Here is a 529,717-nt window from a genome sequence, read left to right as displayed (position 1 = left end):
TATAATTAATTAATTGGGCATAAACAGATGACTGAAAGTCTGATAAATTTAACTGCTGGTCAGATAATAAAAAGAAAATGATTACAAGTAACTAACACAATTGGCTGATTAAAGATGTACAAGATGACCAGGATGAGCCTGAGGGAGGAGTCAAGCGTGTCATAGGTTTGGAGTCCCTTCACGCTCACAAGAGATCTAAGACCATCCCTCCTTGAATTCCGTGGCCTCTTTTCTACTGCCAATTTTCTTTGACTGTTAGCAGTTCAGATTCTTGTAGAGAGAGTTAGCATGTATATTAATTTAAACCGCCTTGACTCCTGATTTCCTGCGCATGATAGTAAGTTTTAAGTTTATGGATTCTATGAATACTAAGCAGATTTAAAACATACTGAATGAAACATGACAAAAATAAGAAAAAAAATCTACCTGACAGCATGAGGATCCCAATTATTTATAAATGAAATTGTCCAGAGGAAAATAACTCTTTAATGTCTCACAACAGTTCAATTTTATTTCTTCCCTCATTCAAAACATCACATCGATTTCTCCCAATTGGATGTAAATGCAACTGAAATTCAGAAGCCATCATCTTGAGAAAAACAATGAGATCTCTAACTGCACAAAAGCTAATATCCTATACTCAAACCTACCAAATTACTTTACTTTACATAGTCCATCTGTTTCTTATACACATACACACATGCACATACACACCACACACACACACACACACACACACACACACGTGTATATAGATATAGATATATGGCAATTTATTTTTTTCCAACATGGGAAATCTCTCTGCCCATTGGATTTGTTGATCTTACTAAGAATTCAAGTGAATTGGATTAAGAATTGATTTGATTCTGTTAGATCAATTTTCATGGGTAATCATGAATACTACTTCTAAAAGTTAATTGATGTTGGGAAACTTTAATCTAATTTGGATCAAATGTTATACTTAGGCTGGCTAAAACTAGGATGTTAACTAATCGCACCAAAGCTTTATCTTGTGCTATCAGTCTGTACTTGTGTTTTAAATAATTGACTGTAACAGGCCCATACCATATTTTTCTTTAAAAAGCATTGTAATATTACATTTTTATACTGCAGGCATTCCTTGGGTTAAAATCATTCACTCAGCAACTGTTCAAAGTTAAAATGATGCTGAATTTTTTTTGGGGGGGGATTAGGATCGGTCCTTCCATCCCTGCAATCATGGGACTGTGAGCCAGGAGATTCGCTTGCAATTAAGATGTCGCAATGAGCCACTTCCATATGATCGCAATTTCTGATGCTGCTGACTTCCCACAACCAAAGTCAATGGGGAAACCAACAGGAAGTCAGAAGTAGTGATCACATGATCACTTAACAATGGCAACAGGACTGTGGGAATTGTTATTGCTAAGCATCACGGTCAGATGACTTTACACTTTATAACTGGATCGCTTATCAATGTAGTTTCTAGTCCCAACTGCTCTCGTAGCCCTAAGGCTACCTGTATGTCTTGTTTAGATTTCTGTCAATACATTCATGTCCAAAAAAAACAGTACTTCTTATATATAAATCAAGGCAGTTGGGATTGCAGTTTCTTTGTACATTTGGATTTCAAACTTATTCGGCAGTTGAAAGTATTATATCTTATAAAAATATTATGGAGATAGACGATAGCTTCCATTTGGTCAATAACATGCTAGCTTTCAGTTGCAGTGCTATAACACAATGTAAAGAATACCCAATATAAGGAAAACATTTTTCAGCTGCTGAACAAGAAATAAAAGATTAGAAGTGTTGCCCACGGCAGAGGGCAGTAAAACACTTCAACATCTCAAATCACTCAGATTGAGACTTGCTAATCAGAAGGTTCAAACAGTAAAACACTCAAATAATTATAACCCCCCAAACTATAAATCACTGCATAAACCATCAAAATATTCATTCAGTTATGATTTCTTCCTGTCAGGTTAGAGTTGCTTCAAGCGTAGAAAATCAATCACTGTATCGCAACCTGACTGTGTAAAATTGTATACAAAGACAGAATTAAAACTGCAAAAATAAGATGCATTCCTTTTAACACAGAGCAATTTATTTTAAAATAAATGTGACAGATGGGAGATTTTGGCCCTATACAATTAAACTTCATTTTTAAAAATTTTGTAATAACCGTAAACAATGACAAAACACAATGAAGGAAAAGAAACTAGCTGAAAATCAATAAAATTATAACCATTGTCCGTGTCCTCTTATGTCAAAAGCTGTAAAAGCTTAGCCAATATTTTGTTGGCATAACATTTCATGACATTTATAATAGAATCAACAAAAGAAGACACTCTTCTGCTTTTTTCCCTTCTTGATTATCTCTCTAATATACAGGAAGCATTCATTTTTCAATGGATAAAGAATTCTGCAATATTATTTTTGACAGATTATTCCTTCGCTAATCTATTTCATAACAGAAAGCAAAATGCTATCTGTTACATAATTACTTCCAGAAATACACTATTTCCCTTAATTTTTAGCATTATGGCTAAGTCACAATGACCGCTTTTTAGTTTAACAGAAAAAACTCTTAATCTTCAGTACAGCAGACAACTCGGTATTCAGACACTCATCTTTGTGTCCTCTTTTACAATTTAAGTCATAGGTTTGTATGGGTTTTTTTTAAGCTATTGCTTTAGCAAAAATAGGCCAAGGCGACATTATATACGCATATTTAGCTGCTTCAAAATTCAAGAATAATGAACGGAAAGTCTCTGGAAGCCTTGGGCTACTACTCAATGCCTCATTATTACTTTTCCCCCAAAGGATGCAAAGTAAGCTGGTGAGGGACTCCAAATCTTGTCACTAATCAGGGAGGCAACATTTGAGGCACCACAACATAGATGGATTTTGAAGGCCATGCTGTGAATGCTGTCAGAAAATGGTTGCAATGTGACAACTTGCCAGTTCACAAAATGATCAGTGCAGGTAGTCCTCAACGTACCATAACTGAGCACATTTCTGTTGCTAAGCAAGACAGCTGTTAAGTGAATTTGCCCATTTTATGACCTTTCTTGCCATAGTTGTTAAGTGGATCACTGCAGTTGTTTAATTACAGATAGAATTACGACAATTGAGCCCAAAATTTCTGTTAAGTGAGACATTTGTTATGTGGATTTTGTCCCATTTTATGACCATTTTTGCCACAGTTGTTAAGTGAATCACTGTTGTTAAGTTAGTAACATGGTTGTTAAATGAATTTGGCTTCCCAAATTGACTTTGCTTGTCAGAAGGTCGCAAAAGGTCACATGATCATATGAGCCCGAGACGCTGCAACAGTCATAACTATGAACCAATTTTGCCAAGTATCCAAATTTTGATCATGTGACCATGGGGTTGCTTCAACGGTCATAAGTGTGAAAAAGGTCATGAGTCACGTTTTTCAGTGCTGTTGTAGTTTCAAACAGTCACTAAGTGAACGGTTGTAAGTCGAGGACTACCTGGAGTTAAGTGAACCTGGCTTTGCCATTGACTTTGCTCGTCAGAAGGTCGCAAAAGGTGATCACATGACCCTAGGACACTGCAACCATCATAAATGTGAGTCAGTTGCCAAGCGTCTGAATTTTGATCACCTGTCCATGGAGATACTACAAAGGTCATAAGTGTGAGAAATGGCCTTAAGTCACTTTTCTCAGTCTCATTGTAACTTCGAACAGTCATTAAATCAGCTGTTGTAAGACAGCTTGGCCAATCGTCAGAAATCCCATTTGTAAGAAATAAAAGTCATGATGTTGTATCCTGTCTTTCTCTCGAGTTGCCCAGAATGCTTTCCCCCATTCTAGCTCATCTTTATGCACAGGAGACACTTTCGTGAAATAAAAGGAATGGGATTCATGGGTTTAAAATGTATAAAAAGTAAAGCACCACTGAGGAATATGAGCACACGTCACATTAAAAATCAGCTCTGGCAAACAGCTCTGCATACTCAACAAAACCAGCATCTTAATTTTGAATGTAGATTTTAACCTATGGAAGGAACATCCCTCGCAATGAGAGTCCGAGCCCATGAGGAGCTATTCAAGATGACTGTTTCTCACCCTTCTGACATTTAGGCTGCTCTCAGCCATTGGACAGAAGACAAAACCTCTCCTGAGCACTTTTAAAACATGATGTTGATGGAGAAAGCAGTCTTTCCAATAACTAATGACCCATTCCTTAGGTGCATTTAAAAAAAAGAAGGAAAAAAACAGGTCCCGCATAATGCTTAGGAGGGTGAATAACGACTGCTCTAAGTGCAATTTGATAATTGGAGTTTAAGAAATTGTATTTCACAGCAGAGTAAGGAACTGCGTGTGAGTCATAACGCAAAGAAACATACTGCACTATTGTTATCCCTGTTCTAAAATGCAGCAGAAGCTGAATACATTACACTGGGAACATTAAACCGTCTAGACGCATTAGCCAAAAAGCACACCAGCTTCTTTCAATATGCCCCTCAGATTAAATAAAATGGTGCACAGGGCACAGAGAGTGCAAGAAAATATTTGGAAGGTTTTCTTCTTTTCTGGATCTTAATATTATCCTCTCTCAGGGAGTGGGAAAAGTTAGGGTTGATGAAATTTCAGAAACATAGAAATTCTATTTCTATTCCCATTCCACTCTACTGTACAAGTAGTCCTCAACTTATTACAATTGGGCCCAAAATTTCTGCTGTTAAGTGAGTTTTGACCCATTTTATGACCTTTCTTGCCACAGTTGTTAAGTGAATCTCTGCAGCTGATAAGTTAGTAACCCAGTTGTTAAGTGCATTTGGCTTCCTCATTGACTTAGCCTGTCAGAAGGCCGCAAAAGGTGATCACATGACCTTGAGACACAGCAATGGTCATAAATGTGAACCAGTTGCCAAGCATCTGAATTTTGATCACATGACCATGAGGTTGCTGCAAAAGTCATAACTGCGAAAAATGATCAATAAATCACTTTTTTGGTGTCGTTGTAACTCTGAATGGTCACTAAAGGAACTGTTTTAAGTAGAGGACTACCTCTATTCTATTCTATTCTATTCTATTCTATTCTATTCTATTCTATTCTATTCTATTCTATTCTATTCTATTCAACAGTAGCGCTTATGTGCAGTTTGGGGTCCTTTAGCTTTGATCGGCTCAATTGGTATTTGTTATATTCTGCCACTGCTTCACTTCAATTTTAAATCTGGAAAAACATGACAGCAAAAAAAATTGACAGTATGTTATCAAATGTAGCATCAGCTTGTTTAGGAGAATGCTGGCTGGATTTTTTTTTTTTATTTTTTTTAATGCAGTATGATGGATGGCAAAAAAAGAGTGATAGCTTAGCCATTATGGTCATAAACAAAACACAATGCCTTCTTCAATAAACCATAGCTAAAGCAAATTATGACTTAGCATGATGAATAAACTCTGATAAATGAGGACTGGAGTAAATCACGTTACTTTCCTTCCGAAGCAAAAAGACTGAGACACGACGTCATCAATGATGTTTCCAATTCAGTTCTCATTTTCTTGCATAGGCAGTTTTCACTACACAGATGTACAGCTCAAAACCTAGTCCATACAAATTTTGCAGTTTATAATATCATCGTTTCGGTTTTACTTATTGTTTCACGGGAATATACAAGCTGGCTGGATGACTTTGGGTGAGTTACTGTCTCTCAGCCCAACTCACCTCACAACATTGTCGAGTAAAGCTCTACATTTAGGCAAGAAAAAGCAAGCATATGGTGTAGAATAGGAGTACTTGGCTCAACAGTACTAACTGTGAGAAGAATCTTGGGGTCCTAGTGGACAATCACTTAAATATGAGCCAGCAGTGTGCTGCAGCTGCCAAAAAAGCCAACACAGTCCTAGGCTGCGTTAATAGAGCGATAGAATCAAAATCACGTGAAGTGTTAATACCACTTTATAATGCCTTGGTAAGGCCACACTTGGAATATTGCATCCAGTTTGGTCACCATGATATAAAAAAGATGTTGATACTCTAGAAAAAGTGCAGAGAATAGCAACAAAGATAATTAGGGGACTGGAAGAATGATTGCAGGAATTGGGTATGTCTATTTTAATGAAAAGAAGGCCGGGGTGACATGACAGCAGTGTTCCAATATCTCAGGGGCTGCCGCAAAGAAGAGAGGGTCAACCTATTCTCCAAAGTACCTAAAGGAAGGACAAGAAGCAATGGATGGAAACTAATCAAGGAGAGAATCACCTTAGAACTAAAGATAATTTTCCTGACAGAACAGTTAATCAGTGGAATGACTTGCCTTCAGAAGCTGAGCTCCAATATTGGTTAGACAATTGGCGAGAGATTAGACAACTGTTCGTCTGAAATGAGTTTCCTGCTTGAGCATGGGGTTGGACTGGACTTTCAAAATCCCTTCCAACTCTGTTGTTCTATTATTCTGAGAGGTAAATAGAAGATAAGACTATGAGGTATGTTCACCACCTTGAGTTATTTATAAAAATAGAGGCAGGGTTTTAAAAAATCTAAAAAAAACCCCTTACAATCATATATAGGTAAGTTTTAGCACCCAGTTTAACTAATTTATAAAGCAGTGTCTTGTCCTTTAGTAAAAACAATGCTCTAATGTTCCTTACAATTTGATTGGTAGGATCTTAATGCCGTTAAAGACCACCTATTCCCTAATTAGCTGAAAAGCTTAGGTAAGACTTTGTTTGCCATTCTCTCAAAAGCCTTACCACACTCCAAAGCTGTAACCATGGAAACTAGAACAGGAAAATGCTAAAATCGAATTATTCATTGCACTATAAATAACATATTCTAGAAAATGCAGAAAGAAACATTTGTACTTTAGCACCTTTTCCCTCCTTTCATATAATCAACTTGCAATTATTTTCCGTATATATTCTCTATAACCTTCAGCTATGGAGTTTACTGTTCGTTTGGAAGAGAAACAGAGCTAAGCAAATACATTATTAGTTAATATTTATTATTAACCAACGTAACTATAGTAGCTGGTATATTTTTAAAAACCCACAACATTTATAGGCTATGTGCTTCTTAACTGCATAGGATGTTGATGCTGAGCAGGAAAACACGAGGGAAGCTGGAAAGCAGGCAAGAGAGAATTAGACTGTGAAATATTTAACAGCTTATTCTGGGATTTTAAATTGGGAGGACGCAAGCCAAAGAATTAAGCAATAAAATTCTTCTACCCATGCTCTACCAAGATGATTCATGAGATGGCTTTCCCTTCTATCTGCTCTTGAACTCATCTCACTCCCAGTCTATATTGATCCAAAAGCCTTCTAGAATTAAGGAAAGAGCAAAGAAAGCTGTCCTACGCTTGGAAATCTTAATGGGTTCTGAGGTGCAGTTCCCAGTACGTCCAGATGGCTACACTGGAAGTAGAGCTCAGCAACATCTGGTTGGTTCCCCACTCGGTTCTCGCTTTCATTACAGCAAAGGAAGGCAAGGAAGAAGGGAAGTATGCTTCCCCTCAGCCCTCCATCCATGTGAAGACTGAACACACAAGACTCTGGTTTGCAGCTAGGAAGGTACTGTTGTCTGCCCTGAGGGAAAAAAAATCAAAGAGCCAGGGCTGCTTTTGCCTGCTGATGCCCTCTTTAAAAGCACAGATCTGGCAGAACATAAAGGAGATCCGTAACACTCTTTAAAATGGTTAGTTGAAAGCCATTCAAGATATTAAAATTACAAAGAGAGCAAAAAAGCTAAATGTCATTTAAACCGACAGTCATCCAAGTAAAGATTTCCTGAAACGACAATAGCTACAACAAATATCTAACTAGGACATCCACTTTACAATAGGAGTAGAGAGGGAGAAGTAATCCCAAAGAGGTAATCACATATCTCCCATCTTATTTTATCCTAAGCCACACTGCTCTTGCTATTTCATAGCATTGTACCTGCGGTTTTAATATGTTCTAAGCACAATACCATTAAATACTGTTAAAATTTTTCCCCCCGGAATATAACGTACACAGCATTTACTGTGTCATTTAAAGATCAGTTATACTGATCTTAGGTCACGGTTGATACTTGGATAGGAGACACCAGAAAGACAGGAGGTGAAGGACTGGGGAAAAGACTTGAGAAATACTGCAGAAAAAAATATATCCTGGAATAATAACGCAATGGCCATTCGCCGCCCTGTGGTTCCAACACACACACACACACACACACACACACACACACACACACACACAAACCCTTTATGGAAAAAATCCATGAAGTCATCAGGAACTGAGCTTGACAACAAACGTGCATTGCATCCATCCATCATAAGCTTCTAAAAATATGAGCATTCTCTGAACTGAGGTCAGTCAATCCATCATTGAAGATTGGGACTGAGCTGTCTTTTGCCCTTTAATGGATGAAGTGTGTTAATTTTAATATCCAAGTCAAAATATCACTTGCTGCTATTCACATGCCTGCTCCATGTCCCTGATTTTTTTTCTCCTCTATCACCACCGTAATTGCCACTTCCATATTCCAAAATGCTTAAGGCTACTGGTGAGCAAGGATAGGAGGAACCTTATGTCAGGTCACACTCTATTTATATTTACCATGGCACTTCACATTTCTAGCAGCCTCTTCTTAATCTTGCTTTTCTAAAAGAGGATTATGAACTTTTCTTCACGTACTGACAGTACTCTAGTTGGTAATTAAATTATATTCCTATATTTAATATCCCTTTGTGGTGGTACATCCCTTTGCAATTCCTGCAGTCCTATTTGTAAAGCAACATGCTTATTCGGCTTTATAAACTGTCTAATGGAGCTCAACAAGAGAGGGGACTAAAGGAATTTAATTCTTGCAAAGCAATTTCACTGAACACCTTCTGATCCTACTGATTTAAATGAGAAAATCGAAAACTGCTTAAAAGTGTAATTGACGCCTAGTATGTTGTGTTTCTCTGTGGCTTGATGCCTCTGCAAAGAGAAACAGAAGGTAACAATTTGTCCTTCACTAGGATGCCAATGCCTAGGAAACTTCAAATGGTGGGAGATATTTCCATTATGATGGGTCTTTGGTGCTCTCCGAGCTTGGTTGTTTTGATTGCAGATGTTTTATTACCCAAACTAGGTAACACCATCAGTGCTAGTCAATTATATTATATATATCAATTATTTGGGGGGAAAGGTTCAAGAGGAAGAGAACTCAATTTATCAGGGCGTAATTGCTGGATTCTGTCCTCTCCTACCTAAATTTGCCTTTTCAAATGAGAACAGATATATTTTCCCTGAATTATTTATCAGATTGGACTAGAATCCCAAGCAAAATTTTAAAAATCTTGATTTCATGTTGCACTTACTAACTATACGAGTAACGAACAATAAAGGATAAAACCGAGGGTCCCCAAATCCCAATGTAAATCAGTCACCAGAGCAATATTGATTGATCAAATTTCTCCTCTCCCTCCCCTGCAGCCTCCATAAATCTACTTGGTGGGGGATGGAGGAGCTACAGGAGTAGATATTAGCAGCAGGTGCAGGGACAAGAGGAGAGAGGAGAGGAAGGGAAATTCCTGTTCCACAAGCAGACGCCCATTTGCATATATCAAAACACGACCAAATCAATTATCATTTCCCCCTAATATCGTGATAGCTAAATTCATCGACCAACAGAACAAGTAAAGCAATTCAGTTAAGAGAGATCACAGTAATCACTAATGCCAATGTTCGGATATAAAGGGAAAACACATCGTTTTAGCAGCTGAATTCCTTATCAACGCTGCTTTTCATTTGTATATCACGATGACAATATATTACAACACTGTAATGAATTCATACTTTTTGAACAAAAGTATTAATGTTGATATGATGCACATGATCTACTATTGATATATATTGGGATCTCCTCCTGTATTGACTTCCATTTTCAATTCTGATACAAAATATGTCCATTCCAGAAACTACTGGTAAATCAGTTGTTATTAAAACCCAAAATTAAACCATTAAATGTTAATGCAGTTAAATGTTAAATGTTAATGCAAACATTAATACAAATATATACAGAAAACATGGGCTATCAAACAGGGAGCAAAGTAATACATTTTTCTAGCACGTAACAGAATACTGCACTATTCACATATGCCCGCATTACTTTAACTGCTACATCAATATTTAACTATTTATGACCAACAAAACATCATTTTCAATGAGAAAAATGGATACTTTTTATGAACTTCCACAAACCAATACTATGAAAGATGTTTCTGGGTACCAAGCTCTCAGAATTTATCTCTATCTCAAATAGAGTCTACGGACATATAGTTTAAAAAATACAAGATAAATTCTTCAACACATTTTTAAGTCTGATTTTAATTAAAAATCCTATTATTTGTTCTGGATCACCAGCTAATAAACCTATACCAGTAGTTAAAAACTGAAAAGGAAATATTTACATCTTCAACCATTTAAGCATATTACAATACTAATGAGCTTGGACTAAGTAAAACACACAAGATGAAGTGTGCTTACTGATTGCACCGAAATGGATAGGAGCATTTGGAACAAGACATCCAAGTTTTAATGTTCTGTTTCTCTGATGTTTTGAAATAATACAGTAATAAATTACAACAGTGTGATTTATTTTATTAGCACCAATTGTATTAGTTAGATAGCACAGCAACTACTATCAATGGACCACTGCATAATTTTATCTGGTAAAATATCTCAAGCATTAACAAATAAAACATATTGTTTTCCCCCTGCATCTTATTTATACTATTGTGTTTTCTAGGACAGCATTTTTACAAGGTAAAAAGTGAAAATCAAAGAAATATTTTTTTGTAAAAACCAAGATTTATTTCCCATCTCCCCCCTCATCCCCCACCCATGGGCTGCTTTTGTAGCATTATCACAAAATATATTGTCAATTCTTTTCATGTTTTTCTGGAAACAGGTCCTATTGTTCTCAGTAAATATTATTTCTGAAAAAACATGTAAAGGAATCAACTGTTAATTGCTTTACTGCTACAAACCACATTAAAATGAAATTTACTTCAATTGCATTTTTTTCAACAACATATAAGCTTTTGGAAAAATGCCTTGCGAATTTTTGTAAAACTAAGACATTTTTATCCGAGTTTTGTATTTTCAAAAAGAACCTTAAAAAGCCTTTGCCTCTACTGAGGCAAAGCACATTCCTGACAATCTACCTATTTATATAATTATACGTTCGAAATATATAAAATCTATAGATTTCCCGACAATGTAACTATCCTTACATCTCAGTGCAACTGAATTATCTATTTGCAGAAATAAATAAATCATGCACATAAATATACCGAGTTTTCTAGCAAGATTTAAAGAAGAAATTTGCCAAAGCACAAAGAATTCTATAAATAGAACCAAGTTTGCTCCATTTTTTTAACCAGATATTTCAGAAATCGCATACCTTCATCATACTGGCATACAGTGTAGTAAAGTTGCTGAGGATACAGTTTCCATCATTTGCCTTCTCTGAAACTGTGCAGAGCCCCTTAGGAAAAGAGCTCAGCTGCCGCTAAAACCTTACACTGTTTGAGGTTTAGATGTTTAGATATTCGGCAGGTAGCTGCTGAAGGTTTTGGCTAAGGCACTGGCTGAAGCCTCAGCCATGACTGAAAATCACAACTGTTATGTTGTGATATCAGCAACGCCTTCACCCGTCTCTGTGTAGAGGAACAAGGGAAGTATCTGGGAAGCTATCTTGAGCTCTTCCTTAGCAATTCAGCAGCAAGCACTGAAGGTCTGGTAATAAGCAGAACATACTGAAAAATGGTTGTTAAGGTTTTCTTCTCTCTCTCTCTTTTTTTTTTCCGAGAGGGGAGTGACACTTTGTGAAGACAAGTAAAAATAAAACGGATTATCTTGAAATATCCCACAAATGGTATCCAAAAGGACTGACGTCTGCTACAAAAGCACAACTTTTTTTTTGAAATCTAATTAAAATGCCACTAACTTTCCCCCCCCTATCTGAATCCTTGTATAAAAACCTTCCTCCGTGTCGTAATAGTGTGAAAGAACAGGACTTACAAAACTCTCTCCAGACTAGCGACTGGCTTAGTTATGCCAGAGAGCAGTGCCTTGTTTTGTATTTTGACTATTTCAAATATGAAAAAGGGAAGGAATTTCTTCTGCTAGGACTTGTCAGCTTTTCCCCTCCGTTACTATAATAGGACATAGGCTTCTGAAACTTGATGACTAGAAATTTAGAATCTTCCAATACTATAACATTCTTCTCCTCTCCCCTCCCTTCCCCTCCCTCTTCCCTCCCCTCCCCTCTTTCTCCCTGCCTTAAAAATTTCAGCATTTACTGTTCCACCAGAACACACCAACAAAGACAGCAGTCTTTTGTGGCATGCTGTCAAATGAACTTGATAAAATTGTCAAAGGAAAAACCTTGAAAAATACTGAAGCCGGCCTTAAGGCTCAAATAATTTGGCATAAGTAATCAGCTAATGGCTGCCGCCGGGAAATGGCTGGGGAAAGATTTTATGTGATGTCGCAATAGTCATGCATACTATGTGATGGTTGCAGTAGCCATGCATGCTACGTTGTTGTCTGTTAGAGGTTAAAAATGCACCAGATGCACGTCTTGAGGGGGAAAAAACCAAGAGCATTTTCTAAGACGCGTAATCTCAGACTTACTCAAAACATAGTTTTAATGCACTAAAACAGCTTTTGGTCCATTGTGGACCAGCCTTGGAACAGTGAATGAACATGTAAAAGCAATTTTCTTCTAAGAATATACAAAAACACATATGGTTTAAGTCACCCCATTCTCAGGTAAATGGGAACTCTTTCAAGACATCTTCTTTAAGAGGAGACTGGACAGCCGCTTATCTGAAACGGTATAGGGTCTCCTGTTCGAGCAGGGGGTTGGACTAGAAGACCTCCAAGTTCCCTTCCAAGCACTTGAATAATCGAAATTACACTATCCCTTTTTCTTAGCAATTTAAATGAAATTTCATATACAAGGTAATCTGGTTCTTAGAGAGAGAGAGAGAGAGAGAGAGAGAGAGAGAGAGAAAGAGAGAGAGAGATTGTTATAGTGCAGGGGTAGGCAACCTTGGCTCTTTTATGACTCGTGGACTTCAACTCCCAGAATTCCTGAGCCAGCACGAGTCATAAAAGAGCCAAGGTTGCCTACCCCTGGTATAGTGGTTACAGTGCTGGCCTAGAAACCAAGAGCTGAAAATTCTAGTCTCTCCTTAGGCATCCAAGCCAGCTGGGTGACTTCGAGCCCGTTATACTCTCTTAGCCCAACCCACCTCACATTTATTATTATTTATTTTATTTTATTAAATTTCTATACCGCCCTATTCCCGAAGGACTCAGGGCGGTTTACAGGGCAGCATAAAATACAATATAAAAATAATATAGAATTAAAATACATTAAATTAATTAAGCCCAATTAAAACAATATTTAAAAAGCTAAAACCCCTTCAGTCCAGGCCTGATAGATCGAAAAACCAGGTTTTCAGGTCCCGGTGAAATGAACGCAGATCGGGGACGGTCCTAAGTTCCATTGGTAAATCATTCCAGAGGGTGGGGGGGGGGAAATTGGAGGAGGAAGGAGTATTAATATATTTGTCATCCTGAGTGGTGTATGAAAAAAGTGGGATAAAAATCTAAAAAAAAATATATAGGTACAGTTCTACCTTTTGACTGACGTAAAACACAACACAGTAAAAAAAATGTTGAAATGAAAAATATATGAAAAACACAACACAGTACAAAAAAAGAACAGTTAAAATAAAAATTATATACATAGGAGCTCGTTAATGAGCACACATTTGACTTGCAAATAAGAGATTCTTCACCTTTTATCTTGCCCTATGTAGAAGCTCTGAAGCAGGCAGAAATAAAATACTTAAGAATTGGGAGGCAAGGAGGTAGCTAAAGAGGCCTAAAATGAGAATTATGTAAGTGGAATATATTTCTTTGTTCTTGCTTATTGCTGTATTCAACTTTTCCCATTTACCAGTGAAATGGATTCCAGCCATACCCCCACAGAGTACTCGATAGCAGTGTTTCCCAATCTTAGCAAATCCAGGGGGAGTGGACGTCAATTCCCACAATTCTCAGAAATGGCCAATACATAAGGGGTTGTTGGGAATATTACTGAATCTCTCTAATCACATCATCAAGGGCAGGATGTCCAGATAGCCTGTGAAAGGGGTCTTCTGAGTGAATACCTCAGCTGAATGTTGCAGAGTTGTGATCTCTTAGTTCTATCCCTACGCATCTAGATTTGAGGGTCTCTGCTTGACTTTGTTCTTGGCTCATTCTCTTTGTTCTGTATTTTTTGGGTCTATGGCAAAACACAAACAAAAATGAAATGCTACCAATTTATGAGTTATTATAATCCAAGATTTAAAAATGACCACACAAACAATATATCCCTCAGGGAACATATTCTTGAAAGTTCCAATTAAATTGAGAATCAGTTAATGTGAAATCAATATTAAAGGTATTAATGGACAAGATTTGTAACGTACAGGTACTTTCAGTGAATTTTTAAAAACTATCCTACTTGTCCAGCACATAAGGCACATTCACCTTTTAAGCAAAATAATAAAACAAGTTTCAGTAGTAATGACTTTTTTTTAAAAAAAAGCAGAAGTAATAGTGTGTATTATTCATACAATGTTAAGCCATAAATGCTCAGTCAAATTTTATTGTTTATTTATTGTTTATTCTTTATGGGGTTCATACATGGGGCTGCCTTTGAAAAATATCCAGGAGCTTCAATTGGTTCAAAATGCAGTAGCCCTCATGGTTTGTGCAGGTCTAGATGTACACATTTTCATCTCTCCTATGGGAGCTGCATTGGTTGCCGATTTGCTTTTGGATCCATTACAAAGTGGCGGTTGTCACCTTATAAGCCCTACGTGGCTTGGAACCATGTTACTAGAAGGCCTGCTTTTTCCTGTCACATCTACCTGAGCCACCAGATTGGGATGGCAGGGAATGGTACGGACTCCGTCTGCTAAGGAGATGCAACTAGTGCAGGGGTATGCAACCTTGGCAACTTTAAGACTTATGGGCTTCAGCTCCCAGAATTCTTCAGCCAGCTATGGTGAAGAGGGGTCTTCACCATGTTAGTCTCTTGCTGTGGAACATCATCTCTGTGGAGATAAGATTGGTTCCCAGTTTGATACTCTTGCGTGAGGTCGTGAAGACCTGGTTTTGCCAAAAGGCCTGAGGACCGTAGAGTGGCTTGGAGCTCATTAAGAGGCCTATTTGATCATTGTCTCTGGAGGGGGGGGGGATTATTGCTTTTTATATTGGGTTTTTATCTTTGTAAGCCAGACATGTCAAACACAAGGCCCGGGGGCCAGATCCGGCCCGCGAAGTGGTTTCATGTGGCCCGTGAAGCCATCCTGGAAACTGTGACGGAACGGCCCCCAATGCCTTGGCCCTGGCCCAGAGACCCTCCTTCTGCCAGAGACCCTCAGATCTGTCCCACTCCTGCCCAGGCCCCGATAGGCACCCTTGATGCGAACGATGTAGAGCTGGCCACGCCCACCCAGTAGGCCATACGCACTCTAACCACGCCCACCCAGTAGGCCACGCCCATCCTGGCCATACCCACCCGGCCCCCTGAGGGCAACCGCAATGCTGATGTGGCCCTCAATGAAATTGAGTTTGACACCCCTGTTGTAAGCTGCCAGAAGTCACTGAGAGGTTGTTTTTTTTTAAAAGACATCTTTCCTGTTTCACATACAACACTAACTTTTAATGGGTGGGTTCACTAAGCCAACCACATTCTAGCTTTGCTATTTCTAAACTAGGCCTGGCTAGTCTAGGCCAGTAAAATGTTAAAGACTGAAATTAATCTCACACAATGACTTCAAAATAAAACATTTCCAGCCAAGTGTTTGTTTTCCTCTTAGCACTGTAAAAAAAATTAAGAGGATTCAAATGTCTAAAACCAAATCCACATGCCAGGCTCAAATTTCCCTTAAGATGAGATTTTAATTTATCTCCCACATTCTGTTATACACTTGTAGTTTAGCTACAGCTCAGACAAATTGCACAGTTAAAATCAGGTATTAACCAATTAAATGCTTGCAAGCCTATGGGTTATAATAATCTTACAACTAATTAACAAACCAAAATCTGATTTCAGTGGTACAACCAACGTATGATACATTTGATGAACTTGTAGGATCTCCACACACAAAATGGATGGCTCTTGAAAAAAGCATATATGAAGAGTTGAGTCTGAACTTTTTCCAGAAAGTCATCTAATAGTTTTTTTTTAAATATGACACAAGACTAAGAGATAAGGTTAGCTAATTAAGATGTTCTCTATGAGTGTTTTATTTTTAGTGTATAATGCAATGTGCATATTAATATCCAATTCTTCCAATTAAGTTTTCTTATGTTTTTTTACCCACTTGCCCTTCAGATGCAGAGGGGTTTTACACCTGTTTTATGAACCCAAATCAGTTCACATGAGAGACAGAGAGTGGGCACAAATTCCTTTCAGTTCAGTAACCCAGCAATCTGATAGCTTTTTTCACATAATTAGTTTTTCTTATTAGTAATATGTGAATGTCAATTGTAAGACATAGATGCTATAGCTGCATGTGTTGAGGTCAAAGGTTTAAGAACAGATTTGATCATTCTTTTGAAGAGAAACTTTCTGCATTTGAAAATATCAGCAACTGGCACGTATTTAGAAAGAAAAATGTTACTATTTTTAGATGATCACCTGGGAAACCAAAGAATTGCCATCACCTCTCTCAAACATATTCAAACAAGTTCCCCACCAAAGAACAAGATTGGGATTAAAGAAGCATATACTAGGTGGAATTTACCCAAACCCTTGTGATCACATGATCATCACCACCAAATATTTCTGTTGAATTCTAGCAGGAAAGTGGCCAGACCCTGGAGCCATCCTGAGCACTTTCAGGCAAAGCATTCAACTTTCCCTATCCATTTTTTTAGCTACAGCTAGTCCCCGACTTATGACTGTAACTGAGCCTGAAATTAGAGCCGGAAGTTGTATTGGTTGTTAACTGGATCACCACGTAGATGACAGTTGTTAAGTGAATCACTGCAGTCGTTAAGTGAATCCATAGTCCACACTGGGCATATTTTTGCTGGAAACTAGAAATGAATGTGTTTCCATCAAAAAAATCATAAATCATAGTCATATGATTGTGCGACGCTGCAAACAGCAGTAAATGTTAGACTGTTGCTGAGTGCCTAAGATGCAATCATGTGACTAGGGAGATCCACTGGAACTTTGAATCCAGGTTGTAAGTAGCCCTGGAAAGGTCCTTCGTAACTCTGAGTGGTTGCTAAGTGACCAGTCGTAAGTTGAGGTTTATGCTCAACCTGGCAAACAGATTTGTCAACATTTGTTGTAAAGGAGTAATAAACTCACAAATGAGGCCTAGTTCCTGGGTAGTATTCAGGTGGATGTGATTCAGCTGTAAAATATCAAATTTGGAAAAATAAAACTAAAGAAAATATTCCAACTTCTGTAAAATACACATGAATCATGCTCATAGCAATAAATATCCATATATTTATCTAAAATGGTATTTGTCTGAAACGGTATAAGGTTTCCTTCCTGAGCAGGGGATTGGACTAGAAGAGGGGTCCTCAACCCCCGGTACGTGGACCGGCACCGGGCCACAGCATGCCAGCAACCGGGCCGTGCAAACAAGCAAAGCTCCATCCAAGGGATGCAAGGCAGCACACAAAACCACAGCCTCTCTGGTCCGTGGAAAAATCTTCCTCCACATAACTGGTCCCCGGTGCACAAAAGGTTGGGGGCCTCTGGACTAGAAGATCTACAAGGTCCCTTCCAACTCTTTTATTCTATTCTCTTCCATTTGCTCATACTGAACATATGCTTAAACATTAATATATACAGTACAGTATAGTCAAAGGCAAGCTTCAGGCATTTCAGAGAATCTGATAAGAGACTGAAAACAGAATGCACTTATGGGCCTGAGAGTGCATTTGAATGCATTTGGCTTTTGGTGCAAAACATTAATTTAATTAGACCCAAGATTAATCTTCTTGTTTCCTGTGTCCATAAGGGGTTTCTTTTGGATAATATGCAGGTGTTGGCACAAATCAGCCAGACTTTTTGCCAGTAGATGCACAAATCGTTAGGGTAGTTTCTTTAAAAATGCACAAATACTATGAGACGAAAATGTTTTTCAGAGTCCCAATCACTTTCACAAAATTTCTATGCCAACAGGCAACCTAACACAATGGTTTTATTAACAATTTCAAATAAAATGTGCATGAAACATTTTAAAACTGAAGCCAAAAAACTCTCCAAAAATATCCATATTATGGCCAAACTCTTTTTACTTCTCAAGCTATCATTTATATAATTAATTCATTTCTTACCACATTGTTTCCATATGCAAGGTGGTGTCCTGGGGGTAAATCTTTGAACACAATATAGCTAAAAGAACAGTTTCTGTTGGCCTGCCAGAATTTAATATTAAATTTTGAGGCAGTCTAGTAGTCTACCAGTACAAGAAAATCAGCTTGAAGAGCATCAAAGACTTTTTAGTTTAAGTTGTGGGAACTTTCTCCTTGGGGGATTCTTTCTATTTTAATATAATTACTGAAGATTTTCAGCTAGGTTTCTTGTGAATATTTATTTTATTTTTCTATATTTTACTTGGGTGTATATGTCTTGGGTATATTTTAACATTTTGAAACTCTATCATATTATTCTATTTGTTTTATATTTTATAGTTTGAGTTTTAAAACCCTGCTCTTATAAGTAACTCAAGGCAGCTAACATGCAAGAGAGAGAGAGAGAGAGAGAGAATTTCCTTCAGAAATTTGAATATACAGTATTAGAATAAATAAGTATCTGCTGTAAAATATTTGATTGCACAGATTGGTAGCCAGTTCTTTTGACCTCCTCGAAGGAGCATCCTGCTCTATCAGCACTTTCAAGGGTTATAAGGCTCACAGAGTACCAGATATGAATCCAGAAAGAGCTGAAGTCTACCTCTGTTCCACGACCACCAATGACTTGTCAGACGTCTTTGTGCAAAAAGGTTTCTGCCGCCCGAGTGTCATGGCATGGCATGGCATGTCATGTGCCAGCTGCAAGTTCCCAATGCCCTGTTCTTCCTTTTCTTTTAGAGAGCACGGCCAAACATATGCAGACTAGCAATTGGATGGGCTTCTTTTCTCAAACTGTTGCTTTCCAATACAGTACAGGTAGTCCTTGACTTACAACGGTTTGAAGTTGCAATGGGACTGAAAAAAGCGCCTTATGGCTTTTTTTCACACTTAGGGCCACTGCAGCATCACCGTGGTTATGCGATTTTTTTTGGATGCTTGGCAACTGACTCATCTTTATGACGGTTGCAGTGCTCCGGGGTCATGTGATCCCCTTTTGCGATCTTCTGACCAGCAAAGTCAATGGGGAAGCCAGATTCACTTAAGAACTGTGTTACCAGCTTAACAACTGCAGTGATTCACTTAACAACTGCGGCAAGAAAGATTGTAAAATGGGGCGAACTCAGCGACTGTCTCTCTTAGCAGCAGATATAGTGGGCTCAATTGTAGCTGTAAGTTGAGGACTATCTGTATTGGCCTACTAGCTTTCCCATCATTTATTTTCTCCCCCCATGTCATGGCACATTTGTGCAATACACAACCTTCATTCCTGCTTGCAACAGCCTTTACTGGCCAATAAATATTGAATTGTTGTCCCTGAGCCCTACCTTCAGTATACAGAATGAACATTTGTTCATTCAGAACAATCCAGTTCATAGCAGCCCAGTAACTTTATAGAAAAGGACATTGGCAATAAAAATGACAGAACCGTGGCAGAAATAAGCATTTGCAGAGTGCCACTAAACAGGGAATTTAAGATGAATATTAAGCATTTTAAATCACATAAACATGGATCCCAAGCCATACAGCCTTTTAAACATTAAACAGTGTTTTAAGGGGAGCTCGCACACACACTAGGAAATGTTAGAGATGACATAACTTGTATCATTCCATAAGGTGCAATACATGATAGGGAGAGGACCTTAATCGATGGAAAATTCAATCAAACCTCCTTAATTGAAATAATTGCTTTCACTCATTTCTGCCCTTGCTTGAAATGAGTATCTCCACCCCATATAGCAGGGACAGGAAAACTGTCACAGAGCTACAGGTACTCCTTGACTTACAATAGTTCATTTAGTGACTGTATGAAGTTACAACAGAACTGAAAAAAGTCCTATGACCATTTTTCACACTTATGACAATTGCAGCATCCCCATGGTCAGATGATTTTTGGATGCTTGGCAACTGACTCACATTTATGATGGTTGCAGTGCCCCAGAATCGTGTGATCTCATTTTGCAACCTTCTGATAAGCAAAGTCAATGGGGAAACCAGATTCACTTAACCATGTTACTAATTTAAGGACTGCAGTGATTCACTTAACAAATGTGGCGAGAAAAGTTGTAAAATGGGACAAAACTCACTTTAAAAAATTCTCACTTAGCAACAGAAATTTTGGGCTCAATTGTGGTCTAAGTTGAGGACTACCTGTATTTAGCAGCCACAGGAAGTACAAGAAATAGCGAGATATATTACAACATAGTTGTAATTTAATTAGCATTGCATAAACTACCCATTGTATAAACAAATAGGAGCACAAGCTTTGGCCAAAATGCAGTTTTCAATCCTGTAACACTAGGATATTGAAGTTACGACTTATTGTGATTGGCTTTGCACGGTTCATTGCGTCTAAAGATGGCTGACTAGTTTGTGCCTCTTGATATCATATAAACCCAGTTATTACACTTAGTTTAGGCTCTCAACCCAGGCAATTGGGTTAGTTCTGGGAACTATGGCTGCACATAGTTTGTGTCTGAACAGTCTCATACAGAGAAACATGGTTTATCAAACTGACCCAAGATCTACCCTGCAAGAATGTATCAGCAAAAATTCATCATTGTCTTTATCTCACAGATACAAAAACTACCTTAACAAACTGTGCTTTGCTTATCTAAAGCAAACTCAATGCAAAAAATAATTTGCTAATATAATTAGGAGTAAAACATAACTGTTATTTCAGATACTGTATAGTAGGGCTTTTCAACCTTTTAACTCCATTGTACCATTTTTAGGATATGGCAACATCCGAGTACCACATCGCCCAGCAAGGTGTCAAAAATTTGATGACCAAAAAAAAAAAAAGGAAAAAAAGTGATGAAGTACAGGTAGTCCTTGACTTACAACAGTTCGCTTAGTGACTGTTCAAAGTTACAATGGCACTGAAAAAAGTGCCCCCCAAGCCACAGCCGAGAAAGACACCTGCCTGCCCGCCGGCGGCGCTCTTCCTCCTGTCCGAGGTTTTCATTCTTGTGAGCATTTCTGTTGAGGATTGGCAGCGGGGGGTGGGGTGGGGTGTTTGGTTTTTATTCCCCCCCCCCGTCTTCTGTGTGGTTGCAGCAGGTTTTGGTCACTTCACATGACCCTGGGACACTGTGACCATCATAAATATGAATCAGTTGCCGAGCATCTGAATGTAAATCACAAGACCCTGGAGATTTTTTTTTTATTTTTTTATTTTTAATCCCATTTATATCCCGCCCTTGTCTGAAGACTCAGGGCGGCTTACAATTTAAGCACAAACCAATGTTGCAACATTCCAGCTGATCGGCGCTTCTTCTGGGCTCAGAAGTACCAGGATCAGTGCCGAGCTCCAGTTGGAGCCTAGCACTTCTACTGAGCCCTGACAGCCCTGAAGAAGCGCTGATCCTGGCGCTTCAGCTGAGCCCTGACAGCCCTGCAGCTCCAGCCATCTCTCGCTCAGTCTTGTGTGGTGCTGCCATTCCCCTCCCCTACTACCACTTTTCTAGGATGGTCGCGTACCACCTGCCAGGTGCCAATGTACCACAGGTGGTAACCGTATCACTGGTTGAAAAGCCCTGCTGCATAGCATCAAAAATGTTTACTCATGATTAATGGAGAAACCTACTAGGTTAATATGCTTCATTACATGTTATTTCCAAAAATAAAGAGCAAAATTTATAGGCAGGATAACTATTGCTTCAAACTCCATGCAGAACTCTAGAATTGTAGTACAATGTCGTTAAACAGAAACCCTCAAAGACCGAAAAAGAGCCGTAGTGGCCACGTTCACACACCAAATCAAACATGAACAAACCACATTAAGACTTAATACATCCATTTGGTTAGAGATCATGCAAAGCTACAATGGCACTGAAAAAGGAACTTATGACCAGTTTTCACGCTTACGACCGCATGATCAAAATTCAAACATTTGGTTAGATGCTTGGCAACTAGCTCATGACAGTTGCAGTGTCCTGGGGTCATGTGATCACCTTTTGAGACCTTCTGACAAGCAAAGTCAATGGGGAAGCCAGATTCACTTAACAACCATGTTGCCAACTAGTCATTCCTTTAACAACTGTGGCAAGACTGACTGTAAAAATGGGACAAACTCATTTAACAATTGTCTCGCTTAACAACATAAATTTTGGGCTCAATTGTGGTCATAAGTCAAAGACTACCTATATGAAGGATAAGCCCCAGTCTATTAGCAGTTGGATTATCTTAACTTTTGCATAGGCTCTCTCAGTGCTTGAGATGAACGTTAGTCAAGAAGTTCAAAAACAAGATGGATCCAGTTTAGATTATTATTTCAGGAACACAAAATTATGAATGAAGATTGGTTGCAATGAGCCATTTCATTTTTATGATTTCCATTTAACAAGTTTATTTAAGATAAATAGAAGAAGCTCCAAAGAAAGTCGGCAATAGGGAAAAAGAAAATAACAAGAAGGAAAAGGCATAGAAAGAACTCTTGATCCTGACTGTGATTTGCACAATACTATAAGCTAAGGATGATTGCTTGAATGAGTTCATTCATGATTATGAACAAGGGTATATAATGCAAAAGCAGTTTGAACCTAGGTGAATATTGCAGAAAGGATAAGTGCTAGGTTTATCCTACCTTTCATTAATGTGTCAGTGGATGGAGGGAGCTCATTTTGGAGAAACAGGTGCAACTAAGCATTTCATTTGCTCTTAAGTTATTTTAAACCATCTCTTTGCATGTAAAAGAGATAAACCTAGAAGCCTCCTGCTTGACATTTTCCTCAATCTTAAGACAAAAGTTACCAACATGCGTGTTCTGCGGCAGCTGGTTCTTTTCTATCCTCCTAATTGAATGAAATAACTGAACTGAATACCATTTCTAACATTGTCCAGGCAAGATTTCTCTACGACATAAATACAATCTTCATTCTAAACATAGAATTTTTTTAAAAAATCCCTAAGGGCAAGTGACACACATCTTCAGCATAGCCACATACACAAAGCAAATTCCATTTGGCAAAATTCCATGTCATTTCTCTCTGCTTTGGATCCTATGATGGGTCCAGCTGCTGGTGAGGACACAAAAGGGACATCTCCTCTCATCCATGCGTTGCTTCCTCCCTTTCTGTTTAAATAGCTTGATGATCCAACAGAAAGCACACAGCAAGTCAGACGGCTCATTTGAACTTTAGCATTTTACCATTTTGATCTGAGTAGATAAATGTCATAGATTCTCCTTTTAAGATTCCACCTCTGCATGAAAAAAATGAACTACACACAACAGCATGCACTCCTTCGTGATCGTTACTTCTTAAAATACTAGAAGCAGACTGAATACATTATACAAATGTGCTTGCCAGGTAAAGATGTACAACCAGAACCATGGACAAGAAAATCTAAAAAAAATATACTTACTAGCATCAGTGCATTCACCATAACGAAATCAAATGTTCTTCCTTTTTTTAAAAACCCACTACTCATATCCTTCATCCAATTTATAAAATTACAGTATTTGATAGAACATTTTCATACACAAAATTAAATTGTCCTTCTGTAATAGTCATTACATTTAGCTCCATTTTAAGTTGCATGCCACTAGGAGAGGCTGCTAAAAGTAGACAGTGATGTAGTTTCTCTCTTCTATCTGGCCTTCAACTCACATAGTGCCAAATAGAACCATGAACAGAAAGAATATAATTTCAATAAATGCAAAAACCAGATGGGTATCTGTTTTTCAGTAACACTCCAAAAGATAGAGGTAGTATTTAAAAAATGAGTATTTGATCAAAAGATACATAAAACCAGAGCATTACATTTTAGTAGTGAAATACATAAATCTAATTCAAATTCTTTCTGAATAGATTCACTGAGGCAGTTTCAAAATAGTGCTTCAAAGGATTATCTTCCTACAGAGAGATTTTTTTGAAAGACTAATTTGACTGTATAATTATCACTCCCATACTGAAAAACAGCCTGAGTTGGTAAAATGCTAAAAGGTATCTAATTTAGTAAAATACAATCCATTTTTCAATGTTACAAAGTCAGTTCAGACAAGTGTCAACGATGGCTACAAGAGGATTTAAGATAAGAACATATTGTAAATACAGAATTACTGCACCAAACAAGAAACTTTAAACATATATAAGGCAGGCTATACTAGATACTTTAAAAGATGTATTTGTATTATCAAAATATCCTGTAGCTATATTGTCTAGGAAAATAATATAAGACTATATGAATATTGCTCAGGCATCCTATTCTCGGGCTTTTGAGCAAGCGTTCCAAGGACAGACAACATCACCAAATTTTTTTTTCCTTTTTGTAAATCCCAAAATTAAATTTATCTAAAATTATTCTAAAATATATCAATATTTAAATCTCCATACAGAACACCAACATATGTACAGGCTTTCAACAAGATTGAGACAGATCACTAATACAGTCTATTAAGATGCTTTGTGGAGAGCTGAACAGACAATATGATTCCAGGTATTGAAGGAGGATGAATGTGTAGCTTGACCAGAGGCTAAAACTGACAAACACCATGACTGACTTCACAGAACTTTGCTGAAAAATCAGGCACATGTATTGCTAGGAATTATGGATATGCTCTGATTTGTACAACAAAATGACTTTATTTAAACCATTTTTCAAATGATCCATGAACTATATATGTATTTTTAACTACTGCTTTATAGCAATTGCAGGGTTATATAAACAGTGTTATTTTTTTTCTGGAAAATTGTGAGTTCAACATCTGAAATAAAATGGCACTAGATTCTAGAATGCTTCAAGTAATTTTTAAGCAAAAATGAAAAATGAACAGTCTGTGAAATTTATGTATTGTATCACAAATCATGTTGCATGTAAGTCAGCTGAACAAAACTAAGTGGTGAGGATATGAATTCAAGGAAGCACTTTTAGTATGGTTTAAATATCTTTGATCAAACCAATTATTCAAAAGCATTATTTATGTTATTTTTATCAGAATATTTTGAGAAATGACATTTCATTGTATTTTTTTAGAAACAAAATAACCAAGATAGTTCACAAACAGAAATTCAATCAGTTTTTGGTCTCATTTTCAAACATGTTCACTTGGTTGGAAATATATCTAACATTGCACCATAAATTTTACAAAAATGAAACATCCATTTTAGAAATAAGAGTAATTGTTACTCTTACTGACAATTTCTTTTTTCCTGTATCACAGCATTAGCCAATTCAGCATTTCCTATTTACAGGCCTTAAGTAAATATTTTGAGAAAAAGGCAGCTTTCCTTCCATATACTATGACAAGGATTTATCTGTTGGAAATGCTTAAGTATCTAGATACCAACATAGAGGACAATATCTCCACCATGTTTTGTTTAGTTTTTTTATTTAGAAAGGGAGATAAAAACTTAAGTATATGGAAAAGAAATAGACAAATAGATTTGGGTTAAATCGATGTGCCACAGTAAACTGGCACAACCCTTCACATATTTGTATTGTTCTTTAGAGACAACAGCATATCACAAGTTCTTGGGAGTGTACAAGTTGCTAAGTGTCCACAGATAAAGGAAGCATTTATATAATGATATACATTAAACAAGCCTACAGCTAGCTCTCTGTGTGAAAGATGTATTTTGCACTACTTCAAGTTCTAGGGGCAACATGGGAAGATCATGTCTTGGATAAGGGAAAGTCACACTGTCTGGGACTAACAAACCAACACTTAACACCTGTTTAAAGCAGACAGAATCTCCTTGTCCCCATAATCCATCACGGACAGCTAGAAAAAGACAAGCAGACTCACAAATTACGCTGCCCTTGATTACATATTTTAGGTCCCATGTATCATTTCTAAAACAGCACAAGCCTAAAAATTCCACCCCCAAATCCCTGATACTCCATTTGGACCTTGTGGCCATTTCCACTAGAACCTCAATTCATTTGAACAGGTAAAACAAAAACAAAATCTGGGCAATCAATTCATCAACAGACCATGATCACTGCAATGGTCATGAAAACTGGGATTGAAATAGTGTGTGTGTGTGTGTGTGTGTGGGAGAGAGAGAGAGAGAGAGAGAGAGAGAGAGAGAGAGAGAGAGAGAGAGAGAGAGAGAGAGAGAGAGAGAGAGAGAGAGAGAGAGAGAGAGAACTAGACTTAATTTACTTATTTCATTAAAAAAATAACTTCTGGGTAAGCAAGGCTGACAGATCACCACAGATTTTGCAGGTATTATTTGGAACCGGTGCAATACTTCCATATTTTGGAGAGTTTGGGGAATGTCCAGTTTGTCTCAAGATTTACAGCTTCTTGGGTATGTATTTATACACCAAAATAAAAAAAAAATCTTGGAAAAACAGAAGGTAAAGGGGGAGAGGGAGAGGCAGATGTCTCTTTTTTTTTTTTGCAGGCCCCGAGGTGACAATCCCAGCCTTCCGGATATTAGAAGCGCTCTGCCATCAGTTACAAGCAGCGACTTGTCACTCCGTGATGTGTGGGCACGTCTGCGAAACACGCAGACACGCTCCGCGTCTGTGTTTTCGTGTGCGCACAGACATACATGCGCGTCCGGGATAGGCAACCCCACGCATGGGCAAGCCGGGAGCGAATCAACTCCGGCATCCCTTTGCCCCGGGAGCAACGCTTTTCCTCATCGCCGCAAGGCCCGGGGGTTTAACTGCACCAACTGCATCCACGAGGCAGGCGCACACTTCCGTCCAATGCAGGCCCGGGGGGGGGGGGGGAGAGAGAGAGACTGGCTGGCTGCCGTGGGGTTAGCGCTCCTGCCGCCGCCGCCGCCAAGCCCAGAGCAGCCGTGCTCCCTTCGCGTGCAATGGGACAATTGCCCGCGGGAAACAGCCGGGGAGTTCCAAACCTTGTGCAGCCCGGGAGAAAAAACGCGGGTGGGGGGCACAACCGGGCGATAGGGAAAGGGACCGGGAGCGCGGGCTAACTTACCGCAGTGCCGCGAGGATGACGAACGGACAGTCCGAGGGGGGGGGAAGGGGGGAGGGAGGAGCAGAAGACGTCGGCAAGGCCGGCTTGCGAAGGGAGCTTCACACACGAGGGGGAATGAACCCCATCACCAGCCCCCTCCAGCGGCTCCGGCTCCTGCCGCGGGTGCCACCGAGGACCGCCCTCTACGGGTCCTGCCGGCCAATCGCGATCGTCCCTCCGCGTGACTGGCATGCCGCGAGGCCACTCGGCATCCGCAGCCCTCCATCATCGGCTAAGCTCTCCCTTGGAGCTATCCGCTGAATGGTCTGAAATCCGGCCCACGAATGAAAACGCCCGTCAGGCACCGCAAGCCAATGGAGGGCCGCGGCTTGGCTAAGCGACGGGTCCAAAGGACCAATTGGAAACTAAAGGACCCGGCATACGCTTCCCCCCCACCTATTGACGTCATTGTGACCGGCACGATAGGTTTTGAAGTACTAACCTAAGTAAGGTACTCGGATTTGTTCCGAGTTGGGACGGGGGTTCCCAGTTTGGCTTAGATATGGGGTTGCTTGGAGCGATGTGCGCCGTAATATAATGTAACAAAGCGAGAGAAATGGGTCAGAGTCGTCCTAAAACTCCCTGCATGGAGGAGGGGACTGAAGCAAAGCATGATGGGATTTGTAGTAGCGCGTTCAAGTTTGCAATAGACCACTGCAAAGGGGTCATTTGAGTCCGTTGAGTCCTGAAATTCTTCCAGGTGCATTACCTGCTCGGTACGTTGTGGGCTGGCTTTTTAACAAGATGCTTAACCGAGTCAGATAAGACCTAGCACTATTGAAATAGTCTATGAATAATATTAACAATTTAGAGCTAGGGTTTGCCACATATATGCCATGTTTAATATTTAAACTGTAAAAGCAGGGACCAAAGCCCAGAATGAGTTTCAAGCTCTCATACTGTGCTGAAGCAAGATTTTAATGGTGATCTGTCCTCTAGCTTCTGGTGAGTCACAACTACAACTACAATTGTGCAGTACGAGGAGCATGGCTAACACAGATGCCTCGTTGGCTGAGGAGCTGAATATCTTCTTCGCTCACTACGAGGTAAAAAGACCAGACCCCGTAGCCTCTGCTGGCCGGCCTTCTGATTTTCAGCAACTCACCTTATCTGTAGACTAAGTGAGAACTGTATTGAAGGCTGTGAATCCCAGCAAAGCCGCAGGCCCAGATGGGGTGCTAGGGATAGTGGTTAGGAATTGTGCCGACCAATTAGGAGGGGTCCTGACAAGGATTTTTAACATCTCCTTGCAAACGGCATGTGTACCATCGTGCTTGACAGCAGCTACCATTGTCCCAGTCCCCAAGAAAACTGCAGTTGAGTGCCTGAACAGACCTGCCTGCAACAGACCTGTTGCATTAATGTCTGTAGTCATGAAATGCTTCGAGAGATTGGTTCTCCAACATCTCAGGACATGCCTCCCACTGGATTTTGATAAACATCAATTTGCCTATAGGGGGAACAGGTCAACAGACGATGCCATAGCTACTGCTTTACACTCTGTAGCAAGTCATCTTGAGAAACCTGGAATTTATGTCAGGATGCTTTTTGTTGATTATAACTCAGCTTTCAACACCATTTTGCCGAGCATTCTCATCGAGAAGCTGACTGACTTGAAATTCTCCCCCGCCATCTGCGATTGGATTCAAGACTTTCTTAGGGACCAGTTACAAACAGTGAGGGTTGGGTCTGCTTTGTCCACCCCCCTGAAGCTTTGCACCGGCTCGCCACAGGGCTGTGTGCTTAGCCCCTACCTGTATTCTTTGTACACATATGACTGTATCATCTGACCCATCTGCTGCGATAATTAAGTTCACAGATGATACGACCATGGTGGGTCTTATTACAGGTGGGGATGAGACAGCATACAGGGCGGAGGTACAAAAACTGTCCATATGGTGTTGTAACAACAACTTGCACCTGAACATCGGCAAGACGAAAGAGATGGTGATAGACTTCTGGAGGAAAAAGGAGGATCCTGCCCCACTTTACATCGGGGAGGACTGTGTGGAGAGAGTTTCCTCCTTTAAATTTCTGGGAGTCTACCTCTGCGAAGATCTGACCTGGAAAGTTAATACAACCCAGGTGGCTAGAAAGGCCTAACAGAGGCTTCACTTTCTCAGGGTCTTGCGGAAGAACAGGGTAGAACAACGGCTAATGACCCTCTTTTACCAGTCTACTATAGAGAGTGTCCTCTCGTATGGTATTGTGGTTTGGTCTGCTGGTCTGACAGCCGCGGATAGGAAAGTATTACAGAGGATGGTGAGCACAGCACAAGACATTGTGGGCTGTCCCCTGACATCACTGGATGACATCGCCAGGGCTCACTGCCTTGGAAGAGTGAGGAAAATTCTCAGGGATGACTCACACCCTGGACGGTGTCTCTTTACTCTCCTACCATAGGGTAGGAGATATAGGAGTATAGCCAGCCGCATCAACAGGCTAAAAAACAGCTTTTATCCATGGGCTGTTAGGCTTTTGAACGGAAAATAATTTTTGTAAACTTTATGCAGAATTGACTTGTGAGGCCGGTGTGTTGTGCAGTTAGTTCACATGGTGTAATAAGATGGTGGGTTTGTTGTCACTGTGAGATGGGGGTAGGGGCACGAAGGGAGGCTCAGCCAATCTCAATGTATACATGTTTGTACTTTGACAATAAAGGTTATAGATAGATAGATAGATAGATATATAGATAGATAGATAGATAGATAGATCAATCTAAAGCAGGAAAAATGCTTTGAATCTGTCATGGGGGCCCTCATTGTTATTTGGGAGGAGTACTTTGAAGAAACCACACCTTTTCCCAATTTTACTAATACAGGATTAGTATAAAAAAGTTTGCAGTTTGTTAGGGTGTTGCTGACAGATCCAGTGAGTGTACCCATGGTGACAGATGTTGGAGCTAAAGCACTTTCTCCTACTAAGATTGGAATACTTGCACATTTCTAGTCACTACTCATAAATTTGAGAACCCCTGCCTAAACAGATATATTTGTTAAGCTGGTTAGTTTTGTATTGTTTGGTGTTATATATGACATTCAGTTATCTGGCTCATTTACTGTTCACAGTACAGTACTGTTTAATTATGAAATTAATCTATATTCAAAGTTGTGCATTCTGTGAAGCTAATCATATTGTCTGCATGGTTAGGAGATTGCTCCCGCAGTCACTGCAAAAAATCCTTAGATGGAAGGGTTGTAGTTTCCTCCAAAGATGAGCAATAGAAGTTGCCTGTGTTGTATAGTGCAACTAACTTTTATATTTTCATTTTAAAAAAATACAGTTCAGATAATGTTTGCTTTTCAGGATAAGCGTATCACATACTATTAATCCTTACTAGCTTTCTGAGCAGCATTTCATACTACTCATACTATCTACAACTCAAAATATTGATAATTTTAATCTTATATAACTTCTTATAAAAATCCTGTAACATTTTAATGTTGGCTAGAATTATTGTTTAGTCTGTAAAAGGTTAAAATAAGGCCGAAGATTACATATTTTGTACTTTAAAGCCAGGTTCACTAATTATCAAGGATCTCATTTTACCCTAGTTAGATGTCTTTTTCAAAGTGTCTCCATTGAAAGTCAGATAAGAACTATAAAGAATCTAAGGATACCTTAAAAATTTATATAATCTCCCATGCTAGAATGAAATCAGGTCATGACACATTTAAAATTAAACATGTTATGGTCATGCAAACCAAATCATAATCTCATGCAGTTCATTTATCTCAGATTTCTTATCATAAAATGCCTTTATTAATAATGGCTGACCCAACATGCTAATCCAGCCCCTCACAATTTAGCAATGTCTAGGTTAGGATGGAAACCATTTTACTGACAAAAGTTTGTTATTGGATACAGCCTAAATACCCTTATTCCATTATGAGGTCCAGATATAGAAGAAAAGTTTAAAATGCAATTAGGTTTTTCTCCTGGGCTCTGACAAACAAAAAGCTAGAAATTGGTTTGTTTCTAGTTGTTTTTTGGCAATGTCTGGGAGGAGAGAAATCCTGTCTTACATGGTTAGCCATGTAGATTACCTCATCTGGTCATTCTACATCCATGTATTAAAAATGAGTGTTTGCAAACTGCTACAAATGTGATATTACCATAAACGTACTGAAGTTTGCCTGCATGGTCCATGTGAGGAATATGCCAGACATCTGGCAGATAAAATTATTTGTATTTGCTCTGCATTGGGGCAGACTTTAAGTAAGGGGCTTTCCTTCCACCCAACTGATGTGGACAATAAAATCTATAAAAATTTAGGGAAAGTTGTAGAGAAAGTGGTAACCTGACAGTTGCAGAGCGCCTGGTGGAAGCAGATTATCTAGACCAGGAGTGTCAAACTGCTGGCCCACGGGCCAGTTGCATCATATAGAGGCCACAACTACTCCAGCTCCGGCAATGCAGAAAAAGTTGCAATACGTCACGACACGTCACGGGACGTGGGAGATTTGACACCTGTGATCTAGGGATTTTCAACCAGTGGTATGTGTTATGTACTGGGCTCTTCAGGAATATGACCTGGGTTGCTGGAGCAGCTAACGGCTCTCCAGCAACCCAAACTACAAGTCTCCTATGTTGCAATTGGCTATCTCCAGGCGGCAATGGTTGATTCAAACCTATTGGCTGCCGCCTAGGGGCTAGACTATATATTGCGGCTAGATGCAGCCATTTTCCCAGTACAGTTTCTGCACGAAATAAACTATGAGTTACCTTGTACTCAGCTTCGCGTCTTCATTCCTGCGTCAAAGAACCCGCTATTTAACAGTGGCGACGAAGGTGAGATCCTGCTTCACTGATTAAGAGTTGAAGTCTACGAGGGAAAGGCAGCGCATGCCAGAGGGAAAAGGCATTTCCCCCCCTCTCTCAAGGTCGGCTAGCAAGCTACGCTACCGACCTCGTGCTCAGTGGACTCATTCCCTGAGCCTGGAAGCAGGATCCAGAAAAATGCAGGAACCAGCAAAAGAATGCCGAAGGTCAGAAAACTGTGAGAATTCGACATGAAACACCCGGAAGAATGGCCATTATATTTATCATAAGTAGAAAACTACCTCAGGGCCAATCAGATCACAGAAGAAAGACTGAAGGCCGCAACGCTACTCTGTGTGTGTGGCCCAGCAACCTTTGATTTAGCCGAGAACCGATCGAAGCAGTCTCCTACGCAGACCTCAAAAAGAAGCTAACCGGACATTTCCAGCCCAAGATGTCTGAAATGGCGTGGCGGTTCAAGTTCGACCAAAGAGTACAGCAAACAGGTGAATCAGCTTCAGAGTTCATAGTGGGCCTGAGGCAGGCCGCACGCCTTTGCAAATTTTCAAATTTAGAAGAGCGACTACAAGATCGGCTCGTCTGCGGCCTACGGGACAGAACGCTTCAGCAGAGACTCTTTGCTAGGCCAAATTTAATGTTTTCTCAAACACAAGATGAGGTGATGGCCAACGAAGCTGCCGGGGGCGCAGTTCAAACAGTGCAGCCCACCAAATCAACAAAGTTTGAAGAAACGGTCCACCGTGAGGACGCCAAACTCACCGAAAAATCTTCTGAGAAGAACCTGAAATCAACCAACTCCAAAGGCAACCCAGCGTGCAACACCGCAACAGCCAGCAGTGAGAGGACAGTTACAAGACAGTTCTCTTACTGAGATGTAAGGGGTGCGGCGGCAACCATTTTCGCACCAACTGCAGATTTCAATCAGCCACGTGTAGAGCTTGTGGAAGGACAGGCCACATCGCAATGGTTTGCAGAGCACGCCAGAGAGACCGGCCACCAAAACAACACCAGTCAGAAGAACCGACTAGGAGAGGTACTGGGGCCCAGGGTCCAGTTAGTGTGGGTTTTTTCAGAAGCCGCAGAAGCATATGCCACACCGGTGCTTGACGCCCCCTCAAACCCAAACTTAAGCTCATGATAGAGCTACAAGGAGTTCCATGTAAGATGGAATTGGACTCTGGCTCTGCAGTTTCAATTATTTCTCAAGACACTTTTAACTTCGTGTGTAGGCGCAGTAACAATTGGGCTAAACTAAGACCCTCAGGTATAATCCTAACGGATTTTCAAAATGCTCACGTAAAAGTTATGGGAGAAGCCACTTTGTTGGTAAAGTTTAAAGGGTTTTTGGGGCACATGGATGTAATAGTAGTAGGGGGCCAGAGCACGAGTCTCATTGGACTTGATTGGTTTGATGCCTTAGGTATTCAGATTACTGGCATAAATTGGACACAAACTGCAGACCTCACGTCAGTATGCGAGGAATATGCGGATGTTTTTGATTCAACCCTAGGCACATACACAGGCCCGCCTATCTCATTTAAGTTAGATCCCAACATAGTTCCAATCAGGGTTAAGCCTCGTAGGGTCCCCTTTGCTTTAAAACATAAAATTGATTCCGAAATCGATAAGCTTGTAGAACAGGGTGTATTACAGCCTGTTGATGGTGGAGAGTGGGAAACTCCTGTAGTCACTCCACTTAAAGCCAACAGGGAAATTCGCATTTGTGCTGACTATAAATGCACTCTAAATAAAGCCCTCAAGCAACACGCTTACCTGGTCCCAGTGGTCAATCATATTTTAGTTTCCTTGCAAGGGGGTACTATTTTTGCTAAACTTGATTTAGCACAGGCCTATCAGCAATTGCCGGTTGATGAGGCCACAGCCGCGGCTCAAACGATCGTGACTCACAGGGGGGCTTTCAAAGTTAAACACTTACAGTTTGGAGTCAGTGTTGCACCTGGTATTTTTCAGGGAATCATGGAGCGTACACTCAAGGGTATTTAGGGCGTTTGTTGTGATTCAGCATCAGCCTGTGGTTTCGGCAGCTGAGTTGGACAATTCTGAAGAGGAGGAGGAGGAGGGGTTTGGAGAGCCTTTGGTTGCAGAGGAAAGTTCTGATGCACTGCAGAGCTCTCAGCCAGGCCCCTCCCATCTTGTTCCTCCTCAGACCCAGCTGTGTGAGCCTGAAAGATTGGAAGAAGACGATCCACAGCTGGCTCTGTTCAGGGACGCTCGAAGCAGGAGGCAGACTAGCAGAAGTGAAAAAAGAAAAGCAATGAGGCACCTCGGGAGAAGGCAAAGAGAAGCCACGCCTTGAGTCTGCTGTTTAAAAGGGGAATGTGTGGAAGGTGCTGGTTGCTGAAGGCAACTGTTTGAAGAGCTTCTGATATAGTCTCAGTCTGTATTTGTTTAACTCTGTTTTGAACTGTTTCATTTAGTTTTTACAAATAAATTTGGTTGGCTTAATTCCAGCCTATTGAATATAAAAAAGGGATTGTCCCTGACATTCCAACAGGGCCGGTTGTAGGCAGGAACAGAACAGTGTGTGCCCTTATTTTGATGATGTTCTTATTGCAGGGGAATCCCCAGAAGTGTTGGCCAGTAGGCTCAGGGCTGTCTTGTAGAGGCTTCACGAAGCAGGCCTCAAATTAAAAAAGAACAAGTGTAGTATTGGAGTTTCTTCAACAGAATTCCTGGTTTTCCGAATTGATGCTAACGGCATTCACCCCGCTGATTCTAAAGTGAAGGCCATTTAAATGGCTCCTAGGCCCAAATCAAAAGGAGAGCTACAAGCATTCTTGGGCCTCCTAAATTTCTATCACACATTTCTACCTCATAAGGCAGCAATAGCAGAGCCCCTCCACAGGCTTCTAGATAAGAAAGCTCCATGGAAGTGGACTAACTTACATGAAAAAAGTTTCCAGGACTTAAAAGCACTATTGTCAGAAAAGTCCACTGTAACTCATTACAAAGAGTCTAAACCTGTATGTCTTGCATGTGATGCATCTCCCTATGGGGTGGGGGCAGTTTTAAGTCACATAGAGAAAAATGGGAAACGTTCCTATAGCATTTTACTCAAGGACATTGTCCTCTGCTGAGTGCAACTATGCTCAGAGTGACAAAGAGGCCCTGGCCATCGTTGCTGGAATAAAAAAAATTCCATGACTATTTATATGACAGGGATTTCACTGTATACACTGAGCACAAACCTCTGTTAGGACTTTTCACAACAGACAAACAACCCCCCCCCCCACATACTATCTCCAAGAATGCTGAGATGGTCTATTTTCCTATCCGCATACAATTTTAAATTAATTCACAAACCGGGCAAGGAAATGAGCCATGCTGATGGCCTCGGCAGACTACCACTGCCACTAATGGATCCAGATCCGGCTCCAGCTGCTAGAATATTGTCCATACAGGACATACCTGAATTTCCCCTCCATGCGGGGAACATTGCTGCTGAAACTGCCACAGATAAAATACTTAGTAGAGTGTTGTCATGGGTATACACGGGCTGGTTGGATAAAAGTCCAGGCTCAGAATTTCAGAGCTATTTTGTCAGGAGGCATGAGTTATCTGCCCATCAAGGGTGTATTTTATGGGGAAACAGAGTCATAATTCCCACTTCCCTAAGAGACAGGGTTTTACAATCATAACATGAAGGCCATCCAGGCATTGTCAGAACGAAAGCTTTAGCTAGAACCTACCTCTGGTGGCCTGGCCTTGCTAAGGCCATTGAGGCTCAAGTCCATGGTTGTTATACATGCCAGCAATCTAGGCCTGAAATGCCACAGGCTCCAGTTCACAGGTGGGAGGAAAAGCACACTCCCTGGTCTAGGGTTCACATAGACTACGCTGGGCCCTTTCAGGGACAGCTCTTCCTTATAGTAGTGGATAGCCACTCAAAATGGCTGGAAGTAATTCCAGTTCCTAACATGACTACTGCTAGGACCATCCAGGTGCTAAAAAAACTCTTTGCCACACATGGGTTGCCAGATGTCTTAGTTTCAGACAATGGGGCCCAATTCACTGCTGCTGAGTTTCAGGCTTTCCTTAGAGTTAATCTCATCAGACATGCAATGTCTGTGCCTTTTCATCCATCTTCTAATGGTCAAGCTGAACGCATGGTGAGGACAACGAAGGAAGCACTCAAGTGCATTGTCACAGGTGACTGGCATCACAGATTGGCAGATTTTTTACTCTGCCAGCATTCTACGCCCTGCACTGCTACAGGTAAAAGTCCTGCAGGACTACATTGGGGGAGGCATTTGATTACTAAACTGGACAGGTTGCATCCAGATAGAGTGCCGGCAGAAGCCTCTTGGCCAAAACCCCAGAGGGGGCTGCACATGGGTGATTGGGTTTGGGCCAGGAACTATGGTCATGGGAATCTGTGGGTTCCTGGTCAAATTATAGTTGCAAGAAAAAGTATGTGAACCCTTTGGGATTACGTGGAATTTTGCATGAATTGGCCATAAAATGCGCTCTAAATGTCATGTAAGTCACAACAATAGAAAAACACAGTCTGCTTAAAATAATACTACACAAACATTAGCTGTTGTCATGTTTTAATTGAACATAAGATGGAAACATTCACAGTGCAGGGTGGAAAAAGTATGTGAAACTTTGGACTTAATAACTGGGTGACCCTCCTTTGGCAGCAATAACCTCAACCAAATATTTCCTGTAGTTGCAGATCAGACCTGCACAACGATCTGGAGTAATTTTGGACCACTCCTCTTCACAAAACTGTTTCAGTGTAGCAATATTCTTGGGATGTCTGGTGTGAATCGCTCTCTTAAGGTCATGCCACAGCATTTCAATCGGGTTGAGGTCAGGACTCTGACTGGGCCACTCCAGAAGGCGTATTCTGTTCTGTTGAAGCCATTGTTTTGTTGAATTACTTGTATGCTTTGGGTCATTGTCCTGTTGCATCACCCATCCTCTGCGGAGCTTCAGTTGGCGGACAGATGGTCGTACGTTTTCCTGCAAAGTGTCCTGATAAACTCTGGAATTCATTTTCCCATCAATGACAACAATCCGTCCAGGCCCTGAGGCAGCAAAGCAGCCCCAAACCATGATGCTTCCTCCACCATGTTTTACAGTGGGGATGAGGTTTTGATGTTGGTGTGCTGTGCCTTTTTTTCTCCACACATAGTGTTGTGTATTTTTCCCAAACAACTCAATTTTGGTTTCATCTGTCCACAGTATATTTTGCCAGTAGTGCTGTGGAACATCCAGGTGCTGTTTTGCAAACTTCAAATGTGCTGCAATATTTTTTTTGGACAGCAATGGCTTCCTCCGTGGTGTCCTCCCATGTACTCCATTCTTGTTTAATGTTTTCCTTATTGTAGATGTATCAACAAAAATGTTAGCATGTGCCAGAGATTTTTTGTAGGTCTTTAGCTGACACTCTAAGATTCTTCTTTACCTCATTAAGCATTATGTGCTGTGCTCTTGCAGTCATTTTTACAGGACGATCACGCCTAGGGAGAGTAGCAACAGTGCTAAACTTTCTCCATTTGTAGACAGTCTGTATTACACATGAACATCAAGGCTTTTGGAGATACTTTCGTAACCCTTTCCAGCTTCATGCAAGTCAACAATTCTTGATCGTAGGTCTTCTGAGAGCTCTTTTCTGCGAGGCATGGTTCACATCAGACAGTGCTTCTTGAGACCAGTAAACCCAAAACAGGTGTGTGTTTTTAAAGGGCAGGACGGCTGTCAGCAACAACATCCAATATCATCACACTGATTGGAGTCAAGGTTGGCTCACTCCTGGCTCCAATTAGCTCTTGGAGAAGTCATTAGGCTAGGGGTTCACATACTTTTTCCACCCTGCACTGTGAATGTTTACATGTTATGTTCAATTAAAACATGACAACAGCTAATGTTTGTGTAGTATTATTTTAAGCAGACTGTGTTTTTCTATTGTTGTGACTTACATGACGTTTAGAGCACATTTTATGGCCAATTCATGCAAAACTCCACGTAATCCCAAAAGGTTCATATACTTTTTCTTGCAACTGTACCAAGGCATCCCGACCCCTATCTTATGAAGTGGGGTTGGAGGGGGGGTGAATTGTCAGACGACACATTGATCAGCTCAGGAAACGGTTTCCAGAATGGCCACTAAGTGAGGACTGTGTCATAAGTCCCTCCCAAGGTCCTCAAACTTGCGGCCAAGCCAGTCCTCACATGGACTATCAGGACTTTCCCTTCTTAACTGAGGTAAAACTGGAAGGGGAACTGGGGAGCCCTGGAGTGCAACATGGATCCCCTGAAGGAGCAAGCCAACCGAACTTCAGCAACCGCTGTGCCTACTCTGCCGAACAGTCTGACTCTGGGTTGGGCCAACCTGGGGAGGCCAACCAGAGTGCATCGAATCCCCTTGACTCAGGAGCACAAAGGGACACAAGTCTACCCAGCCCACTGGGCAAGCTGGTAGACCACAAAGTGATGGGAACTCCAAGACGTTCCTCTAGGACACACAAGCCTCCTTCATATGTTGCAGATTACATTGTAAAATAAATATAAAATATTACAACAAATATTGTTGTAATTCCTGTTTGCACTAGACTACAGAAACTAGTGCTATGATGTAACTGTCTAAAAATGCCATCTTTGAAGCCTTTTCATTTAGACGTTTAATAACATTGTAACCTACATTATTTTTTTATTATTGTTATCATTTTTAGTATGTTTGGATAATGAGTCTTGACAATTGTTGAGACTAATTGGTGTTATGATGATCTGTTCTAAGAGGGGAGGGGTGTTATGAACTGGGCTCTTCAGGAATACCACGTGGGTTGCTGGAGCAGCTAACGGCTCTCCAGCAACCCAGACTACAAGTCTCCTGTGCTGCAATTGGCTATCTCCAGGTGGCAATGGTTGATTCAAACCTATTGGCTGCCGCCTAGGGGCTAGACTATATACTGCGGATAGATGCAGCCATTTCCCCAGTACACTTTCTGCACGAAATAAACTATGAGTTACCTTGTACTCAGCTTCGCGTACCACCTGTGGTACACTGGCATCTGGCAGGTGGTACGCGACCATCCTAGAAAAGTAGCAGGGGATGGGAATGAGCTGAACCGCATAAGCCTGAGCGAGAGATGGCTGGAGCTGCAGGGCTATCAGGGCCCAGCGGAAGCGCCAGGATCAGTGCTGTTTTTGGCTGTCAGGGCTCAGTGCAAGTGCCAGGATCAGCGCCAGGCTCCAGCTGGAGCTTGGCACTGATCCTGACACTTCTGAGCCCAGAAGCACTGATCAGCTGGAATGTTGCAGCATCTCCAGGGTCTTGTGAGTTACATTCAGATACTTGGCTACTGATTCATATTTATGACAGTCACAGTGTCCCAGGGTCATGTGAAGTGACCAAAACCTGCTGCTATCACCCAGCAGATGGGGGAATAAAAACCAAACACCCCCCAACCTCCCTTGCCAATCCTCAACAGAAATGCTCACAATGAAAACCTGACAGGAGGAAGAGCACCACTGGGCAGGCAGTCAGGTGATTTGCTCGTCTGTGTCTTGGGCACTTTTTTCAGTGCCATTGTAACTTCAAACAGTCACTAAGTGAACTGCTGTAAGTCGAGGACTACCTGTACTTCATCACTTTTTTCCTCTTTTTTTGGTCAAGTTTTTGACACCTTGCTAGGCAACTGGTGGTACAATCGATGAAAAGGTTGAAAAGCCCTGATCTAGACCCTTTTCAGTCAGAGTTCAGGAGCAGGTTTGGGGCTGAAATGACATTGATCATACTTTTAGATCACCTCTGGCAGGTGCGGGCTGTGGATAATGTATCCATCCCTGCTGCTCTTGACTTCTCAGTGGCACTTGATCATGGTATCCTTCTGGCTTGGCTCCGGGAGATGGGAATAGACAACACAATGCTATCTTGAGGCCCCTAATGTGTAGAGTGCTTCAGGGCTCAATTCTCTCTATTTAACATCTACATGAAGTCACTGGGTAAAGTGATCCAATGGTTTAGGGTGAGATACCACCAATATGCAGATGATATCCAGTTATATACTCCATCCCTGGCCTATTGAGTGATGCCGTGGATATTTTATACACTGTCTGGAGGCTGTAGGGGCCAGGATGGTGAACAATGGAGTCAAACTCAAATCCAAGCAAGATGGAGTGCTTTGCGCATTTTGTCTGCTTAGGAACAAGTTTCCTTTGAGACTGGATGGGGCAACAGTGCCCCAGACAGATACAGGGTGCAATCTGAGGATCGTCTTGGATTTGCAGCTCCTGCTGGAAGAGGAGGTGGGAGTTCTGGCTAAGAGCCTTTCAGTTGTGCATCAGTTGTGCCCATTCTTGGATCAGGGGGCTTTGTTCATTCACTCATGCTCTCTGGTTGGATTACTGCAACACACTCTTCTACATGGGACTGCCCTTGAATAGCATCTGGAAACTTCAACTGCTGCAAAACATAGTGCCTATTATATGATACATGTAACACCACTACTACAGGAACTGGACTGGTTGCTGGAATTTCTAGTGCAATTGAAGGTGCTGGTTGTTATCTTTAAAGCCCTACATGGCTTGGGATTACCTAATGGCCCATCTTCTCCCAATAGTTTCTATTCATCTAATTCGATCTAGTAAGTTCGGGATGCTGTGGATCCTGTCAGCCAAGACATGGTAACTGGCAAGTACCAAGAGACTGGTGATTTCTTGGCAGTAGCCCCTGAACTGTGGAGCATTCTTGCTTTGGACCTCAGGATGGCCTAGATCCTGTTAGCCTTTGTAAGGCTTTAATGACTTGGCTATATGCTACAGGGCTTTGTTACCTGGTTATACTGTTAATGTTTATGCTATAACTTTTGATTGCCTACATATATATGTGTGTGTGTGTGTGTATGTGTGTGTGTATATATATATACACACACACACATATATAAAAATAATATAATATAATATATATAATAATATAATATAATATAATATAATATAATATAATATAATATAATATAATATAATATAATATAATATAATATAATATAATATAATATAATAATATTAATTTGTGTGCTTTTCTGGGTTTAATTATTTGCTGCCCAGAGTCAGATTGATTGAGATGAGCAGGTATAGAAGTTAAAATATTTTTTAAAAAATTCTCTGACACTGGATTATCAAGTAAATCATTCCAGATTAGGATAGATTTGTCATATGGATTTATCCACTAGGACAGAAATTCTGAATCAAGAGGGATAGCAGAGCTAGTTTGTTACAGTTTGAAGCAAACAACATATGTCCTATTAGCTAAGGAGCAGAGGGTTATTAGACTGTATTACATTTGGAGTCTAGAATTACTTAATCGTTCCATTATTCAATTAGTAACAGATTAGAATGCCTCAGCAATCAACATGCACTAAAATGACAGCCAAATATATAAGGATTTACCACAGTATTAGATCAAACTCTTGTGCCAGCCAGCTGAGTTTCTAAGACTGCACAGAGCTGCATACTGCTTGCTGGGGAATTCTGGGAGATGAAGTCCAATCATCTTAAGACTGCCAAGGTTGAGAAACAGTGCTATAAAGTATTTCTAGGAGAGTTAATCTGCTTCAACATGCAATTCCGTACATATCTACTCAGATGCAAGCCTCTTAAGCATACTAAGTTGAAGCACCTTTCATGCTCCTAATTCATTCTCATAATCATTATCTGACCTTAGGTCTCCCATATGTTCATAAACCCACCAAACCAATTGGCTTCTTCATTCTGTAATTGCCGTCCAATTCAACTACCAGCTCAAGAATTAAGACGTTATTCGCATCGTTCTGTTCCAGGAACACAAAATACTTATAAAAACGGCAGTTTCCCTTCATTAAATCCACCCTCCCCAATACTGCAGCCCAATTCCTTTTTGTAGCGCGGCTTCGGAGGCTACAAATGCAGGGTTGCTTTCTTATGAGAAAAACCAGAAATCACTCGGGATTTCAATCCGCGAGGAAAATCGCCTTTATCGCTGCGGCCTCGGTGGCAGCATTAAGCAAAGCAAGAAGCGAAGCCACCCCACCGCTTTGATTTACAGTTCTACGGGAAGCGTTACTTAAGCAGTGGGGTTCGTCCTGCTACTAGTGAAGTCACTTCCGTCGGGTTTAAGCGCCAAAAAAAGGTCATTCTGGTTAGCGGAGGAGAAAAGAAGCTGTTGCTGCTTCGGCGAATGTGGTTTGGTGAGGAATTCTTTGCGTGGTTTTGTGCAGAGTGGAAGAGCAAATTAGCCTCTGCCCTTGGACTGCAATGATGTCCCTAAATGAACGTGGCAATGTGCTCTCTCTTTAATGCAGGGGTCTTCAAACTTGGCCCTTTTATGACTTGTGGACTTCAACTCCCAGAATTCCTCAGCCAGCAAAGCTGGCTGAGGAATTCTGGGAGTTGAAGTCCACAAGTCATAAAAGGGCCAAGTTTGAAGACCCCTGCTTTAATGCATTATGCTAGCTCCTGGAATTGCTGTTTTGAAAAACAAGATTAAAGATTGCATGGATGTTTTTTGGCTGTTGTCCTATATCTAGGACAGATGCTCATTGAATTTACTGCAAAACTAGGCTAAAACGGAGTTGGTTAGTTTGCGGTTCAGCATGTGGTGTAAGCTCAGCCTCTGGCTTAACTTTATGTTAAGCTTTATTTGGGCACAAGAAATGCTCGGGGTGTTGAAAGTGGATTTACTACTGTATGAACTTGGTGGGAGTTTGATGTATTGCATGGCCCCCTTATGGTAAAGCCCCTCCCCCGAAATATATATGTTTAGTCAATTAAACACACATAATCTCACATACTGTACTCTGATGTTGCTGCAGGTTTAATTGGAGGAATCTCTATATCCATTTTAAAATTGAGTTGTTAGTAGGCCAAAGGGAATGGGAAAGGTATTACTGAAATATAGTTTAATGGTGCTGTGTGAAAAAAATAGGATAATTCCCAAATTGCCTGAAATTAATCTGACTTTCTTGACAAGGCCAGTGTGTTCTGAGTAAAGGTTGAGATGGAGCTGAATTATTGTTGGCTTTTACAGGTAGTAAGTCCTTGACTTACGACCACAACTGACCCCAATATTTCTGTTGTGAAGCAAAATAGTTGATAAGTGAGTTTTGCCCCATTTTATGACCTTTCTTGCCACAGTTGTTAAGTGAATCACTGCAGTTGTTAAGTAACATAGTCGTTGGAAGTTGGCTGGAAAAATTGCAAAATGGTGGTCATGTGACTGGGGTAATGAAGCAGTCATAAATATGCAACAGTTGCCAAGCAACCAAATCATGTGATTGCAGGAATGCTGCAATGGTCATATTATGTGAGGACTGATCATAAGTCACTTTTTTCAGTGCCTTCATAACTTCAATGGTTGTAAAGTGAGGTAAAAGGTAAAGGTAAAGATTCCCCCGCACATGTGTGCTAGTCGTTTCTGACTCTAGGGGCCGGTGCTCATCTCCGTTTCAAAGCCGAAGAGCCAGCGCTTGTCCGAGGACGTCTCCGTGGTCATGTGGCTGGCATGACTAGACGCCAAAGGCGCACGGAGCGCTGTTACCTTCCCACCGGAGTGGTCCCTAATTTTCTACTTGCATTTTTACGTGCTTTCGAACTGCTAGGTTGGCAGAAGCTGGGACGAGTAACAGGCGCTCACTCTGTTACACGGCACTCGGGATTCGACCCGCCAAACTGCCGACCTTCTGATCGACAAGCTCAGCGTCCTAACCCACTGCACTGACTAAAACGTTTAGGTAGAGAAACCAGGAGGATCTGCTCCTTCTTTAGCTGGCTGAGTGACTTTGGCCTGTCATTCTCTATCAGCCCAATCTGCCTCACAGGGTTCTTTGTGGGAAAGAGAACATATTTTGGGAAACATCAGTATAATACAATAGGACTTGACTAGATGCTTCAACACTGCACCCCAGAAAATACTTACCATGTTGTGGAAATATCTTTTAATATTCACCACTAGATGGATCTGTAGCTGGCTGGCAAACTGTACTCAATGAGTATTCAGTGGCACCACATCCACATGGAGAGAAGTAAGCAACGGAGTACCACAAAGTTCCATCATAGGCCCAGTACTCTTCAATATTTTCATAAAGGACTTAGATGAGGGAATTGAAGGAGAACTCATCAAATTTGCAGATGACACCAAACTGACAGCAGTGGCCAACACCCCAGAAGACAAAACCAGGATCCAAAAAGATCTTGACAAACTTGAACAATGGGCCCTATCCAGCAAAATGAGTTTCAATATAGAGAAAAGCAAAGTTTTACATTTAGGCAGGAAAAATCAAAGCTACAAGAACAGATTGGGCGAGACCTGGCTCAAAAACACTAACTGTGAGGGACCTTGGAGTCCTAGTGGACGATCACTTGACTATGAGCCAGCAGTGTGCAGCAGCAGCCAAAAAAGCTAATACAATCCTGGGTTGTATAAACAAGCATAGAATCAAGATCACGCAAAGTATTAGTACCGCTTTATAAAACCCTAGTGAGACCACACCTGGAATACTGCAGCCAATTTTGGTAACCATATAACAAAAAAGATGTTGAGAATTTGGAAAAAAAATTCAGAGAAGAGCAACTAAAATGATCAAAGGCCTGGAGACTAAAACATACAAAGAACAGCTGCGGGACTTGGGTTTGGCTAGTCTAAAGAAAAGAAGAAATAGGAGAGACATGATAGCAGTATTCCACTATTTGAGGGGCTGTTATTGACCAAAGCACCAGAGGGAAGGATGAGAAACAATGGTTGGAAACTGTTCAAAGAGAGAAGCAACCTGGAGTTAAGGAGAAACTTCCTGACAGTGAGGACAATTAACCAGTGGAACAGTTTGACTCCAGAAATCGTGGGCTCTCTATCACTGGAGATTTTTAAGAAGAGGCTAGACAGTCACTTTTCTGAGGTATAGGTTTTCCTGCTTGAGCAGGGGGCTGGACTAGAAGACCTCCAAGGTCCCTTCCACCTCTATTCTATTTTAAATAAAGCCAACTTATCGTTGGCTTTAGTGATCAATTCTGATAATAAATTGGTATTTTACAGCAGGGAATCCCAATATTGGCAATTTTAAAATGTGTGGATTTCAACTCCCAAAATTTCCCAGAGAGCCATGCTGGCTGGAGAATTGTGGTTGTTGAAGTGCACAGGTCTTTTAAGTTGCCAAGATTGGGAACCCCTGTTCTATAGGCATAAACACTCGCAAGTTAATACTGGCAATATCAAGATACCCTAAAAAAGTCAAGCAAAGTAGATTGACTAAAAACAGGCATTAGCACACTTTTAAATCTCCAAGAATGAAAAGATTTAAAACCAATTTCAAATGTATTTCCTGAAATTTTTGTTAAATTTAATAAAAGCTTCTTCCCTTTTCTTGCATGTTTTTAGAACCTTATTTTCTTCTACCTCATTCTTTGGTTGACTTAGAATTTCTTTCAGTCTCTTTTGGTGGAATTTTTGAGTTTAGAATACTATTATAATAGAGTGGTGGATGGCATTGTTTTCTATTCTGTACTGTCTCCAACATTATGTATTCTGTTGCTTTTTTTTAGTACAATCTTTTTTTATTCAGCTTGAATGAGAGAGGTTGAAAATCAGCAAAAGAAAATGTTGGTACAGCAATGATGAGAACATATTTGATATATAACTCACTAGAACATTTAGAGCAAATGTTGGACTCTGTTCCGCAGAACACAGCTGGCAATACAATGGAAATTTTAAGAGGCTGTTCAAAGTTAAGTTATAAACAGAAAAAAATTAAATCAAGAGTAATTAGACAAGTGTAATTTCCAGGCATTTGGAGAAAAAGAAAACAAAATAGAAATCTGAGAAAATAAATATATGGAACATTTTTTCTTATCAGACCTAAATGTAAATTATTGTATTGGCTTAATATAAAAGGTATCTTTTGTTTATGCCAAATTGGCATATTTATTTGATATATAAGACAACGTTGTTCATATTAAAAACCTTGACCAGGTGGCTTTCACATAAGATTATTTTGGCTTTATTCCAAAAACCTTGTTTAATGAAATTTACTCCCAAGTAAATTGGGAATATGGTATTCTTGAGGATGCAGTCTTGAAAACTAGCAGATTCCAATTTGAGTTGCAGGAAGAAGTAATCGGGATATCATCCACTTTTGCTAATACATCACGGATAGCAAGACCACAGCAATCTGAATCTTTGAATTGAGGGAGTTCTTAAGGCTACTATCACAACTCCATTGACAAGAAAAAAATCAAATGCAGGTAGTCCTCAAGTTACACTATTCATTTAATGACAGTTCAAATTTACGATGGCATTGGAAAAAGTGACTTACAGTAAGTCCTTGAAATTATGACTGCTGCACCAGTCCCACAGTCATGAGATTGCAATTTGGGCATTTGGCAACTGGCTCACATTTCCGATTGCAGTGTCTTGTGATTACGATTTGTGAGCTTTCCAGATGGATTCCAACAAGCTAAGATAATTGGGGAAGCCAACTACGTCCATTCGTCACTTAACCATGTGATTCTCTTAACAACCATGGTAAAAATGATCATAAAATTGTGGCCATATGATCTCACTTAACAACTGCATTGCTTAGTGACCAATTTTCCCAATTGTGGTTGTGAATTAAGGACTGTTGGTATATATGCTCTCAGAGATCTGTTACATTTTTATTCATGCTCTGCATATAATCATTTAGCCTTATAAAAAGGATGGAACCTTTTGAGGATCTCAATAAAATATCGTCAGTTTGTACTTCAGAATGATCTTCCTCAATCTGGTATCCTATAGAATAGATGGCCAATACTATTTTAGGCACTGACCTTCTGCCCTCAGTACTCAAGTCTGAGGAATGTCATTATTTGGGGAATAGCTACAGAAACACTTATTGAAATAAATTCACAGCATGTATTAGGCAATCCTTTGTATGAAGCAAACTTTTGTACAGGTCAACCATTTGTTTAGTGACCATTCAAACTTACAAGAGCACTGAAAAAAGTGACTGTTTTTCACATGTATGACAGTTGCAGCATCCCCGTGGTCACATGATCAAAATCCAGATGCTTGGCAACTGGCATGTATTTATGATGGTTGCAATTTCCCGGGATCATGTCATCACCTTTTTCAAAGTCAGTGGGAAGACAGCTTCACTTAACAATCGTGTGACTAACCTCTGCAGTGATTCACTTAATAACTATAGCAAGAGAGGTTGCAAAATGGGACAAAGCTCACATAACAACTGTCTCGCTTAGCAATGGAAATTTTGGGCTTGGTTGTGGTCATAAGTTGAGGACTATCTGTACTGGACCAATGCCACTTCTACCTCACCTCCTCAAAAGATCTCATAATGTAGCATTTGTGTTCTGGTTTTTGCACAATACAATGTTCCCTGCATGGTTTTAGGAGATTTCTAATAGTCTCCTAGAAAAAGAGAAACAACTTGTCTATATGAAAAAAAATAGTAATAATGTTTCTTCTTACTGTTTAGCATCTAATTTTTACTAGTAGTCAACATGTAAGAGAATGGGAAGGGCTCATTGTTAGGCTATTATTTCAGTACCAAAAATCTAGTAAATGGACGTGATTGATTAATTTGGACTGTGGCTAATCTTTTTACAAAGCTTAGGGTAAGTGAATCAGAGTATATGTGAAATACCCAAACAAAATCTCAAGATTATTTTTTTAAAATATGGATCCCAATGAGGATATATGGATCTTTTGAATACTATTGGCCCATATGTTCTATGGATGTACACATTTTTTGCCTACCAATCTTCCCAAAGTACAATGAATAAGTAGATTTAGATACTCTCTTGATTGCATTAATAAAATTCATTAAGCAAAACTTCGAATTGTTAAGATATTTCATCCCGTTCTGTTATTTTCCTTTACAGATTATAAACTACTTGGATTTTCAGAACCTTGCTCTATTGCTTATATCAGTCATAATGTCATGTTTGTTAATGGACTGTAATTAATTGCTAGTATTATCTTTTCATCTTTTATAATTACAAGCTACATTACTTTTTATGATGTTCAACGTGAGTGTTTCTATTAGCTGTCTTCTCATCAGTGAATTTTCTGTAGAATAAAAACACTGGTTACAATAGCCTTTGAAAGATATTTTATTTTGTCTCTATATGCATGCACGCGCAAATAGAAACACACTCCTGTGTAACTATGTAGCAATAACAAAATAAAAGAGTTGGAAGGGACCTTGGAGGTCTCTAGTCCAACCCCTTGCTCAGGCAGGAAACCCTATACCATTTCAGACAAATGGTTGTCCAATCTCTTCTTAAAAACCTCCAGTTTTGGCACACCCACAACTTCTGGAGGCAAGTTATTCCACTGATTAATTGTTCTATCAGGGAAGTTCTCCTTAGTTCTAGGTTGCTTCTCTCCTTGATTAGTTTCCATCCATTGGTTCTTGTCCTGTCATTTTATTCCGAAATTAATGATCCATGTTTAATGCTATTGTCTATGTCAGTGGTGGCAAACCTATGGCATGCGTGCCACACGTGGCAAGCAGAGCCCTCTGTGGGCATGCACGCACGCCGTCACCCCTCCTAGGCCTTCAGCTGGTTTTTATAAAACTTTTGCTTTAGGCCTCCGCTGCCGTGTGCAAAAAAAAAAGGTTCAATCAATGAATCAATTTCAACTTCTTGCGGGAAAAAAAGATCTCGCAAAGTTGGAATTGATTGATTGAACTTTTTAGTCCCACCCAGTCTGCCGTTACCACCATAGCTACGCCCACCCAATGGGTCATGCCCACCCAATGGGGCACACCCCCCTGGCACCCGATGACACATAGGTGGGTTGTGGGTTGCAGTTTAGGTACTCGGTCACTAAAAGGTTTGCCATCACTGGTCTATGTTGTCTTCAACATTGCTGAATTTTTAATAACCTCCCCTTTTTTCACTTTTGCTAGAATAAAGATGGCAGCTATTATCCAGGAGAGTCCTAGAGTTGGAATCTCATGTTCAAATTCTGATGCTGATGAAGAACTTTCTTATCTACCTGAGAAGCTAAAGGAAAAGCTGCTTCCTTTTCAGAAGAAAGGAATTATATTTGCACTAGAAAGAAGTGGCAGGTAAAATTATCTTAAGGATGAGTAGTGATAAAATTGTTTCCAAAATACAACCTCTTCTGGCCTACTGGGTTGAATGGAAGTTCTGTACAAATGTTTACTGAAGTTTTGGATTTGAAATATTGTGTACTATTAATGTCAAATTGTTGAAACTGAACCTAAACTTAATTCTGGTTTTTGAGTTTGGATTCCAAGTCATTGGTCTGTAAATAGCGGTCCTTGATCAAGCTTGACATTTTATTTATTTATTTATTTATTTATTTATTTATTTATTTATTTATTTAACAAATAATCGAAGGTCCTTGATCAAGCTTGGTATGCTATTTATTTATTTATTTTACAAATAATCTAAGGTGGCGATTATACCCAATAAACTTATTTTCCCCACAGCATCAATCCTTTGAGGCGGGTTGGGATGAGAGAGAATGACTGGCCCAAGGTCACCCAGCGACTTTCACTTTCTCACAATCTCCCACTTTGTTGCTGAGGACTTAACCACTAGACCAAACTGGCTGTCTATATATTTCTGTTTATTTTATTATAGATACTTAAAATACAATCAAGGTAAAAAAAAAAGAAAACATAGAAAGGAGATTTGTGGATGGTATAATAAAACTGAATAAAAAACGGAAAGTAATGTTAGACTAGTATTGTTTTTTAAAGTAACTTGTACAGTTTAAAAGACCACACCTGGAATACAGCAGCCAATTTTGGTCACCATACCACAAAAAAGATGTTGAGAGTTTAGAAAAAATTCAGAGAAGAGCAACTAAGATGATCAAAGGCCTGGAGGCTAAAACTTACGAAGAACTGCTGTGGGACTTGGGTTTGGCTAGTCTAAAGAAAAGAAGAAATAGGGGAGACATGATAGCAGTGTTCCAGTATCTGACGGGCTGCCACAAGGCAGAAGGGGTCAAGTTGTTCACCAGAGGGAAGGACAAGAAACAATGGTTGGAAACTGATCAAGGAGAGAAGCAACCTGGATTTAAGGAGAAACTTCCTGACAGTGAGGACAATCAACCAGTGGAACAGCTTACCCCCAGAAATCGTGGGCGCCCCATCACTGGAGATCTTTGAGAAAAGACTAGACAATCACCTGTCTGAGATGGTGTAGGTTCTCCTGCTTAAGCGGGGGGCTGGACTAGAAGACCTCCAAGGTCCTTTTCAGTTCTATTATATTACTATTACTAAAAGGTTGAGTCAATCTACAATAATTAACAACAAATGCCAGTATACTATGAATCATAGATTAAAGTGAAGAATTAACAAAGAATTCTAGGTAACAAAAATTCAATCCTTATTTAGTAAATTAAACAAAATCTTAAGTATTAAAACAGAGAAACCCAATTTTGGGAGGTAGTATATGGCTACAAATAGAACTATAAACTATGAATGGTTTTCAACATAAATTCTGTTTCAGAATTGTTCTGCAAATACAAAGTTATTTTTACATTGATGCATACTCCTATGTCTTAAAGTGGTATTCTTCTATAGAAAAGATTGTAAGCAATTTTCAGTAAAAAGCATAAAATGTCCTGGCAATTCTTAGCAGATTTATATGGAAATAGAAAAATTAACAGAATGATAGCTGATTGCAAAGAAAATTCAATTTTTAAAATTTGTTCAGTTCTGTCATAAATAATCTTTCAGAATTTTTGAGCATAATATTTCCATCACATGAAAAAGTAACTGTCAAGAGTGATTTTTTTTCTTACCGTATTTGGATACTCGAGCTGGAGGTTGACAGTAATTTAAACTGATTATTGCATTTCCAGTATTTTTTTTTAGAAAATTGATTGTCTATTGTAGCAGCCAGTAGTAGAGTAATATTCCAATGATAAAATATCTTGTAAGTCTGATATTCACACTAAATTTAATATTAATATTTCCATTAATATTCCCATTATTGCATATCATCCTGTTTAAATTTTGTACCCATTGATTCATAGTCTTTGACTTGTTCAGTTTCTGAATTATATTCCACTGACAGTTTGCCAGTAACCTCCCCAAAAGTTACGAATCTGGCATTACAGGTTTTTCAAATTTAACTTTATCAAAAAGTGTCTGACCATTCAACCCATACAGCACAACTGACACAAGCTATGAAAAGGGTAGCATTGCCATACATCAGAAACAACACACTCTTACAACCACACGGCTTCACTGTGGTACACAAACCAACTAAAGAACTCCAAAATACCTTGTTAAAAAAAAAGACCCATTAGCCAGAAGAAAAAAATAGGAGTCCCATACAACATATCATGTAAGGACTGTAACAACTGCTGTCTAGAACAAACAGGCAGAAGTCTAGCAAAGTGCCTCCATGCACATTAATTAGTATAAGAAGACATGACGAAAATCCCATAATTTGACTATACAGTATATGGACAGACTTAGTCATAGCTGGGAGACTATGAGCATCCTAGACCAAGCTAAATGCAAAAACTCTAGGGAATTCCTAGATGCTTGGCACTCAGACAGATCAGCCATCAACAGGCACAGAGAGATAAACAACATTTAAAAGAGACAATAAAAAAGCTAAAAGGGAAACCAGGCCACACCACCTTGCCTGCAATCAACACTCAAAACAGCAGGAATCAAATCTAGGATTAACACCAGATAAACAAGCAGTAAACAATACCTTAATCAAGGAACTACCAACTCAGATGAACAGTCAAACAGTAAACAGCAGCCTATCAAAGGAATTACAAAGAAGAAAACAATACCCTTAATCTGACAGGTTAAGCTCTTTTTAGTGTATTTACTACTATATAATAAGATATAAATGTTTATAAACAGATGTTTATATAGTATATAAACACAGACCAACCCTACTCCTTTCTAGCACTGAGGTTGTTACCTAGCTGGGTAATGAAATGTCTGCAGGAAAACAACTAAGTTCATATTGCACCATGAGTTCCACATTGACCTTTTGCTGTATCAGTTAGATGTCAGTCTGCTGAATTCAATGGGGAATTTGGAGGGAGGGCCTTGCTGGGTTTGTAAAAACATGAATCAATAGCCTAGAGCAGGGGTGTCAAACTGCTGGCCTGCAGGCTGGACATTTCATCCGGAAGCCACGCCCACCCCATTGCTGGCAATGGCAAAATAGTCCCGATACGTCTCGCAACGTCATGTGACGTCACAAGTTTGACATGTCTGGCCTAGAGCCAGAATATCTTAAGGAATACTATCTCTCTTATGCAACTGGTCAAATTTTTTTTAGTCTTCAGAGACTCACCAAGTGTCTCCAATGAAGTGAGGCAAGGGAATATAAGGAATAGGACTTATTTAAAAATTGTAAGGCCTGGCTTATGTAATGCTTTCCCCAGGAAAGCGTACCTGTTGCCCATCCAAAAATACGATTTTGAGACAAGGCAAAGGTTTTCTTCTTCTCCCTAGCAAATTGGTAGTTTTGTACTTCATTTTAAGTGGGTGCCTTATACTAGAATAAGGAATTTTATGAGACTCGTGTCTTTGCTATGAATTTTTAATTATGTTTTCTTGTTTTTTATTTTCTGAACTTTTTAGTGCTTTTTGAGATTTAATAGTTTAAGAAACTTTGTCAGTCCTCCAGAAGATTTCAGTCATTAGATGGATCGCAAGTATTACCAATAGTAAAAATAGAAAAGTACCCCATACTGCTGTCAGACTGATAGTTCTCATTAGCACCACATTCAGTTTGAACATTCTATATTTGTGTCATTTGAGGCTCTATTTTTGGCAAGGTTCTGTTGCAAGACAAGTCATTTTGTTTCAGAATTAGGACTGCAACGTGTGATTGGTGACATATAAATGAAATGGTAGCTTGAACATTTTAAAATGTACCAGGTTCACATTCTTTAAATAACTCCAGTATGAGAAAGATGTTAATGCTAAAGTACTGCCTTGTATGTGGGATGCAAATTATATGCTGGAGTGTTATATAAAACTGATTCACATGAGTGGGCGAAAATCCTAGGAAAATCTGGAGCTCCAAATTAAAGGGAAACAGAACTCTTCCTCTGTTACAGAATGTTCTGTAGTTAGAATGTGTAAGGACTGTTAATTAAAAGGCGAAGGGGGTCCATTGGTATTAAATCAAATTTGCTTTTGCTTTATTATTCTTTCTTTTGTGTTTGCTTCTGATGTCTCTCTTAAACTGTACTCAATTGTTAGGACCTCATGTCAGAAAACATAGAAAGCTGAGATATAAATGTTTTCAATTAATTATCATGCTGAACAAAATAAAATTCCATTTTTAAAAATGACAGCTTATTATTCATGTGCATTATAAATGATGGTCCATCTTTTTAGGTATGCTTGTCTAAAGGCTGTATCACAAATTTCTTAGGACAAAATCATGTCCCCTCTTAATTTGTGAAAACTGTGTTATGAATCATAGTTGATGGCAGTTCAGCTTTCATGGAACACAAGTCCTGAATAATCCTTTTCACATGCATTCAGTTTGTGCAACATAATTTCTTATTTTGCAAAACAGCAGCTGTGTGTTTTCTTGTGCTATATTGCAGGTTGGCTTTTACAGACTTGGGGACTATGTATTTGCTTCAATTATCCTTTCCAAATAAACTATTAAAGTGAATGTGAGTAGTCCAGAAGCTAGAATAATGGGCTGGAATTTGAGAAATGTATTTTCACATCTGTGTCTCCTTAATTGAGCAGAGTTCCAGCAAGTATCTCCATTTATTTGTTATGGTTTGGTAGAGATAAATATGATAAATTACAAAGATGGCCCTTTTTCAGTTTAGAGAGAAACTAAGCTTTGTACATTCAACAAAAAACATGAGCCTCCTGTGGTAATTTAGTGTCTTTAGAAATAGAGGTTATGCAATTTAGAAACTTTATGTCTTTAACGTAAAAGTTTGAGGACTTGCATGTATATAAGGGTTAGCATTTGTAGTTTCTTGACCAACAGCTTTGATTTGCTGAAAATATTGGGAATAGCAGTCCCATCACATCTGGATGGCATGAGGTCAGCGATCTGGCCTAAGGGAGAGTTAATAAACTCAATGGTTCTCAGTGCAAAAACTATGTGAGACTTATATTCACTGAAATGTATAAAGACAATAAGGACTATGAAGTAAAATGCAGCTGTTTGTCCTTTACATTTGTGCATACTTTCATTACATCTGTATTCCACAAATCAATGTATTCAACTTGTTACTGTAATATCATTACTCTTTCTGGAAAATGAAACAATATTTTAGGTATATAATGTAGCTTGTTGTGACATGTGACTTCAGTCCTTTCATTTTTTCCCCCAGGGCAGGAGTAGGCAACCTCGGCTCTTTTATGACTCATGGACTTCAACTCCCAGAATTCCTGAGTCAGCTCAGGAATTCTGGGAGTTGAAGTCCATGAGTCATAAAAGAGCCGAGGTTGCCTACCCCTGCCCCAGGGCTACCATTTAAGAATATAGAGATAAAGGGAGTAAAATACTTTCTCAGAAATTAGTTTCATTTTGAGTTAGTGTGCATAGTGATGAAAATGTAGAGCTAAGGGCTGGGCTTTTGGATTTAAATCAGAAAGAGTCTTTGGAGATTCCAAGGACCATTTACTCTCTCTGAGCATTATCAATCCCATATAATGGTTGCTATAGAAAGTATTGGCAGAAGGAATACTATGCTTGCTTACTATGTGGCAAGATATGGATCTTAATAATGATAATGGATCTTAATAATGATAATGGTGCATGTCAATATTGCAATTTATTTATTTTTTCCTTTAATGACCCTGTAATCCCTTGCATCAGGGTGGAGTCGGGGTGAGTGAATAGAGCTAAGCATTTACTGGCTGGATGCCCTTCCTGATGCCTAGACAAGAGTTTGCAGCAGATATTTTCTCTTTGCGCCCAGAGAGAGAAATATCTGCCACTACCGAGGATCAAACTCACAGCCTCCTGATTGTGAGGCAAGGGCAACACCCCTGGGCCAACACGCCGCTCCAATATTACAACCTAATAACATTGTATTAAATATCAAGATATAAAAAATATTGAGACTCCAGAAAGAGTGCAGAGAAGAGCAACAAAGATGATTAGGGCTAAATCATCTAAACCTATAAAAGCTAAAACATATAAAGTACGGTTGCAGGAAATGGGTATGTCTAGTTTAATGAAAAGAAAGACTAGCGGTGACATGATAGCAGTGTTCCAATATTTAAGGGGCTGCCACAAGGAAGAGGGAGTCGATCTTTTCCGAAGCACCTGAAGGCAGAACAAGAAGCAATGGATGGAAGCTAATCGAGAGAACCAACCTAGAACTAAGGAGAAATTTCCTGACAGTTAGAACAATTAATCAGTGGGACCAGTTGCCTCCAGAAATTGTGGGTGCTCCAACACTGGAGATTTTTAAAAAGAGATTGGGCACCCATTTGTCTGAAATGGTATAGGATTTGAAGGGTACTTTCAAATTAACTGTGTGAACAGGAAAAACAGGCATCTGGTTTAACTGTTTGAAGAGAGGTGGTTTGTGTGTACTCCTTTTCATTCTGAAGAACCTTTTTGAAGGATTTGCGCAGCGCTAGCAACTGCTTTCCATACCGTTAATTGGATTTCTAAAAGAACAAGAATAATTGGACATTTAAGCTAGATTGAGATCAATGTATTTTTAAGTTTGTTGGTAGAATCAACAAGAAGTCAAACTAGCATATTTAGATTATTATTTGTATTTAATTTCTGTAGCTCCCCATCTCACAAATGAGTCTGGGCAGCATACATCATCAAACATAAAAGGAATTAAACAGTACAAAATAAATATAGACGGCACCAAGTAAAACTGTTACTATGGAAATTAATACAGCCATACAATATGACTGTATTAACACACTCTTAACAGACTCAGGGGGTCCTAAGCCCAAGCACTCAATCAAATCTTCACAACTTTGCGAAAAGTCAACAGGGTCGGGGTAATCCTGATATCTGAAGAGAGAATATTCCAGAAGGCAGGAGCTATAGCAGAGAAGGCAAAACTCCTGGTTCTTGCTAGCTGACCTTCCTTCGCTGACGGGACCCGCAATATGCACAACCACAAACTGGATGGGTAGAAACAACTGGAAGAAGACAGTCCCTTAAGTAACCCAGCCCCGAATCATCAAGGGCTTTAAAGCTGACAGCCAGCATCTTGAATTGCACTCAAAAACTTACTGGCAAGCAATGCAGCTCACAAAACCATGGTGTTACTTGTGAAGAATACCTGACACTCTTTAACTACACATGTAGCCACATTCTGCACCAGCTGAACCTCTGAATGCTCTTCAAGGGAAGCCCCATGTAGAGTGTATTGCAGTACAGATAAGAGCTCACAAAGGCATGAGTAACGGTGAACAAAACCTATTTTGTTTCATTTTGCAAATAGGTACGGTACAACCTGCACACCACCCCAAGGTGTGTAAAGACCCACCTGTCCAAGACTGCCACTTTCTTGTGGAGTCTCTGGATGGCTCCAGATTGCCCACTGGGTCTTAGTGACACAGTGCAGTGGCACCCTGTCCAGGATCAGTCGTGGGAAAACCTTATCATCAAGAGGCTCAAATACCCAAAGCCATTCTGGTTGCAAGCAAACTATTCATCCTTTGTTCTCAGTCTTTTCATCCAGGAGGATAGAAGTATTAGCATTTTAATATTTTCTAGTATGCTGAACATTGATTAATATCCTCTTTTGGCACATTTGTTTGTTCTAACTGGGTTTATAGCTTGAAATGAAATGCCTCAAATCTGAAATTAGAGTTCTTGATATAGTTGTCACATAGTTGGGACAGATGGTATGCAAATTATCTATTCTCAATTGGGTAACTATCAGCTAAAAGGAAATGACTAATTGAACTTCGAAGACAAGATGTCCTGCTCATAGCAGTCAAAACATATGACAGAATTTATTTTTGAATCTCCATAAAAAAAAGAAAAATCTGAAGAACTGTTTCTTTTGCTTCAGCACCATATAACCTTTCTGAGGGTGTAGGTGGTTTGCTTTTATTTGATTAATAAAGACACACTGGCCAAAATCTTTAATAAAGCTTCAGATGACAGATTATATTATTAATAAAGATAAGGAATTTAAAATGAGGCATAGCCTCTATGAAAACACATATAATAAAAAATCAGCTCTCTGCTACAGGTAGTCCTCGATTTACAACAGTTCACTTAATGACCGAAGTTACAACGACACTGAAATAAGTGACATGACCATTTTTCACACTGATGATCAATGCAGCATCCCCGTGGTCTCTTGATTAATATTTGTATGCTTGACAACTGACTCACATTTATGACGGTTGCAGTGTCCTGGGGTCATGTGATCACCTTGTGCAACTTTCTGACAAGCAAAGTCAATGGGGAAACCAGATTCACTTAACAACCATGTTACTAATTTAACAGTGATTCACTTAACAAATGTGGCAAGAAAAGTTGTAAAATGGAGCAAAATTCATTTAACAAGTTTTTGACTTAGCAACATAAATTTTGGGCTCAACTACCTGTATTAAGATACAACAGCAATGTAAACCTTGCTCTAATAAATTGCTAGGTTCTTTTCTTATACTTTATGTTAATATTTACTTCCTGCTTTAAACCTTATAGTTAATTTCTTTATCATTTGAAGATTCTTCAGTGTTTATCCATGGAATTTGAACCAACCACAGACCTGGAAATACAGCCTTTTGAAAATTCTCTTTCACTTACACGTATCGATGTCCTTCTTTCAGACATACGTTAGGAAGCCTTCCCAAGTAGTACTTCTGTGTTAAAGCCTCCAAGTTTGCCTGTTTTCCCTTTGGCCCCTAACTTTCATTATCCTTGACTACCCATAGTTGCAAACAGGAGATCCCAGTTTTCTTGTCTAACTTGCCTCCCATCCATCCCTTTGTTTTCATTCTCAGCCATACCACTTACGGTACCTTTTCCATTCCACCAAGTTCCACTGCATCATCATGTTTCTATTTGAGGGCTCTCCCATTTTAAAATTGCATTCTTTAAAAAAAAACGGTTTTCCTTCTGATTAAATACAGTATTTCAATTATTTTTTAAAACTATTTGGGATTGTTGTTTAGTGTAGATCTGTGTTTGATCTTCACAAATGAAAAGCTGTTCTACCGAAACATTATGTAATTTCAGAATTACTTGGTTAAAAGTATTGCATATTTAGTCCAACCTTTCTGCATAATCCCTTCAGTTTTATCTCTCAACAATTCAGAGTGAATGGATTCAAGCCTAAACAGAGCACTTGTTAAAATTCAGAACTAAAGCTTGGCCATCACAGCTTCATATATTAAAAAAAAAAGCTAGACGATACAGAATTTTTGAATTAAGTTTTGAAATGTGATCAAGCAGGAGATGCCAGTGGAACTCAGTATGTCATGAGGAAATATTCTTCATTTTCAAATAAAAATTGACTTGCAGCTTAGTTAAGGAATGACTTTGGATTTGGGGAGACACCAATCTAAAGCCAGTTTAGGCAAAAAGATTGCTTGCATCAATCTTTAAGTCTTGGGGAAGTCTTTTATTAAACCATGTTAGAAAGAAATTGCTTCCTGATAATTAATTTGCAATTTAAATAATGCTTTGTTTTGGTTTTTTCCTAATTTATTTTATTCTTCTCTTAGGTGTATGATTGCAGATGAGGTAAGTGATTCTCCTCTCTCTACCTTCCCCCCCATTCTCTCTTATTTAAATACTTGTTTCTTAATTGTTTTGAACACCTGATAGTTGAGCATATTTTTCTTAACATTTACAGTATGTACATGTGTCAGGAATTTTTGTGGCTCTGGGTATCAGATGTCTTTGTTGCTTTGGGGCTTTCCTGTCATTTTCTAACTTTCAGCAGGAATGCTAGGAAGCAAAGGGAAGCAGATTTCTCTTTTTTCCTGAAATTATTTTGAACAGGGCTGTTGGATGGGAAGCCTTATCCCTTTCCTCCTGGTGATCCCTTCCAAGATAAGTGGACTCTCCTTAATATGTGATCTGTTTATTGTAAAAGCCAATAAAAAATAGAAGATACTTTGTGGACCATTGTTTAAACTAAAAAAAGGAAATCTAGAAATTATTTACCATGTTTTCCCGAAAATAAGACCTACCTTGAAAATAAGCCCTAGTTTGATTTTGTGGGGTAGGCCTAATATAACCCCTACCCCAAAAATAAGCACTAGTTTTGGGGCGAGGTGCACACCTAAAAATCAAGCTGGAGTGGGGGTGTGGAACTACCCCAAGTGCCCCGCATCCGCTTACTGTTGCAGCCAGGCCTCCCAAGCCCCAACACCTGCCTTACCTTGTCGGCCCACTTTCTCTGCGGTGGCACACCACAGCTCGCACAGGCGCATCACGCTGGCCTCCATTTCGCTGTCAGAGGCCTTCAGGAAATGCCTCCGCCGTGACCTAAAGACCTGGTTATTCCAACAAGCGGGCCTGGACTGATCATGGTTTTTAAATTTGGTTTTTATTGGTTTAAATTGTTCTTATTTCTTATATTGTTTAATCCTCTTTTAATTTTTGTATTTATATCTTTTAACTTTTTATTGTTGTGAGCCGCCCTGAATCCTCAGGGAGAAGGGCGGCATGTAAATTTAATAAACCTTAAACCTCTGTAGCTGAGAACCAAGCTCCGGATTGATGTGCGCAATGCCCCCTGGCCTCCAGGAGGTGCCGCGCACATCAACCCAGAGCTCCGTTCTCAGCTGCAGAGGCATTTCCTGAAGGCCCCTGATGGCGAAAGGGAGGCTGGGGGCGATACGAGCGGTGGTGAGTGGCCGCAGAAGAAGAGGTCCAACTGGGTGGGGCTGTCGGTGCTGCCGCAGCGAAGTGAAACTATGGAAAAGACATCCCTCGAAAATAAGACCTGGTGCCTCTTTTGGAGGCAATTTTTTTTTTAAAAAAAATAAGACCAGGTCTTATTTTGGGGGAAACACGGTATATGCAATCTAGATTAATATATGCATTTGTTTCCTCCAAAGAAAGATGCACATATTTATAAAAGTTGCAGTAATAAAAATACATTTATAATATCAGTGTTGAAAATGTAGAAGAATGTAATTAAAAGTAATATGGAGCATTCTTATTTTTCTTGAAAGGTAAATCTGGATGCCTTGTAAATACAGAATAATTGGGGGGGGGTGTTGATGATAATTTGTATTATATCAAGAAAATGTAGCAGAATGCTATGGATGAAGTGTTATATAGTCATTAAGCCATTCTCACTGTAACTTTTGCCACCCCTCCAGTATTATTGTTGCCTATTCACAACAATGTGAAGTCACAACTTCCAGTTCTTTAGCTGGTGTTGGCCTTCATAGGTGTTGGCATCAAGTTATTCCCAAGAACTTAGGATGCTGTACTATATTGGGGTGGTATATGTGCAGATGTAAGCAGTATGGCCTTTTGCAATTGACTGATGGAAACTTTGTCAATGTGCATATTTTCTCAGTACCATCCAACATTTAGTGTATCCATTATTATTAGTAAGATATACACCAAAATGTGAAATCACAGTTCCATAAAACAAGGTATAATGGAAGGGAAGTGGCCATTCTGCTAGAATATACTGCACAGGCAGAAACGATGGGAGAAACTTTCTCAGATGTCCAAATCCTATGTCATACAGAGGTTTACCAATTTAACCAGCATCTTGAATTGCACTCAGAAGCTGACTGACAGCTAATGCAGTTCCTGCAACTGTGGTGAGATACGGGTATACCAAAAGGCACATCTGTGCCATTGCATTTTGAATCAGCTGTTGTTTCTGGGTAGTCTTCAAAGGCATTTAGAGTGCTTTGCAATAATCCAATCATGAAGTGACCAGGGCATTAGTAACTGTCTGAAGGGCCTCCTGATCAAAGAAAGGGTATAGCTCAGACATGTCAAACACAAGGCCCGGGGGCCGGATGCGGCCCACGAAGTGGTTTCATGTGGCCCGCGAAGCCATCCTGGAAACAGTGAGGGAATGGCCTCCACTGCCTTGGCCCCGGTCCAGAGACCCTCAGATCTGTCCCACTCCTGCCCAGGCCCCCATAGGCACCCTTGATGCGAACGATGTAGAGCTGGCCATGCCCACCCAGTAGGCCATATGCACTCTAGCCACACTCACCCAGTAGGCCACGCCCACCCTGGCCATACCCACCCGGCCCCCTGAGGGCAACCGCAATGCTGATGCGGCCCTCAATGAAATCGAGTTTGATACCCCTGGTATAGCTGATGCAGAAGATAAAACTGTGCAAAGGGCTTTCTATCTGCTCTAGTATAATAAGATGGGATGTAGATACTCCTCAAGTTATGATAGTAATTGGAACTGAAATTTCTATTCCTAAGTGATGCAGTGATAAAGCACAATGTGACATAACCACATACCGTAACTTAATGATGACAATCCCATCAGTCTTCATTGCCATTGTTAACCAAATCCCTCCAGTTGTTAGGCATTCCTACCTTGGTCCCTACCAGCTCTGTGCCTCAATAAGGGTCTGCCTCCTTTTCAACTCCCCCCACCTGACTATCAAGCCCCATCTGTACCCTTTTGCACATCAACACTCCTTGGCACCAAAGCTGGGGGCTGAAATAGAAGCCTGGCACCTTCAGATTCAGCTATCTGCCATCACCTCCGGCCCTCTTCTTCAGTGCCACCATCAAGGAGTGCCTCCTCAAGCACACAGCCACACCCACCCTGTGCTCTGCAGGCTCTGATGCACCCAGCTGACTTTCGCTATCTTCATCTTGCTGCTGAAAAGATGTGCCCATTCTGGCACTATCTGAGGCAACTGTATTCTTCCTGAAGCGGCTTATTCCTTCTCCAAATAGCGTGCCCTGCTCTCACAAGCCTTCAGAAAGCTTCTGGGGCCTTCCAAAGCATCACGAGATCAGCCTGTACTATTTGGAGAACAGTCCAGGTGGCTTTGGCAAAAAGTGCTACTTTTTAGCAGCAGCGCTGGGGCTGAAGTAAAGGCTGAGGCAGAGGGCTGAGGTTGTTGAAGGCCTCAGGCCTCTATTTCAGCCCCAGCACTGCTTGACCCCACTGAGGAGAGGCGTTGTTCAGTGGCTAAGTTATGTCCGACACTTTGCGACCCTATGAACCTGATCGTGCCAGCCCCCCCCCCCCATCCTCCAGTATCTCCTGGAGTTTGCCTAAATTCATGTTTATTTTATTTATTTATTTTTATTGAAAAGTTTTAAGATACAGTTTTCCTTTAAAAAGCCCCCCTTCCCCCTCCTTCCTCCCCCCCTACCTCCCCCCCTCCCCCCCTCCCTCCTCCCCCCTACCTCCCCCCCTCCCCCCCCGACTTCCCAGAGCTAAATACAAGGTATATATATAAAAAAGCAATCATAAACAACCATATACTAACAACTATAAATTCTAAAATCCATCACTCTCTAGCTTATATAGGATAAAACAAACCTTAGCAATATTAAATATATATAGAAAACTAAAATAGAAAAAAAAAACAAAAACGAAAGAAGACTTATTCGAATGCTACATAAAACTTCTTAACCCTATACTTGTTCTGGATAAACTCAATCCATTTTCTCCATTCCATAATGTAACGTTCTTGCGAATGATCTTTCAAATAGGCCGAAATCTTCGCCATCTCTGCCAGGTCGGAAACCTTTAAAGTCCACTCTTCTATGGTCGGCAGTTCCTCTTTCTTCCAATATTGACCTATCAAAAGTCTTGCTGCCGTAACTAAGTTCAACATCAACTTGGAGTCCACAACTGTAGCGTCAACAATTATTCCCAACAAAAAAAATTGCGGACAAAACTTTATCCTCCGTTTAAAAATCTTCTGCATATTCCACCAGACTTTTATCCAAAAAGCCTTAACCTTCTTACATGTCCACCATATGTGAAAATATGTTGCATCTTCATCACCGCACCTCCAACATTTAGGCTGGTAATTCGGATACATACTTGCAAGCTTTTTAGGATCTAAATGCCATCTATAAAACATTTTGTAAAAGTTCTCTCTTAGATTTTGAGCTTGAGTAAATTTTACATTCCTCACCCAAATCTTTTCCCACGTGTCCATTGTAATAACTTCCTGAATGTTTTGGGCCCATTTTATCATACAATCCTTAACAAGCTCTGTTTCTGAATCAATCTCTATCAATGCAAGATATATCCGTTTGATATGTGCTGGTCCCTGATTTCTAATTTGCTTTATCAAGTTTTCATCAGTCATTGCAAATCCATTTTTCTGGTCTTCTTTCCACCTGGCCCGTAACTGAATATATTGAAACCAAGTTTGAACAACCTTCTCTTCTCGCAAGAGGCTATATGATTTCAAACACCAAACATTTCTTTCCAAGCTTAAGATTTCCTTGTACGTAGTCACATCATGTTTGAAACCAGCATGTATATTTTCTATTGCGTGTTTTGGAATTGCCCACAATGGTATCTTGCAACTTAACTTATGTCTATACTTCTTCCAAACTCTCAGCAATGCCTGTCTTAAAATATGCATCCTAAACACAGTATCTACCTTCTTATCATACAACAAATATGCATGCCAGCCAAACAACAAATCATGGCCCTCAAGATTTAATAACCTCTGTTGCGTCAAATTAATCCAGTCACTTATTCCTACTAATGCAGCAGCTTCATAATATAATTTAAAATTAGGCAATTTAAGGCCACCTCTCTCACGAGTATCCTGCATAATCTTAAGTTTAACTCGTGGCTTTTTCCCTGCCCACACAAATTTATTGATACCACGCTGCCATTCCTCCAAATTAGAATCTTTCTTAAGAATCGGTATCATTTGAAATAAAAATAAAAATTTGGGCAGGACATTCATTTTCACTGCTGCAATCCGTCCCAACAAAGACAATTGCAGTTTTTCCCAACTCTCCAATTCTTTTTGAATTTTCCCCCATAATTTTTCATAATTATTTTTATATAACTTTGTATTAGAGGGTGATAAAATCACCCCCAAATATTTAACCCTTTTAACAATCTCAAATCCAGTTAATCCTTCTAAGAGAGCCTTCTGCGAAGCTGTCATATTTCTAGCCAAAATTTTGGTTTTCTGTGTATTAACTTTAAATCCAGAAACCTTCCCATATTGTGTTATTATCTCCATCAGGTCCACAACAGAGTTCTCTGGCTGGGTCACTGTAACAACCAGATCATCTGCAAATGCTCTCAATCTATAGTCCTGATCTCCAACTTGTATCCCCTTAATTTTTTCCGAATTCCGAATTTTAACCAATAATATCTCTAATGTTAACACAAGGGCGATAACGGACACCCTTGCCTTGTGCCCTTCTCAATATTACATGCTGCTGTCAGGCTATTATTAACTATAATTCGGGCAGTTTGTTTTTGATATAATGCCCTAATCGGTTGTAAAAATTTTTCCCCAAAATCCATTTTGTCTAAAACTTTCAACAAAAATTGCAAATTCAATTGATCAAAAGCCTTTTCAGCATCTAAAAAAATTAGCGCTGCAGAGATCTGGTTGTTCCTTTCCAAAAACTCTAACACATCAACTATATGTCTCACATTATTTTTCATTTGCCTACCACTAATAAACCCCGTTTGATCCCCGTGAATCACCTGTTGCAGAACCCTCATCAGTCTATTAGCCAAAACCTTAGCAAATATCTTATAATCTGTATTTAAAAGCGATATCGGTCTGTAATTTTTAACTTGAGTAGCATCCTGGTCTTCCTTCGGAATCAAAGAGATAAAAGCTGTTCTCCAAGACGGTGGCACCTTCCCCCCCTCTGGATTGTCTGGAACAGTTCCTTTAACGGTTTTATCATCTCTAATTGTAAATTTTTATAATAGGCCGCAGTCAAGCCATCCGTGCCTGGTGCTTTATCCACCTTCAGTTCCTTAATTGCTGTAAAAATTTCTTCTTCTGTAATCAGTTGATTAATCCCCTCTTTTTGTACTTGCGTAAGAACCGGGATGCTAGCATTCTCCAAGTATATATCAATATCTTTTGCATTAATTTCCTCTTTAGTATATAATTTCGAATAAAAATCCACAAAAGCATCCTTAATAAGATTCTGTTGAAACACAACCCTTCCTTTATACTCAATCTTATCTATATTAGAGGCCCTTTGTTTTTTCCTCAGTCTATAAGCTAACCATCTGCCTGGTTTATTAGCGTTGCAAAAAGTATTATGCCTAGCAAACCGCAGATTGGTCGCCACTTGATCAGCCATTAATTTATCAAATTGTCCTCTTAGCAGTCTAATAGCCTCCTTGATCTTCACATCCTCTGGGTTCAAAATCAAAGCCTTTTCTTTTTCCTTTATTTCATTCTCCAGTTCTTTCCTTCTAGTTTCCACTGCACGTCTATGTCTATTATTCATATATATCAACACCCCTCTCATATAGGCCTTGCTAGCATCCCAAACCATGTCCATAGAGGTACCCTTATTCATATTAATCTCAAAAAAATCCTTCATCCGCTGTTTGCATTCTTCCACATTTCTCTGATTTCTAAACAAATTCTCATTTACGCGCCACGAGCGCCTATCTCTTTTCTCCTTATCAATCTCCAACCAAACTGGACTGTGGTCAGAGATAGTTCTTGCACAAATCTTCACCTTTTTAGTTCTCGAAAAAAAATCATTAGTCAACAAAATAAAATCAATCCTCGAAAAAGATTGGTGTCTGTCAGAATAAAAAGTATAATCCTTCTCCTGCAAGTGTCTCTCACGCCAAATATCTCGCAATTCCAGGTCATCCTTCATTTCAAAAAAAGATTTAGGCAGTCTAGAATGACTTGGAATGCGCTTAAAAGCTCCAGCCTTATCCAACTGTACATCCAAAACACCATTCCAGTCCCCCATAAAAATAAAAGATTTATAATCCAACTGGGTAAGCTTTGTGTGAAGTAAACTAAAAAAGTCAGCTTGTTGTTGGTTAGGTGCATATAATCCAACTAAAAGCGTCTTTTTACCTTCTAACAACAGCTCAATCATAACATATCTTCCATGCTTATCTGCTTCAATTAAGTCTGCTGTTAAGGCACTTTTAACATAAACAACCACTCCATTTTTCTTGTTCTCTGCAGAAGCAACAAATTGTGTACCCAGCCTCGAGTTCGATAAATGCTTTTGATCCAAAACTCTAATATGCGTTTCTTGCAGACATATAACATCTATCTTAAATTGTTTTAAATATTGAAAAACTTTCTTCCTCTTCTGTGGTGAATTTAGTCCATTAACATTCCAGGTTAAAAATTTAGTTGCCATGCATATCCTCCAAAAGCTCTTGGACCACAGCTTTGATAGGACTATCTTCTTTAGGCCGTGCTCCTCCCACTGCTTGGCTATGAGTACGTTGTGAAGATTCTGAGGACTTTTGCTGGTCTTGTTCTTTTATTTTCTTTGCTCGTTTTAAAGCAGCACGTGTTACTCTTTGCTCTCTAGGATCATCCAAAGAAATTGTAGCTTGATCTCCTCCAGCACCATTTTCCTCTGTTTCATCCTCTTGATGTTCTCCTTCTCCAGATCCCTTTGCAGCTTCCAGAAGTGTTAATGGGGTTGCTTTTAAGACATTATTGTAGAAATCACGCGCTTGCTTCACAGTAATCAGCCGATACCTTTTACCTTCATGCATCACCATCAGCCCATCTGGAATCTCCCATCTGAACCTTATATCTCTTTGCTTGAGCTCATGCACGAGAAATGTAAAGTCCTTCCTTCCCCTTAAAATCCTTGGAGGGATTTCTTTTAAAACCAAGACTTCTTGTTCAGCAATCACAACTTTAGCGTCATAGGCAGCTTGTATAACTTGATCTCTAATTTCTCTTTTTGCAAAATAAACCACCACATCTCTAGGCAACTTTCTCTGTCTGGCAATCCATGAATTCACCCGGAACACTTTATCCATAGCTGCTCTTATTTCAGATGCTGGCTGGTTCAATACCACTTCGAGAGCCTCAGAGATCAGCTGCTTTAAATCTTCTTTAATATTCTCTTTTAAACCTCTGATTCTGACAGCAAACTGCATCTGGTAATATTGGGCAAGGCTTAACTCCCTTTCCATTTTGTCTCTTGCATTTTCATTCTCCCGTACTTTTACTTCTAAAATTGCATTCCTTTGAGCCAAATCATCCATTTTCTCATCTAAATCTTCCACACATTCCGCCACTTTATGCACTGAAGACAAAATGTCTACCTTCATCACGCTGAACTTCTGTTCCATCCTCTCTTCCATTCTCTCCTCCAGTTTCTCCAATTTCTCCTCCATCTGTGCAAATTTATCGGCAATTGATTGATTGATTGATTCCAAAAGTACCTGGGCATGTTTATCCAAAGCATCTCGCAAATCCTTCGGTGTCAGCACATCAGGAGGGTACAACGCCTGTAGTGATGATTGTTGCACCGGAGAGGATCCACCACTCCGAAGAGTTTTAGGGGGAGGTTTAGCCGCCATCTTTTCTCCTCAATTATGACACACTTTCACTTAAAGTTTAAAAAGTCCAACAAGCTCGAGAGTATAGTAAAATAATCCTCTTCACCTTTTCCTCTTGTACCGCTCTGCCTGCTCCTTTAAACCATAGTCCTTTCTTCAGGCAGGGATGGTTCGCAGACGCCTGGCTCTGCTCCAAGAAGTTCGGAGCAGAGACGCTGGCCAGCTGGGAGCAACCCAGGCTTCGGGGGAGTTCAATCCTTCAGCCGCCCAAGCTCCAAGCTCAGGCGGCCCCGGAGAACTCGACCCCTACCTGGGGCCTCACCCCCTCCTCTTCTCCCGAGGAGGGGGCTTCAAATTCGCCCGAACAGCTGATCGGCGCTGTTTCGGGCGAAAAAACACACAGCTGAGCCGCGGGCAGCCCGGGAAGGCTGTCTCCGGCGCCGCGCAGCCACCGGAAGTCCTAAATTCATGTTTATTATGTCTACGATACTATCTAACCATCTCATCCTCTGTCTTTTCTTTTTGCCTTCAATCTTTCCCAACATCAGAGTCTTTTCCAAGGAGTCCTCCCTTCTCATTAGGTGGCCAAAGTAGTCGAGGTAGTCCTCGACTTACAGCAGTTCGTTTAAAGTTACAACGGCAGTGAAAAAATTAGTTATGACCGTTTTTGACACTTATATGACTGTTGCAGCATCCCTATGGTCATGTGATCAAAATTCAGGAGCTTGGCAACCGACTCATATGACGGTTGCAGTGTCCTGGGATCACGTGATTACCTTTTGCAGCCTTCTGATAAGCAAAGTCAATGGGGAAGCCAGATTCACTTAACAACCGGGTCACTAACCTAACAACTGTAGTGATTCACTTAACAACTGCAGCAAGAAAGGTCGTAAAATGGGGCAAAATTCTCTTAACAAGTGTCTCACTTAGCAACAAAAATTTTGGGCTCAGTTGTGGTCCTAAGGAAAGGACTTCCTGCATTTGAGCTTTCAGCTTCAGTATCTGTCCTTTCAAGGAACAGTCAGGGTTGATTTCCTTCAGGATTGACTAAGCCAATCTCCTTGCAGTCCAAGGGACTCTTAAGAGGCTTCTCCAGCATCACAAGAGTGGCAAAAAGGGCAGAGATGGGGCAGAGGGAGATGAACCGGTGGAGGGAGTTTCTTCCCTCCCTTTATAAGTGTGGGCAGGTTGCCAAGTGCCCAAATTTTGATCATGTAACTGCTGGGGCATCACAAGGGATGTAACTTTGGAGAGCAGCATAAGTACCAAGCAAAGTTCAGCTCCTTTTTCAGAGAGAGATGGTGTGAAAGGACAGACTGCACATGGAGATTATAAACCTGCCTTCCTTTCCGTCCCTTCTTGGCCTTCCCTCATTGTCAGGACGACCCAGTTGCCTTCAGACAACAGTGTTAGATAGATGGGGAAGCAGAAGACAGAACAAGATGGCTGCCTGGGAGCTCTATAGCCACAGGTCTTGTGAAGAATAGGCTGACTCAAGAAACCTCAAAGCCCAGGAGTAAAAGTAATAAGTAAAACTAAAGGACAGATGGGGAGAAAGGCCTTCCCCCACACACACACTTTTCCCAGACCTGAAGTATAGGAAAAGTTATTCTAGATGTGTCCCCTCAGCTAGAGGCAAACTTTGGAAGAGGAGAAGAGCCAGGAAGCCCAGCCAGGAACACACAGCAGGAGACAAAAGACAAAAGTCAAGACTTTGACAGAACAGAAATAGAAAGCAGACGCCAGAATCAGATAGACAGATTGAACTATGTGTAAAAGATTATAGTGCTATAGAGGGTAACCATAGAGATATACAGGGCTGTTCTATGATTGAACCACATTTTTTAATTAACACAGGGAAGAAAGACTACTTAAATAAGATCACTCTTACTTTGGGGAGCAGCATGCCTTAAGTTTGCGAGCTGCAAAATAACTTCTTGCCTTAACCCCAGTTAAATAATTATTTCTTGGTTTTGCTTTAACTTGGAACCCCATATTTGCTAGACCATGGTTGTCCAAATTTTTGGCTTGCCTGGGCAACACTGAGTGAAGGGGAATTGTCTTGGGCTGTATATAAAATATATAATATAGTTAATATACATAAATAACAAGCTTCCTTTATTTTTTATATTTTTTATTATCTTGTGGGGGGGCATTATTAGCTGCCCAGGGCCATATGCGTGCCACCGTGGATACGTCTGTGCTAGATGCTTAACAATGAAGCTAGTCCTTATCAACATGTAACTTTCCTTATTAATACCTATACTAAGCAAGCCTGGGGGCAGAGAGGGAAGGAGAGAAGTTGAAGGGCTATAAAACATGCCCGGTGAAAGCAATCCCTTTATGAGAAGATGCCATGACATTTTCTCCTCACTTGTGTTTTGGCTCACCATGACCTATCAAGGGGGAATCTCTCTGATGCTGTAAGAACTATATTTGAATTGTCTTAATTTATCAATGCCTTAATCATTCTTGATTGATTATACTGAACTATACAGTTCTACTGAAATACACAGTTCAGTATCACCTGCAAATGTTAAAGCCAGCAATAAGGTCTTAGGATAAAAGATATATAAAGGACACCAATAAACATATAAAGGTAGTTATGATTGTACTGAAAAAAGTGACCAATGCACTTATGACTGTCATCCCCATGGTTACGTTGTGATTTGGTTGCTTGGCAACTATTGCACATCTATTGACAGTCACAATGATCTGCAGTCGTGTGATCGCCATTGTGATCTTTGCAACCTGCTTTCAACAAGCAAAGTCAATTGGGATGCTGGCAGGAGTTTGCAAATCACAGTTTCATGATGTCTTGCTTAAGGACCATGAATGATTCTCTTAACATGAGCAACTAAGACTGCTGTTGGCCGGGAGATTATATGATATTTTGCTTAGCAACCACTTTGCTTAGCAATGGAATTATGGATCTGAATTAGAGTTGCTAAGTGAGGACTACCTGTGTGTTAGAGATATAGAATAGGAAGATATGAAAATATGGTAAAACCGGACTAAAGAATATAGTCTAGATAACAGCCTTTAAAAATAATTAAAATAAAATATAATTGTAATTATAAGATACTGGTTTCTGATATAGTTGAAGGCACTTATAATTTCCTCTTTTTTGCAAGTTGTCCTTGTTTTGTAAAATAAAAGTCCCCCAGCCATTAAAGGGAGATACAAGAAGTCCAGTTTCCAGTGCTTTGTGTCTTTATTGAATCTAGGCCAATCTGGTTATTTTTGGTTCAAAAATGCCTTAAACTCAAGATAAAATTCTGAAATCCTTTCCAAAACTTATCTTACTATTAATAATAGTAGTGCCTGCCCAGAGTATTTTAGACTGCGGTTGCTATAACAAATTTAATAAATTAACAACAGTAATGCCATAATTTAGGCCTGGGCAGTTCTTGAGGCACCTAAGGTGGCCCACGTTATACCGTTGTTCCGCGAACTGCATTGGTTGCCTGTTTGCTTCTGGGCAAAGTTCAAGGTATTGGTTATTACTTTAATGCCCTTCATGGCATGGATCCAGTTATCTGAAGAACTGTCTCACTCCAGTGGGATTGGCCCACCCCACCCTTGCTGGCAGAGAGGGTATACTACAGACCCTGTTAGTCAAGGAATTTCAGCTGATGGGGTTCAGGAAAAGAGCCTATTCTGTCATGGCTCCTGTCCTTTGGAACATCATATCCCTGATGTGAGATCTGCACCCACCCTTTTGACCTTCCGTAAGGGCCTGAAGTTGGCCTGGCTCTGCCGGTTGGCGTGGGACCCCAGTATACCATTCTTGAAGGTGGCTGTTGGATTAGGAAAGACCACACCCCTCCCTGTGTACTTTGTGTTCTTCTCCTCCCTATCTTTTAACAGTATTTATTACTGTTATTTTTTTGTGTAGTGGTTATAATGATTGTAAGCCACCCAGAGTCTTCTCTGGACAAGAGGGGCAGCACATAAATAAATAATTTGGGGAAGAATGGGCATGCTGCTTTCTTAATAATGTTGATGCCTCCAGTTGAATGCACCCTTATTTTGCTGGTTTTGTTAGCTACACATATTGTTTAAGGAATGGTCCATTTCACTGGAGAAATATTCATGAATATATTCATTATCACTCAATTACCACCTTTACAATTACACTGATTTAGTTTTAGAGAAATAGTGTGAATGAAGATGGTAAAATAACTCTATTTATAACTGTGTGTGTGTGTGTGTGTATAGTGTGTGTTTGTGTGTGTGTGTCTGTGTGTGTGTGTAGAGGACAGGAAGGCCTGGAGGAACATCTATGGGGTTGCGATGGGTCAGACACGACATCGCAACTAACAACAAATATATGTACAGTCTTTTAATTACACAATAGCTTATATTTATTTATTTATAATTTATACATTTATTTATAACTTACCTTTTTATTGATAACTAGCAGGAGTATATTCTGAATGACTGGCAAGTAGTTGAGCAACAATAAACAAAGGGTAGAAATGGGTAATTTTTACAATAAAGGGAGATTAGAAGTGTGGCCCTTCAAGGATTTGATTTGGGTTCATTGCTATTTTACTAGTTTGTAAACAATTTAAAGTTAGGCGTATCAAGTGAGGGTGCCAAATTTGCAGATAACACAAAATCGTTGAAGATGGTGAAAACACAATTGTTCAGTATAAAACTCCAAAAGAGTGTCCCAAGCTTAATGACAAGAGTGCTAAGTGACAGATGCCATTTTGGTTATTCACACATAAAAGTAAAAAAGTTTATTACTTCACCATTATTTAATACTGATAGGTTTGGTCAGCTACTGTTGCATATGTAACAACCCTAGTATATCTATATCTAGTTATACCTTTAGATCAGGGGTTCCCAACCAGGGGTGCTCGCACCCCCTGGGGGTGCAAGATGATATTCCAGGGGATGCAAAAACTTGGGTTTTCAAAATTATAGTGTATATGTATAATTCGTTGCCATTATTTTGAACTTTTGCAAGGGGTGCGGGAATATATCAGAAGCATTCTAGGGGAGTGGGGTATAGAAAAAGTTGGGAGACGCTGCTGTAGATGAAGAGCTATCATGAACAATGTATTTTTCTCCTTTCAATTGATTGCATTTTAGATGGGTTTGGGGAAGACTATCCAAGCAATAGCTATATCATACTATTATAAAAATGAATGGCCTCTGTTAATAGTGGTGCCCTCATCCCTGAGGTACCCTTGGGTTGATGAAATGGAAAAATGGATTCCAGAACTCCATCCAGAGGATATCATTGTCATACAAAATAAAACTGACATTTGGTGAGTGATATATTAGCAATGGCATTATTTTTGAAGTGGGTACCAGATGGTTTAATCTCCTTTCTTGTTAGACAGGACATGGTATGTACAATCTCAGCTCTTCAGCAGAAAATGGAAAAAAACCACGACATTTGTTTTGAAGATTTGGAATTAATAAACTGCTTTCAAATTCTGGAGCAGTAATACAAAAACAACATAAGTTGGAAGACAGAATAAGAGCTGTAATATTTTTTTCCCCTTTACTTATTTTTTGAGGTCCTAATTTGGGTTATATCATACAGTTTGCTAATCCGAATATTTGGTCTTGAATTTTTAAAATTGGCCAAAGAGTTAGACCATGGCTTGAAGGATCCCAAAAAGCAAGTTGACAGCATTCCTTGTCAGTAGTGATAGTTATTATATGAGAGGAGGAAGACAGGAAGGCCTTTTTTGTCTGATTGGTATCAATTATATCTTGCAGTTAAAAAAACCCTTTTCAATACTTGGTTTCCTTCCTTACTATATTGATCTTCAAAGACTTAAAAAGGCCTGGGTAATGCTTTGTCTTAGAGTGCATGCTGTTGTAGGTAATGTTGTAGGTAGGTTGAAGGCTCCAGTTTCTACACACACACACACACACACACACACACACACTCACACTGAGTTTCTTTGCTTCCCAAATCAGGGTGCTGTATTTTAAATATTTGGATTCTAGCCATCCCTTTCGGACCACTAGCACATGAGGGGAAGCTGATGGAACACTGTCCTAGACATTGCTGCCCTCTGAGCTTTCCAGTTAACATCAACTCTCATGGCTACAGCCAGTGGCGTAGCGTGGGTTGTCACCACCCGGGGCAAGGCAAGTAATTTGCGCCCCCTAACCCACTGGGCGGCCGCTGCACTGTCCCTCCCCCAGATAGTCCCTCGCTCTCTCTTCGCACCGCACCGCACCGCACGCCTGGCACCCCCCCTCCAAAGTGGGCGGCGACCCGGCGGCTCGGATCAGATTCGCACAGCCAGCACTGCAGTGAGAGAGAGTGAGTGAGCCAGGCAGGGGCAGTGAGCTGCGACTGCGAGCGCGTGCCCCCCCAGATGTTGCACCCGGTGCGGCCGTCCCCCCCTGCACCCCCCACACTACGCCACTGGCTACAGCCACCCACATGTAATCTGGAAACTTTGCAATCTCACTGGCTGAAGTAAGCGTTTTCTTACTATTTAAAAATGGCTCTTTGTGATGATCACCTGGGTAACTATTCTGTTCATCATAGGATGAAAGGATATAATTTACTAAGTTTTGTTTTAAAGAAATTATTGGGATATTTGAAACAAGATGCTTTTGAACAAACCTCAGTTCATCTTATGACTTAGTAGCAACCACTCCTAAGCTTAAAGAGATTAATAATATTGGTCATGTAAAAAGTCTTTGAAAAAAGTACTTGTCCCTTAAGATTTTTAATAGCAACTTTGTTCTTTATACGTAAATTTTCTGAAGCGCTTTGAGTTGATAGTCTAGCTATGTTTAAATATAAATGAAATTACGCATGTGGCACACATTCAAGCAATAGGTACTTACGGATTAATTTGAATATAGTTTAAATCACTATTTTTTTTATTCTTTTCATTTTCTAGGCAAATACCTGAAAGCAAAGTGACTATCCTAGGTTATGGCCTGTTAACTTCAGATGCTCATGTTTTAATAGAAACTTTATGCAAACAGAAATTCAAAGTAGTGATAATTGATGAGTCTCATTACATGAAATCCAGGAATGCAACTCGTAGCAAGATTTTGCTGCCCATTGTACAGAATGCTATTCGAGCTGTTCTCCTCACTGGAACTCCTGCTTTAGGAAGACCTGAAGAGGTTCTGAAAATCACTTTAAGTTTCAAGACCTATGAAATGCATGCCATGGTGAAACAGTTATGGGTGGGTGAGGAGGTGCTTTGGGCCTACAGAGTTCTCCATCACTTGCATGTTCAAATGCCCTTTCCCACTCTGATGGGTGGTAAACATAGGGTTGTTATTTCAGAGGTCTGATTTCTAATAATGGTCTGTAACAATCATAATTACTGTATATATCTTGATAACCCAGAATTGATGCATGCTGGAAAGTGATGGGGGAAAATATTGGAGGAGGGAAGAATGGAGAAAGAAGTCTGATTTAATTTGAATTGTTAAAATGAGGTTTTTTGACTAAAATGCAGCTTCAATAAAGCACCTTAGTACTTGCACCGGTGACATTACTGATGCTGTTTGGAAAGGACTGTTGATTTTACCTCAATAATATATTGTGCTGATTAAAGTCCTAATAAGAGATGGGCTGGACTTAAGATGGGCTTCATTTAGGATTTCTGACTTAATGGGCATTTTAAAAACATTTATTGTTATATTTCAACAGCTTTTCATGCAACTTGAAGCACTTTGTCCACAGAAATTTGGCACATGGACTGAGTATGCAAAAAAATACTGCAATGCACATGTCAGGTAATGACTTTTTCACCCTTTTATACATAGATGTATTCATGGTGTACAGTGCTAATTTGGTATAATGGTTAAGGCATAAGACTAGAAACCAGGAGATTTGAATTCTACTCCCACTTTAGACATAAAGCTAATGGAATGAACTTGGGCCAGCACTTTCTCTTAACTTTAAGAAGGAAGCAGTGGCAACCATTTCTAAAAAATCTTGCCAGGGAAACTTCAGCGACTCGTTCAGGCAATCTCTGAGAATCAGACATGAATGAAAGTGTGTGTGTGGGGGGGGGGGGGGAATCACAATATAATCTTGTAGACTGAAGTTAGTTCCAGAATGCAATAATTGGAAGAACAATATTTATTGTACCCTTTTATAACAGTAAACATTAATTGTTATCAGAGGTGAGGAAATAACTGAACTGTTTCAAACCTTAGCTAAAGAAGTTTATTTTTATTACTTCAGGGTAATAGTAGACAATTTTTAGTTAATTTATTGGATAACTTCATAGTGCAAAATGCCCTTATGTAAGTCTAAACTTTGCAAAACAAAATTTCTCCCTTATCTCTCATAACTCACACAGTGTTCATCTTGGATGGGACCTCTGGATATGTGGTTTGGGGTTTTATTGCGGTGGCTTGCAAACATTATCTCCATGATTATTTCCAAATAGTCCTATGTCAGTGCATTGGTTCATCACATATTCTACTGTAGTGGTCCCCAACCTTTGCAGCTTGGCAGCCTGGCTGGGGAGGGAGAGAGGAACCAGCCCGTGGGAGCAAATAGGCCACGGCCCGGAAGTGGGCTGTGGCCCAGAGGTTGGGTACCCCTGTTCTACTGCTTTGATTTGAGTCATAGAACTGTCGTACACCATCAGACTTGAGACTTTCTGAATTGTCTTAGCTTTATTACCATTAGAAACAAAATATCTAGGCAAAACAAACATATTTGAATCTCCTATATTAAACTATTAAACTATAACTTTGCTATATAGCTTAAATGTGAATCATGACATAAAGATTTTTAAGTTTTAGGTGAATGCCGTCAGTATATTATATTTACCTCCGTTGGAAAGAAATAGTTTTACTTAGCTCATATGAACGTATATGTCAAACTGAATAAGAAATGTTACAATATTTTAAAGGAGTTGTTCTATTTTTATTGTTCTTGTTCCAGATATTTTGGTAAAAGACGACAGTGGGACTGCAGAGGAGCTTCAAAATTAGATGAGCTGCATGAATTACTAAGCAACGTGATGATTAGGCGAATGAAAAGTGAAGTTTTAACACAATTACCACCTAAAATTAGGCAACGGATACCTTTTGATCTTCCTAAAACTACTGCTAAAGTAAGCTGATATTAGCATGCCGAGAAATACATCAATCATGATTCATTTTTATGGATATAATGACTTTGAGAAGTATACAGAAGCCTGGCCATGTTCCAAAAGTTATCACCGAGTGTTTGCACATGTTTAGTAGTTCTATTCAGTTTTGCTATTATAGTGAACCTAACTTGTTCATTGTAAAATAAGATGTCATACAGGGTAAATACAACATTATTGTGACTTAATAGAAATATCTAAGTTGGCAGTGGACTATTATTTTGTGATGGAAACTCATAGATAGAGTGCTGAAGATACATATAATATGGACTCAAGGAATGCTCTGCTTTGAATAGTGTAGTAAATACGCATTTTCTCAGGATAATCTGGCAGCTGAAAATGCAGTTATGTAATTTCAGGAATTTTTTGGCAAGTGCTAGTTGAGTGTCCTTATGTATTCCAAAGCATCTTTTCCCCCTTTTCTCCTTAAATCCAAAGGCCCACACAGCCCTAGCAATTATAGCCAATAGCCAAAAAATTGAATAAGTATAATTTATGTTACATGTTCAGAAAAACAGTACAATAAGGTGCATACTAATTACTAATTTCTAAAATATTGTGTTCATGAATACACATAATACATTATATAAGTAACACATAAGGTGATATAAATACAGTACTGAGAAATAACTTGCCTATTCTGTTATTTTTCTCTCAATCTTTTAGTAAATTTTAATACATGGTAGGAATTTATCAATGACCACACATTGCATTGACATTGCTAAGTGAAAAAGGTTATTGTTCTTGTTCTTTATTGAGGAAATATGGTATGATTCAGAGACAATGCAATTGTTTTGCCTTTTCACATTTTTGCCTCTAAATGTTGTTTCCTCCTATGCAGGAATTAAATACTAGCTTTGAGGAGTGGGAGAAGTTAATGAGGGCTTCAAATTTAGATTCTTCTAAAGATGACTTTGTCCAAGTGATGAGTCTAATTACACGTATGTTTAAGCAGACAGCAATTGCCAAGGTAATCCTGAAATGTTTTGTGAGTGTTGTTAAAATGTAGTAGCTTTTTCTATTCTGCTTTTTCTAACGATATAACAGCTGGATAAAGAATATTCATTTTATATGTTTACTTATTTAAATTTACAAAGCTTCCCAGCTCTACAGCAACTCTTGAGTGGTGCGTAATAAAAATACCAGCAAAATACAGATAGTAGAAATAATAAACCCCAACTTCTGGAGGAACAAACCCAACCATCTTATCTCCCCAAATACAGAAGATACATCACTCACTCAACCCAAGGCTTGGAAGAAAAGCCAAGTTTTCAAAGCCCTTCTAAACACAGTCAGGATGGCACCACGTGGATTTCAGGGGGTGTGGTATTCCAAAGGGTGCTACCACCAAAAAGGCACCTCTTCCTGCATTTCTTGGGAATTGAAAATAATATAAAGTGGTATTCTGATTATATGCATCTACATTTTTATAACAAAAAGATTTTGAAAATCAGAAAGAAATATTTTTCCATCTGTAAGATGCCCAGATCCAGCAAAAGCTTCTATGAATAGATATATCGTGGGAGATTTTTGTTAACCATTCTTCATTCCCTACAAACCCTGAACTAAATTCTACTTTTAATTTGTCCATGAACTGCCTCGTTTTAGGATATATTATCAAAAACATATTTAACAGTAATAAGTACTATATTTTATGATAGCAAATATATGTTCTGACATTTACCGGTAACTAGTAGTACTTCATCCCTAGCAGCAGCACTTAAATATTAATTTCAAGAACTTTGTGTGGTAAACCTTTTGTCAAAGTGGACTTCTCTAGTCAGTTTTTTGTACTGCATAACATAAACCCTCAAAAGACCAACTTGAGCTTCTCTGCATATAATTTGGGATATAGTATATTGGATTGCTGAATATGCAGGGAGCTGAGAGACATTTTATTAGTCTTTCTTGAATTGAAGAATTCTTAGTCACAGTTAAGTAGAAATACTTCCATTCAAAAAATATTTTTAATCCAAATCTTAAGAGTGTAAATTCAGGTACTGTGTGTGTTTGTGTGTATTATTTGTCATGCTTGCCTGTTTGCTTTGAACATACCGTAAGTAGCACAAAAATCTTTACAGGAATTGATGAGCCAGTATGATGGAGTAGATGAACCAGTATGTAATAAAATAGATGCCATAGTTTGCTTTTTCTTTGCTTTTTCTTAGCCTGAATCTACATTTGATTAAAAAAAAAATTAATAGTTTATTTGTGCAGTTTTATTTTATAACTTAAGGTACCCGGTATTTTGTTGGTGTCCCTTTGCCTTTCCTTTTCTCAATAATTATAATAAGATTCCAACTTGCTTATATATTTTAGGCAGGAGCAGTAAAGGATTATATTAAAATGCTGCTGGAGAATGAAGAACTGAAGTTTCTGGTCTTTGCTCATCATTTAACTATGCTGCAGGCATGTACAGAGGCAGTGATTGAAAGCAAGGTAAATATGCTTTATGGAATGAGATTGCTATTGGAGGCTTTTATTAAGCTGTAAACGTGAACATCACAGTTACAAAAAAAGGGTAAGCTTACATCTGTACCGTCTTGACTACTGACATACTTTCCACTGTGGTATAAACCTCTATAAAATAAACAATTATTAAGTGAAAATTAACAGTTAAAACCAGATAGCACTGCATACATTAGCTTTACTCAGCATGGCACTTTCCACTTATGTTGGGGCTGCAACTTCAGAATACCCAATTAGCCGTACTACAGTCCCAAAATGTTTGGAGCGGGGTGCCGGGAGGGGGAAGATCCTACTTAAATTGTTATTCGCTTATAGTAAATAAGTGACTCTTTACAATTTGTTGGAAGGCCAACAGCAGTGGACCAAAGACTAACACTGGAACAGTGTAAGAGCTTATAGTTCTCAGATTAATAAAGTTTAGTCCATGTAAAGACAACAGAGAAATTCTATTGCTCTCCAAGCCCACAATCTGGTCTTAGCCCACTGTAGCCTTTACGTTTCCTCTAAAAAATGTTGGTCAACTTTGGTTCCTATCATACTATCAAGAATCATATACTAATACGTGTGCTTTGATGCATGTGATTACCATCAAGATAGTGTTGGTTCTTAATGACCACAAGATAGAGCTTTTCCAGGAGTATCTATCTTCATCCTGACTTTTGGTCTTCCAAGAGATGAACTGACCATTATTGTAATAAAGTCCATTCACCTTATTGCTGGTTGTTCTCTTCTTTCCTTCCACCTGTCCCAGCATTCTGGATTTTTCAAGAGAGCTGGGTTTTCACATAATATGTTCATGTAGTATAATTTGAGCCTGGTCATTTGTGTTTCAAGAGAAATCTGGTCTGATTTGTCTGATGATCCTTTGTTTTCTTGGCATCCTTGGTATTCTCAGGAGTGATTCCCAACAGCAGAATTCAAAAGTGTCAATATTCTTCTTATCCTGCTTCTCCAAAGTCCATCTTTCTCTTGCATAGACTATCGTAGGAAAAACTAATACTTGCACCATCTGATATATTGTATCATGATGTTTGAATATCTTTTCCAAGGTCTTCTGTCAAGTACTAGTCTCAAGTGTATTTCTTGATTGCTGGTTCTGTTAATAGTGATTATTGATCCTAAAAGTGAGAAGCCATATAGACCATTTCAGTAATGTCTGATAATTCTTAGGCTAACAAGTGAACTTAAGCCTGTAATTGTTGTCATTTGTTTGGCCTTTATATTTAATCTTAGTCCTGTGATTCACTGCTCTTTTAATTACTAGAGTTTTTAATTTTTTTACTATCATAGTAATAATCAGCATATATGGTTAATAATGTTTCTTTCTCCAATTTTTAAACTTTGCTCATCTGCTTCCAATCCTGCATTCCTCTATACATATTCAACATTCAGACTGAATAAATAATGAGGCTTGTCTTATTCTTTTGTTGATTTTAAGGGCAATCTGCTTTGCCATGTTCCGCCACATTTTTCTAAGGACTTTACACAGCATGCCATGACCCACATAATCAAATGTAGTTCTTTCATCGGTGAAGCACATATTGACTTCTTTTTAGTATTCTTTGACTTTTTTTCATTATCAGTTGTGCATCAACCGTAAATTTTCTTTTTCTTCTTTTTCTAAAATCAGCTTGAATATTTATTTATATTATTTATTTATTTATTAATGGGACTTATATCCCGCCCTATCTCCCGAGGGACTCAGGGCAGCTAACAACAACAAAAATTAAAGGTCTCTGTACAGTAAATTAAAATTAAAAATTGAAATAAATTAAAGATTAGAGTTAAAATTGTAAACATAATTAAAATCCCTGTCAGTCCAGGTCAGCCAGGTGGAAAAGGAGTGTTTTGAGGCCGCGGCGAAAGGACTGGAGATCTTGGGCCATCCGAAGCTCAGGGGGGAGCTGGTTCCATAGGGCTGGCGCTCCCACAGAGAAGGCTCTTCCCCTGGGGGTCGCAAGCCGACATTGTCTAGCCGACGGTACCGTGAGGAGGCCTTCTCTGTGTGAGCGTGCTGGGCGATGGGAATTCGTTCCCGGCAGCAGATGGTCCTGCAAGTATCCCGGGCCTAAGCCATGTAGGGCTTTAAAGGTAAGTACCAGCACCTTAAATATCACCCGGAGGGCAACCGGTAACCAATGCAGCTCACGCAGGAGGGGTGTAATATGGGAGTATCGGGGTGCTCCCATCACTACCCGTGCAGCTGCACTCTGCACCAGTTGAAGCCTCCGGGTGATCTTCAAGGGCAGCCCCATGTAGAGAGCATTGCAGTAGTCTATACGGGATGTGGTGTCTAAGTTGTCAGGTGGGACTCCCATTTGTATTGAATGAACTAAGGATATTTATGAGAGCTTGTGCAGCCTGTCAGATCTTCTTCTTTGGTATTGGCGTATACCTTGACCTCCCAAAACTATTTCTGATTGTCTCCTTAAAATGGTGGCTATATTCTCAAGATGATACCCTAGAAACTGGGTGATTTGTTCTTCTGCATTAGCTTAGTTGGCACTTCAACAAAAGCAATTTATGATCTATTCCACAGTGAGCAACTGAATATATCTTTGCCATTCTAAATGAATTCTTCCATCTCATTATACCAATTATGGAGTGAGTTTTATTTGTATGTGTTTCTCGGGTGATATATATAGGCATTGGTTTGGTTGTTTGAGGATTGCGTTAGCAATGAAGAAATCGTTAGGTTGCAGAAACTAATATCATTCTCCTGATTCATTTCCTGTTTGCTAGGCTGTATAATCCAACAGTGTTTTTCTCATTATTTTCAACTTTTGACATTCCAACCCCCAACTACAAGCAAGCAGTGGTACATCTGTATACAATAGCAATATTTATTGTATTTTTCTTGCTCAAATTAACGCAAGTTAGCATGGCATGCCTCAGCTCCAAGTGCAACCCCTTAATTGATTTTGGCTAATGTGGAAATTTAGACAGAGTTGACCATGCTCCCATGAGGGGCCATTTGAGAAAGCAAGGGGTCTACTCTACACTAGGTCATAAAATCAAAATTTTTGGAAGAAGGCAATGTGAATCAGTTCTAACAAAACAGAGAGGTATAGATAGATCTCAGCCACCAGAACTCAAATGTAATTTCACAACAAACTTTAGTTTATGGTAATAGTGACTTTCTATTTTTTTTTAATGTATACATATACATCTTAGGGTTATAATCAGAACTTACTAGTCAAGTCACACTAATAAGCCATTTCACGTGTTTTAAGGGCAAAAAAATAGTAAGGTGCTTGCTCAGCAGTCCTACCCTAACAGAGTTTTACTTACTACCAGCACAAAATACTTGCTGAACTGTACACTATGAGATAGTGTACACTGGAGGTCAAGGTAGAAAACATTCAGTTTTAACCAAAAGAGGATCATTGAGCAGATGATAGGCTGTAGAGTTTTACTGGAAATAGTAATGATACTATTTATGTAGATAAGATGGAAAATGTACTGGATAATGTATTATAATGCAGGGATATAATGAATAGCATTTAAGTGGAGAGGTCAAGGCCTAAGGAACTAATTATAAATCATAAGCAGTACCTGACCTCTATTTCCTTGGCATCCAAGATGCTAAGATAAATTTGAATAAGCTTTGGTGGCGGTTTTCTACTGAACACAATTTTTGGTTTTCAAGTGATCGTAATTTTAATTGCAAAATAAAATACAGGAATTTTCTTTGGTCTCTCTGTGTGCCTGTCTTTTAAGTATTTTATTAAACAAAACAGAAATTTATATTTAAATAGTAGAGGGCAGAAGGGGCACATAGGCCTGAATTCATTGCAATTTAACTTGGGGAATAAATTTTTGTAGAAGGCAAACTTAAGAGTTTTATTTTCCCAAACTTTTAAACTATCAGCTCCACAAGTAGGAGCTCATTATCAGCAAGGTCCTCTTCTTTGGGTTTGTGTAGGGTAGCTTTAACCGTTCTGGCATTTAATATTTATAATGCTAACGTCGAAAGTGCTGGCGAGATTAATTTTTAAACTAGCTGTTCTTGTGACAAAGCAGGGAAGAGGATTTTCAAGCATTTTAGCTACATTTACTTGTTTTGTCTAGGATTTGCACATGTTACATGATTATGTTTGTAGATATTACCCTGTCAATTTAAATGGTTGTCCTGCAATAGTTAAAAAGTATTGAAATTGATGTTGCAAATGTCAGATAACATAACATGATTCTAAACTCTCCAAAAGTTTTTATTATATCAATTTAACTAGTTTATTTATTTATTTATTTAATAATATTTATATACCGCCCTTCTCCCGAAGGACTCAGGGCGGTGAACAGGGCAAGAATAAAAATACAAAGTTACAAAAATTAAAAAAGAATTAAATATATGCCCACTAAAACAATCAGTACAATATTAAAACCCCAATAAAACCACAATAAAAAGCCCCACCAATCCCCCATCAGGCCAGGCCGGCTTGTTCGAATAAGAATGTTTTTAGGTCGCGGCGAAAGGAGCGAAGATCGGGCGCCATCTGGAGCTCAACCGGCAGCTGATTCCATAGCTCCGGGGCGCCCACAGAGAAGGATCTCCCCCTGGGGGCCACCAATCGACATTCTCTGATCGGTGGCACCCTGAGGAGGCCCTCTCTGTGGGAACGCACAGGGCGCAGGGAAGTTGATGCCGGCAGTTGACTATCCATTAATATTTTAATGTTAAATAATAATACAACAAGTGCAGTTTGTTCAGTAGAAGTGTTACTTGTTTCTACTGCCTTGCTCTTCCAATATTTAAACAGCTGCACGTTGTGCCATTTAATGTTTCTGAATCATTTTTAAAGACAACCCCATGATAACACTGGAGCATAGGAAACTTACAAGGTCCATTATTACTATTATTTAGCGTGTGGCACTGGTACATGAAAGCCAGGAATCTACAATGTTATTACAGAGTAGAAGTTTGGCTGCCTAAGATTGCTAGTTTGTTCAGTTCGTGTTCGTGTGCTGTCCACTGTGCATCATAGGAACTAGCTCCACACACAAAGCAAGTAACGACATTCTGTTGGAGTGTCAGCGTCATCTGGGGCTTTTTCTCCGCTGGTTTTTGCCTCTCATTCAGGTGGTCCGGTACCCATTGGTTTCTTGCTTATTAGTCCCACCAGAGTAGTACCTGTTTATCTACTTGCTTTTGAACTGCTAGGTTGGCAGACACTGAAGTGAGTGATGGAAGCTCATTCTGTCACGTGGTGCTAAGGATCATACTGCTGGAATGCAGAGACCCAACCTTCTCTGTCTGACAAATCCAGCATCTTTTAAGCCACTGAGCCGCCGTGTCTCATTACAAAGTCCACTGAACAACTTCCCTTCAGTACTTGTGGGTGCTCCTCCACTAGAGGTTTTTAAGAAGGAACTGGATAGCCATTTGTCTGAAATGATACAGGGTCCCCCTGCTTGAACAAGAGGTTGGACTAGAACAGAGGTCGCCAACCTTTTGGCCACTAGGAACCATTTCTGTGGAGAACGGTTTTTCCATGGACTGCGTGGTTTTGTGTGCTGCCTGCATCCCACGGATGGAATTTTGTTTGTGTGGACTGATTGTGGGCATGCCACAGCCCGGTACCAGTCCATGGATTGGGGGTTGGGGAACTCTGGACTAGAAGTACTCCAAGGTCCCTTCCAATTCTGATATTCTATTATTTTGTCTGTTGACTTTATTATTTATTTATTTATTTATTTATTTATTTTATTTGTATACTGCCCTTCTCCCGAAGGACTCAAGGCGGTGAACAGGGGCAGAGCAAAAGGGGAATGACATGAACTGCAGATTCCTCAACCAATATTGTTGCTTCCATAATATCATCTTCCTGCTATGCCCAACATTTCCTTTGCTTCTCCTGAATTGATGCAAAGCCAATCTGGGAGTTCTAGTTACACCACTGTTTTGGATCCCCCAAAGATAAATTCCTTTTTGGTGTCATCCTTTTAGTTCTAGTTCTATTGATAGTGACCTAACTATCTCTGGTTCCTAGTAACATTTTCCTTTATGTTCTTGCTATAATAGGTGATGCAATCTGACAGGGATTATTGTAATATTATTGTAATTATTCTAGCTATGAGGCAACAGCATCTGGCCATCAGACCTTCACCCCTGTTCTTCCTGTGGAAGACTAGAGCAACTTTCTCTATTAAGAATTGTTATCTTTTCAAACTAGGGACCTATATTCCTGGAAAGTTTATCATATCTGTGAAGCAAAAATGGTGTGTCTAAAGCTGCTGTTCTTTTGGGATTAAATCAGTCACACACACACACACACACAAACACACACACACACACACACACATCTTAATTGTGATTGGTCTGATGACCATATTCAATGTGGCAAGTAGTAATCTCATTAACATCTTTCTTTCCCAATTGTCAGGAGTTGTTTTTTTTTGTCAAAACCCAAGTATTCTCTTCAGGTGACTGTTTGTGTTACTTTATATGGTACAGGTTCGTTATATTCGGATAGATGGCAGGGTACCTTCAGCAGAACGAATAAATCTTGTAAATCAGTTCCAAAAAGACCCAGATACCAGAGTGGCCATTTTAAGCATTCAGGCTGCTGGCCAGGTAATGACTTAAATAAATAACTCTCTCCCTCTCCCCTTCTCTCTTCTCTTTCTCTGGGTGTATGTGCATGAAACCTGTTTGTTTAAATAGATGCTGAATTAACTTTTCTTAATTGACCATTGTGCAAAGCATCTGTTGATCATCATTCAGTGTGCCTCTAATGAATAAAATAAAGCCTTTTTTTAGCACAGTAGACTTACCGTATATTTTATAATCATGAGCATAGATTTAAACTTAAGTATATTACTTAAATACACCTTAAAATTGTTCTCTGATATGGAACACTGGTAGAATCATTTTCAAATCCAGTATGAGAAAATTCTTTTAGAACTCTTAGGCTGAATAAGTTCCACATATAGATTTCTACACATATGGTATGCTCACAGCTAGAAAGATGTTTTCCAGGTCCACAATGGAGTTGAGTGTGGAGTATAAAGTGAAGGAGAACTCAAAATCTCCTTTGCTTTCTGTTAGTCTGAGCCTTAGCTGGTCAAAATGGTCCTGATTAATAAGAACACTTCCAATTGCAGAAGGAAGCTTCAGGAACCAGAATTTCTAACTCAGCTTCTTTCTAAGCAAATTCTAGCAGTGATGTCACGGCCCAGCAAATGATAGATGCCAGAATCAACACATTGCAACATTTTTGCAAAAATTCTTTTAGCTATTTTTTTTGCTAAGTACTATGAATAGTAAAGGACGCAGTGGCTCAGTGGGTTAGGACGCTGAGCTTGTCGATCAGAAGATCCGCAGTTTGGCGGGTCAAATCCTGAGTGCTGCGTAGCAGTGTGAGCGCCTGTTACTCGTCCCAGCTTCTGCCAACCTAGCAGTTCGAAAGCACGTAAAAATGCAAGTAGAAAAATAGGGACCACTATGGTGGGAAGGTAACAGCGTTCCGTGCGCCTTTGGCATCTAGTCATGCTGGCCACATGACCACGGAGACGTCCTCGGACAAACACTGGCTCTTCGGCTTTGAAACGGAGATGAGCACCGGCCCCTAGAGTTGGAAAGGACTAGCACGCATGTGCTGGGGAACCAAAGGCTCACGGAACGCTGTTACCTTCCCACCATAGTGGTCCCTATTTTTCTACTTGCATTTTTACATGCTTTCGAACTGCTAGATTGGCAGAAGCTGGGACGAGTAACATGCGCTCACTCTGCTACACGGCACTCAAGATTTGACCCGCCAAACTGCCGACCTTCTGATCGACAAGCTCAGCGTCCTAAACCACTGAGCCACTGTGTCCCTTCTAGACTAAACTAACAACTTCTATAATTTAGTCACTAATTGTCAGATAAGTGCTGTTGTCTCCATTTGGGGACACTAAATAAAGCCAAATGATTGTAGAACCAGTTCTCAAAAAATGAACTGAAATTTCATCTAGGGGTGTTATCCTACCAGAAATTCAAACATATACAAATTATAGTGTGGACCCCAGCTACTGGTAGTATATATCTACATGGTTTCCTACATTTGGTCATATGTATCTGTGCATACAGGGACGCGGTAGCTCAGTGGGTTAGGACGCTGAGCTTGTTGATCAGAAGGTTGGCAGTTTGGCGGGTCAAATCCCGAGTGCCGCGTAACAGAATGAGCGCCTGTTACTCGTCCCAGCTTCTGCCAACTTAGCAGTTTGAAAGCATGTAAAAATGCAAGTAGAAAAATAGGGACCACTACGGTGGGAAGGTAACAGTGTTCCATGCGCCTTTGGCGTCTAGTCATGCCGGCCACATGACCACGGAGATGTCCTCGGACAAACGCTGGCTCTTTGGCTTTGAAACGGAGATGAGCACCGGCCCCTAGAGTCGGAAACGACTAGCACACATGTGCTGGGGAACCTTTATCTTTACCTTTATCTGTGCATATTTAATAACTTATGTTTCTATTATTAGAGAATATGTTTTTCTGGAACTTAAATTATTTTAAAGAATTTAGCTGAAGTGCTATGCATCTTTTCTTTACTTTGCCCTTGTTCAGTTGTTCCAGTTAAGAGGTTTTTGTGAGTCCTCTCATGTAGAGCTGATCCAGAAACTATTACTTGCAATATATATATAGGAGCACCTCATTTATAAAAGAGTATATCTGTCTATATAGTGCAATTTCTTATGAGATATTTAGGAAGGAGCTACAGCTTTGTTACTGTGGAAAAACAATTAGCAATGCTATTTTACTTGTGAGGCCTTTTGAGTGAATTTTTACAAAGAAGACAAAACCTTGTAAGCCAAGATAAAGAGGAATGATGTTCTCTAATTAATTCACTAAATGTCCCCCGAAATTTCTATAAGAGACTGTAAACTTACAAAAGGCATTGCTTGTTGCCTGTTTGAAAAATGATACAAGTGTTTATTTCTTCATCTTGTTTAGGGTTTAACCTTCACTGCTGCCACTCATGTTGTTTTTGCTGAACTATACTGGGACCCCGGACATATAAAACAAGCAGAAGACAGAGCTCATCGGATAGGACAGAGTAACTCTGTGAATATCCATTATCTTATTGCAAATGGAACATTAGACTCTGTAATGTGGGCAATGCTGAATCGTAAGGTATGATTAAATATTGAAAGTCCCAGCTGCTACAGATTTTATACTGCATGGATGTATACAGACCGTTCAAAGTTACAACGCCACTTTAAAAAGTGACTTATGACCATTTTTCATACTTATGACCATTGCACTATCCCCATGGTCATTTGGATGCTTGACAACTGACTCATTTATGATTTATTTATTTATTTATTTAATTGAATTTATATACCGCCCTTTGCCGAAGGACTCAGGGCGGTTTACAGGGTACTTAAAACATTGATACAAAAATTACAAACGATTAAAAAGATTAAATTAAATACTGATGATTGCAGTATCCTGGAGTCATGTGATTCCCCTTTCTCACGAGGAAAGTCAACGGGGAAGCCAGATTCACTTAACACAAGGGTCTTCAAATTTGGCCCTTTTATGACTTGTGGACTTCAACTCCCAGAATTCCTCAGCTAGCGTGCCTGGCTGAGGAATTGTGGGAGTTGAAGTCCACAAGTCATAAAAGGGCCAAGTTTGAAGACCCCTGACTTAACTGTATTACTAATTTAAGAACTGCAGTGATTCACTTAACAAATGTGGCGAGAAAAGTCGTAAAATGGGACAAAACTCACTTAACAAATTTCTCATTTAACAACATAAATTTTGGACTCAATTGTGGTCGTACGTTGAGGACTATCTGTACATTTTATGCTGTTCCTTTTTCACCCGGCATCTTTTTTTCCTATCAAGTTTTGCTTCGTTTTGATTCTGAAGAAGAATATTATGTATCTGAAGAAACAGCCAAGACATAATGGCACATAAAAGTTTCTTTGCTACGAAATTTCCTTAGAAGCCCCTGAGCCCATACTTCAGAAAGCAGAAGTGTCTCAATTTGGAAAGGACAAGGATAATGAAACAGAGGAAATGTTTATGTAGGTAATTAGAGCTTGGAAGATGCAGTCAGACAATATTAAGAAGCAGCCTTTACCCTTGGAAATGTTCCATGTTTTGTCATCATTTATCTTAACCTGACATTAAAGACCTGAAATCAAGACCTTTGGAACGAAAAAGGAATTTGTTGAGCTATATAATTCATGAAATGTCAGATTATTTGGGATGCTCTATCTGTCATCTCTGCTGATTCTGTACTAAAACAAAATTTGTATTAGTGTAACTCAGAGGTCACATAATATGCAAGTTTTCATGTTCGCCATAATTTATCGCATAGCATGGTAAATAATGCAGGGATGGGGGAAGTTATTAGGGCCATGGAACCCGAGTTTAGTCACACATATTTGAGATTTAACATGAGAGAAGTTTCATACATTAACATTAGGCTAGGGTAAGTTTGTAATTGCTTGTAAGACTCTTTCCAAGACTGCTGGGATGTAGACATAAGGAATAATTAATTGTACCTTTATTTTTTAAAAGATAATATTGAATTATATGGTCTTAGAGGCAGACTTTCCAGGTTCTTTGGAAGGCGGCTAAAATAGAAACTAAGCAGTTGTTGCAAATGATTTTGGATGATATATTTGGAGAAATGGCAGTCTTTCTTGGCGTTTTTGTACTTTGTTGTTATATTAGCTCTCTAGGCCCAGAAAAGGCCAAATGAGTACAGCCAAACTTTCTCGCCTCTTTTTAGGGAAAGTTAGGCATTTGGAGATATAATGTGGATATTAATTATGTCCCTGAGGCTTAATAAGTCCACTTTGATTTCAACAAGGAGGAAAATGCAGGAATTGCATAGCTGAAAATCAGCTATTGTGCTGCTAATTGGGATTGTGTTATCTGAGAGTAGTTTTGGTGTTGAGGAGCGACATCTGAAGTACTAGGTGATAGTTCAATATTTCAGTGGAATATTAAGGAATATTTTCTCTTGAAATTTTGTTTTGGAAATCTGCAGAGACACAATTTTTACATCAGACTTCTAATTTCTATTTCTAAGTATTTTGCTTGTCATCTTGAATGCTTATTAGAAGTTGGGTATGAGACAAATAGATAAATAACAACATGTGGTTTTTTTTAATCATTTACTATTTAGGCCAAAGTTACAGGTACCACATTAAATGGCAAGAAAGAAAAGTTACAGGCACCAGAAGGTGACAAAGATAAATGGAATTTTTTGAATTTTGCTGAAGCCTGGACCCCAAATGAAGGCCTAAATGAAAGCAAGGATGAGGTGTTATTCACTCATGTAAGAATGTACATATATAAATCTTTTTCAGTAATACTATGTTTTGATATACAAGTACTTCTCATTTTGGTTTAGATCTGTAATAACTGAATTTCACACAGCATTCTATCATCATCAATCTTAGCTGTTGTACTGCTGCTTTAGAATCATCAATGAAGGGAAATGTCCATAGGAATAAATGCTTTATTTTATATTTAAAGTATTCTTTTATTTTTCTCTTAAACCCATTGGTATGGTTTCTGTTGGATTTGCTGACCTAGACATTCGGAAGAGGCAGCTGACATTCCACATGTCATGATGTTGCACAAATGATGCTAATTAGATACAATATGTTATTTGTGTAATGGCATTGTGACAAGTGTGACATTATCAGTGCTTCTAGCAGATGCTTATGTCCACTGATTATAATTCTGTTTGGTCTTTGATAACTGTGTAGGGAGTTTTAGCGCTTTCTGCAGAAACTTAATGGTAGATTATAGCAGATTAATTTGTCTTAATATTTTGGTTCAGGGTTTACTCAAATAGCCTTTTGCATATTATCTAGGGCATTAGCTTCATTACAAGCTGCACTAATAATTTTTCATATAAATGTCAAATTGTGAAATCTAAAAATGATCACCATTGGCAGAACAGATCTCTCCCTTTACAGCATCATTTTCCTAATAACAAAAGACAGGTTCAGAATTAATTACACGGCTCATTATTTTTTTTAAAAAACTAGCTAGTAATGTCAGTTGAGTTTCAAAATCAGATCCAAATACATAGAAACAAACATGATTCCTATTGTTCTAACTATAGCAAATATTAAAATGAGTTAAATGTATGTTATTTGACCAAAATATTAGTATTAATAATTCATTTTGTGAAATTTGTCAAAATATTAGGATTAATAGTTTATTTTGTGAAATTTATTTAAAAGTCTGGAGTAAGTAGTACTGATGCAAAACCTTACTTTTTATTTGGCATCTAACATACCAATTTTGTTTAAAAGCTCTATATCCAATATCCCAACTTATAAAAAAACAAGTTTGAATAATGTTGACAGAATGTTTATACTAATGAAATTCTATATTCTAAAATATAGAATATTACTTTTTTCTTAAGATGTCAAATTGCATCTTAAAATTCAGACTTATGATCACAACTGAGCCTGTAATTTTGGTTGTAAGTCATTGTGGTCATAAGTCAAGTTACCACATGACCTAACTCAGTTTTATGACCATTTTTACAACAATCATTAAGTGAATCAACATGGTTGTAAATCTAAATCCAACTTACTCAGTGGGCATTTTTTGCTGGAAAATGGGAAAAATCACCAAACATGATTGTGACCACAATACACTGAACTGGTATTAAATGTAATTATGTGAGCACAGAGGTGATGTGGCATTTGTAACTTCGAGGACCAACCATAGGTAACTTTTAGTTCATCATAACTTTGAATAGTTGTTAAGTGACCAGTCATAAGTCAAGGACTACCTATTTCTAAAATGGTGAAATTGAAATAAGAAATGATTGATAATGAAAGGGTAATGAATAGTAATTGGTAATGAAGGGCCATCTTGTATTAAGCAAATGATTGTTGGGTCTTCCATCCTAGTTTGAAAAGGAGAAGCAACATGATATTCGTGACTTCTTTTCGCCAAAACCAGATATAGAGAAAAAGCGAAAAATTGATTCCTGTTATAATGCATCCCCATGTTTGAGTTCAAATTCTTCCCAAGCCTCGGAGGAAAAGGATCTGGAAAATGGCAGAAACATAGATCCTCAGGATCCAGAGGATCTAGATGAGCTTTGTAGAGAGGCCAAGAGGCCAAGATCTGTAGATCCATCTACACCCAAGCCTGTTCCTAATAGAGGAAAGAGAAAATGTTTGTTTAGTGAAAGAAACGGTTCATTTTCAGAAGAAGCTTCCCAGGTAGAGGAGGATTGTATCCTTTTACCTGGGTCAACAAAAGGATTTGCGTCTGAAGTAACCTGGCTTTGCAGTCTTTGCACTTACAGTAATAGTTCATTGCTACCTTATTGTGAAATGTGTGAATCTCCTCGCAGAAAGAATAGTGAGTAAAAATATTTGCTTCCGTTAAAATCTTTTTTCATTGTTTTAACACATCTTGTCAGTCCGTTTGTATTATAGCACGTATACAAAAATATCCTAACATTTAATGCTAAAAGCAGAAATTAGCAGTTGGGCCTAAAAGTGTCATATTGCATAAATTCAGGGTTTACAGAAATAAGTGTAATTGTCCATGGTGCAAATTTTATTTTGTATGATATCTTATAGTTAGACGTGTTAAAAGAAGCAACTTTGTTAATCTTTATTACTGCATCTCTGACATTCCTTCCTTCCCTCTCTGAGTAATATACTTAGACTCTTGATCTAGAGCAGGGGTCTTCAAACTTGGCCCTTTTATAACTTGTGGACTTCAACTCCCAGAATTCCTCAGCCAGCTTGTCCTAAAGGAAAGCAGCAGTAGGAAAACTCAGTTCAAGGATAGATCTTATTTCATCCCCAAGGCTGTAGGCTGTGGACCATGTTTGATCTCAGATGCGTGAAAGGAAGTGTTGCTAGGAGAAAAGTAGGACCAGGAAAAAGCTAAATTCAGTTGAATTGAAGCCTAAAATAATTACATTTAATGAGCAGCATGGTGGCCTAGAGGTGGAGCTCTTGCCTCACAATCAGAAGGCTGTGAGTTTGATCCTAGGTAGCGGCAGATATTTCTCTCTAGGCCAGGCACGTCAAACTCACAACATCACGTGATGTCGCGCAATGTATCTTGACTTTTCCCCCATTGCTGGCAATGTGGGCGCGGTTTCATCGTGATGCATCCGGCCCGCGGGCCGGCAGTGTGACATGCCTGCTCTAGGCACAATGAGAAAATATCTGCTGTGAACTCTGTGTAGGCATCAGGAAGGGCAACCGGCCAGTAAGTGCTCAGCTCCATTCAATCACCACAAGTGCACCTTGATGCAAGGATTACAGAGTCATTATAAGGAAAAAGAATGCTAATATGAGTATTTTGCAAATATTCTATAATTACCCTGTGTGTGACATTTAAAGAGTCCTGTGATAATTCTTGGAGACTTGGAGAGGGAGATGTATTTCCTTCATTTAGCATATGCAATTGTTATTTATTCAAGTGTCAAATATGTGGTAGTACCAAAGCACTATAGGGATGCAGTGACTCAGTGGGTTAGGACGCTGAGCTTGTCGATCAGAAGATCGGCAGTTTGGCAGGTCGAATCCCGAGTGCCGCGTAGAGAGTGAGCGCCTGTTACTCGTCCCAGCTTCTGCCAACCTAGCAGTTCAAAAGCACGTAAAAATGCAAGTAGAAAAATAGGGACCACTATGGTGGGAAGGTAACAGCGTTCTGTGCGCCTTTGGCATCTAGTCATGCCGGCCACATGACCACGGAGACGTCCTCGGACAAGCGCTGGCTCTTTGGCTTTGAAACGGAGATGAGCACCAGCCCCTAGAGTCGGAAATGACTAGCACGCATGTGCGGGGGAACCAAAGGCTCACGGAATGCTGTTACCTTCCCACCATAGTGGTCCCTATTTTTCTACTTGCATTTTTACATGCTTTCGAACTGCTAGGTTGGCAGTAGCTGGGACGAGTAACAGGCGCTCACTCTGCTACGCGGCACTCGGGATTCATCCTGCCAAACTGCCAATCTTCTGATCTACAAGCTCAGCATCCTAACCCACTGAGCCACCGCGTCCCTATAGTACATACATGTGAAACACAAGGCCCGGGGGCCGGATCCGGCCCGTGAAGTGGTTTCATGTGGCCCGTGAAGCCATCCTGGAAACAGTGAGGGAACGGCCCCCACTGCCTTGGCCCTGGCCCAGAGACCCTCCTTCTGCCAGAGAGCCTCAGATCTGTCCCACTCCTGCCCGGGCCCCCATAGGCACCCTTGATGCGAACGATGTAGAGCTGGCCACGCCCACCCAGTAGGCCATACCCACTCTAGCCATGCCCACCCAGTAGGCCACGCCCACCCGGCCCCCTGAGGGCAACCACAATGCTAATGCGGCCCTCAATGAAATTGAGTTTGACACCCCTGCTTATAGTGCTTTGGTACTACCACATATTTGACACTTGAATAAATAACAATTGCATATGCTAAATGAAGGAAATACATCTCCTTTACCTTTACCTTTACCAAAGCACTAGATGCTACAGAGGAAATAATAGATGTAAAGAAAGTAATTGAAAACAGTTTCAGTCTTTATAAATATATTGATTAATTAGTAACTGGGTACAATGGAAGGCAATTTAAACAATGTAATTTGTAGAGTTTTCACCTTTTAATTTTTGTATTTTCTTATACTTTTGCTTTTTTCTTTTTCTTTTAATATTTATAAATAGTGATATCAATACTAATATGTTTAAAGTGTTATAGAACTCTAGTTGTTTTTTAAGATGGCATAATAAATAATTCTAGACAATTAATGATTTTTTTTTTCAAATTTTATTATAATTGAAAACTCTATTTAGTATTGTTATTCTTTTTCCGCTATGTCTTTATCAGCCTTTTTGTTTTATGTAGCTTTTTATTCTGGTCTTTTATTTTTTTAAAAAAATCTATTTAAAAAATTGCTAGATGTTTGGTGACTATGTTATTATTTTTGTACCCATAGCCACTGAGTATGAGAATAAGACAAGTAGTTGGTGGGCACATATCCTGTTCTTGTTTAATCTGAGAATTATCTATATAATTACTACAATTAACTGCTATTCTTCTCTTAAGAACTAAGTAGTAGACTTTATAACAGAAATGTACCTTAGCATTTATGTTAGCTTTTCTTTCCCAACAGTATAATATACAATTGTTATTCCTTCTTGCTTTTTAATACCTATAGTTATAAAAAAGGAAAGTCAAATTGGTTTTCTCTCTACTGAAAGTGAAAATGGAAATGCAATCAAAAATAACATAGGTCTTAATGGTATCGAGATGATCAAGGAAGAAACAAATAAGAAATTGGACTGCTGCAAGCAAGAACTCAAAGAAGGTAATAAATATTGCCTTCCTTCTGGCACTAATTATTACATGTTCAGGTTTGGACTGTGGGATATCTAGAAGTTTGAGAATTATCCGCTCTTCAGTAACTGTTGCATGTATAACATTTGCAAAATGTTTAAATGGTGAGAAAATTTCTACCTAGTCTTAAGGGTTTGGAGCCAATTTGGAGTCGAAAGTGGAGAAGGTAGGGGAATGAGAGGCAGGGGAAGACTTATTAGTGAAAGTCAACTTGTTTAACATTGGAACACAAAACTCTACAAAGAATAATGTAAACACTTGTTGGATTCTTCCTCTCCTCTGTTGTTGAACACAGTGCTTAGAAAGACTTACAAGATGCCCTCAGTACATTTTGGAGATCATGGTAGGGCTATAGTTTGCATTTTGAGATTTTAGAAATGCAAGAAAATGTCCTATTAGGAAAAAATCTTATTTGTCTACCAAAATTAACTTGATTAACATAGTTGCCTCTCTCTATTACAAGGTTATACTTGTTATACCACAAAATATTATACCACAAAATATTCATCTGCTAAATTAGAAGTGAGGGCCAGTTTGACTTAGTTGTTAAAGTAACTTCATTAGAAACTGGAAGACTCTGAGTTCTAGTTCTGCCTTAGGCAGGAAGTGGGTGACTTTGGGCCATTTGCTTATCCCTCAATACTAGGAAGAAGGCAGAAGCAAACAATTTCTGAAAATGTTACCAAGAAATTTGCATGAACTTGTCCATGGAGTTCAAGTTATCAAAAAAAAACACAGGACCTTGGTTCCCACAGGACAGTAAAATGATTTGACTACTAGAAATCCTCCATCCCCCTCCCAATCTTGTGTCAACTTAGAACGAGGAAAATGGCTGCAGCCAGGTTCGTTGTAGAGTTGACAGATGTGTTTTGACATGCTAATAATATATAATAATAAAAATGTTATACAACATCCTAGTATCTTTCCAATAATAATCTTTTACCTCCTCAGAACACTGCCATAGAGGGAAAAAACCAGAATCTGTGTTTTTGGTATATCTAGGGCTTAAAGCAGGGGTCCCCAACCCCCGGTCTGTGGACCAGTACTGGGCTATGGCGTCCACACAAACAAGAAAAGCCTCATCCACAGGAGGCAGGCAGCATATAAAACCACACCCCTTCCGTTCCGCAGAAAAACCTCTCTCCACGTAACTGGTCACTGGTGCCCAAAAGATTGGGGACTTCTGGCTTAAAGCATCCTTGCAAATACAAATTAGATACTAGATCTGGGTCTAGATCTAGATCAATTCAATTCAATATTTACAACAATAGACTATTATTGTTTTCTATTTCTACTGGGAATTATTAATTGGAGATACAATTAGATTGTTATCCTTATTTCTTGAGTAGATGAAAAGATCTAAATAGACCACCTACTATAAAGGTACTTACTTCCTCAGATGTTTTTCTCATATCATTTTGGTGAGAGTTGGGCCTCATTGCAGTTGTTTTAGATACAAGTATTCCTTGCCTTACAATTATTGCTGAGGCTGGAATTTTGGTCATAAGCATTGCAGTCGTAAGTTGAATCACCATGTGACATAAATCTATCAAGTACTAAATAACCCCTGTGCCACAACAAACTAGGTAGGATCTAAGGATGTGGTTGCATCTTAGGAGGTTTCCTGGTAAATCAGGTGGAATGTGCTTGGGTGGTGGCATGTTCATCATAATTGTTATAAAGAGATGAAAGTAAAATTATTTTGTAATAAAACTTAAATCATTTTTATTCACAGAGTATTTAAACGATTCAGAATCCACCCTAACATATCATAGTCTAATGTTCTGTGCAAGTAGGAACACCGACCGAATTCATGCCTACACAAAGGTAGGAAATTAATTTTGGATTCTAAGAAGCACAGGTAGAATTCTGATTGGTACAATATTTTCTATTTCTTTTGCTCATGACTTTTCTATGCCTTCTAAAAAGCATTCCTGAAAGAGTCTAAAACTATAGGCTGTAGAATGGAATTGCATCAAGAAAGCAAAGAGGCTGAGTTTTGAGGGACATAAGTTAGAAGACGTTGGCAGAAACTGAGGAGAGAAGTTACAGAAACATACTTATTTTTTGCTGTTGGGAACACCTTTTTACAATTTCCATCAGTTCTGTGGCATCTCACTGAGTCATTCTCTTTTAAGATTGACCACTGGACATTGCAGTATCAACCATATTACTATCCCAATCCAGCTAGTGTACAATTCCTGGAGCATTCCATGATTAGTTAATACAATCCACTATGAGTACTGGCTTTCCACCCATTCTTGCCTTACCCCTCTAGGTAATGTAATTTTCAACCTAACTAAGATAGTTGTTGCCTGGAATACTCCCATAACCAGCACCTCCCTATGATGTTGCTATCATGTCTTCAGGACATCTCTGTCATGGGAAGAGATATTGTGGTCTCTTCAGAGCAGATTTCAAGCTCCATCCCTACATGACCTATTGCTCTAGGATTGCTGTTTTCTTCACAGATACTATGTTTGTATCTTCAAATTTTCCCATGTCCCCATTCTATTGTCAGTATAGGAGATCTACGTTGTCATTATTTAATATTCAGGCTGAATTTCCAGAAGGCAACACAGTTAATGTCTTTTGAGGTCTTGATACAATCGACTTCTCCATTTATTATCAGGTCAGAAACCAGCTACCTAATTATTCTTTGAATTATTCCATTTCTATAATGAGCAAGTTCCTTAAATGGTGTAGTTTCTTAATGCTGAAAGTCCAACCATTTCAGATTATGTAAGACCCAGTTAACAAGCTGCAAGATATGTAAATCTTGTCCTTTGAAAGCTAATCTACAAATCCGGGCCGTATCTAAAAGGATGATTTTTGTTACGAGTTGGCAAACAATATTCCTGCAGATCAGTACCTAATCTATAAGAAGATTTTTCTAGTTTTTCTTTGTGGCCTCCCTTTGTGTCAGGAAACTATATGGCTTCAGTCACCTACTAGACAATCTTTAGAAAACTTTATTCAATCAGTACTTGATTATCACATCCTTCTCTAAGTAATAAACTAGCCATCCACGTGTGACTTACAGATTCCAACCGAAGAACCTGTTATTTATCTATGACATCTATCACAGATATCCTTGTGCTCCATTTGTGATCAAATGATAGTGACCTCAATTTTACTATGTCAGTCTCTGGGAAATGAGAGGATTTACTGTGAGCTGTGCTGAATACAAAAAGTGGGACTCACAATAAGAAATCCATATTCTACAAGTTTCCACAGAGTTACTTCTACATAGGGAAGTAACCCGTACCCAAAGATGCAATCCATGTGACAGATGGCCACTTCACTTACATAATAAATAACTCGTTCTTCCTTGAAACCATTAGCAGGCTGAATAACTTCCTGTGTTATTTGATTATCCAGGATGGAGAACCTCTCAACTGCAATTTCATTCCACTTGATATAAAAATAGGCAATTGGGAAGATTTACCAGCATGTTTTCAACAAAAACAGAACCATACCCTGGTAAGTTTTATTCCATGATTCTTGATAAAGCTATAAATAAAACCCAAACTATATATTTTGACTATATTAACCTAAATTGATTTCTTAGTGTTGTTTTTGTTTGTAGTTGTTGTTGTTAGCTGCGAAGTCGTGTCCGACCCATCGCGACCCCATGGACAACGTTCCTCCAGGCCTTCCTGTCCTCTACCATCTTCTGGAGTCCATTTAGCCTCACGCCTGCTGCTTCAGTGACTCCATCCAGCCACCTCATTCTCTGTCGTCCCCTTCTTCTCTTGCCCTCAATCTTTCCCAGCATTAGGCTCTTCTCCAGTGAGTCCTTCCTTCTCATTAGGTGGCCAAAGTATTTCAGTTTCAACTTCAGGATCTGGCCTTCTAAAGAGCAGTCAGGGTTGATCTCCTCTAGGACTGATCGGTTTGAATGCCTTGCAGTCCAAGGGAGTCTTCTCCAGCACCATAGTTCAAAGGCCTCAATTCTTTGGTGCTCAGCCTTTCTTATGGTCCAACTTTCACTGCCATACATTGCAACTGGGAACTATACGCACTTTTGTTGACAAGGTGATGTCTCTGCTTTTTAGTGTGCTGTCTAGATTTGCCATGGCTTTCCTCCCCAGGAGCAAGTGTCTTTTAATTTCTTGGCTACAGTCCCCATCTGCAGTGATCTTGGATGTTTTTGTTTAGAGATACCTATTTCTTTTTTGGGAAGAAAAACACTCCATACATTTTCTGCACATAGACTAAATTACTTAATTTCATTTGTACTCCTAATAATTATTCATGCTTTTCCCTTTCATGGTAAGTAACATTATGCAAGGTCCAGAAGAAGAGTAAGAGATAATATAGAATGAAATGGAATGGAATACGGAATGAGAATGGAAATGGAATGGATTAATTTATTTGACCGTCTGATTAGACACAAGGAATTTGTCTCCAGTGCGGAAGCTCTCAGTGTACATGCAAAGCAACAGAGTAATAATAATCATAATGATGGTACCAATAAGAGGAGTAAGCAAAGGAATGCAAAAGCATAAGTTAAAAGGAATGAAAATAAAATTGAATTCAGTTTATATTAATACAATTAATTGTTTCCACTAAATTCCTATTCCAAATTATTTTAATGGCTTTAAATTTCTCACTTCTCTTTTTTAGGATCTCATCTGTTCAGCCATAAATTCTCAGCCTTCTTCACCTCTTCATATTCACTCTTCCTTCCTATATTTGTTTAATAATTCAAGCCTATCTTGTTCTCTATGTACAAACCATGACGTATTTCTTGTGACATATTTCTTTTGTACTGATCACTCAGTTTTGCATTAATTCCACATTTATTATCATTTCTCTCTTCTTGTTTCTTTTAACCTGTTTCCATCACATTCAAGTTCAATGCTTTTCCTGAAATACTGAAATTTTCATGTAAGAAAATAGACAGAAGCACAATCTTATACATAGCTTCTTTCTTGCTTGCTTCTTTTACTTCTTTTGACAAACATTCCCCATGTTAGACTACATATCTTTCTACCATTACCACTATCTTTCTACCAGCATAACTATAGTTTGAAAATTCCATTTCCCTATTTTTCTGATATGCTGTAAAACTACACAAATTCATTCACTTTACTACTTTAGCTTTTAGCCATTTACATATAATTTGCAATTTTTCATTTCATTTCCTCTGTAAACAAATTACCTTGGTCTTTGATATACTAGTGGTCAGATCTGTATATCCCAGTGCCACACACGGTCTTGTATTGTTTTGCAAAACAAGCCCTTGGCCAATAGGACAACAGTGTCTGCATGCATAATCGCATGCACATTTGTGTCCCCAGCCACTATCTCAGGATTTCCTTATTTGTTGTTGTTAGTTGCGAAGTCGTGTCCGACCCATCACGACCCTATGGACAATGTTCCTCCAGGCCTTCCTGTCCTCTACCATCTTCTGGAGTCCATTTAAGCTCACGCCTACTGCTTCAGTGACTCCATCCAGCCACCTCATTCTCTGTCGTCCCCTTCTTCTATTGCCCTCAATCTTTCCCAGCATTAGGCTCTTCTCCAGTGAGTCCTTCCTTCTCATTAGGTGGCCAAAGTATTTGAGTTTTAGCTTCAGGATCTGGCCGCCTAAAGAGCAGTCAGGGTTGATCTCCTCTAGGACTGACCGGTTTGATCGTCTTGCAGTCCAAGGGACTCGCAGGAGTCTTCTCCAGCACCATAGTTCAAAGGCTTCAATTCTTTGGCGCTCAGCCTTTCTTATGGTCCAGCTTTCACTGCCATACATTGCAACTGGGAAGACCATAGCCTTGACTATACGCACTTTTGTTGACAGGGTGATGTGTCTGCTTTTTAGTGTGCTGTCTAGATTTGCCATGGCTTTCCTCCCCAGGAGCAAGCGTCTTTTAATTTCTTGACTACAGTCCCCATCTGCAGTGATCTTGGAGCCCAGGAAAATAAAATCTGTCACTACCTCCATTTCTTCCCCATCTATTTGCCAGGAATTGAGAGGGCCAGATGCCATGATCTTGGTTTTCTTAATGTTTAGTTTCAACCCAACTTTTGCACTCTCCTTCTTCACTCACAACAAGAGGCTCTTTAGTTCCTCTTCACTTTCTGCCATTAGAGTGGTATCATCTGCATATCTTAGGTTGTTGATGTTTCTTCCGGCAATCTTAATTCCAACTTTTGATTCATCTAGCCCTGCCTTTCTCATGATGTGCTCTGCATATAAGTTAAATAGGCAAGGCGACAGTATACAGCCTTGCCGGACTCCTTTCCCAATTTTGAACCAATCAGTGGTTCCGTGTCCAGTTCTCACTGTTGCTTCTTGGCCTGCATATAGGTTTCTCAAGAGACAAATAAGATGGTCTGTTATGCCCATTTCTTTAAGGACTTGCCACAGTTTGTTATGATCCACACAATCAAAGGCTTTAGCATAGTCAATGAAGTAGAAGTAGATGTTTTTCTGGAATTCTCTAGCTTTCTCCATGATCCAGCGTATGTTAGCAATTTGATCTCTAGTTCCTCTGCCTCTTCGAAATCCTGCCTGTACTTCTGGTAGTTCTCGATCCACATACTGCTGGAGTCTAGCTTGTAGAATTTTAAGCATAACTTTACTAGCATGAGAAATGAGTGCAATGGTGCGATAGTTTGAACATTCTTTGGCACTGCCTTTCTTTGGAATTGGAATGTAAACTGATCTTTTCCAATCCTGTGGCCACTGTTGAGTTTTCCAAATTTGCTGGCAAATTGAGTGTAGCACTTTTACTGCATCATCTTTTAAGATTTTGAATAGCTCAGCTGGAATACTGTCACCTCCACTAGCTTTGTTGTTGCTCAGCTTTTCTAAGGCCCACTTCACTTCACATTCTAGGATGTCTGGCTCGAGGTCAGTGACCAACTCATTGTGATTCCTCAGACAGCCATTTTGCTTTCTTGCATTTCTTTTTCTTTGGGATGTTTTTGGTTGCTACCTCTTGTACAATGTTGCGAACCTCTGTCCATAGTTCTTCAGGCACTCTGTCTATCAGATCTAATTCCTTAAATCTATTTGTCACCTCTACTGTATATTCAACAGGGATATGATTTAATTCATACCTGACTGGCCTAGCGCTTTTCCCTACTTTCTTTAATTTAAGCCTAAACTTTGCAACAAGAAGCTCATAGTCTGAGCCACAGTCAGCTCCTGGTCTTGTTTTTACTGACTGTATAGAGCTTCTCCATCTTTGGCTGCAGAGCATATAGTCAATCTGATTTCTGTGTTGACCGTCTGGTGATGTCCATGTGTAAAGCCGTCTCTTGGGTTGTTGGAAAAGAGTGTTTGCTATCACCATCGTATTCTCTTGACAAAATTCTATCAGCCTGTGCCCTGCTTCATTTTGTACTCCAAGGCCAAACTTGCCTGTTATTCCGGTTATCTTTTGGCTTCCTACTTTAGCATTCCAATCTCCCATGATGATAAGGACATCATTTTTGGGTGTTAGTTCTATAAGGTGCTGTAGGGCTTCATAGAACCGGTCAATTTCATCCTCTTCAGCACCGGTGGTTGGGGCATAGACTTGGACTACTGTGATATTGAATGGTTTGCCTTGGATTCGAACTGAGATCATTCTGTCATTTTGAGGGTTGTATCCCAGTATTGCTTTTCCTACTTTTTTATTGACTATGAAGGCTACTCCATTTCTTCTGAGGGATTCTTGCCCGCAGTAGTATACCTGATGGTCATCTGAATTAAATTCACCCATTCCTGTCCATTTTAGTTCGCTGATACCTAAGATGTCGATGTTTAGTCTTGTCATCTCTTGTTTGACCACGTCCAGCTTTCCTTGATTCATGGATCTTACATTCCAGGTTCCTATGGAGAAAGAATCTTTACAGCATCGGACTTTCTTTTCACCACCAGATATATCCACAGCTGAGCGTCCTTTCGGCTTTGGCCCAGTCGCTTCATTCTTTCTGGCGCTACTAGTACTAGCCCTCTGCTCTTCCCCAGTAGCATATTGGACGCCTTCCGACCTGAGGGGCTCATCTTCCAGCGTCATATCGTTTTGCCTTTTGGTACTGTCCATAGGGTTTTCATGGCAAAGATACTGGAGTGGGTTGCCATTTCCTTCTCCAGTGGATCACGTTTTGTCAGAACTCTCTGCTATGACCTTTCCGTTTTGGGTGGCCCTGCACGGCATAGGTCATAGCTTCATTGAATTACGCAAGCCCCTTCACCACGACAAGGCAGTAATCCATGAAGGGGATTTCCTTATAGTTTATCCATAAATAAGTAAATCAAAAGAACATCAAGGTTTCTATGTCTTGTTTCATGTTTGATGTTGAACCATTTGTTAAGCTTCCTCCTTATTGTCACATTTGCTTTACTATACGATCGCATTGATTTAATTGACATAACTAACTGTTTGACTTTTTGAATCTGACAGAATGTACAAAAACTTACAAATATTTGTTTCTGAAAACACAAATGAGTCTAGTGGATTTTTCCTCCTTCATATTACAATAACATCTGAAAATAAGAAGTGTTCACTACTGCAGTCATCAGCTTTCCCTGTATTACAAAGCAAAATATAAAATAATAGGTGCCAATTAATATTTTATGACCAAGTGTATGCAGGGCTTTTTTTCCTCATAAAACGCTCAGAACGGCGTTCCGGCCCCTTTTTTTTGCTTTAGGAGTAGGCAATCTTGGCTCTTTTTTATGACTCGTGCACTTCAACTCCCAGAAATCCTGAGCCAGCCACACTGAGGGGAAAGAGAGGTTTCCAAGCTGAGCCATGCTGTTCTCAGGAATTCTGGGAGTTGAAGTCCTTGAATCATAAAAGAGCCAAGGTTGCCTACCCTGCACTAGAGGAGGACATGAAAATTTTTTACAAGGTTACTTCTTTAGGAACTAAACTTTTAGAATCTAAAACAGTTAATTCAAAAAAGCCAACAGGAAAGAACCTCACATTTTTCATCTTTTGGAAGGTAAAATTAGATAACAAAATAATCTATTTCCTATGTTAACATCTCTGCAATGAAATCAATAAAGGTAACAGGAAAGAAATGAGAAACATTTTTCTCAATGTAATATGTCTAATTTAGCTGATGCTAGAAAAAAATAGTATCTTTTGTACACTCTTGAAAACTATTTTGAATCTATAACCATCTATTACAACTAAACCACTTTAAATTAAACAATTCTTAAGAAAGAAATATTCTTAATTTGGACTTTACTTTTACTGTTTGGACTGTTGTGTGTTTTGAAAAATAGATTATTTAGAATGTTGCATTTCAGTCTTTAAATAATTAACCTAGTATATACACAACAATATATGATGTTTTCCATGGTGAGCTTAACATCAATAACAACATTTATTAAAAAGGCTAAAATAATTTCTGGTGGTATTATCTGTACATTAAAATTTTCTTTAGTCACAATCTTTCACTTTTCACATTCTGGACAAGCAGTGGTCATGTAACCTAGCAAAAGATGTTACATATGCGCATAAGCATAGTCAGTAGCATATGCCTTTTTAAAAATATCAAACATGCAAATAAACAAAAATAAGTCCAAAATATCTGTATTACATCCAGAAATGCCAACTTTGCAATCAATATTTCTCATGCATAACTATGGCACCCAAAGGATACCTGCATACATTGCAAATACTTCTCTGGGATCAGTAACGCAGCAGGGATTGCTTTTTCCTTCCAGTAACAGATTGCTTGGAAATACAAAACATGGCCTTGAAAATTTCAATGTTTGTTACAAATTTTTCTGGATGTGGTTGGAAAGAGGCTGTTTGGCGCTGGAGACCACTGCCATGACGAACACAGCTCTGGGTCAGGGTTCAGAGCAGCTCCGGGTGGGGGTTCAGCACGGGCCGCAGCGTGGCAACTGCGGGGAGGGGAATCCCCACAGTGGCTGTGGGGAGGGGAATCCCTGCGGCCTGTGGCTCCGAGCCGCAGGGGCAGAGGTGCAAAGGACGGGCGGTGACGCCGTAGCAAGACACCGGCATCGCTCCCAGTGACAGCACCTCTGAGTTCTGGCACCTTTTTTTTTTTTTTTTAGAAAAAAAGCACTGAGTGTATGTATGTACAAGAACGATACAGCATTTTCTATTTTCAGAGGTGTCAAAGAGACAATTGAAATACACAGGAGTCTTTCTGCTAAATCCAAACATTAACATTTGTACTGTGCACACAAGGCTCACAGGCTTATAATGGAAGATTATTTTGAGTTGAAGAGATTGAGGCTGAAAAAATGGTTTGGTTAAGGTAACCTAGTGTAATAAATGTTTGAAAAAAATAGAATTTGAGCAAAGAAATTCATGCTTGTCACCCAGTATCAAGCCACTGGGCTGTATCTATATCCACGATTGAATGGATGTACAAGGCAGAATAATCTGTGGCTGCGCAACTGTTGACAAGCATAGCTCTTAGCACGCTGATTGAAATGGATGGGGAAAGAAATCTATCAAGAGAATTGAAGTACCAAGGCTAAGTCCTCTTTGAAACTACACTAATTCTCACCCGCTTCTCTTTCTCTTTGCTGTGATTTGTGATGAAATAAGATGAGGCCTGGCTGAGTAGATATTTTCTGATCTACAGAGATTGGATTGGATGTTACTGAGTTCTCCTCTGCTTCTGGAGTTCCATATCCCATCAATACTGAGGCTGCTGCCATGTTAAGAAAAACTTCATTTATCTTAGAAATGGTTGCATGTTTGTACAGGGTAAATGACATAAAGAGCATGTCATTAGTTGAAATGATTTTAAAACCCACTGTTATCTATTGGGTGTTTGATTCAAGGTAAAGTCTTCACAGTTTTAATGAATAATAATTCTTTTCTAGATACTGAGGTTTGTGAGAGAATGGAATAGTCTAACAGCCATGAGACAGAGAATTATCAGAAAAAGTGGCCAGCTCTTTTCTAATCCTGTTCTTGCTGCTGAAGAAATACTGTCTAAACAACAAGCCAAACTCACCAGTACCAAACGGTGTGTGCTGCTGGTCCTCTTCCCCACTCTGGTCTAAGTATTATGTCTCAAGCAGTTATATTATACTTTCCTCATGATGAAGCTAGACCAGGGGTCTTCAAACTTGGCCTTTTTATGATTTGTGGACTTCAACTCCCAGAATTCCTCAGCCAGGCACGCTGGGTAAGGAATTCTGGGAGTTGAAGTCCACAAGTCATAAAAGGGCCAAGTTTGAAGACCCCTGTGCTAGATCAAATGACAAATGACTTTCTTCTTTTTAAAATGTCTTTGTAACCTAAGTGCTTTTTGAATTGCATAATTCAAAAAAAAAATCAACAGTAAGTGCTTTTCCCAACAGTAGTGGAAAGTTTCCGTCATAAGATTTGCATTTCCTAGTAGCTCCACTTGACCTTTTTGATAGTCTTATCACCAGTTCAGGCCTTGCTGCAAAAAGCCAAATTGGATAGTGAAATGCTACCAGGAGAAGGGATGGGTGGATTATGTTTGCCATTTTGGGGTGAGATACCATCAATATGCAGATGGTACCCAACTCGATATCTTTACCCCAGGCCCTGGAGTGATGCTAGTGTAGACATCCTATCCTAATGTCTGGATACTATTGAGGACTGGATGGGGCAGAATGAACTCTGACTCCACCCTGCCAAGACAGAATGGCTATGGATATTTGAACCCTCTGAAGAAAAGGTTCTTCCATCTCTAGTTCTGGATAGGGTGTGGCATTACCCCAGAAGACCAGGTGCGCAATCTGGGGGTCCTCCTAAACTCAGCTCCTGCTCGGAGACCAAGTGGCAGCCGTGGCTAGGAGGGCCTTTGCATACCTTCAGTGGTGCATCAGCTGCACCTATATTGATCAGGGAGGCCCTGCTCAGAGTAACTCATGCCCTTGTAATCTCTTGTTTAGACTATTGTAACACGCTTTACATGGGGCTGCCTCTGAAGAGGGCCCAGGTTATTGGGGGCAATATGCTGGCTCTGTAAATCGCTTAGAGAGAGCTGTAAAAGCACTGTGAAGTGGTATAGATAAGTCTGAGTGCTCTTGCTGTTTGGAAATTTCAACTAATATGCAGGTAATAAATGGTGCCAGATATGTCGCACACATAGCACCACATTTGCATGAGGTGCATTGGTTACTGATGTGTTTAAAGGTGTAATTCAAGTTGCTAGTTGTCAGCTTTAAAGCTCTACATGGCTGGGGACCAGATTACCTGAGGGGTTGCCTTTTTCCAAGAGTCTCCACACATCCAACCCAATCTAGCAGAATGGGCCTGCTGCAGATCTTGTCAGCAAAATAAGTGTCGACTGGCAGGGACAAGGCAAGCTTTTTCTGCAGTGGCTCCAGCTGTGCGGAAATTAGAGTCATTCCAACCCTGTTAGCATTTCGTAAGGCCTTAAAAACCTGGCTATGTTCCCAAGCCTGGGTGTTGATTGTGTCAAGGGTCCAGTTTCCTCGCTATATTGCTAACTCGCCAAGTATCTTGCCTGATATGTATGTTTATTTTGAATGTTTTTATTGTTTTTTTTATAGTTTTAAAATGTTTTTAATGTCTCAATTGTAATACATTTTTGAACTGTAAGCTGACAATTCATTGACTGAGGTGGGCAACTATAGAAATTGAATAAATTTAAAAAAAACAACTAAATAGAACTTTTTAAAATCCAGTCCTGACCCTAAAATAGGACTTAAAATGTCATTCTTGCTGTTGAACATATACTGTGGACCCCACAGATTCCACATGGGTTGCTGTTAACAATCAAGTAGCAGATCATCACTCAATATATTTGCACAGTACAGATGTAACTTTTTCATCACATATTATGATAAACAGCTTGTGTGAAGCAAATGTTCTTCAAATATATCATTTCTTTTTCCAGATTTGAGTGCTAAAATATAATTGTGAATAGAACATAAATAGAACAAGCCAAAATAATGTTCTGAGGAATTAAAAAACTTGAATTCATAATCACTCTTAAGTTATAAAAATCAGAAATTCCTCATAATGTATTTTTTAGTTTGTAACTGTTTATAACTCAGAATGGAGTAGAAAGTAATAGGGATATAGTAATAAGCCTTCAAAAGAGTAGCGAAGCTTTCTAATTCTCTCTAACAAGAATAAGATTAAAAAATACGTTTTGCCTCCAACTAGGCTGCAATAAAGCTTGCAAGTAAATAGTCTTTTTGAATGTTGAGGGTTTCTGGAATCCAAAGTTCATATACTGAAAACAAATTTCTGGCTTCCATGCCTACAGAGAAAAACCTTGTTCTGAAATTCAGTATCTGTTTGTTCAACCACTGTTTTATACATAGCTCTTTCCCAATAGACTATTTTGGAAATCTTGTGAGAAAAAGATGGATTCGGAAGCTAAAATCTGTTTCCTTGTAAGACGTCCTTACCTAACATTAACATTTTAGAAATAACGATTGGTAATTAATGCTGTAGCTTGCCCTTGGAAGGGAGGGATCACCTTACGGGGGCCCATCTGTTTGTAAATACTGCACCTCAGTTTTTAGCTTTTTCTCAAAGCTAAGAGCGGTGTTTAATATTCTAGGTACATGACAAAAGAAGACATTGCCAGAGCTTCACTGACAAAAGCTGACAGCAGTGGCGGCAGCGTTCGTATAATCACCAAAACATCCAGAGAAGTTAAAAGAGTCCAAGGAGCCTCTGTTGGAAAAGAAGATAATCATTTTATAAAGTAAGTTTAGTCGTGCTCGGGAGAAGAAAACAGAAGTACTGTATGACATTCTAATAAAGCACTTTTTCCTTGCTGTTCAATGGTGTTCAGTTCTCAGAGATTGCCTGGACAGGTCCCTGCAGTTTTCTTGGGGTTTTTTTCCAGAAGTGATTTGCCATTGCCTCCTTCCTAAAGCTGACAGAAAGTGACTGGCCCAAGTTCATCCACCTGTCTTTGTGCCTAGAGCAGAACTAGAACTCATAGTTTCCCAGTTTTACCCCGATGCTCTAACCCAGGGGTGTCAAACTGCTGACCCGTGGGCCGGACGCGTCATCCGGAAGCCGCGCCCACCCCATTGCCAGCAATGGCAAAACTGTCCCGATACGTTGCACGATGTCACATGACGTTGCGAGTTTGACATGCCTGCCCTAACCTGTACACCAAATTGGCTCTGTAATAAAGTACTTAGACCTTGATAATTGAAATTATTTTCAGAGAATTCATGCCCAGCAACTTTGGTGCCTCTTGGAGCCCTCCTCTGATAAAGTGAAGTACTAGCACACTGCACTTTTTAGTGGCAATGCTGTTAGTTAGAAAATGCCTCCCTAAGAGAAACTTTCCTGGTATCTGTTATATTTTCAGCACGTGAGGAAAATGATACTGATACCTCTAGTATTTAAACTTTAATAGACATTTTAGATTCTGGTATTCAGCTTGCAGTTGACAACAACACTTTAAAAAACAAAACAAAACAGCTAAATGATTTGGGCAATTTCTCTTAAAAAAAAACCTAGAACAATAGCTGTTTTCTTGGTAGCAGGATCACCAGCTATCATAAGCTTTCTCTTTCTGTCTTCTCTATACAGGAAAACATTTTTAGCCTCTTGTCTTTTCTATTCAGTGGGTCCTTTGTTGATTTTCTGCAGGAGCCTTAAAATCATTTCTGCAGGAGCCTTAAAATCATTTTTTAGTTTGACTCAAACCAAAACTGAAATGTCATTTTGTAAATAAAATTTAACTTAGATTCAAAAGAATCTGACAGGAAACCAATATTAAGTGTGTTAGGAAATGTGTGTAAAATAAGGCTTCACTTAGTGTTATTTGATTGAATCATTCCTTGCTATACTATGGTAAGCCTTTTATAGCATAAATGTGCAACATTTTAAAGGATGAACGCTACACGATTTTTAAGGGGCATGTTAGGAACTCCCTAAATATAAAAAAGACAAAGAATGAATATATTCAGGCCAAAATAAAATATGCTTAAATTCAATTAAATAGGGGTAAATGTATTTAATAATTTCTGTTCTTTCATTTCCTAATAAAAAATACATTTTGGCAGGAAATCTAAGGATTTTTCCAAAGGCAGCTAACGGATTATGTGGATCAATGTCTATTTCTAGGTTTTATAACTTGCTTGGGACCATAGGCTATTCAGTAATGGTGATAAATCTTATCCATTCAGTTGAATCCGACTCTTGGCAATTCTGTGGACCGGGTCTCTCCACATCTTCTGATCTTGCACTATTTCTTTGAGTTGTTCTATATTCTGTCAGCTTTGATGGTGTCCAGCCACCGTGTTCTTTGGCAGCCTGGTTTCCTTTTGCCGCTAACTCTTCCAAGCATAATTGCTTTTTCTAGTGAATATTCAGTAATGGTACATAATTGAAACAAGTTGGCACAACTGTTTCAATCCAGTGAGGAGGTTGCAATTTAACCAATGCTTTCAGCCTTTTGGGAGGGGGTGGGCAGATAGTGATAGGATCAGAATGGGAGATGTCTGAGAGGTAAAGCACCCATTTTCATTTTCTTACTTAAATCCACTAACCCTTCTTTGTGCAGTTAACATTCAACCATTTTGTTACCAAATTTCAGACACATAATCTGGGGCTGCTGAAATGAGGTGATAGGGTACATTGGTCTACAGATTTGCCTACTCCTGTCCTAATGAAGCAATGGGATACAAATGTAAAAATAATCTAGGCATTTATTAATTTATTTACTGTATTATCATTTCTCTTTTAGGTTGCCTTCAGAAGATGGGAGTTGTCCAGGTACCAGTTTAGTTTCTGACCAGATAGTTGCTGTTGAGGAATTTTCATCAAGCAAAGGCTATTTACAGGCGGTAGATAATGAAGGGAACCCACTTTGCCTAAGCTGTCAAAAGCCAACAATCCAAGATGAGGCAAAGTTAACATATACCGCCTGGGACACACGATTTTGTTCTCTTAAATGCCAGGAAGATTTCTTCTTCTATACTAGTAATAGTTACCTGAGAACTAAAGTTTTTGAAATAGAACATGGACTTTGCCAGTTATGTGGCTTAAATGCCCAAGAACTCTACCTTTGTGTCAGAGATGCCCCAAGGAGTCAGCGCAAAGATCTTTTGGAGAAATCTTGGATGTCCAAGCTTCCTTTAAAACAGGTGAAATATGTTGCTGGAATACAGGAAATTGTTCTGTGATGAATAAATGAATGGTGATTTTAGAAATATAGGGGAACTTTTAAAATCTTGTGGAAGAAGCAATTTGATCCCTTCTGATACTCATTAAAGAAGCCTTTTTTCAGGCTTCCAAAAAGCCTCGAAGTTGCAGTTGCTTATAGACATCCACATGTTAATGCCAACAAGAAACAATGGTTGGAAACTGATCAAAGAGAGAAGCAACCTGGAATTAAGAAGCAGCTTCCTAACAGTGAGGACAATTAACCAGTGGAACAGCTTACCCAGAAATCGTGGGCGCTTCATCACTGGAGATTTTTAAGAAGAAACACTAGACAGTCACTTGTCTGAAATAGTATAGGTTCTGCTTCTTGGGGGGTGGGGGCTGGACTAGAAGACCTCCAAGGTCCCTTCCAGCTCTATTCTGTTCTATTTCTATTCTATTTTCTATTTCTGTTTCTATTCCTAAAACAGCTGCAACTTTTCCTCTAGGAAGTCTAAACTTCCTTCTTTACTTCTTTGACCTCTTCTAATAAAAAGGTATTGGACTTGCATGCATGAAGGTACTTTTTCTGAATTATTTTCAAAGGCTGACAAATGACATTAAAGCTGTTTTCATGTAAAACTGCTATTTATACAATAGAATAATTAGATTGCATGGTTATTGTTATGCCGTAAATGTTATGAGCTTTCATGATCAGTCCCAAGCATTCAAAGAATGAAAATTGCGCTATTCAAACAGCTTGTTACTTAACAAGACCGGCTGCTCTCTGAACACAGCAGATGTAAACATGGTAACTGTAGTCTCAATCATATTCCTTTGCAGAATGAATTAAATTTATTTTAGCCTTTCAGAGACAATATAGCAGATCAAAACAAGAGTAGGAAATCCATATATGTATGGTTTTTTTAAAAAAATCATCTCAAAAATATTAGGTAATACTAGAACGTCAACAGAATTTATTATTTTATAGGTTTTAAATGACCAGTTTTGACAGTCACAAATTTTTGATAGCAGAATTTAGCAACTATCCCATGTGAATCTGTTTGACACTAACAGTATTATCAGCTGTGCTACATTTCGAACTCATTAGGAATAAATTTGAATCTCCAATGTACTTCCACTTCATGCTTTTAGAATGAATAGCTACAGTATCTGACTTACTTTTTGAAGGCAGGCTAACAATTATACTGTTAAGATGCATACTTGCTACTTTTTATATCAGTTTAAAAATTAAGAACAAAGCTGATTTCCCTGTGTTTGGTCTTCACAGATGTGACTTAATGATATTTGAACCGACATATAATTTATGTTTTCCTTAAATTAGTACTGCTATTTTTGTGGAACAATTATTATTTCTGAGGCACTTAGAAAATTGATTTGACTAAAAGCAACAAAAGCATACCAGAAGAAAAGATATATAAGTATATGGCTCATTTCCACTTGTAGAAGGACATGATATCTGATTGCCACTGATTCTATTTTATTTCAGTTAAATGAAATTATACTGAACCCAACTGAGGGCCATTTCTGGCAAGTGGATCATATCAAGCCAGTTTTCAGTGGGGGTGGACAATGTACTCTTGAAAACTTCCAAACACTATGTACAGTTTGTCACAAAGAGGTAAGTACAGGATGCAGCAGCAAAATACTGTAACATTCATGAACTTTCAATATTAAAAAAACTTGATTTCATATGATTTTTTTCTTTTGTATATTTTTAGAGAACAGCAAAACAAGCAAAAGAAAGAAGCCAAGTTAAAAAACAATGTGTTGCTTCAAAATATGCATCAGACATCACAAAGTTTTTTGTAAAATTATGAGAAGGTTTGATGAAATGGACGTCGCAGTTTGAATGAGTATCAATCAAGTTATTTCAAATTAAATCTTCAGGCTGAACTATTTTGTAAGTTTTTTAGTACAGCTCATTAAGAAAACACCATGTGAGAAATGTTTAAAAAGCTATATCAATATACATGTTTGTTCCTTCTAAATTTCAAGTTTAGAAAATTGAAGATTTTTTTTTTTACAAATTGTTAGCAAGGTTGATGCAAACATTTATTTAAAACCTTGGTACTGCAGCATTACTAGTACGTTTTTCTTAACATCTGATCTGCAACTGGAACTGATTGTAGGATAGGTTATATAGATTATAATCGGTATAACAATCCTTGCTGCTAAACAAAAGTATCTTTTATAAAACTAACCATGTACTAACCATGAACCATTAGTTCATCTCAAAATAAACTGTGGTACTTTTATATTAACTTTTTCCTAATTTATATAGATTGAAATATATAACACCTTTTTTCAACATATTACCCTAAAGAGCAAAACCAGCAAAATATGGATGTGTGTGCGTGTGCTTGCATGCGTAATAATACATCAAGGTTAGCATTCAAAGCTGGTAGTTGTCCAGGATTTGATATCATCCAATGCAAGTAGAGGGGTGTGACTGCTATATTAACTACCAATAATTTTCCTGACCATATTGTAACATATAAAACAAAATGATTTTAATAAGTACATTGCCATCCAGGCCACAATGAAGTGAATTTTATTATATATAATATCTATATTTGCATAGCTGTAAATAATTTAAATCCATTGATTTATTAGGTTTCTAATCTACTCGCTTTACATGAGCATAAAACAAGGCTGCGAAGCAGTTTTGCATAATTTAATTTACACTTAATAATACACAGTTCTGTGATATTTTCATTATCATTGTAAAGCAATTTTTTTAAAAGAGGAATTGATCGCTAAGTAAAGATGAGTAATCCCCCAACATCTATCAACAGACAAGGGGCTTTCATGGAAAAGATTAAAATCCCATAAATATTATCTACGTGAACTGTTTCACGTCGGCATTATTCTTGAATATTATCTTCATTTCCAGGAGACTGGATAAACATCTCTTTAATGTACTTGCTTGGGTGTCAATGTTGCTAGAGTGGATGTTAAAATCAGAAGAATGTTGTGTCGGATGAGAAGGCACCCGCAAGTCGGAAATCATCTTTTGTAAGGACACTGTACATCCGCTGAGGCAAAGGCTTAGAGTAAGGAGCAGGCCGTGGAACAGTTGTACGTAAAATAACCTCACGTCCTGCAGGGGGTGGAAAATCTGAACTCATTCCAGAATTCAAACGTTTTTCATCCATGGAGCCTGATCTTTTTAGTTCTTCCTCATAGGGCATCACTGTGGCAACCTAAAAAAAAGAGAAGCCTCAGCACTGAGACATTTTACTGGATTCACATTTGTTTTTGAGATATGATAGCATAAAAACATAAGTCAATAGATACTAAGTGTGACAAAGCACAACATTCACTGGGATATAAGCTTAAGGAAAAAGCATTTATTCTAGAGTTTCTGCTTACAAAATTGACTAGCGCTGATACAAACACGTAAAATATATGTTCTGCACCCACAAGAATATCTCCCTGAAATGCCAAAAGGAGGCTTTAAACGATGTCACGCTGATTTGTCCAACAAAGAAAGCAATTTATGTTATGAAACAACAGGCAATTGAACGCTGTGATTCAATCAAATGATAAAACTGGACTGAAATTATTTTGCTCTGACTTTCTGAATGGTGGTATCTCTAACTAGAGAAACCTACTTTAATTAGACCTGGTATCAGGATGTCATCCATTAATCGGACATTTTTTATCTATTCTAACTTAAGCTGATCCTATCACACCTAAATGAAATTTTAAACTGATTTGAAATACTGTGCTTCAACAGAGCTTCTACTCAACTATCAAACTATAACTTCTGCTTGGTTCAAATTAGCTGACCAGCTACTTCACACATCTGTACTGTACCACTGTGAAAATGAAGATTTTTTCCCCCCTTCCAATATCAAGATGTAAGAATTGGGGGGGGGGAGAGAAACTCCAGAGAAAATAGCTGCAAAACAAATGGATAGTAGTTTACGATTACTTTCATCAAGCAAAATGGAGAACATATCATTTTATACAATGTATATTTTAATGCTATCAGAATTTGGTGCTTGAAATGCAAACATGATGAGTAAAATACAGCTATATTACACAGAAAAAGTTGAAAGTTATAAAAATCTAGAAACCCATTTTATGCATCCATTTTCAACAGTTTCCTTCATTCTCTAGTGATATCAATGCTCAGTTAATAAAAAAAATGTCAATGCTTTAAGTTGTGCAAATAAGCAGTAGTTGAGCCATATGCTATGCTGCTGCAGCCTTCATACCCATGCACCTACATGAAGTTAGGCAGATGACTAGAAACGGAAAAAAAAATCTAGTTACCTCCTCAGATGATTCAGTCAGCTGGGTAAGAAAGAGAATCAATGGTGAAAGGCAAGTCAGAGATGACTCACATAGGGTTAAAGAGAGGTTTCAGAACAGGGGCAGCAGCCTTACAATTGGATTTGTTGCTATCTATAGAAACGGATAAACACTTGGAACACAAAATAGATCTAAGAGAAACTGATAATAGGACCAGCACAAAGTAAACAATCAATTGCATCACTATAGTCCAGGGGTAGGCAACCTTGGCTCTTTTACGACTCATGGACTTCAACTCCCAGAATTCCTGAGTCAGCATAGCTGACTCAGGAATTCTGGGAGTTGAAGTCCATGAGTCGTAAAAGAGCCAAGGCTGCCTAGCCCTGCTACAGTCAAGTCCATGAGATTTTGCTGTGAAGCTGTTATAAACCATGTCTATCCTAATTCAGTAATTGATGGAGGCAGGACCTTTTGACCTCTGTAGCCACACACATTTACTATTAGGATTTCTAAAGGGAATTCCTATAAACGTGCATTCTACTTCAATGAATCAAATCACAAGACAAGTAAACAACCCCTGCCAGGGTAGGCGACCTTGGCTCTTTTATGACTTGTGGACTTCAATACCCAGAATTCCTGAACCAGCCATGCTGACTCAGGAATTCTGGGCGTTGGAAGTCCACAAGTCAAAGAAGAGCTAAGGTCGCCTGCCCCTGACCTATGCCAATGTATCTTTTGTGCATTAAAGTACATGCAGGAGATCGTATCAATGCTTTTGTATTAATCCAATGTGTATAATATTAAGTAAGTTGGCCCTCAACTTACAATAGCAATGGCTGTCTCTGTGCGAAACAATCGTAAAGTGAAATTAGCAATAGCAATTCCACAGTTACTAGGTGAGGCAACTTCCTTCTGGCTTCCCACAACTAAAATAAATGGGGTGGAATCCAGCAGGAAGCTGCAAGTCCCAGACCGGCAGTCAGGTAAGCAGCTGCTGCAGAGTGAGGGAGGAAGCAAAGAAAAGAACGAGGTGCAAGGGATTGTGAAAGGTGCGTGGGAAGGATAAAGTGTGTGCAAGAGGCGGGGGGAGGATGCGTGTACAAAATGCAGCATGGGTTAGGGAGGGTCTGCAAGGGTGTGACACGGGTTGGGAGGGGGTTATGCAGGAGGCATGGCAAGTGTTTGAGGGAGTTGTGCAAGAGCCGCAGAAGATTTGGGGAGGTGCAGCACAGGCCAGGTAAATCAAGGTGAGGGACGGGGAGGATGTATGCCAGGCACAGGAGGAGTGAGGAAGAGGAGCAGTTCAGTAATTTCAAATAGTTACTGACTGACTAGTCATAGGTTTCACAGGTTCTCAATCTACGACTATTCAATAAACTGTTTGAAATATGATGGCGTTAAAATGAATGGTGGTGATTAAAAGTAGTCTTTGACGTTCCAGCAGTACCTTCTGCACAGTTCATAATCTGTACCCACATACATCCTGACTCCCACTACACTGTTTGACCCAATAACCTTATTGCAGAAATGCCTGTGTAGATTATAAGAAGCTTGTTTTTAAAAGCTTGCTTTTAAAACTAAAGGTAAAGGTTCCCCCGCACATGCGTGCTAGTCGTTTCCGACTCTAGGGGCCGGTGCTCATCTCTGTTTCAAAGCCGAAGAGCCAGCGCTTGTCCGAGGACGTCTCCGTGGTCATGTGGCCGGCATGACTAGACGCCAAAGGCGCACGGAACACTGTTACCTTCCCACCGTAGTGGTCCCTATTTTTCTACTTGCATTTTTACGTGCTTTCGAACTGCTAGGTTGGCAGAAGCTGGGACGAGTAACAGGCGCTCACTCTGTTACACGGCACTCGGGTTTCGACCAGCCAAACTGCCGACCTTCTGATCAACAAGCTCAGCGTCCTAACCCACTGAGCCACCGCTAGCAATATATTAATAATTGAAAGAGGGTGCCATGCTAGAATGGGTCACAGTGGCTCTCTATGATGCATCAATTTCTGTTCTAGCAAGTAAACCCAACGTCACAAACACAGGCTGCAAAGTCCCTCAGAAAAGATTAAAATCTGTTTCAGATAAATACAGATGAATAGAGAAGGAACTATTAGCATTGGATGCAGTATCTGGATAGCCTCATAAAAATTCCTTTTGGGAGGAACCAAAAGACTTTGGACAAAGAGAAGCAAAGAATCCTGAACATGCTCTATTTATTGGTAATATCTAAACCAAAATAAGCCACTAACTTGCAACAGTTAGTCTAGGAATGAGGAGAACCAAGTTGGTATCCCTGCCTATTCATGAATCTTATGACTGGGCTAGTCACGCTCTCAGATCCACCCAATTCAAAAGGTTGGGGAGAATTATACCTGTTGCCCTGAATTCCAAGTCAGAGAGAAAATACAACGCCATCAGAGTACAATTGAAGCCGGTACTGATTAGAGGAGGGCGTGGAAATGCAGCATAAGGTGACTTTTTTCCTGCACCAAACAGCAGTATTTTTTGCTTTAAACTTCTGGTTGTGCACCAGTTATAGTCTACTCATATGGCTCCTTGCATCCAAGCCTCAGCTTGACTATTTTAAATCATTCTGTTAAGATTTCTTCCATCTGTCATGCTTTTTAAGTCTTCACTTCCCCTCATACTTTTTCCATTTTTTTAGGAACTTGGTAGCTCTTTAATTCTGTCCCTATGGTTTGGTTTGGTTTTATTTGATTTCTATACCGCCCTTCTCCCTAGGGACTCAGGGCGGTTCACAGGGCGGTTCACAGGGCATATAAATAACGATACAAAAGTTAAAAGGAAATTAAACCAGTGCCCAGTTAAAAAACAACAATAATAAAGTACTAAAAATCAATTTAAAAACCCATATTCCCCCATCAGGCCAGACCAGCTAATTCAAATAAGTGGGTCTTCAGCCCGCGGCGGAAGGATCGGAGGTCTGATGCCGTCCGGAGCTCAACCGGCAGTTGGTTCCATAATGCCGGAGCGCCCACAGAGAAGGCCCTCCCCCTGGGGGCCACCAGTCGACATTCCCCGACCGGAGGCACCCTGAGGAGGCCCTCTCTGTGGGCACGTACTGGGCGGAGGGAAGTTGACGCCGGCAGCAGGTGGTCCCTGAGGTAACCCGGACCCATGCCGTGTAAGGACTTAAAGATCATAACCAGGACCTTGAACCTCACACGGAAGACAACTGGTAGCCAATGCAGCTCGCGGAGCAAAGGTGTAACATGGGAGTACCGGGAAACTCCCAAGACAACTCTCGCGGCCGCATTCTGTACCAGTTGGAGCCTCCGAGTGGTCTTCAAGGGAAGCCCCATGTAGAGAGCATTACAGTAGTCAAGGCGAGAGGTCACGAGCGCATGAGTGACCGTACACAGAGCATCCCGGTCCAGATAGGGCCGCAACTGGCGCACCAGGCGAACCTGGGCGGAAGCCCCCCTAGTCACGGCCACTATATGATCTTCCAGAGTAACCCGTGAATCTAGGAGGACTCCCAAGTTGCGAGCCCTATCCACGGGGGGTAAAAGCTCACCCCCCATAGAAAGAGATGGAACATTTTGAATGTCCCGGGATGCCGGAATATACAGCCACTCAGTCTATGCCTGGTGCCATTACCTAATCCATCAAGTTGTTCCAGTCCTGTTCCTAAATCAATACCACACAGTGAGATGAATACAGGTACATTTTATAGGCTACTACCATCGTATAGTATGATTAAATATTAGGCTTGAAAATCATTCACTACTATTGCCAAAGGCAAACTTGATCTAAAACAGTACTACGAGTATCACATCTTTTGAATTAATGCCATATCACATTAAAATACAGCAATCTGTTGGGAGTTTTGTAAACATTTCATAAAACTACTTCCTGAAAAGAACAGGTTCTACCATTTTCTTATTTAGTTGGAGTTTTAACACAGAATTATATTTAGTTTTTAAACATTCATGCAATTTGGTTATTTTAGTTAGGACAGACTACTATCACAGCTATTTCTCCGGAAAATACACCCATTAGTGTATTATGCAAAAGCAAATTTTCAAAACCTGGCATTCAAGTATTATAAGGAAAAAGAACAATTGTTTTAGAAGTATATTAGAGAAACTTAGCAGTTCATCTTACCCTTTGTGCATTCACAAAAAGTTTGTGAATTATAATACCAGCAGGCCCTCTTCCGGCACCAACGACTGATACTTCTGGTTGTTCCAGAAAGGAATGTACAAATCTGACAGCATAGGAAAAGTGGGAGGGAATATATCAGCAAAAGAAAAATCATTTTTACACAGACTGTTTTAAAAACACTGGAACACTGAAAGTCCTCAACTGATATTCACATTCAACGAAACATTTTCAATTGATAATTCTGAACAAATGATTCAGGTTGCTTTATCTAGGACTGAAAACCTTGTAATTAATTCCCCCCTTTAAGGGAACTTTAATCATTCAAGTTTATCAAACAAGCCACTTACTTTTCTAGATCTTTGCGTTCTTCTTCTTTACTACATTTTTCTACTCCAAATTTTGCTTTTAGAGACCTTGCCCGAGCAATAATGGCTTCCACATTCATAATTTGACCAATGATTTCCTGGGAAAAGACAAAAAACAAAAACCCAATTTTCCCTACTTGTCATAAGTCACATATTTCAAAGCTTTGCTCAAACTTTTAACAGAGCTGGGTTCAGTAGAATTTCCCAGGATTGCTCATCCCCTTCTCTCACATAGTTAAGACAATCGTATATAACCTCTTTTTTTCCCCCTTGTGATTATCATAAAATATTTATTTAAAAGCTACATTTTTAAAATGTTTTTCTTGGACGTTATTAGGAAAATAAAATTCCTTACTTCTAATTTTTTGTCTTCTGGATTTGGGAACCGGAGAATTTTACTGGAATGGCTGATTATCTGCTTAATTATCTTCTTTACTAACCCAATCTCTTCCAGAGATTCTGTTGGGAGGGGAAAAGCCCATGAAGTACATTGTAGTAAAAGCACCCTATTTTTACTTGAAACATACAACCTTGCTTGTTAAAACGTTATTTACCTTCTTCTTTTACCTTGAGTACGGCTGCGTGGATGACACAAGAAAGAAGATGCCTTGCAAGATCAGCTGGTTTCTGAATGGCTAAATAGTGTAGGACCTGAAGGTACAGTAAGCCAATTAGAGTGCCATAATCTTGCTGCAAAATTGGCAACCCATCTTTCAAGGCTTCAACACTGAAGGTTGCTCATGTCCTTTCTTAAGCACTCAGTCAAAAAGCATCTTTCTCAAGTCTCTGAAGGGAGGGCCCACTCTCTGAACGTGCTTCTAAATTTATCAAGTTTATCTATTTTATAACTGAAAGGAACAATTTCAGTATAGCATGCTAGGTAGCAAAAAAAAGGTGATGAAAGACCGAGACAAAAGCCAAGAAAGTAAAATTCACTGTACTTATTGCTTAAAAGGAAAACGGGCTTAAGTTCAAAAGTAACTGAAAGTCACTCCGTTGCTTCATGTTCTTGTGAATAATTTGTTTACATGTTTCCACATTCAAAGTGGTTGCCAATTTTGACGATTATATCTCCAAATGTAACGTGCATTATCCGGTCTTACTTTAAAAGTGACCTGCCTAGTTGGTTACCATTGTGAGCAACACTACAGAAATTCCATACAAATACAGTACAACAAAAATAAGCTAAGCTAATAAATGAAAGTGCCTCTAATGGACTTTCCCCAGTCTATACTAGGATGGGCACCATGGAAGCTTTCAGATCTTCTAGAATTAAAATGGAAATGTCTCGGGAACTCCGCTAAGCATCTTTTTTACCTTCTCTGCCTCACGGGTGTCATCAAAAAGGCGCCTCTGCCTCCTTGCTGGAACAGATTTTGCTGTTTCCCATGCTTCAACCCACATATTACTTGGAATCTTCATTCGGGCGCTCAGCTCACCCTTGATTACTACACCCCCCTTTTCATCCACAGTTTCCTCTTCAATGTAATCCCGGGGCGAATACCATCTCACAAAATCTTCTAGACAACAACCAGGGTTGGCAGCCTAAGAGGAACAAAGGGGGGGGGGGGGAGGAGAGAACATGCTTATTTCTATGTAGGCCATGGTTATCCAAACGTGAATGAAGACAAATTGTCCTGGGCCGCATATAAGATACATAATAAAGTTAATGTACATAAATATCAAACTTCCTTTATTTTAATCATCTTGTGGGGCCATATTAGTAGCTGTCCAGAGCTGCAAGTTGGTCACACCTGATATGGATCTGCCAGACAATTCTTTTTTTGAAAAATAAGAGCACTTTCATCTTTTTAAAACCTGAGCGCACAACATTCAAAATGAAAGCCTACCTTCCTAACATTGTAATTTTCAACTTGTCTTAACATGATCCTAGATGTGACTATTGCTTATAAATTTGCAAATGGTTATATGACACATACAAATCAGATCTGGGTTAGATTTTTTTTTTTCAAATGAGCCCAACTTTTCAATACAAAGACGATTCTGATCACTGGTAATGTATTTAAAAGTAAGGTTATTTCAGAAACTGGGAGTTCTTTAAAAGCTCAACTATTTTCTATACCGTGGGATGTACAGATAGCAAAATGTCTTCAAAGAAAAAACAAGAAAATCCAGTTGCCTCCCGGAAAAGTACCTTAGGTTGTATCACGGGAGGGAGGGCAACCTGTAGCCTTACAGATGTTGATGAACTGCCAATTCCCCGATTCCTTCACCATTGATTTGGTAGGCTGGAACTGAGGGAACATTCCAATTCATTCCAAACTGGAAGGACACCACGGATGTCATGGATATAAATACAAAAACGTTTTATCACCATTTTGTTCTTTAAAATAAATCAAGAGGGTCCTTTTCCCCCAAATTGGATCTACATGGTTGTAACATGGGAGTCTAGGGTAGGATCCAGCTTCTACTTCTGTATATTTTTGAAACAAAACGAGGGATTGTTGATTGCAATGGTATGTATTTTATGATCTAGTTTCTCAAGTGTTTCTAATTTTCTATACTGTGCCAAAGAATGTAGACTACAAGTAAGTATTAAAATATATTAGACAGCTGTTGTAAGATTTAACATCGATACTGGGCATTTAGCTTCTGCTTCCTTCAAGTTCAATTAAACTATACTTAACTCACAGAAAAGACAGCCAACCAATCCGTAAACATATTTTTTGATCCAAATAAGCATAATTTGGATGAGTAAGCTTATCAAAAAAAGGGTGAGGGGGAGAATGTTGACTAATATTAATACAGACAACTGGCAACGAATACATTTTCCTGAACAAAAAAGCCAAGTAACAAACATGCTAGAAAACCTACATTTCTCTGTAAACATTTCTCATTTACAGCATGCCGATGGCAATGGAACAAAGACTAATGAGTAAAATGGAAAAAAAAATGATAGAAAAGAGGAAATATCCTGCTATGTATGTTGTACGAGATGTTTATGTAACTGCACAGGTAGTCCTCAACTTATAAGCCATCAACCACTGTTTAAAGTTAAAATGGCACTACAAAAATAAATAAATAAATAAAAAGTGATTTTTTTCACGCTGATGACTGCTGCAGCATCCCCATGGTCACCTGATCAAGATTTGGATACTTGGCAAACGCATCATATTTACAAAGGTTGCAGTGTCCTGGAGGAACGTAATCACCTTTTGTGACCTTCTGAGAAGCAATCAATGGGGAAGCCAGATTCACTTAACAACCATGTTACTAATCTAACCACTGCGGTAATTCACTTAACAACTGCGGCAAAGAAAGATGGTAAAATGGGGCAAAACTCACTTGATAACTGTCTCGCCTAGCAACAGAGGTGTCAGTCTCAATTGTGGTCATAAATTGAGGACTACCTGTATTGATTTCGTGACGACCCTGGCAATCTGTACCTACTTTGAAAGATTCCATATCTGAGAACAAGCAAGCACTTTGCATGCGAGCTCGAAGATGAGCTCCTTCTGCTGATGTTCCCAGCTTGGCCAGTACTTCAGACTGCTCTTCTAACAGATCTTCTGTCATAGGAGCTGGTTCCTGAACGGGGAGAGAGAGAAAGAAACTCGTTACACTCATTAGCTCGTTAGGGGGGAAAAAGCAATGAACAAAAACAACTGAATGTGGCTTCCACCTGCTTAGAACCTGTTATTCAACCTCTTTATTCCAAAGCCAGGTCAGTCCGTCCAAAACCAGATACTTTCTGAATGCAGATACAATTCGGTCATTGAACAGATTGCTGGTTTTTGCATAACAGGAAATAGGAGAAGACAAAGGAAGGTGAGAGATCAGCTTGGATTAAGACAGCTTTGTGACTTCGAGGAAAGGCAAGAATTGCACGTAGTGCTAGGCCGAGAGGGAGGGAAAAAGCATTAACTGGTTATCCTATGGCTAGCTTCTAAAGAAATAAAAATAAAACTAGCTTCCATTGTTGTACATTCCACAAATGTGATAGCTTGAGATTTTTATATATAGATGAAACGCCCATACAGGTGTTCCTCAACTTTCAACCATTTGTTTAGTGACCATTCAGTTACAATGGCGCTGGGGAAAAAAAAAGGACTTACGACCAGTTTTCACACTTATGACCATGGGCAACATCCCCTGGTCACATGATCAAAAATTGGGCAACTGGCATGCAGTTATGATGGCTGCAATGTCACGGGCTCATGTGATCCCCATTGGTAACCTTCTCAACTCGCTTCAGACAAGCAAAGTCAATGAGGGAAGCCAGATTTGTTTAATGACCTATTCACTTAACAATTGCAGTGATTCACTTAACTACTCTGGCAAAATGAAGCAAAACTCATGTTAGCAACTGTCTTGCTTAGCAGCAGAAATTTTGGACTCAATTGTGGTTGTTAAGTTGAGCTATTATAACTTTGCTGTTGACATTGTCTTGCTTTGTGTTTCCCTTTCCTTTAAAAACTTTGTTTAAAGGAAAAAGCACCGTAATACAGTTGCTGCAACTGTATCTGTACAGCTCATCTCCCATGCTGAGTCTGAATGGTAAACATATTGAACAGAATTTTTAAAAACCAAGAGAAAATTACATCTGTGAGAAAATCAAGTGCCCTTGAAGACTACTCGGAGGCTCCAACTGGTACAGAATGCAGCCGCGAGAGTTGTTGGGAGTTTCCCGATACTCCCATGTTACACCTCTGCTCCGTGAGCTACATTGGGTCCCAGTTGTCTTCCGAGTGAGATTCAAGGTACTGGTAATGGTGTTCAAGGCCCTACATGGCATGGGTCCAGAGTACCTCAGGGATCACCTGCTGCCAGCATCAACTTCCCTCCACCCTGTACGTTCCCACAGAGTGCCTCCTCAGGGTGCCACCGGTCAGAAAATGTCATCTGGTGGCCCCCAGGGGGAGGGCCTTCTCTGGGCGCCCCAGATTTATGGAATCGGTTGCCGGTCGAGCTCTGGATGGCGCCCGACCTTCGCTCCTTCCGACGCGATCTGAAGACGCACTTATTCGAACAAGCTGGCCTGGCCTGATGGGGGGATGGGTTTGGGATTTTATTGTTGTTTTTTAATATATGTATTTACTGTTTTAGATTGGGCATTGTATTTAACTCCTTTTTAACTTTTGTATTTTTGTATTTTTATATACTTGCCCTGTTCACCGCCCTGAGTCCTTCGGGAGAAGGGCGGTATATAAATAAAATTATTATTATTTATTTTAATATTGTTTGTGTCTAACAAATCCTTGGAGCCCCTTTTTTTCTTCCTCTGAAATGGAACTGAACTAGGATACCAGAGAAGCAGAAATATTTGTACAGATAGTCCTCAACTTATGACCACAATGGAGTTCAAAATGTCTGTTGCCGAGTCAGACAGTAAGTGAATTTTGCCCCATTTTACCACCTTTCTTGCCACAGTTGCTAAGTGAATCGCTGCAGCTGTGAAGTTATTAACACGGTTGTTAAGTGAATCTGGCTTCCCCGTGGACTTTTATTTGTGCGAAGGACACAAAAGGTGATCACGTGACCCTGAGACACTGCAACTGTCATAAATATGGCCAAGTGTCCAAATTTTGATCATGGGGATGTTCCAACAGTCGTAAATGTGAAAAACGGTCATAAGTCACTTATTTCAGTGCTACTGTAACTTCGAAGTCACTAAATGAACTGTTGTTAAGTCGAGGACTACCTGTAAATGTTACCCACTCACCTGGGTTACCGGCACATAGAGAGGTTGTCCAGGATGAAGCAATTTCATATTGCCATACGGATGCAGACGGCCCTCTGGCTTCAATGCTAACGTCTCTTTACTGCTTTCCTTTGCAATTCCTTTCTTTCCGCCTTCTTGTCCATTTCCTTTAAGCTCCTCGGTGTCACTCAGGCATTCAAAAAACTCTTCTTCACTGTCACTCCAAGATTCCCAAGATTTCCCCACTTCTCCTTTTTCTTTATCGCTCTCTTTCGGAAAGTCTCGCTCCACCGTGTCTTTTTGTTTTTCCAAATTAATCATCTTTTTCCCCTCATCTCTTGCTTTCTTTCTTTCGATGCAACAATTTAACATCTGGAAAGCAATCAAACTTCCATCGAGCACACTGAAAATCTATCGCTTAACGTTAGCAATGAGTATTTTCACAACAGCCATGTTTTATTCACATATGTCAGAGAAGAGAATCCAGAAGGGAGCCTGAATTAAAAATTTGTTATTGCAAAAGACAGCACAGTTCTTCATATAAATCCTTATCCCAAATTTACAGGCTGCCCCCAATCTATACAACTCTTGGTGGCTTACTGGATACAATTAAACAGTAACTGATCACAATTTTTCAAACAAAGATTAATACATAAAAAAAGAAAGCATGCAGATTTGTAAGATTTACCTGTAGTTTCTGATGCAATAAACAACATCTCAGATCAGGTGCACTGTTGGTTAACCTAAACATTAATTACATTTATATTACTACACCAATAGAAAAAGAACTGAACTGCAAGACGTAGAGATGCTGCCACTTTCACAAAAAGCATACACGGGTTGTCCTCAACTTTTGACCAAAACTGAGCCCCAAATTTTCACTGGTAAGCAAGACAATTGTTAAGTGGACTTTGCCCCATTTTATGACCTTCTTGAAAAAAGTTCAGATTACAATCATTAGCATTATGGAGATGGTAGTAGAAAATATGTGCAGATAATGCTTATCACCGCAACTAAGCCCGAAATTTCTGTTGCTAAGTGAGACAGTTATTAAGTGAATTTTGCCCCATTTTATGACTTTTCTTGCCACAGTTGTTAAAGTGAATCACTGCAGCTGTTAATAGTGAATCTGGCTTCCCCACTGACTTTGCTTGTGAGAAGTTTGAAAAAGGTGATCACATGACCCCAGGACACTGCAATCGTCATAAACACGAGCCAGTTGCCAAGTGTCTGAAATTCCATGGAGATGCTGCAATGGTCATGTGAAAAATAAGTCATGTCACTTTTTTCAGTGCCATTGTAACTTTGGTCATTAAATGAATAGTTGTAAGTCAAGGACCACCTGTATAACCTGTCAACAACTTAAATTAAGACCTTTGTGTCACAGCCTAACAATCTTCTGAACATAACTTTGCAAACAAGAAGGCTCGGATATTTCATAATTTATCAACCAAATCTCTCTCAACAAAGCTATTCATTATGGGCTGCTTAGAATCTCCTTCTGAGCAATCTACACAGATGATATAAATGTATCAACCTTTTTCTCCTTTTTATGTTAAATAAAAGACATTGGCTGCAAATAACTTTTGAGATGGCAGTAATATTTCACTCTCTTCAACCTAACTCTGAGGAGTGTAGAAAACTATTGGTTTACTATTAGTAATAACTTAATAGGCCAAATACTCACCCTGGGATGAAGAAGTTGTTCTCCCATCTATAGCGCATTTCCAAGACAAATTCCTGCCAGAGATGTGCAACCCCTTTGACTCCGCCGTGATAAAAGTTGATCATACAAAGACAAAGAGCCAGTTTGTATGTCAGACTGTCTGAAGGAGCAGATTTGAACTGGATGTAGAGATTCTACGTATAAGGACAAATGAAAAGAATCTGTGAAACAATATTGAATTCATCCACAGAATTGTAAATTGTATTCTAAATTGTAGAATTTAGTTTTAATGTATCCAGTTGTTTTCTTTAAACAAAGCATTATGAAAAGTCATCCTAATCAAGCCTGTGAAATTTGCTTTTCATTTGAATAAAAGTAATTAAAATCTGGCACGTTTTTCACATATGCATTGGAACTTACAGAGTCTTCACTATCTGGGGGTGGAATGCTTCCTGGTGAAGTATTAGTTCTAGCTTCAGATCCATCTGCTGATTTGTCAACAGCATCAGGGAATAAATACTGAAAAGAAAAAACACGTAGCCTCAGTTTTCCATTTTTTATTTATTTCACATGCGTTAGATGTTACTATTACACTGCCCTGAAACATGGCTACCAAACACCCAAATCATTATTTCTTCTGCTATGAAGCTATCAACAACACATTTTGTTTATCAGCCAATGTGATTAATAGAGCATCAATCTGATCTCAAAAGCTGAATGCCTGACAGCAACCTCATTGTTTTTTTTTTCAACTGAGCCTTCTAAATGCTTTTTCGTGACAATGCCAGACATTTAGCAGCAGTCCATTCTGAATGTGCGACAGCTAGATATCTATCTCCAGAGAAAGGTCAGGTTTGTTATTCTAATGAGTCACCCAAACCATTCTTGGCTCAGACAATTTATAACTCATCAGAAAATGTAACTTACCATGAGAACAGTATTCAGGACTTCATTATTTAAAGGAGATTCATCTATGCCTCTGTGCTTACGAATCTTTTTCTTTGCAGTATGAACCATATTTGTCACTGACAATTTATGGATTGGGACTGGTGCTGGTTCTGTGAGCTTGGACAAAGCATGGCTTATATCAGCATCTACAAAATATGTTTGACAAATAAATAAATAAATCAGTGATCCAAAGTATTAACTTGTAATCTAATTTCCTTAGTATCTTTCTCTTTCTTGCCTTAATAGATCATTTTAAGCAAGCAAGCAAGCAAGCAAGCAAGCAAGCAAGCAAAAAAGTACAAAGCTACAAAGTTGGTTTATTAAATCTAAAATGCCCTTTGCTACTTAATTCAGAATTAAGTTACACTCCTCTTAAAAAGAACTGGAAACAACTGCCAAGTGTGCAAGTGAGGCCAGAGAGATGACATTAAAATGATCAAAGCTACTTGGCAGTAAAGCTTAAAAATAAGTAAAAAAATTAAATATGGAAAGAGGGCAGATACAAACAAAATGATAGGTAGTCCTCTCTTAACAATGGTAACCGAGACCACAATTTCCATCACTAAGTGAATCTCTGCAGGCCGTTAAACAAAAATGTCATATGGTCGCCATTAATGATTTCCTGCCGGCTTCTCCATTGACTCTGCTTGTAGGAAGCTGGCAAAAGTCACAAACTGCAATCACATGACTACTGAATACTGCAACATTATAGCTCCAAGCCAGGCATCAGGACACTAACTGACTTTAGTATAAGGACCAGTTTTATGTATTGCTCATTCAGTGTCATCATAAGTTCAAGTCATAAAATGAGTGGTTGCTAAGTCAGGACCATATATACTGTGCAAAAGGATTTTTTTTTAAAAAAAAAAGAACTGGCATGTTTCTTATCCAATAGCTCACATAAACTGTTACTCTTTGTTTTATTAAATACTACTTAAATGATTTCACAAATCCAACTGTCTCAATCTTTGATAGTTTCAGGAAAAACTATGAATTTTACCTTTCCCGTCTTCTTCAAATGCTGATCTTCCAAGTATCTCATCAGTTGATTCTTTACGACGACATAATTTGAAAAATTCAGTAACAAAATCACCTGCAAGAGAAATTAGTCATGCAGATACTTTACTGTTTTCCACAAAGGCATACTCCATATGAACAATATTGGGATTTAGTAGAAAAAGTATTCCCTTTTATCAGACCTATAATTGGCAATTTACATTTAGTACTAAAATTAAACTATTGGTCTATTCTACTGGGAGGGCTTTAAATTTCATATTATAAGAGTAACTAGGATTTAAGATGCTAGCATAAAAACAATGTGCCAATACCATTACGATAAATAAAATTAGGATTTCAAAATTAACTATGAATAGCTAACTATATAAATCTAAATACAAGTTATTTGTCTTCTCTGTCAACACAAATCCCACATTTTAATTGGAAAATATATAATTGGCCAATGTTGGGTAAATAATCAACTGAGTGTGCTATGTTGTATGTTCAGGTTCACTTAGATTTAAATATTTAAATATTAAGATACAAATTGCCTTCTTTGAAGTTTAGGGAGCTTTCTAGAACAGACATGTGCCATTAAGAATTAATATAATTTATTGCTATCACAGAAGTTGAAACCCACTTATAAATATTTAAGTATGGCAAATGAAGCCATAAAATTGTTTTTTTAAAAAAATCCAAATTTTACATTCAAAACATTCCAGTGCTATTTTTTTCTGAAATAGAATCATATTTTAACTCTTAAGACACAGAAATAAAAGATTGCTCTTACTGTGTTCTTTACCACAAAACATACATGAACTTTTCAGTATCATATAATGCTATATCAGCGTCACATCTTGCTGTAATACAGGTAGTCCTCGACTTACGACAATTGAATCCAAACTGTCCATTGCTAAGTGAGACAATTGTCAAGTGAGTTTTGACCACGTTACAACCTTTCTTGCCACAGTTAAGTGAATCACTGCAGCTAGTTAGTAACCCGGTTGTTAAATGAATCTTGCTTCCCCACTGACTTGGCTTGTCAGAAGGTTGCAGAAGGTAATCACATGACCTCAGGACACTGCCACTGTCATAAATATGAGCCAGCTGTAAGTGTCTGAATTTTGATCACATGACCACAGGGATGCTGCAACGGTTGTAAAAGTAAACAATGGTCACTAAGTCACTTTTTCCAGTGCTGTTGTAACTTCCAGCATTCACTAAATGAACCGTTGTATACCAGTAATTTAAAAGAAAAAAGGGCAGTGGACGGAATAAATCTCCGGAATACTTACTCAATAAGCACTGTGGATTATCAGCTTTTCTGACTCTCACAGACCACTGAGGTGCTTGAGCAGGATCCAGGTCTCTTTAAATAAAAATTAAAAAAAGGTTTACTTTGTTTCACCCAAACACTGCGTTTATTCTGACAAAATAAAACAAACCTCATCTTTTAGGTAGGCCCCCTCTGCCATTTTTGACTAACGCGATTATTTTTACAATCTCAAAAGCGCAAGGGCTTGTCTAGACAATTTTGAATTAGAGCATTTTCTGAAAAATTTCCCCATGTTAATTATTCAAATTAGCATATTAGTCTCAATGTGCGTAGTGGATTTTTGAGGCCCTCAGGATGGTAAATAAAAGGACCCAAACCTCCGTTCCCAGCAGCTCCTTGGGTCTTCACTCCTGTTTCAATTTCTTCTAGGGTAGCAACTTTTACTAGATTTTACTTTCCAGGGGATGCCTCACCTGGAAATCATTCCCTAATTCCAGGGAATAGGAAAGCTCACACTCTACGCTATTTTTCTTGTGATTCTAGCTCAATTCTTAGAACAATTACTTGAAAAGCAGCCACCACTTAATTCTGCATCTGCCAAACTTTTCCTAAAAGAAAAAAACAATTCCTAAATATTGGGAAGAACTTTTGGGGTTGGTATAAGTCATTCAAGAATAGACTGCTTGAAGTACAGCAAGTTTTCTTTTAACCAAGGTTTTTATGCAGGTGTTACATCACCACTGATCACTGCTTCCTGCTTTTGTTTCCATTAGATTCTTTCACACACACACACAGAAAAAAACCCAATATCCACGTAAGAAAACCGTTACTGCGTAGTGCAGTTTAACCAGAATGAATGGATTCAATAGCATCTCTTATTAAACAGATATACATTCACATTAGCAAAGTCAGCCTTAATATTATTACAAAGGTTGCTATAATGTTCATTCTATAGCAGGGGTGTCAAACTGCCGGCCCGTGGGCCGTATGCATCATGCCGAAAACGTGCCCACCCCACTGCTGGCAATGGAAAAAAAAGTCACGATACATCATGACATGTCACGTGACGTTGAAGGTTTGACACCCCTGTTCTATAAGCAAGCCTCGTTATATAGAATCAAAAATTTAAATACAATTTTAATTATATTTATCCTGAGGGAAATGGAGAAGTCTGATTAAAATAGAGTTCTGGAATTCTGAACTATAAAATCTAATCAAACAGAAAAGTATGTACTTACGAATAAACATCATTGTCCACAATTATGCCTTCTGTTAAATGGGGCCATATAGCTGCTAAATGGAGTTCACTGGAAGGAGAAGCATTACTTTTTGCAAGTAGTTTTGAAATTATAACACAAAAGGTATTAGCGTAGATCCAAACTTAAGTTGCAGAAACAGGAAGTTACTAATGAGGTAACTAACTCTTAATAGTGCAGGAGAGGTTTTCTCAAGACCAAAACTATTCAGTGATAAAAAAAAATGGCCTGAAATTGATGGTGAGATTTTGCATCACTTTGGGAAAGGATTATATGTAGGCCTAAACCACGCTTAGCATCACTTGGAAGAAAATGAGAGAGAAAACTCTCCCAAACTTGAGGAGGGGAGGGGGGGAACCAAAATCCCTGCATTATGTGTGACATAGCTGCACTCACCTATCAAGCCCCCTAATTATTAAGGATGGTCTTTAGTACCAAAAGACTGTCCATCACTAGAGTGACTGAACTGCAAAAAAAAGACATGTTCTCATTGGTGGTAGCAAAGATAAGCAAATGGCTGCTATATAATTCGGTTTTTAAACTGCCTATGGAAATCCAAACTTTATTTTACAAATACCAATGTCTATTTATTAAAATATATCCATGAAACCCAATATTTTCCTATCACTCACTGAATAATTTTAAAGAGAATGTACGCACGCCTATTCATTGCCATAATAGCACTGTTGTATTGCGTTCTCTAACAGTGAGTTTATAGAAGAAATAGATCTGGTAACTTTAACACATAGATAGCAATTACATATTCAGAGATTTATCAAACCCCTTATTACATGTTACACAATGTTAGTTGCATAAGCAACAGCTCTGTTAAAAAGACTTCTGAAATAATAATAATTAAAAAAAACTTCTTACCTAATAGGATCCTCACAGGCACCAAATGGTAACTTTCCAAATTCTACACCTCCAACTTCACCTCCAACTAAAGCATCTATATCTATTGGCAAAACATATAGTTATGTTTGTATCTGTCTGTCTGTCTGTCTGTCTGTCTGTCTGTCTCTCTCTCTCTCTCTCATCTATCTAATCTGTCATATCATAGAATATTTAATATTCTAATTCCTATCACCTGCAGAAAGGATGATATTGCCACAACAAACCAGTAACATCATCTCAGACACAAAAGTTTAATCTTCCGCTTAATTTCTATCTTTTATCAGGGACACTGGGGTGAATAAAAAAAAGATTTCGTACAATTTCTACACAACCTCTTCTTGAAAAAAGTTCAGATTCTTCAGTTTGCAATCATTAGAATTATGGAGATGGCGGTAGAAAATATGTGTAGATAATCACTGACTTAACGACCACAACTGAGCCCAAAATTTCTGTGGTGAAACAGCTCTTAAGTGATTTTTGCTCCATTTTATGACCTTTCTTGCCACAGCTGTTAAGTGAATCACTGCAGGTGTTACGTTAGCAACATGGTTATTAAGTGAATCTGGTTTCCCCATTATCTTTGCTTGTCAGAAGGTCGCAAAAGGGGATCATGGACCCTGGAACATTGCAAACGTCATAAATATGAACCAGTTTCCAAGCATCCGAATTTTGATCATGTAACCATGGGGATGCTGCAATGGTCTTAAGTGCGAAAAATGGTCATAAGTCACTTTTTCCAGGTCTGTTGTAACTTCAAACGGTCACTAAATAAATTGTTGTAAGTTGAGGACCACCTGTATCAGTATAATGCGTTCTTGAGCAACTAAATCTACTACAACAAATGAAGAGGAATCCCAGTGCATGTGATAGTCTGCTAACATAATAATGTATGAATGCTTCATTTTATGGGTAAACCTCAACTTATGAGCATAACTGGAATAATTTGTTGACATTATTTTGCAGTGGTCATTAAGCAAATCAATTTTGCCCAATAGGTTTTTTTTGGCCAGAAATCAGAAGTAAATGTCACAAAAAGCTAATTGTGACCACATGACTGTGGGATACTGCAAATGATCATACAGAGAAGTCAGTTGCCAAGCACTCAAAATGTGAGTCTGAGGTGTGTCTGTGTGTGTGTGTGTGTGTGTGTGTCTGTGGCCATCATAACTTTGAAACAGCTCAGAATTAGCTTTGGGGGCCCTTTCATAACTTCAAATGGTTGTTGAGCAACTGTAAGTCAAGGACTACCTGTGTATACTGTTATTATTTTTAATATAAGACAGTAATAGAGAGGATATAAAAAATTATCTAAGGGGTCTGAATGACACTGTTTAAAATCCCTGTGCAAAAGATTGAAATGGCACTGGTTCACATAAAAAGGGATCAGCCCACTTTATCTAAACCAGGGGTCTTCAAACTTGGCCCTTTTATGACTTGAGGACTTCAACTCCCAGAATTCCTCAGCCAGGCACGCTAGCTGATGAATTCTGGGAGTTGAAGTCCACAAGTCATAAAAGGGCCAAGTTTAAAGACCCCTGACCTAAGCCAAGCCATATAAAAGTCGGTGAAAACATGTGATAGGGAAGTATCTACAATGTGCAAATCAAGCTCACGTATCAGCAGTCAGAAGAAAAGTCTAAAACAATTCCTTAACACAGATTCAACACAATAGAGAAAATCAGAAAAAGGCTCCCTTGGGACATTGTCCAAAATTCTTCAGATGTGTGGATTTTAATCCCTCAAATTTCGCACATGAAACTGAAATTGAAGCCCACAAACATTCAGGTCAGGGAAGGCTAAACTCTTCAGCTTTGCTTAGGCTGTTAATTCTTATTGAGTATTTTTATGTCAACCATGGATGTTTAAAAATGTTTACCATGGAGGCTGATGACAGCAGGATATATATTACAGTCAATCAAGGTTTCAATCAATCAACTGAGACTTCAACCAATTACACAATATACAACATACACAGATGTAGATACAGTATGGTATGGCTGTATGTCACAGAATGTAGAAACTGTGATGGACTTGCTTCTAACAACAGCAGCAGCCAAGGAATCCATGACTGAAAGCTGTTAACCATGTTGACCTTGGGAATTTATATTATATGATCCAGCAGGTAATGAAACACCTCTTAAAAGGCAAACCCTTCTTGTTGTTGTTGTTAGTTGCGAAGTCGTGTCCGACCCATCGCGACCCTATGGACAATGTTCCTCCAGGCCTTCCTGTCCTCTACCATCTTCTGGAGTCCATTTAAGCTCACGCCTACTGCTTCAATGACTCCATCCAGCCACCTCATTCTCTGTCGTCCCCTTCTTCTATTGCCCTCAATCTTTCCCAGCATTAGGCTCTTCTCCAATGAGTCCTTCCTTCTCATTAGGTGGCCAAAGTATTTTGAGTTTTAGCTTCAGGATCTGGCCTTCTAAAGAGCAGTCAGGGTTGATCTCCTCTAGGACTGACCGGTTTGATCGCCTTGCAGTCCAAGGAACTCGCAGGAGTCTTCTCCAGCACCATAGTTCAAAGGCTTCAATTCTTTGACGCTCAGCCTTTCTTATGGTCCAGCTTTCACTGCCATACATTGCAACTGGGAAGACCATAGCCTTGACTATACGCACTTTTGTTGACAGGGTGATGTCTTTGCTTTTTAGTGTGCTGTCTAGATTTGCCATGGCTTTCCTCCCCAGGAGCAAGCGTCTTTTAATTTCTTGGCTACAGTCCCCATCTGCAGTGATCTTGGAGCCCAGGAAAATAAAATCTGTCACTACCTCCATTTCTTCCCCTTCTTGTTACTTAACTATAAACAGAAGGACATTATTAAGTTCAAAAAAAATTCTACTGCTGTGAAATTCTTTTATTTGTGGCACAGGTATTAGAATTTTGACACTAACATTTGGAATCTGTTTTATATTTTAAACTTGGGGATTTAATAATCAAGATTGCAAAAAAGACAAAATTATAGAAGAGAATACTTGTAGCGCAGGGGTGAATTGTGGAATCCTTGGTTCTGTCTGAGTTTCTTGCAGATGTTTTGTTACCAAGCTAAGTAACATCATCAGTGCAATGCCTAATTTACCTAACTTGGTATGAAATGTCTGCAAGAAAACAGCCAGGGAGCCTACAAATAAAAGTATTCTTTGCTATTGAGTTTTACGGTGAGGAACCAGTCTTTTTTCCCCCCTTACCCTAGACCACAGGTCTGCAACCCGCGGCTCCGGAGCCGCATGCGGCTCTTTCAGCTGTCTCCTGCGGCTCCCAGTCTTCTGCTATGTGTAGTCCAAAAAAAAAAAGGGGGGGACTAAAAAAGTTCAACCAATCAATTCAAATATGCAGGGTAGGTGCATATCTCGCCTTGGCTCCACTCTTCAGTCAAACCCTGTTCTGCGCATGCGCGCATGTACGCACATGCACACATATTTTTTGCAGCTCCCAGTTTTTCCTTTTGTGAGGGAACCGGTTCCGAGTGTCTCTTTCACTGTTTCAGGTTGCTGACCCCTGCCCTAGACTCAAAGCAGATGTCATATAATATTTAATATTTGTCAATCTTTTATTTGTCCTATAAACAGAACAGGGAAAAGAGGAAAAGAATCCTAGTTGCATGTTTTTTTTGGTTCTGATCTACTTTTGTACTAAATTCCACAACATGAAATTACAATAAAAATAAATCAGTTTACTACCTGGAGGTTGTTGAGGCCAGAAATACTGCTGCCAGTCTTGAAGTATATATGTAAGCCTAATACTTATATTGATTGCAGGCAGTGGGGTTAACGGGCAGCCCTGGAAAACATACCAATAAGAATAATCACAAAAAATGTGAGGTCCAAAACATTTGGCATTCCTAATCTTTTGTTTTAACCTAGATAATTTAACAAAAAATATTTCTAAAGGATAAATTTTCAAGATAGTATATTGAATAATTTCTGCAGTCAGCTGAATTCTATCAATGTCCTTCTGAACCACTTTAAAGTTCAAACTAAGACTGGTTCACAAAAAATGTATCTCTTGTGAGCATTGTATTTGAAACGACAATTTATGAGATGAAAGACTTTCCCCAGGCATTGGATATGTGACAAACAACAACACAAGTCATTTTTAATCATTCTGTACATCTATTGAAGTGAAAAGGCAGAATTTTAAATTTTGAAAAATTTTCCCTACTTATACTGTTCATATTTAATTAGATCAAAAAGAGTAGGAATAAAAACTAAGGAAAACTAAAGTCGGAATAAATTATAAATGGTACATGAAACAGCACAATCTCAAAAATGTTTAATCTGCATGGCATTCTTGAATAATCTCATCTTAAGTGGCCTATTCAAAATACAGATAGTCCTTGCTTAATGACCATTTTTTAAACAACTGTTCAGCTACTACAGTCATGTTCAATCAATCCTTGCATTTGCAACCATTGCAGCGTCCTTGGGGGTCACCTCATAGTGATCCAGGCACTTAGCAATCAGCTCACACTTACAACAGTTCCAGCATCCTGCAATCACATGACAAAACATTTCTGACCTTCCCTATTTGGTTTCTGACAAGCAGAATCAACAGGGAAGTTGGCAGAAGGTTTCAAGCTGTGGTCAAGTGACGTCTCACTTAATGACCAGGGCAAAAAAAAAGATTGTAAAGTCAGATACAGTCACATGGTGCCTCGCTTAATGAACACAAAAATTAACTTATTTTCTGGTCCCTACTGTGGTTGTAAGCTGAGAACTAACAGTAGCGTAAGATTTGCTGCACTTGCTACTTTTGGGAAGATCATTTGGGACATATCTTCATGCGCCTACCATGTGCATACACAAACTATACTCACAATCTTAGATTTGAAGATGTCCAACAATCCAGATAAGTGACTGTACTGACTGGGTACTTTGCGAAGATGAACCATTTCAAAGTCAGTTCTGACTCCAGGACCTTGACACTCCCCAACGTACAATTTCCGGTATTTGTGATGAATTTGCACAAATACTGGCACTTGGCTGAAAAATATTGAAAATGTTTTCCAATAAAGATGATTGTATTCTTGGAGGACTAGACTGATTAAAATCACTAGTGTAGAATTTGAGGGAAAACCACACTGAAAACTCAGCAAAGAAGCACCTTTATGTAATTTCTATTTTTTGCTTGTTGTTAGCATCTTGTCTCATTTCTGCAAGCTAGTAAAACAAGGTTCTTCGTGTGCATCTACTTTGCTACAACAAAGATAATGCAGGGTTATAACGCTTAACCTTACCACTGTATATCAACAGAGATCAAGCTCCATTCCCTTCCAGCGCTGAAGATATTATTTAGCTGGATAGTGAAACAGCTGCACAAAAATAACAAAATAACAAAAAATATTCTGTTCTGTTGGTAAAACTTTACTTACCAGCCTGTGTTGCCCAATGCAATAGAAACTGAACTCAGAAGGAGATTACATTTGGATTCGCTAAGAACTGCCTCATTGTTTGCTGCTGGTGCAATGACTATAAGTTCACGCAAGCCATACCTGGAACCAATAAAATATTCCACTAAATGTAGATTTCAAACATTAAGAGGATTAAAATGCATCTATCTCTATTATTTAAATGTAACAACGGTCCCTCTGCTAAGTCCCACTAAAGATTTAACATGATCTAACATCAGACAAAAGCAATATGTTAACACTATATTCTTTTTGATACCTTGCATTTCATGACTTAATTATAGTCCTATGAAATGTATTATTTAATCATAAGAAAAAAAAATTCTTACAATAATTTCTTAAGTTAAAATGTAAGATTTTGAATAACAGACATACCATCTTACTAGACAATGAGCTCTAGGAGGGAAATCATTGTTCATGCATAGAAGATCTTGCATAGCAACAGGAAGAGCATCTGTTAAATCATTAAAGATGAAACCATTAAGTCTTTAAGATTTCAACCGATTAAATAGCCAAGGTGGGTGATTTGATTTTTAATCCAATTAAATGAACAATTAAATGTAATAAGACATTAATCGGTTTAATTATTTTACAATTCTAAATACTAACTGTCCTTTTAAATACACTTTCACAACTACTAAATTTTAAAAAAAGCATATTAGTCCTTGGTTTTGATTTTGGGTCCTTTGGATCAGTCAGTCACTGGACAAGTCCTTGCATTTATCTGGCAAGATTTTGAAAGTGGTTTGCCATTACTGCTTCATAAGGCTGAAAGTAACTGGTCCAGTTTGTGCTAGCTCAAACTGGTACCAAACTACACCAAATTAGTCCTTATCAAGCTATATATTTGTCCCTTCAATAGTCTAATGACAATGGAAGTTGATGCCTTCTTTTTAAAAAAGTTACCATATATCTGTATGCTCCTTTAATGAGTAAGCTCTCAAATATGTAATTTGTTACAGAGTATGACACTGTCTATAAGTAATAACTTCATAGTGTATCACATTAAAAAGTGATATTGTGAGCTACCCAGTCAGTTGAGAGAGATAGGCAGCATATAAATTTAATAAATAAAAAATAAATGCTATAAGCTAAAGATTATTTGAGCAACTGAAAATGTACCTACCTTCTACTAGTTCATCTTTTGCATTTTTATCACTTGATTTTTGGACTAGATAATGATGTGTCACAGAGAATCGAAAATCAGCAAAACTAATTTCATCAGCTTTCTCTTCCCATATTTCAGTGGTATATACACCCTATATATCAGACATAATTGTGTGATTAGAAAAGTTATCTGAAATACTTTAATCACATTTCATAGGAAATACCTTAGTAAAAACCTACCCCATTTTTTTATAAATGTATTTATTCATAAAGAATTCTGCAAAATCTAACAAAATAGAAATATAATTTATTTCAACCACTATTGGCTCATGTTCCTAGCTTATTAATTAGTACTTCTGTTTCATTTTAAATCGAAGTAGATATAAATCAATAACTTTAAAAATAAATACCTTTTCTTAAGATGTTTGATAAAAATGATCACACTTCAAAGACATAATGAACAAATATAATCATATTCTCTTACTACTATGGAGATGAAATACAAATTTTAAAATCCTGGCAACTAATCTCCCTATAAAAGTCAAGAAAAACGAAAGAATCTGAAGTGATTTAAAATACAAGGGAAGAACAGTGTGAATATAAAAGCAAGCGGATGGAGAGAGGAACTGAAAATGAAACAAGTTGAAAATATTTCTGCAGTACTAATAGAATTAGTATTATCTATTTATGTAGAATCTTTTTCTAACTTGCAAAAATGAAACTAAATGCCAAAGAAACGCACAATGATGCAGCCAAAAAATATAAGATATGCTTGTTGAAGCATCACTGAGATAACTACATTTTCTTTGAATATGCAGGACCTTAAGATTAGTAAATATTTTTATACATTTTTTTTCTTCTTGAAGACTGACTTGCTTGTTTGAAACTTATAATGGACTTTTTATGCAGCTAAACAAAACAAGTACCGTATAAGACTACTTTTTAACCCATGAAAATCTTCTCAAAAGTCAGGGGCCGTCTAGCCGGGTGCTGAAAATTTAGGGACAGGGCTGGCTGGAAAACCTGGAGCGGATCTCCCATTTAGTCTGCGCAGGGAAAGCGGGACCAAATGGAGAAGAAGCTGCAGTCTGTGATTTTTTACAGGCTGGGGTCTGGGCGTCTTTCCTTCTAAAGTTGAAGAGCAGCTGTAGTATATCCCAACTTGAAAGGCAGGTGGGGAAGGCAGCAGCCAGAGCTGCGCCTTAGCTCTAAGGACACATTTGACTCAGGAACTGGGCTGGCTGGCTGGAAAATCTGGAGCGGATCTCCCATTTGGTCTTTTTTTTAAAAAAAATCCCATTTATATCCTGCCCTTCTCCGAAGACTCAGGGTGGCTTACAATTTAAAGCACAAATCAATGTGCTTAGCAATAGCCTTCATTCTGTGTATATGCCTGTTTATTAGGGCTTTCACACACCCCCAAGCAGCATTATTACAAAGTCAGCTTATTGCCCCCAACAATCTGGGTCCTCATTTTACCTACCTCGGAAGGATGGAAAGCTGAGTCAACCTTCAGCCTGGTGGGATGAGAACCTGCACTAATTGCAGGCAGCTGGTGTTACTTAAGGCTCTGTGCAGGGAAAGCTTTAGAGTGAATTAGGAAAAGTGAAAAAGTGAATTAGGAAAATAGGGAATGGTTGCTGGAATCAGGGGCTGCCACAAAGAAGAGGGAGTCAAGCTATTCTCCAAAGCACCTGAAAGCAGGACAAGAAGTAATGGATGGAAGCTAATCAAGGAGTGAAGCAACCTAGAACTAAGGAGAAACTTCCTGACAGTTAGAACAATTAACCAGTGGAACAACCTGCCTCCAGAAGTGGTGAATGCTCCAACACTGGAAGTTTTTAAGAAGAGACTGGACAGCCATTTGTCTGAAATGGTATAGGGTTTCCTGCCTTAGCAGGGGGTTGAACTAGATGACCTCCAAGGTCCCCTCCAACTACTTCTTCTTCTTCTTCTTTTTCTTATTCTTATTATTATAGTTTAATCCACTTGCAGTTTTATGTTTACATGTTTGATGACAAACAGCCTTATGTTTATAAGTGACAGTTTTCCTACTAAGCACCTGCATGTCATAAGCATTTGAATTAAAATTACCATATTAAAATCAAATCTGATGTTTTTTTAATTTTTATTTGGTGTGCGTTGGAAGAGGGGCAGTCTTATACGGCGAGTATAGCCCAAACCCTATAATTTAACAGGAAATGCAGGGGGTCGTCTTATACGCCCAGTCGTCTTATACGCCGGAAAATACGGTAATATTTTGCAAAAATAAATCTATACAAGGAAAATATGGAGAATATAGCAAGAGACAATTAAAGACGTTTAAATCCTTACGTCTTTAAGAAATTTTTGATACAGTACCTCAACATAATTTAGTAAATTTTAGTACAATACGTACTACCCAGTGTAAGAAATCCTACACAGAGATTTTTGGATAAAATATTAAAAAAGGAAGCTGGGATATGTATAAATAATCCAGGGGGAAATTACCCCAAGTCTTGATGGAGAAATGTAGATAATTATTCCATCATATCTACTTGTGTATCAGCAGAAGAAATTCCATGTCTTAATTGACAAAAATTATACAAAAGGACAAATATTTTACTAAATATTTACAAGTAACAGCAGCAAACACTACTTGATCCATCCACTTTGTTAATGACACTCTAAAACAGGGCTTTTCAACCAGTGGTACGGGTACCACCTGTGGTACATTGGCACCTGGGAGGTGGTACGCGACCATCCTAGAAAGGTGGTAGCGGTGGAGGGGAATGAGCTGAACCGGTGGCAGCACCGCACAAGCCTGAGCGAGACGGTCACAGTGTCTCAGGGTCATGTGAAGTGACCAAAACCTGCTGCAACCACCCAGCAGAGGGGGGGGAAATAAAAACCAAACACCCCCCCACCCCACTCCCACTGCCAATCCTCAACAGAAATGCTCACAATGAAAACCTCGGACAGGAGGAAGAGTGCTGCCGGGCGGGCAGGCAGGTGTCTCACTCGGCTGTGGCTTGGGGGGTGCTTTTTTCAATGCCATTGTAACTTCAAACAGTTACTAAGCGAACTGTTATAAGTCAAGGACTACCTATACTTCATCACTTTTTTTTGGTCATCAAGTTTTTGACACCTTGCTAGGCAACTGGTGGTACTCGGATGTTGCCATATCCTAAAAGTGGTACAATGGGTGAAAAGGTTGAAAAGCCTGCTCTAAAACAAGTCACATCAGTGAGCTGAATCACTTAAACCTTGGATTCAGAAGCACAGTGGTAACCCAGTTTTTAACTGCAGTACCTTCTTCTGCTGCTACAGAAGAATGATTTCTTCCTCTATTGTAATATAGTCAATATCGAAACTATAAAATATGTCTGTCAAACTGTGTATAGTTTGTATAAACTGTATAAATACACATGAAAACTACATTCACCATTTTAAATTTCTTGTAAATTGGCTAAAATTTGTTTTATATTAAAAACATTTATAACTAATATAGCAAATTCCAATGTGCATGTACTTCTTAGATAATAATTTATTCTATATTGTTTCTGGAGCTAATGAGAACTAAAAAGATTAATATAATTTAAGAGCTGATTCTAATTCTCCTTGTATAACTCTTCCAAACATTCACAACAATTGAAGTAGAACTGATTCCACTCCTAACGATTTCACAAGTTTGCATTTGCTTGCTTGACATTTAAGAATATTCCATTTTTTGTTTAATGAATCTGAAAAAACCCAATGAAATAATTGCTTTATATGGCATGTACCATATAAATGTGACATCTGTATCGTTCAATAATAAAAATATGTTCAGATTATGTGAAATGAGTGTCCTTTTACTAAAAATGATCACAGAATCCTAATTAGTGAATACATATTTAAATAATTAAATAATTAATGTGACCCACCCTGCTAGGATTTTAAATTATTTGGTAATTTAAATCAAGGCCATACTAATTTTTTCACACGTTGACTCACTTTGTCTTACTTTCTTATGTTTACATTGGCCTCTAAATAATTGAGAAGCAAACATTCTTACCTTTTCTAAAGGTTTGCCTGAAGAAATGTTAATAAGTTTCCAGTCATTCAAAACTTCTTCAACTCTGGAAATAAATCTAATGAGAAAATGTTTGAAAATCATTAGTATTGTAATCCATGTTTCTAAAAAATAAACATAATTCAACAACGTACTTGCCTTTTTGCTTAACATAAAGGAAAATTCATATTTTAACACATTTTTCTAAAGTTTAAATCAACAGTGATCAAATAGCGAATTACAAAAAAAATCAAGAAAATTTGTTACACAAACCATTTATCAGACCTAGAGCCTTTCAAACTAATTTATGATAATTCCAAAGATCAGAAATTATCACAAAGTCCAATTTAGATCCACAATTGATCATATTCAGAAAAAAAGCGTAACTGGCAGATACAATTTACAAAAAACATACATTAAAGAATCAAACGTCATCAGGGCAATATCACATAAAGCATTAAACATAAATGTCATTATCCTGAATTGACATTCCAGGTACAAGCATAACTCAACACAAGTTAATAAACAAGGAGTCAAAAGTAGTGCTGACCCAAGGAGGACAAGTAGTCCTCAACTTACAACCCACAATGTTAAGTGAGTTTTGCCCCATTTTATGATCTTTTTGGCAAAGTTGTTAACCAAATCACTGCAATTGTTAAGTGAATTGTACTGTCATTAGGACGACAGAGAATGAGGTGGCTGGATGGAGTCACTGAAGCGGTAGGCGTGAGCTTAAATGGACTCCAGAAGATGGTAGAGGACAGGAAGGCCTGGAGGAACGTTGTCCATAGCGTCGCGATGGGTCGGACATGACTTCGCAGCTAACAACAACAACTGTCATTAAGCAAATCTGACTTTCCCCATTGACTCCATTTGTCGGAAGCTGGCTGGAAAGGTTACAAATGGCGATCACATGCCCTGGGACAGGGCAACCATCATAAACACACGCCATTTGCAAAGCACTCCAATTTTGATCACAGAGTTGCTGCACAGTTGTAAGTGTAAAAAACAGTCGTAACTCACTGTTTTCAGTTCCACTGTAACTTCAAACAATCATTAAATGAATGGCTTTAAATCAAGGACTACCTATACCTATACTTTGAAATGGTGAATATGATCCTAATAATGATATGAATTCATCAAAAACAGATCTTTTACATTCAGTTTAGCCAAACTGATGGGAAGATTATTTTGCAAGTTGTGTAGCTATTGCCTCCTGTTAAGACTCATTTTCATCTACTTGATCACTGTCTATTGACATTTGCTAAAGATCACAGCTTGATCTGATGGAATTAATAGAACTTGAAGTCATAACATGTATGGTACATAGTGGTTATGTTAGCACTTTGCTCTGTTCATTTTCCATGTTATGTTTAATCAATACGTAAATATACCTATGCATATTCCTCTTCCTTGCCTTGAATAAAAACAATAGCGTGCACAAAATACTATTGCACTGAGATGCCAACTTGATTAATTTTCCTATTAATATCTTAGAAAATATGTTCTATTGAGTAGAATGGAATTTATTTCTAAGAAAGCATACTCAGAATTAACAGATGACTACTTCTAATAAATATTGACAGTAGCTGAAACACCTATGTTAGTCATAGCTAAATATCACATTTCTGCTTACGTAATATACCATAATTTCAGAGAATCCTTACACAATGATGAAACAGGTTCTTAAATAGAAACTATTAATAACGCTTTTGTAATTAGTAAAGATAATTCATATTTTCACCCTGTAATATTAGACAGTTGTTATATTCTATATATACTGAGTCACATCCCTTAAGCAAGGAACCCAATAGAACCCAAAAAAGGAACAATTCTCTACCACAGCACTGACCAAACAAAACAACAGCCTTCCACCTAGAGATTTGAACAGCCCTAATGCCATTTTCCTCACTGCTTAACAGCAAAGGCTCTCAAACTTTTTTTTTATTCAGGGCACCCTTTAAGCCTCATTTCTCTTTGTGACTCCTCTCAGCGTCGCTGTTAGCTGGAAAAAATTTCTATTCGAACCATTTTTTCTTCTGTTCAACTATGTTCTATTCTAGCAGTTTTCTTGGCAAGGTTCTTTTTTTTAAAGAAATGGTTTGCCATTGCCTCCTTCCTAGAAATGAGAGAAAGTGACTAGCCCACAGGTACTCAGCTAGCCATCTGCCTAAGGCAGGACTAGAACTCAGTGTCTGCCAGTTTCTTGCCTGATGCCTAAACCAAACTAGCTTTCTTTCAATTGTATTGTATGAAAGCAAAGTATTTTTTAGCAACTAACAAAATTGATCAATTCTATGCAGACAATGAATCAGCACTGAGAATAATATGTGAAGATATATGACACAAAGATCATATGCCTGGCAATTAAGTTTGGGTCACTCTCTCAAAAACTTATTGGCATCCCTAGAAACGTAACAAGGACCCTGGAAGGCTATATAGTCCATGATGAGAACCACTGCTCTATACTTTTGCTTTTCATTCTATACTCTCCCCAAAGTTAATAACAAGTTGAAATATAAATAATAAAGAAGTAAATAACCACCCCAAGCAATTTTGTTACAGGCACTGTATTAGCATTTATTTTATCTGCTTTCCAAATACTTGCTCATATTTGTTTTCTGTATCTTTAGTGAACTCATTCACCCAGCACAAACAATATCCTTACCATAACTTGAGTTACCAAATAATTACCAGCAATATAAGACTGGAAACGCATTTGTGTGTCCAATATTAAGTAAATATATATCAGTTTACAGAAGATGTTATAGGTATCCCTTAAATACCAGAGACTCTAAGCAAAAAAGGGCCTGGTGAGTAAGTGTGCACTTCCTAATTCTAGAACAGATTAGAATTGAATAGAGCTGGAAGGGACCTTGGAGGTCTTCTAGTCCAGCCCCCTGCTCAAGCAGGAGAACTTATACATTTCAGACCAGTGACTGTCTAGTCTCTTCTTAAAAACCTCCAGTGATGGAGTGCCCACGATTTCTGGGGGCAAACTGTTCCACTGTCAGGAAGTTTTTCCTCAATTCCAGGTTGCTTCTCTCTTTGATCCTGCCCTCTGGAGAATAGTTTGATGCCCTCTTCTTTGTGGCAGCCCCTCAAATACTGGAATACTGCTGTCACCCCTATTTCTTATTTTCTTAAGACTAGACCAGGGGTAGGCAACCTTGGCTCTTTTATGACTCGTGGACTTCAACTCCCAGAATTCCTGAGCCAGCATGGCTGGCTCAGGAATTCTGGGAGTTGAAGTCCACGAGTCATAAAAGAGCCAAGGTTGCCTACCCCTGGACTAGACCACGGGTAGGCAACCTCAGCTCTTTTATGACTCATGGACTTCAACTCCCAGAATTCTGCTGGCTCAGGAATTCTGGGAGTTGAAGTCCATGAGTCATAAAAGAGCCGAGGTTGCCTACCCCTGGTCTAGACAAACCCAAGCCCTGCAGCCGTCCTTCATATGTTTTAGTCTCCAGTCTAAGACTGCCTTAACCTTATTTTCTTCACAATTGCTGCTATCACGAGCCCTCGCCTCCAACGTGACTAACCACCGTCGGCAATGCAACACTCCCAACAAACTCTTTCCCGTAAGTTACCTATTTACATTTCCTCTCCTAAAGCTACCGGATAAAGCAATTCCAGATACCTCCTCCCCCCCCCCAAAAAAAAATTCAGCTCAGAAGTCAAACGAAAGCCCCCGGGAGCAGTGAGGCGCCCCCCCTCTTAAACACAACCGCATCGATGCCAACGCAGGTTAAGAGGGGGAAAAGGGACGAGGCGGAAAGGGTGAGGCACCTACCTCTCCCACTCGGAGGCGGTGGTGAAATCCGTGATCTCGAACACTTCGGACTCCGGCTGTGGAAAAGGAAAAGAAGGAAGCAGCAAGTGAGGCAACAAGCGGGGAAAAGAAGAGCGCTGGCCCCGCAGCGCCACTTTCCCCGCTAGCCCGAAAGGAGAAAGGGGGAGCGGGAGGGGGGAAAGTGTTTCAACCGGTGAACCAACCTCGCTGTCGGCCGCCATCTTGAGAAGCAGCGTCCCGAAGGGCATGATGGGAGGGGGACAAGAGGGCGCGCGGCGCGGCGCTGCACGTGGCCGCGCGCGGCGGGGGGGGGGGAGGCGGGTGCGCGTAAGGAAAGAACCTCTCCGTGGAGGCCGGAGAGCCTGAGGAGATTTTTCTCCCTTCTTTTGCTGCTGGGTCGCGAGTGTAGAGGGAGAGGGGAGGGTTGTCTGTTTAGCCTTGGGATGAGGAAGGCCTGTGGAAATAGTCCCGGGCAGTCCGTTTTGTGTTCTCGGGGAAAACTGCAGGAATGTGATCAGGGAGTCACGCTCCATTCACACAAATGTCCTTCCTGATAATGTTAGTTTACTGTTGCAAAGATGAGCGAATAGATTGGGGGAGGTAAAGGTTCCCCCACACATGCCTGCTAGTCGTTTCCGACTCTAGGGACTGGTGCTCATCTCCGTTTCAAAGCCGAAGAGCCAGCGCTTAGTCCGAGGACGTCTCCGTGGTCATGTGGCCGGCATGACTAGATGCCAAAGGCGCACGGAACGCTGTTACCTTCCCACCATAGTGGTCCCTATTTTTCTACTTGCATTTTTACGTGCTTTTGAACTGCTAGGTTGGCAGAAGCTGGGACGAGTAACAGGTGCTCACTCTGTTACGTGGCACTCGGGATTTGACCCGCCAAACTGCCGACCTTCTGATCGACAAGCTCAGTGTCCTAACCCACTGAGCCACTGCCTCCCTCGATTGGGGGAACTGAGAGGCAAAAGAGTGAAGGAAGGTGTTTCAGCTATGTGGCACAATCTGGGAGTTTTAAGGCAGGGTACATTGTTTCCTCTTCGCCTCACGAAATATTGTGGCTGGCTTGTAAGTCATCCTGGGAAGTTCTATGGCGGAGAGATGGACCCCGATGCTGAGGCAATAGAGACCAGGCCCTGGGGCTGTCACTGCGTTTTTTTCTGTTTGTCAGCTATGCCAGTCTCACTCTGTTTTTCTGCCAGCTGCATTGTAATCTTATCATTGTAACCAGGGTGATTGTCACATGTCCAGCCATGTTTTGGTTTCAATCTGTTTTTACTATTAAGTGCGCATGTCCAAACAAACGGAAGCTCCAACTGGTACAGAATGCAGCCGCGAGAGTTGTGTTGGGAGTCTCCCGATACTCCCACGTTACACCTCTGCTCCGTGAGCTGCATTGGTTACCAGTTGTCTTCCGGGTGAGATTCAAGGTACTGGTAACGGTGTTTAAAGCCCTCCATGGCATGGGGCCAGAGTACCTTAGGGAACATCTGCTGCCGGCATCAAGTTCCCTGCGCCCTGTGCGTTCCCACAGAGAGGGCCTCCTCAGGGTGCCACCGATCAGAGAATGTCGATTGGTGGCCCCCAGGGGGAGATCCTTCTCTGTGGGCGCTCCGGAGCTGTGGAATCAGCTACCGGTAGAGCTCCGGATGGCGCCCGATCTTCGCTCCTTTCGTCGCGATCTCAAGACATTTTTGTTTGTACAAGCTGGCCTAGCCTGATGGGGATCGGTGGGGTTGTTTTATTTTTGGTTTCTTAATTTTATCTTGGGGTTTTTAGAATTGTACTTCTATTGTTTTAATTAGGGCAACTGTTTAATCTTTTTTTAATGTTTGTATTTGGTATTTTATTCTGCCCTGTGAACCGCCCTGAGTCCTCAGGGAGAAGGGTGGTATATAAATGTTATTAAATTAAATTAAAAATTAAATTAAAACTTTCTCACTTTACTTTCTTCTTCTCTCTGTGCTGTCTGGTGAGAGCATGTGGTCAGTTAGGAGTTTTTTTTGTTTTCTGATTAAAGTTTTATTACAGTAGAATATGCTTCGGGTTTTCTTAATTTTACCTGATGTGCACCATGCGTCAAATGAACCACGGCTCATCGCCCTCTGATAGGGAGCTTTTGATTTACCCCCCTGACAGGGGCATCTGTTTTTCTCTGTACCACCTCAGTACTTAAAAGAAATGTTCTCTAACCATACACAAATTAAATGTGTAACTGCCGGCCCTGGGACGGTTGCATCACGCCAAAACCGCACCCACCCCGTTGCCGAAAATGGGAAAAAAGTGATACGTTGCGAGCTGTCACATGATGTCGTGAGTTTGACACGCGTGGTGTGGAGGATAGGTTTCCTTTTAAGGTTCGTTGTAATTATTTCTGAGCAACAGGTGATAAATAAACCCATATGCTTTGTCTCCCTGCCTCCCATACATGCACAGAGAGACAGAGGTAGACGGATCCACAGTGCACCCCACACAGAGGCCAGCTACATCTGTCTGCTTATGGAAATCAGTAAATAAATAAATAAAATGCAGCCCTCATTTGAGTTGCCCAATCCAGATCTTGAATGACAAAATCAGCCAGTCTGGAACTTTTAACATTTTAAAGAGGATTCTGACTCATAGGATGCAGTTAAAACTAAAGTTTTAATTGCATTAAAACAAAAGAGTAGAGTTAAAGTGATTAAATATCCACCAAAAATAAATATCATAGGAGTGATTATGTCCTATAGTTGCGAGAACTAAGATCTTGGCAATGTCAGTATTAATTAAATCAGGGACACAGTGGCTCAGTGGGTTAGGATGCTGAGCTTGCTGATCAGATGGTTGGCAGTTTGGCGGGTCGAATCCCGAGTGCCACATAACAGAGTGAGCGCCTGTTACTCCTTCCAGCTTCTGCCAACCTAGCAGTTTGAAAAAATGCAAATAGAAAAATAGGGACCACTACGGTGGTAAGGTAACAGTGTTCCGTGCGCCTTTGGTGTCTAGTCATGCCGGCCACATGACCACGGAGATGTCCTCGGCGAAAGATGGTGAACTTTTTAGATACTAAGTGCCCAAAAGCCACCCCACCCAACCCCTGCCCCCGTTCCTGTTCTGTACCAGCCTACTACTGGCCCTGCAGAAAAGGCAGGGACAACCCTTTTACAAAAAGGCAAGAGGCTGGAACTAAGCCTGCCAAATTTATTGACATAAAACAGAGCAAACAGAGCCAAACAAAAACACGAACCATGAAACAGGAGCTATTCAAACAGTTGCCTTCAGCAAACCAGCCCTCCCACACATTCCACTTTTAAACAGTTCAAGGCGTGGCTTCTCTCTGCCTCCTTCCGAGGTGCCCCATTGCCTTCCTCTGTTTACTCCTGATTGACTGCCTCCTGCGTCGGGCGTCCTTGAACAGGGCCAGCTGTGGGTCATCTTCATCCACGCTGTCAGGCTCACACAGCTGGGTCTGCGTAGTGACCAGATGGGAGGGGCCTGGCTGAGGGCTCTGTGAAGTCTCCGGGCTGTTCTCTGCAGGCTCTCCAACACCCCCCTCCTCCTCCTCTGAATCGTCCAACCCAAGTGCCGAACCCACAGGCTGACCCTTAATCACAACAGTTCCACACACCCCACCCACACCCATTCCTCCTCTCACCCGCCCCATAGCCCGCCACAGCAGATCGCCCAGGTGACCCTGCAATGCCATGGCAGCCATACCCTCCGTCCGCACCCCCCCAGCATCGTGTGACGGGGTGCAAGAGTGGAGTCTTGTCCCCATGTCCTTGGCTGTGCTGCTGTGTGCTGGCCATGCCCAAGGGCGACTCTCCTCTGGGGGGGTGCGGGGAGAGGTAAGGCTGGGGCAATGGCATTTATAATAAGAGCCTTGGTGGAGCAGTGGGCTAATGCCTCCTTAAGTAACACCAGCTGCCTGCAATTAGTGCAGGTTCGCATCCCACCAGGCTCAAGGTTGACTCAGCCTTCCATCCTTCCGAGGTAGGTAAAATGAGGACCCAGATTGTTGGGGGCAATTAAGCTGACTTTGTAATAATGCCGCTTGGGGTGTGTGTGAAAGCCCTAATAAGCAGGTATATACATAGAATGAAGGCTATTGCTAAGCTTGTAAGCCGCCCTGAGTCTTCGGAGAAGGGCGGGATATAAATGGAATTTAAAAAAAAAAAGTATGCCCACAGAGAGGGCTCTGCATGCTGCCTCTGGCACGCATACCATAGGTTCACCACCACTGACCTAGACCTTAGAGATCATAGAGTAAACAGCCAAGGTTCTGAATGATAAAGCCTAGAGAAACAAAAAAAGGGAGAAGAAGACTACATGTTCAACTCATCTCTGTTGAAGTGGTAAGGTGTCTGAGGTCATATTTTTTCAAATTTCAAAAGTTGAAGCCACAAGCATGCTGATATTCAATCAGCAAACATGTCTTACATATAATTTAAGAGATTTTTTCAAAGAAAATAATTCCTTTTTATCAACTTTCTAGAAAACATTCATCTTCTTCTCATGGCTACCAAAAGAATAAATGAGATAATGCATTTTATGTGTGATGTATGTTCTTAGAATTTTGCTGCAAACGCAAGCTTGTTAGATGGCTTAATCTAAGATCTAGATTTCTCATTTGCTTTCCCAGCCCAGCTAAGCCTCTTTGATCAGTCATTCACTGTGCAAAATACCCAAAAGAGAGTTACCTTGGTGACAGCTTGTAAACTAAACAGCCATAACCTAGCTCTCAATATCAGAAGGATTTGTGTTGAAAGAGGAAGGATCTTCAGAGCATTAGAGCTCTACAATCATGTTTCTTCCTTTCTGGAAAGTCTATATTGGCATCAAATTGAAGGTAAGAATTTCATTAGAACATCTTTATTTTTCTTCCCAGTAAATAAAATTCAACAGATTGCATATGATGTGTGAGCAAAAAAGCTGCTTTAATATAAAGTTTACTTTGATTCTGCAACTGCATTGATCTACAATACTTGAAATACAGTACATAGTGATAATTCATCCATTGTATTTATGATACAACAGATCTAAGGATTCTGTTGGAATGATATTTTATTGGTTTTGTTATTAATACCTATAACTATATTGATTGGTGATGTTAGCAAACTTGGAAGTAAGTGGAATTTGGAATATTTTGATCTTCCTTGCTAGATGAACATTTGCATTGGACTGCTTCTCAATTGGTAGGGCGAGTTATAATTAAGAAATATACTTTCTACTATTTCCACCTATTACTCAAATATGGATGTGATAAATAGCATAAAAGAGACAAACAGCATCTTCAGATGAGTGAGCTGCCAGGTTTGCCACTGAAATGTTTTTTATAAAATCTCATCTGATATATAAAATATAAAGAGAAAGCTCCGTTGTTTGGAAGCCCATTGTGCTCATTCTTTTGTATCTCCATTTTTTATTTGTTTTTAGCCAGTCTTTATTATTTGTACTGTATAAATAACTTGGGGGGGAACATACCTAATACTCTTTCCTCTTCCTATTTTCCCCAAAACAACAATCCTGTGAAGTGGGTTGGACTAAGAGTGAATGAATGGCCTAAAATCACCCAACTGGCTCACAATTCCCAGAATTCCATTGTCCATGCTTTTTGGGAATTCTACAAATTGCAGTCTTGGCCTTTATTTACAGAATAATTTTGTGTCCTAATAAACCTTTGGATTCCATTTTACTTTCACTTAGCTTTTAAGTGATTTAAACTAAAGCAATTAATGTGCTACATATACCAATTCTGTACCTTTTTGTTCCACTAAATCTGGGTTTTGTACATTTTAAGCATGGAATGGGTCCTGGCTGATAAAAGGATGCTTTTATTGTGGGTTGTTCTTCTTTCCATTGTAACTTTTAAAAAGTAAACTAAATGCTGCTTTTATTAAGTATCATATTTAATTCACGTAGGAGGTTTCTAGGTAAACCATTAATAACAGTATTCTATGAATTATTTTCTGCAACTTACAGAAACTTCTTGACAACCTATCAAAGCAATATACAGTAACTTCCTTTAGTAAGAAAGAACACTAAGAAAGATAATAATGCTAACAATCTTTCACATATTCTGAATTCTCATTCACCATTCAGGAAAATTGATCTCCAGGCAGATGGTCAGCGCCAGGGATGCCTTTAGCAGTCTGATGATCACATCCTCAGTAATACATCTGGAAGCTTCCCTGTGCAGTTGGGACATTCATATCCATTACTCAGAATAACATTGCATAGTCTTTGGCTACTCCAAAACCCAAGAAATTGAACTCCAGTTGAAATGCAACAGGTCTAAATCATATATCATAAATCTACCAATTGTGCAATCTATAAAGTACTAGTGATCTCTGAGAATATAGATAATATAAACAGCAGTTGTGATTTTGATTGTTCTGATAGTTGTCTCAATCCAAGTGAAATATTTCCTGAAGCAAAAGAATCGGAATGTTAATCCTTCAAGACATAAAATATTTTTAAATTTAAGTGGTGCGGGAAAAAGATTTAACAAGTAAGAGTGTAGATTAAGCAAAGCAGAATCATCAGAGGTGAAAACATCACAAGAAAAGTGTAAAAAAGGCTGCATTTGGAAGTGTTGCTATTCAGAACAAAACTATCAAAGATCATACGTTAATGACTTAATACCTTTGTAGGTTTTGAATCATCTGATACTACTGTTTGCCCAACAGATGGTTTGAATAGAAATGTAATTGAATCTGAAGCTGCTAAAAGCAAGATTATGCTTGTCCGAAAGAAAGAGCATGCTACCTAACATAAACCAAAGCTTCAATATATTTGCTCACAAGAAGAGTGGCAGATATAAAGGAAATAGTAACAAACATCTTTTAAACACTAAACCGTGTACCAAAATGACTCAGAAGTTAATGATTTGGGGCAAGGGTTCCATTCAGCATCAAAATAAGACAAAAAATCCTATTTCTCATTCTTTAGGATTGTTTCATGAAGAAACTGAGATATCTTCAAAACTTCAGAAAAATAATCTCCAACAGGAGAAAAAATGCTTCCAGCATAATGATCAGAGTTCTACAAAGGAACTGCTTCCCTGTATTTCCCCAAGTTCTGTTACTTTGAGAAAAACAATCACTCCATTGCCTGCTGGACAAGCACAATCCCCAGTAGACCATTTGAATCTGAAATACAGTGACATGTTCAAAGAAATACATTCTAACAGCAAAGGACCTGGCATTTATGAAATGTTTGGGACTCCAGTATATTCCCGTAAGCCTGATGGATATGGTGAGAATAAAGGTAACAGGAATGTGCGTTCTGTTCCAACTGGATGGCATAATGATATGAAATATAAATCCAACCGTTTCAATGGGAAGAAGAGTAGCAGAATAAAAAGTCCCCAGAAGCAAACATTCTCTAAATCTCACAAGAGTCTTAGTATTAAACCAAAGCTGAAGGAGAAGGAACTTGCACCAAAAAAGGTGTCCAAGTTAACAGGTTGTGGTCTAGAACAGGGCAAAGATGTGACTGTCTCTTTTGCTGAACTGCAGATTCAGCCAAAGGAGACCACTGAGTCAATTTGTGAAGATCAACAAGCTCAGATTTCCATTGAGTTCCCTGAACCTGCTAAGCAAAATGAAGTATTTCCAAATTCAGTCTTGTCACCAATTGAAGAAGCTTCTTTGGAATATACTTCAGATAACGATGATGGCGATAAAGATGATGCTTTTCCTATGAAAGCATTTGCCACCAATGTTCAGGAGTTACTTTGGCCAGAAGTTAAAGTTCATGCAGAATATGCTCCTTTCTTAAGCTATGTGAAAAATATAAATGAACCAAATAATGCAAACAACAGTAGGACTTTAAGGAGTGGACAAAACAAAACAGCTGATCACCTTGTGGAGCAGGAAGGAAGCCAGATTTTACACTATGAGTATAATCAAAAGCCGTCTGCATCCTTTTTTACTGACCAAATAAGCTCATTTTCTCTTGAAAATTTCCAGCTTGAGAATGTCAGTGTAGCAAATATGACAAATGCATGGACTTACTATCTTGCAAACTCAGTCTCTCAGACATATACAAATATCTTTGGGTACAAAGATTATAAGGAAGTAACAGAAGACATGTTCTGTTGCTCAGTCACTGAACTGCTTTCTCTGAGTAGGACAGATGACAATAATTCTAGCTCAGTGACCAGAAATATAAATGTAGAGGCACAAAGTGGAGACTGGAGAACAGCAAAAGTTAAAAATAATAAGGTAAGTGATATCCTACATTTATAATATAGTCTAATATTTAGGCTTTGCTGTACTTTAGTTTCCACATTTTTCTTCTTATTTCTTTCTTTGAGTAAAATGGGCTCTTCATTCTCCTATATCCCCATTTAAAAATGTTAAAACATAAGAATTTGTTTACTGGATCAAACTAATAGTATTTTTCTAGTCCAGCAGATAACCTGATCTGTTCACAGACTTACAAGCAGGTCAGGGAGATCATGATCTTTTGCTGTCTTCAGAATCTTTATTTAGATTATATTTTACTTACTTTTATTTTATTATTTAAAATATTTATATAGCCACTCTGGGTGGCTCCCAATCAATTAAATTAGGACATTTAGTTAATAAATTTTTGACAACGCTAATTCATTATACTGTATATTCATCCTAGGAATATAAAACCAATATGTCTCTGAATAATAATTTTAAATTGAATAGTAGCAACTTCAGTCTTAGTCTCAGGGCTGTGATATGACAAACAGAAATTCTTTTCAATTTCAGATGTCGCAGTGTAGAATTTACTTCATGTAAACATAATTCTCAAAACAACTGACAAACCATCTGTATTTATCTTCTATTGCCTAGCAGTATTCTATTTTTCTGCCATCTTTTGCAGACTTTTTATCTGGATTTCATGGGATTTGATGAAGAAAATCCACTTCTACATGAAACTGCATTTTCAGAAAACAGTTTAATTAACCAAGAATGTATTTTGTGGACTAAAGGTGAAATCCTTGGAAAAGGAGCATATGGCACAGTAAGTCGTATCGAGTCTGACCCCATTTTTTGTATCGTATTCTAAGTAGTTTAATTATTTCCTTTTGGACAGAAACTCTCAAAATGGAGCACAAACTTAAAAGATACTGAGATATAAACTTGGAATCAAATTAAGCTTCTGAATATCATTAAAACTAGAAAATTATCTTAACAGATTTCTTTATATAAGGCAACTAGTAATTAATACAGTTGATTTTGCCCTGTTTGTCTTCTGTTTGGAATCTAGCCTTTGACCAAATATCCTAGACGTACGAATGTTTGCACACATAACTTGTTAAGGATGCAAATCTCCACAATTAATTTCAATGGGAATTGAAATGAGCAAAGTATTTCTTTGCTTGTTTGTTTAATTTATATAGCTGCCCATTTCAAAGCAGTGCCTATGGGGAGATATGGTGGGAGACTAGGAACAGGCCATTCCTTGGCAAGACAGGAACAATGTAATCCACTTGTTTCACAATCCGGCTCTTGGGGCTCAGTCCCTGGACCCAATCAGCAGACAATTAAAACATTTACAGAAAGAAATGAAATAGAAACAGCAGCCAAGAGAGAACTATAATCTGATAGTATCAGCGTAACCAGGAAATGGGGCCCTTTCCACATTCAGAACTTCAGTCCCAGGCACATATCCAGGGCTCCAAGGCCCTCCAAAAAGCCAGCAAAGTCAGGCACCGTAATCTCAGGTGGGAGGGTGTTCCAGAGGGGAGGCAGTATAGCAGAAAATGCATGTCTCCTGGTTCCTGCCAGCTTGATGGGAGCTGGACTATGCCCATCCTGCTAGATCGGATTGGACAGGTAAAAACAATTGGAAGTATTTCCAGGTTATTATTACGGTATTTACTGCCAAGTCCAAGTTAAGTAAATGCAACCTAATTGTGGAGTTACACACGACATTGGCAGGTCTTAGTGTAGTCTGGTTGGCAGAAGTGCTTCAACAGTGTATGTGTGACCACGTGGGATACCTCACCTTGATGTCCTGTTTGAAAGGTGAGAAGTCACAAGAGTCTGTGACTAAAGTAGAGAGAAGCTAGTGATGTTGCTAATGTATCAGCTACCAAGCAACAGCTTTTCTTGAGTAGCTAGTGTCATCATGGGGCTGGCATTGGACTGTTTCAAGATATTGTTCCTGGGACAGAAGTTTCAGACCCAGCGCAAACTGCTGCTTCTTTCAGAAGAGGAACTGTAGCTACCACTGCATGGTTCCAACTGCACGTCATCTCCCAGGAAGCATTGATCAGCCAGGTGGGACATAGATCCAAAACATAGGAGGCAGCATGGCATCACGGCTGCATTCCTCAGAATTAAGAAACTCAAACACTTCTCAGTTAACCAAGCAAGATCTTACCACAATCATCCCATTAGATCTGTATAATGAAAGACCACCTCTGTATGATTCCAAGTGAGTTTATCTGACAGATGCCTTGAAAACTCCTCACAGAGGCCCTGCGTGGTTTACCCAACAGGGACTGAGTCACCCTAAACAGACCACTATTCTATCCACAGATGCAACAGGAACATATCCATTGTATATTCCTCCTAGAGATAGAAAGCCAGTGTGTCTCTGAATAACGATATGCACATTTTGCCACTTTTACTGTAAGATAGTCCTTAACAAAAGACTTGACCCATGCTCAGTCAGATGCATTCTACACTTTATAACTTCCTTCCAAGACTTGGAAGTTAGGAGAAAGTATGTTAAAGTGGTTCTGTTTCTTCCTGAGTGAAAAGTGGGAGAAGAGTGACCAGACCTGTAGCATCTGCTATACAAAATGGGGCCTCTCCCCCATGTTTTTTCATGATCCCGCATGAAACCCCTGGGAGAAGGGAAAGTAATCAATATGTTGATGATATCTATAGATCTCTACTCTGCTCCATTCTGAAGATGCTGTGAATGTCCTTGGTGTTTGAGACTGTCAGCTCAGCTCAGACTGAATCCCAACAAATCCCAGTTACTGTTTGTCAGAAGCCATCTGGCTCATTGTCTATTCCAATACTAGCCTGGATTGAGTCACACTGCCCCTGACCTTGCAGATCCACTAACTTAAGGGGCTGAATCAATATTGTTGTTGTATTTTTTTTCCAATTTGGGTGTCATATAAGTTGTAACTTTCCTTGAGATTTTGATTTGGCAGGATAGAAATGAAATAAGTAAATAGTAGAATTGCATAATTAAAGTGTCATAAAATGACTGAGTCGGAAGATGCCATTGAGTCCAACTTCCTACTCAGAAATAAAAACTACAGCACTTTTGACCAATTTCTATCTATCATCTCCCTGGTTAAGTGATTCCTTGAACTGCTGTTTGATGTTTAGGGAGGGGACAATTGGACTTCCAGTGCTGAAGTGATTAAGCTGAATTAAATAAAAAAAATATAGGTTGTTTTTTATTTGTTCTACTTCAAAATGACCTGCTTTGATATTTAGGTATACTGTGGACTTACAAGCCAAGGACAATTAATAGCTGTGAAACAAGTAGCACTGAATGCATGTGACCAAGCCGGGAATAAAAAGGAATACCAGAAACTGCAAGAAGAAGTTGAGATTTTGAAAAACCTAACACATGTCAACATTGTGGGATACTTGGGAACACGTTTAGAAGATAACATAGTAAGCATTTTCATGGAGTTTGTTCCTGGTGGTTCCATTTCCAGTATTATTCATCGCTTTGGCCCACTGTCAGAAATGGTGTTTTGTAAATATACAAAACAGATTGTACAAGGAGTTGCATATTTACATGAAAACTGTGTGGTGCACAGAGACATTAAAGGAAACAATGTTATGCTTATGCCTAATGGCATAATCAAACTCATAGACTTTGGATGTGCAAAGCGCTTAGCCTGTGTGAGTCTGACTAATACACATAGTGAACCACTGAAATCTGTGCATGGCACTCCATATTGGATGGCACCAGAAGTGATAAACGAATCTGGCTATGGAAGGAAATCAGATATCTGGAGCATTGGCTGCACTGTTTTTGAGATGGCCACTGGAAAGCCACCATTGGCTGCCATGGATAAACTAGCAGCCATGTTTTACATAGCTGCTCACAAAGGACTTATGCCTTCACTACCCAAACATTGCTCAGACAAAGCAGTTGATTTCGTACATCTGTGCTTAACAAGGTACGTGATTTGTATACCTAAAATTAGTTTTATTTGCATTAAAACAATTCACACAATTAAGTTTCTTGAGCTTGAGCTCCTTAAAAAAATAAAATAGTAGTTTAGGCATCGCAGTTCAATCACAATTAAACTTATGGTATACAACACATCCATCTTTTCTGGCCTTTTCAGTTAGGATTGAGAATAAGCCTTTTCTATACAGTGCAGGTTCATATATGCTTTTCTTGGGTGTGTTAAGTCATTTGTCTTCTGCAAAAGTCTCTGGGGTAGTTCAGGTACATGTTGTCAGGTTAGTCTAAAACCTGCTGTCTCCTGGTTTCTGCCCCCAACCTTCACCACAATATTTATTTATTTATTTTTATTTAGTTACATTTATATACCGCCCTTTCCCTGAGGACTCAGGGCGGTTTACAGGGAATTAAAAAATCCACCATACAAAAGTTAAAAACCAAAATAAAAATATTAAATTGACCCTGTACACTTAAAACCCCAATTAAAAATTTCTCCTCAGCCTGGGCCCGAGAGCTCAAAGAGCCAGGTCTTCAGGCCCCGGCGGAATGATCGGAGGTCGGGGGCAGTCCTCAGCTCCACCGGCAGCTGGTTCTAGAGGGCAGGCGCTCCCACTGAGAAGGCCCTATCCCTGGGTGTCACCCACCGGCAATCTCTTACCGGCGGAACCCTGAGCAGACCCTCCCTGTGGGAGCGCCATATAAAATTGGTTCTGCAAAAACTGGCTTTTCCTCCAGCATTGCAAATGGATTTTTATTGGCAAATCAGGAAAATTCCCTTTTCCTCTCTCCCTGTAAACCTCTTTGGATCCATATATTGATTCAGAAAACTCCTAAACTTTATAGAGATGTGAAAGCTTCAGGGACCAAAGGGACATCTCCTTGCCACAAATTACCTTTTAGCAAAAAACTACCACGTTGTGAGCCGTGGTGGGGCAGGGGTTAGAATGCAGTGTTGCAGGCTGACTCTGCCCACTGTCAGGAGTTTGATCTTGACCAGCTCATAGTTGACTCAGCCTTCCAACCTTCCAAGGTCGGTAAAATGTAAACTCAAGAGATTGCTGGAAAGCACTCTGAAGTGGTATATAAGTCTTAAGTGCTATTGCTATATTCCCTTTAAGACAGACATGTCAAACACAAGGCCCGGGGGCCGGATTCGGCCCGCGAAGTGGTTTCATGTGGCCCGTGAAGCTATCCTGGAAACAGTGAGGAAACGGCCCCCACTGCCTTGGCCCTGGCCCAGAGACCCTCCTTCTGCCAGAGACCATCAGATCTGTCCCACTCCTGCCCAGTCCCCCATAGGCACCCTTGATGCCAATGATGTAGAGCTGGCCACGCCCACCCAGTAGGCCATGCGCAATCTAGCCATGCCCACCCAGTAGGCCACGCCCACTCTGGCCATACCCACCCGGCCCCCTGAGGGCAACCGCGATGCTGATGCAGCCCTCAATGAAATTGAGTTTGACACCCCTGCTTTAAGACAAAGACAAACTTGTCTTCCTGCCTACCTTGTGAGAGCAAAAGTTTTGAAAGCAAGTTACAGTAAAACAGGTAACTAACTAATCCTACTAAGAAGGTTTACCCCTATGGAACCTTTGAAGATGGCCTTAAGATTTGTGTAGGGTTACGCAGGGAGGTGAGCCTTCCAACACTGGAATGACAAGTTGTAAAGGATTTAAAACATTTTTCTTACAACCCTATTAACTGACATTTCCAAACTTGTTTTCAATGGTAACCTCAGATATAGGCCATTTTTATGAAATGTCAATATCACACACAGATTTTTCCAATACATAGCCGTCTGAAAAGAAAATAAAGGAACGCCTGTAATATGAAAACTGTAGTTATCATTTAAATAACCACCAGGAACCATGGTAGCAGCGGAGTAGAAAATATTATAGAAAATATTCAGTCATAAATGAAAAAATAATTTGTTTTGGCAGCTGGCCTTATGGCATTAAATTTAAAGATTCTTAGCTTCATTGGAATCTTTGTGATGACTTGTGGATAAAGTCAAGTTTAATTTTACTTTTCATATTTATATACAGTGCATTCAGAAAGTATTCAGACTCCCTTCACTTTTGTAAAATTTGTTATGCTGCAGCCTGTTCTAGAGTTATTGAAATTCATTTTTTTCTCATTAATCTACACTCAGTACCCCATAATGACAAAGTGAAAACAGAATTTTAGAGATGTCTATATATTTATTAAAAAGAAAATACTGAAATATCACATTGGGATAAGTATTCAGACCCTTCACTCAGTACTTTGTTGAAGCACCTTTGGCAGCAATTACAACCTCAAGTCTTCATGGGTATGACGTGGCAAGCTTTGCACACTTGGATTGGGGGATTTTCTGCCCTTTTTCCTTGCAAATCCTCTCAAGCTTAGTCAGGTGGGCAGCCATTTTCAGGGCCCTCCAGAGATGTTCAATAGGGTTCAAGTCAGGGCTCTGGCTGGGCCACTCTAGGTCATTCACAGTGTTTTCCCTAAGCCATTCCTGTGTTGTCTTGACCGTGTAATTAGGATTGTCATGTTGGAAAGTGAACCTTTGGCCCAGTCTGAGGTCCTGAACACTGTGGAACAGGGTTTCATTGAGGATATCTTTGTATTTTGCTCCATTCAGTTTTCCCTCAACCCTGACCAGTCTCACAGTGCCTGCTGCTGAAAAGCATCCCCACATATGATGCTACCACTGTTGGGATGATAGTGGGCAGGTGATGAGTGGTGCCTGGTTTCCTCCAGATATAACATTTAGAATTGAGACCAAACAGTTCAATCTTGATTTCATCAGACCAGAGAATCTTGTTCCTCACTGAGGAACAGTCAGGTGCTTTTTTGTAAACTCCAAGTTGGCTTTCATGTTTTTTGCACTAAGGAGAGGTTTCTGTCTAGGCACTCTACCATAAAGCCCAGACCGGTGGAGGGCTACAGTGATGGTTGTCCTTCTGGAACTCTATTGGATCTCAACACAGGATCTCTGGAGCTCAGTCAGAGTGACCGTTGGGTTCTTGGCCACCTCTCTTACTAAGCCCCTTCTCTCCCGATTGCTCAGTTTGATCAGGTGACTAGCTTTTGGAAGAATCCTGGTTGTGCCAAATATCTTCCATTTGAGAATTATGGAGGCCACTGTGCTTAGGAACCTTCAGTGCAGCAGAAATTTTACTGTAGCCTTCCCCAGATGTATGTTTTGTAATAATTCTGTCTCCGAGTTCTGCAGACAGATCCTTTGACCTCATGGCTTTTGCTCTGCTACAGTATGCATTGTCAGATGTGAGGCCTTCTATAGAGAGGTGTGTGTATTTCCAAATCATGTCTAATCAATTTACCACAGGGCAACTCTAATCAAGGTGTAGAAACATGTCAGCAAAGAGACAGGAGAAATGGGAGGCAACTAAATTTCAAGTGTTGTTGCAAAGGGTCTAAATACTTATGCCAATGTGATAGTTCAGTTTTTTCTTTTTAATAAATTTACAGACATTTCTAAAATTCTGTTTTCACTTTGTCATTATGGGGTACTGAGTGTAGATTAATGAGAAAAAAAAATGAATTTCAACAACTCAGAATCAGGCTGCAGCATAACAAGCCTGACAAAAGTGAAGGCCTGAATACTTTCTGAATGCACTATATACATAAAAAGGGTGAAAAACAAATTTAATAAACTTAAGAGCATGAACTTCAGTTCAAATACCGGATAAGTATCTTAAAACATTTAAGATCAATAGAATTTTGTTTAAAAATAGAACTTGGAACAATGCTAATATTTTGGCATATTTTTTCAGAGTATAGTACTATCTTTTTGGCTTTGAGTAGATAAAATAAAAGCATGTATTAATGCACCATGCTCTAAGAATCAATGTACCTCTTTTATATAAGTTATTAAACAGATAGAAAATAAGGAGTAATATGGTTTGTACCAAAGATTTTACTGTCTGTTAATTTCTGTTTTTTAACACTTCATGCAGGGACCAACATGAGCGGCCAACTGCCTTAGAATTGTTGCAACATCCTTTTATAAGAAACTCATGACACCTGGTAATGCTTCTATCAAACAAATATAAGCTATTTCATTTGTGTGGAAAAATGTCTTCTAAATTGAGAAAGTGTTGGTACAAAACTTGTAGAAGTTGCTGAAATAGTAAATCTTTACCTCTTCTGAATGAACTTTGTAGCATAAGATTTAGCATGTGTGTGTGTGTGTGTAAATAAGTTCAAAACATTAGACCTACGAGGCTTTTTTTACCCAAACAATTCACATTCCTGCCTTTTCCCTCCAGCGGAGCTACTTAAGAGATGGACAAGCTTTTGAAGCGACCCTAAGCTAAAAGTAACAATTTTTAAAGTCCTGGACAAAAATCAAAGTATTCTCAAACTCTTTAGATTCTGGCATAAAATGAGTTCAATGTAAATTACCAGCACACAAAGTATTCCTGATAATCTAAAATGTTGGTTCTTAAGCAGCAGTACTTTCAAAAGCCTATTTGTATTACATGTCAATGTGGGAATGCTAAAGCACAATCCAGTGCAATGTCCTCAGATATAAATCCCTTTATCATTGGATTACCATGTAGTGTATATTTGTATATGTTAAGCAACATTACAGATAGATGAGACTTGTTACTCGTGTCTATATTACCCAGATAGGCAGTTCCAACAAAGTTCAAAAATTATTTGAAAAATTACTTAAACATTCAAGTATAAACAGACCTTTTGTGCATTGCAAAGTTCATTTAACTATCCTATTTCATGGTATTCTGAAACATGCAGCTAACCTAAGGTGCCTTCTTTTTTTAAGGGACCTGCTCATTTGCTTTTTTCTTGATGTACTATATATACTCACAAATAAGCCCATGTATGAATAAGCCAACCTTCAAATTTTTAACCAATTTTTATCTGAGGTGACACCAAGAAAAATGTGTCACTTGCAGATAAGATGATCTGCATTTTTTGTGATATTTTAATTAAAATAATGTGTCAGTTTGGCTGCAGATGGGCTTATATGCAAGTATACACTGCATAGATTCATTGATAAGCTGAAATTGATTATTTTTGGGTGTATTTGAGCAGTCCTCTGTACATCGTTTCTTGCTACTTTGTAAAACATTTCTTCACTGTTTTTAGGAAATGTAGCTTTACAATGAAATCTTTATGAATTGCAGTAATCTGGGAACAAAGAACTGGTACTCTTGCTATATTGCTTCCTATGATGTGGAAAGACAGTAATTGAGAAACATGCAGATTTATACAGAATAAGAAATCCAACTTTCCTTAATTTCACATGAGCTTGTTTGTAATAAATATACCCATATCTAGAAGTAAATTACTACTTGGCTGCCTTCCATCTTTCATACTTGAAACTAGCAGTGAATTCTGAAGCTTTTTAAAAAAGATTTCTGTATTTTGTCTTGCAGTTTCTGTATGTTGAGTGTTTAAAATGCTTCCCAAAACCATATATGCCAGTTGCTAAAATTCCTATTAATGGGCAGATAAAAAATTTGAAAGCTGCTTTTATTAAAGTTGCTTGCTTCTGGAATTGATCGGATCATAGCAGCTATTTGGAATTAGTTTCTTCTTATTGTTAAGTCCATTTTGTAAATTTCTACAGGTAGTCCTTGACTTACAACTATTAGTTTAGCAAACATTTGAAGTGACAGTGGCACTGGAAAAAGTGACTGACTGGTCTTTGCACTTAACAACTGTTGCAAAATCCCAGTCACATTATCACAATTTGTGCACTTGTCAATTAGCATGTATTTAGAATGGTTATAGTACCCAAAGGTCAGGCAATCATCATTTGTAACCTTCCTAGTCATCTTCTGACAAGCAAAGACCATGGGGGATGCTCAATTTGCTTAACTGCATAGTTCACTTAACAACTGCAGTGATTTGCTTAACTATGGCAAAAAAGCTTGTAAAACCAGACATGACATAAGCCATCTTTAAATGCAAGAATCAAAGTCATGCAGGTACTCAAAGCTCAATACAGTAGCCTTGTCAAAAATGAATGAAACTGTAGTAGATACAAATATGTGCTTTTCAGGGTTGGGCTTTATAATGCTATCAGTTCTGATGACCGGCAACGTCTGCTGAGGTTCATTGCAATTATAGTCAAAATCAGCTTATCTATACTCCTATGACTGAGCTTCACAATGATTATGCCGTTCTTCTTCCACAGAATGAAAGTTTATTTTCCTTTGGCAACATCTTTGTTTCAGAGATTTCAAATTTCTTACACCAGTTTAATGGCCATACTTTGTTACAATAAAGGTAAAGGTTCCCCCACACATGCGTGCTAGTCGTTTCCGACTCTAGGGGCCGGTGCTCATCTCCGTTTCAAAGCTGAAGAGCCAGCGCTTGTCCGAGGACGTTTCTGTGGTCATGTAGCCGGCATGACTAGACGCCAAAGGCGCACGGAACACTATTACCTTCCCCCACTGGAGTGCTCCCTATTTTTCTACTTGCATTTTTACGTGCTTTCGAACTGCTAGGTTGGCAGAAGCTGGGACGAGTAACAGGCGCTCACTCGTTACGCGGCACTCAGGATTTGACCCGCCAAACTGCCGACCTTCTGATCGACAAGCTCAGCGTCCTAACCCACTGAGCCACCGCGTCCCTTTTTTTTTTGTTACAATACAAAATATCTAATTTTCCCATTTCTTTCAGATTCCCTGAACTTTATTTAAATCAGATGCTACTACTGTATATGCTATTAAGCATTGTTCCCTCCCTGAATGAATTCTTACCTAGGACTATTTCCTTGTCTTTCCTTCACTCCTCTTCCATAATGGTGTCATCTCCAATTCCTCTTTACTATTTGTTACCTTTTATAGCAGTGTTTCCCAACCTTAGGAACTTGAAGATGCGTGGACTTCAACTCCCAGAATTCCCCAGCCAGCATAGCTGGCTGGGGAATTCTGGGAGTTGAAGTCCACGCATCTTCAAGTTCCTAAGGTTGGGAAACGCTGTTCTATAGCACAAATACAATTCCCTCCCCTCTTGATTTCAGACATTGTCTACCTATTCTCTGAATGGAATATAGATTTCTTAAGGGCATATTCGGAATGAGAAGAAAATACCATAAATTCTAAATGAAAAAGTTAAGTTAAAAACTAGAGCTACATGGAATACAGCAGCCAAGTTAGCAGCTTCAGGTGTTAAGTTGGCTTTCAGAGATACATGTTTTATACACGTTTTCAATTTTAAATAGTGCATGAGCTCCTAGGGAGCCTGACATATGCTTTAAACAGAATATACATACCGACAACATAGATAAATTATTTCAAGTTAAGTTTAGAATCTAAGAATAAGAACAGAATTCCTCCACTGAAAAGAGCAGCGAGATCAAATGCTTCTTCCTTGCAGGTTTTCTCCAAATTTCATGGCAAGAGTAGACATTGAATTTCATCCTTACAAAGCAAATATCAAGGAGTTAAACCAGGGGTGTCACACTGGCGGCCTGCGGACTGGATGTGTCACACAGGCCACACCCATCCCTGCTCTGCAAAGCAAAAAATAAATAAATCACAATACGTCATGTGACATGCTCGAATTTGACCCCTGTGGGTTAAACCATCAGGTTATGGCAACATTTACATGGCACCCAAAATATGCTTTAGTACCTAACATTTAACTTTCTTGGGAGCATTAGTTCTTTCCCAGAGTAAATTTCTTAACTCTAAGAGTTAATGATGATTATAGATAATGATAATGGCTTATAATTGTAAAATGAAAATGCAACTACATCAAAGAATTAAGCCATTACAATTCCATAAACGTCTATAACTGCATTGAAAGTTACATGGAACTGACCTCTTCTGTGAGTGTGTGTGCCTAAAAAGGGGAAGATTTATATAAACCCCTCAAGCATGCATTCCAGTGTGCCACCTACAAATACATTCCAAGTGAAATAAAATAATCCTTCCTCTTTCTCCCTAGCAGGACCCATTTTCTATGAATAAGAGTCCTTGGTATTCAAGAAACAGTAAATACTTATACATTAAGTAAAATTCTACAGATCTGTTATTCGAGTCTGATCAATATTATAGTCTGGATTCTTTATTTGCAGCTGTGCAATTAGGTTTATATCTTTTTAAGAGAATCCAATTTATAGGAAAATGAAAATGAGAGAAAAAATTGAGTCCGTCTATAGTACATTTAAAGAGCAGAGGAGAAAGAGAAAGAATCCCAATCCTATGGTTACTTGTGGAAAAATAGAGAGGATTGGCTTCCAAGTACTAAATTGAAGTTCAAACATATTTTAACAAACGTAAAATTCTGGGGTTGTTTTTATTTAGATCTATAGCCATGTGTCAATTATATCTTCAAACTGTAATGGATAAAATGCATTCCAAGGCAAAGCTACAAGCTGGGAAGCAAATACTATGAGACTTTGTAAATAAATTTTATTTAAAGCAAACATTTACTGGTTTGTCTTCTTCCTACTGGGAATCACAGTTTAAAACATTTAATCTTTCTTACACTGTATGTCAAAAGCTCTTGAGGATTTCATAGCATAAATGAGGTAGTGAAGAAAGTCTAAAAAGGCTTAAAATGCAACAACGCAGGATAAAATTTCACAATACAGGGTTTAAGAAATATTCTCAATATAAAAATTACAAGGGTGAAGAAGTAACAAGTATGGATGAAAGAGACTGAAGGAGCTAAGGAGATTAAAATTTGAAGATACATTATTCAATAGTGCCCATGTTAAAGTATTAAAAAAGACACCCATAATTCAAATAAATGTATTCAAGTATGCAGTACAAAGTTTTGCATTACCGGCAACTAAATATTACATAGTAATTGATGCAACAGTAGTTACATTTTATTGTAACCACTAATTGGATACATGCTCAACAATTATCTAAAGCACTTTTAATGTAGCTAAAGGGCTTAAAACTTCAGACTTTTTCTGAAATGTTTGTAACCGATTAGAGCATATACTGTGCAAGAACTGATTTTACCAAGTAGTGGATCCCTCTCAGATATGAGGATAACTTAACAAAATCTTTTAGATTTTACACCCAGTAAGTAACAGTTGCTACTGTACTGAATTTACGCTGAGGTAATTTCCATGCACTTAAGAGTCACAGCTGGTAAAAATGGGACATCAGCTTGGAACAAGAATTCATCAACATTTACAACAGTAATTTGTTTTTTTTAAAAAAGGCAGGTGAATGAAAACAGTAATATGACACAGCCATAAAAATGTATACTAGTGGTTTAATTGGAGAGTGATTATTCAGATCTGAAAAAACAACCTCCATTTTCGTTACTATAATCACAAGTACAATTCATGTAGCACACGTGACAATTATTTTATTGTCCGAGATAAGAGAGAAGTTGGTATACCAACAATTGTACTTATTTATTGCAAAGATAGTATTCCACCTGTAAAAGAAATGGCATTTTATTCACATAGCACACTTTTTAAATTCAAAATGTGGCGTTCTGTATGAAATGCTAATGGAAAACAGTGATCTCTGTCCACTAATAACTTGTTTTTTTAAAAAAAAACCTTACTAATGTCACTACAGAAGTTTTATGTATTTCAGCTCTTAAATCACGTTAATCTATGTAACCATTATTAACAGCTCTGTGTGTCTATTACTGCATCAAGCCAAACATTTAAATGCGCTTTCACGTCAAAAGATTATATATAAACTTTTTTTATTTTCATTCCCCCTTCTGAAAGTTACTGACATTTCAGCATTCGATTGGTTTGTGACAAATTGAGGCCCATGCCATTTTCACATTGCGTGGCAGGGGTCCTCCTGCCAGAGTTGTTCATCCACTTCCCACCAGCACATGATTCCCCAGGCAGTGGATGGCGCTCAGAAGTGGCTCCCAAGTAAGGCCCAACGTTTAACATGAAGTGCCCCTGAAGTTTCTTCCTTATCGATGCTGACACAAGGGAAAAAGTTAGGTACACGGGTTATACTTACAAGCAGCTCCAATCCTGAGTTATTTATGGTATATCTAAACATACAAAAACGTATGTACAATCTCTCCACTTTTTTGTTGTAAACATTGTCAGTATACTTTATATATATCCCTTCTTTGAAACATGCAAATCATACATACAGTATAAATACACCAAAAAAAAAGTTACACTCATTCATTCACTAAGCAACAAAAATCGTGGCTGGCATAGTCAATTATAAATAATGCATGAGGCATTCCATACAGCTAAAAAAAGCAGCCATTTAATCTACTGTTCTTAACTGTGGTTGTGGAAATACTGTGATTTTGCACCTTCTGTATCATTAGAGTATTTATAACACTATCATTATGTGGAGACAGGCTCATTTACTAATCTCTTCAGAGTGAAAGATAAAGCAGCACGTACATATATACATATATATACATATATATATATGTATAAATTACATATATATATCTATCTATATCTATATATAAAGTGGACAACAGCTGCTGGATTTGCTCTTCTTAGATGATGATGGTTTTTTCCCCCCTGTCTAATATTCTTAAATTAAGAAAAGGGAAAAGGAATCTAAACAACTGATTACATATTCATTCCTTGGGCACTTAACAGTGAATCCAGCATGTCGAATGTGTCTTTGTAGTCCATATGCTGGCTGTTTGTACTGTACTCGTGACTGGCATCAGGACCGTTCTCCACTGGGTTCTTGTCCAGTTTCACGAGGGTGCTGAGATGTCCGTAGCCCACCTGGTATGTGACATGGGGAGGAGGGGGTAAGGGAAGGTTAAAAACAGAGTTGAGAGAGGATACATACTGCTTAACAGAGGAAGAACTAGATGAACTACCTGAAGTTTTGGAACTTTTGCTCATTTTGGAATGATGGTTGTGAGAAGCATCATTGCTGAAGAGCTTCTTCCTTGAAGAGCTGGAACAAGAGACGCTGCCATCGGAGCTCAAACCAACAGGACTCCTCAGAACAGCTGGGGTTAATCCATCACTACCATGTTTACCGCTGCCACTATGCTTATGGCTGCCACCGTGGTGACGGTTCACGGAATGTTCCTTGTGCTTTTCCTTGCTAACGTGGGGACTCGAGTGCTTGCTTTTCCCACTTCCTTCGTCGGACGAGCTGTGCCTCTCCGAGGAGACTTTGATTTTCATTTTCAGATCTTCTTTAGTGGCACCCTTCTCGGTGGGAGGAATGGGTATTCGCAGCTTGAGGGAGCCACTTTTGTCTTTTTTGTCTGGCAGGTACTTCTCAGGTTTCTCTGCACCGCCGATGGGAATTTTCATTTTAATAGGGGAAGTTACAGAACTGCTATTGGCTGTTTGGGGTTGGGTGTGCTTTTTATATGGAGGCTCGGATCCCAGGTAGTGTTCTCGGATATCCAGTTCTAAGGTTTCTAGCTTACGTTTCTCTCTGTATTTATCCAGGGACATTTTCTGAGGCATTATCGCAGGGGCCGGAGCAATAATCTGCCCGTGTTTGTTTCCTGCTTTGTGGACCAGTGTGTGCTCAGAGAGTTTGTCGGCTCGATGATGCAATCCGGAATGTAACTGTAACGAAGAGCTCGGCGGATAGTTGATATTGAACTGAGCGCCTGGCAATGAAGTCTCCTGTTTCTGAGAGTACAACTGCTCTGTCCTCGTTTGTTCTTGGTGTTGAGGCCATTCTTGGTGTGTTGACAAATTATATGAGGTACTTGGCATTCCTGCAGCTAATATGGCCAGATTATCTTGACTATCTTGAACAGACATATTTCCTGAGTTCAAAGGAACTGGGGCAGGAAACGTGGACGCTGATGGTTTCTGGAAACTTGCATTTGCAGATACACCAGCAACAGCATCCACCAAGATGGAATTCTGAACCAAAGAGGAGCCGAGAAGAGAGTTTTCAGACGCTTGGCCATCTCCTTTAGGTTTCTTAGCAGCTTGATTCGCCTGTGCAAGAACATATGAGTAACTTAGCATCTATTCTCAACTGTACAATCTCTAAGGACATTTCAAGTTCTACGGGGGTTACCCAGACCCCAAAGAGAGTAGAGTGCGCAAGCGTTATGATTACCTAGGCCGTGAACAGAGAGGCTAGGATCCAAATTTGGAAAACATTATTTGTACTCTCTCCCATTTCACTCCACAGCCCCATCGCACTATCTTTTACACTGCTTCCCAGGTCCCAACCAAAAATCCTGCATTTTAGAAAATATAGGAAAATAAAAGAATTTCCCAATATCATACGCCAGCCCACTTTGGTGCGAGCACAAATCTGTTTATACAGTAAACCCTCCTTCCTGGTGAGCTAGACTACATGGACATGTTCGTATAATCTTGTTTAATAGCAATATGGAGTCCTTCTCCATTATCCTCTTTTAGAAAATTTTCTTCAAATTACCAATCCAGCCTACACTTCCTGAAAATTTCCCAACCCTGTATACCTCAACTCTACTTAGCTTCTGAACCAATATTTTTTTAAAAAGAAAAAACACAGTTCAGTAAACCATTTCCTGGGATCCCATATTAGCTATTCACTTCATAAGCCATACCGACTGGAGGGAAGGAAAGACAGATCTATCTATTCCTTCTTTTTTGTGATCTAAAAAGTCCCCCTCAAGAACTAAGGAATCATCTGGGCTTCAGTAGGGGGTGGCCCGGTATGGAGTGATGTTCCACCAATGAAGAGCAATAAATCATTTAATTTCACTGACATTTTTGCTTTATGCTTATTTAACACAATTTATCCAGAAAAGTCAAATAGTTTTAAGAACATCCAAGGTTCACTGTTAATAAGTAAGGTGGAATACCACAGATCTATAAACAGAAGCAGATTCCAGCTGCAGAATGAAACCCCTGGGGGAAGGAGGCAAACCCTCAAAGTCTGCTCAGCAGGTCTCTTTTAACAAGCAAGCAGATAATTTAAAAGGTATATGGGGATTACAGAAAAAAAGGCAAGTGAAGGAAAATATATACCGTATTTTTCGGCGTATAAGACGACTGGGCGTATAAGACGACCCCCCAACTTTTGAGATGATTTTCAAGATTTTTTGTCTTATACGCCGGAAAATCAGCGAGCCCGGGAAGGCACGCCCTCCCCTCTCACCTCTCACTGTGGAGGAAGCAGGGCAGGCTGGCGTCTGGCGGGAGCCGGCAGGGCAGTCCTGCACATGCGCGCACTCCCCAGCTGCTAAGGAGCAGCCGGGGAGTGCGCGCGTGCGCAGGACTGCCCTGCCGGCTCCCGCCAGCCTGCCCTACTTCCTCCACAGTGAGAGGGGAGGGCGTGCCTTCCCGGGCTCGCTGATTTTCCGGCGTATAATACGACCCCCCAACTTTTGAGGTGATTTTCATGGGTTAAAAAGTCATCTTATACGCCGCAAAATACGGTAACATTTCTATTTAGGATTTGTCCAGAATACTTCAAGAAAGCTAAAGCAAAACATCAAGGCACACATATCAACATACAGGTAGTCCTTGACTTACAACCACAATTGGCTAAGTGAGAAATTTGTTAAGTGAGATTTGCCCCTTTTTACGACTTTTCTGGCTATATTTGTTAACTGAATCACCGCAGGGGTTAGATTAGTAACATGGTCGTTAATTGAATCTGGCTTCCCCAGTGACTTTGCTTCTCAGAAGGTTGTAAAAGGTGATTACATTGCGCCCCCCTCCTGAGACACTGCAACCGTCATAAATGTGAGTCAGTTGTCAAGCATCGAAATATAAACCATGTTACCCTGGGGATGCTGCAATAGTTGCAAGTGTGAGAAATGGTCATAAGTCACTTTTTTCAGTGCTGTTGTAATTCTGAACAGTCACTAAATGAACTGTTGTTAAGTCGAGGATTCCCTGTATTAGTAACAACAGTCTTTATCAAGAGAGATTCTTACCCTCCAATTTCGAATTCTCTTTAGTCTACTAGGAGTTTTCTCCAGTATCTGAAGAAATTCATGAGTTAGCTCTGCGAAAGAAAATAGATGCAAGATTAATATATTTGAATTACTAGCTGAAATCCTTTAGTGCATTTTCAGTCCAAGAAAAAAAAAAAGGACAATTTTATTAGTGATGAAAAGTGTTTCTATCTCGACAAAGAAAGCGCAAACAAATTCAAGTTTAAGACTTGGCTGTTAACTGTTAACTCCTCCCATAAAAGTTTACATACAGCGATGCTTAAGAATATGCAAAGAATGAAAGGGACTTTTTTCTAATAATTACTACAAAGTGGACAGGTAACACATATCAGTCCTCCCTTCTGCAGCCCAAGATTTCAAAACCAGGTATCATTGGTGCAATGTTAGCCTGTTTTTCAGAGTGTCAATGAAAATGGTTCTTGTGGGACTTTCCCTCAAGCAAAATTTTGATAATTTCTAAAATGTTGGTTATTCTCCTTCCATTAGTATCATAGCATCACCATTTTTTTTCCCAAAAGATTGGGAGGTGGAGCTGCAAGCCCTCATGGTTCAAACACTGATCACACCACCTTAAGGCCTAGCATCACTCGTTTTATCATAGCTTGATGTTTGAGTCCTAATGCTATACAGGAAGCAGGACATTATGTCTTTTTACAGAATCTCTGCTAAAAATGTACTCTCAGTAATGAGCATTAGATTTACTGTTTGCTTTGTATTAACAAGGCTCTTCATTTTTACACTGTATTTTTTCAAATAGTACAAACTATAAAAAAATTACTTAGATTTCTGTAGACTTCAGAAAATAAGAAGTCTGAAGTAGTATACAACAAAACAGCAAATGTATGCAGCATTAGTACCTGTGTCCAGGAATGTTATTTAAGAAAATTGACTCGTTATTTTTATGCTAAAGATGTAATAAGTTTCAACAAACTTTGGTAGGCGTGTTATGGTTCTGTCCACTTGTAATACCATATTGGTTAAGAATTACTGATATGGTGAACCAGATTCTTCAAAAGAAGTTAAAATGGTTAAAATGTCAATATTCTGTTAAATTATGTTCTAAACCTCTGAAATCTATCAATATATGAAGAATGGAAATAATAGAATAATATATTCATGGAAAAATGTCTATGTTTCTAAGTCTAAATGCTGGCTTAAAGAAATTTGTTAGCTCTCAGCCTCTGAATCCATTTTGTATTCATGGAGAGACAAGACTGGATAATATAGTTCCTTATGATTTAGGTTCAAATTGTTTAGAGGTTGAATTACAATTTCTAGATGGAATCTGCAGTTGATGATTCCAGAGGAACAAGTTCCAAATATATGACTGTAAAATAAATAAGAAAACAATCTTGTCTATCAGGACAGGGAGTGACTTTAATTAGGAAAAAAAGAGGGGAGCATATGGAAAGAATGAAATTATGACATAACCTTAGAGACAGGGTTTCTTTATTAAATTTATATGGCCATCCATTGTCAACGTCCGCCTGAAATCCCCACCAGGAAACACACTGGAGTCAAAAAGCCCTCTAATGCAGGGGTCCCCAACCTATGGGCTGCGGCCTGGTGGCCAGGGCCCAGTAGGGACAAGCTGGCCCGCAGACCCATTTGCACATGGGCACAGGGCTAGTGGCAGCAGCTAGCATCTGTGCAAATGGGGCCACTAGTGCACGTGTGGGTTAAATGGCCCATTTGTGTGGGGCTAGCAGCAGCGGCTACCTCTTGCCCGCCTAGCAAACAGAGCCATTAGCCCGGTGTAGGTACGCATGGTCCCATTTCTGCATGCATGCACGCAATTTTCCTAACTGTTCCCTTTCCCTCCAGGCCGCCAGGCATGAAAAGGTTGGCAACCTCTGCTCTAATGTTATCTTTAATGGGCTGAATCATAGGGGCAAGTTAGGAAGCTAAAACTGGCTCTAATGAAAAGGTGGGAAGCGATTAATTAAAAGAGTAACTCTCCTCCTCTCTCCTCTGACCGGTCAGGTCACACTGTCCAATAGAATTCCCAATGTTTGTTATGACAGGCATTCTTGGTTTACCAAAACAGAACTTTCACTTCTCTAGCTTTCTCATGATGATAAACCACCTGTGGATTCCACTCCCTCTCCATCCCCCCTCCCTGTTCTGTAGGCAAGCTAAAGGCACGCAGCGGTCCTAAAGGCAGCCGGGTTCATAGCTTGACACCCACCTCATAAAAAAATGACCCTGGGTAGCATACAACAATTTTCTTATTCTATTTCTGATTTTCTTTTTTCTTTTTTTACTAATATACTATTCTTTCTTATTTTCTTTGTTTCTTTTCTAATATTTGTATTGAATTTATATTGTTAAAATTTCTAAGGAAGGAAGGAAGGAAATTTTTCCATATTCCTCATTTTCTTGCTTTTGAAAACAGACCCTTACAAGCCCGCACCTCCCCAAAACCTTTTTCCTCCCCAAATGGCCTATTTGGCCAAGTTAATTCTTCCAATTAGTTCTGTTTGTGTGAACTGGCACTGATAGAATTGCTACTGCTAATCAGAGCTGTGGTGGCGCAGTGGTTAGAATACAGTACTGCAGACTAACTCACTGCTTACTCCTGGAGTTTGATTCTGAATGACTCAGCCGTCCATCTTTCCGAAGCGGATATGAGGACCCAAATTGTTGGGGGCAACAGGCTGCTTAGAGAGGGCTGTAAAGCACTATCAAGCGGTATATAAGTCTAAGCAGTATTGCTATTGCTACTTGCTAGATAAACGTAAGATTAATGGTTGGGGTTGCCAGTCCCTGAGTGCAAAGGCTATTCACCGAGAACTCTGTGACCCATGTAGCCTTGTCCACCACCAGCAGTTCAGCAAAGGCATCCATACACAATAAGTGCTCGTGATCACTCTGGAAGTGGTAACTTACCATCTGAGAACCTGCATTTTAATGGACTGCCTAGAATTAATTTAATATTTTCTATCAGGATGTCTTGTGATGGAGGTGACAACTAACTGAAAAGGTCAGCAAAAGATGAAAAATACAGAGCGCCAGACTGACCCTCCTCGCATTATTTTCAATCAAAATACCAAACCACTTTAGGTCAGATGACTGCAACTTACTTCCTCTTGCTAAATCTGTATCTACTAAACTTTGAACTTCAAAAAATGACCATAAGATGGTTATGCTTATCATAAAGTTCAAATTTTCTTTACCTCTTCACTTGGCTAATAAGCTTGTTCTGAATCTGGTATTTCATATAATTTAAATCCAGAACAGATAGCTTTTTCAGATTTAGTTTTGTAACTGTACCATTATCTCACTGATGCAAGCACATCATCTGGCAGAATACTTTCTCTCCCTTCCCAAAATGCTCCAGAAAGATTGTGGTCTGAAATCTAAAGACAGCATAGATGATGATGGAAAACTCCACTGCATAATAATAACCCAACAGCTCAACTGACATGCCTGAACATTCTTAATTAAACTCTAGTAAGATGGCTCACATTACATTCTGAAAGAACAAACCTTAGTCTTCAGGAAACTAAAGACATGTATAAATTAGCCAATATCACCTTAATATAGTTAATATTAATACAGCGTATCACAAGCAAAGCAGTTAATTATTTTAAAAAGATACAGGAAAGCTTATATTACTTACCATCAAGTAATTCTAAAGTTACAGAAGCATCTACATATTCCCACCAATGTTTTCCATCAGTTGATACAGGGATTTCCCAGTTAGACCACTTGCATGCCAAATGTATACATACACATGCTATCACAGTTGGCTTGTACTGAAGACAAAATGTAGTAAGGTGCAGGCTGTGGTTGGGAATGTTTCATAATGGAAGAACAAGAGCCAATCATGGAAAAGACAAAAGAACAAAAGGAAAGAATTTGTCAACATATATTCAAGGCAATTGTTGTGGGTTGTAAACATTTTTTGAAGTTTCAAATTTTGGACTTTATAAAAAAAAATAAAAATCTAAGATATGTAACAGAATTTAGTGTTTCTCATACTAAACACATGGAAATATTCTGTTTTACATCTAAAAGACATATCTTAATATTTAAAATGCCAAAATATTAATGTATATAACATTTTTGCAAAAATCAGGTCATCTAGATTTTACTGCATCATTGTTGATGTTTTATTTTTAAAGTTACTGAGGTAATAACTAAGCTATCGAGTAAGGAAAAACCAAAATTTTTCTCTTCAAATCCACCTGGAAATACAGCATGTATTAATTGTTATTGTTTAAGAAATAATGAATTTATGTCAATTTTATATTCTAAAACAGCCTTGAAAAGGGTTAGTTAGAATAGCAACTATATATCAACCCCAGTTAATTTCTTTTGCCCAAAGTATGTGTATATATACGTATCTGTTCATGCATTTTTACATAATAATGTTAATCGTATTCTTTAAATAATATCTGTCATTCCAAACATTCCAAAAATAGCTCTGGAGAAGTCACCATGATTTTCCACCTTTCAGTCACACAACTACTGTAACTTCTTAAGATAATATTTAACACTGGATCCACACTTTCATTCACCCCAATTACTTTAATGATTTTTGCTGATTCTCCTCCGCACTTTTTTATTAAGTTTAATATCTGAATTGAATCCTAAGTTCCTAGGATATCACATCTTCCCCCAGGTTATTTTTCTTGCAATTTTCCAGATGAAATTCTTAATCCCATTTTAATTTCTGCTACATACATGCTAATCCACTACTAGCTCTCTTTTGTTTTCTTCTTTCACTGTCTCAAGACTGAAACACTAAGTTAGAAACTCCACTATTTCTGAATTCTTAAAAATCTTTTACCCATAAAATTATCTAATGTATTGCTATGTGTTGTATGCTGTGCTTCTTAGCATTAAATAGCTGCCTTGGTCTGCCTTTCTCTTCTTATAGGTTTACCAAGGTTACGTTGATTTTCACTGGTATTTTATTTTTATTCAGGTCTGAAGACTCACTGGGCAGCATCTGACCAGTTAAATGGTAAGTAGGGCTTAAAAAAAAAGACAACTACATTATAGAACCAGATAGCTTCTGCGACGAGAAATATTTAAGCTGGTTCTAATGTATCTAAGAATGTATTTTAACTAATGCCTTAATTTCACTTTTTTTAAAAAAACAAACTTGATATTTTTACTAAGAAAAAAAATTGCCATTAACTACAAGGGTAAACTAGAAACAGCTTTGTACTTACCAAGAAGCTCGGATTTCTAGGTTAAGTTTATCTCTCTGTAATCTTTAGCTGCTATTCAGGCTACCAATTTTAGACTTATGCACTCACAATCGACAAAATGCCACCAGAAAGCACCACTACACTTCACATCGTGCATTTAACCCCTTTGTGCCATTAGGCCCTTGTACAATACACCGCACTGCAAACAGGAAGGTACCACCACAGTCGACAGCCCAGTCGCCTGTTGCAACAAGGGTTAGACACAAGTAGGGGGCCCTGCAGTAAAGGAAGCTATAGTGTGCTACAACAGTGCAACAAAGAGGTTCAGGATAACAACCTGTTGGTAGCCATGAAATAGGATGTCTGTGCCAAATCCTTGCTTGCTGTAAGAAAGAAAAATAATTAGCCATCAGTAAATGTGATTTTATTATTAAAATGCCATGTGTGTGATGCTCAAGATTTAGATTTAGATTTTATTAAATTTATATGCCGCCCTTCTCCCCAAGGACTCAAAAGCTTCCCACTTGCAAAAAAATAAATAAAAAATACCCAATACTGCACATTTTCACTCTTCCTCAGGAAAATTAATTGCTTCTTTATAACCGATGTCAAAAGTGCACAATTCTCTCTTATCTCACATTATGGCTAAGACACGTTACATCGTTTCTGGCGAATCCACTGAAGTGAATGTTAGCACAATTTCAGGCTGACATGAGGGAACACCTGCTGCCGGCATCAAACGCCCTTCGCCCAGTGCGCTCCCACAGGGAGGGTCTGCTCAGGGTGCCGCCGGTGAGAGATTGCCGGCGGGTGACACCCAGGGATAGGGCCTTCTCAGTGGGAGCGCCTGCCCTCTGGAACCAGCTGCCGGTGGAGCTGAGGACTGCCCCCGACCTCCGATCATTCCGCCGGGGCCTGAAGACCTGGCTCTTTGAGCTCTCAGGCCCAGGCTGAGGAGAAATTTTTAATTGGGGTTTTAAGTATACAGGGTCAATTTAATATTTTTTAATTTGGTTTTTTAACTTTTGTATGGTGGATTTTTTAATTCCCTGTAAACCGCCCTGAGTCCTCAGGGAATAGGGCGGTATATAAATGTAACTAACTAAATAAATAAATAAATAAATGTCAATTGCGTAATTGCTTTTATTATTCAATCCACAGAACAAGCATTGCCAATAACGAACGAAGTGTAAACAGTACATTTAACAGAAGATTCCCTTTTGCTTTCAAAGGACGTTTTCTGCCACAGCGATGGGGAAAATGCCCTTGTGGATTCAGTGGATATTGAAATACAACATAAAAGTCAGGATTATACATGCTGATCTTTCGATGCCTTACTTCTTCTGGAGCAAACAGTCTCACAAAAGACTACATTTTGGGATGTTCCAGTTCAAATTCAATCTGAAGTGTACTTTAATGTAATTAACTTCCACTGTAAGTTAACTTTGAATTATATTTAATGTAAAAAGGATTTTTTTCCTCCTAAAGGAGCAATAAGGATAATGTTGCAAACAGACTTCTACTTAGGCAATGAAAATGCACTTCTCTTCGTCCTTTCTAAAGATCCCTCTCCACTGCCTGAGTTTTGAGTGACCAGGGCAAGCCTCAAGCAGGTGGAGGGAAGGACTGATGGAATACCTAGTTATGCAAACATAATAGTTTGTTCCTCATGAATTCTGTATATACTTAAAATGTGAATATTTTATATATACCTTTTCCAGGTAGTCCTTGACTTACATAACCACAACTGAGTTCAGAATTTATGTTGCTAAGTAAGAGCATGTTAAATGAATTTTACCCCACTTTATGACCTTATTTCCAAGAGTTGTTAGGTGAAATCACTGTAATTGTTAAGTTAGTAACCTGGCTGTTAAGTGAATCTGGCTTCCCCATTGACTTTGCTTGTCAGTAGATCGCAAAAAGTGATCACATGGCCCTAGGACACTGCAACCGTCATAAATATGAGTCGATTGTCAAGCGTCTGATTTTGTGATTTTGGAGATTGTGGTTTTGGAGATTCTGCAAATCCTAAGTCATTTTTTCAGTGAGGTTGCAACTTCGAACGGTCACTAAACGAACTGCTGTTTAAGTTAAGGACTGACTACCTGTATATTCTTTTTCTTAAAAACATTTAATATGGGTAATTGGTAAAATTTCAGAGAAAAATAAATAAACTTGAAAAGTGACATTAACTTAAGAAGTTAAAGGCTTGTCAAATTAAAAACATCTTCATGTCAAAAGTATTAAGCAATCGTAAGAAAGGGGACAAAAAAAGTCTTTAGGCAAGGACCTACAAGTCTAGAAATCTTAAGCTATAGAAATAATAGTAACAATAATTGATGTATCATTGAAAAAGTTCAAGAGTTTTGTATTTCCCTCCATGAAGCCTAGAAGAGAGCCTCTACTTCAGATATTAATACACTTGAAAGATAATATAGTACAGCTCTTAAATAATCTGGATTTAAACCATTTATGTCTGTGTAAGACAATAACCAATATTTTATACTGGGATTTGGAAATTTTACAATATGAAAATCACATGAATTTAAAATTATGGTGTTTTAAAGAGCCATGGTGGTGCAGTGGTTAGAATGCAGTATTGCAGACTAACTCTGCCCAGAGCCAGGAGTTCAATCCTCAAGGGCTCAAGTTTGACTAGCCTTCTATCCTTGGCCAAGGTCGGTAAAATGAGGACCCAGATTGTTGGGGGGCAATATATACTGACTCTGTAAGCCACTTAGAGAGGGCTGCAAAGCACTATGGAGTGGTATATAAGTCTAAGTGCTGTTGCTATTATTTATTCAATTTATAAATCGCCCATCTCCCCTATAAGGTGACTCTTGTAAAGAATAAATAATGAATAGTTGTGCCGGCAGAAGGGACATGCTATAGACTAGACATGTCTAACTTGCGATGTCACATGACGTCGGACAACGGATCGGGACTGTTTTGCCATTGCCGGCAATGGGTTGGGCGCAGCTTCCACGTGATGCGTCCGGCCCGTAGGCCGGCAGTTTGACACCCCTGTTATAGTCCCTGTCAGCCAGGCCCAGAAGAAGAGACTTTTGTGCAGCAACACAGGACACCTCGAGGTAAGGTAAAACCTTAGTATCTGGTTCTGGCAGTTGGCCTGGAGTCCAAATGGGAAGTGTTTTCCTGGAGATGGTTATTAGATTAAATCCAAGTTCCCACCTCCCTACTCGATTGTACGACTTTCCCATCTTAGCTGCTCTTCTGTTAATTCTTAATCTTTTCTACTTTATCAGATTGTAAGCTGCTCAGAACTGTGTGATTGTAAGATGGATGGCTAATAAATTTAATAAAAGAAATACATTGTATTTACAATTGAAAGGAATATTAATGGTTGCTAATGTCCACTGAACTTAAGTTACATTTGATTATGAATTTTCCATTTTCTCTTAAACAGGACATTCAAAAATAGTACGGAAAAAGTACTACATGTTATTTCAAAGTGTTACAAATTATACTCACAATTTGCTTACAAAAACTATAAACTGCCTCAATAATGACCAAATTTTATATGGATCTTTCTGGAAGAATTTCAAGGTCAAAAGACTAAAAATACTGGATAAGTAAAGCAGACTGTTTCAAATTCAAAACAGAGTGTTTCACTCAACATATGTAACATTTCACAGTATCTACCCTACTCTTTTTTTAGATTCTTTATTCCAGTTATTCTCCTCCATTAATTCCAAAATGGTCACAAGGAATCAGCATAACATGAGAATGGTTAGAATATCATCAATTGCATTCAAAGCCCAAGCTTGGGTATAGAGAAAAGCAAAAGGGCAGTGAACAGCTATAGACCTCTAGATAATCCTATGATCATCTGGCAATATGTCCCATTACATTCAACGGGAGCCATCACTGGGTTATTAAATAAACTGGGTTATTAAAATGAAATCACCATAGTTTAAAGATTTTCTATGGCACGGTGTATTATCAAAAAAATGTGTATTAGCCATGTTCAGAAACTGAAATCTACCAATGCTCAGCTGATATTAGTGCAGTGAAAGATTTTATATTCACATTTACTTGAAAACCCCCATTAAAAATTATGCATTTTTATGGGGGTTATGGAAACAAAATAAAAGTCTTGGCTAGGGGACTTCCGGTGGCGACGCGACGTCGAAAGACAGCCGTTTTCGGGCTGCCCGCTCCGCAGCTGTGTTTTTCCATCGTAAACAGCGTCTATCAGCTGTTTAGATGGATTTGAAGCCCCCTCCTCGGGAGAAGAGGAGGGGGTGAGGCCCCAGGTAGGGGTTGAGCTCTCTGGGGCCGCCTGAGCTGAGAGCTCGGGCGGCTGAAGGATGAGCCCCCCCAAAGCCTGGGTTGCTCCGAGCTGCGCAGCGCCTCTGCTCTGGGATTCTTGGAGCAGAGCCAGGCGTTAGCAACCACCCCTGCCAAAAGGAAATACTTTTGATTATCAAGATGCAGGCAGAGCGGTACAGGAGGTCAAGGTGAAGTGGACTCTTTATTTTTACTCTCTAGCTCAATGGATTTTATAGCTTTAAAGTGAAAGTGCGTAATAAGTGAAAGTGGGGGAAGATGGCGGCTAAAACTTCTAAAGCTCTTCGGAATGTGGGGTCTTCCCTGGTGCAAGAGACCTCACTGCAAGCTTTGCTTCCTCCTGCATCTCCTCCGGTATTGACGCTTAAGGATTTACAAGACGCTCTTGGAAAGCACGCACAACTGATGTCTGATATGATGGATGAAAAGTTGAAAAAGCTGGAGGAGAAATTGGAGGAGAAAATGGAGAAATTGGAGAAGAAGATGGAAGAGAAGCTGAGAGCAATGAGGGTGGACATCTTGTCTAAGGTTGTATTCGTAGCTGAATGTGTGCAACAGCTGGATGTAAAAGTGGAGGATCTCAGTCAAAAGAACTCTATATTAGAAGCAAAGGTATTAGAAAATGAAAATATAAGGGATAAAATGGATGAAGAATTGAGTCGTGCTCAGTATAATCAGATGCAGAATGCTATTAGAATTAGGGGTTTAAAGGAGAATGGTAAAGAAGATTTAAAGCAGCTGATTTCTGAGGCTCTGGAAGGGGTACTGGGCCAGTCAGCATCTGAAATTGAGGGAAATATGGACAAAGTTTTTCGTGTAAATTCATGGATTGTAAGACAGAGATGTGGTGGTCTATTTTACAAAGAGAGTAATTAGAGATGAAGTCATTCAAGCTGCTTATGATACTAATTTGGTAGTGGCTGAGCAAGAAGTTTTGGTTTTAAAAGAGATTCCTCCGAAGATCCTAAGGAGAAGGAAAGATTTCGCATTTCTAGTACAGGAACTTAAGAAACGTGATATTAAGTTCAGATGGGAGATCCCAGTTGGGTTGGTGACAACGCACGAAGGTAAAAGACATCGTTTGGTTACTGTGGCTCAGGCACGTGATTTTTATAGTAATGTGTTAAAAGCAACCCCCCTATCATTTTTGGAAGCTGCAAAAGGACACGGAGTGGGAAAGTTTCAAGATGTTGCAGACAGACAGACAGAAGACAATGGTGGTGGAGGGGATCAAGCCACAGTCTCATCGGTTGCTGCAGGAGGCCAGAAGATGACGCGTGCCGCCCTAAGAAGAGCGAGACGAGAGCAAGAGCAAGACCAGCGGAAAGTTATGGAATCTTCAAAGTGTGCTTACAATGAAGATGTAGGAGGAGAGCGGTCTAAAGAAGTTTTGGGGGTCATGACAGAGGTGCTCCAAAAGTTTTGGGGCGTTAAGATTGTTGATTAAATTTTTAGATTAGAATGTCAATGGAGTAAAATTATTATAGAGGAGAAAGAAAGTTTTTTTTCTTTTTTTTAATATTTTATATAATTTAAGATTGATGTTATTTGTTTTTAGAAAAGTATATTAGGGTTACAGACTTAAAGTATGTGTTGAACTAAGAGTGGGTATGTAAGCACCTAATTAATAACAAGTTGTCTTAGTGATTGCTTAAAAAAATTTTTTTTTTATATATACTCTTTTTATTTGAACTTTTATTTGAACTTAAGGATGATTTGGAACTGTGAGACATTTGGCGTGATACACGCAAGAACTATTTTAGATTATAGTTTAGTTTGGTTGGAGATTATTAAGATTAACAGAGATAAGCGCTTTTGGTGCGTAATTGAGAATTTGTTTGGAAATTAGAGAAAGGTGGGAGAATGCAAATAGCAGGTGAAAGTTTTTTTTTCTTTTCCCTTTTTTTTGAAATTAATATGAATAAGGACTGGGATTAAGAAAATTTATTTTGAGTAAAGATCTTTTTTTGTTTTCCTCTTTTTCTTCTCTACTTTATTTGTAATATTAATATTGTTTGTATTCATTTTATATGAGCTAGAGAGAGATAGAATTTATACTTTATTGTTGATAATATAGGGGTGTTTATGTTTGTTTTTTTGATTTTATGCCCTGTATTTAGCTCTGGGAAGTCGGGGGGGGGAGGGGGGGGAGGAGGGAGTGGGGGAGAGGGATAGGGGTGGGGGAGGGGGGATTAAAGTCAAAATGTATTGTAAAACTTTTTAAATAAAAAAAAAAGTCTTGGCTAGGCAGCACTGGAAGATTTAACTTATCATATGCTCCTGAAGGGGGATCAGTATGAAAATAAAAAGTCAGTGACTATTGATAAATATAAAGCATATATTACATTTCTTTCTTTCTTTTTTGGAATTGTCTCTTTTTTTAAAAAAAGTTTAAAGATTATTTTGTTGATGTATAAAATAAAAAAAAGTAGCAAAAGGAAAAAAGCACCATCCTTTTCCCTTCAATAAAAGCAACTGATGAACAGGATTTTTTAAAACATGAAATGAGTCCGTGCTAAATGCTTTTATAAATCGCCTTAAACAAAAGCAGTGAGTTAGTATCTTTTCTCTCTCAAAATTCTCTTAAAGTTATCAGTGCACGAGCTGCTTTTTAAAAAGAGCTTTCTTGCAAATGACTATGCCATTTATTTCAAATTAAGGAAAGATTTGGCAGTTTAGTTGAACCTATTCAATGTTTTCAAAATCAGTAATAGAAACATCAGTGAATTCTTATTGCATTTCTAAATAAGAAACATCAAAATAAGATAGGTGCTTATTTCAACCTCTGAGAAAATATTCACAAAATGACATCTACTATACAATAAGAACAAGTATAAATCAGTGCTGACACAATCCAGCATTGATTTACACAAAGCTGCAGTCCTCTAATGCAGATATCACTTGAACACATGTGAGTGTGATAAGACACTAAGGATAGATGTCACACCATTACTTTTTTCCTTAAGAATGATTAACATTCAAATGAACAAACAATCAAGAAATGGCTATTTTTAAACATATGAATTTTTAGAGCAATTAATACATTTCGTTGACCCTGGATTAACTGGCTGACTTCACGCAGCATACCAAATTGCAAATCACAGTTTTTAAACTAAAGTGACCGCTTCATATTTAATCGTTTGATATTAGGATTCTGGCCTCTGGGGGGGGGGGGAAATGACCCTACATGCATATTAGACCAGTATTTCTCATCCTTAACAATCTTAAGACGTGTGGACTACGACTCTGAGAATTCCTCAGCCAGCAGGTTGTCAAGGCTGAGAAATACTGAACTAGACATTAATCAAATCTAATTAAACTGATTAGAAAAAGAACCTAAACAGTGTTGTTAAAATGAAATTCACTACAAAACAGATATATACAGTTGCAAACTATTCCAGTAATAAATTTTCTATGCAGCAACAAACAAGGTGAATAAAAAAGTGGGTTGGGAAGCGTATTTTCTTGTCCCGTGGTATTAAATGAATGTTATGAAGGACTAAATAAAGACTAAAAATACAGTCCCCAGAAACTGGTTGCCGCAGTTGTCAGATATACCAGGATATCCATATGTGGGACATGGGCATAAGGTGTAAATTTACCTTCGTATCCTAATGTTACTTTGGATTAAATACGCTTATTTCAGAACTAGCTGTCACTTTTGAGTTTAGTAACTTTAAAATTGAAAAAAAATCACCTATGATTTATAATTCTTTTAAGCATATTTGCTGAACCAAGTAACCCAAAACTTATTTGAATACTCTAGTGTTTTATTCACAAGAATAATACTCCGCAAATAATTTAGTAAGTCACACCATCTCAATATCTCATAATGGAAAAAAAGAATTTAGTTACTGACCTCTCACTAACTGGGTACATTTCACAACATCTGTATGTGGATGCTCAATGGTAATCTCAAAACCTGAAAAAATAAATGTGTTACTTCAGAAACTATATTACATATTCTGTTATCTTTAAATTTAATTCAATAATCTCATTTAAGTTTCAAAATATACATTGATTGTATTGAACACTTTCTGAACTAATAAAAATGTACGATATGCTAGTATAATTCTGAAAAGAGAGACATAAATATATATATATATTTAAAAAGATAGCTTATTTTACCAAGGTTCCTCTTAAACATATTAAACGGATAGGCACTCCACTATTGGAAGTACAGTGTAAGAATCATATGCATTTGCTATGCTTACCTAAAGTTTGAAGCATTATTGTTTCAAGTATAACCAATTCCTGGGCCTGCTGAAGATATGCCTAAAAATTGGGAAACATATTCTGAAATATTAATATAATTTTAACATGTTTAATATGTTAATAGCACCAAGATTGATTTAAAAAAAACCCGAGGGGCTTATTTTAGGTACATTATTTGATCAGGTGACAAAAACTGAGGCAGATAAAAATCACAAGGACAGACAACGGAACAGTTTTAATTCAAACAATTCTTTTTTTTTTCCAAATAGGTACATGTAGTCCTTAATTTACCAATGCGATTGGGACTGGAATTTCTGTCGCTAAATAATGCGGTTGTAAAGTGCTATGTCATGTGATCGCATCACTTAGCGATGGCAATCCAGTGCTAGCTGTTGTAATTCCAGACACACGGATAATTAAATGGGATGTAGAGAAGTCCCAAGTAAAGAATGATGGGATGTTGCAGGAAATGGGGAAGGCATTTGGGGTGGTGGTGGTGGGGTTGTGTTCCAAGCTCAGGTCTCACCTGAAGTGGAGGAGGGGAGTGTTGTGGTGCTGCACAAGGTCAGCAAGGTTTGGGAAAGAATATGCCACAGCTCAGTGTTATTTTGGCATGCTGCGAGTCTGGGGATCCAAGAAGCCCCCGAGTTGTAGTAGCCACCCTTGGAAGCCTTAGTTGAACAGTGCAAAGGGACTTCTCGGTGGCTGAGGCTACAAAACGTCCCCAAGCTGCACTACAGCGCACCACCCAGGAAGCCCCCGGCAGGGTGATGCCCTAGAAAGCCCCAGCCGAGCTGCACTGCACTCTGAGATCCCCGTCACCTACCATTATTTCAAATATAACTTTCCAATTTTATTTTAGCCCGATGGGATGAAGAAGAGGTTAAGGTTCACAACATTTCCTACTACACTTTCTGCTGCTTCCCTCATTGTATGACAACCATGACAACTCATTCTTCTTCAGGTATTACAGAAGAATAGAAAAATATCCCAAACATTATTATTACTTATAACTTTCTGCGTCGCTTTGTAACTACACCGAGCGCTTCTGTACTGGAGGTAAAATTCCTTGTGTTTAATCACATTCAGCTAAATGAAGTATTCATTTCCAGGGAAGCAATGCCAAAATGCTCCATGAGAGCAGAGACCCCAAAATTCCTCTTTGGATGAAGGGGAATACCTGGGATTGCCCATAGTTGTCCATACAGATGCCCCCCCCATGATGAGACTGTAAAACAGCGGTCTTCATTGGGTTTCACTTATGGGAGCTAGAAGAATCAGGTTTGCCCAAGCCACAGTTCAAAGCCTTCAAATGGACACTGGGTTCAACTGTGTCCTTTCTTAATCACTTTCACTGGGAATGGTTTGTAAACTGATTTTTAGATGTTAAGAACTTTCAGAAAGACAGGTTTTACTACACTGGGTGACTTCCTTCAATCCTCAGCGAAAGAAGTTTGACGTAAGTTTAAAACTTTTAAAAGTTTTTTTATTTGGAGTCAAACAACAAGAGTGATTAGATTGTTAATTCTGGAAAGCTTTTACTTGAAAGATTAACTTGAAATAGGATTTTGAAATAATTTTAAAAATACTTTCTGTGGTTTGTTTAAAATCCTATTAAAAAGATATGAAGATTCTGAATTTAAGAATGTTTCTGTGGGAAAATATTATGGATTAGAGAAAAATATAAGAGGAGACCTTGAAGGCTGGTTACTAGAAGCAACCCAAAAAAATCTAAATATTACAATTAAAGGACAAAAACCACTAATACATAATGAAAAAAAAGTATTTCAACTCTGGACTTTCTCTTACATTTGTTTTGATATTATAAAACAGGTTCAAAACAAAAGATAAAAAAGCATGCATGAGGCTTTGAATGAGTGTCATCTTTTGAAGGAGAGAGTCAGGTTGTTTCGCATATGGATTTAAATTGGCAGGATACAAAACAATAATGCTGACAAAGATACTATACAGGTCTTACAAATGAAACTAGCTGAAGTTTTAATAGCTGAAAGGTACACACAAATAATAAAGAAAGAAAATGATTTGGATATGTAGATTTCAAATCAGAAAACTCAGATGAGTTTCTTAGTTTGGATTTGCAAGATATGTGTTATAAGGCAGGGCTTTTCAACCAGTAGTACGGGTACCACCTGTGTGTGGTACATTGGCACCTGGCAGGTGGTACATGACGACCCTAGAAAAGTGGTAGCAGGGGAGGGGAATGAGCTGAACTGGTGGCAACACTGCACAAGCCTCAGCGAGACAGCTGGAGCTGCAGGGCTGTCAGGGCTCAGCGGAAGCACCAGGATCAGTGCTTCTTCGGGGCTGTCAGGGCTCAGTGGAAGCGCCAAGATCAGCGCCAGGCTCCAGCTGAAGCTCGGCGCTGATTCTGGTGCTTCTGAGCCCAGAAGTGCCGATCAGCTGGAATGTTGCAGCATCTCCAGGGTCTTCTGATTTACAGTCAGATACTTGGCAACTGATTCATGTTTATGACGGTCACAGTGTCGTAGGGTCATGTGACGTGACCAAAACCTGCTGCAACCACCCAGGAGAGGGGGCGGAATAAAAACCAAACACCCCCCCACCCGCCAATCCTCAACAGAAATGCTCACAACAATGAAAACCTCAGACAGGAGGAAGAGCGCCGCCGGGCTGGCAGGCAGGTGTCTTGCTCGGCTGTGGCTTGGGTGGGGGGGGGTGGCACAGTGCCACTGTAACTTTGAACAGTCACTAAGCGAACTGTTCTAAGTCAAGGACTACCTGTACTTCATCACTTTTTTCCTTTTTGGGGGGGGGGGGTCATCAAGTTTTTGACACCTTGCTAGGCGACTGACTGGTGGTACTTGGATGTTGCTATATCCTAAAAGTGGTACAATGGGTGAAAAGGTTGAAAAGCCCTGTTATAAGGAATTTCTGAGAAAAGATAAACAGAAAGAAAAGAAATCAGCTTTTGGGATATTACTTAATAAATATCAATATATTTTGTTATATTTTTATAGAAAGTGATAAGTTCTGATATTAAAATTTAGAGAAATGATAAAAAATAATTTATAGGACATTGAAGGGATTAAAGATTAAAATTTTCAATGTTATTTCTACTAGCCTCTGATGGAATTTTTCTTAATTAACTTGGAATAATGAGGTTTTAAAGATTTGGTTATAGACATAAGACACATGAAAAAGATTTTTTGCTGTATTTTAAGAGAAAAATAAGATACTGTGTAAAATAAAGGAATACAAAATTAATTTGTTTAAAGTTAAAATACATTATTTCTTATATTGCTATTTTTAGTAATTCTTAAAGGGCATTTATTTATTTATTTATTTATTTAATTTATTTATTTTATTACATTTATATACTGCCCTTTCCCTGAGGACTCAGGGTGGTTTACAGGGAGTTAAAAACCAGCAATACAAAAGTTAAAACCAATTTTAAAAAGATTAAACTAACCCTGTGCAATTAAAACCCCGATTAAAATAAATTACTCCTCAGCCTGGGCCCGAGAGCTCGAAGAGCCAGGTCTTCAGGCCCCGGCGGAATGAACGGAGGTCGGGGGCAGTCCTCAGCTGGGTGTCACCCGGCAATCTCTTACCAGTGGGACCCTGAGCAGACCCTCCCTGTGGGAGCGCACTGGGCGAAGGGTGTTTGATGCCGGCAGCAGGTGTTCCCTCAAATACCCCGGACCCAGGCCATGTAGGGCTTTATAGGTGATAACCAGCACCTTGAATTTCACCCGGAGGGCAACAGGAAGCCAATGCAGCTCGCGGAGTAGAGGTGTTACATGGGAGTATCGGGAGACCCCCATTACAACTCGCGCGGCCGCATTCTGCACCAGTTGAAGCCTCCGAGTGGTCTTCAAGGGCAGCCCCATGTAGAGAGCGTTACAGTAGTCCAAACAGGAGGTCACTAGCGCATGAGTAACTGTGCGTAGGGCGTCTCGGTCCAGATAGGGACGCAACTGGAGCACCAGGCGAACCTGTGCAAAAGCCCCCCTGGGCACAGCTCCTATGTGGTCTTCAAAATTGAGTCGTGAATCCAGGAGGACGCCCAAGTTGTGAGCCCTATCAACGGGGGGTAACACCTCACCCCCCATCGTTAGAGGTGGAATAGTCTGGTTAGCCCGAGATGCCGATATGCACAGCCACTCAGTCTTGGCGGGATTGAGACAAAGCTTGTTTCTCCCCATCCAGACCTGAACCGCCTCCAGGCACCAGGACATCACGGCGAGGGCATCACTGGGTTGGTTCGGGGTGGAAAGAAAAAGTTGGGTATCATCAGCGTACTGATGACACCCCACCCCGAAACCACGAATGATCTCGCCCAGCGGCTTCATATAGATGTTGAACAGGAGAGGCGAGAGAACCGACCCCTGAGGGACTCCACAAATGAGAGGCCTCGGGGCGGATCTCTGCCCTCCCGTCAACACCGACTGCGAGCGGCCCTGGAGGTAGGAGAACCACCGTAAAACGGTGCATCCCACTCCCAACCCCCTGAGACGCCGCAGCAGGATACCATGGTCGCTGGTATCGAAAGCCGCTGAGAGATCTAATAGGACCAGGACAGAGGAGCAACCCCTGTCCCTTGCCCTCCAGAGATCAATCACCAGCGCGACCAATGCCGTCTCCGTGCTGTGTCCGGGTCTGAAACCCGATTGGTACGGGTCCAGATAATCAGTTTCCTCCAGGAACAGAGGAAGCTGATGCGCCACCACACTCTCAACAACCTTCGCCAAAAAGCGAAGGTTGGAGACTGGACGATAGTTATTTAAAACAGCCGGGTCCAAAGCAGGCTTCTTGAGGAGGGGTCTCACCACCGCCTCCTTCAAGGTGGCAGGGAAGACACCCTCCTTCAAAGAAGCAGTTATTACTGCATGGAACCAGCCTCGTGTTCCCTCCCGAGCCGCATAAGCTAGCCAGGAGGGGCACGGATCCAGCAAACAGGTGGTGGTGCTCATTCTCCCCATGATCCTGCCCACATCATCAGGGGAAACAGGGTCAAACTCAGTCCAGATAACGTGCTCAAGACCGCCCGATTCCTCCTTTGCTGAATAAGACTTAATTATTTGCTAATAATAAACCTTATGGGATAATGAGATTTTTGGCTGAAATGTTAAAAAACATATTAGGTTACTGAAATTGCTTTTACTCATCCTGATAAAGAGGGAAGTCATTCCTTTTTTTCACCTTTTTATATATTTTTCTCCATTTCCTCTTTTTCTTTTTTCTCTGCACTTTTTACATTTTTCTCAGTTTGTATTAGTATTTTTCTTTTTAAATTTCAATAAAAATTATTCTGAAAAACATACAATGCTCTAAACTTTTCATTTTTTTTACAATACACTTTAGTATTAATGTAGATTGACAGTAAACTAGAAGCAGAGAATAAGGTAAAACATTTCACTTCTTTTTTACAATTTCATAAGTTGTCACAGAAAATGTAAATGATAATTACTGTCTCATTTCAACAAGATTCCCCTTAGTAGGTATTTACCCCCAATGAAAACTTAGTTTTCTGATGATTATTGTGATGGTTATTGCTAATAAGTTTTAAGAATGGTAGAATGTTAAGCAGAAGTGTATTACATTTGTATTTAAATTTCTCAGAAACAAACAAAAAAAAACAAAGATATTTTTTGTTAATTAACAACACAAGTGATATCATGTAAACCTTCATTTGAAAAATAAAGCAATAGACAAATTCCTCTCTGATTTATAGACTAAAATCAGATTAAATCTCTATATAAACATACATCACACTTTGTGTCCAGCTGGGGCTCTAGAGGATGAAGGCAAGCATGTGCTACTTTGATAACATGTTCAAGTTTCCGTGGTTGTTCTTCTACTTTCGCAGCCAAAAATAATGCAGTAGGAGAGATGATCTGTGGGTAGAAAATGCACTCTGTTGAAAACATCATTACAGCATATCCTTTACAAGATTTGTTACTACAGGTCACTAGGAGAAATTTAACTAAGAATAATAATACTGTCTTGTATACATTGAGGTTTACTGTATGTCTCATTTTGTCACTTAAAAATATTAAGACAATTGTACTTTCTTCCAAATATTTTCAACAGAAGTGAAGAATCAAAAGGCCCACTTATTTTGGCTTGTGCCCAATGCAACACTGATTAGAACCAATGCTGGCTTTATTTAGATTTTCAACATGTGAAGCGGCAAAATTATTTTAACCTTCATCTTGTAGCCAGTAAATTCAATTGTCCTCTGGGAGAAAAAATTTAGTGAGTGCCTAAATTTGGATTTTTAAATATTCCTTCTCAAACTCTCTCCAACTAATACCACTCTTAATCGAACACAAATGTCTTTATCTCATGGATAGACTATGGAGTTCTTGGTGCTCTGAGCTTGCTTGCTTGCTGATGTTTCATTACTCAACTAGGCAAGATAAACCATGTGCCAAGCTGGGCAATGAAATATTTGCAAGCAAGCAACCAAGCTCAGAGAGCGCGGAGACTACTTTCACTGGCTTACTCTTAAAAGTGAAGTATACCGTAGTGCAAATCAATCAGTAGCTAGAGGTGGTGTACTATTATACCAACTATTATACCACCTCTAACCTACAGCTAGAAGTGGTATAATATCCGTTTATTCTGCTGGATTCCTTAATATTTTTCAATCCTTTGGGATTATCTCTGAAGATCAGGGACAGCCTTGAGAGAGACACTGTTGTATGTTTTCATGGCTAGCACCAATGAAGCAGTGATGAGCTTTTGGGCTGGGTGGGTGACTGTGGTCTAGTTTCCTTTTGTTCTGATGTTCTGCTAGCAGTTGTGCCAAGTTGCTAAGAGGTATATGACAAAGCAGTTCCCGCTACCTCTGCAGATGCCAACCTGAGTTGCTGGAATAACATCAGAACAAAAAAGACTAGATCTCAACTATCCAACCAAAACTCAGCACCGCCTCAGCCTTAAAGGATATTTTTCTCATCCCTAGCTCACAATAAATTCCTCAAATTAGAGTCATATGTGAATCATCCTGAAAAGTCCTACAGGGCTGTCTTTTCAACCTTGACCTTAACATAATATAAATTCATCTTCAGCTCTGGGGCATTGTGTTAATTTGAAATAGATAGGCTAACAGCATCCAGCTTTATCATATCTACCACAGGCTGCCAGTAAAGTTTTCAAAAGGTTACATAGGATCATTTAGGAACAGTTTCCATGAAAACAACCATGCTGAAGTTCAATCTACAGAACCTTCTTCCAGTAAAGAGTTTTTTCTTCAGGCTGACTGAATTCACAAATTGTTTAAAAAGCTGTCATGACCTAGTCTACACCTAACCGCAAATTGTAGGTCTTAGTTTACAAAGCACAAGGATTGGTTTCACATAAAAAACAACAACCTTATTATGATTTAATTCAGTAACTGTCGACCAGGCCTCATGGACCATAACTAGACTAGGTGGGATGCAAACTAATTTCAACTTTATGCATTTAAAATTTACCATGAATGAAATATAAAAAGTGCTTTGTTTTTTTTTATATAGAAATGTTTCTAATATGGTTGGATCTAGGTTCTCTGACACACGGATTGAAAGGACTCAAGGTATGAAAAATATATATATTGTGAGCCCCCAGGAATGTTTATAACTGCAGCTGAATATAAATGTGATCAATATTATGGTATATTTCCTCAGCTATTATAACACATTTTATAGGGAGTTTCCTCCTGAAAATGGACAAGCAATTCCAGCTGGTGAAGAATCTACAGACTGATTAGGTATATGTGATTATTATTCATGAATCTTTTTATTATTTACAATTGATTTCATTTACTTATATTCTTCATATATTATATTATATATATATATATATATATATATATATATATATATATATATATATATATATGTATGTATGTGTGTATGCAAATTATTCAAATTGCTAATAAAGAAACCCCATGGCTCAGGAGGTTAAAACACTGCCTGATATACAATCAGCCCGGGTTCAAATCTCAGATAAAGGGTATGACTAACTGATGAGAACATAAATGAGTTCGAAATGATCATCTTAGCCTCCCAAATTCTTTATTAGCAATTTGAATAATTTGCACAAATAATGAGCTGTCATAAGTTGACTAGTTCCTGTGGATAAGCCCTGAGCCGGGCCAAAACAGGAATGAAAGAGTTAATTAGCAAGGTCCATTCAAAAAGCCTTGACAAATACTTAAACATATATTTGCCTTGCCTTCCAGCTAATATAAGAGAGAAAGAACCCCGTGGCTCAGGAGGTTCAAACACTGCCTGATATACAATCAGCCCGGGTTCGAATCTCAGATAAAGGGTATGACTAACTGATGAGAATATAAATGAGTTCAAAATGATCATCTTAGCCTCCCAAATTCTTTATTAGCAATTTGAATAATTTGCACAAATAATGAGCTGTCATAAGTTGACTAGTTCCTGTGGATAAGCCCTGAGCCGGGCCAAAACAGGAATGAAAGAGTTAATTAGCAAGGTCCATTCAAAAAGCCTTGACAAATACTTAAACATATACATATATACATATATACATATATACATATATACATATATACATATATACATATATACATATATACATATATATATATATATATATATATATATATATATATATATATATATATATATATATCAAGGCAATTAACATATCTAATGTTTTTCCTCCTATTTTCCCACATCAACAATCCTGTGAGGTGGGTTGGCTGTGAGAGAGAGGGATTTGCCCCAAATCGCCAAGCTGGCTTTTATGCCAAGGTGAGATTAAAACTCATAATCTCCCAGTTTCTAGCCTGGTACTGTAATCATTTAGAGCAAACTGGCTCTCAATTTTTGTTAATTTCTATTTAAAGAGCTTTAAAATCATATGCAAGTTATACACTGGACACCTTCAAAAGTACATATAGTATATACTTCCTATGAGTTTCACTTGAAGAAATATTGCCCCAAATGCTACCATAGATACAAGGCAGGTTTATTGTTGATAGCATCTAAATTGTAACATTTTCCAAAAAATGATTCTACATCAAAAGATACTTTGTGTTTTTAATTCCATAAAAACATGCTACTTCTGCTCTTCACAGAAAAAATAGCAATAGCATTTAGAATTATAAACCAGTTCATAGTGCTTTATAATCCTCTCTGAGTGGTTTACAGACTCAGCATATTGCCTGCAACAATCAGGGTCCCCATTTTACCAACCTCTTAAGGAAGGAAGTGTGAGTCAACCTTGAGCCGGTGAGGATTGAACTCCTGGCTCTGGGCAAAGTTAGCCTGAAATACTGCATTCTAATCACTGTGCCACCACGGCTCCTCCTATAGCTGTGCTTATCTTTACTGAAATTTTAAATAGCTGATTATACAATATAGCCCCTAAAGTTTTGCCTCTATTCACTGCCATCAGATTTAGGTATTTCAAAAAGAAAATGATTTTTCCCCATGAAAACATAATATCAGTTGTTTTGATTTTTAATCAAACTCATAAGTGGGCTCATACACAATGCATTGTGATTTGTTTGTGCCTAAGACAAATGCATAATCCTAGCTATTTTAATTCCATAGCCTGTCTGTGGAACTACAGATATAGAAATGGTGAAGAACTTCTCATTATATTACATGAGCTACTTTGGATCCCAAAATATAACAAAGTTTGTGTCAGTTTCAGCAACCCCAATAACTCATTTATTCAAATCAAGTTTTTTATTTATTTTAATGCATCACTCCTTTACTATTAACTAATATATAAGCAGAAAATATTTGACCAATGAGCACTTGTAAAATAATTGCTGTAGTGTAAACGAGGAGGGTATGGCCTCAAAACTCCCAATTTACTAGATGGCAGACTCTTCCCACCTACCTAAGCCTCTTAATAACTATCATTCCAGCTTTCTAGCCCAGAACCATTCTTGAAAATAAAATAATACCTAGAGGTAGAATTCTGTATCATGAGATCATCTTTTAAAAACACAAGGGAACATCCCAAACATCAAGTTGCCTGCAATTAAATTTTACCAGATTACATTAAAGTCCATTGTGTTTGTCTAAGGGAATATTCAGGAATATTTTGCTGTTGTTGTTAAGACTAGGCCCGTGGTGGCGAACCTATGGCACGTGTGCCACAGGTGGCACACAGAGCCCTCCCTGTGGGCACACGCGCCCTCGTCCCAGTCCTAGGCCCTCAGCTGGGTTTTATAAACCCTTTTTGCTTTAGGCCTCCACCGCCATATGCAAAAAAAAAAAAGTTCAATTTCAACTTCTGGCAGGAAAAAAAAAATCTCGCAAAGTTGGAATTGATTGAACTTTTTAGTCCCACCCAGTCTGCCGTTACCACTGCAGCCACGCCCACCCAACTGGCCACACCCACCCAACTGGCCACGCCCACACGGCACCCAACAATACATAAGTGGGTTTTGGGTCGCAGTTTGGGCACTCGGTCTCTAAAATGTTCTCCATCACTGGACTAGGCTTTTAGAAAATACCTTCAGGGCAAAGTGCATCTATTTCAGAAAAGCATGCTCCACTGAGATTTATCATTACAAAGCGATCTGAAGTTTGCTCTGAACTAAAGCCTCTATCTTTTCACTGCTAACTGGTGACTTGTGGAAATGCTAATATGGCTCATTTTTAGTGGACTTGATAAGCAGTGTCCCAAGAGAAAACAATTCCATTTAAGTTCATGACGCCGAATAAATGATGCCCAAAATCAGGTTGTTCCCTTTTTAATTTTCTGCAAAAGTAAATCTGAGTTAGGCTTTAGCTTCTTTCTGAAACATATGGATGGAATATTCTGTTATTTCGACACGAGTTGAATATAGATGTTAAATCTTTTATTTCATTGCTTAACCTATCTTTTGTTCCCAAGGAGTGCTTGTAGTCACCAAGCATATGGCTACTGGTTTCTAAAGTCTGTAGTTCTCAGTTTACCAAAGACAACATGATTTAGTGATTAGATATATTAAAAAGCTATTAACCCATACTGACATATCTTGCTTGTCCATTATGTATATTAGCAAATTGTAATCCTGATAAAAACAAACCTTTTAAAAACTCTTCTGGGAAACTGTCCAGAACACATTCTTTCTTATCACAAAGAAGGTATTATAAATAGTTTATAGTACAAGACTAATATATCCCCCAAGTTTCTAAAGCCACGAAAAACAGGATATTTCAAAAGCCATCCAGTTACATGTTATGTCAAGTGCAGATATACTTACATTTCTATTGAATTTTGTGAATGAATGGTGCATATAAAACCTGTGCATATAAACAATTGCGGTGTTTATTGTAAGTTGAGATCTTAAACTGTGTCAAGGAAATACTACATATGCATCCCCTATTTTAATTATTTTATGTTTTTATAATGTACACTGCCAGAGACCCTTGTTGAGTTGGGTGGCTACAGAAATAAAAATAAAGCTTGCATTCAACTATTCTGTAAAAAGGTTACGATTTTTTTTCAAGTTATTGATTCAAATTTAACTTTCATGGGACTGAAGAAGTTTGTTAAGATAAATCGCTCTAAACACAAGAGTGCTATCTGCAAGTCTTCTGGTCAACCAGGACAGGGGTCCCCAACCCCCAGGCTGTGGCCCACTATTGGGCAGCAGTCCACTCAGAACTGGGCCGTGCAGGCAGCACGTGAGTGTGCCTGCTGCTTGTGAAAATGGAGCTGCCAGCATGCACCTACATTCATACAGAACCATCCCCTCTTCCCCCCCTACTGAGCCACCAAGATGGAAAGGTTGGGGACCGCTGAACTAGCACAAAGTTTGGACAAAGAAAAAAGGACAGCAAACTTCCTCATTGTTGCCCCAGGTAGAGCCCTATGCCTACAGAAAACTTTGAGGTTTGGGAAGGAACTTCCAAAATGGTGTATACGGTATTACGCAAACATTACGGTATTCCTCGTCTACAGTTAAGAACACTCTGAGAGGAACTCTATGCTGCCCACATCAGCAAAATAAAAGCTGGATCCAATGTAATGGTTATATTTATTCACACAAGTAAAATTCCTTTCCATGCACCAACTGAAAAATCCATTTAGAGAATAAAAACATGTCCATGAAATTCTGGAAATAAGTAATGGAAAGTCACGGAGGTAATACAATTGCAGAAAATTAGGCTACAACAGAAAAGCAATCTTGGGGTTGGACTAAGCACTTTCAGTTCTTAGTCACCTCTGCCTGGAGATGGAACAGGACCAGAAAAGTTGCTGCCACCATGCCTTTGTTATAAACCAGATTCATCCTCCCACACTAGTCCTCGGATCAACCAGGAAAGGACTTAAGGGGAAATCCTCACCATACCTAGGGCTGGCTGGGCTAAACTACCAAAAGGGAAAACAAATGAAATTTCAGGGAATTAATAGTTCAGCCAAGCTGAGGTGGGTCACAGAAGGCAGGCAGACAACTCCAGGATTTAACTATAAAACCACTTTATTATAGGTGCCAAAAGAAGATAAGATTCCAGATACTAGAAATGGTCAGATATTTAAAGCCCCAATTCCAATATGATTCTAGCTGCAGCCAAACAACTCAATTTCCAATCACTGTCTGAGGTAAGCCCCTCATGTAAATCCAGCCAACTCTCTCAAAAGGCACCAGTCCTTTTCCTACTGAAAACCTGACAGAGAACTCCCTTTTCCTTTATTGGCTTTTAGGGATCAGGCAATTCCCTCTGGGCAGATAAGGTTGGTCTGTGATTTAAAGGGCCAGCTGCTCTCCACTAAAAGGCAGATGCAGTTTGTGCTAATGTTACATACTAAACACTAATATGTTTTAGAACACTGTGTTTTCAATAGTGCCATTTTCAAAGACATTATTCTATAACCTGAGTTTTAGAACTCAGGTGATAGAATAATGTCTTCGAAAGTGGCACTATTGAAAAAATAATTTTCTAAAAATGTTTAGTTTAGTTTAAGAACTCAGGTTATTTCACTTCAAAGGCTAACAACTTCAGTGTCTGTTACAAAAAGTTGGCTTTTAAAAATTCAGCATTCATGCTAAGCCAAGGTGTGGTTCAGAAATAATCTTCGGCAAACATCTTCTGTACCAGAAACTAAAATAACTATAGAAACTATCATCAGTTATAAAAGCTAGAATATGTGTTAACTTTAAACATTAAGTATTCACAATCTTTATTGAAATAAGTCTGTTCTCCCTTTTCAGTTGTTACCACTTTCACAAATTTCACAAGTAATATGTGAATTGTCAATCAACAAGTTTATTTCTAAAAATGTTCTAATGGATCTGCACTGTGCTGTTTTCCATTACATGACTCATAAGAACTCCAATTCTATGAAGTAAGAAATCTCTCAAGTTGAAGCAACTTTGATGATTTCATGGACATGTCCACGCAATTTTCTTGGCAGCAGTATGAAAGTGGTTTGCCACTGCCTTCTGCTGGGAATTTATTAGTTGCCAATCTAGAATAGTACTCTGGATTTTCTGGCAGAGTTTCATCCAAGTAATAACCAGATCCTAATCTGCTTAACGTTTTGAGATAAGCTTACTAGAGTCAACTGGATCGAAATGAACATGTATAGAAATTGAATAAAAAATTACTAGTGGGATTACTTTTATGATAAACAGCAGCTAGCTATAAGCCAATACTTCTTTCAGCAAAATGTTGATCCACATTAGATTTGATAATAGCTCAGAAAGTACTCTGATATCTTCATTACATTTCATTAAATATGTTCTGGTATTTATACAAAACTTCTTCAGTCTGGTTTCAGAACTACAGACATTATGACAGCAGTCATTCCTCCTTACTTCAAACTCCTGAAAAACTGTTGAGAATACCAGAGAGGCTGTTTTCAATTTCATTACTCTAAAATATCAAAAGTTCTATTTAATAACCTTATTTCTATGACATTTAACTTGCCTAGATTGTTTTACTCTTATTTAAAACATTTGCATACTGTTTCCCTTTTTTTAAAAAAAAAATCCTGGATGAAATTTCTTTCCCATCGATTACATTAAATGTCTAAAAACGTTATTTGCCAATGAGTGTTTGTGTGTGTGTGTGTGTGTGGGGGGGAAACTGCCTTCTGTCACCAAACCTTTACCCACCACACGCAGAAAAAGCATCAAATCTCTTTATGCTTGACCAACCGATACATAGGGCATTTGGGGGGAGGGGACACTTCGTTTTAACCAACAAGATGTATTAATACAGTCCCTATGAAATCGCAATTTTTTAAAAAAAAAAACACAGCAACAACCGTTTGAAAAAGAAAGAAAAAACCATACTGACGGAACAAGTCTGAGATTCCCGAAAACCGTGTTCAGCAGCCCTTATACAACCACGCTCCTTTGCAATCAATCGTTAAGAGCACTTTGCTAAAACGCCAAGCCGAGAGAAAGAGAAAGAGGAGAGAGAGAGAGAGAGAGAGAGAGAGAAAGAGGGGAGAGAGAGAGAGAGAGAAAGGAGAGAGAGAGAGAGAGAGAGAGAGAAAGAGGGGAGAGAGAAAGAGAAAGGAGAGAGAGAGAGAGAGAAAGAGGGGAGAGAGAAAGAGAAAGGAGAGAGAGAGAGAGAGAGAGAGAGAAAGAGGGGAGAGAGAAAGAGAAAGGAGAGAGAGAGAGAGAGAAAGAGGGGAGAGAGAAAGAGAAAGGAGAGAGAGAGAGAGAGAGAGAGAAAGAGGGGAGAGAGAGAGAGAGAAAGAGAAAGGAGAGAGAGAGAGAGAGAGAGAAAGAGGGGAGAGAGAGAGAGAGAAAGAGAAAGGAGAGAGAGAGAGAGGGAGAGGGCTAAACGAGACAAGTCGCGCGTCTGCGTGGAAAACTTGTTAAAAACCACCCCGGAGCCCAAGGGAGGCAAAGAGGCGCCGAAGTCGGCCTGGCTTTTCCTCCTCGACTCCCGGGGGAGCCTGCGGCGCCTTCCCGACTCTCCCCCGCTGCAGACAGGAGCGCAGGCCGAGGGGTGGAGCCACAGCAGGCGAGGCCTCCCAGGCTCGCCCTCGGGCCGGCCTTCCAAAAGACCCGGGACCAGGCGTCACCCCGAAAGGTTCCCTTCCCAGCCCCCTCACCCGCTCTACTCGCTCCCGGCCCCGGCCTCCTCTTTGCCCGTCCCAAGCCCCAACGCCCGCCGCTGAAGGATACACGTTGAGGCGCTGGCCCATATCCTGGATGAGATTGGCCGCCTGCTGCCGGTAGGAGAGCTCTTTGTCGGCCTCGACGCCGCAGTGGCGCGACGGCGTGTTCTCCAACCGCTCCCGGCTGAAAAACCAGCGCGAACTTCCTAGGCCGCCGCCGCCGGGTCCGCGCGACCCCGAACTCGCGCCAGGCCCGGAACCCAACGCCGCCGCCATGACACTTCCTCCTCCTCCTCCCGAAGCAGCACCCGCCGCCGGCGCGCCCGACTCCTCCTCTTCCATCGCGGCACCTCTCGCGAGAATTCAGACAAAGCGCGGCCAAACCGGCTCTCTCTGCAATACTCTGGCTTTAATAAATCATAGAGTTGCAAGCTGTGTGTGTGGGGGGGGTTGGGGGTTGGAGCGAAAGGAAAGGCTGGCGAAAGACTACTGTAGTGCGGTTTTAAAATAGTGCCCCTATCGACTCGGAGGATGTTCCTCGAACTGTTTTTTGCCCCCCCCCTCCATTAGAGGCTGCGCAGAAGGTTTTTCTTAGACCAGGGGTAGGCAACCGCGGCTTTTTTTGTGACTCGTGGACTTCAACTCCTAGAATTACTGAGCTATGCTGACTCAGCAATTCTGGGAGTTGCAAGTCCATGAGTCATAAAAGAGCCGAGGTTGCCTACCCCCGTCTTAGACTGTTTATCAGTATAATAGAAACTCGGAGACGGGAACTCGGTTGCTTCGTGCATTCAAAGAGGAGTCCTGATTTCTTCGGAATTTTTGTTCTCTCTATAGTTTTTTTCCCGGGTCAAAAATAATAGTCCATTAAAAAAGGACTATTAAAAAAGAATTGAGGCCTTTGAACTATGGTGCTGGAGAAGACTCCTGCAAGTCCCTTGGACTGCAAGGCGATCAAACCGGTCAGTCCTAGAGGAGATCAACCCTGACTGCTCTTTAGAAGGCCAGATCCTGAAGCTAAAACTCAAATACTTTGGCCACCTAATGAGAAGGAAGGACTCACTGGAGAAGAGCCTAATGCTGAGAAAGATTGAGGGCAATAGAAGAAGGGGACGACAGAGAATGAGGTGGCTGGATGGAGTCACTGAAGCAGTAGGCGTGAGCCTAGATGGACTCCAGAAGATGGTAGAGGACAGGAAGACCTGGAGGAACATTGTCCATAGGGTCGTGATGGGTCGGACACGACTTCACAACAACAATTAAAAAAGGTGTTATTAGTGAATGGTTGCGAGTCCACTCAGCCATAATGGTAAATAGGAGATTTCATCTTAGTTTTGGTCTATGTGCACGGGGTATTTTAGTAGCATTAAAATATTTAATGAATGAATCTTTATTGTCAAAGTACAACTATGTATACATTGAGATTAGCTGAGCCTCCCTTCGTGCTCCCACCCACCAACACACAGTGACAACAAACCCTCCATCTTACTACACCATGTGAACCAACTACACCACACACCGGCCTCCCAAGTCAATTCTGTATAAAATTCACAAAAGTTATTTCTCGTTCAAAAGCCTAACAGCCCACGGATAAAAGGTGTTTTTCAGACTGTTGGTGCGGCTGGCTATACTCCTATATCTCCTACCCGATGGTAAAGAGATACCGTCCAGGGTGTGAGTCGTCCCTGAAAATCTTCCTCACTCTTCCAAGGCAACGAGCCCTGGCAATGTCATCCAGTGGTGTCAGGAAACAGCCCACGATGTCTTGTGCTGTACTCACCACCCTCTGTAATACTTTCCTATCCGCGGCTGTCAGACCAGCATACCATACCACAATACCATACAAGAGGACACTCTCTATAGTAGACCGGTAAAAGAGGGTCATTAGCCATTGTTCTACCCTGTTCTTCCGCAAGACCCTGAGAAAGTGAAGCCTCTGTTGGGCCTTTCTAGCCACCTGGGTTGTATTGGAAAGTTAATAAACTTTCCAGGTCAGATCTTCACAGAGGTAGACTCCCAGAAATTTAAAGGAGGAAACTCTCTCCACACAGCCCTCCCCAATGTAAAGTGGGGCAGGTTCCTCCTTTTTCCTCCAGAAGTCTAGCACCATCTCTTTCGTCTTGCTGATGTTCAAGTGCAAGTTGTTGTTACTACACCGTATGGATAGTTTTTGTACCTCTGCCCTGTATGCTGTCTCATCCCCACCTGTAATGAGACCCACCACAGTTGTGTCATCTGTGAAGTTAATTATTGCAGTGGATGGGTCAGATGATACACAGTCGTATGTGTATAAAGTGTACAGGTAGGGGCTAAGCACACAGCCCTGTGGTGAGCCAGTGCAAAGCTTCAGGTGGGTGGACAAAGCAGACCCAACCCTACTACACTTTCTGAAGGCAGTGTAATTCAATATTAACAGAAAGGGATCCCAGTTTAATTTAATCTATCTCATTTGTTTCTTGCAAGACATGTGCTTTTGTTGAAAACCAAACCCCTGTAACTTGCATTAGATTATCTTTCAAAATAATGGTAAAATGTCCCCCTCATTCATCACCCTATTATAGACTTGTCTTACATAGAGTATCCTTGTGGGTATTTTTCATTTCAACTGCTTTGTAAAACTCTCTAAAGTCAAAAGTCCCATACTGCCAAATGAAATGTCATGACTTGGGGAAAATGTTTTAACATTGATTCTCAGAAGAATGCTGGACTTGGATATGTCTCCATTGTTTTGAATGGACATGGAAAGCCAAAGCAAGCACATGAGCAGACATGTCAAACTCGCAACGTCACATGACGTTGCTCACCGTAGCAGGACTGTTTTGCTATTGCCGGCAATGGGGCGGGCACGGCTTCCGCATGATGCGTCCGGCCCATGGGCCAGCAGTTTGATACCTCTGCCCTAAAGGAATCTGTAAGTCAGCCACTTGGATAAAAACAGATACAGGTAGTCCTCAATTTATGATCTCAATTGAGCCCCAAAATTCAGTTGCTAAGTGAGAAAGCTTTATGACATTTCTTGCCACAGTTGTTGAGTAATCATTGCAATTGTTAAATTAGTAACGTGCCTATTAAGTGACTCTGGCTTCCCCATTGACTTTGGTTCTCAGAAGGTTGCAAAAGGGGATCACTTGACCCTGGGACACTGCAAATGTCATAAATGAGAACTAGTTGCTAAGCATCTGAATTTTGATCATGTGAGCATGGGGATGCTGCAATGGATGTGTGAAAAACTGTCATAAGCCACTGTTATCAGTGCTATTGTAACTTTGAACGGTCATTAAATGAACCATTGTAAGTCTCGAAGACTACCTGTAGTCCTCTATGTACAACTATTCTTTTAGGACCATTCAAAGTTACAACAACACTGAAAAAAGTGATTTATGACCATTTTCATATGACCATTGCAGCATCCCCATGGTCTTGTGATCAAATTTCAGATGCTTGGCAACTGGTTCATATTTATGATGGTTGCAGTCTCCCAGGGTCATGTGATCACCCACTGACAAGCAAAGTCAGCGGGGAAGCCAGATTCACCATATTATTACTAACTTAAAAACTTACATGATTTAGTTAACTCTGGCAAGAAAGGTCGCAAAATAGGACAAAGTCACCTAATAACTGTCTTGCTTAGCAACAGAAATTTTGGGCTCAATTGTGGTCATAAGTTGAAGACTACTTAAACAGTCTTGCCTGATTTGGGGAGGGGCATGACAGAGAGAGAAAAGAAAGGGGAAATGATATTTAGTCAAAGGTGAGCTTGAGATATAAACTTTCAGGTCTTCAGTAATTTACTGAGCACTTACTACGGGTCCTGTTTGCCCAGTATGAATCCAACTCACTATAGTAAATATTTCTCAGTTGTTGTGGGGAAAAAGGAGGAGGAAGTTATGTTGGATATGTTTACCGAGTTGAGTTATTTTTAAAATTAAAAAAGTAGGATACAAATAAATAAACCCTCCAACTCCCTGTGTGACAGTATAAACTTTGTGTAAGACAGGCAGACTTCTAAATTTAAGGGATAATTATTCATTGATGTCATGCTGAAACAATCCATTCCCTATATAACAAGATTTTTTTTTACAACTATACAACTTCTCAAAAAGTTCTTAGCTCATACAGCTTTTATAAGCTTTTATTATAACCCAGATTCGCGTTTTCAGTACATGTATATTATCTGAAATTGGCATGAAACTGCATAAATATGAAGTTTATGGTTGTCCTCCAGAACCTAAAAGTGTTGATTTATAATTACAGCAGTTCTTCTATTACTCAAATTGTTTTCTGTCAATATTCAAAAATGAAAGTGCGTTGCCAAATTTGAGTTTCTCCTGTAACGAAAGGAATGAAGATTTTGAGAAAGCATTAATAAATATTACATAGACGTGCAAAAGCTAAAGTGTCTGCCTTAGGAGGCTTCCCAGTCAAATACTCAAAGAATTACTGTTTATAAATCAATTCATAAATTAATTATGTATTACAATGAACCACATTAAGTAGTTGTTCCTTAGAATCTCTCAGAACATGCTAATGTTGTGTGGAAAACAGATAGACAAACAGATAAGTATGCCTGAAAAATCTGTCAAATGTAATGTATCTTCATCTTACTCTCAGATTAATCTGATTTTTAATCACTATGTGCTACTCCAGATGCAGAGCAGATTATCAATATATCATCATCAGATATCAGTGTCACTTCAACCTAAATGTTCAGTCCTTCCTATTCTGTCAACTAATGCTGAGAGGTAACTTGGACTGGAAGATAAGGACATATATCAAAAAGTAAAATTGATGCAAAAAATGCAGGGATTCTCTAACAGATAAGTTAAAAACTCTATTGAATCATAGCTGATTCCTGGTTACTATTTAAATATCTCCTTATGAAAAAGTGCCCACTGTTTCAAACACAGAATCATAATCATTTAATTTTGCCACAGAAATTTTTAATTACTTTTTTAAAGCTTCCTGACATAACTTGACATACTATTGTCAAATGTTGCTTGATAGTGAGATGGGCTGCATATAAATTAAATAAAAACACAGATTTATAGCTTTTGAATTTCTGGATAGTTTTCTACTCAGTTACTCATTACACAATAAAACAATTTAATACATTAATTTCCTACAGTTTTTTAAAATGACAGTGGGTGATGATATATAAAAAAGGGTGACTCATTGCCAGGCTTCGAATAGATGTCTAATTCAGGGCTTTTCAACCAGTGGTATGGGTACCACCTGTGGTACATTGGCACCTGGCAGGTGGTACGTGGCCATCCTAGAAAACTGGTAGCATGGAAGGGGAATGAGTTGAACTGGTGGCAGCACCACACAAGCCTGAGCGAGAGACGGCAGGAGCTGCAGGGCTGTCAGGGCTCAGCGGAAGCGCCAGGATCAGCGCCAGGCTCCAGCTGAGCCCAGAAGAAGCACCGATCAGCTGGAATGTTGCAGCAACTCTAGGGTCTTGTGATTTACATTTAGATGCTTGGCAACTGATTCATATTTATGATGATCACAGTGTCCCAGGGTCATGTGAAGTGACTAAAACCTGCTGCAACCACACAGCAGATGGGGGGGAATAAAAACCAAACACCGCCCCACCCCACCCCCGCTGCCAATCCTCAACAGAAATGCTCACAAGAATGAAAACCTCGGACAGGAGGAAGAGCGCCGCCGGGCAGGCAGGCAGGTGTCTTGCTCGGCTGTGGCTTGGGGGGGGCACTTTTTTCAGTGCCATTGTAATTTTGAACAGTCACTAAACGAACTGTTGTAAGTTGAGGACTACCTGTAGTTCATCACTTTTTTCTTTTTCTTTTTTTGGTCATCAAGTTTTTGACACCTTGCTAGGCAACTGGTGGTACTCGGATGTTGCCATAACCTAAAAGTGGTACAATGGGTGAAAAGGTTGAAAAGCCCTGGTCTAGTTTATGGTAGGGCAAAACAGGTTTACTGTAAATGGCCCAAAGAGGCAACATTTCTTCTATTCTGGAGGTAGGTATTTTACTTTAAATTCTCACTGCCATAATTCTGAAATAATAACCTTAGAACTTTTATAATGAGCTTCTGTTCTTTCCTATTAGGTTTTTTTTAAAATTTGCGGCATAGTATTCCAGGCATTGGAATTGGGTGGTGGTATTATAGTCTACTTCTCACTTATTCAGAGGACTAGTTATTTTGAAAAAGTAACATTTTATAAACTCTTCCATTCTTGCCTTCAGATTTCCTATAAATATAAATGACCACATATTAGCTTTACTCCCAATGTCTCAAAATATTTCAAAATATGATCCAGTGTGGAAACCAATTTGATCCATTAGTTAAAGTGCTGAAGTAAGAGTGGTAAAACCTGAATTCTAGGCCTGACTCAGACATGGAAGCCAGCTGGGTAATTTTGGGCTTGCAACCTTAGGAGAAAACAATGAGAAACTACCTCCAAACAAGAAGCTAAGAAAAATTATGGAAACTAGGAATCAAGCCTAGCTTGAAAGCAAAATTTTGTAAAAATTGTCCCCATTGTAAATTTTTGCAAAGAATTGTCTCATAAACTTTTATTTACATTATTCTTATCCTACTTTTTTCTTAAAAAGAAGTCTGTCTGAAAAAAGGTTACATTTAAATAATAGATATGTCATATAAGCCTCTAAGAAAGGCCAATGAACTACAAATTACAGTACTGACAGCCACATTAAACATAAAAGCATACAATCAAAATCAGATAACATACTTTTAATTGCTCATCAAAGTCCTCCATGGATTCAATCAGTTTTCCAGGCTCATGTTCCCCAAGTGGAAATGGATAATCTGTTCCCAATATCACTTTCTCCTGAAAATAGAAACAAGTAGATTGATTGATCTGTTGGCATTTAATGAGTGTTTGTTTTTCATCTTAAGGAATCATTATAAACCTATGGAATTAGATGGATTGATAGATATGCACTTTTTAACTTTTTGTAAGCTTTTCTGCAAACTTACATTAAATTGTCTTGGAAGAGATAAATATCTCTTTCATTATTAAAGGATTCTCTTTTATTTAAAAATAGAATATTCTTTATTGGCCAAATGTGATTGGCCACACAAGGAATTTGTCTCTGGTGCATAAGCTTTCAGTGTATATACAACAATAAAGTGATATAATCATAAGATATCAATAGGAAAAAGTAATAGAAAAGATGAGAAAGATATTTCTGATATACCTAATTACATTATTTTCTATAGATAAAAATAATTTATGTATTTCAGTAAGAATTTCTTATTTTTATTTACTGAAATTTAGATGATAATGAGGATAATAATTCTGAATAAAATGTAGAATCCGGTTTTGAAAGACAGCATATAGTTGATAACCAATATTAATAAAGCATTTGAACCAAAACCAATATTAATATAGCATTTGAACCAAAACCAATATTAATAAAGTATTTGAACCAAAGGCTTCTGCGGGAGACGAGACAAAGTCCAACATGGTGGCCATGATCACATGATTATAGCCCACCATGTTTTTCTACATGCATCACACAAGCAACACATGTAAAAAGGGAGTAGGATTTCAATCACTGACTTTTAACCCCCAAGATACCCCTGAATGAAATTGCATTAAATTGATACTGAAATTTAAAAAAAATATTGGTTTGCTTTTGGAGCATTTTAGTGAATATCTGTAACATATGAAGGAAAAAAGGAGAATTTGATAAACCTTTATCGATTGAAGACAATCAATTTAACCTTTCATATATATTTTTATCTAGCCACTTATTAATGGCTACAAATAGTTTTGATATCTATGTTCCATCTACAATAGGAATCCTGCTCATTTATAAAAGTATATCTTGCCCTGAAATGAAGAAAGTAGTGAAGATGAATTATATTATGATCAGTAATGAATTGATGTTTTCCTTCATTATAAATAATTCCTGTGTTTCTTCTCATCCTATTCCATCATGCAGTTTTCTGAGAATAAAGTATGCCTTTTAACACAGACTATACTGAGCAACTTGGAGAAGGATACTTCCTGGGCATGTAGACTAAAATGCAAAAAAAATGGGTTTTATTTATTGGAAGTAAAGTCCAATGTATTGGACCTGGGAGTAAAAAAAAACATTTTGTTTTTCTACAGTACTTGCAATTGGTAATGCCGAGAGAAGAAAGTAAATTTTCCTATTTGCTATTGCATACTATTTCCAGTAGGGGTCCCCACAGGGTTCTGAAAGAAATGCTCTGATCTAAGCACTTTATTTTATGCCATAACAGAGATGCCTACTTCAGTCTAGACTGCTTTTGTGTGTGTGTGGTAGAGGGATGATATTGTAAAACAAAACAAACAAAATGGAAATCAAAAGATGGGAAATATTTTGAATAGTGGCATCTAGTAGGACAGGTAAGACTGATGAAGACTATCACATCTCTTTATGCGTAATGTGATTCTTTTTCAAAATTTATTAAAGAAGTTTCTTGAAGCAAACTAATTTGTAAAATCAAATGTGGATATGATCTGAGGAGCTTTGTAATGCATAATCTTTACTAATGGGTGTGTTCTAGAGCAGGGGTCCCCCACCCCTGGTCCGTGGACCAGTAACAGGCCACAGCATGCCAGCAACTGGTCTACACAAACAAGCAAAGCCCCATCCATGGGATGCAGGCAGCACACAACACCACGCACCCTCTGATCCACAGAAAAACCTCTCTCCATGGAACCGGTCCCTGGTGCCCAAAAGGTTGGGGACCTCTGTTATAGAGGAGGGGGGGAGGAGGAGGATGCAATTGCCAAAAAGGATATGGTGAAATTTTTTCCTTGTAAATTCCATGCAAGGAATAATTGAACACTATTGTAAATATCTAGTATTTTTACATTATGGTCATTAGTTGCTACAAACTTTCTTTCTGCTTGTTCCCTAATGTGAGTCATTTCAATAGCAGATATTCAGATAGAATTCTTTTTTACAGCACATTTGATTTACACTGCTCTATGTTGCAATTTGGGAGGGGAATAGGAAAAATCACCCAAATATTCGGCCTGAAGGGTCATTAATATTCAATTCATATTCAGCTTCACTTCCACATAATTGTCCCAGGGAGACTATGACGGTTTGAAACAGTCCTTACAGACTTTATTTGTTGTTATACAACAAATAAGAATAAAGATACACTTAATATAGACATATGTATTGGGGAATATGAGCATTCATAGCTGGCTGTAAATTAGAGATACTACATCTGGGCTGCCCAAAGCTGGAAGAACACTAAATACGGTAGTAGTAAAAAGATATACTGTATCTTTACTGCCATCTAAAATTTATTTGGAGTTTTGCAGCCCATGTACATTAACTATACTTTAACCAGTGTTGTGTTTTCTATGAAAAACTAAATATATAATTCAGGACTCCCAGGATCCTGTGCCAAAACCTACATATTTAGGCTGCAAAAATCTAGGCCACTATTAGATGGCAGAAAAGATCTAGAGTTTTTAATATTTTTTGCTATCATCTACGATGGTCAAGATTTTTGCTGTCTAGAAGTTATGGTGTTATAGCTATCTAGAGAAGGATTAAGGGCCAGGAATTTCTTGCACCTGGCTAAGACTGGTGTGCTAGCTATGCTGTTGTGTGGAAAGGACTTTTTTTTAAAAAAATAGGTATTTAATACCCAGGCTAGACTGCTATCTACTATTTTGCTATTAAGGAAAAATGGGAAATGAGAAAACACTAAGAAGTGAAGATTCAGCCTCTTCCTGATGACAACTTTTTTTAATCTTTGGCTTATCTTTGTCCAATGAATAAATCAAGAGAAGGAACTGTAACTGACCAAAAACCAAAAGCTACGCCAGGCATAAGTCACACAACTAGCAATATTGTGAATATGTTTAAGTGTAAACTGCAAGCTACAATATCTAACTTAGTATGTGAATTTGGAGATGAGTAGGATGTTACACTTTTTTTGCTATTATTGCAAGACATATCTAGATTTGGAACTCTGTTCTCTGGTGCCATAGCATAACAAATTGCAGCCATATGAAACTGGAGTGGGATCCTAGTAGGAAGTGAAAGCTGTTGGAAGTGTAACTCCTATGGGGACAGGTTTCTTAGCACCTCATAACCTACAGATCATAAGGATGATCAGTAGGTAGATAAAGAGTTAAGGACTTGTTCTGTATCTCTTCCTTTTTTAAAAAATCAGCCTGTGTGCTTTTGGTCAAAAGGATTGCCAATCTCAGGTCACATCCTTCTGCTTTTGTTCCCATTTACACATGCACAGAATAGTGGTTCTCCTGCTCTTTTCCTAATAGGATGTAGTCAAATTCTTATTTTAAGGAATAAAACACAGAATGTTTCAATCTCCCAACAAAACAAAACAACACTAAAGCTCTGCACCTCTGTCAGGATGTCAGTCTATTAGAGACAACACTACTGGTACATTTTTAAGAAAATGTTCATGCCATTGCTAATTGAATGAATGGAATGAAGTCTCATTTGGCCTGCAGTCTCAAAGGCATTGTTGTGGAATTGTGTTTACAGTCTAGGGATGTACAGTATCTTGTAGTAGATTCTCACTCACCTTTCCTATTATGTTTATCAGCAACCTCAGTGCATGCTCATCATGAACCAATGAATCTGTGTAGAATGAACCAAGGTATTGCCTTGGGTCAGTGTTGTTATGGATTGCACACAAGTCGGGTCTCACTCTGAATCCATGGGAGATACGTCCTACCGTGTAAGGAAAGGAACCACCTAAAAAAACCGTAAAATATGTTTTATGTGTTAGTTTAGATTCTACCTTTTCTGCAGGAGTACAAGGTGGCATATTACTCTTCCCTCCATGATTGTCTCTCCAACAGCAAGAGCATGCGGTTAGTTGGGTTTAGAGATAGGACTGATCTTCAACTGAGTTGTCATGGCTGAGAGATTTTGCAGTTCTACACCAACAATGTAATCATAATACTACCTTGGCTCTGATACTTACCTCCATGGGCAAAGCAAACTCTCAGATTGGGGAAGCGCTCAAAAGTTCCTCCCATAATCATGGAGCAAATAGCAATGGTTGTTTCAGTGGGCATGCCTAATAATAAGAAATAATTCCATATTCAGGAATAATGATTGGTACTAATATGATGGTATCATACCATACAGTTCTTGCGGTTTTCTTGGACAGATCTTCAACCAAGGAAGAGGAAGAAGAGCAGGGGCAGAGAAGAAAACTCTGGGCCATTTCAATTCTGGGGACTTGGGCTGTAGAATTACAGCAGAAATACGCTGTACAACTGCTGACATGGCACCAATGGATGTCAGCCCTGAGAGTTCACAATACAACCCATAAGAATCTTTGTGTTATTACTTGGAGTCCTGAAGGGCAGAGAGTACTAGCTTCCTTGGAAAAGCAGAGTGGGATACAGTATTTCAAACTGTGATAAGAGAGGTACTCAGTGCCATGTAGCTTTAAGTGAAATATTACCAAAAGTGTATTGACTCTGTGATTAAAATTCGCACTCTTGGCAACTGGTCATATTTATGACAGTGGCAGTATCTCAGGATCATGTGATCACCTTTTGAGACTTTCTGACAAGCAAAGTCAATGGGAAAGCCAGATTTACTTTACAACCATATTACTAACTTAAACAGATTCAATTTACCATTGTATTACTAATTTAACAACTGCATTGATTCACATAACAATGGTGGCAAGAAAGGTTGTAAAATGGGACAAAACTCACTTAACTGTCTCGCTTAGCCACTGCAATTTTGGGCTCTGTTGTGGTCGTAAGTCGAGGACTACCTATAACTAATCCCTCTTCATAAATGTAATTCTTGTGCCTACTTTAATGAGACTGTCAGAAAACATCCTTGTATATTTCTAATCCATCTGCATAAGTGACTTTTAAAAAGTCTCTTGATTGCACCAGTATCAATAAATAAAACAAATACTGTAATTGTCATAGAGAATGCCAACCCTGTACAGTAATTACTGACCTACAAGCCAGGGAAACCAGTATTTAGACATTCTTCTATCTGTCTGCATGTCCCAAGGATGCACAAAGAGGCAGCAGTTTAATTGTTCGGCAGCCTTAAATCACCAAGAGAGAATTTAAAAGATTATTAAATAGAGGACAACAGGGATGATATCTCAGGCCATTAAACTGAAGTTTTTAGATAGATTTTTTTTTACTGTTTTCATTACAGGACTTGTGGGGTTAGGAGAGACAGAACATGTTTACTTACAGCATAAATGGGAGCAAGTTCTGGGGCACTCAGTTCCCAGTTGTTGATATGGGTTCCTATCTGTACACCCGGAAATCCAAGTTCCTTCACACAGCGCTGCAGTTCCTTCACGGCCAGATCTGGAGCTTGCATAGGGATAGTGCCAAGTCCAACGAATCTTTTTGGATGCCTCTTTACTGTAGCAGCTAAGTCATTGTTTAATAATTGACACAAGTCTAGAGTATCCTGTGGTTTTGCCTAGAAACAATCATTAGAAGATCGAGTAATTAAAACATCATTTTCAGATTGAAAGGATTGGCTGAACGAATAACCTTCACTAGAAACAGTTCTAGAAAACAATACCTAATTAAAACCAAGGACCTAAGTATTTTTACTCGATGAAACAATTAACCCATGTACAAATAGTCCTCAACTTTCAACCATTTTTTTTAGTGACAGTTCAAAGTTACGATGACACTGAAAAAAGTGACTTATGACTGTTTTTCACGACTGTTGCAGCATCTTCATGGTCATGTGGTCAAAATTTGGACACTTGACAACTGACCTGTATGTCTTGGGGTCAAGTGATCACCTTTTATGACCTTCTGCAAGCAAAGTCAATGGGGATTCACTTTACAACTTAGCTACTAACAACAACGGCAGTGATCCACTTAACAACTGTGACAAGAAAGATCATAAAATGAGGCAAAATGTAACTGTTTTTGTTATCTGTCTCTTTGCTAAGTTAAATGTTGTTGCGATAATTAATAGGTGGCACAGTCTTCAGCCAGCTGGTATGGAAAATTACTAGAGACTAGTAATTTAGGAGTACAATAATTTGAAGTAAGGAATAAATTTTAATTCATTAAAAAAGCCCTCTGAATATGACACTATTAATTCTGCTCTTTTATTACATTCTTGCTTCAGTTTTAAACTGTGACTGCCAATCAGAATCATTCAAAATGTTTGAAAGTAGCTAGCCTATCCAGGGAGAAAAGGACGCTTTACTTAATATGTGAAATAGCTACTAATGGTCCTATCATGTCTGCAGCACGCTTAGATTCTCCCAGCAGATAATTCTGGACAAAAACTGAAGCAAGGCAAAACATTCAAAAGTCTAACAAATGATCATCACCAACTCCATGACCTGTACAGTTAACTACTATCCATCTTGGAATGTTATGTAGATACTGACTTTATTTTGGGTAGACATGATACTGTAAAGGATCCCTATTGGAACAGTCACCTCTGCATGCTAACATTTTTTTCTCTTGGAATTTTTAACTTATTGCTGGGCCTTAGGAACAGAAGTAGATGCTTTAGACGTCGAGAGGAATTGCTTGCTGCAACTGATGTTGTTAAATGAACACTGTTGGCATTGTTGTTGTTGTTAGCTGCGAAGTCGTGTCCGACCCATCGCGACCCTATGGACAATGTTCCTCCAGGCCTTCCTGTCCTCTACCATATTCTGGAGTCCATTTAAGCTCACGCCTACTGCTTCAGTGACTCCATCCAGCCACCTCATTCTCTGTCGTCCCCTTCTTCTCTTGCCCTCAATCTTTCCCAGCATTAGGCTCTTCTCCAGTGAGTCCTTCCTTCTCATTAGGTGGCCAAAGTATTTGAGTTTTAGCTTCAGGATCTGGCCTTCTAAAGAGCAGTCAGGGTTGATCTCCTCTAGGACTGACCGGTTTGATCGCCTTGCAGTCCAAGGGACTCGCAGGAGTCTTCTCCAGCACCATAGTTCAAAGGCCTCAATTCTTTGGCGCTCAGCCTTTCTTATGGTCCAACTTTCACTGCCATACATTGCAACTGGGAAGACCATAGCCTTGACTATACGCACTTTTGTTGACAGGGTGATGTCTCTGCTTTTTAGTGTGCTGTCTAGATTTGTCATGGCTTTCCTCCCGAGGAGCAAGCGTCTTTTAATTTCTTGGCTACAGTCTCCATCTGCAGTGATCTTGGAGCCCAGGAAAATAAAATCTGTCACTACCTCCATTTCTTCCCCATCTATTTGCCAGGAATTGAGAGGGCCAGATGCCATGATCTTGGTTTTCTTAATGTTTAGTTTCAACCCAACTTTTGCACTCTCCTTCTTCATCCGCAACAAGAGGCTCTTTAGTTCTTCTTCACTCTCTGCCATTAGAGTGGTATCATCTGCATATCTTAGGTTGTTGATATTTCTTCCGGCAATCTTAATTCCAACTTTTGATTCATCTAGCCCTGCCTTTCTCATGATGTGCTCTGCATATAAGTTAAATAGGCAGGGTGACAGTATACAGCCTTGCCGGACTCCTTTCCCAATTTTGAACCAATCAGTGTTTCCATGTCCAGTTCTCACTGTTGCTTCTTGGCCTGCATATAGGTTTCTCAAGAGACAAATAAGATGGTTTGGTATGCCCATCTCTTTAAGAACTAGCCACAGTTTGTTATGATCCACACAATCGAAGGCTTTAGCATAATCAATGAAGCAGAAGTAGATGTTTTTCTGGAACTCTCTAGCTTTCTCCATGATCCACCGTATGTTGGCAATTTGATCTCTGGTTCCTCTGCCTCTTCGAAATCCTGCCTGTACTTCTGGTAGTTCTCGATCCACATATTGCTGAAGTCTCGCTTGTAGGATTTTAAGCATAACTTTACTAGCATGAGAAATGAGTGCAATGGTGCGATAGTTTGAACATTCTTTGGCACTGCCTTTCTTTGGAATTGGAATGTAAACTGATCTTTTCCAATCCTGTGGCCACTGTTGAGTTTTCCAAATTTGCTGGCAAATTGAGTGTAGCACTTTTACTGCATCATCTTTTAAGATTTTCAATAGCTCAGCTGGGATACTGTCACCTCCACTAGCTTTGTTGTTGCTCAGCTTTTCTAAGGCCCACTTCACTTCACATTCTAGGATGTCTGGCTCGAGGTCAGTGACCACCTCATTGTGATTATCAGGGACGTTAAGCTCGTTCTTGTATAGTTCTTCTGTGTAATTTTTCCACCTCTTCTTAATCTCTTCTGCCTCTGTTAGGTCCCTCCCGTTTTGGTCCTTTATCATGCCCATTTTTCCATTAAACGTTCCCTTCATCTCTCCAATTTTCTTGAAAAGATCTCTCGTCCGCCCTATTCTATTGTTTTCTTCTATTTCTTTGCACTGTTCATTTAAGAAGGCATTCTTATCTCTTCTAGCTATTCTCTGGAATTCTGCATTCAATTGGGCATATCTTTCTTTTTCTCCCTTGCCTTTCGCTTTCCTCCTTTCCTCAGCTATTTGCAAAGCTTCCTCAGACAGCCATTTTGCTTTCTTGCATTTCTTTTTCTTTGGGATGGTTTTGGATGCTACCTGTTGTACAATGTTGCGAACCTCTGTCCATAGTTCTTCAGGCACTCTGTCTATCAAATCTAATTCCTTAAATCTATTTGTCACCTCTACTGTATATTCAGCCGGGATATGATTTAATTCATACCTGAGTGGCCTAGTGCTTTTCCCTACTTTCTTCAGTTTAAACCTAAACTTTGCAATGAGAAGCTCATGGTCTGAGCCACAGTCAGCTCCTGGTCTTGTTTTTACTGATTGTATAGAGGTCCTCCATCTTTGGCTGCAGAGCACATAGTCAATCTGATTTCTGTGTTGACCGTCTGGTGATGTCCATGTGTAGAGCCGTCTCTTGGGTTGTTGGAAAAGAGTGTTTGCTATGACCATCGTATTCTCTTGACAAAATTCTATCAGCCTGTGCCCTGCTTCATTTTGTACTCCAAGGCCAAACTTGCCTGTTATTCCAGTTATCTTTTGGCTTCCTACTTTAGCATTCCAATCCCCCATGATGATGAAGACATCATTTTTGGGTGTTAGTTCTATAAGGTGCTGTAGGGCTTCATAGAACCGGTCAATTTCATCCTCTTCAGCACTGGTGGTTGGGGCATAGACTTGGACTACTGTGATATTGAATGGTTTGCCTTGGATTCTAACTGAGATCATTCTGTCATTTTGAGGGTTGTATCCCAGTATTGCTTTTCCTACTTTTTTATTGACTATGAAGGCTACTCCATTTCTTCTGAGGGATTCTTGCCCACAGTAGTATACCTGATGGTCATCTGAATTAAATTCACCCATTCCTGTCCATTTTAGTTCGCTGATACCTAAGATATCGATGTTCAGTCTTGTCATCTCTTGTTTGACCACGTCCAGCTTTCCTTGATTCATGGACCTTACATTCCAGGTTCCTATGGAGAAAAAATCTTTACAGCATCGGACTTTCCTTTCACCACCAGACACATCCACAGCTGAGCGTCCTTTTGGCTTTGGCCCAGTCGCTTCATTCTTTCTGGCGCTACTAGTACTAGCCCTCTGCTCTTCCCCAGTAGCATATTGGACGCCTTCTGACCTGAGGGGCTCATCTTCCAGCGTCATATCGTTTTGCCTTTTGGTACTGTCCATAGGGTTTTCATGGCAAAGATACTTGAGTGGGTTGCCATTTCCTTCTCCAGTGGATCACATTTTGTCAGAACTCTCTGCTATGACCTGTCCGTCTTGGGTGGCCCTGCACGGCATAGGTCATAGCTTCATTGAATTACGCAAGCCCCTTCGCCACGACAAGGCAGTAATCCATGAAGGGGCTGTTGGCATAGTAACCTCCATTAGTAGCAATGTTTCTTAGTGAAGAGTTTCCTGAGAAATTGGCAGAGATGATGCTCTGAGATTTTTTTAAAAAAAACCTGGAATATGCTCACTGGTTAAGACAACAATTATTGTATTTCTTTTGTTTTCTGTGCTTTTCCCATGACATTTCCCTCTCACAGATATATATAAATACACACACTCAAACATATAGCATATTTGGATCCAAACCAAAATATGATTTCTTTTCATACTGCTTAGCCAACTTCTGAGTGACTCAAGGGTCAGAGATGTCTTCAGCAGGTGTGGGGGATCTCTGCTAAAGTCCTGATTGGTTCTCATTAATTGTTTTAAATATGGCAGATAAATCTGGGATAATATGCCTGAACATTTCCCCGTTTGATACTTTCAAAATAAGGCTGTTGATAACTACTCTTTTGAATGGCTAAAACATGGATAACAAAATATGGACGCAGCGTTTATTCAATTCCCTTGAAAAACACATTTCTAACACAAAGTCCTGTTGCAGGAACAATATCTGTTTAAGCTATTGCACAGTGGAAGAGCAGAATTTACCTAAGGGATTACAGTCCTAGATATAATTCTGCAATCATTTCAGTTCTCCTGGTGGCGCTAATACTTGAACACATTGCTGCCTCTTAAGGACTGAAGCTACAGTAATTAAAGAGTAAATATGTGTAGAATTGGCACCATGACAGTTAAATGTATTTTGGGAGGCTGTAATTTCCAACATAATTATGTTGGAAGAGTATATACCAATTTTAATTGTCATCTGGATTTAAATGTGGGAAGATTTTAATTCATTTCATTTCTCCATCATGTTAAAAAACGAGGAAAAAAGGTTATTTCTGCTAAATCAAAATTGCATGCTTGAACAAATTTCTTCATGGTGTTGAAATGTTAGCTACAACTGGAGAGGGTGAATTTTCCTAAAACTTTAACCAATGGCACCCTCCTGTGAAAATTGTACTGATATCTCCTCTTTGTGAATTCATGCTCATGTAGTTTCTTTGGAACAATAAAGAATACGGTATGCTTGTCGTTGCTTTCTTCTGGAAACAAGTCCCAGGCAATATCAAAATTGTATGGTTGGATGAGGTATTTGGAATACATGAACCAATTCCAAGATTTCTTGAATCAAACCAATTATTCCAGTTTAGCTTTGAGACTGGTTTTAAATAAGAAGTGGCTGCTTATAAGCAATACTTGCTAAGAGATACGCTATGCCTCCTGCTGCTGGGGCACTATTCAACAACTCTTAGTACTATTGACCTTTCTATACTTCTGAATAATTGTGTGCAAACTATTCTCATTTAGAACATTATGAACCACTTACTATTCCAAACCTTTGATTTGCAGAAACAAATGGAGCAAATGATATTCGGGTGGGGGGGGGGGAGAGAGAATGTTCTAGTGTTGTCTAGAACATTCTATCCCTGGAATGAAGAATTTTGCATATCCCTAATTCTGATCCATCTTAGGGATGGCCTGAGGAGCTAAATCCAGTTCATCATGGCAAAAAAAGTTTAAAATGAATAATAATTTAAAAATATTGCCTTCTGTCAGCTGCAACCAAACCTTCAGGGAACCTATGGCATTAATATATTACAAGTCAGCTTACTCTTATTGGCAGCAAATCAGCATCATCTTGTACAAAATTTATTTTTACATGTTCCATTGGTTTCATTTTATGTTCTATTCATATGAAGTTGCTAGCTCTTTGGACTGAATAAAAGATATACTTCATATATCTTCTCCAGCATAGATTACTTGCATTCTAAAATGTAAAACTAAGTACAGTTTTTCTATAATTTTGCCTTTTTAAAATAATAATAATTTTGTCTATACCGTACTCTGAAACTAATTTATTTCCAAAGGGAGAAGGGTTAAGATCCCTAGGTCTTATATACTTTGACACTATATGGCCAAGAGTTGGCCTCAGAGCAATTATTTATTTTTCATCTTGTAAATGCCAAGGTAAGGTACTCCTTTCTCCCTCATGTGCCAGGGTTAGAAGGAAAGGTGCCCTGGGAAGCACCCCTAAAAGACAAGACGTGGCAATGTGTAATAACAAGCCACTACTCCAAGGGTCAAGAAGTGGGGCAGGATATGAGGCCTTTTGGGAGAATAAAATGAAAACCTCCATCCTTCCATCCTGCAGGTTCTGCCAAGCTGCTACAGGTCTTCCAAAACATGGATTTTCCCCCCATTTATTGAAGACATTGAGCACTGTATTTCTTTTTCATTATCGGAAGAGACTTGGGAGAGGGAGTGTCAAATCGATGTTTGGAAGAGGGAGCTGACTACAAAAGCCACTGCCTCTCTTTCTGCACAGGTAGCTTTTGACTGCTGCAGCACAAATGAAAATAATTCTTTCTATTGACTTACCCAATAGCTAAACATGACAGGAACCGTCGAAAGTACCTGAATGGAGACTCCTATGGAACAGAAAAGGTATACATGACTTTAAATAATGAACTGATTTATCCATTAGCAGTGAGCCTTAAAAATGCTGAATCAGCACGCATGTCTTTTTTGTTACAGTTTTTTTCCATATACGGTGACAGGAATTGCTTCCAAAGTCATCTTGTCAATGGTAGACATTGAGTTATTATTGGTTTCCAACAACTGATTTCCATTAGTTGTATAAATTACAAAAATCTCTTTGACCAAGGTGGCTTAGAAAATGATGAACCCTGTTCACTATTTATCCTTACATTTTTGAAGGGAGTGTGTGGAAATCTGTAGAGCCTCCACAACCGTCTCTTCAGGGCAGTCAGGAATTTGGTGGCATTAGATGGAACTTGCAGGCAAAATGTTACTTTTGGAGGAAAGAACCAAATGCCATTCTTCACAGAGTTAAGTATAGATAGCATCTATTTAAGAGTCTCAGAATACTCAGAAAAGAGTCTGAATAGATATTATACTTGTTAAGGTAAAGGTAAAGGTTCCCCCGCACATGCGTGCTAGTCGTTTCCAACTCTAGGGGCCGGTGCTCATCTCCGTTTCATAGCCGAAGAGCCAGCGCTTGTCCGAGGACGTCTCCACGGTCATGTGGCCGGCATGACTAGATGCCAAAGGCGCACGGAACGCTGTTACCTTCCCACCGTAGTGGTCCCTATTTTTCTACTTGCATTTTGACGTGCTTTCGAACTGCTAGGTTGGCAGAAGCTGGGACGAGTAACAGGCGCTCACTCTGCTACGCGGCACTCGGGATTCGACCCGCCAAACTGCCGACCTTCCGGTCGACAACTTCAGCGTCCTAACCCACTGAGCCACCTTGTTATTAAAGACAAAATAACAGCTCCAAAATAAAAACCATGAATCCTTTAATCACTCCAACTACTATCCTACAAAATCAGGGAAAAACCCTAAGCAGAGAATATTGTAGTGTGGATAGAAAAGTCACAGTATAATTGATCAAATGTTGATCAACCCAAATTAACCTAAATTGCAACACCATTAGGAAGTATAAATTAAACTGTGGTTTAATAAATGAACTGGCATAAAATTCAAGAAGAGCTGTATACTTCAAATGTAATTTTTAAAGAAGTATTATCAATAAGAACGTTTGAGGAAAAGAAGATAACATTTATGGGGAAAAGGAACATTCAGATACCTTAGAGCAGGGGTGTCAAACTCAATTTCATTGAGGGCCGCATCAGCATTGCAGTTGCCCTCAGGGGGCCGGGTGGGTGTGGCCTGGGTGGGCGTGGCTAAAGTGGGTATGGCCTACTGGGTGGGCATGGCCAGCTCTACATCGTTCGCATCAAGGGTGCCTATGGGGGCCCGGGCAGGAATGGGACAGATCTGAGGGTCTCTGGAAGAAGGAGGGTCTCTGGGCCAGGGCCAAGGCAGTGGGGGCCATTGCCTCACTGTTTCCAGGATGGCTTCGTGGGCCACATGAAACCACTTCGCAGGCCGGATCTGGCCCCCGGGCCTTGTGTTTGACATGTCTTCCTTAGAGAGTCAATGCAATTAGTTTACTAAATAAATCAATTCACTAATGCAAAAACATTCCCAATTGTTAAAATTCATAAAAGTTTCAAATAATACATTCACCAACTTTTTTTATACACAAATAGAGAAAGCAAGGTATTATTTAAAATAATTCATTTTCTGTTGCTGGCTCTAATCTTTCTTGATGTCACAGGATATCCTGTCTCTTGTTGGGACATCTTGTGATCCAAATCAGTCAACAAAAAGAATATACTTCACTTCTAGAATCCCAGGTGTGCCAATGCAGCAAAGAATATAAATGAATTGAGTTCTGGAAATTTTATCCAATTGTAATTCAGAACATTATGAATTTGATCTTCAACCTTATTCCTCCATAAATACAGAGATGCTTCTAAATCAGGAACCCTGATACTGCCCATTCAAATATGCTGAAGCAATTGATTGGAGATGTTGCTAAGGGAAGTTTTAAAAATGGGGATCAGTCTATGCTAGCCTTGTTGTAAGTGGATCTGCCTTGGAAGGCCATTGGGTGGGAGAGGAGGGTCCTTCTTTGGCTGGTCACTGTGAGAACACACAGCTAGACTAGTTAGAGTCAGGAGAGTATGGCATATGTTCTTATACTCTAGAACCCCTCCCCCTCCCTTCAACTATTTTCTTCTTTCTGAGGACAAAAATGCAGCCGGTCTTCCAACTATCTATACCTAGAACTAGCTATCTAGTTGATATGTCTTGGTCAGGATTCATCCTCAGCTTATTGCCCCTCATCCATCATATCACTGGAGACTGGTTCAGAACATGCATAGGTCTTAATGGAAAAACAGAGCTGAGTGTTATCAATGCCCAGATAACATGTATAAAAGGATTCCTGATTATCAGCCTCAGCAGATATGACATTAAAAAAAAGAATCTCCTCTTGATGTTGCAGATCATTTTGTTGTCCTTTACTGATAATCTTTAACTGATTTGACATAAAGATATTTTAAAGGTTAATTATGAATGTTTCATTAAAACTGCTGATATCACACTGATATCCAAATTCTATACACTCAAGCTGAGGGTACCTGATTTGTCCATCTGTTTAATCCGAACTTCTGGATCCCAACAGTTCTCTTGGATAACTCTGAAAACTTTTCCATCTTTCATCATTTTGGCTTCCCCCTGCAACATTTATATATTGTACGGCACAATATGTTAGCACATTTTTTCATTTAGTTCAGAATTATACCTTTCACAAATTGTCTTAAAGCACATAAAGGATTTTGTTGACCTTCTCTTAAAAGTGTGTGGGCTCTTGCAATATAGTTTTCTCCTGTAACACTGAGCTAATATTAGATACCTGTCTGATATTGTATCTCATATAAGAAATCTACCGTAAAGCTACAGTAATATTGTCCTAATGTGTATGGTCCCCTCCCATGTGGCCACAGATTTTTGAAACTATATAATAACATGAACCAGTTTCATGTACTGCAGGGGTGTCAAACTGCTAGCCTGCAGGCCAGATGCATCATCCGGAAGCTGCGCCCACCCCATTGCCGGCAATGGCAAAACCATCCTGATACGTTGCGTGACATTATGTGGCATCACGAGTTTGACATGTCTGATGTAATGGTTAAGGTAGTGACCATAGAGTTGGATACAACTGGACAGGGAAACCTTTACTGTATGTATGTATGTATGTATGCATGCATGCATGCATGTATGTACTATATGTATGTATGCATGTACATGTAGGATAAAATAATAATAATACCAGAAAATAGGAGAATGGAAGACAAAGAATTGGAGAGGGTCACAATTTAAGATATGAAAATCAAAACTGGAAGATTATGGCATAAACCAGCCAGTGATCCCAGTGGCTATCAGCATACTGAATGCATAGCAAAAAATCTTGAATGGCATTTAGAAAATCTGCACATTCATAAAATTTCTATCAGTCAATTACTAAAGGCTGCATTACTCGGATCAACAAATATACTACATCATGATAACCTTAAATAACTTGATGCAAATGAAGGCCAACACCAGCTAAAGAACTAGCAGCTGGGATTTCACATTTTTGTGTATATAATATTTGTAGATAAGAAAGACAAAAACATCTGGATAGTGAATGTTGTAGCACCTGAAGCCAGATGAACAAAAGAGAAAGAACTGGAGAAAATCACCAAATATAAAGATCTGCAAATAGTAGAATGACATGGCAAAATTAAACAAAGATAGTATTACTAGCGCTCCCAGAACATCTGAAGCAGCACTTGAATACCATCGGCATTGACAAAATCATCACCAGTCAATTGCAAAAGGCAGTTTTACTTAGAGCAGCTTACAATCTGCTATACCTTTAACACCATCAAACAACAATATCTGCCTATCCCAGAACCTTGGAAATAGAATGACTGTGGTTAAAAAAAAGCAAAGGTAGTACCAGTAGTAATAGATGCCTTAGGTGCAATCCCACCACAGCTATAGCACCACTTGAATACAATTGGCATTAACAAATTCACCATCAATCAATTGCACAGAGCAGCTTTACTCAGAACAGCTGTCATCCTGCAACGATATCTGTAGCACCATCGAACATCCACGTTGCCTATCTCAAGTTCTTGGGAAGGCCTTAATAAGCGGATAAAAATGCCAAATCCAGTCTGAACATCTGCTTGACTGTGTGACAAAGCATATTAATAATAATAAATCTGGCTGTGTGATCTTGTAGGAAAAAAAACTGGTTTGGCAGAAGCAGCCAAGATAGGAAGATTTTGCAATTTCACTGTAGCCCCACACACCAGAATATCAATAATTCAGTTGATTAGTGCCCATTTCTAAAATGTTATGAGATTTTAGAATAATTAAAGTGATATTTTTCTATTAATGTTAAGGGAAAAAATCACTTCTTTTACTTTTTATTGCTTTAAATTAAATTGAAAAACTGAAGTCTGATAAATAGCAAAGCAAGTTTTACAATATTAGAAGCGGAATCACTTATGACTAAAAAAATCTGAAGGAATTAAACATGTTTTTTTAGCTAGGGATAAAAAGAGAACAAAGTTGGTCCTTGGTAAAACTCAGTGGATAGGGAACTTGTAACATCGACCATGGTATCTAGCTGGACCACCTGCAGGTATTGGAGTTTGGAGACAGTTTTTTTACAATGGTTTTGCCCTTCTCTCTCAGTAGGTAGTTTCCACTGATGATTGTGGGACAGGGAAGACACCCAAATGAATAACACTATACCAGTTCCAGGTCACACAAGAGGTACTATCAATCTGCCCAGAGTCTGGAGGCTTTGACAGCCTCAGTTGGGTGAAACAGGCTGAAACTGTACCCAAGCAGGAAGAACTTATTGGATGGGTGAGGGGATGATTTTGCACACATGCATGCCACTTGCACAAGTGGAGTTTTGCACACTCGCCCACTGCTTGCATAGCTTAGTTCCCAGTGGGCTATGGGCAGGTACTGGTTGGTGGACCGGGGGTGAAGGACCCCTCCTTTATAGGATAAATAAGTCATAATGCCTTTCAGTCTTGCACTGTTCCAACTACCTCTAGAATATAGCATTGCCTTTTAGGAAAGACTCCAACCAACTGGAGCATGTCTTCATGACAGCAGTCAGGACGATAAAAGTCAGGGGGGGGAAATCTATGAGGAATGGCTGGAGAAGCTGAGTGTGTTTAGTCTGGGAAGAAAAGAATACAGGGAACAATGATAGTTTTCTAAGTATCTGAAGGTTACCACATAGAAGATGAGGTAGAGTTGTTTCAGAATTGTTCCAGAAAAGAAGAAACAATGGGTTTAAATCTGAAGGAAGTGGATTTCAGATGAACATCAGGAAAAATCTAACAGTAAGAGATATTTGATAATGGAACAGACTGCTTTGGGAAATGTCATATTCTCCTTTGCTTGAGATTTTTATCTGACTAGACCAGGGGTAGGCAACCTCGGCTCTTTTATGACTCGTGGACTTCAACTTCCAGAATTCCTGAGCCAGCTGGGAGTTGAAGTCCACGAGTCATAAAAGAGCCGAGGTTGCCTACCCCTGGACTAGACCCTCTGACTAGATGGTCATCTGTTGAGAATGTTTCTATTATGTCGTGGGCTCTGATGAACAGGAATGAAGACACGCAGTTGAGTACAGAGAAACTTATTCTTTATTTAAGCTGAAACTGTACTGAGGATTTGGAGTCACCCTGCCTCAATATATAGCCAGGCCCTCTGGTAGCAACCAATCGGATTGAACCCATGTTTGCCGCCCAAAGTTGACCAATTGCAGGACCGGAGACGTCCTGTCTGGGTTGCTGGAGAACTGTTAGCTCTCCAGCAACGCACGTGGTGATATTCCAAAAGCCCAGTACATAACAGTTTCAATAGAGGATTGCTGCACTGGGCAAAGCATTAGACTATCTTCAGGGTCTCTTCTAAACCTTGGAAGGATAGGATTTTATGGTTTTATGACTATCTAAATATTACAAAAGGATGCCTAGAGTTAAGAAAACCCATGAGATGTTCACGTAAAACTGCAAAAAAGGAAACACGCCTAATATACAGCATTAGTATAAAGTGTATACAGTATGTAAAATGAATAATAGGAAGTCATCTAATTTGGCAGGGAAGGGAGTGATATTTCTTCTATGTCCACTTCCAGTCTCATTCTGTGCCTATAGGTAGCATTTAGATCTTAGAGGCATACCCTGAAAATCAGAAAAAGTAGTTTTTATAGAAGCTTGAATTCATCTCTTAGGTTAAAAATAATCACTTGCAGAGGAAATTCTTCATCTATATAGTTTTCTAAATCAGAATAGGACAGTTGGGCTAAAGGGTCTGAATGCACATATCTACATATTTTGATACATAGGATTCTTAAGTATTCTTAATCCTAAAGCTGGATTTAGCATTGAATGTTTTATGGGCTTATATATTTTTCATAACTAATACATTTTAGAACCTCAAAATCCCCCTTCCCATTCCCTAAATGTGACTTGTCGTGGTTTAAGAAAATAGTTCCAAATATCACAGGAAATAATTACACAGCCATTATATTATGTATGTTCTCTGGCAAAACACTGTTGTAGAATTGATTTTCCAAAGTGCAAGCAGAGCAAATTTTAACCATCTATTTCTACAGGCTATGAATAATGGATGTGAGCTTCCTGTTGACTGTTACATAACAATAGATGAGAAAGTATTTACGGGGGGGGGGGGGGAGGATATTCAAAATAACTAGGTTGTATAAAAATAGATGCTGGGGAATCATTGTTGTTAAGCTCAATGAGAATATTTTTGATATGTGCAATAACCTATGTGGTTATTTTTCAGGCAGGCTGTTAAGATGGAACCATTATAGTGCTAATGCTAAAAGGATTGTAATTGCTCCAAGGATTCTCTTAAGCTTTCATACATAAATGCCAGCTATAGCAAGATAAACAGTAGTCTTTCTAATGTTTAACAGAGCTGTCCTTGAGTTGGAATCTCCAATGAGCAAAAAAAGCTTTCTTGATGAGCGTAAAATCGTAGAATGAGTATATGCCCAAACAAACTGCTTGGATCAATAACACAGACAGGGCTTTGTCTATTGTGAAAGTTGCAAAAATCATACTATCATGTTCAATATGGAAATTCATGATCCAGATATATTTTAAAGTAAAAACTCACTTGTCAGATCTGTAGTTAAATGTTAATTTGGGGCCAGTCCTCAAAGCTTTGCCAGAATCAGTGGATCCAAGAAAATTAATTTTCTACTGCAAGCTATTTATGAGTTTTCCATGAAGTTTTCCATTTTCTTTTTGAGGCTAAATCCATTTACTTTATATCCCAGCAATTCTACTGCAGCATGTTCCAATATTAATGTTTTTACTTTCATTGATCAGAACAGAACAGAGAATAAGAAATAAGACAATAAGAAGAACAATTTCAGAATTAGATGCTGAGAAACTGAAGCTCATGGGATTTTTTAAAAGCATCTTTTATTTATTTATTTATTCCTGCCTTTATTATTTTTACAAATAACTTAGAACTAAAATTCTTTATCAGCCAAGTGTGAACACACAAGGAATTTGTCTCTGGTGCATAAGCTCTCACTGTACATAAAAACAAGTGATAAGTAATAGAATATAAATCATAGTAGAACCTCTGTAGGACTGAGACCAGAGCTCAGGGTAGAAGAATATGCCTCCATTAAATAAGTGCTCCCTTGCTCTCTGTAAGGCATTTATCACTGAGCACAGGGAGTCTTCAACTTATGAGCACAATTGAGTCCAAAATGTCTGTTGCTATGTGAGACAGTAGCTAAGTGAGTTTTGCCCCATTTTATGACAGTTGTTAAGTGAGTTTTGCCCCATTTTTTTGCCACAGTTGTTAAGTGAATCACTGCAGTTGTTAAGTTAGTAACAAGGTTGTTAAGTGAATCCGGCTTCCCCACTGACTTTGCTTGTCAGAAGGTCGCAAAAGGGGATCACGTGACCCTGGGACACTGTGACTGTCATAAAAACATGTCGGTTGCCAAGTGTCCGAATTTTGATCATGTGACCACTGGGAGGCTACAACAAGTGTGAAAAAACAATCATAAGTCACTATTTTCAGTGCCATTGTAACTTTGAACGATCCCTAAATGAATGGTTGTAAATCAAGGACTACCTGTATTATTATTTTTATTGTGATTGTAATGTTATATATGGATATTATTTTATATTATCTTTTTGCATTTATTTATTAGATTTCTTAAGGCCACCCTATTCCAAAAATAGTCTTTTAATTGCTATTTAGTTCTTATTTATTAATAATTACTAAACTGCATTCTGGATGGGAACGCATTATAAATAAAATCTGTGGGGTTTTGTTTGCTTGTTTGTACTTAACTTTGGATCTAATCCACCATCAACTGTTTACCAAATTTCCAAGCACATTAATCACTTTATATGTTTCTAGTCTGGCCTCAATGCTGAAGAAGGTATCATATAATCAGTGCTTTTTTTGTAAAACAAAAAGGTGCCGGAACTCACACGTCATACAACCCGCCTTGCCTACCCTACAAGGTTCCATCCAAAAAAGGTGCCGGAACTCCGTTCTGAGCGTTCTATGACAAAAAAAGCCCTGCATATAATTATAATTGTTTTCTATCTACAATGTTATGATTTGCTTGTTTATTGCATAACAAACCACTAGAATCCAAAGGTTCCTTAAAGACCTTCGGCACAGCAAGTCGCTCTGGTTTTCAGAGGGAAATGGAAAAAATAATTACACTAGTAACATTAGATTTCTCTGTGCACAAATGTGGATGCAATGAGCATTGCTATTTAACCAGTTCAGTTCCTTCTTTATCCAGTACATTCTTCTAGGGTTTTTTGCTGTAGAAAATATTTATTCCCTTGTTTATTTACAGTATGTGGATTTCCATGCCATTTAGTAAAACAGAGATTACTGATGAAGGAATTAAAGTCCATCAATAATAAATGACCCAACCATAGACCAGAGATCAGATTCCAAATTTTTTACGTCCCCTCTTAGGGCTTTCTTTAGGAAAGTTTCCACAGTTGTCCTGAAATGAAACAGGATAGAAGCTACTCTGATCTTGGGTGATAAGGTAAAGGTAAAGATTCCCCCGCACATGCATGCTAGTCGTTGCTGACTCTAGGGGCCGGTGCTCATCTCCGTTTCAAAGCTGAAGAGCCAGCACTTGTCCTAGGACGTCTCCGTGATCATGTGGCCGGCATGACTAGATGCCAAAGGCACACGGAACGCTGTTACCTTCCCACCGTAGTGGTCCCTATTTTTCTACTTGCATTTTTACGTGCTTTTGAACTGCTAGGTTGGCAGAAGCTGGGACGAGTAACAGGCGCTCACTCTGTTACGTGGCACTCGGGATTCGACCCGCCAAACAGCCGACCTTCTGATCGACAAGCTCAGCGTCCTAACCCACTGAGCCACCACGTCAGGGTGATAGGCTGTTCCAAATCAAGTGAAGCAGCAAAAAGGCTTGACATCTGTAGATGACAGTCCTATGGGAAGGAAGCCACGGTGAGCTTACCCAGCTCAGTCTTACTGAAAGGACAGGAGCTGCTAGGAGTAGACAATCCCATAGATAGTTATGCCCTGAGATTTATATATGGGTTTAAAGTAACATTTAGCACCTTTAATTGCACCCAGAAACTGAAGCAGAAACCAGTGCAGCTCTAGTTACATGAAAAATTCTGGAGCTCCCACAACTGCTTGAAGGAGCTGTATTTCATATCAGTTGAAGCTTCCAGATGGTCTTTAATGACAGAGCAAGTTGCAATTATCCAGAGAGGAGATGGGCATGAATGATGGTGAGAAGGGTTTTCAGATCAAAGAACAGTCACAATTTGCTTTGGAGAAGCAATTGGGCAAATGACTCTTGGCCACAGCAGCCACCTGTTCTTCAAGCAGTAACTCTGAGTCCAAACAAATGCCCCAGTTGCACTAAACACTCCCGATGTCAATAGTAGAACTCTGTTTTTGCTACTTTTCAAGACTGATGTAACCTTTTTGTAACCTATATAAGACTCATATATCTTTGATTTTCTTTCATTTCTAGACAAACATAACTCTAGGGGATGTTCTAAACTATATTCTACTGAATGTTGCAAATACATTTCTTCAGCTCGTACAGACATGTCTTTTAGGTGAACCCCCCCTTTCACAAATCATTTATATCAGCTTTTTGAGTCACAACCATGAACCATCAGTGAAGTAATATAAAGCTTATTCCTCATTAGTGACACAAAGAGTGTTGGTTGACTCTCAAAAAATCCTATGAGTGACTAGGAGGAAATGACCTTACAGCAAATGAGATTCAAATAATAGTAGTTATGAAGATGTGTATTACAATAGTTCAAAGATTCGGAGGACAAAAGCCATGGGAACAAGCTTCTTAGCATTTGCAATGTAATATTTGTTCAAATGCATACATTGGTTGTTGTTTCTCCTCTAGAGAATAAGTGCTAGAGAAAATTGAGAAGAACATCAACAAGCAATAGCCATCATACTCTCTCCATAGATTATTTATTTGCTTTCTGGTCCATTAAGAGCAAGGATGGGCAGTCTGTGGAATGGGAAGAGAACTATAAATAGTGCATATTTATAAAGGAAAATTGTATGTTTATGGGAATAGAAAGGAGAGTTCTCACAAATATATTTACGATTGCTTCCATGAAAAGATAAAGTAAGTATAATTTTTAGCTCACAGATGTAATTTTATAATGATGTTGTGCTCCTAAATTATATACATATTCATTTTTCCAGGTTTGGGCAGGTTCTAAAAAAAATCCCTCCAATTTTTTAGTTTTTGGAATAACAAGTGACTAATATTCATGACACCAGTCATGCGTTTGTAATTTTTCTTCAATGTGTTCTGCTGTTTATATTTCTCTTGGGCAATATCAGTGAAGAATATTTTCTGAGCTACATTTCTCAGTCAACTTTAGTTAATAATTAAAGAAATATCAGCTAAAAGACAGAACATATAAAATGTACTCAAATTGAACAATCAAATACAACCATCACAAAGAGTTCAGACATTTTAGACCATATAAAATTATATTTTATATTACATTATTTTATGTTACAGGTAGTCCTCAATTTACGGCTACAATTGAGACCAAAATTTCTGTGGTCAAATGAAACAGTTGTTCAGTGAGTTTTGCCCCATATTACAACCTTTCTTGCCACAGTTGTTAAGTAAATCACTGCAGCTGTTAAATTAGTAACATGGTCATTAAGTGAATCAGACTTCCTCATTGACTTTGCTTGTCAGAAGGTCGCAAAAGGTGATCACATGACCCCGGGACACTGCAACCGTCATAAATATGAACCAGCTGCCAAGTGTCCGAATTTCGATCATGTGATCATGGGGATGGTGCAACAGCTGTAAGTGTGAAAATGGTCATAAGTCATTTTTTCTGAGCCATTGTCATCTTGAACAGTTACTAAATGAATGGTTGTAAGCTGAACCTGTATGTTGTCTATTTTATATCACATTGTTAATTATGCAAGGCTAGAATGAGAGAGATTCTCCCTTTTTCCCCTTACCTGTGAGAATTAGGACAGGTGAGCGAATCTGTTAAAGTGATCCTTCTTACTCTGGGATCCTCACTGCCGCTACCTAATAAATTCATTTATCAAGAACAAAACCTAAACAGTCAAAGGAACTTCTATAATACCATAGTGCAGGGGTGTCAAACTCAATTTCATTGAGGGCTGCATCAGCATTGCGGTTGCCCTCAGGGGGCCGGGTGGGTATGGCCAGGGTGGGCGTGGCCTACTGGGTGGGCGTGGCCAGCTCTACATCGTTTGCATCAAGGGTGCCTATGGGGGCCTGGGCAGGAGTAGGACAGATCTGAGGGTCTCTGGCAGAAGGAGGGTCTCTGGGCCAGGGCCAAGGTAGTGGGGGCCATTCCCTCACTGTTTCCAGGATGGCTTCGAGGGCCACATGAAACCACTTCGCGGGCCGGATCTGGCCCCCGGGCCTTGTGTTTGACATGTCTGCCATAGTGTGACTCAGACACAGCTAATTGTCATCAGATCCAGAATATCAGAAAATAAGTACTTGTTCGCACTAAATTAATTATAGTAGTGACATTCAGTGCCAGACTTGTTGGTGTCTATTATCAAAATGTATCTATCAGTATAGTTCAAAGCTATTATTTCCACTAAGTATCCCTAGTGGTAGGAACTGATGCTGTATTTAATACTATTTTTATAGTCTTCTTGGAAACTCCAGAAGTGCTGCATTAGAAATCTGATGCTGAATTAGATAGACCTCTGGCCTGATTCAGCATGATTAAAAGAATATTATTTTCCAAAATTCAAATATATATCCTAATAATTATTACTTAGCAATGTATTATTATCAATCACAAACTTAACCTACCTTATGGTCTTTCTCCAACTGAACCCATCCTCCATAGCCATATCTCTGTGAAAAGGAAGACAGAAGTTAACAAATATACATAAAGTAAGTCATACGTTATCATCCACCAAATAGGTCGTGTTAATTTAAAACCAAGCAAGTCATTTCTTTCATATTCAGACTGTATAATATACAAGTAGTCCTCGACTTAGGACCAAATTGACCCCAAAATTTCTGTTGCTAAGTGAGACATTTAACTGAATTTTGCCCTATTTTACGACCTTTCTTGCCAGAGTTGTTAAGTGAATCACTGCAGTTGTTAAGTTAGTAAGTGAATCTGGCTTCCCCGTTGACTTTGCTAGTCAGACGGTTGCAAGAGGTGATCACATGACCCTGGGACACTGTAACTGTCATAAATATGAGTCAATTGCCAAGCAGCTGAGTTTTGATGAGGTGGCCATGGGGATGCTGCAAAGGTCACTTGAAAAATGGTCATAAGTCACTTTTTTCAGTGCCGTTTTAACTTTGAACAGTCACTAAACAAACTGTTGTAAGTCGAGGACTACGTGTATTGTAGCAGTGTCATATTCTCCCGATGTATTTAACTTTAACTAAAATGATCCTTAAGGATGAGTAAGTTGCTATATAACATTCTTCATTGCTTAAAGTCAAACTGTAAGTAACTATGAGTTCCACATGCATACTTAAATACAAAACTATTTATACTAATTATATTGAAATGGAGTATAATTATTCATATCACCTTTTAAAAAAGCAATTATTTTTAATAGCAAATACTATATTACACCAACACTGTAATGTTTTGCAATGTAAATACACCAGGAGAAATATAACAAGTTATATGAAATGAAGAGAAAGAAAAAAAAACCACTGTGGAATTTTGCTGTTTAAATGTATATATATTAAATGTGATTAGAAAAGAAGAAATATAAACCTGACAGAAAAAGAAATAAAATGATATTTTTCTACGTGCCCCAGGTTTGATAGAACATTCATTTAATAAGAAATTTTATATTCGAAGAATATAATAGAATATTTAACTTTTAAACTATTTATCTTTAAAATATTTATCTTTTAAACTTTTAAAAGATATTTCACTTTTTCTTTCCAAGATGATATTGATCTATGTAATGAATTGAAACCAAAAGGAAGCTAATACAAAACCAATGATCTAATGGCCAACCCTATGTGTCATTTTGTGCCCTGTTCACTGCCCTGAGTCCTTCGGGAGAAGGGCGGTATACAATTATAATAAATGAAATGAAATGAAATGAAATTTTAAAATTAGGTTCTTTCCTTTTTTCGTCAACGGAGTAGAATGAATCTCATTTTTAAAGTACAGTGTATTTCTATATAAGATGGCCTTAGACAAAAAGGTTTCCTGATACAAAATGATTGAGATCATTTTGTTATAATTTAACTGAAAGAGAGATTTACTTCCTCTGGTACATCTTTTACTATTTGACTTCCCAACCCTCATATAATGAAGTTCTCAATAAGGGCAGATTTTTTTTGAACACCTTACATTCTTCATTATGTAATCAGAAGTAAAATAAAGGTAAAGTGAAATTATAATCTCAGCTGAGCAGAATTTGTTAATAATTAGTGCAGTCATGTATTGATCTGCTGTTCGGCCTGGATGGTTCAATAGTAAGGATGAAGGTCACCTTTGTCTATTAATATTTAAAGAGCAGCAAAAGGCTTCAAGTACACAAGCAAAATATCTCCTCATTCTCCCAGAGGATTGTAGCCTTTCTGATGGCAGAAAATACCATGACAGCAATAAGGCCAGTTTTTCCTTTACTTCACTTTCGTTCAGCTTGAACTATCTCATAATCACAAACGGAAAAAGTACTCAGCCTTTTTTCTTTCTACATAAAAAGGTTCACAAAGAGGCATTTTAAGAAATCAGTAACAGCATCCTGGCATAAATCCTGTGATGTGGTTTTTTCGATTGACGTCAATCTATATTTGAGTTTAGCTTTAAAAGGTGCAGACGTGAGATGTTAGCAACAGCGACACGTTCATTAATTGAGCTACATGAATATAAGAACAGGTCATTGAGTTATCAAACAATCTTGTGAAATTTGATACAACCAGTATTGCTCCATATTCAAATATTTTGGGATGTGAACTTGAGTTTGCTGAAGAACCTAGAGATCTATTCTTATATCAGAATTGCAGGCAATATTTTTGACAAATTTACAGCAAGATATGAAGACAATAGCTATTTCCACATCTGCCTCCCCCCAATCCTGTTCTGGTCATTCAGTTCCACAACCAACACCCTTGATAGTTATTTTCTCAGCAATCACCAAACAAGTTCATTTTAACTGAGCTTATTATAGTATTCATAATAATAATAGTATTATTATGAATACTATAATAATATTGATTATTAATTAATGATTAAATTTTTAGATTTCTTTATTGCTTCCTTTGGACACTTTTTATTTTCATCTTTGGGTACATTTTAAAATAACTTTTGAGAAAAAGTGGCCACTTCAGACAAATAAATGATCCATCTCGCATAATATCAAATATTTTCATGCAGTTGCTTTGAACTATGTAAGACAAATAATCTATTAGCCAACATTTTAATTGCCACATATTTTACAAATCTCATTTATAATTTCCTATGGCAGAAAAAAGATTCAAGGTAATTGTAATACTGAAATGAAAAAAAGAGGATTGCAATACAGCATGTCAAACTCACAATGAAATTATCTTTATTTGAGGTTATTTGGCTAATGCAATCAGTGTAAAAGTGTTGTTAATATTGTTCATAAGCAATTTGAAGCTTTGTAAAATACATGATTTACAAAATAAATCTTGTCAATGTGAAACACGATGGATATAAGTAGAGTTAATTTGAAAAAAGTGGTTTTTCATTTTTGCAATTACACAGATGCTGCCATTCATGACTGTATCACAAACTATTCTAAAAAAGATCACATTATGCTCAAAGCTTTATTTATATTGTTAATATCAATGTATCATTCGGATAAACTAAATCCATCTAAATTTACTGAAGCTAGCTGCAATGCCAAATATACTATATGCTCCAGCAAATAAATTGTCTTACAATTGCACTGCACAGCAATCCATTGCTTTTCACTGATTCTGAATAAAGCTAAAAAAGATGTTTATGTACTCAGAGCAATTTTAAAAGAATTCTAAGGATTCTCCATTAGCAAAATTTCTCTTTGTATAGTATTCAAATTTAGCATTCATCCCAGATCATTTTCTTTTGGCCATAACAAAACTAAAACTACACATTATTAATGGTCATAATTTGAATATAGTGGAACGTAACTGCTGAAAGTAAATAAATACTCTTACTCCCCTTTTTTTCTAGCCAAGAGCTGGCACATAGATACATGAACCCAAACTTTTTGCTTTATAAAGCAGTTAGTAGGAGGCCTTTGTTCAATAAATTCAAATGTACACCACCGTTTGAAATATTGAACATAGTGTGTTAAAGTACCAGAAGCAGTTTGAAATGAATATCTCCCTAGTTTCTCATTCAATGGGAGTTCAGTCTTAAAGGAATATATATATATAGATATAAGAAAACATTTAAAAGTTGGAACTAGCCAAGATAAAGTACTAGTGAAACCATCAAGAACAATCAGGAACTAGAAGACTTCCTAGAGTTTCTGTACCAAATATCCAAAGGCTGCCATTGTTACCTCTTTCAGATCAGGCCATTCCTTAGGCAGAATGTGACAATGAATGTCAATTTTCATTTCTGTAGTTTCACCTGAGGATTAGATGGCAATAAAGATGTTTTTCCTCACTTTTTAAACTTCACTCATGCCTATGTGGTATTTGTTGATTAACCTAAGTGACTATTGGGGTGGCTACCTAAATGAACCAATCAGGCAGAGTTTCAAGAGAGCTGTACTGTGCAATACCAAGCTGCTGAAGGGTGTGCAAAGCCAAGGAGTTTTATGTGCAACACTGAGCCACGCAGGCATAAATTTCCTTAGATTAATCTGCCTGAGAGGTTCAACTGCAGGACAAAGTAGTGTACACTTAATTTACAAGCTGGGCAGCCTTTAGACAAAGTTGTAAACCAATGGTATAAATTCCATAGAGTTGATAATGAGGTTTTAGCTGCTAATCTCTTAGGTTTTGCTAATTTATCTAAAGCCCCATCTCATTTTTAAAAGATCTCAGGTGGTTTAAAATAACAAACACAATACAAAATTATGAAGTGTGAAATAGATTTAAAGTCTTCAAACAATTCTACTCTGGACACAAGAGCAAACAGTTGTAAGGGTCAGCAGCTACCCGAAGAACTTGAGGTTCCAAGAGGGCAAATCAGGAGATTCAAGTGGAGGCTTCCAAGTCAAACAGAACTTTATTTGGCCAAGTGAAGTTGCTGGGTGGAACACTGTCTGAAACACTGGCAGCTGCATTCAGAAGTGCCACACGGTTAGTTAGGCACTTGTATTTATATACAAGTAACAACCAATCACAAGGTGACACTTTTTGGCATGCAGAATATTAATCATCCTTCATTACTTTCCCGCTCTTTCCCCTGTCTCTGGGTCTGTGTATGTAATCTTCCTGCCTTCACAAAATGGCATCCCTAACGCAAGCACAATGTACAGAAGCAAGATGGCGGTCATTAGGTTAATAACAAGAATACCCTTTTGTACAATCCCTATACATTAAGAATACTTTTCACAAAATAAAACATGATATATAATAAAATAAATAAAACCCTTGCCCAAAGCCAATTAAATTTCCGTACTTTCTAAAAAGTGTCCATTTGTAGAATGACATGCATTCTAAATTTAAAAAAATGAATTTCTATGATTCCATCCTTGAATAAGATCATTTCTTTGGGTTAGAGGTGGGCAAAAAATACACCACTTTTAATATGTAGGAAGGAAATCACACCTTCCACCATTCAACTCCTTCTCCATCTCTCATCTGATTTTTCAGCCAATTTCTGGGCAAAAGATTAGACATTGTATTTAAACAAATTTAACACCAAGATTGAAATTAGCAAAAGGCATCAGCCTACTCAAATAAAGGCAATCTCTTCATGATACCTTCATGACTTCCCCTTTCTACTTAAGATTTCCTCACTTTCTATACAATAAGACTTACTTTGCTGCAAAAATGTCGGTTCTAGAGGCCAAAATCCTAATCCTGACATGCTTTCTTCCCATTTGAAGGACGGAAGAAAAGTGCAAGTAGTCTTCCACTTATGACCACAACTGAGCCCAAAATTTCTGCTGCTAAGAAAGACTGTTGTTAAGGAATTTTGCCCCATTTTACAACCTTTCTTGTCATAGTTGTTAAGTGAATCACTGCAGTTGTTAAGTTAGTAACATGATTGTTAAGTGAATATGGCTTCCCCATTGATTTTGCTTGTCGGAAGGCTGCAAAAGGTGGGACACTGCAACTGTTATAAGTGCATGCCAGTTGCCAAGCATTTTAGTCACATGACAGCAGAGATGCTGAAATAGTTGCGTGAAAAATGGTAATGTCACTTTTTTCAGTGATGTTGTAACTTTGAATGGTCGCTGAATGAATGGTGGTAAATTGAGGACTACCTCTATATAAACACAGGTATCTGGATGTGCTCACAGAAAAATATTAACATAAAATATTTCTTGTGCATAGATATATTTGGAGAAAATGGGTTAAATCCTCTCCCTTCCCAAGCTATAATCCCAATCTAGGCTGCTAGCTCTGACTTCTATTTAGCAAACACAAATATAAGCGCAGGTTCGTCTTGGGAAAAGTCTAACGCCTTTGTTAACTTCAACAATGCCAAATGAAAAATAATGAAGTAATTAAGAGATAGGAAAAAAATACTGGCAAATTGCAGTACAGGCGTAATAGCTCCAGCTTGTAACTGAGAAAGATAAAACACGGAAGGGAGGCACAAAAGAATCTTCTGATAGAAGCTAGGTAAATGTTGTTGCTATGGAGAAAAAGCCAAGGATAGTAGCATTGTACAACCTCAGCCTCTTGACTTCACATCAGAAAAAAAGGTGACTGTGCTGCCTAAAGACATTTTTCAACAGATTATAATCAAATCTGGATTGAAAAAATACAAAAATATTGACAAAACAGTGCTGCAGCTGAGAGGATATTGATTTTTTTTTTATCCGATGGATGTTGTGAAATCAGTGCTATCAATCATTGATCCCATCATTTTGGAGAAGCCCTTCCAGGAACAGCCACTGATTTTAATCCCGAAGTGCTTTTTTCTCCCCAAAAGGCAGCTGGAATTTTGTTGGTTTTTTCCTCTGAAAACATTTCACTTCTCATCCAAGAAGCTTCTTTAGTTCTAACTGACTGTTGGGGAATGGAATGATTTACAGGTAGTCCTTGTCTTACAACCACAAATGACCCCAAAATTTCTGTAGTTAAGTGAGACATTTGGTGAGTTTTTCCTCATTTTACAATCTTTCTTTCCACTATTGTTAAGTAAATTACTGCGGTTGATAAGCTAGTAACCTGGTTGTTAGGTGAATCTGGCTTCCCCATTGACCTAGCTTGTCAGAAGGGCACAAAAGGTGACCACAGTACCCAGGGGACACTGCAACCATCATAAATATGAACCAGAGGCCAAGCATCTGAACTTTGATCATATGGTCATGGGGATGCTGCAAAGGTCGTAACGGTGAAAAACGGTCATAAGTCACTTTTTTCAGTGCTGTTGTAATTTTGAATGGTCATTAAATGAACTGTTCTAAGTCAAGGATTACAATATAGGAGAAAAAATACTGCTAGCAAATGTCCATCAAGAAGGATCTCAGTTGTCCCTTCATTGGCCTCATGGTTTGTTAACAATAGGTTATTGGGTAAATAATTTTTTTTTCTCTTCAATACTCTTAGTGCAGGGGTGTCAAGCTGCCAGCCCACAGGCCAAACGCATCATCTGGAAGCTGCGCCCACCCATTGCCGGCAATGGCAAAACCGTCCCGATACGTTGCACGATGTCATGTGACGTCGCGAGTTTGACGTGTCTATCATAGTGGTTAAAGTATGAGACTAGAAACTAAGAGATGGTGAGTTGTAGTCCCACTTTAGGCATGAAAGCCAGCTGAGTGACATTGGGCCAGTCACTTTCTTTCAACCCAACTCACCTCAGAAGGTTGTTGTGCTGAAAATAGGAGGAGGCAGGAGTATTAGGCATTTTTTGCCTTGAGTTATTTATAAAAATAATAAAGGTGGGATAAAATAAATATTCATTATATGCTATTTCATAAATTGTAAATTGCAAACATGCTCGACGCACACAACAGAGAAAGCCAATATATAATTCACTTATTTGTAGATTAGTGTGGTTTGTGAATTTAGTCTACATCTCGGGTAACCTTCTGATTATACTTTTATTTTTTCATCCAGGGGATAAATAAACTCTGCTGATTGGACATTATCTAGGAGTTAATTAGATAACTTTATGGAAGAGAGAACAGAATGTAATAGTGATGAAGACTAAAACCTTGAAAGAATCCAATTGAAAACTTTTATTTATGATATTTGGACCCATACCTTATCAATGAGGTATGTGATTCCTGCTAAATGTAGAGAGTAGCTTGATAACTTTATACAATAAAAAAATATCTAACAATAGGAAGAGGGGGCTATTAAATTATTCTAACACTTAACAAGGGTTTGAGATTATAAGGGATTTTGGAGGAGGAGAGTAGAATTTCAACTTTTTAGCAGGAATTGAGATAGGCTATTCTATGTTCTATTAGTACTAACATTTATTCTCATTATGATTCAGTCTTCAATCAAATTCTAGTGAAGAACCCTCTGTTTTCATTATTATTGCTTCTGAAGTTTTCAGTAATAAAAAATGGCCATTCCACAAACATTTCTTCAAGGTTAATGGACAATGCCATCTAGTGGCATGAACAGTAATTAAATTTCTGCCTTGATATTTAGCTGGACAAATGGTACTTCCAAATGGCATTTCCTCCAGTAATGCAATAGCAATACAGGAAATAATTAAAACAGGAGTAAAAAAAATTGTAATCTGACTAGTTACAGATTATGGCTGGCATACTAACAGTTTGGACCACCACACATTTTTGCAAGTTCAGTATCCTTCTAGCTTAAAGTTGCCTGTTGTTCAGATCTGTAAAAGTGGCCATGGTTCACAAACTGTGTGCTGCAATACCCTGGTAAACTCTGAGGGTTGCCATGGGATGTTTTACTACTTAATAAATGAAACTGTTAGTGATTTGATGTGATGCTCCAGGGTGCCACAACACACAGTTGGGAACCATTAGGATGCCATCAATTTAAAACATTTGGGAATTTCTCTGCTAGGGAAAAATAATCATATAAAAAGCAAAAAATAAACAGAAAAACTGTGATTAGTTCATTATATATCATTAATATTTTGAATATTAATATATTTTCACACACACACACACACACACACACACACACACACACACACACACACACACTTCCTTTCAGGATAACTAATGTTATGCAGAGCACAGAAAATGCCAAGGAAATAGTAAGCCAAAGAAATGAATGAGATATAAAAAAGGAAATACAGTTATATTTGCTTCTTGTCAACGCTGCTCATTATTTCCCTGCATACCTTTTCATCCTCGCAGACTATCTTTGTTTCCGTCTCATCTATACACATTTTCATAGGCCCACCTACTGAAGGATCTCATCATGTCTATTCAACCATGATTTTCTTGGTCTTTCCCTTCATTTTGATGCAGTCACTCCTGTTTCATATATTTGTTTTTACAATTTAATCTTCATCCATACTCTCTAAAATAAATCACCTCATTGTGCTTCTATTCAGTCCACCTTTATGTAGTATCTATTCACTCCCCCCTATTTCTTGTAGTATATTCACCATAGACAAATACTATACCATTCTGGTTCCTCTGTGGATGTTATATTTACTACTTCTACTACTCTTGTCTTTATAGGAGAACAAACCAACAGGCTTTCAACTGTCAGGTGTAGAGGCAGTAAACTCATATACATTAAATAATCGTGAAAGTTTGCACAGCCACTCCACATAAACCAACCATGCTGATATTTTACCCTGAAAAGAAGTGTGTATGTGTACGTGTAAATATATTAATATTCAAAATATTAATTATGTACAATTAAATAATTGTGGTCTTTCTCTTTGTTTTTTATTTTTATTTTTATTATTTTTGCCCAGAACAGAAATTCCCAAATGTTTTCAATTGATTCCCAACTTCAGCATCTACACCAGCAGCCTTAGTGGTATCAATATTCCCAGTATGCTTATGACTTTTTTTCTTGGAATGAATGTTGATAACCATTTTCTCAATTTCATGAATCTTTTACATAACGTAACATTATCTTTCACAAAGAAATCTCTAAAATATTTCTTCTGTATTCCCTTACTGTATTTTTATCCCAAATTATTCCACTGTTCTTATTTTTAAATCCATTCTCTCTGCTGAAAGCTGCATTTTGGGATCTCTTCGTCCACTTCTAAAACCACTTTTATTTCCATCAAGATCATTTTGCATTTTCTCTCCCACTTTTAATTTTAACTGCTCTTTGCGGTCTTTGACTACAGTCTTTTATCTTTTTTCTATACACATTGTACTGTATTTCTATCCCGTCCTTATTTTTATTACTGATTGGTGTCAGCTCTTAGTGTCAACTCTTAGTGATCACATAGATCAGGGGTCCCCAACCCCCGAACCGTGGACCGGTACTGGGCTGCGGCATGGCCAGCAACCAATTCACACAAACAAGCAAAGCCCCATCCATGGAATGCAGGCAGCACACAAAATCATGCCCCCTCCGGTCTGCGGAAAAACCTCTCTCCACGGAACCAGTCCCTGGTGCCAAAAAGGTTGGGGACCTCTGACATAGATATATTTTCTCCCTGACAATCTGTTCTTGACTTGGTCCTTCTGATCTTCCAATGGTGCACTCATTGCCACTGAGTTCATCCACCTTGCTGCTGGTCAACCTCATCTTCTCTTTCCATCCACCTTTCCCAATGTTAGAGTCTTTTCCAGTGAATTGCATAGTGGATACAGAGTAGGATAATTTGAGCCTGGTCATTTGTGCCTTGAGTGAGAACTCAGAGCTGATTTTTTGATGATCCATTTGTTTGTTTTAATGGACGTCTAGAGTATTTTCCAAGTTCAAAAGCATCAATATTTTTTCTATCCCACCTCTTCAAAGTCCAGTTTAAGCTTCCATAGAGTATAACAGGAAACACCATGGCTTGCACTATTCTAACCTTTATTACTATATTACTATATTTATTACTATAATTCTCTTAATGATAGTACTATGATTTATTACTGTAATTCTCTTCTCCTTTACTTTGGTATTCCACCGAGCATCTCATTTGGATGACTCCACACCTTTCCATGGTAGTTTGTAACATAAAGTGCCACAGTTTCCAGATCCTCTTTCCTTCCTCTGTCTTGATTTTCACCTGCCAAGTGGGGATAGCTCTGAGCGTACTGGAGGTCTCTGAGCCATAAAGTCTGAGTGCTTTGAAATGGGAGACAGGATTGCTATATGAATCAGGGATGTCAAATTCACAACATCACATGACATGTTGCGACGTATTGCACTTTTCCCCCCATTGCCGGCAATGGGGTGTGTGTGGTTTCGCCATGACGCATCTGGCTCACAGGCCAGTGGTTTGACGCCCCTGATATAAATGATAGCATTGGATACTTTTAAAAATACACTGCATTTGTCAAGTGTAATAATGCAGGGCAACTAGTGTATTATCCAGATGGTGCAGATTAATCCCTGGATTAATTTCACATTCATTTAAAATGTATACGGGGTATCAGTAATAAAAAGAGGAAATAAAAGAGATGAAGTCCAAGACATAGATGTATTTGCTTAATTTAAAATAAATAACATCTACAGCATATTTAAGAATAGTCGCCTAATTCCTGATTTTAGTTCACCCTTGGGATATTTTCCTGTGCCAGCTTGTTTATTTATTTATTTATTTTAAAAAAAGCTTAATTTAAAAAATGCTCTCACAGGTACACATCACATGATATTTTCACATTAAATTAAATGCAAATTAGGTCTCAACTAATCTCTTGCAAATTAGGTTTTGTGGGTGAGTGTTGCTTGCCCAAGTCACACAATCCGTGTTTGTGGCACTTCTGCTGTTATTCTTTTCAGCTCTGAAGAAGTGTGATGCCAAGAGGAAGAGAGGAAAGAACAGGCAGCTTGACAAAACAAGAAATACAGAATCAAGAGTAATGAGTTAGAAAGGAAGCTACATATTCAAAGACAGATGATATACTAATCTTGTTTTCAAAGCCAATGACATTAAATCAAGGAGATCCTAGTGCACCATTAAAAATATATCTAAGGAGGAAAAAAAGTACCCGATCAGACAACTTCGGCTTCCTATCTTGTGCTAATTCATTGTGCAGTTCAACTTTACCACAACATGCTGCATAAACCTGGGTACTATAGTTTGTAAATCAAATCTTTTGATATAAACTATGTGAATCTAGCCACTGATGGAATACTATATTCAATTTTACAAAGTAAAGTTTCCTTCAGTTTGAACTCAACTCCTAGTGACTTTATGGATACATCTTACCAACAAGATGGGAAATGGCTTGCCATTGTTTTCTTTAATAAGCTACATTTAGGGGTGGGCTTACAAATATGTTGTGCCAATCCAAAGAAATCATGTTTGAGGGCGATCTGGCTGCGGCATCTGTCACCCCATTGATCGCCAGGGTTGATTCGGCTGATCTGGCTGGCTAGGCGGGTGTCCCCTTCCTCCCTCACTGCTCCATGTGCGTCCCTCCCAAAGCTGCACGCTCGGTGGAAGAGGACGACCATCCCAGATAGAAGGAGTGTACCGATCTTCGGTCAAGGGTACAAGAGAGAGAGAGAGACAGACAGACAGACAGACAGACAACTGGATTCTTGATTTTCTTACTAACAGACTCCAATATGTGCAACACCATTTTCTTGAGCACAGGTTCTCCACAGGGCCACATCCTATGTCTGCTGCTATTCACCCTGTTGACCCATGACTGTTGTTCTAGGTTTGCCACTAACCATATTGTGAAGTTTGCAGATGCTACAACATTATTCATTATTCATGATGACAACAAGGGTGCTTACTGCAAGGAGGGTGATGGTTTGGTGAACTGGTGTAAGGAAAACAGCCTAGTTTTAAATAGTGGAAAAACCAGAGAGATCATTGTCGATTTCAGAAAACGCAGGCACAGCCACACTCCTCTGTGCATTAATGATTCACCTGTGGAGATGGTTATCGGCATCAAATTTCTGGGTGTGTGTGCAGTTAAGAGTAGGCTGGCTTGATCGCTCAACAGCGAGACACTGGTGAAGTGGGCACAGCAGCACCTGCATTTTTTCTGTGTCACATGAGAAAAGCACATCTTCCTTCCCCTGTCCTTACCACTTTCTACAGAGGGACGATCTAGAGCATCCTGTCATATAGCATCACAGTCTAGTTTAGAAGCCTCACTGCTTTAGACAGGAAGGCGTTGCAGAGAGTGGTGAGGAAGGCTGAAAAGATCATTGGCAGTTCCCTCTTTTCCATCCAGGACATACCACATAAGCATTACTTGAGGAGGGTTTGGAAGATTGTGACACTAAACATCCTTTTAATGACCCGTTTTCCTTATTACCTTCTAGAAGGAGGCTCTGTGGTATCCAAAGCAGAATATCCAGTTCAATCACAGTTTTGTGCCATACAGTATTAACTGGTTATCATTATCATTATCATTACCTTTTTTGCAATGGTTGTTAATAAAATGCTGCAGTCATAAAGCAGACGTTATGTCATCAAATGAACCAACTGTTCACTATGGCCTGCTTTTGGCTAGAAACCAGAAATAAATAATGGTTTCAGGCAAAAGTAATCAGCTGCAGCCATGGGAGTGCAGGTGCTGCAAACAGCAGTCACATGACCTTGAGGAGGGTCACCTGTAGTCACATGACCTTGGGGAGGGTCAACATTGGAACTTCAAAACCAGGTTGTAAATAGCTTTTGGGGTTGCTGTCATGACTTTGAATGGTTGTTAAGTGACCAGTCATATGTCAAGGACTACCAGCATTTGATTAGTATTACCATCATGTAGCACAGACATGTCAAACACAAGGCCCGGGGGCCGGATCTGGCCCGCAAAGTGGTTTCATGCGGCCCACGAAGCCATCCTGGAAACAGTGAGGGAACGGCCCCCACAGCCTTGGCCCTGGCCCAGAGACCCTCCTTCTGCCAGATATCCTCAGATCTGTCCCACTCCTGCCCAGGCCCCCATAGGCACCCTTGATGCGAACAATGTAGAGCTGGCCATGTCCACCCAGTAGGCCATACGCACTCTAGCCACACCCACCCAGTAGGCCACGCCCACCCAGGCCATACCCACCTGGCCCCCTGAGGGCAACCGCAATGCTGATGCGGCCCTCAATGAAATTGAGTTTGACACCCCTGAGTAGCACATGTCAGAAATTGCATACTTTTTATATTTTTTTAAAAAAAAGCCCTCATTCCCTTAAGGTTTTAGCTGCTATTCCCATATTAAAGAGGGTTGTTCTGAAGCAGATCCATGTGTGCAATTTATAAGAAGACAAGATTAAACCTCAGGATTTTAAAAGAATGAAAGGAACCATAAGATGCTTTGCACCTAAACATTCAGAAGTTTAAATCCAGGCTCACAATACATTCAGACTAATATTATCAAATGCACGTAACTCATTCATATCCAGATTTAGCACTGAAGCATGTAGGCTTTGAATTGGGGGCTCCATAAGGTAGTAGCAGAGCAATCACCAAGTACAGAATATGAATTCCTATGTTTGCATGCATAACTCTCACATCCCTTTCCCTCTTATGTGGTTGAAGTATAAGGGCATGTCCACAGGTAGAGTGTCCAGTCCTAAAGCCTACTTGTTCATCTCCCAGTATATGCTTTAGGTCAGAGGTCCCCAACCTTTTGGGCACCAGGGGCCGGTGCCATGGAGAAAGATTTTTCTGCAGACCAGAGGGGGTGTGATTTTGAATACTGCCTGCATCCTGAGGATGGACCTTTGCTTGTCCACTTGCAGTCCACTTGCTGACATGCTGTGGACTGATGCTGGTCCACAGACCAGGGGTTGGGGACCCCTGCTGTAGGTCAGCAGCCCCCAGTCTTTTGGGCACCAGGGACCGGTTCCTCGGAGAGAGGTTTTTCTGTGGCCTGGAGGAAGTGTGCTTTTGTAGGCAGCCTGTATCCTGTGGATGGGGCTTCACTTGTTTGCCGGTCCATGGACTGTGGTTTGGGGACCCCTGCTTTAGGTAGAACCAGTCAACTAATTTGTGGTATAAGTGTTTGGCATAGAGCTTGCCTTGTTATACTTAAAAGGCTAATTGGCTTATAATTTGTAGGCAGGTGCCCTTTTAATAAATAGACACTACAAAGACTAGGTCCCAGGCCTCTGGATTTGTGCAGTGCAATTGATATAAGTAAACAGGGAAGCAAGAACTGGGTTCAACTATTTTGAATTATTATGTAATATTTCAGCATTAATAAAATAATTGCTTGGAGCTTTACCAAGCTGTAGTTGATTTGTAAGATTCCCTATTTCAGCACTTGAGATTGGGACCCTATTGGGCAGCATGTTAACACTGAGATTTAAGTTGAATTTAGGAGATTCTTTTTGTGAATATACTATAAGACTCTAAAGCAAGGGTGTCAAACTCAATTTCATTGAGGGCCACATCAGCATCGTGGTTGCCCTCGGGGGGCCAGGTGGGTATGGCCAGGGTGGGCGCGGCCTACTGCGTGGGCGCAGCTGGAGTGCATATGGCCTACTGGGGGGGCATGGCCAGCTCTACATCATTGGCATCAAGGGTGCCTATGGGGGCCTGGGCAGGAGTGGGACAGATCTGGGGGTCTCTGGCAGAAGGAGGGTCTCTGGGCCAGGGCCAAGGCAGCGGGGACCGTTCCCTCACTGTTTCCAGGATGGCTTCGGGGGCCACATGAAACCACTTTGCGGGCCGGATCTGGCCCCCGGGCCTTGTGTTTGACATGTCTGCTCTAAAGTGACCCTCCTATGATAAATCTTGAAGTCATTTTTCAGCTTGATTATCCAAAAAGGAAAAAAAGGACCCTGATATATTTGTGATTTGATAACTTTTTGCTATTGGATGATTAAACATTTGGTAGAGAAATTGCTCAATTCTGTGCATATAACAGAAGAAATGATCGATTTAATCTAAGAAAATTGCTTGAATGTAATTACTGTGTAAGTGTGTGATTGTTTTATACATTCTATTAAGTCAAGACTTGCATTGGGTTTATTGAAAATATAGTATTTAATAGGCTGACTTCATACATTACTTTAGCCAAAATTAATCAAAACATAATGGTTTAACTTCTGTTAAACTAAGTCTAATACAGATTAAAACTATAAATCAGCATCTAAATATGTACAGCTTTTTCTGAAATATTGTGAAAGACTTTAGACATTATATCATTTCTCCCAGCCAACTGTGGTTTCATCAATTTTGATTATGTGTCATTAAGTTGGTGTCAACTCTCAGCAATAACAGAGATACGTTTTCTCTATGACAATCTGTCCCTAATCTGGTTTAGTTAATAGAGCATTGTTAAATAAGCCATGGCTGGATAATAAATGAAGTAAATCAACAAGTACGCACACACAGTCCTTTTGGGTGATAGAATGCAATGCAGATAGTCTTGACCTATGTCCACAATTGAGCCCAAAATTTCCATTGCTAAGTGAGACAGTTGTTAGGTGAGTTTTGCCCCATTTTACAACCATACTTGCCAAAGTTGTTAAGTGAATCATTCCAGTTGCTAAGTTAATAATACTGTTGTTAGGTGAATCTGGCTTACCCATCAGGTTTGCTTGTCATAAGGTTGCAAAAAGTGATCATATTACCCCAGGACACTGAAACTGTCATAAATATGAGCAAGTTACCAAGTGTCCAAATTCTGATCACATGACCATGGTGATGCCACAATGGTTGTAAGTATGAAAAACGGTCATCAGTAACTTTTTTCAGCGTTGTTGTAACTTCAAATGGTCACTAAGTGAAATGGTTGTGAGTTGAGAACTATAATAATAATAATAATATATAATAATAATAATAATAATTATAATAATAATAATATAATAATAATAATAATAATAATAATAATAATAATAATAATAATAATAATAATAATAATAAGAAGAAGAAGAAGAAGAAGAAGAAGAAGAAGAAGAAGAAGAAGAAGAAGAAGAAGAAGTTGGAAGGGACCTTGGAGGTCATCTAGTCCAACCCCCTGCTAAGGCAGGAAACCCTATACCATTTCAGACAAATGGCTGTCCAGTCTCTTCTTAAAAACTTCCAGTGTTGGAGCATTCACCACTTCTGGAGGCAGGTTGTTCCACTGATTAATTGTTCTAACTGTCAGGAAGTTTCTCCTTAGTTCTAGGTTGCTTCTCTCCTTGACTAGTTTCCATCCATTGCTTCTTGTCCTACTCTCAGGTGCTCTGGAGAACAGCCTGGCTCCCTCTTCTTTGTGGCAGCCCCTGAGATATTGGAACACTGCTATCATGTCACCCCTCACCCTTCTCTTCATTAAACTACACATACCCAATTCCAGCAACCGATCCCTATATGTTTTAGCCTCCAGTCCCCCAATCATCTTTGTTGCTCTTCTCTGTACTCTTTCTAGAGTCTCGACATCTTTTTTACATTGTGGTGACCCAAACTGGATGCAGTATTCCAGGTGTGGCCTTACCAAGGCATTGTAAAGTGGTATTAGTACTTCACGTGATCTTGATTCTATCCCTCTGTTAATGCAGCCTAGCATTGTGTTGGCTTTTTTGGCAGCTGCAGCACACTGCTGGCTCATATTTAAGTGATTGTCCACTAGGACTCTGAGATCCCTCTCACAGTTACTACTATCGAGCAAGGTACCACCTATACTATACCTGTGCATTTGATTTTTCCTGCCTAAATGCAGAACCTTAACTTTTTTCACAATTGAATTTCATTTTGTTAGATAGTGCCCAGTGTTCGAGTCTGTCCAGATCCTTCTGTATTTTAAGCCTATCTTCTGGAGTATTGGCTATTCCTGCCAGCTTGGTGTCATCTGCAAATTTGATGAGTTCCCCATCTATCCCCTCATCCAAATCGTTGATGAAGATGTTGAAGAGCACTGGGCCCAGAACAGAGCCCTGGGGCACCCCACTACACACTTCCTTCCATGTAGATGCAGTTCCATTGAGGACCATATGCTGAGTACGGCCTGTCAGCCAGCTACGAATCCATCTGGTGGTGATGCTATCTAACCCACATTTTTCTATCTTATCAAGTAGTAGGTTGTGATCTACTTTATCAAATGCCTTACTGAAATCCAAGTAAATTATATCTACAGCATTCCTCTGGTCCACTAGTTTTGTCACTTGGTCAAAGAATGCAATAAGGTTTGCCTGGCACGATCTGTTTTTGACAAACCCATGTTGGCTTTTAGTGATAACTTTGTTCGCATCAAGGTGTTCGGTGATTTGTTGTTTGATTATCTTTTCCAGAATCTTCCCAGGTATTGAGGTAAGGCTGATAGGTCTGTAGTTTCCTGGATCTATTTTTTCCCCTTTTTTGAAGATGGGAACTACATCAGCTCTCTTCCAGTCCTCTGGTAGTTCCCCAGTGCTCCAGGATCTTTGAAAAATATAGTTCAGTGGTTCTGAGATCACGTCTGCCAGTTCCTTGAGAACCTTGGGGTGTAATCCATCTGGTCCTGGTGATTTGAACTCGTCTAGGCTGGACAGGTGCTCACTTACCATTTTCTTGCCTATATTAACTTGCATTTCTATTCTGTTTTTTATGGCACTGGTTTTGGTAGGTTGGACTGTTTTTTCCCTTTGTGTAAAGACAGATGCAAAAAACGAGTTAAATAGTTCTGCTTTCTCCCTGTTGTTTGTCACCTTCTTGCCACTTTCCCCCACTAATGGACCAATCATTTCCTTAACTTTTTTCTTGTTTCTTATATGTTGAAAGAAGCTTTTTTGTTATTTTTGACTTTGGTCGCAAGCCTTAGTTCATTTTGAGCCTTAGCTTTCCTCACTTCATTTTTGCAGGCACGGGCTGTTTGCTGATATTCTGCCTTAGTTATGTGCCCCTCTTTCCACTTCTTATACTTGTCCTTTTTATTTTTCAGTTTATCAGAGAGTTCTTTATGCAGCCATGCTGGTTTCTTTTGAAAGCTGTTATTTTTCTTCTTTGTTGGTATTGTGCTAGACTGGGCTTTTATTATCTCACTTTTCAAAATTTCCCAAGCTTCTTGAGTTGTTTTCCCCTTTAGGATTCTCATCCATGGAATTCTTCCCAAGGTCTCTCTAAGTTTATTGAAATTACCTCTTTTAAAGTCCAAGATTATAGTTTGGCTGTATTTTATTGCTTGTGCTTCCATAATGTTGAATTCCAATATTGCATGATCACTTCCCCCCAAGGTTCCTGTGGCTTTGACACTTTCTATCATTTCATCTCTGTTAGTGAGAATTAAATCCAATATGGCTAATCCCCTAGTTCCCTTCTCTACTTTTTGGGAGAGAAAGTTGTCTGCTAGGTTTGTCAGGAATCTGTTAGATCTTCCACTTGGTGCAGAATTTGTCTCCCAGTTGATATCAGGGTAATTAAAGTCCCCCATTACTATTGTGATGTGCTTCCTACATACCTTAGTTAACTGACTAGCAAAAAGTTCATCTATTTCCTCTGGTTGGTTGGGCAGCCTATAGTATACACCTATGGCAATGTCATTTTTCCCCCTTTTATATTGACCCAAACGTATTCAAGTTTACAGTTTTCATCATTGTTGTGCTCTATTTCTGTAGAGATAAAGTTATTTCTTATATATAGAGCCACTCCACCTCCTCTTTTGTTTAGTCTATTTCTTTTAAATAAATTAAATCCCTCTAGCTGTGTGTTCCATTTGTGGGTTTCGTCCCACCATGTTTCTGTAATGGCAACAATATCATATCCGCCCTCATTTACCTGAATTTCTAGTTCACCTTGCTTACTGTTCATACTCTGAGCATTGGTGTACAGACATTTGAGTCCTTTATGACTGACCCTGTGTTTACTTGCTACATAACTTGTGTGGTGCCTAAGTTCCCCTATTTTCTTAGATTGCTGGGGACAGTGATGTTCTGTATCAATTAACTCACTGTCCCCATTGTTTAGTTTAAATATTCCTTCAGAAAAGCTGTGAATTTATTGCCAAGTAACTCAGTCCCTTTCTTGGATGGATGCAGATCATCTCTTTTGTACATTTTTTCATTGGACCAGCTACAGACATCATGACTAATATAACCAAAGCCTTCTCCTTTACACCACTCCTTTAGCCACATATTAAATTCTGCTATACGCTGGCCTTTTCCATTTTGCTCCTTATACACTGGTAAGACCTCTGAAAAAGTGAGCCTACAGCCTGTTCTGCTGAGTTCCTTTCCCAAGCTCTGGAAATCATTCTGCACAGAGAGTACATCATTTTGGACAGATCGTTAGTGCCAAGATGTACAATGGCATCCACATCAGAGTTTTTGCTGGCATTGTTGACTATTTTGAAAATACGCTTCTTGTCCCTACTGGCAGTAGCACCTGGAAGACACCTGACCTCTTTTGAAACCTCTGTATCCTTTCCTAAATTAACATCCCTTATAATTGAGTCACCAACCAGAAGGTGGCTTCTCTTTTTGGGTACCTTTCTTTTCTTGCATGACTGATGTGTAATACCTGATTCATACTTCTCCCTGTCAGAAACAAGTTCATCTCGGACCATGGTCCCCTGCTTATTTGAGTTATCACAATTACCTTGACCTGTTTCCTTAATGTCCCTGTTAAGGTCAGCAAGGGCACTGTATCTGTTATGCAGGGACACAGCTAAAGCTTTGGGTTTATGGTTCACAGCTTTCACCCTGCCTGTAATATGTTTTAAAAGAAAGCTAGGAGAAGTAGAAATATCTTGGATATTTTGGTTTCTTACTCTAATGGTCCGTGAGAATACTCTTGAGAGACAGGAGGAGGAGGAGAAGACAGACTAGGCAAAAGTCACATAATACGCCATTAACTCAAAATTACTGTTTCTGCTTCTGCTTCTTTAAATGGCTACCAACAAACTTACTTAACTACTTTCCTGTCAAAGTTTACCAAAGTGCTTTGTCCTTTAGAAACTGGGTACTGCTGATAGACAAATAAAATGTTTCCAAGTATCTGTAATGTAACGCTTGGCCTTTTTTATACCATACTAGTTTGAATTGATGATAACATGGCACATACTGTATTTTAAGAACACTTCTGAGGCTTTTATTTATTACTTCCCATCAGATGGTGATGTGAACAGCTGGCAAAGTCTTAAGAGGCTGAATTCTACAAAAAGTAGAATTCAGAGTCTTTCTGAATTCTTTTGTTATTAGTTAATCAACTGGTAAGACAAAACCATTTTTGGGGTAATTATTTCTCCTATTGCATATGTGAACCAACCAACTGGAACTATTGTAATTATTTTATTACGCTGGCTATTTTGTTGAAATTCAAATGTAGCAATATTCCTTTAACTGATACAATTATTTTTGGAAAGTAATCATGTTCTTTGCTGGATTTGGTAAATACAAAAATACAATATTATTCTAACTTCCTCCATTGGATGCTTATAAACTTGTTTTAATGCTATAGCCAAGATTCATAAAGACTCATTCACAATAATCTTGTAAATCCCATGCAAAATACACAAGAGGTGTGGCGTTTTAACCCCAGCCCTGATGGCTTGGAACTCCAATAGGCAACTGGATGAGTTTGCACAATATGGTAAGTTAAAATGGGCTTGATTGGGTGTGACGTAGCGAGTCACAAATTTGACCACCGTCATTAATTTATGGTATTGAACCAGTCAGTTCTATAGATCATGCTTCACTTAGTCTTTGGTTGGCCTATGGTAGAAATACAACCAGCATGAGAAATCCAAGTCAAAATATATGAGGCAGAGAGGACTATGTAGTGTATGTACCATGCTGCACTTGAGGATTGCATCCCACTGATGCTTCTTTTTTGGTATAAACTTTGCATCTCCCTCATTCCTTTCCCTCGAGCTTCACCATATGAAACTATTAGATGGTCTTCCCATTTGCAATGTATGGCAGTGAAAGTTGGACCATAAGAAAGGCTGAGCACCAAAGAATTGAGGCCCTTGAACTATGGTGCTGGAGAAGACTCCTGCGAGTCCCTTGGACTGCAAGGCGATCAAATCAGTCAGTCCTAGAGGAGATCAACCCTGACTGCTCTTTAGAAGGCCAGATCCTGAAGCTAAAACTCAAATCTTTGGCCACCTAATGAGAAGGAAGGACTCACTGGAGAAGAGCCTAATGCCGAGAAAGATTGAGGGCAAGAGAAGAAGGAGACGACAGAGAATGAGATGGCTGGATGGAGTCACTGAAGTGGTAGGCGTGAGCTTAAATGGACTCCAGAAGATGGTGGAGGACAGGAAGGCTTGGAGGAACGTTGTCCATAGGGTCGCGATGGGTCGGATATGACTTCGCAGCTAACAACAACTACCTGCCTAATGTCAGAGGGACTGGCACCAAGTGATTCCCTTAATTTCAGTCTAATCATGTAAATCGCCTGCCTTCATTCTCCAGGTGCAAATTAACTCTATAGCCAAATGTAATCTTCAGAACAAGATGACCTTCCTTTTTCTGCTTCCTAAAATAAAGTCTTGAGAATTTTTCTACCCTCCAAAACTGATATGGGTCACAGAAAGTGGTGGAGAAGGAAGGAAGGATCTGTTATAATGGCTCCGTTTCACCTGTTTACCAAAACCATTATTGGCACTCATGGTAAATAAGAGGTTGACAGACTTGGACAGTTCCTGCACTCTGCTAAGCTGGAATTTGTTTAAAGATGGTTTATAGAATAAGCCGTGTTTCAAATTTTTATTGAGATTTGTTGTGAGATGAAATAGAAATAGAAACAAAACTCAGAAAAGACAAAGAAGAGAGGTGCAAAGGAAGAAAAACAAGTAGTGACTTCCAGCTGTTTTTTTCAGGAGAGTACCTTTTGCTCAACCTTTTGCTTTGCACTTCTAATCATTTCTATAGCAACAAAGTCAATGTAGTCATTAAAACTTAAAATCAAAGTTTCATTTTTTTCAGTTGTGTGTCCAAAGTCCAGAAGTGGTTTCCAAGTAAAAACAAAACTAGACAGATTGTTCTCTTTAATTAAAGGAATCAATTTTGCCATCTCACCAACTCTTACTGCCTTTACCATCTATTCTTCCATTGTGGTAATTAATGTATCTTTCAATCTTTGTGCATATAGGTTTCTCACTGCCGTCAACATATATAGTAACATATAAACTGCAATTGAGTAGATTCACACAATTAAAATTACAAATCAGTAAGCCACATTACTGCTTACATGAAGTAAGAACACAACTTTAGAGAACAGGCTTTAGAGAACAGGTAAACTATGCTAACTCATGGACTCCTTAAATAGTTAAGCATCATAATTTACATACTTCACAAACAAGCAAAATATGTGCTTTAAAAACTAATAGCTGGCTTCACCCAACATGCTGAAGCACAAATAAACAGCCACATTATGATATAGTGTGATGTGTGAACAATTTATACACTTATTAGTGTAACTGTGTTTACATATTTCCCAATTCCAGAGGCTGTATTCACACCCTTGAGTAAGTCAAAAACTTTGAGATACATAGAATTACTTCATGATTTCTTTTGTTCTTTTAGGTTTTGGCCTTTTTATTTGGTATGGAGCTAATAGCAGAATTTGGAATCGGAGCATCCTTTATTTGAAATCTCAATTTTGAGTACCACCATAGACTACTTTATTGCAAAACAATCGTAACAAAACATATTTTTAAAAAACAGTGTTAATGTGTAAATAAATATATGAAGTGGGGGACGGGCATGAGTGAAACTGTCAACTGAGTACACCAAATAGTACATACTGTGTAAGAATAATTCACATAGGCATAGTAGAGTATAGAGTCCTCAATGCTACTATCTGATTTAGGAGGTCACAGGATTCAGTGGTATTTACGATTTGATAAATGTATTTATGATACAGCTTAAATAATACAAGTACCTAAATGATATCTGTTCAAAGCTTTAAAAAATACAAGAAAAGCTAGAAGATGAAATTCAGTAACATAATTACATGTAACATTACCATCAGTAAACAGCTAATAGAGACCCAGATTTAGGATGGAAAATATAGAGAATGGCCAATTAGATGAAAGGGACATTTTAGCCCATGCAATTTGCTAGAGAGCTACTTCTGCTGAAATCTCTTTTTTCACAGACATTAATTGTTCTTTTTATATGTTCCAGTGCTGAAGGAGTAAGAGATTTATGCAACCAGCAGACCATATCTAGGATCAGCATATTGTACAAATCTAACCTAATGATATACTCTCGTATAGAAGAAGGCAACTATGGCAACTTTTAAGACCTGTAACACTTCATTTATAGGGGTGGCTCAGGAATTCTGGGAATTGAAGTCCATAGTTGCCCACCTCTGTTCTAGAAACTCCCTCTTTTAACACTTCTTACACAACATTGAAATCTTAAAATAAATTGGGCTTTAGTTTAACTAAAACATATTTTTGCATAATCACATTTTTACATTTAATATATTTGTTTAAAATTTTAGTGTAATCTACCTTGGGTATTAGTTTCAGAATTCTATTCAAAACACTGTTATATTCAGAGTTCACAGTGCAAACACTGTAAGGACCCACTTCAATCTACATCTTAAGAAAACAGAACTCTTGGAAACTGTTTCTTCCAACAAGAATTTTTATTAAGAGAAATTGACTGAAGGCATGCTAGACAGGATCTGAGGGATCCCCCCACCATTCAATGTTTTAAAGTGTTTCCAAGCAGCCCACCCACCCTGCAGTTCTTCAGTTCACCCTCTGAGCTGTCGTCTGAGGCATCCACTGGACGTGCGGTGTAGGCTGGAGTTCCTTCCCCGTGTTGAGCAGAGGTTGGGGATTCCACAGTCTCTATCACTTTAATGGCGGATTCTTTTGGCTTCGCTGGGGACTTCCCAGATTTGCTGGCCGGTGATCTGTCTGGGTTGTGCTGGGGGCTTTCGAGTGGCATTCATGCCCCAATGCCCCTCTCTCACACATTTGAAACAGCCCGTTGGCTTCTTGACCATAGCTGGTGGCTTCGCTGCTTGTGCATCGGCTTGGGTGGTGAGCGGCTCCATTGTTTTCCTCGGCGGTGCCTCTTCAGTAGGTCGATCTCTGCTTCCTCTGCCAGGATGTACCATTTGTCAAGTTGGTGTGGGTCCCCTCGGGGTAGGCAGGCGTCATATACGTCATAATTTAGCCTGTCTTTGAAATGGCTAAGGAGAATGTCTTCCGGCCAGTTCAGCTGCTGGCAATGGCCCGGAATTCTTGAGTATATTCGACTACTGGGCATCTGCCTTGCCTCATTGTTTTGATTCTTTCATGGGCTTTGCGATCAGCAATGGGGTCCTCAAATCACCTTCTCAGAGAGGACATGAAATGGTTGAAGTCGTTGAGCTCTGGGGCATCGGAGTCATGCAAATTCACCACCCAGTCTGCAGCCGGTCCATCCAGAGCAGATTGCATGATCCGGATATGGGCTTTGTCGCTGGGGATGTGCCGGCCATATTCTTTTTTTTTTTATTGAAAAGTTTTAAAATACAGTTTTCCTTTAAAAAACCCCCCTTCCCCCTCCCTGCTCCCCCCCCTACCTCCCCCCAACCTCCCTCCCTCCCCCCTCCCTCCACCCCCCCCTCCCCCCCAACTTCCCAGAGCTAAATACAAGGTATATATATATAAAAAGGCAATCATAAACAACCATATACTAACAACTATAAATTCTAAAATCCATCACTCTCTAGCTTATATAGGATAAGACACACCTTAACAATATTAAATATATATAAAAAACTAGAATAAAAAAAGAAAAAAAAACGAAAGAAGACTTATTCGAATGCTACATAAAACTTCTTAACCCTATATTTGTTCTGGATAAACTCAATCCATTTTCTCCATTCCATAATATAACGTTCTTGCGAATGATCTTTCAAATAGGCCGAAATCTTCGCCATCTCTGCCAGGTCGGAAACCTTTAAAGTCCACTCTTCTATAGTCGGCAGTTCCTCTTTCTTCCAATATTGGCCTATCAAAAGTCTTGCCGCCGTAATTAAGTTTAACATCAGCTTGGTGTCCACAACTGTAGCGTCTGCAATTATTCCCAACAAAAAAAGTTGCGGACAAAACTTTATCCTCTGTTTAAAAATCTTCTGCATATTCCACCAGACTTTTATCCAAAAAGCCTTAACCTTCTTACATGTCCACCATATGTGAAAATATGTTGCATCTTCATCACCACACCTCCAACATTTAGGCTGATAATTCGGATACATACTTGCAAGCTTTTTAGGATCTACTGTAGATGCCATCTATAAAACATTTTGTAAAAGTTCTCTCTTAGATTTTGAGCTTGAGTAAATTTTACGTTCCACACCCAAATCTTTTCCCACGTGTCCATTGTAATAACTTCCTGGATATTTTGGGCCCATTTTATCATACAATCCTTAACAAGCTCTGTTTCCGAGTCAATCTCTATCAATGCAAGATATATCCGTTTAATATGTGCTGGTCCCTGATTTCTAATCTGCTTTATCAAATTTTCATCAGTCATTGTAAATCCATTTTTCTGGTCTTCTTTCCACCTGGCCTGTAATTGAATATATTGAAACCAAGTTTGAACAACCTTCTCTTCTCGCAAGAGGCTATATGATTTCAAACACCAAACATTCCTTTCCAGGCTTAAAATTTCCTTGTACGTAGTCACATCATGTTTGAAACCAGCATGTATATTTTCTATTGCGTGTTTTGGAATTGCCCACAATGGTATCTTGCTGCTTAGCTTATGTCTATACTTCTTCCAAACTCTCAGCAATGCCTGTCTTAAAATATGCATCCTAAACACAGTATCTACCTTCTTATCATACAACAAATATGCATGCCAGCCAAACAACAAATCATGGCCCTCAAGATTTAATAACCTCAATTGCGTCAAATTAATCCAATCGCTTATTCCTACTAATGCAGCAGCTTCATAATATAATTTAAAATTAGGCAATTTAAGGCCACCTCTCTCACGAGTATCCTGCATAATCTTAAGTTTAACTCGTGGCTTTTTCCCTGCCCACACAAATTTATTGATACCACGCTGCCATTCCTCCAAGTTAGAATCTTTCTTAAGAATCGGTATCATTTGAAACAAGAATAAAAATTTGGGCAGGACAGTGCCGGCCATATTCTTGCATGTAGTTGAGGACTTGGGTTAGGAAAAACCCCAAGTGTGTTGGCTCCCCCTTGAATTTTGCATCCAGTGGCAGGAGTCTTTGAATGGATCAGTGCCTTTGTCGTCGGTGGTATTGTCTTCCATTCCGATCACCATCTGTGGTTCGGTGGGGAGTGGGGGCTGCTGAAATGGTTGCTACTGGATCAGTGGATGTCCCCGGGACTGCAGGTTCCAATTCCCCCTCAGTGTCTCTCCAGCTGCAGCTCTGGGTGCTAGTGAGGCCGTGGGGCTCAGAACTCTCCTCCCCATGGGAGCCGAGGGTTCATCAGGTCGATAGCTTTCTCTAGGATCCAGTTCGAGTGCTATGCCCAACTTCCTCTTCGCTTACGTGCAGGGATTTTTCCATCTCCTGCTTCCATTCTGGTTGGTTGGGCCCCTGTCTCAGGGTCACCTTTCTTGATTTCTTTTCCCACTTGCTTTTCTTTCCAATGCCCATTGACCACTGAGGTTTGTGGTTACGCATCTCCACCACCTCTTCCCCTGAGGAGTATGACATTTCAGATCCCGACAGATGGCAGTTTTTCAGTTGGGGAAATGGCTCCCTCTCCGGGAGAGTTTCTTCTTTCCCTGCCTCGTTGTCTGACATTGTATTTTTTGCAAAGTCTCCCGGTAAGGTTCTCCCTTCCAGGTTGACTATTATTGCAGATCCTGCCTAATGTAAGGACCCACTTCAATCTAGATCTTAAGAAAACAGAACTCTTGGAGACAGTTTCTTCCAACAGGAATTTTTATTAAGAGAAATTGACTGAAGGCATGCTAGACAGGATCTGAGGGATCCCCCTCCATTCAATGTTTTAAAGTGTTTCCAAGTAGCCCCACCACCCTGCCAGGCGATTCAAACCAGCAGATTTCTAGGTGTCAGCTTCAGGAAAGATAACATCAGTCTGGCTCTGTCAGCACAATCATTCAATCCTCCTATTACCCTGATTCCAGGTGTTGCATCTTTCCCCCTCTCCTTTTCCCTCGCTATCGGTAAAGAGAAGAGCTTCAGAGGAGCATAGGATGAAAGGCAGATGGCCACATTGTTATGGTTAGCAGACCAGAAGTGAATCAACAAAAGGTCACTTTGTAGTGAATACAGGAAGTGAAAGTAGTAAAACCCCATGCATACCCCCTCCCCTTTTTTTAGTATGACAGAATCCAGGAGATAGTAAGGATTGGTTTTAAATCAGAGAAGATAGATAGAAATGAAATATAACTGGATTCTGACAAACACTCCTAAATGACTTCTACAAAAGCCCAACTCTCTCTCATTAATGGAAATGCTGACTGTACAGGCAAGTACATCCTTGTTCTAAAAGCACAAGATGTGTTTGAGCTATCAAGTTTATTTTTAAGCTCATTTTTAAACTGCTAATAATGGCTAATAATTATTCAGAAACACAGATTTTCAGAGGGCAGATTTTCAATCTTGCTAAGAGATGAAGATGTCAATCCTGTTCTTTACCTAGAAGTAAGTTTCAGCAAACCAGAGTCAGCTTCCCATAATGTAGTAACTACAAAGGAGTCAAAAGGACTTGAATCTAATATGCATCATCATCATCATCATCATGTAGGTTATGAGTAAAATTATGGGTATACATGACCATGGTTAATTTAAATAATCTCAATTAACCTAAGATACATAAGCCAACTATGTAACATGGATTTGAACAATGTGTTAGCTAATATCCAGTTGACTACTTCGTGGTTCATTCAAACATACCCTGTTTCTTGTGTCTATGTAATGAAAAAATTAACGTTAGCATATTGTTCAGTGTCTTATAAATCCAAGCAATTGGATTATTGCAACAAACCATGATTCAACTAACTTACTTTAATACAGGTAAGCCTGTTGTGCAAACAAAGTTCATGTAACTTTATGAAAAACTGTCTCTTTCCATTTTCCTCACTCAGGGCTTTACTACTATTCTAAGATTTTCAGAGTTTCCTCCAAAAGGAAAAAAAAAAGTAGCAAAGAAGAAAAATTTTATTAGATAACACCATTTCCTGGAGTATAGCTCTCAGCTGCCCTTGGGTGTGGCTTAGATTGAGAAGTCAGAAAGAAACCTGAAAGCAGGAAGGGTAAGCCACATCAATATTGTTGCCAAGGAAAATGCATTAAAATGCCCACATAGCCCTCTGGAATGAGGTTCTCCCCAAAATCCAAATGGCCCCCACTTTGTTGTTGTTTAGAAAAGCTGTGAAGTCCTGGCTCTTCACCCAGACCTTCAGCATGGGAGACTGAGACCCTTTGAATTTGCTTCATTCCATCTGGCCTGTTGTGTTTATTATCTTTCATTGATTTTATTGTAATTTCTTCATGACTTGTTGTGAGCTACCCAGAATTGTTGGGAGCTGGATGGCCTACCAGTTTAATAATAATAGTAATGATGATGATGATCATTCAAACTTGAATCAAGGGAAATATTACATTTATAGTTATTTTTGGGTAAAATAAAAGCCCAATAATTTCAGTAAAGTTCATTCCCCAAGAAATGGGGGTTGGATGGTAAAGTCAGAATAGTATGTGTGTGTGTGGGGGAACCTAGCTAATTATATTGATTTAGTTCAGTGGCCCCAACCTTTTGGGCACCAGGAACTAGTTCCATGGAGAGAGGTTTTCGGTGGACCAGAGGGGGCGTGGTTTTGTGTGGTGCCTGCATCCCATGGATGGAACCTAGCTTGTTTGTATGGCCCAGTTTCTGGCATGCTGCAGCCCCGTGCTGCTCCATGTACCAGGGCTTGGGGACCCTGATTTAGTTAATCCTAAATCAGTAAACTACAGCTTAATGACTAGTTATCAAAATGGGATACAATATTTTGAATACACACAATGAAGCAGAACGTTCTAAATGAGCGTCTGGGATAACAGAACCCATCGCTCTTATACTTATCATTGCTTTGGTTGGAGTATGCGCTGACTTCTTACAAAGGTGTAGGTTGCCTTAAGTTTTACTACTCGTGTCTTTTCATTGAGCTGCATCCTTTTTGCATGCACTCTGACACCAAAGAAGTCCATGTAGAAGATGGAGACTGTAGACTACAGTCCAAAACATTATCATTCTTCTTCTTTTCCTATTCAAGCCCCTGGCAATAGCTGGATGGGTTTCACTAACCAATCTGACTCCACTAACCAAAATGAAGATGGACCAGTTGCAGGTTCAGCCTTCCTCCTTCTGTTAAATCTCTAGCTGTGAAAAGATAGGTTCTGCATTTGAGGTTGTGAGTCTTAATACATTTAAGGAGCTACCGGGTGTGTTAAACCAGAGGATTTGGAGCTCTCAACATTTGCAGAGTTGCACTGGAAGTTCATTCCTTATTCCAGCATAATCACCTGGAGCTTTGGAAGAAAAGTCAGCTGGGCTGCCTTAACTGGGAGGACGCCCAGAGTCATTGGGAATGGGGCAGCATATGCATTTAATATATTGAGGGTATAGCAGAGTGGGGAAACTGGGGCAACTGCTAGTATTACTTTGGTCCCAATGTGGGGCCCTTGGTGTTCTCTGAGCTGGGTGGTTGTTATGCAGATGTTTCATTACCCAAAAACTTGGGTAAGGAAATGTCTGCAAGAAAACCACAAAGCTCCGAGAGCACCAAGGACCCCCTCATTGGGACCAAAGTTATAAATATTCCCCCTCGCGTTGGTGCCAACGTCATCCAGCCTTACGGGTCTTCGGGAGCGTTTCAGCCAAGGTGCGATAACCTTCGCTTACTACCGCTAGTTAAGAAGCCGAGGGGAAAAATCTCTGAACTAAGGCATTTCCAAAGGGGGGAGGGATGCGGCACGCGGCCGGTCCCAGCAATTCCCTTTAATGTCCAGCTTTTCGGGGAGTTGGGCGCCTGGGGCCAACAGCTTCCGATTGGGAGGCGTGGAGGAGGGCGTGGCGGCGTGCGCCAGGCAGGAGCTCTGCACCGAGCGAGGCTCTTCTGGAGTTAGGACATCCCCCCCCCCCGCCTTCCCAAATCTCCTGCGCCCCTCAGCCCGGGAAGAGTTTGCACGCTCCGCGGCCGCCTCGCCGAGGGGAGGAGGAGCTCCGCGGCCAAGCGGGATTGCTGGCGGCTTCCACCTGCGCTTGACTGGCGAGGCAGAGCGGCGGCCGGGGGAAAGCGAGGCGAGAGGCAGTTCGCCGCCTCTCCGTCCGTCCGTCCGCGCGGTTCTAAGTGTTTCCTCTCTCCCTCCCCCGCGCTCTTTCTCCTCCTCCTCCTCCTCCTCCTGGCGCCACCGCCTTCTTTCGTTGCTCCGCTTCCCATCTTCTCGCTCAGCTAACCATGGAGGCATTTCCAGTCGGGGACGAGCTGGGTAGCACCCCAGAACCCACCATTTTGCAGCCTCCCGGCACCGCTCCCACGCCGGCTTATCCGGCCCTCGAGCTGCAACAAGGCGAGCACCTGCGCGTCGGGGAGGACGTCCAATTCAGCGAAGAGGTGGAAGATAGAGGTGAGCCCTTCGGTCCGGGGACGCCGCCCGCCGCCCGCCGCCGCCTCGTCCCAGGTCCAAGCCTGCGGCGCCCGTTGCCCCACCCACCCCTCCCTCACCCACCCACCCAGCCTTTCTCCGCTTCTTTTTTTCTCGCCTCTCCCGGCGTTCGAGCCCTGCTTAAGTTGCCGCTTTTTTCCCCAAAGCCCTGTGGCGCGCGGCGCGCATTCTCCCCGGCGACTTCTGAGGGAGCCCCGCTTGGTTGATTGATTGGCGCTTCTCCACAGAAGAGAGCCCCCCTCCTCCCCTTTTCCCCCCCCCACCCCCTCTCCCAATTGAGTTTCTGTAGTCGGCGCCTTGTCCGGCCCTCCCCTGGTTTCCGCTTCGCTTCAGAGCCGCTTCAGCGAAGCCCCACACAGCCCTCCTCAACTCTTCCCGCCGACGGCCGGCGCGCGCCCTCCTTTGCGCAGAGCTACATTTTGCTTAGGTCGCTTGGTCACCCCCTCCCCCCTTAGGGATGCCTTCCTCCTGCGGCTCGTCCTCGGTTAACGATTGCCTGGCCTGGGACTCGCTCGGGTCCGCGCCGTCCTTTACTTCCAAAACCCTATGACCTTTCACCCCCCTCCTCCTCAAAATCTCCATCTCTCTGGCCCAATTCGCCCCTCCCCTCCTCACTAGCCTCGCTTTGCCCACTCCCGTCCTGGCTGGCGTTCCTGAGGCGCTGTGTTAACGCTGCTGTTAAGACGAGTTTAGGCGACAAGAAATCGCTTTAGGGGAGTCCCTGAGACCCCACGCCGTCTTCACCTTTAAACACACCGACCTGAGGGCCTCCGTTGACTTCTCCCTCCTAAACAGAAAGAAAAAAAAAACACAACCCCGTTTTCCCGTCTAGGCAGCTGGAGTTGGTTCCTGCATATCTTCCTGATTCCCCCCCCCCTTCCCCTTATTTGAAAATATGCAGAAAAGCATCTACCAGGATAGAAAAATAAAAACATCACATGCCACCCAGTTTTTTTTTTAAAAAAAAATGGGTGTGCTTGAAGGCTAGCAGGCAAAAATGCAAATCCGAATGCCTTCGCTGACTTGCAAGCAGGCAGCATCCTTCATTGCAAAGAAAGGAGCTGTGTATCCATCTTCCACCCTTCCTTACAGGGAAGGGACACTTGGTCTATTGTCTCCTGCCTGTGGTGGCACCTGCCCTGCACGTGCCTATTCCTTGGCTTTGCATATTCTTCCCTCCCGCTTTCTTTCAATCTCCCCCTCTCCATCTCCCACCATGGCAAGGAAGTTCCCTTTGAATCCAGACATTCCTTTGAACTTATTCCTCGCTGCTCTTTTCTTTCAGTCATTGTTTCTAATTCTTCTTTTCAATGGCTTCTTTTAGATAATGTTCTGGCGGTAGTTCCATTGTGTAAAATTGAGGGTGGTGAATGAGGTGGTGTGTCAGTGTTTAAATGAAAAGTAGTTAAAATCAGGAGGTAACTTGCTTATTACTTTGGAACTCACGGGAATGTATTAACTCTATGTAAGGTCCAATTTCAAGCGTTGGAGTCCAGGAATAGCACGGTCTTTATTTAACCAAGAATACTCCTCCCACTGTTACCTTTTGCAGTATATGCTCCTGCAGAGATTTTGTCAGATATGAGGAAGAGGAGCTAAAATGATAAAAGAGAAAATAACTGCATGTTGGGGACATAAATGTGTGTTGGAGACAAAGAATCCCCTAAGCTTATTTCTGTATTTGCTCCCAGGAAAATGTTAGAAATATATATTTTTTTATCATTCAATGTTTGCTAATTGCACTAGGCAATTGTCAGATGCTTTTCATTGGGTCCCAATACATGGAGATTTTATATGTAGCCCATTTAGAAAGTTTAAAGTCAGTCTCTCAAGATATTATTTATAAAAATTTTCTCTCATTTGTTAGAAAACAGAGAAATTTATGCCATTAATAGAGCAAGAAATAATCAGAAAATATAAAATGTGATGTTTTATACAACATAAAGTGGTATCAATTTCATAAAGTGAGCAGAAATAAATTATAAAATTTATTTTTAAATATATATATAAAACACAATTACATCACAATACATAGTAGAATTTTATGATATAAAAACATTTAGAATTATTTAAAAAGAGAATAATTTTGTTCAGGAATTGTGGCCTTTAAATAATGTGTATTGTATTGCCTTTTGTAATTTAACTTATTTGAACCATTATTCTAGAGGAATTTTGTACACTTGCTCAGAAGTATGATGCATATAAGAAAATATTTTTTTCTGTATAGCTGGTAGGAATATCATGTTTGTATATAATTGCAAAGGTGTCTATCATATATGTCTATTTATATGCCATGGGTCTTTAAAGGATTAACAGTTGTAACTAAATAACTACTAAATCACTTTAAACTGAAAGAACTGAGTAGTGCCTATTTTACCTGGCTTAATTTAATAGATTCAGTTATTTTAGTTTCAATTAGAATGCACTGATTTTAATTAGTAAAAGTAAGCATATTAAGTTATAAAAAAATGGTATAGAAAGAAGGGTTGTATGTCTTCCACCCATTACAGACATTAGACTTTTATTTATAGTTTATTATCTTATGAATAGTTTTGCTTAAGGCCTTGGTTACAGGGACCTGTAGTACTTTTTATCATAGAATTCACTAATTCAGAGGGCTTTGTCTAATCCTTTGATAGTTAGTCTTGGTTTGATAAGACTATTTGTGCTTCCATGTAAGATAATGGTACTAAAGTAGGGATTTGCTTTTTATCCAGAAATTAAAATAATATTTAAGGAAAAGCCAAGAACAATTTTTCAAATGTCGTTAAATAGACAAGTTAAATTTGCAGACATAACAATAAACCTAGAACTGAAAAAATAAAATAATAAAATGGAAATAAATTCTAATATCACCTATATCTAGATATGTCATCTCTCTTTCTCTCTCTCTCTCTCTCTCTCTCCACCCCTCCCTCTCTCACACACATGCACGCACAAACACAGACACACACACAGAGAGCTACTTTTTAGGTTTGTGTTTTTGACTGACCAGCATCCCAAGGAAGCATTCCTTTGTGCTTTGATAGCTAATTAAGAATTGCAGTGTAAATGCAGAGGCTTAAGGATAATGTGAAGCCTTCATATATACGCAACCTCCTTTGTGATTACAATATGCTCCAGGTGGTAATTAGGCTCCTTCAGCCTTATCGAAATCTAGGCTCAGAACTGAATCAACACACCTTACTTGTAATAAAACGATTGATTGGCCTCTACTGTAAGATTCAAATACACAGAGGGCATACCTGGTAGATTCTGTACGAATCCAGTTATAATTGGTGGCAAAGAGAAGACTTAAGCAATAGATATACGTTTTGTTTCTTATCAGGTTTACTAGAAAGCAGTACAAGATTAAAACCTCATGAAGCTCAAAACTACAGAAAGAAAGCATTGTGGGTTTCGTGGGCCTCCATTATTGTTACGTTGGCTCTGGCAGTGGCTGCTTTTAGTAAGTATTGAACCACTTTCTCATCTTTAGACTGCATGCACAATATGATACTGCTGAAATTACATAGAAAAAGCTGCCTGTTCTCATTTTTTTTTCTGGAAAAGACATAATTGCTGAAAGTTAAAAGAAAGACTAGATCTTGATGTTTTTTTTAACTTGTATGGATACATACGGGTTTGCATTTTTTAGTGGAGAAAAGTGTAATATGGCTTGTCTCTTTTTTAAACAAAAGGAGTTCCTTAAGTATTCCACAGAGATGCAAAAATAATGCATGCAATAGCATATGCAAAGGTGGAATAATTATTGCAGCATAACAGCTAGTTAATATTTGAACTGCAGCCTATCATTTTGATAGGATTATATCTTTCTTGAGGTAACTTTAATGATGCGTGGGTGGATATGATTTTCTGCTTTAGGCTATTTGTTAATATTCCATTGAATGTATTATTATTTTTTGTCAATTTGCCTTTGCGGACTCCAAAACTGAATGTAGCTTTTAAAAAGATCAGATGAAGGAAGGAGGGTTATTTCATTTAAAAAGAAAGTAAATAGCTTGGCACAATGGGAAAATGTTGCACACTTGCTATCATGAATAATACAAAAATTTGATAGAGTGAGCTTAGAGATGCAAAATTTTACAATGGTTACAAAAATCAATTCCATTTTTTTATTTGAAGTGCCAGAATATTTATTCTATTCTATTTCACTATAAAACAGAAGGAAAAAGACAAAGATTTGTGTGAGATAGTGAAAATACAATCTTAATGTGAGTAAGGCAAGCTGGATGCCTCTGCAGCATATGTTCCTGTGCTAATCTGCAGCAGTGGGCTATTGCTGAAAGTTGGTGTCAGCTCCCAAGGGGGGTTATTAGTCTTTGGCCAAATGGGCTCTGCAGAATTTAGCATATATTACTTGGAATAATTTGTATGGAAAACACACACACACACACACGGTGTATATATTTTTGAAAGGAAGAGAGGGAGGAAATATAAATGCAGAACTCATCTGTAAATCAAAATACAGCCTCTGTAGATTTGTTCTATGTCACTGATAAAATTTGCTACCTAGAAACTGGGTCAGTTCTCAAACCAGAGCTGTGGCTAGGATAGCAGTCTATGGCATTTTCGGCAAAAGGATTAGTGGAATTTTTTTTTCCAGAGATCTTTCCCCTTTTCTTTTAATCTGGCAAGATGTAATATCACTAACATTACAGTGTTTGTTCTAGATATGCTAACAATCCTGTTGCTTGAAGTATGTAAAGATGAAATCACTGGAGTTTAATTCTTAACTTTGAATAAATTTGCTAATTTGCATTAAAAGTTTGGGATAAAAGTTTCTAAGCATCACTTGGTATTACTATATTGCAGACATGTCAAACACAAGGCCCGCGGGCCACAAACGGCCCGCCATATGATTGAATCCGGCCCGCACAACTCTCCCAGAAATTACAAAGGTCCGGCCCCCACCACCTTGGCGCCGGCCCGGCTGAGCACCTGCTCAGTAGGAGGCAAGTGCTGGTGGAGCCCAGCAACATTTGCAGCTCATTAGCCCCTCAACAGCTCATTGGCCAGAGCCCAGGCAGCCTCCTCCCAGTTCCAAAAAAAAAGTGGGACTAAAAAAATTCAATCGATCAATTCAAACTGCTCACAAAAAAAAAAACAACTCTCAAAGTTCGAATTGATTGAATGAACTTCTTTGGTTTGTGGGACTGCCTACAAACTTCTTTGCTTCTTTGGACTGCACGTGGAGTCAACGGAGGAAGAAACAGGAGGAGTGGAAAGGTGAGTGGGACCTTTTTCTACTTGCTGTGTGGGTGGGGGCGGACTTGAGGAGGCCAGAGAAAGAGCCGCTCTGTTACCTCTGCTGGCATGCTTTGGCGTTTCATCTCCTCGTTTGGGCGCTGCGGAGGGTGAGCCGAGGCGCCCGGCCAGATCCTGCAGTGCCCCAGCCCAGACGCGCCCGCGGGAGCTGAGCCGCTTGTCTCCTCGTTCGGTCGCTGCAGAGGGCGAGCCGAGGCGCCCGGCCCGATCCTGCAGCGCCCCGGCCCAGACGCGCCCGCGGGAGCTGAGCCATTAATCTCCTCGTTCGGACGCTGCGGAGGGCGAGCCGAGGCGCCCGGCCCGATCCTGCAGCGCCCCGGCCCAGACGCGCCCGCGGGAGCTGAGCCATTAATCTCCTCGTTCGGGCGCTGCGGAGGGCGAGCCGAGGCGCCCGGCCCGATCCTGCAGCACCCCAGCCCAAAAGCGCCCGCGGGAGCTGAGCCGTTAATCTCCTCGTTCGGGCGCTGCGGAGGGCGAGCCGAGGCGCCCGGCCCTATCCTGCAGCGCCCCGGCCCAGATGCGCCTGCGGGAGCTGAGCCGCTTGTTTCCTCGTTCGGGCGCTGCGGAGGGCAAGCCGAGGCGCCCGGCCTGATCCTGCAGCGCCCCAGCCCAGACGCGCCTGTGGGAGCTGAGCCGTTAATCTCGTTCGGGCGCTGCGGAGGGCGAGCCGAGGCGCCCGGCCTGATCCTGCAGCGCCCCAGCCCAGACGCGCCTGTGGGAGCTGAGCCGTTAATCTCGTTCGGGCGCTGCGGAGGGCGAGCCGAGGCGCCCGGCCTGATCCTGCAGCGCCCCAGCCCAGACGCGCCCGCGGGAGCTGAGCCGTTAATCTCGTTCGGGCGCTGCGGAGGGCGAGGAGCGGCTCTGCTGCTGGGGGCGCATCTCGGCCAGGCCTTGCAGGATCCAGGCCGGGCGCCTCGGCTCGCCCTCCGCAGCGCCCGAACGAGGAGACAAGCGGCTCAGCTCCCGCGGGCGCGTCTGGGCTGGGGCGCTGCAGGATCGGGCCGGGCGCCTCGGCTCGCCCTCCACAGCACCCGAACGAGATTAACGGCTCAGCTCCCACGGGCGCGTCTGGGCTGGGGCGCTGCAGAATCGGGCCGGGCGCCTCGGCTCGCCCTCTGCAGCACCCGAACGAGATTAACGGCTCAGCTCCCGCGGGCGCGTCTGGGCTGGGGCGCTGCAGGATCGGGCCGGGCACCTCGGCTCGCCCTCCGCAGCGCCCGAACGAGGAGACAAGCGGCTCAGCTCCCGCGGGCGCGTCTGGGCTGGGGCGCTGCAGGATCGGGCCGGGCACCTCGGCTCGCCCTCCGCAGCACCCGAACGAGATTAACGGCTCAGCTCCCGCGGGCGCGTCTGGGTTGGGGCGCTGCAGGATCAGGCCGGGTGCCTCGGCTCGCCCTCCGCAGCGCCCGAACGAGGAGATTAACGGCTCAGCTCTCGTGGGGGCGTCTGGGCTGGGGCGCTGCAGGATCGGCCCGGGCGCCTCGGCTCGCCCTCCACAGCGCCCGAACGAGGAGACAAGCGGCTCAGCTCCCGCGGGCGCATCTGTGCTGAAGCTCCTCTGCCGGGCTTCTTTCGCATGCAATTCTGGGCCAGGTGCTTCTGAGGGCAAGCAGAGGTGCCTGGCCCGGATCCTGCAAGGCCCCGGCCGAGACGCGTCCCCAGCAGCCTCAGGCAAAGTAGCTCGCATGCAAAACAAGCCCGGCAGAGGAGCTGGAGCAGCTCCGCTGCTGGGGACGCGTCTCGGCCGGGCCTTGCAGGATCCAGGCCGGGCGTCTTTGCTCGCTGCTCCGGCTCCTCTGCCAGGCTTGTTTCGCGTGCGAGCTTCTTTGCCGGCCGCTGCTGAGGGAAGATCTCTGGAGAGGAGCATAAGTTGGCAGGGAAGCTGCATGAGGGAAGGCTGCTCCAACCAGCCAGCATCCTTTCCACGCATGAGTGGAAATGGGGTTTCCCTTTCAAGAAGGGCCAGCCTCCCTCATGCAGGACTGGGAAGTGCTGCTCCCTGCCTCCTCTTGCTCTCCAGAGATCTGTCAAGGCAGAAGAAGGAACACACACACACACACACACACACACACACACACACACACACACACACACACTCTCCAAGCTTGGAGACTAGGAGGCTATCTACATTTGAGCTAACAAACTACCAATCATGCCTGGGCTTGGGAAGAAGGCCCTTTCCATCCTCTGCACATGCTTGGCTGCAGATGTTTGGGGAGGTGAAGAGCTTGTGGGGCAATGAGATGTCCCCACATCAAATTAGCTGGTGCAACGTGTTCTCTCCTGACCTAGGCATTTCGAGTAAGCTGCGCTGAGTGAGCAGCATTGAGCTGGCCACGCCCACCCGGTCACGCCCACTTGGCCACGCCCACCTGGCCACGCCCACCCGGCCCCCTGAAGGCAACCATAACGCTGATGTGGCCCTCAGTGAAATTGAGTTTGACACCCCTGCTATATTGAAATGTGCTAGTAACAAGGACTTACATTGAAAGGGGAGAGCAAATTATGTCTGAAACTGAAGTGCCACATCCTGGGAACTGAGAAGAATAAAGCCAAGATTTTTAAAATTCCGGTTATTGCTTACATCAGGGGTGTCAAACTCAATTTCATTGAGGGCCGCATCAGCATTGCGGTTGCCCTCAGGGGGCCGGGTGGGTATGGCCAGGGTGGGCGTGGCCTACTGGGTGGGCGTGGCTAGAGTGCGTATGGCCTACTGGGTGGGCGTGGCCAGCTCTACATCGTTCTCATCAAGGGTGCCTATGGGGGCCTGGGCAGGAGTGGGACAGATCTGAGGGTCTCTGGCAGGAGGAAGGTCTCTGGGCCAGGGCCAAGGCAGTGGGGGCTGTTCCCTCACTGTTTCCAGGATGGCTTCGTGGGCCGCATGAAACCACTTCGCGGGCCGGATCTGGCCCCCGGGCCTTGTGTTTGACATGTCCGGCTTATATCCTTAGCCAAATTCTTCAAAGTTGTAGTTTATATTCACAGACTTGATAATTGGTCCACTGCAACTTTTTTTCATCACTTGGAGACATCTTATTTTTTAAAAACCGAAGCTCAGAATCTCTCTTAGCAACATGAACAGAATTAGTGCAATGCAACGCAGCCCTAGGCATTCTGTTGAGAAGTAACCACCACTGTATTCAATGGAAGTAAGTTCCAAATATTTCAGTATTTGTTGGATAAAGGGTAAACTTCTTGTTCAAAGTTGACAATACAAGAAAAGGCTAATGTCCTCCAGAATTAATTTCCTGTGTTTTTATAATGTTATGTAGGAATGACCTTGGGAGTCTGTTAGAAGAGATGCTGTTTAGGGAATGTTCAGAGAAGGGAGGATGAGGCAGAGACTGCAGCTGCATGACATTTGCAGGGAAAGAACCTCAGAAAGCATCCTTTCTAAACTATCAGGCTGTAAAAAGAGAGTGGGGGGGGGGTTTCTGCTTTCAGATTTACAAGATTCTGTTAATGAAACCTTACAATAAAGTGGAATTCACTCATCTCCTCTGGTTTCCTATCTCTGGTGTATGCAGCATAGCATACACATGTGACAGCTACTGAAGGAAGCGCGGAGCTGGACAGCTCCGGGCAGGAACAGCATTCGGCGGGAGAGCCGGATTTAAAGGGACAGCATTCGGCGGGAGAGCCGGATTTAAAGGGACAGCATTCGGCGGGAGAGCCGGATTTAAAGAGATTGGCTGACACACCGGCGGGAAGCAGGGGTTTAACTCTATTGGCCAGGTATAAAGGTAGATTGGTACCCTTTGTTCCCCCATTCTGGACCACATTTTATTCCTAATAAAGTCATGGTACGCTAGAAGTCTGAGTCTCTTTGATCCTTGAACCCGACACAGCATTGGCAACGAGGATGGGATGTTGTTCCGAAGGGCGGTAGGACACCCCGTCTGGCAGGGAGTCGTCGCCTGAAGTGGAACACGATTGATCGGATCGCTCGAGATGTCTTAGGATGGTTAGGCTCCCATGGCTCAGATCGGTCAAGCCCCCTTGGCACTGGTCGGTTTAGCTCCCGTTTTCAATAGCACCCAGCCCAAAGAATGGGAAGCGTTCGTGGGGCAGCTAGAGTTTTATTTCATAGTAAACCGCATCACTGAGGACAGGATAAAGGTGGCCTCCCTACTCAGCACATGCGGAAAGGACATTTATAAACTGGCAGTGGGTCTGTGTTCGCTCATGGCCATTGGGGAGGTGAAGTACGATGACCTCATGGACAAACAATCAGTATTTTAACCCGCATATGTCAGAAATGGCATGGACGTTCAAGTTTGTAAAGAGGAACCAGCTGCCGGGTGAATTGGGGCCAGCATTCATGGCTGCAGTCTGACAGGTGGCTCGCCTTTGCAACTTTGACAATTTAGAAAGGAGGTTGCGGGACAGAATCGTCTTCGGCCTCAGGGACCGAAAACTGAGGCAGAAGCTGCTGGCCAGACCAGGTCTGACTCTCAAGCAAGTACAGGAGGAAGTACTGGCCTGGGAGTTAGCTGAGAAGCCAGAGATGACTGAGACCAACCGAGGCAATCAGGGCATCACCGTCCATCAGACACACGGGGCTAGAGGAAGCAGCATGGGTGATCTGGAGATGGAGGTGGACGCGCTACAGCTCAGAGCCCCCCACCCGATGGGACAGCGTGATAGCTCGAGGGGTCAATGGTCCACAGCTGCGGCCAACGGCCAGGACAGGAAATGCTCCGGTTGTAAGTGCGGCTCGACCAAGCAGAAATGTGCCAGCTGTGGGGGGAACCATCATTGATCCGCCTGCAAGTTCAGAACGGCCAAATGCTGAGCGTGTGGCAAGACGGGACACATCGCGTCTGTTTGCTGGACACGCTGCACGAGGTGGATGTGGAAGCTCACCTGGCGTCAGGTACTGGGGCTCCGAAATGCATTGTGTCCATCAGCCACACAGAGAGCAGAGGGGAGGTGTGTAATACGGGGGCTCGACAACTACTCACCCAAAAAATTAAGCTAGTGGTGCATCTCCAAGAGGTTCCCTGTAAAATGGAGCTGGACTCTGGATCCGCTGTCTCAGTCATTTCGTATGAGACCTATAAGTTAATTTGCAGCCGGAGTGGCCAGCGGGTTCCCTTGAGACCATCTAGCATCACCCTCACCGATTTTCAGAATTTCCCAATACAAGTCCGGGGGGAGGCTACCTTTCCTGTGAGGTACAGGGAGTTCCAGGGGTTTTTGGACGTCCTAGTGGTAAAGAGGCAAAGGACTAGCTTGCTGGGGCTGAGCTGGTTCAAAGCGCTGGGAATTCGCATTATCTGAATTCACCAGACACAGTCCCAAGTGCAAAGCATTGAATCCGTGTGTAAGGCTTTTGCAGACGTGTTCGATGGAACGCTGGGAAAATACACAGGTCCACCAATCACATTTAAATTGAACCTCAACATACAACCCATTAAAATAAAGCCACGGAGGGTACCGTTCACATTAAAACACAAAATTGAGCGGGAACTTGACAAGCTCGTGGTGCCGGGGGTGCTGTATCCAGTTGAGGGAGCAGAGTGGGAAACCCCCATTGTCATGCGTCTCAAAGCAAACGGTGACGTCAGAATTTGCACTGATTATAAATGCTCGATCAATAAAGCATTAAACCCACATGCATACCCTGTACCCACGGTCAGCAGCATCCTTGCATCACTCCAGGCAGGCGCGATCTTCACCAAGCTGGATCTTGCTCAGGCTTACTTACAGCTCCCGGTCAGCTGCACAAACAATAGTCACCCACAAGGGGGCGTTCCGGGTAGACCAGTTGCAGTTCAGAGTTAGCGTAGCTCCCGGCATCTTTCAAGAGGTGATGGAGCATACTCTAAAGGGAATACCGGGAGTCTGCCCATACTTTGACGATGTCCTTATAGCTGGGGACTCAAAGGAGGTTCTGGCAGAACGTCTGCGGGCAGTTTTGGAAAGATTCCGTGCTGCTGGCCTTAAGCTCAAGAGGGATAAGTGCAGCATTGGGGTGCCAGAGACAGAATTTTTGGGGTTCAGAATTGATGCTCAGGGAGTTCACCCTGTAGCATCTAAGGTGAAAGCAATCAAAGAGGCACCCACGCCAAAAAATAAGGTGGAGCTGCAAGCTTTCCTGGGGTTACTTAACTTTTATCACACTTTTTTACCCCACAAGGCATCTATTGCTGAACCTTTGCACAGGTTATTGGACAAGCACTCCACATGGAACTGGACCAAAACACATGATTCCAGCTTCCTGCCATTAAAAAACCTCCTGGCAAGCAATGCCACCATCACCCACTTTATAGAAACCAAGCCAATTTGCATTGCTTGTGATGCATCCCCCTATGGAGTGGGGGCTGTATTGAGCCACCTGGAAAAGGATGGCAGACAAGTCCCTATTGCTTATTACTCTAGGACATTGTCAGCGGCTGAGAGGAATTATGTACAAATAGACAAGGAAGCCCTGGCAATAGTTGCTGGAGTAAAGAAATTCCACGACTATTTGTATGGTAGGGATTTCACTATTTTTACAGATCATAAACCGTTACTTGGTCTGTTCACCACAACAAGCAAACCCCACAGATCATGTCACCCAGAATGCTCCGGTGGTCCATTTTCCTTTCCGCTTACTCCTGTAAATTAGTACACAAGCTGGGCAAGGAAATGGGCCACGCTGACGGCCTAAGCAGACTTCCCTTAAACAATATGGAACCAGACCCAGCTCCTGCAGCTCAAATACTGAACATTCAGGATCTGCCAGAGTGTCCTCTCAGTGCCACTGACATTTCAGCTGAAACAGCAACAGATAAAATATTAAGTAGGGTCCAAACGTGGGTGAGCACGGAGTGGCAAGACAAATCTCCTGGGCCAGAATTCACGGCATATTTCACCAGGCGGCATGAGTTGTCATCACACAGGGGCTGCCTATTGTGGGGTTGCTGGGTCATCATACCTCACACATTGAGAGACAAGGTGTTACACTCATTACATGAGGGTCACCCTGAGGTAGTGCAGATGAAGGCGTTGGCAAGAAGTTATCTGTGGTGGCCGGGCCTGGACAAGGATATTGAGAACCAGGTAGCAGGCTGCTACACCTGCCAAAGATCGCGGCCACCACAGCCCCACGCCCCAGTCCACAAATGGGAAGAAACACACACACCCTGGTCCAGGATTCACATTGACTATGCTGGGCCTTTGCACAACCAATCATTCTTGGTAGTGGTTGACAGTCATTCCAAATGGTTGGAGGTGGTACCTGTCAGTAGCATGACCACAACAGGGACAGTCCAGGTGCTCTTGGGGCTCTTTGCCACTTCCTGATGTATTGGTCTCTGATAACGGTCCACGATTTACCTCCTTGGAATTCCAGGCCTTTCTGAAGACCCATGGGATTACACATGTCACCTCTGCTCCCTTTCACCCCTCGACTAATGGCTTGGCTGAACGCATGGTGCACACCACAAAAGACGCATTGAAGCGCATCATCCAAGGGAACTGGAAACAATGCTTGGCCAAATTTTTACTACATCAACACACCACTCCCTGCACTGCTACCGGGAAGAGCCCAGCAGAACTCCGTTGGGGATGGTGCCTCACAACCGTCTTGGACAGACTACACCCTGACAGAGTAGCAGCAGTCACAGACCACCCAAAAGTCACCAGGGAATTTTCAAAGGGAGACTCTGTGGGCAAGGAGCTACAGTTCTGGGAATGCATGGGTGCAGGGGGAAGTGGTGGAGCTAACGGGGCCACTGTCTTACATCATAGGGGTGGAGGGGGGCCTCCAGTGGAGGAGACACATTGATCAGCTCAGGCATCGAGCGCCTGAAAAAGGACCTGACAGCAACATTCAGGGGGGCCTACCTGACCCTAAGTCCACTCAGAGGGTCCAGAGGGACACAATAATCAGGGAAGTACTTCCCAATCCTGGGGGGTTGGAACAATCCCGACCCCACCAACATCTGGACCTGAGTGACGGAACTACCTCAGCTGGTGGAAGCCCTGGGAGTACACAGAACTACAGGACCCAGGTGGACCGGCAGTTCCCTTCCCCGGGAACATCACCACCTGAATTGAGGAAAATCCCCAGCCCCAGGCCAGAGGCCTTCAAAAACAACACCGAGCCTGAGGGGAAAGAACCCCTGAGGCGTTCTGGCAGGTCCCACAGGACTCCTGCCTACCTCTCAGAATATGTACAAATGTAAGGGGGCAGGGGAAGATTGTGGGAAATCAATGTGTATATAGAATGTTGAGGGGGGGGGAAGAAGTTGGAAATGGAAATAGGGTATTGTTCTGGCTTATGGGGGAAGGGGTGTAGCGTATGCAGCATAGCATAGACATGTGACAGCTATTGAAGGAAGCGCAGAGCTGGACAGCTCCGGGCAGGAACAGCGTTCGGTGGGAAAGCAGGATTTAAAGGGACAGCGTTCGGCGGGAGAGCCGGATTTAAAGAGATTGGCTGACCTGCCGGCGGGAAGCAGGGGTTTAACTCTATTGGCCAGGTATAAAGGTGGATTGGTACCCTTTGTTCCCCCATTCTGGACCACGTTTTCCTCCTAATAAAGTCATGGCACGCTAGAAGTCTGAGTCTCTTTGATCCTCGAACCTGTCACAGCACTATCTGCTCTAAATGGGAAGGCTGACAGTTTCAGCACTGTAAAATAAAAAGCAGGCATATAGATTTAGAGGTATATGTTAAGATGTTTAATTTTAGTAGCTGGAGCAGCGCACACACACCCACACACATATGTATATACGTATATACATATATATGTATATGTGTATGTGTGTATGTAAAATATTAAACTATGGTGCTGGAGAAGACTCCTGCGAGTCCCTTGAACTGCAAGTCGATCAAACCGGTCAGTCCTAGAGGAGGTCAACCCTGACTGCTCTTTAGAAGGCCAGATCCTGAAGTTGAAACTTAAATACTTTGAGTTTCAAAGTGAGAAGGAAGGACTCACTGGAGAAGAGCCTAATCCTGGGAAAGATTGAGGGCAATAGAAGAACGGGACGACAGAGAATGAGGTGGCTGGATGGAGTCACTGAAGCAGTAGGCGTGAGCTTAAATGGACTCCAGAAGATGGTAGAGGACAGGAAGGCCTGGAGGAACATTGTCCATGGTGTCACAATGGATCGGACACGACTTCGCAGCTAACAACAAAAAAAGTAAAATATATTTATATAAAACTACAAGTTTGTGTCAGAGTCTATAACTTCATTTGGACACCGGCTGCACAATTCCCTGACAAATGCAATTATGCTGTAGCGGTGAACATTCCTTTTATATTTTTCATTGAAGTTTAAGATGCAGAGATAAAAAACTAATACAAACTAAGAAAAAGAAAAAAGGAGAGAGATAAAAAGGAGAGAGGAAGAAAAATATATTTAAAAAGAAAAAAAGGAAGTTGGTTCTTCATCAAGATAAGTTCTTTTTCAGTAACTTTTCACCTTCTCTAACTTTTCAACCAAATTTTCTTCATCCCATATTTTATCTTTTATCTTTTATCTAGGAAATAATAAAGCCTCATCATTCAATCTTAATCAGTAAAGGTTCATTAAGAGTTTTTAGAGCTTAAACAAGTAAATCAGTTTCATATTCCTTTACACAGTAACCTACCATTTTCTTTCAAAAAACAACAAAATACAACAAAAAACTTCTTCCAGTTTCTGCTCCTTGGTGGAGCAGTGGGCTAATACCTCCTTAAGTAACACCAGCTGCCTGCAATTAGTGCAGGTTTGCATCCCACCAGGCTCAAGGTTGACTCAGCCTTCCATCCTTCCGAGGTAGGTAAAATGAGAACCCAGATTGTTGGGGGCAATAAGCTGACTTTGTAATAATGCCGCTTGAGGGGGGGGCGAAAGCCCTAATAAGCAGGCATATACATAGAATGAAGGCTATTGCTAAGCACATTGATTTGTGCTTTAAATTGTAAGCTGCCCTGAGTCTTCGGAGAAGGGCGGGATATAAATGGGATTAAAATAAAAAAATAAAAAAATAAAAAATAAAATATATCTATAGGCCAGTGATGGTGAACCTTTTAGAGACCAAGTGTCCAAACTGCAACCCAAAACCCACTTATGTATCGTCATGTGCTGGGTGGGCGTGGCCTATTGGGTGGGCATGGCTGCGGTGATAACGGCAGACTGAGTGGGACTAAAAAGTTCAATTCCAACTTTGCGAGATTTTTTTTCCCCTGCGAAAAGTTGAAAATGATTGATTGAACCTTTTTTTTTTTTGCACACGGCGGCCTAAAGCGAAACGATTTTATAAAACCCAGCTGAAGTCCTAGGAGTGGGGTGACGGCACGTGTGCCCACAGAGAGGGCTCTGCGTGTCACCTGTGGCACTCGTGCCATAGGTTCGCCACCATGGCTATAAGCAAATCTTTAAAGTCTTATCATTTACTTAAAAAATCTATTAGGAGCTACCAGAAACAACATAATTAAAAATTGATGATTAATCCCTTCAGATAATTAACTTTTTGTCTTATTCTCCTCTCAGAACCCCCTTCACAAGTTTATCACTTAGTTTTTAATACCGAAGATTCTCACTTCCTCTAAAACAGGGGTGTCAAACTCAATTTCATTGAGGGCCACATCAGCATTGCGGTTGCCCTCAGGGGGCCGGGTGGGTATGGCCAGGGTGGGCATGGCCAGGGTGGGTGTGGCTAGAGTGCGTATGGCCTACTGGGTGGGTGTGGCCAGCTCTACATCGTACGCATCAAGGGGGCCTATGGGGGCCTGGGCAGGAGTGGGACAGATCTGAGGGTCTCTGGCAGAAGGAGGGTCTCTGGGCCAGAGCCAAGGCAGTGGGGGCCGTTCCCTCACTATTTCCAGGATGGCTTTGCGGGCCACATGAAACCACTTCGCGGATCTGGCCCCCGGGCCTTGTGTTTGACATGTCTGCTCTAAAAATACAGCAACAAAAAAACCTCTTCCCATATTTTATCTATAAACAAATCTTCAAAGCCTCTATTAGTTCTGGACAAGAAAAACCCATCAAAAGCTACTACAAAAATTATACATTTTAACCTTGATCAAATAACCCAACTTTATAAAATATCTTACTTTTAAAAGTCTTGATGTTATTCCTTTTAAGTAGTGTCCCAAAAGATTATTTCTTTTCATTCTTTTTTTATCTCTTCTCAGAAGCTCCTTCATCTTTGTCAGTATGATTTTTGCATCCTGTCAACTTTGAATCATATCAAAAAGAGCCTGATTCAGAGTTGTATCCTCTTCTCTCTCCTCTTCTAATCTCATTTTTATACTGTAGTAACAATCTTAATCAAATGTTCTGCAATATTTAGCAATATTATTGCTAAATATTCTTCCTGAGTTAAAATACTTTCTTCCATTCTGAATTAATGGGTCTTCTACTTTAATTCTAATCTTTAATTCTATATGGTCATCTTTAGTGATCAACATTTAAGGTTTCCTCTTATCATGTTTTCTCTCTAATTCACATTTTCCCAGGGAAATATTTCTTATACTTAAATTCAAAATCTCCATATATTTTAATGGATTTTTTTAAAAAAGGAAGCATTCTTATAATTATTTCTGAATCTTATTCCAGTCAATCTGACCCCTCAGTGTTCTAATCACCCTTTTACTGCTTATTTCCAAATAAAATATTTTTCTTTAAGTACTTACATGAAACCTTTTTCACAGAGGATTGAAGGAAAAATTACCCAGTGTAATAAAATGTGTTTTTCTGAAGGTTCTTAGCATCCAAAAAGCAATTTACAAGCCATTTCTAGCGAAAGTGGTTAAAAGGGTGGACTCAGTGTCTTTTTAAAGGCTCTGAACCATGGTTTGGGCAAAGCTGATTTTCGTTACTCCCAGAGTTCTAAAACTTGCTGGCGACCACTGTTTTACAGTCTTGTCATGAGGGACATCTTTATGGAGCATTCTGGATTATCCCAGATCTCTCTCTTAATCTGGGGAGGAGTTCAGGGAAATCAATTCATTCACTGGATCCTCTTCCCACCATGGTCATTGGCTCTGCTCTTGTGGAGCTGTCTTCAGTTTGCCATTGCTCCCATAGTAGATAAGACTTTTTCCCCCCTGATCTAAATTGTATCCAAAGGAATTTCTTCAACAGAGACTAAGGATATCCATATGGACAACTGAAACAGTTTCTTACAAGTTGTGAGAGCATAAATTATTCATGGGGGTTAGGATTAGGATTCCTTTTTGTTCTTTTCAATGAAAACTTAGGGTATTTTCAGTTTGTATTTCTCTTCTACTGTCGCAGTTTCCATGTTTAGGCAATTAGAATGCTGGTTGACAGCTTGCTGATAGTCACCTGTGTGATGTGATTGGTTTTTGCTGGCCTAACCCTTTTAGACACCTGCTATTTATGGCACACGTTTTCTAGCACACAATTCTTTAGCTGCTGCCATTTAGTCAAACTGCTTCTCATTCAAACTGTTCACAATGGCAAAGCAATCAAATGGCAAATCGGATCCTGTATTCTATGATTATAACTATTGACACATAATGCTAAATTATAATGTGATTTGTTGGGCTTTGCCTCAATATGTTGTACAAACCAGCTACTATGACTTGTTTAATGAACCGTGGTTAAATTACCATGAAGTGTACAACCATTTTTCTATATATAAACCAGAGAATGATGAGGCATATTAATTTATAATGGCAAAAAGAACATTTCTCATGTTATAGCTAAATATTTAAGTTCTCCTTTTTAACCTGAGTTTGAGATTGAAAAATAAGAGTATTTCCAGTAGTAAATAGAACTATTTGTTCCTAGTTAGACATGTCAAGCTGAAACTATAAATTTAACATGAGTTCATCAGACATTCTTAACAAACCATGGCTAATAAAGGATAATTTGTCACAGGTGTTACCCACCAATTGGCTTTTCTAACTGAGAGAAGGGTTTTTAACTTGGGAAGTAAGAATAAGATTGAAAGTTATTTTTGTTTAGTAAAAATATCAAGATTAGTTAATACATTGCTTTTGACCAGAAAGAAAAATCTCAGCTTTTTTATCAAGACCATTTCAGCTACCAAAACAAGTCTTAGATTACTATTTCATATAGTTACTTTTTTTCTTATGATGTGAGAATTGGTAATGAAGAATATATTCTTGGAAGAAGAAATTTATGATGTTGGTTATAAAAAGAAAGTGGAGAGCATTATTCCTTTACTGCATTTCTTTTGGCCTAGCCCTAGAAACGTAACATATCACTTAATATAATTTGTTGTTTTTAATGTTTTAATTGTTTGAGTTTTGTACTTTTGAAATGATTTTACATGTCTTTTAATTTTTGATTGGGAACTGCCCAGAGTTGATTGAAAGATGGGCACCTGTCATAAATGTTTCAAATAAATAAATAAATAAATAAATAATAAAAAACAAACAAATTTCTTCTGGCTTAGTTTGTTGTGTGGATTCAACCGGCAGTCGTCAAGCGCCCTTTCGGTCCTTTTTTGTTTGTGCGCCGGTGAATCGCTCAGCCGCCTCGCTTGCGCCTTTCTCCCTTCCCCCCGCCCGAAGGGTCTCCACAGGCAGCCAAGCCCCCCAAGAGTGTTTTCCAAGCAGCCGCCTTCCCCAGAAAGATTGCCATGGATGATGATATTGCAGCGCTGGTGGTTGACAATGGCTCCGGCATGTGCAAAGCCGGCTTCGCCGGAGATGATGCGCCCAGAGCCGTCTTCCCCTCCATCGTGGGTCGCCCCAGGCATCAGGGTGTGATGGTTGGGATGGGCCAAAAAGACAGCTATATTGGAGATGAGGCGCAGAGCAAGAGAGGTATCCTGACCTTGAAGTATCCCATTGAACATGGCATTGTCACCAACTGGGATGACATGGAGAAGATTTGGCACCACACCTTCTACAACGAACTCAGAGTGGCCCCCGAAGAACATCCTGTCTTGTTGACAGAAGCGCCCCTCAACCCCAAGGCCAACAGAGAGAAGATGACTCAGATCATGTTTGAGACCTTCAACACCCCAGCCATGTACGTTGCCATCCAGGCTGTGCTCTCCCTGTACGCCTCTGGCCGTACCACCGGCATCGTGATGGACTCTGGTGATGGTGTCACCCACACTGTGCCCATCTACGAAGGTTAAGCCTTGCCTCATGCCATCCTCCGTCTGGAACTGGCTGGCCGCGACTTGACCGACTACCTCATGAAGATCTTGACCGAGAGAGGCTACAGTTTCACCACCACGGCCGAAAGAGAAATTGTGCGTGACATCAAGGAGAAGCTGTGCTACGTTGCCCTGGACTTTGAGCAGGAGATGGCCACCGCCGCATCCAGTTCATCTCTGGAGAAAAGCTACGAACTGCCCGATGGACAGGTGATCACCATCGGCAACGAGCGGTTTAGGTGCACGGAAGCTCTCTTCCAGCCATCTTTCTTGGGTATGGAATCCTGTGGCATCCATGAAACCACCTTCATCATGAAGTGTGATGTTGACATTCGCAAAGATGTGTATGCCAACACCGTCCTCTCTGGTGGCACCACCATGTACCCTGGCATTGCCGACAGGATGCAGAAGGAAATCACCGCCCTGGCACCCAGCACAATGAAAATCAAGGTCATTGCCCCACCTGAGCGTAAATACTCAGTCTGGATTGGAGGGTCCATTCTGGCCTCCCTCTCCACCTTCCAGCAGATGTGGATCAGCAAGCAGGAATACGACGAATCCGGACCATCCATTGTCCATCGCAAATGCTTCTAAAGCAGGACTTAGTTACCACCATAGCATTTTTTTCCTTTTTTTTGACCCAAAAAAAAATCCCCCATAACTGCGCATAAGCGAAAAAGTTTTTTGAGAATTGGCATGGCTTTGTTTGTTTATTTGGCGCTTGACTCAGGATATAAAAACTGGAACGGTGAGAAAAGGTTTTGTGACTGGCGGCAGCCTTTATTAAAAAAAATGCAAAAAAAAAAGTTTGGGAGCGAAGACCCACCCCCCTCTGACCCCCTTCCCTCCTTCCCCCCACCCAACCTCCCCACCCCTCCCCAGTTCTGCAGTGCAGCTGAGGACTCCGATTGTATTGTGTGGATTCAACCACTAAGTTATGGTTTATGGATTTGGCACAGGGTATTAAGACAAAGTATGCTTTTAGACTTTACAGAGGGTGATAATTGGGGAGATTATATTTATGAATAGAATACAAGTAAAGAGTTAAGAGGACAGTTCATTATAAGGAAAACAGATGCAAAACTAAGAATTTAGAACCACAGGGGTTAGAAGAAAAGATGGTGGCTTGAAAGAGGAAAAAGAAAAGAGTATTTATAAAGATAAAAGAAGAGAAGCAATGTAGACTTTGCTCTTCAGTTGAATAATTAGAAAGCATTTTGGCTGATGTATCTCTAGAAACAAAAACCTGAATTCTATACCAGGGGTTTTCAAACTCTGTTCCATGCAATAGGATTATGTGAGAGATATGGAGGTATACCTTTCATGGGGATTCTGTAGAATTTAGTTTCAGAAGGCAAAAGGGCTAGTTTATGTCTTATTAATAAGCTATATTGTCCGAAGACTGCCAATATTTGTGATATCTTGGAAGAAAAAAGATTGCAGTGTATGTTTTGATTTTGCTGGTGGTATGCATCCATGTTTTTAATCTTGCAACAAATTGCACTACGTCTATTTTAAAATATGATTATGACTTCAGTATGAAAAACACAACTGTATCAAGAGTACATAAATATTGAGTTAAAGTGCCATGGAACAGAACTCCGATAAATGAATTATATCAATACTACATAAATATTGAATTAGAGTCTAATGGAACAGGACTCATATAACTGGAAGTCCCTGCTGGAGGACAGAAGTAGGTATTTATTAAATTTAGAGGCTGCCCAAATTTATCATAGTTAAAAAATACAATAGAGACATTACCAAAAGCAAGTATGTGGGGGAAATTTTTTTCTGACTAACCAAACCTCCTCACAAAAGGTCTGCCTGGGGGAAGAGCCAGATTTTAAAAGTTTGCTTGAATAAAGTTAGGATGGAAGCTATGCTGTTCTTTGGGGAGTTGCCATTTCAGAGGACACGGACTGTGACAGAACATTTCTGGTTACATCAGATAACACTGTTTAATGGATGGGACCCAGAACATGCCAACTTTGCAAGACCATAGAGGATGAGTAGAAATTGCGAGGGTCCCTCAGCTAACCAGACCCAATGCCATAAAGAGCTTTATTTATGATAAGCAGCTCCTTGAACTGCATCTAGAAACCTATTATTACAACTAGTGTGAAGAATGGTGCCTATAAAGGGTGAGAGGGTGTGATGGTCTATAGTGAACCAGAAGTTTCCCAGGAAGGAGGGAGAAGATTCCAAAATGGAGGGAGGGGGAGAAGAGGCAGCATAGGCTGGATTTTGATAGGAGGATGATAATTAGGATAGCAACTCCCTAGAATCTCCCAGGGTATAACCATTAGGGTGGGTCTGGTAACATTCTGTGTATTGTTTGTAAGCAAATAGAGAAATGAACTCTGACTGAATTGCTCTTCATTGTTCCTGGGCTTAGCCTGATAAGTAGCTCACACAGTAACTTCAACCAGAATGTTCCACACATGGATAACAATGGAGTACAGTCTCTGAAAGCTGAAGGTCTTGAGATGACAATTTCCACCCAACTTTCTTTAAATTGGACTCACAGCTGGTACCAAATTCAACCACCACCACCCCGGCCCACATGTCAGCTGCCAAATCCAAATGAGATCATGGATGAGACAGGACTTGTTCCATATACAATCTAGCATTTAGGAACATCAACCAGAATCCAGGGTTACTGAAGATCTCATGACCTGATGTTGAGGATGAATTTTGAAGGCCAGACAATGCTAAGCATGAGTCTTACCCTCCCACTAAATAATCCATATTCCCATCCTATTCCCTCATTCCTGTCACAACATTAATGGAACTGCTAGTTCTCTCCTCCTCTTTCGCTTACTCATCCACAATAATTACATAAATATAGTCGGTCAAACTATACCTTCACCTTTACCTCCATAATAACAATAGGATAACCACAGTAACCTCCTTAGTTTTTCTGCGCTCAGACACTCAGATTCTTCAGCCAATGGTTGTGATCACCAACCATTCACCCTCATCCACTCCCACTTGCCACTCATCCATTCTCATTCACCAACCTTTCCGTTCCCTGACCTCTGTATTGGCATACTAAATTAGATTGTGGGTCACATTTGGCTCAGCTCATTCCAGATTCTCCCAGGTCATAAGTAGCAAGAATGAAGGAGCAGTGGAGAATGGAGAAGCCAGCAGAATAAATGCAGCAAAAACAGACTGACTCAGGTATAAATAAGAAGAAGGTAGAGTGGTCTGCAGGCTTAGTTCAATAATACCCAGTCCAACTCTGATTGCCCCAGTTATCTCCAGGTGTACCTCTGGTTATTGTTTGCAAAGACTCTCCACAGGGTAAGAGAACTTTTCAAGTGCCAAAGAGCCTGTCAACATTCCTCTGCCAGACCAGAGAGAAAAAGGGAAACTCTACTGAAAACACGATTGCCAACACACACACATATATAGACATATGCTCCTAATCTGTTCTTCTATTTGACAGTATTTACACATACTTGTAGTTGTTGACTATTTGAAGACTGCTATCAGATTTCCCATCATCTTATGTAGGCTAAACACATCCACATAATGATGTAGAAGCCACAGGCATCTTCTGTGATATCATGATCATTGCCTATTCATATGGTTTGAAAAATAATGCCTGCAAAACGAGGTAATGAAAGTGTGAATGACCTTGTGCAGGGGTGGCAAACTGCTGGCCCGTGGGCCAGACGCATCACAATGAAACCACACCCACTCCATTGCCAGCAATGGGGGAAAAGTTCTGAAAAGTCGTGCAGTGTCACATGACATCGTGAGCTTGACATGTCTGACCTTGTGTGACAAGGGGAAGAGATGCCTAGGAAACAGTCGGACAAGAAAGGGCAGGAGCCCCCAGTGGCTTCATAGAGAAAGAAATTTAGGAAAAAAATCCTAATTGCCCAGGCAGTTAAAAGTATCAGAAGAAGGCTTGTACTTTCAAACTTGTAAGAAAATGTTAATTCCTTGGTGGAGCAGTGGGCTAATGCCTCCTTAAGTAACACCAGCTGCCTGCAATTAGTGCAGGTTCACATCCCACCAGGCTCAAGGTTGACTCAGCCTTCCATCCTTCCGAGGTAGGTAAAATGAGGACCCAGATTGTTGGGGGCAATTAAGCTGACTTTGTAATAATGCCGCTTGGGGGGTGTATGAAAGCCCTAATAAGCAGGCATATACATAGAATGAAGGCTACTGCTAAGCTTGTAAGCCGCCCTGAGTCTTCGGAGAAGGGCGGGATATAAATGGAATTAAAATAATAAAAAAAATAGAATTATTTGATCTAGTCATGGTTCCTATCTGATTTACTTGAAAGAGCTGATATAAGGTGAATATTACAATAAAATTTGTGGAAGTCTTTCCTAAGGTCCAGGTACACTAAATCTATGTCGTTCCCTTAATTTACTAAGATGGAAATTCTGTCAGATTAGATTAGTCTGATATACAGTAATTTGTGACACATTCGTGCTGGTTCCTATTAATTGTGGCATACCTATCCAAGCTCCATAAAGTTGCTGTTTTATAAAATATTTGATGATTTGGTCTGATAAAAAAAATCACGCTGACTAATCTGTATCTTTTTAGGGCGTCTTTTCCTTTTTGAAGAACGGTATTGCATTATATTTGCTGTATTCTATTCTTTTAAGAATTTTACCACTCCTTCCAGGAGTTCTCAGAAATTTGCAAAAAGATTTCTTCAATCATCCTTACCAGTTCCTTTAGTATTCTGGGATATAACTCATCTGACCCTAGAGATCTGAATTTATTTACATTAGCTAAGTTCTCTTTTATCCTGTTCTCATTTATCCTAAGGTGCAAAACTTTTCTTCCAGTGGCATAACAATGAGCAACTAAGGATCCATCCATTCTTTGCTGAAAAAAGACAGTATGAAATAGATTAATTGAAGTTAGGTAGTTCTGCCTTGTAACCATCACCATTCATTACTTTATCCTCACAAAGGACCTTGCTCCTCTTTAACTTTTATTTTTAATATATCCAGAGAAACCTTTGATATTTCTTTTAATATCTTGCACAGGCCTTAGCTGAGTCTGAACTTCAGCATTTTTGACAGAATCCCTGAAGTTTCTATGTGGTTATCGTTTCCTGTACATGTCACCTTCTCTTTTCAGTATTTTAAAGATGCCCATCCACTCTGCCCTCTTTAAATTTCTCCCAGTTTCCCTTTCGGTGGCGGCGATTGCTGGCAATTGTGCCTTGTTTGGTAGGATTTGCACACTTTTCTTCTTAAGGATTTAAGCTGGTTCTGACTTGCCTTCTCTTGCAATTCATCAACACCTGCTCTTCTGAAATCAAGTATTTCTGTTTTAGCTGCTTTTACTCTGGATATCACAAATTCAAATATATTTCAATCAATTTTCTCCACTGTGCTGGTCACCTTCACTACTTTAGCCAATTTCTCTATGTTGGCAAGGATTGGTTCCAGCATAACTTATTCCCTTACTTTTTCTTAAACCTGAAAAATGAAGTTGTCAGCTAGAGCAGAGGACAATTTTTGGTCATATGGCTGTTGACAGATTCCCAATAGATGTCAGGATAACTGAAACTTCCTTCATCATTATTTTATGCTTTTTTTTAAAGACTGGTCATCTGATGCAGATAAGTTACATCTTTATGTTCTGACTGCTCAGGTAGTCTATAGTACCATATCTTCCATAGTATCTCTTTTGTTTCTCTTTTTACTATTTCACACACATCTCTAGTACTATTTGATATAAAATTAGGTAATAGAAATGTGTATTTTTAGTTTTTATTAACAAGTATTTATTATTTGAAAATGTAATGCCTTGAAATTGGAGAATAAGATCCTTTTTTGTCTTATGATTCTGTGTATCATACTCTTCCTGATTAGATTTGCTAGTATGACACTCTGCTTAGAATATCAAAGTTACCATAATGTTGTAATTTCTGGTTTAAATTCAGGGCTCAAAAACTGCTAAAATGTGTCTATTTGCATGGAGATCTTGATTATTTGGAAAACTTTGTGGCAGTGGATTAATATCATTTGTTAGAAATAAAATTAGTTTTCTGCTCCAGTATTTTTGCATATTCAGAGAACATACTTTAATATGCTTTCTATTATTAGAAAATAAAACTTATTGTAAATTAAAGTGTACTTTATAGAAAGTTAACTTGCTTAGTCTTAGAACTTTGTATGTACTGTACATTGTAATCAAAACTAAGGTATGAATCATATGTTATATGCGTACACATCACTTTGAAAGAAATGCTGCAGACCATTACACATTGCATTTGTTTTTTTTAAAAAAATCAACAAATCCATAGTTTAATATTAATGATGAAACTATATTTCAGAAGAGAATGATGCTTTTATCAGTTTAGTTTAGAACAAAGCTCTGAATTTGATGCTCACTGAACTTAAAGAAGCTGCTGTACTATGAACGCAAATTAACTATTTGCAAATCTGTTGCTGAAATAATAGAAATTAATGATCTGATTTTTTTTCTAGTTATGATACTGCTTTTAGTTAGAATAATCCAGTTTCTGAGTTCAAATGTCAAATGATTTAACCGTGGTATAGTGAATAAATGGCTGGAATACACAGTGTACTAAACCCAAACCATATTAATCTAATAATGGCTGAGAGCTATGGTTCCTAAAATTAGATGCAGTGGAATGCCTCATATGACATCTGCCTAGGCTCAGTTTCCTATCTGACATTTTATAACATAAAAGTCAAAATGGTGAGGGATACATCCTGGCAAGAAAGTGATAACCAGGTATTTGATGATTAGCTGTATCTTCTTTTCATGTATTGTTCCATGCCATGGTGTATAAATCACATTTGTGGGCTTATAATATTCAAAGCTATGGTTTATTTTTATTTTTATTTTAATTCCATTTATATCCCGCCCTTCTCCGAAGACTCAGGGCGGCTTACAAGCTTAGCAGTAGCCTTCATTCTATGTATATGCCTGCTTATTAGGGCTTTCACACACACACACCCAGCGGCATTATTACAAAGTCATCTTAATTGCCCCCAACAATCTGGGTCCTCATTTTACCTACCTCGGAAGGATGGAAGGCTGAGTCAACCTTGAGCCTGGTGGGATGCGAACCTGCAATAATTGCAGGCAGCTGGTGTTACTTAAGGAGGCATTAGCCCACTGCTCCACCAAGGAGCAAAATTGATTCCTTTAATTAAAGAGAAGAATCTGTCTAGTTTTGTTTTTACTTTACATCTAGGTCAGCGGTGCCCAACCTTTTTTGGCACTAAGGACCAGTTTTGTGGAAGACAATTTTTCCATGGACTGGGGGGAGGGAATGGTTTTGGTTTTGTTCGCTTGCCCTCGTCTCACTTCCAGCCTGGTTCCTAACAGACCATGGACTGGTCTGTGGCCCAGCTTTTGGGGATCCCTGATCTAGGTCATAACTCTAATTGTAAATTGTGCCTGGGCTTGTAAAATATACCAGAAGATAAAATTACCTTCAAGATACGCATTCAGCCATTGAATTGGAAGCATAGCAATATACTACCTTGAACTATTGTGCAATAACAGGAACTAAGTTTTTAAAATTAATTTCAAACTCTCATCAATTGAAGAAGAGTAGTTAAGAGGTACTGTAGATAAAAGAGTCTTTGTAGGATGTGGAATGTTAATATTTTGAGTAAATAAACCCATATTACTTAATCCTTACTTCAGGATACAAGAGACCTACTGTTCTGTGATTTACTTTGCTTTGGCAGTAAACATTTATCAGGCCATCATTTCCAGCTGTGTGGAACTAATAATACCCAAAGGAGCCTGTTCCATGGCTTTGGCATGTGAGATACGAGGTCTGCAAAACCAACTCATCACTTTAATGAACAAGGCATAATATTTCAGATACAGTGAAGTCTAATTAGTAGAATAAAACTTTAGTAAAAGATTTTAGAAAATCTAAAGGGCAGGCTTGCATAATAATGTCTGTTATGCAATGTACAGAAAAAATACTTATTGGTCTACTTAGGTAGATAAAACAGATCAGGCAAATAGATTATCCATTGTTTTATTTTCTAATATAAATAGAATGATATTCTTCTATTATTTGCTATTATTTCAATATTCCAATGGGTCTTGATTGCAGTCTCCCAACTTTTAAAGTCTGTTTGCTTGTTTATTAGCATTTTTAACAATTGCCAACAATTATCTTGATATCAGGGATCTGGTTCTGAAGAAAGCAAGGTTTATGCTAAATCTTTTTTTTAGATAACTGCAGTTTGTATTTTAATATCTATTTCCTCTTTTCAGTCAAGCCAAAGAAAGAAGGAAAAGCTATGCAGTTATATAAAGCAGAGGTCCCAAACCTTTTGAACACCAGAGACCGGTTCCATGGAGAGAGGTTTCTCCACGGACCGGAGGGTGCGTGGTTTTGAGTGCTGCCTGCATCCCACAGATGGGGCTTTGCTTCTTTGTGCGGACTGGTTGCTTGCATGCCACAGCCCGCTACTGGTCCACGGACCAGAGGTTTGGGACCCCTGATATAGAGAATATACTATAATTTTGAACCTGAATATAAAATATTTTTTTCCTGAAATACTGTTATGGAATAAAGACAATACTCATTAAAGGATATTAGACATCAGAAACATACAACTATTTTTTTTTACTGCTTTGCTATTCATTGCCTCATTTTTGCAAAATGGTATCAGGGTTGATTTAGAATTGCCAGCATTGAGCTACAATGATCTTAATTTATTGTTAGTTATTGTATTTGGGTTATGGAAGTGAATTAACGCTGTTTTTAGTATACTGCATTTTAATTCAGATTTTTATATGATATTCTATTCACAGCATTAGGGACATTACTAATTACATGATTGAGTGTAACTCAATAAATAAGAGCATAATATTTGTTACAATTAGTGATTATCTAATAAATATTAGATATTTTAGCTGCAATGTAGGAAAACAGCAATAAATCAACACACAGTGAAATTGACTGCAGTCTCGGGTTAAAAAAAGAATGGTGCATATATATCTATATCAAAGAGATGCAATTGAGTCTATAAATTATTAAACTATTGCTCTAACTATACAAACAACATTTTCCTTGAGTTGGCATAAATATAAAAAAGACATGCTAAAAGAAATAAGCAGGTATTAGAAAACCAAGAAAACATGATCAGAATAATAAGGATAATTCAGTAAGACAGAAAATTTGACTGTGTATATTTTATGAGGAAGTATAAGGTTTGATTACTGAGGTGATGTTCTACAGAGCAATGGGTTGTTATAATTAAAAAGGAGGAATTATGATTTGGGTGGAAATGAAAAGTGGCATGGAGGTAGATGAAGAGGGCTAAGCAAGCAGCCTCTAGCTGATGTATGCCTCATGATTGGATTTACAGTTCCCTTGTCAAAGGAAAAGAGCAAGAATGAATGAAAAAAAAATATTATTAGATCAGGGGTGTCAAACTCAATTTCATTGAGGGCCACATCAGCATTGCAGTTGCCCTTGGGGGGCCGGGTGGGTGTGGCCAGGGTGGGCACGGCCTACTGGGTGGGCATGGCTGGAGTGAGTGTGGCCTGCTTGGTGGGCATGGCCAGCTCTACATCGTTCATGTCAAGGGGGCCTGTGGGGGCCTGGGCAGGAGTGGGACAGATCTGAGGGTCTCTGGCAGAAGGAGATAGGACCGGGGCAAGTGCCAAGGCATGGTCCACTGGAGAAGCCTCACTGTTCCTCTCAGGCCATGGTGGTGGTGGTGGGGGCTGGACGGTGGCACGGAGGTCAAATGCCCAGCCCAGCCCTCAAGCACCCGTGGCACTAAGCCCAGCCCCACTTTCCCAAGGGGGGTGTCCAGCTACACTTACCTCCTCCTCAAGGCTGCTGCTGCTGTGCTTGCTCTCCTTAGCCGGGTTGCTCATGATGGATACGAGGGCAAAGTCAACAGGTAAGCCCACTCCCTCTCCATGTGAGGAGACCTGGCTTTGTATCCAAAGCTTCCTTAGCAATAGGATGGGAGACCCCCCAAGATAGGCCAGGAGGAGGGGGCAAGGTGATGGTGAAAGGGCAGCAGGGAAGTTCTAAGGCAGGACTTCCCTCAGACCCTCCCTCTCCCTTCCTTCCTTCCTTCCTTCCTTCCTTCCTTCCTTCCTTCCTTCCTTCCTTCCTTCCTAGAGTGGTGGGAAAATATTTGAGATGAGGGAGGGAGAAAAACAGGCAAGAAACACAGCTGGGGAAGTGTCATCCTTCGTGAGGAATGAAGAAATGCACCATCGCCTGGAAGTGGCCAGCACATGGCCCTTGCCTACTTCACATATCCGGCTTGGTGGGCTCTTGGGGAGGGGATGCCATGAACAGCATGAGAGTCGATGTTACCTGCGCAATGCTGCCCAGCCTCCAGCCTGCCCGATTCTGGCGGGCAGCGGGGCGCTCTCCAAATAGTGCCGAGAGGCTGAGCCAGGTGGCATGAATCTGAAGAGAAGTGCAATGCCGCCCAGGCCCTAGCCTGCCCGAAGTAGGCAGGGCCACGTGCTGGCCACTTCCAGACGATGGTGCATTTCTTCATTCCTCACAAAGGGTGATACCTCCCCAGCGTGCGCCCAGGGGCAGTGCCGATGCGGCAGGGGCTGGTCCCTCACTGTTTCCAGACGGCCTTGTGGAGCCATCATTTCAGAGATACTTTGTTACCAGATTCCTTAATACCTTGAATGATGACATAATGTATTGGTAAAGTTCTTATTAAAAGTTCAGGAAAATATTCAGAAATGTATCTGCCTTGGAAGTAGTCCACGTTGAACTGTATAGCACAGTCAAATGTCAGCAGTTGACCACAGGAAATATTTTATGATATTTTGTATTATGTCATAAAATATTTTATAAAATTTGCCAAATTTCAGTTCCTCAGAAGTCATGGGTTCAAGGCTTTGAATGCATTCCACAAGTTAGCCCTTGGTTAAAAAAGGTCTGCTCCATGATCCACCATTTCGCCCAATTATAGGTTAGAGACACAAGAGTTTTAGTAATATATAGATAGATAGAAATATGCTTTAAGAATGCTGGATTGGAAGAGAAGGTAATTGTAATCAAACTAAAGGCTCTGAAACAGTACAGACAATACTACCTTAGTAAAAGAAAGACAGTAAAAGTTACAAAGGTCTCATATGCCATCAAGTTGGTGTGGACTCTTAGCTATCATAGGTAGATTTTTCCAGGAAGATTTGTGCCCAATTTGGTCCTTTAGATCTTCCAACAGTGTACCTAGTGTAATTGAATCTATCCACCTTCTTTCCTGGTCATCCTCTTTTTCATTCCACCTTTCCAGAGTTAGGTCTTTGCATAAAGAGTTGAAGTAGGATAATTTGAGACTAATTATTGTGCTTTAAATAAGAATCCTAGGTTAATTTGTTCAATGATCCATTTGTTCTTTTTTTTTTGGCAATCCATGGTATTCTCAAGAATCTTCTCCAACACCAAGTTTCAAAAATGTCAATATTCTTTTTATCCTGCTTCTCTGAAGTTCAGCTTTTGCTTTCTTATTTTCACAGGAAAAAGCATTGCCTGCACAGTTTTCATCTTTCTAAATATAGAAATGTCCCAGCAACTGAATATGTTATAAATGTCCCAGCCCCCATTGTTATCTAGCAAATGCTAATTTATGGCATATTTCTTGATACTTGTTTCATTACTTTTGATAGTCAATCCTAAAAGGTAAAAATTATCCACTACTTCAATAACTTCATTGTCAATTTTAAGATTGGTTGCTGTATCTATTGTCATTAGTTTGACCTTTTTATTTAATCCTGGTGCTATTTTTTCCATAATGTTACTTAATTTTCATTATTCGAACTTGAAAAATATTTTTATATTCAGCTATCAAAATAGTGTCATCAGCTTGGGAGAGATTATTGATTTTTCTTCCTCCAGTTTTAAAACTACCAATCTTCTTCCAATCAATATAGATTCTGCATGTAAGTTGAATAAATAAGAGTGTACAGCTTTGTCTCATTCCTTTGTCATGCTGGAGCTAGTCTGTTTCACTATTTTTCCTGACTTGCATATAGGTTTTGTGTGGGGCCAATAAAAGATTCCATTTTTCTAAACACATTTAAGATTGATATATTGACACAATTGAAGGCCTTTCTATAATCAGTGAAACACATCTATTTGTTACCCTTTGATTTTGTCAAATATCTAACATGCATCAGCAATAATGTCTAACTTGAACATCTGGCATCCAACTAATCTGAGTTGAATAACATTATTTTGCTAGCATGTGAAAATAAAGTTATTGTATATAGATCACACATTCTTTTAAATCATTTTTTCCTTTGGTATTGGTATGTAGTTAACTTCTTCCAGTCTCTGAACCATTGTGTTTTCTCCATGTTTTCTGGAACCACTTGATTAGAATAGTTTCTTCTGTTGCTTGCCAAATTTCTCTAAATATTCCATTCCATTTCTTTAGTTTTCCTATTTAAAGACCAAAGGTCTTTATCTTATATCTTATATCTTCTTGTACCAATAGTTCTTGTAAGTAAAGTTATATTAGATATGGACTTCTGTTCTATAGAATTTTGCTACATTTTTTTCGTTTTTGTTTAATCTTCTTTGAATTGATTACTATTTATCCATTGGTGTTCTTTTGTACACCAATATTAGGTTAGAACCTCAGAACCTGTTGAATTTAGAGATGGTTGGAAGACATTGTTTTTCCATGTCTGTCTCCATTTTCAATGTCTTACCAATACTGTTGCACTATTGCTTCTCGTCTCTTCTAACATCTCTCTGAAATTCTTTCTTAAGTCCCTGAGAACTTTGTGTTTGTCTTTCTTGACTTGGCATTTCTTCCCTTGGCAATTTCCACCATTTGTTCTGATATTTAGTTTGCTTTCTTTTGTCTCTTGATCTCTGAAGTCTCTTGTCATAGTCATCCTTAACATCTTTGATTTTATTCCACAGTCCCTCTGGATCTTGTTCAGTGAGGTTCAAGACTTCAAAGTGATTCCTGATGTTCTTGCAAACGATGTGCCTATGCTTAGGGTCATATGGTGGAAAGTGATTGGCTTTTTTATTTAGCTTATCATGGGATTAACACATAAGCAATTTGTGATCTGTCCCACAGTCTGCCCTTGGTCACATGTTGTTGTTTTAACTGAACAAAATCTTGTTGGGGAAGTAAAAATAGAAAATGAGAAATCCAGGTGAATATTAACCAGCATGACTAAAAAGGAAAGAAAAGTGACATTTTTGAAATAAGAATTTGGAGGTAGAGATGATTACTAACAGCACCATAACTGCAAGAAATAGGGAATTTGAAATTGAATAATGACTCCTCCCTTGATCTGGTGATCAAAAAGCAAGAACTTACATACTAAGAACATGTCATGCGACAGAATTTAGATAAGGTTGAAGGAAGTAGTAAAAGGGAAAGACAACACATTAAGTCATAAATAGGATCACAGGAAAATCTTTGGAAGAAATAAAGTTGTTATGAGAAACAGATCATGATTATGAAAATTTGTCCGAGCAATTATTAGAAATCAAATTTGTTTGATGATGCCTAATAAATAACTATTTATCACAATATAGTTTTGTGTTCTTTATTTAATTTGTAGCTTTGTGAAACCAATGCTCTTGATATTTAGGGCGAAACAGCATCTGATTTAGAATAAAAAGATTGCTGTTATGGAATGGAGTATATCTAATTATCTGTTTAACCTAATCAGCTCTTGATTATTTGTGCTTTAGTAATTTAAAAAAAAAAGTCTTTAAAAAAAGTTGCTTTTGAAGATGATCTGTAAATTGAACTTCAGAATTCAGCTTTGATCAGCTAAGTAAACACATGATATAAAGTGCTAGGAGAAATGACAAAGCTTCTGCAAAAATAAAAATAAAAATAAATGAAGTCTTGATCACTTGTCATCATAAGTACCTTATTTGTGTTGAGAGAAGAATCTTCATCAGGATCCAGTCCAAGCCAGGAATAATCAAAATGGAGACTGCTTTAGAAAGAAGTTTGTAGTTTATTGAAGAGGAGAGCCAGACAGAAAGATGGCTCTGGAAAAAACTGACCACATGCAGCAGTGGTGGGCTTTTATACCTTCTGGGGTGCTTAAGGTTGTTTCTTGTTCCTGTTTGAGGCTTTGTATTTCCTGTGTCATGTACTTTGACTCTAGTCTGAGTGTGCCCTTTTGGTATTGGTGGATTAATCCTATTATGTCTCCTGTCCTTAGAATTTGGGTCGGGGTCGGGGTATGTAGATTAGACGCGGTGGCTCAGTGGGTTAGGACGCTGAGCTTGTCGATCAGAAGGTCGGCAGTTTGGCGGGTCGAATCCCGAGTGCCGCGTAACAGAGTGAGCGCCTGTTACTCGTCCCAGCTTCTGCCCACCTAGCAGTTCGAAAGCACGTAAAAATGCAAGTAGAAAAATAGGGACCACTACGGTGGTAAGGTAACAGCGTTCCGTGCGCCTTTGGCGTCTAGTCATGCCGGCCACATGACCACGGAGACGTCCTCGGACAAACGCTGGCTCTTCGGCTATGAAACGGAGATGAGCACCGGCCCCTAGAGTCGGAAACGACTAGCACACATGTGCGGGGGAACCTTTACCTTTACCTTATGTAGATTAGGTGTCTTTGTCTTCCTAATTTCTAGCTTCCTGGCTCCAACCTTCCTGAATAGATTATTGAATTTGCATTTCTAAAAGCTGGCCTCTGCCTAGGGGCTGGGGCTGATTTCTGGGGGCTGGTTTCTGTCTTTTTTAAAGATCTTCTCCATTATTCCTTTGGGGAAATATATTCTTCCTTTTTAATATTTCCCAAAATATTTCTTTCTCAGAGTTCTTCCCACATTTGTTTCCATTAAGATCTTTGGTAGCTGGTATTTTAAGAGTTTGAGGCAGTGGTAGGGGGTCAGGCTGTAAATTAGGAGAGTGTGGGTTTTAGTCCTGCCTTTGACACAAAGCTAGGAGAGTGACTTTGGGCCATTCACTCTCTCTCTCAGCCCTAGGAAGGAGGCAATGGCAAACTACTTTTGAGAAAAGTTGCCAAGAAACTGCAGGGACCTGTCCAGGCAGTGTCCAAGAATCAAGCAAGGATTAAATGGAGGAAAAAAATAGATAGCTTGGATGTTGAGAAGATGGTCTATTCAGTGATGATGTCTGTTTAGAGAAGCTTTCTTCAGGGATATTTTTTTGTTTAGCCTCACAAAAACATCTTTTTGTTTCTCCTAAATTTTGAACCTATATTTGTTTTAATTGATTTTACATTGCTTTGAAATGTGTCTTGCATTTATTTTAATGCTTCATTGGTGATTGCCATTTAATATATTTTACTGTATAAAATCAAATTGTCTTGGAAACATGATTGAAGGATATGTAAAAATATTTATCCCAATCTTTAATATGTAACAATATGAACTTGATTATAAAGCTTGCCTTAGAAATTTCTGGGATAATTAAATCAATTTAGCTGCTATGAAGAAGGATGCATAATTATCAATTTTCATAATGAATCACTGATTTATTTTTAGAGTGTTTTACTTCCAAAGTAATACTGGTAATTATTTTTTAGTAATTACTAAAGTTCTGCTACTTTAGTTGGTTCAGGTTAATTTAAGTGTTCAGAACGTTAAAGCAAAGTCGTTAGGATATTTTGACTTAATAAAAATTCAGTATTTTTTCCTTTATCTTTCTTTACCTGGCAAATTGTTATCAGTTATGTATCAGTACAGATACAGCCATTTGATTTATTGTCATTTTCTAGACTGTTTCATGCATAAATAAATAGATAATTCATCATGTAGCAGGTTTATAATGTTCCTTACCTTAAAGGTAAAGGTAAAGGTAGCTGGTAATTAATTTAACTATCCTCCAAGCGGGAAAGTTCTTAGAAGTTTATAATTTGGATTGTTTTATTGTCAGCTGGCCTTTTTGAGAGATGTCACAGTCATTCTACATCTGCAAAATTTTCAGAATTGCTAGAGATACCACTATATGCTTTGATTTGTGAATAGATGTTAAGTTCTAGTTCTATATCAGTTTATAAGCTATAGTTTATGATTTAGCATTATGTGTGAACTAGGCTACTTTGACTTGTTTAACATGTGGATATTAAAAGAAGATTACCGTATTTTAGATTAGAAATCTAAAATAGGAATCATGCTGCAATCCATTGAATACACTGGATGGATACACTTAAGTTGAAACAACCTGTAATGTGTAAACTTAGTGCCTGAAATCAGGCTTAGACAAGTTTTTTCCATCCTGATGCTTGATCTTAGTCACTTTACCAGACTGTGTTTGCTATTTTATTTCAACTAGTGAGCTATATTTAAGTATAAAATAGAATTTAAACTTTATTATTAATCTGGAGATTTGATATCTGGTAGTGACCTATCCCAGCAAACATTAGGAACTTTCTGACAGCAGCTGCAGTTTCTAGTACCCCTGCCTGGATGTCACAGTGGTATATAGGGTTTATTACACAGTGTCTTTGTAGCACTTTATAGTTAAGGTCTCTTTCCCTGACTCCAGTCCACTATAGATCAGGTATTGTGTAGTGGGTTGTGGACTGCATGGCAATGAGGAGGCAGATGAGTACCACATGTCAGCTCTTTATTAGTGGTAGGCGTGTACTGAACAAAGGGGGTTACCTGGACCCCTTTTATACTTAGCCAGGTGATGCTCTGGCCAATCCATCCATCCGTATCTCCTGCCGAAACCCCTTCAGCCAATCCGGCCACAGCACAGCGCCCCCTGGTGGTACCTGCAGAGCTGCTGCTCACACCCCATACATAACACCCCTTCCCCCTTAAAAATGAAACATATATATATATATATATATATATATATATATATATATATATATATATATATATATATATATATATATATATATATATAACCAATTGGCATGCATAATTCAATACAACACAACAACAACCCAACGGTGACTGGCTCTGGCCTGTTCAGGATTGTTCAAAATCAGCAAGATATGTTGGTGGTCTGTGGGTCCTGGTAGACCGTCTTGGCCCTTGCTGGTCTCCCTCGTCATCATCGGTCAAGGTTGAACCCTGGTCCCAAGATTCTGCTTGACCCCGTTCCTGAGCTTCCCCATTTTGTTCAATTGTTCTTTGTTGTGAATGGTCATCCCAAACCCCTTCAGGAAACCGCTTCCTGATTTGATCGACATGACGCCTGATCTGGCGATTCCCCTCCACCCCAATAATGTAGGACAATGGCCCAGTTTTGTCAACCACCACCCCCGGAATCCAAAAATGACCTGGCCCGTAGTTCCTTGCCCAAACCAAGTCGTTATTGAGAAATTCTCTAGGGACTCTGGGATGCTCAGTGTCAGCAGCCACTCTCTCAGGGTGCAGTCTGTCCAATTTGGTGATGAGCCTCCAGCCCCACCAAAGTTCCGCTGGACTCTTGCCTGTAGCCGTGCAGGGTGTGGTGTGTTGCACTAACAGGAACTGTGCCAACCGTTGATGCCAGTCGCCATTGATGATGCGTCGCAATGCGTCCTTGGTTGTTCTTACCATGCGTTCTGCTAATCCGTTAGATGATGGGTGGAAGGGTGCCGATGTAACATGCCTAATCAAGTTGGTCCTGGTGAATGCCTGGAATTCAGCAGAGGTGAATTGAGGCCCATTGTCTGAGGCTAATACGTCTGGAAGGCCGTGTGTGGCAAAGAGCCCCCTGAGCACTTGGATGGTTTTGGCCGAGGTCATGCTAGTGACTGGTATCACTTCTAACCACCTAGAGTGGCTGTCTACCACCATCAAGAACAGCTGTCCCTGGAACGGGCCTGCGTAATCAATGTGTACTCTGGACCATGGAGTGTGTGTCTCTTCCCACTTGAGTACTGGTGCATGGGGCATCTCAGGTCTGGGCCTTTGGCAGTCATAACAACCATTAACCTGTTCCTCAATAGCCTTATCGAGGCCAGGCCACCACAGATAACTCCTTGCTAATGCTTTCATTCTGACTATTCCTGGATGTCCTTCATGTAATGACTTAATGACCATGTTTCTCAGTGTTTGGGGAATGATGACCCTACTTCCCCATAAGAAGCAGCCCTTGTGTGCCGACAACTCATGCCTCCTGTTGAAGTAAGGTTGGAATTCGGTTCCTGGTAGATCTTGAATGGACAGTATCTGGGCTGCTGGTGCTGGATCAGGTTCAGCCTTGTCTAAAGGCAACCTGCTTAGCCCATCTGCATGGCCCATCTCTACCCGGCTTGTGAACTAACTTGCAAAAGTATGCAGATAGGAAGATGGACCACTTAAACATTCTGGGTGACAAAATTTGAGGTGTCTGTTTGTCCGTTGTGAACAACCCCAGTAGGGGCTTATGATCTGTGAATATGGTGAATTCCCTGCCATAAAGGTAGTCATGGAATTTCTTGACCCCAGCCACTATGGCCAGGGCTTCCTTGTCGATTTGAGCGTAGTTCCTTTCTGCCCTAGACAATGTGCATGAGTAATAGGCAATGGGCACTTGGTCTCCATTGTCTTCAAGATGGCTCAGAACAGCACCCACTCTGTATGGTGATGCATCATACGCGATGCATATGGGTTTTGACTCTATGAAGTGGGTGACAGTGGAGTTACTAGACAGTAGCTTTTTCAGTTGTCTAAAACTTTTTTTCATGCTGCTTATTCCAATTCCACACACCTTGCTTGTCTAGGAGCCTGTGCAGAGGCTCAGCTATTGTAGCTTTGTGTGGCAGAAATGAGTGGTAAAAATTTAGGAGCTCCAGGAATGCTTGTAATTCCCCCTTGTTCTTTGGAGTGGGGGCCATTTTAATTGCCCTCACCTTGGATTCAGCAGGATGCACCCCCTTGGCATCAATTCTGAATCCTAGGAACTCAATAGATGTTACCCCTATGCTACACTTGTCCTTCTTGAGTTTGAGCCCTGCAGAGCGAAATCTGTTTAAAACAGCCTGCAGCCTCTCAGCTAATACTTCCTCAGAGCTTCCAGTGATGAGGACATCATCAAAGTAAGGGCATACTCCTGAAATGCCCTTCAGTGTTTTCTCCATCACTTCTTGAAAAATCCCTGGTGCTGAAGAGATACCGAACTGTAAACGGTTAACTCTGAAAGCTCCTCTGTGCGTTACTGTGGTCTGTGTGTAAGCAGTCTCCGGGGCAACGAGGAGCTGCTGATATGCTTGCGCCAAATCTAGCTTTGCAAAGATGGCGCCGCCCTGAAGAGAAGTGAGGATGTGGCTGACCGACAGAACCGGGTAAGCATGCGAATTTAGGGCCCGGTTCACAGTACATTTGTAGTCAGCGCAGATCCTCACCTCCCCGTTAGCTTTTAGTGGGGTAACTATGGGGGTTTTCCACTCACCCCCCCTCCACGGGTTCTAACACCCCCTGGTCCACTAGCCTGTCCAACTGCCTCTCTATTTTACCTTTAAGGGCAAAGGGAACCCTGCAGGGTTTGATTCTAATGGGCATAACGTTGGGGTTTAACTTTAACTTGATGGGTGGCCCCGTGTATGTGCCTAGCTTGTCCTCGAATACATCTGCAAACGTTTTGCAAACGGATTCGAGGCTCGTGGCCTGGACCCTGTGGATCCCTGAGATGCCTATGCCTAGCGGGCCGAACCAATCCAGCCCCACTAGGCTAGTCCTGCGGCCATCAACTACCAACACATCCAAGTCCACACGGAACCCTCTGAACCCCACCAACAGTGTGGTCTCCCCCTTGATTTTTATGGGAGCATGCTGGAAGTCAGTTAGTTTTAGGTTAGTTGGTCTTAACGTAGCCCACTGGTTGCTCTGGCTGCATACTTGTTGAAAAGTCTCCTCCGAAATGATCGAGACCGCGGCATCGGAGTCTAACTCCATTTTACAGGGTATGCCCTGCAAGTGGACTTCTAACATAATTTTGGGGGTGAGTAACCGATGGACCCCAAAATGGGAAACGGCCTTAAGGTTCACTACAGCATTGGAGGTCGCGTGTTGGTGTGTCCCAGTACCTTTCGACGACGTGTCCTCATTCCTCTGACGGCTCCGGCAGACCACAACGATGTGGCCAGATTTCCCGCAGATTCGGCACTTAGCCGAGCAAAATCTGCAGGTCACTCTTGCATGGTTTCCCCCACAGCCGGCACACTTGGGGCTGGTCGCTTCGGCTCCCGGGAAGGTGTCGGCCCCACCGGCAGCTCTCTGTGCTGCCATCGGCGTCCGCTGAGCCCCCTGGTCTACCCACGGTCACGACGGTTGTTGTTGCGCTGCCCTCCGGTCTACTGCATTGATCTCTGCTGCCTCGTCGTCGTCCGATCCCCCGTACGCAGCACTCCCCTGGTGCACAGATTCCCTGGAGCTGCTGCTGGATCGGTGGGTTGTTTGACCGTCGCCGCTGGCTGCCTTATGCGCTTGGACCTTGTCCAAGACCTCTTGCAGGCTCGTTTTCGGCTTCACGAGCAGTTTCTGCCGCAGCCACTTGTCACTCAGCCCGAAGGTGATAGGATCTCGAAGGCGGTCCTCTAGATCAGGGAACTTGTAGAGACGAGCGGCTTGTCGCACGTCCGCAATGAAATCAGTTGTTGACTCGCCCGACCTCTGGACCCGCTGGACAAACTGGAATCTCCAAGACATCTCCGACCTCTTAGGCATAAAATGCCTATTCAGCTTGCTTACGAGGTCGCGGTAGGGAACAGATGCGATAGGTGTGAGTGCGAACAAAGCCACGGCCGCATCGTAGACGGCAGACCCGCTGATGTATAGCAGCGCCGCCGTCTTCATGCGATCCTCCATGATCCGGTTGACCAGGAGGTAGCCTTCAACCTGGCCCAAGTGCGATTCCCACCGCTCGAGCCGGTGAATGTCGAACTCGCGGATCTGTGTTATTTTTGCCATGGTCTGACCGGTCCTACGATGCTGCTTTGGCAAAGATCGGGAAAAAGAATTCTTTTCCTCCAATCCAGTGATTCAACTAGTGACTTCAGCTAGTGCTTCAGCTCTGCGTGAAACAGCGATCCCACCCTCGTCGCCACTATTGTGTAGTGGGTTGTGGACCGCATGGCAATGAGGAGGCAGATGAGTACCGCATGTCAGCTCTTTATTAGTGGTCGGCGCGTAGTGAACAAAGGGGGTTACCTGGATCCCTTATATACTTAGCCAGGTGATGCTCTGGCCAATCCATCCATCCCTATCTCCCGCTGAAACCCCTTCAGCCAATCCGGTCACAGCACTGTGCCCCCTGGTGGTACCTGCAGAGCTTCTGCTCACACCCCATACATAACATCAGGGGTCCCCAACCTCTGGGCCACGGCCTGGTACCAGGCTGAACCGGGCTGTGCAAGCAGTGGGTGGACACATGTGAAGCCCCATTTGCATGAGCAGTGGGCGTGTGCATCTGCTACTCGTGCAAACGGAGCTATGTGCTTGAGCACCCATGGCTGCTGTTTGCATGGAACCATCCCCTTTCTACCCCCGCCATTGTCACTGGTCCTCAAAGCTAGAAAAGTTGGGGACCACTGCTGTAGAGCAATTGGCAAGGCATGTGGAAGTCATGCATTCTGATGACATTTCCCGGCCATCTGGGCTATAATAATGCTGGTGGAATCCACAGATTTGAGATTTGAGACCTCCAGGTTGGAGATGTAATTTTTCCAACAAATGCTGAGGCTGGAACTGGACTCACTTCTGCTCTGTAGACTTTAAGCTTTGTGGAGATATGGATGTTATGTTGATTGAGCATTCTAATATGTAGCCACCTCAGTGCTTGGCTAGCTTTGCTGATCCTAGAGTTAATTTCTTTGTCCAAAATCCTATTGCTTGAGACGATCCTTCCCAAGTATTTGAAGCTATTTTATATTTGTCAACTGGGTGTGATCAACAGTGATTTTTTTTTGTTCTATAAGCTTGTCATTTGGCATTGGTTGATAAAGTATGTAAGTCTTGTTCAGGCTGATAGTCAGGCCAAAGGGCATAGTGGCATCTGAGAATTTGTTAGTAGCAACTATAAATCACTGTTTTAGTGTGCCCTGAGTGCACAGTCATAAGCAAATAAGGTTTCTTGAATGATTGTATGGAGGTACTTAATCCTTGGCAAAGGTCAAAGAGACCAGTACATCCCCCTCTTTCACACCCTGGACATCACGTGACAACATGCAAGTAAAGAACAGATTAAACAATTTCATGAATTTCTTCAGGCATCCATGTCCCAGATCCAGAGACTCTTCCTGTAGACATTATCAGATGTTGCCTGCAATGGATAGCAGTGAGTTACCTCTGTAGTTTCATTTGCTTTCCTTGTTTTATAGAAAGTCACAATGAAGACATCACAGCAGTCATCAGGCATCTCCTTTGTAGACCAAATGTCTCCCAAGATGTCTTGAAACACCTGCAAGGTGTTTGGGTTTAGTGTTTTGTGTATCTCAGCAGAAATGCCCTCCTGCCAAGTTGCTTTATTTGAGTCATCTGCAAGATTGCTTTCCTGATCTCATCAGGAGAGGGAGGCAGGTCTAGGGTATCTAAGACTGGCAGCTGAGATATCTGCTGTAAGACATCGTGATCAACTGTGGATATTGAGAATAAGTTGGAAGCATTCAGCCCACTAGTTTTTTAGTTTTTCAGTTTTTCCTGGTCTTTGATCATGTTCAAACCGTAAGGACTATAAACTGACTTTATGGCACTGAAAAATCCTGGTAGCATGCATTTCTGCATAGTGGTTCACCTGCTCAGCCTTCCTTTGCTATCACTTGTCCTGCCTTTCCCGCAATTCTGTCTGAACTATGGACTTCAGGTGGCGCAGTGGTTAGAATTCAGTATTGCAGGCTAGCTCTGCATTCCCACTGCCAGGAGTTTGATCCTGACCAGCTCAAGGTTGACTGAGCATTCCATCCTTCTGAGGTTGGTAAATTGAGGATTGTTGGGGACTTGTGGACTTCAACTCCCAAGCTGGCTCAGGAATTCTGGGAGTTGAAGTCCACGAGTCATAAAAGAGCCAAGGTTGCCTACCCCTGGTCTAAGTGCTATTGCTATTAAACTTGTCTTTCATTGAGATAGATGATGGGTTGTTCTGCCAGTCTGCATAGGCCTTGTTCTTGTCCAAATATAGTTGTTGATGACAACTTTAAACTGCATCCACTCTTCAGAATAGGTTCTTAAAAACAGTAACTTGCTGAATAGTTTTTCATTAAATATATGTTGGAAATGTTGGACTTGGCTTGGAGCTTGCAGTCTGCCGATGTTGAATGATTTTCTGGAAGTCCTTGGTTGCTTACAATGTAACAGGACTAGGATGCTTTCTGGGGTGTGGCTGCTGCAGCTTCTTGTAATTGCCACAGGTGAGAGCTGAAACACAAGGTGGAGATCAAAGGTGAACGAGCAGTCCTGAGAAGGACGTGCATGGCAGGCCCTTCCACCAAAGATGCTACCCCTCCCTGAGCACCTTACATACCCCATCTTTTACCTATGGAGTAATGAAAGGACCCAGATTGTTAGGGGCAATTAAGCTGACTTTGTAATAATGCCGCTTGGGTGTGTGTGTGAAAGCCCTAATAAGCAGGCATATACATAGAATGAAGGCTACTGCTAAGCTTGTAAGCCGCCCTGAGTCTTCGGAGAAGGGCGGGATATAAATGGAATTAAAATAGAAAAAATAAAAAATAAAAAGAGTTAGTATTCACTGCCAAGTTTAATAGTGGTTCTTTCATAGTTAAAACTACTTGCTCATAGTCTCACACTCTGAGTTAGAATTATGTTAAAAGCAACAATTGAACTCTTTTTAGTACCACACTGCATAAGTACAGTATATAGATTTTCATATGTTAATACTTGACTGCTAAAGCTGAGAGACGCTTGTGATGATATTGCTGTCGTAGCAAGATTTTATGCAGAACACATCTCATATTTGAGGCTCTCTAGGTAGCATACTGCAGTCTCATGAGGGGACTTAAACTAGTTTAAATTACAATTAGGCATCAATTAGGTGAAATTTGTCATAGGAAAGCAAGGCTTACTAGAATTTGAAGCTGATATATTACAGACATAAAAGGCTTTTGATATCAGGTAATCTGATTATTCTTTCTGACTGCAATGCAATGCAATGCAATGCAATGTAAGCCACCCAGAGTAACATTTTAGGGGAAATGGGTATATACAAATTTAATACATAAAATAAATAATAAATGCCAGTTAGATACCTGTTTTTTAATCTTAATTTAGAAATGATAAATAAGGAATAAATGGCCTAGAAACACTAAGTGACAAACTTATAATAGGCATAGACAAACCATTTGAAATAATAGCCAAACCACGTCCTCCAATCGGCAGACAACACAATGGCCAACAGACTGAAAAAAGTCAGCCTAAACATTAATATCAGAGATAGGAGATTTAACATATTATTATTCCTGGGGTACTATAGATAGGTAAATAAAACAAATGGATTGTAAAAGAAAAGGACTAGGGGTGACATGATAGCAGTGTTCCAATATCTCAGAGGTTGCCACAAAGAAGAGGGAGTCAAACTATTCTCCAAAGCATGTGAGGGCAGGACAAGAAGGAAGGGATGGAGAGTAATCAAGGAGAGAAGCAACCTAGAACAGGGGTGTCAAACTGCCGGCCTGCAGGCCGGATGCATCATAGCGAAACTGGGACCACCCTATTGCCGGCAACATCACGACACGTCACGTGACTTTGCGAGTTTGACACCCCTGACCTAGAACTAAAGAAAGATTTCCTGACAGTTAGAACAATTAACCAGTGGAACAACCTGCCTCCAGAAGTGGTGAATGCTCCAACACTGGAAGTTTTAAAGAAGAGACTGCACAACCATTTGTCTGAAATGGTAATAAAGTTTCCTGCCTGAGCAGGGGGTTGGACTAGATAACCTCCAAGGTTGCTTCCAACTTTATTTATTGTTATTGTTTTGTTGCTGTTGTTGTTGTTGTTGTTATTATAATATCCAGAGTTCTTGCTCAAGGGACAAATGTCCAGGCTCAAACTAGCATATTTTGGACTCATTGCACAAAGATACAACTCCCTTGTGACTTCCAGAATGTTAAAAAAAGATGAAAGAAAAAGGATGACCAGCAATAGGATGGATGCGCTTGATTACAGTATCAGTGAATGCACCATTGAAAAGACTCTTAAACCAAAGTGTTGTTAAAGGTAAAGGTAAAGGTTCCCCCGCACATGCGTGCTAGTCGTTTCCGACTCTAGGGGCCGGTGCTCATCTCCGTTTCAAAGCCGAAGAGCCAGCGCTTGTCCGAGGACGTCTCCGTGGTCATGTGGCTGGCATGACTAGACGCCAAAGGCGCACAGAACGCTGTTACCTTCCCACCGGAGTGGTCCCTATTTTTCTACTTGCATTTTTACGTGCTTTCGAACTGCTAGGTTGGCAGAAGCTGGGACAAGTAACAGGCGCTCACTCTGTTACACGGCACTTGGGATTCGACCCGCCAAACTGCCGACCTTCTGATCGACAAGCTCAGCGTCCTAACCCACTGAGCGAACATATTTAATTAATTAATATTAATTTACAATTGCCATTGGTTTTTTTAAAAACTAATGTTGTAGCTTTTACATAAAAATTGTCCAAAGTCAGCTTTCATAATTTTTTAACATAATTTAATGTTAAATATGCTCAAGCATACTTTTCAAATCACTCCATTTGATATAGTATTGAACTGATATTGCAGCTGCTGTTGTTTGAAGCAGAGTTTGAGCTTTTCTGAAAACTGACTGTAATTTTTAACGTGGCTGGTGTGAAATAATTAGCAAAAATATAGGACATTGAAAAATTACATTCCAACAGTACTTTTTTAAAAATGAAATAATCATGTTGGTTTTCTATTACTGTATCTAAGCTACCAGTATAGCCTGTTCTAATAACATTAATTTGGTGTAGAAAAACGATGTAGCTTTTAAAATAGATGTTTTAAACATGTTTAATGCAGCATCATTTGCACAGCTCTGTAAAATTTCCAGACAGAGAAGTTAAATTATTCATGTATCAGTCATGCCCTGGTCACATAATGGCCCTTTGAGAAATCAGTGTTGTAAGCATTCAATCAGTTGATAGCGTGACAGTTTAGAAATTAGTGCCTATGTAAAGTCAATAGAAAAAACATTGCCTCAGATGTGACAGAAAGTATAACATTGTGCATGTATTTTATTGGGCCATCTTGTATAAATACTTAAAATGCATAGAGAAAATATGTTCATCTCCTCGAATTTTTGCCATTTTCTCATGTTTTTTGGCGTTATCAAGCCAGGCTAAGTACAAGATCTGTCTATTTATTGCTGGATCGTAACTAACGGAATAGAGATGGAGGAGGCTTAAAAGCAAAAGGTATATTTCAATCTCTCTCTGTATTCTCTCCAAGCGCTTCCTTGCATTTGGAAAGCCCCACTTTGAGGGAGATGGGCAGTTCAGAAATATGAAAAACAAACAAACAAATAAACAATAAAAAGGATCAAAAGACACTGGAGAAAGAACCCCTAGCACGGTTGGGAGGAAAGACTCGGTTATTGGTTATTTGCTAGCATCAGAGCTGTCCCAATCCAATCCCTTAAGAAAGAAAGGCCCTTGACTCCATTTGGTTAAAGCAAAGGGTTCTTTTACTAAAAGTGTTGGTTGCAGTAAAGTCAAGCCAGCTCTGAAATCTCCCTTGCTCACTAGATGCAAAAAAAAAGGTGTAGTTTTGCCCAAAGCCTCCCCCTGTGACCAGTTCCACTTCCAGCTGACCGGAACTTGCCAAGATGTTTTGAGAACTCTGAGATGTTTGAGGGTAAACCACGTATTTCCTATGGGATTCTGGTACAAACAGGATCCGGCAGTTCATTTAATGACCGTTCAAAGATACAACAGTGCTGAAAAAAGCAACTTTCATTTCATTTTTCATTTCATTTTATTAAATTTATATAAATTTATATGCCGCCCTTCTCCCTGAGGACTCAGGGCGGCTCACAACAATAAAAATTAAAAAACATAGAGTAAAAAATTTAAAAGAGAATTAAACAATAAATGCAAAATTACAAAACAATTTAACCCAGTAAAAAGCCTAATTAAAAATCGTAGTCAGTCCAGGCCCACTTGTTGGAACAACCACGTCTTCAGGTCACGGCAGAAGGACCGAAGGTCAGGGGCTGTCCGCAGCTCCAGCGGTAGTTCATTCCAGAGGGTTGGCGCGCCCACAGAGAAGGCTCTCCCCCTGGGGGTCGCCAGCCGGCATTGCCTATCCGACGGAACCCTGAGGAGGCCAACTCTGTGGGAGCGAACCGGGTGATGGGAGGTTGACAATGGCAGCAGGTGGTCTCGCAAATACCCCGGGCCTAAGCCACGTAGGGCATTAAAGGTTATTACCAGCACTTTGAATCGTACCTGAAGGGCAACCGGAAGCCAATGCAGCTCGCGCAGGAGTGGTGTAACATGGGAGTATGACCATTTTTCACAGTTACAACTTTTGCAGCATCTTCATGGTCATGTGATCAAAATACAGATGCTTGGCAACTGGTTCATATTTATGACCATTGCAGTGTCCCCGGGTCATGTGATCACCAAGCAAAGTCAGTAGGGAAACAAGATTCACTTAATAACCTTGTTACTAACTGAACAACTGCATTGATTCACTTAACAACTGTGGCAAGAAATGTCATAAAGTGGGGCACCTAACAAATGTCTCACTTAACAACAAAAATTTTGGGTTTAATTGCAGTCAAACGTCAAGGACTATCTGTATTTATTCATTTATTTCCTGCCTCTACTATTCTTATAAATAACTCAAGGTGGGGAACATTCCTAATATTCCTCCCATTTTCCACACAACAATAACCCTTTGAGGTGGGTTGGTCTAAGAAAGAGTGACTAGAAGCATGACAGAACCTAATTGAGGTTGCTAGTTTCTGGGTAAAATCTGTTTAACTTGTACATAATTTAATCTGATATTGTATATTTTAAATTATATGTCATATAGTGTGCCTTATTTTAAATATGATGCTTCTGACATGAATTAACAAAACAAACTGGCCCAAAATCACTCAGCTGGCTTTCATATCTGAGGTGGGACTAGAACTCACTATCTCCTGGTTTCTAGCCTGGTGCATTATGGTTTGTTAAAAGCAGTGTAGTACTTTAGAAATTAGTGATATAGAAGGGGAAAAAGAAGATCAATAAAATAATTTTCAGCAAGGCAATCTAGGGCACTTCCAAATTTCTGCTATTCCCACTCCCCCCAAATAACTGCAGATCCTGGTATGACAAAAATCTCCACACCAATATTCCATGTAAAAGGAAAACAAAATGCTTCCACTCTTCTCTCATCTGCAACTTTATTTTATGCTCAGTACACTTGAATGAAAAAAAATAATCAGAATTCTTATGAAGAAATGCTGTATAACTGTCAAACTATCTTCCTCTTTGAAAGACCAGTTAAGGCATCTGAAATTGAGGATGTGAGTGAGAGAAATTTTTTTTTTTGCAAGCGTGGAAATAGACTGCATTCAAGAGTTTCAAATAAAAATAAAACAGATTTAATGTTGCTTTAAGTCAGTGGCTCCTTTTGTCTACCCCCCCTCCCAGAACGCTTCTGATATATTCTCACACCCCTTACAAAAGTTCAAAATAATGGCAACAAATTATGCATATCACACTATAATTTTGAAAACCCAAGTTTTCGAACCCCCTGGAATATTGTCTCGCAGCCCCAGTTGGGTATGCCTGCTTTAAGTGTATCAGAGCTGTACCACAGAACAGTGTTTCGTAATTTTTTTTTACTGTCAGGAGTCCTTCCTACTTATAAAAATTATAACTTTTTTTAAAAAAGCTTTTGTTTGTATGGGTTATATTTATCAATGTTTACCATTAAAATTAAAATTGATGCATTTGTGAAATATTTATTGACTCACAGAAAATAGCAATATCCCATTGGATATTAACATAAAATGTTAATAAAACAACGTGAAGAGTGTCCTTATTTCAATATCTGGCAAAATAATTTTGATTTTGATGACCTATGAGAAGGGGATTGCCAGGGATCCTAGGACCATACTTTAAGAAACACTGCTATAGAGAGCTAGTTTGGTCTAGTCTAGTGGTTAAGGCACCAAGCTGGAAACAGGAGATTGTGAGTTCTAGTCCAGTCTTAGGCATGGAGCCTGGGTGACTTTGAGCTGGTCACTCTTTCTTAGACTAACCTACTTTACTAGGTTGTTATTGTTGTAGGAAAAAAAGGAAGAGGACATGTTGGATATATTTGCTGCCTTGAATTATTTGTAAAAAATAATAAAAGGCAGGATACAAATAAACAAAATATTATTTTAATTTGGACTTAATTAATTGATGATTACTACAGGTTGCTGTAGGTTAGTACCAGGTTGCCCAGACAAAACATTCTATATTGCTTCAGAACTGCTTCATATTTCCTAGGTGTAATTTAAAAAATACAAAGAGATATTTTGTTAAAAGCCTCTTTAGGCTTTGATCAGTGCAGAGAATATGTCAAAGCTTGCTAAAGATTGGGGTAAACTGTACCAGAAGGGAAAATGTCCTGTGTCCTGTAGAGATTTTGCCAAAACTTTGCAAAGCAAAGCCTAGTCACTTCGCTCTTATTACTTAAAACTCCAAAATTCTGTAGTCCTTACCCCCACATAATTGTATTTAAGTTGTACTTTTACTATGGTGGTGATAGACTTATTTTGCTCACTTTATTCCATCTAAGCTGGGGGGTGAGAAGTGGGGGAAAATCCTTCGGATATAGGATTTCTTATAAATGGGATTCAACAGGATTTAAATTGACTTAGATTCATCTAGGAAATATACATAAGTTTAAAAAAATTATTTACATCAAATTGCTGCTTGGCATGTTTGTATTCCCTAGGCCAGGGGTAGGCAACCTTGGCTCTTTTATGACTTGTGGACTTCAATACCCAGAATTCCTGAACCAACCATGCTGACTCAGGAATTCTGGAAGTTGAAGTCCACAAGTCATAAAAGAGCCAAGGTTGCCTACCCCTGCCTTAGGTAAATATGTGAAAGGGTGAATGCAGTTGTTCCAGCATATCTTTTAAGTGAAGTTGTTGTTGTTAGTTGCGAAGTCGTGTCCGACCCATCGCGACCCTATGGACAATGTTCCTCCAGGCCTTCCTGTCCTCTACCATCTTCTGGAGTCCATTTAAGCTCACGCCTACTGCTTCAGTGACTCCATCCAGCCACCTCATTCTCTGTCGTCCCCTTCTTCTATTGCCTTTATCCACAAAATTATTAGTCAGGATGATTATACTGACCAGTGATTTTGGAATATGTAGTTCAGGATATATGAAAAGGCCCACAATAAGGAAAATTGCCCCAAGGGTTAAATAATAGCCAATAAACTAAGATTGTTTGTATAGTGGTTTACGTGGGTTTCTCTAGGGAGAGTAGAAGGAATTTTGAAGCTTCGTTGACAAAGCTGGGAGGTATTAAGTGGAACATTGAATTAATATTTATGGTGACTGTCATTTTGAATTATGACAAGACCTTTTGCTTCTGGAAATCTATACAATATACAATAAATATATTTTGTTCAGGGACAGTCCTTAATTCATTTGGAACACAACATTGTTTGGACTACAGTTTTTGGAGCATCACTGTGTTTGCAATGAATTGTCTGTGTAGTATATCTACTAGATTTGGTTGTTTCTTTTAAAACAAAATAGAAATAATCTGAGTTATGGTTTGAGACAGTAAGATAACAATTATACATATAACTTTAACATGTGGTGCTGAAACTAATTTCTGCCTTTCTTTTTAAGTACAAAAATTTATAATATACTATTCCACCACCATCTATAGAACAGATACGCAAACCATGTTCTTTTTTCCAGATCTGGACAATACTGTGAAAATTTTCTAAGTGAATTGATTGATAAAAGCAAATATTCCTTCACTAAATTATTGTTTTGTTTTGTTCCAACAGATTTGTTGGAGATTTCAGATTTTTTTGTTTATAAAGTAATAAGTAATAAGTCCCAACATTGGACTTGGCCAAAGTTAGATAAGTATTTCTGAGGTGATCAGGCCTAAACTGAAATCCCTTTACCCTTTAAAGAGGTATAATACATGATGCTGTTTTTAATGTTATTGGTTGTACTCCATTATTGACTTAAAAAGGTGACCAATCCATGGTTGAATGTGGCCCTCAGTCCCTGTTTGCAGTTTCTAAAGACTTCTGAGATTTAGCAACAAAATGATTTTTGTGGTTTTATTTTACTTCTTTTTATATATGGCATTTAGAGTGGAAACATCAAGGATGTATCCAACCTCCTGGAAAGCCAGAAAAAAGACCTAGACATATTTAGTCCACCAGCTCAAAGTGTAATTCCTAGGCTAAAAAGGGTTATCCTCCCCTATCTTAGGATGTCTAGTGCTCAAATGAACTCCCACATTAGATAATCAACCTGATGGCTGCTGTTGTAAATAAGAAAAAAGCTACCCTACAAGGCTGCCTTAAATTCGGTATCGCAACTAGAGTTAGCATGTCTATAAAAATGAAATATAGCTCTAGAACATTACCACCCACTCTATTCTTTATCCTGAGATAAACAGCTTGCCAATTTCCTCTGTTTCTTGTTAGTTTGTCAAATGCAAATGTGTATTTCCCAAAGGTGGGGAATAAGGCAGTGTAAGTCTGCTAAATGGATTTTTTAATAGACAAGATAGTTCAATTAAGCATGTCTTAGTGGTAAGTATGTCCAGGGCATGTACTTCTGCGTGTTTGGAACAGAAGATGACCCTATAAACATGAATCATTGGTGTCTGAAGCACAGAGGGTCTCAAGGGCATCACAGAAATAGGTTGAGATTAACCCAAACTGGACATAATTTTGTGACGGTTAATATTGATGTCTTGGGCTTCAGTCTATTGAATTTTCCAGTTCTTCCTCTGCAGAGGTCTAGTTGTCATCCATTTAGGTGCTGGGAAAGATTTTAATAGTGTGGTAGAGCTGCATTTTCTTAGACTCAAATATTTTTCGGTTGAAGAAATGCAAGGTATTTCTCAGCCTTATATTTCTGCTGCAGATTGAAGTAGTTTTATGCAAAACCAAGACTTTGATTTACATATACATGAAATTACTAATAATGAGCTTCATCCTGCCTTTTTCCTACTATTTTCAGAGTTCTATAAATTCTGTGTCCTTTCTGATCTTTAGATGCTAAATACTTCTCTGCTTTTTTCAGAGAACAGCTCACTCTGTTCCTAAGAAACCCAAATGCTGATCCGCCTCCTATGTTATCAGCCATGTTATCTTCATTTCCTGTTGTTACAGTGTATTACTTTGGGGCATTCACTGTGTGGTCCACTTGTTTTTCTACATTTTGTTTGCATGAAACAAGCACATGTATGACATGTATAGATTTTCCAGAGCTGATTTGGTGGTGTAGGGGTAGAAGAGGAAAAGGAAATTAAATTGCAGTCATGGAACTATTTATTCCTCCCTTTAATTTATAAGTAAATTCATAATTAATGTAATTCATAAGTAAAATCTTGATTTTAGGCACCCCCTTCAGTGGACTGGATGCATTGGCAACATCTAGATTCATATTGCTTTGCCAAATAGAATTTAGTCCAGACAATGTTCATACATTTATGTAAATTATATACATTTTACATAAGCTATGAAAATTTCATGTGGATTTCTGTGCTAGATATCATGTGAAGATAGTGGCAAGATGCATTGTTTTAAATTAATGTAATTTCTGACTGCCTGTTTTTAAGATCATAGATACATGCGACACATTGCTTCCTTATTATACATGTATTTATTTATTTATTTTTGGGACTTATATGCCGCCCTATCTCCCGAAGGACTCAGGGCGGCTAACAACAATAAAACACAATAATACAAATGTTAAAAAAGATTAAACTAACAAGCCCCAATGATAAAACGATAAAATATTAAAAATATTCTATTTAAAAATCCCTATCGTCAGTCCAGGTCAGCCTGATGGAAGAGAAATGTTCTAAGGCCGCGATGAAAGGACCGGAGATCCGGGGCCATCCGGAGCTCAAGGGGAAGTTAATTCCACAGGGCTGGTGCTCCCACGAAGAAGGCCCTCCCCCTGGAACCTATCCAGGTCCATCAGGCGCCTGGGGCGGAACCACCTGGTTGGTTCCGCCTCCCAGCAGCGGGAGGTGGCATAACAGAGGCCCAGCCGCAGGAGATAATGGTCTGTCCATGAAAGGGGTTGAGAGATTGGAGAAACCCCACCCAGACCATTAAGCCACTGCCCAGAGATAAAAATAAGGTCGGGCGTGTTTCCCCCCTCATGAGTCGGACCCTGAATAATCTGGACAGCTGTAATAATCAGACCAAGAATATGTGAAATTGCTTTTCAAGATGGTATTTGTATCGGGTGCATTTGAACCTGGGGGGCAGTGACTGAAGAGATGCTCTTATGAAATCTTTGGGGATTTTCAGGAGGATGTTACTTTACCAGTGTTTCTGTTACATTGTAATAAATAGACTATGCTGGAGTGGATAGTTATAGTGAATTTAGATGATAGAGATAGATAGATAGATAGATAGATAGATAGATAGATAGATAGATAGATAGATAGATAGGGCAGGCAGTCAGGCAGGCAGGCAGGCAGGCAGGCCAATCTGGCTATATGATTGTTAATATGCTGCACCAGATTTTTAAATGTAGAATTATTTTGCTTCTGCTTTATGTCTCCAACTATGATTTTTTAAATTGTTCTTTTTATATATATATACACCTCTGTCAGCTTTTCAGAAGTACGATCTATTTAAATGTTTTTTTTAAAATAAAGCTAAAATTCCTTAGAGGGATCAGTATCATGGAGTTTAGAAACACATATTTGTATACCTCAGAATATTCCGTGCATAATAATAGCAGGACTCTGCTATGAATTTCACAGCATTCTACTTTAAAAGCCATTGATTACCTTATTTTAATCAGTATTCATTTGCTAAGTGTTTAAACTAGAGTAATTTTGAAACTAATTTAAAAGCAATGTGTAAATTTAATCACAATGTGAAAGATGAAGGTAGTAAGAAAACAATAAAAGGAATGCATTTTTAAAAAACTCTCAGTAAAGTTTTCTTGCTTTTAAATAAGAAAGAAGGAGGGACTTTGAAATAAATGACATAATTTGAAACACTTATCAAGATCACATATTAGGAAATACACACACACAAATACAAATAAATTATTCAAATATGACACAGGAATCGAACAAGTTAAAAAATGTATGATAAAGTGGATGCAAAACTTCAAATAAATGATTACAGTAGAAAAATTGAAAGAGCTATAAAAAATCAAAACTTACTAGTTATTATTCCTTTAATTTTAAGGGAATATTTAATTAATATAAAGTGTATAATATAATTACCAATCATATAACAATAAATGTTAGAAATGCCATAAAAAGAAGTAATATTGTATCATAGAGATTTTTTTTTGGTAAAACAAAACTCCTCTTTTCAAATATTTGTGCCTGTCACTTGCTCTCTACATGTAGATTAAATAATTTATCTGTATATTTTAACCTAGTGGAATCTTCTATTTGTTTCCTTCAAGAGAGTGGCTACTTAATCCTAAAAGGGAAAGCCCATTATTTCCCTTATGGTATGACCTTAAAAATAAATCCATAATAAAGGTTATTAATATTTTTCAGTGTGACTTTTTCTGTTTGATGGTAAAGAGATTAACAATATAAGAGTAGCCCTTCTTAGTCAAGCATTTTATTTCTCACAGTTGGTCACAGACCAACAAAATATCTCTGGGGTGCATTCAATCAGGAGGAGAAGACATATCTCCCATGAAGGGATGAGAGACAAGGATAGAAGTCCTGTAACAGATGTTTGACTCGATTGCTGGTCAGATGGATTAATAAATTGATATCTCACAGATTCTAATTACATAAATTGCAGGAAAGGAGCCATGTAGTTTATAATAGCTAAAAATCAGAAGGTGCTAGTGGCACTTTTTTTCAAACTTAACACATTTTATTATGTGTTATTTCATTATTATATACACATTTATTTATGTGCAATAATGAAAAAAACATATATGCCTTTTAATGAAATGTGTTAGTCTGAAAGAATGCTACCCAGGCTCCTCCTCATTCAGAGGTTGTAATTTACCTTCAGGTTAATAGTTCCTTTCCCATAATATACTTAAACAAGCACAATGGGTAATCTCATTAATCTATGTTTTCTTCAGGAATTAAACATTTAGAATAACTGCATGGCTGAACCCAAAGCAACCAATCCACTTTCTCTTCCTTGTTAACATCTTGTTGAAGAACGTTCTGTTTCAGTAAACAATACGGGGAAAGATAGAGAAGATGTAAGATTCTGTTTTCAGTACCAGCAACTGATACTCATGTATAACAAAAATTTGTGAAGTCTAAACAGGTCATTTAAGAGTGCAGACACAGAACAGAAGGAGGAAATACATATTTTCTCCCTCTTAAGCACAAATAAACTGTGCTAAAAAAGACCCTCTTTCGTCACATTTTGAAATACATATTGATTTTTAGAATCAGTTATCAAAAATAATTAGGTTTGGGCTCCTAGTAATGAGACAGGAACCAACTGCTAATGCAACCGTTTATCAAAAAATATTTGGAATACATAATGATGAAAAAGTAAAATTAATTTTATCAGGTTTAAAGCTATATGTTCTTTCTGATCTCTACAAGAGTTACAACTTTTCTTTACAGACTATTCCTATAAATGATTGTGCTGTGTGCGTATGCACATGCGCCTATTTGTTATTTCTAATCTCCAGTGTAGAAGGGCATTTTGAAAAAAACATAATTTCCCCTTTTCGTTTTGTATCATTCTTATATGATAAATAGAGCACCATGAAGCCCTTGTTCCTACGCATGTCTGACAAACAGTTGGGTTTGTTGAGATCCTGTCCTAGTGTTTAGAGGAGAGCTTCCCCAAATTTTTCTTTCAGAGAGGCAGTTTGGTCTGCTAGTTAAGGCTTCAGGCTAGAAACCAGGAGACTGGGAGTTCTAGTCCCACCTTAGGCATGAAAGCCAACTGGGTGAGTCTTGTCCCAACTCACCACATAGGGTTGTTGTTGTGGGGATGATAGGAGGAGGAAGGAGTATTAGATATGTTTGCCACCTTAAGTTACTTATAAAGTAATTAAGGCAGGATTGGAAAAAAAAAGAATCTGATAAATAAAAAATACCCCAAACCATTTATCAGAAAGTCCTTTTTACCCAGAGTAGAAAAAAAACACCTTTAAGTCAATTTAAATGTCCCAGTTGTGATTAAGTAATGGGTTTGTATGTCATCACCCAAAGATAAACCACTTTTACCCAATTTTGGATGATTTATTAAGGTTTGGGAAGCACTAGCTTAGATCAGGACTTCCTTATAGCAACTAGTGTGTAGAAACCAATTCCCCAAAATGTGTTTCTTGCCCTGAAGCTACAGCCTGCATGTTGGGGGCATTTGCTTCTACAGTGAAACTGTCTAGCAGTCTTTGCAGAGGTCGGGGCTTTCCCTAGCAATCTTGGTTCTTTTACTCTGCTCTTGCCATCCTGTCAGTCCCACAATACAAACCAAAATGGAAGGAAGGAGGTCAGCAGCAGCCAGAGGGAGGGCTCTGTGGGTCCGCAATAGCCACAAGTAGCCTAAAGGAGCTAAGCAGCTCTGGTCACCACTGAAACAACACACAACATACCTATTGAAGGTTTATGTCTTCCATCGAAGTGGAAAGTGCTACTTCTACATCAGATCAGGAAAAAAAAGTTAGCTGACCTTTGATCTGAAGAACTTCCATCTCTTTCTAGGCCTAAATGGGCCTTTAATCCCGGGAGTCCTGATTGGAAATCTATGCAAAAATCAGTACATTTTAATTTATATGTTTAAATGTCCATTTTTGTTCCGCTGCTAAGTAGATTGATTTAGGTGTTAACAATTACATTGTATTACATGACTAAATATACCCATTTTGAATAGGATATGAGAAACATGCATTTTTGTTTCCTTGTTTCTCTCTTCTTATTTTCACATAAAAATGAAAGAAGGATTAGTAATGCAAATTTTAAATTGTAACAAATTATAATTTGATGACACTTTATATGTTCAAGGCCTTTATGTTGTAAAGTATATTTTTAAAATTGTATTAACATTATCTTAGACAGTGTTTCTCAACCCTGGCCACTTTAAGAGGGGTGGTGGTGGACTTCAACTCCCAGAATTCCACAATTCTGGGAATTGAAGTCTACCCATCTTAAAGCGGCCAAGGTTGAGAACCAATGTTGAATACCCCTGAAATTTGAATTTTGATAGATCCACAGCTTTGAACCATAACAAAACAAAAATGAACATTTGGTATTGGCTGGTGTTGATCTGAACAACTAGTGAAAAAAAAACTATTAAAATTCTGTTTCTTAAAAATGGCTCTGATAGCTGTATTCTTTGCTTCAGTGACAGTAACTCTACAGAAAGCCTTGTGAGCAGAAATCAAAACACAGCATTTTAGGGAGTTGAAAGGATTCAAAGAGCTGCTTGCAGATAAAAGGAAGAAGCATCTCTTGTCCTTGCGTATGAAAAACAAAACTCTATAACTGCATAGAGAGAATCCTCTACGTTTTAATAGATTATATCCCTTTAAAATTTTATTCTAAAATCTACTGTTTTAAAATATTTATGATGAAATAGTGAATTTATATATTCAGCATGTGATGCTCATTTTCTTTCCAGATATTCTTTCTTATTCTCTCAAGTTTCTGAATAACAATTCTGATATATTTATTCATTTTGAGGTTATTGTACTACCGTAGTGTCATTTATTCAGAGTGAGTGATAATCAAGCATGAAATTTCAATGAATGTAGATTTTAAAATTTCTTTTTCCTTTTAGCTGTCTCTGTAATGAGGTACAGTGCTTCATCATTTGGATTTGCAGTAAGTATTCTCATAGCTGAAAAGTACATTTGCTTTTTCTGATTGAATTCACACCTTAGTTTCATCCACAGTTGCCACAAATGCTATCAATTCATATAAAAAAATTAAGAAAGAGAGGAACCATAAGTAAAGTTAAAACGATCAAATCAGAAGACTAATTGGATTTTAGGTAGGATTTCTTATTTGAATTTCACAAAAGAATTAGAAATGGGTCTAAAGCATGTTCCCAGCATTGTCCACTGTTTCCTATATTAGCTAGCATAACTCAAGCATGTTTCAACCGAGAGTCCAATTTGTGGAGGTTTGTTTTATCAATAGTGTTGAGCAAGAGCTAACTTAATTCTGTGTGTATACTTTCAGGGTAAGTCTCAGTATCAGAAGATTAATCAGCTTCATGCTGATTTGCAAGTGCTGGGAGCTCTGTTAGAAGCAAAATATGAAATAGACATTGTAGTTCACTATTTGCATAACATTAAAAAGTTCTTATACTAAGTAACTAAGGGCAAATTTCAAATGAACAGAGAGATGGTTCCCTACCTCCATGTTATCGTAATGCCATAGTGACCCAGTGTTGTACAGGTCTAGGACTGGACTGAGAGTTTAAGTCCATTCTCGTCCACAGAAGTTCAGTGGGTGATTTTGATACTGTCCCAGCCCAATCTATCAAATAGGGTTATTTTGAGAAAAACCTGGAGGAGGGAGTGCTATGTCTGCCTCCTTGAGCTGGAAGAAATTTGGGAGATCCAGCCAATAAATGCACCAATCAGTTATGAAAGAAGTCCTCTTTTGGTAGTTCTGTTCATGTTCATATATTCATATTCATTAAGAACTCTTTAAAAAAGTTTGTTCCTCAGATCATCATCATATGTATCTAATAGGATTGGATTGTAGTTTGAACATTTCTTGCAGTGTTGTTCATGTGAATCCATCAGACATGAAGTTGGTGCTATAATTTGCTAATTTAGAAAATTCAGTAACAATTTGCACTCTAGTTTTTATCATTTGACATTAATGTTCATTGCTTTGCCATAAGTTTGATCCTTCTGCCCTTATAGAAGAGTCTTGTTTTTAAATATATGTTTTGCAGCAGAAAAAAGGTTACACTGTACGATTGATGGGGTTTAAAATCTTATTACTTCTTCAACTGACATAATTGTATTGTTTTTTTTGTTTCTTTTAAAATACAAAAGTCAGCTTTCAGTGTTTTTTGCTTTTTGTTCCAATGATTAATGCTGTATCCATATATAGCCTTGCAGCACCCTTACCAATCTTTCATTGCGACATGTTTTGCTTTAGTTACCTCACTTAAATTGTTTATTATTTTTTCCAGTTTGATGCCACCTTGGATGTGTTGTCTTCAGTGATAGTTCTATGGCGTTACAGCAATGCAGCAGCAGTTCATTCGGCACACAGAGAATATATGTGAGTACTTAAAGCTATTTTTATCTCTGCTGAAGCTTTCATTAATACTTTATTTCCACTGGGCCAATTATTTTTTTCTGCCCTCATGATTTCTCAAAACCTCCTGGTGGCACAGTACTAAAAATCTTTTCACAGCACCACGGGAAAGGACCACATGTAATATAGCTCCTTTGCTGAAAACCTTGGATGCCTCCTTCGGTGGGGGATGCGTACATTGATACCTGCAGCTTGAAATTCACATTGAACAGACAGGCCCTGCTGCATTAAGTTGCACAGTGGGTAATCTCAAAGCAAGCAATCTATCAAAGCATAGTTTGTGTAAAAGTGCAGCAGTAATTCATTATTTTGATTTTATCTTATTCCGCTGACAGAATATGATGTATCATATTAGATTCAAAGTATAATGTTAATCATCTGCTAAGGTGCTGCTCCCCCCGACCATTTTTCTTTAATAAACATTTCAGCAAGCTGCTATTTGAAGGTAGTTAGTTACTTGTTTTAGGTGCATAATTACCAGGTGCATAGCTATATAGGAAATGCATGATTTCTATTCATTAATCCTGCCAAGGTTGCAATTGGTTCACATGCTGTGTCACTCCACGCTAAGCAGATTATTTGTTTGGGGTAGGAGAGACACAGACTTTACCCTCTTATACAGTTTTTTTATTACTTATGAAGGAGAGTTTCCTGCAACAGGCTGTGATTGGAAGGAGATGTAAATTGAGTGCAACTGTGCGTGTTGAGAATGTGGGGGATGTAGAAAACATGCTTGCTTCCGAATGTGTATGCTTTTGTGCATGTGTGCAGGAAAAATAAACGCCTCCATGTTTTATGTAATGAAACAGTACCATAGGAAGTTTCTTATAGAGGGAAATTACCAGTAAGAAAAGATCAGAGGTTAAAAACAATAGTTACAACTCTCATGTACACTTGTCTAGCAAATCTTAGAAACTGGCATGAGCAAATCAGTTTGGTGGGGTATCTTCTGGAGAACCTTGTAATCTCCATGAAAATGGGCGAAAGAACTGAGTACTGTATGTAATATGCTGTGGCTTTATTTAAATAATTTCACCTAGTCTAAGGTCTAAGATATCAGGGCATGGTTATTGATCTTGAACTTCCTAGCCTATGGTTGAGTAAGTTTGATCAGAAAAATAGCATCAGAAATCAAACATGAATAAACAATTATACAGTCACGGACAAACTAAAGTTATACTTACAGTACTGTATATCTTTACCTCTTGCATTGCTCATTATTTTATAAAAAACAGAAATGTGGGCCCTGTGGGTAGGAAAAAAGAATGGAGCTGTAATTCATTTTGCCACTGCATACCTACTGCAACATTTAGCTCAGAAAAAGATACAAAGTATCTTGTGTGAAATTACTTGGAATCATTAGACAGATATAATCATATAGCACTGTGCTGTTTCATATTCAATAGTTAAATGTACTGTAAATTAGAATAAATATGGATCACTAGGATAAGCATGAATAATTCTGATCATAGTGCTTTGATATTTTCTTGTATATTTCTGTTTGTATTATAAAATAGGTAGGTGAATGATACTTTTATTTTAAATTTGCTGGGAAAAGCGTTATAAGATACCTTTGTTAAATGTTACCATAGGCATTGGTAGTAAGCCTTGTGATTTTTTTTAAATAAATCGTCTCTTTATGAATATTTTAAGATCTAAAACCAAAAGAGAATAAAGCTCAAAATGCTTGTTGCATTGTTCTGTTGTACAAACTCAGCATTTCAGAGCCCAATTTCTGTCTTCCAGGCTACCTAAAATCAGAAAAGATGTGCCACAATTTTTTTTGTTAAAGTCATATATATGAAAGCAAACAATTTGTCATCAAATATACTAACGTAGTACTTAAGGAACAGTGCATTTAAAAATTTGCATTTGGAATGATTAAAACAGTTTGTGTGTTTTGGAATAGAAAGCTGCCGTGTATATTTCAAAAACAGATAGTATAATGAAAAGCTCTGCAGTATCGGAGCCAAAGCTGTTGTCACTTGCATCGAGAGTCCTATAAATAACTTTGCAAACATATTGAGTGATTCTCTTTGCTTTGCCTGGCCCTCAGCATTACGATCTGGCTGTAAAAAATTATGTCTTCCTCCTACTCCTTGTTGACCCTGGCACCATTCTGAACTCTTCATTCTACCAGCTAATTCCCTTCTTCAGAAATGGTAATGTTGCTTCTTTCCTTAATCGTTTTGATGCATAAGAGACTGCTTTAGGTTGCTTTTGCCTCACTGAATCCCCAGCCTGATTCTGTGTCTGACATACAGGTGCCCTTCGACTTACAACCACAACTGCTAAGTGAGACATTTATTAAGTGATTTTTGCCCCATTTTACAACCTTCATTGCCATAGTTGTTGAGTGAATCACTGCAGTTGTTAATAACATGGTTGTTAAGTGAATCTGGCTTCCCTATTGACTTTGCTTGTCAGAAGGTTGCAGAGTGACCCTTTGCGACCCAGGGACAATGCAACAGTCATAAATACATGCCAGTTGCCAAGTGTCTGAATTTTGTTCAGGTAAGCATGGGAATGCTGCAATGATCATAAGTGTGAAAAACAGTCAAAAGTCACTTTTTTTCAGTACCATTGTAACTTCAAACGATCACTAAATGAATCGTTGTACATTGAGGACTATTCTGGTCCTTGAGTGTTTAAAGAAGTTCCTGAGATACAGGATGTACATGCCTGTGGACAACATCTAGATATCTACTTCCAGGTTTCTCAGCAAAGGCCATGCTGGCTAGGGAATGTTACAGTTTAAGTGCACTATATGGATGGAGAATGTTAGAGACAAGGAAGATGAATGCAAGTATATTTCTCTTGCTGATTAGTTAGTTATTTCAGTGGTGAAAGAACCTATGATGAGTAAGTTAGTACAAAAAGCAATGTTAACTAGTTTATTATCGATTATCGTACAGTTAAAGCTAGTTGGGTGGCTTGGGTGTCCAGTTACCCTAATAATGAATTTAGCCTCTGTTTAGTCTTCCCTTCATTTCAGGATGACTGTGTCCAGAAATTTATGAGGTCATAACAAACATAAGAGGCCTTCGGTCTTGCATACATTGGCTCTACTTTATAGATTGCAAGGTCTAGCCTATGTAGACAGAGATTTCAATTGTCCTCAAACTACCCAATCTGGAACTGGCAATTCTGCTTAGCAGTTATTTTTCTTTTTCCTATTAATTTATACTCTGTATCTATCAACTTATTTTCTAAATCAGGGCTTTTCAACCTTTTCACCCACTGTACCACTTTTAGGATATGGCAACATCCGACTACCACCAGTCGCCTAGCAAAGTGTCAAAAACTTGATGACCAAAAAAAAAAAAAGGAAAAAAGTGATGAAGTACAAGTAGTCCTCGACTTACAACAGTTCGCTTAGTGACTGTTCGAATTTACAATGGCACTGAAAAAAGTGCCCCCCAAGCTACAGCCAAGCAAGACACCTGCCTGCCCGCCTGGCAGCGCTCTTCCTCCTGTCCAAGGTTTTCATTGTTGTGAGCATTTCTGTTGAGGATTGACAGTGGGGGTGGGGTGGGGGAGTTTGGTTTTTATTCCCCCCCTGCTGGGTGGTTGCAGCAGGTTTTGGTCACTTCACATGACCCTGGGACACTGTGACCGTCATAAATATGAATTAGTTGCCAAGCATCTGAATGTAACTCACAAGAGCCTGGAGATGCTGCAACATTCCAGCTGATCGGCGCTTCTTCTGGGCTCAGCAGACATGCCGGGATCAGCGCCAAGCTCCAGCTGGAGCCTGGCACTGATCCTGGCGCTTCCACTGAGCCCTGACAGCCCCGAAGAAGCGCCAATCAACTGGAAAGTGGTGCTGATCCTGGCACTTCCGCTGAGCCCTGACAGCCCTGCAGCTCCAGCTATCTCTCGCTCAGGCTTGTGCGGTGCTGCCACTGGTTCAGCTCATTCCCCTCCCCCGCTAACACTTTCTAGGATGGTCGCATACCACCTGCCAGGTGTCAATGTACCACAGTTGGTACCCGTACCACTGGTTGAAAAGCCCTGTTCTAAATGATCTACATAGCCATCCTTTTTTTTGTATTCTGTCATCACTGTTTCTTTTCCTCTCCACATTTTATTTTCTTAAGTTAGAATAAGCCTGCTAGTCCGTATGTTAAGCATGTGTGCATTCTAGCTTCCAGCTGTCTTTCATAGCTGTCTGCTATGTATATGTAAAGGAAATTGTCAAATTTTTTTGAACTTCAATACCTATTTAATCTCCTACTTGAATACTGTGTAGATCTTGGTTGATCTAATTATCTTTGTTCTGAGATCTATCAACTTAATTATAACTAATTTATCCCTTAATTAGCCCATCAGAAATAGCTATTCCCCAATTTTTTTAAAAAAAACAGCAAGACATTGTTACGCATTTTAAACCTTGTCAAAATATCCTATAGATCAGATATTATCTACACACCTGAAATTATGTGTGTAGGTGGTGAATTTCTGACAAGAGTACTGTCAAAGCAAGAACATCTGATGTTAGCAGCGTTGACAAGTACACAACTGTTTCCCAATGAATTTAGAAATATAGAGGCATACTCTATGCAAATGGATGAAGCTTTTTGAAGTCCTATTGATATCATTTAGAATGTGAAATACACTACTTTTAATAAATTTAATAAAAAAATAAAGTTTTTTTTCTTTTTTTAAAAAAATGCCTTATATTAAATGAATAAAATGAGATTTGAATTTCTGACAGCTCTGTCAAACTGTAAGTTAACTACAAGCTAACAAGCACACCCACTAGGTATATGATTGATATTGATAATCTTGTTCTATTCAGCGTAGTGTCATCACAGTTCAGTGAATACTCTAATTAACTTTGCAGAGAGCTGCTAAAATTGGTTCCAATTCCTTGCAAAATACGTATTGCAAAAATACAGTGGATAACAGGAGGAAGGCAACATGATCTCTATGTATTGTCACATTCAAGTGAAAACAGTTGCACAGGTTGTATTTGCGTGCATCACTGGTTTTTTCTTAATCCTTAATTCTGTTGCCACACCTTTATTGCTCTTAAAACAGATTGAGTCAAGAGTAGTAATTACCAAGAGCTTTATTATGTTCCCAGTTACACATATTGTTGTCACTATATTTTATTTGTTGAAAAACTAGGAAGTGATTATGTAGTGTTGTTTTGCAAAAACTAAATTATATCAGCAATGCATAGTTATTTAAACAGGGTAAAGAGAAATGTTATACAACACAAGGTTTATAACGAAAGTATTGCTGTATATACTGTATTTCTATGAATTGCAAGTGGTTAATGTTGGTAACAGTAAAGTAATAAGTATGCAAAAGTAAAATGTTGAGGCTATAATTTTATTACCTTTATACTGCAAGGAGATTGCGGTTATGGTGAACTGGTGTAAGGAAAACAACCAAAGAGATCATTGTTGATTTTGGAAAAGGCAGGTACAGCCACACTCCTCTGTGCATTAGTGATTCACCTGTGGAGATGGTTACCAGCATCAAATTCCTGGGTGTGTGTGCAGTTAAGAGTAGGCTGGCTTGATCGCTCAACATCGAGACACTGGTGAAGCGGGCACAGCAGCGCCTGCATTTTCTGCGTCGCATGAGAAAAGCACATCTTCCTTCCCCTGTCCTTACCACTTTCTACAGAGGGAAGATCTAGAGCATCCTGTCATATAGCATCACAGTCTGGTTTGAAAGCATCACTAGGTGGTGCAGAGAGTGGTGAAGATGACTGAAAAGATTATTGGCAGTTCCTTCCCTTCCATCCAGGACATAGCATATAAGTGTTGCTTGAGCAGGATCTGCAAGATTGTCTGGGACACTACACATCCTCTTCACAGCCTGTTTTCCTTTTTGTCTTCTGGGAGGAGGCTTCGTGGTATCTGAAGCAGAATATCCAGATTCAAAGTTTTGTGCCATACAGTATTAACCTTGTGAACTCTAAAGCAGAGGTCCCCAACCTTTTGGGCACCAGGGACCGGTTCCGTGGAGAAAGGTTTTTCCATGGACCGGAGAGTGCTTATATGTAAGGGTGCTTATATGTAAGGGTATCAGACATGTCAAACTCACGTCACGTGACGTCACGCAACGTATCAGGACAGTTTTGGCATTGCCGGCAATGGGGTGGGCACGGCTTCCATATGACACATCCGGCCCATAGGCCGGCAGTTTGATACCCCTTGTGTAGGTGTACACATATGTTGTATATAGTATGTTTAAATGTGTGTTATGTATGTGTACACTTTGAGAGCAAGCAACTAAATTTCATTTTTAATGTGTGCCATTGTGCCAACAGTAAAAAATGACAAAGGTTATCAATCTATATCTATCTATCTATCTATCTATCTATCTATCTATCTATCTATCTATCTATCTATCTGTTGTGTATTAGGTTTTGGGAAAGCAACTATTCACATGTTTGAACTGTAACAGTTCTGGTGGGAGTCTTAGTGGCAGGATTGTTAGGTTCAATCTGATTGGTTGTATGAAAGTATATAAGCTTGCATGTACGCCCTAACTCCCCAGTACAAACATGATTGCCAATAAAGCAATAGTTCACTTGTACTCATCTTCCTGGCATCTTCTCTACACTTCAGAATCCGATACACAACAGTGGCGACGAAGGTGGGATCCTGCTTTGCCATAGAGCTGAAGTCACGAGGAGATGGCTTCATGTGCTGGAGGAAAGAGGTATCTTTCCCCCCCCCCCTCTCTATCGGCCGGCTAGATCAGCACACTAGCGGCCTCGTGCTCAGAAACACCCATCTGAGTTTGTGGAGCAGGATCCAAGACCAGAAGAAAGAAGATGCCAAAAGTCACCCAGCCTCATGAATTTGACATCCGCCACCCCGAACAGTGGCGATCGCACCCCAGACAAATAGAAAATTACTTACGGGCGAACCAGATCACGGAGGACGGCCTGAAAGCGGCGACACTACTCTGCATAAGCAGGCCTGCAACATTTGACCTGGCCGAAAGCCTATTCACCCCAACACCAATTGAGACCGTCTCGTTCGCTGATCTCAAACAAAAGCTGAACGCACACTTCAAGCCCAGGATGTCGGAGATGGCCTGGCTGTTCAGATTTGATCAACGAGTGCAATGCCCTGGGGAAACTGCATCAGAATTCATCGCGGCCTTACGCCAGGCTGCTCGCCTCTGTAGGTTTTCCAACCTAGATGAGCGTCTTTGAGACCGGCTCATATGTGGTCTTAGAGACAAGGCGTTGCAAGAAAGACTATTCACTAGGCCCAATCTAACCCTTTAGGACGCGCAAGACAAAATTATGGTTGACGAAGCAGCCGGAGGCGCGGTCCAGGTCCAGACGTCCAAAACCAGTGAGCCGGAAGAAACAATACACCACGAGGCCGTTTCTTACAACGAAAATGCAGTCGAACAGGAAACAGAAGTGGACAAGATTCGGAAGAGAACAGAGCCACGAGAACGAGGACTCGAGCACAGAGAAGGCAACCAGAAGGCCGTTTTCTTCTCTAGATGCGGGGGTTGCGGTAGCTACCATGCAAGAATGTACTGCAAGTTCTGGTCGGCCACGTTTCGGGCCTGCGATCGAACGGGGCACATCACGACAGTATGCTGAAGCCGTTTCAGAGACAGCCAACACAAATAACAACCGGGAAATTCGCCAAGGAGAGGTACCGGGGCTCAGAGCCCAACCAGTGTGGGGTTTTGTGAAAGCCGAAGGGCTATTTGCCGAACTGGGGCCCGCTGCTCTTTAAAACCTAAGTTAAAACTTGAAATTCATCTTCAGGGTATTCCTTGAAAGATGGAGTTAGATTCTGGTTCTTCAGTTTCGATTATATCATACGAGACTTTTAAATTTGTTTGCGGCCGCAGTAAGCAGTGGGCTAAATTGAGACACTCTAGCATTTTGCTGACTGATTTTCAGAACGCCCAGGTTAAAACCAAGGCGGAGGCCACCCTATCTGTTAAATTCAAAAAGTTTCATGGGCACCTGGATGTTGTTGTGGTCGAAGGCCAAAGAACTAGCTTAATAGGATTGGACTGGTTTGAAGCGTTAGGAATTACAATTATCGGCATAAACCGAACTCGCGGTTAACATCGAATCTGTCTGTGAAGAATTCACAGACGTATTCGATTCCAAGCTTGGAATGTACACTGGGCCCCTCATCTCATTAAGTTAGACCCGAACGTCTTGCCAATTAGAGTCAAACCCAGAAGAGTCCCATTCGTGCTAAAACATAAGATTGAGGCCGAGTTGGACAAGTTAGTAGAACAGGGGGTGCTGCAGCCTGTCGGAGGGGGGAAATGGGAGACCCCTATAGTTACCCCACTCAAATTAAACAGGGAAATCCGCATCTGTGCAGATTATAAGTGTACCCTGAATAAAGCCCTTAATCAGCATGCTTACCCGGTCCCCATGGTCAGCCATGTGCTTGCTTCCCTGCAAGGCGGCACCATTTTCGCGAAAGTCAATCTAGCGCAGGCGTACCAGCAGATGCCTGTTGGCAAGGCTACAGCAGCAGCCCAGACCATAGTAACATACAAGGGAGTATTCAGAGTCAACCGTCTACAATTCGGCGTAAGTGTGGCACCGGGGATTTTTCAAGAGGTAATGGAACATACTTTAAAGGGCATTCCGGGAGTCTGCTCGTATTTTGATGATGTTTTAATCGCGGGGGAAACTGAGGAAGTCTTAGCAAATAGACTCAGAGGTGTGTTAAATAGGTTTTGCTCTGCAGGTCTCAAGCTGAAAAGAGACAAATGTAACATTGGGGTCACTTCTACAGAGTTTCTAGGATTCCAAATTGATGCCAGTGGAATCCACCCTGCAGAGTCCAAGGTCAAGGCGATTAAAATGGCCCCCAGCCCTAAAAATAAGGCAGAGCTTCAGGCATTTTTAGGGTTATTAAATTTCTACCACTCATTTTTGCCTAACAAGGCTCCCATAGCTGAGCCACTTCACAGGCTGCTAGATAAAAAAGTTGTATGGAAGTGGACTAGTTTGCATGAGAAAAGTTTCAAAAAACTTAAGAGCCTATTATCTGACAAATCCACTGTCACCCACTATATCGAATCCAAGCCTGTCTGCATTGCTTATGATGCTTCCCTCTATGGAGTGGGAGCTGTTTTAAGCCATTTGGGAAGGAATGGGAAGCAAGTTCCCATCGCCTATTACTCAAGAACTCTATCGAAGGCTGAGAGGAATTACGCACAGATAGACAAGGAAGCTTTGACTATTGTTGCTGGGGTTAAAAAATTCCACGATTATCTTTATGGTAGGAATTTCACTGTATTTACAGACCATAAGCCTCTCTTAGGCTTATTCACAACTGACAAGCAAACCCCTCATATACATTCACCAAGGATGCTTAGGTGGTCCATATTCTTATCTGCCTATAGTTTCAAAATGATTCACAAACCTGGAAAAGACATGGGCCATGCTGATGGCCTAAGTAGGTTTCCCTTACCATCTATCGATCCAGATCCATCCCCTGGTACACAAATACTGTCCATTCAAGAGTTACCTGAATTCCCCCTCCACGCAGGGGACATAGCGGCTGAAATTGCTTGAGATAAGATTCTGAGCAGAGTTCTATCATGGGTATTCACAGGATGGCAAGACAAAAGTCCAGGTCCTGAGTTCCAAGCTTATTTTTTAAGAAGGCATGAGTTATCAGCTCACAAAGGGTGTTTATTATGGGGTAATAGCGTCATCATACCCTTCATCTTGAGAGATAGGGTACTACAGTCTCTACATGAGGGACACCCTGGCATAGTGCGCATGAAAGCGCTAGCCAGGAGCTACTTGTGGTGGCCTGGGTTAGACAAGGCTGTTGAAGAGCAGGTACATGGTTGTTATATTTGTCAAAGGTCTAGACCCGAAATGCCTCAGGCACCTGTTCACAGATGGGAGCCAACTCACACACCCTGGTCCAGGATCCATGTCAATTATGCTGGTCCATTTCAAGGACAGCTCTTTCTAATTGTAGTTGATAGTCATTCAAAATGGCTGGAAGTTGTTCCAGTCTCAAGTATGACTTCAGCCAAGTCAATCCAGGTGCTGAGGAAACTTTTTGCCACTCATGGGCTTCCTGATGTCATAGTTTCTGATAATGGTGCTGAATTTACTGCTGCTGAGTTTCAGGCCTTCCGGAGAGCAAACATGATCAGACACGCCACATCTGCGCCCTTCGACCCATTGTCGAATGGACAAGCAGAACGGATGGTGAGAACGACCAAAGACACACTCAAGTGCATCATCACAGGTGACTGGCATCACAGACTTGCAGACTTCTTACTTCGTCAGCACTCCACACCTTGTACTTCCACAGGGAAAAGCCCTGCAGCTGCGCTGGGGCAAACGCCTCATCACCAAACTGGACAGACTTCACCCTGACAGAGTGGCATCTGATGCTGCTCAGCCCAAACGCCCTAGGGGGCTACAACCTGGTGACATGGTCTGGGCCAGGAACTATGGACCAGGACACTTGTGGGTGCCTGGGAAGGTGGTTGACAAATCAGGGCCCCTATCTTACACAGTAGGGGTGGAGGGAGGGCGTCTAGTGAGATGGCACATAGATCAATTAAGGAAAAGGTTTCCAGAATGGTCACTAAGTGCAAGTGAGGGTGATAATTCTTCCCATAGCTGTCAAGCTGACACACAGGTTAGCTCTTATTCACCCTACCAGCATTTTCAGCATTCAGTTGAGTTCCAGTCTGAGGAGGATCCAGAGGGCATAGAGTTGCAACAGGAAACCCTTGAACATTCGGATCAGGTAATCGTCAGTGACCACAGTGCTAATCCTGTTTCAAGATCTGACTCTGGGATGGGCCTACCAGACAGGGCCAGCCAGAGCAATTCTTTGGAGTCTCCAGCTGAGATGGACACTGGTTCACAGGGCATGCCTAATAAGTTGGTAGACTACAAAGTGAGGGAACCGCAGAGATGTTCCTCATGGCCTCATAGGCCACCTGCACATCTCGCTGATTATGTGGTAAATTAAGAGAAAGAAGTATGTATTGAATCACCAAGTGGGGAGGCATGCCTCTTGTTTTTTGGATTTTGTTAATTTATCTGTGCATATCATTTTTGTAAAGAAACTTACAGGAAAAGTCTATTCATAGACACATACTGGGTCATTGTGTACTACTTGTTAGTACAGGGATACTGGCAGAACAGCAGAAGGGTCTGTCTGTGATCTTAATGGCAGCAACACATAAGTGCACGTCCGAGAAGGTCGCGTTGGACAACTACCACCTTGAGTGAGGTCAATCACTTAACTAAATATTGGAGGAAGCACATAATCCCTGAAAATGGGTGATAAAGATATTACCTTGAGTGGGGTCAATCACTCAGAATTAATGTTGGTGGTTGGGAGTGAGTTTATAATCCTTGAATAAGGATTATAGGAATATATAGCTTTGAATGGGGTCAATCATTCAATTATTGTATTAGAAGTTGAAGTGGAAGATGTAAAGCTGGAATGTTATAAAGGTACACTGTCTGTTCCTTGAAAGGGGGAAGGGGTGTTGGGTATTAGGTTTTGGGAAAGCAACTATTCACCTGTTTGAACTCTAAAAGTTCTGGTGGGAGTCTTAGTGGCGGGATTGTTAGGTTCAATCTGATTGGTTGTATGAAAGTATATAAGCTTGCATGTACGCCCTAACTCCCCAGTACAGACATGATTGCCAATAAAGCAATAGTTCACTTGTACTCATCTGCCTGGCATCTTCTCTACGCTTCAGAACCCGATACACAACACTATATCTATCTATCTATCTATCTATCTATCTATCTATCTATCTATCTATCTATCTATCTATCTATCTATCTATCTCTATCTATTTCACTTTGAAAATATGATTTTCAAGTGTGACAGGCAGAACAGTTCATCAACTGCAGTTGTATTACATCTTTATACTGGCAATTTTGTCACAGTGGATTTATATTCGAATTGGGTTATTTAACATGAGACCAAAATCCCTTTTTTGACCAACTGATCAAGAATTACTTAGAGGGTTAAACACATTGCTTTGCTTTTACTGCTACGTTAGATTTTTAGTCTTTCAGACAAAAATCATAAATCAAGGAGATAAATCATAAATCCAGGAGCTCCTGATTCCATCAAGCTTATACAGGTAATCCTCGATTTATGACCACAATTGAGCTCAAAATTTATTATGTGAATTTTGCCCCCTTTTATGACCTTTCTTGCCACAGTTGATAAATTAGTAACCCAGTTGTTAAGTGAACCTGACTTCCTCATTGATTTTGCTTGTCAGAAGGTTGCAAAAGGTCATTACATGACCGAGGGACACTGCCGCCGTCGTAAATATGAACCAGTTGCCAAGTGTCCGAATTTTGATCACATGATCATGGGGATGCTGCCAAGGTTGTAACTGTGAAAAATGGTCATAAGTCACATTTTTCACTGTCGTCATAACTTTGAATGGTCACTATATAAACTGTTGTAAGTTGGGGATTATCTGTTCTGCCTAAATTTGGCAGTTGATTAATAGTGTAACTAAAATGTTATTTTCCACAAATTTCTGGTAGAGAACCAAGACAAATAGGTTCATTAAAGTTACAAGTTTAATTGTACCCCAATATAAGAAAAACATTACTATTTCTAAATTGATAGTAATGTTTCTGGTCCTGGGAAGTTTTAAGAATATGGAAAGGATCATAATAATGTGCATGGACAGGAGCTATTTGCTGAAAGATAAATATTTCATAGTGAATTACCTTGCCTGTCCATTGGAAACAGAATTTAACCCTAATTAAAAAAATAAAAAAATTGAGGATAGCCTTGGATAATCTCATTAGGGAGTCAAGTTCACGTTATTTAAAATGACTGAGTAAATACTCCAGTTCAAGTGATGCTTTCATTTGTTGTCAACAGTTAAGAACCTGTGAGAAATACATTCCCTATAATTTGCCCAGGGTGAAACCACTGAGGAAATAATTTCTGAATACAGATTTTCTGCTGTGAGAAGTCTGCATTTATATGTGAGGGGTTTCTTGTGTGCTGAATCATCACCTGTTCACAAGTGTTGCTTGTATTGCTTGAGCAGAGTCAATATTGAAAAAAAATACTGCTTCTATTCAATTTCTAAATAGATCTTTTTACATAAAAGTAAAGCTGAGAAATACGTTATGACAGCAAATCATCTGCTTTATGGTTTATTACTAAAATACGGACAGTTCAAAATTTTATAACAAGGATGCCATACTTTGCGTATGATTAATTGTTGTACAGTTTAAAATATAGGTGTTTACGTCTATCATTTTTCTTATATTACTGTCTGGAACTAAAAATAAGTAGGTGGATTAAGCATTTCAGAGTTAAGGGAACAACATACAGGCCTCGACTTACGACCACAGCTGAGCCCAAATTTTCCATTGTTTAGTCAAAGAGTTGTTAAATGAATTTTGCCCCATTTTATGAGCTTGCTTGCCACAATTGTTAAGGGAATCCCTGCAGTTGTTAAGTTAGATCAGGGGTGTCAAACTCAATTTCATTGAGGGCCGCATCAGCATTGCGGTTGCCCTCAGGGGGCCGGGTGGGTGTGGCCTGGGTGGGCGTGGCCTACTGGGTGGGCATGTCTAAAGTGCATATGGCCTACTGGGTGGGCGTGGCCAGCTCTACATTGTTCGCATCAAGGGTGCCTATGGGGGCCTGGGCAGGAGTGGGACAGATCTGTGGGTCTCTGGCAGGAGGAGGGTCTCTGGGCCAGGGCCAAGGCTGTGGGGGCCGTTCCCTCACTGTTTCCAGGATGGCTTCGCGGGCCGCATGAAACCACTTCACGGGCTGGATCTGGCCCCCGGGCCTTGTGTTTGACATGTCTGAGTTAGACACATGGTCATTAAGAGAACCTGGCTTCCCCATTGACTTTGCTTGCTAGAAGGTTGCAAAAGGGGATCACGTCATAAATAGGAGCCAGTTGCCAAGCATCTGAATTTTGATCACATGACTGTGGGGATGCTGCAACAGTGGTAGGTGTGGAAAATCCTCATAATCCCCTTTGTTCAGTTCTGTTGTAACTTTGAACAGTTGCTAAATGAACTGTTGTAAGTTGAGGACTATCTGTATATGTTCTATCTAACCATAGAGTTTTTCTTATTTGTAATTTATTTTTCTTTGGGTAGATACAGAATCAGTTTACCTTATCTGTTTTAGCTGGTAAAGCCAAATATGGCCTTTCAGGTACATTTGAATGACACCTCCTACCACTCCCTGGGTTTGCCTTCCACTGCTGGTGATTCAGCAATATTAGTTTCTCAGAAAAATAATTTTAAAGGCTTTCTCTCCTATCTAGTGCTAGTTAGATTTTTAAGTGAGCTCAAATAACACCTATTTTTATTTAGAAATGCATACAGGCTTATGTTTTATGCAGAAAGGCTTGAGTTTCTAAAACACCTCTAAATATAAACCTTTATTGTCAAAGTACAACATGTGTACATTGAGATGAGATGAGCCTCTCCCCGTGCTCCCTCCCCCCAACACACAGTGACAACAAACCCTCCATCCTAGCACACCATGTGAACCAACTACACCACACACCGGCCTCCCAAGTCAATTCTGCATAAATTCACAGAGATTATATCCCATTCAAAAGCCTAACAGCCCACGGATAAAAGCTGTTTTCCAGCCTGTTGGTACGGCTGGCTATAATCAAAGATTTCGCACCAATTTAATGCAATATACTTTAAACACTAGTGGATCTGTAGTGCTGATATGTTGAGAGGCTGTATTAAAATTGCTACTTAGGTATGGATGATCTTGGGCAGGCAATTGTTTTTCATTGATAGAAGAAATATTCTAAATTCTACTTACCGAAAAAATAAGGCTACAGATAATATTTCAGGATAAAACTCAGTAATTCATAGCCAGTTGAATTAATGTTTGTAGAATAATTGTCTATATTATGCAAGGCCTGTTTCTCATCACCTCAAGTCAAATGGGAATTCACATATTGGCAATGCTGATATTACAATAGACTTTTCTGCCTTTCCAGTAACATAGTCAGTAAAATTCTTATTCTTATTATTCCAAGCTAGAATGTTAATTTTGTCTGTCATACTAGGTTACTGCAGTGCCAACTGTGGTCAGTGAAGTAATGATGCTGAATTGGTAAAAAAAGGAAATATAAAGCAATGTGAAAGTCTTAAGCATGCTATTGTGAGGACCAGTTTCCAATCATCCTGGATTTGTGAAAGGTTTAGCTTCGGGGCATCCTCTCTCAAATGGAGGCTAAATATAAACTATTGAGGTTTGTAATTCTTGTTGCAGTTATGGGATATAAGCTTAGAGGAAGAGATGTGGAAAGAGCAGTGAACTTCAGTAAATAGATGTGGAAGTGATAATACAATCAGCTGCAAGGAATTCTGGTAACAGATGGAGAGAGCACTGAAAGAGAAGTTTTTGGCTTTACAATGACATACACAACTTGATCATTAAATGTGAAAAGCTAGAACTAAGGAACATTTTTAAAGCAGAATCTAAGTGTCCCAAACTGGATGTCTTAAGACTATGAATCAAGCTCATGGAAATGGCCACTTTAAACCAGGTTACCATCTTACATGATCTACCATTCAGAACATGAGTCCATACAAAGCAATAAGGAATAGAATGTTGATGATCCTCAAAAAGCTGTGTGCTCAGCTAGAAACCAATGAACAATGGGATCGTATTTGTTAGATTTAATTCATGATATCCAGTGACATCAGTGTCATACAAATGCACGAGCCAACCACAGATCTTTTAGTGAAAGCAAATGAGAAATTTTATGACAAACTACAAGAAAAGCTAAATGCAGCATAAAGAAAGTAGTGGGTATTTGGAATGCAGAAACAGGAGAAATAAAGGAATCCTGAATTACTGGAAGATTTCTGTTATGTAAAATAATCATATTAAGTTTTGTAAACATAATTATTTATTGCATCACTTAATTGAAGCGTCTAGTCATGCCGGCCACATGACCACGGAGACGTCCTCTGACAAGCGCTGGCTCTTCAGCTTTGAAACGGAGATGAGCACCGGCCCCTAGAGTCGGAAACGACTAGCACGCATGTGCGGGGGAACCTTTACCTTTTAAATATATAGTACAAGACATAATCAAATGGGCACTATCAGAATAAAAAAATACATAATGAAAGATGGAGCACTAGTGTAGTTCAGTCAGGTTATTTTACATCCCAATACTGATTACAGAAACAATCATGAGTTATTGGTAGCAAATATATGGATTTAAATTTAAAAAATTAAAGAAGTCATATACACTAATTGTGTATGACCAGGAAAAGACAAGTATATAACAGTAAAACAAAGAAGTTAGGAAATATTGCTGTATATCCTTAATTTTTCAGGCAAGGAAAGTGGGATAAAAAATAATTAGGCAGGTTTTAGAAAAAAATCTTTAGAAAATGTGGAGATTTACTCTTCAATGACTACAGCAAAGTCTGTGAGTTATATTAAGAAAATGGTATTCCAGAACAACTGATTATTCTTCTGCAAAATCTTTACAATGAATAACAACAACAAACCCTGAGACAACTTAAATTGGAGGCTGTGGTCCAGGTAATAAGATTATGTTGCTCAAGTGTACAATTTATACTGACTACAATTAAGATATTTGCAGCTAAAGCCTGAACTATGGCTATATAAGATCTGAACCTTGGTTGGGCACATTTCCAAGAGAGGAACCCAGGTCTTGGTTGTGAAGATGCCGGAATGACATCCTCATACATGGTAAGGTGGGGGCAAATTTACTGCAAACTGAGTTGACATTCCAAAGCAGTAATAGAAGTAACAGGAAAATAATCATGAACTTTAACAAGAACTTTTTTAAAAAAGGAAAATCCATCGAGAACAAAGATTAGAATAATTAAAGCAATATTTTCTCCAGTAGTGATGTCTCACTGTGAAATTGAACATGGTGAAAGAACTTTTTTTTTTATTATGTGTTAGAGTCAGTAAAAATATTATGAAATTCATGAAGAACCAGCCAGTTTTAACGAACAAAAACTTACTGGTCCCTTGAATTGATGGATGTGTGTACTTTGGACATACGATGTAAACGTTGAAGTAGAAACAAATGACTACACATGGTATAGTAAGTTGGAAAAAGTAAAAAAATGCAAATGTAAAATTTTAAGGCAAGTGGAAGGATGGGGGAAAACATTTTCTGAAATTTAGAAATTTTGAATTCTGAAAGCGTTTGAAGAGCTATGGGCTCTTTTGGTAACCTTTATTCCTGGAAAGTTGATGAGCATTTGTCCATACAATGACTAGAGAGCTGAACCTGATTTTTCAGTCCATAGATTTTAGTTCAAGTTAAAACAGATTTCCATTCTTATTCCTCCATTACCTTTCCTTCCCACACCACTTGCCAAATATGTTTGCTCTACTGCAGGGCTTTTCAACCAGTGGTACGGGTACCACCTGTGGTACATTGGCACCTGGCAGGTGGTACGCGACCATCCTAGAAAAGTGTTAGTGGGGGAGGGGAATGAGCTGAATTGGTGGCAGCACCACACAAGCCTGAGCGAGAGACGGCTGGAGCTGCAGGGCTGTCAGGGCTCAGTGGAAGTGCCAGGATCAGCGCCAGGCTCCAGCTGGAGCTCGGCGCTGATCCTGGTGCTTCTGCTGAGCCCAGAAGAAGCGCCAATCAGCTGGAATGTTGTAGCATCCCCAGGGTCTTGTGATTTACATTCAGATGTTTGGCAACTGATTCATATTTATGATGGTCACAGTCTCAGGGTCATGTGAAGTGACCAAAACCTGCTGCAAACACCCAGCAGAGGGGGGGGAATAAAAACCAAACACCCCCCCCCCCCACTCCCAATCCTCAACAGAAATGCTCACAACAATGAAAAAACCTAGGACAGGAGGAAGAGTGCCGCCGGGCAGGCAGGCAGCTGTCTTGTTCGGCTGTGGCTTGGTGGGCACTTTTTTTTGTACCATTGTAACTTCAAACAGTCACTAAGTGAACTGTTGTAAGTTGAGGACTACCCATACTTCATCACTTTTTTACTTTTTTCTTTTTGGTCATCAAGTTTTTAACACCTTGCTAGGCGACTGGTGGTAGTCGGATGTTGCCATATCCTAAAAGTGGTACAATGGGTGAAAAAGTTGAAAAGCCCTGCTCTACTGACAGTAAGGCATCAGAGATAGACAAAATGGGAGGTGTACTGTCTCTCCTATAATATGTCCAGTGAGTTGCTGTGCAACTTGGTAATAACTGTAGTATCAGCCCTTGGGAATTTCAAGGGCTGCTTGCATCCTAACATGCTGCATTATAGCCCATAACGCCATAAAATAGGAAGGTTGAAGCATTAACAGAGACTAGCAATGACTGAGGAGAGAGTCAGACAACTGTCTTTTCCTTTCTTATTGACGCCAAGCTCATCCAGTAAGTGGGGAGAAAGATAGCATGTATGTATGTGGATAAGTGTGGCTGACTGAGAAGAAAAGACAAATTCTGGATTTTACTAAAGTTGAAAATAAGAAAAGCTGATTACATCATATAACAATTTTTTGACATTTCTGAATAGACTGTATGAAAAATAAGTTTGCTTTTCTTAAGAAAAGGTTTTCTGCAGTCTATTTCGTGCATCTGATTTCTATTTCCGTATGCTTCCAAACCAGCAGATTGCCTGATGTGTATAGGTTAAAAAATAGTAGCACATTGCTGCGCTAATTATAACAGCCTCAAAACTGTCTTAGCAATAGGTGACAAATTTCTGAATGTTACATGGAAAATGTTGCTTCCTTGTTTCATGTAATATGTAAAAGAAACAGATGCTGACTATAGGGCGAATGAATGTGCAGTAACATTTATCAGAATAATTGCCAAATATTAAAACATCTTTCTTGCCAAAACCTGTATTTATTGGGGATCTATTTGAACTAATTAATAAAATCAGTTATGAACTTTGGCTTCCATCTTGAGAGGTTTTAGTCAGTTTAGCCATTACGGGTGCAGCTTCACATGACAACTGAAAATAGGGGTGCTTTGCATCAGTACAAAACTCAGCCTAAGGCAAATGCTGCACATCAGATTTATTCATATTTATGCAGTGTACGTTTTCAGACTACTTCCTAAGTCCTGAATAAGTGACGACCAATGTGGGTATTTTACTACATGAGCAATTGCTTGGTACTTTGGAATTCCTGACAATGGTTTTGTTTTCGTGACCTTCTGTTGAATGTTGTTGTATGTTGTGTGGAGTATTAATTCTTTAAAAATGTTTTCTGTATAAACATTCTGCTTATTATTTAGTTCCTTGTTTTCATTAAACAGCAGGGCATAAAAGTTCCCAAAAATCTTTCTTTCTTTACAGAGCTTGTGTCATCTTGGGCGTGATATTTATTCTGTCCTCTTTATGTATAGTGATCAAAGCCATCCATGACCTTGCAACTAAGTTGCTTCCAGAAGTGGTAAGATCTTTTTTTTTAACAAACCCTAAATTTCAGTGTTTTTTTGGTAAGAAAGCTTGTTATGCAGCTGCATGTACTCTTTTGTAGCTTTGCATACTGTAGTTCTATGTAATTGTATACAAATTGCAAGGTTATGTTTTATAGTTTCACACAGTGTGATGTCAATTTTATCTTTATTATTTCCTTTTGTATTAATATGCCAAATCCATTCACATCTAGAAATCAAAAATTCCAGAAAATGTGCTGTGGCCAATAGTTGGCCTAGGAGTAGTTAGCACTGGCGAAATGTTAAGAAACTGGAGTTTGCTCCGATTTTGTGAACTGTAATCTGTGCAGTATATGTTGAGGAAATTTTGTAATGGTACAGTACAAGGTTATTCAGAATTTTTGCAACAATAGGAAATAAGTGGTGCTCTTGTGCCTAAGATAGAGTACTCTAGAAATTACTTACAATATTGTAGCTAAACGTTGTTACAAAAGAACTGTTCTTTTGAGATTCTACAGGCTTAGAGCTGTTTAAAGTGAAATTTTATTATCCAAAATCTTATTTTTTGTAGAACCAAGATTGTATTTATTATTATTGTCCGTTGCATATTAAGGCATATATTTAGGCTAGATTTGGCATTTTTGTCGATCTGTTGAGTCCTTCCCAAGAACCTGAGATAGGCAGATGTTGCTGTTCGATGGCATTAAAGATGTTGTTGCAAGATGTAAACTATTCCAAGTAAAGCTGCCTTTTGCAATTGATTGGTTGTGATTTTATTCAATGTTATTATTATCAGATTTAGATTAGATATCCTGCACTTGTTATATGTAACCCATGATGACAACCATACCTAATACTCCTGTCTATTTTCTTTATAACAAGAACCCTATGAAGGGGGTTGGAATGAGAGAGAGTGACTGGCCAAAGTCAGCCAGCCAGCTTTCGTGCTTAAATGAGGCCTAAAATCTTCTGGTTTTACATATGGATTATTTATATACTGTTGTCTAAGAATTATATCTAGAAGAAAATCAACTAAATTCCGTGTACCATGTTTTCCTGAAAGTAAGGCCTACCCCAAAATTAAGCCCTAGCTTGATTTTTGGGAGTAGGCCTAATATAAGCCCTGCCCCAAAAATAATCTCTAGATTTGGGACAAGGCACATACCTAAAATCAAGCTGGGCTGGGGGTGTGAAGCTGCCCCATGTGCTCCGCACCCACTTACCTTGCAGCCAGGCCTCTCCTTGCCGGCCCAGCTCTTCTTCTGCAGCTTCTTCTGCAGCCAGGCCTGCATTTCTCAGTCACAGGCCTTTCCGGAAGGCCTGTGCAGCCAAGATTGAATCCATAGCTCGGTTGTGCAAGACCTCTGCAGCCGAGGACCGAGTTATGGATTGAATCTGTAGCTCAGTACTCGGCTGCATAGGCCTTCAGGAAAGGCCTGACTGCCAAATGGAGGCTGGAATGCAGCTGCAGAATGAAGCTGCTCTTTTGGCCCCAGAAGAAGTGAACTTGCTGGGCAGGGCTGTCGGTGCTGGAGGTGAGTAAGACATCCCCCGAAAATAAGACCTGGTGCCTCTTTTGGAGGCAAAAAAAGAAAAAAAGACCCGGTCTTATTTTTGGGGAAACACGGGTAATAACAACACAAGGGATTTTACCTTGATAGATTTCTTAGCTATCTTTCTTTGTAGAAGCATTTTACAAAGCTTGGTATGAAAATTTAATAGCATGACTTCCATTTTCAATCATGTGGTTGTGGCACAAACTTTCTAATACAAAATTTTCTCTTCATGTTCTGGTAAGAGTACAACATTTAATTCATGGGGCAGAACAAAGTAATAATGGAACTATGATTTAAGGATATTATGATTTATTCAGTTTTAATAAATCTTAAAACTGTATATTTTAATGTACTTAATGTATTTATATTTTAATGTACTTAATGTATTTATATTTTAATGTATTTAATGTATTTATAGTAATTCATATTTTTAAGGCCATCACAATCCATAGTTAAGCAAATGTAGCAAATAGCATGTCAATCATAACGGTGTTTTGGCATTTGCCCTGCTTCATTAGACTTACCTCTTACAGATAGTCCTTGACTTACAGCCAATTATTTAGTGACCGTTCAAAGTTACAATCGCACTGGGAAAAATGACTTACAACCTTTTTGTACATGATAATTGCAGCATCCCCATGGTCACATGATCAAAATTCAGACACTTGGCAACTGAATAACAGAGTTGGAAGGTATTCTAACTTGGACGTCTTCTAATCCAGCCCCCTGCTCAGGCAGGAGACCCTATATACCATTTCAGATAAATGGTTGTCCAATCTCTTTTTAAAAACTTCCAGTGTTGGAGCATTCACAGCTTCTGGAGGCAGGTTGTTCTATTGATTAATTGTTCTGTCAGGAAATTTCTCCTTAGTTCTAAATTGCTCCTCTCCTTGATTAGTTTCTCTCCATTGCTTCTTGTCCTGCTTTGAAGAATAGCTTGACTTCATTTTCTTTGTGACAACCCCTGAGATATTGGAACACTGCTGTCATATTACCTCATGTCACTGGCTTGTATTTATGATGGTTCCAGTCTTCCAGGGTTATGTGATCACTTTTTGTGACACTCTGACAAGCAAAGGCAATGGGGAAGCCAGATTCACTTAACAACCACGATACTAATTAACAACTGGAGTGATTCACTTAACAGCTGTGGCAAAAAAGTTGTAAAATGGGGTAAAATTCACTTAACAACTGTCTTGCTTAGCAATGGAAATTTTGGGCTCAATTCTAATTGTAAGTCAAAGACTATCTGTAATAACAAATAAATAGATTGAGAAAGGAATGGGAGTGAACACTGCTAGTTCCTAGACTTTTCCTCTGGTGAAACTTCTCTGAAATTTCTTCAGCTACAGGAGTAGAAGATCTGCTTTAATTGCCTTCACAAAAATCTCTTCTAACTGTAAGAGTATGAAAAAGAAGACTCTTTGAGATATATAGTAGATAATTCAAGTCATTTGTTTCAGAATGCATTTTGTCAGCTTCCAATTTTGAGTCAAGTTATTCATTGTATGTCTAATGTACTCCAGTATTTTAAGAATGTTGAATCACAGTTTGAAACCCTCAGATTAAAATGCTTGATTTGACATGATGACTTGCCTGTTTTCAAAGGTTCTAGGCAGTAGACCGTATATCTCTGCACTTAAAGCTAGTTAGAAGAGGCATGAAAAACAAACTTAATCTTCAAATTAGTTTTTTTAAAGAGTTCATGTTTTCCTGTCACATGTATTCTACTTTTCTATGTAAAGCAAGCTTGATCAGATTTGACAAGGACACATGAAGAAGCTATGATTTGATTCAAGTTTGTGATCCAAGATTCAATGGCAAGCATATTTGATTTGAACTATTTGAGATTCTATTAAAGAAGATTTGTCTGCATAGGTTATAATGGGAAAACCACAAAATGCCTGAAACTGTCTTCCTTTGGGGGCAAGTTTAGACAAGTTTAAAATTTCAGTTGATACTTTTAGGAGTTTTACTACAAAACATTCTTGAAGCCGGCCCTTTAGCAAGAATGACAAAAGGCTAACAAAGTCTCTAAATTGTCTGGGTAGCAGTTGTAAGATAGCAGAATAATATAACAATGCCATAGAAATAGGCAAATCATACAGAAGGACTTAGGGCAAGAAAATGGCCTTGCCATCCCTTATCTCCAAAAGCAGTAAAAATGTTGGGCAGTGCCTGTAAATGTTACCATAGCCTGGTAATCATTCACTTCAATTGTCCCCAGTTGTGCAGGATTAAACAATTAGATTTGACTAAATCAGTAATTACAGTATCTGCATATTGCATGCAGTTTTAATATGCTTGGATATTCCGTAGGGAACAAAACAAAACAAATCCTATACAGGTGAAACTCAAAAAATTAGAATATTGTGCAAAAGTTCATTTATTTCAGTAATGCAACTTAAAAGGGGAAACTAATATATGAGATAGACTCATTACATGCAAAGCAACATAGTTCAAGCCGTGATTTGTCATAATTGTGATGATTATGGCGTACAGCTCATGAAAACCCCAAATCCACAATCTCAGAAAATTAGAATGTTACATGCAATCAATAAAACAAGGAGTGTTCATAGAACAATATCAGACCTCTGAAAAGTATAAGCATGCATATGTACTCAGTACTTGGTTTGGGCCCCTTTTGCAGCAATTACTGCCTCAGTGCGGCCCAGCATGGAAGCTATCAGCCTGTGGCACTGCTGAAGTGTTATGGAATACCAGGATGCTTCAGTAGCGGCCTTCAGCTCTTCTGCATTGTTTGGTCTCATGTCTCTCATCTTTCTCTTGGCAATGCCCCATAGATTCTCTATGGGGTTCAGGTCAGGCAAGTTTGCTGGCCAATCAAGCACAGTAATCCCACGGTCATTGAACCAGGTTTTGGTGCTTTTGGCAGTGTGGGCAGGTGCCAAGTCCTGCTGAAAAATGAAGTCAGCATCCCCATAAAGCTTGTCTGCGGAAGGAAGCATGAAGTGCTCCAAAATCTCCTGGTAGACGGCTGTGTTGACCCTGGACTTAATGAAGCACAGTGGACCAACACCAGCAGATGACCTGGCTCCCCAAATCAACACAGACTGTGGAAACCTCACACTGGACTTCAAGCGTCTTGCAGTGTGTGCCTCTCCATTCTTCCTCCAGACTCTGGCTCCTTGGTTTCCAAATGAGATGCAAAAGTTGCTCTCATCAGAAAAGAGGACTTTGGACCACTGAGCAACAGACCAGGTCTGTTTTTCTTTAGCCCAGGTAAGACGCTTCTGATGTTGTTTGTTGTTCAGGAGCGGCTTGACAAGAGGAATACGACATTTGAAGCCCATGTCCAGGATCTGTCTCTGTGTGGTGGCTCTTGATGCACTGACTCCAGCCTCAGTCCACTCCTTGTGAAAGTCCCCAACACTTTTGAATGGCCTTTTTCTGACAATCCTCTCCAGGCTGCGGTCATCCCTGCTGCTTGTGCACCTTTTTCTTCCACACTTTTCCCTTCCACATAACTTTCTATTAATGTGCTCTGATACAGCACTTTGGGAACATCCAACTTCTTTTGCAATTACCTTTTGAGGCTTTCCCTCCTTATGGATGGTGTCAATGATGGTTTTCTGCACAACTCTCAGGTCAGCAGTCTTCCCCATGATTGTGATTCCTACTGAACCAGACTGAGAGACCATTTAAAGGCTCAGGAACCCTTTGCAGGTGTTATGGCTTAATTAGCTGATTAGAGTGGGACACTTTGAGCCTAGAATATTGCACCTTTTCACAATATTCTAATTTTCTGAGATTGTGGATTTGGGTTTTTCATGAGCTGTACGCCATAATCATCACAATTATGACAAATCACGGCTTGAACTATCTTGCTTTGCATGTAATGAGTCTATCTCATATATTAGTTTCCCCTTTTAAGTTGCATTACTGAAATAAATGAATTTTTGCACAATATTCTAATTTTTCGAGTTTCACCTGTATGGAGAACCCATTTATTCAGTAAAAGACATTTTGATATGATTATTTATGCATGATGTTTATTTACTTATTTACTTACATGTCTGACATGATGACTCTAGGTAGCTCACAACAAACATAAAAAATATAGCTAAAAAGAAAAGTACCCTCCACTTGAAGGCCTTCAAGAGGAGGCCTCTAACCAATGTCCCTCTAAGTCAGGGGTGTCAAACTGCCGGCCCGTGGGCCGGATGTGTCACGAGGAAACCGCACCCACCCCATTGCCGGCAATGGTGAAAAAGTTCCGATATGTTGCGTGAGAGAAATTTACCAAATGTGAGAGCTCGAGGAAAGAATACAAGAATGAAGATCAGTGGGCAGGAGTCTGTAGCTGTGACATTTTGTGCAAGTGGCATGCTTCCCTGACTGTCTGAAATTCATATATTCATTATTATATGAATTGTCCTAAGATTTATAAATAAATAAAATAAGATTTTATTTGGGAATAAAATATTATTAAAATGGTTCATCTTTTTTTTAAAAAATACAATTTTGATCCTTCTTTTTAGTACCAAGTAAAAAGTTCAGAAAGTCAATAAAAGAGTAGGAAAAGCAATACTGGGATACAATCCTCAAAATGATAGAATGATCTCAGTTTGAATGCAAGGCAAACCATTCAATATCACAGTAGTCCAAGTCTATGCCCCAACCACCAGTGCTGAAGAGGATGAAATTGACCGGTTCTATGAAGCCCTACAGCACCTTATAGAACTAACACCAAAAAATGATGTCCTTATCATCATGGGGGATTGGAATGCTAAAGCAGGAAGCCAAAAGATAACCAGAATAACAGGCAAGTTTGGCCTTGGAGTACAAATGAAGCAGGGCACAGGCTGATAGAATTTTGTGAAGAGAATACGATGGTCATAGCAAACACACTTTTCCAACAACCCAAGAGACGGCTCTACACATGGACATCACCAGACGGTCAACACAGAAATCAGATTGACTATATGCTCTGCAGCCAAAGATGGAGAAGCTCTATACAGTCAGTAAAAACAAGACCAGGAGCTGACTGTGGCTCAGACCAGGAGCTTCTCATTGCAAATTTTAGGCTTAAACTGAAGAAAGTAGGAACAAGCCCTAGGCCAGTCAGGTATGAATTAAATCATATCCCTGTTGAATATACAGTAGAGGTCACAAATAGATTTAATGAGTTAGATCTGATAGACAGAGTGCCTGAAGAACTATGGACAGAGGTTCGCAACATTGTACAACAGGTAGCAACCAAAACCATCCCAAAGAAAAAGAAATGCAAGAAAGCAAAATGGCTGTCTGAGGAAGCTTTGCAAATAGCTGAGGAAAGGAGGGAAGTGAAAGGCAAGGGAGAAAAAGAAAGATACACCCAACTGAATGCAGAATTCCAGAGAATAGCTAGAAGAGATAAGAATGCCTTCTTAAATGAACAGTGCAAAGAAATAGAAGAAAACAATAGAATAGGGAGGACCAGAGATCTTTTCAAGAAAATTGGAGAGATGAAGGGAACGTTTCATGCAAAAATGGGCATGATAAAGGACCAAAATGGCAGGGACCTAGCAGAGGCAGAAGAGATTAAGAGGTGGCAAAATTACACAGAAGAACTATAGAAGAATGAGCTTAACGTCCCTGATGATCACAATGAGGTGGTCACTGACCTCGAGCCAAACATCCTAGAATGTGAAGTGAAGTGGGCCTTAGAAAAGCTGAGCAACAACAAAGCTAGTGGAGGTGACAGTATTCCAGCTGAGCTATTCAAAATCTTAAAAGACGGTGCAGTAAAAGTGCTACACTCAATTTGCCAGCAAATTTGGAAAACTCAACAGTGGCCACAGGATTGGAAAAGATCAGTTTACATTCCAATTCCAAAGAAAGGCAGTGCCAAAGAATATTCAAACTATCGCACCATTGCACTCATTTCTCATGCTAGTAAAGTTATGCTTAAAATCCTACAAGCTAGACTCCAGTGGGTTAGGATGCTGAGCTTGTCGATCAGAAGATTGGCAGTTTGGCGGGTCGAATCCCGAGTGCCGCATAGCAGAGTGAGCGCCTGTTACACGTCCCAGCTTCTACCAACCTAGCAGTTTGAAAGCACGTAAAAATACAAGTAGAAAAATAGGGACCACTATGGTGGGAAGGTAACAGTGTTCCGTGTGCCTTTGGCGTCTAGTCATGCCGGCCACATGACCACGGAGACGTCCTCGGACAACCGCTGGCTCTTCGGCTTTGAAACGGAGATGAGCACTGGCCCCTAGAGTTGGAAACGACTAGCACGCACATGCGGGGGAAACCTTTACCTTTACCTTTTTTAGACTCCAGCAGTATGTGGATTGAGAACTACCAGAAGTACAGGCAGGATTTTGAAGAGGCAGAGGAACTAGAGATCAAATTGCCAACATATGCTGGATCATGGAGAAAGCTAGAGAGTTCCAGAAAAACATCTACTTCTGCTTCATTGACTATGCTAAAGCCTTTCATTGTGTGGATCATAACAAACTGTGGCAAGTTCTTAAAGAGATGGGCACACCAGACCATCTTATTTGTCTCTTGAGAAACCTATATGTGGGCCAAGAAGCAACAGTGAGAACTGGACACGGAACCACTGATTGGTTCAAAATTGGGAAAGGAGTCTGGAAAGGCTGTATACTGTCGCCCTGCCTATTTAACGTATATGCAGAGCACATCATGAGTAAGGCAGGGCTAGATAAATCAAAAGTTGGAATTAAGATTGCCGGAAGAAATATCAACAACCTAAGATATGCAGATGATATCTAATGGCTGAAAGTGAAGAAGAACTAAAGAGCCTCTTGTTGCGGGTGAAGGAGGAAAGTGCAAAACTTGGGTTGAAACTTAACATTAAGAAAACTAAGATCATGGCATCTGGCCCTCTCAATTCCTGGCAAATAAATGGGGAAGAAATGGAGGTAGTGACAGATTTTATTTTCCTGGGCTCCAAGATCACTGCAGATGGGGACTGTAGCCAAGAAATTAAAAGACGCTTGCTCCTGGGCAGGAAAGCCATGACAAATCTAGACAGCACACTAAAAAGCAGAGACATCACCCTGTCAACAAAAGTGCGTATAGTCAAGGCTATGGTCTTCCCAGTTGCAATGCATGGCAGTGAAAGTTGGACCATAAGAAAGGCTGAGCGCCAAAGAATTGAGGCCTTTGAACTATGGTGCTGGAGAAGACTCCTGCGAGTCCCTTGGACTGCAAGGCGATCAAACCGGTCAGTCCTAGAGGAGATCAACCCTGACTGCTCTTTAGAAGGCCAGATCCTAAAGCTAAAACTCAAATACTTTGGCCACCTAATGAGAAGGAAGGACTCACTCGAGAAGAGCCTAATGCTGGGAAAGATTGAGGGCAAGAGAAGAAGGGGACGACAGAGAATGAGGTGGCTGGATGGAGTTACTGAAGCAGTAGGCGTGAGCCTAAATGGACTCCAGAAGATGGTAGAGGACAGGAAGGCCTGGAGGAACGTTGTCCATGGGGTCACGATGGGTCGGACATGACTTTGCAGCTAACAACAACAATGACCAAATTGTGAAATAACGTTTCTTCTCCCTTCGTGAAAACAGAAACTGCCTTTGTGCAGGAGCAGTAGACAGTTTGGAAATAGTAGGTTCTCTGCCACTTAAATGTGATTTTATGATCCACTGTTTATAAAGCAGTTTTTCAAATGAAGCTGTAATACTTGATCTAGGTACAATGGCAATTTATATGAAACAATTACTAGGATTTTTCTCATTCAGCCAAGGGTACCACAAGTGCTGCTCTTGTTTGATCTTCATTGTATAGTTTCCATGGCAACCCCCTGGCAAATACATCTCAGCACACCTAGGAAAGTATTGAGATATATTTACTAATAGGACACAATGAATGGTAAGATTAATTCATTTCATAATACATCTCAATAAGTGCGTCATGTAGATCTCCCTAATCCAAACGTGCATGGAATTGAAAGTATTAAAAAGAATCTGTCTGTCTGTCTGATCAGGAAATTGTTTTGTTTACTTTTTTTGATAGGTTACCACTGATTTCCCCTAAAATTTAAAACACTGTGGGAGGAAGCTTGGAATGATGATGAAGGAGCCAAAAATAGCATCATTGTATAGAAAATGGAAATATCCGTAGGCTAAACACACAAACACAGAGAGTAACAACATAGAGGGCAGCTCCCTCCCTAGAGATATCTTTGTGAGAATTACGCATGGTTGCAAAATACTGTCTATTGGAAGAAGAGTAATTATTGATGTTAGCAGGACTTCCCGCTGATACTTGATTCTTTCTAATCAAAAGAAAAGTTAATAACCTGCAAAACAGAATATTATTTTACACTATTGCCTTTGTTCCTGCAAGCAGCTCTTGCCTTCCTATTTCTCACTATCTCTATTTCAATCTATCTACATATAAATGTTCATACATTTTGTTTTCCATTTTTTCCTATAGAGGGGATGTGTTTTACGAATAATAATTTAGTAAAAAATGTTTAAAATAAGATTTATTCTGCTTCTGTACCTAAAGAGCCTTAATTAAAAACAGAATATTTATTGTGCAACGGATATGTGAACATTGCTATTATATAATTTAATTTTGGTATCAATTAAACCAACTTTAATTTTTGCCTTGACTCCACTTATATCTTTCTATTTATCCCAGTTGCATATTTAGCTGACTTGTGCTGAAAGCCAAAATTGTACATCCCTACCATATGGAGTCTTCCTTGCAATCAGCAATCTGTGAGAGTTTATGAAAAAAATAGAATGTAAAATCTACTTGTAAAACCATTTTTTTTCTTTCCATTTTTGCTCCTTTTTGGATTACTTGGTTTAGCAAGTCTACCAAACTACGAAATATCCACGAGTGCTGTCTAACCATTGTTAGAAACATATGCAGCCTTTTTTGAGGTTTACAATAAAAAGAAAATTAAATATAATAGAAATATTTACATACAGTATTTAAAAGAAACAAACAAAAAAACTTTCATCACTTAATTTAATGTTTCTATCTGGTAGAAATAAACTTGAAAGCCAACAGGAGACTATGAGTTCTAGTCCCACTTAAGGCATGAAAGGCGGCTGGGTGATTTTGGGCCTATCACTCATTCTCAACCCAACTCACCTCACAGGGTTATTGCTATGGGGAAAATAGGAGGAGGAAGGAGGAATAGGTGTATTTGCTGCCTTGAGTTATTTATAAAAATACAGGTAGTCTTTGACATATGACTGTAACGGAGCCGGCTCATTAAGTCACATTATGCAACAGTCATTACATGAAGCAGCTCAGCTAACCTGCCATCCCAGTAAGTGGCACATGGGGTACCTCAGGAGTAGGGGGAAGCCCTTGGAAGCCTAGTACTGGCCCAGGCCCAGGCCCACCTGCCCTGACCCTCCCAAGGTCTCCCCCATTCCTGAGATTGCCCCGGGCTCCATTTCCCACGCCTTGAGTCCCAACAGGCCTTTCTTCACTCCCAGTGAATCCTACCAGGCCTCAGGTCTTATTCCCACCCCTACCTGGGCCAAACGCCCTCCTCCTCACTTACCTTTTGAAGAGCTCCAAGGCTTCCCAGAGGGCTGGAATGGATTACTTCATCCGGTGGCTACATGGCATCATTCTGGAAGCAGCCACCATGTTTCCAACAGCTGAATTGCATTTTGGTATAGTCGCCGCTTGCAGAATCGTGCCATGCAGCCATGTAATAAAGCAATCCATTTTGCTGCTTTAACCTGATTTGCACAGTTAATTTCTGCAGCATTCAGAAGCTTCTTCAGCTTGTTAAGGCAGCAAAATGAAGCAGTTTGGCGGCTGCCATTTTGTCCCTGTCCACATGGGTGTGTGGGTTCTGGAGGGCTGGGATGGGGAGAGAGAGGCGTGTGTGTGTGTGTGTGTGTGTGTGTGTGTGTGTGTGTGTGTGTGAAACCCTGTGATCAGTCATAAAGGTGCTACAGCCATCATAATTTTGAAACAGGGTCATATATAATTTTGGACATCTATTGTAACTTTGAATGTTTGTTAAGTGATCTGTTGTATCTCAGGGACCAAGTGTAATAAAGGTGGGATATAAATAAATAAATCAGTCAATAAATATTAAGCTAACCTAATTTCCAAGGCAAGCTCGGAAGCTTTAAATCTGAATCTTCAGGTGCTCCAGAAACTTTGAGTTTAGCCTAAGACTTAGCATAGGTCTTCCCTCCCTCGTGGTCATTAAATGGTTGTTAAACAAAACTGGCTTCCCTAATTGACTTTGCTTGTGGAAAGCCAACTGGGAAGGTTGCAAATAGTGATCACATGACCAGAAGGTGGTATAATGGTTGCAACTTCACTTTTTCCGAGACCATTGTATCTTCAAACTGTCATTAAACAAAACAATCATAAGTAGAGGACTACCTTTATATTGATTTGATGGTGTAGGATATTCAAAGTAAATGCACTGATGCAGATTAACAGTACGGCTAAGAAAGGGATATTTATCTGCAGGTATTTAAAGTAATATACTGCATAATGCACACATGCGCACATATTACATTTATATATTATATAAATATAAAAGTTTAATAAAATTATTTTAAATAAAAATGATTTTTCTCATTATGGTAGTGTTTAAATGTTAATCCTCTGGCTGTAATTCAGTATACTGCTGTTCTAATTAAAATAGTCTAGTGAAGCAATGAACAATATGAGTCGATGGATTTGTTTGCCTTGTTTAATGATTTTCAGAAGCAATATAAGAAGAAGATATGTGGCACCAGAGAGGAAAGGTCCCGGGGGATGTGGCAGCAGATGGCTAGGCTTATTTTATTCATTTACCACTGTACTAAAATATGTCTCATCATTTTTGGAAGGTGAATTAATTTGGAACGGTAATAATTTTCTCCTGCGGCTCTTGTGCCATTTCCAGAGATTGTGGACAGATCATTCTTTATCCTGTTGTTATTATACAGGTAGCCCTTGACTTACAACAGTTCATTTAGCGACCATTAAAAGTTTCAACTGAACTGGAAAAAGTGACTTAGGACCGTTTTTCCACACTTGCAACCACTGCAGCTTCCCCGTGGTCACGCGATCAAAATTCAGTTGCTTGGCAACTGATTCATATTTACGACCGTCGCAGTGTCATGGGGTCCCGTGGTTTCCTTTTGTGACCTTATGACAAGCAAAGGCAACGGGGAAGCCAGATTCACTTAACAACTGCAGCGATCCACTTAACCACTGGGGCGTGAAATGTCGTGAAATGGGGCAAAGTTCACTTAACAAGTGTCTCGCTTAGCAACAGAAATTTTGGGCTCAGTTGTAGCCATAAGTTGCCTGTATTCTCATCTCTGCATTCGACCCTTGGGCTGTTATTAAATTTTTGCCTTTAAACTCCCCTGAACTTCATGAACCTACTCCTACTTAGTCACAGTCTGTTCATTTTCCAAAGTGGAATAGAAAGAGGACCGATTTAATTTTGGTGTGTGTGAAATACCTGTGATATCTTGGTTTGCAGAGAGAGTTAGGAAAAGCAAGCAGGTGTTGCAGTCAGCAGCTCTGACGCTGAAGTGTTAATAATAGCTGACTGAGCACATTCTGGTTTGTTTGCTAGACAGCCTTTGTGCCTGAAACCTGAATTCTCTTGCTTGTTTGCGTTCTTTTTTTTCTTCTTTGTTCATGAAGCTGCAAATTGATAATCATATTTGGATCACCATATTTGAAGGGGTCAGGTGTGTCAGTATTTTTAACGCAATTGACGGAAATATCAGAGTACCTTTGCATTAGACAGAATTAGTAGGAAAGGATAAATTTAGACAGCTGTTGGGTGTGTGAGATCTGGCACAAAATGCTTCTCTCTGCATTCTCCGTAGCCTTCTGTTCCAAACTGGCTAAAGCCCTGACATCTTGTTGTCTGGCTGGCGGAAAGAAAGTGATAGGAACCAATTGTTTCTTCCCATTTTTTTGAGGCTTGGATCTGATGCTCTCCACAGCTTCCAAGACCTCAGATTCGTTTTGCTGTAGCTGCTGGCTCTGAATATGAATTATTTCTGTAGAGAGGAGGAGACAAAGATCAATTTTCTTGTTTCCTCCAGGGACACAAGAGAGGTACTCTTGTTAAAATATTCATCTGAAAGACCATCTCTTTCCTCCCCCGCCCCCATGCCTGAGGCCAAGTCTTTAGCTAGCTAGCTTGGTTATGGATGGCACCACCTAGAAAGGCAGTAAAAAATGGGGCATCTTGCTTTCCAGGGAGATTAGATGTTTCCTAATCTCCCTGGAAACTGCTAAAAATTATAGGACCGTGCTACTTAATGCTAATTGTTTATCTTAAAAGTTATTTCTAGATTATTAATCTTTATTCTTTTTAGAAGTTTACCAAAAATAAGCAAAACACAAGGTTAGCTCATAGAAAAGAATCATAGAGTACTAAATAGTCATTAATAAAGAATGCTAGCCCCAAATTTAAAAGTAAACAAGATTAAAAAGCAAAAATGCCTATAAAGGCAGTAGCAAAATGTACTGTAATCAATTACAAAACTAATAGTTTAAGATAGGCCTTAATGCTACTGTTTTACAAAAATTCTTATAATGCTATATTATCATCAAAAACAAAAATTTAGAAGTCACCTAATAATACTTCTGAATCGTAAAATATCATAAAATAAGATATTACTTCATAATTTGATTAATTGGAAATATTGCCTTTTTCAGAAGGATAAATTACCCATTTTTTTTAAAAAAAACCCAGTGTTTGGAATAACATGTTTTTTCCAATTTCACATTGTAATCCTTTTTGCCACCTACCATGCCCACTACAACCTTTATCAATGCCTCTTTGGAGAGGACATAATTTTGGCCCCAGTGCTGGGCTGTTATTACTTTCAAAACACCAGGGTCTATTGAGCAATACCAGAAATGCTTATCTGGTTCAACTATCAAAGAGAAGGCCTCACTCTATGGAATAAGCAGCTTCTGGAGATACAGATTCATTCATTCAGTTTATAAAGCTGCCTACTTAACAAGTGACTCTGGGTGTAAATGGGATTTTTCTGCTGGGATTTTGTGAAGAAGCCAAAATGGTTTTTCCCCCTATACATTTGGGCTTTAGATTATTAGACAAACTACTGTATTTTAAGGATACCTAGGGCAGTTGCTGATAATTGTTTTTACGGTAATTGTTTTCCATTTTTATTTTGTCTTTGTATCCTACCCAGGTTTGTCAGAATGTTATAAAATCAATCAGTTAACTTTGACTAGCGAACTTTGATTCAGAACTATTCCATCTTTATGTTTATTATTTGAATTGCATGGCAAAATGGCATAGAACGTTTTCCTTTTCTTTTTCAGGATGACTTTCTATACAGCGTTTCAATTTTAAGTGGAATCCTTTGTACCTCTTTAGCAGTGATCAAATTTATGTTGGGGAAGGTGCTTACAAGCAGAGCATTGTTAACAGATGGTAAGTTAGCAAACAGGCATCTCTTTCGTGATATTATTACATCGAAGGCTAATGAAGTAAAGGTAAGTAAAGGTTATGTGTGGTTGGATTGCATTACAGAGAGGAGACTTGGTTAATGTATGTATAACAGATTTGGTTAACTTTTTTGAGTTCACTGAGCCTTTTGTTCTCTGATCTGTCCCAAAAATTAATAAATTCAGAAGCAAACATCATGCAGAGAAGTAGTCCAGGGATTACCTGATTCTGTTGTTTGTTGCTCTGAAATTATGATCATGATTAAAGCCACTAACAATTTGTCTAAATAAATAAATACAGGGAAAAATAAACTTTGAAGCCAAATAGCCAGATAAAATGTTTACAGTCAAATGAAAACAATGTATCAAAATTTACTGTAGGAATCTAAATGACTTTTCACACATAACATTTGACAGAATGTAGACTTTTTTAAAAAAAATCTAAACATCCACATGTTATTAGATTCAATAATAATTCTCCACCTGCATTTTGCCTCGAATTGCTGTTTGTCTTTTGCTTCTTGTTGTTTTCCAGACTTCAGGAATACTGTAGATTGTATTGCTTTAAATCATTTTAATGTGTGCAGTGATGGGATGTAAGAAATCTGTGGTTTACTTACACACACACGCGCACACGCGTGCGCACACACACACACACACACACACACACACACAAACACATCTTTAGCCAGTAGCTAAGTTAAGCTTCACTTTTAAAATTAAAATGCTTTTAAAACAGGACTTAAATCAAAAAGTCTTAGCACAAAGAACTTAGCACAAAGAACTGGGTTCTTTACCTTCAAATTATAATTATATTTATGATTTGGAACTGAATTAACTTTAGGTAAGATAGGTGGCCTATAACATTTATAAATAAATGAATAAAATTAGTAACAGCAACACTAGAGCATTCCTTCAAAAATAATATTGCATCTATGATTTTATAAAGATCATGGAATTTTCTCCACATTGCCAACATCATTTATTGTGTTTCCCAGCAACAATGACTAATAGTTCTCACTGGGAATTTTAATTCTGTGGCATTATTTTTTTGCTATGCAAAATTTTGAAAGAAGCATCAACTGATTTATCTGTTGTGAAAAATAAAAAGATGTGTTTTCTCTGCGTGACAGATTGAGTTAGAATCCTATGACTAATCTGAGAGAAACGACCTTTGAACTCAGTAAGATTTATTTATGTCTGAGGTTAACAGGGATAATTTCACTCTTGCAATAGTGGCACGTATCTGTAGCTCAGGTGTAGGATGAGGGTAAAGGTTCATTCTCCGAGCTTGTGGGTTGGTTTCCAAATGTTTCATTACCAGGCTAGGTAACTTCTTCAGTGGAGTTTAGGGGATGTCAGTGTCAGTGTTCTTCTGTTTATAAGGGCTTCAGGTGTGGGTGTGTCAAGTGAGGGTCTTGTGAAGGATCTTGTGATGGGTCAGGTGTTCACTCTTACTTTACTGTAACTCTCAGGCATGTACAAAGCAAGTCCATATTGTAGTTTTTTTTATTTTTTTTACAATGTATGGTCTTTAACCAGATTCTAGCTTAACTGAATGCGTAAAGAGAATTTCCCCAAAATATGGGCAAGAATAATCATATTCATGAAAGGTCCAGTATACATCCTACGATGAATGAAATGAACGAATGAAAATGAAAAAATCCTTCAGGAGCCAAGGCATAGGAAAGGTAATCCATGAAACAAGCTGTAATCTGATAACAAATCTTACACACCACAAGCAAGTTGTTTAGAAATAAATTTCAAAATAGTTTAATTTGGTTAGCGCAGCCATTATGTCACAGGGCTGTTGGATCAATTACATTTTTAGGTTACTAATCCTGATGTATAGAGATTCAGATATTTACTGATATTTGGGCAGATAGCAGTGTGAAGCTTTAAGTTCCTCATACATGCCAAGTTGAGCATCAATATTTAATCCCTGTTGTTGGACCACAGACCCTGAAAAATGGGCATCTTCACTGAGATTCTTGGGATCCTAGAGTATGCACAAAGTATGAACAGTAAGCAGGGTGAACTAGAAATTCAGGTAAATGAGGGCAGATATGATATTGTTGCCATTATAGAAACATGATGGGATGAAACCCACAAATGGAACACACAGCTAGAGATATTTAAATTATTTAAAAGAAACAGACCAAATAAAAGAGGAGGTGGAGTTGTTCTATACATAAGAAATAACTACATCTCTACAGAAATAGAGCACAATAATGATGAAAACTATCTTGAATGCATTTAGGTGAATATAAAAAGGGGGGAAATGACATTGCCATAGGTGTATGCTATAGGCCAACCAACCAAACAGAGGAAATAGGTGAACTTTTTGCTAGTCAGCTAACTAAGGTATGTAGGAAGCACATCACAATAGTAATAGGGGACTTTAATTACCCTGACATCAACTAGGAGACAAACTCTGCACCAAGTAGAAGATCAAAAGGATTCCTGACAAACCTAGCAGACAATGTTGTCTCCCAAAAAGTAGAAAAGGGAACTAAGGGATTAGCCATATTGGATCTAATCCTCACTAACAGAGATGAAATGATAGAAGGTATTGAACCACAGGAACCTTGGAGGGAAGTGATCATGCAGTATTGAAATTCAACATTCTGGAAGCACAAGCAATAGAACACAGCCAAACTAGAGTCTTGGACTTTAAAAGAGCTAATTTCAATAAACTTAGAGAGACCATGGGAAGAATTCCATGGATGAGAATCCTCAAGGGGAAAACAACTCAAGAAGCTTGGGAAATTTTGAAAAGTGAGATAATAAAAGCCCAGTCTAGCACAATACCAACAAAGAAGAAAAATAACAGCTCTCAAAAGAAACCAGCATGGCTGCATAAAGAACTCTCTGATAAATTGAAAGATAAAAAGGACAAGTATAAAAAGTGGAAAGCGGGACACATAACTAAGGCAGAATATCAGCAAATAGCCCATGCCTGCAAAGATGAAGTGAGTAAAGCTAAGGCTCAAAATGAACTAAGGCCTGCAACCAAAGTAAAAAATAACAAAAAAACCCTTCTTTCAACATGTAAAAAACAAGAAAAAAGTTAAGGAAATGATTGGTCCATTAGTGCGGGAAAGTGGCAAGAAGGTGACAAGCAACAGGGAGAAAGTAGAACTATTTAACTCATTTTTTGCATTTGTCTTTAGACAAAGGGAAAAAAACAGTCCAACTTATCAAAAACAGTACCATAAAAAACAGATTAGAAACACAAGTTAAGATAAGCAAGAAAATGGTAAGTGAGCACCTGTCCAGCCTAGACGAGTTCAAATTACCAGGACCAGATGGATTACACTCCAAGGTTCTCGAGGAACTGGAAGATGTGATCTCAGAACCACTGAATTATATTTTCCAAAGATCCTGGAGCACTGGGGAACTACCAGAGGACTGGAAAAGAGCTGATGTAGTTCCCATCTTCAAAAAAGGGAAAACAATAGATCTAGGAAACTTCAGACCTATTAGCCTTACCTCAATACCTGGGAAGATTCTGGAAAAGATAACCAAACAACGAATCAGTGAACACCTACAAACAAAGTCATTACTAAAAGCCAACATGGGCTTGTCTAAAACAGATCATGCCAGACAAATCTTATTGCATTCTTTGACCAAGTGACAAAATTAGTGGACCAGAGGAATGCTGTGGATATAATTTACTTAGACTTCAGTAAGGCATTTGATAAAGTAGATCACAACCTACTACTTGATAAGATAGAAAAATGTGGGTTAGACATCACCACCACCAGATGGATTCGTAGCTAGCTGACCGGCCGTACTCAGCATGCAGTCCTCAATGGAACTGCATCTACATGGAAGGAAGTGTGTAGTGGGGTGCCCCAGGGCTCTGTTCTGGGCCCAGTGCTCTTCAACATCTTCATCAACGATTTGGACGAGGGGATAGATGGGGAACTCATCAAATTTGCAGATGACACCAAGCTGGCAGGAATAGCCAACACTCCAGAAGATAGGGTTAAGATACAGGATGATCTGGACAGACTTGAACACTGGGCGATATCTAACAAAATGAAATTCAATGGTGAAAAAAGTAAGATTCTACCTTTAGGCAAGAAAAATCAATTGTACAGGTATAGTATAGGGGGTACCTTGCTCAATAGTAGCAACTGTGAGAGGGATCCCGTAATCCTAGTGGACAATCACTTCAATATGAGCCAGCAGTGTGCTGCAGCTGCCAAAAAAGCCAACACAGTGTTAGGCTGCATTAACAGAGGGATAGAATCAAGATCATGTGAAGTGTTAATGCCACTTTACAATGTCTTGGTAAGGCCACACTTGGAATACTGCATCCAGTTTTGGTCACCACGATGTGAAAAAGTTGTTGAGACTCTAGGAAGAGTATAGAGAAGAGCAACAAAGATGATTAGGAGACTTGGGGCTAAAACATATAAGGAACAGTTGCTGGAATTGGGTATGTCTAATGAAGAGAAGGGTGAGGGGTGACATGATAGCAGTGTTTCAATATCTCAGGGGCTGCCACAAAGAAGGACAAGAAGCAACGGATGGAAACTAGTCAAGGAGAGAAGCAACCTAGAATTAAGGAGAAACTTCCTGACAGAGCAATTAATCAGTGGAACAACCTGCCTCCAGAAGCTGTGAATGCTCCAACACTGGAAGTTTTTAAGAAGAGACTGGACAGCCATTTGTCTGAAATGCTATAGGGTTTCCTGCCTGAGCAAGGGGTTGGACTAGATGACCTCCAAGGTCCCTTCCAACTTTATTATAAAAAAAGAAGGGAGACTCCTTTCCAATCTGATTCAATCTCCCTTCCTTCCTTCCCCTTCACTTGGGTATGAAAAAATCTGTGACACCTTGACCAACTCTATAATCCTTATTCCTTTCATTATTTATTTAATTAATAAATTTACATGTTGCCCATTTCACTATCCAAAACCTCTCCAGAGAGCTTCTTTTCCTTGGAGGAAATACTGTTGCAACTGTATATGACAGTTGCCCAACTGGATAATTTTGGAGTATTTGTAACCCATCTCCTTCTCCATAACCTTTGATGACCTTATGTTAGGACACCTCAATGGGAACTTTATGTAAACCTGGAGCAGTGTTTCCTATTTGCAAGTCCAGGCAAGAACGGCCAACAGTTCCTAAAAGGACTTAGCAAGTCCCAGGATTCCGGTGTTCCGCTGTAAATCTGGTCTAACCCTGTCAAATCCGTGAAGCTTCTGCTGCTAATGAATTTGAGACATGAATTCAAGTCTTTTCTGACACCTTTAGGGAAGTAAGATCTATTCAATTGATACATTTTTCCCCCTATTATTCTGGCTCCCTGATGGTTCCCAGCATATTATACAAGAAGAGCATGTCTTCTTACTTAATTAAATGTATAAATCTTATCCCCACTCTACCACTCATCTGGGGCAAAATATAATGAAATATAAATTAAGGCTGATCAGAAAACAAAATAATGGTTGAGAATTAGCGTTAGAATTTAGAGAGTCATGCCACATCGTAAAATTAAAACTCCAACTGTGTAGAATAGTATTTATGGCATGTTAAAAGCTGATCAGTGAAGGAGCTCGTCTTCTTTTGAGACTGTTCTAGAGTCATGGTATTGCTATTAAAAACACCCTGTCTGAATATTTTCCAAACTGGACTTTGCATTTGAGAGACAATGCCAGAGGCCCTGATGCTTTTAAATAAATTTTGGACAGGTTGACTAGGAGGTCTTGGCTTTTCAAATATCTCAACCCCAGGCTATTTAGACTTATTATCAGCATTCTGATTTCATAAACAAAGGTAGTTTACAACAGAGTCCCTCTTTGAGGGACATAGTGGTACACCAGGGGTCTTCAAACTTGGCCCTTTTATGACTTGTGGACTTCAACTCCCAGAATTCCTCAGCCAGGCACGCTGGCTGAGGAATTCTGGGAGTTGAAGCCCACAAGTCATAAAAGGGCCAAGTTTGAAGACCCCTGTGGTACACAAATGTAAAATAAATAAAAATCATCATAGACAGAAATAGAGAAGTAAATAGATTAAAAGAGTGATTCAACCCACGAAGTTCTTGCAATAAATGTGGATTTATTCCAATTAACCCTGCGAGAGCTTTCAGCAGCCTTTGATTATCACTCAATTAACAAAATTTAGGAGTGGAAGGTGATGGTTAGAGACAGAGTTGAAATTTAGAGAATCTGTGGTAGGTATGGCACAAAAAGCCTGTTTCTGAAATGGATGCCATTTGGACATAGGCAGCAGCAAACATTCATTTATCTGATTTAAACTGATTCTCCCAAGTGCTGTAGAACCATAGACATTACTGCAAAATATATAATATTAGAAAATGCTTTTCTGACGTGATTTTTTTTAATTTAATTTAATTTGCCTATTGACAAAACCTACGGATCTGGTTAATAAGAGTTGCCTTATAACATATAGAAGAATAGAAGTGGGACAAATATTTTATTGTTTTTAAGCATAGTTCTACATGGAATAACATAATTTAGTACCTAGAAATAAACCCTTTTGACGTGCGTGTTAGACCCTTTACTAATATTGTAGCATCTCCCCATTTTCTTAGAGGAAACAGACTCGTGGTTTTTGCAAATAGCTGAGAACGTTCCTTTTCTTCCTTTAATTATAGGCTTGTGATAATTGCACCGCTGCTATTTTCCCCATTAACAAAATTAAGGAGTGAACTGTGTAATTTGTCTGCTTGTCTATGTGTTTAACCTATTTTAGTTAAATATAGCTAAGCCCAGATTTCTCTACTTTTGCATCATTGGATTGAGTAGAACAGAATCTCTGGAAAATGAAGATCTCACTCACAAAACATTAAAAACAGGATAATCTTTGGGTACAAAATTCTTCATTTAAGTTTAAAGTCTCCTTCAAATCAAGCTCAGTTCCTGGGGATTACACAGACATGTTGAAAAAGTGGCTTTCAATTCATTGATTACTGTGATGGCCTCAATTTTTTGTGTTGTTTGTAAATAGGTGGCATGTGTATAATTTTGAGGTGGTGTTGGGGGCGGTCTCAGAAAGTAGCATATAAAGTCCCCATGTATGCACTCCCAGTCTATTAGTTCCAGTTAGGTTTTACGGTAATTCTGTCTTCATAGAACAGAATTGTCATTTTCGGTTGTTTCTGGAGAAATGCATTTAAAAGGTCCAGGAAGCCTTCTAAAATTCCACCATGCTATTTTTTTTTAAAATTCCATTTATATCCTGCCCTTCTCCGAAGACTCAGGGTGGCTTACAAGCTTAGCAGTAGCCTTCATTCTATGTATATGCCTGCTTATTAGGGCTTTCACACACACACACACACCCAAGCGGCATTATTACAAAGTCAGCTTATTGGCCCCAACAATCTGGGTCCTCATTTTACCTACCTGGGAAGGATGGAAGGCTGAGTCAACCTTGAGCCTGGTGGGACGCGAACCTGCACTAATTGCAGGCAGCTGGTGTTACTTAAGGAGGCATTAGCCCACTGCTCCACCAAGGCTCTTTTACCTATTCAGTAAGCCTAATTAACAAATGGGGAATATTGATGAGATAAACAAGCTCTTTGGGCTTGTTGCTGCAGAAGAGCATCTCTGAATATGTTAACAACAAAGCTGGGGCCAATAGAGGGGATGTTGTTGATTTTAGAGGATTTTCATTGCAATCACTTGCCTTAAAACAAAGGGTAAGAGTGAGGGCCAAAAGTTTGTTTGTGTGTGTGTGTGTGTGTGTGTGTGTGTGTGTGTGTGTGTGAGAGAGAGAGAGAGAGAGAGAGAGAGAGAGAGAGAGAGAGAGAGAGAGAGAGAGAGAGAATGAGAATGTCATTGTGGGGAGAAACCTGGGAGTTTCAAATGAATTAACCATGCAAATAACAGAGTCACTTAGGAAGTGAGATGGGTGATGTTTAAATTGAATAAATATGTTAATGAACATCAGATTGTGGCTAATCTGGGTTTATGGATGTGGGGAGAGATGTGATCAGGCTGACATCTTATGGCCAGAAGTTGAAGAACAGAGCTGAAATATGACCCCCATCTACAGCCAGCATGAATGTGCTGTTTGTTTATTTTACAAAACTGAATAGACTTTCCTTGGCAGCAAGCTTCATTTTCCTCCTCTGCCATATTTGCATAGCTGTCATGTTGTCCCTGAAGGATTGGATCTACTGCAGAGTTAGTGAAGTTATGTTTCCAGCTTCTAGAAAGCAGATGGTCGCTGTTCATTCAAATGCAGTCCACAGAATTTGACACTACCCTGCCTTAAAGGCCCAGAACACACCTCTAGTGCTGATGGAATAAATGGTTTTGTCTCATTTTGGGGTGCAACTGGTAAAATATAGCTGGCTATTTGAAAACAAGTCTTCCAGTTCCATAGTCTTGCATGGGTGACCATATTAAGGCAGCAGTTGCAAGGGGTGAGGGCAATTAAAGGGTTAATAGGAATTTCATTGTATGAATTGGGACAACAAAGATTTATGTTATGGTGGATTAGGTTTCTGAGCTGTAAAGAACACTCACTGAAGTGGGCTTTGGTTAGTCTTAGGTACATTTTAAAGCTTTGGGGAGTCGTAATTCCACTAGCAGGCACCGGGATCCTGAGCTCAGGCATAACGACGTGTAAATCTTGCGTCCGTTGACATTGGCTATTTCTTGAATTCCCTGTTCTTGCTAGGAGGGCCTAATCTTAATTTATTTCATTGCAGGTTTCAACTCTCTGGTAGGAGGCATTATGGGCTTTTCCATCCTCCTGAGTGCAGAGGTTTTTAAGCACAATGCTTCTGTCTGGTACCTGGATGGAAGTATAGGGGTTCTGATTGGACTTACAATATTTGCCTATGGTGCCAAGTAAGTGAAACCTTTTTCAAAAACAAATTATTTTACATTTGCATTTGAATGTTGCTCCATGATTGTGGCAGGAAGGAGTCTATCCCGTGTACCGTTTATTCAGTGTTGCACGTGTATTTTTAATTACAGTGACTTTACTATCTTCATACTAAAAAGCTATATTGATTGAAATGTCCTATTACCAATAAAAAAGAATATTTGTAGCTCAGGGTCGAACTGGGGATCCTCTGAGCTGGCTGGTTTTCTTGCAGACGTTTCATTACCCAGCAAGGTAACATCATCATAGATGATGTTGCAAGTTGGATAAGGGGTAATGACATTAATGTAACATCACTGATGATGTTACCTAGCTGGATAATGAAATGTCTGCATGAAAACAAAACAGCTCAGAGGACCTCTTATTTATTTTCTGTTTTGGGGTAGACAAGTACCGATTAGGAAAATGCTTTAAAACATGCAGATATTTATGGCTGGATCTTTGCAGTGTATAACTGTTGCCCTCGATCTGGGTTTGTTTTCCTTTTCAGGCTCCTTGTGGATATAGTTCCCCGTGTACGACAAACACGTCATTATGAAATGTTTGAATGAAGGCAACTCAGCTATTGGACTAAATACATTTTGCAGGATTTGAAAACATCCTACATCCTGGCAAGTGGGGCCGATCCTACTTGCAAGATTGAATTTTGTTTTTCATATTATTTTTGCATCATCATTCAAGGGGAAATCAATCTGTACAAATAGGCAAATACGTGCACTGCTTAGATCTCTGCAATCGCATTTGGCATATGTTCCCCAAATTCAGCAAGCTGCAATAGAAATGAGTAAGACTTCTAATCCTTTTTGCTACATGTTTAAGTGATCAGCCCGCTCAAGTCACTTAACAGCTGCCCATTTAAAGGGGCCAAATTAAGAAGAGTCCCCCGTCTGACTGTGGCTGTTTAGAGACAAATAGATACAGTGGAGTTTGAGTTTCTCCAGGAAAAGAGACTAATCTGTCAAAGAACTTTTAGTTCTGTTACACCTAAAATTCACAGTGGATGAAGGACAGCACCTCATTAATGTGTCTCGTCAAGTCAAGGGTGTTTACACATGATTGCTAACAGATCAGACTTGCTATTTTTATTGATTCAGTATTAAAAATATTAAGTATTTTCTTCCTGCAAGATGCCAGTTTCAATAAAAAGTGCAATCCACCCCCTCTCAGCTGCTCAATCTCCCAAATTTTAGGACATGGTTTAATTTATAGTTTTATTAAAGTATTTAAAATATGTCTCTCTCCCTGTCCCCACCTTCTCTCTCTCTCTCTCTCTCTCTTGATATATATTAAGCTACACAATCAAAATAAGCACAAAGTATTCATGTACAGTTAAAAGCCAAAAAAGGATTGAGGTTTAATGTGTTGATTTAGATTATGCACTTATGTAGCAGTATGTCTGTCTCAAAAACACGGGTGTCCTGTTGTCTAATAAAAGTGGAAGTAATGGTTCCATTCTGACAGTAATTAGACTCTAATCATGAAGAGTTAGGCTTTTCTATAGATATTCACGTGCTCACTCATTTTATGTTATTTAACATCTGGATTACAGAATGCATTTTCCATCTTGTATAATAGACAAAATGTTTCTTGTTTTATAAAGGACCTATAACTAACCTTTAAAAAAGCAGTGTATATAGTACATTAAATTGAAAGTCTTCCTGTACAGAAGCACCTCCCATCGACAGGTTACCTCTGTCGTTTTTCATAGGTGGAATGTTTTAGCACAAATTTAACATATGGTTAAGTAAATTAGGTTTTGAAGTTTACTGCTTAATCCACATCTGTTCGTGGCTCCACTATTTTGAAAATGGTGCGTTTGTAAAGAGGTCAAAGTAATTTTATATCTGGCAAAAAGTGTAAAGTTTATTGGAAGTATGTATATTGGTGTGGAATAATGATTTGTAGAGGGGCATAAAACTTGCAGTTGACATCTTTAATAACACCCCCTAGTGTCATTTACTGGTTTCTTGCTTCTATGTGTTATGTTTCTGTGGATGTATTTTTGTGGAAATGCAAATAGAAGATTGATAAATGGAATATTTATTTCATTTCATTTCAAAGAATTGGATGCAATGCAGTCTCCTTAATTACTTGCTTAAAGGTGTTTCCATAGGAATACTAATCTCTCCAGTACACTTCATCACTTCAGACAAAAAATGTCCAGCCTTGTGGTAATGTTTTTTATTCCATGCAGTCTTCTGAAATAAATTTATTGAACATGATCCAAAACCAGTATGTATCTTGGTGTGGTCATAGAAATAACTTTCTGCAGAGGGGCAGTTAAGCTAGCAGCTCATTAATTTACCAAGTTTTCCAGAGGGATCGATTGCTGAGTTAAATCCTCTAGCAACTTAAAAGCTAACAAATGTATTACTACATGAAATGTATTTTTGTGTATTTTGACAAAGCAAGTCATTATCCACCAAAAGCCTATTGGGTAGCAGGCTATATATAGTATAGGTTATAGTATTACTAGTCCTTTGACTTAGTATGGATGACTACATGGCCATTTAAAACAAATCATCATTAACTGAGATTCAATGATATTGTTCACAGATGAAAGGGACAAAAAGGTAAAGCATTCCCCTGTCAAGGCGTGTCCAATTCTAGAGGGCGGTGCTCATCTCAGTCTCTTAGCCAAGAGAGCCACCATTGTCCAAAGACATTTCTGTGATCATGTGGCCATATATGCCAAGGCACATGAAACACTCCTCACCTGTTACCTTCCGAAGTGGTACCTATTTATCTACTCACACTTGCATGGTTTCAAACTGCTAAGTTGTCAGGAGCTAGGGCAAGAACGGGAGCTCACCCTGTCACACAGCAGCATTTGGGTCACTCGCCTTAGCTTCTGTCCATCTAACAGTTTGAAAGCATGTTCTGTGCAAGTAGATAGATAGGTACCACTTTGGTGAGCAGACAAGCTGGTCTGTGTGCAGACTCTGAACCTTTCCAATTCCGAGGCAGCTCTGGAAAGGGAGGGTGACGCTGCAGGAAGAGCCTCTGGTCTTTCTCTTTGGTGCAAAGCCAGCTTGCCCTCCTGTGGGACACCTTGGGATACACACAAGTGTGTCCTGTTACAGGGCTGGTACCTTGGCATGCCATACTACTACTTTGCAAAAGAATTAAGGTCTCCCGGCTACTGTAACAACATCACACGCTAATAATAATTCAGATCTCAAACCAGAATCAGACTTTCCAGCTGATAAGCTCAACATCTTTAACAGTTGAGCCATTGCACCCCTGTAGGGACAACAGATGTCCAAATTCCAATATTATAAGAGCCACAAAATTTCAAACATTTACTTTTAAAACAGCTTTGACATCCCAAATTGCGGTATCCGTATGGATAAGTTGGAAACAATTGGACCATACAGGCAAGCAGCATATAATTCTATTTGCATGTAAATACAAAAATGTATCATCTCGTTCCTCTCAAGTGGGCCGTAAGCTTTCATCAACTATCACAGAGAGCAGGCAAAGGTGAATCACAATAGAATTAGGTCTGTTACAATTGATACACTCCCATGATGCCATTTGAAAAAAATCAAGGAAAGATAATGTATTGTTAAATATAAACTTAAATGATAATATTAGCATCATGGGGTCCCGGTGTATTGTTTAACAAGGTAAATAACTTTTCCTGCAACTTTTAAATGGTGAAGAAAACACTTAGACAAAGTTAGTTACACAATTTATTGAAAAATAAGATGCCTTCCTAGTGATAATGAAAGCCATGCATGTTCACTTTTAAAATTTTCTAGTGATCAAATCTGTATTATTTGCCAGGCAACAATTTTCTGGAACAAAATTGAGTAGGACACAATTTATAAATAAATCCAAGCACTTACTTTTTTTTGTTTTTGAAAAGGTGCTTTTGGAGTGGCTTCATTTGAACTTAAATATGTACTAAAAATTTACCCAGTTCTTAGCTGAACAGAATGATGAAAGTAAGTATCTAGTAGCCTATCTACCTTATTTCCATCACAGGCTTCACAATGAGGTACAGCTATTGTAATTTATGCCTGCAGAGACCGAGTGTTTTTGGATGGTTTCTCCCACTGCAATTAGATTTATTGAGACGTTTATGTAGACAAGCAACTAGTAAGAATAAGCAGATGTAGGAATTTGCACCTGCTTAAGTTAGATATGAGAAAAACCCAGGAATGTATATTTTGAAAATGGAATTCTTAAATTCACATGAAGAGCTTTACCTTCACTAGTTTCTTTTTTAAGAATATTTTCAGTTGTGCAAAATATTATTAGAGCACTCCTCAATTTTAATTAAGTTTGAGAAAGTGTAAATAATATTGGATAGATGGTACAAGCAACTCATGCAATCTAGTCAAGAGTTGTTGTTAGTTGCGAAGTCGTGTCTGACTCATCGCGACCCTATGGACAACGTTCCTCCAGGCCTTCCTCTCCTCTACCATCTTCTGGAGTCCATTTAGGCTCACGCCTACTGCTTCAGTGACTCCATCCAGCCACCTCATTCTCTGTCGTCCCCTTCTTCTCTTGCCCTCAATCTTTCCCAGCATTAGGCTCTTCTCCAGTGAGTAGATGTTTTTCTGGAACTCTCTAGCTTTCTCCATGATCCAGCGTATGTTGGCAATTTGATCTCTAGTTCCTCTGCCTCTTCGAAATCCTACCTGTACTTCTGGTAGTTCTCGATCCACATACTGCTGGAGTCTAGCTTGTAGGATTTTAAGCATAACTTTACTAGCATGAGAAATGAGTGCAATTGTGCGATAGTCTGAACATTCTTTGGCACTGCCTTTAATAATAAACCTTTATTGTCAAAGTACAACATGTGTACATTGAGATTAGCTGAGCCTCCCCCTGTGCTCTCTCCCCCCAACACACAGTGACAACAAACCCTCCATCCCACCACACTATGTGAACCAACTACACCACACACCGGCCTCCCAAGTCAACTCTGCATAAGATTACATCCCATTCAAAAGCCTAACAGCCCACGGATAAAAGCTATTCTTCAGCCTGTTGGTACGGCTGGCTATATTCCTATATCTCCTACCGGATGGTAGGAGAGTAAAGAGATACCGTCCAGGGTGTGAGTCATCCCTGAGAATCTTCCTCACTCTTCCAAGGCAACGAGCCCTGGCGATGTCATCCAGTGGTGTCAGGGAACAGCCCACAATGTCTTGTGCTGTGCTCACTACCCTCTGTAATACTTTCCTATCCGCGGCTGTCAGACCGGCATACCAAACCACAATACCATATGAGAGGACGCTCTCTATGGTAGACCGGTAAAAGAGGGTCATTAGCTGTTGTTCTACCCTGTTCTTCCACAAGATCCTAAGAAAGTGAAGCCTCTGTTGGGCCTTTCTAGCCACCTGGGTTGTGCTAACTTTCCAGGTCAGATCTTCACAGAGGTAGACTCCCAGAAATTTAAAGGAGGGAACTCTCTCTACACAGTCCTCCCCGATGTAAAGTGGGGCAGGTTCCTCTTTTTTTCTCCGGAAGTCTAACACCATCTCTTTCGTCTTGCTGATGTTTAGGTGCAAGTTGTTGTTACTACACCATATGGATAGTTTTTGTACCTCCGCCCTATATGCTGTCTCATCCCCACCTGTAATAAGACCCACCACAGTTGTATCATCTGCGAACTTGATTATCACAGTGGATGGGTCAGATGATACACAATCATAAGTGTATAAAGAGTACAGGTAGGGGCTAAGCACACAGCCCTGTGGCGTGCCGGTGCAAAGCTTCAGGGGGGTGGACAAAGCAGACCCGACCCTCACTGTTTGTACCCGATCCCTAAGAAAGTCTTGAATCCAATCGCAGATAGCGGGGGAGAATTTCAAGTCAGTCAGCTTCTCGATGAGCTTTCTTTGGAATTGGAATGTAAACTGATCTTTTCCAATCCTGTGGCCACTCTTGAGTTTTCCAAATTTGCTGGCAAATTGAGTGTAGCACTTTTACTGCATCATCTTTTTAAGATTTTGAATAGCTCAGCTGGAATACTGTCACCTCCACTAGCTTTGTTGTTGCTCAGCTTTTCTAAGGCCCACTTCACTTCACATTCTACTAGTCAAGTATACAACATGTAATTCCCAAATCATTGTTTCCATTCAAACCAGGCCACCCTTTATACACTAAGTCCTTGGATGTAATTGTGTTTTTACAATTTTAGTAACCTCATTTATATAATATCCAAATTACATGTTTTTTTAGGAAAGAAGTTTTTTTAAAAAAAATAATTGCAGGGAACATACGCTTCAATTGTCTCATTTTATGGAATGGCCTATTGGTTAGTGAATAAAAGAAGACATGCTATTTATATCATTTATATCATTAAATAGCAGTTTGGGGTTTGATTTTTCTTTTTTATGTTCAGTGGGCATTTCCACTTCAAAGCAATGTCACAATTATGTGTCTCCACACAAGCACACACAAACATTTCTGAGATTTGTGAATTGACAGATATGGCTAATTATTTTGAGGCCAGCACATAAAATTGCATTTAACTTAACCTTCTGTTGATAGTTGTTACACGGTGCATTTATTACACAATACCTTTAAAGCCTAGGTGAATTCTAGGTGAACAAGAATGTGATGCAGTGGGAATAGAATTAAAATTAAAGTCAATTACAGTTAATAAGATGAAGTTTTCAACATTTGGCACAAACTCCCTAATGTAATGGTAGGAACATCCAGCTACTGCAGCTTTAAAAATAAAGGGATTCATGATCTGTATTAGATAAAACTCCAGTGAATAGATATTAGAAGCAGAATGTCAATGTTACTTAAAATTAATGAACAAAGCAATTTTTACTGTGTCAGAAGCATGTGTGCCTCATCCAGTTGTATTATATACAGTGATCCATATTTTAATTGCTTTGCCTATCTTAATTTCTCCCCTAAATGTATAGACAAAAGCCCAATTAAAAATACATTAACTACAATTTTAAGTATCTGCTTAAGCCTTACTATTAAAAATAAACTCTTCAAGCATTTCTAAATGATAATTGGGTCTTCCGTGAGCTTCAAGAACTATTGGTAATATTAACTATTACCTTGAAGATAGTTACAGGTAGTAGAAATGCATAATTTTTCCACCCAAAGTTGCTGTGATGGATGCTAATTCTAGAATCCAGAGAATTTTTTATGATTCTTTATTTGTACATAGTTACATGGAAGAACCAAGCAGAAATAGAAACTGGATCCGCCTCTTCAGTTTATACAGATTTACTGATTCACAATGCTTGGTTCTTCCAAAATGCTTTACCCAGTTATCGTTCACCTTTATTGATTTTATTGTAATTTCTTTGATGTAGCCACCCAGAGTTGCTGAATAATTTAGTAAATTATTATTACCTGAAAAGGGATAAAGCCATTTTAAAGCAAGATGTGTGTTCCTCTTGTCATTGTCATCGTCACTGTAGTCTTTGCAAAGCAGAACTCACGTCCAAATATCATACAAACAATTATGAGACTTTTCTTGTGCAGGAGGCTGGGAATTGAATTTTAACAGAGTAACGGAGATGAACTCAGGCACACAGAGGATGGAATGGGTTTTCTAATTGTTTTTAATCTGTATTACTGTTTTATTGGGCAAGGGTTTAATTCTTTTTTAATTTTTGTATAGTGTTTTTTGTTTTTTATATATGCCCTGTGAACCGCCCTGAGTCCTACCAAGGAGAAGGGCGGTATATAAATCAAATAAACTGAACTGAACTGAACTGAATGAATGAACTACTAGTGTCATCCCATGAACAAAGTTCTGAAATGAAAAGGCATATTATGAGAAGCAGATTCTTCCTTCCCCTGTAGTCTATGACAGGGCTTTTCAACCTTTTCACCCATTGTACCACTTTTAGGATATGGCAATATCTGAGTACCACCAGTCGCCTAGCAAGGTGTCAAAAGCTTGATGACCAAAAAAAAAAAAAAAAGGAAAAAAGTGATGAAGTACAGGTGGTCCTTGATTTACAACAGTTTGCTTAGTGACTGTTCAAAGTTACAAAGGCACAGAAAAAAGTGCCCCCCCCAAGCCACAGCCAAGCAAGATGCCTGCCTGCCCGCCAGGTGGCACTCTTCCTCCTGTCCGAGGTTTTCACTGTTGTGAGCATTTCTGTTGAGGATTGGCAGCGGGGTGGTGGTGGGGGTATTTAGTTTTTATTCCCCCACCCCCCTGCTGGGTGGTTGCAGCAGGTTTTGGTCACTTCACATGACCCTGGGACACTGTGACTGTCATACATATGAATCAGTTGCCAAGCATCTGAATGTAAATCACAAGAGCCTGGAGATGCTGCAACATTCCAGCTGATTGATGCTTCTTCTGGGCTCAGCAGAAGTGCCAGGATCAGCGCCAAGCTCCAGCTGGAGCCTGGTGCTGATCCTGGTGCTTCTGCTGAGCCCTGACAGCCCTGCAGCTCCAGCCGTCTCTCGCTCAGGCTTGTGCGGTGCTGCCACTGGTTCAGCTCATTCCCTTCCCCCGCTGCCACTTTTCTAGGATGGTCGCGTACCACCTGCCAGGTGCCAATGTACCACAGGTGGTATTTATTATTTAATTTATTTTATTTTATTACATTTATATACCGCCCTTTCCCTGAGGACTCAGGGCGGTTTACAGGGAATTAAAAACCAACAATACAAAAGTTAAAACCAATTTTAAAAAGATTAAACTTAACCCTGTGCAATTAAAACCCCAATTAAAATAAATTACTCCTCAGCCTGGGCCAGAGAGCTCGAAGAGCCAGGTCTTCAGGCCCCGGCAGAACGAACGGAGGTCGGGGGCAGTCCTCAGCTCCACTGGCAGCTGGTTCCAGAGGGCAGGCGCCCCCACTGAGAAGGCCCTATCCCTGGGTGTTACCCGCCGGCAATCTCTTACCGGTGGGACCCTGAGCAGACCCTCCCTGTGGGAGCGCACTGAACGAAGGGCACTGGTTGAAAAGCCCTGGTCTATGACCTCGTTCTCCAGATGAGTGGGAACCTTAATGGGCCGTGTGGGAAACAAGCTCTAGGGAAACATTTTGTAGCACATGGTTTTATATTATATTATGAATTATTAGAAGTGTTTTACATTTCAGAGTTGAACCAACTGTGAAAACCAAGAACAAGAAATTATGACAAAAGGTCAGTTTTGAAAAGAATACAGAGGGACATTTATCTCAAGGTGCAAATAATCCATTGGTATTTTCACGGAAAATACTGGGCAATTTGGTTTTCCTATCAAAGTTGCTTTCTTTACTATCTGGATACACAAACTAACTTTATATCCTCAATTAATGTACGTTTGCATTTAATTTCAGTAGCATATTCTATTGTACATTTCTTGAGTAGCGTATTTATGCCCAATTCACTTAATATATTGTTTTGTTAATGGAACTGCAATTTGTTGTTTGATAATCGCTCTTGCTTTTCTAATGTTTCTGGGTTAAATACAAAGAACATGAATTAGTACTAGCAACCATTATTAAATCAAGGTCTGCAATATTTACAAGTCCTAAATGATTGAGAAAGGGTGCAGTACATCAGCACTATACCACGAAACTCATGGACTTTAAACTTGGTCTCCAACCGAGCAATGACAAAATAGTTTGTAACTATTGGCAACATAAATTACATTTGGAGCCAAGTGTAATTTTTAAGAATTGTTTTACTGTCTATGTGTTAGAAAATCTGTGCACTGCAATAAGAAACGTGATGGCTATGTCAATTTTCAGTTCAAAATCCAGGCAAGGTTAGCAAACGTGCCTGCCCAGAACCAATGATTCCAGCTATACTGGGTGGAGCAGACCAACAGCATAATACAAGCTTTCTACTCATCTACATGTGGATGAGTGATTTTGCTTAAATGTAGTTGCATATGTTCCAGAAATTTCTGAAGTCAACATTTGGATGCAAACATCATACATTACAAAGAAATGATTCAGTTTCAGGTCTTCTGAAATTCACCCAGAATATTTACTATTGTTAAATACATGAAGGAAAAGTTATCTATTTTATAGCTAATGTGAGATATTTTCAATAGTGTAAGCGCTACTGCAGTCTTTTCCCCAATACTGAGTGGATTTAATAACTGGTAACACTTTATGGCACTTACGAATTATACTGTCAATCACCCAGGTACATTGAGGAAATCATCCAGGGCTGGGTTGTCCTGCTGTAAATGATCCTCTAAATAACGCTGACCAGAGATTGTGACTTAATAGATTTTCCATGTTCACGTTACTGGGGTTTTTTCTTCTTCCAGAAAACCCACGTTGAAACCCAGATAAGTAATTTTTGTTATGTCTATTATTCCTTAAGTCTAGTTCTATTATTCATATTCCAATTATCCATTATTTGAAAATTCAATTTATAAAAAAATAAAGGCACTAATGTTAACAGAATAGATACCACCATGGAAAAATTAAACGCAACCCACAACTATAGGTGTATTGATGAATTACAAAAGAGACAATTTAAAATATATTTTGAGATAGAGCTATAGATAGATGTACAAATCAACTTGCGTATATGAAATAAATGAGGTTTTTATTGGCATTTTTAAACAGTGTATTCATTCTTTACCTTTCAAAGGCAAACTTTTAATGTTATTTTTAAAATAAATTATGCAAATGCTTTATCTCAGGTTTTGGTAATCTCACAGATTTTAAAAAATATCAGTTCAAACAAATGTGTAAAATAAAGACAATGTTCTTGACAAATGAAGATTTATAGTTTAGGATTAATCTTTTTTATTTTTTGATCCATATCCAATTCATTCACCCATGTTTATTTCTAATAATTGAACTAGCCCTAAATTTGCATGATGAAATTGTAGTTCTGCTTGTCTTCCACCAAACATTCCTTCAGTTGGTTCTATATTTTCTATGTTAAGAAACAAGAAGGAATCTGTGTAATTTTAATGACATCTTGGACAAACTCCTTAATATTCAGCTTATAAAGCAGTGCTCAATGGAACTAGACTTGTTGGTATCTGCATTTTAATAGACGTTTTCCCACGGAAAAATGCTTTTATTCCACCAAATCCGGATAGTAAATAAATATATAATTCCAACAGAAAGGCCTGATATACAATTTTCCTTCAAGGATCAACACCATTTTACTGTCATAAAAAACTTCAATAAACTATGAAATAATGGAATTGAATCTATTTAAAGTCTGACCCTACTCTCAATGAGATACAAGTACTGCAAAAATATAAGAACTATAATAATTCTACTTTCCCCCCCAAAAAAACCCTGTCATTTGATAACTCTTAACCATTCTCTCTCAGCAAATGTATACATCTATGTTGAACTACAAGACTATCTATCCATTAGCAAATCTACCTCTGAATGAAGGTTTATAATTATTGATTGGACTAACCAACAACCCATTTTAGGTTTCAGGGTTTGTTTGGATGTTAATATAATATTACTCTCGGAAGCAATTTATGAATACAAACACAAACACAGGCACACATTGACAATTCAGCATCAGAATATAAAATCCACAATAATAATGAAGGAAAGATTCCAAGCAGATCTGATTTCTGATCATTTCCATTCTTTCCTACAAAATTTGCCTGGATTTTTTTAATTCGTGCTTTATTGTTAGCTTTTCTGGAAAAGAAATACTGGACTTAAAGCAGTCCACCATTACGCAGGATAAATTAATTTGAACACATTAACAAAGTTGTATTTACAGCACAAATATCAAATTCTTTTGCTGCTACAGCAATTAGAAGTGCTAAGTCTGTGGGTTCAGATGAACTCATGATATACATACATATAATTCTTGGCCTTAGAAATTATCTAGGTTTGATAACCTAAAAAAAACACATGCTTAGATCCCGAGAGTTACATTCTGCAGAACCAAGAAAGTAACGTTTACAATATTCAGTGAATCCGAATTTTGAGGTTAGCTCAATCCTTAGTAATTTTTAATTCTACACATGTTTCAATTTAGGTAACATATTTCTTGTTACAAAGTGAGTTTTCTGAATATACAATGTAAACATTTTTTTAAACATCATTTTTCTTCAGATTTTATTCAGATCTGGCAATATGTCCTTTTAATATAAATAACTGGCTTCTGTAAATACTATGTTCACAGAGATTTTAAGTTATTTTAACTTGTTTTTTTTTTGAAAAATCAACTTTAAAACTTCAACTTGGCAATTTGTTCAAAAATGTTTCTTTTGTGGTCTTCAGCAAGTGAAGAGATATGCAATGACTTTCAGATATAAAATAATGCATCAAGTAGTGGGGTTGATAGATTACAAAAGATTAAAAGCAGGCATATTGTTCTATCAGTAGAAATAGCAATTAACTAACATTTACAAAGGAGGGAAATAATAGTTTTGATTTTGCAAATGGTTCAAGAGTCTCCTCCCTTCCCCCCCTGCTCCCAAACTAATTAAAAAAAATGATAACACATTCATTTTCAATTGAATGCTTTTTTCCTACCCATCAACAGTGCATTTAAAGATGTGTCAGTTGTGCTAAAAAAAGAGTAAAACATTAAAAAAAATACCGTGCATTTTTTTAAACGAACAGCTTATTATCCTGTCTATGAACAATGTTTGAGTTCCATATTCTGGATTAATTGCAATTTTAAAAAATAAATGGCCTATTTCTACATATCCACTTTTTAACAAGGGCTGCAAAACATAAACTCCCCTTTTCATGGCCATTATTTGCAGACCATAATTGCTCTATAAATCCTTACAAGATACCAGGACAGACCACTCTTCCGCTATGTATCATGGTCTTTTTTTTTCCTATTTTCATTATTTTATACACTGTTTTGCTATCTTACAGCAAATTCAAGAAATAAAAATATTGCTCCAGTGAAACTATTTTATCTCCAATGATTACATAGTATTCCTAACTAACACCCTAAGCAAAACCTTTGGACAAGTCAGAAAGGGAGTACAGAATTGAAAACAAGTGTTTTTTTTTAAAAAATAAAATAAAATAAAATTGGGTGTTTATGTGACTATTCAGACTCTGATTACTGCCACAATCATAACCCATGATAGAGCCTAAAGGATCCGTCAGTCTGTCAGTCACCAATCTTAGTTTGGAGGATTCCCTTAAATGACCGTCTCAAACAGTTATGCTGGAGAAAGTCCATTGAATGAGGCTAGGATAAGCCAGAAAGTGACCAAGAGCAGCTGCCTGGCCTTGTTGACGGGAACAGCACCACCATTTAACATACCTACGGTAAGTCGTTTCTGCACTATCCAATCCTTTCAGGTTGATATTTTGTTCAGTGATATCTGACAAAGTGTCCATCGTGAGGAATCACTGGGGAAGAAACCTCAATGTATCTCAAGCTTTAGTTGGGACTTGATTTGCCACGTCTTTGAATAAAGAAATTTCTCTGGCTGGAAGTAGCTCACTTCGAAAAACGAAAACATAAAAGAGTTCAGGGTTGTTGTTTCCCCGCCCCTAAACATTTAAATCACTCATCTGTCCTTTTCTCAGGACAGATTTCTACTCTCTGACGACCGTTTTGTCTGCAGTAGCAAAGTGCACAGTGTGGCTCTCTCCAAGCCACTTTGAAAAGTCACATTAACTTCCTGCTATAGGCAGTCTTTACATAGTGCAACTTGTCCTTTAAGATAGTCTCTACAAGGGCAGATCCTTTTATGGTTTAGATGAGATCCTGCGCAGCTGAACAACAAAAGATCGCCTTGGAAAACACAGTGTTTTCTCTTTTCATCAAACGATGGGACCAGAATATCATTTGCAGACTCAACGGTATGACACTGAATGTTGTATCTGGAAAATGAAGGGGGAAAAAATCCCATGAGCTCCTAATTCTATATTTTACATATATCATTTTGTAGTACAAACAATTCGGATAATATTCAGTGGTACATTTACTACTGGTGCAAAACCCATTTTCCTTGCGGATTTATCTGTTATCTCTCTCTCTCTCCCACTCTCTCATCCATCCATCCATCCATCCATCCATCCATCCATCCGTCTATCCATCTGTCTTTCTGTCTGTCTGTCTATCTATCTCTATTTATCATCTATCTATCTTGTATCTATCTTATAATAGCTCAAGGTAACAAATACTTCTTCTTCCTCTTGTTTTCCCTACAACAACCATCCTGTGGTTTAATAATTAAATGGCAAACTTTCATATCATGTTATGTTAACTGTTCCTCTAGGACGGGTCTTCAAACTTGGCCTTTTTATGACTTCTGGACTTCAACTCCCAGAATTCCTCAGCCAGGCATGCTGGCTGAGGAATTCTGGGAGTTGAAGTCCACAAGTCATAAAAGGGCCAAGTTTGAAGACCCCTGCTCTAGGATTTGAAGCTTGAAGAGCACTGTACCATGTTTGCAGGAGTGGACAGTAAAGACTTCCTGTATATCTCACTGGCAGCAACCAGCATGGCCAATATACCGTTAGGAATTGCCACTCAACAACCGCTGGAGGACCCCAGGGCCCTCACGCTTGCACAATCTGACATTACTGGTAGAAAGAGGGCAGCTGTTTTGCTTTTCCCCCAACTGCAGTTATACTGATCTACTTCCCAGATCAACAACTCCAAGTGGGGAAAAGAAATCTTAATGCACACAGAAGTATTCCTTATGAATTACTATATAAATGTATCAGTAAATTACAGTGAACAGTCGATAATTCCAAAACTGAAAATGAATGTCTTGCTGCAGGTTGACAAACATAAGCCTACTGGGAAAATTCTCTATTTAGGATAGCTTGTTTATTAATCAAATTTATTTAGCTGCCCAATTCATAAGAAGAAACTCGGGGCAAGCATCAAATTAAACAACAAACATAAAAAACAAAAATATAAAAATCCACAAAAATAAAATATTGTAAAAATGAATAAGCAAGTCCTAGGCCAGGGGTCTGCAACCTTGACCTCAAGTCCACAAGTCTTAAAATGTTGTCAAGGTTGCAGTCCCCTGGCCTAGACAAAGGGGATAAAAAATGGCAACCTCAACGATGGAATCATCTAAGCACACTTACAACTACTGCAGCATCCCCATGGTCACATGATCAAACTTCGGGCTCTTGGCAACAGGCGTGTATTTGTGACAGTTGCACTGTCCTGGGGGGGTCATGTGAGCACCAGCTGTAACCAGTGGTGGGATTCAGCTGGTTTGCACCACTTCGGCAGAACCGGTAGCTAATTTTGTTGCCCAGGCCCAGAGTGGACTTCCGGAAGTGGCATCCACAGAGAACTGGTTGTTCGCATATTTGAATCCCACCACTGGCTGTAACCTTCCTGGCCAGCTTCCAAAAAGCAAAGTCAATGAGAAAAGTCAGCTTCACTCAATGACTGCAGGATTCACTTAACAACTTCAGTGATCCACAGTGACTGTGGCAAAAAAGGTTGTAAAATGAGGCACAACTCACTTAACAATTGCCTTGTTTAGCAATGGAAATTGCTAAGCAATTGCGGTGGTAAGTTGAGGACTATCTGTACACAGGCCTGTTTCTTAACCTATAACCACGTCACCAGAGAACTGACACTGGGGGGGGACTCCAGATTGTTACAGCTGTGGTGTGTACAATGCAAAGGGCTGTAATAGGGACATATTCATGTCTACAGTTGAACGCAGGGTAGCTTCTGCACAGTCCAGGATACTAATAGCCTGTGAATCTGAACCTATCTCACGAGTGCAAGGGCTTAAGGGGAATCTTGTGGCCACTCCTTGTGTGATATGCATAACCACTTTTGTAATATCTCTACAGAGCGAAAGTTGCCTATCAGTAGTTCTTCAATAAACCATTTCAGATTAAAAGAACATGTCACCATTTCCTTGCGTTGCACACTTACTTCAAGAGATCTTTGTCCTTATTCAAGTGCTGGAAAAAAGATGGCTCACATATGAGCTGGTTTTCTTGACAAACCTGTTTACACGATTTTCCAGTTTCAGCAATTTTGACTTGAAGAGCATTTAACGGAGGCCACATCACTTGGCCATGACAGAAATCCTGAAATGACACATGAGTATTTCCATAATTTCCTAAGGGAGGATTATAAATACAAAAAGCTGGAAAGACTGCCCTGCTTAGCAACAGGGAATACCACAGCCAGCAAAAATAATTTTTATCTCTATTCTTTTTATCAGGGGTGTCAAACTCAATTTCATTGAGGGCCGCATCAGCATTGCGGTTGCCCTCAGGGGGCCGGGTGGGTGTGGCCTACTGGGTGGGCGTGGCTAAAGTGTGTATGGCCTACTGGGTGGGCATGGCCAGATCTGAGGGTATCTGGCAGGAGGAGGGTCTCTGGGCCAGGGCCAAGGCAGTGCGGGCCGTTCCCTCACTGTTTCCAGGATGGCTTCGCGGGCCACATGAAACCACTTTGCGGGCCGGACGCGCCCCCCGGGCCTTGTGTTTGACATGTCTGCTTTTTATATAGCACATATATAATCAGACAGAATGTGAAGAAAACTGGCAAAATTCAAAGCCCATCTTATAAAGAAAGGTCTAACACCCAGTTCTCCAAGCTGGGAAATTTGAAGGATAAAACAGAGACAGTTTTACTCCACTGAAATATTTTAGCCTCTTAGACAGACATTACTTAACTGACAATCCACAATGAATGCTTAATTGGTCTTGCCTAACCCTACATACTCATTTCTCAATCATTGCAAATAAATTAATATTGCTGCCTTGAATCATGCAACAATGACAATATAGCAGATATTTGCAACACTGTGCACAACCTTCACTATTACTCTAATTGCCCAAATATTTCCTTATAGAAAAGAAGCAGGCTTTCTTATCCCAGTTTCCAAGGACTATTTGGGAATATCAAAAGCTGCTAAATGCCCTCCTCTGCTTTTTTTTTTTACAATTGCCAGAAAATTTTATCCTAATCCTGCTTCTTCCTTCTAGGAACAAATCTCTCTTGCCTAATGGGCAGATTAAATCTCATCAGCACTTATCTTTCAATTGGGATACTGTTCTGCTGGCTACAACCTCAATTGATTTTTTTTAAATTTGATGGGGACAACACAACTGGAGCCATGGTGGCAAAATGGTTAGAATGCAGTATTACAGGCAAATTCGGTCCACAGCCAAGAGTTCGATCTCATAGATCCTGACCGGCTCAAGGTTGACTTAACCTTCCATCCTTCCAAGGTCAGTAAAATGAGGACCCGGGTCATATGCTAACTCTGTAAACCACTTAGAAAGGGCTGTAAACACTGTGAAGCCGTGTATAAGTCTAAGTGCTATTGCTATTTCTGTAGCACCAGCCTCTCATTTCTCTATGCTTCCCCTCCCAAGATACTGTTGCTAAACAAGGCGTTACTGAATTCTGCAGAATGACTGCTTACAAAAACAAATACTTTCCACATATGGAAAATGCAGAGATCGAGATAAAGCTGAATCACTAGCAGATCTACTTTCTAATTCCGGCTTGAATGATAATAGCATGTGCAGAAATTGTATACAGTACAACCAGGGCTTTTTTTTGTCATAGAACGCTCAGAACGGAGTTCCGGCACCTTTTTTGGATGGAACCTTGTAGGGTAGGCAAGGCAGGTTGTATGACGTGTGAGTTCCGGCACCTTTTTCTTTTACAAAAAAAAGCACTGAGTACAACTAATAAGAACTGGTGCGATACCAATTGTCCTACATGGAACTATACTGTATTGAGCAAAATATTGCTTTACAGTGCTCACTACGTTTTGACTCTTGGTATTATCCGAGAAAGCATATTGTTTGATTCTAAAGAAAAAGGAAAGAAATCTAGTATATATAATGACCCTACTTAACATTTGGGGCACATAAATTATTAGTATTTTGTCTACAGTACAGCACAAATATTAAACTATAAATCTATACGCCATTAACATCTGAAGCTAAGGAATATTAGCAAATGAAAAACAGCTTAACTAGACAGTCAAGGTTGGATCTAAAGTAGGATATAATGTGTGTAATTGGTTTCAATATTTGCAATTATTCATCAATACTTAATAGGGGAAACTGAATCAGAGAATTCAATATGTCAAAAATCAATATGCATTTTCTTAATGGGAAAACAGCTTTGAAAGCATATTATTCCATTGGTGAGTTTGACCCTGGACAGAGATCTGATTAGAGGAGGTGCAGGAATGGAATAAATTTCCGTGAATCCCTCTCTTAAATCTTGGGGATATGTTCAAAATAAAGGAAGAGAAAGGATCAGTATATCAACTGCTCACAGAAGACAGTTAAGGGTTAATAGGTATTTGGTGCTGAATAATAACTCAATTAAAAAGAAATTAGGAAGTATGAGTTCCTTCTAAAAGTGAAATTGTTCCATGCTTATGAACAAAGGAAATAGAATTGATTTAGAAACCATACCTGTTTCTCAATGAACACATTCATTCTCTGAAGCATTCCTTCACACGTGAATTCAAAAGGCAAGTAAGGTTCGATCTGTTGTATGTAAGTAATATAAATACATTTCAATTGTGCAATACAGGACGAGGATGCACTGTTCATCACTCTGCTAAATAGCTGAACCTATGCTCAGTTTAAATTCATTAGCAAGTTCTGAGTGATCACCAAGAGTTGATGGCATGGCATGGCATTTGCCAACAGGAGGAATTCCTCTTTACTCACATACAGCCTTAGGTGTACTGGGATCTTTTGGGAAGAGGGGAAAGATAACAAAAGGCATTCCCACCGTGAAAGCTAAAGTTCACTTAAGTAATATTGGATTACACCCGTAAGTCCCAGATTTCTTGGGATTACACTTTCTACTACTGTCAGTCATGTAGCTTGGAATTATGTCAGCTGTAATTCCAACGCACATAAAAAGCAGATGGTTTGAGAACCCTATTGTTCCTATGTATAATTCACTTTTTCCCCCCACTGGAAATATTCTGGTTCCCAACAAAGCAAGAATGCCCAGCAAATACAGATAGTCCTCAACGTACGACCACAATTGAGCCCAAAATTTCCACTAAGGCAATTGTTAAAGTGAGTTGTGCCCCATTTTATGACCTTTTTGGCCATAGTTGTTAAGCATTCGCTGCAGTTCTTAAGGGAATCATGCAGGCATTACGTTAAACTGGCTTCTTCCACTGACTTTCCTTGTTAGAAGCCAGCTGGGAAGGTTACAAATAGTGACCTCATGGCCCTGGGAAAGCGCAACTGTGCCAGTTGCCAAGTGCCCTAATGCCAGTTGCCAAGTACCCTAATTTTGATCACATGATCATGGGGATGCTGCAATGGTTGTAAGCGTGAAAAGCAGTCATAAGTCACTTCGGGTTAGTGCTGTTGTAATTTCAAATGCTCACTTTATGATTAGTTATAAGTGGAGGACTACCTGTATTACAGCAACGGTTATTTGCAATCCAATATTTTTATTAGAATCTCTTTTACAATTTTAAGGTTTCTCTTAATACCCTTATTCTAAGTATCTAGTCCTCAATACTGTAGCAACTTCTTTCAGTGCATAATGTGGTACTATTTCCCTTAAATAAATACCCCTGAAGTTAAAAGTACTGTGTTTCCCCGAAAATAAGACCCGACCAGAAAATAAGCCCTAGCATGATTTTTTCCCCAGGATGCTCGTAATATAAGCCCCACCCCCAAAATAAGACCCAGTTAAGATCGTCAGCCAGACAGACGCATTTAGTACCGTATGTCCCCCAAAATAAAACCTTACTGGAAAATAAGCCCTAGTGCGTCTTTTGGAGCAAAAATTAAGATAAGAGCCGGTCTTATTCTCGAGAAAACACAGGTGTTTGTGCAGAGCTATATGAAGTTATATAAAAATGTGATATTAGATGAGTATTTCTCCTCCCCGCCTTAAAATTATCAATGTACTAAAAAAGCCATCCCACATATTCCTCCAATGCAACTCCTCCAGATAACGGAAAAGTACTTGATATTTGTTTTATTTCTACAGATTTTACTCACTTAACAATCTTAATGGGGACTGGCAATTTCGCTGCTAAGCAAAGTGGTTGCTAAGTGGGAAGTCATATGACTGCAGCTGGGCTTTTTGAATGGAAACAGACAAGACCACTCAGTTTCACATCTTTGGCGTTGTTTGCCTCCTTTGGAATACTTACTGTCTTGCCTTTGGAATACTTGGGTTCCCCCACCCTTTGGAAGAACAACATACTCTCTTGAAATCTCCCCACTCTGTGGGGAGATGGAGGGGCCAGGCAAAGAAGAGATGGCCTCCAGAAACCCCTTGCTTCCCCCCCTTTCCCTTTTGCAGAGCAGAGAGTATAAAAGAGGAAGTTTTCAGGAGAGTACTGTAAGCTGTTTGTATAGCGTGCCCACAGCTCTCAGCCATGGGCTATGTAGAAGATCAGATTACTCTCTTGCAATCCCCTTTTCTCCAATGTCTCTGTTCTGAAAGGAGTGAGGTAAAAAATACCACACACATCAGGCACAAGATAATGCATACTGAATGCAATGGCAGTCACATGACTGAAGGATGCTGCAAAAGTCATATGTGGTGATAAATTGTCTGTAAAGGGTTTTTTTGGGGGGGCATTTTAATTAAATGGTCGCTGAATTAATGGTCAGTGGGTTAGGATGCTGAGCTTGTCGATAAGAAGGTCGGCAGTTTGGTGGGTCGAATCCCGAGTGCCGCATAACAGAGTGAGCGCCTGTTACTCGTCCCAGCTTCTGCCAACCTAGCAGTTTGAAAGCACGTAAAAATGCAAGTAGAAAAATAGGGACCACTATGGTGGGAAGGTAACAGCGTTCCGTGCGCCTTTGGCGTCTAGTCATGCCGGCCACATAACCACGGAGATGTCCTCGGACAAGCGCTGGCTCTTCGGCTTTGAAACGGAGATGAGCACCGGCCCCTAGAGTTGGAAATGACTAGCACGCATGTGCGGGGGAACCTTTAACTTTAAGCAAGGCTTAGCTGTAATTCATATTATTTTAAAATTATTACATTCTAATTCTATGTTACTTGCTACTAATATATTTAAGGTATTTTTATTCATAACGAAAGTTTAATGTTACTTCATCTTCAAACCTTTTTTTGGGTTTATAATATTACAGAAAAACTTTTCTAGAATGTCTTTGTTTTGTAAAGATTTTTCTTTCATAATAATTCCTTACAATACAGCCTACCATGTTTTATTTCATTGTAAAACACTTATTAAGAAATTAATTATCTTTATTAACCTTTTGGCTCAGAATTGCTTTCAGGGCCTTTTCCACTTCAGAAAGATCATTGATATTTACTGTCCAAACATGAGGCTTCCCAATGTAGACTTCAGCGTAGGGATGTTGAGATGTCAACTGGAAGAAAAGGAAGAGAAATGCCATATTTTTAGAGCTTAGTTTCACTTAGTAACCTTCAAAATTGTATATTAAGAAGGTTTTAATTATCTTTCTGAAATCCTGACTATCAAAAAAATTACTTGCCATACTTTTAGGAAGCCCTGAAAGATGATGAGAAGCAAATAATTTTAAGGAGTGCATGTCTTTGAGTCAGTCTTAACTCCTGGTGACTGCCTGGACAAGTCCCTGCAGTTGGCTTGGAAGTTCAAGGAACCTTTTTGGGCACAATGTGGCCCAGCCAAACTTATATCCAGAACTTCTTGATTTTTTCCAGTTTTTAGCCGAAACCAAAGCTGGATAAATCTTCTAAGGTAGGGAGGACATGGCTTGGCCTTCTATTGCATGGCTTGTGAGATAGTGATCTGCTCAATACCTCCCTATCCACTGAGATGTCACCTTGCTTGAATTCAAGGATGGCATATAGCCAGTGGGCCTCCCTACCCCTCCAAAACTTTCTTTGCATTTCTCTTGCCCTTCCCTTAGCTGTCACCATTTAAAAAACACTACTGCCAAGGGCTTAACGTTTTCTGTTTTCCCCCCCCTCTGATAACCTCTACCTAAAATATGGCTTTTTATAGATCTGTCCCTGAAGAAAACATGTGTTCACTCCAGACATGGTCTGCCTGAACGCTTTGTGTCATTCCTAGCTTTGTCACCAAGAAGCCAAAAGACTGGGAGCCAACCTTAGCTTTGAAGGAAATCTGTTCAGTAATTTATGATGAAAGAAGACAACTATCTTTATCCAATAAATAGGTCTTGAACAGAGATAACCTCAATATGGCTGCTTCTGTAGGCTTTAATATCTGGGCAAGTCAATAATGTAGTTGAGGCAGGGCATTAAGCCTTAAGTGGTTCTTTAAAGCATGAGTGATCAAAACTAGCTTTCAAGAAATTGTTGAACAGCAATTCCATCATGTCTATTGAAGAAGATTCAATGGTATGGAAACCAATTATGGTAATTGTTGCTGGATCTGCCTGATTAAAAACCAGATTAAAAACCATTTGCAAAGTAAAATCTCTCAAAATCTCTCTCTCTCTCTTTCCCTCCCTCCCTCCCTCTCTCTATCTGGGATTTGTTCTCTGGTTTGAACTCTGTCAATAGCATGGCCTGATAACAATAAACTATTGTATTTCAGTACAGGGTTGTGTTTGAAGATGTGTTTCAAAGACACTGTTCACATATCTAATCAACAGTAATTACAAATAAAAACTTACCTCTCTAAGAGTTGGCTTGCCTTTGAAGAAGTCTGTGTTTTTGCTGCTTTTTGGTGGATTAAACTTCGGGTTCAAAAATGCACATCCATTTGCAATAGCCTCCAAAGGTGCAGGACCCTCATATGGGAAGCCAAGGCCCACAAAAAGCTGCAAAATAGAAACTCTTTATTTAGGTCTTTCTACATTTGCATCATCTTGAGGAAACTCGCTTGAATCCAAGTCTGTATTTTTGAACAGTACTGAGAACCTGAAAAATAATTAGAATCATTTCTCTCCCAAATCTTTCATCCTCTTTTGCAAACTCTGTTCCAAAATCCTTTGCAATTTCTTGCTTTTGCTGTCAGAAAGAGGCTTTTAAGGTAGTCAGGATTTAGGTTAAGCTTGGCTGGGTTTGAGAGTGTTGTCAAGCTAAAAGTAACTTGATGGCAAAAGGGGGAGATCCTAAATCTTTTCAGAAAAATAACCTTCCAAGAATGGACAGTGCCATCTTTTTGGGATGAGAAAGAAGTCTGCTTTGTTTGGTTGTATTAATTTTCTCAATAATCATTTCAGAAGATAACTCGAGTAGAAGTAACAAACCAGTACTACTAGTGTTAAAACCTCTTCACAAAAACATTCAGCCAAACAGCTTCAGTTGCTCAATACAAAAATAGCCTTAAAATATGTCTATAAATAACATCAAAATAGGACTGCTATTAAACTCTGGGCTCAGACTGGGTCCTTCATTAACAATGAGCTCTAAATCCTATCTAGCCCAGATTAGAAATTAGAGTGATGTCTATTTTAGTACAAGCTAACTTAGTTTGCATTTGGCTCATAATTTATCAGAGTGATCTTTAAGAATTTGTATTTTTTGTGAATTTAGTAACAACTTTGTAAAAAAATAAAAAATTAAACAGTATAAGAATCGAAACAGGCAGAAAATATTCACAAATTGTCTGTGAATACATATATGAAATTAATTAAGAGCAATAGATTATAATCCCGAGTGTCATGTAACAGAGTGAGCGCCTGTTACTTCTCCCAGCTTCTGCCAACCTAGCAGTTCGAAAACACGTAAAAATGCAAGTAGAAAAATAGGGACCACTACGGTGGGAAGGTAACAGTGTTCCATGTGCCTTTGGCGTCTAGTCATGCCGGCCACATGACCACGGAGACGTCCTCGGACAAGCTCTGGCTCTTCGGCTTTGAAACAGAGATGAGCACCGGCCCCTAGAGTTGGAAACAACTAGCACGCATGTGTGGGGGAACCTTTACCTTTACTTTAACTTTAATAGATTATAATAGATCAGTTTGATATTTAGAAAAGTGTCCCAAACTCATATGAATGCAGATTTTACAATTTAATTTAATTGTTTAAGCCATTTTTTGTCAACTGTCACCCCCAGTGCCATTGGATTGTTAAATGTTCATATCATTCAAGGAGTCAAAAAGATTCCAACTACAAACAGTAGGTGGCAGCAAAGTTCACAAGAATGTGAATTTATCCACAGCATGGAAAGTTGTATTAAAAAGCTATTCTTAGAAATTAATGCATTACAAAAGAATTGAACGGAAAACACAAATGATTTATAAACAGGAAATACAAGAACGATTACTGGCATTCTAATACATTTTTAAACTGTTTTCTGAAGACTAATATACTACAAAAGTTTGGAGTGAAGAAACAGATTAAACCACAGGAGATAGCTATCATCTAATTGTGAGACGCCATAATGCTTATGATAGCTATTTTTTTATTAAGAGGCCAAGAATGACATTTAGACTTTGAAAGAATACTTCCAAAACAAAATGCAGAGTGGTAGGTAGATCAGAATAGTTTGTTATATCTCTGTCTCTAGCTTCCTTGGTTTAAGTAACACCGTGATGCACAAAATTATCCATTTCTGAATTTTTGACTGAAATGTCTGATTAAAATAAAAATAAAAAATTAACTGCAATGGAAATATGACTGAAGGGCATGAAAATGTCACCAACAATTCACTGCTGATTTGGTTTTAATTAGGTACAGAAATTAATACCCTTGGTTAAATAGTGACAAAATTAGTGGACCAGAGGAATGCTGTAGATATAATTTACTTGGACTTCAGTAAGGCATTTGATAAAGTAGATCACAACCTACTTGATAAGATAGAAAAATGTGGGTTAGATAGCATCACCACCAGATGGATTCGTAGCTGGCTGACAGGCCATACTCAGCGTGGTCCTCAATGGAACTGGATCTACATGGAAGTGTGTAGTGGGGTGCCCCAGGGCTCTGTTCTGGGCCCAGTGCTCTTCAACACCTTCATTAACGACTTGGATGATGGGATAGATGGGGAACTCATCAAATTTGCAGACAACACCAAGCTGGCAGGAATAGCCAATACTCCAGAAGATAGGCTTAAGATACAGAAGGATCTGGACAGACTCGAACACTGGGCGCTATCTAACAAAATGAAATTCAATGGTGAAAAAAGTAAGGTTCTACATTTAGGCAGGAAAAATAAAATGCACAGGTATAGTATAGGTGGTACCTTGCTCAATAGTAGTAACTGTGAGAGGGATCTCGGAGTCCTAGTAGACACTTAAATATGAGCCAGCAGTGTGCTGCAGCTGCCAAAAAAGACAACACAGTGCTAGGCTGCATTAACAGAGGGATAGAATCAAGATCACGTGAAGTACTAATACCACTTTACAATGCCTTGGTAAGGCCACACCTGGAATACTGCATCCAGTTTTGGTCACCACGATGTAAAAAAGATGTCGAGACTCTAGAAAGGGTACAGAGAAGAGCAACAAAGATGATTAGGGGGCTGCAGGCCAAAACATATAGGGAACAGTTGCTGGAATTGGGTATGTGTAGTTTAATGAAGAGTGAGGGGTGACATGATAGCAGTGTTCCAATATCTCAGGGGCTGCCACAAAGAAGAGGGAGTCAAGCTATTCTCCAAAGCACCTGAAAGCAGGACAAGAAGCAATGGATGGAAACTAGTCAAGGAAAGAAGCAACCTAGAACTAAGGAGAAACTTCCTGACAGTTAGAACAATTAACCAGTGGAACAACCTGCCTCCAGAGGTGGTGAATGCTCCAACACTGGAGGTTTTTAAGAAGAGACTGGCCAGCCATTTGCCTGAAATGGTATAAGGTTTCCTGCCTGAGCAGGGGGTTGGACTAGATGACCTCCAAGGTACCTTCCAACTACTTCTTCTTCTTCTTCTTCTTCTTCTTCTTCTTCTTCTTCTTCTTCTTCTTCTTCTTCTTCTTCTTCTTCTTCTTCTTCTTCTTCTTCTTCTTCTTCTTCTTCTTCTTCTTCTTCTTCTTCTCCTTCTTCTTCTTCTTCTTCTTCTTCTTCTTCTTCTAAACATTCTTTGTTTGTTACTTCTTTTCTCTTCTGTACTGTCAATACGTTAAAGAAAATCTCCTTTCCACTGAATCCAGGAGCTTTGCCAATCAAGAGCTTCTGTCACCATTTAACTATAAATACACCTAACTGCTCTTCTGTCACTTTAAAACTATTACAAACTAAAAATCCTATTTTAGAAGTTGCTACATTATTCACTATGTCAACCTGAGGTATCACATTGATGTACAACTTCCATTTTAAATAAAAAGGTTTTGTTTATACAGTATCATTAAAAAAGCAAACCCTGTTAGTCATGCGGCAGGCGTGACATTTTAGAATGAATGAAACCCATGCCAACTTACGTAATACAAAATCTTCAAAATATTATTAGTAATGTCCATGCTGTGAAGGGATAAACTAGAACTTCATCCAGATTGTGTTTGGGTTAAATTACAAACTATTCCTTTTTGGGGATTTTTAGAAACTCTATCCGCTTGCCGCTTCCAAGTATAGGATTTCAGAGAAAATGAATGCAAACAGGAAAAAAAGAAATCTGTGATTCGTGGTTTCCCAATGTTCCTGGCGATACTGAGTCACGCAAAATTGTTCTAAAACACAAGATCTGTTTCCCCCCCCCTTTTCTTTCGTCATCTTGGAAAACTGCTAGGATGTTCAAAGGAACACCATGGTTATTTTGTAGGACATTTCAGGAACCTCAGGAAACGAATAGGCAGAGATCGTTATAGAAGTGACCCTCAATGGCACAAAAATCAAAAACTGCAGTAGCTGAAAAACTGGACTCGGAATGAACAACATGTTTTTTTCTAATTTGGAGTCTACTCTGGAGGTTTCTCCTCCATCTGTGAATTCATCTTACTTTCCTTAAGGGAAATTCTAAATGCCAGCGTTTGCTTCCTCTTCGAGCACTTGGTTCTCTTACACCAGGGGTGTCAAACTCCCAGCCTGCAGGCCGGTTGCATCATATGGAGGCCGTGCCGACCCCAGCTCCGACAATGCAAAAAAAAAAGTCACAGTACGTCATGACACATCACATGACACTACAAGTTTTTATATATATATATATATATATATATATATATATATATATATATATATATATATATATATATATATATATATATATATATATATATATATATATATATATATATATATTCTTAATGCATCTATTTTTTAAAATGACCCAGGCCTTACTAAGGAAGGACAGGGATGGGTGGGGATATAATCTCTTGGAGGAGTTTTGGAGGCATCCAGATGACAAAATCACTCTGATCCACTCCCAGCTGAATGCCAGCTGGGAAAATCCCAAAGAGGAGACTGTCTTGCGGATTATCTGCAGTAAGTTTACTCCGGGAGTTCTGAGGAAGCGAATGGGGTTCTCTGTAGCTTTGGCTCTGCTACTTTGGAGGGACCCCTCTCTTCCCGATAGGTGAAAAGCTCCGAAGATGAAAGGTGGGGGCTTGGGTCAGGGTGGTGATAAATGCATATCTGAATGAAGGGGTGCTATTGTCCTCCCCAAAGGAGGCAGTGGTGTGCTTTATTTTCAAGAAGCGTTTGCTTCTGGGTAACGTCTGACTGGCCTTCATCTCCCGGCCGATGAGAAAGTGGTGGGGCAATGGCTGCAGAAGGACCTGGGATAAAGATATTACTGAACCTATTTCACTCAGGCTTCTGGCCCAGTATGGCGTTAATAGAGCACCAACTGCAATTGGTGAATGGTCTCTACTGAAACCAGGATAGGGAGCGTATGGTCCTTCTCGATGAGTTGTCATTTTATCAGGCCTGAATACCGTCAACTACAGGTAGGCCACAACTGAGCCCAAAATTACTGTTGCTAAGTGAAACATTTGTTAAGTGAATTTTGCCCCGTTTTTGTGACCTTTCTTGCCACGTTTTTTAACCGAATCACAACAGCTGTGAATAAACCTGGTTGTTGAGTGAACCTGGATTTCCCATTGACTTTGTTTGTCAGACGGTTGCAAAAGGGGATCACCCGATGAGCCGAGGACACTGCAACTGTCATAAATATGAGCCCAAAAGGATTCTCCTCCTTTTAACTGGGGTACTTCCAGTGGTGGGATTCAAATATGTGAACAACTGGTTCTCTGTGTGGATGCCGCTTCTGGAAGTCCATTCTGGGCCTGGGCAACCAAAAATTAGCTACTGGTTCTGCTGAACTGGGGCGAACTGGCTGAATCCCACCACTGGGTAGTTCCAGTCATTGATGGTAGAGAAAGACTGGTCCCTTAGGCTCCTCAGTTGTGGGGTGTCACAAGGCCCTCCTTTTTTCTAGGCAACAACTACATGAACTAGGTCAGGGCTTTTCAACCTTTTCACCCATTGTACCACTTTTAGGTTATGGCAACATCCAAGTACCACCAGTTGCCTAGCAAGGTGTTAAAAAACCTGATGACAAAAAAAAAAAGGAAAAAAGTGATGAAGTACAGGTAGTCCTCGACTTACAACAGTTTGCTTGGTGACTGTTTGAATTTACAATGGCACTGAAAAAAGTGCCCCACAAGCCACAGCCAAGCAAGACACCTGCCTGCCCGCCCGGCGGTGCTCTTCCTCCTGTCCGAGCTTTTAATTGTTGTGAGCATTTCTGTTGAGGATTAGCAGTGGGGGTGGTGTGGGGAGTGGTTGGTTTTTATTCCCGCCCCATCTGCTGGGTGGTTGCAGCAGGTTTTGGTCACTTCACATGACCTTGGGACACTGTGACCGTCATAAATATGAATCAGTTGCCAAGCATCTGAATATAAATCACAAGACCCTGGAGATGCTGCAACATTCCAGCTGAGGCTTCTTCTGGGCTCAGCAGAAGCACCAGGATCAGTGCCGAGCTCTGGCTGGAGCCTGGCGCTGATGCTGGCGCTTCCACTGAGCCCTGACAGCCCTGCAGCTCCAGCCATCTCTTGCTCAGGCTTGTGCAGTGCTGCCACCAGTTCAGCTCATTCCCCTCCCTCATTCCCTTCCCCCCACTACCACTTTTTTAGGATGGTCGCGTACCACCTGCCAGGTGCCAATGTACAACAGGTGGTACCCGTATCACTGGTTGAAAAGCCCTGAACTAGGTGACAGGTCATCTGTCAACATGTCAATGGGGCATCATCTGTTAGCTGATAATACTCAACTTCAATTCCAACTCTGGAATCAATGCCTCTGGAATTAATAACCAATGATAACAATGTAGTCCAAGTGCCTAGAGGCTGTTTGGATTCTTTAAAGTCAAAACAAGGCATTTCAATGTTCTTAGCGCACTTTTAAAAAAAAGGTTGTATTTGTTTAAAAATACCAAGATTTGAGAAACTTACAACTTTCCTAAGCACAGAGTTAATTGTGAAGGCACCTGACTGAAAAGACAGTTGAATTGAGGATATATTTAGAATACTAGTACAGGGGTCCCCAACCCCTGGTCCGTGGACCAGTACCGGTCCGCGGCATGCCAGCAACCGGTCTGCACAAACAAGCAAAGCCCCATCTGCAAGATGCAGGCAGCACATAAAACCATGCACCCTCTGGTCCGCGGAAAAACCTCTCTCCACAGAACCAGGCCCTGGTACTCAAACGTTTGGGGACCTCTGTACTACATTACCTGATAGAATGAAAAAATGAAATACAACGGGGTTATTATGGAATAGGGTTTTGGATTTGATCCTCCAAAGATGCTTTGGATGTAAAGGCCCACAAATTAACATCTAACTGCAGAACTTTAAAGCAACCACATTTACCCGCTCCCTCTTCCAAGATCACACAGTATAGTCACAGAAAATGGCTATGTGATCCTGAGAAAAGTTGCTGGTCATTTAAAAAGTTGCAGACAGATGCTATGTTCACCCTTCTGTATATTAGAAAGAATCTTTTTGGAATTGAACATATGATTTAGCCAAGGAGGACAGAGTTCCAAACAGGGAAGAATAAAATAATTTAAAATAAGTTAGATCATACCCATTTAGACTTTGAAAAAAAATAGCTAACTTACTTTTGTTCCTCTCAGCAAGAATTGTAAATCTCGGCCACTGAGAATCCCATGGTTCTTAACATAGCTGGGCATGTGGACAGCGCTTGTGCCATGGACAGTTCCGTGAACTTCTGTATAGGTATGAATGACATCCAAGTAAGACTTTTTATCCTAGAAAGAAAGAAAGAAAAATGAATGCAAATCAGGTTGAAGAATTAACATAGAGCACCTGTGTGCAATTATTTGTTAAATTTAACTGTTACAGGTAGTGCTGCAAGAAAGAACTGTTTTTCAAAACTTGCGAAGTTAAACAAACATACAGTGTTAATTTCATGTCATTCTCCAATATAATTCCAGACGGGGAATATTCCTGTTCAGCAAATTTACAGCAAAGCTTTATTTAACCACTTAGCCAAGCACTAGGAAAAAAGTTGAGACATTTCAGATGCCTCTTGAAGTATAGGAAGAAGCACTGTATTCTATCTAGAAGACAACTCTTCTTGTAACATAGAGAAAAATGAAGCAAATTCTCTGTCCATGTGGACCAGCTGGGGAAAAATAACCACTGAACAAATGGAAGGATCATCGTTAAAAATTAAGATTTCAAGTCGTCTCATTATGTGCCGTGTGTGTGTGTGTATCCTCCAGAGTGATCAAATTGATTATTCTTTCAAAGAATGTTAATGATAGGATTGTCAACAGAACAAAATAAACCATTTTAGTTTCATCATAACTTAAAATGCACTTTGTCTTATATCTGTATTTTGAGGCGATAAAAGCTTTTGTTAAAACTTAAAAGATCCTTCAAGGAATTGTGACAATGGTCTTTTTTTTCATTCAGAGAAATGAAAATTTTGTTAGAATTAAGAAATCCCTATTCTTTATAACTGCACCGTTGACAATGCCTGAATCTTCTGGAGTACAATGGGCAAGTGCCCATAATTTATGTTTAAATGCCTCAAAAATGAAACAGATATTAAGTATAAAATGATCCTTAACAATAAAAGGTATTGTGACTTGGGAGCAAAAGTAAAATAATATAATTTTCAGCCTTAGCAGCTAAAACTATGTCCTGTTATTTATTAAAAAATACATGTGTTCAGATTATATACAAGTAAGTATCAAAAGCAGGTCTTTACTAGAACAACAAAACAATTTTGTCTACATTTTCCAGATCTGTTTTTGTGGGATCCTCTTTAAAAATCAATATATTTAATACTCAAATCCTTAATCATTTATATAACAATATACACTTTAATCTCCTCTTGGGCTACTTTATTTTTTACATAAGGAGGTTCTTAGGCATACTTTGGGCTGAGTTGCAAAATTCTGATTAATGGATGCTAGATAAATACTTGGTAGATTCAATATACCATAGTGTCCAGGTTTCATGTGAGGATACTGCAGAAGATAATTCCACACTTACAGAATACATTTCTGTACACTGCTCTGAAAATGTACAGGAGGAAACTGCAGGCAGATAATTTTATTTCTAAACCATAAAGCAATTTTAGAGTTCATTATATATGAATGCAGCAGAAGCTGAACATCATAATTATGGCATTCTCAGCATGTCCTCACAACATATCCAAAAATACCTACTGACCTAATGAAGCAATAGAACACAGACAAAGGAATAAATTAGTTGGGCTGATTATAACAACATAACATTCTTGATTTGATAATTCACTCTCATCCATCTTTAGCCTGCCTCATTTTCTATTCTAACCCATAAATTACAATTTTTCAATTCTGATGTATTTCACAGAAAAAATATGAATTAAGCTAAGATATCAGATTTGTAAATAGAGTAAGAGGAAAGAGCAGGGAATATGTCACTTATTCACAAACTGATATATCATAAATCACACTAGATTGCTTATTTCTGAATGGTGCCATATTTGAGGTCCATCAATGTTAAGTAAGCAACACTATGACTAAGTGAACCCCCCCAAAAACTGAATGTACTTAAGTTTCTTCAGTGAAGAATCAAATAATAAACCAAGGATTAAGGGAACTTGTCGATCGGAAGGTCGGCAGTTTGGCGGGTCGAATCCCGAGTGCCGCGTAGCAGAGTGAGCGCCTGTTACTCGTCCCAGCTTCTGCCCACCTAGCAGTTCGAAAGCACGTAAAAATGCAAGTAGAAAAATAGGGACCACTACGGTGGGAAGGTAACAGCGTTCCGTGCTAGTCATGCCGGCCACATGACCACGGAGACGTCCTCGGACAAGCGCTGGCTCTTCGGCTATGAAACGGAGATGAGCACCGGCCCCTAGAGTCGGAAACGACTAGCACGCATGTGCGGGGGAACCTTTACCTTTTAAGGAACTGGGGTCTTTTTTCACTACTGAAAATTAAAAAAAAACCCAGGAGCATAAGAAACTCTTTTGATACATGTTGATTAGAAACAGAGAATGAGCTAGTATATTCATAGAACAAAGTGAAATATCCCTACTTGCTTTGGTGCATGAGATTTAAAAAAAAACAGTTCTCCAACACTAAACACAGAGCAGCAGTGATTAGATCTACAGAACAGCAATGATTATATCTGCTTTATCAATTTTCTTGAGAACTATAATAAACTTCCGTTCACAAAAAACATCTTTGTTTATCATCATGTATGTAATTGTCATTATTTCATGGTTTATTTCCACCTTTACTTAAAAATGCCTCTTTATAAAACTTATTTAGTTGACCAAAGGCTAAAAGGGATTTTTAATTCTCTCTCCAAAGGCAATTTTAGCAGAAAAATATAATCCTGAGAATTTGGAAAGGGAATAATTGGAAATTCTGTTATCAGTAAATTGCAAAATCAGAATGGATTGACAAAGGCATGGATGAAACTTTTCCTTGTATATTTTTACCTTGTAAGCATGCTGTATTATTTATATGATTTACTTGGAAGTCAATTCTAAAAAAAACACCCAACAAACCAATCAGATCATTTTGTGTTTTCCCCAAAGGAAAGAAGTTTAAAAGGTAAGTTAGATTTTTTGGGAGGAAAAAAGGGGACAAGAACTTTAAATCATAATCATAATCCATTCTAAAAGTAAGGATACCATTCCAAAGTTCAATTCACCTTTGGCCTAGAGCAGGGGTGTCAAACTCAATTTCATTGAGGGCCACATCAGCATTGCGGTTGCCCTCAGGGGACCGGGTGGGCGTGGCCTACTGGGTGGGCATGGCTAGAGTGCATATGGCCTACTGGGTGGGCGTGGCCAGCTCTACATCGTTCGTATCAAGGGTGCCTATGGGGGCCTGGGCAGGAGTGGGACAGATCTGAGGGTCTCTGGCAGGAGGAGGGTCTCTGGGCCAGGGCCAAGGCAGTGGAGGCCGTTCCCTCACTGTTTCCAGGATGGCTTCGCGGGCCGCATGAAACCACTTCGCGGGCCGGATCCGGCCCCTGGGCCTTGTGTTTGACATGTCTGGCCTAGAGAGAACTTAACACTCTTGTCAGCCTTGTGACAGAGCTGGAATTGTCCAATACTGTAACTGTATATCCTCAATGGCTCTATAATTATTCTTACAGAGAATAATTCTTACAGAGTAAGACATACATGTCTAACGGTTGGTTGAAGATTAAATAAACATTATAAATGGCAGCATGTGAATTAAAATAGTTTCCTAACATTTAATGCAGCAAGATGAATAGAAAAATAAATTAATTATAGCTCTTAATAATATACTTTTTAAAACTTCATAAGGGGATAAGCTCAAGCCTAAATCCATTTCCGGCATTACTTTTCAAATCTGCTTATTTCTTTCTAGAGCAATACTATAGCTTCTGGAAAAATTATTTTCCAAGAATTAAATTAAAACAACAGAACTGATTTAACAGAAGAATGTTTTTTTTTACAACAGATACCTAATGTGAAACTTTCCATACTTACAGAATTGGAAGGAAATTATAGAAACTGAACTACAGTACATCTGGAGAATTGGTTAGGAAAGACTATTTTGCAAACTTTTAATAAAACCACGATTTTTTTTATGCTTTCCTCTTTGTTACAGAAATATGTTAGATTGATTTGGGGAGGAAAAATGAACAATTTTAAAACATCTAGCAATAAAATAAATAGTACTATCAACATTAAAGATCTTTTTGTACTTCATTAATTCTAGCAGCTACAAAAGCAAAATCAATAAATATACTCTACAGAATACTGAGCTGATTAAACTATCTTAATATATTTTCCCAAAATGTAATAGGGAAAAATTAGACAACATTTGGGAAGAAACTGCTAAACAGACGGGACACTGATAGATGGACATATATATGTTAGAGCCAATGGTCAATCTTCACAAACAAGGAACAAATATATAAAGCATAATGTGACTTAGTATTTATTTTTTTTTAGATATAAGCAACTGTAAATGTATGGGGTTTGCTTCCATTTATGTGTGTGTGTGTGTTATATACTTATGCATATATTAATAGTATGCTATAGTTTTAAATTCTGTGACTTGGCTTTGGACCATAAGTAAATAAATATAAAAAGATTTTAGATAAAAGAGCCAGTTTGGACAGAAAGCTCTTAAAAAGTATCAACAAATTAAAAGTCTTCAGGTTTGTGTTTTATGCTCAACCAAAACAAATTTGCTTAGCCTGGCAACTCACCTTCCAGAAGTTATCAACTTTTCCATAAACAAGTGATTGATCCTGCCTTTTAATGACATTGAAGTGTTTGATGTCACTGGAATTCAGATACTGCTCCACAACAAACCCAAGGAAACTGTTATCTGGAGTGTGAGCTGCAAATTAAACAACAAAAGTGTATTAGTGCATCATTCACTGTAACACTTGCAAAAAAAACAATTTACAGCCTGTAAATGTCTGGAAGTTGCATTGACACAAATCCAAATATGAATTAGTTTTAACTCCTGAGCTAAATCTTTAACAGGAAATACTTGTAAACCTATTGATCATTCTCTGATTTTTCTCTTATGCGTAAAGGATTTTTTTTCTTTCTTTCTTGTACTACATTTATTTTAAAGTCATAAGAAACTAATCTAACATTATTTAAAGCAACTTCCTTTTGGAAAAGAATACCAGGACAAAATGTCAAACTCCTTATTCTATAAGTTGCACTTGTTCAAATCCCTGAAAAAAGACTGCTGTACTGGTGCCATAAGTAATTCCTCTAAGTCTCCAACGACTGTGGAACTTGAGGAGCAGAAAGAATACCTGAATCAAGCAACAATGCATGAGTTGAATACGCTGTTAAGAAACACACAGAGCTAAATCAAACTTGTTTTTTTTATTTCTGGAAATATTTTAGAAACCAACTCTTCAGAGCTGAATTGATTATTATGGGAGACCCCATTTACTTTAAAAACACATTTTTTTTGCATTTTTAAAATTGCTAGGATTATCCTGACGCTGAGTTATATTATTGACAAGACTGACTTACGAAACATTGTGTAAAACTGCTGCGGATTCAGGTTCCACTTCCCCCATGGTGTTTTGTGGCCTTTAGACTGGGCATAGTGAGCATGATTAAATTCTGGTTCAGTGCCAAAGGAATCTAGCACCCGTAACATACACCTAGGAGGGAAAATAAAGCACAGTCGCAACAGAATGTATTAGAAACAGTATGTTATAAAAATGAAACACAGTGTAATTTGTGTTGGCACAATGCAGAAAAGCGCTGTGCGAACACAGCAAGGTGCTTGAACAAAATGGCAGGCACCTTGTGTGTTCTCTTAAGCTCCTTCTCCATTTGTGCCTTTTCCCCCAGCGTCAGCCTGGCAGAGTTGCCAATAAAGCCACAACCTTGCCAGAGGTGTGGGAAGAGACATGCGTTCTGGAGCTCTGCAGCCACCAGCACAGAGTACAGTAGCCAGGTTAATTTTTTCCTCAGAAGGAATGGATGGTCCGAAAGACAGGAAAAGGTAGACCTTGACTTATGACCATAATTGAGCCCGAAATTTCCCCTGCTAAGTTAAGACAGTTGTTTTGCTCCACTTTATGTTTCTTGCCACCATTTTTAAGTGAAACACTGCAGTTCTTAAGTTAGTGACACGACCGTTAAGTGAATCTGGCTTCCCCATTGACTTTGCTCAGAAGGTTGCAAAAGGGGATCAGACGATCCTGGGGTCACTACAACCGACATAAAATATATGCCAATAACCCAGCATCCGAAATTTTGATCACGTGACCACAGAGAGGCCGCAATGGTCCTAAGTGTGTGAAAAAACGTTCATAAGTCACTTTTTTCAATGCCACTGCAACTAAATGAATGGTTGGACTACCTATAAAGAGAATTGTTTTGTAAAGGACAAATACTTACTGACAATGAACCCAGGGAGCCCAATGGAAGCCCTTCAGTGAAATATAACTCCAATTTCCAAAATTTTCAGCTAATGCCCCAAATTTTCAGCTAATGAAAGCAGCAAATATACTGGCTGGGGACTTTAGAATTTGTGGACCCAGCCTTCCCAATGAGTGCTTAGTTAAAGAAGGCTGTTTCTGTCCATTACGGAGAATAAGATAAATGAGAAATCAGATAAACCAACGCAGATACTCGACTTGTGGCTTATGCTTTTAAAGAACTCCGTCCACTGCTTTTCATAAAAAAACATTTTAAGTAATAGACCTAGGTTTCACCCGAGTATCTGTAAAGGAAGCAGCTTCACAGAATAAAGCCATCTGTGTAGCTGAATATTCGAATCACAAGGATGCTTTTGTGTGCAAACAGCTGCTCATCCATAAAGATTCCTAGTTTAAGCTCAGCAAATATACATCAAGCACTGAGCCAGGTATGTAAACAGAGGCTTTCTTCTCTGTTCTGTCTCAAAATGCTCTGTGTGAAAGCTGCTTGTGAAGAGAGAGAGAGAGAGAGAGAGAGAGAGAGAGAGAGAGAGAGGGGGGGGGGGAGGGAGGGAGGGAGAGGGAGAGATGAAAATGTCAGGATCAAGAGTAAGTATGGAAAGTAGTAAAAAGTTACAGTTAATACTGGAGGCCCTCGACTTATACAGTCATGGCCGAAATTGTTGGCACCCCAGAAAGTTTTCAAGAAAATCAAGTATTTCTCACAGAAAAGTATTGCAGGAACACATGTTTTGCTATACACAGGTTTATTCCCTTTGTGTGTATTGGAACACAACAAAAAAAGGGAGGAAAAAAAGCAAATTGGACATAATGTCAAACAAAACTCCAAAAATGGGCTGGACAAAATTATTGGCACCCTTAACTTAATATTTGGTTGCACACCCTTTGGAAAAAATAACTGAAATCAGTCGCTTCCTATAACCATCAATAAGCTTCTTACACCTCTCACCCGGAATTTTGGTCTACTCTTCCTTTGCAAACTGCTCCAGGTCTCTCTTATTGGAAGGGCGCCTTTTCCCAACAGCAATTTTAAGATCTCTCCACAGGTGTTCAATGGGATTCAGATCTGGACTCATTGCTGGCCACTTCAGAACTCTCCAGCGCTTTCTTGCCATCCATTTCTGGGTGCTTTTTGACGTATGTTTGGGGTCATTGTCCTGCTGGAAGATCCAAGATCTCGGACGCAAACCCAGCTTTCTGACACCGGGCTCTACAGTGCGACCCAAAATCCTTTGGTAATCCTCAGATTTCATGATGCCTTGCACACATTCAAGGCAACCAGTGCCAGAGGCAGCAAAACAACCCCAAAACATCATTGAACCTCCACCATATTTCACTGTAGGTACTGTGTTCTTTTCTTTGTAGGCCTCATTTCGTTTTCAGTAAACAGCAGAATGATGTGCTTTACCAAAAAGCTCTATCTTGGTCTCATCTGTCCACAAGACATTTTCCCAGAAGGATTTTGGCTTACTCAAGTACATTTTGGCAAACTGTAATCCTGCTTTTTTATGTCTCTGTGTCAGCCGTGGGGTCCTCCTGGGTCTCCTGCCATAGCGTTTCATTTCATTTAAATGTCGACGGATAGTTCGCGCTGACACTGATGCTCCCTGAGCCTGCAGGACAGCTTGTATTCCTTTGGAACTTGTTTGGGGCTGCTTATCCACCATCCAGACTATCCTGCGTTGCAACCTTTCATCAATTTTTCTCTTCCGTCCACGACCAGGGAGATTCGCTACAGTGCCATGGGTTGCAAACTTCTTGATAATGTTGCACACTGTGGACAAAGGCAAATCTAGATCTCTGGAGATGGACTTGTAACCTTGAGATTGTTGATATTTGTCCACAATTTTGGTTCTCAAAATCCTCAGACAGTTCTCTTCTCCTCTTTCTGTTGTCCATGCTTCGTGTGGCACACACAGACACACAATGCAAAGACTAAGTGAACTTCTCTCCCTTTTATCTGCTTTCAGGTGTGATTTTTATATTGCCCACACCTTTTACTTGCCCCAGGTGAGTTTAAAGGAGCATCACATGCTCGAAACAATCTTATTTATCCACAATTTTGAAAGGGTGCCAATAATTTTGTGCAGCCCATTTTTGGAGTTTTGTTTGACATTATGTCCAATTTGCTTTTTTTCCTCCCTTTTTTGTTGTGTTCCAATACACACAAAGGGAATAAATCTGTGTATAGCAAAACATGTGTTCCTGCAATACTTTTCTGTGAGAAATACTTGATTTTCTTGAAAAGTTTCTGGGGTGCCAACAATTTCGGCCATGACTGTAAGTACAATCAAGCTCAAACTTTCTGTTGTTAAGCAAGACCACTGTGCGCTTTGCCCCATTTTATGACTTTTCTTGCCACAGTTTTTACGTGAATGACTACAGTTGTTATGTTAGTAACATGGTGGTTAAGTGAATCTGGCTTCCCCATTGACTTTGCTTGTCAGAAGGTCACAAAAGGCGGTGGCGTGACCCTGGGACACTGCAACCATCATAAATACATGCCAGATGCCAAGCACCTGAATTTTAATCACTTGACCAAGGGGATCCTGCCATGGTTGTTAAGTGTGAAAAAACGCTCGTAAGTCACTTTTTCCAGTGCCATTGTAACTTTGATCACTAAATGAATGGTTGTAAGTTGAGGACTACCTGTAGAGAGAATTGTTTTGTAAAGGACAAATACTTACTGATAATGAACCCAGGATGGCCCAAGAGTTTTCTTAAACTGAGTGAGCCCCACAATGTCGATATAAATAAGCTCCACCACTTTATCCCCCTGGGTAGGACAGCCAGATCTGTTACCAACTACCTTCTTCATAATCCTAGCCAAAAAGGAAAAAAAGAAGGGGGGAAAAAGAAGAGGAAAAATTAAGGAAAATTCCTTTTACAAGCCTTGACAAAACGGAGAAGTAAAGGCAAGATTCTTGAGGAGGAGCACTACATCTGAAGGTTAAGAAGTTTCAGGCATTTTCCTGAAGTAGTTAGTCTAATCCACAAAATTATCTGTTCTAAAACTGTAATGATTAATATATAAAATAATAAGACTCTCATACAAAAAATGTACAAGAGAGAAATTACGTTTTATAACCTGATAAGCAAAACACCCTGCTGGTACAACTCATTAGAGTTGTTTACATTTCATATATCCTGGATTTATTACTTTTGTAAACAACTCAAGGCGGCGATTATAACCCTGTGAGATGAGTTGAGCCAAGAGTGACTCGGCCTGACTAGTCTAAAGTCACTCAGCCGGCTTCCATGCCTCAGGCAGGACTAAAACTCATAATCTCCTTGCTGCTTGCCTACCTCCTTATTCCCTAGGCCAGGGGTAGGCAACCTCGGCTCTTTTATGACTCATGGACTTCAGCCTTGGTGGAGCAGTGGGCTAATGCCTCCTTAAAGTAACACCAGCTGCCTGCAATTAGTGCAGGTTCGAGTCCCACCAGGCTCAAGGTTGACTCAGCCTTCTATCCTTCCGAGGTAGGTAAAATGAGGACCCAGATTGTTGGGGGCAATAAGCTGACTTTGTAATAATGCCGCTTGGGGTGTGTGTGAAAGCCCTAATAAGCAGGCATATACATAGAATGAAGGCTACTGCTAAGCTTGTAAGCCGCCCTGAGTCTTCGGAGAAGGGCAGGATATAAATGGAATTAAAATAATTAAAATAAATAAATAAAAAACTCCCAGAATTCCTGAGCCAGCTGGCTCAGGAATTCTGGGAGTTGACGTCCATGAGTCATAAAAGAGCTGAGGTTGCCTACCCTGCCCTAGACCAAACATTTTTTTTATACAAGAAGAATGAATGTTTTAATTTTTCAAGTCAACATTGCAGACATTTGCTTTTATTACTCTTTCTATATCATCAAAGAAGGCCAGATTCTAGTGACAGCTATAGTCTTGTTTTGTAGGAAAGCAGGATATAACGCCTTTGGGGTTTGCTTTAATAGTGTGTGAATGGCTCAACAGTTCTGTGGCCTTATCAGTAATAGTCATTGATTTGTTGCTATTCAGCTGCTAAGTCATGTTTGATTCTTCATGACTCCATGGGTGACAGCGTGGCAGACATGTCTTCCAGAGTTTGCCCCAGTTCATGTTCATTGCCTTGATGACACCATCTAACCAGTGGCATTCCCTTTTCTTCTTACCTTCAATAATAGTCATTGATGTGACATAATAAATTTCTTCTATTAAACAGTCCCTACTGTGAAACAGGGCAATGCAACAAAATCTGTGTTCTCAAAGCCTTTCCAATGCAATATTCTAAATCGGTTAAATTTAGAAATTATGGATAATATGCAATAAGACTGTCAAAAAAGATCAAAATTGTAGCAAAAGAAGTATTTTCACCAAAATTACAGTCAATTTATCCATAACAAGTTTCTTATTAAGAAATAAAGTTCGTTTAAGAAAGAAAAAGCAACCAATTAAGCCCATTTAGTTTTTCGGCAGATGTCTAACACACCTGTAATGATAGGGAATAAAGCTGCATAGTCTGAATCATCTAGTATTCATTTAACCAAAACTCAGGAAGAAGCAGCTACAAAGTATACAAAGTGTATCTGTTTCATGATGCATATATTTAGCTTATGAAACTAATTTTTTCACTGTTTAGGGAATTTATCACTTTCATTTTCCCCTTCACAAAATTACAGCTGTACAACGAACACTCTGAGAAGAATGGCGTTGCTGCTGCGCTTTTAAAGTGGATTATAATCTCCTTACTCCTTGAGTTCTGCCAGGGAAGCTGAAATCCTTATGTCATGGCCCAGTAAATAGAGAGATGTAATTAAATCACTCCACTGGACTAGTTCGCCAAGCGGGCCACCACTGAAGGCATTTTCTGCAATCTTGAATCCAGATTCTTTTGTGAGGAGTCCCAGATGAACAAGGACCTGTGAAAGGAAGAGGGACAATGAGGAACAATTTCAGCACCAACTGTTGACAATTTCTAGTATGAATTTCCTTATTTTAGTATGCATATAGATAATTTAATGACTCTACCCTAGAACTTTGGCCAGTGACAAAACTATATATACTGTATTTTCTGGCGTATAAGACTACTTTTTAACCCATGAAAATCTTCTCAAAAGTCAGGGGTCGTCTTATACGCCAGGTGCTGAAAATTTAGGGACAGGGCTGGCTGGAAAACCTGGAGCGGATCTCCCATTTAGTCTGCGCAGGGAAAGCGGGACCAATTGGAGAAGAAGCTGCAGTCTGTGATTTTTTACACGGTTTATAGGGTTTCCTGCCTTAGCAGGGGGTTGGACTAGATGACCTCCAAGGTCCCCTCCAACTACTTCTTCTTCTTCTTCTTCTTCTTCTTCTTCTTCTTCTTCTTCTTCTTCTTCTTCTTCTTCTTCTTCTTCTTATTATTATTATTATTATTATTATTATTATTATTATTATTATTATTTAATGCACTTGCACTGTTTTATGTTTACATGTTTGATGACAAACAGCCTTATGTTTATAAGTGACAGTTTTCCTACTAAGCACCTGCATGTCATAAGCATTTGAATTAAAATTACCATATTAAAATCAAATCTGATGTTTTTAAATTTTTATTTAGTGTGCGTTGGAAGAGGGGTAGTCTTATACGGCGAGTATGGCCCAAACCCTATAATTTAACAGGAAATGTAGGGGGTCGTCTTATACGCCCAGTCGTCTTATACGCCGGAAAATACGGTATTTTCCTTCAATTCCACTACAGGTAGTCCTCACCCATTTGTTTAGTGACTGATCAAAGTTACAATGGCATGGAAAAAAGTAACTTATCCCCATTTTTCACATGACTGTCTCCCCATGGACACACAATCAAACTTTGGATGCTTGGCCACTGATTCATACTTATGACCGTGGCATTGCCCCAGAGTCAGGTGATCTCACCCTTTGTGACCTTCTGACAAGCAAAGTCAATGGGGAAGGCAGTTTCACTTAACATCCGTGTTACTAACTTAACAACTGCAGGGATCCACTTAACAGCTGTGGCAAGAAAGGTAGTAAAATGGGACAAATTCCACAACAACTGTCTTGCTTAGCAACATAAATTTTGAGGCCAATTTTGGTTGTAAGTTGAGAACTACCTGTACAAAAGGACTAATGTTAATATTTTATATGTTTAAGTTTTCATTATTGCTTTCCATCTTAAGCATTACCATGTGACATCACACACAGGATCCAATTTCCCAACCATTTTCCCAAATGTTGTTCTACAACTATGTTGGCTGAAAACATTAAAGATTATAGCTCCATATTTATGAATATATAAATTTATTCATTCATTATTAGGTGCACTTCAATCAATCAAATGTAAGTGTTTCACAAGGAAAACAAAGAACATAAAACACTCCCTCTCCCCCCACCCCCTTTCATTCAATCATGTTCAATCCTTGGAAACTGTCTAGACAAGTCCCTGCAGTTTTCTTGGCAAGATTTTTTTTAGTTTTGCTGTTGCTTCCTTCTTATGTCTCAGAGAAAGTGACTGGCCAAGATAACCAGCTAGCTTCGTCCATAAGGTGGACTAGAACTCACAGTCTCCTGGTTTCTAGCCTGATGCCTTAACCACTACATTAAACTGGTACTCTTAAATAATACGACTACGAATATGTAAATATCATAATATAAATTTAAAAAGTAGTCCAATCATCTGGACTATTCATCAGCTTTCATAAAACTAAAAAATTAGCATTAGCCATTTTAGTTTTTCACACCCATTCAATCCTGGAATGCCCATTTAAATGATCATTTCTGGCAGTTTTATTAATGAAGATGCTTCCTATTTATTTTTCATATTTCTAAGGATATCCAGTTCTGCAGCAGAAAAGCTTTAGCCACAAATATTTTTTCTCCAAATCAGTTCTTTCTGCTCCTCAAGGCGGTTTATTCTTTACTGACTCAAACTGGGTAGGCAGATTTTAATCGAAGCTAATGATCTCATAGAGACCCAGGCCCTATGGCATGTAAAACCTAAATAAGTTATTACCCCCACCTTTAATTGCATCCAGAAACAAACTGGTAACCAATTCAGTTTTTGCAGTGCAGGCTTTACAAGTGAACACTTCAACATTGTCAGTACACAAACTGCTACATTCAGTACCGGTTGAAGTTTGTGGGTGGTCTTCAAAGACAGTTCCATGTTGATAAAATTACAATAAACAGCACCCGTGCACACATACAGACGAAACCACCAGGAAAATCCAGAGCTGTAATTAACCAGACAACCCATAATCCACTGGGTCTTCATCTCAGGGATATTTCCACATATAAAGAATGGAGCAGAATCGCCACATGTTGGCAACAAAAGCAGTGAGAATGGGAGCAACTTCCAGCTTTCTGCCAGCTTCCCCACTGAGTTTGCCTGTGGAAAACTGGCAAGAAACTTCACAAATCTTCCTTCCTTCCTTCCTCCCTCCCTCCGCCATGGATCAGAAAAAGTGTTATCAGCCAGGAAAGGCGTATGAGAGAGGCCACTTTGGTTGGGGTGGACATGTGAGGATGCTGCCGTCAGGTGCACAAGAGGTGCCATGCGGTCTGTGGAGGATCTGCAGGGGGCAGCATGGTTTGGGTGCATTAGACTGCAAAGACAGATGTCACATGGGCTGGGGAGAGTGCATGGGGTACAGCATGGGGTGGAACGAGTCTGCGTGGGTGCACGAGAAGGGCCACATCGGTCAGGGAAGGCTCCTGAAAGATGTTGACATGAGTTGGGTGGCCAAGTCTGGAAGGCAGCATGGTGATGCTGAGGTGCCATGTGGCTCAGGGAGGGTGTGCAGGAGGCAGCACAGGTTAGGAAGGATGTGCGGAGGGGGGAGCAGGGAGCATAAGAGATGCAGCTTGGGTCAGAATAATTGCATGGGAGGTGGCTGGGGTCAAAGAGGACGCAGGCGGGAGTGTGGGCAAGAAAAGGTATGTTGAGGTTCCTTTGTTCCTCCCCTTTTCCTTCTCAGCAAGCAGGGAAATAGCTGCTGATGGGTGGGAAAGAAAGGGAAGGACTGTGCGAGTGTCCATCTTAAAGGTATCAGGAAATGGTGAAAATGAGGTCATATGACCGTACTGTGATAGGGCCACTGAAATGGCAACAGCCCACAGAACTGAAGCAGCAACTACTTTCTCAAATTTCAGTCCCTCGGGTGTAAAGGGCCCCAACTTTCTGTAAGTTAGACCAAGTTATACCCTATGATGCATCATTTTGCCTAATTGGAGGCTACAAAGTATCAAACAGACAGAGAGTTTGTTATCTCATCAAAAGAACCAGAGCTCCAGTCAAGGGACTTCCCTTCCCTGAAGTTGCAATGTGCTTTTCAAGTTTAAACAATGTAAAAATATATTTTATGTAGTGAGCTCACTTTTTTTCGTTTTCTCTTCTCCAAGTTTTGCTTCTCAGCAAGTGATTTTATTGCTTCTATCCAAGTGTCAGCCATCCTTTTTATTCGCAGCACCATCCACCGGAATTCTTCATGTCTCGACATTATTTTGTACAGCAAATCAAAATTGGTTCTGATTTCAGCCTTCAACTAAATAATACATTTTAAAAATCAGTGGTAAGGCAAAATCAAAATTTCCTATGCGTATTTGTGAAGGCGAGAGGTTGCTGTTTCATTTTCATTAAAGGGACATACAGATGTTTCAAAATTCAAAAGTATAAAGCAGAAATTTAACACTAAAACAAATAGAAATTAATGTTAAAAATATTTGCAATACTCATGGGTGTCAGAAAATCTACCTGGATTCCTAAATGAAATGTGAAATCTCTCAACATTTCACATGTAAATACCAATATAAGATCTTTCTGAAATCTAGCAATGGCACTTGGGAACACAAAAGTTGCTGATCCTTGAAAAATCCTGATTTATCTTATTTGGCTCCCTCACTTATAAAAATTATCAAAATTCTAGTGAAGATATGTCACATCCAAACACAGTTCACAGTTCACCAAATAAAGATTCTGAACTTAAATCTTAAATACCTTTTGCAAATTCAGTAAATCCAGTCATCACAAAATGAGCCATGAGTATAAATATTTGCTGAATGGTTAATTTTTTTTAACCTTTTCCCTCAAAACTTATTTCCCACATACTATTTTCCAGCAGAGTAAGGGGGAGAGGGGGGATGATAGGGCAGATCATTATCAGAATACCAGATGTTAGGGTGGACTAACTCTTTGTGTTAGTATCTATACTACTTTTCTTAGTGGAAACATTGAGAAATCTATTTTGTAAAAACTAAAACAATGCCAAAGCCAATTTTAAATGTGAGTAAGACTTACCATTGTCTTCTGATCCATTTCTTCATTGGGATTTTTTGCTCTCCAGGGTAAACGAGGACACCAATTTTCAACCTGCAAAAACGTTAGGTTCAGCTTTAGAATCCAGTAAAATGACCAACAGTGTAGTTTGTTAATGCAATTCCATCCTCATTTAATAGCACATATAACAGAACAAGTTCAGCAGGTGAAATAAATGTTTTTAGCAAGATAGCAAAAACAGCAATGAAGTTCAAAAGATACAGGAAATAGCTTCACTTCTAAAGGTTTCTTCTGTCCTTCAATAAACTGGTTATCTTTTAGAAGGAGCTCATATAAGTAGGGCTTTTTTGTCATAGAATGACACCCTTTTTCGATGGATTTTCCAGAGTTGCGTTCTTTTCCTATTGTTTCCCTTCCTATCCTTGTTTGTTTTTGAAAATGTCCCGATGGCGAAGCCATAAGGCGCCAGAGCACCGCAGCCAGAGCGTGGCTTGATTGTCGGGGTCGGAGCATGTGGTGTGGAAGCCGATGGTGGCAGTGGGAGATACATAAACATGGAGGCCATCTTTCACAAGAGGGTGAGTGAGCCTTTTGCTTTCCCTTACAGAAGGTGGAGTGTGAGGTTAAAAAGAGGCAAAGCAAGAGGAAAGAAAGGTGACTGGTGTGGAAGCTTGCCCAATGGCGAAACTTTGCTGTTTCGGTTCCTTGGGTAGTTCAAAGGCTGGGATGTCTACGAAAATCTCTTTTTAATCTTTTATACTTTATATTCAAACTGCAGAGGGGAAGAATAAGAATAAAGCCAAGGTCTTGTGATTTGGAGGTATTATTATTATTAATAATATATATTAATTACGTAGTGGTCAGAAGTAAAGGTAGACCTACAATCTGAGGTTTAATCAGATCTATTTATTAAAGTGGGTTTAACTTAAAGGTAAATTAAAAGTAATCTGTTCACTGACAAAGTTTCAACTTTAATTTGTTTCAAGTCAATATCCATAAACTCCAAATGTAAATTTTTCCACCTTGTTTGACAACGTCTTAAAAATAATTCAATCTTTTACAAGCAACAAAATTTTGTTTTATTGGGCCAATTTCATTCCACATAGAAAGCTGACATTTCTACTGATTAAACTAAATAACAACAACAACAACAACAACAACAACAACAACAACAATAATAATAATAATAATAATAATAATAATAATAATAATAATAATAATAATAATAATAATAATAATTTGGAAGGGACCTTGGAGGTCATCTAGTCCAACCCCCGGCTTGGGCAGGAAACCCTATACCATTTCAGACAAATGGCTGGCCAGTCTCTTCTTAAAAACTTCCAGTGTTGGAGCATTCACCACTTCTGGAGGCAGGTTGTTCCACTGGTTAATTGTTCTAACTGTCAGGAAGTTTCTCCTTAGTTCTAGGTTGCTTCTCTAGGTTGCTAATGGTAAATGTCCCAAAAGATTAATAAAATGTCTTCTTGTAATTTAAAGCCACACAGTGCATGGTAACATTAATAGTATTAACTTACCTTGAACAAAATCTTAGTCTTTCAGATACACTAAAAATTGATGGGTTTTTTTTCCAACTACAAAGGTAAAACTTGTAGGGTAGGCAAGGCAGGTTATATGATGTGTGTGAGTTCCGGCACTTTTTTTTTAACCAAACCCCCCCCCCCCACTGCATATAAGTAACATTTGTTACTTAACATCTTATAAGGGTGAAAAATATATCCCCAAATATTTAGTCCTTCTAGCAATTCCAATTCCCATAATCCTTATTACATTATTATCTCCTGCAGTTATGCAACTAAATCTTCAGGCTTGATTCATTCGTCCAAAAGCAGCACACCTCTTCCAATTTCTGGCCTTCTCCAGTGATGCTGAGATTTGACCCACTCCTGTAGCTTTCACATCTGTCTTCAGCATTTTGTAGATTCTCTCTGGAACGTTGAGACTCTCTCTCACCTTTTTTCTTTGTAGATTCCAAAAATGGTATGAGGACTGCTTTTAAAACATTACTGTAGAAATCACGTGCCTGAATCACTGTGGTAAAACAATGCCTCGTACCTTCATAGGTCGCCACCATACCCACTGGTATCTGCCATCTAAACTTGATATCACGTCGTCTCAATTCTTGTGTCAAAAACGCAAATTCCTTCCTTTTTCTTAAAATTCTTGCAGGGATCTCTTTTAAAATCAGAACTTTTTGCTCAGCAATTACAAAATCAATATTGTAGGAGGCCTGGATAACTTCATTTCTAATCATTCTCTTTGTAAAATAAACCACCACATCTCTGGGTAATTTCCTTTGTCTTGCAATCCACGAATTAACACGGAAGATTTTATCTATATCTTCCATTATTTCATCTGCTGGTCGCCCCAACACCTCTTCCAAAGCCTCAGAGACCATTTTCTTCAATTTTTCCTTAGGATTTTCTTTTAGGCCTCTAATCCTTAAAGGAAACTCCATCTGATAATACTGTGTCGAAATCAAATCATAATCAATTTTCTCTACCACATTTTCAGTTTCTGTCATTTTGGCTTCCAATCTAATATCATTTTGAGCAAGATCTTCCACTCTTTCATCCAAATTCTCAATGCATTTAACCATGCCTTGCATTGCAGATGTGATGTCTGCTCTCATTTCTGTTAATTTCTCTGTAAACTTCTCCTCCAACTTTTTCTCCATTATCTCAACAAATTGTTGCATTTGCTTTTCCATAGTCTCTTGCAGCAGATTCTACAAATCTTGTACTGTAAAAGCTGATGCAGATACAGGTGCAGGGGACAATAAAGTTTTCAACGAAGACTGCTGCACCAAAGCAGGAACTTTAGAAGATATAGCCGCCATTTTCACCCACTATTGTTAGCTACGCTCAGTAAAGTCCATTGAGTTAAAGATCAAAACACCATCTTCGCCAAAATCTCCTGCATCGCTCTGCCTGCGTCCTCGTTCTCAAAAGCTCTTCCTTGCTAGCAGGGATGGTTGCGAACGCCCTGTTCTGCTCCAAAAAACCCAGAGCAGAGGTGCCTCGCAGTCCGGAGCATGCCCAGGCTTCGGGGGGGGGGGCTCAATCCTTCAGCTGCCAAAACTTTAAGTTCTGGCGGCCCTGGAGAGCTCTACCCCTACCTGGGCGCTCACCCCCTCCTCTTCTCCTGAGGTGGGGGCTTCCGAGCTGCCGAAAAAGCTGATCGGCGCTGTTTTCGGCGGCTCTACGGAGCCGCGAGGCTGACAGCCGAAGAATGGCTGCCTCCGGCGACGCCTTGCCATCCGGAAGTGGTTACTTAACATCTTGAGAACAATTGTTCTCAAGACCTGGAAAGACTCCTATCAAAATATTCACTTAGCCTGGAAGACAGAACAGACCAGGTTTCCCAGATCAGCTGCTCTTTAAATATTAGGGGGGAAAAAGCTCTAAATTCCCAGCCAAAATATCCAACAGCCCCAAATTGGGGAAGTTCATTCCAGGCCACTATACATTTTAGAGATGAAGATAATGCATTTCACAAAATGCATCACAGATAAGATTTTTTGTCTGGCAGGCTAAACTGGAGCCAATTAAACAAGCATATAAGAACCCAGGAAATTCTGATAAGGAATTTTATTGAAAGAAAAGAAAGGAAGCCATTATGAAAAAATTCCAGTGACTTGCATGCATCTAATATAAGTTTTATAAAAAGTGACAGCGAAGTTCCATTTTCCCATTCTTTGTGCTGCCTGAATTTTGCAGTAGGCTGACTTGCCCCCTTTTTTGGGAGGGGCGGCTTGTTTTTAATCTTTGTCGTGTTACAATAACAGCTAGATGTGATACTGAGTTAACTTCTTTGAGTACATGAGAACTCACCCTCATGTAGTTTCAAATGCTTTGGGGCTGGGTATTCAAATTCAAAGACTGGCTGCTGGCTTTGTTATCAAATAATGCCTAAAATGCTATCCACAAAATGAAACTATACACCAAGAGCTAAGGATTTCCAAATATACATCCAAATATAAATTGTTTACTATGCAGTAAGAAATCATTAGAAGAGAATCTAATTCCTGATAGAACAACCAACGAACTATTGGGAAATAAATGTTATATTTAAACAATGTTCTTGTTCACTATTAATGTTCACCTTCTCAATATTCACATGCTAGAGGAAAACATACAGTCTTTGGGCTATGTGGAAAAAGCCCATTCAAAACATGGTTTAGAACTGGAAAGGCTCAGTGATGTAATATTGTATATTGTCCTTCTTTCCATTCAATTATTTCAATATTTGGGTTTGCTTTCAGTCATAAAATATTTGAATTCAAAAGAGAGAGAAAAAGTGACATATAAGAGGAATAAGTGTGTGTGACAGAGAATAATGAATATTCATTCTGCCTGTGGTCGTCTGAGGCTTTAAAAGGCCTTGTGTAAAAATTATTTCAGCTTATTTCAATATAAATTGCCATGCAGACCAATATTAATATCACATATTTCTTTATTGGACTGTGGTTTTATTCCTAGAAAAAAAAGTAATTTCCTTTGGTCTTTTTAATCTCGATATAACCCCCCCCCCAGAAAATAATGCATTCAAAATTAAAAACCAAAGAAGTAGGTGAATATATATGCTGCAAAAGGATAAACCAATTTTGCTAACTGGAAATAAAGTACAGGGATGGCAGAGTGCTGAAATGGAAGATATCTAATCATCTATGGACGGCTGTGGGAAAACTAAAGAAAGCCATTCCAGATTAAATGAAGGATTACTTTAAGTTCACATGCTTTCTATTTCTGTTTTTTTTCCAAGAATTTTTTTTTTGCTTATCAAGCATATCCTTGGATTGAGCAGTGTCTGCACTGGTAATGTTGAACAAAGATTGAATAAAGGAAAATGTTCTGACATGTAAAAAATGATAGCTAAAGTGTTCTGGAGATTAAGCCCACAAGCAACAGAAAACTGAGAAACTTTGGGAAGGAACTGATCTGGTAACTTGGAACAAAGCCAGTATTAAAATTTCTCATATAACATTACTTTGTGGATAATATCCAAATCCCGCATATTTTATTAGAATTAATTAATCATCAATATTGTCCGGTTAGTTAGAGCTATTTCCACGATGAAACAAATAAGAGCAAAAAAAATCTCCATTAAGGACGATTGTTGATCAATTGTAACAGCATGTTTGCTTTTGAACTGTTCAAATTTAAATAATTATTCTCACGAAAGAATATTCAGTTATTAAAATGTTATAATGGGATTGTGCTTACTTGCACAGATACAACTCCTTGAGTCATATAGAACTTTATTCTGATGTAGATAAACTGAACGTATAACCTTCACACCAGATCCAGCTCTTCTGTTAGAGAAACTTAAGTAGGCACAGCAACAGCACAGAAGACATATAATTAAGTTAATGTTACAATTAAATATTGTTTGTTTTCAATTTGTTAAAGGAAAAGCTACAGGAGATCAGCACAGCATCCCTATCTTTGGGGGATTTCCACTAGTGATGAAGTTAAAAAAATATTAATATTAGATTTTTCCCCCTTCAAAAACTAATTTCTTACTATTAAAATTTCTAGTTTGATTCGTTTCTATTTCTCCCAAACTACTATAAACATAGCCACAAGTTAGCATTCAGCTTTCAGCCATATCATAATGTGTTAATTCTCCACCACTGTCCATTTTAGTGAATAGTCATATAAAATGTCAGTTTCAAGTGACTCAGACTAATTCATATATCCACACTGTTGTATTGGATACAAGAACTTCCTTTTGTGCTTGCAATCACTAATACCATAGTTTTCATCTATAGATGCTTACCATAAAGTACAAATGAAAGGTTAAGTATGTTTGCTGAATAATTTGTGGTCAATATTATGATGGCATTTCCTTGTAGCGGAAGTGTCAATCTTTACCAGGTGACCCAGTACTTTTGAACAATAAGGAAATGTACTAGCCCTTTGTAATTCAAGAGATGGCTTTTAGCCAGAACGTCAGTCATCCAATATTCTAGCTTGTACCGTAGGTTTCAAAAAGAAAAGAAAAAATAGGCAGCCTTTCAAAATTGTTAGTTCTTATTCATAACCACACTAGCAGTGAAGCACAAAGCTCTGCTAAAAAAAGAAAAGAAAAACTAAATTTTACAAGAAAGGAGATTATGAAAAATGATGCCCCAATGGGATTAAATGCCCCATATATTTATATACATATATATCTAAGCCTTACCAAAAATAACATGATTTTTACAAAGTTTAAGTATGAAATGGCAAGTTAAGCCTATGCGTCCTAATGGATGAATGAGAATATATACTAAAATATTTATTCATCTATTAAAATAATGTAGTACAAATAAATGTGTACTTTCTTCTTACAAAAATTATATCTTGGAAGGGTATCTACATATTTTTAAAATTCCAAATAAGCCAAACAGCTCAACAGCATAATGCCAGAAGACAGCACCTGAACAAATGAAGTAGTACAGCTTGATATGGGTTTTGTAAGGGACCTATGAAATTAATGCAGGTATTATTAGTCACTTAGAAGCATATCTGTACATGGCAATGTGAAAACATGAGAGGTTATTTTATCATGCTTGGTGCGTAAAATAATACAAAGAATTCTAAAGATTACTATTAATCTGAAACCAGAACTTTTCTTCCTGGGATTAACAGACAGACAATTGTAATAAATTATGGCAGATTGTAACTGTAAAGCCACTCCTTTATATTTTTTTCCCATTTCTCTTTCGTTTTTTGTCTTTATTTAATTCTTACTTACTTTTAATTTTCCTTTCCATTTGTATTTATTCAGTTAAAACTTCCTTTAATAAAAATTAATTTGGAAAAGAACTGCATCCATACATAATGTTGAACTAGGTTTTTAGCATTTTCTATGAACTTTATCTGATAGGAAGCTAACATCCAATAAAAGGTACACAGGACAAAATGCAGCATAACTGATGACAATTTAATTGGCCGTTTCTGTCCAACGTCTAATTAGTTTTATTCTATCAGAGCTTATAGTAAAGTAGGCTACATGTCAAACAAGTGATAGTTTGTAACACTAGCTAATTATTTGGCCATTTTCATTATTCTCTGTTACTATTACAATTGTTAAGGGGCCAATAACCAAAGTTCTCAATATAGACTATCAATCTATTAAAATAAAAATTCAAACAATAATACCACACATTATAAAACATAAAAGTGATTATTGCATATTGTTTGTACATTTAAAATAAAGTCTATCTGTAAAAATTACAAAAATACTTAGAGAAGAACGCCTGGCATGGCCTCAAAATCACATTAATATGGGCATTATTTATGATATCCTACAGCAAATAGAGTAGCCCTCAACCTATGACAACTGAGCCCAAAATTTTTGTTGCTAAATTTGTTAAGTGAATTTTGCTCCATTTTACGACCTTTCTTGCGACAGTTGTTAAGTGAATCACTACAGTTAAGTGAATCTGGTTAACCCACTGACTTTCCTTGTCAGAAGATCCCAAAAGGTGATCACATGACCCCGGGACACTACAATGGTGATAAATGTGACTCAGTTCCCAAGCTTCTGAATTTTGATCATGCGACCATGGGGATGCTGCAACTGTCATAAGTGTGAAAAATGGTTGTAAGTCAATTTTTTCATTGCTGCAGTAACTTTGAACGGTCACTAAATGAACTGTTGTAAGTCGAGGACTATCTGTACCCACAAGTGTAGTCTGAGAATTATGAGTGCTCCCCCACTTTGTACTCACGCATCTAATTTTACTTTTAATGCAAATGCCCAGAGGTAGGGCTTCAAGGATGACCATTGTGTCCAGGCAAATATAGGCAGAGATATTCCTGGAGATTAACTTTATTTACACTCCTTTCTCAAAGCAAATCCAACAGATTGGAATTATGATATAAACCTATTTTATAATATGTTTGCAGTTAATCAAAAGTAATATTTTAATTTTTCCATGCCAAACTTAGGAGGATCTAGATCAGACATGTCAAACACAAGGCCTGGGGGCCGGATCCGGCCCGCGAAGTGGTTTCATGTGACCCGCAAAGCCATCCTGGAAACAGTGAGGGAACGGCCCCCACCCACTGCCTTGGCCCTGGCCCAGAGACCCTCCTTCTGCCAGAGACCCTCAGATCTGTCCCACTCCTGCCCAGGCCCCCATAGGCATCCTTGATGCGTACGATGTAGAGCTGGCCACGCCCACCCAGTAGGCCATATGCACTCTAGCCACGCCCACCCAGTAGGCCACGCCGACCCTGGCCATACCTACCCGGCCCCCTGAGGGCAACCGCAATGCTGATGCGGCCCTCAATGAAATTGAGTTTGACACCCCTGATCTAGACTGACTGATCTAAAAAAAAAACCCTTTCAATCACAGTTATATCACACTTCTCATTTTGGTGAAAGAGGTTTATTGTATTCTCTATAATATGCTTATGTTATAAAAAGATATTGATAACAACATTTACAATTACATGCCAGGAATAGTTTTTAATGTGAGGGAGATATTAACAAGCTAACTTCTTATCTTTTCAAGGCTGACGCAAAACATACAAAAATAAAGTAACTAAAGAGCTACACATAGTCATGACATACAATATTCTGTGTCATCTACAATCAAGGCTGATGATTTATCAGCAGATAAAAAGTATTAAACGAACAAGTGTTCACTCAGCACAACACAACACACTATTTCTAACATAGGTTTGCATGAAAAAAATCAAGAAAGCAAACCATTGTTAATCTTCAATAAAACACAAAGAGTGGCATATTGAATGGTACCAAAATAGCAACACTCACAAACCCAAGTGCTGAATAATATTCAGACTAACAAGCAAGTTGCACTTACATGCTAATAAAATAATTCTAATGATTATAGTCAAGACTTCAACCATTTGTGAAAGGAAAAGTACCAAAGGTACGGATTTAGTTACAGAAGAAGCAAAGGCACTTGATCACCCCAGAGATATTAAATGAAAAAGGCAAGACAGTTTCACACAAAAGCATTTTTCCCCTTTTTCAATTATACTAAGACTTTTTCCTGCAGAGGCAACAAATCAGGCTATCCTTGTTAAACATGTGTATACCACCTATATAATGAAGAATTATATGTGGACCAAAAAACAATAATTGAAAGGGATTATGGAGCAACTAAATGGTTCAAAAATAGGAAAGAACCATGGTAATGTGTCAACCTAACTATTTCATTTACATACAGAAATATCATGAGAAATGCTGGATTAAAAGAAGTAGAAGTTGGAATTAAACAAGTGTGAAGAAATATCAAAAATTGGGACAAAATGGTTGGGATAAAAATCTTTTTTAAAAAACAGGGAATTCTCCAGAGTAATATGTTCCAGATATTGTATCCCATTATTTAGGGAAAGCTATAAAATTTCTGAAAGTTTAGCAGCAAGAAAAAAAACAAACACCTTTCTACCTTAAAATTTAGAAGGAAATGGAGGGGTTTTTTAAAACCACTTTTGCTCATTCATTTAATTGTGGGGGAGGAATAAAAATGGTTTGGGGAAAAAAAACCTTCTTTCAGACACTTTACTGCTTCTCCTGGCTTCAGATCCCTACAGAGTGGAGAGTGACAAAAGGTAAGGAAAAATGACCTTGCCCCCACTAAAAAAATCTCAACACATGAAGCAACATAGAAGAAGAAGGCACAAGCCATTCAGCATACTATCAATTATTTATCACTCATCATGCATAATTAGGTCAATTCACAGCCAACTATGTGGAATCTCTGAACCATTGCAGTATCCAGATAATAACTGCAGTTGCTCAAAACATTTATATAAAAAACTATACATTGCAATAAACAGATCTAAACTCCAGTGCTTACAATAAACAATGATCACTGTAAGACTTTTTATTGATAAAACAGTTATCTCTGTCAGGCCCCTGTAAACCAGGAATGACACATGGAGTTACTTCTGAGTAGTTTCTTTATTGCTGTTCACGTAGAATCTTGCTGGCTTAAAATAACTATCTGTAAGGTGAAGGTAAAGGTTCCCCTGCACATGTGTGCTAGTCGTTTCCAACTCTAGGGGCCGGTGCTCATCTCCATTTCAAAGCCGAGGACGTCTCCGTGGTCATGTGGCTGGCATGACTAGATGCCAGAGGCGCACGGAAGGCTGTTACCTTCCCACCGTAGCGGTCCCTGTTTTTCTACTTGCATTTTTACGTGCTTTCGAACTGCTAGGTTGGCAGAAGCTGGGATGAGTAACAGGCGCTCACTCTGTTACGCGGCACTCGGGATTTGACCCGCCAAACTGCCAACCTTCTGATCGACAAGCTCAGCGTCCTAACCCACTGAGCCACCGCATCTCCTTAACTATCTGTATAACTATAGATATACCCTGTGAACTGCTAGGAAGAATCAATTTTTACCTCTTCCTATTCCAAAGCTCTGCTGCCTCTTTGCTCTCTGGGAAGCAGCTACAGTACCTAGGACTCCTGACTATATTTCAACACAAGCTCACACTGACTTTTTAAAAAATAAATAAATGTGAGGCCATTTACTACTTTCAAAAGACCCTAAGGTTTGCTTGAAATACTCTTTGCTCCTTCTCCTTTTCTGCTGTAAGTAGAACTTTGGTGTTGTGTAGAACTAACAGCAAATTCGTTATGTACGACCTGGGACAAACTGAAGCGTTAACTATGTCCTGTTGTAACACGCAGAGATACTAACTCGGAACAAATGAGCGTACACCACTATTCAAAACAGAGGTGGTCGGTCAACCCAGTGTCTGCAAAACACATAGGAACTTGCAAGAACTAATATGTGTCTCTGTGTGAAATTCCATAACCGTGGAAAGAGTATTGGTTTTAGCATTTCTAGGGCACAACAAATAGAATGCTGCTGAGCTTCTATTAGTATGTAATTGGAAAAGCCACACAGAAGCATTCTGTGCTATGCTCAGGAATGAGGCAGCCAAAGCTAGTTGGCTGCTGCTTCAGGCTGAGCGATTATTTTAATTGCTGTGATTCTATGGAGGTTTTAGGTTTAGAGGCAATACAGATAGTCAGTTAGTTAGTCAATCAATCAATCAATCAGCATAGAGCTGGTAGGGACCTTGGAGGTCTTCTAGTCCAACCCTGTGCTCAAGCAAGAGACCCAGACCATTTCAGACAAGTGGCTGTCCAGTCTTTTCTTCAAAACCTTCAGTGATGAAGCACTTCTGAAGGCAAGTTGTTCCACTGGTTAATTGTCCTCACCGTTACGAAGTTTCTCCTTAATTCCAAGTTGCTTCTCTCCTTGATTAGCTTTCATCCATTGTTTCTTGTCTTGCCTTCTGATGCTTTGGAAAATAGGTTGACCCCCTCTACTTTGTGGCAGCCCCTCAACTATTGGAATACTGCTATCATGTCACCCCTAGTCCTCCTTTTCTCTAGACTGGCCATACCCAATTCCTGCAACCGTCCTTCATATGTTTTTGTCTCTAGGCCCTTAAATCATCTTAGTTGCTCTTTCTTTGCACTTTTCCCAAAGTCTCAACATCGTTTTTGTACTGTAGTGACCAAAACTGGACGTAGTGTTCCAGGTGTGGTCTTACTAAGGATTTATAAAGCGGTACTAATACTTCACCTGATTTTGATTCTAGCCTCTGTTTAATACAACCAAGGATTGTATTAGCTTTTTTGGCGGCGGCTGCACACTGTAAGTCCTCTACTTACAACAACAGTTGAGCTCAAAATTTCTATTACTAAGTGAAAACAGTTGTTAAATGAGTTTTGCCCCATTTCATAACCTTTCTTGCCACAGTTGTTAAGTGAATTACTGCAGTTGTTAAGTTAGTAACACAACTGTTAAGTGAATCTGGCTTCCCTGCTGATTTTGATTGTCGGGAGGTCACAAAAGGTGTTGAAGTGACCCCAGGACACTGCAGCCACCATAAATACACGCCAGTTGCCAAGTGCCAAAAATTTTGATCTTGTCATCATGGGGATGCTGCCAAGGTCGTGTAAAAAGTGGGCATAAGTCACTTTTTTCAGTGCCATTGTAACTTTGAACAACCACTAAATGGATGGTTGTATGTCTTAAGCTATCTTAATAGTTTCCTACCTTATTTAGATGACAGGACCACTGCTGCATGATGAAAGCTTCACCAAGCATGATGAGCGTTCAAAAATAAGTGCTTAAGTGTACTCTCAGGACTTTTTACTGTTTTTGCCTTCTTTTCTATTAGTGATTGTCTCCCATAAGTTGTTCTGGGATCAAACTGATTTTATTAGGTCTATGCTGTCTATAGTCGACAGTGCCACAGACAGAATGATATAGTTGCAGTTACTGGAATAAGTTAAGAGATAAGAGAGAACTGATCTAATCCCCAAGAGATTTAAAACAAGCCTATGTGAATTCCGAGTTATTTGAGGGAAAAGTATAAGAGAAATAATAAGAAAGCAATATAATACAAGGAGGAAGAATGATCTGAAACAAATTAAAGTAGTTTAATAGGCCAATGTATCTACTGCAAGGACGGAAGTAAAAAAAATTCATAGGCAGGAGCCATAAATATTACAGTAACAATTATAACATTAACTCTGGCTCTTTTATTATCAATTATTGTTACTGTGCACATATACTCTAAGTCAATAATTAACAAAAGCAATAATAACTGCATTTATTTTTATTCAATACAGTATACTTGAATTAAATTGGCCATTGGTCAAAATGCAATAGGAAGGAAGGAACTGTATTGACTCTGGAACTATAGTTGACCGTATTTCAGAAGACAACTACCAACAAAAGCAGCCTTTGACCAGAGAAAGTTTGGTCATGCAGGTAGTCCTCAATTTATGACTGTAATGGACCCTGCATCAGTAAAGAAACTACACTGAAGTAATTTCTCGTGTTGTTCTTGGTTCCTTGGGTTTGGCAGCTAGTTGCAAAGTGCCCAAAATTCTGTCACATGATTGTTCCCCTGCTCAATGGTTGGAACTTCAGAACAAAGTCGTAAGTACCTCCGGGGAGGTCCATTGTAACTATGAATGGTCACTAAGTGACTGGTCATAAGTTGAGGACTACTTGTATTCCACTTGGCACTTTCAGCTGGCTAAGACAGCTGTAGCAGACAAAGGAAGGTGGCTGTTTTATGATGCTGCAAAAATAAAGGGGCCACATTGGAAAAAAAAGTGAGCCTTCATTAAAGCAAAGCATTTCCTCAAAGACTGGCAGAGTTCTGTCTGGCAGTAAACACAGTTTATAGGGGTGCAAATATTGACAAGTTATAATTAGTTGAAAAGAGAAGATGTCATTTTCCTCTGGGAAAGAAATTTGCATGGCAAACTGAAAACTTTCAGTACTTTCATGCTATTAAATTAATAAGGCTTAGAGTCATTTTCATAGGAATATTTTCTTGCAGTATAAGCAATAAAAACCCTTTTCTACTTTAAAGACTAGCAATTTTTTATATTCCAAGTTTTTACACAGTACAATCAGTTTATCAGATGCAAAAGTTATCAGAGACAAAAGTTCACCATATCTTAATGTATTGGTTGAAATAAAAATTTACCGACCTCACTGAGGTAAATAAAGAATGAGCATGTAGACCCGTCAACACCGTAACTTGCATAACAAGGATCAGATCTCCACATATCTTTCATCCACTAAAAAGGAAAGAACAAATAATAATAACAATGCATATACCTTCAAACAACAGGTTACGGTTCTTATGAACCTAGGATACAATTCTAACTACACAGTTTAACCAAGTTTCAGGTGGCTGCTCCCACAGCATTTTGAATCAACAAGGTCAATGCAAGCTTCAATTATAAGGATAATTCATATAATTTGTAGGAATTTTACTACTGGTCAAAACTATTTCCCTATTTCTACAATCACCGAGACCATGATCATTATCCATCTATGTAGCATGAAGTTTACATTTTTATATGGAGTTTTCATCCCACCAGATTTGTATTGGTAAATGAGACTGGGAACTTATTAGATTTTTATGTATGTATGTATGTATGTATGTATGTATGTATGTATGTATGTATGTATGTAATCTATCTATCTATCTATCTATCTATCTATCTATCTATCTATCTATCTATCTATTTATCTATCTGTCTATCTATCTTTTATATATCAAAATTCTTAACCACCCGTCTCCCACGTAGAGAAGCTCTTTTTATCCTTGCCCTTCATATATAACTGCAACCTGCAACATATTACTACTCAACATCTTCATAGAGAGTTCTGCAGCATTATTTTTGACATCTGGATCAATAACTTATGAATTAGTGGATACTTTGCTTCAGTCACCATGCTCATATAATCTAACCTATTGCTAAGAGAAAATTATTTTTTTCCCACCCGTCTTTTGATCAATTAACAGATTGCCAGATGAAATGGGATCATTAAAACATAGGAGAATGAATACATCCAGAAAAATGGTGTAATAGATGAGGCTTACTTTTATTTTGCCCTCACAGTGAGGAAAACCATCCATAGGAGGCAATTCACACTGTTCCTGGGCTCCATTAATGAGATCTGAAGAAGAAAAATTAACACAATGTAATACATAATATTAAACACATGAGAATAGATTAGCATTTTTTTCCACCTCAACTGACTGTGAGGATGAATCATCACTGTGATACTAATCGAATTCTAAAAATGCAGCACTGTCTTCTTCCTCATCTCTCTGCTGGGAAATTGGAAAAGGGCCACGAAACCAGGGAATAATAAATGGAATGTGCATCAAATGTGCTCAGACATGAGAGGTTATTAAGAATTAATGGAAATAATTGTTCATCATTTATAATTAAGCACAACTAACTTTTTAACCAGAAATGCAATTAACCTATTCGTTAAACTAAAGTACAGCTATCATTCAATTAGCTAATGGAAGTCAAAGGTCTGGATGACAATTTTAATAAGAAATTTAGATAAAGGCTCAAAACCCATTAAAATTAAAATGAGATTTCCCAACAGATATATCCATTTAAAAAAGTACTTTATTACATATGTAAAAACAGACAGAAATGGATATTAGTAAGAACCATAGGATCCAAAACCTTCTCTCATTTTGTTATTCAACTCAGATGAGATTCCAAAATTCTGGCAACCCGTTGGACATATTGAAGATTCCCAGCCTAACAATTTTCGATAGCAACTTTCATGTTATGACAACTTTAACCAGAATAACTAAGGAATTCAAGGTTGCCATGACAACAAACAAGACAGTAAACCAAGATATACTTTGTGCCACTCTTGTACTGGTATTGACTGGGCAGAAATTTTATAGTGAGGTAATGAGAAGCTGACCCCACTGTCACAGTCAGACCACTTTATTTAGCTCATCTGGATAAACAGTTCTTTTTTTCCCTAGCCTGACAATGAGAAAAAATCTATTATAATGATTTATCACTAGACATTGATATAATCTGATGCGCCCCCAAGGGCTTTAGGCAAGTTTTTAGCGGTTATATTTGTTACACATGACAAAGCTCAATCCCTATCATATGGATTCTATTAATTTGTATGATATGGAAATGAGTTCGGAGTAGGCATGATTAGCTTATAGCCATGTATCCTTCTGCTTAGCAGGAATGCTTGATAAATCATGTAACACCAGGAACTAGGTGGTCTGAACTGAGACAGAAAATGTGATGCAAACAATAGCTAAAGCAGGCAGATAAGACTATTTCAATCCTTGTGTAGCAATAACTACGGTAAAGAAGCAATAATCCGCTGCACCAAACTCTATTCTTAAAATACTTTTTTCAGCAGAACGTTTCTCTGTAGCCCTGTAATATCTAATTTTGGTTTGCTCTATTAATAGTAGCTCTGTTGACAGTTACTGAAGTGTGAAAACTCTCGTCAACCCAAATATTTGGAATCACCTTTTCAAGGTCTTAAATATATAATTATATAAACATATATATAATATATATAAATTTATATAAATATAAATAAATATTTAAATATACCATGGGGTTGGGAAGATGAGAGAAGATAGCTGTGGAAGTAAATAAAAAAAGTGTTAACTCATGTTTCCTTTTAATAAAAAAGCTTATTTTTATAATGAAACACTCTTTAAATGGAATTTATATACATGCAACTTGCTTGGTGTTTCTACTATCTTGAACTTGCAACAGGAACAAGATGACAATACACAAATTGAAGACTTCCTGACGGAGCAGGTCCAGATCTCGGGAGGCCTCGTAAAGTCATAGCTATTGCCAGATAGGGAGGTGGAAACCATACCAGTCTTATCTCCTGCATCCATTCCTGGAGGAGATGCCTGAAATAGCCCATGCCTGACTTTGCAGGGTTATTTGGAGGTAGGTGCAAAATGCAGCAGCCAGCTCTGTGAAGAGCTTCTATTTCAATGCAATGTTAACGCATTGCTTCAGACAGGAAGGCGGTGCAGAGAGTGGTGAAGATGGCTGAAAAGATCTTTGGCAGTTCCCTCCCTCCCATCCAATACATAGCAGAGAAGTGTTGCTTGATCAGGGTCCGTAAGATTGTCTGGGACACTACACGTCCTCTTTATGGCCTGTTTTCATGTGCTACCTTCTGAGAGGAGGCTTTGTGGTATCCGAAGCACAACATCCAGATTCAGCCATTCATTCCCTACAGTATTAAAACTTGTGAATTCTCAAACTTCCTCCTTCTGTTATATATTCAAGATGGACAGTGTTTAATATTTATTTGCTATGTGTATGAAGGGGTGTGGGTCTATACATATGTTGTATATAGGATGTCCATGTATGCGTGTCACGTATGTGTTCACTTTGAGAGCGGGCAAATAAATTTCATTTTTGATGTGTGCTGTTGTGCCCACAGTAAAAAAAAACGACAATAAAGGTTATCTTATCTTATCTTATCTTATCACAGTATGATTCAAAGTACAGGTAGTCCTCGACTTAGGATGACAATTGAAGTCCAAAATTTCTGTTGCTATTAAAACATGTGTTAAGTGAGTTACAACAGGTCGTTTTACGACCTTTCTTGCCACAGCTGTTAAGTGAACCACTGCAGTTGTTAATTTACTAACACATTTGTTAAGTGAATCTGGCTTCCCCATTGACTCTGCTTGTCAGAAAGCTGCAAAAGATGATCACATGACCCTGGGGACAACTGCAACAGTCATAAAGATGAACCAGTTGCCAAGAGTCTGAATTTTGTTCATGGGAATGCTGCAATGCTCGTAAGTATGGAAAACAGTCATCTCACTTTTTTCACCACCATTTTAACTTCAATAAAAAATGAACTGTTGGAAGCCGAGAACTACCTGTACGGGGTTTTGACCTATAAATGTTTACAGGGTTTGGTGCCCAGGTACTTGCAGGATTATTTCCTTTAAGTAGTACCCGTCCACCTGTTCTGGACATCCTGTGTAGGACATCAAGGGCTACCTTTGCAGGGAATTTTTAAAGATTGAAGCCAATGTTTCTCAGTTATGGCTCCAACCCTTTGGAACAACCTTTCCATAGAAAGCCATATAGCAACCTATCTCCAAATATCCTGGTACTGTGAAAAAAAACTGTTCAAAAGATTATTTTAACAGTTAAAATAACTGTTGGTTGATTATGTCCAATAGTACATTTTTAATCATACACCGCTTTTATTTGATGGTTGTGTGGTTGTTTTACTATATAGTATTAAAAACACCGTGAGTCCTCACTGAATGTAGTAATATAAAAGCAGAATAAATAAAAGCAAGAAGGTAACACGCTTGTGTTAAGTTCAAGTGTAACTTATTTACTTATGTCAAAGCTCAAGTGGCTGACATAAATGGATTACTTCATAACGGAAGAATTATGATATCTGGATATACCAAACTGGTATAGTATTTCTGGCAACTGCTACATCAGTATATCTGATATCCAGGTTATAGAAGACAAATCTATGGATGCTAAAGGCCTTGGAACTATAGGGATAGCAGGAAGAGAAAGCAGACCTTGGTAGTAGCCATGATAACTGCCAAGACTATCAGAGTAATTAAGACAATCCCCTTTAAGCCTGTGCCTAATTAACTTAATCTGGACAGCTAACATTTTAGAAAACACGGGAAACCTATATATAATTACTAATTTGGCTGAGCTCTATGCCTGTCACTTAGTAGATGATCTGTAAATAATTCAACAAGAAGTCTGAAGCAGACTCATTTTTCTGTCACGGAAGAAAGTAAGTGTAAAGTCTCTTTATAATTATCACCAAGGTTTTTTTTTAAGGACAGAAATCTCTCTCTTTTTTCACTCAACACACCCTTACTTTCTATACAGTTTAAAGAGCACAAGAACTTATGCAAAAAAATTCAACAAAACAATGATTATTTTTCATATATCTTGACAGAGACAGGCTTAATTTGTCCACTTCATCCCACCTTCTTTGTTCCCTTAATAAGTTAAATATATCACAATCATCTATTTTCCCCACCATCCTCCCAAGATGCATAGTTTGAAATGATGTGTTCATCTCAAGAAAAAGGAAAAAAAATCAGAAAACCTTACAAATAATGAACTCACATGGAGCACAACATATCAGAAACAGACTGTTTAGGTTATTCTATTCAGATCTTTATTCCACAATCAAGATCTGAATAAAATCAGCAACTGGGCCTCTGACACTTCCTTTCCTGCTATGCCTATGCTGTGATGCAACTGTTAAAGAAGTGAGTGAGTTCGAGTTAAGCTTGTCATTAATTCTTAGCTGAACGTGTTCCACAATACCCTGTGGAAAAATTGTTGGGAATGCAATGTATTTTATCTTGCATTCCTATATCCTATCTATCCTATCCTATCCTATCCTATCCTATCCTATCCTATCCTATCCTATCCTATCCTATCCTACCTACCTACCTACCTATCTATCATCTATCTATCTATCTAATCTTACACAAAACCACATAAGAATGTTTAATCTTTATTTAACCATTTTAAAAATCTAGATATCTGAATGCCTTTAGAAATATATGACTCCAAGATCCACGCAGAATCTCATTACACATTGTGATAAATTGGGTTGTCCACTGACCCCAACTTCAGGCTCCAAATAATTCCCTCCCAGATTGCTGCACAGTTCTAGTAGAAGGCCAGAAAAGTTCATTAAATACACCACACTTAAATGTCATCATTTTAAGAAAATGAAATGTATCATAACTAACACAACATAGCGATTTTATTTATAAAGAAAAATTAGGCATAATTTCCCTCTTAATTAAACCTGAATTACAACAGCACCCAATTGCAAGATGCAGCACAAATCTGAATCAAACCATGCTCCTTTTTTACTTTGTGGCAACCAGGAAAATAATGAGCAAACTGACTGACAAGTAAAAAACAAACAGAAATCAAGAAACCAAGGGAAAAAAAGATTGTTGAGACATGGTAAATAGGACAGAGGCCATAACAATTATACTTTGCTACACAGAAGAACGAACCATGTTTCTAAAGAAAAATCAAAAATCAATATCCTTTAATGCAGGGGTCTTCAAACTTAGCCCTTTTATGACTCGTGGACTTCAACTCCCAGAATTCCTCAGTCCACAAGTCATAAAAGGGCCAAGTTTGAAGACCACTGCTTTAATGCAATTAACATTATTTCCATTCATAATTTTTAAAACAATTACTCCTTAAGAGTTTCCTCTTTTTTCTTCCAAACTGGTTTTCTGCCACAAGCTGGGAGAAACAATAAGATTTCCCTTTTCCCCATTTCCTACAGTGCCTCTCTGGCCATCCACTTCTAGCACAAGTTGATAAATTATCCAGATTCTCTTTGGACTGACGTATACCATTTCTAAACTTTCAAGAAAATAAACCTTAAAAAAACCACCAGGCAGAGGGAAATCACAAATGTCAATTCCTTTCTCTGTGTTGCAAATCTTCAAAAACTCTTAGAAATATAACGACAACTCTCCTCCTTTCCCTGGTGTAGCCCAGGTGTGGATAAGCCCTGCCAAAGCAGAAAAGATAAATAGGATACTATCCTCTTTACTGTTTCAGCTTGTCTCCACATGTCAAAGCATAAAATAAAGTCCCATTAAAGTCACTGAGTTCCCTATTTCCTGAATTCTTTTTAGTATTTAGTATTTAGCACCCATGATTTCTGAAGGCAAGCTCTTCCACTGGTTAATTGTCCTCACTCTCAGGAAGTTTCTCCTTAATTCCAGGTTGCTTCTCTCCTTCACTAGTTTCCAACCATTGTTTCTCATCCTTCCCTCTGGTGCTCTGGTGAACAACGTGACCCCCTCTTCCTTGTGGCAGCCTCTCAGATACTGGAATACTACTATCATGTCTCCCCTATTTCTTCTTTTCTTTAGACTAGCCAAACCCAGGTCCTGCAGCCATTCTTTATATCTTCTGTTAGAACTTGAATGGGGTACACAGTCACATATGATATCCCTATCTTCACCCATTGAGAAGCAAGTACTGAAAATAAATAATGTGCTCGGGGAAAGGTAATATTCTCAAAATGAACCGTCAAATTAAGTTTGCCCCAACTTTTTAGTATTCTTTAGGCCAGGGGTAGGCAACCTCGGCTCTTTTATGACTCATGGACTTCAACTCCCAGAATTCCGGAGTCAGCTGACTCAGGAATTCTGGGAGTTGAAGTCCATGAGTCATAAAAGAGCCGAGGTTGCCTACCCCTGCTTTAGGCTGTTCCATTATGATGCCGCACATTTTAGGGATTCCTACCTGTGTAGAAATTAGCTCTGTCCACCAGCAGCTTCTCCTCCTAAGCTTTGCTAAGCTTCTAAGTAGAGCTTCTTATTCATTGGATTTATGATTTGGTCCCAGGAGGTGTGATGGCTCAGTGGTTAAAGACTCTTTAAGTTTATCAGCTGGAAAACTGACAGCCCGGTCCCGAGAGCTGTGCAACGGGGAGAACCCCCATTACTTCCCTCAGCTCCTGCCTACCTAATAGTTTCAAAAGCATGCAAATCCAAGTAGATAAATAGGTAACAGTTTGGTGGGAAGGTAACAGTATTCCATGTGCCTTTGGCGCATAGTCATGCTGGCCACATGACCACGGAAAATGTCATTGGACAGGTGGCTCCATCAGCCAAGAAACAGAGATGAGCACAGACAGAATTGGACAAGGGAAATCTTCACCCAATATTCACCAAATGTGCATGAGATATGGGAATATGATTGATCTTGAGGACTGTCATTCTGGCCTGATTCCATTACAGATAACAGGAGTGATTAGAAGAGTGGAGGGGAAAAAATGACATGCAAGGAAGGAGCGTATCTTACCACATGTCACACATGCTGGGAAGGAAAAAACAAATAAAGAAGGGAATGACAGTGTGACATAGTGATTCAAATGTTGGACTGTAACAAGAGACAGACAGTTTTAAGTGCTCACCCAATCATGAAACTCATGAGTCACACTAGGACTAGGATACTCCCTGTCTCATAGGCCAACCTACAAAGTTGTTGGGAGAATAAAATGTATTTCCCCACTGCATTTATATCCTACATGAAAGGCAGGATATAAATTTAATAATCATACAGCTGTAACAGCTGTCAGGATGTAACTAGGGAGAGATAGCCCCGAGGAAATACAATGCAAAACTGAAAATGCTGCTCATTCTTTACGCCCTTATTACTTTTTAAAACAATATTACAGCTGCCAGGTTTACATTACATTGGAAGGCATTTCATAATATAGTTTCATCTTTTGGCTTGAGAAGTTCTGAACAACTTTTGCCTAAAAAGAAGCATCTGTCACTTACATAGGATAGATAAACACTATGGAACAACACCAAAAAAGGAAACAAATGCTTGTATTTCAGAATGTACAATGAAAATGACTGAAATATTTTAGTTGAAAATTCAACTTCCAACAAGCACTACAAGTCTTTACTTAAGAGACATTATTATGCCTTAAACCAAAGATAAATATTTGACTTGCAAGTCTCTCAAAGCAAAACACTTATAAAGCATATGTTTTGAATTTAAGCCCAAGAACTAATAGACTACAAATTAGCAGGTATGGAAAAAAAAATCTTTACATTGGCTTAATTCCAAACCTGTAGATAAGAATTGCTCACAACTTGCTTATAAAATGCTTACAATTTGTATATTACCTGTATTGGCCATTCAAACATAAACTGAAGCAAGGAAGCATGTCCTTTAACAAACTATCATTTACTGCTTTACAGTATTTTGTTGTTATGTAATATGGATATGAGGTATTTCCCCTTAATGTCTCTTCATTTTAAGAAGAAAATATTTAGTCCAGGACTCATTTTCATATACTATATCAATATCCAAGATGGTAAAGATAGGTGAAACATATAGACAGATTTAACCATAGTTTCAATTGAGAAAATATGAGTATCCTAGACCAAGCCAAGACCAAAAATGCCAGGGAATTTCTAGAAGCCCAGCACTCTGACAAATAAGCCATCAATAGACATATAGACATTAACAACATCCACAGACTACACAAAAGAGACAATCATCCAGCCCAAAAAAGAACAAAAGAACCCCACTCCTTACTAGCACTGATGATGTTACCGTATTTTCCGGCGTATAAGACGACTGGGCGTATAAGACGACCCTCTACATTTCCTGTTAAATTATAGGGTTTGGGCTATACTCGCCGTATAAGACTACCCCTCTTCCAATGCACACCAAATCAAATCAGATTTGATTTTAATATGGTAATTTTAATTCAAATGCTTATGACATGCAGGTGCTTAGTAGGAAAACTGTCACTTATAAACATAAGGCTGTTTGTCATCAAACATGTAAACATAAAACAGTGCAAGTGGATTAAATAATAATAATAATAATAATAATAATAATAATAATAATAATAATAATAATAATAATAATAATAAGAAGAAGAAGAAGTAGTTGGAGGGGACCTTGGAGGTCATCTAGTCCAACCCCCTGCTAAGGCAGGAAACCCTATACCATTTCAGACAAATGGCTGTCCAGTCTCTTCTTAAAAACTTCGTGTTGGAGCATTCACCACTTCTGGAGGCAGGTTGTTCCACTGGTTAATTGTTCTAACTGTCAGGAAGTTTCTCCTTAGTTCTAGGTTGCTTCTCTCCTTGATTAGTTTCCATCCATTACTTCTTGTCCTGCTTTCAGGTGCTTTGGAGAATAGCTTGACTCCCTCTTCTTTGTGGCAGCCCCTGATTCCAGCAACCATTCCCTATTTTCCTAATTCACTTTTTCACTTTTCCTAATTCACTCTAAAGCTTTCCCTGCACAGAGCCTTAAGTAACACAAGCTGCCTGCAATTAGTGCAGGCTCAAGGTTGACTCAGCTTTCCATCCTTCCAAGGTAGGTAAAATGAGGACCCAGATTGTTGGGGGCAATAAGCTGACTTTGTAATAATGCTGCTTGGGGGGGTGAAAGCCCTAATAAACAGGCATATACACAGAATGAAGGCTATTGCTAAGCACATTGATTTGTGCTTTAAATTGTAAGCCACCCTGAGTCTTCGGAGAAGGGCAGGATATAAATGGGATTTTTTTAAAAAAAGACCAAATGGGAGATTCGCTCCAGGTTTTCCAGCCAGCCTGCCCAGTTCCTGAGTCAAATGTGTCCTTAGAGCTAAGCCACTGCTCTGACTGCTGCCTTCCCCACCTGCCTTTCAAGTTGGGATATACTACAGCTGCTCTTCAACTTTAGAAGAAAAGATGCCCAGACCCCAGCCTGTAAAAAATCACAGACTGCAGCTTCTTCTCCAATTGGTCCTGCTTTCCCTGCGCAGACTAAATGGGAGATCCGCTCCAGGTTTTCCAGCCAGCCCTGTCCCTAAATTTTCAGCACCCGGCGTATAAGACGACCCCTGACTTTTGAGAAGATTTTCATGGGTTAAAAAGTAGTCTTATACGCCGGAAACTACGGTACCTAGTTTGAGTAATGAAATGTCTGCATGAAAACAAGCATGCTCAGAGAGTACCAAGGACCCATCAATAATGGAGGCAGCAAAGAAATTAAGCTCTCCTGTCCTCTATCAAGGCCAGCAGCAAGATCTATTAGTGTGGAGGATGATAGGTTGCTGCTGGACTTTCTGTCTATACTTCAGACAATGGAAGCCCTGGACTCTTGGATGCCGGAGACTACGTCTACATGAATTTGCACTACATGGTGGATGGCCAGTGGCTGAGGCAGTGGCATTCTAGGAAATGTATTTGGCTTCCTCAGCTGCCGAAAGCTTTGCATGGCCACCTCATCTTCTCAGCTATGTGTGAAGCCAGTCTTGGACTACTTTGTTTTGAATAACATGATTTTGTACTATGAAGAGGTTTCTCTGGGGATCCTGGGACCGTGGGATGAGAGCATGGCTGAGAGCAATTCAAATAACAGAACTGGAAGGGCCTTGGAGGTCTTCTCGTCCAAACCCCTGCTCAAGTAGGAACCCTATACAATTTCAGACAAATGGTTGTCCAATCTCTTCTTTACAAACTCCAACGTTGGAGCACTCATAACTTCTGGAGGCAAGCCATTCCACTGATTGATTCTTTCTACTGATTAATTAGGGGGTCAGATGAAGAAATGAGTGAGGAGGCTGAGAGGTGCTGCTATAGCAGCTGTCAGGTTTTACTTCTAGCTGTGATGTATGTTGTTTGGAGCGGGGGGGGTTCATTTTAGCTTGAGATGGGAAGCTGAGGATGGGGGACGAAGAAAACTAGAGGGGTGAATAGGGTGGGGCACTGTATCTCAGTGGTGTTGGATATGGGGAGATACAATGGTTGGGAAATAAGGGAGTGAGCCACTCAAAAGGAACACACTCCTAATGTCTTAATCTGTCTCATGTTCTGGCCCCGAGCTCAACCTATTTACCTGTTAGTCAGCAGACAAACAGTGGCCCAGGTTTTGGGCTACTGCTTTTAAATGCCAGGTCCATCTGCAGGAAAGGCTCCCCTTATTGCTGACTTGATCATCACAGTTACCCGCTGCCCAAACCCCTAATTTTTATCATGTGACTGTGAGGTGCTGCAACAGCTGTAACTTTGGACCCAGGTCGTAACTCCCTTCTATGTTATTGTAATTTAGAATGATCACTGAACTGAAATTGAGGAACCATCCTTAATTAGCCTCCTCTCCCCTCCCCTCGTTCCCTGAACCTTTAAGAATAATAATAATAATAATAATAATAATAATAATAATAATAATAAATAATAAAATCTACTTTTAGACTATTTTATATTATGCTATATAGTTCATAATTAAAGGACAGAAACGAAGAGTTTTCAGACCTACCTGCAACATTCAGCTTTTCAGCCGCTCCCGAACTAGGAATTGCAGTGGTGGTACTATTTGTGGAATTTGCACCTGTGCCATTGATTACAAGGTTCTCAACTTTAGACTCAAGCTTCCCAATACGCTGCAATATATTATCCAGTAAGACAGCAAGAGTTTTCTTCAAATCTAAATCAGGAAAGCAAATAAAACCAATTAGCTGTATAAAGGAAAATATAAAACAAAGAACTATTCTATATTTTATTCGGTTCAAAGCAATGATATTACGTATTACTGAAGCAAATTATTATACTTCCTGGAAGTCCCCAATTCACTTTATTGACTTATGTGAGGCTAAAGACCATGTGCAGACAGCATTATCATTTATGGCAATCCATGTTTTCTATATGTGATGTATTGTGACAAAATCATAGCTTTACTATTTGAAGCGGAACCAAATATAGTACCATTTCTTACTATACATTCAAACACCAATCCTTTCATCATGCAGTGACAGCAGTGACTTATTTCATTCTACTGATGTGCGCATAATAGGGTTGTGCAAAGTTTTTGGAAGAGTTTTTTTCAGAATGTGAAGTAGTATGTATGAAGCCCTTCTTTTCTAAGAGTTAAAAAAGGCTCCTTATTTTCCATGCATGCAGTTTTCAGGTTTCAGCTGTCTCTAAATATGCTTCCACTTTGCTTGGCTTTCTTCAAATCAAAATGAAGGTCCGTTTAAAATAAAGGAGACATGGCTGCTTTCATAATTCAAAGGGGCTTTATTTATGCTCTCATAATCATGATGAACCTCGTTCAAAGGCTTTGCACAGCCCTACTAGACAAGTTACTTCATATATCTCTGAACATAAAACATTTACTAATCGTGTTTTTAACTCATTTATTTTCAAGTCATCTACCAGTTTGTGAGCAATTAATTGTCTCTAGCGGATGGTAATACAGGTGGCCATTTAACAATCACTCATTCAGCAACTGTTCAAATTTGTGATGGCGCTGAATAAGTGATAGTTAAAACGGTCCTTGAAATTCCATCCGTCACAGTAACCCTGTGGACACATGAGGGGAATTTGGCTGCTCAGCAATTGGCCCAGATTAACCAACCGCTACAGCATTCCATGGTCACATGATTACAATTTGTGTGACTTTTCCTTTCGACTTCTGACAAACAAAGTCAATGGAGAAGTTAGCAGAAACTTGGAAAATGTAATAACATGAGGCCCTGTCTTAACAACCTGCATGGTCCCTGCTTAATGACGGTAACCTGAGATTGCCAGAACTGCCAACACTAAGCAGCAGGGTCACATAACACTGTGCTTTTTATCACTGTTATAGCTTAGCAGCAATTATTGTAGTTAAGTGAGAATTACCTGTTCAATGCCACTGTGCATTACAATAACAGGGGTGATGGAAATGGTAGAGTTCATATGTCTCTGATTTTTTTAAGCTTTTGACAAAAATAACTTCATTTTTGAAATGATTTTTTTTTCTAAGAAACTCATGTTGACAATAATTGTAATTTCCCAAAGGAGATTTTTCTAACAAGCAAAATTTCTTGCCAGGATTCCCATTCTTGGATACTTCATCTGCAGAACCAAGAGTCTGACAATTATAGGTAACAAAATTATAGCTAAAGAAACCACAAGGCAGATGAAGTTAAAATTTGGGCAGGATGTCATTTTCAATAATATATTTAATTTTCCTTGCCGAACAGAATTAAGGCAGAAAACCTTTTGCTTCCAGAACAGCTTTTAGCATCTGCTATCTTACTGAAATTTCTTTTCAGGTTCAAAAAGAATAAATGATTGTCCCTTGTGAAGAGAAACATGGCACATCAATAGTCTTTAAATGTATTCCGTTCAAGGACAAGTTAGCACGAATTCTAGCCAATATGTAATACTTAGCAGGAGAATCAGAATGTAACTCTTGGTACAGGGTGTCAGAGCTATTATGCCTTACAAAACAAGCACTAATGTTACATGACTGACAAAAGCAGTGCAACAGGCCTGTTTCTAAGGATGGTGGCCTCTACCTTTCAAGCAATTGCATTCACAGCGGTCACAGAATCTTGTCAGGAAATGAGACAAGGCAACAATTGGGACACTTGTTCTAAAGAGCAGCTTCAGAGAAGGAAAGATATTTAGGGAGATATGAAAGAAGGTTTATTTATTTATTTGGATTTGTATACCGCCCTATTCCCGTAGGACTCAGGGCGGTTTACAGGGGAGTTAAAACCATGAATACAAAAAATTAAAAACAATTAAATTAAATTCAAGCCCCAAGAGTAAATCTAAAACCCAGTTAAATTAACAACCCCACAGTCTGGACCAAACAGATCGAAGAGCCAAGTTTTCAGGTCCCGGCGAAATGAGCGAAGGTCGGGGGTAGTCCTAAGTTCTGTGGGAAGTTGGTTCCATAGGGCAGGCGCACCCACAGAGAACGCCCTTCCCCTGGGAATAACCCGCCGGCATTCATTAACCGGTGGTACCCTGAGAAAGCCCTCCCTGTGGGGGTGCACAGGACGATGGGAAGATGATGCCGGCAGCAGGTGTTCCCTTAGATAGTCCGGACGCAAGCCATTTAGGGCTTTATAGGTCATTACCAGCACCTATACAGGTTAGCCTTGACCTGTAGGCAGGTCTGTTCAAGGATTTTGCAGTCTTTCCTTTTTGCCAAATAAGTAAGATTTCGTAATGATAAGATGGGATGGGGGGGAAAGAACAGTTGTTGAGAGAAAACAAGGGGAACTACTTAGTTTTCAAAAAGAGGCAGGTGCCTTCTTGCAAAATAAACAGAAAGGTTAGAAAGTGAAAACCAACAGCAAGAACATCATCCAGGATACACTTTATACACAACGGCACTGATCCCATTCAGGAGCAGGAAAGCACCGTTTTCCATGCTGGTTTTGGACAATGAATGATTATGGCTCTGTATAATATATCAATATATTTATTCCCTCTCCCTCCCCCAATTCTTCTTGTTCCAAATACAGAAGGAGCAAATAAGTTTGCTTATTTAAAATGATCTTAAGCAGAAACAGAAAACGAACAAAAAATGTTCTTAGGTAACATTTCATTATAGGTGGTCCTCGACATACGACCTCAATTGAGCCCAAAATTTCTGAGACATTTGTTAAGTGAATTTTGCCCCATTTTATGACCTTCCTTGCCCGAGTTGTTAAGTGAATTACTTCAGTTATAAGTTATTAAGTGAATATGGCTTCCCCATTGACTTTGCTTGTCAGAAGGTTGCAAAAGGTGATCATATGATCTCAGGATACTGCAAACATGAATCAGTTCCCAAGCTTCTTACTTTTGATCACATGACCAGAGTTGTAAGTGTGCGATGGTTGTATAAGTGTGAAAAACCATAAGTCACTTTTTTCAGTGCTGTAACTTTGAACAGTCACTAAATGAACTGTTGTTAAGTTGAGGACTACCTCTACTTGCCATCCTGCTGGGATTTATTTATTTTATTTATTTTATTACATTTATATACTGCCCTTTCCCGAAGGACTCAGGGCGGTTTACAGGGTGATTAAAAAACCAAGATACAAAAGTTAAAAACAAATTTTTAAAAAATTATATTGTCTCATAAATGATTCATTTTACTATTTTATTTTAATATCATTGGAAAAGTGGGCCAAGAAGGCATTTAAACTATTAAGAGAAACTTTGATTGTTTAATTAATTAATTAAAGAATAAATATCAACTCTACACAGAAAATATAAAGATGATAAATAGCATACCCAGATAATAAACATTAGGAACTAAATAAAATTATTTTTAAAAACCTGTTACATAGAAAGACAACAGGGCTGTCTTTGTTTTATGTACAATTATGAATATGATTTTTTTTCTTAAGCTTGATAAATTAAACTGTTAGGACAGAATCTGGCCCTTTCTTCATGCAATATTCATACTGTGTCAACTAAAGATTGTTCCACTTTTAAAATAATGTATCTGTTTCTAGAGCTGTGCTGTACTGGTGCAGTGGCTACAATGCAGCATTGCAGGCTAATTCTGCCCAATGTCAGTAGTTCAATCCTCACTGGCTCAAGGTTGACTCAGCCTTCCATCCTTCTGAGGATCCAGATTGTTGGGGGCAATAGGCTGACATTTGTAAACCGCTTAGAGAGAGCTGTAAAGTACTATGAAGGAATATGTAAGTCTAAGTACTATTGCTATTGATTCTGCCATTATGTTTGTCTGTGTGTCCAAGTAATTCCTAAATTCTCTGTGGATGCAAAAATCATAATACAGTAAAATATGTAGGGAGAATTCAAGAGGATACATAAAAAGTAATTAAACTTCACTGTTGTAATGTATCCTCCAACTCCTTAATACTAGAAGGGACGTTATTTCAAAATTTTTCTAACATCCTCCTACTCTTTCAAAAGTTTGCTAAGTGCAGCGTGTCAACAAAATGCTTTTATCCAGTAACTTCTGCTGTTTGATAGACTTGGGATTTTTTAAATATAATCAGAAGTTTCTCACTTGCAAATTACTTGCAGAACCTGAATCCTTTAATAGCATCTTGAAGAGATGACAGTTTTGTAAAAATTATCCAGTGAAACCTAATTTTACTAGGCTTCAGTGCAACAAATTTCACTTGCAACAAACCACAGCTTCACTGCAGTTTGAATCACAACTTCATTGCACAAATGTTGTCTGCACCAATTTAGATAGTGACATCATGGAAATGATGTGTACTGATGTAAATAAATCCATGTAATGGCCTACACTTTAATTTTCTGCTATCCAAAATGTGTGAAATTAAAGCTTCCTATATATTATAAAGTAAGGGACGCGGTGGCTCAGTGGGTTAGGATGCTGAGCTTGTCAATCAGAAGGTCGGCAGTTTGGCGGGTCGAAGCTCGAGTGCCGCATAACAGAGTGAGTGCCTGTTACTCGTCACAGCTTCTGCCAACCTAGCAGTTCAAAAGCACGTAAAAATGCAAGTAGAAAAATAGGGACCACTCCGGTAGGAAGGTAACAGTGTTCCGTGCGCCTTTGGCATCTAGTCATGCCAGCCACATGACCATGGAGACGTCCTCGGACAAGCGCTGGCTCTTCGGCTTTGAAACGGAGATGAGCACCGGCCCCTAGAGTCGGAAACGACTAGCACGCATGTGCGGGGAAACCTTTACCTTTTATATATTATAAAAGTCCATCACTGGCTTATTTCTTTTTTTTTATTAGAGTTTTACAAAAACAAGAATTTACAATATATCCCCAAATCCCCCCCACCCCAAACCCGCCCACTTCCCCCCCACTTCCCAGAGCTAAATACAGGATTATAGTTATAATAATCATATTCTAAATAAAAATTATGCATAATATACAATTAACCAAATTCATAATGTGCTTTAACTCCCCTTTAACATAAATACATACAAAGTACCAACACTAAGATCAATAACAATATCCCTCTAGAATCTACTCATAAGCTAAATGGAACTTTTTAGTCCCATATTTATTCTGAATATAATCTATCCATCTCTTCCAAACTGAAATATATCTTTCCTGTGAATGATCTTTCAGGCAAGAAGAAATCTTAGACATTTCTGCAAGATTCGAAACTTTAAACACCCATTCTTCTATAGTAGGCAAACTATCCTTCTTCCAATATTGTCCCACCAGTAACCGTGCTGCTGTTATCATATTCAACATCAAATTGGTTTCTTTAACATCACAATCTACCACAATACCCAATAAAAACAATTGCGGAGAAAACTTAATCTTTCTCTTAAAAATCTTTTGAATGTTCCACCAAATTTTAATCCAAAAAGCTTTTATATTTCTACAAGTCCACCACATATGAAAATAGGTGGCTTCTAAACTACCACATCTCCAACATTTAGACTGTAAGTTAGGATACATGTTAGACAACTTCTTGGGATCCAGATGCCATCTATAAAACATTTTATAAAAATTTTCTCTTAAGTTTTGAGCCTGAGTAAATTTAACATTTCTGACCCAAATTATCTCCCAAGTGTCCAGCGAAATTGGTTCCTGAATATTTTGTGCCCACTTTATCATACAATCTTTAACTAATTCCGTTTCCGAATCCAATTCAATTAAAGCATTATATATCCTCTTTATATGTGCACAATTTAAGTCTCTAATTTGTTTTACTAAATTTTGATCTATAATTGTGATGCCAACCTTTTGATCTAACTTCCACCTAGCTTTCAATTGGGTATACTGAAACCAAGAGTGACTTATGTTTTCTTGTCTTGACTCATCTAATGATTTAAGTTGCCAATCATTCCCTTCCAATATAAGTAATTCCTTATAAGAAACCATATCCAAACTCACTCCCATAGATACGCCCTCTATCGCGTGTCCAGGAATTCCCCAAATCGGTATTTTATAATTTAACTTATAATAATACTTTTTCCAGACACGCAATAAAGCACTTCTAAGAATAGGGATTTAAAAGCCCTGTCCACCTTCTTATCGTAAAGCAAATATGCATGCCATCCATATACCAAATCCCAACCCTCAAGATGAAGTATTCTCTTATTAGTTAAATTAAGCCAATCACTAACCCATGTCAAGGCAACCGCATCATAATACAATTTCAAATTCGGCGCCTTAAGTCCCCCTCTTTCCCTAGCATCTTGTAAAATCTTAAATTTAACTCTTGGTTTTTTCCCCGCCCAAATAAATTTATTAATACCCTTCTGCCATTGATCAAGGTTGGCATCCTTTTTCAATATAGGTATCATTTGAAACAAAAAGAGAAACTCTGGCAGAACATTCATTTTAACAACTGCAATTCTTTCCAATAAAGATAATTGTATTTTTTTCCAATTATTTAAATCCCCTTGTACCTTCAACCATAGTGTTTCATAATTATTCTTATACAATTTTACATTTGAAGCTGCAATATATACTCCTAAATATTTAACCTTTTTCAAAACCTGTTAATTTAGATAACATATCCCTTTCACTCATAGATAAATTCTTAGATAATATCTTTGCCTTATTACTATTCACCTTGAACCCAGAAACCTTACCATACTGTTATAATTTCCATCAAATCTATAACCGACTGTAACGGTTGAGATACTGTCACAACCAAGTCATCAGCAAAAGCTCTCAATCTATAATCATTCTGTTTTATTTTAATTCCCTCTATCATAAGAGGACTCTCGAATTTTAATTAATAAAATCTCTAATGTTAAAACAAACAATAATGGTGATAGGGGGCATCCCTGTCTTGTACCTTTTTCAAGTAGAAAAATAGGGACCACTCCGGTAGGAAGGTAACAGCGTTCCATGCGCCTTTGGCATCTAGTCATGCCGGCCACATGACCACGGAGACGTCCTTGGACAAGCGCTGGCTCTTCGGCTTTGAAATGGAGATGAGCACCGGCCCCTAGAGTCGGAAACGACTAGCACGCATGTGCGGGGGAACCTTTACCTTTTATATATTATAAAAGTCCATCACTGGCTTATTTCAAAGTTTCTAAGGATAATCAGACAGAATTTGGATGCAGAGGACACTGCTTATAGTGCAAATGCAGAGACACTGCTCTATCAATTTCATGCTTGGGGATTATCCATTGGCATCTGGTTGCACTCTGCCAGCCCTCTGACATAGGCCAGGTCAGGTAACAGGGATATTAGGACTCCAGAACTCTACTTTACTGAAATAAGCCATAAAACAGGCAGTCCTTCGACTTATACCCCATTTGTTTAGTGACCATTTGAAGTTACAATGGCACTGAAAAAAGTGTCTTCCGACCGTTTTTCACAATTATGTCCGTTAAAGCAGCCCCATGGTGACATGATCAAAATTCAGATGCTTGGCAACTGACACATATTTATGACAGTTGCAGTGTCCCAGAGTCATGTGATCAGCTTTTTCCACCTTCTAACCGGCGAAGCCAAGGGGGAAGCCCTATTCACTTAACAACCGTGTTAGTAACTTAACTGGAATGATTTAACAATTATGGCAAGAAAGATTGTAAAATGGGGAAAAACTCACTCGAAAACTGTCCTGCTTAGCAACAGAAATTGTGAGCTCAATTGTGTTCGTAAGTTGAAAACTGCCCGTAGAAATTTTAAATCCTAGCAACATTTCCCCTTCTCCTCCTCATATAGCAAAGGGAGTCAAAGTGGCACAATCTTTCTTTCTTATACTTTCTTCCTTTTTGGGCTACATTCATGCCTACTAACAATCACCATATAGTTTCTCTAAAGTCACCTCTGTGGTTTTCTACAGATTCTAAAAGCTGTATGAAGAAGGCCTTTAGAACAGCAGAAATATTTTGATTATTTTTTTAATTTTTATTCCACCTTTTTTTTCATATGTAACTCAAGATGGCAAACATACCATACTGTATTAAATAAGCCTTTAAAACAGCAGAAATGTTTTAAATTAGTTTTGTAAAAGAACTTTTGCAGGAAGTAGACAAAATGAGTACAGTACATTTCTATTCATTCTAAAAGCTTCTTAACATGTCTGGTAACACTGGCATCTTTATTGGATGTGAAGGTAAAGTGTCCTAACATTCAGGAAAAAAAAGAATTCTTTTATCTTTTATTTATTTGTGGAGATTACTCCTATAAATCTTTAGGATCTGCGTGAAACAATGGGGAAATGTCATCTGAGATTTAGAGCAGGGTATATACAGTAAAACTGATGTTATTAAGACTCGCCTTCCAATTCAACAGATTTCAAAAAGATGGTAAAAATTCTGCCCTGCCTCTGGGTAGAGTGGGATTGATTATGGTTTAACAAGCTAAAATGTAATATTGATGCCAACATCTGATAGGCTACCCAAGTCACTTCCTGAAAAAGGCAGATATAGCTGCCCAGAATCGCTTGACAATGAGATGGGCAATATGTGAATGAATGCATGAATGAATGAATGCTTCAAACACGAGATGCTTACAGAAATCCATTCTAGATAGGACTCCTTTGAAAAGCATTCAAAAAAAAATCAGACACAGCAAAATGTAACCATTCCCAATCTAGAAATTTTGCAGGATTGTGACCTTCAATTCCCAGGAAGCTGAAGTTCACACCCAACATGGTCACTAGGGAGAAATTCTGAGAGTTAAAATCCATACAGGACCTTGTGAAGGTTTGGAAACACCCGAGTTAAACCAGGATTGTGCTTTGTAGAAGATGTACTCTTAGCTTGGATCAATTTATATTAGCTTTCAACCGGTATGAAACCAAAGTGTAGGTGCTGGATTTTGCTGATAAAACTATGAACAGTCTGAGACCAGTGGATCTGAGAGAATATACCGTAATCGCCTGCAGGAAAATAGCCAAAATGTGTGTTTATGATGAAAAATCCCGTAGTTGAAAGAGGGGCTTTCCCCAGAAGTATATACTGTATTAGTCTTCTATTAAACTTCATTCTTACTTAAAAGACTTTGATATTGTCTTACCAAAGCCTTTGCACTATACAGGCGGTCCTTGACGTATGACCATAATTGAGACCCAAACCTCCATTGCTAAGCAAGACAGTTATTAAGTTTTGCCGCATTTTATAACCTTTCTTGCCACAATTGTTAAGTGAATCACTGCAGTTCTTAAGTTAGTAATATTTTATTTTATTGTTAGCCGCCCTGAGTCCTTCGGGAGATAGGGCGGCATACAAGTCTATTAATTAATTAATTAATTAATTAATTAATTAATTAATTAATTAATATGGGCCAGTTGCCGAATATCCAAATTTCGATCACGTGACCATGGGGATGCTGCAACGGCTGTAAGTGTGACAAACGGTCATAAGTCACTTTTTTCAGTTTGAACGGCCACTAAATGAATGGTTGTAAGTTGAGGACTACCTCTAATTAGGGAAGGTCAGTATAGTATAAATGTTTGTTTTCTGAAAATAATGTATACTATTGTTGCATTACTTTTATTTCTGTTTTTAACATTCATTTTACATTTTTAATTCATATATACATACATTACATAAATGGGGTGTAAATCAAAGCAATTGGGAAAGAAGTTAAACATGTAATGTTTCTTGCTCTTTATGTGATGTATTTTTAGCTGCTCTCCTAGCAGCATTATGTATGCTATTACACAATATGGTTGGGAAAAGGAAGATTTTTTTTTAAAGCAGCAGCTCTCTGGCAAAAATTAAATCTTGACCTTTTTTAAAAATACAGTGGAAAGGCTGAGCTCATAGTGCTGATTGCCAGCTTTTAAATATAAGTCTCCCAAACTTTGAAATTTCTCTATAAAAATAGCAAATAAATGAAACTTCATATCCACAGTCTGCAAGATTCTTCTTTCCTGTTATGGACAACCACTTAAACCAACATTTAAGGAATTGGAGATTAATTTCTCTTGTCTTGCTCTTCCCTAATGATAATTCTTTAGCCAGTTGGTTACTAGCTAAATCTTGGGCATTTACTAGCTTGTACTGTTCCTCCTCTTCTCTTCCCCCCCCTCCCCGTTTTCATACCCTACTGAAATTCATCCCTGAACAAAGAGATGTAATTACTGCAACACACAACTTTCCTTAAATTTCAAAAGTCTAAATTCAACCTTAGGGAAATCTTGTGTATACATTATAAATATAAACAGCTGCCAAGAGCTACAATGATATGAATGCGCTATTCAGGCTGCTGTAAACATCCATGATCCAAAGGAAGAAAAACCAATGCCACATCCAGAAAAAGTAGAAGTCTTGTTTGCTGTGAGGGGCAACTTTAACATTTAAAATTCCCAGGAATCTGCTACCTTTGCTCTGGTTGCAGCTACTTTTTCAGACCGAGGGAGATGTGTGAAAAATCAATGGTTGAAATGCATTTTTTTTTCCTTTAGCAAATACCACTGAGATCCTAGCCAGGTTCTCTGCCTCTTCTGGTTTATTTTTTAAAATTGTCTGGGAGATTGGATACCATCCTGATTTATCTCTTTAAATTACCATTATTTCTTTATTCTGAAAGCTTGCTTACAAAAGCAGAATGGTAATGAAAGCGCAACAGTTTTCAGTTCGAAACTGCCCCTGCACCAAATATGAAAGGATGGATGTATTTTCTTGCAAATTTTGGTTAAAATTATTTTAGTTATAACAACTATTGTAAGTGACCAACAGAATTTTGGGAAATCTCTAACCTATTATTTTTACTATATAAAGATTTTAATTTTATATTAAAATTTTGTATTATTTTAATGCATTGTATCCCTTTTCGTTAAGGCCTGAAGTATCAGGCCCACAACTTGAATCTCCTTCTACAACTACTTTTGATTGGGCAGATGATAAACATAGCCAAGTGGGTCTTTACACAACACTGAATCATGCGCCAGTTCTAGAGGTATCTGCAACAGAAGGACTTAGCTACAGTACAATTCATGTCTTCATCATCATCCATCTGGACTACTGTTCCCCATGGGACAGCCTTTGAAGACTGACTATTGTTCCCCATGGGACAGCCTTTGAAGACCATCAGGAAGCTCAAGTTGTTTTAAAATGCAGTGATCCATTTGTCAGCTGACATACATTGCCAGGTGCATATCACACTTTTGTTGTGGGCCCTGAACTTACTTTTAACAAGTATCTAGATCTAAGTCAATTTCTAGTGCCACACTGTTCTACCAGAATCAACCCAATTGACATGACTGTTTCAAGAGGCAGGTGCTAGTTTTAAGGTGTGTGTGTGTGTGTGTGTGTGTGTGTGTGTGAGAGAGAGAGAGAGAGAGAGAGAGAGAGAGAGAGAGAGAGAGAGAGAGAGAGAGAGAGAGAGAGAGAGAGAAGCAAGGTGTCATTTATTTGTTGCACTGACTCTGAATCAGCCTTTTGGTGTTTGCTTTGAACAATGGTGGAAAGGTTTTGTGAACTGAAAACTGATATCCATTTTTTATTTTGTATTGCTACTGGATTTTGATTTTGCTTGGAGAATTGTTTACTTATTAATATAGTACTTAAATGTATCCTGGATATTTAAGTAATGTACATCTGTTTGTTAAACACCAGGAGTCCTAAGAGATTACAAGTTGAAAAAATAAAAATGGATCTCATGTTGAAAACCTTATAATTTTACTCTTTGAATGGGCAGAGAGAAAGTTGGATACATCTCCCTTTGTCTCAATTAAACTATTATAGATATACACCCACAAAATGCTTGTATGAAGATAATTATCAAATCCAACATCTATTTTGCAGTTTTATTTATTTCCTTCATAATGTATTTCCTTTTCACCAAGAGCCCAATGTGCTTTACATGGACATTTCCTTTCATCTGTACAACCACCAAGAAAGTAGGGCTCTATGAATACACACGTTATTGATATACAAGCCATTATTAATATATACTTATGTTCATTGCAATACTTCATTAAAGTTGTGGCATGGATAAACTTAAATCAAAGGAGATGGACATTCCTGTGTACTCTAGACCAAGTTTTTGTGTGTCTGACTGGTTTACAAAAATCCTTATACATTTAGCACAAGAATCTGGAAAGGAGTTATAAAAGGAAATATTATTTATTCCTGTATTGGAATGAATGAATGAATGAATGAAGGAAGGAAGGAAGGAAGGAAGGAAGGAAGGAATTTCTAAACCTCAAATATATAGGCTGATGAGTTGATTGGCCAGATGGTACTGAATAAGGCATGAAATATTGCAGTTTTAATGTAGGAATCTATTCAAACCTACTCACCATATGCAGTCATTGTCCCAACATAAGGGCCATCCACTACATTTCTATTCTCTTCTGCTAATGCTTTTATGTATCTTTTACTGAGATCCAGTATTTGTTCACGAAGCACCGAACTGCTTTCATGCTGAGTCTTCTGTTGAATAGTAAAATGCAGGAGCATCATTCCCCAAATAAAGCCAAAAGTTACCAGAAAGAAGCCAAGTTTCTGAGAGGACAATTTCCATGGAGTGAAGAGTGCCATGGCTGTTTAAACACTTCTGGAGTCCCTTGGAAAGATTTTGCAGCTCAAACTCCCAACGCAGGCCACACAAATCACAATTCTGAAGTTACGGATTCTGGCTTGTTAGTCAGCATGCTTTCTCTCCATTCAATTCCATCCAGCTGCTGCTGCAAGGGGAAAGAAGCATATGGTGATTTAAAGAAATAAAATCCCTCCCCCCAGTGGGCTTTATATTTGTTTATTTAACTCACTCCCCACCTCTCAGTACACAATATATTTCCTCAATGAATTGGCAATTGTTGCAACTCTCTATTTTATGTCATGAATAAGAATATCAGAGTGGAGACGGTATTTGGAATGACATAAAAAAATGTGTGTCTCTAATTGTAGAATCTACCTTTCAAGAACTTGAAATCATTTTAACAATGTTTTCAGTTTTCATTTCTACAGAGAGCTTTTTCACATGACAGCAACACAGTGGCATATCTTTAAACAGATACGAAAGCAAAGCATTCAATTTCATTCCATTTTCATTGTAAAAGACTGCAGTTTTGATAAGAACAATGACATATCAAAAAAAGTTTTAAGCAAACCCTTCAAAAGGAAAAACAATTATAATAAAAAAGGTTTCCTTAATATCCTTTCTTATATTTCAGTTTTAAGAGTATTTAAAAATCTCACTGACACTTCTCTAAAAATAAGTTCGGAATGAATCTTGGGTTTTCCCCAATTTATGCAATCTTTTTCTAAGCTTCACTTTACAGACTGAATTACACTCCTGAAATGTGAAATATAATTACAATACATAATCTACCTACATTTCAGGGAAATTATACGCTCATATCATAAATGTAAATAGTTGCAATGGTCTGTGAAGGAGTTATTCAGGCGTATTATTTATTTAAATGAATTCATATGGATATCCAGGTTATAATGCATCTTTGGATGGACCATAAGTCAATTTCTGGGTTGCAGAAGATCCCCATATTCCATTATCCAGGTCGTTACAACACAAAAGACTAATGGGCACACAGCCAACACCTCAGCCACACAGGATGTTACAAAACAGCCGACTAATCCACAAACAATAACCCCATCAACCAATCAACATGTAACAATACAGCCAACCAACCTGCTTACAGCAACAAAGCCAGCACCCCCACCCCCCCACCAATATTTATAGAGAGACGGCAGCTCCGATCATGCTTTGCTCGCACAAGCACGAAGCCGAAGACACCAGCCTGAAGATGACGAGTGGGATCTCGTTGAAACGTCGCCAAGACACTATCAATCTTAACGGGAAAAGACCCGAATACGCCAAGACCCTACATACCTGTACTCGTGAAAATCTACGAACACACACACACACACACATATATACATACACACACACACATATCATACACACACACACACACACAGAGAGAGAGAGAGAGAGAGAGAGTGAGAGTATATATATATCTCATATATATCATCTATCTGAAGTATAGAAGTGATCTGATGAATATCCAATACTGTAGTGCAGCTAGAAAAAGACAATTGGGACAAAGGTGGCTTATTTATATCTTTTCCCATTGAAAAAAGTTTGCCTTTGGGTAAGTTGCACTGAGTTTTTTTTTTACTCAGTAAAAATAGTTTTGGCTCATGATATATTCAGAAAGTTAGCTCAGAATAGAAATGATTTTTATTGCCGGTTGTTCTCTAAGAGCAAGGAACCACTTTAAACTGACTCTTAAATTAAATTAAGTCTAATCAGATTAGCAGCAAAAGACCAGAGAGTTTCATCTGGATGATCAGCAGGAAACCATCATAATCACTTTTAAATAAAATTCTGAAAATGTGCTCCAGCTTAGAGCTTTCTTACAAATTAAACTCTGCATTATTTCTAACAAAGACATTAATGCACCCATCCACTGATAGGCAAGTTTTTGCATCCTTTGTATTATTCTATTATTCTGATCATTCTTCTTTAATCTTATTCTCATTATTGCTCAGCTCCAAACTGTTTGTTATTTAGTCTTAATACCACCAAAGTGCTTATGGCAATTTCTTTGATGGTCACATTTAAAAATTAATCTTTAAAGTGCTGTTTAAATTTGGGAAGCATTTAGATATCACTTATTTTACTAGGTTCTTGAACAACTATTTTATATTATAATTATCTGCGTAGCATGATTTCAGACTAGAAATGGAGCTTGCAAGCTATTTTTCATCATTCTTAATGTTGCTCAAATCTGCAGTTAAAGTTAATCAAGTGATTTGCCTTTAAAATCAAAGCTAGAATGACAGTCTAAAGGCATTTTGCATTTCAATCAGCATATGACTCACTTTCAACAATGTTTAAATCACTGTTTATGCAATGTCTTTTGTTTAATAGTTCTCCCAGATTTTAGTCCTGCAGCATCTTTTTACAATGTTTCCAACATTTCAACAAAGCAAGAACTAATACTATTAAGTATTTCATCTATTATGCTTTGCTTTTATGCTGTTGGTGGAGCAGCAATATTTTTAAAATGAGAATTTAAATGTGCAATACATTTCATTCAATAACTATAAAAACAAGCTTTGTGCTTTGATTTAGATATTAAAATTTGCCAAGCATTCATCTTCTACTGTACAGCATATCTCACGATATGGTTTCACTCATATATATGAAATGAATGTCTTTAAGGGATTGACAAGAAACTTATCAAGGCACATCAGGTATGTGATCATATTTTTAATAGTTTTCATCACAAATTTCCTCTTTAGTTTAGTTAAAAATTTATACAGTAATATATATTATATTATATCCTGGGACGTTCGCAGTCGGTGTTGGCAGGAGGGCAGAGGTTGGCCTCGAGGCCTTTCGTTTGTGGAGTCCCTCAGGGGTCGGTCCTCTCGCCTCGCCTGTTCAACATCTATATGAAGCCACTGGGCGAGATCATTCGTGGTTTTGGGGTTGGGTATCATCAATATGCTGATGATACCCAGCTTTTCATCTCTACCCCAAACCACCCCAGTGATGCCCTCGATGTGATGTCCCGTTGCCTGGAAGCGGTTCGGGTCTGGATGGAGAGGAACAGGCTTCAGCTCAATCCCGACAAGACTGAGTGGTTGTACGTGCCGGCATCTCGGGAAATTCAGATTATTCCATCTCTAATTATGGGGGGTGAGTAGATAGGGCTCGCCGTAGATAGGGCTCGCAACTTGGGTGTCCTCCTAGATTCGCAACTCTCCTTGGAAGGTCATATAGGAGCTGTGACTAGGGGGGCCTTTGCCCAGGTTCGCCTGGTGCGCCAGTTGCAGCCCTATCTGGATCAGGATGCCTTGCGTACAGTCACTCATGCGCTCGTGACCTCTCGTTTAGACTACTGCAATGCTCTCTACATGGGGCTGCCCTTGAAGACTACTCGGAGGCTTCAGCTGGTGCAGAATGCGGCCGCGTGAGTGGTGGTGGGGGTTTCCCGATACTCCCATGTAACACCTCTACTCTGCGAGCTGCACTGGCTTCTGGTTGCCCTCCGGGTGAGATTCAAGGTGCTGGTGATGACCTATAAAGCCCTAAATGGCATGGGTCCGATTACTTACGGGAGCACCTGCTGCCGGCATCAACTTCCCTTCGTCCAGTGCGCTCCCACAGAGAGGGCCTCCTCAGGGTGCCGTTGGTCAGAGTGTGTTGACTGGCGGCCCCCAGGGGGAGGGCGTTCTCTGTGGGCGCGCCAGACCTTTGGAACCGTTTACCGGTTGAGCTCCGGATGGCTCCTGACCTTCGCTCCTTCCGCCGTGACCTAAAACCTTATTTATTTGAACAAGCTGGCCTGGTCTGATGGGTTTGGGGTATTTTAATATTAATTTTATTAATTTTTACTGTAATAGGGCTACTATATTTAATTCTTTCTTAACTTTTGTATATTGTATTTTTATTGTATTTATTGCCCTGTACACTGCCCTGAGTCCTTCGGGAGAAGGGCGGTATAGAAATTAAATTATTATTATTATTATTATTATTATTATTATTATTATTATTATTATTATTATTATTATTATTATTATTATTATTATTATTATTACATGGAGCAGAAGAGGAAAATAGTCATTAACTTTCTGTTTCTATCAGATATTTATATATATTGCAGGTTATATCAAGTTACCCCATCAGATAATGAAATGTCTGAAAGCAAACCTCCAAGCTCAGAGAACACCAAGGTCTCCTTGGGTTGAGATAGCAAAACCATTTAATGTGTAATGTGCTACAAAGCTTTGAGAGCCACTACTGACATGTCTCGCTTTTTTGGAATTATCTCCCACTATAATTATACTTGAAATCAGATCTCTTTAAGTTTATAAAAGCACTAAGAATGCTCCTTTGTATTAGGTCCCTGTGAAGCTGTACTGTATCTTTTACTTATTAATATAAGGATGTTTATATTATTATACATTGTGGACATTTTGCTCTTGAGGATCCTTGTTTTAAAGTGTGATAACTTATGTCATAAAATTATGGTTGTTTTTACTCTACTTATATACTCTGCAGTTTTTCAGAAGTGGTTTGCCATTGTCTCCTTCCTAGGGCTAAGACAAAGTGACTGGCCCAAAGTCATCCAGCTGGCTTAGTACCCAAAGCGGGGCCAGAATTTGTTACTTCCAGTTTCTAACCTGATGCCTCAACCACTACACCAAACTGGTTCTCGTACTCTGGTAAGCTACATATGAACTGTTAAGTTAAAATTAAAATCTATTTTAAAGGATTTTCAGGGTGCTTTCAGATTTTCCTTCTTGCAATTTAACCGCAGCAGCAACTAATCCTAGGACATTACTTGCATTTATTAGAAGATAAATATTATAGAACAAGAATTGCAACAAGTACTCTGCTTTCATTAAATGGGACACATATATATGTATAAGGGGTGTGTGTGTGTGTGTGTGTGTGTGTGTATGTATGTATTTGTTAAATAAATAATAAGCAAGAGAAAATTATTACAGTTATATCATGCATAATCAGAATGACTTTTGGTATCTTTTTGAAGTATATGGAAGAAGACTTGCTTCTCTGATGAGAACCGGGAAAACTGCATTTGTTAATTGTTTTAATAACTACAATTCCTTTTCTCAGTAAGATAAATTACTGCTATAGGTGCCATTACAGATACATATTCCACAAAGCTCAACAACAGCTCAACAATAAAAAAATATTCAATTATGTTGAATATTGGGTTAACAGGCTTGTACTTGCATATGAACAGCTTCCCCCCAATAGAACAGAACCTTAAATAATACAGATTAAAAATGAACAGATTTTGAGGCAGATACTAGATCAATTCTATATTTTTTGAAACTCCCTACATACTATACACAATAAACAGTTATTCACATAATTATAGGTTATACAGGGCAATGTGATGGCTCAGTGGTTAAGACACTGGGCTTCATAGCCTGGGTTTGATACCCAAGCGTTGTGCAACAGGATGAGCCTCCATCTTCGTCCTAATTCCTGCCAACCTAGCCGTTCAAAAGCATGCAAATGCAAGTAGATAAATAGGTACCACGTTGGTGGGAAGTGAAGTCATGCTGGCCACATGACCATGGAAACATCTTCAGAGGACTGGCTCAATGGCCCTTGAACCAGAGATGAGCAACACCCCTTATAGTCTGCAACGGTTCCTAAAGGTTATACACCTACCATATTTGTCAACAGAATATATGTTTTTTTTTATTAAAGAGTTTTACAAAAACAAAGTTTTACAATATATCCCCAAATCCACCCCACCCCAAACCTGCCCACTTCCCCCCCCCACTTCCCAGAGCTAAATACAGGATTATAGTTACAATAATCATATTCTAAATAAAAAATATGGATAATATACAATTAACCAAATTCATAATGTGCTTTAACTCCCCTTTAACATAACAATAAACAAAGTACCAATAACAATATCCCACTAAAATCTACTCATAAGCTAAATGGAACTTTTTAGTCCCATATTTGTTCTGAATATAATTTATCCATCTCCTCCAAACTGAAATATATCTTTCCTGTGAATGATCTTTCAAATAAGCAGAAATCTTAGACATTTCTGCAAGATTCGAAACTTTAAACACCCATTCTTCTATAGTAGGCAAAGTATCCTTCTTCAAATATTGTCCCACCAGTAACCGTGCTGCTGTTATCATATTCAACATCAAATTAGTTTCTTTAACATCACAATCTACAACAATACCCAATAAAAACAATTGCGGAGAAAACTTTATCTTTCTCTTAAAAATCTTTTGAATGTTCCACCAAATTTTGATCCAAAAAGCTTTTATATTTCTACAAGTCCACCACATGTGAAAATAGGTAGCTTCTAAACTACCACACCTCCAACATTTAGACTGTAAATTAGGATACATGTTGGACAACTTCTTGGGATCCAGATACCATCTATAAAACATTTTATAAAAATTTTCTCTTAAGTTTTGAGCCTGAGTAAATTTAACATTTCTGACCCAAATTATCTCCCAGGTGTCCAACGAAATTGGTTCCTGAATATTTTGTGCCCACTTTATCATACAGTCTTTAACCAATTCCGTTTCCGAATCCAATTCAATTAAAGCATTATAAATCCTTTTTATATGTGCACAATTTAAATATCTAATTTGTTTTACTAAATTTTGATCTGTAATTGTGATGCCAACCTTTTGATCTGACTTCCACCTAGCTTTCAATTGGGTATATTGAAACCAAGAGTAACTTATGTTTTCTTGTCTTAACTCCTCCAATGATTTAAGTTGCCAATCATTCCCTTGCAATCTAAGTAGTTCCTTATAAGAAACCATATCCATACTCACTCCCATAGATACGCCCTCTATCGCGTGTCCAGGAATTCCCCAAATCGGTATTTTATAATTTAACTTGTACTTTTTCCAGACACGCAATAAAACACTTCTAAGAATATGGGATTTAAAAGCCCTGTCCACCTTCTTATCATAAAGCAAATATGCATGCCATCCATATACCAAATCCCATCCCTCAAGATGAAGTATTCTCTTATTAGTTAAATTAAGCCAATCACTAACCCACGTCAAGGCAACCGCATCATAATACAATTTCAAATTCGGTGCTTTGAGTCCCCCTCTTTCCCTGGCATCTTGTAAAATCTTAAATTTAACTCTTGGTTTTTTCCCCGCCCAAATAAATTTATTAATACCCTTCTGCCATTGATCAAGGTTGGCATCCTTTTTTAATATAGGTATCATTTGAAACAAAAAGAGAAACTTTGGCAGAACATTCATTTTAACAACTGCAATTCTTCCCAGTAATGATAATTGTAATTTTTTCCAATTATTTAAGTCCCTTTGTACCTTCAACCATAGTGTTTCATAATTATTCTTATACAATTTTACATTTGAGGCTGCAATATATACTCCTAAATATTTAACCTTTTTCACTATATCAAAACCTGTTAATTTAGATAACATATCCCTTTCACTCATAGATAAGTTCTTAGATAATATCTTAGTCTTATTACTATTCACCTTGAACCCAGAAACCTTACCATACTGAGTTATAATTTCCATCAAATCTATAACCGACTGTAACCGTTGGGATACTGTCACAACCAAGTCATCAGCAAAAGCTCTCAATCTATAATCATTCTGTTTTATTTTAATTCCCTTTATCATAGAGGACTCTCGAATTTTAATTAATAAAATCTCTAATGTTAAAACAAACAATAATGGTGATAGGGGACATCCCTGTCTTGTACCTTTTTCCAACAGAATATATGTTATCTCTCATCAATTATTTAATGCATACTACATAATACAAGTAGGCAAAGCTCTACACTAATCTGACATAGAAAAAAGCAACCATCAACTGATAATTGCATTTCTTAACTATAATTCATTTAAGGTGTAATTTAGTCAACTAAAGCTTTGAAGTGATACAGGTTTACTGAATTAAATAAAACAAGTTTTTATGAGATTATGTATGTATGTATATTTGTTAGCTTATTATGGTCAGGATGTTAAATATCAACAGATTTGTTTTTGAAATGGCCATTGATAGTACCGTAATGTAGTTAGCAACATATACTGTAATTTTCCACAATTCAGCAACTCCAAATTCACTATGTATAACTGTATATGACAGTATTTAATTATAATGCCTCATGAATCCGGTGAAATGAACAGCATAGGATCAAACACATAAAATCCTTAATAGGTTTACTGTTGCAAGGATTTAGAAAGTACAAAAATGAAACACGGGAGTACTAAAAACATAGAAATCAAATAGCATACAGATTTGGAAATCATCAATTTATTATTTGAAAGAACCATAATCAGTCCCATCAAAGTATGCTGTCTCATACTTTACTTCATTATACAATGAAGTGCTTGGGAAAAATGATATGATTAAAGGAACAGCTAAATAAGACTCGCTAGTAATTTCTTGTTGCTCAAAGGACAATGCGCTCTAGTGTCTCCAAAGTACTATATAATTAAATTGCATGGGCAGCAAGCGAGACTTACAGCAGTAATGTTTTTTTTTCCAATTTTGTATTCTCAAATAGAATAGATCTGATCTCACATAATCTAATGTTACAATAACTGCTGGTGGAAGGTTGATATAGAATGGGCAATTTGACAGGGCACATGATTTTTACCTGAACAGGTAAGTGCTGTCATTGCTGATAGGATTTGGAAGATACCTGTGGTTTTGAATGGCAACTAAAGTGATCCTGAAAATGGCTTGTCAAAATTTAACTGCTTATTATTCAAATAATAACCTAATAATTTGTATAGTACAGATAGCCCTCACCTTACAACAGGTCATTTAGTGACCATTCGAAGTTATAGTGGCACTGAAAAATGGCACTTATGACCATTTTCACATTTATGACCGTTGCTCGCTTATGACTGTGTGATCATGGCCATGTGATTCAAAATCAGATGCTTGGGAATGGACTCATATTTATGATGGTTGCAGTATCCTGGGGTTTTATGATCATATTTTGCAACCTTCTGATAAGCAAAGTCAATGGAGAATCCAGATTCACTTAACAACTGTGGCAAGATAGGCCACAAAATGGGGCAAAATTCACCAAACAACTCTTTCTTAGCATAGAAAAGTTAGGCTCAGTTGTGGTTGTAAGTTGAGGACTACCTGTATAGTGTTTTTAAATGTTCCAGAACAATACAATTATCACTTAAAGCAACAGCCTCCCAACATTTTGTGTGCCAGGGACTGGCTCCGTGGTGAGAGGGTTTTTTCTGTGGACCAGGGATGTGGTTTTGAGCACTGCCTGGATCCCGTGTGTGTGTATGGGGCTTCACTCACTTGCTTGGACCAGTTCCTGGCAGATTGTGGACCGGTGCTGGTCTATGGACCGCTGGAGTTGGGGACCCCTGACTTAAAGATTCCAGAAAATTTGACTATGGTGTCATTGTTTTAAAATAATTTCTTTCTGCTCTTTCCTGAATAATAAAACATAATAATGAAAAAAGAGACCAGATGTTTGCTGTGCATTTGGTGCTACAACTCACAATGTCCCACCCTGGTCATATAAACCCAGACTACGCAGAGAGCCTAGAATTAAACACTAGAAATAGTAAATCAATTCAGCAATACAGAAGTTAGGATAGACAGATCTATCACTTCTAAGTGCTATGTACTGTGACAAGATGAGTGAGGGCAATACTCAGTGCAAGCTGTTCATTACTGCTTGGCTGAAACTTTACATGCAGGAATAGATACTACAGAATTCTCTCTAAAAGTCAACTTTACCTACTCACCCTTCAATTAAATGGAGAGAAACGTGCAGCTCAGTCCTTAAATTTCTTATGCCTTTAGTCCTGTGGTTTGCAATCAAACAGCAAAATAATAGTGTTGAAGGTTTCTCAAAAAGGAAATAAATGGCTTTCAAAAGGAGGAGATAAAAGTTTACATGTAACAGCATATTACATCTCAGGGGTCAAAGCTTATCTTCAAAACAAATGTTGCAGTTGTTACCACTCTTATAATCAGATGCTTATTCTGGAGACTTCCTTGCTTTCAATGCATGTTTCTTTACGCAGAATAATAACAAGCAAAGATGTCAGGTACAGTTAAGATGGTTTTCTGTTCAAGAACACAGAAAACAGTTCCCCGGAATTAAAAAACAATACTTCTTAAAATGTAAATTGAGCATTTAATAACCACTGTTCCTTTTTAACTACCGTATATACTTGAGTATAAGCCGACTCGAGTATAAGCCGAGACCCCCAAATTCACCCCCCAAAACTGGAAAAAGTTATTGACTCGAATATAAGCCGAGGCTGGGAAATGCAGCAGCTGGAGGCTGGATCCCCCGAAAGACGTCTCTGCTGAGATGAGAGAACGGGGTGGAAAAGCCGCCGAGAGAATGGGGCGGTGGAGTGCTCCACTGAGAGAATGGGGCGGCTTGCTGTTCTCTCGGTGCAGCACGGCAGAGGCTGGATCTCGCGAAAGAAGTCTCTGCTGAGCGAGAGAATGAGGCGTCTCAGCACCCATTTTCTCGGCGAAGACTTCTTTCGGGGGATGCAGCTTCTGCCGCCCCTTTCTCTCAGCTGCCCAGTGGAACAGCTTGCCACCAGAAATCAAGAGTGCTCCATCACTGGAGGTTTTTAAGAAGAGACTGGACATTCACTTGTCTGAGATGGTATCGGTCAGTGGTGGCGAAACTTTTAGAGACCGAGTGCCCAAACCGCAAGCCAAAATCCACTTGTTTATCACAAAGTGCCAAGGCAGCATCGGCATTCTGGTGCCCTCGGGGGAGGGGACAGGGAGGCGCCTCTGAGTGCCGCCTCTGGCACGAAAAAAAAGGGGGAGCAAAAAATGGGCCACCGTACCGCAAGGCACAAAAACGCCAACCGCCGCACCGCAGGGTGCAGATACAAGGCACCGCACCATGTGAGAACGGGGCTGGGCTAGTGAGTATCACGCAGGCACTAGCCCCACCCCCTTTGCAGCATGTGCCTGCTCGTGGCCCCGTGCACGCATGCACGCATGTAAAATGCTTCCCCCTCCCTTTTCTTCCAGTCCACCAACCGACAAGGACCTGCTGCTGGCAGCGGTGGTGGCGCACGTGCCAACAGAGAGGGCTCTGAGTGCCACCTCTGGCAGGCATGCCATAGGTTCACCACCACTGGTATAGGTCCTCCTGCTTGAGCAAGGGGCTGGACTAGAAGACCTCCAAGGTCCCTTCCAGCTCTATTCTATTATTCTATTCTATTCTATTCTATTCTATTCTATTCTATTCTATTCTATTCACTTTCTATATTTCTATTCTATTCTATTCCATTCACTTTCTATATTTCTATTCTATTCTATTCTATTCTATTCTATTCTATTCTATTCTATTCTATTCTATTCTATTCACTTTCTATATTTCTATTCTATTCTATTCACTTTCTATATTTCTATTCTATTCTATTCTATTCTATTCTATTCTATTCTATTCACTTTCTATATTTCTATTCTATTCTATTCTATTCTATTCTTATTACCATTCTCTATTCTATTCTATTCTATTCACTTTCTATATTTCTATTCTATTCTATTCTATTCACTTTCTATATTTCTATTCTATTCTATTCTATTCTATTCTATTCTATTCTATTCTATTCTATTCTATTCTTATTACCATTCTCTATTCTATTCTATTCTATTCACTTTCTATATTTCTATTCTATTCTATTCTATTCTATTCTATTCTATTCTATTCTATTCTATTCTATTCACTTTCTATATTTCTATTCTATTCTATTCTATTCTATTCTATTCTATTCTATTCACTTTCTATATTTCTATTCTATTCTATTCTATTCTATTCTATTCACTTTCTATATTTCTATTCTATTCTATTCACTTTCTATATTTCTATTCTATTCTATTCACTTTCTATATTTCTATTCTATTCTATTCTATTCTATTCTATTCTATTCTGTTCTGTTCTGTTCTGTTCTGTTCTGTTCTACGTTCTGTTCCAATCCATTCCATATTTTCTATTCCATTCTGTTCCACTGTCAGAGCCCATCGGAGGCAACCCAGTCAGCCCACACAGGAGTTACACTAAGGCTACGCAGCCTCTCCTCTCAACCTGAACCCCTCCTTACCTTTCCTTTTATCTGCATCCTATTTTTAACTGCCGGCTCTGCCCAGCCCTATTTTGTCCTTGAGCACTCGTGAGCTCATCAAGAACAGAAGGTAACCGTGGGGGCAGGGCAAGATCTGCAAGATCCCCATTTGCATTTGAGTTTGCCATCCCATCTGGTTCAAGATAACACACGAGAGAGAGAGAGAGAGAGAGAGAGAGAGAGAGAGAGAGAGAGAGAATTTTGCAGCGCGTTTGCTTTCAGCTTCGTGGGAACCGAGGAAGCAAAACAAGATGCAAAGTCTAAAATCTATAGGCTCATAAACCACCCTGGTTTCTTGAAACAAACCGGGATTTCTCTACCCCAACCTTGAAACCATGGATCGAGTGAATCTCTTTACCGAAGAATGTTTGTGTGTGGAGGAAGGGAGGGAGGGAGGGAGGGAGAGAGAGAGAGAGAGAGAATTTTGCAGCGCGTTTGCTTTCAGCCTTCAACGAAGAAGGGAATGTTCTCCACTTCTCCCTCAACTTTTTCTTTCCTCAGGAACCAGAGGCAAGGGCTTTCTGTTTGTTTGTTTGTTTGTTTTACCACGAGTTGACAGTTGGGCAGAAACCAGAGGGGGGGAAAAAGAGTTTCGGGCTTCGTGAGAACCGAGGAAGCAAAACAAGAGGCAAAGTCTAAAATCTATAGGCTCATAAACCACCCCGGTTTCTTGAAATAAACCGGGATTTCTCTACCCCAACCTTGAAACAATGGATCGAGTGAATCTCTTTACCGAAGAATGTGTGTGTGTGGAGGAAGGGAGGGAGGGAGGGAGAGAGAGAGAGAGAGAGAGAGAATTTTGCAGCGCGTTTGCTTTCAGCTTTCAACGAAGAAGGGAATGTTCTCCACTTCTCCCTCAACTTTTTCTTTCCTCAGGAACCAGAGGCAAGGGCTTTCTGTTTGTTTGTTTGTTTGTTTGTTTTACCACGAGTTGACAGTTGGGCAGAAACCAGAGGGGAAAAAAAAGAGTTTCGGGCTTCATGGGAACCGAGGAAGCAAAACAAGATGCAAAGTCTAAAATCTATAGGCTCATAAACCACCCCGGTTTCTTGAAACAAACCGGGATTTCTCTACCCCAACCTTGAAACCATGGATCGAGTGAATCTCTTTACCGAAGAATGTGTGTGTGTGTGGAGGAAGGGAGGGAGGGAGGGCGAGCGGGCGAGGCAGCGGGCGAACGAGCGGGCGAGCGAGCGAGCAGGCGAGGCAGCGGGCAAGCGGGCGAGGCAGCGGGCGAGCGAACGAGCGGGCAAGGCAGCGGGCGGGCGAGCGGGCGAGGCAGCGGGCGAGCGAGCGGGCGAGGCAGCGGGCGAGCGAGCGGGCGAGGCAGCGGGCGGGAGAGCGAGCGGGCGAGGCAGCGGGCGGGCGAGGCAGCGGGCGAACGAGCGGGCGAACGAGCGAGCAGGCGAGGCAGCGGGCAAGCGGGTGAGGCAGCGGGCGAGCGAACGAGCGGGCGAGGCAGCGGGCGGGCGAGCGAGCGGGCGAGGCGGCGGGCGAGCGAGGCAGCGGGCGGGAGAGCGAGCGGGCGAGGCAGCGGGCGGGCGAGCGAGCGGGCGAGGCGGCGGGCGAGCGAGGCAGCGGGCGGGAGAGCGAGCGGGCGAGGCAGCGGGCGAGCGAACGAGCGGGCGAGGCAGCGGGCGAGCGGGCGAGGCGGCGGGCGAGGCGGCGGGCGAGGCGGCGGGCGAGCGAGGCGGCAGGCGGGCGAGCGAGCGGGCGAGGCGGCGGGCGAGCGAGCGGGCGAGGCGGCGGGCGAGCGAGGCGGCGGGCGAGCGAGCGGGCGAGGCGGCGGGCGAGCGAGGCAGCGGGCGGGAGAGCGAGCGGGCGAGGCAGCGGGCGGGCGAGGCAGCGGGCGAACGAGCGGGCGAGCTAGCGAGCTGGCGAGGCAGCGGGCAAGCGGGCGAGGCAGCGGGCGAGCAAACGAGCGGGCAAGGCAGCGGGCGGGCGAGCGAGCGGGCGAGCGGGCGAGGCAGCGGGAGGGCGAGCGAGGGGGCGAGCGAGCGGGCGAGGCGGCGAGCGAGCGGGCGAGGCGGCGAGCGAGGCAGCGGGCGGGCGAGCGGGCGAGGCAGCGGGTGAGCAACCGAGCGGGCGAGGCAGCGGGCAAGCGGGCGAGGCAGCGGGCGAGCGAGCGCGCTCCGCAGGGCAGGCTCTCTCCGCCGGGACGTGGGCGGCGGCGGCTGGCTGTGGCTTCGGGGCGGCGCTGAGCTGCGCGGCCGCCCTCCCGCCCTGCCTGCCCCCCGGCCGGTGCCTTCGCCCCGCAAGCCCCCCCCCCCGACTTGCCCGGAGGAAGCGGCGGCGGCGCGGCGCTGCGGGCCGGGAGGGGAGGGGGGCGCGGCAGGGGCTGCCCCTCCTGCCAAGGAGCCGAGCCCGGCGGCGTGTGTGTGTGTGTGTGTGTGTGTGTGTGTGTGTGTGTCAGACCCGCAGGAATGGCTAGTAAAGGTGGCGGCAGTCCGGCATTTGCGTTTCTCTGTGTGTCAAGCCCCGTGGGCTCGACACACAGGAAGGGGGGGGAATGCCGGAATGCCGCTTCCCTACCAGCCATTCCCGTGGGTCTGACACACACACGCACGCACGAGGGGGAGAAACAACGCTGGACTGCCGCTCCCTTCTCTCAGCAGCCTGTTCCGAACTAAGGGACAGTTCTTTTTTTTTTGTTCACTGGAGTATAAGCCGAAGTGGAGTTTTTCAGCCCGAAAAGTGGGCTGAAAAATTCGGCTTATACTCAAGTATATACGGTACTTAAGTTTACTGTCATCATTAACCAATTGGTTATAGTAAATTGACAGTTAAGAAAAGTATTTATTGGACAAAAAAAATCACTAAAACAATTATTAAATACTGTTCCTTTTTAAAGAGGAACACAAAAAATGAGCAGTCATCAATACAGGCATGAAAGTAACTGAGTCCCTGATACTACGCTCCCTGCTATAAACCAATATTTAACCCTTGTGCCTTATCATTCACAGCAAGATCCTTTCTCACTGGAGAAAGTTATTGCAGTTTTTGACTCACAACCACAAAATAACTTATTATTCTCACTGGTATTCAAGTTAGCTCATGTGCGTCTCCAGAAACTGCGGAGGATACCACTTCATTAGATGCCACAAATAGAGTTTTTGAAATGTATACAATAAACATTGAGATTAAATTCCTAATTTGGAATATATATGGGACTAATACCTCCCAGAAAAGAAGACATTTTATTATTTGAAGAAATTAAAATTGGATGTAATTTGTTTACAAGCAGTTTTTGTAAAAAAGAAAAAAGAAAGAAAGAAAGAAAAGAAAAAAAAGGTGCCAGAACTCATGCACAACTCCGGCTCCAGTTGAAAGCCCTTTAGGGGGGGGGGGGGGGGAAGGAGACACGGACCGCTTTAGGGAGCTTCTGAGGTGCAGATCACGTGAGCAGCGATAGCTGATGGGGATGGCATTGCCGTGGCTTTTGAGAGGGCGCTTGTTCGGAGCCGGCATGTTTTCTGCCACCTTGTCCTCCTCTGCCTCTGATGACACAGAGGCTTCCTCCGGAGCTAGAGTGACCATGGGGATGGTGGCGCTGCTGCTTTGGGAGTGTGCCTGGTCCCTCAAAGAGATTCACTCCAGGAGTCAGTCTTGGTCCCTGGTAGCCAACGTGGGGGTGAGAACAGGCGGCGGCGGCAGGGGGAGGGCATGAACCAAGGCAGAGAAGAACATCTGCTTTCAGGGCCATGGAAGTGTTTCTGGGTTGATCTTCAGTGCTCCCAATTTCCCTGGGAAACTTCCTTTCACCGAGCCAGAGCTTCAAAAAAAAAAAAAAAGGTGCTGGAATGCCATTCCGTGCATTCTATGACAAGAAATGCATATAAGATAGATTTTTTAAAAATGTGAATGAAAACTGGGAGAAGACCTCAGCTGCTTTAAGTTAAAAAAAGTTGTTTTGTACATAAATTCAAAATTGTACTTAATATCAAAAATGATATTATTTGATGATCAAGGCAGGTATACGGGAGTGGAGATTAATTTTAATAAAAGATAGATCCTTTAGTGGATTTTTTTTTAAAAAAAGAGAATAACCTCATAAGGTTACTGATATTAAAATGGAATGGGATGCCAGCAAAGAATTGGTAAGAGGACAATTTATTCAGCAGAACAATAAACTGAACCAGAAAAATAGGTGAAAGATTCTAAATATAAAGATAAAAAAGGGCGAACTAATGAGATCTCTGGGGACAAAAAAATTAAACTCCTGTACTGTGAACTTTATATATTAATGGTGAGAAAGATGGAAATAAAATTGAATTTTGTCAAAAATAGGAACTTTGAATCAGCAAATATGGCTTATTTGCTGGGAAATGGCTTATAGCCTGAGGAAAAAAAGGAAAAATAAATTGATATTAACATTACAAGATCAGAAAAATATGGAGGCTGATAATGTAAGGATTCAAAGAAAAATTTATCAATACTATACAATGCTATACAAAGAAAAAAATTCATCTGTAAGGGCACATAAATATTTAAAAAAAAACAAAATTTACCAAACAAATTTAATAGATGTGTAGTTTAATGAAGAGAAGGGTGAGGGGTGACATGATAGCAGTGTTCCAATATCTCAGGGGCTACCACAAAGAAGAGGGAGCCAAGCTATTCTCCAAAGCACCTGAAAGCAGGACAAGAAGCAACGGATGGAAACTAGTCAAGGAGAGAAGCAACCTAGAACTAAGGAGAAACCTCCTGACTGTTAGAACAATTAACCAGTGGAACAACCTGCCTCCAGAGGTGGTGAATGCTCCAACACTGGAGGTTTTTAAGAAGAAACTGGACAGCCATTTGCCTGAAATGGTATAAGGTTTCCTGCCTGAGCAGGGGGTTGGACTAGATGACCTCCAAGGTCCCTTCCAACTTTATTATTATTATTATTATTATTATTATTATTATTATTATTATTATTATTATTATTATTATTATCCCCAAATGATGTATTAATAACAAAAAGCAAAATTTGTCAAGCTGTAAATAAAGGTGAATGAATTTAGACCCCCAGTTCAGATGGATTATTTGTTTCTTATTATAAATATTTGGAAGATGAGCTTTGCAAAAACTGATGAACTCAATTTTAGATAATGGAAAGATACTGGATAGTTGGGCAGAGCCACACATAGCACTGATTCTTAAGGAAGGACAAGATTTGAATTTGCCAAAAAAAATTATAGGCTATCATTACTGAATAATATTATAGCTGTTCACAATTATTTTAACCAAAAGGCTGAAAAATGTTTTGACTTACTTTTTTTTTAATCTAGGAGAGAGAGTTAATCGGTGGTCCTCAACTTATGACAACTGAACCCAAAGTTTATGTTGTTAAGTGAGACATTTGTTAAGTGAGTTTTGCCCCATTTTATAACTTTTTTTATAATATATTTTATTGATTTTTTAACATAGTCACCTTAATATTTGGTAAACAGTGTGTTGTCTGGATTTATATTTAAAAAACATTCACTAACAGTTTCTATGATCTATAATCCACATATTAGCTTTTACTTGATTTCCTCTTTTTCCCATAATGTTCTCTTTTGCCAACATTAAATTAATATAATTCTTGTTGATTTGGTAGATAACAATTGAGATTTTTTTCTAATATTTCTACGGATAATAATCACATCAATATAATACTTCTTTTCTATCTAGTCATTCTGGTTGCCTCATCATAGATCCTGTTTACAGTTGTTTACATTTGCTTTTCCCACACTGTTCAAGACATTCTTACTGGTTAAGATTTTTTCAAAGTTAATTACATTTAAATATTTAAGTCTATTTTTTCTCATGTAAACCATCCCAATACTTTTACCTTTCTTAAGGAATAAGACTAAAAAAGAAAAAAGAATAAGAGTAAAGAAAAATAAAAAGATAGTATGCTACTTAAAATCCATGTTTCCCCTAAGCTAATACATTTATTTCCAAATTTTTCTGTTCTTTTTTACCATAATTAAAAATATATTTAATCTTTAAATATTCCATTTAATAAATCTAGTCATCTGGTCTTTTAATTCTTATTTAAAACATTTTTAATCCATTGTAATTTTTTTTAAAGTCAATCACATTTAAATGTCTAAAACTTGGGTGTCAAACTCAATTTCATTGAGGGCCACATCAGCATTGCAGTTGCCCTCAGGGGGCCGGGTGGGTGTGGCCAGGGTGGGTGTGGCCTACTGGGTGGGCGTGGCTAGAGTGCGTATGGCCTACTGGGTGGGCATGGCCAGCTCTACATCGTTCGCATCAAGGGTGCCTATGGGGGCCTGGGCAGGAGTGGGACAGGTCTCTCGCAGAAGGAGGGTCTCTGGGCCAGGGCCAAGGCAGTGGGGCCGTTCCCTCACTGTTTCCAGGATGGCTTTGCGGGCCACATGAAACCACTTTGCGGGCCGGATCTGGCCCCCGGGCCTTGTGTTTGACATGTCTGGTCTAAAACATTTCCTATATAAGCCATTCCAACTCTTTTATATTACTCATATCAAGAAATAAAGAAGAGAGAAGAAAAAGAGAGTACTATGTTACTTGAGGGCTCCTCCCTCTTAAAATAAAATTCATAACCAAAATCTTTCTATTTCTTTAACCATATTCAAACAAGTGTTTCTTTTTTAAAATATTTTCTCTGATAGATTCCATCGTCTATTTTCTTAATTTTCACTTTAACCTTTTTCTTTCGCCCAGTATCTTTCTTCAGTATATTCTGCTGAATCAAAGAATCTTTCCATATTCTGGTAAGTGTTAATAATAAATAAACCTTTATTGTCAAAGTACAACATGTGTACATTGAGATTAGCTGAGCCTCCCCCTTACAGTTGATATAAAAGGTAAGTCAATTACAATATCTTTGTAAGAGGCATTTACCCTTTCATGTTTGTTGAAAATCTTTTTTTTTCTTTTTCTCTCTTTTTCTCTTATCATTTTTTTGTCTCTCCAGTTCTAGTGGTGCTCCTGACATCTCTGCAGTCCATTTTATCCAATCTTTTTTCTTATCCTCAAATTTGTTTTGTGGTGTTAAAGTATAAGTTGTCTTTTCCAAGTCCAATATTTCTTATGAATTGTTTTCCACTTGGGTTAAATCATACTTCTTTGTTTTGTTAGGTTCCATCTTTAACTCTCTATCCTCAAATTTGTGTTCAGTTATCTGTTTTATTTGCTCTTTCTCTATTGTTTTCTGGGATTTTTTTGTTGTAAAGTTAAATTGGAGATGAAGTGGTTTATATTTTCAAAGTTATTTTGGATTTCTTTATGGTTTAAAATCATTGTTGTTTGAATTAGTTGCAGCATATCATATGTCTCCTCTTGAAAGATATTTATTTTTTTCTTGATAAGTTCTTTCTACAAGTCTCTGATTTTCCATGATGGTCAAGAATCAAAGTTTTCTTTCCTCTGCAAATAGCTTTGGAGTCACAGTTAAGTAGATATTTGTAATCTAAAAAGTTCAAAAAAGTTTTTTTCCCCCTGAAGTTTGTAAGTCTCTCTTTGTCTGCAGCCCAGATTGTTTTCTTTTTTGTCACAGCTGTTCTCTATTGTTCGAGCTTTGAATGATCACTAAATGAACTGTTGTAAGTCGAGGACTACCTCTATTAAAAAAGTCCTTGATGTATTAGAATACTTGGAATAACACAGTGAAAAACATCCCATTATATTTCTTGATGCAGAGAAAGCTTTTGACAAAAAAGTATAAATAAGTTTGAATGGAATATTGACCAAGCGAGAAAGGAACAAAGAATGTCCACTTTCTCTGTTGTTATTCATTCTGGTACTTGAAGTTCTTAATAAAGATATAAGTCAAGATTAAAAAATTGCTGGAATGAAATGTAAAAAGTTTTTAAAAAAACTAAGAGCATTTGCCAAGAACTTGATTTTACTTTTGGAGAACTCTTTAGGAGAGATAGATGTATTAATGAAAAAACTAAGAGAATTGAGTGTATTGGCTAGTTTTAAAATTAATAAGGAAAAACAAAGAAACTGACAAAGAATATTAAAGTGGGAGACCCCAAAGAATTCTCTGTGAAAACTGGTTTTCATATTGAAAAAAGTGAAAATTTTAGCTAATAATTATATTAAAATATGGAATAAAATTAAGAAGGATTTATTAAGATGGAAAAATTACAATTGTCGGTGTTGAGAATAAATTCTATGGTAAAAATGAATGAGTTACCTAGAATGTTCTTATTTAAGGCTATACCTGTTTTCAGAACTGATGTACTATTTAAACAATGGCAAAACAAAAAAAATTCCAGGATTTATATGGCAGGAATAAAAAAAGAGAGGTAATTATAAGGTTCTCCAAGATGTAAAGCAAAGAGGAATGGGATTACATGATTTTAAATTGTATTTTCCTGCCTGCAGTTTAGTTTGGACAAAGGAACAGCTGTTATTAAGAAATAAAAGCCTTTTAGATTTAGAGGGTAAAAATCTGAGATTTGGAAGACTGGGTTACTGATGGTAAAATAAAATTAAAGCAAATGTAGCAATTACATTAGGAATGCGGTACAATAACTATGGAATAAATACAAACCCAGGCTATGCCCCCAAATACCTTTATTGGCTTCAGTTCAAGAAGTGTTTTATGGAAAAGAAGCAGGAGATAAAGACAAATGGCTAACATAAAGATTTACTAGCAAAAAAAAATAGGGTGCTTCAAATGAAATCAGGAGAACAATTGATTATAAAGGGATTTAGTCTTCAATGGGTCACATATGCACAATTAAGAGAAATACATAAAAAAGTTCCAGGAACAGAATGTAATACAATAGAATTTGAAAATGAACTACATATAAATTATGAATACATTATTGCTAAAATAAACTTTTGTTGAGATTTGAAATATAGAAAGAACAAGTTAAATAGTGTAAGGTAAAATGGATTAAGGTTTTCGGTTATAATATTCACAAGGTTTAATGAGAAAAATATTAAAAGGTCTGAAATTCACATTGTTTCACAATTAAAAGAAAACTATTTTAAAATGGTGTCCCATTGGTATATGACACTACTAAGAAATTGTCTAAAACAGGGCTTTTCAACCTTTTCACCCACTGTACCACTTTTAGGATATGGCAACATCCGAGTACCACCAGTCGTCTAGCAAGGTGTCAAAAACTTGACCCAAAAAAGAAAAAGAAAAAAGTTATGAAGTACACGTAGTCCTCGACTTACAACAGTTTGCTTAGTGACTGTTCGAAGTTATAATGGCACTGAAAAAAAAAACCCCAAGCCACAACTGAGCAAGACACCAGCCTGCCCGGGAGCGCTCTTCCTCCTGTCCAAAGTTTTCATTGTTGTGAGCATTTCTGTTGAGAATTGGCAGTGGAGGTAAGGGTGTGTTTGGTTTTTTTTCCCCCCGTCTGCTGGGTGGTTGCAGCAGGTTTTGGTCACTTCACATGACCCTTGGACACTATGACCGTCATAAATATGAAAAAACAATTCAACTTTTCAATAATTGGAAGTACTTGAAATAGAAACATTTTTGGCAATACATTCAACTTTTCAATAATTGGAAGTACTTGAAATAGAAACATTTTTGGCAATACATTCATCTTAACAACTGAAATTCGGCCCATCAAAGACAATTTCAAATTTGTCCAAATATCCAGATCTCTTAATTTCATTCCACATTTTGTCGTAATTATCTTTATACAAATTCAAATTTTTTGCAATCATATTTACACCCAGATACTTTACCTTTTTTACCGTCATAAATATGAATCAGTTGCCAAGCATCTGAATGTAAATCAGAAGACCCTGGAGATGCTGCAACATTCCAGCTAATTGGCGCTTCTTCTGAGCTCCAGCTGGAGCCTGGCGCTGATCCTGGTGCTTTCGCTGAGCCCAGACAGCCCTGCAGCTCCAGCCATCTCTCGCTCAGGCTTGTGTGGTGCTGCCACCGGTTCAGCTCATTCCCCTCCCCCACTACCACTTTTCTAGGATGGTCGCATACCACCTGCCAGGTGCCAATGTACCACAGGTGGTACCCATACCACTGGTTGAAAAGCCCTGGTCTAAGCTATGTAAAGGTACTTCTAATCCCTGCTGGAAAAGTGAAAAACATGAAGGAACATTTTATGTGAAAAAAACTGAAAAGATACTGGATATAAATACATATGGTGCTACAGAGAGTTTTAAAAATTAACATCCATGTGAAAGTGGAACTTTTTTAAATAAATATTTTATTAATTTTCTAATTTTACAATCATAAGTATTTAATAAGCAATGTGTTGTCTGGGTCTAAGTTAATATATTCAGTGGAATATATTAACTTTCTCAGTCTAGTCCAATACTACACCATCCAGTGCTTCCTTGGTCCTCTCTTCTTCCGGTGGTATGCATTTTTCCATAATGGGCAAATACAATTCTTGTTACTATTAATACATATACAATTAAATATAGACATCTTCATCACATTATTCTGGTATTATAGCTAGCCGATATACATATATCTAGCCAAAATATATATCAATTGCATTTGCACTTAGAATCTATTTATTTAATCAATATCCTGTTTTTCCCACTTTTTAAAATTTTTTTAATTTCCCATCAATGTTCAAAATATCTCTATCATTTATAATTTTCTCATAATAAATTATATTTGGATAACCAAAAGTTTCCCTTATTCAAACCCTTTTAGAATTTTCATATTTCCCATCTCATAACAATATTCTAATTACAAATATCCTTCTAATTATAATAATTTTATTTTTAACAGTTATCTATTTTCTTAGCCATATTCAAACATCTGTTTAGTAGTATAATATCCCATCTAATAGGTCAGAACCTCAATTTTCTTCAGTCTTACTCTAGCTTTCTTCCTTTGCCAAATAACTTTCCAAGTCAGTACATTTAAATCATCAAGTAGTTCTTCCTCTGTTTTTGTATATACTATTTGGGTTGAGGAAAAGAATTTGGTTGAAGTGTTGTTGGAAGAATGCTCAACCCACAGCCTCCATCCTTCTCCTTCAGTTTTTCTTTTCATTTCTTGTTTGTCAATATTCAGCATTTCTCCTAACATCATCCATTTGATCAGCTCTTCTTCCTTATCCTCAAATATGTTCTGAGTTCTTGACAAGTACGATGTCTTTTCCATTTCCGGTGTTATCACTTCATCTTCTAATTTTTCATTTGTCTGTATTCCTTCCTTTGGATCCATTTCTTCTAGTTTTCCTTCTGTTTTCTGGGTTATTAGTTCCTTCTTTCAGTCATTATCTGAATTTGTAAATTTAGGTTAGGAAATTGTTCTTTTATCTCATTTGCATTATTTTTAGTGTCGTCCTGAAATAAAACAATTGTCTCTTGGATTGATTTCAACATGGAATTTTTTTTCTGAGATTCATTAACATTTTCTTGTTGATATATCAAGCTGGGAGCTTTGGAGACAAGTGTTGAAGATGATTTTTTTACCATTTAAGGCTAAGTATGGAACACTCATTTTGTTTTTGTAAGTAGTCTTTATAGTCCAACAGGGTCTCCAACCCAGAAAAGCAGTTCAAGTGTTTTTGTTTTTCCCATTTCCCAGCTGCAGTCTGAAAAAAAAATTGAAAGTGTCCGGGAACAACGAAAAGTCTTATCTGAGTCTGGGCTTCAAGCTAAGTTTCCCTTAAGCATAATAAATTGTAGTGCTATAATTTGCCACTAGATGTTGTTGACAGTCTGCCAGCTTTCCAAATCCAAGCTTATTTTGCAAACTTTCAAATACTTTTTCTAAAAGAATGTCTCAAATGTACTTTTAGTCCCCAAATTTTAAAGCTATAGATCTGTATTAGTTCCAAATTTATCTTGCACTTTCCTGTTTTCTCCCAAAACAATTAATTTACCACTTTTCTTTTCCTGAGGGAGCAGGGCAATAACTTCCCTTTCCTCTGTCATCAGGGAGGATTCTTTGTTTTGGGCATTTTTTTCCAGGAAAGTAGTTAGGGCCATAAAAAGAGGATAAAGTTTAACCCAGTTCCATCCATGTTGCTCAGAAATTGCTAGTTACTGCTTGTCTTCGGTTGTCAGCAGCTTCTGACTGGCTACATTCCCCTACCGTTTTGGAGGGCTTCCTTGGATACAGCGGAAGGGCCGCTGCCCCTCCACAATCAATGAGGGTTCCCTCCTTCTTCAGCACCTCTTTGGGGCGACTTTGGGGGACCCTTTTTTAGGGTCCCCAGCGGGGCAAAATCGAACGTGGAAGACGAAGCCCCATCTTCCTGCATCTATCATGCCGCAATATCAAACCGGAAGTCAAACTGGATCTTTTCTTATTAGAACTTATGGATCAACTAGAAAAGGCTCATAGACAATTCATTTTATATATGGTAACTGCAGCAAAGTTATTATACACACAAAGATGGAAGACTACAGAAGTGGAATGGATTGAAAAGATGGTTTGTTTCCAGAAATAGCTAAATTGACTTGTCTGATCAAGGAACTACGGCTACTTTTATAAAACACTGGAAACACTTTATAGAATTCTTGCTGTAAATGAATAAAAACGAACTGTTGATTCTGGAATTTATTGATGAAAAAGGCATGTTTATGGGAAGAAGGAAACTGTGATATGCAATATGGGAGGATGGAGATGGTAACTGCTACATTTGTAAATGCTGCAAAGAAGACTGATTTTTTTCTTTTTATTGATTTTTTATTGTTTGCTTTTCCTTTTACCCTTCAATAATCTTTTTGTTTTTCTATTTATCCTATGTTTCTGAAGTTTTAAAAACTTTGGAAAATCGTTTAATAAAAATTATTTTTAAAAATGCCTATTGCCTGAGGGGAAATTGAGAGAAAGAGAGAGAGAACTCTGACTCCCTTAAGACAAGTGCAGCCTATTTCTGCTAAGAAAAAAAAGAGGATTATTTTTTTTGCATATATTTTCCAACATGCAGAATGGAACAGATGAGAAGTGCTGTCAACCACTTCAGAGATTCTGGCACTTAGTCTCCCTGGCTTTGTGTAAAAGGGTATCTGGGTAGGGATGGTCAAAAAATGCAGGAAAGTTACAACTGCATTATACAACCCCTCCCCCTCCTCATTGTTACCACCTTTACACAGGCAGTGCATGTAAAAAAAATATATGGCAGGATCACCACATTTACCTCTCTGACCTATAGTTGGAAGTTCTGGTTTAGGTGCTTTTGGTCCAATCTAGATTGAGTCCTATTAATGAATAAAAATACACTTATCAATAGTTTTGAGCTACAATATAAAACAATTATCCAATTAAAAAAACCAATCTCTATAAAATAATTTTAGGACAAGACCTTAAGAGATCATATGTTCTAGTATGTTTGCAACAATAATCTATCAACTGCTTCGAGGAGTCCAGAAAATAAAGTTATCCTCATGTCACCCTCATTTAGGTTCACAACTAGCTTGTCAAATCATACATTAACACCTAAATAAAATATCTTCCTCAATATACAGTCCTGTTATGATTAATTTAGAATTCTCATTTAATACTGAACACTATTCAATACCACTAAATTTTATTTAAAACTATTCTTCCCTTTTAAAATCTATAAACACAGTGCCTCTATCCTAATGGGCAAGCTTGTCAAATTAGGGTAAAGATGATATATTCATGTTAAATAACAAGTCACATCATAGTAAAAAAAAAACCAAATGTTTAACTCTGGAGATTTTTTTGTTTATTGAAATGTAAATAGGAATTTTTAAAATGCACATCTGAAATAAACACGGAAAGTTCCATACTGTAAAGAGAAGGTGACAGTTCAAAGTTTCAAAATTACCCCAGGCACAATTCAATGCTAAAGGATTAAGGATGATTTGAAAATCAAAATACCAATCAGATGGTAATAATAAGTGTGATGAGCCCATGGCTATCCAAAAATTGAACTATTTATTTGTGTCATCTCTCTCTACAGGACATGAACAGTTGCAATGCTGTGAACTCTAATTTGCCAACATGCTGTAAATAGTCCATACCAAGAAAATGAATCTTCCAACACAGGAGCTGCAGACATTTAATATATAATATACAATAACAACTAGCCAATCAGTTATGAGATGGTTCTCCAAGGAATCTTTTTGTTGGAGATGTAAGAGTATCAAAGCTATCACCCCTTCTCTACTTTCTCTCATATAATTCTAGAAACCTGCCTTCTTCCGTATCCTGATGCACTGATCTACAACTCAAATAATTTGTTGTTGTTGTTGTTAGTTGCGAAGTCGTGTCCGACCCATCGCGACCCTATGGACAATGTTCCTCCAGGCCTTCCTGTCCTCTACCATCTTCTGGAGTGCATTTAAGCTCACGCCTACTGCTTCAGTGACTCCATCCAGCCACCTCATTCTCTGTCGTCCCCTTCTTTTATTGCCCTCAATCTTTCCCAGCATTAGGCTCTTCTCCACTGAGTCCTTCCTTCTCATTAGGTGGCCAAAGTATTAGCTTCAGGATCTGGCCTTCTAAAGAGCAGTCAGGGTTGATCTCCTCTAGGACTGACCGGTTTGATCGCCTTGCAGTCCAAGGGACTCGCAGGAGTCTTCTCCAGCACCATAGTTCAAAGGCTTCAATTCTTTGGCGCTCAGCCTTTCTTATGGTCCAGCTTTCACTGCCATACATTGCAACTGGGAAGACCATAGCCTTGACTATACGCACTTTTGTTGACAGGGTGATGTATCTGCTTTTTAGTGTGCTGTCTAGATTTGCCATGGCTTTCCTCCCCAGGAGCGTCTTTTAATTTCTTGACTACAGTCCCCATCTGCAGTGATCTTGGAGCCCAGGAAAATAAAATCTGTCACTACCTCCATTTCTTCCCCATCTATTTGCCAGGAATTGAGAGGGCCGGATGCCATGATCTTGGTTTTCTTAATGTTTAGTTTCAACCCAAGTTTTGCACTCTCCTTCTTCACTCGCAACAAGAGGCTCTTTAGTTCCTCTTCACTTTCTGCTATTAGAGTGGTATCATCAAATAATTTAGATCTAGGTATATTTTAGATCAGTAGTTCTAGATCAGTAGTAATGCGGACCCCCCTGGGGGCTGCAATGTGGCCACAGAGGGTCTGGGAAAGCTTGAAGAAATGTTATGATTTAAATCTTGAGTTAAGTCTTCGGGGCCAGTGGCCATATCCATGGCCACAAAAGGTATTTAAAGGGGATCCTTGGTGGAGAAAATGTTGAGAACCACTGTTCCTGATCAATGAAGCAGATTAGGCAAACTTATATGTAAAACATTTTGCACATTTTATCTCAAGTTGCCTTCATATTGTAATAAGTTTCAACACAGTATTATGTCTCTAAATTATTTTTTAACTATGAAGACCAACTCCCTCCCCTCCCGGATCTACATAAAATGTACTGCTGTAAATCCTATTTGGAACAACAAAATACCAGACTAATCTATAATCAGAAGTACTAAGACATATGAAACAATTATGGGTAAAAAAAGTTCATTTGTCATCAGCAGTGATAATAGACACAGCTAAAATACAATCTTATGTCTTGTGATACTCTTATTAGACATAACTTAGTTATAATTCAATATTTCCAACCATGTGAATTTCTCCTGAAGAAGGGTATGTAGATATTTAATAAATTAAAAAAACATCATTGGTGCTGCAGGGTTGTATGTATGAGGCCTAAAACTACGATATCTATATCCAGTTTCTTCACAGCCCTATAACAAATATCTGAAAACTGAAAATATACATATATGACAATTCAGAATCATGAATCTATTCAGAGTTTTGGCACGAAGATTATTATTTGCATTAGAAATCAATACATTCCAAAATCTCACACGCTAATTAGTCACTTTTCTCTGTGCAAGTCTGCTCACTTGATTTTGTCTCCTTATGATACATCAAGAAATGTTTTCTTTAAAATGTAGAAAAAATGCTGATAGTCTGCTGAAGTTGCAACAGGAAAACAGGGCTATTTTCCTGTCTCATTAACATTGCATAGCTGTTGCCATATTTACCAACAACAATAGCTTCTGGGAAGCTGACACAATCAGGTCATAGTGAAGATAAGTAGTACAATATTAGAGGACAACTCTCAATGAGAAAAAAGCTCCCCATTCTGCATGAATCTCATCCAAAGCTGCAAACTTAGCCACTTCTCTTTCTCCATGAAACTATTTCATGAAAGCAAAGCTTCATGAAAATAAATAACCCATTTCACACAAAAAACCACCAGCCCAGTGATGTTATGGATATTCTTTCATATGGACAGATAGGAAGAATGGATATAATTAACTATGGACAAGGAGAAATATAAGCTCAGGTAAAGGTAGGACATTTTCATTCCATAACATGACATTTCCTATAACTGAAGTTAATTATACTTTAATCCTGGTCAACACCAGGATGGGACATTGTTCTAAAAACTCATAACCAAAGAAAGGGAGACCATAAATATTAAGCTAGAATAATGATAAAGTTCCCTCAGTTTAGGTCCGCTCCATGTAGTAAAGGATCTTACTGAAAAACAGGATTAAAGATTTAATGACAACATCTAGTATCTATTTCCTTTTCATAAGAGGTGGTTTTGTGCTCAGCATCAGCATTACTCTACTCTTTGAGCCATCTCTTGCGGCTCCCATCCGCCCGGTGCACGCGCACCTCTTCGAACGGGCAGTGGTGCGCGCGCACCTCTCCAAATGGAGAGTGGCACCGCCCGTTTGGAGAGATGCGCGCGCACCTCCCCAAATGGGCGGAGGTGCGCGCGCACCTCCCCAAACCTTTGGAGAGCTGCGCGCGTACCTCCGTGCGAAGGGGCAGCGGCGCCGCTCTTTGAGGAAGCTGCCGCGGCCCGTCTGCGAAGCTTCCAAAAGCGGCAGCTTTGCAGACGGGCCGCGGCAGCTTCCTCAAAGAGCGGCGCCCCTGCCCATTCCGAGAGGTGCACGCGCACCTCTCCGAACGACCGGAGTTGCGCGCGCACCTCCCCAAACCTTTGGGGAGGTACGCGCGCATCTCCCGTCGTTCGGAGAGGTGCGCGCGCACCTCTCGGAATGGGCAGGGGCGCCGCTCTTTGAGGAAGCTGCCACGGCCCGTCTGCGAAGCTGCTGAAAGCGGCAGCTTCGCAGACGGGCCGCGGCAGCTTCCTCAAAGAGCGGCACCGCTGCCCGTTCGCGCGGAGGTACGCGCGCACCTCCCGGAATGGGCAGGGGTGCCGCTCTTTGAGGAGGCTGCCGCGGCCCGTCTGCAAAGCTGCCGAAAGCGGCAGCTTTGCAGACGGGCCGTCGCCGTTGGGCAACCGGGAACCGGTTCCATCTCACTTTTTTAAAAAAATGGCAGCTGCGTGGGTCCGCTCATGCACAAAAAAACGTTTTGCACATTTTTGCGCATGCGCGTGCATGGACACACGCACGCGGCTCCCACTTTTTTTAATTTGTGATGGAACCGGTTCCCAGTGGCTCTTTTCCTTTTTTAGGTTGCTGACCCCTGCTCTATCCAATTAAACCACTAGCATTCATAAATAATGCTAATATTGATCACAAAGCACTTTCAATTTTTCCTCATCTTTCCACTTAATTTTCATCAATAGCTTTCTCCAATAAAATTTATTTTTCTACAATTCATTTCCCTCTACAAGCCTTATTTAAGTTAGCCTAGCCAGCGAATCATTCAGCTCAGGAATCTATTTCTGAAAAAGATTTTAATTGGTAGCTAACAATAACATCAGACCCTAAAAATTCTATTATGGCTCCACTGGAATGTCCATTATACTTTTAAGTTTTGAAACAATAATTAAAGCTAAAGTCAATGCTTTGAGTTAAATTTCAACAATATATTGTTAAACATGTCACCCAAGTTGATTTTACAGAAATATATTTTCTTTTAATACCCCGAGGACAGAGATTCCAGGGATTATACAGTATAAAAGCCTGTACATTTTGCTACTGATTGATTATCTTCCTTGTTAGCAATCGAAATAATTGAAGGAGCAAGGAGTCTAAATATGAAGAAGGAGCCATTCTCAATATATAACCCATAAACAATCACCATTACATTTCAAGAAAATTGCTAACTTCCTAAATCGGGGTGGGCAATTATGGCCCCTTTACAACCTGTGGACTTCAACTCTTAGAATCCCTGAGCCAGCCATGTTGGACCTGTAGTTGTGGTTTCACAGACTGTGAAGGGCCATAGTTTCCCGCCCGTGTCCTAGATGATAGTTGACTTAAACCTTATTATGGTAACTTGGAGAAAGAAATTGGTAGGTAAATTCGTATCTCATACCAAGCAATTATTTTTCCACCTTCTTTAAAAGAATTTAAATCCCAGAGTAGGGAAAAGATTTGTGATTGGCTCCTGAAGTAGGATGTAGCTGAGACAAAAACTCCGTCCATTGTTGAAAACTTTAAACTGATATATATCTCCCACTTTCGAGTCTAGTGCCTTAACCTCTAGACCAGTGATGGCGAACCTTTTAGAGACCGAGTGTCCAAACCGCAACCCAAAACCCACTTATTTATTGCAAAGTGCCAGGGAAGCATTGTGCTTCCCTCAGGGAGGGCGGGGTGTGTGGCCCACTGGGTGGGCATGGCCAGGGTAGTCACAGCAGACTGGGTGATGTGGCCAGGTAGGCGTGGCCATCTCGATGCTCTAGCACCTCTACTCGAGCTAGCTAGCTGGACGTTTTGCCTGCTTTGTGCTGGGCGGGGCTGCTGCTCCAGGCAGCAGCGGTGGCCTAATGGACCTGCGCGAGCTGCTAGTGGCGGTGGTGCACGTGCCCACAGAGAGGGCTCTGAGTGCCACCTGTGGCAAAGCCTCACTGTCCCTATGGGCGGGAAGAAGTCTAGGCCTGTGTCCCACTATCTGTCACTGCCAAATGAAGCATCTGTTGAGGCAAACTTATCTAACTTATAATGCCTCACAAATGAGGAAGGTGTTGTGATTCAGGGTCAGCCTGTGGGTTCAGCAGTTGGGTTGGACGATTCAGAGGAGGAGGGGGGTGTTGGAAAGCTTGCTGAGGATAGCCTTGAGGGTCCGCAGAGCCCTCAGCCAGGCCCCTCCCATCTAGTTATGACGCAGAACCAGCTGTGTGAGCCTGACAGCTTGGATGAAGATGACCCACAGCTGGCCCTGTTCAAGGACGCCCGACGCAGGAGGCAATCAATCAGGAGTAAACAGAGGAAGGCAATGGGGCACCTCGGAAGGAGGCAGAGAGAAGCCATGCCCTGAACTGTTTAAAAGGGGAATGTGTGGGAGGGCTGGTTTGCTGAAGGCAACGTTTAAATAGCTCCTGTTTCATGGTTCCTGTTTGCTCTGTTTTATGTTAATAAATTTGGCAGGCTTAGTTCCAGCCTCTTGCCGTTTTGTAAAGGGGTTGTCCCTGCCTTTTCTGCAGGGCCGGTAGTAAGCTGGTACAGAACAGAAGGGGACGACCACGTCGCCGCCTTGCATATCTCTTCTATTGATGCCTGTGTCGCCTGTGTTGCAGCACTGCGAGTGGAGTGTGCGGTAATTTGCCTTGGGACTGGCAAGGAGTGCGTCTCGTACACCCCTGCTATGCAACCTAATCCATCTGTCAATGGTAGAGGCAGTCACTTTCTGACCCATTGAAGAGGGCTGGAATGAAAGGAATAGTGTTTCAGAATTGCAAAAAGGCAGTTCACTTAATATAGCGACACAAGGCTCTACGAATATCCAAGGTGTGCCATTTATGTTCCAAATCATGGGACTGCTCAGAACAAAAATCTGGCAGCACAATCTCCTGCACCCTGTGAAACAATGAGTTGATTCTGGGGACGAAGGAGGGGTCTAAGCAAAGGACCACCCTGTTGGTTATGAAAAAAAAGCATAAGTCATCTCTAATTGAGAATGCTGCCAATTCCAAGATGCGCCTAGCGGCCCCAGCTAATATGACAGGTACTAAGAAGGCAATCTTGAGTGTTAAGAACCGTACAGTGGAGGTTCTGATGGGCTCAAATGGAGGTGAACTGAAAGGCTGTAAGACCTTGGACAGGTCCCAAGAGGGATATCTGTGAACCATGGGAAGTTTGCAGTTGATTGCTCCCCTGATAAAGGAACATACCATGGGGTGTTGAGCCAAGGGTTCTGAGTTGCCATATATGAGCACCATGGACAGGGCAGCAACTTGCCTGCCAATTGTGTTGGGCGCTAAGCCCTTCTTAAGACCTTCCAGTAAAAAATTCAAAAATCCTGGAACAGGAATTGTAGCTGGATGTAACTGCTGTCTCCCACACCAGTTACAGAAATTTTTCCATGTGGAATCATAAATTCTATTAGTTGCAGGCCGTCTTGAAGCCTGAATCATGGTAATCACATCTGATGAGTAGGTCTCCTTTGTTAGCAGTCTCCTTTCAACTGCCAGGCAGTTAGCTGGAGCCACTGAGGCTCTGGATGTTGTAGAAGCCCCTGGCTGAGGGAGATTCGATCTTGGGGTATCCTCCACAGAGGAGAGATTGACAGACCTACGAGGTCGGCATCTTGGCCAGTGGGGAGCAATGAGTATCACCTCTGCCCATTCCTGCAGTATCTTCCGGATAACTGCCTGGATCAGAGGGAGAGGAGGGAACGCATATAGGAGCTCTCTGGGGCATGGGCTGCGGAGGGCATCTACCCTTTCCGTCCCTGGAGATGGGAACCGGGAGAAGAATCTCAGGAGCTGGGAATTCGCCGGGGTAGTGAACAAGTCCAGTGCTAGATGACCGAACCTCTCCCTGAGGAGATCGGGGTGCAGACACCACTCGAAGTGGTCCACTGTTGCCCTGCTCAAGAAATCTGCTTGCCGGTTCATCTCCCCCAAGATGTGCTCCGCCTTGAGAGACGAGAGGTTGGTTTCTGCCCAGGTTCCTAATAACTGAGCCTCGGCCATGAGGGACCTGGAGTGGGTACCCCCTTGCCTGTTGATATGGGTTTTCACCGCAATGTTGTCTGTGAGGACTAGAACATGTTGCCTTGCCACTGTGTGGTGAAAGTGGCGTAGAGCCAGATGCATAGCTCTGAGCTCCAGGCAATTTGTGTTGTGCTTCAGATCTGACCGAGACCACCGACCCTGGGCCATCTGGAATTACAGGTGCGCTCTCCAGCCGAACAAACTGGCATCTGATGTTAGGACGAGTCGGTTGGGCTCCTTGAATAAGGTTCCCCTGGCCATCACTGGGGAGACCCACCACTGAAGGGATTTTAGGGTCTGTGACGGGACCCTTACCCTGTGGTTGGAGGAACTGGTGCCTAGTCTCTGGAACGGGAGCAAGAACCATTGCGGGGTTCTGGAGTCGAGCCCAATGAACTGCTATGCAGGAAACCATCTTTCCTAGCAGTTGAGAAAGGACTGCTAGGATAACTACTCGCTCCCTTTGAATCTGGGTGACTAGGGATTGGATACTGTCCCAACATTCTTGAGACGGGTAAACCTCGTACTTCCTTGTATCTATCACCGTGCCCAGGTGGAGGAGGCGGGTGGAGGTAACTGTCTGGCTTTTCTGAAAATTTACTGAAAACCCGTGGTCATGGAGGGTCTTGATGGGCAATGCCAAGTCTGACTAAGTCAATTGGACTGAGGATGTCATCCAGATAACACTGGACATGCACCAGAATGGTCCTCAGATGTGCAGCCAATGCCACCAGGACCTTTGTGAATGCTCTGGGAGCCGATGACAGGCCGAATGGTAGAGTAACCCCCATCCCTTCTGCCCGGCAGGTACCGGTTATATGACCTGGATCCCCAGGAGATGTCGAATGGCCTCTTTCATGAGGCTTCTTTTGACCGGATTTTTGGATGATGGGCAAGAGACGAAATGTCTCAGGGGAGTGGATTGAACTCTAGAGTCAGGCTAAATCTGATGGTGTTGAGGACCCAGAGATCTGTAGTGGTGTTCTCCCATTTGTGTGCAAAGAGCGCCAGCCTGCCCCCTATGGGAGAGGGACCTTTGCTGTCACTTGGATCTTCTGAAAGGATGGCCTCCCGTGCCTCGAAAGGGCCATTTGGTCTGAAATTGCTGGCTGGGGCTGTCCCTGTTACCAGATCTGTTGAACTGACGTTCTGGTCTGGGAGGATAAGGGCAGGAGTAATGAGTGAATTCCGATCCTGTGTCGGTTGAACGAAAGGACTGCTTGTGGGCATAAGTGGTATCTCCCCTATCTGCTCTCCTGAGTAGAACATGACCTTACGCTTATCCTTGTTCTCAATCAGATAAGGGTTTAGTGCCTCTCTCAATAACTGGCCTCCCTTGTAAGGGGCTGAGACCAACTGCCACTTGGACCCAGCATCCGCTTGCTGCTGTCTGAGGCACAGAAATCTGTGGGAGGTAACATTAGATGCTAATGCCCAGGAGGAAAATCTGGCCACGTGCAATGATGACTCAGCCATGTATTGTGATGCAGCCACTAATTTTGCTTAAATCTTGGTGCATCCATACCTCTTCTGGTGGGACCCTAGCCTGGAACTGGCGAAGCCAGAGGAGTGAAATTCTGGTGAAAAAGGAAGTTGATGTAGCTGCCTTTACCACCCATGCTGAGGGTTGATGGGTCCTGCAGAAAATAAGCTCTGCTTTCCTATCTTCTGACTCCAGAACCTCCGCTATGTCTCCACACACAGTGATGGAGGAAACCCATGGTGCTAAGGGCTCATCTACCGTGGGGACTGCTAGCACTTCTGACAGTGCTGGAGCCATATCAAATAACTTTTTATTAGTCCCCCACCCCCTGGGGATGGAGAGGTACGAGGCATTCCCCATTGTCTTTGGACTACATTGAAGAAAAGAGGCGGACAGGGAATGTCTTGTTGGGTAAACATTGGTTCTGAAAAGACCTTACTGGTAGGTCCCTGGCTGGTGGAAGGTTCAGCCTGAGTGACACTTTCAGGACCAAGTTGAGCAGTGCTCCTGGCCTTGTGAAGTAAGGATTTAAAGAGGGCCAGATAAAACAGGCCTATGAAAGGAGGGGGATCAGGAGATAAGTCCTCATCTTCTGACATCCCCTGCTCTTTCTGCTCCTCGTTCCCTATGAATGAAATTCTCCTCCCGGAGGAATGGGAGGGGGAAACTGACCCTTGGTATGTGGCTGCTTCCGCCTGGGAGAGATACGATACATTGCTGAGAGATGGAATCTCTGATGCTATCAACTCAGGTCGAGCTCTCTGGTGTAGGGTCAAAGGTACGCCTTGGGCAATAGCCTGAGAAATCAGAAACTGCATTCGTTCTGATAGTTCTGTCTCCTGAGCATCTGGAGGGCGAAGCCCTGCCGCTGTAGGAGTGAATGTGGCTTCTGGGCACAGAGGTCTAGCTGTATTTGGAGGAGCAGGGATCTGAAGGCCAAGCCCTTCACTGGACAGGGGAACCATCTCCTAAGTTGTGAATGGGGATTCCTAGCCGAAGGAAAAGAGGCGTGGCAAAGGTTGATTGACTTAGTCTCTAAGACAGAATGCCTTAGAGACCCATCTGTGACTATCTGTGAATTCTCCACTCGTCATGCTGGAGAATGGAGTCAGCAATTTCCAGAGCAGACATGATTGCAAGGGAAGTGCATGGAAAATGCGAAGATCCAGTGTGTGATAAGAGAAATTGACCTGACTAATCAAATCTAATGACCACCATCTCTTTCATCTGCTTCATGCAGGAACAAATGCCACTACCGGAAAGAGACTAGAAATTATACCAAAGGTGAATATGGGCAGGAGGTAAAAGAGTTTGGAGCACAAGCAGTGTTTTTGTCCATACTTCCAACTGAAGGTCTTGGCCCAATAAAGAAACAAAGAATTCTGAATGTCACCCACTAGCTGAAGTTGTCATAAAACGTTGGATTCTTGGACCATGGTCGACACTCTCTACAGGAAAGGCTTCTGGTGAAAGACAGGTTTGTACCTTGTTAAGACTGGGAAAATGAATTAGTAAGGAATCTTGCTCAGATTATCTGGCTGGCTTTAAAGTAAATCTGGAGAGAGACTAGTATCCAGAACCACACACTCAAAGCATAAACCTGAAGCAACAAACCTTACAAGAAGGAATAAAATGATAATAAGGAAGGAGTGCTCAGGAATATACTGGGAGATATAGGTGGGAAACTAAGAAGGCTATGCGAAACGGTTCAGATTCCTGTACACCAATGTTCAGATATTGTAACATACATGGGGAACATTCTGAGATAGGAGGCATAGAAATAGTTAAATATATAAACAAATAGATTAGCTCAAATTACTAGTCTGGAAAAGCAAATGCGACATTCCGAAATCTAACAGAATGGAATTTATCACTGTAACATAGTATAGTGCTGGAAGTATATAAATTCTTCAAAAGAAACAATAAAAGGCGAAGAGGGCAATTATATTATGCATAAGGAAATAAGTGACAAGGTTAAAAATGCTGCTGAAAGCATCTGAGTGATATTAAAGGAAAAAGAAATAATAACAATGAGCTGTTGTAGAAGTGTGCCATAGGTCACCCAACCAAGCAGAAGATATAGATGAATTCTTTGGAATCTGAGATGGCTGAGGTGTCCATTATATACAGCTGACTGACTGAATAATCATACCTCACACATAGTCTTTAATGCAGCTATGTATTCACAGAGACACATATATAATGGGGGTACCTCAGATCCAGAGTCATCAGCCCAGTGAGCTTCAATATTTTGATAAATAATTTAGACGAGGAGACAGAAGGGATATTCAGCTAATTTGCAAAGTTGCTAACCATTCAGAAAACAGGATCAAGGTTCAAAAGGATCTTGACAGACATAAGCACTTAAGTTTTTCCAACACAATGCAATCCAATAGGGAGAATACAATCCAATGGGGAGAAATGTAGGTTTCCATGTAGCTAGAAAAAATCAGGTGGACAAGTACAAAACGGACCATAATTGACCCAGCAGTAACAATCCAGAAGACAGACTCATCGTTCAAAAGGATCTTCATAATTAAACATTGCCAAAAAAAAATCTCATGCAATCTTGGGTTACATCAACAGACGTATTGTTGAGATCATGGGAAATGATAATCTTTTCTATGCTTGTCAGATTTGACTGCTCCAACTGTTGGATACAAATACTGTATGCAACTGTTATCAGGACAATACAAGAAAAATGCCGAGGTCCTGGAAAGAGTACTGAGAAGAGCAACAGAAATAGTGAAGGGCTTAAATGTTAAATTCTATGAAAAAGTTAAAAGTACGGTGTGTCAGCGTCCTCCCCAGCCCCTGGTCTCCTCAGACATGACAGAAGAAGAACAAGGTGACTGGCACACAGGAACGATCCAACAAATGCTTTAATCCACAAACGATTCGCAAACAAAGTCAGCACTGGGAGTGATCTGCTCCCAGAGCATTAAATACATTCCCCCCCCTGCAGCTCCACACACCCCCACACACACAGCAAGCCAGCATCCGGTGTTTGTCCTTAAAGGTGGCCGGTTCCCCTTGACCTGCCGTCCAGTCTCTGCTGGATGATGCCGCACAGTGGAGGGTCGGAGCTATTCTCTACCACAGGTAAGTCTCTGCCTCACTCCTGGGCACCGTCATGGTGATTTCTAGAGCTGCTGCTTTCGGCTCGCAGCCCTCAGCCACCCGGCAGCCTCACTGGTGCCGCACGAGGCCGCTGACCGCTCGGCAGCTCCGAAGGCGGGCTGACAGGCCTCCCAGCTGTCCGGCGGTGCTGCATCCACTCTGTGGATGGTGGATGGCGGCGCAGAGGGTACATGGGGCTGCCAGCTGATTGGCGGCACCGGATTCAGCCTCCCAGCTGTTTGGCGGTGTTCCAGACGCCAGCGTTGCTGCTCCATTCCCCCCCCTCTGGTATGTCAAGCCCACGGGGCTTGACAGTGTGTATGCTTAGCCTAAAACAAAGGCAAGGCTGAAGGGAGACAAGAAAGCCGTCTTTCAATGCAGTACTCGAAGGGCTGTTATAGGAAGAGGATGTGGATTCATTCTCTGTAGTGTCTGAGAATATTACAAGAACCAATTGATAGAAACTTTCCAAACTTAAAATTAGGAGTAATTTCCTGACCATGAGACTGTTATGCAGAGGAACAGCCTAACTCCTGGAAAAATGGGTGCAAGTTTACAAACAAAGATTGGGCATCTATATGTCTGGAATGATCAGGGAATTAATTCTCAGGGCAGAAGACCTCCGAGAAGACCTTTCCAATCCCATATTTCCTTTTTCAGCAAATGGTACTTACTCTTTAAGCTGAAAGCTGGTGATAAAAATTTACAATTTAAAAATGACCCTTCTTTTCTTTGAAAACTCTTAATACTTTTGGAGTGCTGCCACTGTACAATCTGTTTGAATTGCAAGCCATATCCAACACAGTGTAAACCAAATCCACTTTTTCCTTGTTTCGACGTCACCAACTGCTGATCACAGATATCTTCAGAAGCTAGCTGAATGAGTATGAAACATGAGCTGGGAAACAAAGGGTTTGATGGGCAGCTACCAGCGGAAAACAAAGCATAGGAGAAATGTCCTTGAATAGCATTTTATACAGTTTCAAAGAAAAGCTGGTATGAGGTTGCAGAACAGCCAGAGGTTTTGCAGGGGGTGCTCTGCCATTGATCTAAGCAGATATGAGGTACAATTCTAATATGCTGAATCTTTATACTATAATGTGCAGCATTTATAAATTAAGTTGAATAACATCCAGCTGATCTCTTTTTCACTGCAGGAGGAAAATAGTAGGGCATATGGCTACTATGGATTTTTCCTTTTTTCTGATGCACCACTTATGCTGTCTAACAGCAAAAACGTATCTATCATCATCCTCTCCTGGATTTTTATCCATGTGTTGACAAGATATAAGGAACAGTTGCAGGAGAAGAAAACAAAACACAGTTACAGGAATTTTTGCAGGGCCACGCGGATAAGACCTAAGAGACCAAACAAATGTGATCAACAGCAATTATACAGAAGACAAGCCTGAGCATATTTAGAAATCTTTCAAACCCTATTACATAAATATCTAGCATTACTGATGTGCGAACATGATAATGAAAAAAAAAATCTGAAAAACTTATAATCAAGACCAACTCGCCTCCCTTCCTTTTGTTACACTGCATGTAAGTTTCATTCAACCAGAATTTGCTTCATGTGCAATACTAGGGCAACGCCAATTTAACTTCTGAGAGAAAATAGTAAATCTCTGAACAAGAATCATTTAAAAAGAGGAAAATTAACAAAGCATTCTTTTAAAAAAAAAAAAGGAAAAAAAAGGAAATGGGGAATTTACCGTAAACATGATTCAAATGATCAAGAAGGAAAATCAGTAACTTGTTTTGTTAGGAGTCATTCAAGAGCTGTTCCATGGAAGGTACTCAAGATACCCCACTTATTCAGAATGAGACAGTGTTATTCAGACAGTGTTATTCAGTACTATAAACACTGCTTGGGAACTAATCGGATTTTTTGTGTGTTTCTTGCACATTGTACTCTAGACAGCGATGTCATCATTCAACAAAATGAGAGCAGATTATGCTCTCTGAATGGACCAAGCATATATTGTTAATAAAAAATCTGAACACAGGCCACAGGATCAATCATTTATCAACTGACATTGGCAGATAGGACATGAATACTTATGTCCCACTTAGGGTCTCAAAGCTGCTCATAAAACAATTGGATTTTCAACTTATGATTCACCTCACTCAAATTCCTTATTACGTTCTGTAAAACACATGGCTTCCTGTGAACACAATAGCAGAAAGGAAATATAAAACCTGATTTATCAGCAAGCTATTATAACCCTTGGTTTCAGCAGGTGACAGCAACCTTGGTCTGAGACAAAAAATCATTCTAAGTTGGTTCCGATTACTCCTTGAAAGGGAGACCTCCAGAAAATATCAAGATTGTAGGCTAGGCTGAGAACTTTAAAAAGCATGCTCACAACAAAGGTAATGGAAGACCACTTCTATACTCCTGCCAAAAATACTACATGGATGTGTACATGAAGTCATCAGAAACTTGGTTCAACTTGAAGGAAACTATTGCACATTAAAAATTTCTAACCAAAAGTAGATGCACTGTAATTGCACTTGAGTTACAGAGGTTATCTTTATTTTAAATCTGCTTCCTATGAAGAAAGGTCTTCAACTTTCAGTCATTTAGCTATAAATACTACAATGAAAAAGTAAGCTGCGCATTAGCTCAATGCATCTGAGTGTACAAAAACCAGTGGTAAAATTCTCTTAGATAAGTCATTTCAATTGAATGCAAAACATTTTTAAGGAAAATACTTGATTTGGACATACAAGGAATTACAGTAACTTGAAATTGGTACTGATCATTATTTTTTGTTCTCTGTTATTCTAAAATTACATTGCTTAAAATCTCACTCAACATGCCAAGCTATCTGAAATCTTCTATCAGAAAAGAAAAACGAGGGCACCCAATGATTTTACAGGGAGATTTGGAGACATTCTACCCATACTTACATTGCCTCATTCAATTCCTTCAGGATACTATCAATCGGATCCTCTAATCCAGGGGTCTTCAAACTAGGCCCTTTTATGACTTGTGGACTCCCAGAATTCCTCAGCCAGCATGCCTGGCTGAGGAATTCTGGGAGTTGAAGTCCACAAGTCATAAAAGGGCCAAGATTGAAGACCCCTGCTCTAATCTCATCATGCCCTCCATACACTACTTCCCTTCCACTGTCTGCAGAGTTCTGAACAAATGTCAAATGTATTGATTCAACGAGCAATTAAGAAGAAGCTTACATTTATTTTCAGCTCCTCTCAGGCCAAAGAACAGTCCATTAACTGATATAACAGAGCTCTGCTTCCTTAAGTGCAAAATTCTGCAACCTCATTTAACATTTATAGCTCAGTCCTGTTCATTTCTATGTATCCCCACTAGCAGAAGCGTGATTTCACTCCGCATGTACGTAGACCTTTGCAGAAAATATCCCTTGCTCAACAGCTTCCATTGGTGCAATATTAGAATTTATTATTATGAATACCGCACTAGCAAAACATGCAGCCTTGCAAAAAAGGTAGTTCCTAATGGCCATAAATATTTTTTAAAAGAAGAAAAATCATAATAGAAAAGCACTACTCATAAATGTAAAACAACAACAACATTGTTTTATTCATTTTTTACCAAAATGCCTTTCAATGCAAAACAGAATTATGGGTGTTTAAAGAATTTTAAGAAATCTGCTTCTACATTTTCAGCCACATATCCAATCTCCATATTAGAAGTTCTAGTAGCTACCATCTCCCAAGTGCAGACTAGTATTCAATCACCCCATGAGACTGCTGATATGGCTTCATATCAACAGATATTTTCTCATTGACCAGGCAGACATCATTGACTGAGAAAGAGAAAGTGAGTGGGGAAGAAGGAATATCAGCAGTGCTCCAAGCCCTATGTTACACAAAAGGTTTGTACCTGGCTCTCTGGCTTCCTTGTTCATTTCAACAACAATCAGTAGCCAAATAAGCTATTGATGTGTCACCTTTTACAAATGATCTGCTTTGTAACTTTTCCCCAATAAATATGAATATTAAGATTTATATGATAATATGTCTCAGTATCTTACAGGAACTGCTTCTGCATCTAAGCATTAATGACTCATACAGAAACATACTAAATGGATAACAAGCTTTGCACGGAATCATATTTTCTGCTGTCAAAGTGAAGGTGACTGGAAAGCCCAGTTCTCTATCTTGACCAGACTGATGCTGTAGAACAAAATAATCATTAATTGCATTTAAAATTTATTTTATAGTGGCAAAAAACCTCCACTAAACTAAAGATAATTTATTCAGCAGTCTCCAAGTATATGCTTTTGTAAACATGTACATCTGCAGAAACATATAAACAAGCTTTTAAAAAATAGTCCCACTATAAAATGGAAGTAACAGAAGTCTAAATTCTCTCCTGAAAATTTTTTAAAAAATACATCACATATTTTGAATAAATAACACTGTTCATCTCTGTATCTATTTTAATATAGGCAAAACTGCACATTCGGCTATTGGGCACAATTAACAAGTAGACTATACTCTAAATAAAAGACAAGGTCTTCACCACTTCCATCTTCATTTATTTTACTGATTTTTTATTTTATTTCAGTTTAAGGAAAACAAGAGAAAAAGAGTACGATATAACAACAAGAACGACAATAAAACCAACAGATTTAAGATTTAGTTTCATATACTTCCTGCAACTGAAAACAAAATCTCTATATGATACAAAGTTTAACTCAAAGGTATTGTTGTTTTCTGTCCACAAGATGTGGCACCTCCAGATTATACAATATTGTCTAAACAATATGTCCATTTCGTTTTCCATTGTATTCAAAATATGCGATCCCCATCATTTTCAGGAAGAGACAGAAAATCAACAGTGGCTCCTGTTATTGTACAACCTTGCGAACGTACCTGATAAAGAGAATGCATAGAATGAATTCAAAGGCTATGTTAACATTTACTTCTGAACAAGAAAAATAGGTTCTGTAATCTTTTTAAGGTTGGCTGCTGCTGAAAATGTAAGGATATCAAATATTATTATAAATATTGACACAAAATCCAAATTCATACTCTCTCTATATTGTCAATGCTGCTAATATCGGATGTTCTTGCTTTGACAACAGCTTTGAGTTAGTTGATGCTGGGAGGGGGAATGCGGATGAGAATCCAGTTAGTCATAACAATAATAACTCAGCCGTGGGAATCCAAGGTTATTGCAGCCAGAGTTGATAAAGATTTGGCGGGCTGAAGAACAGGGGAGAAAGCCGGTGCTTCAGGCTAATTGGGGAATGTGATTTATGACTGTTAATTGGAGGAGGGAATTGTGCTTTGCTACTTTGTGCCACCTTGTCAAAAACCGCAGAGTACAGGTCCTGATGGGTTCAAATGGAGGAGAGGTAAGGGCATGCAAGACCCGTGACAAATCCCAAGAGGGATACCAGTGAACCACTGGAGGTCTGGTATTGGTCGCTCCTTTGAGAAATGAGCGTACCATATGATGTTGAGCCAATGCCTCTGAATTGCCCCAAGTAAATATGGTGGAGAGAGTTGCTACTTGTCAGCGGATGGTTTTGGGCACAAAGCCCTTGTTAAGCCCCTCCAATAAATACTCCAAGATCCTCGGGATAATAATAGCCGAAAGATCTAACTGGTTCTTATAACACCAACTACAGAAACTCTTCCAAGTGGAGTCATAGATCCTGTTTGTTGTAGGCCATCTGGAGGCCTGAATCATCGTAATTACCTCCAATGAATAAGACTCATGTGTCAGGAGCCACTGTTCAAGTGCCAGACGGTCAACTGGAGCCACTGGGGTTCTGGATGATGCACAGCTCCCTGGCTGAGTGGAACGCAATCTGGAGGAATCCTCCATGGGGGAGAGATTGACAGACTCACAAGGTCGGCACACCACGGCCATCTTGGCCAGTGTGGTACAACAAGTATCACCTCTGCCCATTCTTGCAGTACCTTGCGGATGACTGCTGGGATCAGAGGGAGAGGCAGCAAAGCATACAGCAAGCCCACGGGCCAAAGGCTGCGGAGGGCATCCATCCTCACTGCCCCCGGAGAGGGGAACCAGGAGGAAAACATCGGGAGCTGGGAATTCGCCAGAGAAGCAAACAGATCCAGTACTGGCCAACCTAACCTCTCTGATATCTCCTCAAAGAGACCGGGATGCAGGCGCCATTCGGAGTGATCCACTGTCAACCTGCTGAGAAAGTCCGCCTGCTGATTTGCCTCCCCCGAGATGTGCTCAGCCCGGAGTAATGAGATGTTGGTCTCTGCCCAAGAGCCCAACAGTTGGGCCTCGGCCATAAGGGACCTGGAACGGATACCCCCTTGCCAGTTTACATAGGCTTTTGCCGCTATGTTGTCCGTGAAGACCAGGACATGTTGTCTCGCCCCCGTTGCAGAAGTGGCATAGGGCCAGTTGTATGGCTCTGAGCTCCAACCAATTTATGTTGTGCTTCAGGTCGGACCGGGACCACCAGCCCTGAGCCAACTGAGACCCTAGATGCACCCCCCAGCCAAACAGGCTGGCGTCCGTAGTCAGGGTGATCCGAACGGGCTCCTGGAACAAAGAGCCCCTGGCTACCGCTGGCGAGGTCCACCACTGGAGGGAGTTTAGGGTCCGAGTCCACCACTGGAGGGAGTTTAGGGTCCGAGATGGAACCCTTACCCTTTGGTTGAAGGAGCTGGTGCCCAGTCTCTGAAACAGGAGCAAAAACCATTGCAGGTCCCTGGAATGTAGTGTGACCCATGGGACTATTCCCATGCAGGAAACCAACTTCCCTAACAGTTGGGAAAGAACGGCCAGGATAACTACATGCTCCCTCTGGACCTGAAGGACCAGGGCTCTGATGCTCTCCTGATGGTCCTGAGATAAACAGACCCTGTGCAGTTCGGTGTCTATGACCACGCCAAAATGAAAAAGATGGGTTGAGGGAACTGTCTGGCTCTTTTGAAAGTTCTCCAAAAACCTGTGGTCCTGGAGGGTCTTGATAGACAAAGCCAGGTCCGATTGAGCTACCTGGACCGATAGGGACTGGATGAGAATGTCGTCCAGATAGCACTGGATGCGTACAGGGATGGAGCTCAAATGCACAGTCAGCACCACCAAGATCTTGGTAAACACTCTTGGGGCCTACTAAAGGCCGAATGGTAAGGTTCTGTACTGGTAATGGTGAATCTTGTAGCAAAACCTGAGGAACCTCCGGTGGGCGGGATGGAAAGGTGAAGGTATGCTTCTGTGAGGTCGATGGACATCAGTAAGTCTCCCCTCCTGATGCTGGCCAAGATGGACTGTAGTGTTTGCATCTTGAACTTCTTGTATGCAAGATGAGCGTCTAGACACTTTAGATCGAGTATTGCCCTCCATCCTCTAGACGTCTTCGGAACAACGAAGAAGATGGAATAGAACCCCCTTCGTAGCTGCCCATCTGGGACTGGTTCTATGGCCCTTATTTCTAAGAGGTGCTGAATAGCCTCTGACATGAGGGCCTTCCTGACCACTCTTTTTTTTTTTGGATAGCGGACAAAGAATGAAGCGCTCTGGGAGGACGGACATGAATTTTAGGGACAGACTACTCCTGATAGTGTTGAGGACCCAAGCATCTGTGATGGTGGTTTCCCATTTTTGAACAAACATCAGTCTGCCACCAATTGGGGAAACCGCCCTGAAGTCATTCAGACCTTCTGAAGGGATGGCCCCCCATGCCTCGGAAGGGCCGCTTTGCTTGGAATTGCGACCTGGGTCTGTCTCTGGTTCCCGGTCGGTCGAACTGACGGTCAGACCTAGGAGGGAAGGAATGGGGGGGGGGCTGAGCAAACTCCGAACCGGTCCCTGACCGGAAAAATTGTCTGCGGACGTACGGGGTAGGCTGTCTATCTGCCCGTCTAAGAAGATGAGACATCACCTTACACTTGTCCTTGTTTTCCACCAAATAAAGTGTCAAGACCTCCCCAAAAAGCTGACCACCACGGTAAGGGGCAGCCGCCAAGGGCCACTTGGATTTAACATCCGCTCACCAGTGTCTGAGCCACAGGAGTCTGTGAGCGGTAACATTGGAGGCCATGGCCCTAGAAAAGAACCTGGTGGCATGTAGAGATGCATCCGCCATGTACTCCGAAGCAGCCACTAACTTGGATAAGTCCTGGTGCATTCGGACTTACTCTGGACTGAAGTTGGCGGAGCCAGAGAAGGGAGGTTCTGGCAAAGAAAGAGGTGGATGTGGCCACCCTCACCACCCATGCTGAGGCCTGGTGGGTCCTACGGAAGGAAAGTTCAGATTTTCTGTCCTCCGCCTTCAAGGTCTCAGCCATATCACTGGACACCGTGGAGGAGAAGAGTGAAGTCAGAGTCAGCGGAGTCAGAACCTCTAGCACTTCCAACAAGGCCGGGTCAACATTAAAGAGCTTCTTGTCCGTCTCCCCTGGAAAGGGAAAAGTGCCAGGTGTTCCCCATTGCTTCTGTACCGTGCTGAGGAAGAGAGGGGGACAGGGGATGTGACACTCAGTGACCACATGCTCTGAAAATACCGTCCTTGCGTCTTGGCTGGTGGACGGACCAGGATGGGGAACCTGGTCAGGACCAATCTTAGCAGTAGCGCTGGCCTTATGAAGCAGATTTAAAGAGCGCCGGATTAAATAGACCAACAAAGGGAGGAGGGTCCGGAGTAAGATCCTCATCCTCCGAGAGCGGCATTTCCATTGGGTCATACTTCTCAGAAAAAGATATTCCGCTGCGAAGAGACTGGGTGGGAGAAATAGGGTCAGAATATTCTGGTGCTCCCAACTGGGGGAGATAAGGCGGTGTCATTGAGGCCGATTCGGGTGCATACCTTTGTTGACGTAAGGCCAATCCCTGGGCGACCGCCTGGGAGATCAGAACCTGAAACTGCTCGGGCGACCACACTCCCTGCGCCTCTGAGGGCTGAAGCCCAGCTGCTGTGGGTGTAAAGATGGCCTCAGGCCTGGACTACGTTGCTCTTAGGACTGGAGGCGTCAGTCAGATACCTGGTCCCTGGGTAAAGGAAACCATCTGCTCCTGCTCAGCCCTGGGAAGATAAGGTTGGTCATCATCATCCCCTTCCGGAGACCAGACCCTCCTGCAGACGAGGGAGAAGGAGCAAGCTGTGGCCCAAATACAGATTCCTCTGCCAGAGGAGAAGAGACCTGTTCAGCGCCCATCGTGCCTTGTTTCTGGGCCTTGGCAAACTGCCTTTCTAAGGCCTGGTGCCTCCTGCTGGCCTCTTTCTCTGCCGCCTTGGAGGACCTTTTGCCAGAGATGGCTTTGGCATTGGCCTTGAGCTTTCCAGCAGCATCCGGTTTGGAGGACTTGTGCAATCAGACGTGTTGGGGGCACTGTGTGAAGCCTGAGGTGCGGTGTTGTCTACCATCACAATTGGGAGATATCTCAGTGGAATGCTGAGAGGGATCTCAAACAGAGGAGAAGAGTACTGACCTGAGGATGTGTGCCACTCCCAGGGATCAATAAGTACTCTATGGCAATGGTGGCTGCAGGACCAACTTAATGGACAACTGGCACACCTGCAAAGCTCCTGATGGACTTAAGACCAGTTGAAACACCTTTGGAGCACAGGCCAAGTCTACTGTGGGGGCGGATCACCTCAGTGATAACAGCCAGCTCACATGTAGAAACCTAGTGGCAACAGATCACCTCAGTGATAACAGCCAGCTCACTAGTCCTAGTTGGTGGCGGCGAGGCCAAGAATGGCACGGCCAGCACACATCTTCTGTTGGAATGGACAATGAGACAGCTAGGTTGAGGCCTAGAGCTACAGTTGAAGCCTCCTGTACTTGACCATCCACTTTGAAAGGTTTCAGGCAAGGCAAACAATGATTGTGCTACAGTCAGAAGGGATCTGAACTCAGAACTCTCTGCAATGATTGTGAGAGGAGGAGCCTGAAAAATGACCCCTGCGAACTGACCAGAGCCTCAGGGACTAACTTCCCTGAGCTGGAAGGCAAGGTAAGCACCTTTGAAGTCTGGTTTTTTGGGGGGCGGGCCTGAAATCTCCCCCCCTTCTCAGAAGCTAGCAAAGAAGGCTGCACAAGCCTTTTCAGAGGAAAAGCAATGCGATTGTGGCACCCAAAATGGCGGCCGCTACTGCTGATAGTGAATAAAGAGAAGCAACCTGTCCTTCCCCCTTAATTCAGGAGAGAAGGCAGGCAATTCTGAGAGTCTTCACGTGCCTCTGATGCTATCAGCACGCTTAAAAAGGCAAATTAAAAAAGGCTTTCTGACGAAGAGCCTCCTCTTGGCCAGCTGCTGGTAAGCTGGAATTCAAAATGGCAGCCGCAACTAGCGTGCCACAAAAGAACAGCCTGGGGCTTGTGAGGGAAAGATAAGATCCTGAAAAGAACTACAGAAAATGCTATCTAATTGAGAAACCTTCCTCAGGGACTTGCAACAGTGAGAACAGTTGAGACCTCCAGAAGGCAAACTCGATCCTGAAAGGAACTACAGCAAATGCTATCTAATAGAAGAATCCATGAAGGGGAAAAATATATATATATACAACCTGCTTACTTACTCAGAAGAGATGACTCAGCAAGATTCTGGGAGCCAAAATTACCACGTCTATTCTGGGCACAGACTAAGTCGTGACTGGGAGGTTTCCTGGCCCAGGAGAGGCGTGGCAAGTTTGACTGACTTAGTCTAATTGGGCAGAAAGACAAGAGTTAACCCATTCGTGGATTCTCCATCTATCATGCTGGAGAAATTCTATCATTCTAGAAAACATTCCAGCAATACTAATCGATAGGCTTGTTGTTTTAATTTTCAGACAATAACAAAAATACTCTCTGAATAAGCCTATGACTCAACTATCCTCTACAGCAAAAATAAAAACAAAAAAATAAAACACTATAGAATCCAGAATCCTAATTAAATTCTTTTGATCCAGTAGTTATATTCCATTATATCTTCTTACATTAACGTAAAGCCTATTGTCTTTTTTTCTTGAAAATAAATTCACTGGCATCAGTGATATTATTTTCATTAACAATGTATAGAATTTCAGCTTAGAGAGACTTGATACAATTCCTATTTGGCCTCTTATTAAAATTCAAGGATGCCCTGAAATATTATTTACTTCTGAAAAAGATCTGAATTCATCCCTTTGAAATGAAAATCATTTAAACTAGAGTGCTTTCTAAATGCAAATACCAATAAAACAGAGATGTCAAACTGCTGGCCCGTGGGCTGGACGCATTACGAGGAAACCATGCCCACCCCATTGCCGGCAATGGGGGATACGTTCCAATACATTGCGCGACATCACATGATGTTGCGAGTTTGACATGTCTGAAATAAAATAATGCTATGTGGGTGGGTGTATACACATACACACAGAAATACAGGTAAAAAGTTTTATTCATTCACCTGAAGCTTGTGTATATCACTCCCAATTCCACTAATCAGCACACAGAAATATACAGTAGTTTGCCCTGACAGTTTTGGTTGGGGTATGGTTTCTTCCTTGACTTGATCAAGGAATTATTCCTTCCCTAACTCATTATCTGGTTTTGTTTCCTGCTTATCTGGGTGTTGTTAGGAAGGATGTAATCTAGGTTGTTTGTTTCCTTGACTTTTCATTGTATCTTTTAAATGTTATAAACCGCATTATATAAATGAGATTTACCTGTGTGTTTCTGCTATTGGCTGCCTTATGTGAATGCATAGCATAGCTGACTCAGGCATTCTGGGAGTTGAAGTCCAGGAGTCATAAAAGAGCCAAGGTTGCCTACCCCTGTTTTAGAGTCTAAATTATCAAGTTTCTCAGTTGAAATTGTGGTTGAATTTGTTTTTGTGTTCACAAATTAAGGAATTTTCATTGTCTTTTTTATTCAGTGATAGTTAAGGGGGTTTCTGTCAATCTTCTGTCTACTCTATATAGTAACTGTTGTAGTCTTTACACTGAATTATAAATTATATGCATTTTCTTCTATGGACACTGAGTCTTTGGGTTTCAAGAGTGGTTTTTAGAATATTAAATTTTGCTCAAAAAATGGCTATAGCTATGATTATAGCATCTATTTCAATCTTGTACATGCATCTGCCTTTCAAAACTGTTCAAATCTTAATAGTTGGATTAAAATTCCCATTTAAATGCACAGTTTACTACTGCCAGTGTAACTCTGAAACCAGAGAAAGGTAATGAAATAGATTCTGAGAATATTAAGCAATTCATCCTTCAGTTGTAAAGTTCAGAAACTGGGAAAGTGCATCACTTCCTGAAAAGAATTACCCTAATTTAAAGAAGCCAAACCAATGTTTAATAACAGCAATATTCTCTAAAGTCACCTCTTTATAAAAAGAGACCATTGTAATACTTGTTTTCATGGTCCTAGATTTCTGTACATCAATACCTTGGTAGGCAAGAAGGCACTTGGTATGTCTGAAGTAGGATGTTTGTTTGTTTTTTTGTCTAACATTTACTGTTTTCAATTGCTTAATGAATAAAACAGCTGCAGCTTCAGGATACTAGTAGAAAAAGAACTTTATCTGAAAAGATCATATTGTGTGTATTGTAATGCCTATCATTTTCCTCTATAATAGTTCTATTTATAACTATTTTAAACAATAAAGTTGTAAGTTATTCAGTAAATTTTAGACTAATAAAGCACAAGCAAGATCTCAGATATAAGTATATGCAGAAAGACCTGTTACATTATTTTATTCGCCATTGTGCAAACGAAACCTCCCAGGATAATCAGATCATTAATGAACTTTAATAAGAAAAGGAGTGACATAATGCATTACAGTTTAACCCAAACTGGATATCTATTTCAGTCAAATTCCTAGTGATCACAAATACATATAGGCATCAGACTGTTGCATTTTGGTGCAATCCAAACTGCTTAAGCCAGAGCATTGATGGGGACATAAAAAAAATGGAAAAAAAACCTTTGTACTGGGATTTTGGAAATGCTATAAACAATAGAATGGTATTGCTATAGTTGGGATGAGGTCTAGCATCAATTCCTAATTTGCTGGTTCACTTCAAAAGGTGCAATATAGTAAGTTCAACTACACATTAAAGGTAAGAGGAAGAAAAGCATTAAGCTAGCTAGCACTATATTATTCAGATTTATATATTATTCAGATTTAGAGTCCCTTGGAATTCTCTTATTCAGATTTAGGTAACCTGGCACTCACCCCAAGCAGCATATAATCAGAGCAGAGAGAGAGCAAACTAAAAAGCACAAAAAAACCCCTTATTTCTTGGGTACAGGAATTCAGATTACTTAATATTATATTTCTGTTTCTGAGCATCCTGTTAATTCTCATTACAAACATTTGCTGTAGCAGGAGATAGATGTTTTAAATATTATGCCTGGTTATTTCTATGGATTCTGACTGTCTTAACAACCTCGTTCTGAAAACATGCATTTCCCCCACCCAAAAGACAATACAACATACAAAAACAAACCAAAGAGTAGGGGTGTTGTGACATACAACTGGCTACCTTGAGAGTAGCTACCCAGGAAAGAAACTTCTTCCTTTTACTCTGATGTCATGGGTAGCTCAATATGATAAAAGATTTTGTAATCCTGTCTAATCCCTTCCAATTTAGTATAAAAAGACCTTAACTAACCTTTGACAGTCTTTCATTATTTCAATCCGAAAGAGGAATTTAAGAACAGGAAAGAAAAGAAGCTTGATTTGGCATTTATAATCCATGCATAAGAACAGATTTTGGTTGGCATAAAGTGGTATTTTTTTATTGAGTACTCTTAATAGAATTTTCACTTAAAATAGAAACATAAATTACATTACAGAGAAAATAACCAATGGAAATAGGAAAAGTTTCCATAATGCAGAGAAAGACATACTGGTATAAAAATAAATCTTCATTTCAGTAATTCAAGATAGTAGTTTAGAAATACGTATGCACAGACAATATGCCTTTTATATCTTTTTATTCATTAGTAATATAAGGAGTATTTTCACTAGCAATTTCAAATGATGGTCATGATTTTTGCTTCCTCTATTGAGTACATCACATTTTAATTGCAAGCACACAATACCTTCCACTGATCTCCCATCATCTTTACAGGGTTTTGTATTATTATTTAATATTACCCAAAATTTTGTTCTTTTGATCCATTATTTACAGTACTAGAGAATGTTCAATTCACTCATTTTGAAGTACTGAAGGTAGTACTGAAGTATTGATGTAAGTTTAGACATAACACAGGTAGACCTCAAGTTACAACCATTCATTCAAAGACATGACTGGTCCTCAAAGTTCTGGCTGCTGCAGCACCCCACAAAGTCAATTGGGAAGCCAGTAGGCAAGGTCATAAGTCACATAAGCTACCGTAAGTTTCTTCCCTCACTGTTTGTCTTTCTTCATTCACATACACACTTGCCTTCTTATATTTATTTGCTTGTATGCACACTGCACCCTCCTTTCTGCCCTACTAGCACTCACATGCATGCACGCACCCTGTGCTCCATTTCCCTGGCCTTTCTAGAGTTGCATTTATCCATCCACCCATCCATCAGCATCCTCCCTTCCTGAGCTTCCCTGTGCTGGTACACTTGCATGCCCTACTGAGTGGCCTTCACTCACTCACTCTCTCTCTCTCTCTCTCACACACACACACATACACATACACAAACACCATGCATCTCCTTCCTCAGCTTGTGCCACATCATAACACTTCATTCCCCCAACTTACGTGTGCCTGAGTTGGGCCTTCACAGGAACCCACACCAACCCACATCAGCACCTCCACTGTCCTTACCAGGGACTTGCTTTGCTTTCCACTTAATAGCCAACATGTTATGATGATAACCAGGATTGCCTAGATTGCTGTCACTAAGGATTGCAGTCACATGTGATGCCCTCGCTGTGATGTCCCGTTGCCCGTTGCCTGGAGGCGGTTCGGGTCTGGATGGGGAGGAACAGACTTCAACTCAACCCTGACAAGACTGAGTGGCTGTACATTCCGGCATCCCGGGACATTCAAAACGTTCCATCACTTTCTATGGGGGGTGAGTCTTTACGCCCCGTAGATAGGGCTCGCAACTTGGGAGTCCTCCTGGATGCACGGCTTACCTTAGAAGATCATGTAGTAGCCGTGACCAGGGGGGCTTTCGCACAGGTTCGCCTGGTGCAGCAGTTGCGGCCCTATCTAGACCGGGATGCCCTGTGTACGGTCACTCATGCGCTCGTGACCTCTCGTCTTGACTATTGCAATGCTCTCTACATGGGGCTTCCCTTGAAGACCACTCGGAGGCTCCAACTGGTACAGAATGCGGCCGCGAGAGTTGTCTTGGGAGTTTCCCGGTACTCCCATGTTACACCTTTGCTCCGCGAGCTGCATTGGTTACCAGTTGTCTTCCGGGTGAGGTTCAAGGTCTTAGTGATGGTTTTTAAGTCCTTACATGGCATGGGTCCAGAATACCTCAGGGACCACCTGCTGCTGGCTTCGACTCCCCTCCGCCCCGTGCGTTCCCACAGAGAGGGCCTCCTCAGGGTGCCTCCAGTCAGAGAATGTCGGCTGGTGGCCCCCAGGGGGAGGGCCTTCTCTGTGGGCACTCCGGCTTTGTGGAATCAGCTGCCAGTTGAGCTCCGGATGGCACCGGATCTCCGCTCCTTCCGGCGCGGGTTAAAGACCCATTTATTTGAACAAGCTGGCCTGGCCTGATGGGGAATTACTTAGGGTTTTAATATTTATATATATTTTTTATTGTTTTTATTGTGGGCAATAATTTAATTCCTTTTTTAACTTTTGTACTTTTGTAGTTTTAAGATATGCCCTGTTCACCGCCCTGAGTCCTTCGGGAGAAGGGCGGTATAAAAATTTAAATAAATAAATAAATAAATAAATAAATAAATGTTGTGCTTTATGACTGCGTCACTTAGCGGCAGCATTCAGGCAGTCCTGGTTGTCATCATTATATGAGTGGATCGTTAAATGGTCACATGATATTGCATTTTATGAATGCATTGCTTAGCAATGGCAATCTCAGTCTTAAAATGCAGTTATAATTCAAGGAGCATCTGAACAGGATCAATTTTTCCTAACTGTTTTCTTGTTCTCAGAAGCCAAGCCATGCTTTGAGTCCTATGATTAAATGAGATCTGTGATGAATGATGATTAAGTCTGTATTTTGGGCTATAAAATTTTTGCTTCTTATATGAAGTTAAAATCCTTCTTACTAAAAATTAATGCAGACTGTGGTATTTCAACCAACCAGAAGAGTCGAAGTAGGTAGATTAGGTTTTTTTTAAATAACAAGATGTTCTAAACCTATGAAATACTTTGCAATAAACTTATAATAGCTTTATTTACATACTGTCAACTTACTCTATTTATACACCAGATTCTTTGTTTTTCCACATCTAGTTAAAATAACACGTAGCATTTTGAATATATTTATTCTTGTAAGCATTTACTTGGGATCAGATATTTATCTTATTCTACTTCACTTACATTCCTAAAAGCTTAGTTACCTTAAATTATACATAATCTCTCTCTTTCCCATTATCACACTACTGTACAATAAAAAAAATAAATATTTAAAAAGCTTTTCTTAAGACATAAATGGGTAGCTGTGACCATAAGCGATTTGATAATTTAGGATTTATACCTCATAGGGAAAAATAAGTAAGTCTTAGTATATACCAGGGGTGTCAAACTCAATTTCATTGAGGGCCGCATCAGCATTGCAGTTGCCCTCAGGGGGCCAGGTGGGTATGGCCAGGGTGGGCGTGGCCTGCTGGGTGGGCATGGCTAGAGTGCGTATGGCCTACTGGGTGGGCGTGGCCAGCTCTACATCGTTCGCATGAAGGCTGCCTATGGGGGCCTGGGCAGGAGTGGGACAGATCTGAGGGTCTCTGGCAGAAGGAGGGTCTCTGGGCCAGGGCCAAGGCAGTGGGGGCTGTTCCCTCACTGTTTCCAGGATGGCTTTGCGGGCCACATGAAACCACTTCGCGGGCCGGATCTGGCCCCCGGGCCTTGTGTTTGACATGTCTGGTATATACCATCTAAATGAAACACAGAATAAAAACTTTTACCACCATGGGGAAAGAATATCAAAAGGAAAGCTGAACTATACAAAACTGCTGACTTTAGGACATTTGTTCTTTAAAAAGCAAGACCCTTTCATTGGAAATATGTGTTTTTTCTCTCCACCAACTTGTTTCTGAATAAACACAAATGATTTCTGAAACCACCTTGAAGTTAAACACGCATTTCAATATATTCTCTTCCAATAATGCTTTTAGGTATTTTTTGGAATCTGAAATTTTATCTTTCCAGCTGTAATATTTCAACTATGAAGCACACATATAAAATTTCACTTCTCCTCCCCCAAACCATCCCATGGTTTGAAATTGCATTTGCACCCCTATATATTAGAACAAGAAAAACAAGAGCAGCAGCCCAGAAGCAGCTGCCAGCTCAATACAAAAATATTGTAAACGAACAGGTAGCAAGGAAAAGACCTCCCTGAGACAAAATGGTTGCTACCTACTTACCAAAACAGCATTAAGGCAGATTACAGTACGTAGCAAAACATGCACACCCATTTTTAATATTCCCTGTAGTTTCTGTTCCCTTAGTAAACATCAAGTCATCTTATTTTGGTTGAACAGTTTGCTTCTTACATAACATATACCTGTGTTGCCTAACTGCACATTGAAGTCATCACTCTCTTGCAAAAAAACCCCAAAAACATTCATGTGAAACTGATGGTTTTCAAAAGAAAAAAAATGGGACTGTTGCTTTATCCCTGAAAAGGCTGGTAACCTTATAAGGGATGGGAGCACAAATCTGCAGAGTTCCTTTATGTTTATGTTTATGTTTATTGGACTTATATACCGCCCTTCTCCCATAGGACTCAGGGCGGTTCACAAGGTATTTAAAATAACAATACAAATTACAAAAGTTAAGAACAATTAAAATAATTAAATTTAGTCCTTGAATAAAATAAAACCCGTTAAACTCCAATTAAAACCCTTTTTATAAAAAGGAAAGAGACAAAAATCCAGAGACCTCTGTTAAAGGATATTTATTACAGGGTTTGATAATTAATACAAGGATTAGTAATTTAAGCTGCTGGACATCACGTTTAACACCCTGCATTTTTAATGGCCTGAATATCTGCAAGGCCACCTTTATTGCAACTCAAATAGAGCATGCCCTCTCCATGCCCCATAGCTGAAAAACTATCACCTGCATGGTGACAACATGGCTTTTATGACAGTCTTCCCGTTGGAATAACATACTCTGGCACAAAAAGCCCCTTTCCCTTTGGCATTAGGAAAATCTTAAGGAATTAGCTGTTGAAGGTATGGTTGGCTTCATGGTTATCTATTCCCAGTTTTAAATATATGATTTATATGGATTTTGGTTTCTGATACAATCTGAGTTACAGAGGTAGGAACTGTACAACACTTGTTGGCTGTGAGTGGAGTGGCTGAAAAGCCCTACACCATACCTATACCCACCACTCATGTTTTCCTTACATTAATGCCTGCCAACTGGAATTGTAGCTGCAGTTTGCGGTGGAGTCTGGAATCCCAACAGGAATTAGGGGATATCATTTTAAGAACACTGGTATAAGAAAAATAAAATAGTCTTTCCCCTAGAAGTCCTCTCTTAATCACAATTAAGCCCGGAATTTTGGTAGTAATTGTTGATCTTTGAAGAAAGTCGTGTAACCTGACTCTATTTTACAACTGTTGTTATGATGGTCATATAACAAATCATGCAGTTATTAAGCAAATCCATTTTCCCAGGAACCCAAAATGCAACCACATGACAGTGTGGAGGGTGTGGCAGTCAAAACTTCAAATCTGGGTCAGAGTACCTTTTTTTGAGCCTGTCATAGCTTTGAACAGTCATTAAGTAAGGATTATTATCTGTATTACTTTGTAACAAAAGAAGTAGTAGTTGTAAAGCAATTCTTTGAACTCCATGGAAACAAAAAACCTAATAGACTTGGATATACTTTAGTTGAAAAAGTGATAGAATTCAATGAGTTCTGAATCAATCCATAAGTAATGAAAAAAATGAAACCTAATTTAAAATTACTAACGCTGAATTACACTTATATTTCAGGAGCAGTTGTCCAGGCATCTTAGATGTCCCAACCTTTTTATGGAAAGATTATTCACCCATTATCCTGCTTACTTTACTAGTTTTACAAACATGTCCTATTGCTTACATGACTACCACCAGAATGACTGACTATAGGAGATCAACCATTCTTCATTTCCATCAAAACCTACTTCAGATTTCAAACTTTATGATTTATAATATTTTCAACAATTTCTTCCACACTATGGGAAAACAAATATTGATTAAAAGTTTATTATTTAAATCAACATTTTTATTTGTTTAGATTTATAGGCCAGCAAATCAAAACACAGTTATAAATAGCTCTTGAATACCTTGCTTTCTAATGGTAAACTTTCACTAAGCAAGACCACATATTCTGTATAGTCATAAAAATGTACATTAGCTAATTTACTATATCACCAGCCCAGTTTACCATGTTTCTCTAGGAGTTTGAAACTCCTACATTTCTCATTACCTAATTTCAAAGACCACATCCTGCTGCAGAAAATTAGCAGCTGAACAGTAAAATACTTTAGAAGTTTAGAAGCAGGAAATTACTTACAATAACTCAACATAGACAAAAAAGGCATCATGTATGTTGCAAAATAATTGGAACAGTGATTCAGCATGGAGTGATTAGCAGATAAGTCCAACATATTTGATACTATTCCTGGTGATCAGATGTTAAAAGGAATTAAAGTTTCAGAAGAATTGGGAATTTATGATTCTCAGGAAATGTGTAAAGGATATTGGATGGAAATTTTATGAATCAGAATATTTTGAAATTATGGATTGAGAATCTTGCCTTAGCATCAATTTTATTATTAATTATTAATCTTCTGTAATGCAGATTTTTATACTACTGTTCTGCAAATAACGAAACGTATTCATTGCAATCAAGCTTTGCCAGATTCCAGTCTACAGGGAGATAAAAGGGAGGATGGTTTAGGGGCTATCAAAACCAATCTTCGTGCTGTCCCCAAAGAGCCACTGGCAGTTCCAAGGTCATGGAATGGAATCTATCACCATCCACCCCATCAAGCCAGGGACTGTTACCAAAACAATTTGTTTGAATGTAACGGACAGTTGGAGATAACCAGGGGAGAAGAGAAAAGTGAACCATATGCATTGGGCGTGAAGGTTTAGATCCAGCTTTGCTGCATAGTAACCACTTGGCTTTAGTAAAGTGTACTTTTGTTAACAATTAATTCAAGAGTCTTCCTTTTCTAACTGACCACGTTGAGACAGCTGATATTATCCAAGCTTTTCCCCACAACAACACAAGAATATACAGTATTACTTAAAATTACTGTTTGGATATTTTATGGTTGGACTTATGAATATTCACTAGCTGTGGATCATTGTAATTTATGAAAATTACAATAGATCTGATGTAGTAAAAGGTATTCTATTATCAAATCTGTATTGTTATTGTTTTAGACCTATACTGTTGCAATCTGGTAAATGGGACAGAAATAAATGAATCTTCTGGCTGTTTCTGAAGCAATGACAAAAATGTGCTATAAAGCACATGTCTATTTTTATGCACGAAAAAACTAAATTTGTAGATGGCTTTACAGTCACTGAAAAATACAATGTAATTTTTGTCACTAAGTATACTGTATGAATTGTGATTTCCAAAACATGCCTTATGATGCATTTTAATTAATGTGCTTTGTATAATAACTGAAATGAACACATCATGGTTTAGCAAAGGTACAAATTCAAGCATAATGTACCACAATAGTAAGAAATGTCAGTCTTTTCTTTAAAGCATCTCTTTTTAAACAATTAAATCTTCATCTTAGATTTCATCAGAATGAAAGGTGTGGTTATCTATTATCTCAGGGTTTATACTCCAAGATTAGATAATCTTTTATCACCCTACAAGATTTTGGCAATAACTGCTATGCGCAATGTTGGAAGAATGAACGAATACCTTCAGAAGAAGAATTAATAAAAAAGATACTGGAATGCGCAGAGATGGACAGATAAACTATGTGGCTGAAAGAAAAAGAAGAAACAGAATACTACCAAAGCTGGAATCTATTCTACAAATGGCTAGAAGAGAGAACCAAAGAGTAGGACTTGATTATGTATTAGCGTTTTATGAACCCAGATCACACACTGTTTGAAAAACTAACATATCTATGTAGAGGGAAAAAAACAATAAAAAGCTTATTACAAATAAGATTTTGGCAATGACTGCAATACGTTTAGCTTGCCAGGTAGCTTTTTCTCAGACAGAGAAAAAGTAAGCCGAAAATCTGGATAACACATGACTTTTTTTTCATAAATTGCCTTTTCTTGAGAGATGCGATCTCATGTTCTTTGAATATTGAATCTCACACAAGTGTATAATTTATCTTCTACAATCTTCTTCTTTCCCACTATGCTTGTAAAGAAAGAAAAAATGTATACTTATGTAGAGTTCTAAATGAGTGTGCAACCCATATTAAAGTTCATGTTAATTAAGCATATTGCAATAGTACCAATTTCATGTCAAGTTCTTAATTGTGATGGTAACATACTAGAGAGTTCGTTTCTTCTAACCGAACAGATCTGAGAACACATAATGAGAGAGAGAACTGCAGGGTACATGCGACCAGCCGTTTCCACTGGTCTTCAAAGCAACCTTTTAAATATCTACCACATTGTGAGTGGCAGCTTTGCATTTGTTGTATCTCTGCAATGTTTCTCAAGCAGCTGAGTTTATTGTGATCCAGTTATCACTGCAAAGTCAGTAGTGATGTTTCTTCATTGTAATTGTTTTAACTCAGTGTTATAAAATACTTTAATGTTCAGCGAACAAGGCATCAGTACTTTTAAGTCATATTAAGATGAGCACTGCATCCCACAAGGCATCGAAACAGATTGTGTACTTCCATTACAGATTTTGTGGGTAATTCCCCAACAAAATAAATTCTCCTGCCAACTTGTACAGTAGTTATTCCCACATGGTTTTTCTGTGCTTATTGTCTGGAATGAACTTACGGTTGTCTTCGATGACAACTTTTATCCTTCTACTGAACACTAATATTTTTACTTAGGTTTACCTATGTGAATGGTTGTCTTTTTATTCCTCTGACCTCAATTTTAAATAAAACTTTTACTGTTTTTGCATTGTTTTAATTTAGTGCACACACACATACGTTTATAACAATAAATATGAGCTGTACCTGCATAGAAAAGTTACTGGGATATATTGAATACATGGATACATACAATTCTGGAAAGCTTCTATTTGGAGCTAGAATTCTGTATATACTTTTGGAAATTAGTAAAAATAAAATTGGTATTGGCTGTATTCCAGGTAGAAGTGAGAGGCTGGCTTAGGTGTGTCAATTTAACAGAAAGTATGCCTTAGCTATGTGAAACCTGCTATGGATTTAAGTTGAGTCACCAAAAATGTTGAAATAGCCCAGGCACTTTCATTTAATAAATATGTACAGCTATACTTCATTTACTAAGATGCTCCTCAACCATCTTCTTTGGCTGCCTTCTTTTCATATATGTGTAGGCTACTTGTATTCAGAATTTTGAGTGATTATATTTAGATTTTTCTGTGCTTCCATTTATATTTTGGAAATCTTTTTGCTAGCATTCAAAGCTTGCATAGATCCTGAAAACTTTGGTTTTAACCTTAAACTAAATTTACAGAATAGTTAGAATCACTTTCTCTTAATAGCTGCCTTGCACCCCATCCAAAAGAACTTTTAAAGCCCCGTTAGGGATGCACACAGAAAAAAAATCTTTCCATGAATTTTTGTATATTAACTTATACTAAGATCTGAAGTTCTAATTTCTAACAGGAATGAGGAATATGTTTATGCTCAGCAATCTTCTGAAAAAGTAATTAAAATCCAGTCAAAGTGTCAGCATCAATGTTTCATTAAAAAAATAAAGGTCACATTTGTTATTCATGTTGGCAAAGATCCATGCTTACTATGTCTTATTTCATTGGCAAGCACAGGTAAAGTACAACTCTCGTAATATCTGGTATGCCCCCAAGCACTCTCTGTTATGATCTAAGAAGAAACTAGTTCTTCCAATGTTGTTTTCAAGCCAGTAGTTCTCAACAACAAGTCTTTCAAAAACAATGGGTTGGAATTTTAGAAAACCAAATAACTTTTTTTTATAATTACCAAACCATCTCATGGTATTTGTGGAGAAGAATTAGATGCTGGGGGGAAAAACAAGACTGTTTGGTAACTATAATTCAATATAAATGAAAGCTATAGGATTTTTCAGAAATGGCTACAGAAACAGAAAACAAACAAAAAATGTTCTACTTTTCCACAAAGAGGAAAATACCCTTACGAATATAATTCTAGCTTTTCTTCCACTCTTAAGCAACCATCCACTTACTTGTCAGAAAAATGTCATAAGTCAAATTGATGTGGATATACCTACAGTATGTTTGCTTGACTACTTACAGTTAAATTAATTTGGAACACCCTTCTTTGAAATTCCCAGCCTTCTGAAAAGCCTTGAAGAGCTGGCTTTTCCCATCTGTGTTTGGGGTACAGAAAAGCTGGAATCCAGCGACATCGTTTGTTGATGAAGGAGATGTTTTGGAAAGTACCAGAGGTTTCTGGAATGGTTTTGTGTATTTGTTGTTTTTATTACTGTGTGTAAGGCCCATGGTGTTTAAAATGGGCAGTGATATGTCTTTTAACTAAATAAACAAAGCTGGTAATTTCTGTACATTTGTTGGGCCCTAATTTCTAAAACAGATTGTATGTCTTATCTCCCCTCAAAACAGAAACACATAAATAGCTATATTTAAAGCATATGTACACCTTTTCTCTGTTCTCACTATTTAAACTTTGTTTTATTTCAGGCGGCAGCGGATAAGGTAGGAGAGAACACCACTTGGCAGAATACAATTAAATAACCACACTTTATTAAATCAAGTTCCTCCTTGTTAGTTTATATTCAAAACAAATATAAAATGTCTTGGGCATAATAACCATAGCAATATTGTTAAGAATTCCTGAGGGACACTAACTGCAACCACAGCCTCAACAGAGGAACAGAATACCGAGATAAAAAAATTGTTCCAGCCACTTCCTTCTACTCAATCAGCAAAGCCTCTTTGAGCCAGTATCCAGCATAAATATATAAAAGCTGTTTAACAGTTACAAAGTTGTTGTTAACTTTTTATAATAGAAGTTGCCTCTTTTCTCAAGCATATTTTAAGTAATCCATTTAATTATAATTTTCCTCAACTTTCTTTGAAGATCAAGACAAACTTTCTTGTTAATTCTGATTTAAATGATTAAGACACAGCAGTTTTATAGTATTTTGTTTTGTTTCCTTTCATCATGCACCAAGCAAAAGTACATGCACCACAAGTTATTTTACAAAAAATGAGACTGGACTAGAAATCAGGACACCATGGAATGAAATCCAAATAGGCATGAAACTAGTAAAGAAACAGGCAAGAATGTCAACTCACATCCTTATTATTATTCATCACTGCATTAGTATTGGCAGAAAAATTGCAAGGTGATAAAGAAGCAACAGATTTTCAAATTCACAGAGAGAGCTTGAGAGGTGGAGGGACCTAAAGGCTTCTATTAGGATCTTTTGCAATTATTAAAATGAATGTACTGCCCAAAAGAAACTATGTCAAATGGCACCAATCATAGTTTCAGAGAGAACTTTACATGAACAAGAAACTGTCAGTACAGGTAGTGCTTGGTTAACAAAAACTCATTAGGGACCATTTGAAATCGTGATGGCGTTAAACAAGTAGTACTTAAGACCGGTTCTCAAAGTTTCAGCTGTCACAGCACCTGCTGCAGACATACGATTGTGATTCAGACGCTTGCCAACCAGCTCGCAATCACAACAATTACAGTGTCCTAAATTCATATTATCACCATTTGCAACCTTCCCTACTGTCAAAGTCAATGGGTAAGCCTGAAGGGAAGGTTGCAAGTTGACCCTGCAGATTTTCTTCCTGAGGAGCTCCCCTACTACTGGAATCTCATATTTTGTAGCACATGCCAGCCTGACATGCGCTCCACAGCGCATGCCCACCCACCTCGCCATGCTCACACATCAGCACACTCCTGCCTGTGCAGCAGCACCCTTCCCCTGCTCAGATGCTGCCCAGATGTCTCTATAATATTCACACCATCTGCTTGTGAGCTACCTGAGACTTGTGACTTCCTACCAACTTCCCCACTGACTTTGCCTGTTGGAAGACAGCAGGATATCAAAAGTCACACACATGTGAGATAAATGTTAATACTAACCAGGGATTCTCATTTAACAATAACAATGGGGACTGCCAGATTGCCGCTGCTAAGAAATGTAATCAAATGACATTACACTTTATGAACGCTTTGGTTAGTAATGAAAATTCCAGCCCCAATCACCGTTGTTAAGCAAGGTCTACCTGCAAATTCATATGGAGCTGAAAAAGGGCCAAACAAAACATTGTACTAAGAGAGTAGTGGCCTCACCTTTCCAAATTTTAAATAATATCATAGAACAAGCTGCCTGTCACAATAACAAGTAGATAAAATTTCCAAATAGCAGAATGACAATTTTAGAAGCTGGCTTAGCCAATGGATTTCATAGATCCTTTACTTATGTTAGAGAGTTATACAGGAGGGGGAAAAATTAAGGGGACACATTATTACACATTTTTTGTAAAAGTATGGAATTTTGTAAAGGTAATAAGTAAGCCTAACAATTTACCTCTAGCTTCTCCTTCAAATGTTTTTCATGTCAAAGATAATTACAGCAAGAAAAATGTAATTACATATGGAGATATAGTTCAGATTCTACAAATAGACTAAAACCACTACTTACTGAAGGCTCAAATATACCATGACTGATGTATTTACAAACAGCCACAAGGATAAAATCAGATCTCGAGGAGAGCCATTTAAAACAAAACACAGAATTTAAAATTTTATTTATAAAATGCAAAACCAATCCTAATTAATAAGGCTGAATTGGGCTAAGAGAGAGGAATTGGCCCAAGGATACCCAGCTGGCCTTCATGGGTAAGATGAGACTAGAACTCATAGTCTCCAGATTTCTAGCCTGTTGATTTAACCAAACTGGCTATGTAAAAATAAAAATAAAAAAATAGTGAAAGGGGGAAAAAAACTAAAATTATGCTGATTTGGAGCCAGTCACTCTCTTACAACTAAAATCAGTTACTGTTATAAAGAAAATAGATGATGAGAATATTATACACACTGCCTTGAGTTGTATGATATAAATCTAATAGTAATAGTAGCCAGTCAAAAAGCCTATATTATCAGTATAGAAAAAAGAGCTAACTAAATCAAGGCTCAGTGTCATTTATAACCATGTTTGATTATGCTGCAAGTCCTAAATATATGCAAACTGTGTATTCAACAAAAACTCTTAATATTTTAGTTTGCTGTATTTGCAAGCCATGCTAAGCCAACATTTTGAAGAATTCTGGTTTACTGCAAATGCCCAGCATACTGAAAGAACAGCTCGTTGCCATTTGATTCTCCTGCCAATGAACACAACTAAATAAATTATAAAAAGTTCCATGGTGGAATCATGCACATTGAGATACCTATTTTGCCATTCCTAAATGATGTTTCAATTTTTGACTTCTTAAGGGAATCCTCCAGGACAAAGCATCCAGCTGGAATTTAAACACCAAAAATTCCCTTTTGGCACCATAACTGGCAGCTCTGCATGTAACCTTATAGTTAGCACTCTCTTCATGTTAAAGCAACAGGAAACTGAATGCTACTAAATGAATTAGGACCACGCCTCTCTTCTCTATCATTTACCTTTTAGGAAAACTGGCAGTCAATATCAGAGACGAGATTATCTGGAGATTTCCAGTTTAAGAAAACTGCTTTAGAATAATAAAATAAATATTATTGAAGGTGTAGGTAGGGTGTTTATATCCATTTTTTCAAGCTTTCCCTAGAGTTGCCAATAATGAAGTCAACCAAACACTTGCCACAGAGAACAAAGATAAACAGAAAAACAACCAGTTAACCATTTATTAGCTTCAAATTTAGAATGTTATACTGTAACTTTAAATAACTATGAAGTATTATATGTTCTGCATATAAATAGACATCATATTAGCAGTGCTAATTTGCTTGGTCCATGACACTGTGACTTATTCGCAGAGTAGTTTTGTAGATTAAAAAAAAAACGACACTATACATTTACAGCAGAAAAAGACAATCATTTTTGCTGTAGCCCGTGTTGTGGAATATTCTCCCCTCAGAGATTAGAATGGCCCCAACCCTGTTGGTTTTTTGCAAGGCTTTAAAAATATGGCCATGTATTGGGGCATGGGGCTCGGAACGTGTTTAAAACCTGGTTACTAGGCTTTACTATTAGCTTATTAATAATCATCACAGCTCCTGTTTGTACTTATTTATTTTGTGGCTAGTTTTATTGTTTTAATGTTTTTAAATAGTTTTAATAGTTTTATCATTTTAGAACTGTAAGCTACCCAGAGTCACTTGGTTGAGTTGGGTGGCTATAGAAAATGAATGAATGAATGAACACAACACAAACACAGAATACTGGATAAAAGGCAGTGAATTGGCAAATCTGCTTTTCCTTCTCAATCAGCTTCAGAGGGAAACCAGCTTCACTCCTTGTCAGCTCTCAGTCTGTCTGAGCTCTATGATGTATTGCTTGCTTTAATTTTGGTAACCATAAGCCCCAAATACAGAAATCTGTACCATTCTTAGTAGAAACAATTTAAATGATCTATTAAGTCACCAGCCAAGCTCAGTATACCAAGAGAGAAGTATCTCTGAAAGGCTACTTCAGATAGTACACAGTTCAACGTACAGTACAAATTTTAGATAGATTGGGTAAAATATGTAACTCATTTCTCTTTCAACATACTGTGGCAAAAAGTCTCTCCACGGGAGAATTTTTCTGACTAAATAGGCTTCAAAGAAATGAGGAATATCCAGAGTGTTCCAAATACTATAATTTGGAAATCTCTAGCCTACAATTAAGAGCTGAATGACAAACAAGATGAACCTTGGTCTATTCAAAACAGAGCCTTTCCCAATCTTGACAGCGAAATTCAAATCCCAGAATTTCCCAGTCAGCATGGCCACTGGTGAGAATTCAGGAATTCAAAATATAGTATCTAAATTACAAAAGGCTACCATTATTATATACCAACAGATAAGCATTTTGGCCAGCTTATTTCTCCAAAACACAAGCAAAATATCATGCTACTAAAATAACGTCAGGAAATTCTAAATTAATGTACTCTTTAATGGACTAACTATAGTCAGTGAATTGAAACTTAACATTAAGAAAACCAAGATCATGGCATCCAGCCCTCTCAATTCCTGGGAAATAGATGGGGAAGAAATGGAGGTAGTGACAGATTTTATTTTCCTGGGCTCCAAGATCACCGCAGACAGGGACTGCAGCCAAGAAATTAAAAGACGCTTGCTCCTAGGGAGGAAAGCCATAGCAAATCTAGACAGCACACTAAAAAGCAGAGACTTCACCCTGCCAACAAAAGCGCGTATAGTCAAGGCTATGGTCTTCCCAGTTGCAATGTATGGCTGTGAAAGTTGGACCATAAGAAAGGCTGAGCACCAAAGAATTGAAGCCTTTGAACTAAGATGCTGGAGAAGACTCCTGTGAGTCCCTTGGACTGCAAGGGAATCAAATCGGTCAATCCTAGAGGATATCAACCCTGACTGCTCTTTAGAAGGCTAGATCCTGAAGCTGAAACTCAAATACTTTGGCCACCTAATGAGAAGGAAGGACTCACTGGAGAAGAGACTAATGCTGGGAAAGATTGAGGGCAAGAGAAGAAAGGGACAACAGAGAATGAGGTGGCTGGATAGAGTCACTGAAGCAGTAGGTGTGAGCTTAAATGGACTCCAGAAGATGGTACAGGACAGGAAGGCCTGGAGGAACGTTGTCCATGGGGTCACGCTGGGTCAGACACGACTTCACAGCTAACAACAATAGTCACTGAAATAATCTGCAAATTTATTTGCAAGCTATCAAAATATTGCTTTTTTGATAGATAGGAAACAGATGTTACAAGGAATTAGACAGATTTAATAATAGCAAGCCAGAGATATGACTAAAAGAGAGAAAAGAATATTCCCTCTCTACTTACCTATTGCTTGACATACAATAATGAAATTACCTTAACTGGCAAACCATCTGTAATAATCAGAGAAAATAGCAGGAAACTATGTCAAATGTATATTTACCATCACTGTTAACTGCACGAGGAGATACAACACATTTTCCTTCTGTTTGCACACATCTCAATTAGTCATTATAAGAACAGTAGCTTTCTTGAATTGTATATTCAAAAATATACAATATAGGAAACAGGAAGGTTAAAAAAAATGAAGCCTAAAATCCATGAACCTGTTTTTCTTACATCAATTTTTAATGGGCTCAGTTTTCAGGAAACAAATGAGGATATTAAGTAAACGCTCAGTCATTTTGTTAATTCTTCATCACTGTGCTACCACAACCCAATTTCCTGTCTAGCTGTCAAATATATTTGGTCAATTATGTAGTTACATTTCATACATGTTACTAAGCAATACTGAAATGGAAAGTTTCCGTATTGCTGAATATGTTTCTAATATACCAGAAGTTTCTATTATATAAACAAGTTGTTACCATGTGTAAAGCTGAAGGTTTCCCTAAAAATCATAGCCGACAAATAAAAATAGCATTTTATGAGTCAATTATTATCAACAATATCTTGTCTGATCCTATTCATAATGTACATCAAGCCATGGTCTCTTTTGCTTAGTGTCCAAGTACCATTAAAGATTCACAGCCACCAAATTAATATATTTATAATTACATTACTTAAAACTGATTTAGTAATTCTATGATCAGCAAATGTAAGAGTCACATCAAAATGAAATCAAGTACTTCTACTGGAAGTTTTAAATGAAGCCTGTGTAAATCATAGCAAGAAGGGAAAGGCTTAAAGAGGCTGCAACCATAGACTCGGCATGCATGGAAATTAACCAACAAGGAAGGTTGCTTTTCACTGCCTGTTAATTATTAGGCCTCCCCAAAGTAGGAAGAAATATCAGAGAAGAAACGTACAAAGCTTTCCTACATAATTGAAGAGATTTTTCTTCCCTTCAGAAGAAAAGAACAATGGTTTCAAATTCCCAAATATTCCTTTGGATCTATAAAGTTTGTTCTAAGTAACAAATTATGCATGGATCTCATAAGGAAAGTGCATAGATATTTATTATTTATTAAATAGGAAATGAAATCTCTTTATTAATTTGTATCAACATATGTGATCATAGAGGGACACGGTGGCTCAGTGGGTTAGGATGCTGAGCTTGTCGATCAGATGGTCGGCAGTTTGGCGGGTTGAATCCCAAGTGCCGCGTAACAGAGTGAGCGCCTGTTACTCGTCCCAGCTTCTGACAACCTAGCAGTTCGAAAGCACATAAAAATGCAAGTAGAAAAATAGGGACCACTACAGTGGGAAGGTAACAGCATTCCGTGCGCCTTTGGCGTCTAGTCATGCCGGCCACATGACCACGGAGACGTCCTCGGACAAGCACTGGCTCTTCGGCTTTGAAACGGAGATGAGCACCGGCCCCTAGAGTCGGAAACGACTAGCACAAACATGTGCGGGGGAACCTTTACCTTTTTATGTGATCATGCTTGATGGATAAAAGCCAGTATCACGCTTATTAAAATTTTCTAGAACGTATCTAACTTATTTTTAACATTTAATTTAATGAGAACTAAATTAAAGGATTTTTTTCTTCTAAAAAACACTACTGCTGAAACCAAAAGACTTGCATATTTATTTATTAGGTCAATATATTTCACATACTTCGCTCACTAATCAATGTATTCATTTATTAAACCAATTGATATGGAAGTCTTTATCTTCTTAATCTCCCAGCTGGGGGCCTGCAACCTTCCTGGATTTACATCTGTATTTGTACAGAACTGGTTTCTGCTTGGGGGAGGGAGACTGGGGCTATTAAGAAAAACTGGGCACGTTTTCCTGCATCTTCAAGATCCTTTGAGGAAATATATTTTTTCTGCCCTTTTAATATTTCCTTCTTTGGGGAGCTGACTTCCCACACATATAAAGAAGTTTCAAATGTATGCTGGAAATACAACTGTAAAAAATATAGTTTTTATCATTTCTGGTGAACTTTGATAAAACAAAGAAATATTGGAATCAGATTTTTATCTTAATTCAGATGATTCTTAATATATTTTTAAAATAAGTATAAAATTGAAACTAGTAATTTCCCATTTACGTTTGATTGAGAAAGAATTTGAAAGAAAATTTGGAACTTTGTTACTATATATCAGGGGTGTCAAACTCAATTTCATTGAGGGCCGCATCAGCATTGCAGTTGCCTTCAGTGGGCCGGGTGGGTGTGGCCTGGGTGGGCGTGGCCTACTGGGTGGGCGTGGCCAGCTCTACATCGTTCGCATCAAGGGTGCCTATGGGGGCCTGGGCAGGAGTGGGACAGATCTGGGGGTCTCTGGCAGAAGGAGGGTCTCTGGGCCAGGGCCAAGGCAGTGGGGGCCGTTCCCTCACTGTTTCCAGGATGGCTTCGCGGGCCGCATGAAACCACTTTGCGGGCCGGATCTGGCCCCCGGGCCTTGTGTTTGACATGTCTGCTATATATATTGACAGTAGCAAGAATCTTACATGCAACGAGATGGAAAGACACACTAATTCCCCTATGGAAAAATAGATCATGAAGGTAACGGAGCTGGCCTTGATGGCAACACTGACTGTTGTAATTAAACATAAGAATCAATCTGATTTTGTTTTTACTTGGAAATCGCTGAGGGTTTTTTTGTATTCTACTGCATTAAAAAAGCTTTTGTTCTTTCTTCCCCTTTACACCTTTCTTCTTCTTCTATCTTTCTTGATTTTTATTTCTATTTCTTTTATTTCTATTTCCTAAACAAACTTTAATAAAAATAATTAAAATGAAAAGAAAACATTTTCTCTTATTCTATCCCTAACTTGTTCTTTTAAGTCTCCCAATGGTGCACTCATTGCTACTGTGACTGAATCCATTCACCTTGCAGTTGGTCATCCTCCTTCTTCTCTCTTCCATTCCCATTTCCCCAACATTACAGCCTCTTTCAAAGAGCTGGGTCTTTGCATAATGTATCCAGATTAGGATAATTTGCATCTTGCCTCAAGTAAGAAATGTGGATAATTTGTTCGATGACCCATTTGTTTGTTTTCTTGGCTGTCCCAAAGTGTTTTCAGGGCTCTTCTCCAACATCAAAGTTCAAAAGCAACAGTGCTCAATGTCTATGGAGATTCTCAGTCATCCAGGTCATGGTAAAAAGGTAAAGGTAAAGGTTCCCCTGCACATGCGTGCTAGTCGTTTCCGACTCTAGGGGCCGGTGCTCATCTCCGTTTCAAAGCCGAAGAGCCAGCGTTTGTCCGAGGACGTCTCCGTGGTCATGTGGCCGGCATGACTAGATGCCAAAGGCGCACGGAACACTGTTACCTTCCCACCGTAGTGGTCCCTATTTTTCTACTTGCATTTTTACGTGCTTTCGAACTGCTAGGTTGGCTAGGTGCTTATTCAAAAAGCAACTGCACTTTCTATGTTTTTTTTCTCTTCTTGAAGGTCTTTCACTTCTCATCCTTGAGCCTTGGTGGAGCAGTGGGCTAATGCCTCCTTAAGTAACACCAGCTGCCTGCAATTAGTGCAGGTTCGCATCCCACCAGGCTCAAGGTTGACTCAGCCTTCCATCCTTCCGAGGTAGGTAAAATGAGGACCCATATTGTTGGGGGCAATAAGCTGACTTTGTAATAATGCCGCTTGGGGGTGTGTGAAAGCCCTAATAAGCAGGCATATACATAGAATGAAGGCTACTGCTAAGCTTGTAAGCCGCCCTGAGTCTTCGGAGAAGGGTGGGATATAAATGGAATTAAAATAAAAAAAATAAAAAAAATCCAAGAAGCATTTTGAGTTCTGACTGAATGCTAGGGAATGGAAGAATTTATATTCCTTGCAGTCATCTGGTTGTTAGCACTTTGAAGGTGGGTCAGTAATTCTCTGAGAGTTGTTGAGGGGTTTAAATAAAACAACCACTTCACAAACACATAGCACAGCATAGGAGAACAAACCCATCAGGACAGGATTCAGAAATGCATCTGCATTTGAAAGACAAAGGTCTCTCTTTTGAAGACAGTGAAGTCCACATTCTGAACAGAGAGGACCAATGGTTTGAAAGAGGGGTAAAAAAGGCCATCAATATTAAAACTGAACAGCCCTCTCTCTCAACCGTGGGGGAGGGATACACCACCAATTATCTCCTATTTACAACAGGATTCCACATTCTGATTCAGGTGACCCAAAGGGACAGATAAACCCCAAGGGGCTTCAATGACTCTCAGAGAGCTAATGACTCACATTCAAAGTGCTAACAACCAGATGACAGCAAGGATTATAAATCTTTCCATTCCCCAACATTCAGCCAGGATGCTTCTTAGATGTGAAGCAAAACATCTTCAAGAAAAATTTTTTAAAAATCCAGTTGCCTTTTGAAAAAGCACCTTTGGGATCAATGCTCAATGCATCAATGCTCTTCCTAACCTGCTTTAAAGTCCAACTTTCACTCCCATGGAGTGTCACAAGGGATACCATGGGTTGCACAATTCTGATCTTTTTAAAGTATAGATACCAATGAGAGAATGGCGAGCCAAGTGGAGGAGTCAAGCAGGCAATTAGCCTAGAGTCTTTATGTAGGCACAAAAAAGGCAAAGTCTGATTCCCCTTGAATATTGTTGACCTTTATCTAGTCTGTCTAGGTGCAAACTATCAATCTGGAAAATTCCTGTATAATAGGCATGAGCAATACAGTAGCTAATCGAACTCTTCACATATCAATGTGACATTAGACCACAACATAGCCCAAAATTTATGTTGCTAAGTAAGAAATTTGTTAAGTGAGTATTGCCCCATTTTATGACTTTTCTGACACATTTGTTAACTGAATCACTGCAGTTGTTAAATTAGTAATATGGTTAAGTGAATCTGGTTTTCCCATTGACTCTGCTTATCAGAAGGCTGCAAAAGGTGATCACTCTGGGACACTGCAACGGTCGTGTGAAAAATGGTCATGTCAATTTTTCAGTGCCATTGTAACTTCGAACAGTCACTAAATGAATTGTAAGTCGAGGACTACCTCTATATTTTCTTTTTAGATTCACTTCATTAATTATTTATTAATTATTTATTTATTAATTTGGTTTATACTGCGCCCTACTCCCGAAGGACTCAGGGCGGTTTACAAGGCAAAATTTAAAAACAATACAATATAAAATTAAAATAAAATAAAATTAAGTCTAGCCCCAAAAATTAAAATCACAATTTAAAAACATTAAAACCCCTCAGTCCAGACCAGATAGCTCAAAGAGCCAGGTTTTTAGGTCCCAGTGAAATGAACGAAGGTTGGGGGCAGTCCGGAGTTCCGTTGGCAGTTGATTCCATAGGGCAGGCGCGCCCACAGAGAACGCCCCCCCCTGGGGATTGCCCATCAGCAATCCTTGACCGGCGGTACCCTGAGGAGGCCCTCCCTGTCGGAGCGCACAGGATAATGGGAAATTGACACTGGCAGCAGGTGCTCCCTCAGATAATCCGGGCCCATGCCATTTAGGGCTTTATAGGTCATCACCAGCACCTTGAATCTCAATTTAAAAGACATCCATCTCACCAAAATGACTCTAGGCAGCCTACAAGGCACATCTGAACTGAACAATCCAAATTTTTTTTTTAAAAAAAAAGTCTGAACACAACAAAACAAACCTTAATTAAATAATTAAATAAAATTTAAATTAATCTTAAGCCATTAATTCCACACACATACCCCAAGTAGATTAGCTAGTTATCCAAGACCCCAGGCAAGTAATTTGTATACAAATTGACAGAATTTGGTGAATCCAGGCTGGAAAAGATATTTATTATAACTAGTTGATTCTATTGCTATCTACTAGAAAATAAGACCCACTGAGACCAATTAAGCTTTCTTCAGTTAAATAAATACAGAATTGTAATTATAACATTATGGCTTGAGTACCAAACATTTCTTTCTACAGATTCATGCTCTAGTATTATGGCATCTCATAGACCGTAGAATGTTCCATATCTCCCTATCTTGAATCCTTCCCACAAAAGAGATTCAATCTTGTGTCTTTCTTTCCAAACCCTGCAAAATATCCTAAACGTTTTATCTCCAGGTACAACCTGAGGAAAGAGTTGATTGACATAATAATGGCCAGATATAACAATGTCTCAAGTCAACTACGGTATATTCTTAAATCAAAAAACTCTAGGCAGCTTCACAAAGTTAAAAGAGCAATTCCATAAAAATAAGTATCTATACAAGTATCTATAAAACCATCATCACTCAAAGAAACAAAACTATATCACCCAGATTCATAAAGAAAAATCTGTGCTAATGTACATAATTTTCCTCCTACTCACTACAATGGGAAGGAAGTGAGTAGACTCTCGTAACAGGAAGAAATGGGGAAGAATGACAATTCTCCCACATTTCTGTTACTAGAGATCTTTGGATGTAAAGAAGCTTCCAATATCAAACTTAAGCAAAAGGACTGCTCAACTCATTTATAACATTCACAGTATCCCGAAGAGTGGAAGTTTAACGTGTGATCAAATAAAATCAAAATAACTTTGGAACATAGATATATATTTTGAACCCTGGCAGCACAACAGGATGTTTGTTCTGTTTTCAGAATAAGTTTTTAGATACTTGATAAATAAGTTGATACAGGTAATCCTCAACTTACAACTTACAGTTCATTTAGTGACTGTTCAAAGTTACAACAGTATTGAAAAGTGACTTATAAGCATTTCTCACACAACCATTGTAGCATTCCCATGGTCATGTAATCAAAATCGGACACTTGGCAACTGACTCATATTTATGACGGTTGCAGTGTCCCCAGACCATGTGATAATCTTCTGTGACCTTGTGACAAGCAAAGTCAATGGGGAAGTCAATTTCACTTAACAACCGTGTTAACAACTTAACTGTGGTGACTGACCTAACTGTGACAAGGTGATAAAATGGGGCAAGTGTCTTGCTTAGCAACAGAAATTTTGGGCTCAGTTGTGGTCATAACTCAAGGATTACTTGTAATATAAAATGAATCTAATTAAACTAAGTGTGATAACGAGTGCTTATAAAATATACATTTTCTATACATTTGTTATTTTGAAAATATTTTTAAAAGGCAAATCCATCATAGTTCTTATATACACACTATATGCATATTAAGATTATTTAGCCCAAACAAGGCCATACTGTATGTAGTGACTTAATGCTTCTCATAGATCAGGAATGTCATCCAGAAGCCGCGCCCACCCCACTGCCGGCAATGGCAAAACAGTCCCAATACGTCTCATGATGTCATGAGTTTGACATGTTATAGATGACCATGACACCTGCTGACATCAGTAGGATTTTTTTAAAAATCTCAAATATGCTGGGACTATAATTCCCAGACAGCTTCTGGGGACCAGAATCAGCCTGGATCAATATGCTACATCATACATTCCAAAATGGACAATTGCTCAAAGACCTTTGGTAATATCAACTGTAGCATGTTGATAAAAACTAACATTAAATATTTTTGAACATGCTATAAACAGGACTTTGGGGCAACTTTACAATGAAGTTTAAATGCATATTCTGTAAAAATAGGTTATCAATACTTACAAAACTTCCTGATTTCAATGGTAAAACGTAACATTTCAGCATACGTACATCAGGCATGTTGTACATCAGGCATGTTCAACCTGCTGCCTATGTGCAGCATGTGGCCTGGACAACTAGTAATGAGGCCCCACAAGACTCCCCCCACAAATAAAGGAAGTTTATTCAGTTTGGTGGGTCAAATCCCAAGTGCCGCGTAGCAGAGTGAGCGCCTGTTACTCGTCCCAGCTTCTGCCAACCTAGCAGTTCAAAAGCATGTAAAAATGCAAGTAGAAAAATAGGGACCACTCCGGTGGGAAGGTAACAGCGTTCTGTGCACCTTTGGCGTCTAGTCATGCCAGCCACATGACCACAGAGACGTCCTTGGACAAGCGCTGGCTCTTCGGCTTTGAAACGGAGATGAGCACCGGCCTCTAGAGTCGGAAACGACTAGCACGCATGTGCGGGGGAACCTTTACCTTTTACACACACGCACATATATATACATATACATATACATATATATATATATATATATATATACATATATACACACACACACACACACACATACATACACTACACACACACACACATACTATAGTAAATATTTTATATATACAATTCCTCTTCATTCAGTGCAGCCCAAGCAAATGAAAATGTGGGACACACCTGTATATCATTTCGTATGTAACCACAATAAATCTTTGGCAATCTTTGTCCTCATTATACCTGATTATTACTTACTGTAAGTACATTTGCCCTTCTTACATAGTTTTACTGCCATTTTTTCTGTATGAGACCTAATTTCTCTGCAGATTACATCTTTCTTCTTTTGAAATTCCATACAAATGTATTATTTGTATTAATAATGCAAAAAATGGCAGCATGCGAAACCAGGCCTGTGAATTTTGATCAAAAGACTCCATCCTCTCCATTTTTAGCATAAGTATTAGCCACATCAAGAAAACCACATCATGAAAACTCTTTTATGTGGTACCAGTCACATTATTTATCAAGCCTGACGGGCTAATAATAACATGAAACTATAGCTCACGTCCTGCTATACTGCATCTTCTATAAGAACTTATGGACTCAATTTATAACACTTTACCTAGTAAATTATCCAGGAAACACAGATCTTTTTTTATGTGCAATTACTGTTATCAGATCGGTATGAAGTAGTTACTCTATGGCCAAATACTGCTATGCTGTATAATAAATTAGGCAAACTAAAAATTAGGCAAATCTACCACCAACTGCAATATGTTATTATGTCTGTCTTTTATTTTTTATTTCTTAGCACTACCATCTTTTAATGCTTCTATTTGATCGGTGATTGATTGAAATATCATGAAATGTAAATGCAACACTGACATGTCAACATTGCTGTATTGCTGCATTTTCCTAATATGCTACTCCCCATAGTAATATTAGCAATGAGACTACACTGGTCAGTCAACAGAGGTCCTCAAAGCACAAACAAACACCAGTTACAACATTTCTGCTCACATTTTCAATACTAATACTTTAGCCCCAAAACTCAATATCCTACCACTACCACCAGGAAAGGAAAGTACTACATGGCCTGAACTATCTCATGGAAGCAGCACATAACAAAGAAAGGCCAAAGAAAAATGGGGTATATATAGGGAAGGCCAACAAGTAGTTTTGTTGTTGATGTTTCTTCTATTTACTCCAAGGCTATCCACAGCGTTGTAGGCTAGCCCCTTAAAAGGGTGTTATTATCCTCTAAAATGGGGATAAGGGGAAAAAATGCTAATGGGATAGAGAAAAGCTCCTTTCCTTCTTTCAGAGGGAATAAAGTTAACAGCTGTCTGCAAAAATAAAGGCTGGAGAAAAACAGCCCTAACACGACACTAAAGGTCGTCTGCAAGCAATAGGCATAGAGGCGCCTCCTGATCCATTCAACAACTGAGACGCGACCTGCAAGACTATCACATTGATTCCTGGATCCTCTTAAAACAAGCTAAGCGGCGACTTTAGCAAGCAATGGGAGACCCGACAACAAATGGTGATTACCACGGAGGATGAGCAACCTCTCTCTCCAAAGCGGGGAAGAAGCACCACCTTTTAAAAAAAAAAACAATAATTCGAGAAAAATGAGAAAAAATAAAGCAGGTGTGGTAACCAGCTTTGTTTCTGTGGCCGACAAGGAAGGGGGGGGGGAGAAAGGTAAAATAACGTGCAAAGGTAAAATAACGCCTTTCTTGCCTCAACCACATCACCAAATCTCTCTCTCTCACTCACTCTCTCACTCTCACACACACACACACACGGAAAGGACCGAGGTCCTCTTTGCTCACCGGAGGAGAAAGACAAAGCAGCAGGTGAGCGAGGAGAAGCGCCTCGCCTCCAGCGGTCCCGTCAAAAAACCAGAACGACTTTGGAAAAGTGTCCCGTAAAAGCCGAGGGACAAAGCAGGTCGTTTGCCCGCTTCTCCGAGGAAAGCGAGGTAAACGGAGAAAGAAGGAAGGAAGGAAGGAAGGAAGGAAGGAAGGAAGGAAGGAAGGAAGGAAGGAAGGCAGGCACGCCGCTCCCCGCCCGGCAGGCAAACGCATGCAGGCGGGCGACCAGCGAAGGAGTAACCTACCTATTCCAGGGTTTTCCCCGAGAGAAAAAGGCGCTCGCTCGTCAACGTGGGCGAGGAAAAGGAAACGGCTGGGTTTTCCATTGCGACCGACCAAACGACCCAGCACGCCGCCAGCAGACCGCAGCCGGAGCGCGCACCACGGGGGCGGGCAGGGGAAGAGCAGCGGCGGCGGCGGCTCGAGAACCGGGAGGGAGGGAAAGTGGGAGGAGTCAGCAGCTCCCTCCTCCCCACAAGGCGCCAAGACCGCGGGCCCTCACACGGCGCGAGCTCCTCCGCCGCCGCCGCCGCCTCCAGGCGGGGCTCGCGGATGCTGCTCCCGCTCGGAAAACAGGGCGCGCGGAGAGAGAGAGAGAAAGCAAAGCTGCTTACCAGCTTCCCTGGCGTAGCCGGCGAGGCGCCCTCCCCCCCTTTTCTCCTTATTCCATCTTGGCGCTCTCGCTAAGCGGGGCCGGGGCTTGCCCTCCCCCTCCGCCGCCGCCGAAGTGGCGGGGAGGCCGGACATGGAGCAGCGCAGGAGCGGCGCTCGCTTGCTTGCTTGCGGCGGCGCTGAGGGCCGAGCTCAGCCAGCTGCCGCAGCGGAACCCCCGAGAAGCGAGGCGGACGCGGCGTTCCTTCTCAGCCGCCGCGCTCTTCCGACTGCGGCGCGAGGGAGTCCCGGCCGAGCAGCCAGCGTCTGCCGGCCGCCTTGCCCGCCAGGGAGTGTACCAAAAAAGAAAAAAAAAAGCCTCGCTGGAGCTAAGGGAGCGTCTGCAAACTACCCACCGTCAGCGGGAGCGACCAATACCTCAACGCTGCAAAAGGGGGGGGGGGGTGAGAGAGGGGAGGGAGGAGTTGGTGATGGTAGTAATAAACGACTGTAAAGTGTAGCGCGTGAAATGCTTCCTTCCCCGGCCTAGGCCAGGGGTCGGCAACCTCGGCTCTTTTATGACTCGTGGACTTCAACTCCCAGAATTCCTGAGCCAGCTGGCTCAGGAATTCTGGGAATTGAAGTCCACGAGTCATAAAAGAGCCGAGGTTGCCGACCCCTGGCCTAGGAGGACTCGCTCTCGGCAAAAGCTGGCGGGCGAAGTCTCTCGGACGTCGCCTGAGGCGGCATGTGACCGGCCTGGACGGGAAAAAAACAACAACAAAACGAACCCCAAAGGCTGAGAGAGCGGCAGCACGTCGCCCGTTCTCCGGAGTGCAGTCGGAAAGATCCCAGAGAGGGACAGGAGAGAGTTAAAACCCGTTTTATCGCCGGGTTGCCTGAGCAGGAAGCATCTGCATTCTCGAGTCCCGTCGCCCGGCAGGCAACGTGCAAAACATATGCTTGCTCCTAACCGCTCGGGTTTCTCAAGCGTTGAAGACATCCATTTGCCGGGAAGAGAGAGAGAGAGAGAGAGAGAGAGAGAAGCAGCTCTTGTTTCCTCCCTAAGATGCTATAGACGCGATCCCGATGCCATGAAATGAGCCGCTCCTGCACTGCAGAGTTTCCCACCTTGGAAGAAGAAGGAAAAAAAAAAAGGAAGCGAGATAAAAAGCGAGAAGTAAAACGGACAAACCTTCGAAAATGCGGGCGGCGGAAAGACCGTGCGGAATCGACTCTCTGCCTTTTGTCACGATTAAAACGTAGAGAAGTTGGTGAAAAGCGTGCTTGGAAAACCCGTGGAAATGGATCCGAGGTTCGGCGATTATCAGGCAGTGCAGCTGGCCGCCGCCATCACTAACCCCCAGAAAAAACGCCAAGGGCGCTCAGATAACAGCTTTATCTGCTTGGCCACAACCTGAAGCGACAAATCACCTTGTGAAGAAACTGGATCGTATCTCTTCACGTTGACTACAGCAATTAGTCACCGTGATATTCGGTGTTAACCCGGTTTTCTGGGTTTGCATAAAATACAGAACAAGTCACGTTGGCTGAATTTGGTCAGCATACTGGGCTGAAATGAGGCTAGCTACTTCTTGGTTCAGTGTGTCACACAAGCACGCTGTCAGTTGTCACAATTAACCCTGATTAGGTTCCTGTTCTCTCCCATTCCCGCATTAGCTTCAGAACTCTGTATAGATTTCTACATATATTCTGTGGTACATTACTACTGCTGCATTACTCTTTCCTAACTAGAAACTTCTGGAGTGTGCACATACACTAATGGTTGAATTAGTCACTTAAATGTTGTCATTAAACTGTTAGGAGGACTCATCAATTGGTTTCAGATGAGGGTTTATTGGCATGCTGTATTTCCAGAGCAGGAGAGATGATGTAAGACTTGGTCCAATGTCCAGAAGCTGTGAATAACTGGATAGAAAGGTCAGAATTATATTGAATCCCAACAATATACGATTGTCACTTGTCCAGAAGTTCTCTGGTTCCATCTTAGCTTCCATTTCATCTCTGCATCGATGGCACTTCCCCTTAGGGAGGAGGATTTGTACACTGCCCATAGTCACTATTTATTATTATTATTATTATTAATTTTATTTGTATACCGCCCTTCTCCCGAAGGACTCAGGGCGGTGAACAGGGCAATACATGTTAAAAACAAGAATACAAAAATTAAAAGAGATTAAACAAGATGCCCAAAAACTACAGCAATAAGTTAAAATACATTAAACAACAATAAAATCCAAACCCATCACCCATCAGGCCAGGCCGGCTTGTTCAAACAAGTAGGTCTTTAGATCGCGCTGGAAGGAATGAAGGTCGGGCGCCATCCGGAGCTCAACCGGAAGACGGTTCCACAAATCCGGCGCGCCCACAGAGAACACCCTCCCCCTGGGGGCCACCAGTCGACATTCTTTGACCGGTGGCACCCTGAGGAGGCCCTCTCTGTGGGAGCGCACTGGGCGGAGGGAGGTTGATGCCGTCCGCAGGTGCTCCCTAAGGTATTCCGCACCCTTGCCATGTAGTGCTTTGTAGGTCATTACCAGCACCTTGAATCTCACCCGGAAGACAACTGGGAGCCAATGCAGCTCGCGAAGCAGAGGTGTAA

At 39.7% G+C, this 529,717-nt stretch overlaps 8 protein-coding genes and 1 long non-coding RNA gene across 18 annotated transcripts; 4 read left to right on the top strand and 5 right to left on the bottom strand.

Annotated features, from left to right (window-relative positions):
• Nucleotides 1-49,020: 49,020 nt before the first annotated feature.
• Nucleotides 49,021-113,919, top strand: ZRANB3 (zinc finger RANBP2-type containing 3; the record flags this gene model as incomplete). Its single annotated transcript, XM_083367384.1, has 20 exons — nucleotides 49,021-49,175; nucleotides 58,770-58,788; nucleotides 72,626-72,804; nucleotides 74,413-74,644; nucleotides 75,180-75,265; nucleotides 76,431-76,602; nucleotides 77,480-77,608; nucleotides 78,958-79,077; nucleotides 85,562-85,681; nucleotides 88,044-88,223; nucleotides 90,238-90,390; nucleotides 91,991-92,450; nucleotides 95,257-95,406; nucleotides 97,171-97,262; nucleotides 98,817-98,918; nucleotides 106,246-106,391; nucleotides 108,939-109,085; nucleotides 111,090-111,489; nucleotides 112,998-113,129; nucleotides 113,230-113,919. 20 exons carry the CDS (start codon nucleotides 49,021-49,023, stop codon nucleotides 113,326-113,328), a joined length of 3,273 nt encoding a protein of 1,090 aa, XP_083223510.1. The 3' UTR covers nucleotides 113,329-113,919.
• Nucleotides 113,920-114,170: 251 nt separating this feature from the next.
• Nucleotides 114,171-147,532, bottom strand: RAB3GAP1 (RAB3 GTPase activating protein catalytic subunit 1). 2 transcript variants are annotated; one of them, XM_083367397.1, is made up of 24 exons: nucleotides 147,499-147,532; nucleotides 147,296-147,351; nucleotides 143,503-143,578; nucleotides 139,486-139,618; nucleotides 138,735-138,813; nucleotides 138,324-138,443; nucleotides 137,769-137,934; nucleotides 136,633-136,732; nucleotides 132,935-133,016; nucleotides 132,044-132,112; nucleotides 130,825-130,898; nucleotides 129,534-129,626; nucleotides 128,513-128,679; nucleotides 128,006-128,104; nucleotides 127,607-127,779; nucleotides 126,608-126,662; nucleotides 125,941-126,291; nucleotides 123,669-123,806; nucleotides 121,575-121,802; nucleotides 120,812-120,908; nucleotides 120,613-120,716; nucleotides 120,240-120,355; nucleotides 119,893-119,995; nucleotides 114,171-114,714 (listed from the first exon to the last, which is right to left on the bottom strand). In XM_083367397.1, exons 1-24 carry the CDS (start codon nucleotides 147,514-147,516, stop codon nucleotides 114,472-114,474), a joined length of 2,940 nt encoding a protein of 979 aa, XP_083223523.1. In that variant the 5' UTR covers nucleotides 147,517-147,532; the 3' UTR covers nucleotides 114,171-114,471. The 2 variants fall into 2 exon arrangements, 1 of the variants encoding a protein (XP_083223523.1); XR_014493039.1 differs by lacking the exon at nucleotides 114,171-114,714 and having other exon boundaries at nucleotides 119,906-119,995; nucleotides 120,825-120,908.
• A 3,923-nt stretch (nucleotides 147,533-151,455) lies between these two features.
• On the bottom strand, nucleotides 151,456-154,316 carry LOC310633133. Its single transcript, XR_014490992.1, has 3 exons — nucleotides 153,373-154,316; nucleotides 151,978-152,104; nucleotides 151,456-151,573 (listed from the first exon to the last, which is right to left on the bottom strand). It is a non-coding gene; the product is annotated as an uncharacterized lncRNA (long non-coding RNA).
• Nucleotides 154,039-164,999, top strand: MAP3K19 (mitogen-activated protein kinase kinase kinase 19; the record flags this gene model as incomplete). Its single annotated transcript, XM_083350801.1, has 4 exons — nucleotides 154,039-155,505; nucleotides 156,140-156,280; nucleotides 158,725-159,422; nucleotides 163,396-164,999. The coding sequence occupies 4 exons, from the start codon at nucleotides 154,039-154,041 to the stop codon at nucleotides 163,457-163,459; spliced, it is 2,370 nt and encodes a 789-aa protein (XP_083206927.1). The 3' UTR covers nucleotides 163,460-164,999.
• A 1,402-nt stretch (nucleotides 165,000-166,401) lies between these two features.
• On the bottom strand, nucleotides 166,402-202,335 carry CCNT2 (cyclin T2; the record flags this gene model as incomplete). Of its 5 annotated transcripts, none has more annotated exons than XR_014491807.1 (11): nucleotides 166,402-166,928; nucleotides 169,960-170,120; nucleotides 170,219-171,314; nucleotides 173,255-173,325; nucleotides 176,898-177,061; nucleotides 178,775-178,820; nucleotides 186,608-186,670; nucleotides 186,963-187,023; nucleotides 192,714-192,842; nucleotides 198,176-198,257; nucleotides 202,061-202,276. XR_014491807.1 is itself a non-coding variant. In XM_083356948.1 (10 exons), 10 exons carry the CDS (start codon nucleotides 202,267-202,269, stop codon nucleotides 170,056-170,058), a joined length of 1,986 nt encoding a protein of 661 aa, XP_083213074.1. In that variant the 3' UTR covers nucleotides 167,813-170,055. The 5 variants fall into 5 exon arrangements, 2 of the variants coding, with proteins under 2 accessions (XP_083213074.1, XP_083213073.1); XR_014491808.1 differs by lacking the exon at nucleotides 166,402-166,928 and adding an exon at nucleotides 167,813-169,333; XM_083356948.1 differs by lacking the exon at nucleotides 166,402-166,928 and having other exon boundaries at nucleotides 167,813-170,120.
• A 3,923-nt stretch (nucleotides 202,336-206,258) lies between these two features.
• Nucleotides 206,259-264,296, bottom strand: ACMSD (aminocarboxymuconate semialdehyde decarboxylase; the record flags this gene model as incomplete). Its single annotated transcript, XM_083369391.1, is given in 11 exon segments — nucleotides 206,259-206,321; nucleotides 208,712-208,810; nucleotides 212,536-212,708; nucleotides 212,941-213,036; nucleotides 213,945-214,038; nucleotides 214,194-214,430; nucleotides 221,182-221,231; nucleotides 223,815-223,911; nucleotides 233,633-233,677; nucleotides 264,085-264,152; nucleotides 264,155-264,296. Coding segments are annotated over 11 exon segments (1,164 nt in total).
• On the top strand, nucleotides 264,287-366,965 carry TMEM163 (transmembrane protein 163; the record flags this gene model as incomplete). The annotated part of the gene is made up of 8 exons (XM_083369402.1): nucleotides 264,287-264,455; nucleotides 267,823-267,942; nucleotides 321,666-321,709; nucleotides 323,040-323,131; nucleotides 342,489-342,585; nucleotides 357,415-357,526; nucleotides 366,236-366,377; nucleotides 366,905-366,965. 8 exons carry the CDS (start codon nucleotides 264,287-264,289, stop codon nucleotides 366,963-366,965), a joined length of 837 nt encoding a protein of 278 aa, XP_083225528.1.
• POTEE (POTE ankyrin domain family member E) lies at nucleotides 283,173-284,670 on the top strand. Its single transcript, XM_083379603.1, is given in 2 exon segments — nucleotides 283,173-283,827; nucleotides 283,831-284,670. Coding segments are annotated over 2 exon segments (1,119 nt in total). The 5' UTR covers nucleotides 283,173-283,323; the 3' UTR covers nucleotides 284,446-284,670.
• A 9,938-nt stretch (nucleotides 366,966-376,903) lies between the features above and the next one.
• MGAT5 (alpha-1,6-mannosylglycoprotein 6-beta-N-acetylglucosaminyltransferase) lies at nucleotides 376,904-527,527 on the bottom strand. 5 transcript variants are annotated; one of them, XM_083369345.1, is made up of 17 exons: nucleotides 526,749-527,527; nucleotides 449,594-449,980; nucleotides 436,954-437,121; nucleotides 426,186-426,262; nucleotides 425,284-425,373; nucleotides 411,790-411,861; nucleotides 410,870-411,037; nucleotides 407,247-407,416; nucleotides 405,212-405,346; nucleotides 401,605-401,738; nucleotides 400,812-400,945; nucleotides 396,215-396,364; nucleotides 388,890-389,036; nucleotides 387,516-387,632; nucleotides 384,717-384,791; nucleotides 382,198-382,355; nucleotides 376,904-380,159 (listed from the first exon to the last, which is right to left on the bottom strand). In XM_083369345.1, the coding sequence occupies exons 2-17, from the start codon at nucleotides 449,832-449,834 to the stop codon at nucleotides 379,961-379,963; spliced, it is 2,235 nt and encodes a 744-aa protein (XP_083225471.1). In that variant the 5' UTR covers nucleotides 449,835-449,980; nucleotides 526,749-527,527; the 3' UTR covers nucleotides 376,904-379,960. The 5 variants fall into 5 exon arrangements, with proteins under 5 accessions (XP_083225471.1, XP_083225473.1, XP_083225472.1 ...); XM_083369347.1 differs by having other exon boundaries at nucleotides 449,594-449,977; XM_083369346.1 differs by having other exon boundaries at nucleotides 527,118-527,527.
• Between the last annotated feature and the right edge of the window lie 2,190 nt (nucleotides 527,528-529,717).

This window comes from Vipera ursinii, assembly GCF_947247035.1.
Source record: "Vipera ursinii genome assembly, chromosome: 1".
NCBI lineage: Eukaryota > Metazoa > Chordata > Lepidosauria > Squamata > Viperidae > Vipera > Vipera ursinii.
The sequence above is the reverse complement of the archived record's forward strand: the minus strand, read 5'-3'. Positions and strand labels throughout refer to the sequence as shown.

What these genes read in the sequence shown, in the direction of transcription:
- RAB3GAP1 (XM_083367397.1), bottom strand. An exon ending in ACCGCCTCCGAGTGGGAGAG is followed by an intron (nt 143,579 to 147,295) that starts GTAGGTGCCTCA and finishes TTTTCTCATTAG; the next exon opens with ATTTATTTCCAGAGTTGAAG. An exon ending in CAGGCAAACCTTTAGAAAAG is followed by an intron (nt 139,619 to 143,502) that starts GTAAGAATGTTT and finishes TCTGATATATAG; the next exon opens with GGTGTATATACCACTGAAAT.
- MGAT5 (XM_083369345.1), bottom strand. Translation starts at nt 449,834, where the DNA reads ATGGCACTCTTCACTCCATGGAAATTGTCCTCTCAGAAACTTGGCTTC. An exon ending in AAGTTGATAACTTCTGGAAG is followed by an intron (nt 396,365 to 400,811) that starts GTGAGTTGCCAG and finishes CTTTCTTTCTAG; the next exon opens with GATAAAAAGTCTTACTTGGA. An exon ending in AAGCAATTCTGAGCCAAAAG is followed by an intron (nt 384,792 to 387,515) that starts GTTAATAAAGAT and finishes TACATACAACAG; the next exon opens with ATCGAACCTTACTTGCCTTT.